We start from the raw sequence: 565,043 nt of genomic DNA on the forward strand, positions 1-565,043 counted from the left end.
GCATACAGGGACTTAATTACACAGAGGAACTAAATTTAAAAGAAATTTCAGGCTGGGCGCGGTGGCTCACACCTGTAATCCCAGCACTTTGAGAAGCTGAGGCGGGCAGATCACTTGACGTCAGGAGTTCAAGAACAGCCTGGCCAACATGGCAATACCCCATCTCTACTAAAAGTACATACCTGTAATCCCAGCTACTCAGGAGGCTGAGGCATGAGAATCACTTGAGCCTGGGAGGTGGAGGTTGCAGCGAGCCAAGATCACACCATTGCACTCCAGCCTGGGCAACAGGGCCAGACTCTCATTCATTCATTGATTCATAAATAAATAAATGTTATAGAGCTCCTTTACATTGAGGGATCATTTCTTGTTCCTACTGTAGTAGTCAATAAATGTTTTGGACAGCTGGATGGAGGAACACATTTGACTTCATAACGACTCTAAACTCAACCTTGGTCTTAAACTGGCATTTGGGAGTTTGGGGTTGGGGGAGGAGTTGACTTGGAAATGAAGCTAGAGAAGGTATTTTCTCAGTGTAAAATTTCATCTGAACCAAGGAACAGATTTCATTTAAACCAAGAAACTAAGCTTAAGCTTTTGGGCCCCTTGTACAAGGCCCTGGGAGGGGGAGCCCTACAAGTTTTGTATTTTTAATTTTGTATTTTCTTAAAGAGGGTCCTCAGAATATCAAGTTGGATTCAGCCCTGTTAAACCTCAGTGTAAAAAGGGCACACAGTAGGACTGAATGAATGATAGCACATGTGCCTGAGAATATAGTTCAATGTTTTAGTTCTTTTTTTTTTTGAGATAGAGTTTCTGTCACCTAGGCTGGAGTGCAGTGGCACAATTGCAACTCATTGCAGCCTTGAATTCCTGGGCTCCAGTGATCCTCCCACTTTAGCCTCCTGAGTAGCTGGGACCACAAGCACACACCACCACGCCTAGGTAATTTTTTTTTTATTTGTGGAGAGGAGGTCTCACTATGTTGCCCAGGCTGGTTTTGAACTCCTGAGTTCGAGCAGTCCTCCTCCCTTGGCATCCAGGAGTGCTGGGATTACAGGCATGAGCCACCGCACTCAGCCAATATTTTACATTTTAGTGTGGAGACTTTTATTTCCCATTCCCCATTCTGGGCTATACAATTGAATATGGACTTTTTATGTCACTGAACTCCTGTTTTGACAGTGGACAATCCAGAGCAGGGTAACAATTGAGATTAACAATTGATGGTGAGAGTTGAGTTCTAGACTTTTGTGAACATCTGATTAAAGCAAAATACATGCATATAAAAATGTAAACAATTGCATATATAAATGTTAAGAGTTAACATATCCAAGCTTAGAAATCTTTAATAGCGATGTCCTAGAGTGAGTAAAATGAGTAACAGCTTGCTTTGTGGATTGGTCATGGCCTAACTTCGGGAGTGCTGATCCAAACTTTGATTTGCTCTGCTTTTCTAGAGAATAGCAGAAGACTTCTCTGAGTGTTAATGGCTTCTTGCGATTTTACTTAATAATAAAGGAAATAGAGTATTTCCTTTTTTCCTTTATTATGCTGTAATTACTGAGCCAGACTGATACTGTTTAGATTTTTCTTCAGCAGTGGTTGATGGTCCAGGTGTGGCTCACACCTCTAATCCCAGCACTTTAGGAGACTGAAGCAGGAGGATCACTTGAAGCCAGGTTCAAGACCAGCCTGGGCAACATAGTGAGGCCCCCATCTCCACAAAAATGTAAAAATTAGCCAGCGGTGGTTGGTTGCACACACCTGTAGTCCCAGCTACTCAGGAGGCTGAGGCTGCAGTGAGCTGTGATTTGCTAAATGTATGATTATTATTTTCCCCTACTCTACCTTATCTCCTAAATTCTCAGTAGATGATATTGCTTTGAAAAAATAAGCAGAGAAAATAAGGCCTTCAGGCATGAACTCTTAACTTGCCTTTTCTCCACCTGTAAACTTTACCTCTAATTATGTACATCTTCATCTGCCTGCTGTCTCAGAGGAAGAGATGACCTCACTTGTTGCTCAAGACCAACTATTTTACCTTTTTCTGAATTCCATCCTCTCCTTCCCGCTGTGTTTTGCCTTTTAAATATCTCCATCGCCTAAATGTTTCAAACATTCTTCTTTTGGATATTTTTTTCTTCGCCTACTCCAGTGGCTCTCCATTTTGGTACACAGACCAGCAGCATTGTCATTTGTTGGAAATGTAAGTTCTTGAGCTCCACCCTAGACCTACTCGATAAGAAACTTGTTCAGGTGAAGCCCAACGATCTGAATTTTAAGAAGCCCTCTAGGTGATGCTGATGACAGTCAAGTTTGAAAATCATTGGTGTATATACATACTGATGTACCCACCATGCTTGAAAAAATCCCCTCCCCTTACCTCGGTCATGCTATGGCCTTATTTTCCCCCTTCCCTTCTCTCCTAAACATGTTGGAAGAGCATTCCACAGTCTTACTGTCTCTAGATCTTTTTGAGATAGGGTCTTGCTCTGTTACCCAGGCCAGACTAGAGCATAGTGGTGTGATCACAGCTCACTGCAACCTCTACCATCTGGGCTCAAACGATGCTCTCACCTCAGCCTCCCCAAGTAGCTGGGACCACAGGTACATGCCACCGTGCCTGGCTTTTTTTCTTTTTTAATTTTTGCAGAGATGGGATCTTGCTATGTTGCTCATGCTGATCTCAAACTCCTGGCCTCAAAGGATCCTCCCATCTCTGCCTCCCAAAGTGCTGGGATTATTAGGCATGAGCTACCATGCTTGGCCTTTGTATTTTCAATATGGTAGTAATTGGCTCATGTCTTCATTGTCCCTCTTACCAAGGTCATCAGTTACCTCATTAGTGCTATTAGAAGTTCATTTCTGGCAAGGTGCAGTGGCTCATGCCTGTAATCCCAACACTTTGGGGGGCCAAAGTGGGAAGATGGCCTGAGACGAACCTGGACAACAGAGCCAGACCCCGTCTCTACAAAAAAAAAAGTTCATTTTCAAGCTTCCTCTTACTTGATCTTACAGCATTTGCATCTTGAACACTCCTAGTTACTGAATTTGTTTCATTCCTTGGCTTCAAAGACACTATTCTCTCTTGGTGTCACTCCTCTCTGTCTCAGATTTGTCTCATTCTCTGGTTCTTCTGCCTGCACATCCCATGATTTCATCTCATAGTATGTATACTCTCCCTGGGTGATGTCATCTACTTCCCTGGCTTTGACACTGTCTGCATGTGGATGCTTCAGACTGTCTCCAGCCCAGGTTTCTCTTCTAAAGTCAGCATGTATTTCCAGCTGCTACTTGAACATATCATCTGTCACTTGATCCAGTTAATACTATCTCAGTCGCCCAGGTTAGCAACCTTGATGTAATTCCCTATTGCTCCCCTGCCCACACCACACTTGATTCCACTTCTGTCTTATCTCCAGAAGCTGGCCTTTGTTTACCTCTGCTTCTCCTGTGTTCACTGAACACATACACTGTGTAACATGCTTATACCAGTTGGGGTAGGGAATGATGCACCTTTACTAGCTGCTGGGTTACTTCTGGCTTACTTTTTTTTTTTTTTAATTTTTTCTTTTGCATGCTTCTCTATTCTGGGCTGGCCTGCATTTTTGAAGTGGATTACCTAAATGTACAGAGTGGTTAAGCCGTGGTCAGTAAGATTATGTTTGCTTTTGGCATTTTTGAACCATTGACCTAACCTCAAGTTTTCTCTTAAGTGAGCTTATGATTCAGTGCCTGAGCGCCAAGACCCCAGAAGATTTGAATGGGGTATTTCTCTTTAGCCTGTGGCTGAGAGATCACTCTAAATCTAAAACATAAAAGCAGGGCAAGGACTTTTATCGTTTTTAAATTCCTCACACTTTCTAGTACAATTCTATGCTTAATTATGGACCCACTATTTGTGAAGTTGAATTGATAGGTTTGGGAATCACCGTTGAATAGACCACGTCATCCTCTAAAGTAGAGGAACATGTAACGAGTCTGAAGGCATTCTCTGGGCAAGTAAGACTAATGTCTTACACTTAAGAACTTCCTAGCCTAGTGTGGTGGCTCACACCTGGTGGTCCCTGCACTTTGGGAGGCCGAAGTGGGAGGCTCACTTGAGCCGAGGAGTTTGAGCCGACATGGCAAAAACCCATCTGTACAAAAAATACAAAAAGTAGCCAGGTGTGTTGGCATGCGCCTGTAGTTCCAGCTACTCAAAGGCTGAGGTGGGACCATCACTTGGGTGGGAGAGGTTGAGGCTGCAGAGAGCAGTGATCGCGCCACTGCACTCCTCCTGCCTGGGTGACAGAGTGAGACCCTTTCTCAAAAAAAAAAAAAATTTCTAAAATACCCTCTTGGATCTTTGTTTTTGTTTTGTTTTGTTCTAAGAAATCCTGTCAACATTTTAAAAGAAGACACTAGGCCAGGTGCAGTGGCTCACGCCTGTAATCCCAGCACTTTGGGAGGCCAAGGTGGGCGGATCACGAGGTCAGGACATCGAGACTCTCATCCTGGCTAACACGGTGAAATGCCATCTCTACTAAAAATACAAAAAATTGGCCAGGTGCGGTGGCTCACGCCTGTAATCCCAGTACTTTGGGAGGCCGAGGCAGGTGGATCACAAGGTCAGGAGATCAAGACCGTCCTGGCTAACACGGTGAAACCCCATCTCTACTAAAAATACAAAAAAATTAGCCGGACATGGTGGTGTGCACCTGTAGTCCCAGCTGCTGGGGAGGCTGAGGCAGGAAAATGGCGTGAACCCGGGAGGCGGGGCTTGCAGTGAGCCGAGATCACGCCACTGCACTCCAGCCTGGGTGACAGAGCAAGACTCCGTCTAAAAAAAAAAAAAAAAAAAAAAAAATTAGCCAGGCCTAGTGGCATGCACCTGTATTCCCAGCTACTCTGGAGGCTGAGGCAGGAGAATCGCTTGAACCTGGGAGGCGGAGGTTACAGTGAGCGGAGATCATGCCATTGCACTCCAGCCTGGGTGACAGAGCAAGGCTGTCTGAAAAACAAAACAAAATCCCAGTACTTTGGGAGGCCGAGGCGGGCGGATCGTGAGGTCAGGAGATCGAGACCATCCTGGTTAACACGGTGAAACCCCGTCTCTACTAAAAATACAAAAAATTAGCCGGGTGAGGTGGCAGGCGCCTGTAGTCCCAGCTACTCGAGAGGCTGAGGCAGAAGAATGGCGTGAACCCCGGGGGGGCGGAGCCTGCAGTGAGCCGAGATTGTGCCACTGCACTCCAGCCTGGGTGACAGCAAGACTCCATCTCAAAAAAAAAAAAACACTAGAGAAAATTCTCTCTAAATATGTTGAGTTTACTTGGGGATAAAAGAAAAATTACAATCTGTAATGATGCATTAATGGCAAGCATCCAGTGTGTTCTGTGTAAGGGGAACTTTTATTAGCAAAAAAAGATTTTCATAAGCTGCTTAGAAACAGAGTCCATGGGTTCCATAGGTTCAAAGCCAGAGTTGTTATCAGTTCATTGATGGAGATGCTGTTACTGGGCAGGTATTCTTTGGAGAATGTCTTGTTTGAATTATTGCAGTCCTAAACAATGTTTAATGAAAAACCTTATCAGAGCAGGAGAAGCATGAAGCACGTGAAGCAGTTTTTAGTAAGTCCTTGGAAGCAGTTCTTACCTCAGACACGCATGCATGTGCCTCCTTCCCGGCCCTATTTTGTCTGGGTCCAACAAAAGTGACTATTCTGGTATCTGCAGCTTTCACAATCCCAGGATAAATCATATGAAGGTTTTTAGGAACACTCTACTGTTGTCTTTTGCATCTTTCTGTTTATATCGTAATCATTTTCTTATTCTGATACAGAGGGTACAAACATTTCCATGTGCCCACTGAAGAAGCTCGGTTGACGTTTTGTACCTGTCTCAGGATTTCAGTGAAGGAAGTATCTTATGGCATAATCTAGTAAACATAAGGAAAAGCTATGTGCATCCCTCCAGGATGAGTGTATTAGTTTTCTAGAATTGCTGTAACAAAGTACCACAGATTGAGTGGCCTAAAACAACAAATTTATTGTTGCACAATTCTGGAGGCTGGAAGTCCGAAATCGAGGTGTTGCCAGGACCATACTGTGCTATCTGTCTCTCTCTCTCTCTCTCAAGACTCTAGGGAAGGGCTCTTTCTTGCCCTTTTCTAGCTTCTGGGGGTTGCTAGCATCTGTGGCATTCCTTAACTCATTGCTGCAGCGCGCCAGTTCCTACCTCCACTTTTCCAAGGCCATCTTTTTGTCCATCTTCTTATAAGGACACCACCAGTCATATTGGATTTATGGCCCAGTGTACACCAGTGTGACCTCATTTTAACTAATCACATCTTCAAAGACTGTGTTTCCAAACAAGGTTACATTCTGACACTTTGGTGGATGTGAATTTGGGGGGAACACTTCAACCCAGTACAGTCAATCCTCTAGCCCCGTAAAATTCACATTCATCCCACATGGAAGATACACTCGCCTTATCCCAACATCCTCAAAAATCTTGTTTCAGCATTAACTATAAATCCAAAATCTCATCTAAGTATCATCGACTCAAAACATTGCAAATCTCATTATCTAAATCATGCAAACCAGGTATCCCTGAGTCTCTAGGTATGATATGATACATTCTAGGGCAAAATTCCTCTCCTAACTGTGGACATGTGAAACTAGGAAGCAAGTTACCTGCTTCCAAAATACAGTGGTGAGTGCAATGGTTTGAATGTGTCCCCTCCAAAATTCATGTTGAAACTTGTTGTGGTATTAAGAGGTGGGCCCCTTAGGAGATGAGGCCACGAGGGCTCTGCCCTCATGAATGGATTGGTGCCTTACAAAAGGGCTGGAAGGAACCTGCTTAGGTGCCCTTTTGCCCATCTGCTGTTCTGCTTCATGAGGACATAGCAAGAAGGCCCTCACCAGACACATAATGCTGGCACCTTGATCATGGACTTTCAAGCCTCCAGAACTGTGAGTAGTAAATTTCTATTACTTACAAATTACCCAGTAATAATCAGATGTCTGTTACAGCAGGACAAAGGGACTGCGATGAGGCAAGTACAGGACAGACATTTCCATTATGAAATGCAGAATTTGCAAGGAATTAAAGGGGTCACTGTCTCACACAGGTTTGTAACACAAAAGGGAAAACTACATTCGTTTTCGAGGCCTTAATGACCCTTTGACTCGATCCAGCCTCTGGGCCCAGGGGGTGCAGTTGGCCTTGGCCTCTGGACCTATAGCTTCGTCCTCCCTGGCCTCTGCATCCATGGCTCTGCCCTGGGAATCAGTCATTTTCCCTTCAATTTGTTCTGTCTCTGTCCCTTTCCATCCAGGCTGGGAGTATTTCTGCTGTTATAAAATTCTCAAAAACCTTGTCAGTTTTCTGTTGATGTCACGAGGATCCACACCATTAGAACTCTCAAGTTCTCCACAGATCTTTCCTGGATAACCCCAACTCTATTCCTGGCTTCGCTGACACGGTTGAGTGGATCCATAAGTCACACAACCCTCTTTAGCAAATTATTGTCCAGACACACTCTTCAGGCCAGACCTTAGGCAAAATTGGGCAGCACACAGGCCACATCCTCGCTCCTGTGATAACGAGACAGAAGTTTCCACATCAGCCTCTGATTGTGTGCCAAGCTTCCACGTCAGCCTCTGGTCGCAGGCCAATCCTTCATGGGCTGTGGCCAATTGGAGTCCTCTAAAGGGCACTGAGGGGAGTTGCTTTGTTCCTTTAGCTTAATAAAAACCCCAATTGAAGAGGCTCTTGAGCCGCTTGCTCAAGCCCGCTCCCACCCTGTGAATTGTACTTCTGCTTCTTCAATAAATCTGTGCCTTCGTTAGCCCGTTCTTTCGTTGCTTTGTTAGTGCGTTTTGTTCAATTTTTTGTTCAATTACACCAAGAACTTGGACAACTCACAGTTAAGACATTCCATCTAGTAACAATTCCTACCTCAATTTAGCTCCTTCCACTTGCATTTTAATGTAAGCAGGCTGCTTTCCAACTCCTGGCTACTAGTCATTCTCCTGCCATGGCCTCCCAAAGTGCTGGGATTATAGGTATGAGCCACCATGCCTGGCCCCAGTTAATTTTTAATTTTTTTTTTCATAGAGATGGGGGTCTCACTGTGTTGCCCAAGGTGGTATCAAACCCCTGGCCTCAAGTCATCCTCCTACCTTGGCCTCCTAAAGTGCTGGGATTACAGGCCTGAGCCACCACACCTGGCCCCTAACAGATATAGTAGAGTCTTAACTCGCAGTACCGATGAATTTGACTATATGGAAATAGAGAACTTGCAGGTGTAATCAAATTAAGATGAGGTCATATTAGATTTGGATGGGCCCTAAATCCAATGACTAGTGTCCTTACAGCAAGAGTGGAGAAAAAGCCACACACGGGAGAAGGCAGGGATTGCACTGATGCCTCTACAAAGCCAGGAATACCAGGGATTTCCAACAACCACCACGATCTTGGAGAGAGGCATGGAACAGACTCTCCCTTAGAACCCACAGAAGGAACCAATCCTGCCAACAGCTGGATCTTGGACTCCAGGCTCCAGAACTGTGAGAAAATACATTTCTGTTGTTTTAAGCCACCCAGTTGGTGGTAATTTGCTGCTGCAGTCTTAGGAAACAAATACAGATTTTGGTACTGAAAAGTGGGGTGCTGCCATATTAATATACACAAACATGGAAATGCCTTTATTAATAGATTGGGGTGATGGGCAGAGGAGGAATTTTGAGGCACATGATAGACTAAGCCTAGATTGCCTTGAAGAGAAAATTGGTGGAAATGTGAGTGCCCCATCTCTACAAAAAATAAAAATTAGGTGGGCATGGTGACACACGTGTAATCTTAGCTACTTGGAAGGCTGAAGAAGGAGGATTATTTGAGCTTAGGAGGCTGCAGTGAGTTATGATAGCACCACTGCACTCCAGCCTGAGTGACAGAGCAAGGCTCTGTCTCTTTTTTTTTTTTTTTTTTTTTGGTGACAGAGTTTTGCTGTGTTGCCCAGGCTGGAGTACAGTGGTGCGATCTCGACTCACTGCAACCTCCACCTCCTGGATTCAAGCGATTCTCCTGTCTCAGCCTCCTGAGTAGCTGGGCTTACAGGAGCCCATCACTACACCCAGCTAATTTTTTGTATTTGTACTAGAGACAGGGTTTCACTATGTTAGCTGGGCTGGTGTGGAACTCCTGACCTCAGGTGATCTGCCCTCCTTGACCTCCCAAAGTGCTGGGATTACAGGCATGAGCCACCACCGCACCTGGCCAGAGACCCCGTCTCTTAAACAAACAAACATATCTTTTGGAAGGACACTGTTTAACCTAGTACAACGAATTATTCCAGTAGTCTAAGGTTGACAGAAGTTGTTTGTTGTAGAAGAACTTACTTGGAAATGAATATCAAACATCTTTGTATTATAAATATAATACCCACAAGTTTTTCTTAAATGTTTTTATTTTTCCACTAGTTTCCTGCGGTGAAAATATTGCTCTAATATTCCTAAAACTAACTTCTACTTCTAGAAAGCCACTCTGGGTCTTATGGACATTTCAGAGAGAAAGAGGGCTTTATTTTATCAATATTTTAATAATACTTTGCAGGACGTAAGTCTCCACTTACAAGTTTGTCACTAGATGGAGGTATTGACTAGATCTCCTTGACAAATGTAATAAATCCCAGATAAACTACTTTTTGAGTAGCTCTTCATTAATACATCTGTCCAGACACTATATTACCTGCTATGACAGGAATGATAATTCAAAGCCACGAATTCAGATATGCAAAAAATGTTTTTAAATTTTTTCTTTGGCCAGGTGTGGTGGCTCACACCTGTAATCCCAGTACTTTGGGAGACTGAGGGAGGATTGCTTGGGCCCAGGAGTTGGAGATCAGCCTGGGCAACATAGTGAGAACCTGTGTCTACCAAAATACTACTACTAATAATAATAAAATTTAAAATACAAACAAAAATAATTCTCTCTTAATTGTATTTAATTTTCATTCCAACACTCCATTTCTGTTTCACGGAAGAAATGTTAATCTAGTCACTTTTTTTTTTTTAGATGGAGTCTCGCTCTGTCACCCAGGCTGGAGTGCAGTGGCATGATCTCGGCTCACTGCAAGCTCTGCTTCCTGGGTTCACGCCATTGTCCTGCCTCAGCCTCCCAGGTAGCTGGGACTACAGGTGCCCGCCTCCATGCCCAGCTAATTTTTTGTATTTTTAGTAGAGACAGGGTTTCACCATGTTAGGATGGTCTCGATCTCCTGACCTTGTGATCCGCCTGCCTTGGCCTCCTAAAGTGCTGAGATTACAGGCGTGAGCCACCGCAGCCGGCCAAGTCCTAGATTCTTAAATGAAATTATTAGCTACATTTTTGCCTGGTGCTCATATTGATGATAAAGCTACTCTTATTTTTTTAAGTTTAGTTTTAAAGAGCAGCTTGCCTTTAAAGAACAGAAATAGGCCGGGCGCTGTGGCTCACGCCTGTAATCCCAGCACTTTGGGAGGCCGAGGCGGGCGGATCACGAGGTCAGGAGATTGAGACCATCCTGGCTAACACGGTGAAACCCCGTCTCTACTAAAAATACAAAAAATTAGCCAGGCGAGGTGGCGGGCGCCTGTAGTCTCAGCTACGTGGGAGGCTGAGGCAGGAGAATGGCGTGAACCCCGGGGGGTGGAGCCTGCAGTGAGCCGAGATTGCGCCACTGCACTCCAGTCTGGGTGAAAGAGCGAGACTCCTTCTCAAAAAAAAAAAAAAAAAAAAAAAAAGAACATTAATAAATGTACTGTTCTTCTCCCCTCAATGCTCCTAAATGTCTCTGAACTTCTCTAGAAGCTGTCCTGATGAACATAGTGGCACTTTTTCCTGGTAGTGCCTCTGATGGCAGAATTGTCCAATTACAGCTGACTTCTATGTTCCTAGTTAGGTTTCTCCTAGGGCAGGTCTCTCCTAAGACACAACTAGTGTAGTGAGTGCCTAGAAGCCTAGACCTAGCAACCAGACTGCCTAGATTCCAACGGCAACTGTGTCACTAACTACTAGCTTTGTGCCCTTGGACAAACTTCTGGAAAATGTGGATAATACTACTCCCTAATTCAGTGGATTTTTGTGAGAATTAAAATTAAATTGTAAAAGAACTGGTTCATATTAAGAACTATATACATAGCTATGTAACCAGTCTTTTTTTCTTTCTTCTTTTTTTGAGACACAGTCTCATTCTGTTGCCCAGGCTGGAGTGCAGTGGTGTCATCTCAGTTCACTGCAACCTCCACCTCCCAGGTTCAAGCAATTCTCCTGCCTCAGCCTCCTGAGTAGCTGGGATCACAGGTGCCCACTACCATGCCCAGCTAATTTTTGTATTTTTAGTAGAGATGAGGTTTTGCTATGTTGGCCAGGCTGGTTTTAACTCCTGACTTCAAATGATCCATTCACCTGGGCCTCCCAAAGTGCTGTGATTACAGGCGTGAGCGACCACGCCCAGCCTAACCAGTCATCTTTTACTGTGTGATACCCTAGTCATCAGCTTTGACCTCTCACAACTGGTAATCTCTATGAGGCCAGACCTTTAGTTTTCTGAGTCATTTCTTTAAAAATTCAACTTTTTCAGTTAGAAATATCTGTTTCTCTCTCTCTCTCACACACACACACACACAAAGCTTAAAAACTGACATACAATGTAATGACTTCCTTTCAATAATTCTCAAAGCAGCCCAGTGTGAAAAATATTTGTCTTTGGCCTCTGGTAGAAGGGGAAGGTGTGAGTGTGACATTCCAAGGATGGAGGTAGGCCTTGGTGAGCTGTTGAATAGAGAGGTTCTTGTCGGTGCAGGAATCACAGGGGACTTTATGGGACAAACCTGGAGTGACGGGGAAATTAAAGACAGGGTGCCAAATTAAAAAATTACCCCGGCTGCGCACAGTGGCTCACACCTGTAATCCCAGTACTTTGGGAGGCCGAGTAGGGGCGGATCGCCTGAGCTCAGGAGTTTGAGACCAGCCTCTGGGCAACATGGTGAAACCCCGTCTCTACTAAAATACAAAAGATTGGCCAGGCTTGGCAGCGTGCGCCTGTAATCCCAGCTACTCGTGAGGCTGAGGCAGGAGAATTGCTGGAACTCAGGAGGCAGAGGTTGCAGTGAGTCAAGACTGCGCCTGGATGACAAGTGCGAGACTGTCTCAAAAAAATAAAAAATTACCCCCAAACAGGCCTGTTTAGGTGGCTTATGCCTATAATCTCTGTGCTTTGGGAGGCCAAGGCCAGAATATCTCTTAAGGCCAGGAGTTTGAGACCAGCCTGGGCAACATAACAAGACCCCTTCTCTATATATAATAAAAATAAAAAAAATTAGCATGGTGGAGCGTGCCTGTAGTCCTAGCTACTTAGCTACTCGGGAGGCAGAGACAGGAGGATCCCCTGAGACCAGGAGTTTGAGGCTGCAGTGAGCTATGATTGCACCACTGTACTCCAGCCTCGGTGACAAGAGTGAGACCCTATCTTAAAAAAAAAAAAAGTACTCCAAAACATAATGGCCTAAAATAAAAACCATTTGTTTTCTCTCGTTTCTGTGGACCATGAATTCAGACAGCATGGTGGGGATGGCTTGTCTCTGCTCCATGATGTCTGGGGTCTCAGCTGGAGTGGTCGAAGGTTGGGGACTGGAATCACCTGAGGCCTTTTTACCCATATTTGTATCTGGACTGAGCCTGGAATTTGATTGCTTCAAAATATTTTCACGGCTGGGTGTGATGGCTCACACCTGTAATCCCACCACTTTGAGAGGCTGAGGCTGGCCGACTGCTTGAGCCCAGGAGTTAGCAACCAGCCTGGGCAACATAGGGAGACTTAATCTCCACGAAAAAAAAAAAATACAAAAATTTGCCAGGCGAGGTCGCCTGCGCCTGTAATCCCAGCACTTTGGGAGGCCGGGGAGGGAGGCTCACTTGAGTCCAGGAGTTCAAGACCAGTTTGGCGAACATGGTGAAACCCCGTCTCCACAAAAAATACAAAAATTATCTGGTTGTGTAGGCTTGCGCCTGTAGTCTCAGCTACTGGGGTGGCTGGGGAGGGAGGATCGCTTGAGCCCTGGAGGTCGAGATTACAGTGAGCTGTGGTCACGTCACTGCACTCCAGCCTGGGTGACAGAGTGAGACCCTGTCTCAAAAAAAAAAAAAAAAATCCTAAAATGTTTTCATGAGTTTGTGCTGGGTAGGCCTAAGGGAAACATGCTCAGTGAATCGAAAAAGCTCGGATTACACATAAACCACCGGCCTCAGCAGGTTAGACGTGGTGGACACAGGAACCAGCAGCGTGTCAGGTGCTCGTTGACCCAGGTGCCAGCGTCTCCATCCACGTGCTTCACTCGTCAACCTTTCCTAGCCCAGGCTGCGGTGTCCCAGCGCCAGGCTCCGCCCCGCCCTTGGCTGCCGGCCAATCGCCGCCGACTGTGGGGGCGACTATTGGAGGAGGCGGGATGGGCGGTGCCCGGTATGGGTGGTGCCCGCGCCGCGCCGCTAGGGGTGCGGGGTTGGGGAGGAGGTCGCTAGTCTACTCCTGTGGAGCTGATACTCTGTCCTCTGCGACCATGGCTGTGCTGGCGGCACTTCTGCGCGGCGGCGCCCGCAGCCGCAGCCCCCTGCTCCGGAGGATGGTGCAGGTGAGCAGGGTTCGTCCCCACAGCACTCAGAACCGGGATGCGAGGAGTCCTCGCCTCGGAAGCTTCCAGCCCGCGGCCGTTGCGGCTCCCGCGGCCCGGGCGCGCGGCTTAGGCCCCAGGACAGTCACGTGACGGAGTCTGGTCCAAAAACCGCCTAAGTGCTCTGATAACACCCAGGGACTCGCGTATTTTTACAGCGAGTTTCTACTTCCAAGGTCTGGGCGTAATCACCTTAATGAGCGTTACTGGTGTGTCAAACAAGGGCACGTGTCTGGGTAGGCAGGCCCGCCGAGATTGGCGCTGGCCGGGCCTGAGCGGTGGGATCGGGGAGAGCCTATTTGCAGGCCTGTGCAGCTGCTCCCGAGATTTTCTTTAAAACATATTTGTGTGCGTTATTGTCAGGAGAGGTTCCTTTTCTTTTTTTAATACAATAGATAATCATTGGGCATTCAAGGGGAGAGGGCACCATGTGATCATAACAGATGGTTTTTGGAGCAGCCTGAAATTTATCAGGGAAAACAAATGACTACTCAGATAATACAATAAATTATACTTGACATATGAGCAAAGCTCACATACTGAGGGCGTTCCAAGGGGTGTCTCTCTTCTGACCGTTGTGTTTAGGGAACACAGCAGGGGCAGAGCCTCAAAGAATTTATTCTCCACATGCGTAAGCAAGGGAGTACGCACCACAGATTGTCAGGCAAAGCCTCAGGAATAGGTAGAGACCTTCAGGGTGTGGTTGGTGAAGCTTGAGTTTTCTAGGTCAATGGGGGCAATAAGCTTGGAGATCCAGTTATGTTGTGAGAGTATGGATTTGACCCTAGTTAAGTAGGGATTGTTGATATGTTTGTTTTTGTTGCAATGGTAGGTCACTCTAGTTCTTATGTCTGGGCGTAGAATAACATTACTTGCACAAGGGTGCTGGCGGTAGGAGCTGTGCAAGAGATTGTGAAAGAACCAGTCTAGGACTTGACAGTTATGGAGTGAGGGTGCGAAGCCAAGGGAAAAGAAAGAACCTAAAATTGATCCTGGGTGACTGAGATAATAGAAAAGTCAAAAGGCGTAGATTTCCAGGGAAGATGAGTTTTTAGCCTATTTGTTAGTCTCATGGGATGAGTGGAGAAATCACAAGAATGTAATTAGGTTATCTTGGGTTTCAGTCAGTATTGACTAGGTGACATAGATGAACTAGGTACTCTAGAGATGTTAAAAAAAAAAAAAAAGAGAGTTCAGAACCTTCTTAATTTATGGTTTAATTAAGATCTTACAATCAGGCTGGGTGAAGTGGCTTATGCCAGTAATCCCAGCACTTGGGGAGGCCGGGGTGGGTAGATCATTTGAGGTGGGAAGTTCAAGACCAGCCTGGCCAACGTGGTGAAGCCCCACCTCTATTAAAAATACAAAAAAAAAAAAAAAAAAATTAGCTGGGTGTGGTGGCAGGCGCCTGTAATCCCAGCTACTTCGGAAGCTGACGCAGAAGAATCGCTTGAACCCGGGAGGGGAAGGTTGCAGTGAGCTGAGATCATGCCACTGCACTCCAGCCTGGGCAACAGAGTGAGACTCCGTCTTAAAAAAAAAAAAAAAAAAAAAGATCTTAACAATGAAACACAAATACTCCTCATGAAAAAAATAACCCTGTACATGCTCTAATGTATGATATGTGACATTCATATTACTGAACTCTAGGAAGCAGTTGTATTGGATACTTGAATTAAATGGTCATTTGCTGAACCATAAACAGGATTTCCAGTTTTCTGTGCTATTTTGTAGAATGGAATTTGACCTCTCATTACATTGGCTCTTTTCCCTTTGCTTACCAGGTCTCTTTTATGGTCAACAAATCTTTATGGACTTTATTGGAGCGCATTGGCTTTCTAGCTCTAATCACTTTTCTCTCTCTGGTCGAAGGAGTGGTCTTTACTCATTACCTCCCATGTATTCTGCATCCATTTCTCCTTAACTCTCTGCAGTTAAATTTCTTTGCCACTCAAGCTGAAAAATACCAGTGATTTCCTTTTTCTTTGTTTTTTAATTATTTTTTAAAATCTATTTCAATTTTAGTTTTTGTAGACACGGGGTCTGGTTCTGTTGGCCAGGCTGGTCTTGAACTCCTGGCCTCCCAAAGCGCTGGGATTACAGGTGTGAGCCATTGTGCTCAGCCCAAGTTTTTTCTTCTTGACCTTTATCCTATATTTGACACTATTGACCACTCCCTCCTTGAAACTGTTTTGTGTTTTGATCCAGTTTTATTCAGCTTCTTTTAATGCTCAGACTTAAACAAAAATTCCTATATTGTGCCAGTCTTGGGCCTATTTGCTCCCAGATTCATTTATCTTCCCTCCCCTATTCTGTCTGCATTACTGTAGGCTGACCAATATCAGCTGGCTTCTGGCTGGGTGTAGCCGCTGGAAGGCACCGGTGGAAGATTGGAAGATAGGAGGAAGGGAGAAGCCAGAATAATTTGTCTGTCTGTCTGTCTCTGGCAGTGTCTGTCTCTCTTGTGGTTCCCGCTTCTGCTGGGTTCATGACCCCTTGGCTTTGGTAACCTTGCTTCTTCCCTTTGACCTAACAGCCTGTATGCTACTTCCTTCCTGTTGCTAATTTCTTTCTTTTTTATTTTTTTGAGGCCAAGTTTTGCTCTTGTTGCCCAGGCTGGAGTGCAGTGGCGCGATCTTGGCTCACTGCAACCTTGGCCTCCTGGGTTCAAGCAGTTCTCCTGCCTCAGCCTCCTGAGTAGCTGGGATTACAGGCGTGTGCCACCATACCCGCTACTTTTTTATTTTTAGTAGAGACGGGCTTTCACCATGTCGGTCAGGATGGTCTCGAACTCCTGACCAGCTCACCAGGTGATCCACCTCTGATGATCTGCCCACGGCAGCCTCCTAAAGTGCTGGGATTACAGGTGTGAGCCACCACACCCGGCCCCCTTCCCTTTTTCTAATCTTACCCTAGTATACTCAGTTCTCTACACTGCAGCCAGAGTGGTCCTTTTATAACATAAAAGCTTTCAGTGGCTTGTCATTGCCCACAGGCCAGAATCTAGACGCTTATCATGATCTGCTGGGCCCTACTTAGTTCTGTGGCCTCAGCTGCTGCTGTGCTCACTCTGCTTTTGCCACAGGACCCTTCTTTCTATACTTAGCATGTGTGCCAAGTTTGTTCCTAATTCGTGGCCTTAGTCCTACGTGTTCCTGATGCCTCAACTGTTCTTTTCCTGGATCTTTCCAAGGATGACTCTTTAACATTCATTTCTCAGCTCCGTTAACATTACTAGAAGGCCTTTTTTGACTATCTCATGTGAAGTAGGCCCTCAGTTACTCTCTAGTTCATGATCAATTTTGCTGGTTTCATAACATTTACTGTAGCTGAAATTTTTTTCTCTGAGTTATTGGTAACTTTCAGACTGTCTTCAAATATTTGTTTTGTGTCTGCTGCCATCACTGGGATAGAAAATAAAATCAGTCTCTTCTTGGAATTCACAGTCTAGTGGGGAGACAAGCCACCTGAGGGTTACAAAATTATATATTCTGGAACAATTAGAATGTGCATGGGCGTTGTGGAAGCTGAGATAGGAGTGCTGACCTCTGCCTGGCATGGCTGAGCCCTCCCTGAAAGATAATTGTGTTATGTAGATAAAACTTAATGGGTTGTGTTCATTCAGCATGTATTTATTATACATTACATGGTTCAGTGTCCTGACCATACTATAATTTTGTCATTCGTTTCTGATATTTAAGGAGCACTAGGCACTGTGCTAAGTCATAGGGCTGTAACAGTGAGCAAGAGACACTGTCCTGCCATCAGGAAGCCTGCATTATGGTGGAGGGGTGGATAATAAAACAAAGATGTGAACCACATACTTACAGTGTGAGAGGTGCTTTGAAGGAAATAAAGATATTCATATAAAAGAGAGGAAAAAGTAGAGGGTAACTTTAAATAGAGTAGTTAGGGTGGACCGCTCTGGGAATGTGTCATTAGAAAAGACATGAAGAAGGCCGGGCGCGGTGGCTCAAGCCTGTAATCCAGCACTTTGGGAGGCCGAGGCGGGCGGATCACGAGGTCAGGAGATCGAGACCATCCTGGCTAACACGGTGAAACCCCGTCTCTACTAAAAATACAAAAAATTAGCCGGGCGTGTTGGCGGGCGCCTGTAGTCCCAGCTACTCGGGAGGCTGAGGCAGGAGAATGGTGTGAACCCGGGTGGCGGAGCTTGCAGTGAGCAGAGGTCGCGCCACTGCACCCCAGCCTGGGAGACAGAGAAAGACTCCGTCTCAAAAAAAAAAAAAAAAAAAGAAAAGACATGAAGAATAGGCTGGGTGTAGTGGCTCACGCCTGTAATCCCAGCACTTTGAGAGGCTGAGGTGGGCAGATCACCAGGTCAGGAGATCGAGACTATCCTGGCTAACACGGTGAAACCCTGTCTGTATAAAAATGCAGAAAATTAGCCGAGCGTGGTGGCGGGCACTTGTAGTCCCAGCTACCTGGGAGGCTGAGGCAGGAGAATGGCATGAACCTGGGAGGTGGAGCTTGCAGTGAGCCGAGATCACGCCACTGCACTCCAGCCTGGGTGACAAAATGAGACTCCATCTAAAAAAAAAAAAAAAAAAGAAAAGACATGAAGGATAAAAATGAGCCAGCCGTGGAGAGCTGGGAAGACTTTTTGTTTTGTTTTGTTTTTGATTTTTTTGGAGACAGGATCACACTCTGTTGCACAGGCTAGAGGGCAGCGGCGTGATCTCGGCTCACTGAAACTTCTGCCTCCTGGATTCAAGCGATTCTCTCACCTCAACCTCCCAAGTAGCTGGGACTACAGCTGCCCACCCCCACACCTGGCTAATTTTTGTATTTTTAGTAGACACGGGGTTTCACCACGTTGGCCAGGCTGGTCTCAAGCTTCTAATCTCAAGTGATCCACCTGCCTCGGCCTCCCAAAGGGCTGGGATTATAGGCGTGAGCCACCAGGCCTGGCCTGAGGAGACTATTACTGGCAGAGGCACACTGCAGAGACCCTGAGGTATCGGGATAGGGTTTAGAACAAAGAGATGCCAGTGGCTGGCACAGAGCAAGAATGATGTAAATTTGGAGAGAAAACCTAGAGCCAGATCATGCAGGGCCTTGTAGGATGAGGTAAAGAATTTGTATGTAATTCCAAGAGCAATGAAAAGCCATTAAATTATTTTAATCAGTAGAGTGATATGATCTGATTTACATTTTCAAAGCTGGAGGGACTGTAGAGAGGTGTCAGGGGAGGCAGGGAACTAGGTAGAAGGCCATTAATAGGAAGAAGAGATGGTGGCTTGGACTAGGTGGCAGCAGTGGACATGAGGCAGAGTGGACGAATTTTGTTATGTTTTGGATGCTGTTGACAGTATCTGGATTTTAGGGATTGCAATAAAGGGAAGGATGAAGGGTGATTTTGGCTTGAGCACCTGAGAATACTGGCAACAAACAGGTTTTCTTTTCTTTTTTTTTTTTTTTATTGTGATGGAGTCTTGCTCTGTCACCCAGGCTGGACTGCAATGGCACAATCTCAGCTCACTGCAACCTCTGCCTCCCGAGTTTAAGCAGTTCTCTTGCCTCAGCCTCTGGAGTAGCTGGGATTACAGGCGCGTGCCACCACGCCCTGCTAATTTTTTTTTTTTTTTTTTGTATTTTTGGTAGAGACAGGGTTTCAGCGTGTTGGCCAGGCTGGTCTCGAACTCCTGACCTCGTGATCTGCCCCCTTCGGCCTCCCAAACTGCTGGGATTACAGGGGTGAGCCACTGCGCCTGGCCACAAACAGGTTTTCTAGGGTTGGAAATTGAGAGCTATGATTTGGACATTCACCTTCAGCTGTCAGGTTGGCACTTGGGTGTGAGTCTGGTGGTCAATTGAAAGGTCAGGGTTGGAGATAGAAATTTGGAAAATCATCAGCACATAGACACTTTTTTTTTTTTTTTTTTTTTTTTTTGAGACAGAGTCTCACTCTGTCACCCAGGCTGGAGTGCAGTGGCGTGATCTTGGCTTACTGCAAGCTCCACTTCCCAGGTTCACACCATTCTCCTGCCTCAGCCTCCCAAATAGCTAGGACTACAGGCACCCGCCACCATGCCTAGTTTTGTTTTTGTATTTTTAGTAGATATGGGGTTTCACCGTGTTAGCCAGGATGGTCTTGATCTCCTGACCTTGTGATCCGCCTGCCTTGGCCTCCCGAAATGCTGGGATTACAGGTGTGAGCCACTGTGCTCGGCCTCATAAATGCTTTTTAAAGCCATGGGACTGGATATGACTAAGGATATAGTGAAGTTAAATTAAAAGAGGCCTGGAACAAAGCCCTGGGACATTCAGCACTTGGAGATTGGAAGGGAAAGATGAGATAGTAAAGGAGACTGAGGTAAATATGACTAATGAGGTAGGAAGGAGTCCACGTTTGTAATGGAAGCCAAGACAAGGAAGGGTTTCTGCAGTGGATTATACATATTACCTCATTTTATTCTCATAACAGCCTGTGGAGGGTATTTGAGAAAACCAAGGTAAGTGTGTCTAAGTAACTTGCTCAAAAATACTCAGCTTGCAGGACACAGTGGCTCACGCCTATAATCCCAGCATGTTGGAAGGCCAACGCAGGAGGATCGCTTGAGCCCAGGAGTTTGAGACCAGCCTGGGTAAGATAGTGAGACTCTGTCTCTACAAAACAAACAAACAAAGAATACTGAGCTGGTAAGTCTAGGCTCTTAACTGCTCAGCATATTTCTCAAAGAAAGGTGAGCCCAGTCTTGCTGATGTGTTAAAAGGTTAAGTGAGAGAATTATAGCGAGTTGGATTTTGCTACACAGACATTGTTGATGTTGCTCAGAACCAACAGTGGTAAACTGGCAGAAATAAAATCCAGATCTGAGTGGGTTGAACTGTAAAGAACAGGTGAGGACAAGCAAATGGACACTGTAGGCAACCTGGAGAACCTTTCTTGCCAAAGAGAACTAAAGTGAGGTGAGGCCATGCGTGGTGGCTCATGCCTGTAATCCCAGCACTTTGGGGGGCCGAGGCAGGCAGATCACCTGAGGTCAGGAGTTCAAGACCAGCCTGGTTAACATGGTGAAACCCTGTCTCTACTAAAAATACAAAAATTAGCCGGGCGTGGTGGCGCATGCCTGTAGTCCCAGGTACATGGGAGGCTGAGGCAGGAGAATTGTTTGAACCCGGGAGGCGGAGGTTGCAGTGAGCTGAGATCGCACCACTGCACTCCAGCCTTTTTTCAAAAAGAAAGAAATGAGGTGAAAGCTCAGTGGGAATGTGGGTCAAGAGACATTTATTTGTTTTTGCTTTTAGGTGGGGGGAATCAGAGCCTGTTTGTATGCTTATGGAATTATCCAGAAGTAAAAGGGGTGAATGATGTAGAGGAGAGGGAAAGGATAACTGTGCCATCTTTGAAAAGGCAACTGGAAATGGGATCCAGAGCAAAGTGGAGAGAACCAGGGAAGATTCCATTAAACTGGACCAGAAGCTTGAAAGAAGAGAAGTGGCTTAGTAAACAAGGAACAAACTAGCTAAGTAGAAAGGGGACTTTTAAAATTTAATTTTTATTTCAGTAGGCTTTTGGGAACAGGTGGTGTTGGATTATGTGAGTAAGTTCTTTAGTGGTGATATCTGAGATTTTGGTGCACCTATTACCCAAGCAGTATACACTGTAAACCAATGTGTAGTCTTTTATTCCTCAATCCCACCTCCACCCTTTCCCCTGAGTCCCCAAAGTCCACTGTATCATTCTTATACCTTTGTGTCCTCATAGCGCAGCTCCCACTTATGAGTGAGAACATATGCTGTTTGGTTTTTCCATTCCTGAGTTACTTAGAATAATAGTCTCCAATTCCATCCAGGTTGCAGTGAATGCCATTATTTCATTCCTTGTTATGGCTGAGTAGTATTCCATGGTATATATACCACATTTGCTTTATCCACTTGTTGGTTGATGGGCATTTGGGCTGGTTCCGTATTTTTGCAATTGCAAATTGTGCTGCTATGAACATGTGTGTGCAAGTGTCTTTTTTGTATAATGACTTTTTTTTTTTTTTTTTTTTCTGAGACGGAGTCTTGCTCTGTTGCCCAGGCTGGAATGCAGTGGCGTGATCTCGGCTCACTGCAACCTCTGCCTCCTGGGTTCAAGTGATTCTCCTGCTTCAGCTTCCCAAGTAGCTGGGATTACAGATGTTGCATCACCACGTCCAGCTAATTTTTGTATTTTTAGTAGAGTTGGGGTTTCGCCATGTTGGCCAGGCTGGTCTTGAACTCCTGACCTCATTATCCGCCCGTCTCGGCCTCTTAAAGTGCTGGGATTAAAGGCATGAGCCACTGCGCACGGCCTTCGTATAATGACTTCTTTTCCTCTGGGTAGATATCCAGTAGTGGAATTGCTGGATCAAATGGTAGTTCTAGTTTTAGTTCTTTAAGGAATCTCCAGAAAGGGGACTTTTTGAAGAGATACATGGGCAAGCACTAGGACATCCAAGGATAGGAAATAAAGTGCAGCTGGCCGGGTGCAGGGACATGTGCCTGTAGTCGCAGATACTTGGGAGGCTGAGGCAGGAGGATTGCTTGAGTCCAGGAGTTCTGGTTTATTTTTTATTTTTATATATGAAAATTTTTAAACAAAATAAAGTGCAACTGACCTTACCAGAACCCAAATTAGAAAATCACTAACCAAAGCCATCTTTTGCCTCTTGTGGTGTGCCGTGGTCTATTTCTCCTGTCTCTGAGTATGTATGTTCCATTCTTTTGCTTCTCAGCGTATTCATGGCTTTTCTCTTTGTTCTAACTGCTGCTTTTCTGTGGCATTGGCTGGTCAGCTCCAGCCCCTTTTGACTTTTCAGTCCAGTCCCCACTGTCATCCAACTGACCCAGTCTCAGGGTGCTAGCTTGGGTGAGTCCATTCCATTCTTGATCCATCAGCTCTGGCCAGAGGCAGGGGAGTCACCTTGTAAGTACTTAGGGTTGCCCTTTGAGAAAGACATGTGTCTGGAGAGGCAGTGACAGGCATGTTTACTACAAGTAGGAACTTTTTTCTTGTAAGTTTTTAAATTATTATTTTTTAAATTTATTATCATTTTTTGAGACGGAGTCTCGCTCTGTTGCCCAGGCTGGAGTACAGTGGCGTGATCTCGGCTCACTGCAAGCTCTGCCTCCCAGCTTCAAGTGATTCTCCTGCCTCAGCCTCTCCGAGTAGCTGGGCTTACATGTATGGACCACCACACCCAGCTAACTTATATATTTCTAGTAGAGATGGGGTTTCACCATGTTGGTCAGGCTGGTCTTGAACTCCTGTCCTCGTGATTCACCCGCCTCGGCCTCCCAAAGTGCTGGGATTACAGGCATGAGCCACTGTGCCCAGCTACTGATAGTCTAATTTCAGATCAGTTAGGCCTCTGAATTATGTCCTGCGTTGTCAGAATTAATTAATTTATTTATTTATTATGGAGTTTCACTCTTGTCTCCCAGGCTGGAGTGCAGTGGCGTGATCTTGGCTCACTGCAAACTCCGCCTCCTGGGTTCAAGCAATTTTCCTGCCTCAGCCTCCCGAGTGGCTGGGATTACAGGCGCCCGCTACCATGCCTGGCTAATTTTTCTATTTTTAGTAGAGACGGGGTTTTTTCGCCAAGTTGGCCAGGCTGATCTCTAACTCCTGACCTCAAGTGATACGCCCACCTCAGCCTTCCAAAGTGTTGGGATTACAGGCGTGAGCCACTTCCCCAGCCTACTGTTGACGTTTGTTCCTAAGAAGTGTGTAAAGAACTGAGAAGTAGTAGGGGTAAGATGTTTACTCTTTTTTTTCTTAATTTTTTTTTTGCACACAAAACAATAAACATTTTCTAAAAATACATACAAACAAAAAGATTTATATCAAACATATTAGGAAGGTTGCACATGGGAAGACGGGGAATAGAAATGGGGGGTGGGAATTAAAATAAATGAGAGAGGGAGTTTGTATGGATCAATGATAATAACTCAATCCTCTATTTGACAAAGAAGAAGGAGAAGGAAGAGGAAGAAAAAGAAAGTGGGATAAAGGATCAGAAAGGGAGGAAAATAGAAAAAATTAGAGTATGACTCCAGGGTAGACCTGTTTTGTTGCCGCTGGGTTGGTTGGTTGGTTGGTTGGTTGGTTTGTCTGTTGTATTTTTCATATGTTTCGCCATGTTGGCCAGGCTGGTCTTGAACTCCTAGCCTCAAGTGATCAACCCGCCTCGGCCTCCCAGAGTGCTGGGACCACAGGCGTGAGCCACCACGTCCAACCCCCACATTGCGTCTGGCCTCCGTGGTAGACCTCCCAGACGGGGCAGCCGGGCGGAGGCACTCCCCACATCCCAGACGGGGCGGCCGTGCAGAGGCGCTCCTCACTTCTTCCCAGGCGGGGCGGCCGGGCAGAGGCGCTCCTCACTTCTTCCCAAACGGGGCGGCCGTGCAGAGGCGCTCCTCACTTCTTCCCAGACGGGACGGCCGGGCAGAGGCGCTCCTCACTTCTTCCCAGACGGGGCGGCCGGGCAGAGGCGCTCCTCACTTCCCAGATGGGGGCGGCCGGGCAGAGGCGCTCCTCACTTCCCAGACAGTGCGGCTGGGCAGACGTGCTCCTAACTTCTTCCCAGACGAGGCGGCTGGGCAGAGGCGCTCCTCACTTCCCAGACGGGGTGGCCGGGCAGAGGCGCTCCTCACTTCCCAGATGGGGCGGCCGGGCAGAGGCGCTCATCACTTCCCAGACGGTGCGGCCGGGCAGACGCGCTCCTCACTTCTTCCCAGATGGGGCGGCTGGGCAGAGGCGCTCCTCACTTCCCAGACGGGGCGGCCCGGCAGAGGTGTTCCTCACTTCCCAGACGGTGCGGCCGGGCAGAGGTGTTCCTCACTTCCCAGACGGGGCGGCCGGGCAGAGGCGCTCCTCATTTCCCAGACGGGGTGGCTGGGCAGATGCGCTCCTCACTTCTTCCCAGATGGGGCGGCCGGGCAGAGGCGCTCCTCACTTCCCAGACAGGGCGGCTGGGCAGAGGTGCTCCCCGGGCAGAGGCGCTCCCCGGGCAGAGGCGCTCCTCACTTCCCAGACAGGGGCGGCTGGGCAGAGGCGCTCATCACTTTCCAGACGGGGCGGCTGGGCAGAGGTGCTCCTCACTTCTTCCCAGACAGTGCCGCCGGGCAGATGCACTCCTCACTTCTCAGACGGGGCGGCCGGGCAGAGGCGCTCTTCACTTCCCAGACGGGGCGGCCGGGCAGAGGCGCTCCTCACTTCCCAGACGGGCGGCCGGGCAGAGGCGCCCCCCGGGCAGAGGCGCTCCTCACTTCCCAGACGGGCGGCCGGGCAGAGGCGCCCCCCGGGCAGAGGCGCTCCTCACTTCCCAGACGGGCGGCCGGGCAGAGGCGCCCCCCGGGCAGAGGCGCTCCTCACTTCCCAGACGATGTGCGGCCGGGCAGAGGCGCTCCTCACTTCCCAGAGGGGGCGGCCGGGCAGAGGCGCTCCTCACTTCCCAGATGGGGCCGCTGGGCAGAGGTGCTCCTCACATCCCAGACGGGGCGGCTGGGCAGAGGCGCTCATCACTTCTTCCCAGACGGGGTGGCCGGGCAGAGGCGCTCCTCACTTCTTCCTAGACGGGGTGGCCGGGCAGAGGCGCTCCTTACTTCCCAGACGGGGCAGCCGGGCAGAGGCGCTCTTCACTTCCTAGATGGGGTGGTGGCCGGGCAGAGGTGCTCCTTACTTCCCAGACGGGGCAGCCGGGCAGAGGCGCTCTTCACTTCCTAGATGGGGTGGTGGCCGGGCAGAGGCGCTCCTCATATCCCAGACGATGGGCAGCCGGGCAGAGGCGCTCCTCACATCCCAGATGATGGGCGGCCAGGCGGAGACGCTCCTCACTTCCTGGATGGGGTGGCAGCTTGGGGCAGAGAGGCTCCTCACCTCCCAGATGGGGCGGCCGGGCAGAGGCGCTCCTCACATCCCAGGCGATGGGCGGCCAGGCAGAGACGCTCCCCACCTCCCAGACGGGGCAGCGGCCGGGCAGAGGCTGCAATCCCAGCACCCTGGGAGGCCAAGGCAGGCGGCTGGGAGGCGGAGGCTGCAGCGAGCCAAGACCACGCCACCGCACTCCAGCCCGGGCAACACTGAGCACCGAGTGAGCGAGACTCCGTCTGCAGTCGCAGCATCTGGGGAGGCCAAGGCGGGCAGACCACTCGAGGTCAGGAGCTGGAGACCAGCCTGGCCGACATGGCGAAACCGCGCCTCCAGCCAAAGGAGAAAAAGCAGGCAGGGGTGGTGGTGCGTGCCGGCAATCCCAGGCAGCCCGCAGGCGGGGGGCAGGAGAATCACGGGAGCCGAGGCAGGGAGTCTGCAGTGAGCCGACTATACTCCAGCCTGGGCCACAGAGGGAAGAAAAGAGGGAGGGAGGGAGGGAAGGAGTTTACTGTTTGCTTTTTTAAGAAATAATTTATCTGCTATTATAGGTCATATTTATATGAGATGTGTTTGCCTCATATAAATCAAAGACAATTGTTGGAAGTGGATAGGGAGAAACAGCAAGTTTTACTTGAAAACAATCTTAAGTGAGAATATCTTGTTGGATTCTAAGACTAAATAATTTAGATCCTAGCTTTAACTCAAAACTACATTTTAGAAAGCTATTATTTAAGAAAGACTTGGAATTTTTTTTTTGAGACGGAGTCTCGCTGTGTCACCCAGGCTGGAGTGCAGTGGCGCAATCTCGGCTCACTGCAAGCTCCGCCTCCTGGGTTCACGGCATTCTCCTGCCCCAGCCTCTGGAGTAGCTGGGATTACAGGCATGTGCCATAATGCTGGGCTAACTTTTGTATTTTTAGTAGAGACTGGGTCTCATCATGTTGTCCAGGCTGGTCTTGAACTCCTGACCTCAGGTGATCCGCCCGCCTTGGCCTCCCAAAGTGCTAGGATTACAGGCATGAGCCACCACCACCGGCCAAGACTTAGAAATTTTAAGATAGTAAACTTAGGAGTTAAAACATACATTTCCAATGAATAATCAGAAACGTTTATTATAAAGCAATCATTTTTTTCTAATTGTTAAAAGTGATATATTCTGACCACAGAAAACTTGGAAATAAAAGCATAAGGATGCAGGAAGAAACCACTATAACCTTATCACTGAGAAATATAAAATGATATAGTTTAATATTTTTTACATTATAACATTATAAATATTTATATTACAGGAAATAAGATATGTGGAACGGAGTTATGTATCAAAACCCACTTTGAAGGCAAGTAATTTAAATTGTGCTTTAAAATTTCCAGAATTTAAAGGAAATGTCAATAAAAATGCATATACTTATGATTTGGTTATATGTGAAAGTCAAAGCAGGATTGTGCAACAGTTAGGAATAGCTAACTATTTAAATATTCAGTTAAAGTAGATGACTGTAATAGAAAAACATTTCAGTTAGTCTCTGCCAATGTTTGCTGCTTCCTTATAGTCTGCTGCAAAACAACATTCCCTCTAGAACTGGGCAGTGTTCTTCCTTTGCTCACAGGGACTCCCATTGTATTGTGTGTGGTACAAGCAGAGACCGTATAGAAGATCCTAGAAGAGAGGGAGTGGACCAGCTGGGAATTAGACAAGGAGGGCCATTACAGCATCTCCTAGGGCCTTCTGAGGAGTCCTCTCTTTGTTTTGTAAGGGTCACTAAAGTGACTTCGTTAAGACCTTCTATCAAAATCTAGGCAACCATTCTGTTATTTATCTCTAAACTTAATAGGAGATTGTGGAAGATAAGTTTAAGGAGAGAACTGTCACAGTGCTGTTTTATAGTATTCAAGAGAGCTTTTATCTTCTTTTGCTTAATGTTCATATTATTGTCTTACTGTTTAAGAAATTATGGCTCTGCGCTGGGTGCGGTCACTCATGCCTGTAATCCCAGCACTTTGGGAGGCTGAGGCAGGTGGATCACGATGTCAGGAGATCGAGACCATCCTGGCTAACACGGTGAAACCCCATCTCCACTAAAAATACAAAAAATTAGCCGGGCGTGGTGGCAGGCACCTGTAGTCCCAGCTACACAGGAGGCTGAGGCAGGAGAATGGCGTGAACCCGGGAGGCGGAGCTTGCAGTGAGTTGAGTTCACGCGCCACTGCATTCCAGCCTGGGCAACAGAGCGAAACTCCATCTCAAAAAAAAAAAAAAAAAAGAAATTATGGCTCTGGCTGGGCACAGTGGTTCATGCCTGTGATCCCAGCACTTTGGGAGGCCAAGGTGCATGGATCACCTGAGGTTAGGAGTTCAAGACCAGCCTGGCCAACATGGCAAAACCCCATCTGTGTTAAAAATAACGAAAATTAGCCGGGTGTGGTTGCACATGCCTGTAATCCCAGCTACTCAGGAGGCTGAGGCAGGAGAATCACTTGAACCTGGGAGGCAGAGGTTGCAGTCAGCCAAGATCACTCCACTGCACTCCAGCCTGGGTGACACAGTGAGACTCCATCTCAAATTATATATAAAAAAAGAAATTCTGGCCCTGGCTCTGTCCTAGTTAAGTGGTATAGCCCCACCTAGGATACAGGTCTTGATTCCTAGCCAGAGTTCCTTTCAGTAAGGGACCCTCTTAGAGTTGTTTATTATGCAGTTAACAAGAGTAAAGTGGCTGAGTGTGGTGGCTCATACCCTTAAACCTAGCACTTTGGTAGGCTGAGGCAGAAGGATTGCTTGAGCTGAGGAGTTTGAGGCTGCAATAAGCTATGATTGTGCCACTGCATTCCAGCCTGGGCAGCTGAGCAAGACGCTGTCTCAAAAACAAAAATACAAAAACAAACAAAAAAACAAGGTACAGTGACCATTTCTTGAATTTTGACTGAGGAATAGAAAGGAAACTTAAGCTTCTGTCCTCAAACCTCCTGTAGAGAACTGGGAAGGATCTACATCTGTTTTAGATGTGGTTTCTATAAGGTCTTAAATCATAAAGCACTAGCATTGAACTGATTATCTTTACAGCTATTCAACTATTGAGATTAATTTTTGATGACTCATTCATAGAAGTGTTTTTTTGATATTTATGTTTATTTAATGAAATACGATTTGGGTAAAATACCTATAATTTTTACCATCTTGTGTCTTGCCAGGAAGTGGTCATAGTAAGTGCTACAAGAACACCCATTGGATCTTTTTTAGGCAGCCTTTCATTGCTGCCAGCCACTAAGCTTGGTTCCATTGCAATTCAGGGAGCCATTGAAAAGGCAGGTCAGTAGTTGCTTTGCTTTTTGTGTTAAGGGAGCAAAAAGATTCCATGGAAAAGATATTTATTCTGCATTAACTATGTATGTAACACTTAGACATAACTTAATGCCTACATTTCTGCTTTCCCTTGTAAAGAAGTCTTTGTACTATACAGTTTAGATTGAAACTCAAAACTGACAAAAAAAAAAAGAAACCATTCCTATTGTGTAATGTCACGTACCTTATTAGGTAATCACTGATTATTAAATTGAATTAAATGCCTTTTTGACTTTTTTTTTTTTTTAAATAAAGGGATTCCAAAAGAAGAAGTGAAAGAAGCATACATGGGTAATGTTCTACAAGGAGGTGAAGGACAAGCCCCTACAAGGCAGGCAGTATTGGGCGCAGGTACTTGGAAGACATTTTTGCTTTTATACTTAAAATGTGTAAAAGGGGCCAGGTGTGGTGGCTCACACCTGTAATCCCAGCACTTTGGGAGGCCGAGGCGGGTGCATCACGAGGTCAAGAGATGGAGACCATCCTGGCCAACATGGTGAAACCCTGTCTCTACTAAAAATACAAAAATTAGCCAGGTGTGGTGGTGCACTAATCCCAGCTACTTGGGAGGCTGAGGCAGGAGAATCGCTTGAACCCAGGAGGCGGAGGTTGCAGTGAGCCAAGATTGCACCATTGCACTCCAACCTGGGTTCCAGAGTGAGATTCTGTGTAAAAAAAAAAAAAAAAGCTGGGCATGGTGGCTCATGCCTGTAATCCCAGCACTTTGGGAGGCCGAGGTGGGTGGATCATGAGGTCAGGAGATTGAGACCATCCTGGCTAACACAGTGAAACCCTGTCTCTACTAAAAATACAAAAAATTAGCCAGGCGTGGCGGCGGGCACCTGTAGTACCAGCTACTCGGGAGGCTGAGGCAGGAGAATGGCGTGAACCTGGGAGGTGGAGCTTGCAGTGAGCCGAGATTGCGCCACTGCACTCCAGCTTGGGGGACAGAGTGAGACTCCGTCTCAAAAAAAAAAAAAAAGTATAAAATGGCAAAACGAAGGTTATTTAAGCTTAAGTGAAATATTAAATGCATGATATAATTTGTAGTTATGTTGGCAGAAGAAAAGTTGCAGTTTATAATAATATGCTCTATTAAGTTCTGCAGTTGTGTTTATCTGTTTTTCAAAAGTGACTTATATTGGTTTTAGGCTTACCTATTTCTACTCCATGCACCACTATAAACAAAGTTTGTGCTTCAGGAATGAAAGCCATCATGATGGCCTCTCAAAGTCTGATGTGTGGACATCAGGTAAGAAACACTGCCCTTTCCATTTATTAATCAGAATAATACCTAGGGCTAAAAGACAAAAATCTAGGCATATTCGTATTTTAGAAATGAGATTCTTTCTCATAAGTTAGTATGTTTTCTCACATGTTCAAGAGTGTCTGGATTTGCTAAGTCCATTTGAAGTATGGTCAAAATGATAGCGTAGGCTGGGTATCATGCCTGTAAGCACTTTGGAAGGTTGAGGCAGGAGGATCCCAGGATTTTGAGACCAGCATAGGCAACATAGCAAGCGAGACTCTGCTCTTTGAAAGAAAAAAAAAAGTGTAAGTATCTTGTGTTAAAAAGTTGTTTTTAGGCCCGGGCACAGTGGCTCACTCCTATAATCCCAGCACTTCGGGAGGCTGAGGCTGGGGGCAGATCACTTGAGGCCCGGAGTTCAAGATCAGCCTGGCCAACATGGTGAAACCCCATCTCTACTAAAAATACAAAAATTAGCTGGGCGTGGTGGCAGGTGCCTGTAATCCCAGCTACTCGGGAAGCTGAGGCACAAGAGTCACTTGCACCTGGGAGGCAGAGGTTGCAGTGAGCTGAGATTATACCACTGCACTCCAGCCTAGGAGACAGAGCAAGACTCAAAAAAAAAAAAAAAAAAAAAATTGTTTTTAGTCAAGGCATTTGGGTCTTTCTCTGGGGCTGGGTGACTAAAAATTCATAAATACTGTATTTGCCAGAATAAGACAGGTTTTCATTATAAAGGAGAACAAGGTGCTTAACCCTGGGAATCAAATCATTGCTTGAGCCCAGGCTTGATGACTAATTTGTAGTTTCTACGATGCCTGGACTCAGTTAAGTTGTACAGGCTTTCTAATTAGCCTTGCTGATCTATATCTTGTCTTTACTTGAGATCAAGCAAGAGACAGGCTCCTTAGCAAAAATACGCTGTCAGGTCAGGAGGTGAGACCTGGACACACAGAAGAACCAAGATTCTCTCAGATCTGAGCCCTTCATTTTTCAGATGAAGATGTTTTTCAGTGTGTCTGAGACAGCCACAGAGTTACAGGGCTAAGCATCTACCATGTGACAGTCATTGGAAATAGAGTGGTGAACAAAACATTTAAAAAAATCTGTACATGTACAGGTCTCTGTTGGAAAAATGCCTAAAAGAAATGCTGAGTCAGGATTTGAACATTTTGGTATTTGAAAATGCTTTCCATAAAAGTTGTACCAGTTATACTTTCCAAAAACTGTGACTTGTCTGGATCTGCACCACCACTGGGTGGTACCAAACCCTTGGCAAACCGGTGGGTGACAAATGGTCACGAGATTTAGTTTCAAAACTGTTTGTCATGGAAAGTTTTGTCTTAATTGATGTATCGTGGTTCTCTAGCAAATGCCATTTGTATTATATTGAAATACTTTCATTTAATATTATTCATTTGTGCATATATACAGTGACTTACAGGCATACTTGGAAGTGCTTTGTTTTGAATGTTTATGACCTTGGAAAACAGTCAGTTTTACTTTATAATGAAGAATTGATACCTTATTTACTGTCACTTATTATTGCCATCACCCCCAGTAAAAAGTACAAGTGAATAAAACTTAGATGAGAACTGGTTAAGAATTTCTCTATTTCGGAATAGGCAAAATATTTAGGTTTCTTTGGTATAGAGCTTGCTTGTCTGTATGCCTGATTAAAGACTGTGAGAAAATATTATTGGCTTTATGTTTACATTAATGTTTTATATTAAACTGTTCTTAACTAGCCCTTATAATGCAAGTGATTTTTTTTGTTGATTTGTAATAACAAGTTGATTAATATTTATTAAACCTCTATATGCCAGTTGCCAAGGACGTAAAAATATGACAGGGTGTCTGGCCTCAAAGGAGCATAGTCTTGTGGGAAGACTTGATGTATAAACATATAATAATATTAAAAGGATTGCATAGTAATTGGGGAACACAAAGGAAGAGAAACTTTCAAGAAAGGATAGAAATAAATGGTCAAGGCAGACATGAAGTAGTGTTCTGATTAGTTTTAAAGGAAATATAGGTGTTTTACATGTTGGTGGATGGGGGAAGTGCAGAGGTATGTGTGTGAAATGTGCATGGTGTCTCTGGAGAGCTTTAACTAGTTGCGTGTGACCTGAGGTATAGGTTAGGCTGTGAGACTGAAAAAGGGGAGAGAAGGGATACTGTAAAGGCTTTATATATTATGCTGAGTTCTCTAAGGTGTGAAATGATCAGATTTACATTCTAGCCAAAATGAGTCAGACGAGTGTCGATGATGCTTTGGTGGAAAGGCTGCATGTCAGATCAAGTGGAAAATTATTTCAGCTGTCCAGGAAGAGATGATGAGGATCTCAGTCAAGGATGTAGGATTATTTTCATGAACTGAGATTACGTCTAATCTTCTAGAGCACATTAAATTTTTAGCAGCATGAATGAAATGAAGGGTTAGAAGGTAAGAATTTCAGGCCAGTCACGGTGGCTCATGCCTGTAATCCCAGCACTTTGTGAGGCTGAGGTGGGCGGATCGCCTGAGTCTGGGAGTTTGAGACGAGCCTGGGTGATATAGCGAAACCCCATCTCTACTAAAAATATTATACAAAAATTAGCTGGGTGTGATGGTGCATGCCTGTAGTCCCAGCTACTTGGGAGGCTGAGGTGGGAGGATCACTTGAGCCCAAAAGGCAGAGATTGCAGTGAGCTGAGGTCGTGCCACTGCACTCCAGCCTGGGGAACAGCGAGACCCTGTCTAAAAGAAAATTTAAGAATTTCAGAAGATGGTTTTACATGAAAGATTTCTGGTATTTTTTTTATTTTTATTTTTTTTTTTAAGACAGCCTTGCTTTGTCGCCCAGGCTGGAGTGCAGTGGCGCTATCTTGGCTCACTGCAAGCTCTGCCTCCCGGGTTCATGCCATTCTCCTCTCTCAGCCTCCCGAGTAGCTGGGACTACAGGCGTGTGCCACCAAACCCGGCTAATTTTTTGTATTTTTGGTAGAGATGGAGTTTCACTGTGTTAGCCAGAATGGTCTCAATCTCCTGACCTCATGATCCACCCACTTCGGCCTCCCAAAGTGCTGGGATTACAGGTGTGAGCCACTGTGCGTGGCCAGATTTCTGGTATTCTTATTAATGCCTGATTGTGAACTTCTTTTGAGACAGTCTTGCTCTGTCGCCCAGGCTGGAGTGCAGTGGCACAATCTCAGCTCACTGCAACCTCTGCCTCTTTTTTTTTTTTTTTTGAGGAGTCTTGCTCTGCCCCCCAGGCTGGAGTGCAGTGGCACGATCTCAGCTCACAGCAACCTCCGCCTCCCAGGTTCAAGCAATCCTCCTGCTTTGGCCTCCTGAGTAGCTGGGATTACAAGTGCCCACCACCACACCCAGCTAATTTTTGTATTTTTAGTAAAGAGGGGGTTTCACCATGTTGGCCAGGCTAATCCTGAACTCCTGACCTCAAGTGATCCACCCGCCTCAGCCTCCTAAAGTGCTGCGATTACAGGTGTGAGCCACTGCACCCAGCCAACTTATTTCTCATTATTTTACACCATTTCTTTTCATCAGGGTGAAGTGGTAAAGAGGGTACTTCCTATATTCACTGTGTAACAAATGTTTAATAAATGCTTGTAGAATACTTGTTTGGTGGTAGCTGTATAAAGGGTGTCATGGGTTTGCAACTATTTGAATTAACACTGGGTTTTTCTGGTGTTGCTGTGCAGGATGTGATGGTGGCAGGTGGGATGGAAAGCATGTCCAATGTTCCATATGTAATGAACAGGGGATCAACACCATATGGTGGGGTAAAGCTTGAAGATTTGATTGTAAAAGACGGGCTAACTGATGTCTACAATAAAATTCATATGGTAAATGTGATTTTTAGTGGATAAATGCTATCTAATGTCCAGTAGTTTGATTTTTCTTATTGTATGTACTTTACAAACTGAACTGAAAGATGGGCTCTATAAATGTTGATTTTAGCCATGTACTTTTGGAAAATATTTTTGTAGGCCTATTGCATCCGCATGGCTCAGTCATTAAAGAAATTTTCCCACATTTAAATAGGGTATTTTCTGACGCTCAGCTAGCAACTGCTTGGCTGATTCAAGTATGTGAAGATAAGACATGAATGGGCCGGGCGCGGTGGCTCTGGCCTGTAATCCCAGCACTTTGGGAGGCCGAGACAGGTGGATCACCTGGGGTCAGGAGTTTGAGACCAGCTTGGCCAATGTGGTGAGACCCCGTCTCTATTAAAAATACAAAAAAAATAGGCGTGGTGGTGGTGTCTAATCCCAGCTACTCAAGAGGCTGAGGCAGGAGAATTGCTTGAACGCGGGAGGTGGAGGTTGCATTGAGCCAAGATTGCACCACTGCACTCCAGCCTGGGTGACAAGAGTCAAACTCCATCTCAAAAAAATACGAGTGAAAAGTGACCTGGTATAGAAAGAAATATATGTATGTGTGTGTGTGTGTGTGTGTATATATATATATATGTTGTTATTATTTTTTGAAATGGTGTCTTGCTGTGTTGCCCAGGCTGGAGTGCAGTGGCACAGTCTTGACTCACTGTAGCCTCCGCCTCCTGGGCTCAAGAGTTCTCCTGCCTCAGGCTCCCCTGTAGCTGGGACTACAGGCGCGTGCCGCCATACGCAGCTAATTTTTAGTAGAGACGGGGTTTCATCATGTTGGCCAGGATGGTCTTGATATCCTGACCTCATGATCTGCCCGCCTTGGCCTCCCAAACTGCTGGGATTACAGGCATGAGCCACCACGTCTGGCCTAAGAAATATATTTTAAGAAACGTAACTACTAAACACTATAAGTTATGCAAAGTTAATAGATATTTTCTAAATTATGCAAAGTTAACTTTAAAATATTTCAACTTTTTATCAGGGCAGCTGTGCTGAGAATACAGCAAAGAAGCTGAATATTGCACGAGATGAACAAGATGCTTATGCTATTAATTCTTATACCAGAAGTAAAGCAGCCTGGGAAGCTGGGAAATTTGGAAATGAAGTTACTCCTGTCACGGTTACAGTAAAAGGTAGAGATAATGTTCCAAAAAGGATGAATAGACTTTTCATGTTGCTGAATGTTTTATGCTTAAGTTTTACATTAGGACATTATCTTGGTTCAACTGAGGATACTGCTTATGGTTAATAAAAAGGGAAGAGTTGCCAGTTCAATCTACCCAACTTAATGTCAGGTTTCAATCCATTTATAAGATCCCTGAGTATTATTTTAAATTTGAGAAATTTATTAGAACTCTTTTTCCTATAAGTAACAGTCAATACGGTATTTTAAATTGAAAAGGGATTTATAGAAGGTTACCGGGAGTGCCTCCAAGAACTGAAGGATGAACAGTAGCAACCATTCAGCTCTGGGAACTTCAAGGATTGGAACTGGGTGTTCACTACTACTAAGACATGCTCTCTTGGCTTCTCAGACCTGAAGGCTTTTATGCTTTATTCCCTCAGCCTTTCTAAAGTTGCTGCCTCTACCTCTAGGGTCACATATATAGGATTCTCAAAAAGGAGAGACTTTCTCACCAGTTCCAGCAGAATAAATCCACAATAAAGACTCATTAACTTGCTTAGGTTACAACTCTATTCCAGGAATGATTACTGTGCTCTAGATGATAGAATACTACTAGAGCTTATTTAGTGTAGGTCAGATAGCTACCTCTGGGGTCAGGAGAGTGGGGTCTGTGATCATAGAAGGGAGTTGAAGAAGAGAATGGGATGTGGAGGTGTAGATTTAAATTTTGTGGCTGGGTGCAGTGGCTCACACCTGTAATCCCAACACTTTGGGAGGCCGATGTGGGAGGATTGCTTGAGCCCAGGAGTTTGAGACCAGCCTGGGCAACAAAGTGAGACTTGGCCTCCACACAAAAAAATTAAAAATTAACTGGGTATAGCAGCACACGCCTGTAGTCCCAGCTACTAGGGAATCCAAGGCAGGAGGATCAATTGAGCCCAGGAGTTCGAGGCTGCAGTGAGCTAGGTTTGCAGCATTGCACTCTATTGGGAGACTGTGCAAGACCATTTCAAACAAACAAACAAAATCAGCTGGCTGTGGTGGCTCACACTGGTAGTCCCAGCTACTTGGGAGGCTGAGGTGGGAGGATCACATGGGCCTGGAGAGGATCAGGTAAACTGTGACCATGCCAGCCTAAGTCACAGAGGGAAACCCTGCCTCAAAAAAAAAAAAAAAAATTGTGAGGCTACTTTGTTTCTTTTTAAGATGGTAACATAATAGAGATTATAGTTAACAGATTCTAGATGAGTGTTTACTTGGGATGGTTTAAGGGAAGTAGGGATACAAAGGGAGGCACAGACTACTAGGCATCTTGTACAACAGTTGCTTGCTGAATGACTACTTGTTTTGAGCGATTGCTGAATGACTACTTGTTTTGAGCGATTGCTGAATGACTACTTGGCTTGAGCAATTTTACTTAAAATATTTTTATTTTAGGTCAACCAGATGTAGTGGTGAAAGAAGATGAAGAATATAAACGTGTTGATTTTAGCAAAGTTCCAAAGCTGAAGACAGTTTTCCAGAAAGAAAATGGTTAGTGTTAAGAAATGAAGCATAAGAAAAAAATTGAGCCAGTATACCTTATCTAATTCTTAGAATTGCCTAAGGATTTTTAAAAATTCTAGAAAACATCTAGATGTTAACATTTTCAATATATCAGGCTCATGTAAAATTGTTTTGATAGTTTATACCTTCAATATATAAATCCCAGGGAAGAGATGTATAACATGACTATAGAATTCAGATTTTCATATGTAGCAGTCTATGATAGGGTCTTCACTGGCATTGAAAAAAACAGATTTATTGATATAATTTATATACCATAACATTCTCCTATTTAAAGTGGTTCAGTAGTTTTTAGCATTCATTTATATTTAACTCCAGGTGATTCTAGGTAAGAAGAAATACCTGATTTGAAAAATATGTAGTGAGTACCTGCTATATATTGAATAAGGAAAGTTAGACCCTGGAGACAAAAATATTAACTGGTCCCTATCTTTCAAGAGTTGTAGACCAGCATTTACCCAGTGCCATCATGCATGTTTCTGATCTTTGAGAAAACTGTTAGTTTTATGTACACAAAAAGGCATTCTTACATTGTCTTGGAGTTAGCTATGTACATGTTTCCTGAGGGCAGGAATTGTCTCCACCCATATTTGTAATTTCTTTAAACATTTAGCAGTCCAGGCAGTAGGTATTTGTTAAACTGAACCAAATGCATTTATTGTGAAGGAATGTTTTGACTTCATGCTCATTTTTGCTTTCAGGCACGGTAACAGCTGCCAATGCCAGTACACTGAATGATGGAGCTGCTGCTCTGGTTCTCATGACGGCAGATGCAGCGAAAAGGCTCAATGTTACACCACTGGCAAGAATAGTAGGTAAGGCCAGGCGAGGTGGCTCACACCTGTAATCCCAGCACTTTCAGAGGTTGAGGTGGGAGGACTGCTTGAGCCCCGGAGTTTGAAATCAGCCTGGGCAATATAGTGAGACTTCGTCTCTACAAAAAGTTAAAACATTAGCTGAGCATGGTGGCATGTGCCCTGTACTACCATCTACTTGGGAAGCTGAGGTGGGAGGATCCCTTGAGCCCAGGAGTTTGAGGTTGCAGTGAGCTGAGATTGTGCCACTGCACTCCAGCCTGGGTGACAGAGCGAGACCCTGTCTTAAAAAAAATAAGGTTTCTAAACATCTATAAAGCTCTTCATGAAGCTGAGTTTACTTGTTAGATATAGCCAACTCCAATATTAAGTATTACTATCTATAGGTTGTATTTTTGGCAGAATTTAATTGATACATATTTCAATTGAGATAGAAGCTCCTTTAATATTTTCATTATACTTTATATAAGATTAATCTTTAAGGGCTGGGCACAGTGGCTCACGCCTGTAACCCCAGCATTTTGGCAGGATAAAGCAGGATTGCTTGAGGCCTGGAGTTTGAGACCAGCCTGGGCAACACAGTGAGACCCTATCTCTGAAAGAAAAAAATTAGCCAGGTGTAGTAGCATGCCTGTAGTCCCAGTTACGTAGGAGACTAAGGCTGATGATCATTTGAGCCCAAGATGTCAAAGCTGCAGCACCACTGCACCCCAGCCTAGGCAACAGAGCAAGATTTTTTTTTTTTTTTTTTTTAAAGATTAAGCTTTAAAAAACTTCCTGTCCTGTATGATAAATAGAAGAAAATAAAGTACATGCATTTTCCTAGAGAGGCAGCTATATAGGAAAAAAAGAATATGGGATTAGGAGTCCAGAAATACAAAATTTAGATGTGTGGCGTTTTAATATTTATTAACTCTGTGGCCTTGGGCAAGTTCTCAATGTCCTTCAGCCGATTTTTAGCTGCAAAAATCTGTCTTGCCTTCTTCCTAAGGACTTAACAGATGCTATTTTGTTACTTTATAAAAAGCCTTATAACTTCATTTTTTTCTTAGCTTAGATCATGGTTTCTTAACCTCAGCACTATGATTTTGCACTAAATAATTCTTTGTTGTAGGGACTGTTCTATGCATTGTAGATGTTTAGCAGAATCCTTAGTCTCTACCCAGTGGCATCTGAACTATTCTGACAACCAGAAACATCTCTAGATGGTGCCAATGTTCCTGGAGGCAAATACCCCCAAACTCCCTCCCAATGAAAATCAGTGTCTTAGATTACTGGAGTAATTTTATAAAGTGTAGAATCCTAGAAAAGGAAGAAATATATTTACATATATTAAAGGGGTTAGGAAATGTGCATTTAATGGGCTAAACTTGGCTTTTGCATATTCTATACAGTAAAAAAAGATTTTAACAACCCCCCCCCCTTTTTTAAACAGCATTTGCTGACGCTGCTGTAGAACCTATTGATTTTCCAATTGCTCCTGTATATGCTGCATCTATGGTGAGAACAAAGTGAGGGACGATACTCCATTATGCCAACTTCTGGTTTGCTTATACCAAGGTTGCAGTTTTTAAGATTTTAAATGTTGTTTATCTGCCAAAGCAGAGAGATAGCTTGGTTTCAAATCTTCCCATGTCTTCTCCTGTAACGAGTAAGAGCAACAAGGATAACAAACAAAAAAATAAATAAAGAACAGCTCACAAACTACATCTTCGGTAGAAAAGGTAAAACTACACATCTGAATTACTTGTAAGTATCATACAGAACTCACACACCTGGTGTAACCACAAAGGGGAGGGAATGCTGGCTGGTGGTTCCAGATCTAGAATGGAAAGCAACTAGTCACTCCCCAGGAGAGGACTCCATTCTGAAAGGGAACAGCTGGCAGCAGGTCTTCAGAGTAAATAGTAAAACTAGAGACAGAAAACCTACATATTCCAAATTGTCAGTAAGGGCTATTCAAGTCTCAGTGGGAAATTGCTAAGCAGTCACAGGAAAAGAAAGTTTTAGGGGTTCAGGGTTCTTAGAAATCTTAAGTAAATATTTCCTTTTGAGAGGGCCTCACCCTGACAGTAAACTTATGTAAGCACCCACATAAAAAAAAAATTGCAGAATTTTAGTAAAATCAGATTCTCCCCACTGCCCCCAAACCCCCGCAATGAAAAAAAACTGCAGAATCAGTAGGAAACAAGAATAGAGAAGGATCAGAAACAAGGGGCCAGTGGAGTGATGATCTGCTCAGAGCTGGCAGATCTCAGAAAATGACAGGAACACACAGCTTCTGAAAGTGAGTGCATCACGTTGGAAAGCAAGGGTAATAAACAATTCTGGATTCTGAAGGTAGAATAACTTCTGAGAGCTACAGATGTGGCTATATATGGGTACCATATTTTGTTTTGTGTTGTTGGAACAGTGGAAGCTGTTTGAGCTGTAGAGGCTAGAAAGCTACCTCAGTCCACTAGTAGACGAGAGGAAGGTGGAGGAAGAGTTCCATGTTAATTTTATTATCGCTCACAACAAATTTCTTCTGTAAAGAAAAAGGGCACTCACTAGTAGTGTTTTAAAAAGTATTAGCATAGGGATAATCATTGGCACAAATACACCTTCCTGCATAGCTGAGGAACTACCAAAACAAAACAGATCATATAGTGTAAGATTTTAAATAAATGACTTACAATGAAACTGCAACAGATGTAAATATCTGTGGCCTAGATAACCCTACAGTAACATTTATAAAGCAGAAACTGCAGGGGATGCATTAATATTACTAATAGTAGAAACTAATATACCTCTTTCATTAACAGTCAAGAACATAGAACTGGCTGGGTGCAGTGGCTCTCGCCTGTAATCCCAGCGCTTTGGGAGGCCGAGGCAGGCAGATCGCTTGAGCCTGGGAGGTCAAGGCTGCAGTGGGCCATGACTGTGCCATTCCACTTCAGCCTGGGTGACAGAGCAAGACCCTGTCTCAAAACAAATCAACAACAAAAAAGAATATAGAACCAAGCAACACACAATCAGTAAAGCAGAGCTTAAGAATATATCAAGCATTATGTGCCCCTAAATAGAAAATGCACCTTTTCAAATATCTGTGGAAAGAAAATCAAATTTTCTGTCCCCTGTGTCAAAACAGACATAATGCAAACAAAATTCTTTGATATAATGGAATAGGATGAGCAACTAAAAATCTGAAAATAGGCTGGGCACAGTGGCTCACGCCTGTAATCCCAGCACTTTGGGAGGCTGAAGTGAGCGGATCACCTGAGGTCAGGAGTTTGAGACCAGCCTGGCCAACATGGTGAAACCCTATCTCTACTAAAAATACAAAAAATTAGCTGGGCATGGTGGTGGGCATCTGTAATCCCAGCTACTCAGGAGGCTGAGACAGGAGAATTGCTTGAACCCGGGAAGCAGGGGTTGTAGTGAGCCAAGATGGCGCCATTGCACTCCAGCCTGGGAGATAGATAGAGCAAGACTCCATCGGAAAAAAAAAAAAAAATCTGAAAATAGAGATCCTTCTATCTGAAACCAAGAACTTTCATATTTAAATAACTTACATCAAATTGTAGTATTTAAAGGAAATCATGACTAAGTTGTGATTGCTAATTATTTGAACATCATGTCTTTTAAAAAATTTAAGGTTCTTAAAGATGTGGGATTGAAAAAAGAAGATATTGCATTGTGGGAAGTGAATGAAGCCTTTAGTCTGGTTGTACTAGCAAACATTAAAATGTTGGAGATTGATCCCCAAAAAGTGAATATCAATGGAGGAGCTGTTTCTCTGGGACATCCAATTGGGTAGGTAAAAATAATAACTATATCTAGGTTAATAGCTGCCTTTGTGTTTCTAGCTAAACCTAAAACTGCTTCATAATTCCTATTGCTCTTAAGTTTTCCTTCCTACCCATCTCTCATAAGGCAAAAACCATCTCTGATAGATGGTATCCAATACTGAACAGAGACCTGTCACATCTGTTACTTGAAACCTAATAATGTTTTATGCTGAGGAAGAAAAAGTGTACATTTAGACTTCCCCCCCCTTTTCTCCTATTTATTTAATTAGCTATAGGGTACTGTGGGTTTTGGTTACATGGATGAATTTATAGTGGTGGGGGCTGATTTCAGTGCACCTGTCCCCCAATATGTAGTTTATCCCACAACCCTCTTCCATTATACTCTACTCTTCTATCCACTATACTGTTCTGTACTTTAAAAGATCTGTGACCTGGCCAGGCATGGTGGCTCACGCCTGTAATCCTAGCACTTTGGGAGGCTGAGGCAAACAGATCACGAGGTCAAGAGATCGAGGCTGTCCTGGCCAACATGGCGAAACCCTGTCTCTACTAAAAATACAAAAATTAGCCAGGTGTGGTGGCGCACGCCTGTAGTCCCAGCTACTTGGGAGGCTGAGGCAGGAGAATCGCTTGAACCTGGGAGGTGGATGTTGCAGTGAGCTGAGATTGTGCCATTGCACTCCAGCCTGGTGACAGAGCGAGACTCCATCTCAAAAAAAGATCTAAGATCTGTGACCCTTCCTGAAACAAGTCCTCCAAGTTTGTTTTAGAATAGTAGTAGTTAATTCAGCAAGTAGTAGTGGGCTAGTAAGGTTCTCAAGAAGTTAAATTGGAATAGAAACATTTTGGTTAGTCATAAATTCTGTACTTCATTAAAGAAGTAAATGCTTTCTTAATTTTAGGATGTCTGGAGCCAGGATTGTCGGTCATTTGACTCATGCCTTGAAGCAAGGAGAATACGGTCTTGCCAGTATTTGCAATGGAGGAGGAGGTGCTTCTGCCATGCTAATTCAGAAGCTGTAGACAACCTCTGCTATTTAAGGAGACAATCCTATGTGACCAGAAGGCCTGCTGTAATCAGTGTGACTACTGTGGGTCAGCTTATATTCACATAAACTGTTTCATTTTTTATTATTTTCTATGTTAACTTTTAAAAATCAAAATGATGAAGTCCCAAAACATTTTGAAATTAAAAATAAATTTCTTCTGCTTTTTGCTTGGTAACCTTGAAAAGTTTGATACATTTTTGCATTCTGAGTCTATACTTATCGAAATATAGTAGAAATATCAATGTGTAATATTAGTGACTTACATAAGTAAGTAGCTAGGAGTTTCCATTTGTGAGAACACAGTTATATTTTTGAGGATTGTTAAAGGTCAAGTGAATGTTCTCTGTAGGTAATTTACATTTAGTAAATTACAGTAAATTCTCTTTACAGTAAGAGTTGGCTATTCTGGACAAACTAGCAGTGCTTCATATAATATCATCACTCAAACCACAGTGTGTGCAGCAGTACTAGAAACAAGACAGAAGCCCATGTCCTCAGGGTCTAGAGTGGGGGCAATTTCTTATAACCTCAACATTCAGGGTTGGGGGAGGTCAAGCAGAAAATCCTGGAGTTTGGGCTCTGAATTACTATAGCAGCATAGAGAGTGGGAAAGGAGGTAGAAACTGATAAGCTGAATGGATTTATAAAAAAGGGAACAGATCACCACTTCCAATACACCACAATGCCTGTTCTTAAGCAGGACAGACTGTAGCACAAGTATCTTGCATTGCATTTTATCTGGGAAAAAATTATTTATTTATTAAAACGCTACAGGCAGGGGCTATGCACACTACCCTCAACTGCAGCTCTGAAGAGGGAAAACCCCCTCAGGAAGAGGAGGGGGCAGTAAAGGTCATTGTGTACACATTATCTGTTGGCAAATAATGTATTGTAGATCCTTTGAAGGAGCAAAATGACAATATATGGGAAAAATAGATTGCTCTTAACATTCAGAGGAAGAGTTTTTTTTTTTTTTGGGACGGAGTCTTGCTCTATTGCCCAGGCTGGAGTGCAGTGGCACGTTATCTGCTCACTGCAAGCTCCGCCTCCCAGGTTCACGCCATTCTCCTGGCTCAGCCTCCCGAGTAGCTGGGACTACAGGCGCCTGCCACTACGCCCAGCTAATTTTTTGTATTTTTAGTAGAGATGGGGTTTCACTGCGTTAGCCAGGATGGTCTCGATCTCCTGACCTTGTGATCTGCCCGCCTCGGCCTCCCAAAGTGCTGGGATTACAGGCGTGAGCCACCGCGCCTCCCTGGAAGAAGAGTATTTTCAAAAACATCTGTAATTATCACCAACTTTTGAGGCTTGTTATGTGCTTTATATGTATAAACTCATTTAATCATCACAAAAACTTCTAAGAGTGGGTACCATTATTATCCCTTTTATAAAATGAGGAAATTGAGGCATAGAGTAGCTAAATACATTCCAAGGGCAAAAAGCTGGTTAGGATTAAACTCCAAGTTAGTCAAGCTCCAGAGCCCATGTTCGTAACTTACTATGCTTTAGTTAAATGCCTTTCAATAATTATCTGCCCCGACTTACAAAAACTTATAACTGAACCAGGAGCTGGATAAGATAGAGGAGAAAAGGAGACCCAAAACATGAGAATACTTCATTGACGATAAGCAGAAACTAACATTGCATCCAAAGGTCATTGATCTGGAAAACATCTGAGAAGTGCTCTGACTGACAATGCTGGGAAAAAATGGAAGAGACTCAACAAGTAAGTAGGTTTTTTTGCTTGTTTGTTTGAAAGAGGTAAGGTATTGCTCTGTCGCCTAGGCTGGAGCGCAGTGGCATGACCATAGGTCACTGTAACCTTGAACTCCTGGGTTCTCAAGTGATCCACTCCGCCTGCCTCAGCCTCCTGAGTAGTTAGGACTACAGGCACATGCTACCATGCCCAGCTTAAATGGTGTTTCTTTAAAAAAAAAAAAAAAGATACTCTGAAGCAATAATTTAATGTAAGAGAAAACATAAATAGAAAAACTCAGATTTTTAAGTCCTAAGGGGGAAGATTTTAAAGAGCATTATTTTTTTTTCTTTTTTGAGACAGAGTTTCGCTCCGTAGCTCAGGCTGGAATGCAGTGCCACGATCTTGGCTCACTGCAACCTCCGCTCCCCAGGTTCAAGCGATTCTTGTGCCTCAGCCTCCTGAGTATACAGGCATGTGCCACCACACCTAGCTAATGTTTTTATTTTCAGTAAAGAGTTTTGCCATGTAGGCCAGGCTGGTCTCGAACTCCTGACTTCAGGTGATCCTTCTGCCTCGGCCTCCCAAAGTACTGGAATTACAGGCATGAGCCACCATGCCCGGCCTTAAAGAGCATATTTTATTGGCAAAATTAATTAGCAGAAAATCATACTAAGACATTCTGGAGAAAATGTATTAAATTCCTCTAACATCTAGTTAGAAAAATAGGTAGCCGTAGTTATTTCTTTTACATTCAATCCAAGAAAACAAGTGACAGAACATCTTAACTTTTTAATGAAACAAAATAAGATACTAAAAGGTGTGTCTCAAACACGGAAGAGTTTAGAAAATAAAGTACTCTGATGTTTCCTCCAAAAATGACAAAGGTTTAGGCAAGCCCATGGAATGAAGAATTAAGAATTCAGTTAGGTGAAAGTTTCTAATTTTTTAAATGACTGCTTAAGGACTGGCTGGGGAAGAAGGAAAGGTAGTGGTTGAAGGAAATAAAAATATTTTACCTCAAATTATATTTATCTGACATACTTTGAGATGGCTATCAGAGGGCCAGCAAACAGAAGTGGCGCTGCAGAGCTGTCTTTTGTGGAAGAAATTTGCATCTATGGAGAATCTCCATTAATGCAGCCAGGACTTCCCTTGTCTGGATTCTAGAAAAGGTTAAATGAGAGCCTGTCTGACTCCTTTAAAGGTTTTAAACCTTTAACATCCATTCTCTCAGAAAGCTTCTAACAAGAACATCTTTCCTAGCCAGGTCTCCTTTCCCTCCCCGTAACCTGTGTTGCCACTAAAACCTGATTTACCTAAATAACATGTTTTCGCCCATGCTGGGAGCTCACATTACTTCTATAACCTGAAGATGGTATAAAGTTCCTACACCCGGCTGGACACAGTGGCTCATGTCTGTAATCCTGGCACTTTTGAGAGGCCCAGATGGGCAGATCACCTGAGGTAAGAAGTTCGACAGCAGTCTGGCCAACATTGTGAAACCCTGTCTCTACTATAAATACAAAAATTAGCCGGTCGTGGTGGCGCATGCCTGTAGTCCCAGCAACTCAAGAGGCTGAGGTGGAAGAATTGCTTCAACCCAGGAGGCAGAGGTTGCAGTGAGCCAAGATCACACCATTGCACTCCAGCCTGGGCAGAGTGAGACTCTGTTTCAAAAAAAAAAAAAAAAAAAAAAAAGTTTCTACACCTCACCAGGGGCGGGGTCAGGTCTTTGAAGGCCCCCATGTATACAACATTAAATAAATGTATATTCCTTTTCTCCAATTAATCTGCCTTTTGCAAACAACTTTATTTTCCAGCGAACCTTCAGAGGGCCAAGGGGAACTTCAAGGTTACAGTGAAATGATCCTGCCGCTGTACTGGGGGACAGAGGGAGACCTTGTCTCTTAAACAAAGAAAAGAAAAGAAATACCATTTACTTTCTGGTTCTCTATTTTTTCTCTCTTCCTTTCCATTTTTTCCCCAGAATTGTCAGAGCACTTTTCAAATGTTTTCTAGATCACCGACCTTTGGATGCGCTACTTACCTTCAGTGAAGTATTCTAAAATGTGTTGTTTCCTTTTTCCCTTGTATTTTCCTTTTTTTCTTGTATTTTACACCTAGCTCCTGGTTCCCCTTAGCCTTTACATGGTGAAATATCGGTAACATGTATCTTTATCTGCTAAGTAAAGGTAAACGCCAGTAGGACAAGTTCTGATACTGCCCTCACGGGACTTACAAGAATTGCATGCTGGGTCCTGGACAGAAATATAGTTATAACTAGGCACTAAACAGGCTGCACCTTGGCCCACTTCCTAAACCCTCAGGGAGAGATTTGAAGTTTCCTCCAGTCTCCTCATTTGGTGGCCCTGCAATTAAACATGTTTCTTTGATGCAGCCCAGGGTCTTACATACTGACTTGTCATGCACAATGGGCAATGGACCTGTTATGGTTACAGTTCCATATCTTAAGTTACTATAAGACAAAAGCTTAAAAATCCAATTATAAAGTAAAAAGAGGTTGGGCGTGGTGGCTCACGCCTGTAATCCCAGCATTTTGGGAGGCCGAGGCTGGTGGATCTGAGGTCAGGAGTTCGAAGATCAGCTTGGCCAACATGGAGAAACCCCATCTCTACTAAAATTACAAAATTAGCCAGGTGTAGTGGTGCATACCTGTAATCCCAGCTACGTGGGAGGCTGAGGCAGGAGAATCGTTTGGGCCAGGGAGGTGGAGGTTGCAGTGAGCTGAGATCATGCCACTGCACTCCAGCCTGGGCAACAAGAGCTAAACTCTGTCTCAAAAAAAAAAAGTAAAAAAGGTTGCATGTATCATAAATTATGAGAAGGCAGAAACTGTTAGAATGGGAAAAGAACAACTTTTAATGATGGTTGTAGACCATGCAGGAAAAAAAGCCAAAGCTATGACCAAGATAATGTTTCATGGATTAAACATTTGTGAAAAAAGTATTAAAGCCAAGACAGGATTCAAATATTGTAAGACTGAATACATATCAAATTTTACCTTTATAAATAATACCTATTTCTTTTTTTTTTTTGAGATAGGGTCTTGCTCTGTTGCCCAGGTTGTAGTGCAGTGGTATGGTCTCATCTCACTGCAGCCTTGACTTCCTGGGCTCAAGTGATACACCCACCTCAGCCTCGCTGGTAGCTAGGACCACAGGTGCATACTACCATGCCCTGCTAATTTTTTGTAGAGATGAGGTTTTATCATGTTGCCCAGGCTGGTCTCAAACTCCTGGGCTCAAGTGATCTGGCTTGCCTTGGCCTCCCAAAGTGCTGGGATTACAGGTGTGAGCCACCATGCACAGCCAACAATACCTATTTCTAAGCTCCCGTGCAACATTTACAAAACCTGCAACTTATCCTGACCACAATAATAAAAATTTTAGGCAAAAAAGAGCCTGGTATCATTTATTGTAAATATGTATGAATATTAAAGTACTTACCCATCTTCCAAATTTTGCTGAAAGTTGACATCAGAAGCAAATTCATAGCCTTAAATGCTTACATGGTTTAAGAAGGGGAAAAAAAAAATCAGATAACTGTTTATTCAATTTAAGTCAAATAAACATGTAAAAAGGACCCTGAGAAAGTAGGAAGCACAAAGAATAGACTCCTATACAACTGTTGAATCTAAGAAGTGTTTTTGACAGAAAAAAATTAATTGCATCTTAGAGAACAAAAGCAAAATTTAGAAAAAATGTGATATTTGACTCAGAAAAAAAAGGTCAAAGCTTGAATAGATAATAAATCAGCCAGGAAGAAATTTAGGAGAAAAAAAAATGGAAAACTGCTTAAGCAAAAGGCTCCAGGCCTAGATAATTTAGTAGTGATTTAGTCTCAAGGAACAGTTATTTCCCATTCTAAATAAACTATTGCAGAAAAAAGAAATAAAAAACAGCATCAGCTATAACAGCAACTAGTTCTTAAAGTGCTTATTACATTCTAGGCATTAATCTAAGTGCTTTTACGTATATCGTACAATTTAAACTTCACACTTTAGCACTGGTACTATTTATTATCCCCAATATTCAAATAAACTAGAAAAAGACGGAAAGGTTTAAAATTCATTTTAAAAACTGGCATAAGTTTGAAACCAATCTCATTAAAAGTAAACTTTTCACTGGGTGTGTTGGTGTGCACTTGTAGTCCCAGCTACTCAGGAAGTTGAGGCAGGAGGATCCTTTGAGCCCAGTAGTTCAAGGCTATAGTGGGCTATGACTGTGCCCATTAACAGCCACTGCACTCTAGCCTGGGCAATATAGCAAGACCTTGTCTCAAAAACCAAAAACATTTAAATAAAATGTTCACAAAGCAAATTTACTTAAAATAATCACTAATATAAAAATAAATTCAGGAGTTCAATGAAAATATTTTAATTGATGCTTAAACGTGGCAATTAAGTTGAACAGGTACTTCTGAAGTAAAATCGTAAAACTCTACAAACAAAAGCCAACATTATACTTAACATTGCCATTAAAATGGGGAACAAGACAATGAAGCAGACTTTGATCATTATTAGTTGCACTGGAAGTGCTAATATCAGTATAGTAAAAATAAATAAAATTGGAATAATTATTTACAGATAATACTTCACAAATTAAAAAGTAGCACTGGTAAATCCATTAGTACTAACAGACTTCACTCAGTATAGAAAATAAATAGCAACTAAAATATAGAAGATTTTGGGACTGGCACGGTAGCTCACGCCTGTAATCCCAGCACCTTGGGAGGCTGAGGTGGGTGGATCACCTGAGGTCAGGAGTTCAAGACCAGCCTGGACAATATGGTGAAACCCTGTCTCTACTAAAAATACAAAAATTAACTGGGTGTGGTGGCACACAACTGTAATCCCGGCTACTCGGGAGGCTCAGGAAGAATCGCTTGAACCTGGGAGGCGGAGGTTACAGTCACCAGAGATGACACCAATACCCTCCAGCCTGGGTGACAGAGTGAGACTGTCTCAAAAAAAAAAAAAAAAAAAGATTTCCAACAGTAATTAAGACAGTGTGTTATTAGCACATCTTAAAGAAAGCAGACCAATGGAACAGAATAGAGTTCAGAAACAAACCTATACATTTACCAGTTTATGAGAAAAGTAATTGTGCTATGTAGTTGGGAAAGGATAATCTTTGGTAATAAATATTGTGGGTTAATTGTATATCAATGTGGAAAATCAATTCCAGATAGGTGGTCAAATCAAAATGAAATAGGTTGAACCATAAAGCTTTTAGAAGAAGAACAAGGGAAAATACTCAGACACCTAATATCCATCCGAAAAAGGACCTGTATCCAGAATACAGAAAGAACACGTAAAAATCAGTAAGAAAAAGGCAGACACCCAATACTAAAATGGGCAAAAACCTTGGACTGTCCACAAAAGATACCCAAATAGTATTTGAAAAGGTGTTCAACTTCATTAAAAAAAAAAAAAAAAAAAAAAAAAACCAACACCAAATTAAAACCACAACATATACCAATACACACCACTAAAATGGCTAAATGAAAATATCTAACATCAGAAATAACACAGAGTATTGAGAACTTATTATACTGTTGAGTGTAGCATAAATTGTTAACCATTCTGGAAAATGAAAAAATTTGAATGTCTGAATATATGCAACTGTGTTCCAGCAACCCTATTCCTAAGTATCTATCCAACTGAGATGTGTAATGCATTCACAAAAAAATGTGCAAGAACATTCACAGCAGTCTGTTCATAATAACTTTTACTATCTATAAAATGGATTAACTGTAATATAATACAATGAATATATACACAGCATTGAGCATGACTGAGCTGAATTATACAAAACATGAGTGTTTCTCACAGAATACTCCATGTATCCACTGATATCGTTAAGGAAAACAAAGCTAAATTAATCTCTAGTGCTAGAAGTCACAATAATGACTACTCTAGGGTACTGGTAATGTTCAAAGTGACTATGTGGATGTATTTACTTAAAGAAAATTCACTGAAGGGCATGAATTTACAGTGGTGCACTTTTCTCTTTATGTGTCTCCATAAAAATTTTGTATTAATAAAGCAAGACCATCCCTACATAACAGCAATAACCAGTTAAAACTATGAAATGAAGAGCTTTCTAAAAATAGTAACAAACAAAAACACCCAGTTTAGCAAGAAATTTCTGATAGGGATAACTGTAACACTTTGATACATACCATATGATCGTTACCCTTTGCTTCTTTATGAATTAGCTTCTGACATTAATGTAGTTCAAATATTCCAATAGAAATTTAACTTGAAATAATACAAGTGATTCTAAAGTTCCTCAGGAAGCATAAAAGGGTGAATACTTGAAAAAACAAAAACAGCAACAGTGGACACAAAAGTTATAATGATTTAATCAGTAGCACAGAAAGATTATACACATACCATATAGTGTGTATATATGTGTATACATTTAGTACAAGTCCAAAATCTTTGATCATACACCTTTGGGATTAGCTGGGGTTCATAAATCAGAATATTTTGGATTTCTAAAAAATAACTCAAATGTATGCACCATATGCCCCCTGGTTGAGTCTGGAACAGCAGACTCAACATTACTATAAATGAGATAAAGACTGTTAAGTAGCCTCGTGTCATTTCAGGTCAGGTTTGCCACAGAATGAGTTCTGATGTTAAATCTCAGGGGAAAAAATTGGTTGCCAGAACCTTTTGGGTTTTAGAATTGTGAATAAGAGATTGTTAATCAGTGTAGGATAAGACAGACATCTTAAATAAATGAACAGGGGAAAGGAAAGCTTATCTGAACAAACTGTGCAGTGGTTAAATTGTCAAGTGAACAAACTGTCAAGCAGTTACATATTTAGGGAAAAAAATGTACACTGACCCTTTTTTCAAATCAGGTACCAAAACAAGTAACAAATGGATTAGGAGCTAACTCTTAATTTTACCAAATCAGGAAATACAAACCTAGAAACAGGTGATGATATAGGTGAATATGCCTCTGGAAATAGATAAGCATATGCTATGCAAAAAAATGACAATTTGCTGGTAGAAATGTAAACTGACGCCAAGTTTAATAGCAGCATATGGCAAAATGTACTGAGAACCTTAAAAAAAGGTACACTAACTTCTTGATTTGGTAATTCTAATCTCTAAAATTTCTAACGAAATAATTAACATAAACAAATGTTTAACTGCTGTTTTTGTTTGTAATAGCTAAAAAAAGGAAAAAGCTTTATATTATTGGAAGTAAAAGAAGCAGCTGGATGAAGTGGCTCACATGCCTGTAATCCCAACACTTGGGAGGCCGAGGCAGGAGGACTGCTTGAGTCCAAGAGTTTAAGATCAGCCTGGGCAACACAGTGAGACCCCATCTCTCTGAAAGACAAAAAAAAAAAACAAAAAACAAAACAAATAAAAAACTGGGTGCGATGGAATGTGCCTGTAGTCCCAGCTACTCGGCAGGCTGAGGTAAGAGGATCACTTTAGCCTGGGAGGTCGAGGCTGTGGTGAGCCTTGATTTTGCCACTGTACTTCAGCCTGCAACAGAGTGAGACCCTCTCTCAAAAAAACAAAACAAAAAGCATTAGGAAGCTGTATGTATCATGAGTTCAACAATGTAGATAAAAATTTACAAAAAAAGACAAAAGTATGACAAAATGATAACATTTATAAAAAGAAAAAAGTACACAATGAGTCCATTGCTTAAAGGAAGCAGCAAAATAACTAACAATAAAGTCAAAACTTATGTAATTTCAGAAAGCTGGGCTTGAGCCTGAAAGATGATGACCAGAGAAAGGATGAATGCAGAATATATAGTAATATGCTTTTGAAATTACTCCTAATAGTCATGACATGTAGCCTTTGCATGAATGCTGATGGATGCTTTTCTCATGTGCAATTTCAACACACTGTAGTTCTAATAATATCCAGGGCTAAATCTGTAACAAGATTTTACTTAACAACACTTCTCAGATTTGGCATACACTGACTGCATTAACCTCTAAGTAATATCCAAACAACAGACTGGATCCTTATATGTAATTATAAAAACAGCCATGGATTGTTGTAGTATACATCAACCCTGAATTGCAGTCACTGGGCATTTAAGTATTCAAATAGGTTACCAGGTACAATAGTATAATTAAGTCCAGGACCTGTGGACTTTTAAGGTAAAATGGGGATATGATTTTGCCCTTGAACATAAAAGCTCCAAGTACAAGTTATCTTTCGACTTTATTTAGCAGTTCCTGGTTAGTTAACTATGAATCTTGAAGAAAGCAAACTTATTTTATTTGTATACGAATTTTCAGTACTTAGTACATACAAGTAAGAATTGAATAAGAAGAAAACTCTGTGATTTTCAGCATTGTACAAACTCCCAAAAAAGAGTAAGAACTGATTTGCAAAGGAATTTAATCAGTTTCTAAACAAGACTGCCAATATAAAGTAATTCAAACTTTTGAAGTTAATGAAAATATTTATTCAAACCTAACTGTAGTACAGTCTCAAGTTGAGTTAAATAAACATTAACTATATGATATTTAGTTCCTTAGGAATAGACCACTGCCACATCATACAAATTTCTTACATCACAAGTTTTTGCAGTAAGGTTCAGCAATGAAGAAGACAGGATTTCTACACTGAGAAATGTTGTGTTAAAGTCGGATGGATTTATTTTTTTAAAGGCTACCAGTACAAAAAAATGGTTGAGGAAAGTGACTCTTTAACAAAATATACACCTGTAGAAAAAAATCCCTAATATACTGATATTTAATTGAACGGAAAGTACTAAAGAGAACATACTTTAATATCTAGGCACAATTGGTCAGGTACTAATTATAATTTCTGTTCTCATTTAAAAGTTTAAACCAATTCTTCAACTTGACTGATGTGTGTGAGTCTAATACAGAGAAGGCACCTTTCTCATCTCTCACTCTCCTTAAGGACCTTTTGAGAGAAACTCTTTGTAACACTTTAAGGGACACAGACAATGCACTATATCTAAGTATAGATATAGTTATTTAACATACCCATTGTAGGAGAAACTAAAATATAAAACTATGATTTCTCTTTTTACATCTTATGATGGACACAACACCAGAAGATAATCCTCCACATAAGCTTTCACATAGAACACAAGATTTAAATTATATGTGCATTGGTCACTACAATGTAAAGAGTTCTATGAATTAGTGCAATTCTTTAAATCCCCAGCATTTAGGGGAAAAGTACATACCGAGAAATCTCTACTACAAACCAAACTTTATATGGCTCAACAGTCTAACCACTTAAAGTTCTGTAAAAAATCTTAAAAGTTATAAATGAAAGATCAGAACATTCAATAAATGGTTTACAAAATTCTCTCTTTAAAACAAAGAGAACAGAGTGATCAGAATAGGTAAAGTGTAAAATTCCAGAAATATAATACTTACAGCAATTATAAGAAAGGGGTAGTATTCACTCTAGGAAAAGACTCATCAAACTGTTGATTTCTAATTAGATATTTTGCTATCAGTTGAGGTACTTTTCATTTTGTAGTACTTAGTGGTTGTGTATTTAAATGTCTTGTTGAATAGTTACTAAAGGTAATTTATAAGAATAAGCATCATTTTCCTCTAAAACAAGTAGAGAAACTATTCCAGATGAGTAAGTCTCAGAATTAGGGATCATAAGAAGTCAAAAAACACAGTGTAAGAACATTAGGTTGATTTAACCTCTATTTCAACAAGATTTACACAGTATTTACAATATAGAATTGTCAAAGCTATACAGTTTTGCAGATTGGCTTTACTTACATTTCTGCAAATGTTTTTCCCAAAATAAAAATATACCAAGTAAGTCTATTTACAAACTAGGAAGCTGTTTCAGAAACAGCATGATTTAGATATAAAGTGAAATTTCAGTACAACGAAAGTGCAGGTCATGCTTTCAGATTCTGTCAATATCCCATTCCCTACACTCAGTTTCAGGGATATGAGTTTTGAACACCTACTGTTCTTATGTGTCCAGAATGTTTACTCATCATAATGCAATGATAACAAAAATTTGTCTACATCCATTCCTGCTGGAAATGAACTGGGAAGCTTCTTTTTCTGTTGAAAAAAGAGAAAGAAAAAATAAACTCAAACAAGGCCAAAATGTCTTAGTAAGTCACCTAAAACAGTATATTGGGTTCTTTCACATACTACTAAAATTGTCAAACTTTTTTAGTCTATTAGAATTTTACTTCTATAGAGAAGTAGAGACAAGTTTTAAAAACCCAAAGTTAATTAAATATACTTCAATGGCACCTGAATGTTAGTTTATGGCAAAAGACATGATACAAATCCAGAGTGTCTGAATGTTGAATGAGACAAGATAGAACATGCTTTCTATGTTAGGTGGTTATTACTGCTTAGAAAGCTTTACTAACAGATGTTTAGGGTTACAGGTACTTATCAGTTCCAAAACTTAATATACACTAGCTACTTTATGTATACTACATTTAGACTTCACAACCTAAGATATCTGGTAATATCATGTCAAGTGATGAGGCTGAGACTCAGAGAGGCTACAGACTTAACCATGATCACAGGACCAGTAAGCAGTAGATGCAGGATTCAAACCCAGACTTGTAGGGCAACAAAGCCTAAATTATTTCCCTGATACCATACGTCCTCTATGATATTTTAAGCACTTTCTTTCTATTCAATCCACTTACTAAATAGCTAACCAAACTGAAAATAAATGGATTTCATTTATCAATGCTATCCCTGCATTGCCTTCCTAGAGACAACAATGCTTAAATAAAAAACATAAGTAAGGCCAGGCGCAGTGGCTCATGCCTGTAATCCCAGCACTTTGGGAGGCCAAGGCGTGCAGATCAGTTTAACTCAGGACTTCAAGACCAGCCTGGGCAACATGGCAAAACCCTGTCTCTATTAAAAAAAAAAAAAAAAAAAAGAAAAAAAGAAAAAAATGACCAGGCGTGGTGGCTCACGCCTGTAATCCCAGCATTCTGGGAGTCCAAGGCGGATGGATCACGGGGTCAGGAGTTCAAGACTAGCCTGGGCAACATGGCGAAACTCCATCTCTACTAAAAATACAAAAATTAGCCGGGTGTGGTGGCAGACACCTGTAATCCCAGCTACTCGGGGGGCTGAGGCAGGGAATTGCTTGAACTCAGGAGGCGGAAGTTGCGGTGAGGCAAGATCGCGCCATTGTACTCCAGTGGGTAACAGCGCAAGACTCCGTCCCAAAAAAAAAAAAAAAAAAAGGAAAAAATATTAGCCAGATGCAGTGGCACATGCCTGTAGTCCCAGCTACTTGGGAGGCTGAGGTAGGAGAATCGCTTGAGTCTGGGAGGCAGAGGCTGCAGTGAGCCAAGATCGCACCATTGCACTCCAGCCTGGGCAACGAGAGTGAAACCCTGTCTCAAAAAAAAGGAAAAACATAGGCAAATTTAATTTTTCCACTGCTCTAATATGCTAACATTTTTAAGGGCCTATGGAAGAGATTACAAGACGTGGAGGAAAAAAAAACTGAAGATCTAAGAACAAAGTCGTTTATTACTTGGTAACTCTACACAATAGTGTTTAATAGTGTTTCCCAATCTTTCATGACTATGTCATGCTCATGAAAAAACTTGAGTTCTACCAAGAAAGAAAGAAAAACTATTTTTTCCCCCTAGAAAGATGTTTATAAACAAATGCCTCAGCAGTTGTTCTGGAAATGCTGTTTCACCTAGACACCTTGTGCGTACTACACTAACACTGCTGGACTGCTTTGTTGCCCTACAAGTCTGGGTTTGAATCCTGCATCTACTGCTTATTGGTCCTGTGATCATGGTTAAGTATTTTGTCAATGACAACTAAAAGCTGTCTTAGCCATAACGTTCAGTCAAGTTGTTGTGGCAAGAACTGTTGAATTCGCTAATCATTAAAGGGAAAAAAAAGGTGTGGTTTTGAAATTAAAACTTTCAAACTTGCCTTAATTTTCTTCTTTTTCATTGGTATTGATGAATTTGTAAGATTTTTACTAGAAGGACGAGAGTTTCGCTCACGTTCATCTAATTCCTCAATTTTCCGCTTTTTTGTGGTGCTCCTTGAAGATGCTCTAAACTGTTGTGTGTTATCTTTTAGAGGAGTTGCTGAAGTAGTCCTAGAAATGGCTGCCCTGGAGAGAATCATTAATGTGTGGGCAGCCATATTTACACTGTTTTCACTGCCTGTTTCACTGGCGGGGCTGCAGGCAGGCAAGTCTGGGGTGACAGGAGGGACCATTACTTTTGATGCACTACTGTCTTCACTGAAACGCCTACTAGAGGGGGCCTTGATAATATCTATAGGTTCTTCTTTATGTTTTTCCCCTGCCCCTGAGCCAGGTGTCCGGGGTACAGGTAAATCACTACTATCGGCAAGCCTACTTACTGAGCTGTGCCTCTGTATATCCTGTAACATTTCTGTGGTAATCAAAGAACTGGCGGATTTAGTTTGTTCTTGTTTTAGATCCTTCACAGCTGTACCTACTGAAGGGACATTTTTATTGTTTGAAGATGTTCCTTGTTTTTTGGTCATTTCTTGCAGTGAAGCTATAGATTTCTCACTTCGCAAACCCCCATTTTGCTGCCCAATAGATAGTTTCGAATTTTCTGGATTTTTCTGCCTTTCTACATCGCTGCATAATTCATTCTCCTTATTAGCTGTTGCTTTATGGAAAGATTCAAGCACAATTTCTGTTGGTGGAACTTTCTTTTCTGATTGAGTTTCTCTTACGGTGGTATGTCGGCTAATGGTACTTTCTGATTTAGATAAAATCTTAGGCAGAGGAGGCTTCTCTTTCTCTCTTTTGACAGCATTATTAGAAGGGGGTTTTAAGGTGGAGGACACATTGGGTGAGTCAAGATTAGGGAAAGAGACTGCATTCCTTTCTTTGTTTTGGGATACCATCTTATGGTTTGGCCCCTGTGTATTTGCCACAGAAGCAGTAGTGCTGTCAAAACAGAGTACACGTCTGTGGCATGGTTTAGCAGCTGGAACTACACTCTCTTCTGGGAAGGGAACTGTGGTTTCTTCTGATTTCTTCCCAAGATCCGTGGCAATATTCTTGTCAGAAACTTCAGTTCTAAAACAAAACAAAACAAAACTATTTCTAGCAGCATAAAGAAATCCTTTATGTTTTAAATCTGAGCATTCAAACAATCTATGATAGAAACTACTTTTTACTCACCTTTGTGCATGACATCCAACTGAGTGACCTGACGAATCCACCAAATTATTTAATTGTTTTCCTGAAATTATAAATGAACATTCCTGAGAAAAAGAATATACTCCTCTGAAAGAGGATGGAACAGATGACAATTATCACATATCATGAGAAAAAATTTTAAATGGTAGCTAATGAACATACAAATAGAACACACTGACAAAGCAGCTTTTAAAAAGCAGCTTTGAAATAAGTACAAGATGGCTATTTCCCCACTGCTACAGAGGAAATCCAGATACGAAACAAATGACATGCGTCAACTTCAGGCAAATATTATGTTTGTCTGTTTGTTTTTTTTGAGACAGAGTCATGCTCTGTCACCCAGGCTGGAGTGCAATGGCATGATCTCAGCTCACTGCAACCTCTGCCTCCCAGGTTCAAGTGATTCTCCTGCCTCAGCCTCCCAAGTAGCTGGGATTACAGGCGCCCCCAACCATGCCCAGCTATTTTTTTGTATTTTTAGTAGAGATGTGGTTTCACCAGGCCATGTTGGCCAGGCTAGTTTCAAACTCCTGGCCTCAAGTGATCTGCCCACCTGGGCCTCCCAAAGGGCTGCATTATAGGCGTGAACCACCCCGCCCGGTTCAGGCAAATATTATAAATCCAGTCTTTGGATCTACAAATTACAATGCTCAATATAGCACATAATGTACTACTTACATCCAGGTAGTCACTTAAAGAAAACAACAGATTATGTCTATTTTAAAATTCTGTCCAGGTACCTATCATGTTTACAAGCCTATGTCACTCAGAGCACATGCTCTGGAGTTCTAATAGCCGTATTTTAATTTCCACGAGCTTCAGCATTTACGTGGGAGAGCAGCAAGATATCAAAACTAGAAAGAAGAGCAAAGATGAGATTATGAAGAAACTTACGTATTATGCAAAAGGTTTCAGAGGCAATCCTTTAAGAGATTTATTTATTTATTTATTTATTTATTTATTTATTTATTTATTTATTTATTTTTGAGACGGTGTCTCGCTCTGTTGCCCAGGCTGGAGTGCAATGGCATGATCTTGGCTCACTGCAACCTCCACCTCCTGGGTTCAAGCAATTCTAGTGCTTCAGCCTCCCGAGTAACTGGGATTACAGGTGCTCGCTGCCACGCCTGGCTAATTCTTGTATTTTTAGTAGAGAAGGGGTTTCACTATGTCGGCCAGGCTACTCTCAAACTCCTGACCTCAGGTGATCCACCCTCCTCGGCTTCCCAAAGTGCTGGGATTACAGGAGTGAGCCACCGTGCCTGGCCCCTTTAAGGGTGTTAAATAGGGAAGATGCATGAAAAGGTATATGTTTTTGGAAGATCAATCTGGCAATAATGTTGAAGATGGAACTGAGAAGACAGAAAACTGGAAGTAGAAACTCTATTTAGATGGCTATATTCCAGGTACGAGATGATGAGGGTCTGAGAGACAATAATGGGCATGTACATTTCCAAAAATAAAGGAAAAAAATAAATTGTGACATTAACCAAGGGGAAAAACACTAGGCAGAAGAAGTCTTTGAGGAAGAGAGGTGAGAAATATGTAGAGTTTGAAGGCCTTGAGTTACACAAAATTAGCAAGGGAGGAGAATAGTTTAGTTATGGCTCCAGAAGCCACCATAGTATCAACAGTTATAGGGAAAGCAAAGTAAGGTAAGAATGGAAAAGTTTCAATGCATGATGCAATATTAGGAGGCCACTGGTGACCCTAGTGTAGACAGTTTCAGTAGACACATGAGAAAAGACAATAATTTGAATGAAGAAATGGAAGATTAAGAGAGGTTAAGAGATTAAGATAAAGAGTCAGCAGGTGGGACAAACCTATGTTTATAGCCAGGGAGAGAAGCCAAACAGGAAAAGTTGAAAGATATACAGAAGATAGAATCTGGAGCATATGTAGACTGCATTAACCTTAGAAAGAATGAAAGACAGTTATTTCTTTAAGAAAGAAGGATGATTTTGGAAGCAGAATAGGTATGTACTGAATGATAGTGATGATCAGGAAGTGAAGTTTAATACTGGTAAGATGGAAAATAAAAGCACTAGCTAAGAGTGAGGTGGAGCAGGACTAGATCTGAGACGTGCTGTGCAAGACTGGAATAGTTTGAAGGAAGAACATAAGAGAAAGCAGACACACAGACATTTAAAATGATTGCCAAGTGGAAGGTGGGTGAGAAATACATTTTTAAGTGGTAGGGAATGGTAGCACTTCTAAGGCAATGCTAAGAAGCCCAGGTGTAAAAGTTGAGATGGTTGGCTGGACAGATCAAGGGCTGTAGAGTAGCTAGTGGCTATGTAGAAGAATGTGGATATGCAGGTTATTAAGAGTACTGGCAAAAGTGGCTGATGTGGTGGCTTGTGGTCTCTAGGCTGTTTAGTAAAGGAAGTGAATCCGGAAAGAAGACATAAGTTCAGGTGAAAGGTGAGGATTCAAGTAAGAAAAGCTATCACTGGTTCAATGGGTATATGGAAACGAGTGTGTTTTGAGATACATCACTGGCCTTTAAAAATCTTGTAAGTCTAATAAAAAGGTGAAAAATTCAAGATGTGGCTATAGGAGAGGCTGGCTGAAGTAAAAATAAGTCTTAGTAGTGGAAAGGATCTAGGCCGGGCGCAGTGGCTCATGCCTGTAATCCCAGCACTTTGGGAGGCCGAGGCAGGCAGATCACCTGAGGTCAGGAGTTCGAGACCAGCCTGGCCAACATGGAGAAACCCCATCTCTACTAAAAATACAAAAAACAGCTGGGCATGGTGGTGCGTGCCTGTAGCCCCAGCTACTCGGGAGGCTGAGGAAGAATAATTGCTCGAACCCAGGAGGTGGAGGTTGGAGAGAGGTGAGACTGTGCCACTGCATTCCAGCCTGAGCGACAAGAGCAAGACTCTGTCTCAAAAATAAAATAAGGAGTGGAAAGGATAAAAAACCTCTGAGGGTTAGGGTGGTGGGTAGGTTTACAACATGGGCATTTTGTCATTCACAATGATGAAAAAATGTAGGGAGAGAAGTCTGAGAACCAGGTAACAGTCATCAAGGTTCTGAGTAAAAATCGTGTTATTTTGTGTATGGTGTCTTTTGTTGAACGGAAACTTTAAATTCTGGAGTAGTTCACTCTATCAGTTTTTTCCATTTATAAGTTATGTATTTCTCATTTTTAAATTTTATTTGAGACAGGTCTCACTATGTTGCCCAGGCTGGTCTCAAAATCCAGCCTCCCAAGTGGATAGGACTGAAGGTACATGCCACCGCACCCAGTTTCTTTTATTTTCTTCTATTAATATATACACAATGTATTTTTATATACATATATGTATTTGTGATAGGGTCTTGCTCTATTGCCCAGGCTGGAGTGTAGTGCATGAGGACAGCTCACTGCACTCTCAACCTCCTGGGCTCAAGTGATCCTCCCACCTCAGCATCTCAAGTAGCTGAGACTACAGATGCACACCACCACACTTGGCTAATTTTTTTTTTTTCTTTTTGAGATGAAGTCTCACTCTGTCACCCAGGCTGGAGTGCAGTGGCACGATCTTGGCTCACTGCAAGCTCCGCCTCCCGGGTTCACACCACTCTCCTGCCTCAGTCTCCCGAGTAGCTGGGACTACAGGCGCCTGCCACCACACCCTAATTTTTTGTATTCTTAGTAGAGATGGGGTTTCACTGTGTCAGCCAGGATGGTCTCGATCTCCTGACCTTGTGATCAGCCTGCCTCGGCCTTCCAAAGTGCTGGGATTACAGGCATGAGCCACCACGCCCGGCCCACACCTGGCTAATTTTTTAAAAAAAAATTTCTGTAAACACAAAGTCTCATTATGTTGCATAGGCCGGTCTCAAACTCCTGGGCTCAAGTGATCCACCTGTCTTAGCTTCCCAAAGTGCTGGAATTACAGGAGTAGAGCCATTGTGCCCGAAGTCTTCTCATTTTAAAAAAAGAAATCCTAGGCCAGGTGCAGTGGCTCACGCCTGTAATCCCAGCACTTCGGGAGGCCGAGGGAGGCGGATCACAAGGTCAGGAGATCGAGACCATACTGGCTGACACGGTGAAACCCCGTCTCTACTAAAAATACAAAAAAAATTAGCCAGGAGTGGTGGCGGGTGCCTGTAGTCCCAGATACTTGGGAGGCTAAGGCAGGAGAATGGCGTGAACCTGGGAGGCGGAGCTTGCAGTGAGCTGAGATGGCACCACTGCACTCCAGCCTGGGCGAGAAGAGAGAGACTCCATCTCAATCTCAAAAAAAAAAAAAAGAAATCCTTGGCTGGGCATGGTGGCTCACACCTGTAATCCCAGCACTTTGGGAGGCCAAGGTGGGGGGTTAAGAGGTCAGGAGTTCAAGACCAGCTTGGACAAGATAGTGAAACCCTGTCTCTACTAAAAATACAAAAATTAGCTGAGTGTTGTGGCATGCACCTGTAATCCCAGCTACTAGGGACAGTGAGACAGGAGAATTGCTTGAACCCAGGAGGCGAAGGTAGCAGTGAGCCAAGATCATGCCACTGCATTCCAGCCTGAGTGACAGAGCAAGACTCCCATCTAAAAAAAAATAAAAAAAATAAATAAATAAATCCTTTATCCCAATGTCATAAAAGTATTCTCTTATACATTCTTCTATCATTTAATTGTCTGACTTTTTACTTTTAGGTCTTTAATCATCTTGGACTTCATCTTTGTATGACGAAGGGATCTACTTTCTTCTCTATAAATTGTATATTTAACGATCAATACATTTCATATATTATACCATCCATCTCTTCTGACTTCTGATGTTAACATTACCATGTACAAGGTCTCTTTCTAAACTATCTTGTTCCATTTGTCTTTTTGTTTTAATTACTGTGGCTTTGAAATATTTTACTATTTGGTAGAATGAGTCTGTCCTCTGCTCTTCTATCTTCGCTAGTCATGGACTTTTATACTTTCTCATAGATTTTATAGTTTTTCCCATCTCCCAAAATATTCTACTGGGATTTTTAAGGAAAATTACATTGAATTTTTGATTCAACTTGGAAGAATTGCAATCTTTACACTGTTAAATTTTCAAATCTATGAACATGGTTCTCTTCTATTTATATATCCTTTATGAAAGATTTCAAATATTCTCCATTTCTAACATTTTTGGTTAGGTTACTTCCTTTATACTTTATCATTTTTGTGGTCATTATAAACAGTATCTTATTTTCTATTACAGTTAATAGGTGTTTATTGTTGGCACCTAAAACACAATTTTAATAAATTAACCATACCTGGCAACCTTACTGAATTATTAGTTCTATTAATTTTTCTATTAACTCCCTGTGGCTTTATTGTGTAAAAATCACATCATTTTCCATAACAGTTTAATTCTCTCTCTTCAAATCTTTACACGTATCTCTTTTCTTTTCTGAGACAGGGTCTCACTGTTGCCCAGACTGGAATGCAGTGGCATGATCATGGCTCACTTACAGCCTCAACCTTCTGGACTTAAGCAATCCTTCTGCCTCACCCTCCTGAATAGTTGGGACTACTATCTGCCACCACAGCTGGCTACTACTTTTAAAAAATTTATTTCCTAGAGACATGGTCTCATTATATTGCCCAGGCTGGTCTCAAACTCCTAGACTCAAGCAATCCTCCTGCCTCGGCCTCCCAAGGTGCTGGGATTATGGGGATAAGCCACCATGCCCAGCTCCATTTTCTTACTGTATTGTCTGGAACCACGTATGTATGGGACCTTGTTTATGGTGGAAGTATAATCAGATGTCAGTAGGGGAAAAGACTGATTACTTAGTAATTAATTTACTGGTGTTGGATACACTGGCTTATTACATACAGGGTGGGAATGAGTATTTTTGTGTTATTCACAGCTTTAAAGGGAACCCATGATGTTTACTATAGATAGCCTTTAAGAGCTTTTATCATCAATGGATGCTTAACCTCACCAATGTTTTTTTCTGGTATTAACTTTGTAAGGGATAAAAACAAGTGTCAGACTGTGAAGACATGTGTGATATGTTACTAATAAAAGTATAACACCTCAACAGACAGGAAATTTAATAGAGAAGTAGGAAAAGGATATGAACAAGCAATTCACAGAAGGGAAAATATTATTTATATAAGAGAAGATTCCAAATTTTATTAGTAATCAGAGTAAAGTAAAAGAATGATATGAGATACTACCACTTTACATCCATCATAGTGGCAAAAGTTAAAATATCACATGGTATCAAATATTGGTAGTGTTGTGAGGGACGCAGGGAAAATAATGGTAGAAGTATAAACTTTCTTCTCTATGACTCAGAAATTCCGGGTCATAGAGAAGATATACTTCTTCTCTATTATACCCAGTATACCCTAAGATTTCTGGGAATAAGCGCCCAAAAGAAACTCTCATATGGGTTCACACAGAGGCATTTACAAAGATGTTCCTCATATCATTGCATGTCAGATCAAAAACCTTGAAAACATCTGAAAAGTCCACTGATAAGAGATATATAAAATACATTTATGCAAGTGATAGATATCAAATGGCCATTAAACGGAATGAACTAGTTATGAGAAAGAACATAAAAGTAATATAGAGTAGCTATAACATGACGTAAGTCTAAGAGGGTGCCTCAATAAGTCAAAATGCAACTTAAGCCTACGTCAATAGATGTATACTGCTTAGTTTAAGGAAAGGCTGATTTGATAGCATTTAGTGAGTTCTCTGTATAATGAGTGCATTTAAGACACTCAGACTACTAAGAAGAAATACAATGTAATGTGTTAAGTGCTGTAGCATAGGTATCACTAAGAATTAAAGAAAAAAGTAAAACCGGAATACCCACCTCAGCCACCGCTGGTTAAAAATGCTTCCTAGGAACATTGAAGTTAAGTTTGAAGGATAAATAAGAACCAGATTGAGGGTAAGAGTTGGGTAAGAAGGGGGAATTCTAGGTAGAAGAGATAGCATTGGTAAAGGTACAGGGACAAGAGCGATCACCAAGTATAAGGTGAGCAGCAACTATAGTTGGTACAAAGGGTCCATGCTGGGAAGTGGTAAGAGATGAGAATGGAGAGATCGAGAGTGACTAGATGACAAATGTATGTATATATGTTACCCTGAGAAATTTCAATTTTATCCTTTGGGCAAAGGGGAGTTGCTGAAAGTTTTTAGCCAGGAAAGCAACATGTTCAGATTTGTATTTTAGGGAAAAATAAGTCACTCAGCCAGCAGATATGAGGTGAACTGAAACAATAGAGACTAAAAGAAGGGAGACTACAAGACACTATTGATACAACTTAGATGAAAAACGACAAATACTTGAACTAAGAAGGAGAGGAAAAATGTGTTTTAAGAGTGACTACCAGGTTTTTCACATGAGTAAACAGATGGTTGGGACAATGGCTAAAATAGGGAACACAGGAAGGTAATTTGCAAACTTTAAAGCCTTGCTTCAAGTGTGGTCCAGTACCAGCAGCACTGGCATTGCTTAGAAGCTGTTAGAAATGAGGAATTTCAGGCACTCTACCAGACCTATTAATTCAGTACCTGCATTTAACAAAATCCCCAAGTAGTTCATATACACACTAAACTACAAGAAGAACTGCTCTAAAGTCTCATACAATTATACAAGGCATTCATTAAACACTTGAAAGCTGTTGGGAAAAATAGGGATTATACTTAATTTAGGGAAGCTGCAAAGAATAAACCAAGGACTACTGGGCAAAAGCTAACAGATTCAACAAAGGAGACAATTTTCTCAGAACCAAAGCTGTTCAGTAACAGTTGGCTGCATTATGACATGTTACTAGCAAATGTAGGGTGATCACTTGTTTTAAAATGGTTTAGGTATTCAAAAAGAAAACATTTAGGTGTTGCTGCAAACAAATGAACATACAAAGTTGACATTAATGAACTTAAAAATGGTACCTATACAAGGCTTGTTTCTTAGTCCCTGAGCCTTCTGAGATTTTGGAGGGACGGGGAATTGAGGGATACTTCTATTGCATACAGGTGCTGTCAAAGGCATATGAAGAACCTAGAAGAGAAAAAGCCATTAATTACACTAAGCTTGAAAAGCATCACCGCACCATTTTCAGTTCATAAATCTTACCTGCCGAGGAGGAGTAGAAAAGTTATTTCCATTCTGTCCAACCACAGATACTGGGATCATCCCTACCATTCCTTGGAGTACAGGCTGCACTGGAGAGGCAATTATTATGGCAGATCCTAAAAAAACACTTCTTGTTAAAATAAGATTTTCTCTCAAATGTTTTGGCACAAAACAAACAAATGTTTGGCACAAATTAATTATTGCTTTGAAATAAATTCTATGAACAGTCCCTCTTCCTTACGATCCACTCTCCAAACACAAAACAAAACAAAAAAAACAAAACCGCAACAGTTTTAGGAAAAACAGCAAGGCTAATAAATTAAGCAAAAGTCAATCCAAATACTAAGGTGGTCTTATGTTATTCAGTCAGTGAACCATGCTGATCAAGCATAAGACTCTACAGCCAAGACATCATATTACAATCATATCTGGATTCCTCTGGAAATAATGAAACTAGTTAGAAAATGAGTGGTCAATGTTTCAAGTCTGAACCTTATACCAGAAAATTAAAACCCCAACTGAATATTTATAGCCAGGACTACATTCATAACCCCAACCTATTACATATCTCAATGGTATTGATCAAAAAGGGGTAAGGTAAGCACGTAACTCGACAAAACTATGGAGGGAAAATTACAATGTCTACATGGTCCTTAGAAGTCAACAACATGGTTTGTGGCTACTGTAATTTAGTCCTGTCCCATAAACAAACTTTTGCCTAATACACTATGGTCAGGTTGATCCCCTCATTTTCATGCAACCCACTACGGTCTCTCTGTCTATGCTGGTGCTGCTTCTCTTCATAACTTATAGATTTTATAAGTTATAAAAACTTCCTTGCCTTAACTCCAAATCCTACCTTCATTCTTTAAGCTTTAGCTCAAGCCCCACATTCTCTACTAATTTTGACCTCTCCTTTATATAATTTGTAACAGCACTTAAAACAGACCCATTAGGTTTAATACTAATTGTTGATATTTAATGAAATTTTATTGTATGTCTATAATGTAACAAAAAGGGAAAGGAGGGAAGCTTGGGAACCAACACATAAGGAAATGTAAATAAATGTGCCATGAGCACTATCTCTGAGGAACATACAATAAAAAATTATCAATATGATAGGCATATCAATCACTAACTACATATAACACAGCAGGCAATAAATGCCACAAGAGCCCCTATGAAAAAAGGATTTTTTTTTTTTTTTTTTTTTTTTTTTGAGACAGAGTCTTACTCTGTCGCCCAGGCTGAAGTGCAGTGGTGCGATCTTGGCTCACTGCAACCTCTGCCTCCCAGCTTCAAGCGATTCTTCTGTCTCAGCCTCCCAAGTAGCTGGGATTACAGGTGCCCGCCACCATGCCAATTTTTGTATTTTTAGTAGATACGGGGTTTCACCATGTTGGCCAGGCTGGTCTTGAACTCCTGACCTCGGGTGATCTGCCCACCTCGGCCTCCCAAAGTGCTGGGATTACAGGCATGAGCCACTGCGCCCAGCCATAAACAAAGGATTTTAAAGACAGAGATCAATTCTAGAAGGTGAAAGGCAGTGAAAAATTAGAAAGGATTTTACAAAGGAAGAAATTCAAGTTTTTTTTTTTTTTTTGAGACGGAGTCTTGCTCTTGTTGCCCAGGCTGAAGTGCAGTGGCATGATCTTGGGTCACTGAAACCTCTGTCTCCTGGGTTCACCTGAGTTCAAGAGATTCTCCTGCCGTGGCCTCCCAAGTAGCTGGAATTACAGGCGCCTGCCACCATGCCTCGCTCATTTTTTTGTATTTTTAGTAGAAATGGGGTTTCACCATGTTGGCGAGGCTGGTCTCAAACTCCTGACCTCAGGCGATCGGCCCACCTCGGCCTCCCAAAGTGCTGGGATTACAGGCGTGAGCCACCATACCCAGCCAAAATTCAAGTTTTTCTTGAAAATTTCTCCAAATAGATGATAAATTCCCTGAAGACCATAAGAGCTATTTTTAAAAATTCCCCACAACATTGGGTTTTATACAACCATGTAATGAATTAGTCTGTCTTTTCTGCTTCTTGTAACTTACTAGCACATAGATTGAGAAGTATTTGTGAAAAGAAAAAACCACTAAAGCCCATAGCTTACTAGCAGATTAAGAGAAAAAAAAGGTTTGAATTACCTAGCATAAAGAAGCAGCGTAATCACAAATTTCAGAATCTTTTCTCATACCATCTACCCATGACTTATTACGTCCCAGTCAATAACATCACATACAAAAGAAATTAGATCCCAACCCAGAGAAATGAATTTCAATTATGTTATTAAAGTTACCTTGTGAAAAGTTTGGTGACACAGCTTGGTTGACAGCAAATACACTGTTTGATCTTGGTGGTGTCTGTAACTGAGGCGGTAGAGGTTGAGCAGTCATAGGTGCAGAATTTCCAGGCAACACCACTACATTAGACTGACTTACAGATGTTCCTAATGCTGTTGGATCAGTCACACAGGTAGCTATCAGAATGTTATTTGAATTGCCAAAAGCTGTGCTTGTGGCTGGCATCAGCTGTATATATCCTCCATCCTTGGAAACACATGGTGTAACATTAGCTGAAAAAGCAATGCCATCTTCATTCTGAGTGTTGTTTACTGCAGAGTCTTCAGATTTGAATGCTAAAAGACTCTGTTCCATTGAGGCTGAATCCCCTACTTCAGCATATACAACAGCACCTACAGTTTCTTCTGAGGACAGGCATTTAACTAATTCTGCATTTTTAGCAGGTGATTTAGTAGGAGAAGACAAGATTATAGTTGGCAGGTTTTCTCCATTAATACTAGAAACAGCACTGGTAAGTTCAGTATCTGAGGAAACAAATGGATCATCACTAATGATAACTTTGAGAGAGACAATATTTGATGCATCTATCTCTGCTAAGTTGTTGCTAGAAGGTTTATCATCAGTATTTTGGGACTCAGAGTGAGAATCTCCCACTGAACAACACACAGATTCTGGAGGAAGAGAGTGACTGTTTTCTACAGGAGTGCCTTCTGGAGGCGTCAGTGCAACTTTCTCACAGTTATCATTTCCACCTAAAGAGAGAAAAATAGTATTCTCTTCTTTTACAGATGATGAAGGCTCTTGTGAATTCTCAGACTTGGATGGCTGGGCTTCATTTTCTGTACGACTTAACTCAGCAGATGTTGAATCATTAGATGGTTGTTTAGTAGAAGACAGCGAATCTCCAAGATGAATTTCTACTTGTTGTCCGGATACATTTAAATGTGAACTTTCAACAGACACAGGTAGTACTTCACTCTGAAGACAAGAATTACCTTGGCAATTTGATAGCTGTGACATAACTGGTTCTAACACATTAATTTCTATTTCACTCTTGTGAATTTCACTAGAATTTGGTGACTTGGAACCATGAAAATTAATTTTAAGTTTTACTGTATCATTAGAATTTTCACAAAACTGACTTTTTTTAGATGGCTTTCCAGTTAATGAAGTATCTTGGGATAAAAGTTGAGAACTTTTCCCAGAGAGAATTAAGTTTTCATTGTTAGCTTCACAACCAAGTGAAACAAATGAAGTTATTGGTATATCAGGCTGATCAGGCTGTAATTGAGATTCATTTGGTACATTTGAAGACAAAGAGTTCTTTTCAATCTCTATAGCCATTTCAGTTTCAGTGGACATCTGATTGGTGTATAATTCAGCACAATGTGGATTACATTCAGCATTAGAATTCCCTCTTTGGTTAAAGTCATTCAAATTAGGCACGGACTCAAAGGTAATGTCAATGTCACATTTCTGTTCAGTGGGTACAGCTGTTTTAAAGGCCTTTTTCTGTATGCTGGCACTTATTTGGGAAAAATTTTCCTCGTCTTCTTGTCTAAGCACATCATGGTTGTTGCTATTCTTCAAAGCATTTAATGGGTCATCATTCTGATAGGATGTACAAAATGGGGGCTGACCAGACTGACCACCTGCAAAGTATCAGGCAGGCAGACAGATATGGTAAATATGTTCAGCTTCTGAGGTAGTCATCTTTGCCATAAAACTTATTTTGCCAAGGAAATAACTCATCTTTGCATACCAGTAAGTGGAAGTCTGATACGCTGTGTTTCCCATTTACTGAGTATCAAAAAATTTACAGGTACTTTCTAGTTACTGATGACTTTTTACACAAGTGTCAATTTGTTTTCCAAACTTCTTGGAAGACAGATGATACAAAGAAGGAAAAAGTAAAGAGGTTTAATATTTCAATAGGTAAAAAACATACTGGCTCCAAAAATGAAGTTTATTTTGAAACACTAACTTTTCAACTTCTAACATTTCTTCTGACCTTAATTTATCTATTGCCTTGGCCTCCCAAAGTGTTGGGATCACAGGCATGAGCCACCACACCCAACTTATCTGACATATTCTTAAAGGTGAGATGGGGCCAAGTACATTTTGCATGACTGACACTTGATCTCATTGTGTACTGTTTAACATTAAACACATATTTACTGAAGACCAACCATGCCTGGTTACTGGGATACAAAGATGAATGATCCAATCTCTAATCTTGGAGAGGTTAGTCAAGGAACTAACTATAGAACAGAAAGTCATAAGAAAGCATGGTAAAAACTGTAACAGCATAGGAACAAAAGGTACCATGAGAAAGCATTATAAAGTAGGCACTGTATGAGAAGATCTTAAAAAAAAAAAAAAGTATGATATGACTAAGGAAAGAGTATTTCTTTTTTTTTTTTTTTTTTTTGAGACAGAGTCTTGCTGTCGCCCAGGCTGGAGTGCAGTGTTGCGATTCTCAGCTCACTGCAGCCTCTGCTGCCTCCCAGGTTCATGTGATTCTCCTGCCTCAGCCTCTTGAGTAGCTGGGATCGCAGGCGTGCGCCACCACACCTGGCTAACTTTTGTATTTTTAGTAGAGACAGGGTTTCACCATGTTGACTAGGCTGGTCCTGAACTCCTGACCTCAAATAATCTGCCCTCCTTGGCCTCCCAAAGTGCTGGGATTACAGGCATAAGCCACCGTGCCCGGCCTGGAAAAAGTGTTTCAGAAAACAACAATACAGCATTCACAATTTAGGACAGAAAACACTAACTTGAATCAGTATGAAAAATATTTTTTAAAAACCAGAAAATTTATGTCAACTAGCATATACAGCAGTCTCCCATTATCTGTAGTTTTGCTTTCTGTGGTTTCAGTTACCTACAGTCAACCAGTCTAAAAATAGGTGAGTACAGTACAATAAGGTATTTTGAGGAAGACTACATTCACATAACTTTTATTACAGTATATTGTTATAACTGTCCCATTTTATTATTAGCTATTGTTAATTTCTTACTGTGCCTAACTTTAAATTAAACTTTACTGTAGGTATGCTTGAATAGGAAAAAACAGTAAATACTATAAAGGCTTTGGTACCACCCAATTTCAGGCACCCACTGGGGGGCTTGGAATATATCCCCCACAGATAAGGGGGGACTACTCTAATTCTGTTAAATGTGACACCTGCTGTTGAGTACAGAGCACCTCTGAATCCTTATTGTGGGGAAAACAGTGGAAATTGTATAGAGGCCACATATATTCAGGATAAGTAGTTCCTCAGTGAAGTAGGAAGACTTTCTCAGAAAACAGAATTTCAAGTTTCACTTTGTACAGGGAAGAATTTAAGTGAAACACAATCTTCTAGACATAATATATACTGCAAAAAACACAACCCACTATAATTCAGCCTAAGAAGAAATGGAGAATTGGACTTGATTGTTGGCAGAGGAATTAAAGGAGGCACATAGTCTGAGATTCTCCAAGGACAGGATGTGAATGAACATTGGAAGCCATCAGATTTTTTACTGGTGGGAGCAGGTGATAATATTTAAAAACAGGTGCACAGAAAACATGTGCCTTAAAAAAATAAATGTTACAGACTTTTGAGCAACTGAACAACATTAATACTAAATTGAACATGTCAAGAATTGACTGAATTATAAAGGAATGAGGTTGAGTGTGGTGGCTCACGCCTGTAATGCTACCTCTGCTTCCCAAAGTGTTGGGAGGATCGTTTGAGGCTGCATGCAGTGAGCTATAATTGTGCCACTGCACTCCAGCCTGGAGGACAAGAGGGAGACCTTGTCTCAAAAAACAAACACACACCAACAAAAAAAGCTTATAGTAAAAGAATACCCTAAATTTTCTTTCTAATCAAACTACCAAAGATTTATAACTGTTTTAACAGAGAGAAAAATACAAAAATGACCTGTAACAATCTGAGCAACTTCTACTTCCAAATTAATATTTTCTGCCTTTGAATTTTGAGACTAATATTAAGATTTGGATTGATATTAACAAAATCAAATTCTTACCAGATTCTTCTGTTTCAAAAGAACCTTTAACTGCTAGATTAGTTTCATCTGCTAAGACTATACTGGGATTGGATTCCATAGGTTGACTGGAAATACTCTGTGATATATTTTTATTATTCTTTGTTTTACCTGTTAAAAAGGGAATAGGGAAATAATTAAGTGACCAAAACAAAAAATAAACATCAATGAATACAGCTTGTGGGTGATTAAGCAAATGTTAAACTTCGATTTAGCATTTTATGGATGTTTAAGAAATGTTGCTTTTAATACCATTTACAAGTACAAAGATTTTCCTACCAGACAGGTGTTTCTTAAACTTTAGTCCAGTAATTTGCATTTTCTAACGAGTTCTCAGATAATGCTGAGATTGTTGGTTTGGGGGACTATACTGCACTAAATCATACGATTGAGGACAACAGCCAGTTTTCTGTATTCCCTTTGCACCATGCAATTGTATTTAGTACATTTGTATAGTGGTAGACGTCAACACATTTCCCTGATGACTGGCAAAAATGCCACAAAAATAAAAAACAAAACCACTCTCCACTTTAATAGCTAGTTTCTCAGGTAAAAACAAAACAACAAAAACTCCTTTAACATATCCATATAATGTTTGATGAAATGAAAACAAGAACTTTTTTAGATACTCTGGGGAATGTTGATTCACTCTGGTTAAGTTACCAAAGAAATTGCAGAAGGCTTTTTTTTTCTGTCTTGAAATAAATAGTCTCCTTACCATAGTCAAAGAGATCAAAGAGTGCCTGAAATGCTGGGTCTGATTCTGTCTGTTCCAATATGTCCTGTATAGCTTCTTCAGACATGTGAATTTCACTCTGCAAGAAAGGAGTGGCGTGAAGGCATGATTCTAACTGAATTTATATATATTTACATATTTTATACACACACACACACACACACACACTACATGAATGACAGGGTCTCACTCTTTTGCCCAGGCTGGAATGTAGTGGTACAGTGGTATAGTCACCGTAGCTCACTATAACCTGAAATTCCTAGGCTCAACTGATGCTCCTGCCTCAGCCTCTTGAGTAGCTGGGACTACAGGTGCACCACTATGCCTAGCTTATTTTTTTTTTAATTATTATTTTTTTTTGGTAGAGATGGGGTTGCTACCTTGCCCAGGCTAGTCCAGAACTCTTGGGCTCAAGTGATCTTCTTGCCTCAGCCTCCCAGAGCACTGGGATTATAGATGTGGGCCACTGTGCCCAGCTTGAATAATATGATTTAATACCAGCAAAATAATTAGCAGACACATGACTATTTCTGACTTTTTATGTAGTAGCATTCCCCCACTCCAAGAAAATTTCCAATGATATGCTCATTTAAAACAAATTAAAACAAAACTAGACAGAAGGTGTTTCCTAATCCTACTTCTTAGAGGTAAGAACTTTGGTGAATATATTCCTAAACATTAAAATCATATAAAATGAATATATGTATATAAATGGAAATAAAATCATACTATAAAGTTTTTTTTTTTTTTTTTTTTTTTGTTTTTTTTTTTTTTTTTTTTGAGACAGGGTGTCACTCTGTCACCCAAGCTGGAGTGGAATGCAGTGGCGCAATCACAGTTCACTGCAGCCTTGACCTCCCGGGCTCAGGTGATCCTCTCACCTCAGCCTTCTGAGTAGCTGAAACTACACGTGTGCCACCACACCCAGCTAGTTTTTATATTTTTGGTAGAGATGGGGTTTTGCCATGTTGCCCAGGCTAGTCTTGAACTCCTGGGCTCATGCCATCTGCCCACCTCGGCCTCCTAAACTGCTGGGACTACAGGCATGAGTTACTGTGCCTGGCCCATACTATAAAGTTCTATCATCTACTTTCTTTACATTACTCTACTGTAGACTGCTTTATAGGTCCTTCAATATAAATCTATTTTATCCCTTTTATCTCTCTGCTTTGGGTTCTTCATGTAAAATGCTTTCCTTAAATGCTGCCAATCCTTATCTATTCAGTTTTAAAAGTAACATGCCAAAACCTACCTCAAAAGCCCTGTACCAACGGTGGAGGTGAGCTTGTCAACTACAAGCTAAGCTATGGAATAATGTTGTAGAACCGTTTGTATTTTTAGTTCTTTTGAGTTAGATTTCTTGCTGGGAGGGCTCATGACTGACAACAGTGTTTCTGGGGGAGCATGAGAAATAGGGAATAGATACAGTTTAACTCCTTCCTTAATTTTGCACCTTATTATCCTGTTTGTAGCCTCAGCTTTCAGAGAGACTTTCAGACGTCCTGGTGCTACTTCTTGAGCCTTTTGGGATTTCTGTGTTACAAAATTCCCTATACTGTCTTAAAAACTGTTATTTAAATCTTAATTCCTTTTTTTATAGTTTTGAGACGAAGTCTCACTCTGTCGCCTATGCTAGAGTGCAGTGGCGCGATCTCGCCTCACTGCAACCTCCGCCTCCCGGGTTCAAGCGATTCTCCTGCCTCAGCCTTCTGAGTAGCTGGGATTATAGGTGCATGCCACCACATCTAGCTAATTTTTGGTAGAGATGGGGTTTCACCATGTGGGCAAGGCTGGTCTCGAACTCCTGAACTCAGGTGATCCACCTGCCTCAGCCTCCCAAACTGCTGGGATTACAGGCACGAGCCACCGCAACCAGCTAAATCTTAATTCTTAACTTTCTACAAATACAGTATTATGAACAACCAAGAACAGTAGGTTGTGTCTTTACTTTCTTACAATCCTTCACAGTATTTAATAGAGTACCCTGATTATGGTAAGCACCTATTTGTAGAGAAACAATAAGCAAGAAGTTGGAGAATACAGAAACTTAGAACAGAGCACACATATTTACTTTTTGGTTTTGAGACACAGTCTCGCTCTGTTGCCCAGGCTGAAGTGTAGTGGTGAAATCACAGCTCACTGCAGCCTTGAGCACCCAGGCTCAAGTGATCCTCCCATGTCAGCCTCCCAAGAAGTTGGGACAACAGCTACATGCAATAACACCGGGCTAATTAAAAAAAATTTTTTTTGGTATAGATGAGGTCTCATTATGTTGTCCAGGCAGTCCTCCTGCCTTGGCCTCTCAAAGTGCTGGGATTAAAGGTATGAGCTACTGTGCCTGGCCCATATTTATTATTAGGTAAGAAAGGTTTTTGAAAGATGTATTGGTAGAACTGACATAGAGAAAGACAATTCAAGGCCTCAATGGCTTTACTCAGAATTCAACTGAAAGAAAACCTGCTGTAATACACTCACAAGGGCATGCCAATAAAAATATTTCCATTGTCCAATGGTCCAAGTAAAAAGATGTCCTAAAATCACAATCGCAGCTGCTCTTCAAAAAGGGTACTTGGGTCAGGTGAGATAGCTCACGCCTGTAATCCCAGCACTTTGGGAGGCCAAGGCAGGCAGATCACTTGAGGCCAGGAGTTCAAGACCATCCTGGCCAACATGGTGAAACCTAGTCTCTACTAAAAATATAAAAATTAGCCAGGCGTGGAGGTGGTGCATGCCTATAATCCCAGCTACTTGGGAGGCTGAGGCAGGAGAATCGTTTGAACTCAGGAGGCGGAGGTTGCAGTGAGCCAAGATCGTGCCACTGCACTCCACCCTGGGTGACACAGCGAGACGCCATCTCAAAAAACAAAACCAAACAAAAACCAAAAATTAGCTGAGCATGGTGGCATGTGCCTGTAGTCCCAGCTACTCAGAAGGCTGAGGTGGGAGTATCACTTGAGCTCGGGGAGATCAAGGCTGCTGTGAGCCGTGATTAAACCACTGCACTCAAGCCTGGGCAACAAAGTGAGACCCTGTCTCAAAAAAAAAAAAAGGTATATTAAAGGACAGTTGCACACAAACAAATCTTAAAATGTAGACTGTTATATTCCTCCCTTACTAGCTCACTCTCTCTTTTGTATTTACTACCAATAGCAACAGTGACCACTGTCCCCATCTTTCTTCTGTTAGTATTGAGCCTCACAGGCAAACTGTCATTTGGTTAGCAATCTTTCTTTTTAAAAAGGTCTTGCTCATTTTAATGGCCGGGCACGGTGGCTCACACCTGTAATCCCAGCAGTTTGGGGGGCTGAGGCGGGCAGATCACGAGGTCAGGAGATGGAGACCATCCTGGCTAACATGGTGAAACCCCGTCTCTACTAAAAATACAAAAAAATTTAGCTGGGCATGGTGGTGGGTGCCTGTAGTCCCAGCTACTCGGGAGGCTGAGGCAGGAGAATGGCATGAACCCGGGAGGCAGAGCTTGCAGTGAGCTGACACTGTGCCACTGCACTCCAGCCTGGGCGACAGAGTGAGACTCCATCTCAAAAAAGTCTTGTTCATTTTATTTAGTTAACTATTACTTGGATTCATTACGTATCTTTTTTTCTTATTTTTTTGAGACAGGGTCTTGCTCTGTTGCCCAGGCTGGAGAGCAGTGCTGCTATCTCCATTCACTGCAACCCTGGCCTCCCAGATAGAAGGATTCTCCTGCTTCAGCCACCCGAGCTGCTGGGATAACAAGCACGTGTCATGATGCCCATATAATTTTTTATTTTTGGTAGAGATGGGATTTCACCATGTTGGCCAAGCTGGTCTCATATTCTTGGCCTTAAGTGATCCGCCCTCCTTGGCCTGTCAAAGTGCTGGAATTACAGGCATTAAGCCACCGTGCCTGGCCCCATTACATATCTTTATTGTATCATTTCATTGTTTCTCTAAATTATTAAACAATTTGTAGCAGTGTAGAAGAAATGTAATTTATATAAACACTGTATTACTGTTTATTACACACAAATATACCCACTAATAAATTTTCAAGTATTAAATACTTAGGAATCCATGACTGTGGATACAATATAGATTCTATTTTAAGTCATCGTCCGATGTGTTTTTCAGGAACAGACTGCATTCAATGAATGAAGAAAAGTTGTATCTTACTATTGTAAATCATTTTATCTAATTAGATGGCAAATCATAACATCTTATGTTGGCAATGGTTTTGAAATGAAACCAAAATACCATCAATCATAAGTAACACACACGCACACCCCAACCACCCATACCGGAAGTCCTAGGAATTCATCAATTGAAGTCTCTGGCTCTGTAGGGTTGTTATCCGTTTGCTTAGGTACTTGGGCAATATTGTTATCACTGTTAATAAAGAAAGAAAAATCTTTATTATAGTTATGCAATCAGGCAAAAACAATTAGGCATTTTAAACATGTATAGCTTACCTAGTTAAAAATTTATTTATGTTTTCTGCTAGCTTTTCTTGAAGAGATTTGTTGCTTAGTATTTTTTCTCGTGCATTTTCAATAACCATTTGCTGGAAAAGAAAGCCATTGTTAGCAAAAGGACAATAAAGAGTATTCTGCTATTTAATATTTATTAGAAAAGAACAAACCGATACGAGCTGGATAGTTTTAATAAACCTAAATGGAAACTCAGAGGTTGTGGTGGCTCCCTCCATATTAATACCTGAATATAATACTTTATAATTTGCAAATGTTTTCACAGATCTTTCACCAACTCTTTCTTATACAGTTCCACACTCATCATCAAACCCCAGTAAATGCCCTATTTTTACAGAGTGTCGCTCTGTAGCCCAGCCTGGAGTGCAGTGGCGCAATCTCAGTTCACTGCAACCTCCACCTCGCGGTTCAAGCAATTCTTGTGCCTCAGCCTCTTGAATAGTAGCTGGGATTATGGGCGTGCGCCATCACACCCAGCTAATTTTTGTAATTTTTGGTAGAGATAGTTGGCCAGGCTGGTCTTGAATTCCTGGCCTCAAGAGATCCGCTGGCCTTGGCCTCTCAAAATGCTGGGATTACAGGTACAAGACACTACTCACTAGCCAGTATTTTTTTGAGACAGGGTCTCTCTCACTCTGTCACCCAGGCTTGAGTGTAGTGGTATGATCATGGCTCACTGCAGCCTTGACCTCCTGGGCTCAAGCAATCCTCCCATCTCAGCCTCCCAAGCAGCTAGGACTATAGGCACGTGCTACCACACCTAGCTAATTTTTGTACTTTTTGTAGGGGAGGGTTTTACCATGTTGCCCAGGTTGGTCTTGAACTCCTGAGCTCAAGCAATCTGCCCGCCTCAGCTTCCCAAAGTGCTGGGATTACAGGCGTTTGCCATAGCACCTGGCCAGTATTTTATTAAATGATCCAACAACAACGTATTTACAGATATCTATAAACTTACTCCTGTTTCTTTATTTAATACATACATACATACATTTGTGTATATATCTGTATTTTTAAACTCAGGAAAATTTTAAGTTGCAAACTTTGGCAGAGTCACTTACTTTTTCTACTGCAAAAGCGTTTGGATCTTGGAAATTCCGTATTGTTGAATGAGGGCCAGACAAAGTGGTACTTTTTCTCTGAGATTCACTGAAACACATTTTAAAAGCTTTTCTTTTAACCACTATGTTTAACAGATTTAAAGATAAATACATATACAGACATAAATTTTAAGATCACCATAGCAGAACAGACACAGTTGTCCCTGTATCTGCAGGGGGCTGGTTTCAGGACTCCCAAGGATATCAAAATCCACATATACTCAAGTCCTACAGTCTGTACTAGGAAGCCCATGTATTCAAAAAGTCAGCACACTGCATATAGGTAGGTTTTACTACTAAATTTTCAATCTGTGTTCGGTTGAAAAAAACTTGAGTATAAATGAACCCATGCAGTTCAAACCCATGTTATTCAAAGGCCAACTGTATTTTCTCTATTTGTGGCAGGAACAAAGGGAAGTACAAAAAGTATTAGTAGTCTTGGATTCAAAAAAATGAGTTTGAAGTCTAGCTTTATCGCTTACTACCTATGTGGTCTGAGGCACAGCAAGCTCCGACTCTCTAACCCACTTCATAATGACCAACTGCATTATTGGGTTTACTAAAGAATGGAATGAAATAAAGTATATATAAAGACTTTATTTAAAAAGTCAAGGTTCCTATAAATGTTAAATATTAATATTGCTCTTTTATGGCTGGGCATGGTGGCTCACATCTGTAATCCCAGCAATTTTAGAGGCCAAGGTAGGAAGATCCCTTGAAGCCAGGAGTTTCAGACCAGCCTGGGCAACAAAGTGAGACCCCCATCTCTACAAAAAATAAAAAAATTAGCTGGGTGTGGTGGCATGTGCCTGTGGTGCTGGCTACCGGGGAGGCTAAGGTGGGAGGATCTTCTGAGCCCACAAGTTCGAGGCTGCAGTGAGTTACGATCGCACCACTATACTCCAGCCTGGGCAAGACAGCAAGGCCCTATCTCTAATAATAAAAAAATGGATATTGCTGTTTGTTATTTTATACAGTGAAGTGAGAAAGGCTCCAATAAAGGAGGCTGAGGTCAGTCTTGAACGAAAGGTAACCAAAAGTAAAAACTCTAACAAAAATACCCAGGGCTTGGCAGCTAAGAAACTAGAATAAACATTTTAAAACTATTATCTCTTTTTAAAAATATCCTTCAAACAAAGACACACAGGGTAAGTAAGACAGAAAAACACTTTTCTCAAAGATTGTGCCTGGAAAAATTCCATCAACTGATCTTAGGACTTTAAATGTGTGTGGAGCATAGAACATAATGGTATTATTTACATTCAGTTAAAAAACACGGATTTCAAAAAATCTCGGATAACATCATTTGTAAGATATACCATTATTTTATATACCATTACAGAATAAAGATATTTCCCATGAAACAGTGACATGCCATTAATTGAGAGATGCAACCCAATTTCAGGCAGGTTAGAATGTGAAGAAAGACAATGTATTTTGGAATAGTTCTAATATAGATCAGAACATAATCTGGTCTTAATAGTTTATTCACAATGTAAGTATCCTGATGTAATTCTTTTTTTTTTTTTTTAATGGATACGGGTAACTTGTCTCTTTCAAAAAGCATTTACCTTTTGCGTCTACCGGGAGACATTAAACTGGCATGTGCTTTCTTTTCCTGAGCACCAGGAATGACATTTAAAGCTTCTCCAGCTGTATTTCAAGAAAACATAACAGTAAGCCAAAGAAACTGAATAGTTTTCTAAACCTGTAATGGGATAAAAAGCATTAGTGATTATTATTTTATATTAAATTCAATTAACATGTACTGAGTGCCTACCATGTGTAAAGCATGGTAAAAGATATTAAGATTAATAAAATATAGTCTTTATGCCTTAAGGTTTTACAATAAAATCCAAAGAACAATACAGTCTCAACAAAAAATAATATAGTAGAATGGAAAAAGTCTAAGAAGTATAAACTAAGCGTTCTGGGTGTAGAAAGGATTTGGAAAAGGTGAAAATGAGGGAGATCTTGATGGCAACAAATTTTAGCTGCACAGAAAGATAATTGGTTTGTGAACTGAGAGTGCTAACTCCTGAATTCTAATCCCAACTCTGTTACTAACTAGCTTCTTATCCCTTACTACCATGTGTTTTCAAAAGTTTCGAGTATGCAACAAATAAGATATACCACACACTCTAAGGATATTCCTAACTCTAAGGTTCAGCCAGGCATATGTAGGATTTCTAACACGTAAAGATAGAGAAGTGGAAAGGCATTCCTCATTCCAGGAGGACAGACTGACATCAACAAAGGCAAGGAAGTAGAAAATATAATGTACATTCCATTTAAAATCAAATACAACAGGGTCTTTTTCTCTTAATGCCAAAAATTGAGAATTAGAGAGTTCAAGATGGACTTCAGTTAGCGCAGAAACAGGAAGAACCCTAGATTAAGAAGCCTTAAAGATTTTATATGCTTATAGCAAATCTAGAAGTCTGTTCCACTTTTAGTCTCTCTCATCTTTTTTTGGGGGGGGCCATAATTTTACACTATGAGTAAAAAGACATTAGTATATTATCTCATTCATACGATTTGATTAACAACAAAATTTAAGAGAACAAAATGTAAACTTACTGGTTACAGTATCTTGTGACTGTGAATGGTTCACCACTACAAAATATGACCTTGATGGGTCTGAAATTTGGCCACTTGGTCGAGTAACTTGTGTACCTGTGGAAGGAGAAGTGGTAAACTGTCCTGAAAGGTAAGGTAAAGTGAGCAACTCTGCACTGGCTGGAGATGTTTGAGATGCAAGCTTTCTCTGCCGTTTGATTTCTGCAATTCCAGTTCTTGTTCGGGCTGAAACATATAAGCATTTAAAAAACAAATTCAATGTCAGGGTAGTTTGAGAATTGTAAGAAGTCAATATGATGCATCCTATTATATAACAACATGTTACATCAACAGATTGAAGAATGACCCCTGAATATATCGACTAAATTTATGCAACTTTCAGAAGAAACTGAAATGAACACACTCAAGCTTTATAAATCCAAGATTATATTTGTTCTGCAGTAATTCATATTGATAATACCCTCATGAATTAAGAAACCTAAACTTATGAAATGAGAATTAAAACATTCTACAAGAGTCAATGTGAAACGTAGGGAGTATTTACAAAATATTTTAATGATAAATGAAAATATTAATTAACATAACTGTACTTAGAAAAACGGTAGTTTGGCCAGGTGCGGTGGCTCACGCCTGTAATCCCAGCACTTTGGGAGGCTGAGGCAGGCGGACCACGAGGTCAGGAGATTGAGACCATCCTGGCTAACATGGCAAAACCCCATCTCTACTAAAAATACAAAAAAATTAGCTGGGTGTGGTGGCACACGCCTGTAGTCCCAGCTACTTGGGAGGCTGAGGCAGGAGAATTGCTTGAACCCGGGAGGTGGAGGTTGCAGTGAGCTGAGATCATGCCACTGCACTTCAGCCTGGGCGACAGAGCAAGACACTGTCTCAAAAAAAAAAAAAAAAAGAAAAACAGAAAAACAGTAGTTTAAGCAAAATATATACTTAGCACATGTGTACAACGAATTAAAATGTTCATCTGATAGTTTAAGTTTGAAGTAATTGTGAACATTGTTTAAAGTTGGATACCAACCTCTCTGACTGCCAGCAAACCTTGGGGAACTTTGCATGCTCCTAACAAAGAAAACAAAGTAGTTATCCATCAAAAATGTTTGTCACCGACATCCACTATGATTTAGTTACAGTCAGACCTGAAGTTAGTTATCCATCAAAAATGTTTGTCACTGACATCCACTATGATTTAGTTACAGTCAGACCTGAAGTTAGTTATGAGGTAAATCTCTCTCAGACCAAAAAGACAAACACATTTTTTGGGTAAGCAACTCTGATTTGCATTAGGAGAAAAATAGTGGCATGTAGACACATTCACAACACACATAATTTTAATTAAGAAGTTTCTATACAATGTAATATGCATTAGAGTGCCTTGACATTACGTTAAGAATGCAATCCAGGCTGGGTACGGTAGTTCATGCCTGTAATCCCAGCACATTGCAGGGCTGAGGTGAGAGGATCACTTGAGGCCGAGAGTTCATGACCAACCTGAGCAACATAGCAAGACTCTGTCTCTATAAAATGAAATAAAAAGTAGCCAGGTGGCATGTGCCTGTAGTCCTAGGTACTTGGGAGGCTGAGGTGGGACAAACTTTTGAACTCAGGCGTTCAAGGCTACAAGAGCTTATGATCACACCACTGCACTCCAGCTTGGGTAACAGAGCAAGACCCTGCCTCTTGAAAAAATAAAAAGAATATAGTTTAACTTTAGAAACTCTAAATATTAACATTTTTAAGTAAGAATATACGAAGTATACATTTTTTATTATCTTTCACAATTACAGAGATGCCTTCCCACAGAGAAATTCTGATTTCACATGACTCCATATATAAATACTTCAGAATCCCCAAGTTGATGTCAGAGGACATCCAGCTTTTATAAAATTTATGACTATGAAATTATTTTATTGAACCTCTAAAGAAGATGCCAACAAACATGCAAAAATTCACAGTACAAGTTAATTCTTTTAGTATGAATTAGAGTGGCCCACCCCTTTATCCGATAAAGTCACAAACACTGTGCCATTATCATAAAAAATATGTCAAGTAAGTCTCCAACAAGATCCACAAAACTCGAGTCAGGAAAGAGAAATATAAAGATAAGACTACCAAGTAAGATGTGGTCCAGAGTTAAGCAGAAAGCATTTGGAGCCATTTTAGCAGGTTAAGCAGAGGAAGAAAATGAAACCTATGCTGAAGTTAGGTGGGGTAGCCGCTTACAGCTCTGAAAGAAAGGTTAAGAGACTATGGTTTTCATAACAAATTCTATAGTCAAATATGAGATTTTCATAAAATTGATACCAGAAGATTTCAGAATTAGCATTATTCTTCAAGCTTATTTCTTTACAAGTTAAGAAACCAAGTGGGCATGGGTTCAACGCATCAATTCTGTGAATATGTAATAAAGAGACAGTTGCCTAAGGGAATTTAATTCACAGTGGCCTGGGATAAGGTGATTTGTATTCTAACAATATACCTGCCTCTAAATTGCTATGGAAACTTGGAAATGTCATTAAACTACTACATATCTTAGTTTTCTAAATATTTTATTAAAAGTATGCTATTTATTTCAAACTATGTCAGTCAGTAACCTCCACAGTACCAGCAACCTCTAGAGTAATTTCAAAACTGGATGAGTGTTATGTAAGTACACTGTGTAGGTCTTAAGAAGATTTAAACCCAAAGTGTATTTGCATTCCAAAATCATTAGGCACATTCTAATAGCTTATTACCTGATCTGAGAAAGTGTATGGTCCAATTTCTTCCATAAAGATGACATTATTGCTGGGACATTATTTGATGTTTCTAAATCACAGGAGGAAAAGGTTCTTAATAAATCCAGCTGAAGAAATTTCATCATTCATTTTGAACAAAGACACACAAAAAACCTTGTCTCTCAATTATTGACAGTATGTTGGAAAATGAGAAATAAATCTATGTGGTAAAATAGCTTGCAAAGCTATAACGCGGTTGCTTTCTCTTCTAAAGCCACTGAGTATCAGATACAATAGGAGTAGAAATGGACATCTGTAATATCTCTGAAGCATTTTTTGGCCAATAATTTTACACCTTCATTTTATTAAAAAAAGGAGAAACAATTTTTTGATCTTTGTTCTGATATCATGTGACATATGAAAGTGAATTAAAATAATCTGTCTTATAATAATTATCATACAGGTTATGCAAATTCCTTGTAAGTGTAGAAATTTAATCCTCAACTTTCTCATATTAAAAAATGGCTTTAAACAATATCTCTCACTGGGTTATTCTAAAGACTAAATGAGAGGCCGGGCATGGTGGCTCACGCCTGTAATCCCAGCACTTTGGGAGGCTGAGGTGGGCAGATCATGAGGTCAGGAGTTTGAGACCAGCCTGGCCAACATAGTGAAACCCTGTCTCTACTAAAAACACAAAAAGTAGCCGGGCATGGTGGCGTGTGCCTATAGTCCCAGCTACTCGGGAGACTGAGACAGGAGAACTGTTGGAACCCAGGAGACGGAGGTTGCGGTGAGCCGAGATCGCGCCATTGCACTCCAGCCTGGGCAACAGAGCGAGACTCCCGTCTCGGAAAAAAAAAAAAAAAAAGGACTAAATGAGAAAAAAACCATATGAAAGCACATAGCACAATGCTTATAAACAGACAATGTCAAAAAATGTCAAGCTTCTTTTCCTTTGTTATCATCTTATGCGAATTCTTTAATGCTAATTGTTTTGTTAATGTCGTAAGCTATTGAAAATAATCAATATTAGAGAATAAGCAGTCAAAACTTTCCCTCTAAAACATCCTTAATTTAGGCAAGTAGAATTTTATATTCTGGTAACTATAAGCCAGTGTAAGACTGGCTTCTGTGTTCAGACTTAGACTACATAGAATTAAAATTAAAATGTCAGTTTAAAACTTTTTAACGCATAGTGATGTCTGTTTATCAGTGTAGATAACACAGAGGTAAGAGTTTTATTTTACATATTTTTTAAAGGTAGTTTTTGGGTTATTTTTGCTAACATAAAGATTGTTGCAATTTATCTATCACTCAATGTAAACACAAACAAATGGCCGGGGGCAGGGGCTCACACCTGTAATCCCAGCACTTTGGGAGGCCGAGGTGGGTGGATCACCTGAGGTCGGGAGTTCGAGACCAGCCAGACCAACATGGAGAAACCCTGCCTCTACTAAAAATACAAAATTAGCCAGGCATGGTGGCGCATGCCTGTAATCTCAGCTATGTGGGAGGCTGATGGAGGAGAATTGCTTGAATCCAGGAGCTGGAGGTTGCAGTGAGCTGAGATCACGCCACTGCACTCCAGCCTGGGCAACAAGAGCGAAACTCCATCTCAAAAAAAAAAAAAAAAACAAAAAACAACAACAAAACAAAACAAACAAAAAACAAAACCCACAAACAAATTAGATGTGTCCCAGAAATTTTTTTTTTTTTTTTTTTTTTTTTTTGAGGCGGAGTCTCGCTCTGCCGCCCAGGCTGGAGTGCAGTGGCGCAATCTCGGCTCACTGCAAGCTCCGCCTCCCGGGTTCACGCCATTCTCCTGCCTCAGCCTCTCCGAGTAGCTGGGACTACAGGCGCCCGCCACCACGCCCGGCTGATTTTTTTATATTTTTAGTAGAGACAGGGTTTCACCGTGGTCTCGATCTCCTGACCTCGTGATCCGCCCGCCTCGGCCTCCCAAAGTGCTGGGATTACAAGCGTGAGCCACCGCGCCCGGCCTGTGTCCCAGAAAAATTTATCTCATTACAACAGGGACAAGTTTTCTCAAGGCTTTTATGAGACATTAATAACCTTTAAAAATTATTTTTAACTAAATCAAGTAGATAAATATTGTATACATCAGCAAAAAAAACTCCACATCAGAAATCTTACCTTTTGTTTTCATAGCTACATACTCATTTAAAATTGTTGTCAAGTTTTTTCCAAATAAGGACTGAAATGAAAAAGATCAAATATTACCAAAATTGTATACTACTACCAATAATTTCTCACAAGAAAAGATTCTACCATTCAACTTAATAAAAGATATGACTGCAAAGTAGCTGATGAGGAAAGGGTAAAGAAGCAGGTAATCGAAAATGAAAATAGCCACTGAAATTAGGGTTTGCATCCAAGCTTCTAAAGAATCTTGCCTGTTTGACTAGGACATTATAGCTACTTGGGTATCACTGCTTCTAGACCCTCTCAGCAGACAGCTATATATACATGTATAAATGCATATATACAAGCATTTGTATCATCTAGCTGTGTATATATATATATTAAAATAATCACAGTGTCATACTAATATCTCAGACTATAACCCAACACCACTGGTTTCATTATTATGCTTATTTATATCTTCTTCCTCACACAGTGAGGAATCTGGCTCCCACTATCTACAATTTGTTATTTGTTCAGAATTGTTAATTTAGAATTAGAAGGATTTATTTAATATTCATCCATGTTATTGTGTGAATCAATAGCATGTTGCTTTTTATTGCTGAGTAGTAGTATTGCTTTGTTATGAACACATCAGAGTTTGTCACTTTTTGAAAGACATCTTGGTTGTCACCATTTTTTATATTTTTTTTTATATTTTAGAGACAGGGTCTTGCTCTGTCACACAGGCTAGAGTACAGTGGCTGCTCATAGCTCATTATAGCCTCGAACTCCTGGCTTCAAGCCATGTTCCTGCCTCTGCCTCCCACAGTGCTGGAATTAAAGGTGTGAGCCATCACGCCTGGTCTGTTTTCAGTTTTTTTTTTTTTTTTTTTGAGATGGAGTCTTGCTCTGTTGCCCAGGCTGGAGTGAAGTGGCACAATCTTGGCTCACCAAAACCTCCATCTCCTGGGTTCAAGCGATTCTCCTGCCTCAGCCTTCCGAGTAGCTGGGACTACAGGCGAGCGCAATCATGCCCGGCTAATTTTTGTATTTTTAGTAGAGACGGGGTTTCACTATGTTGGCCAGGATGGTCTTGAACTCTTGACCTCGCTATCCGCTCGCCTTGGCCTCCCAAAGTGCTGGGATTACAGGTGTGAGCCACTGCACTAGGCCTGTTTTCAGTTTTTAGCCACTATACGCAAACACCAGCGTCTATAAGCAAACACCAGTGTCTAGGTTTTTGTGTGAGCACAAGTTTTCCAATTGATTTGGGTAATGTGAGTGTTGGTTCACATGAGGAGTATATGCTTAATCATATAAGCAAATGTCAAACTGTTTTCAAAAGCAACTGTATGACTTTTAATTCTTACCAGTAACAAACAAGAGTTCCTGCTGCTCTGCATATTTGTGGTCAAGGACTTGCCAGTTTTTAAACCTGTTTTCTTATTTTAGCCATTCTAATAGGTATTAGTATCTCACTGGGGCATTAATTTGCATTTTCCTAATGACTAATGATATGGAAGATCTTTTCATATGCTTATTGCCATCTGTATGTTTTCTTTGGTAAAGTATCTTCAGATCTCTTATCCACTTAAAAAATGGTTTGGTTTTTGTTGTTAAGTTTTAAGAATTCTATACATATGTTCTGGGTATAAACCCTTTATCAGACATGTAAGATACAAATATTTTCACCCAGCCCTTTTTTTTGGGACAGGGTTTTACTCTGTCACCCAGGCTGAAGTGCAGCCGTGCAGTTGTGGCTCACAGCAACCTTGACCTCCTGGGCTCATGTGATCCTCCAGCCTCATCCTCCCAAGCAGCTGGGACTAAGTGCACCACTACACCTGGCTAATTTTTAAAAATTGTTTTCTAGAGATGAGGTCTCACTATGTTGCCCAGGCTGGTACAGAACTCCTGACTTCAAGCAATCCTCTTGCCTGGGCCTCCCAAAGTGCTGGGATTACAGGCATGAGCCATTGTGTCTGGCCCAGCCTATTTCTTTTAACATGCCTCTTGTAGAGCAAGTTTTTAATTTTTTATAAAGTTGAATTTGCCTAATTTTTGCCTTTATAGCCCATGCTTTTGGTGTCATATATAAAACTCACTGTCAAATCCAACTTCGCATGATTGTTTTCTTACATTTTCATTTAGAAGTCTTACGGTCCTGTGTTTTACATTCTGATCCATTTTGGTTAATTTTTGCATAAGGTATGAGGTATTTGTAGAGGTTCTTTTTCTACATATGGATGTCTGAGTGTTCCAGCAACATTTGTTGATAAGACCATCCTTTCTGCAATGAATTGCCTTTAAGCCTTTATCAAAATCAGATGTGTGGGTCTCTATATGGACTTTGTATTTGGTTCCACATGCCTAAACTATCAAAAATGTCCCTTAATCTTGATTATCACAGTTTTTTAGTAAGTCTTGAAATCTGGTAATGTGAGTCCTCCAAGTTGTTCTTTTTCAGAAACTGTTTAGGCTATTCTAGTTTCTTTTCCATTTAAAACTTAGAATTCAGCTTCATGTTATCTATAAAAATGCTTGCAGGCATTTTGACTGTGAAAAGTCTATAATTAAATTGGGAGGAAATAACACCTTAACAATATTGAGTCTCTCAATCTGTGCATACAATACAATTCTCCTTTTATTCAGGCCTTAGATCTCAGGCAATTTTGAGCATTTGGATTTCACACATGTTTTGTTAGATTATCTCTAAGCATTTTGTTTGTTTGTTGCTATTATAAATGGGTATTTTCAAAAAACCTTCAAATTCCAGTTGTTCATTGCAGGCATACAGAATACAATGGATTTGTGTATATTCTATTCTATGACCCTGCTTAACTTTAGTTTTGCATCATTTTCAGTTTCCTAAGCAGACATTCATGTTATCTGTGATAGTCTTTAAGGAGCCATGTTTAAAATAAAATGACAAACACCATGTGAAACGATGTAGTTCTGGAAGGTATCCACTATGTACCAAATGATGGTTTGTTGGTCTAGTGATATTTAGCAAAAAAGAGATGACAATAATATATCAAAATATATGTTTTATATTTGTCTGAAAGGAGCAGCCAGATACAGGTCAGGAAAGAAAAAAAAAAAGGCTTGGAGACAGCAGCAGCGAAACTAATCAGAAACGAGGGTGTCATTCTGAAACTAATTCTCAAAGTTGTAATTCATTTAATAGTTTTGGCATAAATTTGTAAAAAGAAAAGCTGGTCTTCTTTGGGTCTTACCAGTCATGCATGAATATAAACCACCGAATTTCTGCCAATTTCAATTTTTTTTTTCTGATAAGCTGATTTTATGACTATGTTTTTAGTTTCTTGTGTTGATGAAATATTTCCCTTAAGGAACAAATAACTCACCAGTAAGCAGGCTGGAATAAACCCTTCATCTGTACAATGTTCTGCATATTCTTTTAAATCTGAACTTTCCAAAATAAAAGTCTGGCAGGTAGAAATGAGGTTTTCTTGCTGTAAGTAACCTAAATAAAAAATAAAAGTTTAGGTACTTATATTAAATTCTGTACTTTTGGTTAAAACTGCTATTGAAAATGCTATAGCATGTACTGATATCACAATTGAAACCTTAGGTGGAATGCTTTAGTGTTTGGCAGCCTTGAACAGAAACACCAGGTTGTGCTGCAATACAAAGTATAATTCATAGAACAGGTGGCCCTTTCACAGGAAACAATTCTAGCTAAACTAGTAAAATAAAGTGTTTAACAAAGTATAATTATTTCACAGTACTTACAGGAGAACCAATAAATTAATGATAAATAACTATGTTCCTCTACTGCATAACTTCCATAAAGACCAGGTCAGTTGATGGTATAAATTCACTTACTGGGTTATTAGAAAACTATGTTCTCACAACACTGCTATGTATTTGTATACTTCATTTATTTGCCAAACGATTTATAAAAAGAATGAACAGAAGACCTACTCTGCATGAAAGTTGAGACAGGAACTCCCCTAATTCTTAATTTATGCCCTTTGGGAATCAAAGCATTACCAATCCCAACAAGAACATTAACCTTAACTAGTGAAAGAAGGCTAAGGCAGAGTGGGTCAACTGCTTGGCTGAACTAAAGCATGGCCCAGTGCACACACAGACCCCCTTGGCAAACAATGGGATATTTATTTACTCCCAGTAGTTAAGGAAATCATCATCCAATCATAGAGCATCAACTCTTCACAGAATATAGACTGCATAAAATTAGTTCAGCAAACTCACTAGACAAACAGCAACAGCTAAGACAACAACATAGAAGAAAAGTCTAATTCCAAGAGTTGTCGCATTATATTATTTAAAACATCCAATTTTTCACAAAATATTATGAGATATACAGAGAAATAAGAAAGTATGGATCATACAGAGTCAAAAAACCAAAAGTCTGCCCAGGGAAATCCAGACATTAGACTTGAGACTTTAAATGAGCTATTTTTAAATAAGTTGGAAAAACTAAAGGAATCCAAGTCTAGAAAACTGTAAGAATAATTTCTCACAACATAGAAAATATGAATAAAGAAATACAGTAGATAAGAGCAGGAGACAAACTCCCAAGCAGACAGGGGTAGGGTACCCAGTGAAACCGTCAACCTTCAAGCCAAAGACAGTCTGAAGCCTGAAAACTGGACTGCCAGTTCTGTGTAGAGTCCATGACTGGAGTGAGAACTTCCTGGATGTCTTTTAGCCAATCAAATGGTGTTTTTTCCAGATTCACCCATGGATCGATTAGCCTGCACTCTGAGCCCATAAAAACCTCCATTCTGAACCCATAAAAACCTCAGACTCAACCACACATGGGGACTACCTGCCTTTGGAATCCCCTCTCACATGGAGGTCTACTTATGTCAGGTCCCCTCTCGTGTTGAGAGCTGTTTTGTTGCTCAAGAAAACCTTCTTCCACCTTGCTCACTCACCAGTGTCCACATAACCTCATTCTTCTTAAACGCAGGGCAAGATCTCAGAACCTGCTGAATGGTGGGTGTGAAAGGAACTCTAACACTGTAGCCCTTCAGCCCTCCGCTGGCACTGGGCAGCTACCTGACAGGAAGCAGCAGTGGGGCTGGGCCAGCCCAGGAACCGCAGACTAAAGCAGGGTAGGGGGACGGAACGAGCTGTAACACAAACAAGCTGAAACATGCGCTCCCCTGCCACCTCCGTTTGCCATGCTGTGGGCGGTGGGAAGGAGACAGAGCTGTAACAGTCCTTGGGGGCTCAGACCTCAGGACTCCCTGGGCAACAGCTGGGGCTCTGTGGTTGCTGGTATCTCCAAGTTCTTGGGTGCTGCTGTGTCACCCTCACCCAGACACTGGCTCCCAAGGTGGAAGACAATCATGGCACAACTGGACCAGTTGCGGGGCTGAATGCAGAGCTGCAGTGGGTATGGAATCCGGGCCAGAAGCAGTCTGCTGGGTCGAGTGGGCAGAGAGGGCCCAGCAGTGAGCCTAGAGGCGAGTGAGGCCCAGGCAGGTGTGCCACAGGCCACAGAGATGCTGGACAGCATAGCAGCACCGAACGAATCCTGTGTCATTTCTGGAGGCTTGTCTGGGATCTGTGGAAGGGTATGAGTGGACCTCTTACACTTTCATTTCTGAGGCTTCTTGCCTTCACATTTTTTTTCCAAAAACGGATGAAGCACTGGGCTTCTGTCAGCCAGTTAAGAGTGAATGTTAAGTTAAGCCTCTCCTTTGCAGTTAAGGCACAGCCGCAAAGGAAAGGCTTGCTGGGGAAGACTTTGTCAAGCCTCCGCCATCACCGTCGGGTACTGGGAATGTTGGCTTTGTTTCAACCCAGTCTCCCTTCACAGAGGTCTAGCCAATGCATAGGATCGGAATAAGGTCCTCGGGCAACTGAAGGCATCTGGCTGAGGCCACACCTCCGTGTTACCTGAAGGCTCCTGAACTGGCCCCAATCCCCAACAGCCCGTTCGGGTGTCAGTCAAAACCTCCAGTCTTTCCTATAGCATTTTCTTTCTCTCTTTCCTGGCTCCTATCTCTTCTTCATATACAACGTTAAGGGTGTTGTTGCAAACCACAGTGATAATATTACTGAGTGGAATGAGCATTTTGCTTAGTCATCAGCAGTGTAATTTAGAACAATTTGGTTTTTGTCTGTTCTTAGAAGCAAGAAGGATGTAATGATTGAGAGTTTTCTTTCCCCTGTTGAAGGAACCCATTTGCATCGGGCAAGAGGCTATTTCCCTCAGGCAACTTCCCTTCCCTGCATTTAAGTTGTTTTTTCCCCAACAACCATGTCAGGAGTCAACACAGTCCTATAACTACAGGGAGCTTTGCTATACAAGAGACTGATTTTTTCTCTCTTGGGAGGCAACTTATTAGACCAGGCCTTCCCTCCTTTCTTAGTATGACTGAGAGGGATGTCTCAGGAAAGCCTTTAACTTGATATTTTTCCCAACCCCTTAGTTATAGTTGAGGTGACCTTTTGTTTACCCATGCCTTTTAAATCATGCCTGAAAGCCCAACTCCTCTGCTAGGCAGGGCTATTTTAGCTGGTATGGGACCCATCATCCTTATGGCTCCAGGACAGACTCTGTCTCACCCTAGTGCAGACCAATATTAATTAACCCAGAAGTCTGGGCAACTCAAAGGAAAATTGGTGCAGCCACAACTGCCATACTGGTCTGGGTCCACCTTAAGGATCCCACCTCCTTCTCTAACCAGAGACAATATCCCCTAAAACCAGAAGTTAGGAAAGGGCTAGAAGCCATCACTGATAACTCAAGGATGCAGGTCTTCCTTAAACCCTGCAACAGCCCTTGTAATACTCTGATATTGGATGTATAAAAACCCAACAAAGGAAGGAGACTGGTCCAAGACCTCTGCCTCATTAATGAGGCTGTGGTTCCAATCCATATGGTCGTTCCCAATCCCTATACCCTACTAACTCAAATGCTTGAGGGAACTAAATGGTTCACAGTCCTGAACCTAAAGGACATCTTTTTCTGCATACCATTACACCCCAACTGCCAGTACTTGTTTGCATTCAAGGATCCATCCAACCAGACCACACAGCTAACCTGGGTGGTGTTACCACGGGGATTCTAAGACAGCCCCCAGCTGTTTGGGCAGTTCCTTTATCCTCAGGTGAAAGTTTTACAATATGTAGATGACATTCTCCTTTGCGTTCCAATTGAGGAAGTCTCAGGAGGACAGTAAGGCTTGTCTTAATTTTCTGGCTAACAGAGGATATAAGGTCTCAAAATCTAAGGCTCAGCTCTGTCAGACTTCAGTGAAGTACCTAGGTCTAGTCTTGTCAGAGGGGACCAGGGAACTAGGTGAAGAAAGGATTAAGTCCATCTCCTCTTTTCCTCTCCCCAAAACCCTCAAGCAACTGAGGATTCTTGGGGATTACAGGACTATGGATACCTGGGTATGGTGAAATAGTTTGTCCCTTATATCACATAATAAAGGAGACTCAGGCAACTAAGACGCACTCCCTAATTTGGGAACCAGAGGCTAAAAGGACCTTTGACCAACTGAAACAAGCCTTGCTTGAGGCACCAGCCCTTAGTCTTCCCATAGGGAAGACATTCAATCTTTATGTAGCAGAAAGGAAAGGAATGGCCCAGCGAGTTCCAACTCAGGCCTAAGGTCCAGCCTAGAAACCTGTAGGTTACCCAAGCAAGGAGCTTAATTTGGTAGCTAAAGGATGGCCAGCCTGCCTCCAGGCAATCACAGCAGTAACCTTGTCAGTACCAGAGGCCACTAAGGTAACCATGGGGTATAACGTAACCATTTATACCCCACATAATGTGGCAGGACTGCTGTCTTCTAAAGGGAGGCTCTGGGTAGTGAACAACCGTCTCCTCAAATATTAAGCTGCGCTATTAGAGAGATCTGCAGTTAAGAATCTGTCCCTCCCTAAACCCAGCAACTTTCCTCCCAGAGAAAGCTGGGGAACTTGAACATGTCTGTGAACAGACAGTAGTGCAAATCTATGCGGGCAGAGAGGACCTCAAAGAAACCTCCTTAGAGAACCCAGACTGGACTCTCTTTACAGATGCAAGTTCTTTTGTGGAATAAGGCATCCATAAAGCAGGGTATGCAATAGTCACCTTAAATGATATTATTGATAGCATGCCTCTCTCCTCAGGCACAAGTGATCAACTAGCTGAGGTAACTGCCCTCACAAGGGTGCTTGAATTAAGCAAAGGGAAAGCAGTTAACATTTATACTGATTCTAAGTATACTTTCCTAGTCCTCTCTGCCCATGCCACTATCTGGAAAGAAAGGGACTTCCTCACAGCTAATAGGTCTCTCATACTACCAGGAAATTAAGAGATCATTATCCTCAGTTTTCCTTCCATGGGAAGTGGCAATATTACATTGTAAAGGCCACCAAAAGCCAACAGATGAAATAGCTGAGGGAACTAAGTTGGCAGACCAAGCAGCTAAATCGGCAGCAGGAGGGCCCCAGGTTTCTGATCCACTTGAGGCCCCTCTGATCTGGGAGGGCTCCAAGAGAAATAAAACCTCAATATTCTCCTGTGGAAATAGAATGGGCCACCTCTCAGGGACACACCTTTCAGCCCTCTGGATGGCTACAATCAGAGGACAGCAAACTTTATCTACCAGCTACCAGCCAGGTGGTTCTTAAAAGTTCTTAAAATCCTTCAGCAAGCCCTCCACCTAGGTAAGCATAAAACCTATCAATTGGCCCAAATGTGGTTTTCAGGTAAAAATCTGCTAAAAATGCTCAAACAGGTCACTAATGCTTGTGAGACTTGCCTCAGAAATAATCCCCTCAAGCAACATTTTCTCCCTTCCAGAACCCAAATAACGGGAGGTTACCCAGGGGAAGACTGGCAGATAGATTTCACCCCTATGCGGAAGACAAGAGGCATCCAATATCTTCTACTGTGGGTAGATATCTTCACTAACTGGGTAGAAACATTTCCATGTTGGACACAGAAAGCCTCTGAGGTGATAAAAGTACTAATTAATGATGTAATTCCTCGTTTTGGACTTCCTAAACACCTCCAGAGTGATAACACCTTCCTTCAAGGAGGCTGTCACCCAGGGGGTCTCAAAGGCACTAGGCATACAATACTATCTTCATTGTGCTTGGAGACCACAATCTCCAGGAAAGGGAGAAAAGACAGATATTATCAAAAGGTACCGCAGAAAACTGTCTTGAGAGACTCATCTGCCCTGTATTACTTTTCTTCCCATAGCCCTACTACATGTCAGAAACACCCCTTCAAAGCTGGGTTTAAATCCCTTTGAAATGATGTACAGACGACCTTTTCTCATCAATGATTTCTTGCTAGACCAAGAAACCTCTGATGAGATTACATGTATAACATCTTTGGCCCATTTCCAATAGGAACTGAAACAACTGTCAGAGGCCCAATTCTGTGAACTAGGGCCATCTCTGTTCAACCCAGGGGACATAGTACTGGGTAAAGGCACTTCCTACCCTCTCTCCCTCTCTAGGTCAGCACTGGGAGTGACCTTATACCATACTTCTTTCTACTCCTATGGCAGTAAATGTCACTGGAAAATATTCTTAGATTCATTATACTCGAGTAAAGGCCTGGGAAAACTGACGGAATTACCTCTATTGACCTGGAACAGTACCTGAAGTACCAGTGTGAAAAAATCAGAGACCTCAAGCTAAATGACAAAAGGTTAAGTGTCATTAACCTACCATGGACATCCTCTTTATAGTCTCTCCTAGGCTTGCTCTTCTCACCCTTTTTCTGTTCCTCACAAGGCATCTTTGCCAAGGACTCCTTAATCCCGAACCCCCAAGGGATTATATACTCCCCTAAACAGTTATTTTTCTTCTAAAGTTTAACTGCCCCCATACAAGATTTAATTTCTTTCACCAGGGTGAAACAGCTCTAGCCATAACATTGTTTCAGCATGTTTTAGTCTATTTTGCTCCTTATTTCTGTTATCTTTGGGACTACATTTTTCCCTTCTAGCTCCTCTTTGCATAATACACATATTTGGTCCATGTATATTTAACCTCCTTATAAAATTTGTTTCTTCTCAATTACAGATCATTAAACTCCATATGGTCATGCAAATAGAGCCTCAGACGATGGCTCCCTTTTACTGGGAACTCTTAGGCCTCTGACAGAGATCAGACTGCTGTTTTTGCAAAACAGCACCCCATCAGCAGAAAGCATCAATTGTGGTCATTGTCCTTATCCTAATGGCAGTTAGACGTACGTCTTCAGAGGGAGGATTGATAGCAGCAAGAGACAAATTTCCAGGCAGACAGGGGTGGGTCCATGGTGAAACCCAACATTCAAGTCAAAGACAGCCTGAAGCCTGAAAACTGGATGCCAGTTCCGGGCAGAGTCCACAACTAGAATGAAAACTTCCTCAATGCCTAAGGCCAGTCCAATGATGCTTTTTCCAGGCCCGCCCATGCACTCCCACATGCACTCCCACATTCTGAGCCCATAAAAACCCCGGACTCAGCCACACGTGGGGGCTACCTACCTTTGGGCCCCCTATCACACAGAGGGTTATCCACCTTGGGTCCCCTCTCATGTTGAGAGCTGTTCTGTTGCTCAATAAAAATCCTTTTCTACCTTGCTCAGTCTCTCATGTCTGTGTAACCTCATTCTTCTCAGATGCCGGACAAGACCCTGGAACCTGCTGAACCTGCGGAACCTGCTGGTGGGAAAGGGGCTGTAACATTGTAGCCCTCCTGCCTTCTGCCAGGAGCGGACAGCTGCCCCACATGACAGGAAGCAGTGGCAGGGCCAAGCCAGGAGCCGCAAGCCAGAGTGGGGCAGTGGGCCTGAACGAGCTGTAACACAAACGAGCTGAAACACATCCCCCTATCATTCGCCGCCTTGTGAATGGCACGAAGGAGACAGAGTTGTAACAGTCCTTTGATCTGAGGAATGGAAACAAATCCAGAATGATGAAAAGTGAACAGTCTCAGAGACCTAAGGGACACCATCAACTGTACCAACATAAGCATAATGGAAAACCTAGAACGATAGAAATGCCAGAAAGAGTATTTGAAGAAATAATGTCCAAAAACGTGCAAATTTGAGAAAAAACTTAATCTACACATGAAGGTAGCTCAACAGTCTCTAAGTAGGATAAACTAAAAGAGATCCATACCTAGACAGACCATAATCAAACTGAAAATACAAAGACAAACAAAATCGTGAAAGCAGTGAGAAACAACTCATCACATACAAGGGTTTCTAAGTAAGACTGACATCTGATTTCTCACCAGAAACCAGAAGTAGTGAGATGATATTCAAAGACCTGATGTTTACTTTGATTGTTGAAGAAAAAAGATAAAAAACTGATAGCAAAAAAAGGTCAACCAAGAATTTTATTTTCTTTTTGAGACAGGGTTTCACTCTGTTGCCCAGGCTGAAGAGCAGTGGCACCATTATAGCTCACTGTAGCTTTGAATGCTGGGGCTCAAGCGATCCTCCCACCTCAGTCTCCCAGGTAGCTGGGATGATAGGAACTCACAACTATGCCTGGCTAATTAAAAGAAAAAATGTTTAATAGAGATGGTGTCTCACTATATGTTGCCTAGGTAGGTCTTGAACTCCTAGCCTCAAGCGATCCTCCCACCTTGGCCCCCACAAAGTGCTGGGATTACAGGAGTAAGCCACCACACCCAGCCTCAAGGAAGAATTCTATATCTAGCAAGACTCCAAACTAAAACTTTAAAAATTATATGTTATCAGATAAACAACTAAGAGAATTAGTTGCTAGCAGATTTTCCCTGTAAGAAATACTAATGGGGGACTCCTTCAGGCTAAAATGAGATGATACTGGAGAGTAACTTGATAACAACATAATATAAAGCAGTATAGGCTAGGTGCAGTGGCTCATGCCTATAATCCCAGCACTTTGAGAGGTTCAGGCGGGTGGATCACTTGAGGCCAGGAGTTTGAGACCAACCTGGCCAACATAGCAAAACCCCATCTCTACTAAAAATACAAAAAAATTAGCTAGGTGTGGTGGGACTCGCCTGTAATCTCAGCTACTTGGGAAGCTGAGGCATGAGAATCTATTGAACTGGGGAGGCAGAGGCTGCAGTGAGGCGAGATCATGCCACTGGGGAGGCAGAGGCTGCAGTGAGGTGAGATCATGCCAAGGCATTCCAGCCTGGGCGACAGAGCGAGACCCTGTCTCAAAAATAAATAAATAAATAAAAATAAAACAGTATAAGTGTTTATTGTATGTAACCTTTCTTCCCCAACTCTGCTTAAAAAGATATCTGCACACAACAATATGGGCATATAATGTATGAAGGTGTAATTTACATGACCTTAAAAACATGATCCAACTATATGCTGTTGTCACAGGATACTTAGGGTGTCACTTTTCCAGTTCAAAACCTCTGTGGCTGGTGGTGCCTTTGCCTGAGTTTTGCTAGGGCCTGCTGGGCTTGTTCCGCCCACTTGGCCAAGCAGGCTGTGTTTGGCTCATGCTACTGGGCCTAATCCCATGCCTGCTGGTGGTGAGCCAGGCATGAAGCAGTGAGGGGTGTATGAGCGAGCGCGGGGTCCAGCCACTGAGCATAGCCAGGCATGCTGGATGCAGTGGGGCGGGCATATCCAGGCACTGGCTCCCTGTGAGGTTGTATCTGGATCAGACATACCACAGTGGCTTCCACTGTGGGTACTGGGGAACGCAGTGGCACCCTGAAGCTTGGAGACATCAAGAATCCCAGAGCCCCAAAGAGGGTGTCACAACCCAGGTTTGGGGAGCTCTTAGGTCTGGGATCCCCAAAAGGCCTCAGCTCTTCTTTCCTTCTCATTGTCTGCAATGTGGTGAGCAAGGGGGCATGTTTCGGCCCTGTTTTACAGATATTTCAGTCCCGCGTTTTGGTGGGTCCCATGTTATTATCCTGTGTCCAGGAAGAATGAGGTTCACGGTCAACTGGAAGGTGAGCAAGGCGGAGAGGAGCTTCACTGACAGACAAAACAGCCCTCAGGAGACCTGCAGTGGGTAGCTCCTTTCCGTAGGCAGGTCATCCCCACGAGTATCCAGCTCTCAGTGGAGAGGACACCCACAGTGGGAAGCTCCTTTCTGCAGTGCCTTTCTGTGCAGGCAGGTCATTCTGATGAGTGTCCAGCTCTCAACAGAGAGGAGACCCACAGTGGGTAGCTCCTTTCTGCAGGTAAGTCATCCTGATGAGCGTCCAACTCTCAGTGGAGAAGGGAGCTGCAGTGGGTAGCTTCTTTCTGCAGGCAGGTTGTCCCAACAAGTGACCAGTTCTCAGTGGAGAGGAGACCCACAGTGAGTAGCTCCTTCTCACAGCTGGTAGTCCCAACATCTCTATGAGTCTGGATGAGTCTGGGGTTTGTATGGGCCTCAAATGGGAGTAAGTATGTGCTGATGGGTCCATGGGCAGCCATGGGTGGGCGCAGAAAAAGCACCATAAATTCTCACTCCGGGCCATGGATCTGCAGTCTGACTCCCAGGCTTTAGCTGTCTCTGGCTTGAAGGTGTGGCTTCACCGGGGGCCTGCCCCTTTCCACCTAGGAGACCATCTGCCTCCTGCCACCATCAACCTGACATCCAAGGTGCCCACGGCACTTAGGCTGTTCATGCCAAGGGGCAGGCCCATGCCGAGCTGCCCTCAGCCTCACCCTCAGACTCCCTCACGTGCTCATCAGAGCTGAAAGTCCAGAGGGGGACCGAGGTAGCATGAGGCTGGTGTGTTGGCGCTGCCCCTAGTGCGCACACACCCAGCCAGGTCCCAACAGCAGCAGGCTCAGCCTCAACTTTACTCTGAATTCCGAGTGGGCACTGGGAGCGGGGAGAGGCTAGGCAGCGGGAGTAGGTGTTTCCAAGCCTGCGGGGAAAGGGGGGCTTCCCGGGCCCCCAAGAGTGCAGGGATGCCTGCTCCACAGCTGCAGCTGCACCTGGGAGGGCAGGGCTCCTGCCCATCCAACTAGGAAGGGGACAGGGCACCCATCTGTTCCCAGCTCCCGCTGCCCTGTGGAGCACACAGCCCTGGCCACACCTCCCGCGCTGCAGCTAGCGTCTTGGCACCAGCTGCTAGACTGATTCAAAGACACAAACAGGGTGAAAAGAAAAGGACAGGAAAGATTACTGGATTACACCATCCAGTAATCAAGTAAGACTTAAAGTTGTTATATTAATACAGGCTGAGTATCCCTTATCTGAAATGCTTGGGACCAGAAGTGTTTCAGATTTTGGAACATTTGCATTATACTTATTGGTTGAGCATCGCTAATCTGAAAATCTGAAATGCTCCAATGAACATTTCCTTTGAGGATCCTGTTGGTATTTAAACAGTTTTGGTTTTGGAGCATTCTGAATTTTTGAATTAGTGATACTCAACCTGTCTCAAAGTAGGTATTAAGGTATAGTAACAAAATATTGTTACTAGAGACAAAGATAATGACAAAAAAGGTCAATCCGCAAAAAGATAACAATGGCTGGGTGCAGTAGCTCACTCTGGGAGGCTGAGTGGTAGAATCGCTTGAGCCTAGGAGTTCAAGACCATCCTGGGAAACCTAGTGAGAACCCACCTCTATGGTTTTTAGAAATTAGCTGGGCTTGGTGGTGTGCACCTGTAGTTTCAGCTGCTCTGGAGGCGGAGGTGGGAAGACAGCTTGAGCAGAGGAGGTCAAGGCTACAGTGAACCATGACTGCACCACTGCACTCCAGCCTGGGCAACAGGGTGAGACCCTGTCTTTAAAAAAAAAAGAGAAAGAGAGAGAGAGAGAGAAATAACACTTATAAACATAAATACACCTAACTGAGCCCAAAGTAGAAAGAAAACTCACGGAAGGGAAAGGAGAAACAGATAATTCAACAATAAAAGTTGAAGGCTTCTATACCACACTTTCAGTAATACACAGAACAACTAGGCAGAAGATCAATAAATAAACAGAAAATTTAAACTGTAAAGCAACTAGACCTACCAGATATCTATAGAACATTCCAGTAAAAACAGCATAATACACATTTTTCTCAACTGTACATGGAACATTTTCCAGGGCCGACCATATGTTAGGACACGAAATAAGTGTCAATAAATTTATGAGATGCAACTAAAGCAGTGCACAGTGGAAAATTTACAGCTATAAACACCTGTATTTAAAAAAGAGATGCCAGGCGCCGTGGCTCATGCCTGTAATCCCAGCACTTTGGGAGGCTGAGACAGGCAGATCACCTGAGGTCAAGAGTTCGAGGCCAGCCTGGCCAACATGGTAAACTCCGTCTCTACTAACAATATAAAAAATTAACTGGGTATGGTGGCAGGCGCCTGTAATCCCAGATACTCAGGAGGCTGAGGCAGGAGAATGGTGTGATCCTGAGAGGCGGAGGCTGCAGTGAGCCAAGACTGTGCCACTGCACTCCAGCCTGGGTGACAGGGCAAGACTCTGTGTCAAAAATAACTAACCAAATAAATAAATAAAAAGATAAGCCAAGCATGGTGGCATACACCTATAATCCCAGCTATTTGGCAGGCTGAGGCAGGAGTACCATGAAGTGAGGAATTCAAGAGCCTGTGACTAAAAAAATCTCTTTAAATTAGGTAGGTGTGCTGGCACGTGCCTGCAGTCCCAGTAGTTCAGGAGTTCAAGGCTGTAGTGAACTATGATCACGCCACTGTACTCTAGCATAGGCAACAGACTGAGATCTTGTCTCAAAACAAACAAATAAACAAAAACCTTAAAATTTAAAATCAATAACCACATTGGGCCAGGCGTGGTGGCTCACGCCTGTAATCCCAGCACTTTGGGAGGCCGAGGCAGGCACATTACGAGGTCAGGAGATCAAGACCATCCTGGCTAACACGATGAAACCTCGTTTCTACTAAAAATACAAAAAATTAGCTGGGTGTGGTGGCAGTCGCCTGTAGTCCCAGCTACTCAGGAGCCTGAGGCAGGAGAATGGTGTGAACCTGGGAGGCAGAGCTTGCAGTGAGCAGAGATCGCGCCACTGCACTCCAGCCTGGGCGACAGAGCAAGACTTCATCTCAAAAAAAAAAAAAAATTCAATAACCATATCATCTACCTTAAGAAACTAGAAAAAGAGCAAAGCAGAAGGAAATACGCAGAGTATACATAAATGAAACAAATAAAAAGAGAAAAATGAATAAAAACAGAAGCTAGTTCTCTGAAAACGTCAACAATGTTGACAATTCTGTAGCTAGACCAACCAAAAAAAAAAAAAAAGAGAATACTCAAATTATACTAGATCAGAAAAGTAAGAGGAGATATCACTATCAATATTATAGAAATAAATGGGAATGTAAAGGAACAGTATGAACAGTTGTTATCTCAACAATTTAGAGATCTAGATGAAATGGGTAATTCTTAGAAAGACCCTCATATAGTTTAGATGTTGCTCCTGCTAAATCTCACCTTGAATTGTAATCCCCAATGTTGGAGGTGGGGTCTGGTGGGAGGTGTTTTGGCCACAGGGGCAGATTCCTCATGCCCTGGTGTTATCCTTGAGATAGTTCTCACAAGACCTGGTCGTTTAAAAGTGTGTGACACCTCTTTCTCTCTTGCTCTCACTCTTGCCACGTGAGAGGCCAGCTTCCCCCTTCACCTTCCGCCACGATTGTTAAGCTTCCCAAGGCCTCCAGAAGGCAAGCAGATGCCAGCACCATGCTTCCTGCAAAACCTAAAGAACTGTGAGCCAATTAAACCTCTTTTCTTTATAAGTTACCCACTCTCAGGTATTTCTTCATAGAAACACAAGAACAGACTAATAGACCAAAACTACGAGAACTGACTCAAAAAGAAACAAAATCTGAATAGACCTATAACAAGAAAAGAAATGGAATTTGTAATAAAGAAACTTCTCACGAGGAAAAGCCCAACTGGGATCAAATGCCCTCACTGGTGAATTCTACAAAACATTGAATGAAACACCAATCCTTTACAAACTCTTTTTGAAATACTAGGAGAGGACTTCTCAACTCATTTTTTTAGACCAATATTACCCTGATACCAAAACCAGAGAAAGACATCACAAAACTACATGCCAATATTCCTTATGAAACTGGACATAGGGGCCAGGGTCAGTGGCTCATGCCTACAATCCCAGCACTGTGGGAGGCCGAGGTGGGCGGATCATGAGGTCAGGAGATTGAGACCATCCTGACCAACATGGTGAAAACCCATCTCTACTACAAATACAAAAATTAGCTGGGCCTGGTGGTGTGTGCCTGTAATCCCAGCTACTCGGGAGGCTGGGACAGGAGAATCGCTTGAACCAGGGAATCAGAGGTTGCAGTGAGCTGAGATCGCGCCACTGCATTCCAGCTTGGCAACAGAGCAAGACTCCGTCAAAAAAAAAAAAAAGAAACAAAGTGAACATAAAAGTCCTCAACAGGGTGGGCACAGTGGCTCACGCCTGTAATCCCAGCACTGTGGGAGGCCGAGGCAGGAGGACTGCTTGAGCTCAGGAGTTCCAGACCAGCCTGGGCATAATGGCAAAATGCCATCTCTACAAAAAATACGAAAGTTAGCTGGACATCGTGGTGTGCACCTGTGGTCCCAGGTACTCAGGAGGCTGAAATGGGAGGATCACTTGAGCCTGGGAAGTCAAGGCTGCAGTGAGCCATAATTGTGCCACTGCACTCCAGAACAGGTGACAGAGTGAGACCCCGTCTTCAGGAAAAACAAACAAACAAACAAACAAACCTTAACAAAATACTAGCAAATCAAAGCCAGCAACATATAAAAACAGTGATGCACCATGACCAAGTGGGATTTAATGCAGTAATGCAAGGTTGGTTGAATAAAAATAAATCAGTGTAATATACTATATTCCTAACGTAAAAGACAAAAGTCACATTATCATGGAAAAAGAACCACTGAACAAAATCCAACCAATCTGGGCAATATAGTGAGACCCCCATCTCTACAAAAAATTAAAAATTTAGCTGGGTATGGTGGCATGTGCCTATAGTTCCAGTTACTTAGGAGGGTAAGGTAGAAGGATAGTTTTACTCTGGGAGGCTGAGGCTGCACTGGGCCATAATCATGCCACTGCAGTCCAGCCTGGATGACAGAGTAAGAACCTGTTTCAAAAGCGAAACAAAACAAAACAAAACACTACCAAAGAAACCAAAATCCAACACCCTTTCACGATAAAAACACTAGAAATAAAAGGAAATTTCCTCAACCTGATAGAGTTATCTAAAAAAAAAAAAAAAAAGCCAAGTAACATCATCTTCAATGCTTTAAAATTCAAAGCTTTCCCCATAAGATCAGGGAAAAGGTAAGAATGTCTGTTCTTGTCATTTCTATTCAACACTGCATGTATCCTCTAGCCAGGGCAATTTGGAAAAAACTTGAAATAAAAAGCATCCAGGCTGGACACGGTGGCTCACACCTGTAATCCCAGCACTTTGGGAGGCCGAGCTGGGCGGATCACTTGAGGTCAGGAGTTCCAGACCAGCCTGCTCAACATGGTGAAACCCCGTCTCTACTAAAAATACAAAAATTAGCCAGGCGTGGTGGTGCATGCCTGTAATGCCAACTACTCAGGAGGCAGAGGCAGGAGAATTGCTTGAATCCAGGAGGCGGAGGTTGCAGTGAGCTGAGATAGTGCCACTCCACTCCAGCCTGGGCAACAGAGCGAGACTCCGTCTTAAAAGAAAAAAAAAAAAAGCATCCAGATGGGAAAGGAAAAAGTCAGATTACCCCTATTTGCAGATGACATGTCTTATATAGAAAATCCTAAGGAAGACATAAAAAAAAAAAAAAAACTATTAGAGGCCGGGCACCATGGCTCGTGCCTATAATCCCAGCACTTTGGGAAGCCAAAGCAGGCAGATTGCCTGAGATCAGGAGTTCGAGACCAGTCTGGCCAACATGGTGAAACCCCGTCTCTACTAAAAATACAAAAAAATGAGCCAGGCATGGTGGTGTCCACCTTAATCCCAGCTACTAGGGAGGCTGAGGCAGGGGAATCACTTGAACCAGGGAGGTGGAGGTTGCAATGAGCTGAGATGGTGCCACTGCACTCCGGCCTGGGCAACAGAGTGAGACTGTCTCAAGAAAAAAAAAAAGAGAAGTTAAGAAACCTCCCTAGGCCGGGCATGGTGGCTCATGCCTGTAATCCAGCAGTTCGGGAGGCCGCGGCCGGCAAATCACCTGAGGTTGGGAGTTCGAGACCAGCCTGACCAACATGGAGAAACCCTGGCTCTGCTAGAAATACAAAATTAGCTGGGCAAGGTGACGCATGCCTGTAATCCCATCTACTCCGGAGGCTGAGGCAGGAGAATCGCTTGAACCCGGGAGGCGGAGGTTGTGGTGAGCCAAGATTGCACCACTGCACTCCAGCCTGGGCAACAAGAGCGAAACTCTGTCCCAAAAACAAAACAAAACAAAACAAAAACTATTAGAGCTAATAAATGACTTCAACAAGGTTGCAGGATACACAATGAATATATAAAAGTCAATAAATCTCAATTAACTACCAAAAATTAAGAATGCAATGCTAGTTACAATAGCATCAAAAGAAATAAAATACTTATGAATAAGTTTAACAAAAGTAAAGGACTTGCATACTAAAAACTGGAAAACATCACTGGAGGAAATTAAAGACCTAAATCCACGCAAAGACATACTGTGTTCATGGACTGAAAGGTTCAATATTGTTAAAAACTCAATACTCTCAAAATTCACCGATACATTCACCACAATTCCTATCATAATCTCAACTGCCTTTTGTGCAGAAATTGACAAACTGATCCTAAAACTCATAAGGTAATACAAGGGGGCTGGAATAGCCAAAATAATCTTGAAAATGAAGAAAAAGTTGAAGCACTTACACTTACCAATTTCAAAACTTACTATAAAGCTACAGTTATCAAGACAATGTACTGGCATGAGGTTAGACACACAAATTAGTGGAACAAAATAAAAAATCCAGACCTTTCTTATTTATCTAGTCAACTCTGAAGCATGGAATCCAGACATTTATGGTCAGTTTATTTTTTTTCAGAGACAGAGTCTTGCTCTGTCACCCAGGCTGGAGTAGAGTGGCACAATCATAGCTCACTATAACCTTGAACTCCTGGGCTGAAGTGATCCTCCCACTTCAGCCACCCCAGTAGCTAGGACTAGAGGCATGTACCACCAAATAAATGCCCAGCTAATTACTTATTTATTGGTACAGATGGGGTGTCTCAGTATGCTGCCCAGGCTGGTCTTGCTCCCCTGGCTTCAAGCAATCCTCCTGCCTTGGCCTCCCAAAGTGTTGGGATTACAGGGTGAGCCATTACACCTGGCCTGCATTTTTCATAACAGTGTCCATTAATCAATGGACAAACAAAATATGGCATATTCATATAATGAAATATTCAGCTATAAAAAGGAATGAAGTACTAATACCTGTTACAACATGGAATAATGTTGAAAACATTATGCCATGTGAAAGTCAGACACAAAAAGCCAAATATTCTATTTCATTTATGTGCAATGTCCAGGCAAGGCAAATGTATAGATACAGAAAGTAGATTTGTGGTTGGCAGAGGATGGGGCAAGGGGGAATTGGAAGTGACTTAATAGTATAAGGATTCTCTTTGGAGTGATGGAAATATTGAAATTAGTGGTGATATCTGCACATTATGAATCCATAAATATCCTGGATTTTCATACCCTGAAAAACAACAAATTTTACATTTTGTAGTATGTGCATCATATCTCAATAAAAAAAATATGATTCCAATTTTTTTTTTTTTTTTTTTGAGATGGAGTCCCGCTCTTGTCACCCGCGCTGGAATGCAATGGTGCGATCTCGGCTCACTGCAACCTCTGCCTCCCAGGTTCAAGCAATTCTCCTGTCTCAGCCTCCCAAGTAGCTGGGATTACAGATGCCTGCCACTATGCCTGGCTAATTTTTATATTTTTAGTAGAGACAGGGTTTTGCCATGTTGGCTAGGCTGGTCTGGAACTCCTGACCTCAGGTGATTTGCCCACCTCGGCCTCACAAAGTGCTGGGATTACACGCACAAGCCACTGCACCCAGCCTATGATTCCAAATTTTTAATGTGTCGTATGAGGTTCTACTTGCTTTGTACCCTAATTTCCTCTTCAGCCTATGTTTTGCCATTCTATTGCTTCCAGCCAAACTGGTCTTTCAGTCCCACAGATACACCATTGATTGTATTTCAAGGCCATTGTATATTCTATTTTCTTTGCTTGGGCAGCTAATCTTTTCTTAGCCTAGCTATCTTCAACTCATTCTTCACAGTTTAGTATAATTACTCCCTATTCCCACTATTAAATATTCCCTTATAGGTATTACTTAATACTTATAAGTATTCCCTTATACTTTCCTTTGAAGTACACTTATCTCAGTGCTGGCATAATAGTCAGTGTTTGTTAGCTACTGAAATTATAAGTGGGAGCTAAAGGATGAGAACACATGGGCACATAGAGGGAACAACACACACTGGGGCCTATTGGAGGGTGAAGGGTGGGAGGAGGTAGAGGATCAGGAAAACTAACTAATGGGTTCTAGGCTTAACACCTGGGTGATGAAATAATACGTACAACAAACCCCTATGACACAAGTTTACCTATATAACAAACCTGCACATGTACCCCTGAACTTAAAAGATAAAAAAAAGAAATTATTTCTAATGTCTCTTCCAACTTTATAAGGTTCTACTCTCTTCACCTGGAACTGTATCTTTAACCAGGTCCAACAGGTGAAAAAACCAATAAGATGGCCTACGATGTCATTATACACTAAGGTTTTAAAAAGGAAAGGGCAAGGATATGGTCATCTCGTTACAGGCAATGCCCTAGCTGTGATCTGGGAATCAACTCACCACTCTCTACTTGCAGTTGATGAATCTGTTTTCCCACCTCTTGCTAACTAATAAGAAGAAACAAACAAATATACAAATCAAAAACCAAAGGCATTGTGTTTTGGAGAAAGCATTTGGATATCTGAAGAAAGCTTTATCTCAGATAACATGACTTCAATCTTCCTATCATTGAACATCAAACCACAGATGTGAAATTAATTAGATCAAAGATACACTGCAACGTTTTCTTCCCTTTTTGTGAAAACTATAGCTGGCTGAAAAGTAATTTTTATGATGGCTGGCTTTCTGACAATTATAATATTTGGAATAGGTGAGTTAGCTGTTACTAGCTTTTTGTAAACACAAAAATTTAAAACATCTACAAACTATTAGAATCACCTTAAAATTAGGACAGTTGGAGCTTTTTCCTCATATGCTTCAAGATTTAGATTGAAGACCTCAAATATACTTCCTTTTCATGGTGGAGTTTCAAGTACTTATCACCCTAGATGCATTCAGTCACTTGGGGACTTCTGATAGATGGTGGTATTAAAATCTACTATAGATTTGCAGTAGATTTTTATCTATCTTAAAGTAGATTTGCTTTCCCCTAGACCATGCATTCTCAAAAGGAGTGATACTGCCCTAAGAGGGTGAAAACTGGTTCTAGGGCAGGCAGGAATGAAGAAAATCTCCCTCTTTTTATGCATAAATCACAGATACACATATATACATATATATACATATACATATACACAGATACACATATACAATATATTCATGACACTAAAACATTAAAATTTTGTGTAGGGAGGAGGGTCAGGGAAAAAAAAAAAAGCCTAGGAAGATTCCTTAAAGTTGTGTAATGAAATAAAGGTTGAGAAACAATGCCCCAGACAGAATACAGTGATACACAGTTAACCTTTTTCAGAAAAATATTGTCATTTGTGCTGGCATAACCTGGAAAGGAATTATCACAGATAATTCATGGCATTTCATAAAACATTATACCTCTGTATAGCACACATATGAGATAGGGCTGTTAAAGGTTACATTACCTCTACAGTAAGTGTTTAAGTTATAATGCATCTCAAAATAGTAATATCTAGGATACATTATCTTCTGCTCTTAAAAACGTGCCCAACTTTGGCAATCTTGAGTTCTCATTTTAGATTAGATTTGATGTATTCTGATTTACTTTTGTCCCAAAAGTTCCAAAATAATGTAGTAAATAGTTGACTACTCTCATGTTCATTGATCATTATATAGCAAGTCCTTGAATACCATCATTTTGTTCAATGTTTTTGTTATATTGCTGATGAGGAAAAAAAATCAATTTCTGGCCGAGGACACTGTATGTGTGGAGTTTACACATTTTCCCCATGCCTGCATGGGTTTTCTCCAGGTACACGTTTCTTCCCACACTCCAAAGATGTGCATGTTAACTGGTGTGTCTAAATCATTACAGTGTGAGCGTGAGTGAGTGTACGTGGGTGTGTGAGTGCTCCCTTCAAAAGAATGACATTCTGCCCAGGGTTAGTTCCTGCCTTGCACCCTAAGCTGCTGGGATAGGCTCTAGCTACCTGCAACCTTGAACTGGACTAACTGGGTAAGCAATTATCTTGTTTTTATTAATCCATCTTAAATGTATATATAGCTTACATGTACTTCAATGTTTAATATTAGAAGTGTTTTGGACTTTATTTACAAGTGTGGTGATATTTTTGTGACCAAAAATATGCTGAAGAAATTCTTGTATATATCAGTTAACCTATGGTAAAAATAGTTTGATTATATATCATTTTGCTTAAAGTTGCAGTTTTCAAGAACCTATTGAACCTATTAAATTAGGCCTTACTATATATATATGATTAACTAGTATCTGCCTACAAAATGTTTATTTATCATCATTAAGTATCTGACTATAACCAATTCTCAGTCAGGTAACAGGAAATTTTAGGCACAAATTAATTCTAAATCTCAGATGTTAGATGAATGAAAATCCAAATATGATGAAAATACTGGCTGGGCACGGTGGCTCACTGCTGTAATCCCAGCACTTTGGGAGGCCAAGGCGCGTGGATTACCTGAGGTCAGGAGTTCCAGACCAGCCTGGCCAACACGGTGAAACCTAGTCTCTACTAAAAATACAAAAATTAGCCGGGCGTGGTGGCGAGTGCCTGTAATCCCAACTACTTGGGAGGCTGAGGCAGGAGAATCACTTGAACCCGGGAGGCGGAGGTTGTAGTAAGCCAAGATCTCGCTGCTGCACTCCAGCCTGGATGACAAGAGTGAAATCTCAAGAAATAAATAAATAAAATAGAAAATACAAACTAAGCACTAATCATCTCTTATCAGTATAATACAAATGGTTATTCTACAACTAATGTTAGTTATTACTGTTTTTTTCCTTTTATTCCTAAAAACAACTTAAGAATAAAAGAAGTGTATTTTTTTTGTGTAAACTTACTGACAAAGGTCCCTGAATAGGTAAGAAAGTATGCCTGAGTTTCCTTCTTAACATAATACTATCTTCAGCCTACTTTTATTATAAGTGGAGGTGGTAATGAGTAACTAAATGAATTGAAGGGGAAACAACCGAAAAAGAGAAGAAACGGTAAAATCCTAACTATACAAAGGGTATTTTTTCTTCCTACTTGTAGAGAGGGAAAGATAAAAAGAGAGGTTTAAAGCAAGCAAGAGATAGTAAAGCACGCTATGTGAAAACATCTCCTTCACATATTTTATTATTTCCCTAGAAAGACTAGTAATTTAATGTTCTTTAAGCATGCAAATAATTCTTAGGAAGCCTTACTTTACGGTGCCTTATATTACTAGATACACAAATAACAGGGACAAGGTTTCTGTCTATAAAGTTACAACTCACTTGGAGATAGAAGACATATACACAAATAACTGTAATGCAAAGCAAAAATGGTAAGAAAATAGAGCTGACTTACTTCATGGGAAGGGAGGGGCTAGAGAAACCACTACTAAGCTTGGAAATTATGTGATGTTTGAAGGTGCAGATGAGTTCTGAAGGATGGTTGGGAATCCCAAAGCTGACAGAAAGCATATATGCAAGCATATTTGGGGAACATGTCCAGTTTGGATGCAGCACAAGGTTTATGAAGGCTAACAGTTGGAGATACAACAGAAAAGACAAAATGGGTAAGGATTATGAAGTTTTAGACAGCAAGGAGTACATATATTATTCAATAAACAAAGCAGAGTGTCATAATCACAGCCATACTTTTACAAATGTTTTATTAAATATCTATGTTTTGGTGATATAAAGGTGAATAGAACCAGCAGCTCTTGGCCTGTTAGGGGTGTGCCAGTTCTGGTCCTGTTTGACCTCAAACACGTTCTTGACCCTTCTGTCGCTCTCTACTGTATGACATAAAGCTTAACTCTATATAGGCAATGTTCCCCAAGCTCTTCTGTCAGCCTGCTACTGGCTGGGCTCAGTAATTAGGAAGCACTGGTGGGAGGTGGGAGGGCAGGAGGAAGCAGCCATATTTTTCCCTCATTCCCTTTCTGCTTCAGTAGAGTCTCCTCTACGACTACCACTCCCTCATCAGACAAGTCTTCCACGTTGCACAGTCAAACCAGCCTCTTGGTTGCTTCCTCTCTCCTTATCCTTCTCATTAGCATAGTGGCTTCCTACTGTTGCTAACCACTGAGATGCCTTAGTTGTAAGCTGCTGGGCGTCTTAGCTTTTCTCTCACCAGTGTAAACCAATTCTCTCATTAAATCTTTCCACGTTAAATACTCAGAATGGTTTCTATTTTTTTTTTTAATGCATGCTGTCTCATACAGAAGGTAACAAATCTATTTAAGAAAACCTTTACAGATGATAGTTTTGGGGACTCCCAGAACTCCTGAAGCTTGTCCATTCATCCATGACTAAAAGACTACTAATAAAACAAAAAACCAAGTAAGTTTCAAATTGGGAAGATGAAAAAGTTCCAGAAACTGATGGTAGTGATGGTTGCAGAAAAATGTCAATATAGTTAACACTACTGATTTGTACATTAAAAAAAAAAACAACAACAACAAACTCATTGTTTTGGGCTTTAAGAACTATACATTTTTTTTTTTTTTTTTTTTTTTTTTTTTTTGAGACGGAGTCTCGCTCTGTCGCCCAGGCTGGAGTGCAGTGGCGCGATCTCGGCTCACTGCAAGCTCCGCCCCCCGGGGTTCACGCCATTCTCCTGCCTCAGCCTCCCGAGTAGCTGGGACTACAGGCGCCCGCCACCATGCCCGGCTGATTTTTTGTATCTTTAGTAGAGACGGGGTTTCACCATGTTATCCAGGATGGTCTCGATCTCCTGACCTCGTGATCCGCCCGCCTTAGCCTCCCAAAGTGCTGGGATTACAGGCGTGAGCCACCGCGCCCGGCCAGAACTATACATTTTTAAATGGTGAATTTTGTTAGTATATTTTATCAAAAAAAGTAAACACACAGCTACAATAAGACATGATAAGGTTGTAACAGAAGTACAACGCTATGGCAACATTTAAGAAGTACTAACTGTACTTGCTGAATGAAGTTTCAGAGATCAGGCATGACCTGAACCTTGAATACAAGTGTACTAGGAAGACAAAGAGAAGTAGAATACATAAAAGAATATTCAAAGAAACTTCAATTCGTTTGACATGTCCGCAGCATAAAGCAGATGTTAAGAAGCTGAGATCAAGTTGGAGAGGTAGGTAGGATCAGTTCCACAGAGCACCTTGAATAAATGGATAAAAACTGAACTGATGGCCCAGAGGCAACAAACGCCTTGATGTATTCTGGCCCACACAACATTTTGTAAAATCCCAACAAGGCAATAAGGGCTACTTAAGTGGAGTAGTGAGATGCAAAAGTCAGAGTGCGGTATCCTGAAGGATAAAAGGTAGGTGAAGAACAGCAACTAAGTGGAATTCATTGTTCTTTGAATAAATTTGACTTCTGAAAGGATGACACAGAACATAAGGCAGAATGTTCTGTTTAATGGGTGTCTAATGTCTAGTGGGGTCCAGAAAAGTGTTTTTTTGTGTGTGTGTGTTTAAGAGTAAAAAAAAACCTAATTATCTGAACACTAAGGGGAGAAAACTTACTTCTCTATGTTCAGCAACTGGCATAGTGTTTGGAACATATTAGGCACCCAAAGATTTGCTAGAAAAAAAACATTATGAAGGGACCAATAACAAGAGGAGCTGAAGATGGGGAGGGGGTACTGATAGGAGAAGAATCATGAGTAAATAATAAACCTGATATGAGAAAGATATACACGATATATATCTATTTAAGATGTAAAATGATAAACGACAAAAGTAAGAGCATTAGGCACGGGGAGGCTTTTTTGTATTGTATACTCCTGCCCATTTGAAATTTTTAGTAAGAACAGAATTATCTCAATTTTCAGAATAAAAGGTATAGTGTGAACGCTTCAGGGAGATTTGTAACAACAGTAAATAAAATCAATTGCAAGGACAACTGTCTGGGAAGCCATGACAGAAGTCCAAAAGAGAAGTAATGGCAGGCACATTGTGGGATTGGTGGCAGTGAAAATGGAATGTGAATGACAAAGATTTTTAAGATAAGAAAACCATGGCTGGAGTTTTTTGTCCATTAAATGAAAAGCAGGAAATCAGCAGAATAGCTGGTTTGTGGAGAAAGAATACTCACAAATTGATGTGAATTATTTCAATTAGAAAATGATACTGCTTTCTTAGGACTTTCTTAACTAGAGGTGATTTCGCCCTCCAGGGGACATACTAGCAGTATCTAGAGACATTTTCCCTGATCACAACTGGGTAATGGTAGGGTGGGGAACGGGTGTCCTACTGTAATCTAGTGAATAGAAGCCAGGAATGCTGCTAAACATCCTACAATGTTTGAGCACAGGATAGCTCCCCACAATAAAGAATTATGAGGACCAAAATGTTAACAGTACTGAGGCTGAGAAACCATGTTTAAGACTATAGTTACCAAAACTCAACTAGATTACCAAACTGCCAAAACTCAGAATTCTTAAGCAAAAGATTAATCAGACATTAACAAAACATTAAACTTGTCATTAAGTTTCTTCAAAAATGGATGGTGGAACCATTTCCGTTTAACGTTTCCTGCAAAATGTGCTTATCAAGAGCCCTGCGCAAGTAACATTTTTGTGGACAGCGCTGGTCATTTAAAAGAGGCACAAGACAAATGGGTTTTCCGAACAATAAAATAATGGTAGTAATGGCTGTGAATACTATGGGAGGTTTCATCACAGATGCTTGCCATTTACTTTTAGGGACGTCGCATATGACGTCTGTAAATCACTGGCTCGGGTTCTGAGCTTTACGTGGCTCTCGTCTCCTGTAGTACAACCCTCTTTATTCTTTCAGGGGACAAACAACAACAAAACCCGTCTCTCACACAGACAATACACCCTGACAGACAAGTGACCCACAAACCATCCCCTCCTCAAATGAAGGTAAAACTAGGGCTAGACAACGTTCAACTAATTTAAGGCAATTAACCCTCTGAAATTTTTTGCTGATCAAAGGAATAGGAATTGCTGTTTTAAAATACGCAACTGGCATTTCACACCTCTACATTGGACGACGTATTGCGTGGAGGATGGAGAAGGAAGATCACCTCTACTCCCAAATTCGTAGTTATAAGGGCGGGTTATTAGAAGGGCGCCAGGAAGGTCTCCCTACAAAGATGGGGGGCCGGGGAAGTCTTTATTTGCCCTATTTTGGTCCCAGCACTGAACCAAGGAAAGTGCGCCCAAGGTTGAAGCACACGCAATCCGTCCGTCATGCAGACAAATGCTCTTTCAGCGGTCCTAATTAAGTGCGGAGGCCTGACTTTCCCTCCGAATCCGCCCCAGGTGTTCCACCCCGAGCTTCCCCTCGTCCTTCCCCTCGCCACGCAGCCTCTGAAGAGAGGAGCATCTACATACAAAGAGGCTTAAACTGCCCAGAACCTCCAAATGACGAAGAATCACCGCCAGTCTCAACTCGTAAGCTGGGAGGCAAAACCCCAAAGCTTCCCTACCCAGGGAAAACCTTTGGCCCCAAAGGTCCTTCTGTCCGGCATAGCCGGGTCCAGTAACCCTCCTTCCCGCGTCCGGGCTTACCCAATACAAGCCGGGCTACGTCCGAGGGTAACAACATGATCAAAACCGCAGCAGGAACCACAATAAGGAACAAGACTCAGGTTAAAACAAACACAGCGACAGCTCCTGCGCCGCATCTCCCGGTTCCAGTGGCGGCACTGAACTCGCGGCAATTTGTCCCGCCTCTTTCGCTTCACGCCAGCCAATCACTTCTGCCAGAGAAAGAAAGGCGCCGAAATGAAACCCGCCTCCGTTCGCCTTTGGAACTGTCGTCACTTCCGTCCTCAGACTTGGAGGGGCGGGGATGAGGAGGGCGGGGAGGACGACGAGGGCGAGGAGGGTGGGTGAGAGCCCCCGAGCCTGAGCCGAAGGGCGAGCCGCAAACGCTAGGTCGCTGGCCATTGGTGGACATGGCGCAGGCGCGTTTGCTCCGACAGGCCGAATGTTTTGGGGGAGTGTTTTGAGCGCGGAGACCGCGTGATACTGGGTGCGCATGGGCACACCGTGCTCTGCCGCCGCTCGGCCTTGCTTCTTCCTCCAGAAGTGGGCGCTGGGCAGTCACGCAGGGTTTGAACCGGAAGCGGGAGTAGGTACCTGCGTGACTAACGGAGAAAAGAAGCCGTGGCCGCGGGAGGAGGCGAGAGGAGCAGGGATCTGCGCTGCAGCCACCGCCGCGGTTGATACTACTTTGACCTTCCGAGTGCAGCGGTAGGGGCGCGGAGGCAACGCAGTGGCTTCTGCGCTGGAAAATTCAGTCGTGTGCGACCCAGTCTGTCCTCTCCCCAGACCGCCAATCTCATGCACCCCTCCAGAGCGGCCTTTGACTCCTCTCCTCACTCCATCTTTCCTGGCCTCTCTCGGGGTTCTTAGCGAACTTGGCCAATAACCTCCTCCTTTTAAACGCCCTGAATTGAATGAACCCTGCCTCCTGCGCATCCTCTTTTCATGTCACCTTAGGGTTCAGATTTAACTACGCGACTTGACTAGTCATCTTTTGTTCTCTCTCTCGTACTTAGTACTTTTAGTCAGCAAGCACTTATTGATATTTCAACTTCAGCCTCGCGGTTAAGAGCTTGGGCTCGGGAATCATACGGCTGGAATTGGAATTCTGTCACTCGTGTGGCCTCTCTCTACTGTCTTGTGAAGATAAGTGAGATAATCTTGACCTGTGGTGAGCACTCGTGAGCGTTAGCTGCTGTTTTTACCAGGTACAGATAAGACAACTACAGTGGATGATAATGTGTGTGATAGGGGAGTACTCTGATGGTAGAGGAGTGACTTTGGTTCTCTGCAAACTCAGCCTGAGACTATCAATTCAGTTTGTGGTGAGACCTCGCAGTGTTACCTTGGCAGATGGTAGAAGCCTTCCAGATGGAAGGAAAAATGCGTGTAAAGGCAGAAAGTGTAGAAGGACCCTGAAGCTCCAGAGTGAGGTTTGGCATTGAATGAAATACATTTTGTGGGTTTTTAGCTGCTGAAGTCATAGGAATGGATGAGACCAAGAAAACAAAGCTGTTCTTTGAGGTATGAGCGGAAGAAGAGCTATCAGGAGACTTTCCAAACAGTTATAACGGAAGGGAATATGATCATTGCTAACATTTGCTGTGTTTCAGGCACTGTAAGCATGTATATGGGTCCTTATAGGAACTCATAGAGGTAGGTATTAGTATTTTTCCTTTTATCATTGAGAAGCTGAGGTTTGAAGAGATTAGTGAACTTGCTTTAGATTATACAGTTTGTAAGTGGCTGAACCAGGATTTGAACTAATACAATCTGACTACAGAGGCCACACTCCTTAGCACTAGAAAAGAATGGCATGCCAGGGGCAGAGTTATTTCTAAGAAGATGGGATATAAGCGTCATTGTCAAGTTCTGCAAAGGGGTCAACTTGGTTGAGATCTAAAAAGGAACATTGAATTCATCAATTCAGAGGCTCGTAGGAAGTAGGAAATCTTTATCTTTTCATTTGATCCTTGAGTGGAACCTAGATATTCTGGATTAATGTATAAATGAAGTTCATCTTTATATGGTGACACTCATATTCTAGTTGACTACCTAATAGTTCTCTGCCTTCTTTCAGTTCCGCCAACATACTGTGTTCTTTAACACTGTAGAACTCTTTGGCTATGCTAGTCTCCTTCTCTGAAGTGTTGGTCCTCTAGCCCTTTTTTTGATTGGCATCAGTTAGTTCAGATCTTGGCTTTATTATAAACTCCTCTGAGATACGTTCCCTGACAGTTTATCTAAAATAATTCTCTTTACAGTTATTTTCTATTACTATATTTTTGTTTCCTCAGAGGCATACATCACAATTTGGAATTATGCATTGGTTTATCAATTTACTTGTTTATTGTCACCCTGCTGCCCAGATATGACTCCATGAGGGTAGGATTTGTATCTGTTTAGTTCATTATTTGTCTAGCTATACGTAGTAAATATTGTTTGCATCTATCAGTGAATGAACATCTTCCGTTTATGTAGATAATACTGAACTGTTTTGTTTTCTTCAAAGTAATCATTAAGAAACTGAAGGTAAGAAAAACAAGTTCAAAGAAGTCACACCATGGGGAAAAAAAAGTCAAGTTTAGGGCTGCCTCTTCCGGGAAGTGTCAAATCTTTAGTGTATTTAGGAATAAAAGTGCCAACCCTTATGGTTCTTTGGATATTGCTAAGGTATTTTCATTGGTTAGATTACCAGTTTCATTTTCCTTATTGACTCAAGAAGACTTTAAGCTGAGATTGAAGAAGTAAGAAGATTCCTAGATAAAACCATAAGGAATGGAAAAACAAAAATGATAATACTTGTCCACAGGAAGTATATAATCATATGAAAAGGACTCAAATAACAATCTGTAATCTATAGCAGAGTAAAGCGGAGGTTGTAATAATGTTGGGGGATGGGGGAGGTCAGAAGAACCACCAGTGAATACAAAAGGAGAATAGAATCAGAGCCATCTGCTAATAAAATGAGTAGTCAGCTCTTTTTGTTTTTTTTGTTTTGAGACAGAGTCTCGCTCTGTCACCCAGGCTGGAGTGCAATTGCGTGATCTCAGCTAACTGCATTTTCCGCCTCCTGGGTTCAAGTGAGTCTCCTGCCTCAGTCTCCCCAGTAGCTAGGATTACAGGCACGTGCTACCACACGTGGTTAATTCTTGTATTTTTAGTAGAGACGGGGTTTCACGATGTTGGCCAGGCTGGCTGGTCTCGAACTCCTGACCTCATGAAATGCCCACCTCAGCCTCCCAGAATGCTGGGATACAGGCATGAGCCACCACACCTGGCCCCGGTAGTCAGCTCTTACTAAGAATATTCAGACAGGGCATTCATTTTGTAGGAGACATTCCTTCCTTTATAGGAAGATTGGACCTGGTCTCTTAGTTCCTCCCAATTTTGAGATTCTGTGAGATTGAATTGGGGCAGAGAAACATACTTGATCTTGAAAGATTAAGTAGAATTTAGATGGATGGATAGGAGAAGGACTTTCCCTACCTTTTTACATCTTGAGATATAGGTATGTGTAGGTATAATATACATAAATATATGTATTTTTTCTCTGTTTACAGACATAGCTTAATAAAAAAACTTCTTTGTATTATAGAAAGGTTTAGATCAGAACTAGTAAAACAGAATGCTGTTTCTTTTTTTTTCTTTTCTATTTTACTTTAGGTTCTGGGGGTAGATGTGCGGGTTTGTTACATGGGTAAATTGCGTGTTGCTGAGGATTGGTGTATGAATGATCCTGTCACTCAGGTAGTGAGCGTAGTACCTGATAGGTAGCCCTTCAAGCCATACCTCCCTCTCTTTCCGTCCCTCAAACAGTCCCCAGTGTCTGTTTTTCCCATCTTCGTGTCCGTGTTGAAATGCTGTTCTGACTACATTTTTTTGAAGGACATCAAAAGAGAGTTTGATTATATCAGAAGCCGCCAAAAGAAGAGAGCTACTACAGTGGAATCAAGGCATAGTAAAATATAGTTGGTCCTTGATATTTGCAAAGGATACCACCATAGCATAGAATTTCCTTCATTTCCTTTTAAAACAGAAATGTCATTTTACTCCTATTGTTATGTGTTACATAAGAACCTTAATACCAGTTGAGACGGAAGTGGTAGGCAAAGCTTGCTAGCTCTGATAACTTCCTACTTATCAGTTCCAAAGCATGTTTTAAGCCTTTGGCTCAGCAAAATGACACGTCTCTCCATGTAAGCAAGAGTACTTTTTTTTTTTTCATTGAGACGGAGTCTTGCTCTGTCACCAGGCTGGAGTGCAGTGGTGCGATCTCCGCTCACTGCAACCTCCACCTCCTGGGTTCAAGCGATTCTCCTGCCTCAGCCTCCTGAGTAGCTGGGACTATAAGCGCGCACTACCACGCCTGGCCAAGAGTGCTTTTAAATAGTTCATTGTCCATGTTAAATCCTTGAGTGCTCATTTCCTTATTTACCTGGCTGTTTTCTATTCATCTTTCATGTCTCAATTTAAATGTCATGTTTCTTTGGTCTCAGAGTAATATACTTCCCCCATCTCCCACCCTGACAGAGCCTTCCTCTGTTGCCCAGGCTGGAGTACAGTGGCTCGATCATGGCTCACTGAAAGCTCTGCCTCCCGGATTCAAGCGATTCTCCTGCCTCAGCCTCCTGAGTAGCTGGGATTACAGGCGCGCGCCACCAAGCCGGCTAATTTTTGTATTTTTAGTAGAGACGGGGTTTCAACATGTTGGCCAGGCTGGTCGAACTCCTGACCTTGTGATCCTCCCACCTTGGCCTCCCAAAGTGCTGGGATTACAGGCGTGAGCCACTGCGTCCAGTGTAAATTATACTTTTATTTTAATCCTGCTACTACTGCAAGCAAGGCAAACATTTTTGTGTTACAGCATTGCTTGTATATTTAAGAAAATCTCATTTTAAATATGGAAATGTTAAGAAAAATTATTGTGCCTTTGATCAGAATGTGCCTCTAATTGTACAGTTAAATCTAACTATAAATACTGCAGTATAAAATAATTATATATACATTTTTTCACACCTCTCTCTCTCTATATATATGCATATATATACATATATATACCTATATGTATTTTTTTTTTACAGACAGTGATGTGTGTTCTGAAATTGTGAACCATGAGTCTAGTACTTAATGATCTGCTTATTTGCTGCCGTCAACTAGAACATGATAGAGCTACAGAACGAAAGGTAGTAAATTACTTAAATTCAATTTTTCCTTGAAATAAGTGTGATTAGTAACCCATTATTATTTCCTTTTTATTTTCAGAAAGAAGTTGAGAAATTTAAGCGCCTGATTCGAGATCCTGAAACAATTAAACATCTAGATCGGCATTCAGATTCCAAACAAGGAAAATATTTGAATTGGGATGCTGTTTTTAGGTATTCTACTCAAATTTATTTTACTGTCTTTATTTTTCTCTTTCATATTTATTTCTGTTGTGATATTATTTTTGTGTGTAAGTGTTAACATTTATCTTTGCTTCCTATATATCATTATGCCTTGCATATGAATTTGGCATTTAATATTTATCCAAAACATAATTTTTAAAGGTTGTTCATATAGAAACTTAAAAATTATAAATTATTTCTTCAATAAAATGTTTTAGACATATCTCACTCAAAATTGAGAGAGAATTTCTTTCATTTTAGTTAGTTCACAAGACTTCAGATTAGAGGAAAAAATTATAATAAATGTTTGGATATTACTTTTACACCTTTAAATATTACTCTGATTATAAGTAAATGCCGTGTGTTAAATTGTAATAAAACGAGTAAAAGGAAGATTGGAATACTTGTATATGAATTTGGTTAAAAACAAAAAATACCTCAAACAATGAAAAAACACAACTGATTGTTGGACAGGAGTGGCAAACAGGGTTGATGCATTTTTACATTGAGACATCATTTTCAACCATGAAATCCATTTATAACTAGAAACAGGTTGTAAGGATTAGGAAAGATGAATAAAGTATTTTAAATACTGAGAGTATTAAATAAACTAGAAATAACATTTGTAGTCAAGAGGAAGTATGTCTTTAGTTGTCCTTCAGTGTTTATGACAGATTCTGTTTTATTTTTAGCTCCTATTTGGTATTAGATGGACTGTTAGAGATTTGAATGCATGTAAAATGAAACATGCATGCTGTTTTTCCTCTGGTTTTCTAGTTTATTTTAAATACCACAAATATGATTATAACCTGAAGATGAATAATATTTTGTATAAGCTGATCTGGTAGGTCAAATATGCATCCAGCACTCCTGGCTAGTAATGAATATCTTCTAGGCAGGCTTCATTTAATGGCTAGCAACATTACCAACTGCCTAAGAAAGAGGTAGATCCTATACAGAATAACAGAAGGAGTTGAGAGAGGATTGAGAGGGTCCTTACTAGCATTGTAAGCTTTTAATGACAAATTTAGAAAGCAGGCAGTAAAGCAATAGAAAGTCATAGAAGATTAAGGGCTTTGCAGACCAGACATTAAATTGGTCTTGTAGGAGTTAGGCCTTGAAAGAGATATTTAATTGTTTTATTTGTTTTATTCAGCTGGTATAGTAATCTAAGCAAGGTTGTTTAAAAGTTGCTCTTTGTGATGGCATGAACAGCTTTTGAAATTACTATAATTTAAGTATTCAATGAGTTTCTGAAATTGCATTTTGTTTTCTTGAAGATTTTTACAGAAATATATTCAGAAAGAAACAGAATGTCTGAGAATAGCAAAACCAAACGTATCAGCCTCAACACAAGCCTCCAGGCAGAAAAAGATGCAGGAAATCAGTAGTTTGGTCAAATACTTCATCAAATGTGCAAATAGAAGTAAGTGATGTTATAAATTATAAATAAATGGCTTAACAGATTACTGTTGCGTGAGTTTTTTTCAGATCATTTTAAGGACTTAACTGTTGCATGAGTTTGTTCTAAATATAATAAGATAAAAGTTGAGTGCAAGTACATATAATGATTTTTATTTTTATTAAAAGGTTTTTTTTTAGGGCTAGTCAAGTGAAGCGGTGGGAGTGGAGAAGGAACAAATAAAATCTGTAACTGGTTGTGATCGATTAGCTGTAAACACCACTGCACTCAGGCCAGCCTGGTTTTTAATATTACAGGTTCAAATATTTGGGGAAATTTATGAAAGCACAGAATGACAGAAATCTGAGGATTGAAGGGATTTATTTATTTAAGAGATAGGGTGTTGCTCTGTCACCCAGGCTGGAGTGCAATGGTGTGATGATAGCTCACTGCAGGCTCAAGCTTCTCTGTTCCTAAATGATCCTCCTGTCTTGGCCTCCTAGTAGCTAGGACTACAGAAGTGCATCACCATGCCAGGCTGATTTTTTTTTTTTAAGAGATGTTATTTCACTGTTTTGCCCAGGCTGATCTTGAACTCTTGGCCTCATGCATTCCTCCCCCTGCTCAGCCTCCCTAGTTATTGGTATTACAGATGTGAGCCACCATGCCCAGTGAAGGAATTAAAAATTACTGTTTTAACTACCCAGTCTTGGATGCCCTCTATACGTCCCTAGCCTTTTAGGTAGAAGTGCAGTCTTCATGATTGAATATACTTTCAAGGCTTTCTTTTTCATCTTTGAATAGCATTAAGAGTATTAAAAACTGGCCAGGCCTTGTGGCTCATTCCTGTAATCCCAGCACTTTGGGAAGCCAAGGCAGGCAGATCACCTGAGGTCAGGAGATTGAGACCAGCCTGACCAACATGGCAAAACCCCATCTCTACCAAAAATACAAAAATTAACTGGGCATGGTGGTGCACGCCTGTAATTCCAGCTACTTGGGAGGCTGAGGCACTAGAATTACTTGAACCTGGCAGGCAGAGGCTGTGGTGAGCTGAGATTACGCCACTACACTCCATCCTGGGCGACAGAGCGAGACTCTCAAAAAAAGAAAAGTATTAAAAACATATCTTTTGTTACTGCTTCTCCCTTCTGAGAGTATATAAAAAACTCCTATTTACTTTTTTAGTGTGACATCCTTAGAGATGTTTGAAAGTAGCCACAATATTTCCTGAGTCCTCATCTCTAAAGTTCATAAACTCACTTTCTTCAGCTCACGTGACTTAGGTTTTATGCCACTGTCCTCCGAATATCTTCACTTTAATTGTCTGTCTTAAAGTGTGGGCCTCTACTTACAGGGAAGAGGCCAGAAAAACAAACAAAGTGTGGGACTCGTTTTTTTTAATACGGGATCTTGCTCTGTAGCGCAGGCTGGAGTGCATGCAGTGGTGCAATCTTGGCTCACTGCAGCCTCCGCCTCCTGGGCTCAGGTGATCCTCCTGCCTCAGCCTCCCAAGTAGCTGGGACTATAGGCACGGGCCACCATGTCTGGCTAATTTTTGTATTTTTAATAGTGACAGGGTTTCCCTGTGTTGGCCAGGCTGGTCTCAAACTCCTGACCTCAAGTGATTTTCCTGCCTTGGCCTCCTGAAATGCTGGGATTACAAGTGTGAGCCACTGCACCTGGCCAGGACTCAATCTTTTAGGTATATTCTAATTAGTACAGAGTGAAGCAAGTCTTGCTTATCTTTCATTCTGTACTTTTACTGATTAATTCTAAGATCATGTGAGCTTCCTTGGCTGTCAGAACCAACACTAAACGGACATTTTACTTGCTATGATTTGAGGAAAAAAACAACCCCCAAAAATATTTTTTTCTCCTGATGAGCCAAATAGTTCCCATCTTTAACTTGTACAATTAATATTGTGAAGAGTTGATTTTTTGGAACCAAAATGCAGGATCCTGGTAAGCTTTTGTAAGGAAATGGGCTTCACACACACTGAAAAGCTAGAGGCAGAAATGTGTGTTCAGGGACTCCTGGGCTCTTCACAGATAAGGATGTTGCTTTGTGATACCAACTCTTAATTTAAGAATCAGGAGGGTGAGGCGCGGTTGCTCACACCTGTAATCCCAGCACTTTGGGAAGCTGAGGCGGGCGGATCACCTGAGGTCAGGAGTTTGAGACCAGCCTGGCCAATATGGCGAAACCCCATCTCTACTAAAAATACAAAAAATAGCTGAGTGTGGTGGCGGGTGCCTGTAATCCCAGCTACTCGAGAAGCTGAGGCAGGAGAATTGCTTGAACCTGGGAGGTAGAGGTTGCAGTGAGCTGAGATTGTGCCATTGCACTCCAGCCTGGGCAACAAGAGTGAAACTCTGTCTCAGAAAAAAAAAAAAAAAAGAATCAGGAAAGCCCCCAAATAGGTAAATATTTAGTAGAAGTATGCAGATTATTAGTGAATATTTCAGATTGGTGGTATGAGACTTGAGTCCAAAGAATAATGGTTTAGTCAATTTTCTACCTCCTCTGAGATGCCAGTTTGTGTGGATAGCTTCAACCCCTTGTCAGAGACTCCAGCAGAGACAAAGGAAAACTACACCAAAATATTCTGCACCCACTTTTGCTCTGTGTGGTAGCTTTGTATCCAGTAAAATATTTTATTTGCTAGTAATGCTGGGATATAGTAGGTACTTACTGAAAGAGTGAATGAGAGAAAGATAACATGTCAATTTTGTAGCCCACCAGAAAAGTTTGCAATGTGTACAGTAGTTTTGCCTTGCAGTGAACAAACCTTTTAATTGCAACATTAACAATGGAGATTACATTTGAAAATGCGTCAGCATGTTGGTGTATAAGAAAGAGTTGATGAAATTATCAATGCAGGTCATTTAAGTAGTTGAAAATTAGTTTTTTAATTTACGGCTTCCTTTTCTTTCAAATTTGACTTTGTTACTTAAACCTTTTTAATCTTGGGGCAAAACCAGGGAGTTACTATTCCCTCACCCCACTTCAGTTGTTTTTTTGAAAAGATTGGAGGGTTGATGGAAATTTAACATATGTCTAGACTTTGCCAGTCTTGCTTAGCATTGGTATCCAAGATATGATGAAGAAATAGAGATTAGAAAAAAAGAAGTAAAAGGCAGCTGAGAAGAAGCAAGTAAGCAAATACTGTTGATTTCTCTCCTTTTTTTTTTTTTTTTTTTTAGACAAAGTCTTGCTTTGTTGCCTAGGCTGGAGTACAGTGGTGCAGTCTTGGCTCACTGCAGCCTCTTCCTCCTGGGTGCAAGCGATTCTCCCGTGTCAGCCTCTAGAGTAGCTGGGACTATAGGCACACGCTGCCAGGCCTGGATAATTTTTGTATTTTTAGTAGAGATGAGGGTTTTGCCATGTTGGCCAGGCTGGTCTCAAACTCCTGGCCTCAAGTGATCTGCCTGCCTCTGCCTTCCAATATGCTGGGATTATAGGTGTGAGCCACCACACCCAGACTACTGTTCATTTCTTTTCTTTTTTTTTTTTTGAGACAGAGTTTTGCTCTTGTTGCTCAGGCTAGAGTGCAATGGTGCCATCTCGGCTCACTGTAACCTGTGCCTCCTGGGCTCAAGCGATTCTCCCGCCTCAGCCTCCCAAGTAGCTGGGATTACAGGCATGCCCCACCATGCCCAGCTAATTTTGTATTTTTAGTAGAGACGGGGTTTCACCACGTTGGTCAGGCTTGTCTCGAACTCCTGACCTCAAGTGATCCACCCGCCTTGTTGTCCCAAAGTGCTGGGATAGGCGTGAGCCACTGTGCCCAGCCTGTTCATTTCTTTATGTTAGCATTTGTCTGCTTTTGTACAAAGCTTAAATAGAGTCTAGATAGTACAAAACTCAGCTGTGAAAAATGTTAAGTTCCATAAGATTCCTGAAAGTCTCTGCAGGTAGGCTGGGCACAGTGGCTCATGCCTCTAATCCTAGTACTTTGTGAGACCAAGGCAGGCAGATTGCTTGAGCACGGGATTTTGAGACCAGCCTGGGTAACATGGTGAGACCTCGTCTCTACAAAAACACAAAAATTAGCCAGGTGTGGTGGTGACCACCTGTAGTCCCAGCTACTTAGGAGGCTTAGGGAGGAAGATCGCTTGAGCCCAGGGGGCAGTGGTTGCAGTGAGCCACGATCATGCCATTGCACTCCAGCCTCGATGACAGAGTGAGATCCTGTGTCCAAAAAAAAAATAAAAGTCCCTGCAGGCAACTTGTACTTTTAAGAAAGATTTGATCCCAGAAGTTTGAGACCAACCTAGGCAACATAGGGAGACCCCAACTTTACAAAAACTAAAAAAATTAGCTGGGTGTAGTGGTGCTTGCTTGTGGTCCTAGTTACCTGGGAGGCTGACATGGGTAGATCTCTTAAGTCCAGGAGGTCAAGGCTGCAGTGAGTCATGATGAGGCCACTGCACTCCAGCTTGGGTGACAGAGCGAGAGACTGTCTCAAAAACAAGCAAAACTATGAAAAAAAAGTCAACATATTTCTTGAAATACTTCTCATATTTGGTAGAGGAGGGAGATATATTGGGATAAAGGACATAGGAAAATAGGATTTTATTATAATATTAATTTCTGTAGTTATTCAACACAAATTAATTTTTATTGAGCATTTGCTATTAGGGCAGTCACTGGGCTTTTATGTCAGAATATAGAGATTAATTCCTTTCCTTAAGGATCTAATCATACAATGGATGTTTTAGATTAGAAAAATGTTACAAGGACTATAAGAGAAATGCAGAGGGTACTAGAAAAAAGGATCACATGGTTGTGTATTTCATAACTGGACAATGCCTAAAATTATGAAATGAGCCATAAGTGAAGATGATTTTGCAGTTATATCAGTGTATATTTATTTCCCATAGCCTGTGAATATAACTAGTTTCATCATACAAAAACCCTAATCCAGAATATATTCATATTTACATGAGTTGTGTTCTGCTCATAGTTATAGCAATAAATGTATTCAATTTTAAGATTGTCAGTATTGAAAAATGGCATTTCTGCTGTGACATAAATATAATTTACTGAAAATGAGAATTAAATTATTTTTAAATGTAATTTTGTTACCTTCAAGAATATGTATCTAGTCATGCCGAGTTTTCAGAATCTCTAATAAGTAAATAACATGCTGTTAAAAATGACACAGGCACAGGGGTCAGGCACAGTGGCTCATACCTTTAGTCTCAGCACTTTGGGAGGCCAAAACAGGAGAATCCCTTGAGCTCAGGAGTTCAAGACCAGCCTGGGGAACATTGTGAGAGATTCTGTCTCTATGAAAAATTTAAAAAATTAGCTGGGCATGGTGGCACAACATCTATAGTCCCAGTTACTTGGGAGGCTAAGGTGGGAGGATCCCTTGAGCCTGAGAGGTTGAGGCTGCTGTTGGATGTGATCATGCCACTGCACACCAGCCTGGGTAATATAGAGCCAGACCCTGTCTTTAAAAAAAAAAATTACAACCTGAGGTATTTGTATGCCATAAATGCTATTATAGGACTTAGAACTAGTTTTGCTTTCCAAGGTAAATATTCTCCTTGTAATCTTATGTTATTCTAATAAATTCATTCTTCATAAAGAGTGCCAAAGGCCGGGCGCAGTGGCTCACGCTTGTAATCCCAGCACTTTGGGAGGCCGAGGCGGGCGGATCACGAGGTCAGGAGATCGAGACCACGGTGAAACCCCGTCTCTACTAAAAATACAAAAAATTAGCCGGGCGTGGTGGCGGGCGCCTGTAGTCCCAGCTACTCGGAGAGGCTGAGGCAGGAGAATGGCGTGAACCCGGGAGGCAGAGCTTGCAGTGAGCCGAGATTGTGCCACTGCACTCCAGCCTGGGCGACAGAGTGAGACTCCGTCTCAAAAAAAAAAAAAAAAAAAAAAAGAGTGCCAAAAAACTTGGGAACATGTTTGGTCTAACACCAGAAGTTGTGAATTATTAAGGTTATAATTGTTTAAGAATGATTGCTTTTCGAGGTGGGCAGATCACTTGAGGTCAGGAGTTCAAGACCAGCCTGGCCAACATGGTGAAACCCTGTCTCTACTAAAAATACAAAAATTAACGGGGTGTGGTGGTGCACGCCTGTAGTCTCAGCTACTTGGGAGGCTGAGGTGGGAGAATCACTTGAACCCAGGAGGTGGAGGCTGCAGTGTGCTGAGTTTGTGCCACTGCATTCCAGCCTGGGTGACAGACCAAGATTCCATCTCAAAAAAAAAAAAAAAAAGAATGATTGTTTTTGCTATATATTCCTATAAAAGAGGCATTGGCAAACTTACTGTGTAGAGGCCAGATAGTAAATGTTCTTGACTTTATAGGCCATGTAGTCATCTCTGTCTTAATTACAAAAGCAGCCGTAGACAATAAGTAAATGAATGGATGTGACTACGTTCCAATAAAATGTTATTTGCAAAAAAAAAAAAAAAAATGAATTTTGCTTGGGGCCATAATTTGCCAATTTCTTCTCTGCAAAAGAAGTTTAGTTAATAGTAATTTCCCAAATGGAATTATTTAAATAGTTGCCATTCCAAGTGTCTTTTATTTTTGTTCAAATTTATGTTTTTCTTTCTTTGTTTATTTTTAAATAGGAGCACCTAGGCTAAAATGTCAAGAACTCTTAAATTATATCATGGATACAGTGAAAGATTCATCTAATGGTGCTATTTACGGAGCTGATTATAGCAACATACTACTCAAAGACATTCTTTCTGTGAGAAAATACTGGTGTGAAATATCTCAGCAACAGTGGTTAGGTATGTTTTGAAGGTTGTTGTTTGTGAATTTTTCCTCATGAAATGAAACTTCACCAAAGAAAGCACTCTGTCTGCATCTGTCTGTATCCCCCAAGTGACCTGACAGTTTAACAGTACTTTAGTAAAATTATATGGTTATTGAACCTGACTCTTAATTTTTATTTATTATGTAACTTCTGAATAAAGTCATAAATAATATATCAGGTGCCTGATATCAGAGCTGGAATTACAGTTGAAAAATACCATCTCCATTGTCAAGGAGTTGACAGTGGCAGAAGAAAACCCAAGTAAATCACAGTTTCATAATGTGCTGTAATACAGACATGTTTGGGTTCAGTAGGTATACAAAACAGTGACACCTAAACTCAACTATGATTTAAGTAGAAAGGGAGAAAACCAAGAGAGAGAAGTACTATAAAAGTAAAAGCAGGCAGGGTGCAGTGGCTCACGCCTGTAATCCTAGCATTTTGGGAGGCCAAGGCCGGTGGATTGCTTGAGCTCAGGAGTTAAAGACCAGCCTGGGCAACATGGTGAAACTCTGTCTTTACAAAAAATAGCGGAGGTAATGGCTCACGCTTGTAGTCCCAGTTACTTGGGAGGCTGAGGCAGGAGGATCACCTGAGCCCTGGAGGTTAAAGCTGCACTGAGCTGTGATGACACTGCACTCAGGCCTTGGCGACAGATTGAGACCCTGTTTCCATTTAAAAAAAAAAAAAAAAAAGTGAAAGCAAGAGAGTTTAAAGTTCAAAGGGGTGTGGCCAACATTTTAAGTGTTGTAGAAAGGATAAGACACAAAAGTATCCATTGGATGAGGCAGTTAGCACACTACTTCTAAGGTAATGGAAATCAAATATATTAGAATAGAATGCATTAGAAGACAATGTACAGAACCCAGTGATTCACTAGATGTGTAGAGTGTGTGCTAGGGAGGAATCTGGTGTTGTTGCCTGTTTATAGCTGGGAGGTACTGAGAGACCACAAAGGAAGGAAGTTATGGTCAGAGATTGAAATACTTCAGTTTGTTGATTTCAAAGATGGAGAATTTCTGGGTTTGAGAATAAGTGAAAGTAGGATTTGACATTAACAAGATGATTTTAAGTCAGATGTCAAAGTCTTCTAATACACGAACTCTAAAAGTTTAGAAGCTTTTTTTTTTCATGGAAAGTATTTAAGCTAAATTTTGCTAGCTGAATTAAAAGACATTTGTCCATATTCTCTATTGCCATTTTATTATTTCAAAATGAGATGCATGTGAACCACAAAACTACTACCTAATCAGTACCCTCACTCCTACATTACACTCTACTGTTCCCATGAGAATAAATGCCTTCTCAGCTGTTGTACTAATTTCTTAGGAGTCATTTGTAGCCTTTATGTTACTCTGAACACAAGATAGGCTGTGTCTGTAATAGGGCCCTCAACAAGCCTAGAGACAGCCTTTGGGAATAGGCTGGTGATATCTAGGTTACTCAGCCAGATCTTTCCCCAGTATGGCTGGTCATATGTAGGGCATTTTACATTATCACTTACAACCATGGCTGTCACTGAAACAGGCAGTCTTTCCCCTAGTCTCCTTACTATATTCTGTCATGTAGTTTGTTCTCTGAAACCCCCTTTTTATTTTTAAACTAACTACTCTTACTTCTTCTTTTTTCTTTTTTTTTTAAGCTAAGCTTTGCCACTTCTTCTTAGATGTTACTTCTTATAATTAGCTTTTTTGTCAAAATATTTTTTTACTTAGCTTCCTTTTAAAACTTGCTTAGATGAGGACTCTGTGGAAGAAGCAAAGTCTGTGCTCAAAATATATATTTGGTACAGGTGGTGATTGAAGCCATGACTATGGATGAGATTTGTATATAGAGTTTAGTGTGAGATGAGAAGAATGGCCTAAGATTGAGTCAGCATTTCCATATAAATTTTGGAATCAGCTTACTGATTTCTACAAAAGATCTTGCTGGGATTTTGATACTAATTGCATTGAATCTGTTGAACAATTTGGGAAGAATAGAAATCTTAACAATGTGGAGTTTTCCAATCCATGAACACTGTATATCTCTCCATTTACTTAGGTTTTTTTTTTTTTTTTTGGCTTGTTTGTTTGTTTTTTGAGACAGTCTCCCTCTGTTGCCCAGGCTGGAGTGCAATGGCATGATCTCATCTCACTGTAACCTCCACCTCCTAGGTTCAAGTGATTCTCCTGCCTCAGCCTCCTGAGTAGCTGGGATTACAGGCAAGTGCCACCACACCCGGCTAATTTTTGTATTTTTAGTAGAGACGGGGTTTCCTCATGTTGGCCAGGCTGGTCTCGAATTCCTGACCTCAGGTGATCCACCTGCCTCGGCCTCCCAAAGTGCTGGGATTATAGACTTGAGCCACCGCGTCTGGCCACTTGTCTTTTTTGATTTCTTTCATTAGTGTTTTATAATTGTCAGCATATAGATTTTTTATTGTAAATTGACAATTTTTTTTCTTTAATTTTATATATTAAAAAAATAGAGACAGGATCTCACTGTGTTGCCTAGGCTGGTCTCAAATTCCTGGGCTCAAGTGATCCCCTTCCCTTGACCTCCCAAAGTGTTGGGATTATATGCATGAGCCACCATGCCCAGCTGCAAATTGACATTTATTTATAATTGTATAAAGATTTTGTATATGTTTTGTTAGATTTATACTGCAGTAGTTTGTAAGTGCATTGTTTTTAACATTTTGATTTTCAAATTGTTCAATGCACAAAAATTATACAGGAGTACAGTTGATTTTTGTGTAGTGACCTTTTATTTTGGGACCTTGCTAAAATCATTTATTAAATCTAGTAGCTTTCTTTGAATGTTCTTTGGGATTTTCTTTGTAGACAAACATGTCTTCTGTAAGCAGTAATTTTTTTTCTTTCTTTCTGAGCCATGTGGCTTTTATTTTATTTTTGTGCCTTATTGCATTGGCTAGGACCTCCAGTGTGATTTATTGTGGTAAAATATATATAACATTTATAATTTTAACTATTTTCAAATGTACAGTTGTGTAGTATTAAGTGCATTCATATTGTTGTATAATCATCTCCACCATCCATCTCCAGAACTTTTTTTTTCTGTACTCAGTAAACAATAATTTACCATTTTCCCCTCCTCTATCCCCTGGCAGCTACCATTCTACTTTCTCTCTCTATGAATTTGGCTATTTTGGGTACTTCATTTTTATGGATTGAATGTTGTGTCCCACCAATTATGTTGAAATCTAATTCCCAAAGGGATGGTATTTGGAGGTGTGGGATTTAGGAGGTAATTAGGTCCTGCGGGTTGAGCCTTCATAGATGGGATTAATGCCCTTACGAAAAGAGGCCAGAGAGCTAACTTGCTGTCTTTCTGCCATGTGAAGATACAGTTCAAAGTCAGTAGTCTGCAGCCCCAAAGATGGCCCTCACCAGAAACCCACAGTGCTGGCACCTGATCTGCTTTCAGCCTCCAAAATTGAGAGAAATAAATTTCTGTGGTTTCTAAGCCACCTAATCTATGATACTTTGTTATAGCAGCCTGAAGTAGAGGACTCCTATAAGTATTTGTCCTTTTGCAACCTGCTTATTACACTTACCAAAATGTCTTTGAGGCTCATCAGTGTTATAGCTTGTGTCAGAATTTCGCTCTTTTTAAAAACTGAACACTATTCTGTTCTGTGTATATGCCACATTTTGTTCATTCATTCATCCATTGGTGGACATGGGTTGTTTCTACCTTCTGATTATTGTGAATAATGCTGCCATGAACATGAGTATACGTCTCCTGAGTTTCCTGCTTTCAGTTCTTTTGATTATATACCCAGAAGTAGAATTGCTAGATCATGTGGTAATTCTATATTTAATTTTTTAAGGAACCAACATCCTGTTTTGCACAGGAGCTACACCATTTTGCATTCTCACTAGCAGCACACAAGGGTTCCAGTTTCTCTACATTCTCACTAGCACAACTAATAGAAAATGAGGATTCCTCTTCCAGGCCTTGAAAGTGCTGCATAATTTTGCTTCTTCCTGTCTAACTTAACTAAAGTGCTTCTAATTTCTGTGCTCAAGCTACACTGTCAATTACTCAGTTTCTCAAACCTAGTGGTTTCCATTTTTTTAAATTGACTTATATCTTTTAGAGGAATTTTAAATTTACAGCAAAACTGAGTGGAAGGTCCACTGGACACACACAGCATGCCCTACTATCAACATCTTGCACCAGTGGTATGTTTGTTACCATCAGTAAACCTATGCTGGGACACATCATTATTATCCAGAGTCCAAGATTCACTTTTGGTGGTACATATGCTATGGATTTTGACAAGTGTTTTGACATTTTTAAAGATCTTTTTCTGTATCTAATGAGATGGTCATGTTTTTTTTTCCTCTGGGAGAGAATGGTAACAATTTTTCACTATTACAGAATCATACAGAATAGTTTCACTGTCAGAAAAATCCTCTGTGCTTCACCTTTACATTTCTTCCTCCTTGCAAACTGTGGGAACCATGGATCTTTTTGCTATCTCCATGGTTTAGCCTTTTCCAGCATGTCATATACAGTTGTGCGTCTCTTAACAATGTGGATATGTTCTGAGAAATACATCATTAGGCAATTTCTTTGTTGTGTGAACATCATAGAGTATATTTATACAAACTTAGATGGTATAACACTACACACCTAAGCTATATGGCATTACTGCTCCTGCAGTACAAACCTGTGCAGCATGTTACTATACTGAATATTGTAGGCAGCTGTAACACAATGGCAAGTATTTGTGTATCTAAACCTATATAAACATAGAGAAGGTACAGTAGAAGTATGGTATAAAGGATAAAACATGGTACACCTGTCTAGGGCACTTACCATGAATGGAGCTTGCAGGACTGGAAGTTGCTCTGGGTATGTAAATGTGTGGTAATGTAAAGGCCCAGGATACTATATACTACTGTAGAATTTGTAAACACTTATTCTGTACCAAATTTAAAAATTTATATTTTTCTTCAATACCAAAGTAACATTAGCTACTATAACTTTTTTACTTTATAAACTTTAAAACTTTTTAAACTTTTTGACTCTTTTGTAATAACACTTAGCTTAAAATACAAATGCATTGTACAGCTGTACAAAAATATTTTTTCCTTATGTACTTATAGATGTTTTTTCTTTTGTTCTGTAAGCTTTTTTAATGAAATTATTATTATTCTATTTTTTCCTTTAAACCTTTTTGTTGAAAACAAAGACACAAACACACATATGAGCTTAGGCCTACATAAGGTCAGGATCATCAGTATCACTGTCTTCTGTCCCTGCATCTTGTCCCCCTGGGAGATCTTCAGGGACATGCACAGAGCTTTCATCTCCTATGATAACGGTGCTTTATTCTGAAATACCTCCTAAAGGACCTACCTGAGACTGTTTCACTGTTTTGTTTTGTTTTGTTTTGTTTTTTAAGAAGAAGGAGGAATATAGTATAAAATAGTGATAAAAAGCATAGTAGAGTAAGTACATAAACCTAACATTTTACCAGTAACTTAGTCATTTATTATCATTATCAAGGTTTATGTACTGTACATGATCGTATGTATTATACTTTTATATGACTGGCAGTGCAGTGGGTTTTTTTACACAAGTATCACCACAAATGCTTGTGAGTAATTTCTTGTGCTATGACATCACTAAGTATTTAAATAGGAATTTTTCAGTTCTAATACAATCTTACGGTACCACCTTTTCATATTGCCATTTGTCATTGAACAGAATATTGTTATATAGTATGTGACTGTGGTTGGAATCATAACAGTATGTATCATTTTCAGATTGTCTTCTTTCATTTAGTAATATGCATTTAAGGTTCCTCCATGTCTTTTTCTTTCTTTCTGTCTGTCTTTTTTCTTTTTTTTGAGATAGGGCCTCACTCTGTCACCCAGGCTGGAGTGTGGTGGTGAGACCATGGCTCTCTGCAGCTTCGACCTCCTGAGTCAAATGATCCTCCCGCCCCCTTCCAAGTAGCTGTGACCACAGACACAAGCCATCACACCCTGCTAATTTTTCATTTTTAGTAGAGATAAGGTCTTATTATGTTGCTCAGGCCAGCAACTTGAACTCAGCCTCCCAAAGTGTTGGGATTACAGGTGTGAACCACCGTTCTCAGCTCCTCCGTGTCTTTTTATGGCTTGATAGGCTGAAGTGGGAGGATGCCTTGAGCCCAGGAGTCCAAATCCAGCCTGGGCAGTGTAGTGAGACTTCCGTCTCTTAAAAAAAAAACAAAAAAAAGAAGACCAAAGTTACTGATATTAGAAATGAAGTGAGACCTAATTGCAGATCCTATAGATATTAAAAGGATATTAAGGAAACACTATGAACATCTCTTAATTTAAATGGGCCAGTTCCTCAAAACCATACATTATCAAAAGTCATCCAATATAAAATAGATAATTTGACTAGTCCCATAACTATTAGGAGAATAAATTGAAGCCATAATTTAAAACCTTTCATAAGACAAATTGGGAACAAGATAAGGATGTGCACTCTCACCACTCCTTTTCAACATTACATTGGAGGTTCTAGCCAGGGTAGTTAGACAAGAAAAATAAAAGGCTTACATATTGGAAAGGAAGAAATAACACTTCCCTTTTGTAGATGACATGATTGTCTATATATAAAGTCCCACTATACACAAGTATAACATTGTGTAATGTTATTTGGGGGCTGAGTGCAGTGGCTCACACCTGTAATCTCAGCACTTTCGGAGGCTGAGGCAGGTAGATGATTTAAGGTCAGATGATGGCTTCCTCTAAAACAGGACAGATTTACTTATAGCCTATTCATTATAAAAAGCTTGAGATTTGTCTGTTATAACTCAGTCCACTGTTTTCGCGTGTCAAGTGTCCCATTTCATCTTGCCTTTGGTACTGGGGAACTGATGCAAAAATGAAGGTAGTCTGGCTACTATCATTGCTGGGAGAAATAAACTGTCCTTTTTCTCTTATCAGGAATCTCAGGTCTCCTGCTAGCACCCAGGAAACTATCATGCTAATTTGTTAGGTTACAAGTAGGTTAAATCTCAGCCAGGCACAGTGGCTTATGCGTGTAATCCTAGCACTTTGGGAGGCCTAAGCAGGTGGATCACTTGAGCCCAGGAGTTCAAGACCAGCCTGGGCAACATGGTGAAACCGTGTCTCTACCTAAAATACAAATCAGTTGGGTGTGGTGGTGTGGGCCTCTAGACCCAGCTACTTGGGAGGCTAAGGTGGGAGGATTACCTGAGTCTGTGGAGATTGAAGCTACAGTGAGCCATGATCTTACCACCACACTCCAGTTTGGGTGACAGAGTAAGACTCTACCTCAAATAAATAAGAAACAAACCAATCAGAGTAAAATTTCATACCCTTCATAGGTCTCAACACATTTTGTGCATATTATTAATCAAATAGTATTATTATTTTAAAAAACTGTGGAGGCCAGGCCCAGTGGCTCATGCCCATAATCCCAGCACTTTGGGAGGCCAAGGTGGGTAGATTACTTGAGGCCAGGAGTTTGAGACCAGCCTGACCAACATGGTGAAACCCCATCTTTACTAACAATACAAAAATTAGCCAGGCTTGGTTTTGTGCGCCTGTGGTCCCAGCTACTTGGGAGACTGAGGCATGAGAATCGCTTGAACCCAGGAGGCGGAGGTTGCAGTGAGCCAAGATTGCACCATTGCACTCCAGCCTGGACGACAGAGCAAGACTCTGTCTCAAAACACAGAAGAAAGAAAAACCCATGGAGTATGTACTGTAAGTGCTTTCTTAGGCCTAGATGATGGAACAGAGGCTTAGAGAAGTTAAATAATGTTTCTGCGATCTGGCTCTTAAACTGGTGCTCTCACAGCAGTTTATATTTGTTCTTGTCTTAAAGGCATTTTATATAAGATAAAATTAAATACTGATGGAGTACTTTTACTATGTTAAAAATAAATTAGTGCAGTTTTAAAATCCTTTTTCTGTATGGGATTATGAAATATTTAAGTTAAATTGTAACATTTAATACATTTTGATTTTTAAAAAATCATGACTAATAATTTTTTTTTTTTTTAAGAATTGTTCTCTGTGTACTTCAGGCTCTATCTGAAACCTTCACAAGATGTTCATAGAGTTTTAGTGGCTAGAATAATTCATGCTGTTACCAAAGGATGCTGTTCTCAGACTGACGGATTAAATTCCAAGTTTTTGGAATTTTTTTCCAAGGCTATTCAGTGTGCGAGGTAATCTAATCTCTTTTTCTTTTGTTTTGTATTGAAATACTTTTGATCTTGCAAGACCATGTTTTAGACTCAGTAACTAAAAATTCTACCTTTAAATAAAACATTGATCCATCATAACAGAACTAGTGGATTCTTAAAGAGACAACCAAGTCCAACACTTTCTGAATATCCAATATGCAGAACACTACATGATGTTTTCAAGTGGGAGATGTGTCTTGCTGATGTTCTGTTGACCAGGAAAGTTAAATATCCTCTAAGTCGTTGCATTTCCCCCATTTTGAGGATGGTTGTAATATACTCAGAACAAAATAAAATAGGAAAATATTTTGGAAGCATTATTGTTGTACATTAGTATGGCAGTACTCAATGTATAATGTGAAACATTTTATAAATGGTGTTACAAATCAGTTTTGTTTATTTTTAGACAATGTTTTAGCAGGAGGGAGAGCTAGCAGAAGTGGTCTCTTAACACCAAATAAGAACTAATTTTTTGTTAGTGTGAAGTAATGCTGTGATTTTTTTTTTAATGAATAGTTTTGAAATTAAGACTTGTTTGAAAATTAGGGTTTTGTTTTTTTTTTTCTTTCAGCATACCACTTCATAACTGTTCAATTTGTGCAGTTTGTTCCCCCTTTTATACCCAGTTGAGTTTGTTTGTTTTCTCACAGACAAGAAAAGAGCTCGTCAGGTCTAAATCATATCTTAGCAGCTCTTACTATCTTCCTCAAGACTTTGGCTGTCAACTTTCGAATTCGAGTGTGTGAATTAGGAGATGAAATTCTTCCCACTTTGCTTTATATTTGGACTCAACATAGACTTAATGATTCTTTAAAAGAAGTCATTATTGAATTATTTCAACTGCAAATTTATATCCATCATCCAAAAGGAGCCAAAACCCAAGAAAAAGGTATAAAGGAAATGTTTACTGTTTTGAATTTGCTTCTTCATTCAAACATAGAGGTTTAAGTATAAAATTAGTGTTCTTTAGGAGGATATGACTTTCCTCTGGATTGCTCTGGTTGATAATGTTGATTAGCCATGAGAATGTTTTTCATAGAGTTTTTAGAATTTGAAGCAGTGGTAGCAGATTCTGTTATGCCTTTCTATTTGTTCAATACAATGTTAGGTATTATGGGAAATACAAACAAATCTGAGACATTAATAGGAACATGAGACAGAAACAGGGAAGTTGCTGCCTTAAGCCTCATAGTTACTCTAGGGCCCTGTTTGCCCTAAAGTATCAATTGTTAAGGAGAATCACTTATTCTCCTTAATTCCTTCATATATGTCCTATACCAAGAGAGTATTGCCCAGAAGGTATAGTGCTTTTCTGTAGTTAGGAACTTTATTGGCTGGAACTGGAGTTTCCTCATGCTTTGTCTATGATTGCCTTTGGGCTTATACTAGCCTTTGGACCAACTCATCATGGCTAGTATAGTGACTTTCTTAAAACAGCATACCACATTGAGTAATAGCAGCTATAATGGAGGAAATGTCTTGTAGCCACTTTTTTTTTTTTTTTTTTTTGCGACAGAGCCTCACTCTGTCGCCCAGGCTGAAGTGCAGTGACACAATGTTAGCTCACTGCAATCTCTGCCTGCTGAGTTCAAGCAATTCTCCTGCCTCAGCCTTCTGATTAGCTGGGATTACAGGTGCCCGCCACCATGCCCAGCTAATTTTTGTATTTTAATAGAGATGGGGTCCCACCATGTTGGCCAAGCTGGTCTTGAGCTCCTGACTTCAAACCATCCACCCACCTCAGCTTCCCAAAGTGCTGGGATTACAGGCATGAGCCACTGCGCCTGGCCGTGTAGCCACTTTTTATCAAAAGTAGCTGTGTATTTGTTTTATGGGCTCTTCTAATAAGTATATCTAGATAATATGTAGCCCATGAAACTACTATAAGTGAAAAAATAGTGACTTTTCATAGTTTTTCATCTTTTACTCACCTCTTCTCACCAGGATGAAGATCAGCCTTATTAGGAGGTGATATGATATGTTTAGGGATTTAGTTAACTGCATATTTAGGATGAATTTAAAATTGGCAGGATGATGAGGATGCCAGGAAAGCTAATGTAGTTTCAGACTACATTAATAGATTTTGTAGTACCTTGTTTGTGGGAAATAATATACCTTTTGTTTCACATACTAGTCAGGCCACAGTTGGATTATCATGTTCACCAGATTTTGTACAGTCAGCATTTTAAGTTGACTGGAATGTGTCTTGGGAAAGATGACTGAAATGGTGAGAAGTCTGAATAATATGTCATTTTTACACTAGTTGAAGGAACTCGTAATGTTTTTCTCTTAGGCCAGAAAAAGGCATATGGAGAACCTGGTCCTCATATGAAAGAGGGAACTTATTAATTGTATTTGCCTCAGGTGGGAGAATAAATTGAAGAAAGGCAGATTTTAGGTCAGAATATGGAAGAAATTTATAAGAAGTACAGTTATCTAAATGTAAAATGGACAGTTAGGAAATAGAGTTTGTCAAGGATCTTGTCAGAAGAGGCATTAGTACTGAATGGAAGGTTGGACCAGATGTCTTCTAACGCTGATGCAGCTTGACAGCTGAATAATTTTGTGGGAGCTAGCAATGTAAACAGAGTACATAAATAAATTACATTTTAATTTTTTGGATTACAGGTGCTTATGAATCAACAAAATGGAAAAGTATTTTATACAACTTATATGATCTGCTAGTGAATGAGATAAGTCATATAGGAAGTAGAGGAAAGTATTCTTCAGGATTTCGTAATATTGCCGTCAAAGAAAATTTGATTGAATTGATGGCAGATATTTGTCACCAGGTACAGTAAGTAGGTCATGTCACATTTAGAAATTTCCTGTTAATTTTTTTTTAAAACTGGGCATTTTAGGCTTTTAAAACCTGGTTCTCACGAAAAGCCTATAAAATGACTCTGTACATGCAACTGTTCCTTTCAAAATATCAGAAATATTTGGAATTACCCTTTTAACTTAAAAGTTAATGCTTTTGCAGATATTTGAAAACTAACAATGAACTTTTTCATTCTTAAATGATTGTCTCTAGGAAATAAGGTGACCTTAACCCTAATGATTTGATTCTGCTCAACTCTATTCTACAAAGTGATGGGATTACAGGCATGAGCCACCAAGCCCAGTCTGTTTCTTTTTTTGCATTAAGGTAGAGTTCACATAGCATAAAATTCATGATTTTGAGTTGTACATTTCAGTGGTTTTTAGTATTTTTACTATGTTGTACAACCATCATCACTAATTCCAGAAACTTTTTTTTTTTTTTTTTTTTGAGATGGAGTCTTGCTCTGTCACTCAGGCTGGAGTGCAGTGGCACAATCTCCACTCACTGCAACCTCTCCTTCCCAGGTTCAAGTGATTCTCCTGCGTCAGCCTCCCGAGTAGCTGGGACCACAGGTGCCTGCCACCACGCCCAGCTAATTTTTGTATTTTTAGTAGATACTGGGTTTCACCATATTGGCCAGCCTGTTCTCAGACTCCTGACCTTGTGATCCGCCTGCCTCGGCCTCCCATAGTGCTGGGATTACAGGTGTGAGCCACCGTGCCCAGCTCAGAACTTTTTTATCATCCCAAAAGAAACCTCATCCCTTCTTAGCATTCAGTCCCAATTCCCTGCATCTCCTAGATCCTGGCAACCAGCCACTAATCAATCTTGGTTTTTGTGCATTTTCCTGTTTGGGACAGTTCGTTTAAATGGAATCATACAATATGTGAGTCTTTTGTGTCTGGTTTCTTTCACTTAGCATAATGTTTTCAAAGTTCATGTTTTACCACGAATCAGTACTTCATTCATTTTTATTGCTGAATAATATTCAGTTGTATGGATATACTCCATTTTACTTAACCATTCATCACCTGATGGCCTAATGTTTCTTAAATAAAACTCTGTTCCCCAGAGATTTGGTTAACATCCTGAGTAGTAATTTCACTCTGTCAAATATTTTCTTAATATTTCTTAAAATTTCTTAAATTTCTTAAATTTAAAAAATTGAATCCCTTTGAAAGTAAAGGTTTTTGCTTTACTTTTAGATTTCTTAGTGCTTTTAGTAAATGTTCCCAGGAAATAAAACTAATGCATTACTTGGTAATACCTGCTTTCTAAAGTGCCATTACTGTCATGCAAAATGTTTGTTTTTTACTGTGTTATCAGATTTCTATGTTTCTGTAATGTATTACTCTTGCTTTATGAGTTCCCTGTATCTTCATTTCAGAAAGAATTTTTTTCCCCCAATGAAATATTAGAAGACAATAGCAATGAAAACAGTGGATTTGGCCAGGCATGGTGGCTCACGCCTGTAATCCTGGCACTTTGGGAGGCTGAGGCGGGCGGATCACCTGAGGTTGGGAGTTCAAGACCAGTCTGACCAACATGGAGAAACTCTGTCTCTACTAAAAATACAAAGTTAGCTGGGAGTGGTGGTACATGCCTGTAATCCCAGCTGCTCGGGAGGCTGAGGCAGGAGAATCACTTGAACCTGGGAGGCAGAGATTGTGGTGATACGAGATCGTGCTGTTCCACTCCAGCCTGGGCAACAACAGTGAAACTCTAGCTCAAAAAAAAAAAAAAAAAAGAAAAAAGTGGATTTATTTTTATTTTACAGGTTTTCAATGAAGATACCAGATCCTTGGAGATTTCTCAATCTTATACTACTACACAAAGAGAATCTAGTGATTACAGTGTACCTTGCAAAAGGAAGAAAATAGAACTAGGCTGGGAAGTAATAAAAGATCACCTTCAGAAGTCACAGAATGATTTTGATCTTGTGCCTTGGTAAAATGTTATCATTTTCTCATTCAGTGTCATTTTAATCTCTTGTATGTTATTTTTCAGAAAACTTTCAGTGAAATCCTTTCATCTCAACCAGAACTAAGTCATTTGTCTACCCCCAAACCTATTACTAGCAAAGGGATATGTGATTGCCATGACAAATGAGATCAATCATTAATGGCTCATTTGCTGGGGCCAAGGGCAGGGCCACCTTTTTTAATCATATTGTCATAGCAAGTTAAGAAGGAGGACTGGCTCTCTGATAGGCAATTAGAAGTGTGCACCTCATGGAATTCACTGAATTGTACACTTCAACAATAGATTTTAGCATATGTAGCACCTTCTAATAGAATTAGGAAGAAGTTAAAGATAATCTTAAATCACAGAATAATTTTGACCTTATGCCATGATAAAAAGTTATTTTCTCTTATTTTCTATCTTCTTTATTCTCATATAACATTCACATGTATTTAAGTAATCAAATAAGTTATGGAATACTTTGGAATCCCAAAATATTAGATCTGGTAAGGATGTTTAGAATTTAGCTAGTTCAGCCTGTTTGCTTTACTGAAAAGAAACTGAAACGCAGAGAGGTTAAGCAACTTCTGTAAAGACAGAGATTCATAGATTATAGTCAAACTCATGATCAGTGCTCTTTTGATTACCATGTTGATGGAATGTTTAAGTGTAAGTGACTTCTGGGGGAAAAGCATATTGATTTAGATACCTATTGCTTAAGCTCATTTTTATATAGTTAAGAGTAGCTATTTAAGATTCTTAATTTGTCCTTTTAGTCGAGAGTAATTTATTGAGCACCTGTTATGGGCTAAGCATTAGAGATACAGAGATGAATAACATAAGATTCCTATTCTTAAGTATCACACATACTAGAGAATACACAGCAAATGTTTATTGGATTAACTGAATTAATGTAAAGGAAAAACAGTTTTTTTGGTTTCTTTGTTTTCCTGTTTTAGAGGAATCGTTTTGGTGACTAAAGAGCAAGGATGTACAAGATAACTCAGAAATAAAATATTGCTAAATATATATTTTTTTTTTCTGAGATGGAGGCTCGCTTTGTTGCCCAGGCTGGAGTGCAGTGGCATGATCTTGGCTCACTGCAACCTCTGCCTCCCGGGTTCAAGCAGTTATCCTGCCTCAGCCTCCTGAGTAGCTGGGATTCCAGGCATGTGCCACCATGCCCGGCTAATTTTTGTATTTTTAGTAGAGACTGGGTTTCACCATGTTGGCCAGGCTGGTCTCGAACTCCTAACCTCGTGATACGCCTGCCTTGGCCTCCCAAAGTGCTGGGAAACCACCTGGCCCAAATATTGCTAATTTAACATCCTTTAAAATATTTGTTTAAGGGAAACTTAACAACTTACCCAGCTAGCCAAAACGTTGACAATTTTCCTGCCAATTTAGGAAGTAGGACATAGTAACTATTAACAGCCAATTTATTTTTAGAGTACTATGGAAATGAAGATGGTGATTCTCTAATTAGGATATGGTAAGAGTACCATGTCTATAGATTTCCTTTTAGTTTGTTAATGTGATTGGATAGTTTTCAAATTATCCTTTTTTTTTTTTTTTAGGCTACAGATTGCAACCCAATTAATATCAAAGTATCCTGCAAGTTTACCTAACTGTGAGCTGTCTCCATTACTGATGATACTATCTCAGCTTCTACCCCAACAGCGACATGGGGAACGTACACCATATGTGTTACGATGCCTTACAGAAGTTGCATTGTGTCAAGACAAGAGGTCAAACCTAGAAAGCTCACAAAAGTCAGATTTATTAAAACTCTGGAATAAAATTTGGTGTATTACCTTTCGTGGTATAAGTTCTGAGCAAATACAAGCTGAAAACTTTGGCTTACTTGGAGCCATAATTCAGGGTAGTTTAGTTGAGGTTGACAGAGAATTCTGGAAGTTATTTACTGGGTCAGCCTGCAGACCTTCATGGTAAGTTCAGCATGCATTATGTCTGACTTTACAGATAAACACACACACACACACACACACACACACACACTCTCACATTTCCCTGATCATTTTCATAGTTTGTTACTTCAGTTAAAGATGTCAAATTCTATTTCAGATGCTTTTCTTGTTTGGCCGAGAAGACTTAATAAATGCATAAGTGAATTTAGTTTCAAATGTTGACAAATTATTAAAGCCTAATGTTAAGGAATTTCTTTTTTAATTAAAAAATTTTTAATTGATCTATAATAGTTATATATTTTCAAGGTACATGTGATAATTTGACACACTCATATGACACACTCATATAGGGTGATGGGATATCAGCACCCTACATATCATTTCTTCATGCTAGGAACGTTTGAATTATTCTCTTCTTGCTATTTTGAAATGTACAATAGATTAATGTTAACCGTAGTCACCCTACTGATGTATCAGACACCAGGTCTTATTCCTTCTAATTGTATACGTGTATCCAAAAGACTTTCTTTAAAGAATTATAAAGAGTTTAAATTTCTTTTATGTGCAATTTATCATTATTCAATAGCCGTGTTTAAATTGTAGTACTATGCACTGTTAATAAACGAGCTATTTTTTAATCAAGAATCTTCCCAAATGTAATCAGACTTTTAACAATTTTTATGTTCATTTAGTCACCTTAATTAAATGTATGTGCCAGGCACTGTGCTGATAGATAAAGTCTTTGCCCCTCCAATAGCTTGCTTTTCACAATTGTCCTTTGTTTTGTTATAGTCCTGCAGTATGCTGTTTGACTTTGGCACTGACTACCAGTATAGTTCCAGGAACAGTAAAAATGGGAATAGAGCAAAATATGTGTGAAGTAAATAGAAGCTTTTCTTTAAAGGAATCAATAATGAAATGGCTCTTATTCTATCAGCTAGAGGGTGACTTAGAAAATAGTACAGAAGTGCCTCCAATTCTTCACAGGTAATTTAAGTTCGTTAGCATGCTGCTGGTTTTTTTGTTTGTTTTATCAGGCTCTCTCCACTTATTTGATGCCAGATGGCTTTATTTTATAATAATAATGCAGAATTTCCCAGATCTAACCTTAATTATTAAATATTATGTTTGTTTTTACAGTTATCTGTGTCTTTATGCCGGATTGCTTCTGAAATAAAGGGTTGTCTCACTGTGAGAATATGGGGGATGTGCATGAAGAATGCACATATAATTCTTTGAGCATTTATGTGTTCCTTTCTGATTTTTTAAATAAATAAGTCCATATATCTGAGTCATGTAGATCCTGGCTCCTTTCTCATAATGGGAGTGTCTTTTGGGTAAAATACGTTTTATGAATGAGGTGAGGAAACGAGGAAGACAAAACAGGATGTAAGCACTAGGATAAAGGAACGGAGTCACTCGTCCACTTAACCTTTCCACAGATTGGTAATTAGAACCAAATGATTGGAGAGCAGACCTCCGAATGGATCCAGTTAAAGTATTTTTGCTTTAATTTTGCAACCTTTTATTTATTTCAGAAATAATGTTAATCAGACATCCTGTTTCTAAACAGTATTGGAAATGATAGTAACAATGGTTGTCCTCCTTAAATTGTCCTTTTAGAGATTAAGAAATTCAGTATAGATGAAAGCAATTTTAATCTAGGATCCAAATTTTAGAAGTCAAGATTTATAGCTAAACATGGATGTTAAAGTTTAAAGTATTCTTTACATGGCTTTTGGTCTTCTAAGTGAAGCTTTTTGTTTTTCTTTATAGTAATTTTCCTCATCTTGTACTGGAGAAAATTCTTGTGAGTCTCACTATGAAAAACTGTAAAGCTGCAATGAATTTTTTCCAAAGTGTGCCAGAATGGTATGTTATCTAATAATGCTCTTTGTCATTTTAAGCTATAGCTTTAATTACAAAGATGATAATTTTAGCTGGGTAGTAGCTGCATCTTAATAATTGTAAACTAAATTGGTCCAGAAAAATTGCAACTGTTAGCCAGGGAAGAGGTTGTTTTAATTCAGTGATTGTAATCTATGTTATATAACATTAGACCAAGCTTACTATTTTTTAATGCTGTATAGTATAATATGTGACAAGTGCCAATGAGAAAAATTGAATGGTTATACTGGGAAATTAAGAATATAAAATTTATATGAAATAAGTTCTTAAAGATGTTACCCATTTCTGTACATCAACTATGATTTGACTATTTGTTAGCTTTAAAAACTAATGATAATTGAAAACAAAAATAAATCTAAACCTGATTTTAGTTGATTGACTGAAGAGACTTAGATTGTATTGCTGTGACTGAAAATGACTCACTGGCACAAACATTCCTTATCTCCCTCAAGAGGGCAAAAGATGAAAAGGATTCCTACTTATTGGAGAAATTGATAGTGAAAAACAAATAAATACCAACAACAATAATGAAACTTTGGTTGCAAGATCATTACTTTTCTAACCCAAAGGATGCGTAACTGCTTACCCATACCAGATGTTAAAGGTTTTTAAACCTATGCTCTTTACTTCCTCTGCTTGGTGAAAAAAGGGGTATGTTTGCAGGCAATGTTATGCTTAACATTTGTATCTGGTGTTTTTAAAAATACTTTCTGAATTTGCCTTTGAAATTGTAACTTGTATTTTTTTCTCTATCTGTTAGTAAAATTTGCTACTGAATAATGAAATTGGATACAAGTAGGTATCAAAGTCCAAAGAAGAGAAGCATTTAAAAGAATAATCTATTAATTATATAAGTAGTCTTTGAATGATGTAGATACTAGGTTAATGTTTTCCTTTGTAATATATTGCTAATACATATAAAGGCAAAGCATTAGGTACTTGGTTTTTAAATTAAAGATCTTACTTTCTTGAAGTGAACACCACCAAAAAGATAAAGAAGAACTTTCATTCTCAGAGGTAGAAGAACTATTTCTTCAGACAACTTTTGACAAGATGGACTTTTTAACCATTGTGAGAGAATGTGGTATAGAAAAGCACCAGTCCAGTACTGGCTTCTCTGTCCACCAGAATCTCAAGGAATCACTGGATCGCTGTCTTCTGGAATTATCAGAACAGCTTCTAAATAATCACTCATCTGAGGTGAGATTTTTTAAAAAAAGAACTAAGCTTATATATGATTCAACTTTGGTAAACTGTTAGGAAGGAGAAATAGGGGCAGGAAAAACACCAAGGATGGTGGGAGGCTTGATTTTAAAAGCAAAGTGGCAGTAAAGGGCTACAAATTGGACAACTTAGCATAATTAAAGGAAAACTCAATAATAATTTGAGTACTTCCTTTGTACTGGAAATTATGGTAGACATAAAATAATTCCTTGTGTAGGTTAGTGAGGAATAGTAAGACTTTGAGCATATATGATGAAAAAAGCCTCTAAATACAAAGGAGGGAAATGTTACAGTAATAGAAAAGAACACGATTTAAACAAATCTAATAGATTTTGGTGGCATTTGAAGAGAGACAAGTGATTAGTAAAGACAATAAATGGACTAGCAATTATTTTAGACGTCATCCAGGAATTTCCTTTAGCCTCATAAAATCACGAGTTCTCTTTATGTATACTATTCTCTTGCCAAAACTTCCATTTTTTAAAATGTGAAATGTCTTTCTACCTATTTCTGTGTATTCAGATCATCCACATGTGAAAATCCTTGCTAACGCCTTTTTTAGAATCTCAGAAAGTAAGATTCTAAGAATTTTTCTTTTTGAGACGGAGCCTCGCTCTGTTGCCCAGGCTGGAGTACAGTGACGTGATCTTGGCTCACTGCAACCTCTGTCGTCCAGCTCAAGCAATTCTCCTGCCTCAGTCTTCCGAGTAGCTGGGACAGGCGCGTGCTACCACGCCCAGGTAATTTTTGTATTTTTAGTAGAGATGGGGTTTTGCTATGTTGGCCAGGCTGGTCTTAAACTCCTGACCTCAGGTGATGGACCCACCTCAGCATCCCAAAGTGCTAGGATTACAGGCGTGAGCCACTGTGCCTGGCCTAATAATTTTTCATCTTTTAATTTAATAGTACTTAATGTTTCACATTTTTAATGGCAGTTAGCATCTTCTTTATACCATGGATATTTACATATGGTTTGTATACAAATATCTCTTGAACTATAACTCTTAAACATAAGCTCTTAAAAGGGCATACATATTTTTATTAATCTTTATATCCTCCACAGTGCCTTATTACGTGGTAAATGATTAAATAAAATAAAGCCATCAATCCATTCAAAGGAGTGAATTCAGTAGCCAGGGAAAATGACTTGAGGACATGAGAGGGGACACTGTGCCTCTTTATGATCTTTTACTGACATTCTTCTGCACCACAATTGTAACCACTTTCATTACAAAGTAATTTAGTTTTGTATATTTTCTCCTAAAATGCCATTTCCTACCCTGTAGGAACAAAAAAAATCTGAACGTCTTGTGTGTAACTTAGCAGATTCTTAGTAATTCTATAAAATTGTCTAAACTTTTTTTTTTTTGAGATGGAGTCTTGCTCTGTTGCCCAGGCTGGAGTGCAGTGGCGTGATCTCGGCTCATTGCAACCTTCACCCCTGGGTTCAAGCAATTTTCCTGCCTCAGCCTCCTGAGTAGCTGGGATTATAGGTGCCTGCCATCATGCCCAGCTAATTTTTGTATTTTTGGTAGAGACAAGGTTTCACCACGTTAGCCAGGTTGGTCTCGAACTCCTGACTTCACTTGATCCGCCCGCCTCGGCCTCTCAAAGTGTTGGGGTTATAGGCGTGAGCCACCATGCCTGGCCAGCTGTCTAAACTTTTATCTACTAGAAAAAATGTTTTATGCTATTCTGTGGAGTCTAAAAAGCTGAATAAGTCAAGGTTCCTGTTCTTCAGAAGCTTAAAATGTCATTTTAATGTCTGTTTATATGACTCTAATTTCTACCTGTGTTCTAAGACTTATAGTCATTTATTTGCCTATGAAGCTTTTTTTCTTTTCTTTCATCCCTACCTCAGATATTTAAGGGCCTATGTGTACAGTACATGCTCCACCCTACAATGATATATCCTGCTTGGCCATCGGGAGATACTTAGGCTATTTTTCTTGAGAATCCTGGTTATAATTCTACAGTGATCTCCTAGTTGTTTTTAAAGCTATCCAGGATATGCCACCTTTAACTCAGTTAACTGAACTTTTGTTTTTTAGTATGTATGTAGAATTTGTTCTTACAAAAGATAGAGCATACTAAATTATTTATGAAATATATATATTTTTATTTGTGGTTTACTTTAAGATCACAGATTCAGAAACTCTTGTCCGGTGTTCACGTCTTTTGGTGGGTGTCCTTGGCTGCTACTGTTATGTGGGTGTAATAGCTGAAGAGGAAGCATATAAGTCAGAATTATTCCAGAAAGCCAAGGTAGGAGAATTTACACTAATAAAGTTTCAGATAAATTTGAATGAAATGTATTCCTGAGAAAATTATTACATTTGTTTGGAAGACATTAAATTTTATGCAGGTTAACCTTTTCTTTTATTTATGTAATAGAAGAAATTATACTATGTATTTTTTAAATTGTTTTAATTTTTAAATTTTTAATTATTATTATACTTTAAGTTCTGGGGTACATGATGCAGAACATGCAGGTTTGTTACATAGATATACAGTGCCATGGTGGTTTGCTGCACCCATCAACCCATCATCTGCATTAGGTACTTCTCCTAATGCTATCCCTCCCCTAGCCCCTCACCCCCTGACCTGGCGTGTAATGTTCCCCTCCCTGTGTCCATGTGTTCTCATTGTTCAGCTCCCACTTATGAGTGAGAACATGCGGTGTTTGTTTTTCTGTTCTTGTGTTAGTTTGCTGAGAATGATGGTTTCCAGCTTCATCCATGTCCCTGCAAAGGACATGAACTCATCCTTTTTTATGGCTGCATAGTATACCATGGTGTATATGTGCCACATTATCTTTATCCAGTCTATCATTGATGGGCATTTGGGTTGCTTCCAAGTTTTTGCTATTGTGAACAGTGCTGCAACAAACATATGTGTGCATGTGTCTTTATAGTAAAATGATTTATAATCCTTTGGGTATATACCCAGTAATGGGATTGCTGGGTCAAGTGGTATTTCTAGTTCTAGATCCTTGAGGAATTGCCACACTGTCTTCCACAATGGTTGAACTAATTTACACTCCCACCAACAGTGTAAAAGCGTTCCCATTTCTCCACATTCCGTCCAGCATCTGTTGTTTCCTGACTTTTTAATGATAGGCTGTAAGCATGAAACTCTTTCTTATCTCTTGGTAGTACTCTGTCACTGGTATGATTTGCAAGAACAGAGTATAAGATTTGCCATTTTAAAAAATTGTTAATGAGTTTTGCTTATACTGTATGACTACGTGGAAATTCTAAAAACATTTCATTTTTTCTCTTAAGTGCACTTTATTTTATTTTTTATTTTATAGTATGTCCAAGATCAAAGTACACTGTAAAAAGCAATACTAAACTATAATTTTAACTGGAATTTGCATTTTTCCTTCTATTCGTAATAGTCTCTAATGCAATGTGCAGGAGAAAGTATCACTGTGTTTAAAAATAAGACAAATGAGGAATTCAGAATTGGTTCCTTGAGAAATATGATGCATCTATGTACACATTGCTTGAGCAACTGTACCAAGGTAAGACTTTCTTCTTCTTCTTTTGTTTTTTGAGATAGGATATTTCTCTGTCACCCAGGCTAGAGTGCAGTGGGATTGTCACAACTCATTGTAGCCTTGACCTCCTGGTTTCCAGCAATTCTCCTGCCTCAGCCTCCCGAGTAATTGGGACTACAGGCATGTACCACCTAGCTAAAATTTTCTTTTTACTTGAAAGTGTAGCCTATGCAGGGAATTGATTACTGGTTGATATTACTGTTTTGGTGTCCACTCATAAATTTATTTTTTACTTTCATTTTTATTCTTTTTTTTTTGAGGCAGTCTCTTGCTCTTTCACCCAGAGTGAGTGATGACATCACTGCAATCCAGCAGCCTTGACCTCCTGGGCTCACAGCGGCCTTGACCTCCTGGGCTCAAGTGATTCTCCCACCTTAGCCTCCTTAGTAGCTGGGACTACAAGTGTACACCACCATGCCTGGCTGATTTTTGTATTTTTGTATTTTTTTGTATTGATAGGGTTTTACACGTTGCCCAGGCTAGTCTCAAACCCTAGGCTCAAGTGATCCTTACACCACATCCTTACATCTCAAAGTGCTGTGATTACAGGTGTGAGCTACCATATCTGGTCACATTCATAAGTTATACAAATTGATTTAAAATTCAGTTGAATGGTACATAAAGGTAATATCCAGACAAATAAGCAATAGGAATCTGAGTTTCTCTTGAAACTAATTTTATAAGTTCAGGAAATTTTCTGAGATTGCCTTACAACTTTTATATACAACCATATAGATGACTCTTTTATTCCTAGGACATTTTCATTCATTTAATAAAAATTTTTTGACCCAAACTATGTGGTATGCGTAGCAGGGCTAGTGAGCAACACAACAATAATTCCAGCACATACTTTACTTTTTTTTTGCTCAGATCACCTTACATAACATTTGGTAGAAAGAGTGCTACTGCGTGTAATCTTTGTTTTTATCTGCAGCGCCTGTGAGATAGCCAAGCCAGGCCCCAGAGTATTGATAATAATTGGAAGTATATTTCAGACCTAGTATTAGGTACATGGCCATATAGCAATATTATCAACATATTTCTTGGTTTTGTAATGTGTTTTTCCTCCCTTTTGGTGTAAGTCGGGAAGGAGAAAAGTAGAATAAACTCTAACCTATAATTATAGCTTACTTATGTTTAGGGTCAATAGCTGTTACTTTAATGTTGTTAAAGCACAATGAAAGACGTATAGTATAGTTATTATTACTCTAAGAAAAGATGTGTTTTTGAAGCAGCATATATCTTGGCCCTAATAGTAAACTATCTACATTTCATTCAAGATAGAGAAAACACTGTCTGCCAAGAATAATTGTTTTTATTTCTTTGTTGCTTGGTTCTTTGTCTTAATTGCAGAAGAGTCCAAATAAGATTGCATCTGGCTTTTTCCTGCGATTGTTAACATCAAAGCTAATGAATGACATTGCAGATATTTGTAAAAGTTTAGTAAGTATGCTTCCTGTTTTGCTATCATATTTTGATTCTAACAGGCATAATTTTTTTGTTGAAATATCTTTGTAAATAAGGATGCATCTCACAACATATAGCTCTTACATTTTTACAAATGTAGAAATTAAGGCCGGGCGCGGTGGCTCACACCTGTAATCCCAGCACTTTGGGAGGCTGAGGTGGGTGGATCACAAGGTCAGGAGATTAAGACCATCCTGGCTAACACGGTGAAATCCCGTCTCTACTAAAAATACTAAAAATTAGCCAGGCGTGGTGACATGCGCCTGTAGTCCCAGCTACTCGGGAGGCTGAGGCAGGAGAATTGCTTGAACCTGGGTGGTGGAGGTTGTAGTGAGCCAAGATCATGCCACTGCACTCCAGCCTAGGCAACAGAGCGAGACTCCATCTCAAAAATAAAAAAATTTTAAAAATAAAATGTGGAAATTAAATAATTTGTCTTGTGGGGAAATATACCTGATTGCTTCTTAATATCAATACCTAGCATAGTAGTGCCTGCCTTTAGTTTCTCAATAAATAATTGAGAACTTAAAAATTGGGAACGAATCATCCAGGCTCACAGCTATTTCTATGCAACATTGTACCAAAATTTAAAATAATTCTTTGTTCTTTAAAAGTGACCAAAAATCTTGCCAGGCAAGCAACATATTCTTATTGTAGTATTTATTTTTCTTCCATACAAATGGGCTATGCCACATACATTCTTTTTTCTGGAACACTGCCGGGCATACAAAGTAGATATTGAAATATCTATTGAGTGAAAACACATTCTGTAACTTATTTCCATTTTATGACACATCTTAATCATTTTCCATGTCACTGTACTTATTTTATAAGCTATCTGCTGTTATAGTTTGTTTATTTAGCAGTGCATGGTATTCTATTGTGTGGTAATAGTGAATAGTATATATGTATATGAAAGCTTATCTGCTCTGTTGCTTGGGCTGGAGTTCAGTGGCATAATCTCAGCTCACTGCAGCCCCCACCTCCCAGGTTCAAGAGATTCTCCTGCCTCAGCCTCTCAAGAAGCTGGGATTACAGATGTGTGCCACCACAACTGGCTAATTTTTATATTTTTAGTAGAGACCAGGTTTCACCATGTTGGCCAGGCTGGTCTAGAATTCCTGACCTCAAATGATCTGCCCACCTTGGCCTCCCAAAGTGCTTGGATTACAGGGGTGAGCCACCACACTGAGCCAAAAAGACCATCTGCTCTTAATTAACATTTTAAGTGGTTTCTAGTTTTTTGGGTTACAAAGACTTCTGTGGTACAGATTATTGTACTTTTATTTTGTCTGTTTGTATTTGTGTATATGATGGATGTAGGATAATTTCTAGTAGTAGACTTGCTTGTTCAAAAGGAGTGCGAACTTTACTTTTTGATGGATATTGTCATTGTCCTCCAAAATATTCATACCAATTTAGACATTTTCCTGCACCCTCTTTGGGTAACACTTTGGGTGTTACAAAACTTCTTAATATAAGAAATAATTTTTAAAGTTTGCATATTATTTTGTTATGTAGACATATTACAGGTTATATATCCATTTTACTATTGTTGGACATTTAGTAGAAAAAGTATTGTAGTGTTCATACTTACACATGAACCTTGAATTGTTTGATGAGGTAAATTTTTTTTTTTTTTTTGAGACAGAGTCTCACTTCGTCAAACCCAGGCTGGAGTGCAGTGGCATGATCTCGGCTCACTGCAACCTCTGCCTCCCAAGTTCAAGTGATTCTCCTGCCTCAGCTTCCTGAGTAGCTGGGATTACAGGTGCCCACCACCACACCCAGCTAATTTTTGTATTTTAAATAGAGACAAGGTTTCACCATGTTGGCCAGGCTGGTTTTGAACTCCCGACCTCAGGTGATCCACCTGCCTCAGCCTCCCAAATTGCTGGGATTACAGATGTGAGCCACTGTGCCCAGCCTGATTAGGTAAATTTTGACTACGACATGCTCCTGCAAGAAGCCATCTTGAACATCTTTGTTTCTCTTCCTTGAAGGCATCCTTAATCAAAAAGCCATCTGACCGTGGAGAAGTAAAACCAATGGAAGATGATACTAATGGAAATCTAATGGAGGTGGAGGATCAGTCATCCATGAATCTATTTAACGATTACCCTGATAGTAGTGTTAGTGATGCAAATGAACCTGGAGAGAGCCAAAGTACCATAGGTAAATACATATTTACTACTTGGAATTTCTTTTACCTCTTTATATTGATTTGGCAGTATAAGAGGCCTCATTGATATCAATTTTGTGCTTATTTCATTTTCTCTTAGTATAGCCTTTTAGAATTGTTCCTTTCCTATATACTTTATATTTTTCTGATTTTTATTTGAATTTATTAGTTTCATATTTTATTCTTCATAGAAGGAACTTAAGATAACTATTAAAGAAATAAACCAGGCCAGGTGTGGTGGCTTACACTTCTAATCTCAGCACTTTGGGAGGCCAAGGCGGGCGGATCACGAGGTCAGGAGATCAAGACCATCCTGGCTAACATGGTGAAACCCCGTCTCTACTAAAAACACAAAAATTAGCCGGGCGTGGTGGCGGGCGCCTATAGTCCCAGCTACTCGGGAGGCTGAGGCAGGAGAATGGCATGAACCTGGGAAGTTGGAGGTTGCAGTGAGCCGAGATCACGCCACTGCATTCCAGCCTGGGCGACAGAGCGAGACTCCGTCTCAAAAGAAGAAATAAAATCATACAATTGGTTATTTCGGCAATAGAAAGCAGGAAATGAAAACACACCTGTAATGCCATTGCTTTTAACCTTTTTCTGTTATTTCTCTGTAGAAACTTTCAAAATTGTAGTCAACATCAACATTCACATGTTATGAATGCCTGTTTAATTATAAGTATTTTTCCAGGTAGTTGCTTTTCTTTTCTTTTTTTTTTTTTTTTTGAGACGGAGAGTCTGGCTCTGTTGCCCAGGCTGGAGTGCAGTGGCGCAATCTCGGCTCACCGCAAGCTTCACCTCCCGGGTTCACGCCATTCTCCTGCCTCAGCCTCCCGAGTAGCTGGGACTACAGGCGCCCGCCACCACGCCCAGCTAATTTTTTGTATTTTTTAGTAGAGACGGGGTTTCACCGTGTTAGCCAGGATGGTCTCAATCTCCTGACCTCGTGATCCGCCCGCCTCAGCCTCTCAAAGTGCTGGGATTACAGGCATGAGCCACCGCGCCCAGCCTGCTTTTCTTGATAGTCATACTTTTTAATGGCTTCACCATTTTTCAGTCATAAATACCATAATTTACTTGACATTTTTTATTGTCAGAAATTTAGATTCTTTTCTATTTTCCTACAATAAACATTATTGCAATGATCATTTGTCTGAGGGTTTTTTTTTCCCCATATTTTGAATTATTTCTTGACAACAGCATCCTGGATAATTTTTCAAAAAGACTTTTGAAGCTTTCAGTGTATAATTAATTTCACTATAATTTTGCTTTTCATATACTTTTTTTTGTGAAGAGGAGGAAATTTGAGTTAATATGAATATATATGGCTGTTGTGCCCTTCTCAGTGTTAATGAGTGCTTTTTATTTTTAGGTGCCATTAATCCTTTAGCTGAAGAATATCTGTCAAAGCAAGATCTACTTTTCTTAGACATGCTCAAGTTCTTGTGTTTGTGTGTAACTACTGCTCAGACCAATACTGTGTCCTTTAGGGCAGCTGATATTCGGAGGAAATTGTTAATGTTAATTGATTCTAGCACGCTAGACCCTACCAAATCCCTCCATCTGCATATGGTGAGTTACGTTAAATGAAGAAGCTCTTGGATTTTATCTGATGTTGCTGATTAAATGTAATGAGTTGACATGTAAGAATCACATGGTGTCTTTGAAGAATTGAAATTGCTTTCTTGAGAAATGAACCTGAGACTAGTTGGAAAATAACACTTTTTCTTTTAATGTGCTGTGAGCAAATTTAAGTGGATGCTGAAATATTAAAACTTAGATGGGTTTTGGATAGATTTATTCTCTTTAGGTTTAATTGTTATAAATTATTTTAATTAGGCTAAGAAACATAGACCCTGAATGTAAAAATATTACATAACATTGTGTTTGAAGTTGGAACCTTGCCTTTGACCTTAGTTTATATATTTTCAGTTTTTTGGATTTGATTTCGAAATGATAGTGAAGTTACAAGAATACTACAGTTAACATTTTACCATATTTGCTTAGTCATTCCCTCTCTCCACACACACACTCATACGCAGACACACACATCGTTTTCTCTGAACCATTTTGAGATGAAGTTGCACACATGATGCTCCTTATACTTCAGTATATATTTCCTAAAAACAAGGATACACTTCTTTGTATCCCTACAGTATAATCATCAAAATCAGGAAGTTAACATTTTGTCATTGCATTTAGGTGTATAGTCTGTTTAGTCTCCTTCAATCTGGAACAGTTCTTTTTTTATTTATCATGACCTTCATATATTTGAATAGTACAGGTCCATTGCTCTGAGTTTGTCTGATGTTTCCGTATGATTAGATTTATACTTTGATGAGAATGTTGCAAAAGTAATTCCTCTTCTGCCTTCACCCTGTCCATTTATCTGTCTGTTGATAGATATCTTCAAATCCAAGCCAACATCACACAGTTTATCTTTTTTTCTGTCCAAATTTATAAATTGCTTTACTAGCAGTTAAAAAAACACCCCAAAACCTGACTATCCACTCAACCTGAATACATTTACTTATTTGCTCAACAACCTTATATATAACTAATCTGACCATGTGGGTCATTTTCTTAGCCCTAGCCCCAGTGTATGTGGAGGTAGAGCCCCTGGCCTAGCGAGTAGCAAGTTGGGTCCTAGGTCATGTCCCCACTTCCAGCAAATTGTCAAACATGCCTGGTGAGTCCCTAATTAGAACCTCTGATCACAGTAAATTGTAGACTGAGTCATTGGTGGAATCCCTGGTCATGTTTCCCACCCTTGGTGAAAATGCACGTCAATCCCTTAGAGTGAGAAAACAAGTTTGGTTGTGCCCTGTTTGGGCCCCTGGTTTAGGTCCTGTCGGATACTCAAGTCTCTATCCCTGACCAAGAGGAAGTTACATGCTTTTCTTGAAGTATTGATGTTTCAAGTCACTTCAAAACATTCAGTAACCTCATGTACGTGACTCTTAATGTCAAATAATGAAAAGGATCATTTAATTTCCTTTGTTAATATCTGAAAAGGATTAAGAAATATATTATTCTATATGTAAATAGGAAAAAAAATCCCTTATTATTTCAGTATAGCCAGAAAATTATTTGGTAGTTCTCGGAAACTGGCTGCCCAGATAATAACTACCATTATAACTGGTCATTGCAACAGCCCTTTCTGTCCATAGTACCATAAAGAGCCTTCCAAGATTGCCTTGTGGGAAGATAGGTCAGGGTTTTTGACTTCTTCCCTGCCCATGATTATCTCTGCTTTCCAAAATTCATTAATAGTTTTCAACCACTGGTCTATTATCCCCAAGCATTATTTTGGGAGAGTGGAGACTTACAGTTTCAGAATCTTGCTCAAGCTGTTAATTGCAACAGTGGTAATAATGATCATTTATTGAATTCCACAATAGAAGCTAGACTTTTACGTTTATTTTCTCTAATCCTCACAGTTATCTGGCCAGGTAAGTGATATATCTCCACTCTACAGATGAGGGTACGAATTCCCTAGATGACATAAGGCAAGTTTTTTACCAGAAAAGTTAAGGCTGTGGTACTGGGATTTGAATTTTCTGTTTGACTTCAAAGCCTTTTGTTTTTACTATATACCTGTTAAAAATTTACAGCTGTGTGTGTGTGTGTACGTGTGTGCATGTATGAATTTATGTTTATATACTTAAAAAATTTTTTTTTTTTTGAAACGGAATCTCGCTGTGTTGCCCGGGATGGAGTGCAGTGGCGCGATCTCGGCTCACTGCAACCTCTGCCTTCCAGGTTCAAGCGATTCTCCTGCCTCAGCTCCCTGAGTAGCTGGGATTATAGGCGCCTGCCACCACCCCTGGCTAATTTTTGTGTTTTTAGTAGAGATGGAGTTTCACCATATTGGCCAGGTTGTTCTCAAACTCCTGACCTTGTGATCTGCCTGCTTCAGCCTCCCAAAGTGCTGGGATTACAGGTGTGAGCCACTGCACCCGGCCTATGTTTATATACTTTTTAAAGTAAATGATGTGTGGATAAAGCTGATTTTTTTCCCTCCTACCATTTTAGTATCTAATGCTTTTAAAGGAGCTTCCTGGAGAAGAGTACCCCTTGCCAGTGGAAGATGTTGTTGAACTTCTGAAACCACTATCGTAAGAAATTAAAACCTTATGTTCACTTTAAATTTATAAAATAACTGATGTGTTCTGTTAAGCTTATAAAGTTAAACTTTTTTTTTTTTTTTACCACAGCAATGTATGTTCTTTGTATCGTCGTGACCAAGATGTTTGTAAAACTATTTTAAACCATGTCCTTCATATAGTGAAAAACCTAGGTCAAAGCAATATGGACTCTGAGAACACAAGGGATGCTCAAGGACAGTTTCTTACAGTGATTGGAGCATTTTGGTAGGTACAGTCTATTTTGTGGTCTTATTTTTCTTTCTTTTTTTTAACTTTATTTTATTATACTTTAAGTTTTAGGGTACATGTGCACAATGTGCAGGTTTGTTACGTATGTATACATGTGCCATGTTGGTGTACTGCACCCATTAACTTGTCATTTTGTGGTCTTATTTTTCTTTTGCTATCTGTAGATACGAATGCAAGTTTTGTATCCACATCAGTGATTTCTTCTGATCTTCCTACATAGCTAATACATCTTTTAAGAATAGCAGAATGTAATTTGTGTTTCCCTCAGTCGCTTGAAGAACTACATTGCTTTTTGTTTAAGGCTTGGCTTTCTAAACTGTTTAACTCATTTCTGTGCAAATTTTGAATCACTTAATAATTTGACATATATAGTGAATAAAGAAAGGACAACAAGCCAAAATCAGTTGAATTGTTCATGTTCCCAAAGTGAACAAATTGGCTTTGTCCTTATCTGGTTATTTTATGCATATTGTCACATTCCAAGATAACACCCTGATACTTACAGAGGAGCACATACATATAATTTAGAACCCTTGTACTATTTGATTGCTGAGTAATTCTAAATCAATAGAATGTTTTTTATTTTTGTGTTTTTTTGAGATGGAGTCTCACTCCATCACCCAGGCTGCAGGCTGGAGTGCAGTGGTGCTATATCTGCTCACTGCAACCTCTGTCTAGTAGGTTCAAGCAATTCTCCTGCCTCAGCCTCCCGAGCAGCTATGATTACAGGCTCCCGCCACAATGCCTGGCTAATTTTTTTGCATTTTTAGTAGAGATGGGGTTTCAACATGTTGGCCAGGCTGGTCCCAAACTCCTGACCTCCAGTGATCTGCCCACCTTGGCTTCCCAAAGTGTTGGGATTACAGGTGTGAGCCAGTGCACCCGGCCTGATTGTGGTTTTGAAATCTTCAATATACCAGACAAAACTTTAACAGAGAAATTTCTTTCTAAAGTAAGTTTACTGTAATATAGTTAGCCATTCTATGGTAGCCCCCCAAAAAGAGACATAATGGTATAAAACAAATAATATATGCTAAAATGAATTCTTGCACACTAATTTCTTTTACCTTGAATTTTTGAGAAGGTGAGTATATTGGCATATTCCACATAATGACAAATAAGTTTAGCACAGAAAGACATATTGGAAGCAACTTATTATAACCTTAATATTCAGTGAGTTTTCTGAGTGCTTTTATCAGAATGATTATTTAACTTTGGAAAACTTACTTGATTTCAGGCATCTAACAAAGGAGAGGAAATATACATTCTCTGTAAGAATGGCCCTAGTAAATTGCCTTAAAACTTTGCTTGAGGTGAGTTTTTGCATTTTTTTAGTAAGATCTCCATTGAGAATTTTAAAGCAGTCTTTGTTTGTTAATGAGTAATTTTTCTCTATTTCATGTTTAACCTCAGTTCTTTTCCCATAGGCCGATCCTTATTCAAAATGGGCCATTCTTAATGTAATGGGAAAAGACTTTCCTGTAAACGAAGTATTTACACAATTTCTTGCTGATAATCATCACCAAGTTCGCATGTTGGCTGCAGAGTCAATCAATAGGTAATGGGTCAACTATTCATGAAGTATTTGGAATGCTGCAGACGGCAGTAGAATGTCTTACATAGTAACAGCTCACAGTTGCGATATTAAAAATAGCTAACACTTGTTGAGTATATACGGTGTGCCTGGCATTTATGTTTATTCTTAATTCTTACACTTCTATCACTTAGATTCTATTATTTCCTTCAATTTATAAATGAAAACTGTGACTTAGGTAAAGTAACTTGCTTATGCCACAGAGCTAACAAGTGGTTGACTTGAGTGAGGTGTGTCTACTATCACATACAGGAGATATGGACTGTTTGGAAATTACTGTGATTTAATGTGAGTTTATAAAATGATAATTAGCACATTTTACATTGTGCTAATTACAATTATATTTACTTGAGTGAACATCCAGTGAAGCACTGGAAGGATTCTATCATGAGGATCTTTTATATTTGAGTACTGGAATAAACATGTATTAATTTCATTCTTTTTTTTTTTGAGACGGAGTTTCACTCATGTCTCCCAGGCTGGAGTGCAATGGCGTGATCTCGGTTCACTGTAGCCTCCTCCTCCTCGGTTCAAGCAATTCTCCTGCCTCATCCTCCTGAGTAGCTGGGATTACAGGCACCTGCCCCCACGCCCGGCTAATTTTTTTATTTTTCATAGAGATGGGGTTTCGCCATGTTGGCCAGGCTGGTCTTGAACTCCTGACCTCAGGTGATCCACCCACCTTGTCCTCCCAAAGTGCTGAGATCACAGGCGTGAGCCTTTAATCATGTAGTTTTTGTCATTCATTCTGTTTATGTGATGGGTTATGTTTATTGATTTGTGTATGTTGAATCAGCCTTGCATCCCAGGGATGAAGCTAACTTGATAGTGGTGGATAAGCATTTTGATGTGCTGGATACAGTTTGCCAGTATTTTATTGAAGATTTTCACATTGATGTTCATCACGGATAATGGCCTGAAATTTTCTTTTTTTCTTGTGTCTCTGCCAGGTTTTGGTATCAGGATGATGCTGGCATCATAAAATGAGTTAGGGAAGAGTCCCTCTTTTTCTGTTGTTTGGAATAGTTTCAGAAGGAATGGTACCAGCTCCTCTTTGTAACTCTGGTAGAATTCAGCTGTGAATCCATCTGGTCCTGGGCTTTTTTTGGTTGGTAGGCTATTAATTACTGCCTCAATTTCAGAACTTGTTATTGGTCTATTCAGGGATTTGACTTCTTCCTGCTTTAGTCGGGAGGTTGTATGTGTCTATGAATTTATCATTCTTCTAGATTTTCTAGTTTATTTGCGTAGAGGTATTTATAGTATTGTGTGATGGTAGTTTGTATTTCTGTGGGATCAGTGGTATTATCCTCTTTATCATTTTTTATTGTGTCTATTTGATTCTTCTCTCTTTTCTTCTTTATTAATCTTGCTAGCGGTCTATTTTGTTAATCTTTTCAAAAAACCTGCTCTTGGATTAAGATTTTTTAAAAGGTTTTTTTTGTGTGTGTGTCTCTATCTCCTTCACTTCAGCTCTGATCTTAGTTATTTCTTGTCTTCTGCTAGCTTTTGAATGTGTTTGCTCTTGCTTCTCTAGTTCTTTTAATCGTGATATTAGGGTGTCAATTTTAGATCTTTCCCACATTGTCCTGTGAGCATTTAGTGCTATAAATTTCCCTCTACACACTGCTTTAGCTGTGTCCCAGAGATTCTGGTACATTGTATCTTTGTTCTTATTGGTTTCAAAGAACTTACTTATTTCTGCCTTCATTTCGTTATTTACCTAGTAGTCATTCAGGAGCAGGTTGTTCAGTTTCCATGTAGTTGTGCGGTTTTGAGTGAGTTTCTTAATCCTCACTTCTAATTTGATTGCACTGTGATCTGAGAGACTGTTATGATTTCCATTCTTTTGCATTTGCTAAGGAGTGTTTTACTTTCACTTATGTGGTCAGTTTTAGAATAAGTGTGATGTCGTGCTAAGAAGAATGTATATTACTCTGTTGATTTGGGGTGGAGAGTTCTATAGATGTCTATTAGGTCTGCTTGGTCCAGAGCTCGGTTCAAGTCCTGAATATCCTTGTTAATTTTCTGTCTCATTGATCTGTCTAATATTGACAGTGGGGTGTTAAAGTCTCCCGCTATTATTGTGTGGGAGTCTAAGTCTCTTCGTAGGTCTCTAAGAACTTGCTTTATGCATCTGGGTGCTCCTGTATTGGGTGCATATATATTTAGGATAGTTAGCACTTCTTGTTGCATTGATCCCTATACCATCATGTAATACCCTTCTTTGTCTTTCTTGATCTTTGTTGGATGTTTATCAGAGACTAGGATTGCAACCATTGCTTTTTTTCTTTCTATTTGCTTGGTAAATATTCCTCCATCCCTTTATTTTGAGCCTATGTGTGTCTTTGCATGTGAGATGAGTCCCCTGAATACAGCACACTGATGGGTCTTGACTCTTTATCCAATTTGCCAGTCTCTGTCTTTTAACTGGGACATTTTAGCCCATTTACATTTAAGGTTAATATTGTTATGTGTGAATTTGATCCTGTCATTATGATGCTAACTGGTTATTTTGCCCGTTAGTTGATGCAGTTTCTTCATAGTGTCAATGGTCTTTACAATTTGGTATGTTTTTGCAGTGGCTGGTACCAGCTTTGCCTTTCCATATTTAGTGCTACCTTCAGGAGCTCTTGTAAGGCAGGCCTGGTATTGACAAAATCTCTCAGCATTTGCTTGTCTATAAAGGATTTTATTTCTTCTTTGGTTATGAAGCTTAGTTTGGCTGGATATGAAATTCTGGGTTGAAAATGATTTTCTTTAAGAGCGTTGAATATTGGCCCCCACTCTCTTCTGGCTTGTAAGGTTTCTGCCGAGAGATCCGCTGTTAGTCTGATGGGCTTCCGTTTGTGGGCAACTTGACCTTTCTCTCTGGCTGCCCTTAACATTTTTTCATTCATTTCAACCTTGGTGAATCTGATGATTATGTGTCTTGGGGTTGCTCTTCTTGAGGAGTATCTTTGTGGTGTTCTCTGTATTTCCTGAATTTGAATGTTGGCCTGTCTCGCTAGGTTGGGGAAATTCTGATAATATCCTGAAGAGTGTTTTCCAACTTGGTTCCATTCTCCCCATCACTTTCAGGTACACCAGTCAAACATAGATTTGGTCTTTTCATATAGTCCCATATTTCTTGGAGGCTTTGTTTGTTCCTTTTCATTCTTTTTTTCTCTAATCTTGTCTTCATGCTTTATTTCATTAAGTTGATCTTCAATCTCTGATATCCTTTCTTCTGCCTAATCAATTCGGCTATTGATACTTGTGTATGCTTCACGATGTTCTTGTCCTGCGTTTTTCAGCTCCATCAGGTCATTTATGTTCTTCCCTACACTGATTATTCTAGTTAGCAGTTCCTCTAACCTTTTTTCAAGGTTCTTAGCTTCCTTGCATTGGGTTAGAACATGCTCCTTTAGCTCAGAGGAGTTTGTTATTACGCATCTTCCGAAGCCTATTTCTGTCAGTTCGTCAGTCATTCTCCGTCCGTTTTTGTTCCCTTGCTGGTGAAGAATTGTGATCCTCTGGAGCAGAAGAGGCATTCTGGTTTTTGGAATTTTCAGCCCTTTTGCGCTGGTTTTTCCTCATCTTCGTGGATTTATCTACCTTTGGTCTTTGATGTTGGTGACCTTTGGATGGGGTTTCTGTGTGGACGTCCTTTTTGTTGATGTTGATGTTATTCCTTTCTGTTTGTTAGTTTTCCTTTTTACAGTCAGGCCCCTCTGCTGCAGGTCTGCTGGAGTTTGCTGGAGGTCCACTCCAGACCCTGTTTGCCTGGGTATCACCCGTGGAGGCTGCAGAACAGCAAAGATTGCTGCCTGTTCCTTCCTCTGGGAAGGTTCGTCTCAGAGGGGCACCCGCCAGATGGCAGCCGGAGCTCTTCTGTATGAGGTGTCTGTCGACCCCTGCTGGGAGGTGTCTCCCAGTCAGGAGGCACGGGGGTCAGGGACCCACTTGAGGAGGCAGTCTGTCCCTTAGCAGAGCTCGAGCGCTGTGCTGGGAGATCCGCTATTCTCTTCAGAGCTGGCAGGCAGGAACGTTTAAGTCTGCTGAAGCTGTGCCCACAGCCGCCCATTCCCCCAGGTGCTCTGTCCCAGGGAGATGGGAATTTTATCTATAAGCCCCTGACTGGGGCTGCTGCCTGTCTTTCAGAGATACCCTGCCCAGAGAGGAGGAATCTAGAGAGGCAGTCTGGCTACAGTGGCTTTGTGGCACTATGGTGGGCTCCGCCTGGTTCGAACTTCTAGTGGCTTTGTTTATACTGTGAGGGGAAAAAATCCTACTGAAGCCTCAGTAATTGCAGACGCCCCTCCCCCCACCAAGCTCCAATGTCCCAGGTCGACTTCAGACTGTTGTGCTGGCAGCAAGAATTTCAAGCCAGTGGATCTTAACTTGCTGGTCTCCATGGGGGTGAGATCCACTGAGCTAGACTACTTGGCTCCCTGGCTTCAGCCCCCTTTCTAGGGAAGTGGATGGGTCTGTCTTGCTGGCGTTCCAGGTGCCACTGGGGTATGAAAAAAAACTCTTGCAGCTAGCTCAGTGTCTGCCCAAATGGCCGCCCAGCTTTGTGCTTGAAACCCAGGGCCCTGGTGGTGTAGGCACCCAAGGAAATCTCCTGGTCTGCGGCTTGCAAAGACTGTGGGAAAAACATAGTATCTGGGCTGGAATCCACCATTCCTCCCAGCATAGCCCCTCACAGCATAGCCCCTCACGGCTTCCCTTGGCTAGGGGAGGGAGTTCCCCGACCCCTTGTGCTTCCCGGGTGAGGCTACACCCCACCCTGCTTTGACTCTCCCTCCGTGGGCTGTACCTACTGTCTAACCAGTCCCAATGAGATGAGCCAGCTACCTCAGTTGGAAATGCAGAAATCACCACCTTCTGCGTTGATCTCACTGGCAGACCAGAACTGTTCCTATGTTGCCATCTTGCTATTCTCTTGTTTTATTTTTCTCTAGCATTTATGATAACGTGAAACATATTTTAATATATTTACTTCTCCCTATTCCACTAGTATATATGTTCCTAAAAGGCACTGGTTTTTGTCTGTTCTGTTCATTGTTGTATTTTTAGCACCTAAAACAATACTTGGCATGTGATAGGTATCCAATAACTGTTTTAAAATAAATGAATGTACTTGAAAAAAAATTACATGATGCTTCAAAAACATCAAAGCTGAAAATCATTTGAGTAACTTTGAAATGTAAGCGATCAATAATAAAAGATCACTATATTGTTCAGCAGTCACATAAAGTATTAAAACTAATATTTCAGTATTTGAATATGCTGACAGTAATGTTTTCATAAACTAGATTTTGTGTCTAACTGCTCAGATTTGGAACTCTTTTTAGTAAGACCATAATGCATTGCAAGGATTTCTAATGAATACGTTTAGTAGTTCAAGTCCTTATTAAATCTCACAGATTAAAGCAAATGTATGCTGAACTTTAAGGACTGAGGTAATGTAAGACTGAGTTGAATGTAACAAGGCGGCAGTGTAGTGGTGGCATTAAAAAAATTGAAGATTCAAAAAGCATAAATTCAAGAATAACATGCAAGTAGCATTCTTTTTTTTTTTTTTATTTTACACTTGTTAGATTTTGTCTTAGTCCCTTTGTGTTGCTATAAAGGAAAACCTGAGGCTGGATATTTACAAAGACAAGAGGTTTATTTGGCATATGGCGTCTACATCTAGTAAGGGCCTCAGACTCATGGCAGAAGGCAAAGAGGAATCAGTGTGTGCAGAGATCACATGGTGAGAGAGGAAGCAAGGGTGGAGGCAGGGAAGGCCATGCCAGGCTCTTTTTTTAAATAACCAGCCCTTGTGGGAACTGAATGGTGAGAACTCACTCATTCCTTACCCTCAGGCCTTAATCTGTTCGTGAGGGATCTGCCCCCATGACTCAGACACCTCCCATTAGGTATAACCCAATGGGGATCAGATTTCAACATGACATTTGGAGGGGATAAACATTCAGACAATAGCAGATATCTAATGTTCAGCTATTTTAAGAGCAGTGAGTGAAACTAGAAGAATCAGAGGAACATAAACAATTATAAAAGCTTCAATTACTAAAAAAGGATAAAAGACAAAGTTGATTAAAGAGTTATCCTTAAGTATGTGGCTATTACGCAAAAGGTGTACTGATCAACTTTTTTCCATCACATAAAACAAAATTTAAATGGTACATAAAAACATTAACTTACCCACTTTCAGAGTGATTAAATATTAGAGCAGGTTGACATTGGAATCTGTGGACTCAACTAATTGGTGTTTGGCCAGAGAACAGTTGATCTTTTCTGGCTAGTTTGAGTTCAGTGCTGTTCAAATTTGGGCAATAGTTAAAATATATTTTAAGACACTCTTCAGTTCTAGGAGAAAACAGATTTTGTATTCAAGACCTTAATACTAAGCTGCTGATCTGAACTTCTTTAAATAAACTAAGGTTTTATTAGTCTTTAAGAAAGAGCTGGTATGTTGTTATGTCTCACAGAGTGATTTATTTTTGTTCTGGAATATGCTTTGGAAAGTAGGGTTTGAAATTAAAAAATTATTTCACTGTTTGTTTGTTTGCTTGTTTTAAGATTGTTCCAGGACACGAAGGGAGATTCTTCCAGGTTACTGAAAGCACTTCCTTTGAAGCTTCAGCAAACTGCTTTTGAAAATGCATACTTGAAAGCTCAGGAAGGAATGAGAGAAATGGTAATTTTAAGTAATATGTATTTGCTGTTATCATATGCTTGCTATGAATATCCCATAAATTACTTCACCAAGTTTGGCATAAGAGAGTTTATAATCCAGTAGTTTACAGTATAAAGCTGCTCTAAAACAACGGTATGAATTGAATGAAACTGCATTATTTCTGGGTCACAATGGGTCAAATCATAGCAATTTCTTTTGGTTTAGCATTTTTTAGGGAGAAACCCAAAATTTAACTGAGTTTTTATGGGCATATGGCTTCCTTTTTAAAAAAAAAATCCTTTCCTATGTGATCTGATTAAAAGCTAATTAAGGGAACAGGTGACAGTGGGAAGAAATGGATTGAGGAGAAGAATTTCACACAAGATCAAATCATTGTGGTGTTTACAGTGAAACTTGTGATATTTCACATTTCTGTAGAATAATATATTTTTTATGGTAATGATTATCTTAGAGTTCAAATTTTTTCATTTATTTATGCCCTGGTTTGTTTCTTACAAGTATTTAAGATAGTTAAATAACTGTCAAGTCTGTGATAGTGGGAAATTGAAAGAATGTGAGTTTAGAAAAGAATTTCAATAGATTAGAAAGATAAGTGTAAATAACATAAAATCTAATGAGATAATGTGTATTATACATTTTAAATCAGCCTGTCATCTGCAAAAAGGGAAAATATTGATCTGACAGCAATTTATTTCGAAAAAGACCTAGGAAGTTTTATATCTTGCGATTAGAGTATGAATCAACATTGCATTACAGTTATCAAAAAAGGCTAACTGTCTTACACTGCATTAATAGAAGCATATTGTCGTGAACAAAGTTAATACAAGAACTTGAATCTTTTATACTTTTTGCTGTATTTTTAGATTTTTTAATTTTTATGGGTGCATAGTAGGTGTGTGTGTGTGTGTGTGTGTGTGTGTGTGTGTATATTTGGGGGGTACATGAGATGTTTTGATACAGGTATACAATGTGAAATAATCACATCATGGAGAATGGGGTATCCATCCCCCAAACAAATATCCTTTGTGTTACAAGCAATCCAATTACACTGTTTCAGTTATTAAATGTTTCTGTAATTTTTATAGGATAACTATAATGTTTGGTTTGGTTCTGAGTAAAGTAAAAGACTTTTAGCCAGAATGTTATAGATCTGTGTCTTATACAAAATGGATGAAGGAATTGACTTAGTGGAAAGCTCATAATTGTTTTTAAACATGTCAATGCTTGTGATTTAGCAAAGGTGTTGGTCATTACTCTTTCTTGTACCAAAAGACAGAACTAGGATTAGTGAGTAGGTTTTTGAAATGTGTATAGCTAGTCAAAAAATCTGGAGTTCAGTTGGGATTTTATAATTGATTGTTAAACATTTACATTTTACATTACGTTATTTTTTTTTAATTTCTCCTTAAGTCCCATAGTGCTGAGAACCCTGAACCTGTGGATGAAATTTATAATAGAAAATCTGTTTTACTGACGTTGATAGCTGTAGTTTTATCCTGCAGCCCTATCTGCGAAAAACAGGCTTTGTTTGCCCTATGTAAATCTGTGAAAGAGAATGGATTAGAACCTCACCTTGTGAAAAAGGTATATGTGGATGAGTATTTTATTAGAAGCTTCCTTAGGTCACTGTGAAATAATTTAAAAAGTTAAAGCTTGATTTTCTGAGTGGCACTTATTTAAGACTAGGAAACAATTTTATTTTTTAGGTTGGGAACATTGGAAAGCAGTTATATAAAAACTATTCAAATGGTGTATTTATGTGTACGCACTGTTGTTTCTTACATTCCATTTAAGAGCATTTCACAAGGCTTTCATTGTACTAACAAGGGTGAATGACTTGTCCACCAGACTGACCAGGCTTTTGGAAATAGTATTTATTGAGAGAAACACATGGAGACAAGAGCAGTATAGGTGTTTTGCCCGGTAGATTCTGGGGCAGCACATTGCGATCTAGCAGGGCCAGAAGTCAAATTTTAGAGCTATCAGGCTTTTAAGTTCAGTTATCAGGGGAGAAGGACTAGGGTCCAAGCCTTATAATTACTGCATCAGCACGGTATTATAGAATGTTGGCCCCATCTCTTTTCCATCACCTCAGCATTTATGGTTTAGGAAGTTCCAGGCCTTTCCATTGCAAATTTTTATGTGATAAATCAGTGGTAGGTCAGTGGACTGATATTATGCCAGTTAACATTCTACCAGCATAGTTTCTGTGGTGCTTTGGAGTAAGCCAGCCTATAATCGGTTAGCCTTTTACCTCTCAGTATAAGACTTGTTTGGTGTTTCTTAAAAGTATACAAATACATTACCTAATAATCATAAGTTTACATTTTTCTTACTTGGATTTAAGCCTAAGAGAAATAATTTTACTTTATATTTATTTATTTATTTTGAAAGACAGGGTCTTACTCTGTCATCCAGGCTGGAGTGCGGTGATGCGATCATGGCTCACTGCAGTCTTGACCTCCTGGGCTCAAGCGATCCTCCCAAGCCTCCTGAGTAGCTGGGACTACAGGCATGTGCCACCACACCTGGCTAATTTTTTTTTTTGAAACGGAGTCTCGCTCTGTCGCCCAGACTGGAGTGCAGTGGCACAATCTCGGCTCACTGCAAGCTCTGCCTCCCGGGTTCATGCCATTCTCCTGCCTCAGCCTCCCGAGTAGCTGGGACTACAGGCGCCCGCCACCACATCCGCACACCTGGCTAATTTTTTATACAGACGGGCTCTTGCTATGTTGCCCAAGCTGGTCTTGAACTCTTGGGCTTAAGCAACCCTCCCTCCTCAGACTCCCAAAGCGTTGGGATTACAGGTGTGAACCACCACGCCTGGCCAATAATTTTACATTAAATCTTCCTTTAAGTATAACCAAATGTTGGAAACTCTTAGCATATTTTTATGTTTCTATTTACTTAACATTTATTAAGGGTTTGCTATGTGTCAGATACTGTGCCAGTTGAGTACATTTTCTTAATTCTTATTCCCATCTCATAGATAAGGAAATCAAGAAAAGTTAAATGAATGTTGTTTCTAGGTCCTACTCTAAACAATATTAACAAGCATTTAAATGATTTATTTTTTTCTTTTTTCTTAACACATTGACTTTTGGGTTCGTGCAGGTTTTAGAGAAAGTTTCTGAAACCTTTGGATATAGACGTTTAGAAGACTTTATGGCATCTCATTTAGATTATCTGGTTTTGGAATGGCTAAATCTTCAAGATACCGAATACAACTTATCTTCTTTTCCTTTTATTTTATTAAACTACACAAATATTGAGGATTTCTATAGGTAAGTTTATACATGACATATGTGAAATTTGTTTAATTTAAAATTAGTGAACAATATTTAGCAAGTCCCCTCACCAGCACCACACATACCATACCCATACACGTGTGTGTGGGAGCCTACATAGTATGAGAAGCAGGATAGCTTCTTTTAATAAGAATGTATTGAAGGGAGTCACTGGACTTCAGATCCGGTCCTAGCTGTGCCAACAGCCAGCTATCTGACTTCGGTCAAACCACATAAAGACCCTCTATGCCTTGGTTTTTTAATGTGTAAAGTAAGGAAGTTACACGAGGAGATCTTTCAGGTCCTTTTTAGCTTTAATATTTGATCATCTTTCCTTTGGAAAAAATTGAAGATAAATTACTAGTAGCTGGTTATTTCTGCCTTGTTTTTCTTTTCTGTTGCTTGACTATAGGCCTTTTAGTCATTACTTCTATTAGATTTAGAAACTGAATGTAAAACTTTATTTTGCTAACTTTAACTCCGTAGAAGAAAAATTTGAAAATGGAGAGGTTTGAAACAACTAAAAAGTAATGTTTAGGTATCAGGATGATGGGAAGGCATCTCATATTTATTGAACATGCTCTGTGTTATGGACTTTGGTATGCATTTTACATGTAGTATATCACAGATCTGAGTTTCAGATTCATTCTAATAGAGTTTTCTGATAGATTATGGGTTGTAGTAGGTAGTTTCCTTTAAGAAGTATATTCCTACAAAAGTAAATTTAGTGGTCCTTATAGTTCATTCATTTTGGCAAGAACAATATAGTCATATCTCTGTATATGCGAGGGATTCATTCCAGGGTCCCCCATGTATGCCTAAATCTACATGTACTCAAGTCACCAAGTCGGCCCTGCAGAACCCACGTATATGAAAAGTCAGTCCTCTGTATATAGACTTTCACATCCCGTGAATACTGTTTTTCTGTCTGCATTTGGTTGAAAAATATGCAAGTATAAGTTCAAACCCATGTTTTTCAAGGGTCAACTGCATTTACATTAGTTGATTATGCAGAAGAAATAAATATAAATTCAAGTCTCCATTTTTTTTTTTTTATTGTTTTGTTTTTTCTTTTTGCTAAGGGTGCTACTGAACAAGGTCCCATTTTTAAATCCCATAATCATGGTGGTGGTATGTTCTAAGCTTTCTAATTTTTTTAATGTGACTATTTAGAATTTACTTAATTTTTCCATTTATAAAATTAAAGAATGTTTAATAATCTGGATAAAGTGTGGTACTTTAATGCTGATGGTATTAAAACAGCTTTTAAGAACTATTTTATAAAATTTTACTTGGAAAAGTTATATATAACCTATATTTTAAATTTTTCTATTTTTAGATCTTGTTATAAGGTTTTGATTCCACATCTGGTGATTAGAAGTCATTTTGATGAGGTGAAGTCCATTGCTAATCAGATTCAAGAGGACTGGAAAAGTCTTCTAACAGACTGCTTTCCAAAGATTCTTGTAAATATTCTTCCTTATTTTGCCTATGAGGGTACAGGAGACAGTGGGATGGCACAGCAAAGAGAGACTGCTACCAAGGTCTATGATATGCTTAAAAGTGAAAACTTACTGGGGAAACAGGTATGGCTTCAATTTTTATGTACTTTTCATTCCCTGAATGATATGAGATATAACCTTTAAGTTTTAAGGCTATTTATTTGATTTATTCGTATTTATATATTGAAACTTAGCTTGTGGTAATCATTATCTAGCATAGCCAACCCATGAATTTTTTTGGTTATGTCCTGTTCTCTCTCTCTGATTGGCTTTTAACTAAGTAGAAATGTTTTAAATTAGAAATAACCCAAAAAACCATTTGAATAATTTTCTTCTGCCATTTAAAGATTTATTTTAACTGTAGTAATACACGAATGCAAGCTGGTTGTTAAAGTCAAGGAATACTAAACAGTGTACAGAAAACCTTCACTCCCTCTTCAATCTCACCAAGCTTTCCACTTTTCAAGAAAAACAACCGTCCCTCATTCCTATAGTTCTCATACCCTGCCGTTTGTTTTTTTCATGACACTTGTTACCTTCTAACGTATGATAAAATTTACCTTTTTTTTTTTTGTCTTTGCTTTTGTTTTTGAGACAGAGTCTTACTCTGTTGCCCAGACTGGAGTGCAGTGGCATGATCTCAGTTCACTGAAGCCTCTGTCTCCTGGGTTCCAGCAATTCTCCTGCCTCAGCCACCCAAGTAGCTGGGACTACAGCTGCGTGCCACCACACCCATCTAATTTTCATATTTTTAGTAGAGACGGGGGTTCACCATGTTGGCCAGGCTGGTCTTGAACTCTTGACCTCAGGTGATCTTCCCACCTCAGCCTCCCAAAGTGCTGGGATTACAGATGTAAGCCACCTTGCTAGACCATAATTTACTTTTGAATTATGTTAATTATTTAACAGTCTTCTCCAGTATACATTTTTCTCTCTTTTTTTTTTTGGCTGATGTATCTCAACCACGTAATATATTTTGAGTATTCATTAAATCTTTGTCAAAAGAAGGAGTCAAGTAAGGAAGGATTTAACAAGTTTCATTTGTTTTATAATCATTTATATACATTCCAAAATTTTTTGAAGCAACTTATATTAAAACATAGATATAAATTTTTTAAGATAAAAAAGCTGTGGTCACCCCACATTTATGTATGTATTTATTTATTTTGGATATAAGTAAGGGATAACTAACCAAACTTGGTCAGTATTAGATAAACTTCAAGAGACCTTTTTTTTTTTTTAGTTTCCTAGTTATCTATATTGAACCAAGAAATGGAACAGCAAGTTGCTTAGGTGGACCTATTCAGAACTGGTTGTAAGTCTGCAGGGAAATGGTGAGCAGAGGACTCCTTTCCCAAAGACAGCTGGAACAGAAATAAGCACTCCAGAGATTATGGAATTTGAGAGAGACACTCAGCCTCTAGCCACTCCCATTCAATCTCCCAGCTTAGTCTTCTGAGCATTCTTAATCTTACTATTCTTTTCTTAATGTATTCAAACCAAAAGACAACAATTTTTAGAGCCTGAATAGGTTTTGGAGGGACAAGTAATTACGTTCAACCTTGACTGAAACACTTGCCTCAAGAATGAAGAACGGCAAAAATTAAATCACAGTTTCTTAGCGTTTTGGTTAAAGATGTAAGTTAAATTCTTGGCCAGGTGCAGTGGCTCACGCCTGTAATCCCAGCACTTTGGGAGGCCAAGGTGGGTGGATCACCTGAGATCAGGAGTTCGAGACCAAACTGGCCAACATGGTGAAACCCCGTCTCTACTGGGTGTGGTGGTGTGTGCCTGTAATCCCAGCTGTTTGGGAAGCTGAGTCAGGAGAATCACGAACCCGGGAGGCGGAGGTTGCAGTGAGCCAAGATCGTACCACTGCACTCCAGCCTGGGCAACAGAGCGAGACTTTGTCTCAAAAAAAAAAAAAAAGAATTATATAAAACACACAAAGCAAGGAAAGAATGAAGCAACAAAGGCAGAGATTTATTGAAAATGAAATTATACTCCACAGAGTGGGAGTGGGCCCTCAGCAAGTGGCTCAAGGGCCTGGTTACAGAATTTTCTGGGGTTTAAATACCCTTCAGAGGTTTCCCATTGGTTACTTGGTATACACCCCATGTAAATGAAGTAGTGGGCTGTAATCAGTCTGATTGGTTATAGGAGGGGACCAATCAGAGGTACTTTCAATTTCTTATCTGCCACAGTAAAAGGCAGGGGGTTGCAAAGGGAGTAGCGTCTTGTCCTTTTGTTACTTGAGCATGGAAAGTTGGGGTTTTCCTTTTGATTTCGTTCTAGGAAGTCAGCATGGATTGGCCTTAGGTTCCCTGCCTCCAGACCTTATTGCTCTGCCTCATTTACGTTAGGTTTGTTTCTTGTCACCTTCTAAAATATTTTTTGTTATTAGGAAGTATGTTTTTGAACTTCCTTATGCATTAAGTAAATTAGCCATTTGCCTTTTGGTTTAGATCACTGTAATTCCTTATTTGGAAAGTTGTTACATTCACCGTTAAGACTTCACAATTCTCATTCATCTAACTAAAGTGTAACGTAGCAGACTGATTCTTTATATTTAGAGAATTTGTGTCTTTTGTGAAGCTACCTGTCTATAGTGGGAAGTAGATTAATGAAAAGTCCAAATCTGTTGGGGAGCGTTTTATTCCACTATTGATGAAAGGGGATGTGGATCGCAGCTAGCCTTAGAATTTGGGATGGCACTCAAGTAGAAGTCTGGGAAGAAGTTATGCAGGGAACAAAGATGACATTGTTCCCAGTCCCTGGGAATTCTTAACAGTAAAGTTCTGTAATTGAGACAGAATCCCCAAATAAAGTCAAGAGTACAATTCAGATAGAGGAGCGGTTATACATCAGTGGGAAATTTGGTTGGCAGGAAAATTACCAGGTCATATAACTTAATGATAGACCTGAAGTCTTATTTAAAATGATTCTGTAAAATTGAAGAATTGGATTAAGGGGGCCTTGTTTGGCTTGATTTTCATACTTTTTCCTCTTAGTCTACAGGTTGGCTGCATAGAAGAAAAAGGTATAGTTAGTTATAATCTTGTAAATCTTGGACTTTGAGTCATCTGTTTTCTTTTACAGTCATCGAATACTTTTGGAAATAAGATAATATATGCCTATTGAGCTGTCTTGAAGTTCAAAGATATAAAATATTAAATATATTTTAATTTTGTGCCCTTGCAGATTGATCATTTATTCATTAGTAATTTACCAGAGATTGTGGTGGAGTTATTGATGACATTACATGAGCCAGCAAATTCTAGTGCCAGTCAGAGCACTGACCTCTGTGACTTTTCAGGGTATGTACATTTTAAACTTAGAGAACTAGCTGTAACTTCACAAGTTCTTAAAGAAGTTTATTGGTTGACACCTTCAATGTCTATTTCAATTTATAGACATCACTCTTTTTAAAAAATTTGTTTCTTTAAAAATAGCCACCTTTGAATTGAGGTAATTACCTATCCTGTTTTACCATAGTCTCCCCACAGTAATTACTCTTTCTAAATTGACCACTTGGTTGGCCAACCCAATAACCTTTTCTTAGTCTTTCTGTAATATCTGAACATTGTGCCAATTGTTGTCCCTTGAAATTTTTTTCTTTATGCACATTATTCCTAGTTCTCTTTATCTAGGTCTTGCCTTTCTAAATCACCTTTTCTTTTTTTTTTTTGAGATGCAGTCTCACTCTGTTGTCCTGGCTGGAGTGCAGTGACATAATCTCCGCTCACTGCAATCTCCGCCTTCCAGGCTCAAGCGATCCTTCCTTCCACCTCAGCCTCTCGAGTAGCTGGGACGACAGACGCACATCACTGCGCCTGGCTAATTTTTTATATTTTTGGTAGAGATAGGGTTTCACCATGTTGCCCAGGCTGGTCTTGAACTTCTGGCCTCAAGTGATTCCCCCGTGTTGGTCAACCAAAGTGCTGTGTTTACAGGCATGAGCCACCGTACCCAGCCTCACCTTTTCTTTATTGTGCTTTATTATCTGTACAATTTAATTTGGATGTGAATGTCTCTGAGTTGTATATGAACATTAGAGTTGTTTTCCTGGCTTGATTGTAAGCTACTTGAAAATACACTTTACTTTTTTTTTTTTTTTTTAATGTGCCCTACTGTGCTGGGCATATAAAATAGTAATAATATCTGAGAAAGTACTTTCACATATGTAATTTCACGCTGTCTAAATAAGTGTTGATTGCCATGTCTTAAAATACTGCTTTTACAGTACGGGCATAGAGCTTTGATTCTGATCTGAAGTAATACTGAGGCTTATTTGTGGAACTGCCTTTTAACTTTATAAGATTTTTTAAGAAAATCATTATAAGATCATTTAAGATTATTTAAGTTATTGAGGGTGAAAGGTATTTAGATAATCTGATTTATATATCTGGACTGTGATATGTCATTTGTGATTTTATTGGAAGTATAGTTTTTCAGTAGAAAAATAGTTTTTGAATTTGGGGGTTATTAAAATCTAAATTTTCATTTTGGAAGTTCACTGGTCTATGAACAAAACTTTTTTAAATGATGACTGTTATTTTTTCCCTTAACTCTGTTAGGGATTTGGATCCTGCTCCTAATCCACCTCATTTTCCATCACATGTGATTAAAGCAACATTTGCCTATATCAGCAATTGTTATAAAAACAAGTTAAAAAGCATTTTAGAAATTCTTTCCAAAAGCCCTGTAAGTATACATGATGAGTTTAATAATAGAGCATTCCTTCTTTTTTAGCTAAAAAAATCTTTGTAAGTACATCTTAAAGAGGAAAAGTGAACAAATGAAAAATTTATCTCATAATTAAAAAGGAAAACATTTATTTACAAGTTTAAATGGTATTTTACTTGTCAGCATTAATTGAAATATGTTACATATGAGAACAGAATCTTGTGACACTTTACTCATATATTAGCTCGGGAATATATCTACTTTTTCATAGGAATATACTATTTAATTGTAGTTTACTTTTTGAAAATTAAATAAATTGGCAATAGTTTAAGATAGTAATTTTCTTACTGTAACATTTTGTACTTGATATCAAACCCAAATCTAAATTCTGTTATTTAGTTTTTTTAAATATAAAATGTGTAGGTATTCAAATACTTGAAGAAAAAATATAAAGTGTATTTATTGTAGTCGAGTATTTAATTAAACAAGTTTTTACTAAATCTGTTTATTTTCTAGGATTCCTATCAGAAAATTCTTCTTGCCATATGTGAGCAAGCAGCTGAAACAAATAATGTTTATAAGAAGCACAGAATTCTTAAAATATACCACCTGTTTGTTAGTTTATTACTGAAAGATATAAAAAGTGGCTTAGGAGGAGCTTGGGCCTTTGTTCTTCGAGACGTTATTTATACTTTGATTCACTATATCAACCAAAGGTAAATAACATATTTGGACCAATATATAAGCAGTCTTTCTATCCTGTTCTTCCTGTTTTTTTGCTTTGTTTTGTTTTGAGACAAAGACTCACTGTCCACCCAGGCTGGGTGCAGTCACGGCTCACTGCATCCTCAGCCTCCTGGGTTCAGATTATCCTTTCTCCTCACCCTGCCAGGTAGCTGGGACTGCAGGAGCATATCACCGTGCCTGACTAATTTTTTGTGTGTTTTGTAGAGGTGGAGTTTCACCATATTGCCCAGGGTGGTCTCAAACTCCTGGGCTCAAGCGAACTGTCAGGCCTTAGCCTCCCAGTGTGCTGGGATTACAGGCATTAGCTACTATGCCCAACCTATCCTGTTCTTTTAACTGAAAGTTTATATGCTTCTAAGAGGTAGATACCAGAGTGTTGCTTTCTGAATTTTGCTTTTTAAGATGTCTATTATATTTACCTATTAGTTTTTAAAAATTGCACTAATTGCCTGGGAAACATAGCAGACCTCGTTTCTACTAAAAATTTTTTAAAAAAGAAAATTTGGGCCAGGTGTGGTAGCTCACACCTATAATCCCAGCACTTTGGGAGGTTGAGGTAGGTAGATTGCCTGAGCCCAGGAGTTAGAGACCAGCCTGGGCAACATGATGTGAAACACCATCTCTACAAAAATTTTTAAAAAAAATTAGCCAGGGATTGTGGCATGCACCTGTAGTCTCGCCTACTCTGGAGGCTGAGGTGGGAGGATCGCTTGCGCTCAGGAGGCAGAGGTTGCAGGTTACAGTGAGCAAAGATTGTGCCACTACACTCCAGCCTGGGAGACAGAGCGAGACTACTGTCTCAAAAAAAAGAAAGAAAATTATCCAGGTATGATGATATGCGCCTGTAGTTCTAGCTACTTAGGAGGGTGAGGTAGGAGGATGGCTTGAGCTCAAGAGTTTGAGGCTGCCAGTGAGCCTTGATTACACCACTGCATTCCTGCCTGGGCAACAGAGTGAGACTTTCACTCAAGAAAAAAAAAAAAAAAAAAAAAAAAGCACTGCTTCTCCAATTCTAGAAATCTTAAGAAGGATCTTCAACATTTTAATACTAATATTCTAGCTATTGATGGCCTCAAATAAATGTTACTATAGAATTGGGGTTGTTCGGCTGGGCGCAGTGGCTCACGCCTGTAATCCCAGCACTTTGGGAGGCTGAGGCGGGCGGATCACAAGGTCAGGAGATTGATACCATCCTGGCTAACACGGTGAAACCCCGTGTCTACTAAAAATACAAAAAAACTAGCCGGGTGTGGTGGCAGGTGCCTGTAGTCCCAGCTACTCAGGAGGCTGAGGCAGGAAAATGGCCAGAACCAAGTAGGCAGAGCTTGCAGTGAGTCAAGCTCGCACCACTGCACTCCAGCCTGGGCGACAGAGCAAGACTCCATCTCAAGAAAAAAAAGAAAACACAAAAACAAAACAAGAATTGGGGTTGTTCAATTTAGCATCTGTGATCTTTTCCATTGATTTTAATGAGATTTCTATTTTTTAAGGTCTTTTTTATTGTGGTAAACTATGTAACATAAAATTTTTTATTTTTGCCATTAAACGGCCAGTTCAGTGGCATCAATTACATTTCCATTGTTGTGCAACCAACACCACTGTCTATGTCCCAACTTTCATTATCTCAAACTGAACCTCTCTACTCATTCCACAGTAACTCCACATTCCCCCTTCCCACTGGCCATTGAGAAACTGATCTATTTTCTGTCTCAATGAATTTGCCTGTTGTAGATATTTTAATCTAGAGTTGTACAATATATGTCCTTTTGTGTCTTGCCTTGTGTGGTCACTGAAAACTTTGTACCTTAGCTTGTGTTTAGATAGTGTTTGATAGAGATTTCCTTGGATACCAAGAGTGTTGGAATGAGGAAGCATGAGAGGAGAAAACTTTTCCTAGTGTTTGCAGATTGGCTTTATGCTAGGATTCTTCTTCAACACTTAGCCATGCCTGCATTGCTTGGGATCAGCCCCAAATACAAGCTTAGGGTCTTCTCCGGTCTTTTCTGAGCAAGAGTCTTATCTTGAGCATGTGTGTGGCTTTCTGAAATCCCCCTAATTTGTGGGTGCTTTTGAATATACTAATTTCCCAAAGAAATACTCTCCCCAGCTACTCCTAGGCTTTAGGCAGCCTCTTGTATGTCTCAGCAGTAATCTTTTGCCCTATGCACCTGCAGGTTGTTGGTCAGCCTTACAAAGTTTCAAGCAACACCCATATCTTTTGTAGCTTGTATGAAGTTAAACAAAACAGAGCCATGCACTTTACATCAGTCCTTGGCTCCAGACAGGTTAGAATAGACATATACAATAGTTTGCAACTAATCTACTTAGCTCCATGAACTACCATAAGCCAGTGTCTCACACCGAGGATACAGGCTGCTGCTTTTGTGATTGTTGCCAAGCTGGGGTAGGGATGGGCAAGGACAAGTAAAGTCACCACGAAGCTTTCCTACTGTTTTTCAGTTGCATTTTTCTTGATTCAGTATTTTCCTGATTACTGTAAACCTTTGACTCTTTTACAGAATTCTAACAAAATTTAGTTCTGACAATTTTGCCTGTTTTTCAATGTTTCTGTTAAAGGATGGAAGCTTAGAGCTGCCTATTCTGCATTTTGCTGATGTCATTTCTCTTTTTGGCTTATGAGCCATTAAAATATTTATGTCAAGGCATATAAGAATTAGAGATGCTGAACAAAAGGACTTCTGAATGAATTTATTTCAGAGTAATTTTCCAGAACTTAACTGGTTGTCTTTTTTTTTTTTCTCCCTATATTAGGCCTTCTTGTATCATGGATGTGTCATTACGTAGCTTCTCCCTTTGTTGTGACTTATTAAGTCAGGTTTGCCAGACAGCCGTGACTTACTGTAAGGATGCTCTAGAAAACCATCTTCATGTTATTGTTGGTACACTTATACCCCTTGTGGATGAGCAGGTGGAGGTTCAGCAACAGGTAATTTTCTGAATCATCTTCAAAATGGTATTTAAAATATATTTATAAAGTATTGTTAGAAGGATTTGAGTGTTTTATGTTTACTTGGTATAATTGGTGATTTTATTGAGAATATTTTTTGTAAAATGATTGGAAAAATATTCTTAATGAATTAACCTTTGTAATCAATTACAGAGCACTTGGTACTTTTGATAGTTTTATCTACTATGCTGAAGTAGAGAGGTAGTCAAAACTAGGGATGGCAGTTCGCAACATTATGGTGGTGGTTGAGTTACTTCTTATATAAACTGTTTCATTAATATTGGCATTTTTTTTTAACCTCAGTACCCATCTTGTAGTAGTACCTTACATAGTTATTGAATTATTTGAAAATACAAAAACTAAAAGCTGGGTATCTTAGATGTAATTAGAACATTTAATCTGATCTAGGTTAATAGATCTTACCATTTATTACAGTAAGTTTTGTTGGCTTACTTTAAAATTATTTCTCTCATAATTTTTTCTTTTTAAATTATATTTAGGTATTGGACTTGTTGAAATACTTAGTGATAGATAACAAGGATAATGAAAACCTCTATCTCACGATTAAGCTTTTAGATCCTTTTCCTGACCATGTTGTTTTTATGGATTTGCGTATTACTCAGCAAAAAATCAAATACAGTAGAGGACCCTTTTCACTCTTGGAGGTAATAAAAATTTCATCGTCTACTATTTTTTATTAGAGAACATAGACAGTAGGACTTTTCAAAAATCTGTAATGCTCTAGCAGTAAAAAATGGAATCTTTTTTTTAAATTGTGATTAAAAATATATACGTAGGCCAGGCACATTGGCTTATGCCTATAATCTCAGCACTTTGGGAGGCTGAGGCAGGAGGATTGCCTGAGCCCAGGAGTTCAAGACCAGCCTGGGCAACATGGTGAAACCCCGTCTCTACAAAAAATTAGTCGGGCATGGTGATATGTGCTTGTAGAATCAGCTACTCAGGTAGCTGAGATGGAAGGATCACCTGAGCCCTGGAGGTCAAGACTGCGATAAGCCAAGATTGCTCCACTGCACTCCAGCCTGGGTGACAGAGTGAGACCCTGTCTCAAAAAAAAAAAAAAAAAAAAAAAAAAATATATACACACACACACACACACACACACACACACACACACTTGTGTGTAACATGAGATCTACCTACTTAAGAAATAAAAAAATGAATCTTAATGTATCTCTTTGCATTGAAGCCAAAGTATAAATATCAAAACTTCCTGGTAAAGATCGAAATTTAAGTTTTCAAGGAATGTGACATAAAATAATTTTGATTTTAACACATAAGATCCTAAGGTCCACTGATAGCTGAGAACTACCATTGGATCTTTTCAATGTCAATTTAGTGTTTGTGTTAGAGATAACGTTTAACTTTTGAAAGCATATTTCAAGTTTTAATCTTTATAAACCTCAAAATTATGTTTGGGTATATTCTTCCATACATAATTATAATTTTAAATGATAGTCTGTATTTGACTCTATGTAAATATAAAAACATATTTCAATATGTTAAGATGTAGAATTATACTACTAAGGAGAAATTTAAGCATTTCCCTCCAGTTGAGTATGCTATAACAATCTTGAAATCTGTGTTACCATGAGAGAGTCTATTAGAATTTAAAGGATTGGGCCAGGTGCAGTGGCTCACGCCTGTAATCCCAGCGCTTTGGAAGGCTGAGGCAGGCAGATCACTGAGGTCAGGAGTTCGAGACCAGCCTGGCCAACATGGCAAAACCCCATCTCTACTAAAAATACAAAATTAGCTGGGCGTGGTGGCACATTCATGTAAATGCCAGCTATTCGGGAGGCTGAGACATTAGAATCACTTGAACCTGGGAGGCAGAGGTAGCAGTGAGCCTTGATAGCACCACTGCACTCTAGCCTTGGTGACAGAGCGAGACTCTGTCTAAAAAAGAGAATTAAAACATTGTAGGGTTTGCAGTGGAAGAAATCATTTATTTCTTCCTTGTTTGGTAGTAATAGAGATGTGAGTCAGTATCTATAAATGGCACTTAACTAATTTTTTTCTTTTATTAAGTTTTATTTCACAGGCTTAACCAATACATGTTAAAAGCAAGTTACATTTTAATTAATTTTCTCTTTTAGGAAATTAACCATTTTCTCTCAGTAAGTGTTTATGACGCACTTCCATTGACAAGACTTGAAGGACTAAAGGATCTTCGAAGACAACTGGAGCTACATAAAGATCAGATGATGGACATTATGAGAGCATCTCAGGGTGCTAATTTTAATGACATGGGTTATTTCTACCTGTTTCTTTTTGAAAGAATATTTTGTAAAGTCTTGCTCTTGGTTTCATTGTCACAGACTTAGTTCAGACTCTCATCATTTAGTTCAGATCCTCATTTCTCATCTAACTGTAAAACTGGTCCTCACTGGTCTTCTCACCCTGAACTCTTCCTATTTTATTCATCCTCTGCCAGAATGATTTCTCTAAACCCACATAGGATCATGTTTTTCTACTGCCTAAATTTTTTTTTTTTAAGAGTCTCACTCTGTCACCCAGGCTGGAGTATAGTGGCACCATCATAACTTACTGTGACCTTGAATTCCTGGGTACAAGGAATTCTTCTGTCTCAGCCTTCTGAATAGCTGGGACTACAGGCACACACCACTACACCTAGCTACTTTATTTTTTTTTTTATTTTTTGTAGGGACAGGGGTCCCACTGTGTTGCCTAGGTTGGTCTCGAATTCCTGGCCTCAAGCGATCCTCCTGCCTTAGCCTCACAAAGCATTGGGATTAGAGGCATGAGCCACAGCGTCTAGCCATGCTTAAACATTTTTCATTTCTTTTTTTTTTTTTTTTTAAGACAGAGTTTTGCTCTTGTTGCCCAGGCTGGAGTACAGTGGCACTATCTTGGCTCACTGCAACCTCCACCTCCCGAGCTCAGATTCTCGTGCCTCAGCCTTCCTAGTAGCTGGGATTACAGGTGTGTGCCACCATGCCCGGCTAATTTTTTGTATTTTTTTTAGTAGAGACGGGGTTTCACCATGTTGTCCAGGCTGGTCTCGAACTCCTGACCTCAAGTGATCCACCTGCGTCGTCCTCCCAAAGTGCTGAGATTACAGGCGTGAGCCACTACGCCTGGCCTAATTTCATATTTCTCTTGTGTTATTTTTACCCTCAGTACTTTTTAAAATGAATTTTAGTTTTGACTATCTGAGCATAGAGTTTCTAATACATTTGAGATATATAAAATGTATGTAAATAGAAACACCATTATTTCTTGTTATTGTGTTCTTGAGTATTTTATGGGCTAGAGATCTGCCTTGTGCATTACAGCCACTAGCCATTTGGCTATTTAAGTGAAGTAAAATTAAATGAAATTTGAAGTTCAGTTTTTTCATTGGTACTGAACACATATCAAGTTCTCAGTAGTACATTTGGTCAGTAGTGATCATTGGACAGTGTAGATTATAGACATTTCCATCATTGCAGAAAGTTCTGTGTGACAGTGCTGGTCTAAACTCTAAATGTTAGATGTTAAAAAGCCAAGCAGGCTCCCAAAGTCCCTTCTAGCTTTAGTGTTGAATGATTCTATGTGATTTTGCTAAGCTGTTGACTTATCTGCGCAGTTTGTGTAAGACATTTTATTTTCTCTGTTGTCAGATATTGCTAATCACTTTCAAAAGAATCTGTTGTATTAAGGAAGTGCAGATTCATTCCCTACATATTTTTTGAGCTACTCATCACTTAGAACCTTTTTTAAACTTTATAGAAATTTTCTAGTCGGATAATTTAATATATGTGTAATTATAAACAAAAGTGTTGTCTTCATGCTAGTTTAAACTAATTTTTAAAAAAATTATTTCTAGATAATCCACAAGATGGGATTATGGTGAAGCTAGTTGTCAATTTGTTGCAGTTATCCAAGATGGCAATAAACCACACTGGTGAAAAAGAAGTTCTAGGTAAACTATAGTCATGCGCTGCATGACATTTCAGTCAACTGTGGATCACATGTAGGACAGATCATAATACTGTGTTTTTACTGTATGTTTTCTGTTTAGATGTACAGATACTTAATATTGTGTTATAATTGCCTATAGTATTCAGTATAGTAACATGCTATACAGGTTTGTAGCCTAGGTGTGTAGTAGGCTATACCATCTAGGTTTGTGTAAGTGTATTCTGTGATGATCACGCAGTGACAGAACTGCCCAATGACACATTTCTCACAAGATATCTGTGTCATTAAGCAAAGCATGATTGTATTGGCTGAATGAATGTGAGTTATGTGGTGGTCATCTTTATTATATGAGTGGTCATCTTTATTATATCTTCAAAATAAGTGAGGGTTTGTCATTTGGGATATTGGGGAAATATGAGATGCTAGCTAAGTTACATGCCTGTTTAATTAAAATGTCCCTAAAAAGCCCCCTTTTGTACTTTTCTTCCTTAAATATTCATATAAAATGAAGTTAGAGATTTACATATGTGTATAACTTAATTTGAAAATGCCTTGTAAATATTTAGGAAAGTCAGAAATACCTGTTTTTAGAGTTAAGTTGCACATAAATTGACTGCCGATATATTTTATAAATATTATAACTGACAGGTACTCAGTGTCTTTTGTTATGTAACAGACATAAGAATGAAGACTTGGAGGGCTAGATTAAACTTAAATAATTAACCATTCAAGTCCTTTCCTACAGCCATTTGAGGGGAAACCTAACATAAGATAAGAAGCCAACATCATGTCTAGTTTAGGTGTTTAGATTTAGTGACCACGGGATGGAGAAATCACCTGGTTAAAGTCAGCTTGAAGCTCTTGTGATGGTTTTGTTTCAAATTAGAAAAATAGGAATAAGTAGTGTTTCACAGATTCTACTATCTTTCTTCAACAGCCTTAACTTCTCAGTAGGAGCCTAATATCTAGAGTACTTCCTTTTTTGTAGATTTTAAAAAATTGAGATATATCCTACATACAGAAAAGTATACAGATCAAAAATATCTAGCTTGAAGAATGTTCGCAGAGTACACTTGTACATGTAGCACCCAGACTAAGAAACAGAATCTTACCAGAACTGTAGAAGTTTTCTTTAACCAGCATATTTACCTCCTTGTCCATAGTGGCACTGCTTTTAGGGACAGACCTGATTTACAACAGAAGCCCTAAGTGGCTTTCCTGTGTAGCATAAAATTAATGTGGTTTGTTCTCACAGCTTTCCCCCTAAGATCAGGAATGTCCACTTTCACTACTGCTGTTCAACATTGTACTGGAAGTTCTAGCCAGAGCAATTAAACAAGAAAAAGAAATTAAAAGCATGCCAATTAGAAAGGAAGTAAAACTATCTGTATTTACAGATGACATGATCTTATGTATAGAAAATCCCAGAGAATCTACAAGAAAGCTACTGTAGCGCTAATAAATGAATTTAGCAAAGTTGCAGGGTACAAGATCAACACATAATTAGTGGTGTTTGTATATACTAGCAGTGCACAATCCAAAAAGAATTAGAAAAGCAATTCCATTTATGATAGCATCTAAAAGAAATACATACCCAGGAATAAATTTAATCAAAGAGGTGAAAAACTTACATGCATTCTGTTTGTTAGACGTGAGTCACTAAGTACAGCCCACACTCAACGGGAGGGAAGTTAGGCTCTACCCTTTGAAAGAAGGGCTGTCAAAAAATTTGTGAACATATTTTAGTAAATACCATCATGATGGAAAGAGCACGAAGAGCCCACTGGGTTGCTGAAAATGTCCTATCTTCATCTGGTTAGGGAGAACACAGGCAGAACAAATGTGTATTTGTATGTATAAATTTTCATTGAACTGTGTGTTTAAGATTATGGAATTTGTGTGATATCTCAACAAAAGTTTTAACAGTTTTAAGGTTGATTCTCTCTCTTTTTTTTTTTTCCTTTTGTCACCCAGGCTAGAGTGCAGTGGTGCGATCTCGGCTCACTGCAGCCTCCGCCTCCTGGGTTCAAGTGATTCTCCTGCCTCAGCCTCCTGAGTAGCTGGGATTACGGGCCTGCGCCACCATGCCTGGCTAATTTTGTATATTTACTGAAGATGGGGCTTTACCATGTTGGCCAGGCTGGTTTTGAACTCCTGACCTCAGGTGATCCACCCGCCTCTGTCTCCCAAAGTGCTGGGATTACAATCGTGAGCCACTGCACTCGGCCTTAAGGTTAATTCTTGAAGTACAGCAAAACAGCATTATAGTTTTGAAATTAGGAAATTTCAGTTTTATGTATGATCTCTTACCTATGACTCTACTGAAATAGAATTTCTATATGTAGAGGCTGTTGGAAGCTGCTTGGGAGAAGTGGGTCCTATAGATTTCTCTACCATAGCTATACAACATAGTAAAGATGCATCTTATACCAAGGCCCTTAAGTTATTTGAAGATAAAGAACTTCAGTGGACCTTCATAATGCTGACCTACCTGAATAACACACTGGTAGAAGATTGGTGAGTATTTATTCATACCTTATATGTAATCTCACTTGACATTCATGGAGAATGATACTTCACACAAATTGATATTCTCAATAACTAAAGCTTTGTCCTTTTTTAAATCTCAGTGTCTTTATGAAAATTCTTGTATTTTTATTAATTCACATAATTATTTACCCTACTATGTGCCAGACACTTGATATAATGGTGAACATTCCAGATAAGGAGGTCCCTGTTAAAATTTTAGTAGGACTAGACAAATAAACAATAAATAAGAAAAATACCAGATGGTTCTACACAGAAAATTAAGATAGGGGAATATAAAGGGAGATGTTTTAGGCTCTTGTCAATATCAGAGGTGCCACTGTCCTCTAAGTGAGGCCTTATTTTGATCCTTTTAAAATAAGCCATAAAGCAGAGAGGTTGTTTTATAATCCTAGAAGTCTTAAGCTAATCAGACAGGGTCTTCTATTGCTTATTTATTCTCTATGCAAAACAATTGCACCACATATCAAAATTTCAACTGGTTGGTTGAGATTACTTTTGCCTGCATGCTCTTTCTCTCTCTTATTTATTTGTTGATTGATTGATTGGTGTCTTTGAGTTCTCCATCACCACTATATTTGATGGTAGGCTCAAAAGGTTTTCCTCACAACCAGGCACCTTTCTAAGATAAATACGTGTTTTGATTTTTTTCTGTACTTCCCTTCCTCCTTCTCTTGAGGAATAAATGATTGGCAATAATGTCTGCCATGTTTCCATTATTGATTTAACGTACCTGTATATTTCTTTCTTTTGTTGTTGTTTTTGTTTCATTAAACAAATTTGTGTGGTTTCTTTCCAAACATTTTATTATAAAAAGTTTTAAACATACAGCAAAATGGAAATAATTTTATAGTAAACACCCATATGCTTATCATATAGTTTCTATATTTTATGCTGTCCTTGCTTAATCACTTCTAGCCATCCATCTATCCTTGTATTAACATGTATTAATTCATCTCTCTCTTTTTTTCTTTTTTCTTTTCTTTTTTTTTTGAGACAGGGTCTCGCTCTATCACCCAGGCTGGAGTGCAGTGGCATGATCATACATCATAGATCATAGCTTACTGTAACTCCAAATTCTTGGGCTCAAGCAATCCTCCTGCCTCAGCCTCCTAATATGCAAGGTTTATGTGCTTGAGCCACACCACACTCAGCCAGTTCATCTCATTTTTTAAATGTATATCAAGGTATATCAAGCACAGTTTTTGAAGAGAGTGCCACAGAAAATTTGCAAGCATTAAGTGTTTCATTCGTTTCATAGTAATTCAAAATTGGTTTTTCTGAAACAGATGCACAGAAATATTAGTGTGACTTAAGAATACTAGGAAGCAGGTACAATTTTTTTGTATTTTTCTTTAACAGGGAAAAACTTTAGATCTTCAAGGGACTTTAGCATATGAAGATGTGGACAAAAGGATTCCCAGAATTTTTTATTACTTATATGTATTAGAACATATTATTTTCAAGTATTTCTTTTTGTGAGTCTTTTTAATTTATAGTAGTCACAATTAAACTGTATTGAATGAAGGGAATTGCTGTTGCAGTGATTAGTAATTCAAGTTTACTGAATGACTAGTGAAAGTCTTTTGATAATTTTGTTTGATATTGGAGAATTTTGTAAATGTAAAGTTTCCTAATACAAATTTTACATTTTAATTTTGAAATTTTTTCAGTGGAGGTTAACAGTCATCAAGATTAACAACTGGTGTACTTGATAGGCATTTGAATTGTTTGTTTTTTCAGTGTCAAAGTTCGATCAGCAGCTGTTACCTGTTTGAAAAACATTTTAGCCACAAAGACTGGACATAGTTTCTGGGAGATTTATAAGATGACAACAGATCCAATGCTGGCCTATCTACAGCCTTTTAGAACATCGAGAAAAAAGGTCTCTTAAGTAATAAATGTTTACTGAATACCCAACATATCTAAAACAGTTCTATTTGCTGTGGGTCATGACTGTTAAATTGCTTGAAATAGTATTGTACTAACAATTAACCTTTCCTATAAGTAATTTAAGCCATATTTCATAAATCCAGGGAATGTGTTATTTTTAATTTATTATGGCAGTGTGGAAAAGCTGAGATAGGTAACCTGAGGAAATAGTAGTTGATTTTGGGGGGAGGGGAAATTCTTAAAGACAGACCTTATTTTTTTAGAAATAGAAAACCCTACTTTGCTCCCATGAAAGCTGTTAGCTCTGGGTATGGTTTATAGTTATTGTGATCCACAAGTGTTTATTTCCATGGCAAGTTAACGTATCACAATCCCCTGGTGAAATATAGGATGACCCATAGATTTCTCCCTTTTTCCATGTTGATATCATAATAAGGTTCCACTGTAAGTATTCTGTGAAGCATGTTTAAGAACAGTTGTTCCTTCCTTAGTCTAAGCATTCCTCTTTACTGTCTTCTTTTCATAAAGTGACTGAGAAATACACAGTTTAGTTTTCACCAATTTAATTTCAGGGCAGAAACCCAACATTGAAGCAGTACTTTCAGTGCATCATAAATATAATTTTGGTGTTAGTAAAATTACTAGTAATATAAACCGTTAATGAAACTAATAATATAACCTGGAAGGCATTATAATTTTAACATTTTAAAATCTCATTTCATTTTGAAATCAAGTTTCTGTGGTAGATGTGGTCTAGTTTTGTTCAAGAGACAGATGAGTCAGAGTTTGTGATGTGTGTAATATGCTACTAATGAGTGACAGAGCTGAGAGTAGAACCTAATTTTTCTGCTGCCTAAAGCAGCAGTTTTTGCCATACCACTCTGCCTCTTGTATAAACATAAATGTTTTAATTTTAAAAGGTAAACATTGCCTCCAGATTTAGCTTTATTCAGAAACAGATTTGTTATACTCATTTTGTGTAGGAAAGGTACAATGATTTCCACTTCTCTTATTTACATTTTCTAATCCCTTTCTTTCTAGTTTTTAGAAGTACCCAGATTTGACAAAGAAAACCCTTTTGAAGGCCTGGATGATATAAATCTGTGGATTCCTCTAAGTGAAAATCATGACATTTGGATAAAGACACTGACTTGTGCTTTTTTGGACAGTGGGGGCACCAAATGTGAAATTCTTCAATTATTAAAGCCAATGTGTGAAGTAAGAAGATTAATTAGTCTGATGTAATTCCTTGTTTATGATCTGTTTATCTAAAGAGTGCTGTGATACTGCACATCATCGTCACATAATATCACCCCCACTCAAACGGTTGTAAATTTATTAAAGTGAGCGTCCGTATTTAGTCATAACTTTACGCATTAGGTTTCAGCTTCGGGATAGCAACATACTAGAGGAGTTCTAAGGGGTGCCTTGAATAATTTGTTACTAATACCAATGATAGTTAAAATACAGCTGATTATAAATTATTTGCGTTAACCAAGAGCCTGTTCTAACTTTGTTTACGTCTTCTGATAAGAGCACCTTTATTTTCTCTGATATGCTTTCTTGAATAAGAAAAAGGAGTGGGGCAGCAATCAGCATAGCTTTTTTATTTTTGAGGATATAGTACAATTTATCTCAATAAAGAGTAAAGGTACATACCAAATGAAACAAAGTTTATACTCTTCCATCAAATGTGTAATCTAAAACAGCATACTATGATGCTCTAAGATTTACAGAGTTAATTTATAGCACTGTCAAATGTGATTCAACAGAAATGTGAAAATACAACATCTGACGAGGTCAAACATCTGCTGATTACAGGTAACTGATAGAGACGTATTTTCATATTGTACTCACATTGAAAGCAATGTAAGAAGCAGTTCTTATTTTCTACAGAAAAAGTAGTGACAGTGAATAAAACATCACCTTCTCTGCAATACTACACCACACTCATACCAATTCAGCAGAGTGGTACCCTGAACACACATACAGCTTATTTCTCATTAGTGAACAAAGCTAAGATTTTTATAAAGTTTTACTTTTGAGGCAGAAAATAAAGTATTCCAAATATACATGTGTACACACCCCATTTCTGGTACTTTAAATTCTCTAGCTCTAAAACTGGTGTTTTGCCTTGTCTTTGGGTTTGAAAAAGAAGAAGGGTGCAATTAGTAATCTATAACCTGTCTTATGTGTGTGAAGTATGATGAATATGACGGATATGGAGTGTAATGATTCATTCATATGTTAAATATGGAGTGTGGTGAATAGCAAAAGTAAAGCTGAATACTGTTTTAATGTGCCAGATGCATTGGAGCACTTTTCTGCTCTTTGGAATATACCACAAATAATTACCCAAATTTTATACCCAGAAGTTGGGCTTATTAAAAAATAAACATTTTTTTTAATTATTATACTTTAGGTTTTAGGGTACATGTGCACAACGTGCAGGTTTGTTACATATGTATCCATGTGCCATGTTGGTTTGCTGCACCCATTAACTCGTCATTTAGCATTAGGTATATCTCCTAATGCTGTCCCTCCCCCCTCCCCCCAACCCACAACAGTCCCCGAGTGTGATGTTCCCCTTCCTGTGTCCATGAGTTCTCATTGTTCAGTTCCCACCTATGAGTAAGAACATGCGGTGTTTGGTTTTTTGTCCTTGCGATAGTTTACTGAGAATGATGTTTTCCAGTTTCATTCATGTCCCTACAAAGGACATGAACTCATCATTTTTTATGGCTGCATAGTATTCCATGGTGTATATGTGCCACATTTTCTTAATCCAGTCTATCATTGTTGGATATTTGGGTTGGTTCCAAGTCTTTGCTATTGTGAATAGGGCCGCAATAAACATACGTGTGCATGTGTCTTTATAGCAGCATGACTTATAGTCCTTTGGGTATATACCCAGTAATGGGATGGCTGGGTCAAATGGTATTTCTAGTTCTAGATCCCTGAGGAATCGCCACACTGACTTCCACAATGGTTGAACTAGTTTACAGTCCCACCAACAGTGTAAAAGTGTTCCTGTTTCTCCACATCCTCTCCAGCACCTGTTGTTTCCTGACTTTTTAATGATGGCCATTCTAACTGGTGTGAGATTGTATCTCACTGTGGTTTTGATTTGCATTTCTCTGATGGCCAGTGATGATGAGCATTTTCTCATGTGTTTTTTGGCTGCATAAATGTCTTCTTTTGAGAAGTGTCTGTTCATGTCCTTCACCCAGTTTTTGATGGGGTTGTTTGTTTTTTTCTTGTAAATTTGTTTGAGTTCATTGTAGATTCTGGATATTAGCCCTTTGTCAGATGAGTAGGTTGCAAAAATTTTCTCCCATTCTGTAGGTTGCCTGTTCACTCTGATGGTAGTTTCTTTTGCTGTGCAGAAGCTCTTTAGTTTAATTAGGTCCCATTTGTCAATTTTGGCTTTTGTTGCCATTGCTTTTGGTGTTTTAGACATGAAGTCCTTGCCCATGCCTATGTCCTGAATGGTATTGCCTAGGTTTTCTTCTAGGGTTTTTATGTTTTAGGTCTAACATGTAAGTGTTTAATCCATCTTGAATTAATTTTTGTATAAGGTGTAAGGAAGGGATCCAGTTTCAGCTTTCTACATATGGCTAGCCAGTTTTCCCAGCACCATTTATTACATAGGGAATCCTTTCCCCATTTCTTGTTTTTGTCAGGTTTGTCAAAGATCAGATAGTTGTAGATATGTGGCATCATTTCTGAGGGCTCTGTTCTGTTCCATTGATCTATGTCTCTGTTTTGGTACCAGTACCATGCTGTTTTGGTTACTGTAGCCTTGTAGTATAGTTTGAAGTCAGGTAGCGTGATGCCTCCAGCTTTGTTCTTTTGGCTTAGGATTGACTTGGCGATGCGGGCTCTTTTTTGGTTCCATATGAACTTTAAAGTAGTTTTTTCCAATTCGGTGAAGAAAGTCATTGGTAACTTGATGAGGATGGTATTGAATCTATAAATTACCCTGGGCAGTATGGCCATTTTCACGATATTGATTCTTCCAACCCATGAGCATGGAATGTTCTTCCATTTGTTTGTATCCTCTTTTATTTCATTGAGCAGTGGTTTGTAGTTCTCCTTGAAGAGGTCCTTCACATCCCTTGTAAGTTGGATTCCTAGGTATTTGATTCTCTTTGAAGCAATTGTGAATGGGAGTTCACTCATGATTTGGCTCTCTGTTTGTCTGTGATTGGTGTACAAGAATGCTTGTGATTTTTGTACATTGATTTTGTATCCTGAGACTTTCCTGAAGTTGCTAATCAGCTTAAGAAGGTTTTGGGCTGAGACAAAATGGGGTTTTCTAGATATACAATCATGTCATCTGCAAACAGGGGCAATTTGACTTCCTCTTTTCCTAATTGAGTACCCTTTATTTCCTTCTCCTGCCTGATTGCCCTGGCCGGAACTTCCAGCACTATGTTGAATAGGAGTGGTGAGAGAGGGCATCCCTGTCTTGTGCCAGTTTTCAAAGTGAATGCTTCCAGTTTTTGCCCGTTCAGTATGATATTGGCTGTGGGTTTGTCATAGATAGCTCTTATTATTTTGAGATACGTCCCATCAATACCTAATTTATTGAGAGTTTTTAGCATGAAGGGTTGTTGAATTTTGTCAAAGGCCTTTTGTGCATCTATTGAGATAATCATGTGGTTTTTGTCTTTGGTTCTGTTTATATGCTGGATTACATTTATTGATTTGCATATGTTGAACCAGCCTTGCATCCCAGGGATGAAGCCCACTTGATCATGGTGTATAAGCTTTTTGATGTGCTGCTGGATTTGGTTTGCCAGTATTTTATTGAGGATTTTTGCATCAATGTTCATCAAGGATATTGGTCTGAAATTCTCTTTTTTGGTTATGTCTCTGCCAGCCTTTGGTATCAGGACGATGCTGGCCTCATAAAATGTGTTAGGGAGGATTCCCTCTTTTTCTATGGATTGGAATAGTTTCAGAAGGAATGGTACCAGTTCCTCCTTGTACCTCTGGTGGAATTCTCCTGTGAATCCATCAGGTCCTGGACTGTTTTTGGTTGGTAAGCTATTGATTATTGCCACAATTTCAGAGCCTGTTATTGGTCTATTGAGAGATTTAACTTCTTCCTGGTTGAGTCTTGGGAGGGTGTATTTGTCGAGGAATTTATCCATTTCTTCTAGATTTTCTAGTTTATTTGTGTAGAGGTGTTTATGGTATTCTCTGATGGTAGATTGTATTTCTGTGGGATCGGTGGTGATATCCCCTTTTTCATTTTTTATTGCATCTATTTGATTCTTCTCTCTTTTCTTATTAGTCTTGCTAGCAGTCCATCAATTTTGTTGATCTTTTCAAAAAACCAGCTCCTGGATTCATTAATTTTTTGAAGGGTTTTTTGTGTCTCTATTTCCTTCAGTTCTGCTCTGATTTTAGTTATTTCTAGCCTTCTGCTAGCTTTTGAATGTGTTTGCTCTTGCTTTTCTAGTTCTTTTAATTGTGATGTTAGGGTGTCAATTTTGGATCTTTCCTGCTTTCTCTTGTGGGCATTTAGTGCTGTAAATTTCCCTCTATACACTACTTTGAATGTGTCCCAGAGATTCTGGTATGTCGTGTCTTTGTTCTCGTTGGTTTCAAAGAACATCTTCATTTCTGCCTTCGTTTCATTATGTACCCAGTAGTCATTCAGGAGCAGGTTGTTCAGTTTCCATGTAGTTGAGCGGTTTTGAGTGAGTTTTTTAATCCTGAGTTCTAGTTTGATTGCACTGTGGTCTGAGAGACAGTTTGTTATAATTTCTGTTCTTTTACATTTGCTGAGGAGAGCTTTACTTCCAACTATGGGGTCAATTTTGGAATAGGTGTGGTGTGGTGCTGAAAAAAATGTATATTCTGCTGATTTGGGGTGGAGAGTTCTGTAGATGTCTATTAGGTCCACTTTGTGCAGAGCTGAGTTCAATTCCTGGATATCCTTGTTAACTTTCTGTCTCGTTGATCTGTCTAATGTTGACAGTGGGGTGTTAAAATCTCCCATTATTATTGTGTGGGAATTGAAGTCCCTTTGTAGGTCACTCAGGACTTGCTTTATGAATCTGGGTGCTCCTGTGTTGGGTCCATATATATTTAGGATAGTTAGCACTTCTTGTTGAATTGATCCCTTTACCATTATGTAATGGCCTTCTTTGTCTGTTGTAGTTCTTCACTGAGGATAGAAAATGCATAAAAATGAGATTTCCAACTTTTGTCTTAGACTTTTGATACCTTTTTCCCTCTTCTATGAAATCAGAAAACTCCTTCTGTTACTAACGCTTTTCAACTCTGAAATTGTATTTAAAGTGGTGATATAATTTCATTTGTAAGCAATATTCTATTTCATTATGCTAATGGCCTAGACTGGAAATAAACAGTTATAGTGTCACTAACATATATATTTGATATTGATATACTAGCCTGGTATGGTTTTTTTAAACACCATCTAATACATGTTTTTTGTTTGTTTTTTTAGCAGTATGTTGAGTTTATGGCAGATTAATCTATCATCTTTTAGAAATTTAATATGTCAACAGGGCATGAAAATTTTAAGTAAAATATATTAATTTTACTCATTTTTACTCAAACTATTGGGTGGATTTGTTTGTATATTCTAGGTGAAAACTGACTTTTGTCAGACTGTACTTCCATACTTGATTCATGATATTTTACTCCAAGATACAAATGAATCATGGAGAAATCTGCTTTCTACACATGTTCAGGGATTTTTCACCAGCTGTCTTCGACACTTCTCGCAAATGAGCCGATCCACAACCCCTGCAAACTTGGATTCAGGTATTCTATTAAATTTTTAACATTAATACTGTAAACTCAGTTCTAGAGAAAGATGGATTTAAGGTGGAATCCCACTAAAAGCACTTTACAGGATTAAATCTATAACCTCTAAATTTGTTTCTTCATCTATGGAATGGAGATAAAAGTTGCAACAGCTGCAACAAGTTTTCAATGAAATAATGTGTGTAAAGTGCCTAGGATAATACTTGATGTACAGTATTCCCTCAGTACATTTCGGCTATTGATAATGAATGGGTCAACTAATTGAGCTTTCAATATGTGTCAGGCACTGTGCTTGCACTGGCAATATTAATGTGAAAAAGAAACACCCACATTCCAGCAATGGAAAAAACAAACACAATCAGATATTTTAGGTACTGTGGTGCAGATATGATAGAACTTTCATATTTTCAGAGCTCTGGCCAAGTCAATTTAAAAAGCAGCCTTTGGCCGGGCACGGTAGCTCATGCCTGTAATGCCAGCACTTTGGGAGGCCAAGGTTGGTGGATCACTTCAGGTCAGGAGTTCAAGACCAGCCTGGCCAACATGGTGAAACCCTGTCCCTGCTAAAAATACAAATATTAGCCGGGCATGGTGGCAGGCGCCAATAATTGCAGCTACTTGGGAGGCTGAGGCAGGAGAATTACTTGAACTCAGGAGGTAGAGGTTGCAGTGAGCCAAGATTACACCACTGCATTCCAGACTGAATGACACAGCGAGACTGTCTAAAAAAAGAAAAAAAACCCTTTGTATAACTATAATTAACATGTAGTATATATCCTTCTAATTGTTTAAAACAAAAATTGAATTGTACTTTATTTACTCTTATAACCTACTTTCCTTCTATGACATATAATGAGTATTTCTCATGCCAAGAGAATAATAGCAAAAGAAATTCCACCAAGAGCTGGGTATGTATAATACATATATGCATGCTTGAAGGCTCATTATGGGTCAGTTTTTAAAACCGAAATTTTATAAAAGGATACAAAATTCACAGATCTTTATTGTTAACTGTCTTTATTATATATTATTAATGTGTTTTATATGCAAACATAAATCTAGGTACAAATTCACTTGTTATACTTAAAGACTAATCAATTCTAATATAAATGTTGATTTAATGTGATATTTTGCCACAACTAATCAGCTCCTCCCAATCCTTCCAGTCACTTCAGCAAAGGTTGTGATTACTCAATTCTTCCAATTGTTTCTTTTAGCTTTACTGCTACAACCTTCATTTGACATGACTCTAATGTCACTTAGACTTCAGTTTGCTATGCTTTATATTTTATGTATTTTATTTTCTGTTGGCTAACAGCAATTACACATCTACTATGTGGAAAAATATAAATTATAAACATAGACATAGATGCCCATCCTGTGATCCTATTAGATTATAGGCTCTTCTCTAAATGATCTAGAATGTGCTTATATGAATTTTCCTTAGGCCACTGAAATGAAAATCCTAAAATAAAAATTCTCATAGAGGCTTTGTAAACTATCTAAAATGTATCTCTTATCTTTAATTGGGAAAATACAGGTATAAGTGATTTAAGCATTTAAAACTTTAATATATAATTTACAGTACTATTAAAAACAATTTTTATTACATAGTTTAAGGTAATCATTGTTTATGATAATCTGGTAATTTGTTATCATGAACATGGCCAAGACTTTTTTTCATGTTTATCATTTATGTATTTATGCCACAGCCATTGGAAGGTAAAGTAATTGTTTTATTTTATCTGTATACAGTGCCAATATTTTTATTACCTTAAGTGAAAATTTAAACTTCACATATAAAATTCTGTTATTGAAAAGGAAAGTAAATGCATATTTTTGTAAAATTTAAATGGTGTATCTTTTCTGATGGCTATAAGCCTCATTGCCTTCACTAAACATCCCATGTGCATCTCAAACTCAACTGTCCAAAAGCAAATGTGTCATCATTTTCATCTCTTCCCCCAGCCTACTTTTTTAAAAGTGTACCTCTTTGACAAATGGCACTCACTTGCTTACTAGAAACCTCTCTCACATATTTCATCTGATTACCAAATCTTGCCAATTCCATATTATGAATAACTTAGTCCATTTGTTTCTCTCTGCCCTTAGCATCCTTACTGCTTTCTAGCTCTATGACTTAGCACAGTTGAAATTCTTTCATTAAATTTTCCAAGTTATTTCTTGCTTCCAGCCATCTCAGATATTGTTATTATTGCCTGTAGCAATAGTAATTGTACAAATAGGGAATTTGTAATTTTCTGTTAATGTATTGTAGCACTATCCTTTCCTGCTCTCATGACTATTACTCTTCTTTCAGGTATCACTTTTTCTTTTTTCTTTTTTTTTTTCTCTTTTTTTCTCTTGAGACAGAGTCTCGCTGTGTCACCCAGGCTGGAGTGCAGTGGTGCAATCTCGGCTCACTGCAACCTCTGCCCCTCAAGTTCAAGCAATTCCCGTGCCTCAGCCTCCTGAGTAGCCGGGATTACAGATGTGTGCCAGCACACCCTGCTAATTTTTGTATTTTTAATAGAGATAGGGTTTCACCATGTTGGCCAGGCTGGTCTCAAACTTGGCCTCAAGTGATCCATCCGCATCGACCTCCCAAAGTGCTGGAATCACAGGCATGAGCCATTGCACTTGGCCAGTATCACTTTTTCTATGAAACTTTTCTAATCTAGGTGAGGTTGCCTCTGCTAAGCTTCTGTAGCATTTTAAAGTTTCTGTTATAACACTTATCATATTGTGTGGTAATGTCCCAGGCTAGTCAGTGAGTTCTGTATGGTCTGACATGATCTGTCTTGTTCATGCTTTTATATACTGAGGACCTCGCACATAAAAGATCTTATTGAATCAATTAATTAGTCCTCCTCGGAAACAAAATATAAATTACAATGTAAGTTCTCACTTTTATTAAGATAATAGTTTCTTTTACAAGCAAAAGAAATGCTATTAAATTCCTTCAGAACCAATTTTGTGTTAGGTACTGCCCACCAGAACCTTATAGCATAGTGGGAGACAGACACATAAACAGGAAGGAAGAAGGTGTGTAAGCAAGAATGCCTGGGACTGAGGGGAGATATTTTTGTTTGTCAGAGTCAGAGCACTTTTTTCGATGCTGTTTGGATAAAAAATCACAAAGAACAATGCTTGCTGTTGTGGACTACATGAGAAGACAAAAGAGGTAATGTAATGAGTGCTGCTTCTTACGTTTAGGATCTAGAGTGTAACTTGTTAACTATTGGCTGAATTTTAACATGATTATTTTAGGTGAAGCTGTTGCAAAGTGTTATATTTAATTCGTGTGATATTTATATCTCCTTGCAGTAATCCATATTCAGGATAGCACTTTGGTTAAATCAGTGTCAAGAACTCTCAATTCTAGTACCAGCTGTACCAGTAACCATGTTACCTTTGTTAAATTATGCAGCCTTCTTGGCTCCAGTTTATTTCATCTATGTTAGGGATAGGAGCAAGTGTTTTTCCAAGTTACATTTAGCTGTATTACCCCTGTTTTTACTTTTCTCTTTGCTTTAGTTCTAAGAAGTAAATAGAGTTGTGTAAATGTCTTCTTTATATATCTTTATTTTAAGATGTAAGTTTCTTTACTGTGTGCAGTGGTCTCAAAATCTGTGGCACTACTGTGCTGTGACAATGTTTATTTTCTTGTTTTTGGTAAATTGTTTTATAGTATAGTATCTTCGTTCCTGTTATTTCTCATGAGATTTTTAACAGTGCATACAGGAATTGCTAGAATGGATGGTCTGACTGATCAATACTGCTTGAGAGTTGACCAGAACTCTGAAGAAGTAGTGTAGTAGACCTATAATTTGAATAGGTAGGAATCGATGTCTCATAAGTGTGTGTGGTGGTGGTGGGGGTGGTTGGTAAAGAATGAGAGGGAGAGGTGAGTGAAAATTGAAATGTTTTTAAGCCTTAAATGCATTAATATCTTAAAAAATTAATTCCTATGTAGTCTTAAACCATTCTTCTTCTCTAGTAGAAAAAGAAGTTTTATGCTTTTCAGTGTCTTTGCTTCTGGTTATTTTACCTTAGAGTTTTATACCAGATTATCTTCTGAGAAGGCCTATCAGAAGCTTTAATGTAGTGGAGAGCATTTGTTTTCTTGGTGTTGGGAGGCAGTTTTACTTTTGAGTCATTCATTTCAGACTTACCATTGGGGTAGAATGGTGTTAACATTAGCAGGACTTGGAGAAGATAAAAATTCTTCATATTCCATTTTAATTCTGAATAAGATCCTAAAGAAGATTCCTTGAGAAACTATGAATGGGACATAGAAAAAGGGGTAAAGACATGCATTCAAGTCCAAGCTTGTGCTGTGTAAAAATTACTTGTTATCCTGTACAGTATGTTGGGCAAAAACAAAGAACAATAATAAAACAACAACAACAAAAAAATTGCTTGGTGTCTTTGAACCTCAGTCTTATCATCTTTCAAAATCAGAATAATGTCTGCAGTGTCTTCCTTTCCATGGGGAAATTATTTCACTTCTCTGAACTTAAAGTTCCTCAGAAAATTAACTTCAGTTGAGTGCTTGCTGTGTAGTAGGGTGTGCCTTATTCATCAGCTTTGCAGGCGTTATTTAATTGTTGCACCCATTCTCCAAGGTCCATGTTGTTCCAGCATTTACAAGTAAGGAAACCAGGAAACTGAGGTTTAAGAAGTTAAGTTGCTGAAGATCGCACAGCTGGTAGTAGGCAATATAGCTAGAGTTGAACCTTCCTGCATTGTACTTCAACACCAGTGCTCTTAAGCACTACCATGTTCCATCTCTACAATGCTAGTTTTGAAAAAGATACTATCTATGGTCCCTTTCAATCTTGACCTACCTATTAACACAGTGGAAGATTTTTATTAGTAACTCAACCTAGGCAATACATTAAGGAGAAAATAAGTCACAATAGGAAAGACACGTATTTGTGTCTTAGATGAAACAATATTTGTATTAAATTCACTATTTTAAAGTGTGTGTTGGGGGGTGCTTGTGTGCATTTGTATTAGCTATTCTGTGTATCCTATTCTTAGCCTGTGGTACATGGATTTCTTGGTAGAGAGCAGATATGAACCCCAATTTTGTATCAGGTGATAGTCTACAGGTTTTATCAGAGTCTCTGATAGGTTTGAGGGAAAAAAAGAAAAACCAAAAAGATTAATTAAATAGGACTCTTCAGCCATGTTATCTTATAATGTTTATAGGTATATATTGGGGAAATGTGGTTTTTGGGAATTTGTAATTTTCTGTTAAGCAGTTACTACCATTGTATTCTATATCAACATGCTTTTCTTTTGATATTGAAGTTTAAAAAAGTCAGTGATATTATATCTCATTTTTCTTTAGACCTTCTTCAGGAACAATTTTTAATGATGCTTTCTGGCTGGATTTAAATTATCTAGAAGTTGCCAAGGTAGCTCAGTCTTGTGCTGCTCACTTTACAGCTTTACTCTATGCAGAAATCTATGCAGATAAGAAAAGCATGGATGATCAAGAGAAAAGGTAATGGAATTTAGAATTTTTGGTTTTTAAAATTAATGTTGGCATTGTCTCAATAAGGGTCTATAGTAAAGGTTTATTTTGCCTCCTGTTCCCCATTTAAAAGACATTTTAGATAGAAATTTTGTTTAAAAGTGAAATTATAATAAATTTTTAAAAAGGAATATGTAATTCCTGCTCTGAAATAATAGGAATGTTTATTAGGTATTATAAAAATTTAACAGATAGCAAATTCCTATAGGACAGAGTCCATACTTAATTTTCTGTATATTCCCCATAACAGCCCTAGCATTGAGAACTTAATTTAAGAGTGATAAATATTTTTCAAATGATTAAATTATTTCCTAACTTCAATCAGATTAGATTTACCACTAATTCCTAAACTATTCAAGATTCATTTTGGATATAAAATATCAAAATTATAATCCAAAATGGCCATAATGTGACTGATTTCTTTCTGTGACTAATTAAGTTTCATTTCTTTATCTACCTATATTTCTAGTGAATTTAATTCGCTTTCCTCTGACTGAGTTAGAACTGTCATAAGAATCTAATAAATATACTCCTAGATCATGGTGAAGAACAAAAAATAATCAAGAAAGTAAGAGTAAAAAAATAAAGTAAAACACTGTATTATTCCAACTGCCCTTTTCAAATCTTTGTTTGTTTGAAATGGCCTGGGTCTCATTATTTCGCCCAGGCTGTGGTGCAGTGGCGGGATCATAGCTCACTGTAGCCTTGATCTTCCAGGCTCAAGTGATCCTCCTGCCTCAGCCTCCAAGTAGCTGGGACTATAGGCACACACCACTGCATCCAACTCATTTTTTTTTTAATTTTTATTTTTAGTAAAGATCAAGCAGTCTTCCTACCTCAGCCTTTCAAAGTGCTGGGATTACAAGCATGAGCTGCTGCACCTGGTCCCAAATTGTTTTTTAAAGCGATTATACCCATTTGTGTACAGAAATGTAGTTGATAAGGAAGTGGAACAGTAGGAAGCCTTATATTTGGAGAAGGGAGCCAAAGTATAACTATTTCTAGTGTGAGTTAAAAAAGTAAAGAAGGTTGGGCACAGTGGCTCACACATGTAATCCCAGCACTTTGGGAGGCCAGAGTGAGAGGATTGCTTGTGACCAGGAGATTGAGACCAGCCTGGGCAACATAGTGAGACCTCAGCTGTACTAAAAATAAAAATAAATTAGCTGGGCAGAGTGGCTTGCACATGTAGTCCCAGCAACTCAGGAGGCTGAGAGAGGAGGATCGCTTGAGCCCAGGAGGGAGAGGCTGCAGTGAGCCATGATAGTGCCACTGCACTCCAGCCTAGGCGACAGAGGGAGATCCCATCTCAAAAAAAAAAAAAAAAAAAAAAAAACAAAGAAGAAACTGGAATAAGTATATAGGTAAATATTAGAGGCAGTATCACTTATGATAGTATTTATTTTATGTATTAGATTATTACTGTTATAGACACCACAGCATCATGGTTTTAGAATTGAAGTTACTTACAGAACTGAATGTTATATGTATAAAATGCATAAAGTTAAGGCCTTGAAGTAGACAAATCTGAGTTCTAATCCTGACTGTCACTTTCTAGTTTTATAATCTTGGTTTAAGTGGATCCTACTGATCTACTTCCTTTTCAATAGTTAATATCAGTTGTCTTAATTTATATCTATTAGGTATTAAATTCTTATTGTGGTCTTTATTTGTGTGTCTGTAATTACTGATTGGGTTGAATTTCAGGTGAAACCACTGACAGAATACATAGTACCTGAATTGGAGGGCATCTGCTCTATTTTTAAACAATCCTATCTCTTTATAAATAATCATATTTTTGCATATAGGCTTCCCATATGTAGAAGATTATTCTTAAAATATAATTTTCATTCACAAATTCCTTTTCCGTCCTAGGTATAAATGGTATTATGTTTTAAAGTATAAGTGATTTATTCTGTTTTGTTTGCAACCTTCATTAGTTTTTTTCTGTCAAAGTCTATAGTATATGTATTCAGGAGCTTTCCAAATAGTATGTTCTCCTTAAAAGAGGTGTTCTTGTGACAAACAGAAGTCTTGCATTTGAAGAAGGAAGCCAAAGTACAACTATTTCTAGCTTGAGTGAAAAAAGTAAAGAAGAAACTGGAATAAGTTTACAGGTAAATATTAGAGGCTCTATTATTTATGACAGTATCTCATACTTTGGGTTATTTTGTTATAGACACTGTACAGATGCCATGTGATTTTTAAACTGAATTTGCTTATTGGACTAAGCATCATGTATATAAAATTATGGTCTGAAGCTTAAGCCTTAGAGCAGACAGACTTGAGTTCTAATACTGACTCTGCCACTAGTTGAGTTCCTTATCTGAAAGGTGAAAGTAAAACCACCTGTCTCAGAGTTTATACCATGCATTTTCTGCCATAGCACCCTGTTCATTTCCTTTATAGCACTTAGGGTTTATAATTATATATTTATTTGTTTGCTTGTTTATTGTATGTCACAGAAGAAGCAGATTGCCTCTTCTATAAATTTCTTGATATCCATTCTTAAATTGGCTCATGTTACTGTCTGGGATGCTTACCAAATTTCTTTGGTCAACTCATTCTAACACAATGACAATTTCAGCTTCTCCATTCTGCTTAAACCTCTCATCTTCTCTTCTACGCCGTTGCTTTCAGCCTGCCTCCTACTTGGAGAAAATAGAAGGCATAGAGAGGAAATCTCGCCACATCCCACTCTCAAACATTGAAATCTCCTGGCATCTCCTCCTTTAATAATCTTCCCTCATGTTACAGAAACAGTTTATCCTTCTCTTTGAGACTAATTCTTCCTGTGCTTTGTTTTTTTATCTGCTCTTTCTCAGGTACTTTATTTTTTAATATGCTGTTCTCCCTCTAAACTATGTTCTGAACATCTTAAAACCTCTCCTGTTTAAAAATTCCCTTTCTCACAAACACAAAATAATTTCCCTCTTCCCTATGTTCTCTTTTAGGTATCACCCTCTCTCTTCCTTCCTCTCACAGACGAACTTTGTGAAAGAGTTGTCTATATTTGCTGTCTGCATTTCCCCCCCTTCCATTTATTCTAGTAAAATGCACTTGCTAATGTCTCTCATAAACTTCATGTTGCTAAGTCTGGTGGTCACCTTTCATTCTTCCTTTTCCTTAATATTTTATTAATACTTCACATCATCAACCATGCCTTGCTTAACTATGTTCTGTTTACCTTTTTGATCCACCTTCCTGATTTTTCTCCTTTCACTTTTGCCTTCTTCATAGGCTCCTCCTCTCTACTGAGTTTTTAGAATATCGTGTGTGTACTAAGCACTGTGCTAAGCATGGGTACTGAACTTTTCTACTCTGAGGACTTGATTTCACGTTATGAATAGAAACATTTGAGTTGGAACTATAGAATTATGCCAATATAAATGAATTTATGTGTAGAAAATATTTCACAGAGCAAGCACCATATAGGCAGTTCAATTACTTGATCAATTTTCTATGCAGTATAGTTCCTAATTTTTTCTATTTTATTTTTTTATGTTTTCATTTTTATTTAACTGAGATTGTTTTAAACAGAACATATCTTTTCTGTGTAAATTTTACAACAAAGATTTCAGTAAGCAAACTACTTTATCCATATCAAATTTTACCAATTCCAATATAGTTTTGTGCTATTTTTCAAAGAAAAATCCATGACCTTTATTCTTACCAAATTGAGTTTTCAAGAGTCAGACTTTGTAGGACTGTATTTTCTAATGTACAATTTTTTTGTTTTTTGGTTTTTTTTTTTCAGACAGGGTCTGGCTCTGTTGCCCAGGCTGGAGTGCAGTGGTGCAGTCATAACACACTGCAAGCTCTGCCTCCCAGGCTCAAGCCATCCTCCCACCTCAGCCTCACAAGTAGCTGGGACTACAGGCATGCCCCACCATCTCCAGCTAACTTTTGTAGAGGCGGGTTTAGCCATGTTGCCCAGGCTGATCTTGAATTCCTGAGCTCAAGCAGTCTGCCTGCCTTGGCTACCCAAAGTACTGGGATTAAAGGTGTCAGCCACTGCGCCCAGCCCATGTACAGTTTTAGGTGTTGACAAGATTGTTTGGTTTTGTTTGTGTGATTATTTTTGCATGTGATATAAGCCTGGTAGGTCGGTACTTATTTCTTATCTAATTCATGAAATTGTAGGCAATTCTTCTCAGGTAGACTACAGTCCTCCTGTTGTCTAGGACCAGTCTGCTGTGTTGCTGATCCAAATCATTAGTATATACAGTTGACCCTTGAACAATGTAGGGGTTAGAGGTGCTAACCCCCTGTGCTATTAAAAATCAGGGTAAAACTAAATTAGTAGTCAAAAGTTAACTACTAATAGTCTACTGTTGACCAGAAGCCCTACCGATGATACAAACAACACATATTTTGTATATGTATTATATACTGTATTCCTAAATAAAGTAGCTTGAGAAAAGAAAATGTTACTGAGAAAATGATAAGGAAGAGAAAATGCATTTACAGAACTGTACTGTGTTTATCAGTACCATAAGTTTATATCATCTGTTTACAAAGAATCATCTGTCTGAAATTGTAGGCAACCACCGCTGGTTGATATGTACTTTAGGCCTCAATCTACAGTACATATCAAACAATTCACCTTTTTCTTGTAATGGCATGACTTTTCTCTGCATCTTGGGAGCACTTCCAGCCACCTGTGGTGTTAATCAAGGCTTATAGTATTGCAGTAAACACAGTGAAAAAATACATGAGAACCTGGAGGCATTACTTTTTATTGTTAGATACAATTTACTAGAGAAATGGACTGCTCATGCAGAAATTATTAGTGTCACATGGCATTTTAAGCGGATACTCACAACACAATAATGCTTACCGCAGTAGCAATGAGGTAGCTGCAGAATTATTACAATAGTACAATATGTACGATAGTTAATCTTATGCAATTATGATTTAATACTGCATTCTTTACATTTGTTTATATTTGTCTTAACCACAAATAATGCTGTGTACAGTGTGTGTGTGTGTGTGTAAGTTTTGATAAATTTTAACTTTTTGTAATAGATTTGTGTATATTTTATGGTAGTAAATGATAAAATGTATCATATCAAATGTATACAAATGACAGAATGTATAGACTAGTATGTACATTTATTTTATGCATTCATGACATAACTTTAAAAAAATTTTTCAATAGTTCTAAACTGTGTGGTTTGTGAGTTTTTTCAAATTGTGGCAGACCTCCAAAAAGTTTTCAATATATTTATTGAAAAAAAATCCACATATAAGTTGTCCTGCACAGTTTAAACACGTGTTGTTTAAGGATCAACTGTATTTCAGAATCATTACATTTTATTTCTATAACATAACATTTAGAGTTGGGAGTTACATATTGGTAACAATACAATTTAAAATTTGCTAAATTTATAGACTGATTTTTTTTTCCTTCTTCAATTTTTGTTGTTTCCGTTTTCAGGATCTTCTCTTAGAAATCTACAGAAGTATAGGAGAGCCAGATAGTTTGTATGGCTGTGGTGGAGGGAAGATGTTACAACCCGTTACTAGGTAAATTGCATTTTTCTAAACAATGGTATAGTAATTCTGTTTATGAAGGAGTTATGTGTGTGTAAAACCCAAAGCTATTTTTACAATCTTTTCTTATAGACTACGAACATATGAACACGAAGCAATGTGGGGCAAAGCCCTAGTAACATATGACCTCGAAACAGCAATCCCCTCATCAACCCGCCAGGCAGGAATCATTCAGGTACATTTTTTCCCAGATTTGGTAAAGCCATCACTAGTGTAATGCTGAGGTTATTTCAGTATGTTGGTGGATATTTACACAGCCAGATAAGCTCTAGAGATAAGACTAGAAGTTATCTGTTTTTCAGAGGATTAGGCTAAACATTCAGGGATATTCCTGAAGCAGAGGGATGCAAAAAAAAAAGAGAAAAAATTCAGGGAGACACAGGAAAGTCATTGACCTAAAAGATAGTGTAGATTTCTTGATCATAGTGTTGTTGTATAACAATAGAAGACATTGCTTGAGCATATACAATGTGCCAGGTAGTGTACTTACTGCTTCACATGGAAAATCTCATGTAAACTATTTCTCATAGTTTGCAATAGAGTTGGTCCCAGAACCTGTTGTTTCTGTTACTGGCTAATACTCCTTAGCCATTCTTCCATGAAATATTAGAGCCCTTTGAGCTCTATTTTTGTGTTTTTTGGGAAACATTAAACGATATTTTGGGATTAAAAAAATTTTTTTTGGCCGGGCGTGGTGGCTTGCGCCTGTAATCCCAGCACTTTGGGAGGCCGAGGTGGGCAGATCACGAGGTCAGGAGATCGAGACCATCCTGGCTAACATGGTGAAACCCCGCCTCTACTAAAAATACAAAAAAAAAGAAAAAATTAGCCGGGTGTGGTGGCGGGCGCCTGTAGTCCCAGCTACTTGGGAGGCTGAGGCAAGAGAATGGCGTGAACCCGGGAGGCAGAGCTTGCAGTGAGCCGAGATCGCGCCACTGCACTCCAGCCTGGGCAATAGAGCGAGACTCTGTCTCACAAATAAATAAATAAATAAATTTTAGAGATAAGGTGTCACCCTGTTACTGAGGCTGGAGTGCATTAGCGTGATCGTAGTTCGCTGCAGCCTTGACCTCCCTGGCTCGAGGGCACCTCTCGCTTCAGCCACCCAAGTAGCTGGGGCTACAGGTACACACTACCATACCCAGCTATTTAAAAAAAAAAAATTGTAGAGACAGGTCTTGGTTTGTTGTCCAGGCTGGTCTCAAACTCCTGGGCTCAAGTGATCCTCCTGCCTCAGCCTCCCAAAGTGCTGAGATTACAGGCATGAGCCACCACACCCAGCTGATATTTTGGGATTTTAAATGATATTGTGAACTAAAATTTGTCTAAGTTAATTTGTATCTTTGCTGTTTTTTTCTCTGGTTTTCTGTTGATATCTTTGATTACTTAACTTAAAAAAAAAACAAAACTCCTGTTTAGGCCTTGCAGAATTTGGGACTCTGCCATATTCTTTCCGTCTATTTAAAAGGATTAGATTATGAAAATAAAGACTGGTGTCCTGAACTAGAGGAACTTCATTACCAAGCAGCATGGAGGAATATGCAGTGGGACCATTGCACTTCTGTCAGGTAAGAAGAAATTTGACTTGATTTTTTTTTTTTTTTTTTGCCTCTCTTCTTGTTGTAAACAACATCTCTTCTATGAATATAACAGGAGTTGTTTTATATATATATATATTAGATGTTGCAAGCTATAGATAGCCCTAAATCCTTTAGTAAGATAGCAATAAGCAGTTAATGCACCTAGGCTTGAATTTTACTTTCTTATTCCATTAGGACAACTTCACCCCACCCCTAAATATTTCTAAAAACAGAAATATGAAAAGGGTTTTCTTATGAGTATCATCTCACGTAGTTTGTTGGACTGAGGCATGCCAAAAAAAGTATAGGCATTCCTCTTTCTACTTCCTGCTACAAACATTTTAGTCAGTAAGATAGCACTTATGTTGGCTGGAGGATCCACAAAGGACTGCTTATCTTTATTTATGAAATATTTTCTTTTATTAAAAAATAATACGGCCAGGCATGGTGGCTCATGCCTATAATCCTAGCACTTTGGGAGGCCAAGGTGGGTGGATTGCCTGAGCTCACGAGTTTGAGACCAGCCTGGGCAACATGGTGAAACCCTGTCTCTACTAAAATACAAAAAATTAGCCAGGCATGGCAGCATGCGCCTGTAGTCCCAGCTACTTGAGAGCCTGAGGCAGGAGAATTGCTAGAACACTGGAGGCAGAGGTTGCAGTGAGCTGAGATAGCGCCACTGCACTCCAGCCTGGATGACAGAGTGAGACTCTGTCTCTAAAAAAATAAATAAATAAAATAAAAATAATAATAATACCTACTCAGGGCTGGGCACAGTGTGGTGGCTCACACCTGTAATCCCAGCATTTTGAGAGCTGAGGCAGACAGATCACTTGAGCTCAGGAGTTTGAGACCAGCCGGGCCAACATGGTGAAACTCCATCTCTACAAAAAATGCAAAAATTAGCTGGGTGTGGTGGTGCACACCTGTAATCCAAGCTACTCGGGAGGCTGAGGCAGGAGAATGCTTGAACTTGGGAAGCAGAGGTTGCAGTGAGCCAAGATCGCACCATTGCATTCCAGCCTGGGCGACAGGGTAACACTCTGTCTCAAAAAAAAAAAAAAACAACACTCAGTTACCCAGGAAGATAACATTTATAATCTGTATATAAGGTCACCATGTTTTCTGAATGAAAAGCCAAGCACCTAATCTAATAAAGGATTTCATATTTATGTAAAGTTTTTTGATAATATAAACTCTAAAAAAAAATTATGTTTAAGTATGTTTTGTTGCCTTTGTAGAAAAAAAATATTGGCCGAGTGTGGCGGCTCATGCCTGTAATCCTAGCACTTTGGGAGGCTGAGGAGGGCGGATCACTTGAGGTCAGGAATTCAAGACAAGCTTGGGCAACATGGTGAAACCCCATCTCTACAAAAAAGTACAAAAGTTAGCTGGGCAAGGTAGCATGCATCTGTAGTCCCAGCTGCTTGGGAGGCTGAGGTGAGGGGATCCCTTGAGCCCAGGAGGTGGAGGTTGCAGTGAGCCGAGATCATGCCACTGCACTCCATCCTAGGCAACAGAGTGAGACTCTGTCTCAAAAAATAATAATTATTGGAATGCCTTTCAAATATTTCAAACTGTAAGACTGCTATAAAATTAGAGATATACCCTCATATTTTAAAAACCTTTTCCTGTGTGAGTTGATTCTTGCTTGCCTCTGTAAATCAATATATACTATTCTTCCTCTTCCTCTTGTATTTCAGCTACACAGGCCTCTCTGTGTTTTCTTATCAGGCCAAGCTGTTTCTATCCAAGGGCCTTAGATGTATCTTCTCCTTTTCCCCCAGTTACCATGCAGTTGGCTTCTTTTCATTCGGACCCTAGTTAAATAATATTGTATCTTCAGAGAGGCCTTTCTTGATTACCCATTCTATAATAGCCATCTAGCCATTTTGTTTTGTTACCCTGTTTTAATTCTCTGCATGTCCCTTGTTACTTTCCAATACTTATTTATTGTCTGTTCCTCCAAACCAGCACATAAATTCCATGAGAGTAGAGATCTGATCTGACTTGTCCAGTTGTAAATCCCCCTTGTGCCTAGTGCCTGGCACATAATAGGTATTTATTGAATAAATAAATGAAAGTGGAGCATATTTAGAACCAGGCAAAGTATCTGAGTAATTTCCTTTTTTTCTGCTTAAAGAATTTAAATGACTCATAAAAATTTGTATTTCTTAACCAAAAATTCTAGAAATGCATTTTTTAGAATGGAGAAATGTTAATTTAAAAGTTTTGTCCTTTGGTGAAGCTATTTATATATATATATCTTAGGGTTCTGTTTTTAAATATATTTTTTTCTTTGACTTATTATCTCACAGCAAAGAAACAGAAGGAACCAGTTACCATGAATCATTGTACAATGCTCTACAATCTCTAAGAGACAGAGAATTCTCTACATTTTATGAAAGTCTCAAATATGCCAGGTATTATAAAAGGACAAAGTTACCGTGTTTTAACATTTAATGTCATGGCTTCTTTTCTGAAAACTTGAGAAACAATTTTAATGTAAGAATTTGCATTGATGAAGAGATAAAGACTTGGTGGCTGTGATCAAATGTTTCCTTGTAATTCTCTGCCCTCCTTCAAAACAAATTGTTTCTGGGATTCCAGGTTCATTCTTTACCCTGACCCTTCAAGAAAGTTTTGGTGATTCCCTCTTTGTTCTCTTCCTTTACAAGTATCCTGAGAATTATATCTTGTCTCTTTTAGTAATTGTATGGCATTTAGTGCTCTAATTTATAAAATTGTAACTCATGGTTAATACTTACAAACTTGTTTTGAGGCACAAATGTGATGAGGCATGAGGAAATAATTATAATGGGGTAAACAAATGTAGCATTTTTAAAGCAGTAGTGACGTAATAAATCCTATGTTTATCACAGAAATAAAATTTACTATCATTTAAGTGCCTATGATATGCTAGCCACTGTTAGACTCTTTTCATATGTATTCTCTAATCATGACAATAACTATGGATGTGAAAAAAGGCTTAGAGAAGTCCAGTAACATGCCCAAAGTTACACAGCTATAAGTGACAGAACTGCAATTTAGATCTAGGTCTGTGTGATTCCAAGGTTTACAGTTGATCCATGAACCACTTGGAGGTTAGGAGTGTTGAGCCCCTCCTCCTCACACATTTGAAAATGTATTACTTTGACTCCTCAAAAGCTTAACTACTAATAGCTTACTGTTAACCAGAAGCCTTACCAATAACATAAGCAGTAGATTAACACATATTTTGTATAAGTATTATAATACCATATTCTTACAATAAAGTAAGCTAGAGAAAAGAAAATGTTATTGAAAATTATAAGGAAGAGAACATATATTTACTATTAATTAAGTGAAGTGGGTCATCATAAAGGTCTTCATCCTTGCCACCTTCATGTTGAGTAGGATAAGGAAGAAGGGTTGGTCTTGCTATCTCAGGGGTGGCAAGATGGGAGAAACTCTGAGTATAAGTGGACCATGCATTTAAATTTGTGTTGTTCAAGGGTCAGTTGTATTTTGTTTCCACTGCTATTTTGTATTCACTGTTGCTTGTTAGTATTATTAGATCAGAAGCAAAGCCTATGATAAGAACTCTTTAACAACAAATTTAATCATTTATTTCCCTGAAAACCTTTTCTTTATTTTCAGAGTGTCTTTTCTTTATTTTCAGAGTGTCTTTTCTTTTTTGCTACTAGAGTAAAAGAAGTGGAAGAGTTGTGTAAGCGCAGCCTTGAGTCTGTATATTCGCTCTACCCCACACTTAGCAGGTTGCAGGCCATTGGAGAGCTGGAAAGCATTGGGGAGCTTTTCTCAAGGTATGTAATTCATATGACTTTGTTATCCTAAAGTGCAGCTTTTCTGTTACCAATAGTGACTTTAAAGAATAAAAACTATAGGCCGGGCACGGTGGCTCATGCCTGTAATCCTAGCACTTTAGGAGGCTGAAGTGGGTGGATCACTTGAGGTCAGGAGTTCAAGACCAGCCTGGCCAACATAGTGAAACCCTATCTCTACTAAAAATACAAAAATTAGCCAGGTATGGTGGTGGGCGCCTGTAATCTCAGCTATTCAGGAGACTGAGGCAGGAAAATTGCTTGAACCCAGCACAACAGGCAGAGGTTGCGGTGAGCCAAGATTGCGCCATGGATTCCAGCCTGGGCAACAGAGCGAGACTCTGTCTCAAAAAAAAAAAAAAAAAAAAAAAAAACTATATAGAGACCAAATGTGTGTTTCTTTCCTTTTATCAAGATATAAGTTGATTAGCCCTAGTGAATTGTGCTTTTATTAAATATTTTCCAAAATAGTCATTGCAAAAATTTAAGTTTTAAAAATTCAAGTTTTAAAAATTCAGCTTAAATGTGCTTTTCTCTTTATAACTTTTTCCCTGGCCTACCCAGATAAAATTGTTTCCTCATGTTTTTGCACAGCATGTTAACACTCCATTCAGTTTTAGCACTACATTGTATTACTGTCATTTTATCTCTGCCTTGCTAAACTGGAAGCTCCCTTAAAAGTGGGAACCATTCTCTTGTTTATTGTTATATACCTAGCGGTTTTGTTTTGTTTTATTTTGTTTATTTTTTTATGTTTTTTTGAGACGAAGTCTCGCTCTGTTGCCCAGGCTGGAGTGTCATGGTATAATCTCAGCTCACTGCAGTCTCCATCTCCCAGGTTCAAGCGATTCTCCTGCCTCAGCCTCCCGAGTAGCTGGGATTATAGGTGCCCCCGACAATGCCTGGCTAATTTTTGTACTTTTAATAGAGACGGGGTTTCGCCTTGTTGGTCAGGCTGGCCTTGAACTTCTGACCTCAGGTGATCCACCCGCTTCAGCCTCCCAAAGTGCTGGGATTGCAGGTGTGAGCCACCATGCCCGGCCCCCAATGTTTTCTCTTCTAGTGACTGATATTATGTTTAGTAAACATTCAGTGGATAGTGGATGTCAGTTAATTTGTAAAAGGTGTTCAGAAGGAATTGCTTCTTACAATGGTGAGAAGGAAATGATCCAGGGATTTTGGAAGATGAAATAGTATAGTTACTCAGGATGCTGTAGATCTAAATTCTTTCCTTTTATCAAGATATAAGTTGATTAGCCCTAGTGAACTGTGCTTTTATTAAACATTTTCCAAAATAGTCACTGTAAAAGTTCAAGTTTAAAAAATTCAGCTTAAATGTGCTTTTCTTTTTATAACTTTTTCCCTGGCCTACCCAGATAAAATTGTTTCCTCATGTTTTTGCACAGCATGTTACACTCCATTCGGTTTTAGCACTACATTGCATTACTGTCATTTTATCTCTGCCTTGCTACTAGAGTAAAAGAAGTGGAAGAGTTGTGTAAGGGCAGCCTTGAGTCTGTCAGGATGACAAAGTAAAGTGTTTTGGGTCCTCAGTTTCCTCATTTCTAAAGTCAGGGATTTGTATTTGATGGTCTCTAAAGCCCCTTTTAGCCCTGCTATTTTGAATTACTATTATTATTATACGAGGGAAGAAAGAGGATATAAGTGACTAAGGTCACTCTACCTTTATGCAAAAATAAAATTTGGAATATGTTTTGGAAGTAGAAAAGAGAAGGAAATTTTAGAGTCAGAAGAAAATAATAATAGTTTTTTCAAAATGACATAGCAGAAGACATACATATTAATGTGGCTTAGGAAGAAAATAAAGGAACAAAAGTCTTTTCTGCTTTCATTCATAAGTACATTCGCAGTACTTACTGCCAGAAATCAAGAAATTTTTCCTCTGAATAAAAGATTATCCTGCTAAAAAGAGTATAGAATTCTTTAAGAAACAGTGAATAGAATGGTAGTAACCAGAGGCAGGGAAGGGTGTTGTGGAGGGAGAGGATGAAGAGGGGCTGGTTAATGGGTAAAAAAACACAGGTAAATAGAAGGAATAAGATCTATTGATAGCACAATAGGGCAACTGTAGTTAACAGTAATTTACTGTGTATTTTTAAATAGCTACAAAAGAAGATTTGGAATGTTTCCAACACAAGGAAATGATAAATGTTTGAGATCATGGATATCCCAGTTACCCAAATTTGATCATTACACATTGTATGCTCATATCAAAATATCACACGTACCTGATAAATATGTACAACTATTCTGTATCCATAAAAATTAAAAATAAATTTTAAAAAGAAGAAACACCTAAAGAATAATCTGGCTGTTTCTTTGGTAGAGAAATAGGAAGAAGAGAAGCAGAGGGAAGGTTGGATGAACTGGTGAACAAATGCTTATGCTCTCAGATTACATTTCATTCATATATATCAACCAAAATATTAAATAATAACAAACTAAATGCAGAAGCAGAGATGAGAATTCATCTTGTTCTGTTAATCCAGACATTAAAGAGATTTGCAAAAATGCAAAACAGTGCCATGCTCACTAAGTTTTGTTTTGGGAAGTATACGGTTGAAATTCTTTATCTACAGGTTTCCATCTATAGATTCAACCAACTGCAGATCAAAAATATTTGAAAAAAAATTTTAAAGAATAGGGTATAACACTTATTTACATAGCATTTACATTATAGTAGGTATTATATGTAATTAGAGATTTATGTATAACCTATGCACATTCTCCTATTACACGTAATCTAGAGGTTATGTGTAATACTTTTTGGAAATCTTTAGTAAAAGCACAATCTAGAGGTTACGTGTAATAGGAAAATACCCTGCCATTTTAAATAAGGGACTTTGAACATCAGCATTATCAAGGTGTCTTGGAACCAATTTTCTGCAGATACAGAGAAACTGCTGTAGTTATTTTTCCTAAAAATTGTTATTTATGATATATAGTAGATTTATTATTTTTGAGTAAATTAATACATTTTAGATTTTTCTCAGTCTTTCCAATATGATATCATATCTAATATCAGTAGATATGGTCCAACAATCAGAAGTTCTTTGGGGTCTTCAATAATTTGTTTGATTGTAAAGGAGTTCCTCAAAAAGTTTGAGACCTGCTGTGGTAGGGTCATTTAGAGAGGAATTGAAGTTTTGGTTCCTAGCATTTTTGTTACTATTCCTTCCCTATCAAGCAACTAAAAGAGGTTTCATTTCTTAGTCATCACTTTGTCATCTTACTCTCCCTGCTTCCTCTTTCTTATTTCTTTCAATAAATGTCCCTGAAGGATTGGGTAGTATTTCATAGTTCAGTTATTTGGGAAGCATACTATTCATATAAACTAATTGTACAATATGCCTTTTCTGTTCCTTTAATAATGTTGGTAAATGAAACCTTTGCCAGATGCCAGCTTTTCCTTCACTGGATTGTGATTTTTTTGACAGCTATAATTATGCATTAAGTCATCCCCAGTAGGGGATCCCTCATTTCCTTGCTGACATGTCCTCATTACTACAGGCAGTATTGAAGCAGGACTAAAGATGCAGGCATTTTTTATGATAGGTCTGATGAATATGTTCTTGTTTCAGAAGAGTATTTAGAAGGGCTGTTTTTTGTAATGTCAGAGTATTAAAAAAAAATTTTTAATGTTTATCATCTGTGGCCTCTCTGCTAATAACCTCTTAAGAGCTCTGACCACATAGCATTTTGTAGTTTTCTAAGTTTTGATCCATATATAGGATTATTTACAAGTTCTAGTCTTGTCACTATGAAAGTTCCTTTGTATTATTATAATGTTATATCTTAAGTTCCAGAACTTACATAGTTTTTTTTTTTTTTTTTATTTCTCTTGCTTACATGAACTCTATGATGTGGCATTCAGATCAGTCACACATAGACAACTCTCTGAAGTATATATTAAGTGGCAGAAACACTCCCAGCTTCTCAAGGACAGTGATTTTAGTTTTCAGGAGCCTATCATGGCTCTACGCACAGTGATTTTGGAGATCCTGATGGAAAAGGAAATGGACAACTCACAAAGAGAATGTATTAAGGACATTCTCACCAAACACCTTGTAGAACTCTCTATACTGGCCAGAACTTTCAAGAACACTCAGGTAAATATAATTTAAAACTATGTCATCTTACCTCTTGGCCTTCCTTTTATTATTTAAAAAACAGAAAGCCTGAGGGAAAAAGAAATGTCAATAAGAGATAGAGATCTCTATTTTAATGTATAGTAAAAATAGTTGTTTAAGAGTTCCCATTTTGGAATTAGATCTGACTTTAAGCCTTGGGCAAGGTACTTAATCTTTTCTTAACCTCAATTTCCTGGTTATAAAATGAGAAGATACCTAACTTACTATATTGATAACAATTCAGTGATTTTATATACTGTGTGTATATACACACAGATACACATACATATATATAGAAAGAGACAGACAGACAGACAGATAGGCAGACATGGGGTGGGGAGATGTCATGCAGAGAGGTCCTTAAGATAGTCCCTGACAAGTAGTTAAGTCCTCAGTGAATGGTAGTTGCTGCTTTCATTATTATTATTCATGGTAGTAGTATCAGTAGTTAAAGTATTTATTCCCATATATCATTTTCATTTCAGCTCCCTGAAAGGGCAGTATTTCAAATTAAACAGTATAATTCAGTTAGCTGTGGAGTCTCTGAGTGGCAGCTGGAAGAAGCACAAGTATTCTGGGCAAAAAAGGAGCAGAGTCTTGCCCTGAGTATTCTCAAGCAAATGATCAAGAAGTTGGATGCCAGCTGTGCAGCGGTTTGTTTTTTCTATTGGCTGGATTAGTGTTTTACTGTTATTTAAAAAACACAAATGTACTTTAAAATATTTTTAATAACAATTTTTTTAGAGCCTTGAAATTACTAATTTATTAACAAGATATTGTAAAACTAGTCTTGAAAATTAATTTGTAAACGAAGTTTAGAAACTTTTTCCTATATATAACAATTCTATCAGTCCGTCATGTGGTAGATTTATTTAATATATCCCAGTATTAAGCCTTTAACTTCCTATAGAATTCAAGAAAGGTACGTGGGAAATGAATGAAATAGCTACTCTAAATTTGAAATGACAAGTGAAAAAAGGGAAGAGGAAATGAATGAGAGAACTAAATTAGAAAATAAAAGCAAGTTGGGACAATTAGGTTGTCAGTCCAAATATTTTGAAAATATCACATCTAATATTTTATCTAACATTACCTGTTAGTTTTTGCAAACTTATGTTACTACTTCAGCTATAAACACAGCATACACACTGGATAAAGTAGAGGCATTGGTGTCCCCAAGTTTTGTCTACAGCGGTGTCCCACAGACATGTACCTGCTTAGTGAATATCAGCTTACTGTGCTTTATTATTTATTTATTTATTTATTTATTTTTTGAGACCGAGTCTTACTCTGTCACCCAGGCTGGAGTGCAGTGGTACAACATCAGCTCACCGCAACCTCCACCTCCCTGGTTCAAGCAATTCCCCTGCCTCAGTCTCCCGAGTAGCTGGGATTACAGGCACACGCCACCACGCCCAGCTAATTTTTTTGTGTTTTTAGTAGAGATGGGGTTTCACCACGTTGGCAAGACTGGTCTTGAACTCCTGAGCTCAATCTACCCGCCTTGGTCTCCGAAAGTGCTGGGATTACAGGCGTGAGCCACCACGCCCGGCCTTTACTGTGCTTTTTGATATTGGGCACTCATTTTATAGCATCTTCTGTTATTAGAGAAATCATTATACCAAAGCACTGAATGCCAATATGATATGTGTAAATATTGCTTAATAGTATTGGCCCTGAAGTATGTGCTGTCTGGAGTTACCCAACTTCCTTGTAGCTTAGTTTTCTAATCTGCAAATTGGGGGTAATAATAGTACTTATTTAATAGGATTCTTGTGAGAATTAAATGAGTTAATATATATAAAGCCTTTACAAAGTGTCTGACATATATAAGTACTCAATAAATGTGACTTGCTCCAATAATGGCAGTAATAATAATAATAAACAGAGGATGATCGTTTCCTACATGGGATTATTAAAGTGGCTGTATGGCAAAAGCAGATGAGGAAAAACTTTTTTTTTTCCACCCACCAAGGAAAAACATTTTTAGCTTGCTTTTTTCCCCCTACATGAAGGGCAGTTGGGTACAGTCATGGTAATGCATTGTATTTTAAGATTTTGCCTTTCTTATACAGAACAATCCCAGCCTAAAACTTATATACACAGAATGTCTGAGGGTTTGTGGCAACTGGTTAGCAGAAACTTGCTTAGAAAATCCTGCGGTCATCATGCAGACCTATCTAGAAAAGGTAAGGTTTTTGGAGCAACCCTTAAGATAATTACTTAGCATGAATATGCTTCATCTTTTCAAGATCAATATATTTCAAAAGCAAATAAAAGTATGGTTTTATTTTTTTATATATTATTACTGTTGTAGCTCTGTATAGTCTCTAGGGTGGAGTGAAACATTGTTACAAACGAAGCAGCCAATTTTGAAAGTAAGCCCAAGTATAGTATCTCTTCTTCCTCCTTCCTACCTCCGTTACCAGCTACCCTTTCAGCAGGTTGTTTCTGATAATTTCTTCATTTATGCATCTACAAAAATAACTGATTAAGGAATAGGCAAGTCAGCCCTTGCTCTTCATTAGCCCAGCCACCCACAAGTAAAGGCTTCAGTATACTAGCCCCCTTTGACTTTCCTGTTTCTCCCTCTTATTCCTTTAGATTCACTAATTTTGGAAATAGTTACCTCACTAAATAAGTGTAACATGAAACACATGATGCGACTGTCTTTATTTTATTTTATTTTATTTGAGATGAAGTCTCACTCCGTCGCCTAGGCTGGAGTGCAGTGGCGCAATCTCGGCTCACTGCAACCTCCGCCTCCCAGGTTCAAGCGATTCTCCTGCCTCAGCTTCCCAAGTAGCTGGGACTACAGGAGTTGTGCCACCACACCTGGCTAATATTTTGTATTTTTAGTAGAGACGGGGTTTTGCCACGTTGGCCAGGCTGGTCTCGAACTCCTGACCTCAAGTGATCCGCCTGCCTCGGCCTCCCGAAGTGCTGGCATTACAGGCATGAGCCACCACACCCAGCCTGATTGTCTTTAAATTTTATAAAGTTCTTTGTTTTTACAGAGTTCTTTATAAGTATTAGCTGTTTGGGTTATTTCTACACTGTTAAAGTTGTTTTGAAAAGCCAAGAAAATACTATGGTTCAGGGCTGTCCAATCTTTTGGCTTCCCTGGGCCACACTGCAAGAAGAATTGCCTTGGGCCACACATAAAATACACTAACATTAATGATAGCTAATGAGCTTAAAAAAAAAATCACAAAAGAAATCTCATAATGTTTTAAGAAAATGTACGAATTTGTGTTGGGCCACATTCAAAGCCATCCTGGGCCACATGCGGCCCATGGGCCACAGGTTGGACAAGCTTGCAATAGTTCATAGCTAGCTTTTATATATATATAAGTTAAACTTTAGTGTATTACCTTAATTTGAGTGATTCTTTAGATGTATTTAGTATTTGTAAATATAATTTAAATTGGTTGTGTTTTCTTAAAGGCAGTAGAAGTGGCTGGAAATTATGATGCAGAAAGTAATGATGAGCTAAGAAATGGAAAAATGAAGGCATTTCTCTCATTAGCCCGGTTTTCAGATACTCAATACCAAAGAATTGAAAACTACATGAAATCATCAGAATTTGAAAACAAGCAAGCTCTCCTGAAAAGAGCCAAAGAGGAAGTAGGTCTCCTTAGGGAACATAAAATTCAGACAAACAGGTAACTAGGTTTCTACAAGTGACAATTTTATGTTCACCAGTTAACTGAGTGAATGTTTTTGCATAGAAAGAGTGACTTGGTCTTTTTATCTGATAAAGTTTTGAGCACTAAAAGTCAGCTTAACTATATATAGATTATCTTGGTCTTTTGGGTTCTTTTCGTTCTTTTTTTGGTTTTTTTTGAGACAAGGTCTCACTCTGTCACCCAGGCTGGAGTACAGTGGCGTGATCACTGTACTCAGTTGACTGCAACCTCGACCTCCTGGGCTCAAATGATTCTCCCCCTCAACCCCCGAAATAGCTGGGGCTACAGGTGCACGCCATACCTGGCTAATTTTTGTATTTTTTGTAGTGATGTGGTTTTGGCATGTTGCCCAGGTTGGTCTCAAACTCATGGGCTGAAACGATCTGCCCACCTTGGCCTCCCAAAGTGCTGGGATTACAGGTGTGAGGCACTGTGCCCTGTCTTGGTCCTACTGTAGTTAATCAGAAATTAGTATGTAAGACATTGACATGTGTTCTTTTATGAATAATTCATGCTCTGCTTCTAAGTTCATTATGGAGAATTTAGATATTAGCTTTCTGTTTTGCTTTTTTGGTTTGTTTGTTGGTATCGTAGTGGAAAAGGAGATAGATATTGAAATTAATCACAAAAGTTACCTATTTTGATGTAATTAAATCCCTTTATTTAAGCCTGTCTTGAATCTGTATATTTTAGTGTAAGTAGAGGTTTAAGTTAGCTAAATAGCTTGGAGAGAGTCCCCTTTGTCCTTCGATGCTTAGGAAGGTGTGTGAATTGCACAGTTAAGACAAAAGTAAGTTTATTCCCTTTATAATCCTTAGAAGTTTGCTTTTTTCCCTGGGATAAAAACCCAACTTTTTTCATTTATGTTGTATATCGTGTGTGATTTTGTAGTTCTGTTAAAGTTCATGGCTTTTGTGTTTTACCTTAATTATTCTATGCAAGATACACAGTAAAGGTTCAGCGAGAGCTGGAGTTGGATGAATTAGCCCTGTGTGCACTGAAAGAGGATCGTAAACGCTTCTTATGTAAAGCAGTTGAAAATTACATCAACTGCTTATTAAGTGGAGAAGAACACGATATGTGGGTATTCCGACTTTGTTCCCTCTGGCTTGAAAATTCTGGAGTTTCTGAAGTCAATGGCATGATGAAGGCAAGTGTTATTCAGCCCAATATTCTACCCTGTGCTTGAAAAACTTAGACGTAAAGCCCCTTGATGTCAGGAATCGTGTATACCTCTTTGTATTCCTAGCACTTGGTCCAGTACTCTACACATGAGTAGCATTTTGTAGTTTTCTAAACTTTGATCCATATTTAGGATTATTTACAAGTTCTAGTCTTGTTTCTACAAAAGTTCCTTTGTATTATTATAATATTATATAAGCCGACAAGCTGTAAATAATGCAAGTTTGTGTGGAGGTGAGAGAATTTAGCTTGGTCCTATGTCTTTGCAGTTACCATAGGAGAGTGTCTAGAATGGGGCATTAGATTGGAGGATTTAGAAAGCAGTTAAAGATGATGTGATCACAGGTGGGTTTTCCCCCTGCTGCAGAAATCTGGGATTTTTACAATAAATTACTTTTGTAAGTAGAGAAAATATATTTTTCAGAAAATGTCAAGACAGCAGTATTGTATAAGTTTTTCTTTGAAAACCTTAGATTATAGTGATGACACCTAATATTAAATTTAAGTTGACAAGATATATGTTACTCAATTTGAAGGTTAGAGATAAAATGTTTCTCCTGCAGGAAAAGAATAAGACTCATAATAGATACAATCAATCTCTGCTGTAGTATACACTAAATATTACTTTTGGCCTATGGGGAAAAGCAGTTACTTCATTTTGTTGTACACTGACTTCTCAGGAATCAAGATCACAGTCACACTCAGATCATGTTTGTCTTCTTTAGATTTTTTGGAATACGAGCAGTACCAAGTATTCCAGTTCCGAATCCAGTTTAATTTAGGACCAAATATTTTGATTTACCAATGCGTTAATCTGGAGTACCCATTAGAAGGACCTTCAGATAAGATAATGAAGGAAAACAATATAGTTAGTGAAGTTTTGTTAGCCACTTGTGCTAATAGAGGAGCACTGTCTTAAAATAATTTATTTGCTTAGATGTGAGAATATTTGAAATACCTTGTTTCTTAATTTTGTGTCTTTTTTTAATGGTAGAGAGACGGAATGAAGATTCCAACATATAAATTTTTGCCTCTTATGTATCAATTGGCTGCTAGAATGGGGACCAAGATGATGGGAGGCCTAGGATTTCATGAAGTGCTCAATAATGTAAGTAAACCTGAAAATCAAACCACAATAATTATTTTTATTCTATTATTAGTATATATTATATAAAGTATAAATACCATTCCCTCTAAGAAATGGAAATACAAGGCCGGGCGCGGTGGCTCATGCCTGTAATCCCAGCACTTTGGGAGGCCAAGGGGGGCGGATCACGAGCTCTGGAGATCGAGACCATCCTGGCTAACACGGTGAAACCCCGTCTCTACTAAAAATACAAAAAATTAGCCTGGCGAGGTGGCAGGCGCCTATAGGCCCAGCTACGCGGGAGGCTGAGGCAGGAGAATGGCATGAACCCCGGGGAGTGGAGCCTGCAGTGAGCCGAGATGGCAACACTGCACTCCAGCCTGGGTGAAAGAGCGAGACTCCGTCTCAAAAAGAAATGGAAATACAAAATTTTATATTTTGTGTCTTCTCACATTACATAAGCTACTCATTTTCTCTCTCTAATTCCTCTTAGGCCTCTGCCTCTTTCTCACACATGCAGACATACATGCTCTACCCACTGCAGTATCTAGACAGTAATACACATTTTAATGTTAAGCAAAATGAAAAATATGGATTATATTTTTTTATTTGCATAAATCTAATAGTTCTTAATTTTCTTACAGCTAATCTCTAGAATTTCAATGGATCACCCCCATCATACTTTGTTTATTATACTGGCCTTAGCAAATGCAAACAGAGATGAATTTCTGACTAAACCAGAGGTAGCAAGAAGAAGCAGAATAACTAAAAATGTGCCTAAACAAAGCTCTCAGCTTGATGAGGTATTTGGATTAAACATACGTACCTTTTAGAAGTGTGATAGTGAGTCTTTCCTAGAATATTTCTTTTTAAAATCTTGTATTATGATCATGCCATCTAAAATTGGTTCAAGGCTGGCACGGTGGCTCACGCCTGTAATCCCAGCACTTTGGGAGGCTGAGGCAGGTGGATCACTTGAGGTCAGAAGTTCGAGACCATCCTGGCTGACCAACACGGCGAAACCCTGTCTCTACTAAAAATACAAAAATTAGCTGGGCATGGTGGTGGGCACCTGTAGTCCCAGCTACTCAGGAGGCTGAAGCAGGAGAATCACTTGAACTCAGGAGTCGGAGGTTGCAGTGAGCCAAGATTGCACCATTGCACTCCAGCCTGGGCAACAAGAGCGAAACTCTCTCACATTAATTAATTAATTAAAATTGGTTCAAAATTCCTTAATATTTGTCAAAGCATAGGAGATACCAGTAGTATTTTACTTTTTTCCTCACAGCAGTTGGCAAAGTGAAACAATAGATTTTGAAAGGCACCTAGGTCATTGATGAGAGTGTGTATCTTTGATGTATTTCATTTATGACTGTTTTGCTTGTATCTGAGGAATTATAATCATTCCATTGTCTAGATATGTGCATAAATTCTGTTTTTCTCTTTGTTTTTCTAACTCTGAGAAGTTTAAATGTTGGGTAGTTCCTTATGTAATGTTTTTTATTTTTTTTTTATTAATAGGATCGAACAGAGGCTGCAAACAGAATAATATGTACTATCAGAAGTAGGAGACCTCAGATGGTCAGAAGTGTTGAGGCACTTTGTGATGCTTATATTATATTAGCAAACTTGGATGCCACTCAGTGGAAGACTCAGAGAAGTATGTGTTTCAAAGAAGCAACGTTACTTTCTTGCTGTGTTACTCTCTGTAGAGATATATTAGTTATAGAGCCTAATAAGTAAATCTGCTTAAAATCACAAACGTAATCCAAAAGCTTAATTTATATCTGATAGCTTCAACATTCCCTTACTTTTTCACTTAATATCTCTTGGTAGAACTGATAATAGGTGACTACACTAAATTAATTATTTGATTTCTTCTGATAATCTTCTGGCATACATACTTATTACAGAGAATTGCATAGAGGCAAGTCTATTAAAATAATTGAATAACTGAACATTTCTAGCATCAAAAGTTTTTTTAAACGATGTGGTTACTAAAACTGTGTGTGCCCTGGGACTTAAAAACAAAAAGGCTTTACCATTTCTTCCATAGGTGCTAAAATGCCATTATTTAATTATTCTTCTTGCTGTTGTCAGTTCAAATAATTATAAGCTGCTATAATCTTTGGTTTTGTGACTAGTCTCTAAGTATGCTTGTAAGTATCTCCCCATACTTTAATAATTATATTTTTTCTATTCAGAATCGTATCTTCAAGTTTAAATTCTTATTGCTTTAAAACGAATGGGACTTCACATATTGTTTCTCTAAGCAAACAAAAAGTATTGACATGTCTTTTAGTTGCATTTAATGGTAATGTGACAGGAGTATGTTATCTATGTACTACGCAAACTATTACATAATTATTTTAAGATGCTTAGTCTGGTTCCTCAGGTGGAATCTGGTCTAGTTACCCCTGTCAGGTAACCTGCAAATTTACTTGAAGCTACATTAACCACTGTTGAGCTTTGACGCTGAGCTGCACAGTGGCCAAAGCCCAGAGTCTTCATTTCTCAATCAGAGCCTGAACCACAGATTAGCAACAAGTTGGGGCCAATGGTATCTGCTGACTATTCCTGCTTGACCTTCAATGCTGTTCCTCAGTTTGTCACTAAAATCTCTTCATTTTTAAATACAGAAGGCATAAATATTCCAGCAGACCAGCCAATTACTAAACTTAAGAATTTAGAAGATGTTGTTGTCCCTACTATGGAAATTAAGGTAATTTACAATTAACTCGATTTTTTTTAAACAATTTTTTTTATTAGATTGAACCATTTGAAATAGTATTTTTATGTAGGTCAAAATTGGTTAAATATTGGCAAATTTCATGTGTTTCAACCTATAATTTCTCAGTATTATATTTCCTTTGCCCAAGCCCTAAAATACTCAAAAGCTTCTCTTGCTTTCTTTTCCACTGCCTTCTGTTCTACACCTCCCATCTTTCTTATGAAGGTCTATAGACTGTTACTTTCATTGGCCAGAAGGAGAGTTTCCATGTGCTTATGTCAAGATTAATTTTTGACTTGGCAAGAAAGGTTCCAATTGTCATATATTGTTTTTAAAAATTCTATGTGCAGTAAAATGTATTGGCTGTGACATATCACAGTATTAAGTAATATAGTATGTATTATTATAATATTAAGCTGACTTCACATGCATGATACACTTAGCTCTGTTCTAATATTCTTTTATTGCAAGAAGTAATGGAAGTAATTTCATGTGGGCAGGGATATATGTAATAATAAGGGTTATAAGTTTAGAAAACGATCATCTTAAATACATTGTCTTTCTTTTCATTTTGCAGTTTACTACTTAGTATCTAGTTACTTGATTTGAAATGTAACTGTATCATGTGGATTAACTGCTATTTTTCTAGCTGTATCAGCTAAGTGATTTCACTGAATATTTCCTTAAAATGCCAGATTTAGCATTTATAACCCAGAAAACTCCTTCTACTGTTTTCCAAAATTTACTTTATGTTTTTGTGAGGAGTTATTTCTCAGATGACTTTACATATATTAGTGAATCTTTGATTAAATAGTAGTTAAAGTTATGGGCGTGAGCCACCATACCCGGCCTAAAGTTGTAGTTCTTAACCAATATCACATTGTCATTTGTTTCTCTGTTTAATATTAAAATTGCCATTTATAATGTATTTTTCTTTAAGTGCAAATAGTGTATCTGACCTATTATCAGTCATGTTTATACTTTTATTAGGTGGACCACACAGGAGAATATGGAAATCTGGTGACTATACAGTCATTTAAAGCAGAATTTCGCTTAGCAGGAGGTGTAAATTTACCAAAAATAATCGATTGTGTAGGTTCCGATGGCAAGGAGAGGAGACAGCTTGTTAAGGTGAGCCTTCCCTTCTCTGGCTTAGCCCTTAGAGTTTTAATGATGAAAATTTTTAGTTGATATTTTCTTTCTGCTTTATTTGGGGTTTTGTCTTTATTTTGAATAATTAGAAATGAAGATTTGTAGAGTAGAAATGCATTATTTTCTAGAACCAGGCTTTTCTCCATTTTTTGTGTGTCTCTGAAAGACAATCATTATTATATGGTTGATTCAAGTAAAAGAATACCATTACCATGTACAGACATGTACAGTGAGCTTGCTTCTTGTGAAAAAAATACTTTGGTGTCTGTCTCTTATTTCCTTGAATAGTACAAGTTGATGTCCTTTGCGTCAGTATACCAGGTCTCGTACTGTGCCAAGTGCTATTTAATGTACCAAAAAGGGAGAGCATTCTTCCCTTACCATTTGCTCACAAGCTCTTTGGGTCCTACTGGGGAGTGGTGGAAAGACACAGTGCTGTTTTACTCAGATGTTTGCAGTATGCCTTCCTAGGGGGGACTTCCAGTTAATCTAATTACAGAAGTAGTGAGGGGAAACTTCTTTTTCTAAATCAGTGTAAATGTTGTAGCTTATTCTAAATGAAAGAATGGCAGTAGGTCTTTAATTATTTGGGAGACTGTCAAGAGGTGCACAGATGCTCAGATTGGTTTCTGAGTGCCTTTGCTATTCTCAGATGACTCTGTGTTTTTATAATAAAATAAACTGTACTTGTTTATTGACGCTTAATTATTCTAAAGGGCCGTGATGACCTGAGACAAGATGCTGTCATGCAACAGGTCTTCCAGATGTGTAATACATTACTGCAGAGAAACACCGAAACTAGGAAGAGGAAATTAACTATCTGTACTTATAAGGTAACTATTTGTACTTCTGTTAGTTCACCAAAAACATATAAAAGATGCCATTTGGCTGGGTGAAGTGGCTCATGCCCATATTCCTAATGCTTTGGGAGGCCAAGGTGGGAGAATCACTTGAGGCTAGGAGTTCGAGACCAGCCTCAGCAACATAGTGAGACCCCATCTTGACAAAAAGTAAAAAAAAAAAAAAAAAAAAAAGCCAGGGATGATGGCATGTGCCTGTAGTCCCTTAGCTACTTGGGAGGCTAAGGTGGGAGGATCACTTGAGTCCAGGAATTTGAGGCTGCAGTGAGCTCAAACTCTGTAGTGAGCCCCAGTCCAGCCTGAGCAACACGGCAAGATCCTGTTTAAAAAAGAAGAAGAAGATGCCATTATTTGGACCAGGAGTCTACAAATGTTTTCTGTGAAGGACCAAATAATAAAGATTTATTTTCTTTGTAAAAAGTATTTATTAATGTTAATTATAGTTAGGTGTTTCTTATAGTCAACTGAAGTATTTTTTCCTTTTTTTTCTACTCAACAATATGTCACAGAAATCTTTCTCATTTTTTAACAGCTGCATTGTGTGTATGTATGTAGTTTTTTATACAAGTCCTTATCAATCGGCATTTGGGTTGTTTTCAGTCTTCTGCTGCTACAAACAATGCTGTATTCTAGTGAATAACCTTGAACATACAAATTTCATACATGTACAGGCAAATCTGTAGCATGGATTTCCAAAAGTTGGATTGCTGGGTTAGAGGATACATGCACCTGTAATCTGGTACATATTGCCAAATTACTCTCAATGGGAGTGCACCCACTTACATTTCCTCTATTTGCTTGAGAAGACAATCCTCAATCACATTCTATTAGCTGATCATCTTTGACTCTTATATTAATTATTCATTTAACCAGTTTAGAAATAACAATAAATCCTTATTTTGAAGGGCCTATTTTCCATAGGTTTGTCTTTTGTGATTTCATTCCTGTACCTCATTTTTAAACTTTCTCCTCTATAAATGTTGTAACAGGGACTATGGGTGACATCTGCTTTTTTATATATTTCTAGTTTCCCACTATGAACGTGTTTTATTTTTTAAATAATGGCTAAATTAAAAGCGCTAAATAGGGGAATGAGGAAGAATAAATTAGATCTACCCTCCAAAATTCTGCTTGAGTTAGGCTATTGTAATAAAAAGCAGAACTTGGTTTTGAGCTTCTTAAATGCTTTCAGAGACAAATATAAAACTTACTGGTTGGGAGAGAGGCATACTGTTCATTAAGGAAAGCACAATTTTTTCCTTAGCCTTCAAGTTTGTAATCCTCGATGAATGCAAAAAGCAAAAGTTGCTCTGTAAAAGCTACTCTGTAGAGGGATTTCTTTGATGTGGTTAAGATCATTGGTACTCAAGCTTTAGCAGACATCATAGTCACTTAGAGAGTTTGTTAAAACAGATTCCTGAGCCCCATTCTTAGAATTTCTAATTCAGCAAGATTAGGGTAGAACCTGTGAATGTGCGTTTCTAGCAAGATACCAGTGATGTTGATGCTGCACTGGTCCAGGGACAACACTTTGAGACCCACCAGTCTACTTGTTCTACCATCTATTGACCTGACTTAATTTTATTTATTTATTTTTATTTATTTTTATTTTTATTTTTTTGAGACGGAGTCTCGCTCTGTCGCCCAGGCTGGAGTGCAGTGGCGTGATCTCGGCTCACTGCAAGCTCCGCCTCCTGGGTTCACGCCATTCGCCTGCCTCAGCCTCTCCGAGTAGCTGGGACTACAGGCGCCCGCCACCACGCCCGGCTAATTTTTTTGTATTTTTAGTAGAGACGGGGTTTCACCATGGTCTCGATCTCCTGACCTCGTGATCCGCCCGCCTCGGCCTCCCAAAGTGCTGGGATTACAGGTGTGAGCCACCGCGCCCGGCCTACCTGACTTAATTTTAGAACAAAGTTGATGATCTATTAGCTATCTCCTATCTGACAGATAATGTAGAGATTGCTAAGAAGCTTTTAGAGAGTAGATATTCTGTAATGTGAATGTTTATGCTCTAAATGCCAGACTTTTAGATTACAAAGATAATGGCTGAAGAATTGGGTTACAAAAATACGGGCTATAGGAGCACCTCCTGAACTCTCAGAAAGTAGCTAAGATTTCCAAGCAGATACACAATTGAACCTCCAAAGTTCATTGCTGTAAAGCACAAAAAAGCGAATGCCTGACCTAGAATATCTTGAAAGCAGAAATTACTAAACTTTCATTTCTACCTTATGATTTTTCAACAGCTAGTTTTCACAGAAAACTATTTTACCATATAAATTATTCCATTAAGATTTCTAGCCGGGCATGGTGGCCCACGCCTGTAATCCCAGCACTTCAGGAGGCTGAGGTGGGCGGATCACTTGAGGCCAGGAGTTTGAGACCAGCCTGGCCAACATGGCCAAACCCCATCATCTCTACTAAAAATACAAAAAATATAGCCAGGCGTGGTGGCGCATGCCTCTAGTCTCAGCTACTTTGGAGGCTGAGGTGAGAGAATCACTTGAACCCGGAAGGCAGAGGTTGCAGTGAGCCGAGATCACACCACTGCACTCCAGCCTGGGTGACAGACCGAGACTTCTTCGTCTCAAAAAAGGAAAAATGTGTAGAAGCCAGATGCAGTGGCTCATGCCTGTAATCTCAGCACTTTGAGAGGCCAAGGCAGGAGGATCACTTGAGGCCAGGAGTTTGAAACCAACCTGGGCAACATAGCAAGACCTCATCTCTACAAAAAATTGAAAATTTAGCTAGGCATGGTGGCATGCACCTATAGTCCCAGCTACTCAAGAAGCTAAAGCGGGAGGATTGCTTGAAATCAGGAGTTTGGGGCTGTACATGAGCTTTGATCATGCCACTGCAGTCCAGTCTGGGCAACACAGCAAGACCTTGTCTTAAAAAAAAAAAAGGCCGGCGGGGTGGGGTAACCCAGATAATTAATTGAGTATTTAATGTTACACATCTCAATATTAAAGTATAACCTCTAAACACAACAGTTTAGGTTTGACTATTTCTTAGAATTATGACAATAATCCAGTAATGTTATTTTGAGATTACTCCAAGAATGTGAAAGTTGTGTCATCATTATGTTAAACTAACTGTTCTTGCCTTTAGTTAAGGTTCCCTAGACTACAGCGAAGTAGTCTACCCAGTCTAGTCATCTGTAGAGTCATTCCCAATCCTGAGATTCAGGTCTTCTGTGGTCATTGTGTCAACAAGAGCATACATTGACTACCTGGAACTAGATCTTGGTATAATACAAACCTTGTGTCATTGTGCAACCTCAAAAGGAGAGACTTGTATATTGAGGCATGCCAGATATCTCTTGTCAGAGAGAATCAGATGGAAATGAAGACAGTTCTTATTGTATATGTTGATAACTCAGACATAGCCCTTAACATTAACCAGAATTAGAGTGGTTGGCCCCATTTTTCTCCACTAAAACTATGCATTGTTACAAAGTATACTGAACAAGTCTAAAATCTTAGGTGTCAAGAGGATTTGTTTTCTAAAAGGCAAGTCTCTAATAAACAATATTTAAATGCTGAAAGGAGCTTTGCACTTAACCTGATCATCCTGCCTTGTGCCAATAAATAATTTTTATTCCTTGTCATGCATATTTCAGAGCATCTATCTCAGTCATGCTTCTGGGGAGAGAAGCCATAATATCTTAAGACATTCACTGAATATAATGAATTAACTTCATTTCTGTGTATCTAGGATGATATCAGCTGTGTACTTTCAGAGAACTGAGAAAATAGTCATCAGTCCTTTTTTGTGGTATTCACACAAAATACCCAGATACCCAGTTGAAATCTTCCAGAGAATCTTTAGTACCAGAGAAAACACTGTCATTTCACACCTATTCCAAAATTGACCACATAGTTGGAAGTAAAGCTCTCCTCAGCAAATGTAAAAGAACAGAAATTATAACAAACTGTCTCTCAGACCACAGTGCAATCAAACTAGAACTCAGGATTAAGAAACTCACTCAAAACCGCTCAACTACATGGAAACTGAACAACCTGCTCCTGAATGACTACTGGGTACATAATGAAATGAAGGCAGAAATAAAGATGTTCTTTGAAACCAACGAGAACAAAGACACAACATACCAGAATCTCTGGGACACGTTCAAAGCAGTGTGTAGAGGGAAATTTATAGCACTAAATGCCCACAAGAGAAACCAGGAAAGATCCAAAATTGACACCCTAACATCACAATTAAAAGAACTAGAAAAGCAAGAGCAAACACATTCAAAAGCTAGCAGAAGGCTAGAAATAACTAAAATCAGAGCAGAACTGAAGGAAATAGAGACACAAAAAAACCCTTCAAAAAATTAATGAATCCAGGAGCTGGTTTTTTGAAAAGATCAACAAAATTGATAGACCGCTAGCAAGACTAATAAGAAAAGAGAGAAGAATCAAACAGACGCAATAAAAAATGATAAAGGGGATATCACCACCGATCCCACAGAAATACAATCTACCATCAGAGAATACAACAAACACCTCTATGCAAATAAACTAGAAAATCTAGAAGAAATGGATAAATTCCTCGACAAATACACCCTCCCAAGACTAAATCAGGAAGAAGTTGAATCTCTGAATAGACCAATAACAGGCTCTGAAATTGTGGCAATAATCAATAGCTTACCAACCAGAAAGAGTCCAGGACCTGATGGATTCACAGCCGAATTCTACCAGAGGTACAAGGAGGAACTGGTACCATTCCTTCTGAAACTATTCCAATCCATAGAAAAAGAGGGAATCCTCCCTAACACGTTTTATGAAGCCAGCATCGTCCTGATACCAAAGCCTGGCAGAGACATAACCAAAAAAGAGAATTTTAGACCAATATCCTTGATGAACATTGATGCAAAAATCCTCAATAGAATACTGGCAAACCGAATCCAGCAGCACATCAAAAAGTTTATCCACCATAATCAAGTGGGCTTCATCCCTGCTTTTTGAAATTCAAACTCAGCTCTTTCTCCAACAACTGACATCACAGTTGAGACTCTTAAGCAGAGGTAGAAAAAAGCTAACCCATTCCTTTCTATATCAGTCTCTCAACAAAAAATAAGGGTTTGATTCCCCCTCCCCGCCCCAGAGCTAGATATTGATAGAGAGTAATCAATGTAAAAGAGACTTTAGACAGAGTACACTATACTGCAAGAATGTTAATGTGATCAGGCATCGGGGTCACAGCTAACTCAAAGACAGAGCAGGGGAGAGGGCATGTAGAATACTTATTAGGCAGGAAGGGAAATCAGAAAGGCCATGAGATCATTCATTTGTTTATTTAATAAATGTGAATTTATATGCCTATGTTGGGTTAGATACTCTACTGAGTGCCAGGTCTATAGAAGTAGTAAAACATAGCCCTGGTCCTTAAGGTATTCACATTCTAATAGGGAAAATAAACATAATAAAAATAATTATAATGCAAAGTGTATTTGTTAGGGATGGCACCACCTTTACTTGGTTGCTCAGACTGAAACCTAGAGGCTTTATTTTCTTTTTACTTTTATGGAAAATTTCAAACATACAAAAGGAGACAATAACATCATGAACCCCCTTGTACTTGTCACTCAGCTTCAGCAGTTACCAACTCATGGACAATTTTGTTCCATTTCTCCTTCCACCAACTTCCTTCCAATATTATTTTAAAGCAAGATGTCATTTCATCTGTAAACATTTCAGTGTTTAGATCTATAAGGTAATGTCTGTTTTAAAAAACCATTATCACGATACTGTCATCACTCCTAAAACAATTCACAAAAATTCCTAAATGTCACCACGTAATGGGAGTCATTTTAAACTCTTGTTTCTCTCTTCTCAAGTCTCGTCTATTCCATCAGCAAGTCCTATTGGTCACCTTCCAGGCAGGTCCCTTTTTACCACCCCTGCTATTACCACCCTACCTTCTACAGTCACATCTTTGTAGATACTAGAGTTTAAACCAACAATTTACTTCTGCTCTTGGTTTTCAAAAGCTAGTTTTATTCATAACTGTTAGAGTGATCCTTTGAAAAGTGTCTAAGACAGAGTACTCTTATTCGGTATCTGTGGGGGATTGTTTCCAGAGCCCCCTGTGGATACTAAAATCAAGTCCCTTATATACAGTGGTGTATGTAGCATTTGCCTATAACCTATGTACCTCTTCCCATGTACTGTAAATCATCTCTGGGTTACTTAAAATACTTTATATCGTGTAAGTGCTATGTAAATAGTTGTACCGTATTGGTTTTTAAAATTTTTATTTTTTATTGTTTTTATTGAGGTTTTTTTGGTGAATATTTTTGATCCACAGTTGGTTGAATCTGCGGATGCAGAGGGCCACCTGTATTCCATTTTCCTGTTCAGGACCCCAGATGAGTTCACATTATCCCTGAATGACAGCTCTCTAAGTGATCTGCCTCTGCTGTTCTCCCTCCAGCCTTGAGAGGCTGAGTCTGCGGGATCACTTGAGGATACCACTCTCCTCACACTCCTCTCACTTTCTGCTTGTATAGATGAGTCATCTCCACTTGACTTATCTGGTCTTTTGCAACAGCTTAGACACACCAATTTGTTTCTGCCTCAGGGCTTTTCTGCTTCTGCCTGGAATGCTTTTCCCTCAGATCTTCACACCAGTCACTCCCTTACTTCATTCAGGCTTCTGCTCCAGTGTTACTCTCAGAAAGGCCTCAGACCATGTTGCCATTACCCACTTTCTCTCTTTTTTAAACTTACGTTTTGTTCTCTTATACTTATTATCTAATATCATGAAATGTTTATTAGGATATATGTTCCTCACCAGAATGAAACTTTATGAGGGCATAGTCTTCATCTGCCTTTTTGCCACTCTGTTCTCAGTGCCCTAGCCCTATGTGTAACACATAATAGGCCCTCAACAAATAAATGTTAATAAATTAATCAAATGCTTCCTGAAGACACAAGAGTTCAACATATGTGAAAAAATTAAAATTAAAAAATATAGAATTAAAGACACCATAAAGACAAGTGACCAGCTGAGAAAATGAATATAATAATGTTAATTAGAACAAAAAGGATCATTTTAATATAAAGAACAAGGGATTTATATGAAGAATACAATGATATTCAACTTTTCTAGTAATCTGGAAAATACAAATTAAAACCACAGTGAAATACTCTTACCCTCAGATTAGCAAAATATAAAAAGTCTGACAATATTAAGTATTGGGAAAGTTATAGAATAACTCTACTGGTGGGTATATAAATGAGTACAGCCACTTTGAATAGTTACTGGCAATATCTGGTTAACCGAGTTGAAGATGCACATCTCCTCTGGCTCAGCTGTTAAATTCCTGGGTATATACCCTGGAGCAAACTTGTCCAACCCACAGCCTGCAGGCCACATGCAGCCTACAGGATGGCTTTGAGTGCAGCCCAACACAAATTTGTAAACTTTCTTAAAACATAAGATTTTTTTTCGCAGTTTTTTTTTCTTTTTTAGCTCATCAGCAGTTTTTTTTTTTTCTCTTTTAGCTCATCAGCAATCATTAGTGTTAGCGTATTTATGTATGGCCCAAGGCAATTCTTCCAATGTGGCCCAGGGAATCCAAAAGATTGGACACCCACCCCTGCCTAGAGACACTGAAATATGTTCACGAGTAGTTTATTTCATTGCAGCAGTATTTCATGGAAATGTGGAAACAATGTAAATGTTAATATGCAGATTGGATAACTGTTGTATTTATGTAGTATATAGCTGTTAAAATCAATGATGTAGAGTTAAATATGCTCACATAGTTAGGATAAAATAGTATTGAATAAAAAACCAAATTACAGAAGAATACATATAGTATCATAATTTTTTCACCTAATACTTAAAACTATTTGTGTACATATAGCTTTGAAATAAAAATATACTAAAAAATACAAGAACGTGATAAACCAGCTAACAGTCATCTTGATGGTGGGAGGGATTTCGGGTCAGTGAAGCACACACGGGGGAGCTTCATCTCTTCCCCAGCAAATGTGAGAAAATCCTAGATTTGATAAACCTGTTTAATGGATAAAAGGGTATCTGTTAATATCATTTTCTATACTTTATGTATGTTTATAATATAATTTAAAAAACTTTTCTAGTAAAATTGCTTATTTTATATTTAGGAGTACATTTTCTCTCTGTGAAGATAGTAAGACTGTAAAGCAAGAGTACATGTAATTTCAATAATGAAGTTACATTAAAATTGAGACCACATTCATGGGTAATAATTTCCAAGTGAAACTCCCCAAATTTAATTGATATTAAAATTGTAAGGAAAACAGTTAATTCCTCTCCTAACTGGGCAAACTAAGTATGGATTAATGACAGATGACGGTGAGTATAATTAACAGGAGTGACCTCTCAGAGAATCCTGGGGATTGAGTGATGGGCAGGCTCTCAAACATCTAGGCAGCAGGCTGGAAAATTATATTCTTTGAGCTTAAGTTTATTTCCGATTAGTTTCCTCCAAGGAGCTTTGTCTTCTATGGACAGAGAAATATTAATACAACTTGAAAAAAAATGCTTTGCACTGACTCTGATAGCTGAATGATCATCAAATGTTCTTTAATGGCCTTTTAAAATTAAAAGGTATTTAATCTGTAACTCCAGGTGGTTCCCCTCTCTCAGCGAAGTGGTGTTCTTGAATGGTGCACAGGAACTGTCCCCATTGGTGAATTTCTTGTTAACAATGAAGATGGTGCTCATAAAAGATACAGGCCAAATGATTTCAGTGCCTTTCAGTGCCAAAAGAAAATGATGGTGAGTGACACCCAAAATTAAAGGTTATTGCAAGATTATTTAATGGCTTATTAAAGCTGACAGCTATCAGATATTGTAGAATACAAAAAAACTTTAATTTCATCAGGTAATTGTCAAAGATACTAAGTAAAAGAAAAACTCATCAGAATGAAAGTGTGTGAGTGAAAAAGGAAGGATTTTAAACTATATAATATGTCAACCCTTGTCAGATAAGAAATGTAAAGGTTATTCAGTGTGTGCTGATTGGCTTTCAATTTGGGATAAACTAATTCTTAGCAAACAAAACACTAAAATGCTAGGCTCGATGGCATGCACCTGTAATCCCAGCTACTTGAGAGGCTGAGTCTGCGGGATCACTTGAGCCCAGGATTTTGAGGCCAGCCTGGGCAACACAGCAAGACCCCATCTCTAAAAAACAAACACACTAAAACAACAACAACAACAAGATTATTAAGTAATTTTTTATGATACTGATACAGAAAACCTTCTGAGACATTTACAGTGTCACATTGGCCATCGAGTCTGATACTCATTCACTGAATCAGCAACATTTATTGTATGCTTTCTATCTACCAGGTACTGTGCTGACTTAAGACTTCACAAATATTACGACTAATCATCATGATCCTTATCCCCATTTTAAAATGAGAAGTTCAGGGAACTTGCCCAAGGCCAGTGAACTAATAAACAGAGCAAGGATTTGAGCCTTGTCTAAATCCAAAATCCATTTACTGTTCATTTTATTGTGCTTTCTGTGACATGTTTTTTAAAATGTGTGACAAGTGCTATAGGTGTTGTGATGGAAGTCTGTACAGGGCACACAGGGTACAGTGTAGGTATGGAGGAGGAAGTGCTTAGTTCTACCTGGGGTGGGGAGAATAGAGAGAAGTAGATCCAAGAACTGCTTCACAGAGGAAAAGGTGTGTGAGCTAAGTTTTGTAAATGAGTTGTTTTTCCAGGCAGAAGGAGCATATAAGCAAAGGAGAGGAGGCATGAGCAGGCAAAGACAACATAAGCATAGGCTTAGTGTTTGAGGAAGAAAAGATGAGATTGGAGCAGTAATTGTTGGTCAAAAGATGGACTGTTGCTTTATGAAATGCAAAGGAGTTTGCACTTTATGCTATAGGCCTTATAAGACCCTAAAGGATAGTTATATCAGACTTGCATTTTAGAAAGAAATTCCGACAGCACTGTGGGTTCTATTTTTGAGAATGCAAACTGGAGGCATGAGATGGTCTGAACTGAGATGAATGGCAGTAGGAAGGGAGAATCGTGGGTAGAGATGAGAAATATGAAGGAGGCAGAATTCATAGCATTTGATTGCTGATTAAAAATAAGGTTGGGGGGCAGGTGTGGTAGCGCATGCCTGTAATCCCAGCACTTAAGGATACCAAGGTGGGAGGATTGCTTGAGCCCGGGAGTTTAAGATCAGCCTGGGAAACAGTGAGACCCCATCTCTACAAAAAATAAAAAGTCAGCCAGGTAATGGTGGCACATGCCTGTAATCCCAGCTACTCGAGGCTGAGGTGGGAGGATTGCTTGAGCTCAGGGGCCAAAGTTGCAGTGAGCTGTGATCACACCCCTGCACTCCAGTCCAGGTGACAGAGACCCTGTCACCCTGTCTCCAAAAAAAAAAATGTTGGAGAAAAGGAGTGGCCAGTGCCTCCCAGTTTTCTGGTTGGGGCAGCTGGGTAGATGGCGAAGCTCTTTGCTGCACTGAAGAATAGAAGAGGTGACTAAAGTTTGCCAGAGATGAAGTAGTATTTGAATTTGGAAGTGATCCAAGTGAAGATGCTGAATGGCAGCTTGAGAAGCACATTAAGCTAAAGCTTAATAAAGATATCTGGGCCAAACATACAGATTTAGAAATCATCAGCACATAGATGGGAGGGAGTTGAAGTCGGTAAGCTTTGCTTCAGGTAGTATTTTATAGCAAGAAGATGTTGGAGGATAGAGATCTGAGTCATGTCAGCTGCCATCCATGAGGGATTCTTCTATTCTTTCTCTTTTCCTGTTTTCTATTGCAACCCAATGCTGTGATGCCATCTGAGGTTATCTGGAACTACTTAGGCATTTCTGTGTTTACTTCTGCTTAAGATTACAGGATTATTCAAATTAGAATTTAATCAAAACAAATAACAGTCACTGTAGGTGTGCTTCCTCCCCCAACAATTAATATGGAAATCCTAAAGGGATTATCACTTGTAATTAATTGCTTCCCTGTCCAGACTGTTAGCTTCTTGTAGGTAATGTATCCTGTTCATCTTTATTGCCCCTATATCTGTCATATTTTTATATAAAAATGTGTATATTAGTTTAATTGAACACAATATTGAAAAATAATTATATATATGCTCTATTTAAAGGAGGTACAAAAAAAGTCTTTTGAAGAGAAATATGAAGTCTTCATGGATGTTTGCCAAAATTTTCAACCAGTTTTCCGTTACTTCTGCATGGAAAAATTCTTGGATCCAGCTATTTGGTTTGAGAAGCGATTGGCTTATACGCGCAGTGTAGCCACTTCTTCTATTGGTAATCTTCTTGTACATATAGTAGATTCAGCACTTTGTTGTTTGGCAGGTTTTATTTTTGTTTGATTCAGCACTTTTTCTACATTCTGAGTTGCAGGGGGATGACAGTGATGATGTGGTTAGTAACCAAACCATCTTCATTATTAAATCATGTTTCTTGTTCATCCTGATTCTTAGCGTCTACCTTTTTATAACTTATGCAGAAGAGAATTCTCCTACTTCGATAAATAATAAAAAGACAGGGTTTTCTTCATTTTATAGTGAATATGGCATATTTTCTCTCCTCTCAATATATTACTTTCTGAGACTTTCTTTGGAAAATAATGAAACCTGTGATAACTTATTTCCTTTAATTATTTTTGTTCTTTTGCATATAACCTCTAAAATACCTCTAAATATTATCACCTAGTGATTAATAGTTTAGTAGAATTTTGTTTTCAGAACAGAAATCATGAGATATATTTAAATATTTTGTGTACAATATATATTTTGACTATTTTTCCTTAAGAAATTAGAATAGGTAGCTAGTATGGTTAACAAAATCCTAGAGTATGAGAACTAATGGAAACATTAGAGATCATCTAATCAATTTTTTTTTTTTTTTTTTAACTAAAGATGACTCCCTCCATCACTTACATACTATACCCCAGGAAGGCAGGGCATGTATGTTTTGAAAGAGTTCCCAGGTAATTGTGAAACTCTCTTCTACATAGAGAATCACTAAACTGATACAACTAGTTTATAAACAAGAAAGTAGGCCTAGTTAATGACAGAGTGAGCCAGACACCCAGTCATTCTGATTCCCTACCCCATGTTTTTTTTTGTAATACCATGTGATTTCTCCCATTAGTGCATGTCATCATCTGTCTTAAATACAGAAATGCAGTTTTTTGGGGGGATACATACCTGGTGAAATGAATGAATGATTAATTTGTGTTAAATATAATTCATCCAGGAGAAGAAAGTTTCACTGAAGAGTGAAGAGTTTATCCATAGACTTCTCATTTTATAAGTATGTTCAATAAAAATTTGAGTACATATAATGCACAGCTTTGGCCCAGGTAAATAATGGGTCTCAACTTTAGCCACAATAATTTTTTAAATACTAATATTTTAAAATGTGTGCCTATTAGTAAAGAGAAAATATTTTTAGCAAATCATCTAGGATTTGTAAAATGCAATATGCATTAAAATAGCTGGCAAGATTTGAGTTAAACTCAATATGGCCAGTTATGCACATCATTTAAGTAGGCTAAAAATCCTAAACTACTTAAAGATTATACCACGTTAGTGGTCTTAATTGAAATTAAGGCTGTATATTAGAAAGAGATGGAATCAGTGATTTCAGATTGTTCGTTTTTTTTTTTTCCAGTTGGTTACATACTTGGACTTGGTGATAGACATGTACAGAATATCTTGATAAATGAGCAGTCAGCAGAACTTGTACATATAGATTTAGGTAAGTAATAAAATCTGTGTATCTCTATTCTTTTTAGTAAATATTTGGTCATCATGGAATGTTGTTTGTCTACCAAGATATTACAAATATAAAAGAGAGACAGATACATGGAAGCAGTAAATATTGGTTTTTTTTGTTTTCAGCATAAACAGTTGTCCTGGAAGAAACAGTTAACTCTGCCTGGGATACTGAGTGAAACTTAATAGATGAGGTGACTTTTGAGCCTGGTCTTCAAGAAAGAAAGCATAATTCAGACAGAAGATAGAGCAGATTCAAAAGAAGGAATCAGGGCTATTCCACCAAAACAAGAAGTAATTTTAAGATGTAGCATGTTGTGGGAGTGGTGAGACATTAAATGTGTCTGGAGTGAAGTAAGCTTGTAGTTGAGTCGCTTGAGAGAGAGATTGGTACTAGACTGTGAAAAGCCAGGCTAAGGAGTTTCAACTTCATTGCATTAAACCATAGGAAATAAATGAAGGACATGATAATATTTTATTTTCAGAAACATAATTTCAGGAGCACTTTGGGGAGTGGTATTGGCAGCAGGAAGAAAAATTAAGGGATATTGTAATAGTTTAGATGAGAAATGATGAAGATTTATACTAAAGTTGTAGAAACCAGAATATTAGATTTGAGGGACATTTTTGTAGTAAACTGTACCAGTGATACTAGATGAGGAAAAAGTGGGGGAGTGGGGCCCCCAGATAACTGAAGCTTCTAGCTAAGGAATATATCAAGTTTTGTAAATAATAAGAAAGTGATGAATTTAGTTTTGCTCATTATCTTGAAGTATTAATGGGATTTCTAGGTGGAATAGACAGTTTAATATATAAGAAAGAAGTGTGAATGTAATGATGGAGATCCAGAATCTTCAGCAAACAGATTTCAGTTGAAGTCACTGGGCTGGAGGAGGTTCTGATCTTACACATCATCCTTGATAAAGAGACCTAAAGATGAAATCATAAGGAAAGTGAGCCTTGGAAAGGCTGAGCCAGAAAAAGATGAGAAGTACTCAAGTCTTGAAAACTAGGAAGTCAGGATCTTGGAAGGCAAGAGGGGAAAATCTTTTATGAAAGAAGTAGTGCTCAATAGTATCTGATACAGAAAGGTCAGAGAGGATGAATGCTGAAAATAGACCTTTGAATTTAACAAGTAATCAATCTTAGAGGCCTTGGAAGTCCCCTTTGGATAGAATGGAGGAAACCATACTGTAAAAAGGCAAGGACTGAATGGAAGTTAAGGATGTGTAGATTAAGAATGTGGAATCTGCCAGGTGCGGTGGCTCACGCCTGTAATCCCAACACTTTGGGAGGCCGAGGCAGGTGGATCATGAGGTCACGAGATTGAGACCTTCCTGGCCAACATGGTGAAACCCCATCTCTACTAAAATACAAAAAATTAGCCAGGTAAGGTGGTGGGCACCTGTAGTCCCAGCTACTTGGGAGGCTGAGGCAGGAGAGTCACTTGAACCGGGGAGGCAGAGGTTGCAGTGAGCTAAGATCGCGCCACTGCACTTCGGCCTGGGTGACAGAGCAAGACTCCGTCTCCAAAAAAAAAAAAAGAATGTGGAATCTTCCTACAAGAAGTTTAGAAGGGAAGGGAAGGATGGCAGAGAAATTTGCTGCAGGAATGAGAGGCATATTTGGTCCTTGCTTTTTTAAGACAGGAGAGGTTTAAACCTGTTAGATATTGAAGATACAGGAGAAAAACAAAAGATAATTGAAATAGCAAGGGAAATCATAAAGTATGTAAGTCTGATAGCATTGGCTTTAGATTGGAGGCATGTTAGCTTTTCTGCTGAGAGAGAAGGAAAAGTGATGCCAATAGGAAAGTCTTAAGCTGGAGAGGAAGGAGTATGAAGGAATTATATTTGCTATTCTGTTTTTGCTGAGAAATAGAAAGCATGCTCATTTGCTAGGAATTGGAGGGATGGTAACTGGCCTTAAAAGATCAATAAAATTCTAAAATTTGCCATGGAAATGAGACCAAGACCTGACTAGAAAGGGATAAATAAATAAGACATGCCAAGCAGTTTAAGGGGCACTTTCAATCCTAATTTGTAGTGGAGCCAATAGGGTTGTTGTATGATTTTCCAGCAGTCCTCAACATCCTTGGAGCTTAAGTTGTAGTTTAAAATGGGAGATGTGGCAGAGGGACAAGGGGACAAGAAGATTTGAAGCACTGATGAGAGTAATCAAGCTTATTGTCTCTACCCCTGGGCTGAATTAGGGAGGGAAGAGGGCTAATAAACTAGAAATCTCAGTCAAATTTGAAGACTGTGTAGTAAGAATAAGGGGTAGAAGGAGAAGAGGTTTTGATTAGAATGTACAATTTACAATGTCTGAGAAGGTGCAGTTTTAGCAGACTCATTTCTGGAGTACAACCCATATGAGTGGTTCGCTAAGATAGAATGAAATTGAAATTGAATTCTAAGAGAACAGAGATGGTCACGGATATTATATGGTTTTCCCCAGAATGAATTCTAGAGTTGGGGCAGAGGGGAAGATTGTGAGCCAGGTCCATGCCAACATTCAGTGAATGTGAGAGAAAACCTTACAGGTTTACATAGTAAACATTAAGATGGGAGGGATTTGTTAGAGCTAGAAGGTGGGGATCTCAACAGAGGAGCCAGACTTTATCTGAGAATGAAAGGGCAGTGGTCTGGAAGACGCAAATTAGAGGTAGGAGTATGCCAACCTGTGTCCATTCAGGTCATGCTAAAAGCATCTATAAATGAGAAGGGTAAATTGGTACAACCCCTTTGGAATATTGTTTGGCATTATCCACTAAAGCTGACTTTATGTATATCCTGTGACCCATCAATTCCACTCCAACAGAAATGCATACATATGTATGAAAATGTTTATAGTAGCACTATTCATAATAGCCCCTAACTGGAAACAATCCAGATATCCATCATAGGTAGAATGGATGAACAAATTGTCATATATTTATATTCTCTTTGTATATAATGAGATTGAATGAACAATAACACACAATATAGAAGACTCTCACAAATATAATGCTAAGTGAAAGATTCCAACACAAAAGAGTACATATGTATAATTCCATTTACATAAAATTCAAAAGCTGATAAAATTAATGTATAGTGTTAGAAATCAGGATAGTGGTGACCCTTTGAAAGAGGTGATTAGTGACTGGTAGGAGGGGCTGAAGGGGGACCTCTGGAATGCTGGTAGAGTTCTGTTAACGTAGATTTGTTCACTTTGCAAAAATCTCAGTGAGTCACACTTGGGTGATTTGTATACTATTCTGTGTATATCTGGTTACCTGTTGCTGCATAACAAACCACCCCAAAATTTAGTAGCTTAAAATCACAATTTATTTATTATTATCTCTCATAGTCTGTTGACTGGGCTCAGCTGGGCAGTTTTCACTTAGAATCTCTCATGCAGCTGCAGTTAGCATCTGGGGCTGGAGTTAAGACTCAGCTGGGCCAGAGTTCATGATGGCTTCTTCACTTACGTGTCTGATGCTTCGGCACTCCTATGTGGCCTCTCTGTCCACAATAGTGTCCTGGACCTACTCAGCATCTCGGGGCTCCAAGGGGAAGGAAGTGGAAGTTAAGGGCTAGGCCTGAAACTTGCACAGTATCACTTCCATCACATTCTGTCATCACATAGTCATGTCATAGGGTCCATCCAGGTTCTTCCCTGTTTCTGGGACTCCAATAACCCTATATTAGGCCTTCTCAGTGTATCATTTATACTGTTACCTGCTAGTCTATATTTTCCAACCTTTTTTTCCTTTTTTCTGACTCACTCCTTGATGTCAGTGGACATATCCGGGGAACCTGGACTTTCAGCCCTACTCAGCTATAGCAAGCCCTTTCCCTGTTGAGTGTCAGTGGAGGCCAATTGGGGAATCTAGTCTCTGCCCTTACCTAGCAGTAACAAGGTGGTGACTCCCAAAGGCATCAAAGGCAGAAGTTTAAGGAAGATCCTGAGTCTCATAATAACTAAAAGGTGTAGGTGTCAATTGAAAATCATTAGTCATACCTGGAACCAGGAAAATCTCAACTTTAATGAAAAATGGCCACCTGTAGGTGCCAACACTGAGATGACAATGATGTTGGAATTATCTAAGATTTTAAAGCAGCCATCATAAAAACACTGAAGGAGCAATTACAAACATGCTTGAAACAAATGAAAATATAGTAAGTCTCAGCACAGAAATAATTAGTCTCAGTATAGAAGTAGATATAAAGGAGAACCAGATGGAAATTTTAGAACAGAAAAATATAGTAAATAAAATAAAAAATTTCAACTGCAGAATGAGGAGACAGAAGAAATGATCAGTGAACAGAAGACAGAGCAGTAGAAATTACCCAAGCTGAGCAACAGAGGAAGAAAATTAAGAGGAAACCTTCAGCATCTAGGGCTAAACAGAGTTCCTAGACTTGATGCCAAAAGAACAATCTTTAAGAACTCTGAAAACTTAACAACAAAATCTACTTATAAAATGGCCATGTACTACAAATGTGTATAGCAGCTTTACTCATCAATAGCCAAGAAAAATCCAGATGTCCTACAGTGGGCAAATGCTTAAACAAACTGTGTTACATCCATGCCCTGAAATACTACTCAGCAATGAAAAGAAACAGAACTATTGATATACATAACAATTTGGATGAATCTCCAGAGAATTAGGCTGAGTGTAAAAAGCTATTCCCAAAAGGTTACGTACTGTATGATTATTCCACTTCCATTTATGTAACATACTTGAAATGACAAAATTATAAAAATGGAGAACAGATTAGTGGCTGCTAGAAAAATAGGGGGTTAGGGGGCTGGGTGATAGGCTATGGGAGGGAAATAGGTGTGGCCGTACAGGGCAGTATGAAGGATCCTTATATTACATAGCTTGACTGCGTCGATGTCAGTAGTATTATAGTTTTGCAGGATATTACAGTTGGGGTGAAATGGGTAAAAGGCATATGGGATGATCTTTTCTGTATAATTTCTTACAACTCCAAGTGAACATTTAATTATCTCATAAAGTCTCATTAATTTTTTTTTTTTTTTGAGATGGAGTTTCACTCTTGTCGCCCAGGCTGGAGTGCAATGGCACGATCTCAGCTCCATGTATCCTTCACCTCCCAGGTTCAAGTGATTCTCCTGTCTCAGCCTCCTGAGTAACTGGGATTATAGGCGCCCGCCACCACGCCCAGCTAATTTTTGTATTTTTAGTAGAGACAAGGTTTCACCATGTTGGCCAGGCTGGTCTCTTAACTCTTGACCTCAGGTGTCAGGCCTCCTCGGCCTCTCAAGGTGTTGGGATTACAGGCGTGAGCCACCACACCCAGCCTAAAATTTTTTTAAATATAAATATATCGTCTCCATTTTAAATTATACCAGTAGTTATTTCATTTTTAAAAATCACCCTTTAACCTAGATTTCTCTAGTTAGGTTAAGAAGTAGTTACGTTATTTGGATTTAAGGTGGATCTCATAGACAGTGAAGAAGATGAGGAAGGCAGCCAGAGCAGAAGTAAACTACTATACATACTAGTATTCATAGAATATAGGTAACATATGGTTTGTTGCCTTTGTAAAGTTCACATTCTAACTGGAAAGAAAGTAAATTAGCTGTCAAACCTCCTAACCTCACTGTATTCTTTACTTTAGGTGTTGCTTTTGAACAGGGCAAAATCCTTCCTACTCCGGAGACAGTTCCTTTTAGACTCACCAGAGATATTGTGGATGGCATGGGCATTACTGGTGTTGAAGGTGTCTTCAGAAGGTAAGTGATACGAAGTAAAGGAGGGAAATAATTTTTGATGTCAAAATTACATGGGCTGGGCATGGTTCTTTGCACCTGTAATCCCAGCTACTCAGGAGGCTGAAGTGGGAGGACTGTTTGAGCCCAGGAGTTTGAGTCCAGCCTAGGCAATACAGCAAGACCCTGTCTCTAAAACACACACACACACACACACACACACACACACACACACGCACACACATACGGGTTAGAGATTTCTATAGATTGTAGAATTTAATGCTAGAATTGTATTCCAGTGCCTTATCAATACTAAGGAAAAGACCCTGGGTAAAAGCAATAATAGCTTCCCTCCCTTCCACCCACCTGGGACCTAAGCCCATGTAACATACATACTGTTATTCCGAACCTCCTCTGTAAGCATCCCACCTTTACTTTACACCTCTGTCCTGGCTGACTCTTTTTTAATGATCCAAACTACTATTGGTTGCTCATCACTGGGCATATAGAAGAGACTACATTTTTATTTATAGGAGCTTGTGTTCTAGTATAACATTGTGCTACTAAAAAAGCTTTGCAGTTCCTTGTAGTTTTCCCAGCATAGGTCAGTGTACTCACTTGGATTGGGGCAGATTGCAGTCAATGTAAACTAATAATTGCCACAATAATCAAAGACTGAGAGCTGAGCACAGTGGTGCATGCCTGTAATCCCAGCTACTTGGGAGGCTGAGGCAGGAGGATAACTTGGCCCCAGGAGTTTGAGACCAGCCTGGGCAATGCAGCAAGACCCCATTGCCAAAAGAAAAGAAAATCAAAGACTGAAAGAAATCTTTCATAGTAGTGTTGTGTTATTCTTGTAAATACCAAGCTTGTGAAATAGTCAAATACATATTTGTATTCATTTCAAATATCTAATGAAAGCCCACTCTGCCAAGTATTATGCTATTTTGAGATACAAATGTGTAGATTATTAAGCATACGCTCAGCATACTACACATGGCAGTATACAGATAGAGATATGTTGAAAATATTGGTGTGTAACAAAATCCGTATTTATAATGTTTGACTCTAGATGCTGTGAGAAAACCATGGAAGTGATGAGAAACTCTCAGGAAACTCTGTTAACCATTGTAGAGGTAAAGTATTTTATAAGGAAGAATTTATTTATTTATTTATTTATTTTTACCAGATAGACTGTGTATCTCGTCAGGAAGTCACTGATATGAAGAGCACTGCTTCATTTTAACATAGGGGGATGTGGCTGGGCAGCAGAAGGGAGGAGATTGCGCCCTTAGCCTTTTCACACATCCAAAAATACTGGTTTAGAAATGCCTTCAGCCCCCCTCGAGTTTCTTGGAATGTTAAAGCATTGTAAGTAGTCTCTAGTTTTCAATTCATAAATCAACTCTTTGACATTTAGATATTCCATATGGTATTATTATTTTCAGAATGGTTTCCATTAGGGTTTAAGAAAAATCAGTAATTTATATCTCCTTTTTCCCTGCCCAGGTTTAGAACTAATTAGTCAGACAAATGGAGATCAAATTGTCAGCATCATTACTAGAGGAACATGGCTTAGGAATGAGGGCCAGACTAGTTTACTGCTGGTGCTACCTCAGTACCTCTCTGCTGTCTTAACCTTGGGACAGCTCACCCGAATAGGGTTTGGGCCTGCAGAGCAAATACATGTAATCAGGATCACTGCCTTGTCTTGATCCAGGGCAGAAAAAAGGAAGTCAAACAAATTTCAGTGTCTGTGCTGTTAGTGCCTATGCCAGTCATTCACCAATCTGGTAAGGGTATGTGAGACAAGAAATCAGGAATGTGGCCTCCCCAGGGAAACATGGCAGGTAGAGTGCAGTATGGGCTTGCCTCTTTTCCACTCCTCAGCTTTTCTTCCTTTAACCTGATTATGTTGGACTGGCTGCATGTTAGTATTACTTGTACTGCATTTAAAAAACATTGATGCTGATCAAATTCAAACCAGGTTTCTAGGGATGGGGCAGGAATATATGTATTTTTAAAAATCTCTCCTACTGTTCAACTAGGATATGAGAACTGTCTTAATTCATTGGCATTAACCATTAAGGCTGTGGTCAATAAGGGTGGGGCTTTATCCCTTGGAAGATGAGTAACAGTCCATCAGGGTGGTCCTTTGTGCACCTTTATGAACCGAGCCATCTTTATAGATCTCCTTTGGACTGCAGATGGTAATACAGATTTTGCTACAAAGAGTTTACTGAGGCCGGGCGCGGTGGCTCACGCCTGTAATCCCAGCACTTTGGGAGGCCGAGGCGGGTGGATCACGAGGTCAGGAGATCGAGACCATCCTGGCTAAGACAGTGAAACCCCGTCTCTACTAAGAAAAATACAAAAAATTAGCCGGGCGCAGTGGCAGGCGCCTGTAGTCCCAGCTACTCAGGAGGCTGAGGCAGGAGAATGGCGTGAACCCGGGAGGTGGAGCTTGCAGTGAGCCGAGATGGCACCACTGCACTCCAGCCTGGGTGACAGAGTGATACTCCGTCTCAAAAAAAAAAAAAAAAAAAAAAAAGAGTTTACTGAAATAGGTCCCAGTGATATGTTGGTAAAATTAAATCCAAGGCTGTGCTATTCCCAAGGTTAAAAATACATTCTCTTTTCTTTTACCCATTTCAAATTCTGTTCATACATGTTGTCATTTGTTACAGTTTGCCATTGGTTCTGCAGTAAGAATAAATGATAAGAAAATAAGCATGATGTGTAACATTTAAAAAAAATAATACATGGTAACATGGATGCCTCAATAATGTCGAAATTAAACTCTAAAGTTATATCATCTTGCACTTTTTCATGTAAGAAAAAGAGGGCCGGGCGCGGTGGCTCACGCCTGTAATCCCAGCACTTTGAGAGGCTGAGACAGGTGGATCACCTGAGGTCAGGAGTTCAAGACCAGTTTGGCCAACATGGTGAAACCCCGTCTCTAATAAAAATACAAAAATTAGCTGGGCGTGATGGCAGGCACCTGTAATCCCAGCTACTCAGGAGGCTGAGGCAGGAGAATCGCATGAACCCAGGAGGCGGAGGTTGTAGTGAGCTGAAATTGCACCATTTCCCTCCAGCCTGGGCGACAAGAGCAAGACTCTGTCTTAAAAAAAAAAAAAAAAAAAAAAAACCCCAAACTTTTCAAATTAAAGAGTCAAAGCAGCTTAACATATTCTTTAGTATTTTACTCTACCTAGTTTCAGTCACAAGAGATTTTTATGCTAAGGTGGATTTGGGAGTTTCTTCCAGTAGTTGTATCCTACCTAACACTCACCAGAAGAAGGTAGTTCTTTTAGGGCCTCAGAAATCTTACTAGTTTAATGCCAAACTGCTTATGGACTTCATCTTTTAGAGTGGTAGGAGATCAAATTAGAGAAGTGACAGTGGCCAGATCCTTTGCCATTGTGAGGACTTTGGATTTCCTCTGAGTGAGGGTTTTGAGTCTGAAAAGTGATTTGCACCTCCACCTAGAATAACTCTCACCTTTAGACACACCCTCCAATGCTTTGTGTATTTTACACTCATCTACCTAATCTTCCCTCCGTAAATCTGTCCGAATTTCTCAAAATCATTTGGTGTGATGGTCCCAATCTTCAAGAATAATTTCCCCAGTGATCTTACCACAGTAAGACCCTTTCTGCCTTCAGCTTTAGGAGGGTGCTTCTCAATAGCATCCTGGTTCCCAGTCCTCTGGGACATAATTTCTCTCCTCTCTTGGATTCATTTCTTTTCTTCTCTTAGATTTCATTGAGACACAGTCACTATTTCTGAACTGATCTCCCCGCTTCCTAAGCCCCTCCTTCAGAGCACTTTACCCTGAGTGTATTTCCCTTTTCCTCTCAGTGTATTTGTCTCTCCTGGCCTTCAAGATTTCATTTTCTTCCTAATGGACCATTCTGTCCTCTAAGATTTTATGTGTTCTGCTAAGGAAATATATCTCTCCCTCTAGCTCAGTGATGTTTAGCCAAGAGCAATTTTGTCCCCTAGAGGACAGTTGGCAATGTCTGGAGGCATTTTTGGTTGTCACAGTTGGGGATGGGAGATGAGGATAGTATTGACATCTACTGGGTAGAGGCCAGGGATGCTGCTGAACACCCCAGAATGTACAAGTTAGCCCCCACAGCAAAGAAATACCCCATCCAAAATGACAGTAGTGCTGAGACTGAGAAACCCTGCTCTAGCTTAATCAGTCTCTATTCCTTTACTGTTTCCAACCACTTCTGTCTTGTCAGACTGAAGCATAATTTTTTACTTATTCCAGTTCCTCTTTAATTCTAATATTTGCAAGTATGATTCCTGACAGAAGCCCTTGGTTTTGAAGTAATTTGGATTTTTCTTCTACTTCAACCCAAGAAAACCATCTAGTCTATATTAGAGGCCTTCATTCCTTTTCATTAGTTCATTAATAAAATATATTAATGTTTCCCTTTTGTGGGTGAAACTGGTTTGGATCTCTGAAATCTAAAGCCATGTCAGTGCCCAACTTGGACACTGTCACAAGTCACATAGGAACCCTTGAACTTAACGAACAAGCTACATGTAATCAAGCTCAGTTTCTCCACAGTATTTAATGGTCCTCGAGGACACTCAAAACAGCATTAAAAAATAGAGAGATTTTGGTTCTGCTAATCTAGTACATGTCCTGAAACTAAATCTGCTAAAGGCATTTTATAGTCCCAACCTGCAGATTTACTGAGAAACTGTATACAGGTAGCAGCAAAAAAGTGTTCCAACCTTGTAATACTGGAATGCCCTGTAGAATCATTCTTTGTATTGTCTCCACTTATTTCTAAGATTTGTAAGCATTTGCTAAAGCCTATTTTTTTTTAAAGTTCTGTGTTTATAAATACCAGAGCAGTTAGCTGTTCTGAACTGCCAATATCAGGAATTCCTCATGACCTCGCTTTCTAAAATTTAAGACCTAAAGCCACTTGCTCTAGCCATGTCAGTTGCTTTGGTATCCTAATTCTACACCTAATATACATCTCAAGATTCCAAACGCAGCACCAAACCTTGGGTTTTGAGGAGGTTTCAACAAATTATACCTTTCTGGATCCACCCAGATTTAGAACTGAGAGAAAAAGAGCCATAGGAATAAATAGGTTGGAGATCAGAATTTCAGGTTTGTTACTGATAAAACTATTGGAGAAGATGGCTTAGGAGTGAGGTCCAAATAGGCTTGCTCATGCTCTCCAGTTCCCACATCCCAATCTATACCTTGAGATAGCCTGGCTGAGGAAGAATTGGGCCCCACAAAGCAAATACCCTAACCCAGGGTTAAGAGTAGAGACAGAAGGAAAGAAAGTGACTAATGCTTATCTCCTTTTAATAGATTAAAGCCGCATATCTACAACTATCTGATCTTTGACAAACCTGACAGAAACAAGCAATGGGGAAAGGATTCCCTATTTAATAAATGGTGCTGGGAAAACTGGCTAGCCATATGTAGAAAGCTGAAACTGGATCCCTTCTTTACACCTTATACAAAAATTAATTCAAGATGGATTAAAGACTTACATGTTAGACCTAAAACCATAAAAACCCTAGAAGAAAACCTAGGCAATACCATTCAGGACATAGGCATTGGCAAGGACTTCATGTCTGAAACACCAAAAGCAATGGCAACAAAAGCCAAAATTGACAAATGGGATCTAATTAAACTAAAGAGCTTCTGCACAGCAAAAGAAACTACCATCAGAGTGAACAGGCAACCACAGAATGGGAGAAAATTTTTGCAACCTACTCATCTGACAAAGGGCAAACATCCAGAATCTACAATGAACTCAAACAAATTTACAAGAAAAAAAACAAACAACCCCATCAACAAGTGGGCAAAGGATATGAACAGACACTTCTCAAAAGAAGACATTTATGCAGCCAAAAAACACATGAAAAAATGCTCATCATCACTGGCCATCAGAGAAATGCAAATCAAAGCCACAATGAGATACCATCTCATACCAGTTAGAATGGCCATCATTAAAAAGTCAGGAAACAACAGGTGCTGGAGAGGATGTGGAGAAATAGGAACACTTTTACACTGTTGGTGGGACTGTAAACTAGTTCAACCATTGTGGAAGTCAGTGTGGCGATTCCTCAGGGATCTAGAACTAGAAATACCATTTGACCCAGCCATCCCATTACTGGGTATATACCCAAAGGATTATAAATCATGCTGCTATAAAGACACATGCACACGTATGTTTATAGCAGCACTATTCACAATAGCAAAGACTTGGAACCAGCCTAAATGTCCAACGACGACAGACTGGATTAAGAAAATGCGGCACATATACACCATGGAATACTATGCAGCCATAAAAAAGGATGAGTTCATGTCCTTTGCAGGGACATGGATGAAGCTGGAAACCATCGTTCTCAGCAAACTATCGCAAGGACAGAAAACCAAACACCGTATGTTCTCACTCATAGGTGGAAATTGAACAATGAAAACACATGGACACACGAAGGGGAACATCACACACCGGGGACTCTTGTGGGCTTGGGGGAGGGGGGAGGGATAGCATTAGGAGATATACCTAATGCTAAATGACGAGTTAATGGGTGCAGCACACCAACATGGCACATGTATACATATGTAACAAATCTGCACATTGTGCACATGTACCCTAAAACTTAAAGTATAATAATAATAATAAAAAAGATTAGTTTCATCCAGTCAGGAAACATGGGTCAAGGGATGTCACCCCTAACCATGGAGGAAGAATGAATTCAGAATGAAATGAAAAGCTTGGAGCATTATGCTAGGATAGTTTCCTCCACAAGGAAACATGAAGTGTGCATGATGTTTGTTCCCCTCCCCCATCAACTACCAAAGGACTGGCTTGATACTTGTATGATACTGGTTCTACTGTTTCTAAGTAAGTGATTAAAATGTACATTGTTCTTTTAATACATATGTTCTCTCTGTTTAGGTCCTTCTGTATGATCCACTCTTTGACTGGACCATGAATCCTTTGAAAGCTTTGTATTTACAGCAGAGGCCGGAAGATGAAACTGAGCTTCACCCTACTCTGAATGCAGATGACCAAGAATGCAAACGAAATCTCAGGTGAGCAGTATTTTAAGAAGGTCCTGTTGTCAGTTGTTCAGATTTTCTTATTCCCAAGGCCTTTAAACTGTTCATCTCACTGAAACCTTTGTTGTTTTTGTCCTTAGTGATATTGGCCAGAGTTTCAACAAAGTAGCTGAACGTGTCTTAATGAGACTACAAGAGAAACTGAAAGGAGTGGAAGAAGGCACTGTGCTCAGTGTTGGTGGGCAAGTGAATTTGCTCATACAGCAGGCCATAGACCCCAAAAATCTCAGCCGACTTTTCCCAGGATGGAAAGCTTGGGTGTGATCTTCAGCATATGAATTACCCTTGCATTCAGCCTTTAGAAATGATATTTTAGCCTTTATTTTTAACCTGCCAACATACTTTAAGTAGGGATTAATATTTAAGTGAACTATTGTGGTTTTTTTTTTGAATGTTGGTTTTAATACTTGATTTAATCACCACTCAAAAATGTTTTGATGGTTTTAAGGAACATCTCTGCTCTCACTCTTTAGAAATAATGATTATTCGGGCTGAGCACAGCGGCTCACGCCTGTAATCCCAGCACTTTGGGAGGCCGAGGCAGGAGGATCACAAGGTCAGGAGTTCAAGACCAGCCTGGCCAGTATGGTGAAACCCCGTCTCTACTAAAAAATACAAAAATTAGCCGAGCATGGTGGTGGGCGCCTATAATCCCAGCTACTCAAGAGGCTGAGGCAGGAGAATCTCTTGAACCTGGATAGGCGGAGGTTGCTGTGAGCCAAAATCATGCCATTGCACTCCAGCCTGGGTGACAAGAGCGAAACTCTGTCTCAAAACAAACAAACAAACAAAAAACAGAAATGTATTTGATTTTTCCTAGTAAGATCACTAAGTGTTACTAAATAAGGAAGTTGTTACGGAGAACAAGTCTCAAAGACACAGTTAGTGTAGTTACTATTTTTTAAGTGTGTATTAAAACTTCTCATTCTATTCTCTTTATCTTTTAAGCCCTTCTGTACTGTCCATGTATGTTATCTTTCTGTGATACTGTCATAGATTGCCTTCTAGTTCATGAATTCTCTTCTCAGCTGTATATAATCTCTTTTACCCTATCCATTGAGCTTCTTCTTTCAGAAATTATTTTTCATTTCTAATTATGCATCATTTTTCAGATCTGTTTCTTGATGTCATTTTTTAATGTTTTTTAAATGTTTTTTATGTCACTAATTATTTTAAATGTCTGCACTTGATAGTCACTTTAATAGTTCTATTAAATTTAGTTCCTGCTGTTTATATCTGTTGATTTTTGTATTTGATAGGCTGTTTATCCAGTTTTGTCTTTTTGAAAAGTGAGTTTATTTTCAGCAAGGCTTTATCTATGGGAATCTTGAGTGTCTGTTTATGTCATATTCCCGGGGCTGTTGCTGACACAAGCCCATTCTTATTTTAATTTCTTGGCTTTAGGGTTTCCATACCTGAAGCATAGCATAAATTACTGACAGGAGATTTCCCAGGCCAAGGCAGACACACTTCCTCCTCATCTCCCTTTGCTAGTGGGCAGAATATTTGATTGATGCCTTTTTCACTGAGAGTATAAGCTTCCATGTGTCCCACCTTTATGGTAGGGGTGGAAGGAGGTACATTTAATTCCCACTGCCTGCCTTTGGCAAGCCCTGGGTTCTTTAGTCCCCATATAGATGTCTAAGCTAAAAGCCATGGGTTAATGAGACTGGCAAACTGTTCCAGGACAGCTACAGCATCAGCTCACGTATTTACCTCTCTGGTTTTTCATTCCCCTCATTTTTTTCTGAGACAGAGTCTTGTTTTGTCACCCAGGCTGGAGTGCAGTGGTGTGATCTCAGCTCACTGCAACCTCTGCCTCCCGGGTTCAAGCAATTCTCCTGCCTCAGCCTCCCGAGTAGCTGGGACTACAGGCATGTGCCAACACGCCTGGCTAATTTTTTGTATTTTTAGTAGAGACGGAGTTTCACCATGTTAGCCAGGATGGTCTCGATCGCCTGACCTCGTGATCCACCCGCCTCGGCCTCCCAAAGTGCTGGGATTACAGGCGTGAGCCACCGTGCCCGGCCTCATTCCCCTCATTTTTGACCGTAAGGATTTCCCTTTTCTTGTAAGTTCTGCTATGTATTTAAAAGAATGTTTTCTACATTTTATCCAGCATTTCTCTGTGTTCTGTTGGAAGGGAAGGGCTTCGGTATCTAGTCTGATACATAGCTAGAAGTGGAACATTTCTCTGTCCCCCAACTGTCATCATATGAGATAAATATCAGATAAAAAGCCACCTGAAAGTAAAACTACTGACTCATGTATTAGTGAGTATAATCTCTTCTCCGTCCTTAGGAAAATGTTCATCCCAGCTGTACTCATTCATATTTGATCTCCTCACCTTCCCCTCCCCTAAAACCAATCTCCAGAACTTTTTGGACTATAAATTTCTTGGTTTGACTTCTGGAGAACTGTTCAGAATATTACTTTGCATTTCAAATTACAAACTTACCTTGGTGTATCTTTTCCTTACAAGCTGCCTAAATGAATATTTGGTATATATTGGTAGTTTTATTACTATAGTAAGTCAAGGAAATGCAGTAAACTTAAAATGTCTTTAAGAAAGCCCTGAAATCTTCATGGGTGAAATTAGAAATTATCAACTAGATAATAGTATAGATAAATGAATTTGTAGCTAATTCTTGCTAGTTGTTGTATCCAGAGAGCTTTGAATAACATCATTAATCCACTCTTTAGCTTTGCATGGTATGCTATGAGGCTCCTGTTCTGTTCAAGTATTCTAATCAATGGCTTTGAAAAGTTTATCAAATTTACATACAGATCACAAACCTAGGAGAAATAACTAATTCACGGATGACAGAATTAAGATTATAAAATTTTTTTTTTGTAATTTTAGTAGAGACAGGGTTGCCATTGCATTCCAGCCTAGGCGACAGAGCAAGACTCTGTCTCAAAAAAAAAAAAAAGGTTTTGGCAAGCTGGAACTCTTTCTGCAAATGATTAAGATAGAAAACTGCCAAGGACAAATGAGGAGTAGTTAGATTTTGAAAATATTAATCATAGAATATTTGTTGTATGCTAAGTCACTGACCCATATTATGTACAGCATCTCTGATCTTTACCTTGCAAGATTAGTGATACTATCCCAATATACTGCTGGAGAAATCAAAATTGGGAGAAATAAGTTGTCCAAGGCAAGAAGATAGTAAATTATAAGTACAAGTGTAATATGGACAATATCTAACTTGAAAAGATTTCAGGTGAAAAGAATCTGGGGTTTGCCAGTCAGTTGCTCAAAAGGTCAGTGAAAACCAAATAGTGAAGCTATTAGAGAAGCTAATAAACTATAGACTGCTTGAACAGTTGTGTCCAGATTAAGGGAGATAATAGCTTTCCCACCCTACTTTGTGCAGGTCATACCTCCCCAAAGTGTCTACCTAATCAGTAGGTTCACAAACTCTTGGTCATTATAGTATATGCCTAAAATGTATGCACTTAGGAATGCTAAAAATTTAAATATGGTCTAAAGCAAATAAAAGCAAAGAGGAAAAACTTTGGACATCTTAAAGACTAGACTAGAATAGTCTTTTAAAAAGAAAGCCAGTATATTGCTTTGAAATATAGAGATGTGTCCCAATTTCAAGTATTTTAATTGCACCTTAATGAAATTATCTATTTTCTATAGATTTTAGTACTATTGAATGTATTACTCTACTGTTACCTGAATTTATTGTAAAGTGTTTTTGAATAAATAATTCTAAAAGCATATACTAAGACTCATTCACTTTATTCAAATATTTGTGTGTTCTGTGTGCCAGGCATGGGACTCGTTCCTAAGGAGAAAGCAGTGAGCAAGGCAGGCACAGTCTGCCTATATAAAGCTCCCAATCTGAGGAGAATAGGCAACTGACCACGCAGTGTGAACCGGGGAGCCTACTGCACAACCAGTCTGATAATGCTGCATCTCAGTCTAAATATCCTAGTAGTGTTTCTTAATTGCCTCCTGACAAAAGGGCAAATATGAATGTTCTTTCTTTGGGCCTAGAAAGTAATCTAGTTGACATTTCTAGCCTAAAAGATCTGTACTAGAGTATGACAAGTGCAAAGATCCTGGTATCCTAAATGCAAAGTTTTTTACCTGTTTATCATATTTTTTAAATAAATTCAGTCCTCTGGAGTTTTAGGCTCTTTTGCCTAGATTTTAACAAAATGAATTTTGCATAAATATAGTGGAGTCAAAGTTCCCACAAAGATTATAATGACTCAGAATTTGGTAAGTAAGATCTCATAATAGACATTATCCTCTGAAAAATCCCTTTGCCATTAAAAGTACAGCATATACAGTTTTATGTACAACAGTATGTAGAAATATATACTTTGTGTATGATCCAAAAGCAGTGGTTCTTAACCAGGGGTGATTTTGCTGCCTCACTTGATATTTTCAAAATAAAATTATTGTTATTTTGATGGGAACAAAATGGTATCATGTCTCGTTTTAATTTGTACCTCACTAATTACTAGGGAGATTAAACGTTTTAGTATACGCTTGTTAGTCAGTATGATTTTCTCTGATGAACTGCCTGTACGTATTCTTTGCTGATATTTCTGTTGATCCTTTGTTGGTTATGTAACATCTTAGCTAACATCTTTTCCGATTCTGTGGCTTGTCTCTTCATTCTCTTAATGGAGTTTTTTTGGTTGACAGACATTTTTATTAGTGTTTTCATTTACGATTAAATCTTTCAGGTAGGGATTTTCCCCCCTTCCTAATGTCACTCAGTTAAGTTTTAGTTTTCCTTGCAGAGATCTTGTATAGTTTTACTATGTTTATTCCTAAGCACTTTATTTTTTTAAATGTTCTTATAAAGGACATTTTTTTCATAAGTTTTTCCTAATTATTACTGTTAGAATTAAAATTAGTTTTTACATATTGATTTTTCTATCCAGTAACCACAGTAAGCTCTTATAATTCTTTCTAGAAATATATCTGGATTCTTTTGGATTTTCTATGTATTTAATCATATCATCTATGAGTAATGTTTGGATTTTCTATGTATATAATCATATCATCTATGAATAATGTTGGAAGTGGAATTGTTGGATCATATTCCAATCCTATACTGTTTGCTTTTTTTTTTTTCCTTGCCTCATTTTACTGGCTAGGACCTCTCTTTAGCACAATCATCAGAGAATATTGAGACATTCTAGTCCTGTGCCTTATCTCAAAGATAAAAGTGTTAGTGTTTACCTTTAAATTTACTTTTTGCTGCAGGGTTTTTTTTTTTAATGTGTATATTTCCCTTATCAGATTAAAGAATTTCCTTTCTGTCCCTAGGCTGCTGTGAGGTTTTATCACAGATGGTGAATTTTAGCAGTTTATCTGCATTTATTGATGATGATTATTTTCCTTGAATCTGTTAATGTAGTCAACTACACTGTTTGATTTTCTAAGGTTAAATCATCTTATACTAGTATAACCTCAACTGATCCATTTTATCTATTGCTTTATTTTGTTTGCAAACGTTCTGGTTAGTGTTTCCAAGTGGGATTTCCTTTCCAGCATTTCTTGAGAAATTTTTTGTTTTCCAAATTTTGAATCCCAAGAAAAATCAGTAACAAAATCAGGAAAATAGGAAAGATATTATAATTCTCCTGTGAGAATTAAAGCTTAGCAATCAACATAAACACATTGCTGATTTGAAGGAATCCAGCTACACAAAGAACATTGAACACTGAGACATAGTATTAAAGGTTAAGGTCAGTATTCCCATACTGGGACAGCAACATAGGAGGGAAGTGGTCATGATCTTGCTTATAGTTCTTGCCATGATATTAGTGTGTGTTCATAGCTGGTATACTACTAATGATGAGTCACTTAAAAAAAAAAACACCCACACACAGAACAAAATTTACCATCTCATTTTTAAGTATTCAGTAGTGATAAAATACATTTCCAGTGGTGTGCAACCAACCTCCAGCACTTCTTTAACCTTACAAAACTAAAATTTTATACCCATTAAACAACTCCCCATTCCTCTATTCAACCAGCCCCTGGGAACTACTGTTCTACCTTCTGTCTCTCTGCATTTGACATTCAAGGTACTGTACCTTTTATAAGTAGAATCATGCAATATTTGTCTCTTTTTGACTAGCTTATTTCACTTAGCATAATGTCCTCAAGGTTTGTCTATGTTGTAATATATTGAAGAATTTCCTTCCTTTTTAAGGCTGAATAATATTCCATTGTGTGTGTGTATATACTGTATATATTTTGTTTATGCATTCATCCATCGGTGGATACTAGAGTTGTCTCTACCCTTTGACTATCGTGAATATAGTCGCTATTTACATGGGTATACAAATAATATGTCTTCAGAACTCTTTTTTCTTTATACCCAGAAATGGAATTGTTGGATCATGTGGTCATTCTATTTTTAACTTTTTAAGGAACCACCATACTGTTTTTCCACAGTGGCTGAACCATTTTACAACTCCACCATCAGTGCCCAAGGGTTCCAATTTCTCAACATCCTTATCAACACTTATTTTCTGTTTTTATGTTTGAGTAGCAGACATAATGGGTGTGGGTGACTCTCACAAGTAGAAGCATTGTATATTTTACACAAATCCTATAAATGGTATTCTAAGTTTTAGAAACAAAAAATGTCCTTCAATTGATGGTTTCAAAACCTGATTCTGTGTATTGTGGTTAACCTTGTTAGGAGATCGTAACGTTAGGTTACTTGAAAACTACCCAAAATGCTCCCTACTGTAGTGTTTGAATATTTAATATAAACTTATAACTCTTTGTAACACTAAATTTCATTCATTCATTCATTCATTCTGAGATGGAGTCCCGCTCTGTCGCCCAGGCGGGAGTGCAGCAGCACGATCTCGGCTCACTGCAACCTCTGCCTCCCAGGTTCAAGCGATTCCCCCGCCTCAGCCTCCCAAGTAGCTGGGACTACAGGTGCCCACCACCATGTCCAGCTAATTTTTGTATTTTTCATAGAGACAGGGTTTCACCATGTTGGCCAGGCTGGTCTCAAACTCCTGACCTCAGTGATCTGCCCGCCTCAGCACCCCAAAGTGCTGGGATTAGAGGCGTGAGCCACTGTGCCTGGCCAATAATTCCTATTTCTTAAACAATGTTTTTAGATTTCCATGATTATGAGAGTTGCAAAGGTTTTAAGAGAGAAAAAGGAAATTAGCTGTTTGCCAGATTTTAAATCATTGCAGTGTAAAGCATCATGGACAAGTGGACTTCATAGGCATTTCAAAGATGAAAAGGACAAAAACACAGAAAATAATTGTGGTAAGTCAGTGCCATCTATGAAATAATACCAATTCTACAAAAACTCTTCATAATATTAGAATAACCCATTTTATGAAGCCAGCATACTCATATCAAAACCAGACAGAGAATTACAAGAAAGTCGCCGGGCACACACCTGTAATCCCAGCACTTTGGGAGGCCAAGGTGGCAAATCACTTTTAAGTCAGGAGTTTGAGACCCTGGCCAATATGGTGAAACCCCATCTCTACCAAAGATATAAAAAAAAAAAAAATTAGCTGGGCGTGGTGGCGCATGCTTGTGATCTCAGCTAGTCAGGTGGCTGAGGCACAAGAATCACTTGAACCCAAGAGGCAGAGGTTGTAGTGGGCCGAGACATGCCACTGCACTCCAGCCTGGGTGACAGAGTGAGACTCTGTCTCAAAAAAAAAAAAAAAAAATTACAAGAAAACTAAAGACCAATATCCTCCATGAACATTGATGTAAAAATCCTCACAAAATATTAGCAAATCAATTCTATCAATGTAAGAAAGAGGTAAATCATGACCAAATGGCATTCCAGATTGACTCAGTGCAACTAAATAAACCATATGATCATGCCAGTAGTGCAGAAAAAGCTTGTGAGAAAATTCAGTACTCATTCATGATAAAACTCATCAAACTAGGAATAAAAGACATCTGACAAAGGACATCTGTGAAAAACTTACAGCTTACATCATATTTAATTATGAAAACCTTGGTTATCTCCAAAGATCAGGAACAAGGCAAGGATGCCACTCTTACCACTTCTATTCCACATTGCGCTGGAGTTTCTAGCCATGCAGTAACGTAAATAGAAAGCAATAAAAGACATACCATTTGAAAAGGAAGAAGTACAGTTATCTTCATTTGCACAAGACAAACGTCTATATGTAGAAAATCCTAAAGATTCTGTATTTTTTTTAATTCTAGAATTAACGAGTTTAACAATGTCACATGGTAAATGTCAATATACAAGACATCGACAGTATTTCTATATAGCATCAATGAGCCAGTCTGAGGTTGAAATTTTTTAAAAAAGCATCAAAAATATGAAACAATTGGTCATGTAAAATGTGTATTACCTGTACACTGAAATTTATAAAACATTGCTGAGAAGCCAAAAGCCTAAATATACAGAGATGTACTATGTTCACAGGTTGGGAGGTACAATATTGTTAAGATAGCAATTGTCCCCGATTGATACATAGAATGAATGCAATCCTAATTAAAATCCCATCAGGCTTTTTTGTTTCTGTAGAAATTGACCAACTGATTGTAAATTTGTATGGAAATGCAAAAGAACTAGAATAGCCAAAACAATTTTTGAAAGGAAAAACAAGGTTGGAAGACTTACACTAAAGCCACAGTAATACATACAAGGTTGTAGGCCGGGTGCAGTGGCTCACACCTGTAATCCCAGCACCTTGGGAGGCTGAGGCAGGCAGATCACCTGAGGTCAGGAGTTTGAGACCAGCCTGGCCAACATGGCGAAACCCTGTCTCTACTAAAAGTACAAAAATTAGCCAGGGATGGTGGTGCATACCTGTAATCCCAGCTACTTAGAAGGCTGAGACAGGAGAATCGCTTGAATCCGGGAGGCGGAGGTTGCAGTGAGCTGAGACTGCACCACTGCACTGCAACCTGGGGGACAGAGAGAGACTCCGTCTCAAAAAAATAAATAAATAAATAAAAGAAAAAGAAAAAAAAAAGAAATACAAGGTGGTATTGCCATAAAGATAGACATACAGATTAATGGAGCAGGACAGGAAGTCCAGAAATAGGCCTACATAGTGATTATTGATTTTCAGCAAAGGCTTCAAAGTAACAGAGAAAAGACGTCTTTTTAATAAATGGTACATATCCATATGCAAGAAAATGAATCTCAAACCTTCCCTCACTACATACAATAATTAACTAGAAATGGACCATATATTTAAATGTGAGAGCTAAAATTTATAGAAGAACTTTATGACCTTGGTTTAGGCAAAGATTTCCTAGATAAGATACTAAAAGCAGGAACCAATAAAGAAAAAATGGTAACTTGGACATTATTAAAATCTCTTTCTCGTCAAAAGACATTGTTAAGAAAATGAAAACACAAACCACAAAGTGGCAAAACAGTCTGTAATAAAGGATTTGGTTTTAGAATATATTTTAAAAATCTTTCAACATAAAAATAAGGAGATACACACCTAATTAAAAATTGCCCAAAGATTTGAAAAGACACTTTGGTGAAGAAGATATTAAAATGGCAAGTTAGAAATCCTCGTCATCACTAGTCACTGGGGAAATGCAAATTAAAATCACAAAAAGATGTCATTCACTGTTATACACGCACTAGAAAAGCAAAATTAAAACATCAGACAATACCAATTTATAAAAACCAAGTGGAGCAACTGAAAGTTATTTACTGCTGGTGGAAATGCAAAATAGTATAGCCACTTTAGAAAGCAGATTATAAAATAAACAGGTGCATAGATTGCAAAAATTGTCTCCCATTCTGTAGGTTGCCTGCTCACTCTGATGATAGTTTCTTTTGCTTTGCAAAAGCTCTTTAGTTTAATTAGATCCTATTTGTCAATTTTGGTTTTTGTTGCAATTGCTTTTGGTGTTTTTGTCATGAAGTCTTTGCCCATGCCTATGTCCTGAATGGTATTGCCTAGGTTTTCTTCTAGGGTTTTTATGGTTTGGGGTTTTACATTTAAGTCCTTTTTTTTTTTTGAGACGAACTCTCGCTCTTGTCCCCCAGGCTGGAGCGAAGCGGCGAGATCTCAGCTCACTGCAACCTCTACCCCACAGGTTCAAGTGATTCTCCTGCCTCAGCCTCCTGAGTAGCTGGGATTACAGGCCCCTGCCACCATGCCCGGCTAATTTTTGTATTTTTAGTAGAGACGGGGTTTCACCATGTTGGCCAGGCTGGTCTTGAACTCCTGACCTCAGGTGATCCACCTGCCTCAGCCTCCCAAAGTGCTAGGATTACAGGCGTGAGCTACCGCGCCCAGCAACATTTAAGTCTTTAATCCATCTTGAGTTAATTTTTGTATAAGGTGTAAGGAAAGGGTCCAGTTTCAGTTTTCTACATATGCCTAGCCAGTTTTCCCAGCACCATTTATTTAATAGGGAATCTCTTCCCCATTGCTTTTGTCAGGTTTGTCGAAGATCAGATGGTTGTACATGTGTGGTGTTATTTCTGAGGTCTCTGTTCTGATCCATGGGTCTATATATCTGTTTTGGTACCAGTACCATGCTGTTTTGGTTACTGTAGCCTTGTAGTACAGTTTGAAGTCAAGTAGCGTGAGGCCTCCAGCTTCTAATATCCAGAGTCTACAAGGAACTTAAGCAAATTTACAAGAAAAAAAACAACCCCATCAAAAAGTGGGCAAAGGATATGAACAGACGCTTCTCAAAACAAGACATTTATGCGGCCAACAAACATGAAGAAAAGCTCAACATCACTGATGATTAGAGAAATGTAAATAAAAACCACAATGAGATACCATCTCAGAATGGCGATTATTAAAAAGTCAAAAAACAACAGATGCTGCTGAGGCTGTGGAGAAATGGGAATGCTTTTACACTGTTGGTGGGAGTGTAAATTAGTTCAACCTTGGTGGAAGACAGTGTGGCAATTCCTCAAGAATCTAGAATCAGAAATACCATTTGACCCAGCAATCCCACTACTGGGTATATACCCAAAGGAATATAAATCGTTCTACTAAAGACGCACACACATGTATGTTGACTGGAGCACTATTTACAATAGCAAAGACATGGAACCAATCCAAATGCCCATCAAAGATAAACAGGATAAAGAAAATGTGGCACATATACACCATGGAATACTATGCAGCCATAAAAAAGAATGAGATTATGTCCTTTGCAAGGGACATGGATGAAGCTTGAAGCCATCATCCTCAGCAAACTAACACAGAAAACCAAACACCACATCTCACTGATAAGTGGGAGTTGAACAATGAGAACACATGGACACAGGGAGGGGAACAATACACACTGGGGCCTGTCAGGGGGTGGGGGGCAAGGGGAGGGAGAGCATTAGGACAAATACCTAATGCTGTAGGTTTTAAAACCTAGATTTTAAACTTAAGATTGCTGGGTCGAATGGTATTTCTGGTTCCAGATTCTTGAGGAATCGCCACACTGTCTTCCACCATGGTAGATGATGGCTTGATAGGTGCAGCAAACCACCATGGCACATGTATACCTATATAACAAATGTGCATGTTCTGCACATGTATCCTGGGACCCAAAGTAAAATAAAATAAATAAACATATACTTATTATTCGTCAGAGCAATCCCACTCTCAGGTATTTCCCAAGATAAATTAAAACACGTTCCCATAAAGACTTGTGCATGAGGCCGGGCATGGTTGCTCACACATGTAATCCCAGCACTTTGGGAGGCCGAGGTGGGTGGATCAGTTGAGGTCAGGAGTTTGAGACCAGCCTGGCCAACATGGCAAAACCCTGTCTCTACTAAAAATACAAAAATTAGCTGAGCGTGGGCTGGGCACGGTGGCTCATGCCTGTAATCCCAGCACTTTGGGAGGCCGAGGTGGGTAGACCACCTGAGGTCAGGAGTTCGAGACCAACCTGACCAACATGGAGAAACCCCGTCTCTACTAAAAATACAAAAAAAAAAAAAAGAAATTAGCTGGGTATGGTGGCGGGCGCCTGTAATCTCAGCTACTCGGGAAGCTGAGGCAGGAGAATCGCTTGAACCCAGGAGACGGAGGTTGTGGTGAGCCAAGATCGTGCGCCATTGCACTCAAGCCTGGCAACAAGAGCAAAACCCCGTCTTAAAAAAAAAAAAGAAAAAAAAATTAGCTGAGCATGGTGGCCGGTGCCTGTAATGCCAGCTACTTGGGAGACCGAGACATGAGAATCACTTGAACCCCAGAGGCAGAGGTTGCAGGGAGCCAAGATTGTGCCACTGCACTCCAGCCAGGGCAACAAAGTGAAACTGTGTCTCAAAAAAAAGAAAAAAAAAAAAAAAAAAAAAGACTTGTGCATGAATGTTGATAGCAGCTTTATTTATAATGGCCCCAACCTGGAAACAACCAAATGTCTATCAATTGGTGAATGAATGATATGGAACACTAGTCATTAAACAAGGAATGAATTACTGATATAACATGGATCAATCTCAAAAGCATTATGCCAAGTGAAAGAAGTGGGACCAAAAAAAAAAAAAAAACCACATACTATATGATTCCATTTATATAACATTCTAGAAAAGGCAGAATTTTAGTGATGGAGAGATTAGTGGTTGACAAGGGCTTAAGTTGGAGTGAGTTAGTTAACTACAAAGACGCACAATTTGGGGGTCATGGAAATGTTTTACATATTGTGGAAATTACAGTAATGTATATATTTGTCAAAACATCAAGCTGAACACTCAAAATGGGTAAATTGTATATAAATTTCATCTCAATAAATCAGATTTTTTAAATTAAATAATAGATTTTCTAGCTGATTTGTCTTTATACTTGAGGTATGAGCATTGGTCTATTAGGATTATAGACAGTTTTTAAAGATACTATGTGCTAAGTGTCATGATGGGTAAAAGTACAAGGTACTTTGGGGAATATACAGTAATTCAGACTGGAGAGTGTGGTGGACTCTGTTCGTTTGACCTAGCAGTCATCTCTAATCCTTTATTCCCTCCACTGTGGAAGCTGAAAGACAGATTTTTGCTTTTCTAGCTTCTTTTAGCTAAGGGTGCCCCTGTGACCCAGTTTTGTTCAACGACGCCTAAGGTGACTTACGCAGGGGCTTCTAGTAAGGCTTTTGCTTTTCTGATAAAAGAAGAACTTGCTATGGTGCCCCTTTTCTGTCTATCATGGACATAATGTCTGGAGTTTTCACAGCCATCTTGCAACCATAAGGGAACACGCACAAACACAACAAGCCACATATTAAAGATGGCAGAGTGAAAAGGTAGAAGGAGCCTTGATATGTGAAGGCATTGTTAAATAGCTGAACAAACATAACTTGTGGAATAGCCTATATGAGGAAAACAGTCCTGTTTGTTTAAACCACTATTAATCAGAGTTTTTTTGTGTTAATTCCAGCCAAATAAACACGGTTGGCCCTTGTATCTGAGGGTTCTGCATTCACAGATTCAACCAACTGCATATAAAAAATATTTGAAACATAAAAAATACCAATATAACAATTAAAATAACACAGATTTTTAAACAATAGAGTATAACAACTATTTACATAACATGTATGTTGTATCAGGTATGATAAGTAATCTGGAGATGACTTAAAATAATATAGGAGGATGTATATAGGTTATATGTAAACATGACACTGTCTTATATAAGGGACTTGAGCATCTGCAGATTTTGGTGCCTGTGGAAGCCCGGAACAAATCCCCCAGGGATGCCAAGGGACAACCATACTCACCAATATTCCACAGAATATTCGAGAAATGGTATTGGAGGAACTGATGAGGGAGCATTTCAGACAGGGCAATCAGCTTGTGGGAAGACAGAATCATGCATTTACAAAACTGAAAACTTCAATATGGCTAGGTTATAGAGTGCAAAGGAAGATGATGGAATATTAATAGTATGGGGATGGAAAGTGGAGAAAGCTGAGTCTGGAGGGGCAAGATCATTGTATTAGTCTGTTCTCTCATTGCTTATACAGAACTACCTGAGACTGGGTAATCTATAAAGAAAAGAGGTTTAATTTGCTCTGGTTCCACAGGCTGCACAGGTAGCATGGCTGAGGAGGCCTCAGGAAACTTACAATCATGGCAGAAGGTGAAGAGGAAACAGGCACGTCCTACATGGCTGGAGCAGGAGGAAGAGGGCAAAGGGGACATGCTACACACTTTTAAACAACCAGATTTCGTGAGAAATCACTATCATGAAAACAGGAAGGGGGAAACCCACCCCCATGATCCAGTCACCTCCCACCAGACCCCTCCTCCAACACTGGGGATTACAATTATATGAGATTTGGGTGGGGACACAAATCCAAACCGTATCAATCATGAAAGACATTGTAACTGTATTTAAAAGTTTGGATTTAACCTGGCTGCCATGAGGTGGCACCGAAGTGTTTTAAGTGAAGAAAATTAAATACATTTTTATTTAGAAAGATCACTTTGGCTGTGGTGTGGAAAACAAGACCTGAGTCAAAGAAACCAGTTAGCAAAAGATGATGGTGGTATGGTCTATGTTTGTGACAGCACAGATGAAGTACATGAATTCAGCAGGTATTTACGTGGTGATATTAGCATGTGAGCTAACAAAAGATTGGATTGTCATGTCAGATTCACACAAAGATTTCACTCAGTATGAAGCTTTACAAATAATTTCAATGATACAGGGAATCGAGGCTCAGACAAGGCAGAGAAAGGTCTGGGACAGCAGGGTGGACTGTGGAGCTTCAGCCACACTGAACATGGGTTATCTGGTCTAGAATAACAGATTAGGTCTCCAGTTAAGGTTTTGTGGGTTTGCATTACACAGGGCAGGGACATTTAAATCATAAAACGTCTCAATTTGATACTCCAGGGAATTGTTTAGGTTATATAACATCCTTCAGGAGGCCATGCCTCAGAAATCCATAGCTCCTGGGTTTAAGTAACCCTTACTCAGGGTCAGCCTGCTAAGGGACTTCTACACAAGGACAAATAACATTAGACTGTACCTAGAAGTTCCCTTGACAAGGTGAAGGGAGCATAGACCAGCTGCTTTACTTTCTTACTCCTCAAGCAGGACTTGGTGATAAATGTTATATGGAATGTCTTGGAGAGTAAATAGTCATGGATATAATTTCTCAAAAAGGGGTAATATTTGACAGATTTCATGGGGGAAGGTTATTTGCTGTGAATGGTCAGATCTAGCAGGCACAGTGGACACCCATTACATGAGACATTTGGGAATCATCTCCAGCAGATTTGAAAAGCACAAGTAAGTTACACAGCAAGAGCCCTCATCTCCACGTCACCTAATTCAGTTGCCCAAACACTTCTCTCTCAGCCCACACTGATGATACTGACTATGGTATACCTATGGTACATCACTCAAGGTAGAGATGTTCCCTACAAACTTGGGCCTTGTTCACGAATGAGTTGGCTCAAGCTAAAACTGGATTGATGCCTTACTACAGCCCCACCTTAGGTATAGCCCTAAAGAACAGTGGGAAGGGAAAATCCTAGTGGGCAAAGCTTTGAGCACTATACTTGGTCATTCACTTCTTATTGAGAGAGAAGTAGCCTTAAGTAGAGATATACATGGATTCTTGGGCAGTGGCAAATAGTTTGACTCATTGGTCAGGTACTTAACTTGGAAAGCGCAAAATTAGATCAGAGACAAGGAAATCTGGGAAATGTCCTAACAGTTGACTTATAAGGTGTGGATCTTCACATATCACTTTTATGCTTACCAGAGAGCATCCACTACAGAAGAGACATTAAACAACCAGATGTGTAAGGTGACTTTGGCACTGAGGGCCAGCCAACATGCTCTTGGCCACCCTAGTGCTTATGCAATTAGCTTATCTACAGAAGAGTCATGATGGCATGGATGGAAGCCAAGGGCCCAAAATCATGGGCCTTTTCTCAGAAAAACTTATCTAGCTGCTTCCACTGCTGAATGACACTTGGCCTTGATATGACACCATCATTTGAAAAGACCAATCAGTTCTTTGGTGGCAACATGATTATATCAGACCCATTCTTGTTTGGACATTGCAGCAATTCATTCTTAACAGGGATTGCTACTTGGTCCAGGTATGGATTTGCCTTTCCTGACCATGGTGGCTCTATCAGAACCACTATCTAAGGACCTATAAAATGCATGATTTACTATTATGGGCTTTCTGACCAACGGACCAATTTTACAGTAAAGGAATTTAAAAAATGAGTAGAGTATATGACCATGGAAAACACTAGTCCTATCATATGCCACACAATCCAGAAACTATCAGAATGTTAAACTGGCCTGTTAAGGAGTAACCTAAGGTTCTAGCTTAAGTATGACATGCAGCTAGGTTGGAGCATTTTCCTCCAGGATGTGATATATACATTGAACCAAGGGCCATTATATGGTGCTCTGTCTAAATAACTTAAATAGTGTTATGACATATGGGTCCAAGAACCAAGGGATGGAAATTAGGTTGGCCCCTCTCACCACTACTCTCAGCGATCCCTTGGGAATTTGTGCTTCTTGTTCCTACAAGTTGAGACTCAGCAGAACTGAGTCCATGTAGCCACTGGACACATGTATCCTCCCTGTATCCAGTGAGGGAATGGTTCCCCTGGAGGTCACAATAAGGATTCCACTGAACCTAGGGCTATGATTGCTACCTGGTCATGTTTGGCTCCTCATGCTGGTAGATAAATATCTGGTTTCTCTGTCCACTACTAGGAAAATTCTGAAGTGCATTCTGTATGGTTCCTCAGAGCATTCCTAGCAAACTGAGGTCTGGATACCCACAGCAATAACCAACCCATTCTTAACAGAAATGTTTTTCGGCTTTTCTCCCTTTCCTGTGTCACTTTCTCAAATTTCTAATTTCTCTAATTTCTAATTCTCTAATTTCTAATTTGTGCTTTCTGGGATCATCTCCTAAATAAACTATCTGTACCATTGTCTTATGGTTTCCTTCGAAAGGAATCACTAAGATTGTTCCTTTTCTCTTTGTGCTGATTTTAAATGTATTCACAAATTCTTTGATAGTCTTCCTTTTAAGAGATAGAGCTTAATTCCCCTCTCCATAAGTACAGGCTGGACTTGATGCATTTCTAATTAATAGAATAGAGCAGAAGTGATGGTGTGTGGCCTCTGAGACTAGTTCTTAAAAGGCATTGTGGCTTCCTCCTTGCTCTCTCTCTCTCTCTCTCTCTCAGGTTGCTTGCTCAGCCATGTTATGAGGCCACTCAAGCTATCCTATGGGGAGGTCTAAGTATCAAGGAATTGAGGCCTCCTGCCAACAACTGTTCAAGTGTGCCATCTTGGAGGCAGGTTCTCCAACCCAGTCAAGCTTTCAGACGACTGCAGCCCTGGCCAAAATCTTTACTGCAATCTCCTGCGAGACTTCAAGCCAGAGCCACCCAACTAAACAACTCCCAGTTTCCTAACCCTCAGAAACTGAATGAGATAATAACTGTTTGTTGTTTAAGCTGCTATGTCTTGGGGTAATTTATTATGCAGTGATAGAAAACTAATTCACTGCTCTAACCTGGAAGAAAGGGAATGGGAATCCAAAGAGTTGTATTGCACGCAGAGTAGTGAAGGCAAATCGTAGGCCCCAAAAAACTGAGATTAGGGGAATGACCTAGAAAGGAAAATGAAAAAAGAGCAACACTGATGAAAGCAAGTAAAGAGAAAAATGGAAACAAGGAAAGATAAGGAACATTATAAAAGAAAGGAAAGAAATAACTATGACATAAAATAGGCAGTAACTAAGTGTGAGAGAAACTGAGAATTGCAAAGACAAACTAGAATGAGTAAGCAGAGAGAATCAAGAGGAAGAAAGAAAAAAGGTTCAGTGAAGAAAAAAATGGAGTAATGAGAGGATAAAAGTGGGAGGGGGGTTTGAAGAAGCAAGGCACACTTGGATATGGGATAAAGGGACCGAGAGCTCTGCCTTCCATGAATGCACTAAATGCCTCAAGTAAACATGCAAAATAATCAGTCTGAAGCTTCTTGCACCTAAATGTAGTCTCTTTACTTAAGTGTGACTGTTAGAATACTACAGTTTCTCAGAATACTAGGAATAATTTCTATATTTGCCAGGATCATTGTATTCAGTCCAGTGTTCTATTTCTGCTCAATCTTCCTTACTTAACTGAGCTAGATTCTGTGCCCAGAATATATACACAAGTTATTCCAGTCGGAATACACTATCTCTTGGCTATAACTGATGGATAGAGGGCTCAAAAGGCTATAACTCAGAATAGAAATAAAGTACTTTATAGTCCATAAGTAGAATCAGGTGTTAATCTAGTTACATTTGGTTCTTGATAAATATTTTCATAGTAAGTATTATCTGGTATTCCCATTTGCATCTTTGATATATCTCCTCCATAGTCATATATGTTTTTCTGTGCTTGATTAAACCTGAATCCTAAAGAGAAGCGACAAACGATTAGAAAGATACCAGATATAATAAGATGCTCATTCAAAATGCTACTGTGTGGTGATCTGTTCCACATTCCTTTTCATCACTCTTAAAGCAAATATCTTCATCTGAAACCAGAAATACCCCAAATTTCTGAGTTCATCCCACTTTCACTCCCACATATCACTGTCCATTCCTACAAAAGGCTCTGCAGGACCTGGGTTTTAGGTCTGATCTACTAATATCTAGCTGTGTAATTTGGGACAAATTATTTAACCTAAGTCTTAGTGTTCTCATCTGTAAAATGGGGATAGTAACTCCACCTACCTCATCATATTCCTGCAAGAATTAAATGTGATAGTGCATATAAAGAACTTAGAGCATCTGGCATTTAGTTGGTGCTCTGTAACTATTAGCTAACTTCTTTATTCACAAAGGGAGAGATGCCCTTTTCCTCTCAAGAGCTCATGTTTCTAAATCTGCTCTGGATTTATCTTCTCTTGAAGAAGTGACACACATTCTCCTCTTCTCCAATGCCAACATCTTCAATGTATCACCTTCACTGGCTTCAGTTATGCAAATCTCCACTACTTAAAATAATTTTCACTAGCTTTTATGCTCCTTCCAATTACCATCCTATATCTTTCCTTCTTTTCACAGTAATCTCTTTTAACTCAGTAATTTATATTGTTTCCTTTTTTTTTTTTTGAGACAGGGTCTCACTCTGTTGCCCAGGCTGGAGTGCAGTGGCGCAATCACACAGCCTCCACCTCCTGGGCTCAAACAATTCTCCCACCTCAGCTTCCCAAGTAGCAAGGACTACAGGTGCATGCCACCATGCCCCGCTGACATTTTATGTTTTGTAGAGTGAGAGTCTCTCTATGTTGCCCAGGCTAGTCTTGAACTCTTTGCCACAAGTGATCCTCCAAACTTGGCCTCCCAAAGTGCTGGGATTACAGGCATGAGCCACTGTGCTGGGTCTCTGTGCTGATTTAAATTTGTAAAAGATCACTACCTATTGTGCAGAGAAGGGAATGGAGAAGCATTGGTTTGGAGGCTATTGCAGAAGCCTGTAGAGGGGTGAAGGCAACTTGGGCTGAGTGGGTGGCAATGAGCTGGAAATAGGTGGATCGGTTAATGCTAAGGATAGCTCATATTAATGGAGTATGCATTATGAGATAGGCACTATTCTAAGCTCTGTGCATGACTATCTCATTGTCTCACAACCTATGTGCCAGGTACTACTGTTATTCTTATTTTACTAGTGAGGAAACTAAGCTAGTAACTTGCCCAAGATCATATAGTCAGTAAAGAGTGGAGCCAAAAATCAAACCCAGGCACTCTGAATCAAGATTCCACAATCCTTTGGGAAGCCAAGATGGGCAGATCACATAAGTCCAGGAGTTCAAGACCAGCCTGGGCAACATGGCGAAATCCCGTCTTGACAAAAATACAAAAATTAGCTGGGCATGGTGGTGTGTGCCTATGGTCCCAGCTACCCAGGAGGCTGAAATGGAAGAATTGCTTGAGCCTGGGAGGCAGAGGCTGCAGTGAACTGAGATCCGGGCCACTGCACTCCAGCCTGGGCAACAGAGTGAGACCTTGTCTCAAAACAAAAACAAAAATAAACAAACAAACAAAAAACTCCACAATCCTAACCTCTTTGCTTTACTGCTTCTCCTATCTGCTAGTAGGACAGAACTCATACACCATCATTAGGCTTTGGCTATGTTAAAATTGTTGGCGTTTCTGGGGTTGATGACACCCTTCTTCAATATGCTGGCTTTTATTTTCAGCATTTCAGTACTGCTAACTACTGGCAGAACAATAGTGGCCTAGAACCTAAAAACTATTTTCAACATTTTGAGGCATTTATTTTGCCAAGTGAAGTCTGCTCATGAAAAATCATTACTAAAACTATAAGTAACTTTTTTTTTTTCACTCTGTCACCCAGGCTGGAGTTTAGTGGTGCAATCTTGGCTCACTGCAACCTCCGCCTCCCTGTTCAAATGATTCTCTTACCAGAGCCTCTGAGTGTCTGAGATTACAGACATCTGCCACCACGCCCAGCTAATTTTTGTAGTTTTAGTAGAGTCAGGGTTTCACCATATTGGCCAGGCTGGTCTCGAACTCCTGACCTCAAGTGATCCGTCTGCCTCAGCCTCCCAAAGTGCTGGGATTACAGGTGTGAGCCACTGTGCCTGACCAGTAACTTTTAAAAAAGGATTCATATTTTGGCTAGGCGTGGTGGCTCTCGCCTGTAATCCCAGCACCTTGGGAGGCCGAGGTAGTTGGATCACAACGTCAGCAGATCAAGACCATCCTGGCTAACACAGTGAAACCCCGTCTCTACTAAAAATGAAAAAAATTAGTGGGGCATGGTGGCGGGTGCCTGTAGTTCCAGCTACTTGGGAGGCTGAGGCAGGAGGATGGCATGAACCTGGGAGGCGGAGCTTGCAGTGAGCCAAGATCGTGCCACTGCACTCCAGCCTGGACACAGAGCGAGCCTCCGTCTCAAAAAAAAAAAAAAGATTCATATTTTAAAAATCATTTTATTCAAACTTAAATAATATAGAACATTTCCTTCTATTCCCAAATAACAATCTTACATGCAAAGGTAAAAATGACTTGACAAATGCATCTAAATTTATATACTATGCAGATTACTGAAATGTTAAATGCCTAGAAATACGTGTGTGGAATGTATTTTTTGTTCATAAGAATTTCCTATAAAGTACTGCTAAAAATCACGTACCTTTGAAGTTAGCCGAAGAGTTGCTTGTAGCAATTTCCTTCCAGCTGGCAATGTACCTAAGCACATTATATGAGGATTCATTAAATTAAATCGATTCATTAGTACATACTTAGACCACTTCTAAAATTCCACTTTTCAGAAATCTTAGATTAATGATGGCATGTTCACTAGCCTCCATGTGTAATTCTCATGACTTTCCCACCTCCTAGCAGCTCACATCCAGCTAAGAACCTTCAGGACAAGGAGTTGAAGGAGGTATAAAAATGGTGCCCACCATCTGCCATACTTAGTGTCCTTTCACCTCCCTCTAGCATGACCCCTCATTTTATCCTGTTATTTCCAGAAAAAACATGTCCTCAGCTGAGTGTTTACTAAGATGTTAGTTAATAATATCTAGATTTAAAGCATGGGCAGAAAACTCTCCTGGGGACAACAACAAAAACTTTCTCCTTTGTTCTGGATTGCCAGACCCACTGTCTCTGATATATGAAGGGAAATTTAAAGCATCTGGTTTCTGAGGTCATTAGAGCAGCAGTGCTGTCTTTGCAGTGTCCAGAACACATAAGAGATACATTTAGCTGGGGCAAATGCAGCTGTCACCTCAGCTCCTGAACAGAGACTGACATAGAGAGACGAGGGTTGCCTGAGAAGAGGTGGAATAGGGAAGGACAAGGTACAACCTTCTGTGAGGATGATGGAAAGCACCAAGAGCCAGGTTTCCTAAGACTTATTTCACCTTAGGCTCCATATCCCACTTTCCTAAGCTGCCTTTACAACTGCACCCACTTAAATCAAAAAATCAGGTCAGGATTTGGTTACAGTAGGTGCTGAAAGGAAGCTAGCACAGAGAGGTGGAGAATTAGAATTGTCACGTAATTGGCCAGGCGCAGTGGCTCACGTCTGTAATACCAACACTCTGGAAGGCCGAGGTGGGCGGATCACAAGGTCAGGAGATTGAGACCACCCTGGCTAAAACGGTGAAACCCCATCTCTACTAAAAATACAAAAAATTAGCCAGGTGTGGTGATGCACACCTGTAGTTTCAGCTACTCGGGAGGCTGAGGCAGGAGAACGGCCTAAAACCTGGGAGGTGGAGCTTGCAGTGAACTGAGATGGTGCCACTGAACTCCAGCTTGGGTGACAGAGTGAGAGCTCAAAGAAAAAAAAAAAGAATTGTCATGTAATTCAGAAAACACTGATTTTTTTCTTTTCTTTTTTTTTTTTTGAGATGAAATCTCGCTCTTGTCCCTTAGACTGGAGTGCGATGGCACGATCTTGGCTCACTGCAACCTTGGCTTCCTGGGTTCAAGAGATTCTCCTGCCTCAGCCTCCCAAGTAGCTGGGATTACAGGTGCCTGCCACCACGCCTGGCTAATTTTTGTATTTTTAGTAGAGACAGGGTTTCACCATGTTGGCCAGGCTGGTCTCGAACTCCTGACCTCAGGTGATCCACCCGCCTCGGCCTCCCAAAGTGACACTGATTTTCTAATTATTTATTCCGTTTGAATTATTTTTACTTCTGTCAACCCTGTGCTCCTGAAGTTTTTTGCAGTAGGAGGGTATATACTTCCAACAGTATTTAATACTTATTTTTATAAAGACAAGGTCTCGCTCTGTCTCCCAGGCTGCAGTGCACTGGTGCCATCATGGGTCACTGCAGTATCAAATTCATGGGCTCAAGTGATCCTCCTGCCTCAGCCTCCTGAATAGATGGGAGCACAGATGCATGCCACCACACCGGGCTAACTTTTTAATTTTTTGTAGAGATGGGGTCTCAGTATTTTGCCCAGGCTGGTCTTGAACTCTTGGGCTCAAGTGATCCACCTACCTTGGCCTCCCAAAGTGCTGGGATTACAGGCGTAAGCCACTGCACTTGGCCTATCCAACAGTATTTAATTACAATCAGATATTGTGTCTGAATTTGGCTCCTTCTCACTACTGCTACCCCTTGGTGCTCTGTGAACTTTCTTCAATGGCCTTCAATAGGATACTGCTGGGTGACTTAAATGAAAGGATGCAGGACAAGAGCAGGTGGTGTAAACTCCTTCCACAATCTCTCAGTAGGCAATCCAGTTTGGTTTGACCTTAAATTTTAGCAGACTTTGTGTTTTCAGTGGTTGTTCAGGAGCACTATAATGACTCATCCTGCTTGCTTGGATTTATACACAGAAAAGACTTTCATTCCATCATCAAGAAACCAAGATAAAAGACCTTGATCGATACTGTGCTGAGCCCTGACAATCTGGGGCACAAACACATACCATAGCTAGGCCCCATCACTGTCCCTGCTTTATCCAAGATTAGCACATGACTTTTATTCCATTATTTTAGAGAGAACTTCTCATAAAGAACATACCAGCAGTAATTGATAAGAAACCTAAGTTTTACAAAAATATAAGTTTTACAGACATAGAAGCAAGTCTGATGAAACCATTACCATGCTGTTTATATCACAGAACTCATCTTTCTCACGGAGAAATTTGTGGAAATTTTTAGATAATAGTTACAGAATCAAGTGTGTGTGGAGTCTACAATGAATCCCTTTGTTAAATTACAAATTTAACACTTTAAGAACTCAGAAAAAGTCCCTAGCCAGAGAGGTCACAAAATTACATATCTTAGAAATCAAAGGAGCAGCTTCAGATATAGAAACTATCCGTAACAGACATAGGCACAGAGCTCTCACCAACAGAATATCAGGAAATTATTTAATATTTTCTAGCTGGTGATTGCTTAATAGGTATGTCAAAATTCACTTGCTGTTTGAAAAACATGACGATCCTGGAAGAGGAACATCTGAATATCCACTGGATGAATGCCAGCAAGAGCCACGGTAGCTGTCCTGTGGCATTGTGCATAACTCCGTGATGGTGATGTGGGGATTGTTCTGGGTTCTAAACATCTGCAGCAACATAGCTCTGGATACAGGAATTTGCAACGGTACTCATTAGTGTGTTCGAGTCCAGAAGTGAAACTGGCTCTATCCATTCTTCCAAATGATAATAACAATGTTCGGTTAATAGTTGCAGTACGCATCTGAAGATGGACACGGCTTCATCTCAGGAGAGCATCGGTCTGTCATAATGGACTAGCACAAAAGCCTTTGGGGAGAAACTGGTTGTTATCACTAAATATCAGTGTTCAAGGCATTTATGCCATTCTAACTGTCCAACTGTAGAAAAATGTCCATAGACTTTGAAGGATACTTTCCAAGGAATTACGGGGGACCAATTCTCTAGGGGGGACAAATGTCAAAGACTTTTAAATTTTCATCAAACAAGGTGTCACCAAGCCGGTTACAAATATCTAGAGGTCTACAAAGGTCAAACGGGGAAGTAGACCGTGGAGACCATAAATGTGCTGGAAGGAAGGGGCTTATGCCTAACTCTGCAGTTAGCTAGGGGAAGGCCTTTGCAAAGTTTGGTCTTACTGAGATAATCAGTGCTTGTGGCCAAGTAGTGCTACTGAAATATACCCAGATAATCACATTTGAAATTTCATCTGAAATTTTTGTTGTTCAAGGCTCAATGTAAAACCTTGCTAAGAGTCCATGTTGGTACAAAATTATGAGTATCCTCAACTCAGAAGATAAACTGACAGAAATTATACATAACTTGGAAGCAAGGTATTTGTATTTTTTTAATGGAAATTTTCAGTTGCTCTTATCATCTGAAAGCTAGGTATATCCATCCCACTCCTATATGCTATGAAGAAGTTGCTTCAAGTCTTACTGGTTTATCCTGGGTTTTTTTGTTTTGCTCTGTTTTGTTTTGAGACGGAGTCTCGCTCTGTCACCCAGGCTTGAGTGCAGTGGCACGATCTCAGCTCACTGCAAGCTCTGCCTCCCAATGGTGTGAATCATGGGTTCACGCCATTCTCCTGCCTCAGCCTCCCAAGTAGCTGGGACTACAGGCACCCACCACCACGCCCGGCTAATTTTTTATATTTTTAGTAGAGACGGGGTTTCACTGTGTTAACCAGGATGGTCTCGATCTCGAGATCCGCCCTCCTTGGCCTCCCAAAGTGCTGGGATTACAGGCGTGAGCCACCTCGCCCGGTTGTTTTATTTATTTTTTATTTTTTTATTTTTTTTTTTGAGACGGAGTCTCGCTCTGTCGCCCAGGCTGGAGTGCAGATCTTGGCTCACTGCAACCTCTGCCTCCCGGGTTCACGCCATTCTCCTGCCTCAGCTCCCTAGTAGCTGGGACTACAGGCGCCTGCCAATTTTTGGCGGGCTAATTTTTGTATTTTTAGTGGAGACAGGGTTTCACCGTGTTAGCCAGGATGGTCTCGATCTCCTGACCTCATGATCTGCCCGCCTCAGCCTCCCAAAGTGCTGGGATTACAGGCGTAAGCCACCGCTCCCGGCCTGTTTTTTGTTTTTTAAAGGGAAGCCATTAAGACTTCACCTACTATCACTCAGCGGATGATGGCGGGGAAAGTCTTATGTGGACCGAGATGCCTATTTTTTCTTCCCTTTGAACTCAATGGTTTTATTCTTTGTATATTCCAGTAATGACAGAATATAGAATATCCGGTATCAATTTTTTGTACTTGTTTGCCGGCCCTTAGCTTGAATCAGCCAATGGTACAAGAGAAAGGCAGAGCAGGATTTCAAAAGCTCACCTGAGAAAATTCTCTATCCAGTCCCGGGAAACTCATTCAAAATGGACCTCTCCTACCTCTCTTTCCCTTTCTTCCCTCTCTTTTCCACCCAGCAATTTTTACTCTTAAGAAGAAAAGTAAAGGCAAGGCATTGCAGCTCCTTTGTTTGGCTGTCATTTCTTGCATCATTATTACCATCTGCATTTGTTCAGTGTCCCAGAAACTACAGATGTGCTGTCTATAGGGAATCTCAAGACTCAGGTCTGCACAAAATATTGGGGTTATTGAATCATAGCAATTTCTTCTTATTTAAAAATATTTTAAAGCATCTACTATGGACACTTAGTCCTTTATTTTTTATCTTTTCCTTATTATTTTCTGATCTACCCTTCTCATCAGTATCTTCTTTTTTCTTTTATTCTTGTTTTGATTTTCCTTTGTCTTTATCATTCTTCCCCCTTTTTCTTCATTTATCTTTCCTTGCATCATTATTCTCTCCCCTGCTTCCTCTGGCTTCTTTTTTTCATGTTCTATTGTTCAATGACCATTAACTTGATTTTTCCTACCCCATTTTCTTATCTCACTTTTACTGATTTCTTCTGTTTTCTTACATTTCTTTACTTACACCATCTTCATTTAAATTTTTCTGCCTCTTCATGCGGTATCCACATTCTTTATTGTAGTTGAGTAAATATTGAACATTTTAAGCAGCTTTATTGAGGTATATAATTCATATGCCATACAATTCCCCCATTTAAAGTATAGTATCCAGTGGCTTTTAGTATAATATTAGCAGAGTTGTGGATCCACCACCATAATGAATTTTCTTTTCTTTTCTTTTTCTTGAGATGGAGTTTTGCCCGTTGCCCAGGCTGGAGTGCAATGGCGCGATCTCAGCTCACTGCAACCTCCACCTCCCAGGTTCAAGTGATTCTCCTGCCTCAGCCTCCCAATAGCTGGGGTTACAGGTGCCCGTCACCACGCCTAACTTTTGTATTTTTAGTAGAGACAGGGTTTCACCATTTTGATCAGGCTGGTCTTAAACTCCTGACCTCAAACAATCCACCCGCCTCGACCTCCCAAAGAGCTGGGATTACAGGCGTGAGCCACCCACCGCACCTGGCCCACAATGAATTTTCAATCATTTTCATTGCCTCAAAAAGAGACCCTGCACCCCATAGCCACCACCACCCCTTCCCTCCAGTTAATTCTCCACCCCCAGGAAACCACTAATCTATTTTCTGTCCCTATAGGTTTGCCTATTCTGGGTATTTCATATAAATAAAATAACACGTGATCCTTTGTGATTGGCTTCTTTCACTTAGCAGACTCATCAATGTTTTGGCATAGATCAGAACTTAATTTCTTTCTTTTTTTTAAATAGAGGCGCTGTCTCACTATGTTTCCCAGGCTGGTCTCAAACTCCTGGGCTCAAGCAATTGTCCCATCTCAGCCTCCAAAAATGCTGGGATTACAGGCATGAGCCACTACACTTGGATTTTTTTTTTGTGTGTGTGTGTCTCGCTCTGTCACCCAGACTGGAGTACAGTGGTGTGATCATGGCTCACTACAGCATCTACTTCCTGGCTCAAGACAACCTCTCACCTCAGCCTCCTGAGTAGCTGGGACTACTGTTATGCACCACCAGACCTGGAATAATTATTGATTTTTTGTAGAGATGGGGTCTCGCTATGTTGCCCAGGCTAGTCTCAAAATCCCGGGCTCAAGCAATCTGCTTGGTCTCCCAAAGTGCTGGGATTACAGGCATGAGCCACCATGCCCAGCCCACTAATTTTTATTGTGGAATAATATTCTATTGTATAGATCTACCATATTTCATTTAGCCATTCATCAGCTGATGGACATTTGGGGTGTTTCTGCTTTTTTGCTATTATGATAATGCTGCTATGAACATTCATGCACAGGTTTTTGTGTGGACATGTATTTCCCCTTCTCTTGGGTATATATCTAGGAGTGGAGCTGCTGGATCACATGCCAGCTCTATGTTTAACCACTTAAGGAACTGCCAGATTGCTTTCCAAAGTGGCTGCGCCATTGCACATTCCCACTAGCAGTGTTTGAGTTCCAATTTCTCCACATTCTTGCAAATACTTGTTATTATCTATCTTTCTAATTATACCTATCCTAGTAGGTGTGAAGTGGTACCTCATTACGGTTTTGATTGCATTTCCTTAATGGGGCTACATTAAATATTCTAAAATTTCCCCTACATAAGAAATCTTAAAAATGTTTCTAAGGGCCATAGTATATCACTGAAAACTTATAACATTTTAGTGTCTCATACAGAAAGGTTAGGGAATATAGAAGAAAGAAAACCTTTGTAGTATTAATTTCATGCTCTTAGCCTTTTTTCTAAATCCCAAAGTAAAAAGCAAAGCAGACTAAAGCATAAAAATAAAGTCTAAGAATAAAGAGCCCTAAGTCTAATTTTCTGTGTACTATTTTTGGATCATTCATTTTTTTACCCCTCATGTTTTTTTCAGTTCTTCTAGACAAATAATAGATACTGGGGTTTTTTTTTCTTTGAAGATTGTTTGTGGCCCCAAGATTCAACATGGAAATGGGAAATGTTAGACAAAAAATATGACGACTGCCCTTGTTCCCCAAGAATAGTAACATGTACTTACTCATCAAAGTTCAGTGTATTCGTCCAGTTCAGCACTTCATCCACTTCCCATTCCATCACAGAATCTATCCCCCCATCTTCAAAAGCTCTCATCAGCCCCTTTGTTGCAGTGTGAATTAGTCCTAGAGTTTCACGATGTGTTGACTTAGCCTCCAGACTTCCCGAGTAGTACCTAAATAGGGGAAAGGGAAAGAGAAGTAAATCTTTTGAAATAGAAGATTACAAGTAGATACAAGCAATATATATTGTTGCTATTTACATATTAAAACTATTTGCATATTGAATAAAGTTTTCATTCCTATATAACTCAGATGCATCTAAACCAAGATCTATGTGATGGGATCTTCTAGGGGAAAAAGCAACTTAATCAACCACACTAACTTAAAATCACCCCTCAGTAAGTTGCATTTTTATGACACAAAGAAAAACTAGGTTATTAAATTGCTGAATCTTAGAATTACAGAGTGGAAAGGGTCTTAGAAACCAAATAACTAACCTACTCATTTTTATAGGTGAGGAAATAAATCCTTGAGGAGTTAAGTAAATTTTACAAAATCAAGAGGCTAATAGCAGATAAAGAGGGAAGGAAAGTGAAAAAAGGAAAGAGAGGAAGAGGTAAAGGGAAAACAGACACCTTTTCTTTGTGCGTGGTACTTTTCATACATTCTTATTTCTTTTTAAAAAGACACAGCCAGGCTCAGCACGGTGGCTCATGCCTATAATCACCGAACTTGGGAGGCCAACACAGGTGGATCACGAAGTCAGGGGTTCGAGACCAGCCTGGCCAACATGGCGAAACTCGGTCTCTACTAAAAATACAAAAATTAGCTGGGCGTGGTGGCGAGCCCCTGTAATCCCAGCTACTTGGTAGGCTGAGGCAGGAGAATCGCTAGAACCTGGAAGGTGGAGGTTGCAGTGAGCCGAGATCACGAAACTGCACTCTAGCCTGGGCGACAGAGCAAGACCGTCTCAAACAAAACAAAACAAAACAAAACAAAACAAAACAAAACACCCAGCCATTTGTGGCAGCTATTTTTTTTTTTATGGAAATAATTTATTTTATTTTATTTTTCATTTTTATTATTATACTTTAGGTTTTAGGGTACATGTGCACAATGTGCAGGTTTGTTACATATGTATCCATGTGCCGTGTTGGTTTGCTGCACCCATTAACTCGTCCTTTAGCATTAGGTATATCTCCTAATGCTGTCCCTCCCCCCTCCCCCCAACCCACAACAGTCCCCGGAGTGTGATGTTCCCCTTCCTGTGTCCATGAGTTCTCATTGTTCAATTCCCACCTATGAGTGAGAACATGCGGTGTTTGGTTTTTTGTCCTTGCGACAGTTTACTGAGAATGATGTTTTCCAGTTTCATCCATGTCCCTACAAAGGACATGAACTCATCATTTTTTACGGCTGCATAGTATTCCATGGTGTATATGTGTGTGGCAGCTATTTTTATTCCTCTTTTAGAAATAAAGAAACTGAGACCTGGAGAAGTTAAAATATCATTCAAAGCTGGGCACAGTGGCTCAAGCCTGTAATCCCAACACTTTTGGAGACTGAGGCAGGAGGATCATTCGAGGCCAGGAGTTTGAGATCAGCCTGCGCAACAGAGAGATCCTCATCTCAATTAATAATTTTAAAAATGTTTAAAGAAATTGTTCAAGATCATGCAGCAGTAAATACTTATGAAAGCAAGTATTCAGACCCTTAGTCTTAAATTCAGCCTCCTTCTGCAGCACTGCCTGTCTTAATCTGAGCACATAAAATAATATATTCACTGATAATGAGCTGAGTAACTAGAGAGAAGTTAGTAGTCCTTACCAAGATCATCAAAACTTTTTTTGGTATTTATTTTAAGATCTACATTGGTAGCCACTTTAAAGGGTCACCTATTATGAAGTTGTACTCATTTATTAATTCAACACTCATTGATTAGGAAACAGCATAGTAGTGATATGGAGCAAGACTCTGGTATCGAATTATCTGGATGTGAATCTTGGTTCTGTGTTACATAATCTTTGCTAAATAACCTAGCCTTTCTGGGCCTCACTGAACTCTTCCTTAAAATGGTAATCAGGGCCAGGTGTGGTAGCACATGCCTATAATCCCAGCACTTTGGGAGGGTAAGGCAGGAGGATCGCTTCAAGCCAGAAGTTTAAGAACATCCTGGACAACACAGTGAGACCCCATCCCTACAAACAATAAAAAAAAAAAATAGCCAAGCACAGTGGCATATGCCTGTAGTCCCAGCTACTGGGGAGGCTGAGGTAGGAGAATGGTTTGAGCCCAGAAGTTCAAGGCTGCAGTCAGCTATGATCGCACTACTGCACTCCAGCCTGGGTAACAGAGCGAGACCTTATCTGTTAAAAAAAAAAAAAATCATAACACTACTTCCTCCTAGCATTCTTGAGAGGTTTAGAAGCATAAATCCATGTGGGATGGGTATGGATGGTGGCTCATGCCTGCAATCCCAGCACTTTGGGAGACCGAGGAGGGAGACTCCCTTGAACCCAGGAGTTCAAGACCAGCCTGGGTAAAATAGGGACAACCTGTCTCTACAATTTTTTTTTTTTTTTTTTGAGACAGAGTCGCTCTGTCGCCCAGGCTAGAGTGCAGTGATGTGATCTCGGCTCACTGCAACCTCCGCCTCCCAGGTTCAAGCGATTCTCCTGCCTCAGCCTCCCAAGTAGCTGGGACTACAGCCCACCACGCCCAGCTAATTTTTCTATTTTTAGTAGAGACGAGGTTTCACCATATTGGCCAGGCTGGTCTCGAACTCCTAACCTTGTGATCTGCCCACCTCAGCCTCCCAAAGTGTTGCGATTACAGGCGTGAGCCACTGCGCCCAGCCCAAATTTTTTTTTTTTTTTTTTTTGAGATGGAGTCTCGCTCTATTGCCCAGGCTGGAGTGTAGTGGCGTGATCTCGGCTCACTGCAAGCTCCGCCTCCTGGGTTCACGCCAGTCTCCTGTCTCAGCCTCCTAAGTAGGTGGGACTACAGGCGCCTGCCACCAAGCCCGGCTAATTTTTTGTATTTTTTAGCAGAGACGGGATTTCACCGTGTGAGCCAGGATGGTCTCGATCTCCTGACCTCGTGATCTGCCCGCCTTGGCCTCCCAAAGTGCTGGGATTACAGGCATGAGGCACCGCGCCCAGCTGAAATTTTTAATAATAATAATAAAAAAAGAAGTGTAAATCTATGTAAAGCATTTAGAACAACGACTGGTACACAGTAAGCATTCATAGGCTGACACTGTATCGGGTGGTAGGGCTATAACAGTGAGAAGATACATCCTTGCCCTCATGAAATTTTGACTTCATCAGATTTTAAATGGATAATGATCCATGAGAGCAAATGCTCTGTTGCCCAAGCTGGAGTGCAGTGGCACGATCTTGGCTCACTGTAACCTCTGCCACCTGGGTTCAAGCAGTTCTCCTGCCTCAGCCTTCCAACTAGCTGGGATCACAGGAGAGCACCACCATGCTTGGCTAATTTTTGTATTTTTAGTAGAGATGGGGTTTTACCATGTTGGCCAGGCTGGTCTCAAACTCCTGACCTCAAGTGATCTGCCCACCTCCACCTCCCAAAGTGCTGGGATTACAGGTGTGAGCCACTGTGCCTGGCCTCTTATTTTTCCCAGCACTTTGGGAGGCCAAGGTGGGCAGATCACGAGGTTAGGAGATCGAGACAATCCTGGCTAACACAGTGAAATTCTGCCTCTACTAAAAATACAAAAAAAATTAGCTGGGCATGGTGGCGGGTGCCTGTAGTCCCAGCTACTAGGGAGGCTTAGGCAGGAGAATGGCGTGAACCTGGGAGGTGGAGCTTGCAGTGAGCCGAGATGGCGCCACCGCACTCCAGCCTGGGCAACAGAGCAAGACTCCGTCCCAAAATAAATAAATAAATAAATAAATAAATAAATAAATAAATAAAATAAGTTACTATTATAATTAAATGGTATAAATATTGATAAAATAACAGGTTTGCAAGTAGAAAGTGTTTCAAATATAGTGATCAGAAATAAAAGATCACTTCATAATTTGTTTTATAAACAAACTAATGAACTTTTAAAAAGACCTAAAATTGGCTGGGGTGGTGGCTCACACCTGTAATCCCAGAACTTTGAAAGGCCAAGTTGGGCAGGTCACTTGAGGTCAGGAGTTTGAGGCTGGCCTGGCCAACATGGTGAAACCCAGGCCCTACTAAAAATACAAAAATTAGCTGGGCATGGTGGCGTGTAGCTATAGCCCCAGGCACTCAGGAGGCTGAGGCAGGAGGATGCTTGAACCCGGAGGCAGAGGTTGCAGTGAGCTGACATAGTGCCAGTGTACTCCAGCCTGGGCAGCAGAGCAAGATTCTTTCTCAAAAAAAAAAAGACATAAAATTTGTCTTCATAGGTAATTTTGCAATACATTTTTAGTTGTATTCACCTTAACATGATCTTATATTCTTTCTAAACTAGGACATTTAGAGGGAAAGAATATTATAAGAAATGTTTGTCTAAGGTCATGACAGAGAGAGAAGTTAAAACAACAGAGACCTAGGAAGAATCAAAGCTTAAGTTGCAAAGGAGGTTGAGGAAAGCTAAGATCTATAGGACACAGGAAAGGACAAGATTTAAAAGCCAGAATTCTTTTAGTAAGATAGGGGTAAAAAATAAAAATTTTGTTGATTTTGTTCATTATTGATTCTCAGCAACAGTCAGAATGAAGAGTGTTTAAATGCCATAAATGAACAAAGCACACAAAGTAAAATTTCTCATTCACTCCCTGCAACTCTATGAAAAGGAAATGTAACACCGAGTCATAAGAAATCATTCATTCCTTTATTTATTCTATAAGCAACATATATTCATTAAACATGAACTAAGTCTGAGATCCTGTGCTAATAAATAGAACAGAGTCTCTGCTCTGTAGGGACTCAAAGTCTAGTGGAGGTGGCAGACAAATACACAGTTAATTGCAAAAATGTGACCACTGAGTATATAAAAGATCCATGGGGCACATCAAAAGGAAGTACCTAATTGTGTTTAGGTATGTAAGGGAAGGTTTCAGAAGGAGCTATTTGGGCCAAGTATCAAAAGATGAAGATGTTGTTGCCATGCAGCTGAGCATCCTAGGGAGAGGAAATATCATGGGAGGTGTAGGTAATGGGGAGCCCTTAACATATTTTAAGTAAAGAAATTATTTCTGTCTTAGAAACATCAGTTTAGTGTTTATACAGAGAAGACAAAGAGACTAGAGACCAGGAAACTAATTAGAAGGTAGATGAAAAATGATAAGATGTTACAGTGGAGAATGAAAGAAAAGATCAGATTTGGGAGATACTTTGGAAGTGGAATTAATAGGACTTGATGACAGATTACACGTAGGCACTAAAAGAGTGATAAATCTAGGATAAGCCCTGTTTCTGGCTTGGATGACTGGCTAAATGTGGTGTCATAAGCTGAGACCAGAAGAAATACTGAGAAGAAACAACTTTTATGATAGGGAAGATTAGAAATTCAGTTTTGGAACTGTTGAGTTTGATATAGAAATGCCCATATAATTAGAAATACAGAGCTCAATTACGGATGACGATTGTGTTGAGGGTAAATAAACACAGGAAAGAAGAAGTAAAATGCATATTATTCTTCATGTGCATTGGCTTATCACCAGATGCTGTCTCCCAGCTGGTAATGTGATGGCGCTTCAGCAAGTCATGCCACCATTCTGTCAAAGCCAGCTGTTTCTAGGTGATGGCACATATGGTAGGTGAATTTTGTTGTTCTCAGCCCCTAACCACACTTCCTTTGCTGTTAATAGGTCCCCTATTAGAGGCAACGTTGTATGAAATAAAATGATGATGATGGATAATGCATTGTTATGAGAGGGGTTGTTGCCAGAAGTAATGCAGGCAGAGAAATAAAATTAATATCCAGAATAGTTGTCTATCACTGTGAGGACAAATGGATGCCTCCTCTATTATGGGAATGGTCTATTTTAATCAGCCTGTCACCAACTAGCCAGCATATCTAATTACTGGGGGCAAAGCAATGGCCTTTGCTATACAGTCAGCTGTGACTGTAGCCAGAACAACTTTGGTGAGGGGAAGACCAAGTTGTTGAGTCTATATAAAACCTCCATCCCTGTAATCCTGGCCACTTTGGACAAGACTCCACGGTGCAACCACTGAGGTGCCAGGGGGAAAAACTGACATTCACAGGATGGATCATCTTGTTTATCTGATTACAAAGAGCTGTCTGCCTCATATAAGCCCTTTGGAGGGCATTCACATGGGACAAAAATATACTTTGTATCCATTCTGAGTATACCTCTACCCTGACCTATACTCACCAATTTTCCAATTTTATTCTTTGCAAATGTTGATCAGTTGGGAAACTATAAATGTTGGTCAGCACAGTCAATGAGATCCCTACCTCAGGCTGTTTCCTCTTCAAATGAAGTGGAAAACCAAACATACCACCTGAAGTTGTGCCCACTGGAAGGATATCTTTTGATCATTTTCTGGGCCAACCGAGGAACTGAAATCATTAACCGTCCATTTTAGATGATGCAGCATCCTGTATAGATCCAACTTATTCCTCCAACATATTCCTCCCTGTTAACTTGTCATGGGGACTCCCTATGAAGCCAAAGGTATGGAGATGATGTGGAGGCAATGCAGCGTTAAGTAGTGGTTGCAGGAGTATAAGCCACCTGTTCATGCAGCTTACTTGGGCCTTCTGGACCTTATCAGACTCATTCCCACACAGACCAAATTTATTTTATACTGAAACAGTGCTCATACTCTCAATTTTATGGTTTAATTGATTAGATAAATCCCAGGTCAGTTCATGATCATAGCACTTGGTATCTTATTGTCAAGCATCCAGTCTCTACCAGGAGCCAGTTGCAAATCTGGAACAGATTTTCAAATGGAATATAGCTCCTGGCAGAGGAAGGAATTCACTGCCTTCTTCCTAAACCCTAGAGGTCTGTGCTGTGATTCTCCCATTAGGTCTCTTTAGAGACTCTACAGTTTTTCATTACCACGGACATTTCTAATGCTGTTGGGACTGCTGGGCCATAAAGCCTAAGTTGTAGAGCAGCTTGACCACATTGTGGATCTGCTACACACCTCTTTCTTGCTCCGTGTCCCATTGGAGGCAGCTTGCTTTATTAGATCACCTAGTAAAGGGGTTGGAGCAGCATGCCCAAAATATGTCATATGTTAGCTCTCAAATTGAGAGAGGGCCTCTAAGTGTTGTGCTTCTTCAAGATGGATGGTACAAGGTACAGTAACTTGTCTCTCATTTTTGAAAGGATATCTCAAATGTCTTTAAGCTTCAGTTAATGCCAGATACTTAACTTTTTGCAAAGTTTATCTGCTTCCTTTTAGTGTGCATTTGTCCTACTAAGCCACCAAGGAGCTGTTATTTCCTGCTCACCACATCCAATCAAGGTAAGGTCATCAATGTAATGGACAGGCATAACGTTCTATGGAAACAGATGTACAAGCCCCTGGGGACAAGACCAGGAAAGCTGATGTATCTTCGGGAACAAGATATAAAAACACACTCTGTTCTTCCATGAAAATACAGACTGCTTCTCCTATTGCTTAGTGATTGGGATGGGAAAGAACACATTTGCCAGGTCAATTGCAGCACACCAGGTGCCAGGGGCTGTGTTGATTTGCTGTTGAAGAAGCCACATCTGGAAGCCTCGCTGCAATTGTGCCATCAGCTGACCTCTACCACTTCAAAGTTCCATTAGTCCCAGTGAACTAAAGGAACCAGTTCCATCACAGCTTTCCCCACTGTCATCTCCAGCCTTGTAAAGGACAGCCACCACAGAGTTCATCAAGAAATATGCTGATCCTGGGCCAGACGTGGTGGCTCACGCCTGTAATCCCAGCACTTTGGGAGGCCGAGGCAGGCAGATCACAAGGTCAGGAGTTCAAGACCAGCCTCGCCAATATGATGAAACCCTGCCTCTACTAAAAATACAAAAAAAATTAGCCAGGCATGGTGGCACATGCCTGTTATCCCAGCTACTCGGGAGGGTGAGACAGGAGAATTGCTTCAACCCGGGAGGCAGAGGTTGCAGTGAACCGAGATTGCGCCACTGCACTCCAGCCTGGGTGACAGAGTGAAACTCCGTCTCAAAGAAGAAAAAAAAAAGAGTTCTGCCAAATCAACAGAATATACATTTTTTTCAGCACCACACCACACCTATTCCAAAATTGACCACATAATTGGAAGTAAAGCTCTCCTCAGCAAATGTAAAAGAACAGAAATTATAACAAACTGTCTCTCAGACCATAGTGCAATCAAACTAGAACTCAGGATTAAGAAACTCAGTCAAAACCGCTCAACTACATGGAAACAGAACAACCTGCTTCTGAATGACTACCGGGTACATAATGAAATGAAGGCAGAAATAAAGATGTTCTTTGAAACCAACGAGAACAAAGACACAACATACCAGAATCTCTGGGACACATTCAAAGCAGTGTGTAGAGGGAAATTTATAGCACTAAATGCCCACAAGAGAAAGCAGGAAAGATCCAAAATTGACACCCTAACATCACAATTAAAAGAACTAGAAAAGCAAGAGCAAACACATTCAAAAGCTAGCAGAAGGCTAGAAATAACTAAAATCAGAGCAGAACTGAAGGAAATAGAGACACAAAAAAACCCTTCAAAAAATTAATGAATCCAGGAGCTGGTTTTTGAAAAGATCAACAAAATTGATAGACCACTAGCAAGACTAATAAAGAAGAAAAGAGAGAAGAATCGAATAGATGCAATAAAAAATGAAAAAGGGGTTATCACCACCGATCCCACAGAAATACAATCTACTATCAGAGAATACTACAAACACCTCTACGCAAATAAACTAGAAAATCTAGAAGAAATGGATAAACTCCTCAACAAATAAACCCTCCCAAGACTAAACCAGGAAGAAGTTGAATCTCTGAATAGACCAATAACAGGCTCTGAAATTGTGGCAATAATCAATAGCTTACCAACCAAAAAGAGTCCAGGACCTGATGGATTCACAGCCGAATTCTACCAGAGGTACAAGGAGGAACTGGTACCATTCCTTCTGAAACTATTCCAATCCATAGAAAAAGAGGGAATCCTCCCTAACACATTTTATGAGGCCAGCATCGTCCTGATACCAAAGCCTGGCAGAGACATAACCAAAAAAGAGAATTTCAGACCAATATCCTTGATGAACATTGATGCAAAAATTCTCAATAAAATACTGGCAAACCGAATCCAGCAGCACATCAAAAAGCTTATCCACCATGATCAAGTGGGCTTCATCCCTGGGATGCAAGGCTGGTTCAACATACGCAAATCAATAAATGTAATCCAGCATATAAACAGAACCAAAGACAAAAACCACATGATTATCTCAATAGATGCAGAAAAGGCCTTTGACAAAATTCAACAACCCTTCATGCTAAAAACTCTCAATAAACTAGGTATTGATGGGACGTATCTCGAAATAATAAGAGCTATCTATGACAAACCCACAGCCAATATCATACTGAATGGGCAAAAACTGGGAGCATTCCCTTTGAAAACTGGCACAAGACAGGGATGCCCTCTCTCACCATTCCTATTCAACATAGTGCTGGAAGTTCTGGCCAGGGCAATCAGGCAGGAGAAGGAAATAAAGGGTATTCAATTAGGAAAAGAGGAAGTCAAATTGTCCCTGTTTGCAGATGACATGATTGTATATCTAGAAAACCCCATCGTCTCAGCCCAAAATCTCCTTAAGCTGATTAGCAACTTCAGCAAAGTCTCAGGATACAAAATCAATGTACAAAAATCACAAGCATTCTTGTACACCAATCACAGACAAACAGAGAGCCAAATCATGAGTGAACTCCCATTCACAATTGCTTCAAAGAGAATAAAATACCTAGGAATCCAACTTACAAGGGATGTGAAGGACCTCTTCAAGGAGAACTACAAACCACTGCTCAATGAAATAAAAGAGGATACAAACAAATGGAAGAACATTCCATGCTCATGGGTTGGAAGAATCAATATCGTGAAAATGGCCATACTGCCCAAGGTAATTTATAGATTCAATGCCATCCCCATAAAGCTACCAATAACTTTCTTCACAGAATTGGAAAAAACTACTTTAAAGTTCATATGGAACCAAAAAAGAGCCCGCTCACCAAATCAATCCTAAGCCAAAAGAACAAAGCTGGAGGCATCACGCTACCTGACTTCAAGCTATACTACAAGGCTACAGTAACCAAAACAGCATGGTACTGGTACCACAACAGAGACATAGATCAATGGAACAGAACAGAGCCCTCAGAAATGATGCCACATATCTACAACCATCTGATCTTTGACAAACCTGACAAAAACAAGAAATGGGGAAAGGATTCCCTATTTAATAAATGGTGCTGGGAAAACTGGCTAGCCATATGTAGAAAGCTGAAACTGGATCCCTTCCTTACACCTTATACAAAAATTAATTCAAGATGGATTAAACACTTACATGTTAGACCTAAAACCATAAAAACCCTAGAAGAAAGCCTAGGCAATACCATTCAGGACATAGGCATGGGCAAGGACTTCATGTCTAAAACACCAAAAGCAATGGCAACAAAAGCCAAAATTGACAAATGGGATCTAATTAAACTAAAGAGCTTCTGCACAGCAAAAGAAACTACTATCAGAGTGAACAGGCAACCTACAGAATGGGAGAAAATTTTTGCAACCTACTCATCTGACAAAGGGCTAATATCCAGAATCTACAATGAACTCAAACAAATTTACAAGAAAAAAACAAACAACCCCATCAAAAACTGGGTGAAGGACATGAACAGACACTTCTCAAAAGAAGACATTTATGCAGCCAAAAAACACATGAAAAAATGCTCGTCATCACTGGCCATCAGAGAAATGCAAATCAAAACTACAGTGAGATACCATCTCACACCAGTTAGAATGGCCATCATTAAACAGTCAGGAAACAACAGGTGCTGGAGAGGATGTGGAGAAATAGGAACACTTTTACACTGTTGGTGGGACTGTAAACTAGTTCAACCATTGTGGAAGTCAGTGTGGCGATTCCTCAGGGATCTAGAACTAGAAATACCATTTGACCCAGCCATCTCATTACTGGGTATATACCCAAAAGACTATAAATCATGCTGCTATAAAGACACATGCACACGTATGTTTGTTGCAGCACTATTCACAATAACAAAGACTTGGAACCAACCCAAATGTCCAACAATGATAGACTGGATTAAGAAAATGTGGCACATATACACCATGGAATACTATGCAGCCATAAAAAATGATGAGTTCACGTCCTTTGTAGGGACATGGATGAAACTGGAAAACATCATTCTCAGTAAACTATCACAAGGACAAAAAACCAAACACCGCATGTTCTCACTCATAGGTGGGAACTGAACAATGAGAAACTCATGGACACAGGAAGGGGAATATCACACTCCGGGGACTGTTGTGGGTTGCGGGGAGGAGGGAGGGACAGCATTAGGAGATATACCTAATGCTAAACGACGAGTTAATGGGTGCAGTAAACCAACACGGCACATGGATACATATGTAACAAACCTGCACATTGTGCACATGTACCCTAAAACCTAAAGTATAATAAAAGAAAAAAAAGAAAAAAAAAGAAATATGCTGCTCCCCTCACCAAGCTATTACTTCATAGCTTGACGAAAAAGGTATCTCCTGGGACTTCCTGGGGCGATAGCTGGACATTGATTTAGTAGATTGCACATAACAGAAACAAATACACAATTCCCTGAACTTTTAGAAATCCTTTTTCTAATGGAAGAGGAATTAGAAAAAAATAAGAATGTGTAAACAGAAACTCAGCTGTACGTAAGAAAACCCAATTCCCCCTGAGAAGGAGAAAGAGCTGGAGTCCTTTAAAAATTAACTGTCTGTTTTTCTGTGGCTAGTGAGCCTTATCTCTCCTCCTTTCCCAGGCATTGTGAAGACCCTGTTTCTCTAGCTGTGCAGCTGCAAGGTCACTAGACAGATAAACTTAAGTCATAAAACATGTTTTCCTTGAAAAGTAAGAAATGATGTAATGCATGTCTCAATTAATTGAATAACTATCTTTGTTTCTCGCTTCTGTAATATGCTTCCCCCTGCACAGATCTTCCCCAACACCATGAAATGCTTAAAAGGTAACTTAACTCTTTGTTCAGGGCTCATTCCTTTGGATGTTAATCCGACTGGGCTGGTACACCTAAAATAATAAATATCCTCCTCAACCCCATCGGTCTCTGATTCCTTACCAATCCTGCTACACTACAGTATACCAGAGAAGTTCCAGCATTTTGCAAAGGTAGAACTTTGGTTGGCTCTACCTAAATCAGGCTTTGACTAGCTAACTTAATAGACCATTAACATAATTTCTGGCCAAAACATTAAATCCACAATCCCAGGTGAGTATGGCCATATCAGTAAGTTCGGCCCAGCCAACTCATGATCTAACAACCTTAGAATCCACCCTCACACAATGCTTCTGAGACTCCTGGCAATATAGATTAGTAATTTCTTGTAACTCTTCTGGTTTATAAACTATCTCCTCTTGGAGTGGACCTTGTACCTCTGTCTGGGCTGTCCTGAAATACAAATCTCATTGTGAGCTAAAGGCAATGAGAAATAGTAGAGGGGGAGTCCTGAGGAGAATAAGCTTAAGTGTGTGTGGCAACTGTGCCAGTGCAGTGACTGAAAGGCTTTTATGCAGAAAATGGCTGCTTCCCTCAAAAGGGAGAGCAACGGTCCCTACACCAACAAGGCACTTTGAAAGTTCAAGATTCTTAGCCTTGTGTATGTTTGCCCAAATGTCCTAATCCCAGGCCTCAGGGTTCTACTTCTTCCCCACTAATGACCTTATCTTAGTGCAAAAGACGTGCCAGAGTTAAGCATCTGGTAGTACTGTGGGCATTGTAACCCTGTGACCCTTGCAATGGAACCCAGGGTTGCCCTCAACCCATGCTGTGACCATGAGATAAAGGACCACTTCAGAGCTGCCAGGGAGGTCTTCTGATTTTCTGCACAGGTTTTTAAATTTTTTTTTTACTATTTTATTGAGGTATGGTTGATGTACAACTACACATATTTAAATTGTACAATGTACAGTTTTGACGTCTATATACCTGTAAATCCATCACTACAATAAAAAATAAATCTATCCATCACCCTCTGACGTTTCCTTGTACTCCTTTGGAATCTCTCTCTTTTTCCTCTTTCTTATCTCCAGACTGCTGATCTGCTTTGTGTCACTTCAGATTTGTGTCTTCTAGAATTGTATGTGAATGGAATCACATAGTATGTACTCTTTTTTGACAGATTTATTTCATTCAGCATTATTTTGAGGTTCGTCCATGCCATTCTGTGTATCAGTAGTTCATTCTGTTGTACTGCTGAGTTGTATTCCTTTGTGCAGATATCCTACCACTTGCTTATCCATTCACCTGCTGATGCACATTTGTGCTGTTTCTGGTTTTTCGCTATTACAATGACAAATAAACCAGCTATGAACATTCACATACAATCTTTCTGTGGACATGTTTTTATTTCTCTTGGGTAAATATGTAGGGGTGGAATGACTAGATAGAATATTTGGTGTGTTTACTTGTTTAAAAAAAAACCTGTCAAGCCGTTTTCTGAAGTACACATTCAAATTTGCATTTGCTCCCTATCTTGCCAACAATTGGCATGACAGACTATTTTAGTCATTCTAGTGGGTGTGTAGTGGTATCTCATTATAGTTTTAGTTAGCACTTCTCTAATGATTAATGATAGTCACTGGTTGAGTTATGCTAATTTGCTATGTATATATCTTCACTGATAGAGTGTTTATTCAATTTTTTTGCCCACTTTAAAATGTGATTGAGAGGTTTTTTTTTTTTTTTTACATATTCTTGATTCAAGAACTTTGTCAGACATATATTTTGCAAATGTTTTATCCCTGTCTATGGCTTGCATTTTTATTTTTGTAACATGTCAATCAAAGAACAAAAGCTTTTAATTTTGATGAAGTAAAATTTTTTTTTTTTTTTTTTTGAGACAAAGTTTCACTCTTGTTACCCAGGCTGGAGTGCACTGGCACAATCTTGGCTCACTGCAACCTCCGCATCCAGGGTTCAAGTGATTCTCCTGCCTCAGCCTCCCAAATAGCTGGGATTACAGGCACACACCACCATGCCCGGCTATTGATGAAGTAAAATTTAAAATTGTTTCTTTTATAGTTCCTGGCTTCTGTGTCCTCTTTAAAAAATCCTGGCCAGAACAAAAAGCACTAAGATTTTCTCCTTCAATTACTTTTAGACGCTTTATGGTTTTTGCTCTTATATTTAGATCTATGATCTCTTTTCAGTTAATTTTACACATGCTGTAAGATAACACTCAAGTTTCATTTTTCTGCATTTGAAAATCCAATTTGTTGAAAAGACTATTTTTTCCCAATTAAGTTCCCTTGGCACCTCTGTTGAAAATTAATTAACAATATACATGGGGGTTTATTTATTTATTTTTTTGAGACAGAGTCTCGCTCTGTTGCCCAGGCTGGATAGTGCGAGGATAGCAGCGGCTGGGGGGAAAGGCTGACTGATTCCAAGGAATGAGTCATCTTGCTCACCTGATTATTAAGATTCTTCTCTGTTGAGATTGTTCTTTGGTGAGCATTCACATAGGACACAAGCATCTTCTCACTTGGTGCCCATCTGGAGAAGTCTGAACATACCTCTTCCCCAGACCACTTGTCACCAATTTTCTAACCATGTTCTTTCCAAATCCCTGACCATCCAGTCAAACCATCAGTCACCATCCATCTGTAGATCTACACTTCTGGCCATCTTTTCTTCCAGGCACAATATACAACCAGGTATGCTACTTGAGGTTCTGTCCCAGTAGAAGGATTTCCCTTCCCCTCTGTACTGCAAGTGAAGCTGTAATGTATATGGAACTTCCTGTGAGTCCCACCTTTTACTTGACCCCGTTAGGCCTGTTAGGACTTGAGTTTGACCAATGGAATGCAGAATAAATGTTGCTGTGACTTCCAAGATAAGGCCTTAAAAAGCCTTGTAACTTCCACTTTCTGTCTTTGATACTTTTTTGTGTTTGTTTCGAGACGGAGTCTCGCTCTGTCACCCAGGCTGGAGTGCAGTGGCGCGATCTCGGCTCCCTGCAAGCTCCGCCTCCCAGGTTCACGCCATTCTCCTGCCTCAGCCTCCCAAGTAGCTGGGACTACAGGCGCCTGCCACCACGCCTGGCTAATTTTTTTTTTTTTTTTTTGTATTTTTAACTAGAGACAGGGTTTCACTGCGTTAGCCAGTATGGTCTCGATCTCCCGATCTCGTGATCCGCCCACCTCGGCCTCCCAAAGTGCTGGGATTACAGGCGTGAGCCACCGCACCCGGCTACATGGGGGTTTATTTCACAGTTCCATATTCTGTTCCATTGACCTATATTTCTGTCTATATGCCAATATCACAATGTCATGATTACAGTAGCTTTATAAGTCTTGAAATCAGGCAGTATAGTTCTCCAATGTTGGGATTTGATCAGGCTGCTGGGAAAAATATTAGTTATCATGGCCACAAAACCTTTTTGGAAGGCCTGAGGGTTTTCACATGACCTCAGTAACAGACCGGGCCAAAGGCAGCCTGGTCCCATTACCTTTAGTTAAAAAGATTAAAGTAGTAAACAATGGGATGTGGGGAAGTTTTATCTAGTTAGCTTGTTTACTCATGTGGTCCTAAGACAAGCCTTTGATGTGTGCTTTTTACTCGGGAAGTCCACAATGTCAGTTAGCCTCTAATGGCGTTCACTCAAGCTTTTGTTAACTAATCTTAATGAATAAATGAGTCTCCCTAGCTGATGGGGTCCAGCCACAGTGACAAGCCTCTCTTGGTGTGTAGGCAGTTGGACACTCAGCAGGACTGGCAAAACAGAATATCTGTGTGTCAGTGTGCGTTTTATTCATCCGTCGCTTGGGTCAGGATCTGCGGGCAGACGCCCTGCAGCTAATGCCCTCTTGTGAGGAGCAATACCTCATTTCAAATTTGTTTTTTTCTCAAAATACTACATATTTCCTTAGTAAATGTTTCATCAACTTACATTTGCCTCATCCACTCTATTTTTCTAAGTTTTCTTTTCTTTTCCAAGTCTTGCCTTCTCTTCAGTTTAGAGAAATGGAATTCACTTTCCTTTTTGTCTTCCACCACCATACCATCAGTAGATAGCCAAAACTATTGAGAAACAAAAATGAATATACAAAATGTTGAAATATTGATTGTGAGGTTATCTGGCAATAGATAAGAACTTCTATGTGTTCAGTAGGAATATGCCAAGACAGAAATAGAGGAGAGGATAGATACTTTCAAGGTATTTCTAATTAACTGATGGGCGAGTAGTACACTCAGCCTTCAGAAACACATGCTACAGATAGATCAACAAAGTACTAGTGTACTGAGGTGCTTAGTAAGTGTTTGTTGAATGGATAAACAGATATATTCTAAGAGTGTCTCATCTTCTCACATGAATAGACCTGACCTACTCTTAGTGCTGATTGCTTTTAATGGCTCTAACCCTCAAGGAGTACAGCCACCCTTCAGGAATGCAGAAGTCCCTGTACCATGTCCTAAGACTTTGTGGTTTCCCCGTTATGACATTTTCTCCTAACTGGTTGTCTATTTTCCCCCTTCCAACTCATTCCCCCTGCTCTATCACACATACCCTAGATAATAAGGAGAGTTTGTTAATCATTCCAAACACTATATATTTGCCCTTATTAAACCAGTTAACATGTTTACTACACTGTACTGAAATATCCTGTTTACTTGACTGTCTCCCTAATTGAAAGGCAAACTACTTAAGTCTATCCCCTGCATCCAGAACAATGTCTGGTATATGGTTGATATGCAATAGTTTATTATTAAACAAGTGAATGAATTCATACCTTGATCATTTTCACTTTTCATACTTGGTATATTCTTTTGTTTTTGTTGTTGTTGTTAGTTTGTTTTTTGAGACAGAGTCTCACTCTGTCGCTCAGGCTGGAGTGCAGTGGTGCCATCTCAGCTCAAAGTGCTGGGATTACAGGCATGAGCCACAGTGCCGGGTCATATTTAGTGTTAATATATTCAACATACCAAATTCTACAATCTGTATACTGGGTATATAATCTGCTGAGTACCAGAGAGTATCTAAAGATGGCCTAGATTCAAAGCTGATAATTAAAAGTAGAAATAAATGTAATAAGAAAAAGATAAATTGCTGTGCCTTGAAGTATTATTAGCAACCCCTGAGTAGCTAACTTAAGCAAAATTTATCAATTAAATTACTAGGATTTATTATTTTAAAAAATAATTTTAAAATTAATTTTTGAAAAGATAAATGGGTTTCTAAATATGTAAGATTAAAAATTAACATTTCTCTTTTCTTACCGTATCAGAAACTGGCCTCCAGCCATTGTTTTCTATACGATGATACCAGCCACTATGATCCTCTTCCTGAAGATGATCATTTTTATTACAAGATGTATGCTTTGCTGGAAGTTTTGCATAATTTCTAGGGCTGTTAGCACACAGATCTTCAATAGGTCTGTGAGTAAAAATCTTATAGTATATATCAGGTGGAAATTTAACCTGTAGATAGAAAAGTTCAAAGAACCATTGTAATGTAACTACAAAAATGTTTTACATTTTAAAAAATTACATTGTTTCAATTTCATAAAAATGTGTTTTAAAACTACTAAATAAGCATTCATCCATACTTACTCCACCTAATCTGAATCGCACATGAATGCCAGCAGCAGCATCTAGAAGCTCTGCCTATAAGAAAATATATTATTCTTAAATATTATTCTTCAGGATTCTGTATGTATCAATTCACTATTTCTCACTCTATTATTTTAAATAATTGCTAAATATTGACTATTTAGGAAATAGGTCAGGTGAACCAACCTCAAATAATCCATTTTAAATTAGAAAAATTGTTTAAAAAATTTTTTTGAGATGGGATTTCACTCTGTTGCCCAGGCTGGAGTGCGGTGGCACGATCTCAGCTCACTGCAGCCTTAACCTCTTGGGCTCAAGCAATGCTCCCATCTTGGCCTCCCAGATAGCTGAGACTACAGGTGTGCACCACCATGCCTGGCTAATTTTTTTTTTTTTTTTTTTTTTTTTTTTTTTGTGTGGAGACAAGAGTCTTTCTATGTTGCCAGGCTGGTCTCGAATTCTTGGCCTCCCAAAGTGCTAAGATTACAGGCATGAGCCACTGTGCTCAGCCATTTAAAAATGTTTTTTTGGAATTAGAAAATATTTTATGAGGCCAGCCATGGTGGCTCACACCTGTAATCCCAGAACTTTGGGAGGCCGAGGTGGGCGGATCATGAGGTCAGGAGATCGAGACCACAGTGAAACCCCGTCTCTACTAAAAATACAAAAAATTAGCTGAGCACGGTGGCAGGCACCTGTAGTCCCAGCTACTCAGGAGGCTGAGGCAGGAGAATGGCATGGACCCAGGAGGCGGAGTTTGCAGTGAGCCAAGATCGCGCCACTGCACTCCAGCCTGGGCGACAGAGTGAGACTCTGTCTCAAAAAAAAAAAAAAAAAAAAAGAAAAGAAAGAAAAGAAAAGAAAATATTTTATGAGCTAAGGACTTAGTTTCTTATGGACATCTATGGTAAATGAAAAAATGATACCAAACTGTTTCCTCTTTATGCAATATATAAACATAAAAGCCAAGTAATTTTTTAGTCATAAAACTTAACTTTTAAATAACTCCTCAAATAATACATATAAAATACTATCTTGCAGGTAAATTCAAAGAAAAAACTATGACTGATCAACTTAAATTCAACAGTAGATGACCTTTCCTAATTAGCTATTGTTAAATTTAAAAATCCATGTTTAAAATTCTGGGCCGGGCGTGGTGGCTCACACCTGTAATCCCAACACTTTGGGAGGCCAAGGAGGGTGGATCGTTTGAGGTCAGGAGTTCCAAAGCCAGCCTGGCCAACATGGTGAAACCCTGTCTCTACTAAAAATACAAAAATTAGCTGGGTGTGGTGTCGGGTGCCTGTAATTCCAGCTATGCTGGAGGCTGAGGCAGGAGAATCGCTTGAACCAGGGAGGTGGAGGCTGCAGTGAGCAGAGATTGCACCACTGCACTCCAGCCTGGGCGACAGAGACTCTGTCTCAATAAATAAATAAATAAAATAAAATAAAATAATGTAAGAATTGTATATAATAGGTTTTCTAGATTTTAGTTTGGTATGCAGCACCAAATGGAAAGTAGAGAAAAAAATTCTTGGTCCTTTATCAGAAGACAGTTCAATCTTGTCTCCTGATCATATCAGGTTAGATCGGAAAATAGATGTTATTCAACCTATAGAGTCTTAAAGACAACATTAATTTTGCAGAATAATCTTCTCTTGACTAAAACTTTTATGAATTCAAATATGAAGTGTGAGATCCTGTTATAAAACATATTTTCTATATTTGAGCCATAATAATATATACACATTTTTTTCACTAAGGTGGATGGATCTTAAGTGTACAGCTCCATGAATTTTCACATATGTATTGTACTCTCTTGTGCTTGGCTTATTTTGCTCAACATGAATCTGTGATAAATCTCTAAGATTCGTGTATGTAGTTGTAGATAGCAGCAGTTAGTTCTTTTTCACTGCTATCTACCATTCCATCATATAATAGAATATATGACAATTTATATTATTGTTGGACATTTGATATGTCTCTAGTTTTGGGTTAAAATGAATAAAACTACTGTGAACATTCATTTTCATGTCTTCTGTGGGTTATAGCAATCATTTCTCTTTGTTACATACCCAGGAATGAAACGTGAGAGGTCATGAGGTATATACGGTATGTAAGTATACAGATGGCCCCGACTTAAAGTGGTTCAACTTACAATTTTGACTACAATGCTGTGAAAGTGATACGCATTCAGTAGAAATCATACTTCACATTTTGAATTTTGATCTTTTCCCAGGCTAGCAATATGTGGTATGATGCTCTTGTTGTGATGCTGGGCAGTGGCAGCAAGCCACAGCTTCCAGTCAGCCACATGATCACGAGGGTAAACAACTGATACTCTACAGCAGGGGTCCCCAACCCCCGGGCCATGGACTGGTACCAGTCCATGCATGGCCTGTTAGGACTGGGCCACACAGCAGGAGGTGAGTGGCAGGAGCATTGCTGCCTGAGCTCCCCATCCTGTCAGATCAGCAGCAGCATTAGATTCCCATAGATGCACAAACCCTCTTGTGAACTGCACATGCACAGGATCTAGGTTGCACATGCCTTATGAGAATCTAATGCCTGATGATTTGCAGTGGAACAGTTTCATCCCAAAACCATCCTCCACATCCCAAGTCTGTAGTAAAATTATCTTCCGCTAAATCGGTCCCTGGCACCAAAAAGTTAGGACTGCTGCTCTACAGTATAGACTAAGTTAAATTGGTAAGTTATGTTTGGCAGGTTAGGTATATTAAATGCAGTTTTTACTTATGATATTTTCACCTTACAATGAGTTCATCTTAACATAACCCTGCCATAAGCCAAGGAGCATCTGTAATTTGCTGTACTAGTGACTACCAAAGAGTTTTCCAAATTTTTCTAACAACCCCCCACCAGCAATATATGAGAGTTCTGGTTGCTCTGTCTCCTTATCAACATTTGGTACTGTCAATCCTAATTTTACCCATTCTGGTGGGGTTATAATGGTAGCTCATTGTAGTTTTTAATTGTATTTTCTTATGACTAACCATGCTGAGCACCTTGCATATGCTTATTGGCCATATGGATCTATCAGTCATGCTAGTGGTTTATCAATTTTATTAACATATTCAATGAACCAACTGGCTTTTATTTGCATAGTGGCACCATCATGGTTCAATGCAGCCTCAACCTCCCTGGCTCAACTGATCCTTCCACCTAACCATTCCAAGTAGCTGAGACTACAGGCACGCACCACCGTGACAGGCTAATTTTTTTTATTTTTTGTAGGTAAGGGATTTCTCCATGTTGCCCAGGCTGGTCTCAAACTCCTGGGCTCAAGTGATCTGTGCACCTTGGCTTCCCAAATTGCTGGGATTACAGGCGTGAACCACCCTGCCAGCCACTTCTACTTTCTGTTCATCGATTTCTGATTTTATCTTCACTATTTCCTTCCTTTTACTTTTTTCTTTTCTTTTCTTTTCTTTTTTTTTTTTGAGACAGAGTCTTGCTCTTCCGCCCAGTCTGGGGTGCAGTGGCCCGATCTGGGCTCACTGAAACCTCTGCCTCCTGAGTTCAAGCAATTCTCCTGCCTCAGCCTCCTGAGTAGGTGGGATTACAGGCACATGCGACCACGACTGGCTAATTTTTTCGTATTTTTAGTAGAGACGGGGTTTCACCATGTTGGTCAGGCTGGTCTTGAACTCCTGACCTCATGATCCCCCTGCCTTGGCCTCCCAAACTGCTGGGATTACAGGCATGAGCCACCATGCCCGGCCCCCTTCCTTTTACTTTCTTTGGTATTAATTTGGTTATCTTTTTCTAGCTTGAAGTGTAAACTTTGTAAATTGATTTTTAATTTTTCTTCTTTTCTAATATTTGCATTTAGAGGTATAAATTTCTGTCTGAGCTCTACTTTAGACACATTCCACAAGTTTTGATGTCGTATTTTCATTATGACTTAGTATAAAATATATTCTAATTTTCTCTTTTAATCCATAGATTATTTAATTTCATGTGCTTAATTTGCAAAAATTTGGTGGTTTTCTACTTCTGTATTCTCATTAATTTTTAGTTTAATTCCACTGGGACTAGAAAACATTCTCTGTGATTTCAAAACTTGGAAATTTGTTGAGACTTTCATTAAATCCAAGCATGTGATCTATTATGGGAAACATTTTCTGTGCACTTAAAAACAACATTACCGGAGGCTGAGGCAGGAGAACGGCGTGAACCCAGGAGGCGGAGCTTGCAGTGAGCCGAGATTGCGCCACTGCACTCCAGCCCGGGCGACAGAGCGAGACTCTGTCTCAAAAAAAAAAAAAACAACATTACTTTTGCAGAACTGTAGACATTTTGCAGTGTTGCAAAAGTAGTGACAGTGTTCTCTCTATATATCAATTAGGTAAAGAATTTAAAATCTACAATACCTGTACTAAATTTTTTTGCATGCTTGATTCTATCAGTTTACCAAGAGAGTTGTGTTAAAATCTTCGACTATGCTTGATGATTACTGTATTTCTTCTGGTAATTATGTAAGTTTTTGTCTTATAAGTACAGAATTTTTATATTTCTCTATTGAACTATCATTATGAAACTGCTCTCTTTATATCTCACAAAACTTTATCCCTTAAAGCTTAATTTGTCCAATACTAACATAAAGACACTGATTTTCTTTTTCTTTCTTTTTTTTTTTTTTTGAGATGGAGTTTTGCTCTGCCATCTAGGCTGGAGTGCAGTGGTATGATCTCAGCTCACTGAAACCTCTGCCTCCCAGGTTCAAGTGGTTCTCCTGCCTCAGCTTCCCAAGTAACTGGGATTAACTTTTGCCTGACTAAATTTTATATTTTTAGTAGAGACGGGGTTTCACCATGTTGGCCAAGCTGGTCTCAAATGCCTGACCTCAAGTTATCCACCCACCTCGGCCTCCCAAAGTGTTGGGATTACAGGCTTGAGCACCGCGCCTGGTCTGACTTTCTTTTAATTAAAGTTTGCATGATGTATATTTTTCCATTGTCTTATTCTTATTGTTTTATATTCTTATTGTTTAAAGTATGCCTCAAAAATAATAAACAGATGGGGTTTTTGTCAGTCTGACAACCTTTGCTTTCATTTGGGTTCTTTAGCCTATTTACATGTAAAACATACACATGAAATCATATAAAATGCTCAATTAAAACCAGAGAAGGCAGAAAAATAAAGGAATACAGAAAAAAAAAACAATGGGAACAAACAGGAAACAATTACAAATACAATAAATATCAATTGAACTATATCAATAACTTTAAATGTCAATGACCTACATATACCAATTAAAAAGGGCAGATCAGAGACTGTCAGAGTGGATAAAAAATCAAGACCCAACTATATGTTATCTGCAAGCAACCCACTTTAAATATAAAGACACAGATTAATAACAAAGAAAAGAACAAAGACCAACCTGGGCAATACAGTGAGACTCTGACTCCACACAAAAAAACTTAAAATTAGCTGGGTGTGGTGGCATGCACCAATAGTCCCCAGCTACTGCAGAGGCTGGGGCGGGAGGATCACTTGAGCCTGGGAGGTCAAGGGCTGCAGTGACCCATTATGACACCACTGCACTCCAATCTGGACAACAGAGTGAGGCTTTATCGAAGAGGAAGAAAGAAGAAAGAAGAAAGAAGAAGAAGAAGAAAGATATATGATACTAACACTAATAGAATGAAAACTGAGCTGCTATATTAATTTCAGACAAGGCCAAATTCAGATCAAGGAAAACTGTCAGGACTAAATGGAGCATTACATGATGATAATGTATGTACTTAACAACAAAGCAGCAAAATATGTGAAGCAAAAACTGATAAAACTGCAAGAAAAAATATAGTAATTTACTATTATAATTGGAGATTTCAATACCCCTCTATCAGTAATTGACAGATTCAGCAAGTCAGAAAACCAGTAAGGCCATAATTGAACTGAACAGCAGCATAAATTAACTGGATCCAATTGACATTTATAAAACACTTATTTGAACAACAGAATATATATTCTTCTCAAGCACAGACAAAATATTTGGCAAGACAGACCACATTCTGGGCCATAAAACACACCTTAATACACTTTTTTATTTGTACAAATTTGTGCAGTATATGTGCAATTTTGTTACATGCATAGAATGCAGAGTGGTCAAGTCAGGGCTTTTAGGGTATCCATCACCCAATTAATGTACATTGTATCCATTAACTAATTTCCCATCATCCACTTTCCTCCAACCAGCTCATCCTTCTAACTCTCCATTGTCTATCACTCCACTCTCTACGTTCATGTGTATAAATTTTTGGCACCCACTTCTATGTGAGAACATTTGATATATATATAAGATCTTGTCATCAGTAAAAAAAGATAATCTGACTTCTTATTTTCCCATTTGAATGCCTTTTATTTCTTTCTCTTGCCTGATTGCGCTGGCTAGGACTTCAGTACTGTCCTGAATTGGAGTGGTAATAATGAGCATCCTTGTCTTTTTCCAGTTCTTAGAGGAAGTGCTTTCAACTTTTCCCCATTCCGTACAATATTAGCTGTGGATTTGTCATATATGGGCCTATCTTAACAAATTTAAAAGGAATAGAAATCATACAAAGTATACTCTCACACCTCAATAGTATTAAACTAGAAATCAGTAACAGAGAGATAACTGGAAAACCCCAAAACTTGAAAATTAAACAACACACTTCTAAATAACAAGTAGGTCAAATAAAGAGTCTCAAGAAAAGTTAAAAATACTTTGAAATAAATGAAAACGAAAATACAACTTACTAAAATCTGAGGGATTCAGCAAAAACAGAGCTTACAGGAAAATTTATAGTACTGAATGTGTGTATTAGAAAACAAAAAATATCTGAAAGAAATAATCTAATGTGCTGCCTTGAGGGACTAGAAAAGCAAAGCAAATTAAATTCAAAGCAAGCAGATGAAAATAAATAATAAAGATTACAGCAGAAATCAATGAAATTGATAATAAGAAATCTATAGAGAAAATAAACAAAAAGCTGGTTTGAAAAGATCAATAAAATTGATAAGCTTCTGGCTAGGGTAACTAAGAAAAAAAGACAGATATTACATATTACTAATATCAGAAATGGTCCTTGTCATTTCTGTCTAATTGAATACTTTATTGTCATGATGACAGTTACTCTTCATGGACGTCTTAATCTTCCACACACATCCCCTTTTTTTGGAATAACATTTGGAAAGAATGAAAATGGTGAAGAAAAAAAAGAAACAAAATAGAGGTCATCACTACTGATTGCATGGACACTAAAAAGGATAATAAACAAATTTTATGAGCACAAATAACTATGCCCTCAAATTTTATAACCTAGATGAAAGGGACTAATTCCCTAAAGACATAATCTACCAAAAATCACAGAAGTAGTACATAATTTTTTTTGTTTTTTTTTTTTCTTTGAGACAGAGTCTTGCTCTGTCGCCCACGCTGGAGTGCAGTTGTGCGATCTCGGCTCACTGTAATCTCCACCTCCTGGGTTCACGCCATTCTCCTGCCTCAGCCTCCCGAGTAGCTGGGACTACAGGTGCCCGCCACCACGCCCAGCTAATTTTGTTTTGTATTTTTAGTAGAGACAGGGTTTCACCATGTTAGCCAGGATGGTCTCGATCTCCTGACCTCGTGATCCACCCACCTCGGCCTCCCAAAGTGCTGGGATTACAGGCGTGAGCCACCGCGCCCGGCCAGAAGTAGTAGATAATTTTAATAGGCCTATCTCTATTAAAGAAATAGAATCAATAATTAAAACTTTTCAAAACAGAAAGAACAAGGCCCAGATGGATTCACTGGTAAATTCTACCAGACATTTAAATAAGGAATTTATCTTACTATTTACAGTCTCTTCCAGAAAATAAAATCAAAGGGAATACTTCCTAACACATTTCATGAGGCCAGCATAACCCTAATACAAAAACCACACAGAGACATTACATGAAAGGAAAACTAGGCTGGGCATGGTGGCTCACGCTTGTAATCCCAGCACTTTGGGAGGCAAAGGCGGGCGAATCACGAGGTCAGGAGATTGAGACCACGGTGAAACCCCGTCTCTACTAAAAATACAAAAAATTAGCCGGGCGTGGTGGCGGGTGCCTGTAGTCCCAGCTACTCAGAGAGGCTGAAGCAGGAGAATGGCATGAACCCGGGAGGCGGAGCTTGCAGTGAGCCAAGATTGCGCCACTGCACTCCAGCCTGGGCGACTGAGCGAGACTCCGTCTCAAAAAAAAAAAAAAAAAAAGGAAGGAAAACTATAGACCAATATCTCTCATGAGCATAGACTTAAAAATCCTCAAAAAATTAGTAAGTCAAATCCAACAATGTATAAAAATAATTATACACCATGATCAAGTGGGATTTATTATGTGAGGCCACTATTACATTGTATCAACAGGCTAAAGAAGAAAAGTCATATGATCATATTAGTAGATGCAGAAAAAGCATTTGACAAAATCCAACACCCATTCATGATAAAAACTTTAGCAAACTAGGACTAGAGGGGAACTTCCTCTACTTAATAATATCTACAAGAAACATACACCTAATATCATACTTAATGGTGAGAAACTAAATGTTTTCCTACAAAGATGTCCCCTCACCTTTTCTATTCAACATCACACTGGAAGTCCTAGCTAATGCAATAAGACAAGAAAAGGAAATGAAAAGTATACAGATTGAGAAGAGGGAAAAAAAACTGTCTTTGTTCACAGATGACATGATTATCTATGTTAAAAAATCCCAATGAATCACAAGGTTAATATACTAATCAACTGCTTTATTATATACCAGCAATAAGCAACCGGAGTTTGAAATTTTAAAACACAATGTCATTTATATCAGCATGCAAAAAAGTAAAATACTTAGGTATAAATCTAACAAAATATATAAAAATCGATATGAGGGAAACTACAAGACTGTGATGAAAGAAATCAAAGAAGATTTAAATGAATGGAGAGATATTCCATACACCTGAATAGGAAGACTCAATATTGTCGAGATGTCTCTTCTTCCCATCTTTCTTGATCTATAGATTCAAGGCAATCTTAATAAAAATCCCAGGAACTTATTTTGTGTATAAGGACAAACTGATTATAAATTTTAAGTGGAAAGGCAGAAGACCCAGAATAGCCACTATAATGTTGAAGGTGAACAACAAAGTTGGAGAATTGACACTACCCAACTTCAAGACTTACCATGAAACTACAATAATCAAGACAGTGTGGTACTGGTGAAAGAATACACAAATGAATCAATGGAACAGAAGACAGAGCCCAGAAACAGACCCACACAAACATAGTTAACTATTCTCTGACAAAAGAGCAAAGGCAATTTAGTGGAGAAAGAATAGTCTTCAACAAACGGTGCTGGAACACCATTTGGACATTGCGGGGATCCACATTCAAGAAAAAAAAAATCTAGACAAAGATCTTACACCTTTCACAAAACAGTAACTGAAAATGGATCATAACTCAAATGTAAAATGCAAAACTATATAACTCTTAGACGATAATACAGGAGGAAATCTAGGTGAGCTTGGGTTTGGTGATGACTTTTTAGATATAACACCAAAAGCATAATAGATAGGACGGACTTCATTAAAAAGTTGTACTCAATGAAGGGCATTAAGATAATGAAAAGACAGGTCATAAACTGGGAAGAAAATACTTGCAAAACACATATCTGATAAAGGGCTGGTATTTAAAATATACAAAGAACTCTTTAACCTTCACTGTAAGAAAACAAACAATCTGAATTAAAAATGGGCAAAGGACCTGTAAAGCTATCTCACTAAAGAAGATATACAGACGATACATAAGCATATGAAAAGATGGTCAACGTTGTATGTCATTAAGGAATTACAAATTAAAACAGCAATGAGGGCCCGGGCATGGTGGCTTAAGCCTGCAATCACAGCACTTTGGGAGGCTGAGGCAGTTGGATCACTTGAGGTCAGGAGTTCGAGACCAGCCATGGCTAACATGGTGAAATCCCGTCTCTACTAAAAATACAAAAATTAGACGGGCGTGATGGGGTGTGAATTCCAGCTACTCGGGACACTGAGGCAGGAGAATCACTTGAACCTGGGAGGCAGAGGTTGCAATGAGCTGAGATTGTGCCACTGCACTCCAGCCTGGGTGACAGAGACTCCATGTCAAAAGAACAACAACAAAACAAAAACAATGAGATACCTCTATGCACCTATTAGAATGATCAAATTCAAATACTGACAATACTAGATGCTAGCAAGGATATGGAGTGCTAATTCTTTGCTGGTGGGAATGCAAAATGGCACAGCCACTTTGGAAAAGGTTTGGCAGTTTCTTATTGAACTAAATCTACTCTTACCATCCATCAGCAGAGAATTTAAAAGTACAACAGCAAGAGTATATATGTCAAAGGGGATAATGAGAAATAAGTGCATTGTCTGGGAGAAGATAAAAATGCAAATCTATATATGATTTCATAAGTCAAATATGCATGTTGCAATCTCTTAAGTGTAAAAGAATGATAATATATAGAGAAAAATATAAAACAAAAAAACTCATTCCCATAGAAGGCCATAACATGTTGAAAAAGAACGTAGAACGTCTGAGACATACAGAGAGTAAACAGTAACAGGGTAGATTTAAATCCCCAAATATCAGTAATTACATTACATGTGAATGAAGTAAACGTTCTGACAAAAGACAAGGAGTATCCTACTGGATAAAAAATGTTAGCTAACAACCTGCTGCCAGGTCAGGTTCGGCGGCTCACGCCTGTAATCCCAGCACTTTAGGAGGCCGAGGCGGGAGGATTGCCTGAGTTCAGGAGTTTGAGACCAGCCTGGGCAAGATGGCAAAACACCATCTCTACTAAAAATACAAAAAGTTAGCCGCGTGTGGTGGCGCATGCCTGTAATTCCAACTACTGGGAAGGCTGGGGCATAGGAATGCTTGACCCCAGGAGGTGGAGGTTGCAGTGAGCTGAGATAGATAGTGCCACTTCACTCTAGCCTGGGCAACAGAATGAGACTCTGTCTCCAAAAAAAAAAAAAAAAAAAAAAACCTGCTGCCTACAAAAAGACACACCAAAAATGTAAAGATTCAGAATGTTGGAAGTAAAATAACAAGAAAGATATATCATGCAAATAAGAGACAGTTGCTGTGCACATGTTCTCACTCATAATGGGAGTTGAACAATGAGAACAAACACATGGACACAGGGAGCAGAACACCACACTCCGGGGCCTGTCGGCAAGTGGGGGGCTAGTGGAGGGATAGCATTAGGAGAAATACCTAATGTAGATGACGGGTTGATGAGTGCAGCAGACCACCATGGCACGTGTATACCTATGTAACAAACCTGCACATTCTGCACATGTATCTAAAAACTTAAAGTATGATAATAAAAAAACGAAACACAATATTATTGACAATAAAACTTTCTGATTTGTTAAAAAAAGAGACACTTGGTGTGGTTGTATTAATACCAGAAATTTGAGACCTTAAGGGACACACTTTATAATGATAAAATGTTCAATTCAAGAAAGATACAATAATCTTAAGTATTCACTTAATAACATGGTCTCAAATATATACAAACCACCAGAAAAATAGACAAATCTTCAGTCATAGTGGAAGCTTTTAATACATATCTCTCAGTAACTGATAGTATAACTAGACAAAAATATTCAGTAAGGCTATAGAAGATTTGATCAACATAACTGAAAAATTTGACCTAATTGACATCTATGCAATACTATGCTCAATAACTAATATATATTCTTTTCAAGTACAGATAAAAATTTATAAAAAATAGACAACAGAGGATTGAAAGTACAGCACAATCAAGATAAGGGCTGAGAACAAAAAGACAACTGGCTAACTTCCAAATGTCCAGGAATTTAAAAGTACAATTCTAAATAACTAAAATAAAGTAGAAATTTTAAAATATTTTGAATTGAATTTGATATGAAAATATGACATATCAAAACTTGTAAGCTGCAGCTAAAACCATTCTTAGATAAAAATTTATGTCCTTAAATACATATATCAGAAAAGGCTACAAATCAATAAATTCAGCGTCCATTTCAAAAAGTTAGAAAAATAACAGCAAACAGAATTCAAAGAAAATATAAAGAAGGAAATAATAAACAGCAGAAAATGATGAGGTAGGACACAAATGAACAATACAAAGAAACAACAAAGCTAAAAATTGTTTTTGGAAAAGACTAATAAAACTAATAAACTCCAAAGAGACTGCTCAAGAAAAAAAAGAGGAGACGCAAATAACCAACACCAGGAATAAAATAAAGATAACTATTACAGATTCTAAGACATTAGAAAGATCATAAAAGGTATTATGAATAATTTTAAGCTAATAAATTTGAAAATTTAGATGAAAACTTCCTAGAAAAATATAACTTATCAAAGCTAGCACAAGAAGAAATACAAAATAGAAATAGAACTATAATTCTAAATTGAATGTAATTTAAAATCTTTTCATGGAGAAAACTTCTGGCACAGATGGCTTGATTAGTAAATCCTTACAAAGTACATTTAAGGATGAAATAACACTCAATGTAAAAAAGAAATTCAGAAAATAAACAGAGTAGAAACATTTCCCAGTTTGTTTTGGGAGGCCAGCTAAATGTGATACCAAAATCTGACAGAGACAGTAAATTACATGTTCTGCAGGAACACAGGTGCAAATATTTATACCAAATATTAGCAAACTAAATTCAGTGATATTTTAAAGGGATAAGATAATCATAACCAAAATGTACCTATTCTAGGAATACTAAGAAGATTTAACATTCAAACAAAAAATAAGAACAAAAGAAAAATGGTATCTCAATTAAAGCAAAAAAGGTCTCATAAAATTTAGCATCTGTTCTTGGATTTCTAAAAAACTATTGTCTGGGCACAGTGGCTCATGTCTGTAATCCTAGCACTTTCAAAGGCCAAGGAAGGAGGATTGCTTGAGGACAAGAGTTTGAGACCAGTCTGGGCAACAAAAAAAGTTTTAAAAAATTAGCTGGGCATGGTGGCCCACACCTGTGGTCCCAGCTACTTGGGAGGCTGAGGTGGAAGGATCACTTGAGCCCAGGAGGTTGAGGCTGTAGTGAGCTATGATGGCACCACTGCACTCCAGCCTGGGTAACAGAGTGAGACCTGGCCTCTAAAAACAAAATAAAAAAACTCTTTTAGTTCAACAGGAATACAAGGAAACTTCCTTAATCAGATAAAAGGATTCTATAACAAACAAACAAACAAAAATAGCATACCTCATACTTAATGATGAAATATTGATCCTTTCCCTCTGAAATCCAGAATAAGATAGTGGTTATCACTTCTATTCACCATTACTGAAGGCTCTAGCCAGTATATAATGGCAAGAAAAAGAAATAAAACGTATCATGTTTGAAAAGGCAAAAACAAAACTCATTGAGGATGACACGATTGTTTATATTGAAAATCCAAAATAATCAATGTACACATTATTAGAATTAATAAATGAGGACTGCAAAGTTGTTGGGAACAAAGCTAATATGCAAAAATTGATTGTCTTTCTACATAACAGCATCAAAAATAAGAAAATAAAAATTTTGTAATTACCATTTATAGGAGCATTAAAAAGCAAGTTATAGGGGTGGAACCAAGATGGCCGAATAGGAACAGCTCCGGTCTCCAGCTCCCAGCCCCAGCGACACAGAAGACGGGTGATTTCTGCATTTCTGCTTGAGGTACCGGTTTCATCTCACTAGGGAGTGCCTAACAGTGGGTTCAGGACAGTCGGTGAAGCGCACTGTGCGCGAGCCGAAGCAGGGCGAGGCATTGCCTCACTCGGGAAGCGCAAGGGGTCAGGGAGTTCCCTTTCCTAGTCAAAGAAAGGGGAAACAGACGGCACCTGGAATATCGGGTCAGTCCCGTCCTAATACTGCGCTTTTCCAACGGGCCTGGAAAACGGCACACTAGGAGATTGTGTCCCGCACCTGGCTCGGAGGGTCCTATGCCCACAGAGTCTTGCTGATTGCTAGCACAGCAGTCTGAGATCACGCTGCAAGGCGGCAGCGAGGCTGGGGGAGGGGCGCCCGCCATTGCCCAGGCTTGCTTAGGTAAACAAAGCAGCCAGGAAGCTCGAACTGGGTGGAGCCCACCACAGCTCAAGGAGGCCTGCCTGCCTCTGTAGGCTCCACCTCTGGGGGCAGGGCACAGACAACCAAAAACTCAGCGAGAACCTCCACAGCCTTAAATGTCCCTGTCTGACTGACAGCTTTGAAGAGAGTAGTGGTTCTCCCAGCACGCAGCTGGAGATCTGAGAACGGACAGACTGCCTCCTAAAGTGGGTCCCTCACCCCTGAGCAGCCTAACTGGGAGGCACCCTCCCAGTAGGGACAGACTGACACCTCATTCAACCGGGTACTCCTCTGAGACAAAACTTTCAGAGGAACTATCAGACAGCTGAATTTGTGGTCTCACGAAAATCCGCTGTTCTGCAGCCACCGGTGCTGACACCCAGCCAAACAGGGTCTGGAGTGGACCTCTAGTAAACTCCAACAGACCTGCAGCTGAGGGTCTTGTCTGGTAGAAGGAAAATTAACAAACAGAAAGGACATCCACACCAAAAACCCATCTGTACATCACCATCATCGAAGACAAAAAGTAGACAAAACCACAAAGATGCGGAAAAAACAGACCAAAAAAACTGGAAACTCTAAAAAACAGAGCACCTCTCCTCCTCCAAAGGAACGCAGTTCCTCACCAGCAACGGAACAAAGCTGGATGGAGGATGACTTTGATGAGTTGAGAGAAGAAGGCTTCAGACGATCAAACTACTCTGAGCTACGAGAGGAAATTCAAAACAATAGCAAAGAAGTTAAAAACTTTGAAAAAAAATTAGAAGAATGGATAACTAGAATAACCAATGGAGAGAAGGGCTTAAAGGAGATGATGGAGCTGAAAGCCAAGTTTCGAGAACTACGCGAAGAATGCAGAAGCCTCAGTAGCAGATGCGATCAACTGGAAGAAAGGGTATCGCTGATAGAAGATGAAATGAATGAAATGAAGAGAGAAGGGAAGTTTAGAGAAAAAAGAATAAAAAGAAATGAACAAAGCCTCCAAGAAATTTGGGACTATGTGAAAAGACCAAACCTACGTCTGATTGGTGTACCTGAAAATGATGGGGAGAATGGAACCAAGTTGGAAAACACTCTGCAAGATATTATCCAGGAGAACTTCCCCAATCTAGCAAGGCAGGCCAGCATTCAGATTCAGGAAATACAGAGAACGCCACAAAGATACTCCTTGAGAAGGGCAACTCCAAGACACATAATTGTCAGATTCACCAAAGTTGAAATGAAGGAAAAAATGTTAAGGGCAGCCAGAGAGAAAGGTCGGGTTACCCACAAAGGGAAGCCCATCAGACTAACAGCTGATCTCTCAGCAGAAACTCTACAAGCCAGAAGAGAGTGGGGGCCGATATTCAACATTCTTAAAGAAAAGAATTTTCAACCCAGAATTTCCTATCCCGCCAAACTAAGCTTCATAAGTGAAGGAGAAATAAAATACTTTACAGACAAGCAAACGCTGAGTGATTTTGTCACCACCAGGCCTGCCCTAAAAGAGCTCCTGAAGGAAGCACTAAACATGGAAAGGAACAACCGGTACCAGCCCCTGCAAAAACATGCCAAATTGTAAAGACCATCGAGGCTAGGAAGAAACTATAGCAACTAACGAGCAAAATAACCAACTAACATCATAATGACAGGATCAGATTCACACATAACAATATTCACGTTAAATGTAAATGGGCTAAATGCTCCAATCAAAAGACACAGACTGGCAAACTGGATAAGGAGTCAGGACCCATCAGTGTGCTGTATTCAAGAAACCCATCTCACGTGCAGAGACACACATAGACTCAAAATAAAGGGATGGAGGAAGATCTATCAAGCAACTGGAAAACAAAAAAAGGCAGGGGTTGCAATCCTAGTCTCTGATAAAATAGACTTAAACCAACAAAGATCAAAAGAGACAAAGAAGGCCATTACATAATGGTAAAGGGATCAATTCAACAAGAAGAGCTAACTATGCTAAATATATATGCACCCAACACAGGAGCACCCAGATTCATAAAGCAAGTCCTCAGTGACCTACAAAGGGACTTAAACTCCCACACAATAATAATGGGAGATTTTAACAACACACTGTCAGCATTAGACAGATCAACGAGACAGAAAGTTAACACGGATATCCAGGAATTGAACTCAGCTCTACATAAAGTGGACCTAATAGACATCTACAGAACTCTCCACCCCAAATCAACAGAATATACATTTTTTTCAGCACCACACCACACCTATTCCAAAATTGACCACATAGTTGGAAGTAAAGCTCTTCTCAGCAAATGTAAAAGAACAGAGATTATAACAAACTGTCTCTCAGACCACAGTGCAATCAAACTAGAACTCAGGATTAAGAAACTCAGTCAAAACCGCTCAACTACATGGAAACTGAACAACCTGCTCCTGAATGACTATTGGGTACATAATGAAATGAAGGCAGAAATAAAGATGTTCTTTGAAACCAACGAGAACAAAGGCACAACATACCAGAATCTCTGGGACACGTTCAAAGCAGTGTGTAGAGGGAAATTTATAGCACTAAATGCCCACAAGAGAAAGCAGGAAAGATCCAAAATTGACACCCTAACATCACAATTAAAAGAACTAGAAAAGCAAGAGCAAACACATTCAAAAGCTAGCAGAAGGCTAGAAATAACTAAAATCAGAGCAGAACTGAAGGAAATAGAGACACAAAAAACCCTTCAAAAAATTAATGAATCCAGGAGCTGGTTTTTTGAAAAGATCAACAAAATTGATGGACTGCTAGCAAGACTAATAAGAAAAGAGAAAAGAATCAAATAGATGCAATAAAAAACGAAAAAGGGGATATCACCACCGATCCCACAGAAATACAATCTACCATCAGAGAATACTACAAACACCTCTATGCAAATAAACTAGAAAATCTAGAAGAAATGGATAAATTCCTCAACAAATACACCCTCCCAAGACTAAACCAGGAAGAAGTTGAATCTCTGAATAGACCAATAACAGGTTCTGAAATTGTGGCAATAATCAATAGCTTACCAACCAAAAAGAGTCCAGGACCTGATGGATTCACAGCTGAATTCTACCAGAGGTACAAGGAGGAACTGGTACCATTCCTTCTGAAACTATTCCAATCCATAGAAAAAGAGGGAATCCTCCCTAACACATTTTACGAAGCCAGCATCGTCCTGATACCAAAACCTGGCAGAGACATAACCAAAAAAGAGAATTTCAGACCAATATCCTTGATGAACATTGATGCAAAAATCCTCAATAAAATACTGGCAAACCGAATCCAGCAGCACATCAAAAAGCTTATCCACCATGATCAAGTGGGCTTCATCCCTGGGATGCAAGGCTGGTTCAACATACGCAAATCAATAAATGTAATCCAGCATATAAACAGAACCAAAGACAAAATCACATGATTATCTCAATAGATGCAGAAAAGGCCTTTGACAAAATTCAACAACCTTCATGCTAAAAACTCTCAATAAATTAGGTATTGATGGGACGTATCTCAAAATAATAAGAGCTATCTATGACAAACCCACAGCCAATATCATACTGAATGGGCAAAAACTGGAAGCATTCCCTCTGAAAACTGGCACAAGACAGGGATGCCCTCTCTCACCGCTCCTATTCAACATAGTGCTGGAAGTTCTGGCCAGAGCAATCAGGCAGGAGAAGGAAATAAAGGGTATTCAATTAGGAAAAGAGGAAGTCAAATTGTCCCTGTTTGCAGATGACATGATTGTATATCTAGAAAACCCCATTGTCTCAGCCCAAAATCTCCTTAAGCTGATTAGCAACTTCAGCAAAGTCTCAGGATACAAAATTAATGTACAAAAATCACAAGCATTCTTGTACACCAATCACAGACAAACAGAGAGCCAAATCATGAGTGAACTCCCATTCACAATTGCTTCAAAGAGAATAAAATACCTAGGAATCCAACTTACAAGGGATGTGAAGGACCTCTTCAAGGAGAACTACAAACCACTGCTCAATGAAATAAAAGAGGATACAAACAAATGGAAGAACATTCCATGCTCATGGGTTGGAAGAATCAATATCGTGAAAATGGCCATACTGCCCAAGGTAATTTATAGATTCAATGCCATCCCCATCAAGCTACCAATGACTTTCTTCACAGAATTGGAAAAAACTACTTTAAAGTTCATATGGAACCAAAAAAGAGCCCGCATCGCCAAGTCAATCCTAAGCCAAAAGAACAAAGCTGGAGGCATCATGCTACCTGACTTTAAACTATACTACAAGGCTACAGTAACCAAAACAGCATGGTACTGGTACCACAACAGAGACATAGATCAATGGAACAGAACAGAGCCCTCAGAAATGATGCCGCATAGCTACAACTATCTGATCTTTGACAAACCTGACAAAAACAAGAAATGGGGAAAGGATTCCCTATTTAATAAATGGTGCTGGGAAAACTGGCTAGCCATATGTAGAAAGCTGCAACTGGATCCCTTCCTTACACCTTATACAAAAATTAATTCAAGATGGATTAAAGACTTATATGTTAGACCTAAAACCATTAAAATCCTACAAGAAAACCTAGGCAATACCATTCAGGACATAGGCGTGGGCAAGGACTTCATGTCTAAAACACCAAAAGCAATGGCAACAAAAGCCAAAATCGACAAATGGGATCTCATTAAACTAAAGAGCTTCTGCACAGCAAAAGAAACTATCATCAGAGTGAACAGGCAACCTACATAATGGGAGAAAATTTTTGCAACCTACTCATCTGACAAAGGGCTAATATCCAGAATCTACAATGAACTCAAACAAATTTACAAGAAAAAAACAAACAACCCCATCAAAAAGTGGGCAGAGGACATGAACAGACACTTCTCAAAAGAAGACATTTATGCAGCCAAAAAACACATGAAGAAATGCTCCTCATCACTGGCCATCAGAGAAATGCAAATCAAAACCACAGTGAGATACCATCTCACACCAGTTAGAATGGCCATCATTAAAAAATCAGGAAACAACAGGTGCTGGAGAGGATGTGGAGAAATAGGAACACTTTTACACTGTTGGTGGGACTGTAAACTAGTTCAACCATTGTGGAAGTCAGTGTGGCGATTCCTCAGGGATCTCGAACTAGAAATACCATTTGACCCAGCCATCCCATTACTGGGTATATACCCAAAGGACTATAAATCATGCTGCTATAAAGACACATGCACACGTATGTTTATTGAGGCACTATTCACAATAGCAAAGAGTTGGAACCAACCCAAATGTCCAACAATGATAGACTGAATTAAGAAAATGTGGCACATATACACCATGGAATACTATGCAGCCATAAAAAATGATGAGTTCGTGTCCTTTGTAGGGACATGGATGAAACTGGAAAACATCATTCTCAGTAAACTATCGCAAGGACAAAAAACCAAACACCGCATGTTCTCACTCATAGGTGGGAATTGAACAATGAGAACTCATGGACACAGGAAGGGGAACATCACGCTCCGGGGACTGTTGTGGGGTGGGGGGAGGGGGGAGGGACAGCATTAGGAGATACACCTAATGCTAAATGACGAGTTAATGGGTGCAGGAAATCAACATGGCACATGGATACATATGTAACAAACCTGCACATTGTGCACATGTACCCTAAAACCCTAAAGTATAATAAAAAAATAAAAAAATAAAAAAAATAACATAATGCTAGCCAAAAAAAAAAAAAAAAAAGCAAGTTATAAATCTAACAAAAGATATGCAAGACCTCTCTATAGAAAACTATAAAGCATTTGTTGAGAGAAAATTTAGAAGAACTAAATAATATTTCAAATTAGGTTTTCCAAAAGAAGACGCTTATATGTAGTTTGAGTGCCACAGGTTTATTAGGGCTCAATACCTATGGAGGAAAGGGGAGGGAAGAAGAACTGGGCAGAAGAAGAGTTGGAACTGCAATGTAAGCCACACAAAGCCTGGGCCAATCCTCCTGGGACCTCTAACGTGAATACTGCCAAAAGAGTTGATGCACATCACAATGGCTTCTAGACTCATCTCCTCACCCACCACATTCTGCTCAGTCACTGGACATGGGATTCCCTGGAAAGGGTTGACCTAGCATCAGGCATTTCTTTGCCATTAGGGTAGAAACTGAAGATCCTCACAGCTGGAGGCTGCCTGTGGACTGCAGTCCCTGAGATTGGGTAGTAAATCCTTCTTAAGGAGGGATCTAAGCAGCATATCCCTTATTTCCCACAAATGTTCATGAATTAGAGCTCTCAGTATTGTCACGATACCAGTTTTCCTCAAATTGAGCTAAATATTCAATACAATCCCGATCAACATTCCAATAGACTTTTAATTTAATTTTTAATTTTTTTTTTTTTAGAGATGGGGTCTCACTATGTTGCCCTGGCTGGTGTCAAACTCCTGAGCTCAAGTGATCCTCCTGCCTCAGCCTCCCAAAGTGCTGGGATTACAGGTGTCAGCCACCACACCCAGCCAAAATTCCAATAGACTTTAAAAATATGTTTTATTTTGGTAAAAATCCACACAACATAAATTAACCATTAGTGACATTTAGTACTTTCATATTGTACAGCCACTACTTCCACAATATTTTCATCACTCCAAAAGGAAATCCCATATCTATCAAGCAGTCACTTCCTTCACCCTAGCCCCCAACACCTGGCAAGCACTAGTTGTCTTTCTCTTTTTTGATAATCTCTATTTGTTCAGACATCTCCATGTATCTTTCTTCTCAGCCTCATTCTACCTAGATTTTTAGGTTTGCCTGTTCTTGCCTTGTCTGCCGTCTATTGCCTGAGGTGGCTGCAGGTCGTATATGATTTTAAATCCTATAAGCTGGCCCATCCCTGTGATGGCATGGAGAGGTGTGAAATAATGGGAAGCCTCTGTGCAGCTTCCTCGGGGAAATGCCAGACAGATCAAAATACACAACCAGGCCAGGTGTCATAGCTCACGCCTGTAATCCCAGAACTTTGGGAGGCCAAGGCGAGCAGATCACTTGAGGTCAGGAGTTCGAGACCAGCCTGGCCAACATGGTGAAACCCTGTCTCTACTAAAAATACAAAAAAAATTAGCTGGGCTTGGTGGTGGCGCCTGTAATCCCAACTACTTGGGAGGCTGAGGCAGGAGAATCACTTGAATCCGGGAGGTAAAGGTTGCAGTGAGCCAAGATCGTGCCACTGCACTCCAGTCTGGGTGACAGAGCAAGACTCCATCTCAAAAATAAAAACACACACACACAAACGTAACCACAATTTTTGAGAACAAGTTCTATATTTTACACTCTAGCCCCAAAAAGCCACACCAGGAATAGGGGCATTTGTTTCTATGGCTGCTGCCAAGCTGGAGAACAAGGGATGTTTGATAGGTAGGCAAAAACACCACCCTGCTTTCTTAAAGTTTAGTAGCCTTTTTCTCCATTAAAAGCATTCCCCTGTTTGCTCTAAGTTTTTAATTAGATTCCAGAATTCCAATAAAGTTGATTCTACAGCTATTCTTTTTTTTTGAGATGAAGTCTCATACTGTCACCCGGGTTGGTGTGCAGTGGTGCAATCTCAGCTCACTGCAACCTCTGCCTCCCTGGTCCAAGCGATTCTCCTGCCTCAACCTCCCGAGTAGCTGGGACTACACGCGCATGCCACCATGCCTGGCTAATTTTTGTATTTTTAGTAGAGACGGGGTTTCACTATGTTGGCCAGGCTGGTCTCGAACTCCTGACCTCGTGATCCGCCCGACTCAGCCTCCCAAAGTGCTGGGATTACAGGTGTGAGCCACCGCGCCCGGCCAACAGTTATTCTTAGAACTCCTTACTCTACAATTTTCACTTCCCCAATAGATTTATTTTGGTGTGGAAATTGAAAAGCTAATTCAAACATTTACGTGGAAATAAAAAGCATTCAAGAATAGCCTGGAGTGTTTTCTTGAAAAAGAACTGTAAGATTGGAGGTCTTCTCTACCATTTAATAGGATTGTTATAAAGCTGTAATAGTTATGACAACAGTAGAAAAATAGACCAATGGAACAGACGAATACATAAATGGCCACCTGATTTAATTACTTTAAAGGTGGCACCGCAGGGCAGTAGGGACAGGATAGTATTTTCAATAAATAGTGTTTAATCACTTGGATATCTATACGGAAGAATGAGCATGTTGACCTGGGCAGGGCATGGTGGCTCATACCTGTAATCTCAGCACTTTGGGAGCCAAGGTGGGCGGATCACGAGGTCAGGAGATGGAGACCATCCTGGCTAACATGGTGAAACCCCATCTCTACTAAAAATACAAAAATTAGCAGGGCATGGTGGTGGGCACCTGTAGTCCCAGCTACTCGAGAGGCTGAGGCAGGAGAATCACTTGAACCTGGGAGGCAGAGGTTGCAGTGAGCCAAGATCGCACCACAGGACTCCAGCCTGGGTGACACAGCAAGACTCTGTCTCAAAAAAAAAAAAAAAATGCTGACCTGTACCTCACACCATACACAGAGGCCAATCCCAGCTGGACTGTAGAACTAACTATAAAAGGCAAATCAATAAATCTTGCATAATATAAGAGAATATTTTTATAATCTTGGAGTTGGAAAAGGTTATAAAAAGCACCAGCTGTGCATTCCGGCCAGATATTATTCTTTTTGCACGATCTTCCCAACCTGCACACCAGGATATTCCCTAGGGTGCCTATGCCAACAAGGCCCTGGGTTTTAAGCACAAAATTGAGCAGCCCTTTGGGCAGACACCAAGCTAGCTGCAGTTTTTTTCATACCCCAGTGGCACCTGGAACACCAGCGAGACAGACCCATTCACTCCCCTAGAAAGAGGGCTGAAGCCAGGGAGCCAAGTGGTCTAGCTCAGCGGATCCCACCCCCATGGAGTCCAGCAAGCTAAAATCCACTGGCTTGAAATTTTTGCTGCCAGCACAACAGTATGAAATCAACCTGGGATGCTGGAGCTTGGTGGGGGGAGGGGCATCTGCAATTACTGAGGCTAGAGTAGGCTGTTTTCCTCTCACAGAGCATCTGGGGGAAGGGGTGGCTGTGGGTGTAGCTTCAGCAGACTTAAATGTTCCTGCCTGCCAGCTCTGAAGAGAGCAGCAGATCTCCCAGCACAGTGCTCAAGCTCTGCTAAGGGACAGACTGCCTCCTCCAGTAGGTCCCTGACCCCCATGCCTCCTGACTGGGAGACACCTCCCAGCAGGGGTTGACAGACACCTCATACAGGAGAGCTCTGGCTGGCATCTGGTGGGTGCCCCTCTGGGACAAAGCTTCCAGAGGAAGGAACAGGCAGCAATCTTTGCTGTTCTGCAGCCTCCGCTGGTGATACCCAGGCAAACAGGGTCTGGAATGGAACTCCAGCACATCCCGCAGACCTGCAGCAGAGGGGCCTGTTAGAAGGAAAACTAACAAACAGAAAGGAATAGCATCAACATCAACAAAAAGGACACCCACGCAGAAACCCCATTCGAAGGTCACCAACATCAAAGACCAAAGGTAGAGAAAACCACAAAGATGAGGAAAAACAGGCACTAAAAGGCAGAAAATTCCAAAAACCAGAACACCTCTTCTCCTTCAAAGTATCACAACTCTTCGCCAGCAAGGGAACAAAACTGGAGGAGAATGAGTTATAGGAAGTGACAGAAGTAGGCTTTGGAAGGTGGATAACAAACTCCTCTGAGCTAAAGGAGCATGTTCTAGCCCATGCAAGGAAGCTAAGAACCTTGAAAAGAGGTTAGAGGAATTGCTATCTAGAATAACCAGTTTAGAGAAGAATATAAATGACCTGATGGAGCTGAAAAACACAGCATGAGAACTTTGTGAAGCATACAGAAGTATCAATAGCCAAATCAATCAAGCGGAAGAAAGGCTATCAGAGATTGAAGATCAACTTAATGAAATAAAGCATGAAGACAAGATTAGAGAAAAAAGAATGAAAAGGGGTGAACAAAGCCTTCAAGAAATATGGGACTATGTGAAAAGACCAAACCTACATTTGATTGATATACCTGAAAGTGACGGGGAGAATGGAACCAAGTTGGAAAACACTCTCCCAATACAAGAGCACTCAGATTCATAAAGCAAGTTCTTAGAGACCTACAAAGAGACTTAGACTCCCACACAATAATAATGGGAGACTTTAACACCCCACTGTCAACATTAGACCAATCAACGAGACAGAAAATTAACAAGGATATTCAGGACTTGAACTCAGCTCTAGACCAAGCAGACCTAATAGACATCTACAGAACTCTCCACCCCAAAGCAACAAAAGATACATTCTTCTCAGCATCACATCACACTTATTCTAAATTGACCACATAATTGGAAGTAAACACTCCTCAGCAAATGCAAAAGAATGGAAATACTACCAGTCTGTCAGACCACAGTGCAATCAAATTAGAACTCAGGATTTTAAAACTCACTCAAAACTGCACAACTACATGGAACCTTAACAACCTGCTCCTGAATGACTACTGGATAAATAATGAAATGAAAGCAGAAATAAATAAGTTATTTGAAACCAATGAGAACAAAGACACAACGTACCAGAATTCCCAGGACACAGCTAAAGCAGTGTTTAGAGGGAAACTTATAGCACTAAATGGCCATAGGAGAAAGCAGGAAAGATCTAAAATTGACACCCTAACATCACAATTAAAAGAACTAGAGAAGCAAGAGCAAACACATTCAAAAGCTAGCAGAAGACAAGAAATATCTAAGATCAGAGCAGAACTGAAGGAGATAAGAGACACAAAAAACCCTGCAAAAAATCAGTGAATCCAGGAGCTGATTTTTTGAAAAGATTAACAAAACAGACCACTAGCCAGACTAACAAAGAAGAGAGAAGAATCAAATAGATACAATAAAAAATGATAAAGATATCACCACTGATCCCAGAGAAATACAAACTACCATCAGAGAATACTATACACACCTCTATGCAAATAAACTAGAAAATCTTGAAGAAATGGATAAATTCCTGGACACATACACCCTCTCAAGACTAAACCAGGAAAAAGTCGAATCCCTGATAGACCAATAACAAGTTCTGAAATTGAGGCAGTAATTAATAGGCTACCAACCAAAAAAATCCCAGGACCAGAAGGATTCACAGCTGAATTCTACCAGAGGTACAAAGAGGAGCTGGTACCATTCCTTCTGAAACTATTCCAAACAACAGAAAAAGAGGGACTACTCCCTAACTCATTTTATGAGGCCAGCATCATCCTGATATCAAACCCTGGCAGAGACACAACAAAAAAAGAAAATTTCAATCCAATATACCTGATGAACATCAATGTGAAAATCCTCCATAAAATACTAGCAAACTGAATCCAGCAGCACATCAAAAAGCATATCCATCACGATCAATTTGGCTTCATCCCTAGGATGCAAGGCTGGTTCAACATATGCAAATCAATAAATGTAATCCATTACATAAACAGAACCAATTACAAAAACCACGTGATTATCTCAATAGCTGCAGAAAAGGCCTTTGATAAAATTCAACACCCCTTCATGCTAAAAACTTTCAATAAACTAGGTATTCATGGAACGTATCTCAAAATAATAAGAGGTATTTATGACAAACCCACAGCCAATATCATACTGAATAGGCAAAAGCTGGATGTATTCCCTTTGAAAACCGGTATAAGACAAGGATGCCCTCACTCACCACTCCTTTCCAACACAGTATCGGAAGTTCTGGCCAGGGCAATCAGGCAAGAGAAAAAAATAAACAGTATTCAAATAGGAAGAGAGGAAGTCAAATTGTCTCTGTTTGCAGATGACATGATTGTATATTTAGAAAACCCCATTGTCTCAGCCCCAAATCTCCTCAAACTGATAAGCAACTTCAGCAAAGTCTCAGGACACACAATCAATCGGCAAAAATCACAAGCATTCCTATACACCAACAGACAAACAGAGACCCAAATAATGAGTGAACTCCCATTCACAATTGCTACAAAGAGAATAAAATACCTAGGAATAAAACTCACAAGGCATGTGAAGGACCTCTTCAAGGAGAACTACAAACCACTGCTCAAGGAAATAAGAGTGGACACAAACAAATGGAAAAACAGTCCATGCTCATGAATCGGAAGAATCAATACTGTGAAAATGGCCATACTTCCCAGAGTAATTTATAGATTCTATGCTATCCCCATCAAGGGACCATTGACTTTCTTCATAGAATTAGAAAAAACTACTTTAAATTTCATATGGAACCAAAAAAGAGCCCGTATAGCCAAGACAATCCTAAGCAAAAAGAACAAAGTTGGAGGCATCATGCTACCTGACTTCAAACTATACTACAAGGCTACAGTAACCAAAACAGCATGGTACTGGTACCAAAACAGATACATAGACCAATGGAACAGAACAGAGGCCTCAGAAATACCACCACACATCTCATCCTTGACAAACAAAACGAGCACATCTTTGACACCATCTCATCTTTCACAAACCTGACAAAAACAAGCAATGGGGAAAAGATTTCCTATTTAATAAATAGTGCTGGGAAAAATGGCTAGCCATAAGCAGAAAACTAAAACTGGACCCCTTCCTTACACCTTATACAAAAATTAACTCTAGATAAGACCTAAAACCATAAAAATCTTAGAAGAAAACCTAGGCAATACCATTCAGGACCTAGGCATGGGCAAAGACTTCATGATTAAAACACCAAAAGCAATGGCAATAAAAGCCAAAAGTGACAAATGGGATCTAATTAAACTAAAGAGCTTCTGCACAGCAAAAGAAACTATCGTCAGAATGAACAGGCGACCTACAGAATGGGAGAAAATTTTTGCAATCTATCCATCTGACAAAGGGCTAATATCCAGAATCTATAAGGAACTTAAACAAATTTACAAGAAAAAAACACCCCATCAAAAAGGGGGTGAAGGATATGAACAGATGCTCATCAAAAGAAGACAATTATGTGGTCAACAAACATATTTAAAAAAGCTCATCATCACTGGTCATTAGAAACATGCAAATCAAAACCAAAATGAGATACCATCTCACCCCAGTTAGAATGGCAATCATTAAATAGTCAGGAAAGAATAGATGCTGGAGAGGATGTGGAGAAATCGGAATGCTTTTACACTGTTGGTGGGAGTGTAAATTAGTTCTACCAATTGCGGAAGACAGTGTGACAATTCCTCAAGGATCTAGAACCAGAAGTACCATTTGACCCAGCAACCCCATTACTAGGTATATACCCAAAGGATTATAAATCATTCTACTATAAAGACACGGGCACACGTATGTTTATTGGAGCGCTGTTCACAATAGCAAAGACTTGGAACCAACCCAAATGCCCATCAACGACAGACTGGATAAAGAAAATGTGCCACATATACACCACGGAATACTATGCAGCCATAAAAAGGATGTGTTCATGTCCTTTGCAGGGACATGGATGAAGCTGGAAACCATCATTCTCAGCAAACCAACACAGGAACAGAAAACCAGACACAGCACATTCTCACTCATAAGTGGAAGTTGAACAATGAGAACACATGGACACAGGGAGGGGAACATCACATACTGGGGTCTGTAGAGGGGTGGGGGGGCTAGAGGAGGGACAGCATTAGGAGAAATACCTAATGTAGATGACGGGTTGATGTATGCAGCAAATCACCAAGGTACGTGTATACCTATGTAACAAACCTGCATGTTCTGCACATGTATTCCAGAACTTAAAGTATTAAAAAACAAACAAAAAAACAAAAATACCGAAAAACAAAACAGAACAAAAAACACCAGCTTGGTGTAGTGGCTCATGCCTGTTATCCCAGCACATTGGGAGGCCAAGGCATAAGGATTGCTTGAGCTCAGGAGTTTGAGACCAGCCTGCGCAACCTAGGGAGACTCCATCTCTACAAAAAATGAAAAAATTAGCTGGGCATGGTGGCATGTGCCTGTTGCTCCAGCTACTTGTGAGGCTGAGGTGGGAGGATCACTTGGGCCCAGGAGGTTGAGGCTGCAGTGAACTGTGATCACACACCACTGTGCTCCAGCCTGGGAGACAGAACGAGACCCTGTCTCAAAAAAAGAAAAAGAAAAAAGAGAAAAACAAATTAAAAAGGCGCCAAACATATAGGAAAATACTGATAAATTGAACTACATTAAAATTGAGAACTTTGTTCATCAAAAGACACCACTGCTTCAAAATAACCTAGAGGTTGCAGAAAGTGGGTAGAGGTATAGATGAAACAAGATTGGTTATGAATTGCTAACTGTTGAAGCTAGATGATGGGTACATGGTGGCTTATGACTTTACCCTTTCTCCTTTTGCATATATTTGACATTTTTTATAATAAAAAATCAAAGGAAAGACTCCATTAAGAGAGTGACAAGCCATAGAGTGAAAAAAAGATGCATGTAACACACATAACTGACAAAGGGCTTCTACAAAGAATATATAACCCTTGTGCATTATTGGTGAGAGTACAAAATTGTACAGCCACTGTGGAAAACAGTATGGTTGCTCCTAAAAAACTTAAAAATGGAATTACCATATGATCCATCAATTCCACTTCTGGATATATACCCAAAAGAATTAGAAGAAGGGTCTCAAAGAGATATTTGTATAACCATTTATAGAAGCATTATTCATAATAGCTAAAACATGTAAGCAACCCAAGTGTCCATCGGTGGATGAGTGAACAAGTGCAATATAGTATATACACACAATGGAATATTATTCAGCCTTAAGAAAGGAAAGAAATCCTGCAATAAACTATTACATGGGTGAATCTTGAAGACACTGTGCTAAGTGACATAAGCCAATCACAAAAAGACAAGTACTGTATAATTCCACTCCTATGAGGTAATTAGTCAAATTCATAGGGACAGGAGGTAGAATGGTAGCTGCTGGGAGATAGGTGGAGGGGAAAATAAGGAGTTACTGTTTAATGAGGATAGAGTTTTGGTTTTATAAGATGAAAAAATTTATGCAGATGGGTGGTGGTGATGGCTGGTGATGGTTACACACATTATAAATGTGTTTAGTACTACTGAATTGTTTTTTTTTTTTTTTTTTTGAGACAGAGTCCCGCTCTGTCGCCCAGGCTGGAGTGCAGTGGCTTGATCTCTGCTCACTGCAAGCTCCGCCTCCCATGTTCATGCCATTCTCCTGCCTCAGCCTCCTGAGTAGCTGGGACTACAGGCGCCTGCCACCACGCTCGGCTAATTTTTTTTTTTTTTTTTTTGTATTTTTAGTAGAGACAGGGTTTCGCCATGTTAGCCAGGACGGTCTTGATCTCCTGACCTCGTGATCCGCCTGCCTCGGCCTCCCAAAGTGCTGGAATTACAGGCGTGAGCCACAGTGCCCGGCCTGAACTGTATTCTTAAAAATCGTTAAGATAGTAAATTTTATATTATGTGTACTTTACCACAAAAAGTAAATTGAGAAAAAAGAAGTAGTTTTAAAAAAATACAAAGAACTGATTTTTAAAAGACCAATAAGGGGTACGGTGGTTTACATCTGTAATCCCAGCACTCTGGGAGGCCAAGGTCGGCAGATCACTTGGGTCCAGGAGTTCGAGACCAGCTTGAGCAACATGGCAAAACCCTGTCTCTACTGAAAATACAAAAAATTAGCTGGACGCGGTGGCATGCGCCTATAGTCCTAGTTATTCACGGGGCTGAAGCAGGAGGATTGCTTGAGTCCAGGAGGTTGAGGCTGCAGTGAGCCCTGATCGTGCCACTGCACTCCAGCCTGGGTGACAGAGTGAGACCTTGTCTTAAAAAAAAAATAAAACAAAACCCCAAAACCCATAAGGATAGGGAACACACACACACACACACGGGAGACTTGAATAAGCACTTTCCACATCACAAAAGTATCAGGGAGATACAAATTACAAACTGACAATATTATGTATTGGTGAGAATGTAAAGCACTAAGAATACCAAAGATTGCTAGTGCAAATATAAATTAGTACAATAGCTTTGGGAAATAATCTGGCATTATCTCCCAGCGTTGTGATAAGGATAATTTGTTGCTCAGCAATTCCATTTCTAGGTGTAGTATAAACAACAAAAAAAAGTGTACACTTATCCATGAGGAGACATGAAAATTCCCAGAAACAGTTATTAAAATAGCCCCAGACTAGAAAAAATACAAAGGTCAATCAACTGTAGAATGAATAAATAGCAATATATTCATAAAAGAGAATAATGCCTATTAATTAAAAATGAATGAATTTTAGCTACATAAATGTATTGTTGGATGAACAAATATATACCCCAAAGCATACTATAGGATTCTATTTATATACAGTTCGAAAATAGGAAATTAAAGTATTATGTTAGAATATAAAATAGTGGTTACCTTTTGGAAAGGGAGCTGGCAATGATTTGTAGGGTACCCGAAAGGAGTGATTTGGAGTATGAAAACATTGATCTGGGTGACGGTTACATAGGTGTTTGCTTTGTGATGATTCATTGAGCTATATATTTATGTTTTATGAACTTTCAACATATGTGTAATACTTTAATAAAAAGTTTTAAAAAGAAACAAATATGATGAGCACACTGAATTGATAAAGTAATCACATTTTAAGGAAAAATATAGGATGCTATATCAACAAGTAATGTCCTTACCTCTTTGGGATTAATATATTTCACTATCTGACGTGGTTCTCCTTGTCTTCTTAAATCAATCAGATTTTTAAAGTGTTGAAATATAGCGACATTCTAAAGGTTCAAACACAAGATTTTATGATCAAAACTGGATTTTCTATTTCTACTTAGCTTTTTGTCTAATCACGGCAAAAATGAATAAAGTACCATAAAATAGATTTTATGTATCCACACTAGATTTTAGAAATATTATGCACTCAGGGTTTGCTTTGATAACCCTAGTAATATTAGTATAATTCTCACAGTTTTATTCTTAAATTTGTAATTGCATCACTACCAACTATAAATGTAATATCCCAAACTTTGGTAAAGTCATCTCAGTGTACTCTCCAGAGTAATCTAGAAAAAAACCAAAATACAGACTACTGATTAAGAACCACTGAGTATGGGATGCTCTTGTCTGGATTCAGCTGTTAGTATTTAGCAGCTGTGACTCTCGACAAGTTGCTTAACCTCTTTGCACTCAGTTTCTTCAGCTATAACGTGGGAATCATAGTAGCCATCTCATACAGCTTTGGTGAGAAATAAATGAATTAATATTTGTAGAGCATGTAAAGCTTTCTGACACAAGAAAACATTCAATAAATATTAGCCATTGTTACCATTGCAGAATCCTCCTTATTCCTATAGTAATTCCACTGATTTATTACAGGATTCTGTAATGGTAACAACGATTAATATTTATTGAGTGTTTATTTTTCACATTAGTGCAAATTTTGCTAAACAATCCCTACCAATTAGTCCATCTTGGAAAATTATTTCTTTGGTAACTCTCCCCTCAAGCCCTATCTCCCTAAAAATGCTTTAATAACTCTTGGTAAACACCCCACTCCCAGTTTGCTTATGTTAAAGCAAATAAAATAAATTCAAATTTAAGTAATCCATAGTACCAATATAACAATCTAAAGCCCCACTACAATTGCCTATGGAAGATGGTACAGCCCATGTCTATACTAATAGTATTCTTTCTGAAAGGAAGATATAATTTTCCACAAATAAAACTCCAAATTGAGTATCAAGAAATACTAATTATGGTTTAAAATCTGAATAGTATCTTCTAAATAGGTGGTTACTTATCAGTTGTCTACTAATACATAACAAACCACCCTAAAACTTAGTGGCTTAGAGCAACAACCATTTATTATTTCTCTCTTCCTGTGGGTTGACAGGGGAGTTCTGCTGGTCTTGGTTGGACTCATACATGTGGCCTTAGTCAGCTGCCAATCGGCTGGAGTTGGGTGATTTAATATGGCCTCACCCACATATCAGGGTCTTCAGCTGAAATTTTTGGAATATCTAGGATAGCTGGGTCTCTTTCGACACAGACCTTCAGTCTGAGCTTCTTCATAGTATGGAGGTTTTAAAGTACCAAAGAGAGATTGGGTGCAATGCCTCACACCTGTAATCCCAGCACTTTGGAAGGTCGAGGCATTAAAAAAAAAAAAAAAAAATGCTGGGCTCAGTGGCTCACGCCTATAATCCCAGCACTTTGGGAGGCCAAGGTGGGTAGATCACGAGGTCAGGAGATCGAGACCATCCTGGCTAACATGGTGAAACCCCGTCTCTACTAAAAATACAAAAAAACATTAGTTGAGTGTGGTGGTGGGCGCCTGTAGTCCCAGCTACTAGGGAGGCTGAGGCAGGAGGATGGTGTGAACCCAGGAGGTGGAACTTGCAGTGAGCAGAGATCACGCCACTGCACTCCAGCCTGGGCGACAGGGCAAGACTCCGTCTCTAAACAAAACAAAAAACAAAACAAAACAAAAAAAGTACCAAAGACAGAAAGTGGAAGTTACAAGGCTTTTTAAGGCCTTATCTTGGAAGTCACAGCAACATTTATTCTGCATTCCATTGGTCAAACTCAAGTCCTAACAGGGCTTGTTAGGCTTGGCTCCTAAGGCGGTCAAGTAAAAGGTGGGATTCACAGGAAGTTCCATATACATTACAGCTTCACTTGCAGTACAGAGGGGAAGGGAAATCCTTCTACTGGGACAGAACCTCAAGTAGCATACCTGGTTGTATATTGTGCCTGGAAGAAAAGATGGCCAGAAGTATAGATCTACAGATGGATGGTGACTGATGGTTTGACTGGATGGTCAGGGATTTGGAAAGAACATGGTTAGAAAATTAGTGACAAGTGGTCTGGGGAAGAGGTATGTGCAGACTTCTCCAGATGGGCACCAAGTGAGAAGATGCTTGTGTCCTATGTGAATGCTCACCAAAGAACAATCTCAACAGAGAAGAATCCTAATAATCAGGTGAGCAAGATGACTCATTCCTTGGAATCAGTCAGCCTTTCCCCCTAGCCACTGCTATCCTCGCACTATGTGCTCATGAACAAAGTGGTCATAGCAGTAGGAATGGAGGTTATGTCTGGGTGTGGTGGCTCTCTGGGTGTGGTGGTTCACAGTTGTAATCCCAGCACTTTGGGAGGCTAAGGCGGGTGGATCACTTGAGGTCAGGGGTTCGAGATCAGCCTGACCAACATGGTGAAACCCTGTCTCTACTAAAAATACAAAAATTAGCTGGGCATGGTGGTGTGTGCCTGTAATCCCAGCTACTCAGGAGGCTGAGGCAGGAGAATCACTTGAACTGGACAAGCAGAGGTTGCAGTGAGCCGAAATGGTGCCACTGCACTCCAGCCTAGACAACAGAGGGAGACTCTGTCTCGAAAAAAAAAAAAAAAAAAGGAATGGAGGTTATTCATAGGCTCAGCAACATGAATTTCTACCCACTAGATCTGGCTACTGCCAACACTGAGAGAGTCCAACTTGCCAACACAGAGACTAACACTGAGCCCCTGACATGGCATAATTCCTTGGGGGAACTACCTAGCTTCCTTGAGACAAATTATTTGGAACACTTCCATTACGGAAAGGGCAACACTTCTTTTCTCACTGGAATTGACATCTGATCTTTCCATGTGCACAGTGCTTCCACAAAAACTTTCTGTATACTTTGAAAATGCTTTATTCACTGTCACGGTATTCCACACAGCATTGCTCTTGATTAGAGAACTTGGTTCACAACAAATGTAGCACACTAATGGGCCCATGCTTATGAAATTCATAAATCTTACCTTGTTCCCAATCACCCTGAAGTAACTGGCCTGACAGAATAGTGGAATGGCATTTTAAAGACTCAGTTGCAATTTAGAGTTCAGTGATAACACTTTTCAGACTAGGACGGCATCCTCTATGTTGCAGCAGATGTTCTGAATGAATATGGTGCTATTTCTCACACAGCCACCATTCATGAATTTGGGAATTAAGTGGTAGAAATAGAAGTGGCTCCCTCTCAATATTATCTTTAATGACCCACTAGTGAAAATTTTGCTTCCTGTCCTTCTTTGTACCTTTGTGCTCTGCAGATATAATGGTCTTAGTTTCCACAGGAAGAATGCTTCCATCGAAATACATACCAATAATAAAATGGAAACTGATACTGCCGCCTGCCCATCTTGTTCTCCTCATATCAATAAACCAACATGCAAAAAAAAAAAAAGACAATTACCATACTGGCTGGGGTAATTAATCCTGATTCTTAGGAGAAAATGAGCTACTACTACCAGTAGAAATTAAGGAAGATGTCTAGAATTCAGGAGAACTTTTGGGGTGTTTTTTAGTAATACCATATTCTGTAAGAAAAGTTAATGGAAAATTATAACAACCCCAAACAGGCAGAATTGTTAAAGGTCTAGCCCCTTTAGGAATGAAGTTTTGCGTCATTCCCTTCCTCCACCCCCGAGCAAGGAACCACAACCAGCTGAAGTGCTTGCTGAAAAAAAGAGAGAATATGAAATAGCTAGTGGAAGAAAAAAGTTAAAAATACCAGCTATGGGGGTGGAGCCAAGATGGCCGAACAGGAGCAGCTCCGGTCTACAGCTCCCAGCCTGAGTGACACAGAAGACGGATGATTTGTGCATTTGTTTGAGGTACAAGTTTCATCTCACTAGGGAGTGCCAAATAGTGGGTGCAGGACAGTCGGTGAAGCGCACTGTGCACGAGCCAAAGCAGGGCAAGGCATTGCCTCACTCGGGAAGTGCAAGGGGTCAGGGAGTTCCCTTTCCTAGTCAAAGAAAGGGGTAACAAACGGCACCTGGAAAATCGGGTCAGTCCCACCCTAATACTGCGCTTTTCCAACGGGCCTGGAAAACGGCACACCAGGAGACTGTGTTCCGCAACTGGCTCGGAGGGTCCTATGCCCATGGAGTCTCGCTGATTGCTAGCACAGCAGTCTGAGATCAAACTGCAAGGCGGCAGAGCCCACCACAGCTCAAGGAGGCCTGCCTGCCTCTGTAGGCTCCACCACTGGGGGCAGGGCACAGACAAACAAAAATTCAGCAGGAACCTCTGCAGACTTAAACGTCCCTGTCTGACTGACAGCTTTGAAGAGAGTAGTGGTTCTCCCAGCACGCAGCTGGAGATCTGAGAACAGACAGATTGCCTCCTAAAGTGGGTCCCTGACCCCCGAGCAGCCTAACTGGGAGGCACCCCCAAGTAGGGACAGACTGACACCTCACTCGGCCGGGTACTCCTCTGAGACAAAACTTCCAGAGGAACTATCAGACAGCTGAATTTGCGGTCTCACGAAAATCCGCTGTTCTGCAGCCACTGCTGCTGACACCCAGCCAAACAGGGTCTGAAGTGGACCTCTAGTAAACTCCAATAGATCTCTAGTAAACTCCAACAGCTGAGGCTCCTGTCTGGTAGAAGGAAAACTAACACACAGAAAGGACATCCACACCAAAAACCCATCTGTACATCACCATCATCAAAGACCAAAAGTAGATAAAACCACAAAGATGGGGAAAAAACAGCAGAAAAACTGGAAACTCTAAAAAGCAGAGCACCTCTCCTCCTCCAAAGGAATGCAGTTCGTCACCAGCAACGGAACAGAGCTGGACGGAGAATGACTTTGACAAGTTGAGAGAAGGCGGCTTCAGACGATCAAACTACTCCAAACTACGGGAGGAAATTCAAAACAATAGCAAAAAACTTAAAAACTTTGAAAAAAAATTAGACGAATACATAACTAGAATAACCAACGGAGAGAAGGGCTTAAAGGAGCCGATGGAGCTGAAAGCCAAGTATCGAGAACTACGCAAAGATTGCAGAAGCCTCGGTAGCCGATGCGATCAACTGGAAGAAAGGGTATCGCTGATGGAAGATGAAATGAATGAAATGAAGCGAGAAGGGAAGTTTAGAGAAAAAAGAATAAAAAGAAATGAACAAAGCCTCCAAGAAATTTGGGACTATGTGAAAAGACCAAACCTACGTCTGATTGGTGTACCTGAAAAAGACAGGCAGAATGGAACCAAGTTGGAAAACACTCTGCAAGATATTATCCAGGAGAACTTCCCCAATCTAGCAAGGCAGGCCAACATTCAGATTCAGGAAATACAGAGAACGCCACAAAGATACTCCTCGAGAAGAGCAACTCCAAGACACATAATTGTCAGATTCACCAAAGCTGAAATGAAGGAAAAAATGTTAAGGGCAGCCAGAGAGAAAGGTCGGGTTACCCACAAAGGGAAGCCCATCAGACTAACAGTTGATCTCTCGGCAGAAACTTTACAAGCCAGAACAGAGTGTGGGCTGATATTCAACATTCTTAAAGGAAAGAATTTTCAACCCAGAATTTCATATCCAGCCAAACTAAGCTTCATAAGTGAAGGAGAAATAAAATGCTTTACAGACAAGCAAACGCTGAGTGATTTTGTCACCACCAGGCCTGCCCTAAAAGAGCTCCTGAAGGAAGCACTAAACATGGAAAGGAACAACCGGTACCAGCCCCTGCAAAAACATGCCAAATTGTAAAGATCATCGAGGCTAGGAAGAAACTGCATCAACTAATGAGCAAAATAACCAACTAACATCATAATGACAGGATCAGATTCACACATAACAATATTAACTTTAAATGTAAATGGGCTAAATACTCCAATTAAAAGACACAGACTGGCAAACTGGATAAGAAGTCAGGACCCACCAGTGTGCTGTATTCAGGAAACCCATCTCATGTGCAGAGACACACATAGACTCAAAATAAAGGGATGGAAGATCTATCAAGCAAATGGAAAACAAAAAAAGGCAGGGGTTGCAATCCTAGTCTCTGATAAAATAGACTTTAAACCAACAAAGATCAAAAGAGACAAAGAAGGCCATTACATAATGGTAAAGGGATCAATTCAACAAGAAGAGCTAACTATCCTAAATATATATGCACCCAACACAGGAGCACCCAGATTCAGAAAGCAAGTCCTGAGTGACCTACAAAGGGACTTAAACTCCCACACAATAATAATGGGAGATTTTAACAACACACTGTCAACATTAGACAGATCAACGAGACAGAAAGTTAACACGGATATCCAGGAATTGAACTCAGCTCTGCACAAAGTGGACCTAATAGACATCTACAGAACTCTCCACCCCAAATCAACAGAATATACATTTTTTTTCAGCACCACACCACACCTATTCCAAAACTGACCACATAGTTGGAAGTAAAGCTCTCCTCAGCAAATGTAAAAGAACAGAAATTATAACAAACTGTCTCTCAGACCATAGTGCAATCAAACTAGAACTCAGGAATAAGAAACTCACTCAAAACCGCTCAACTACATGGAAACTGAACAACCTGCTCCTGAATGACTACTGGGTACATAATGAAACGAAGGCAGAAATAAAGATGTTCTTTGAAACCAATGAGAACAAAGACACAACATACCAGAATCTCTGGGACACATTCAAAGCAGTGTGTAAAGGGAAATTTACAGCACTAAATGCCCACAAGAGAAAGCAGGAAAGATCCAAAATTGACACCCTAACATCATAATTAAAAGAACTAGAAAAGCAAGAGCAAACACATTCAAAAGCTAGCAGAAGGCTAGAAATAACTAAAATCAGAGCAGAACTGAAGGAAATAGAGACACAAAAAACCCTTCAAAAAATCAATGAATCCAGGAGCTGGTTTTTTGAAAAGATCAACAAAATTGATAGACTGCTAGCAAGACTAATAAAGAAGAAAAGAGAGAAGAATCAAATAGATGCAATAAAAAATGAAAAAGGGGATATCACCACCAATCCCACAGAAATACAATCTACCATCAGAGAATACTACAAACACCTCTATGCAAATAAACTAGAAAATCTAGAAGAAATGGATAAATTCCTCGACAAATACCCCCTCCCAAGACTAAACCAGGAAGAAGTTGAATCTCTGAATAGACCAATAACAGACTCTGAAATTGTGGCAATAATCAATAGCTTACCAACCAAAAGGAGTCCAGGACCTGATGGATTCACAGCTGAATTCTACCAGAGGTACAAGGAGGAACTGGTACCATTCCTTCTGAAACTATTCCAATCCATAGAAAAAGAGGGAATCCTCCCTAACACATTTTATGAAGCCAGCATTGTCCTGATACCAAAGCCTGGCAGAGACATAACCAAAAAAGAGAATTTCAGACCATTATCCTTGATGAACATTTATGCAAAAATCCTCAATAAAATACTGGCAAACCGAATCCAGCAGCACATCAAAAAGCTTATACACCATGATCAAGTGGGCTTCATCCCTGGGATGCAAGGCTGGTTCAACATATGCAAATCAATAAATGTAATCCAGCATATAAACAGAACCAAAGACAAAAACCATAGGATTATCTCAATAGATGCAGAAAAGGCCTTTGACAAAATTCAACAACCCTTCATGCTAAAAACTCTCAATAAATTAGGTATTGATGGGACGTATCTCAAAATAATAAGAGCTATCTATGACAAACCCACAGCCAATATCATACTGAACGGGCAAAAACTGGAAGCATTCCCTTTGAAAACTGGCACAAGACAGGGATGCCCTCTCTCACCACTCCTATTCAACATAGTGCTGGAAGTTCTGGCCAGGGCAATCAGGCAGGAGAAGGAAATAAAGGGTATTCAATTAGGAAAAGAGGAAGTCAAATTGTCCCTGTTTGCAGATGACATGATTGTGTATCTAGAAAACCCCATTGTCTCAGCCCAAAATCTCCTTAAGCTGATTAGCAACTTCAGCAAAGTCTCAGGATACAAAATCAATGTACAAAAATCACAAGCATTCTTGTACACCAATCACAGACAAACAGAGAGCCAAATCATGAGTGAACTCCCATTCACAATTGCTTCAAAGAGAATAAAATACCTAGGAATCCAACTTACAAGGGATGTGAAGGACCTCTTCAAGGAGAACTACAAACCACGGCTCAATGAAATAAAAGAGGATACAAACAAATGGAAGAACATTCCATGCTCATGGGTTGGAAGAATCAATATCATGAAAATGGCCATACTGCCCAAGGTAATTTATAGATTCAATGCCATCCCCATGAAGCTACCAATGACTTTCTTCACAGAACTGGAAAAAACTACTTTAAAGTTCATATGGAACCAAAAAAGAGCCCACATCGCCAAATCAATCCTAAGCCGAAAGAACAAAGCTGGAGGCATCACGCTACCTTCCTTCAAACTATACTACAAGGCTACAGTAACCAAAACAGTATGGTACTGGTACCACAACAGAGACATAGATCAATGGAACAGAACAGAGCCCTCAGAAATGATGCCACATATCTACAACCATCTGATCTTTGACAAACCTGACAAAAACAAGAAATGGGGAAAGGATTCCCTATTTAATAAATGGTGCTGGGAAAACTGGCTAGCCATATGTAGAAAGCTGAAACTGGATCCCTTCCTTACATCTTATACAAAAATTAATTCAAGATGGATTAAAGACTTAAATGTTAGACCTAAAACCATTAAAATCCTACAAGAAAACCTAGGCAATACCATTCAGGACATAGGCATGGGCAAGGACTTCATGTCTAAAACACCAAAAGCAATGGCAACAAAAGCCAAAATTGACAAATCGGATCTAATTAAACTAAAGAGCTTCTGCACAGCAAAAGAAACTACCATCAGAGTGAACAGGCAACCTATAGAATGGGAGAAAATTTTTGCAACCTACTCATCTGACAAAGGGCTAATATCCAGAATCTACAATGAACTCAAACAAATTTACAAGAAAAAAACAAACAACCCCATCAAAAAGTGGGCAAAGGACATGAACAGACACTTCTCAAAAGAAGACATTTATGCAGCCAAAAAACACATGAAAAAATGCTCATCATCACTGGCCATCAGAAAAAGGCAAATCAAAACCACAGTGAGATACTATCTCACACCAGTTAGAATGGCCATCATTAAAAAGTCAGGAAACAACAGGTGCTGGAGAGGATGTGGAGAAATAGGAACACTTTTACACTGTTGGTGGGACTGTAAACTAGTTCAACCATTGTGGAAGTCAGTGTGGCGATTCCTCAGGGATCTCAAACTAGAAATACCATTTGACCCAGCCATCCCATTACTGGGTATATACCCAAAGGACTATAAATCATGCTGCTATAAAGACACATGCACACGTATATTTACTGCGGCACTATTCACAATAGCAAAGACTTGGAAGCAACCCAAATGTCCAACAATGATAGACTGAATTAAGAAAATGTGGCACATATACACCATGGAATACTATGCAGCCATAAAAAATGATGAGTTTGTGTCCTTTGTAGGGACATGGATGAAACTGGATAACATCATTCTCAGTAAACTATCGCAAGGACAAAAAACCAAACACCGCATGTTCTCACTCATAGGTGGGAATTGAACAATGAGAACTCATGGACACAGGAAGGGGAACATCACACTCCAGGGACTGTTGTGGGGTGGGGGGAGGAGGGAGGGACAGCATCAGGAGATATACCTAATGCTAAATGATGAGTTAATGGGTGCAGCAAAACAACATGGCAGATGGACACATATGTAACAAACCTGCACATTGTGCACATGTACCCTAAAACCTAAATAATAATAATAAAAAAAAAAAATTTTCTTACAGGAAAAAAAAAAAAAAAAACCCAGCTATGATCCCGTAATTAGCTGCAGAAACAGGTAGTATCTATGAGTATTTCTTCTATATATCTGCATATAAATATTAGCAATTTTTTTCTTTTGTTTTCTCCTGTTCCCATTCCCCTAAAACAAATGTAAGGTGTGTTAATTACAGTGTGATAGGCACCATAACGCTCCCTAACAAAAGATGTTCACACCTAATCCCTGTAATCCTTAATGTATAAATATGCTGTTACATGGAGAGGGTGAATTAAGATTGCATTTGGAACTAAGGTTGCTAATCAGCTGACTTTGACACAGGGAAATTATCCTCATTGGCTCAAGGTAATTGTAAGGGTCCATATAAAGAACACAGAAGAGTCAGCAAGAGTGGTGTGATGAGGGAAAGACTTGACAGGTCATTGCTGGCTTTGAAAATAGACAGGGGTTGCTCCAGGAAAGGATTTTGGGAGGAAAAAAAAAAAAAAGAAAATAGAAAGGCGCCATGAGCCAAGGATGCGGGCAACTTCTAGAAGAAGGAAAGGGCAGGAAATTCTTCCCTAGAGCCTCCAGAAGAGGCTTAAAATCAAGCCCTGCTGACGCTTGATTTTAGCCCAATGAAGCCCATTTCAGACTTCTGACCTCCAGAACTGTAAGATAATACATTTCTGAGGTTTAAAGCACCAACTTTGTGGCAATTTTTACAGCAGCATTAGGAAATTAATACAAGTACTTAATCTTCCATCTGGTATTTAAAGTATAAGATATCATAGGTAGAGTATGGTTCAGCAAAAAGAGGAATAAAAATGATCCAAAAAGGATAAAGGTACTTTTGGGAAGGTTGTGAATATGCTTTGGCCTGTATGAGGAATGTTAGGTGGAAGCATGGTTTTGATTCTATTTGGAAGTTAAATATGGTTAAAAGGGATGTGTATGGATGCCAAGGTGACAGGGGTAGACTCTGCTGGGTTATTCTATTGTCAACTTGACCAAACAAGGACAAATATAAAGAAAATGACATATAGACACATCATAATCAAACTGCTAAAAACCAAAGACAAAGAGGCAATTTAAAAGCAGCCAGAAAATAAATACCACATTACTTTCAGAGCAGAAACAGTGACACTATTTATTGACTTTTTAATAGAAACTATGGGAGATAGAATAGAATGGAATGCCATCTGAGTGCTGAGGTGGGAAAAAACCCAATAACATGCCAGTCTAGATTTCTATGAAATGTGATAATATTCTTTGAAAATAAAAAGGAAATAAATGTTTTTAGACAAACAAAAGCTGAAGAGATTCTTCACAGGCAGTCTGGCATCTAAGAAATCTTATAAGAAACACTACAGACACATCTATAATTCCAGAACTTTGGGAGGCTGACATGGGAAGATCACTTGAGGCCAGGAGTTTGAGACCCACCAGGTCAACATAGCAAGAACCCATTAAGACAAAAAAAAAAGAGGGGGGGGACAAAATTTTAAAAATTATCTAGGTGTGGTGATGCACACCTGAAGTCCTAGCTACTCAGTAGGTTGAGGCAGGAGGCTCACTTGAGCTCAGGAATTCGAAGCTGCAGCGAGCTATGATTGCATCACTGCACTCCAGCCTGGGTGACAGGGCAAGAACCTGCCTCTCAAAAACAAAAATAAACTACAAAGAATTCTTGAGTTGGCAGAAAATTAATACCATAAGGAAGCAAATAAGGCTGCAGGAAGAAATGAAGGGCTCTGCATAGATAAAAATAGATACTGAAGGCTGGGTGCGGTGGCTCATGCCTGTAATCCCAGCACTTTGGGAGGCTGAGGCGGGCAGATCATGAGGTCAAGAGATCGAAACCATCCTGGCCAACATGGTGAAACCCCGTCTCTACTAAACATACAAAAATTAGCTGGGCATGGTGGCACATGTCTGTAGTCGCAGCTACTCAGGAGGCTGAGGCAAGAGAATCACTTGAATCCGGGAGGCAGAGGCAGAGGTTGCAGTGAGCTGAGATCACGCCACTGCACTCCAGCCTGGTGACAGAGTGAAACTCAGTCTAAAGAAAAAAAAAAAAGATTAGGAAATTAAACAAAACACAAATAAATGGAAAAACACCCCACATTCACGGATTGGAAGCCTTAGTATTGTTAAGATGACAGTATTACCCAAAGCAATGTACAGATTCAACGTAATCACTATCCAAAATCCCAATGGTATTTTTTGAAAAAATAGAAAAGCCCATCCTAAAATCTATGTGGAACACAAGGGACCCTGAATAGCCAAACAGTCTTGAAAAAGAATAAGTGAAAAAGTGTGAGTTGGAAGAGCCATACTTCCTGATTTCAAAACTTACTAAAGCTATGATAATCAAAACAGTTTGGTACTGGCCTAAGGACAGATATATAGGCCAATGGAATAGCATAGAGAGCCTCCAAATAGACTCATATATATGTCATCAACTCATTTTTGACAAGGGTTTCAAAACCATTCAATGAAGAGGACGGTATTTTCAACAAATGTATCTGTGACAATTATATACTCACAGGAAAAATAATGAAATTGGGTCCTTAATTTACACCACATGCAACATTAAGTCAAAATGGATCAAAGATCTAGGTGGCACGCAGTAGCTCACGCCTATAATTTCAGCAATTTAGAAGGCCGAGATGGGCAGATCACTTGAGGTCAGGAGTTTGAGACCAGCCTGGCCAACATGGTGAAACCCTGTCTCCACTAAAAATACAAAAATCAGCCGGGCATGTGGCACACTCCTGTAGTCCCAGCTACTCGGTAGGCTGAGGCAAAAGAATCCCTCGAACCTGGGAGGCGGAGTTTGCAATGAGCTGAGATTGAGCCATTGCACTCCAGCTTGGGCAACAAAGCAAGACTCTGTCTGGAAAAAAAAAAAAAAAAATCAAAGATCTACATGTAACAGTTAAAGCCATAAAACTCCCAGAAGAAAATACGGGGGGAAGCTTCATGACACTGGATTTGGTAATGATTTCTTGGATATAACACCAAAAGCACAAGAAACAAAATGAACAAAAAGATAAACTGGACTACATAAAAATCAGACTGGGTGCAGTGGCTCATGCTTGTAATCCTAGCACTTTGGGAGGCCAAGGCGGGCAGATTACTTGAGGTCAGGAGTTTGAGACCAGTCTGGCCAACACAGTGAAACCCCGTTTCTACTAAAAATACAAAAATTAGCCAGGCATGGTGGTGGTTGCCTGTAGTCCCAGCTACTCGGAAGGCTGAGGCAGAAGAATCATTTGAACCCAGGAGGCAGAGGTTGCAGCGAACTGAGACTGTGCCACTGCACTGCAGCCTGGGTGACACAGCGAGACTCCATCAAAAAAAAAAAATTAAAACTTTTTGTGCATCAAAGGACACTATCAAGAGAGTAAAAGGGCAATCCACAAAATGGGAGAAAATATCTGCAAAGCAGATCTTCGAAAGATAAAGAACTCCGACATCTCAAGAGCAAATGCGAAACAACTCAATGTAAAAATGGGCAAAGGTCTTGAATACATATTTCTCCAAAGAAGACTTACAAGTGGTCAATAAGGACAGAAAAGATGATCAATATCACTAGTCATAAGGGAAATGTAAATCAAAACTGCAATGAGATACCAGTTAACATCCATTAGAATGGTTATTACCAAAAAACTTGAAAATAGCAAGTATTGGCAAGGATGCAGAGAAATTGGAAACCTTGTGCATTGCTGGTGGGAATGTAAAATGGTACAGCCACTGCGGTAAAGTTTGGCAGTTCCTTACAAAGTCAAACATAGAATTACAACATAATCCAGCAATTCCACTTCTAGACATATACCCAAAAGAAAGCAATGGTTCAAACAGATGCTTTTACATCAATTTCTTAGCAGCATTATTCATCGTAACCAAAAAGTGGAAATAGCCCAAATGTCCATTAACAGATGAATGGATAAGTACAATGTAGCATATAGATATATAATGGAATATTATCCATCCTTAGAAAGGAATGAAATTCTGATACATGCTATAAATTGGATGAACATTGAAAATGTTATGTTGAGTAAAATAAGCCAGATACAAAAAGACAAATCCACTTAAATGAGGTACCTAAAATAGGAAAATTCAGAGAGACACAAAGTAGAATAGAGATAATTGGGATCTGGTGGTTAGGAGGTTTTTGTTTAATGGGTACATGAGGTTTTGTTTGGGATGATGAAAAAGCTGTGGAAAGGGATAGTGGTGAGGGGTGCACAATATTATGAATATACTTAATGTAATTGAGTTATACACCTAAAAATGGTTAAACTGGTAAATTTTATGTTATGAACATTTTACTACAATAAAAAAGTGAACACTGGCTGTTTAAAACAAGAATAATAATGCCTTCTGGTATTTAAAACGAAAGTGTAAGTGAAATATCTGGAAATAACAAGACAAAGGTGAAGGGGTTAAAGCGAGTTAACATGTTATGAGATTCTTACATTGTTCTGAAAAGGGTAAAAGTACTAACTTAAGGTAGAGACTAACTAATCAAGGGCAAATATTGTAACTTTGCCCTTTCTAGCTTAACCCTCTAAAAGAATATATAGCTGTTCTAATCATCTATTACTGTGTAGTAAAGTACCTCAAAACTTAGTAGTGTAAAAACAACCACCATTTTATTATGCTCATAATTATGGGTTATGAATTCTGGTAGGGAATAGTAGGGAAGTCTTGTCTCATCTCCACAATGACTGAGGCTTCAGCGGGGATGACTTGAACAGTAGAAATGGCTGGGACGGCTCAACTGGGGCCCAATGTCAGGGACCTCAATTCTAGCTGTCAGCTAGGTCTCGGCTCTTTTCCTTATTACATTTATTGGGCATGGAATATAAAAAATGGCCTTTTCACTTATGTAACTGGTTAAGTGGGCTGGAATATCTGTTAAAACAGGATAGTCAATCATCAATCTCTGGAGGCAACCTCTCCATGAAGCTAGCCTGGGATTCACTTCAGCATGGCAGTTTCAGGGCAGTTATCCTTCCTACATGGTGGCTGTTCTCACTCAGAATGAACATTTCAGGACACAGACTTGGACACTGCAATGCTTTTTATGACCTAGACTAAGAGGTTCCAGAATATCATGTCCTATTTTAGTGGTTTTAATGGTAAAGCAAGTTACTAAAATAGCCTAGATGAAAGGGAAAATATTGGCCAATAGGAAGAGGAGGTTCCAAGATGGCCGAATAGGAACAGCTCCAGTCTACAGCTCCCAGCGTGAGCGACACAGAAGACAGGTGATTTCTGCATTTCCAAGTGAGGTACCGGGTTCATCTCACTGGGGCTTGTCAGACAGAGGGTGCAGCCCACAGAGCATGAGCCAATGCAGGGCAATGCATCGCCTCACCTGGGAAGTGCAAGGGGTTGGGGAATTCCCTTTCCTAGCCAAGGGAAGCCGTGACAGACGGTACCTGGAAAATTAGTACACTCCCACCCTAATACTGCGCTTTTCCAAAGGTCTTAGCAAACAGCACACCAGGAGATTATATCTTGCGCCTAGCTCAGAGGGTCCCACGCCCACGGAACCTTGCTCAATGCTAGCACAGCAGTCTGAGATCAAACTGCAAGGTGGCAGCGAGGCTAGGGGAGGGGCGTCTGTCATTGCTGAGGCTTGAGTAGGTAAACAAAGCAGCCAGGAAGCTCGAACTGGGTGGAGCCCACCACAGCTCAAGGAGGCCTGCCTGCCTCTGTAGACTCCACCTCTGGGGGCAGGGCATAGCTGAACAAAACGCAGCAGAAACTTCTGCAGACTTAAACGTCCCTGTCTGATAGCTTTGAAGAGAGTAGTTGTTTTCCCAGCATGGAGTTTGAGATCTGAGAATGGACAGACTGCCTCCTCAAGTGGGTCCCTGACCCCCAAGTAGCCTAACTGGGAGGCACCCCCCAGTAGGGGCAGACTGACACATCATACGGCCAGGTGCCCCTCTGAGACGAAGCTTCCAGAGGAAGGATTAGGCAGCAACGTTTGCCATTCTGCAGTATTTGCTGTTCTGCAGCCTCCGCTGGTGATACCCAGGCAAACAAGGTCTGGAGTGGACTTCCAGCAAAGTCCAGCGGACCTGCAGCTGGGGGTCCTGACAGTTAGAAGGAAAACCAACAAACAGAAAGGACATCCACACCAAAATCCCATCCATACGTCACCATCATCAAAAACCAAAGGTAGAGAAAACTACAAAGATGGGGAGAAACCAGAGCAGAAAAGCTGAAAATTCTAAAAATCAGAACGCCTCTTCTCCTCCAAAGGAATGCAGCTCCTCACCAGCAACAGAACAAAGCTGGATGGAAAATGACTTTGATGAGTTGAGAGAAGAAGGCTGCAGATGATCGGTAATAACAAACTTCTCCAAGCTAAAGGAGGATGTTCGAACCTATCACAAAGAAGCTAAAAACCTTCAAAAAAGATTAGATGAACGGTTAGCTAGAATAAACAGTGTAGAGAAGACCTTAAATGACTTGATGGAGCTGAAAACCATGGCAAGAGAACTACGTGATGCATGCACAAGCTTCAGTACCCGATTTGATCAAGTAGAAGAAAGGGTATCAGTGACTGAAGATCAAATAAATGAAATGAAGCGAGAAGAGAAGTTTAGAGAAAAAAGAGTAAAAAGAACAAACAAAGCCTCTAAGAAATATGGGACTTGTGAAAAGACCAAACCTACGTCTGATTGGTGTACCTGAAAGTGATGGGGAGAACGGAATCAAGTTGCAAAACACTCTTAAGAATACTATCCAGGAGAACTTCCCCAACCTAGAAAAACAGGCCAACATTCTAAGTAAGGAAATACAGAGAATGCCACAAAGATATTCCTCGAGAAGAGCAACCCCAAGACACATAATTGTCAGATTCACCAAAGTTGAAATGAAGGAAAAAATATTAAGGGCAGCCAGAGAGAAAGGTCAGGTTACCCACAAAGGGAAACCCATCAGACTAACAGCGGATCTCTCGGCAGAAACTCTACAAGCCAGAAGAGAGTGGGGGCCGATATTCAACATTCTTAAAGAAAAGAATTTTCAACCCAGGATTTCATATCCAGCCAAACTAAGCTTCATAAGTGAAGGAGAAATAAAATCCTTTACAGACAAGCAAATGCTGAGAGATTTTGTCACCACCAGGCCTGCCTTACAAGAGCTCCTGAAGGAAGCACTAAACATGGAAAGGAACAACCGGTACCAGCCACTGCAAAAACATTGTAAAGACCATCGACACTAGGAAGAAACCGCATCAACTAATGAGCAAATTAACCAGCTAACATCATAATGACAGGATCAAATTCACACATAACAATATTAACCTTAAATGTAAATGGGCTACATGCTCCGATTAAAAGACACAGACTGGCAAATTGCATAAAGATTCAAGACCCATCAGTGTGCTGTATTCAGGAGACCCATCTCACATGCAGAGACACACATAGACTCAAAATAAAGGGATGGGGGAAGATCTAACAAGCAAATGGAAAAAAAAAAAAAAAAGCAGGGGTTGCAATCCTAGCCTCTGATAAAACAGACTTATACCAACAAAGATCAAAAGAGACAAAGAAGGCCATTACATAACGATAAAGGGATCAATTCTACAAGAAGAGCTAACTATCCTAAATACATATGCACCCAATACAGGAGCACCCAGGTTCATAAAGCAAGTCCTTAGAGACCTACAAAGAGACTGACTCCCACACAATAATAATGGGAGACTTTAACACCCCACTGTCAACATTAGACAGATCAACGAGACAGAAAGTTAACAAGGATATCCAGGAATTGAACTCAGCTCTGCACCAAGCAGACCTAATACACATCTATAGAACTCTCCACCCCAAATCAACGGAATATACATTTTTCTCCTCACCATATCATACTTATTCCAAAATTGACCACATAGTTGGAAGTAAAACTCTCCTCAGCAAATGTAAAAGAACAGAAATTATAACAGACTGTCTCTCAGACCACAGCGCAATCAAACTAGAACTCAGGATTAAGAAACTCACTCAAAACCGCTCAACTACATGGAAACTGAATAACCTGCTCCTGAATGACTCCTGGGTACATAACAAAATGAAGGCAGAAATAAAGATGTTCTTTGAAACCAACGAGAACAAAGACACAACATACAAGAATCTCTGGGATACATTTAAAGCAGTGTGTAGACGGAAATTTATAGCACTAAATGCCCACAAGAGAAAGCAGGAAAGATCTACAACTGACACCCTAACATCACAATTAAGAGAACTAGAGAAGCAAGAGCAAACACATTCAAAAGCTAGCAGAAGACAAGAAATAACTAAGATCAGAGCAGAACTGAAGGAGATAGAGACACAAAAAACCCTTCAAAAAATCAATGAATCCAGGAGCTGGGTTTTTGAAAAGATCAACAAAATTGATAGACCGCTAGCAAGACTAAAAAGAAGAAAAGAGAGATGAATCAAATAGATGCGATAAAAAATGATAAAGGGGATATCACCACCAATCCCACAGAAATACAAACTACCATCAGAGAATACTATAAACACCTCTATGCAAATAAACTGGAAAATCTAGAAGAAATGGATAAATTCCTGGATACATACACCCTCCCAAGACTAAACCATGAAGAAGTAGAGTCCCTGAATAGACCAATAACAGGCTCTGAAATTGAGGCAATAATTAATAGCCTATCAACCAAAAAAATCCCAGGACCAGACAGATTCATAGCCGAATTCTACCAGAGGTAGAAACGGGCTGGTACCATTCCTTCTGAAACTATCCCTATCAATAGAAAAAGAGGGAATCCTCCCTAACTCATTTTATGAGGCCAGCATCATCCTGATACCAAAGCCTGGCAGAGACACACACACAAAAAAGAATTTTAGACCAATATCCCTGATGAACATCGATGCAAAAACCCTCCAAAAAATACTGGCAAACCGAATCCAGCAGCACATCAAAAAGTTTATCCACCATGATCAAGTCGGCTTCATCCCTGGGATGCAAGGCTGGTTCAACGTACGCAAATCAATAAATGTAATCCATCATATAAACAGAACCAATTACAAAAACCATGTGATTATGTCAATAGATGCAGAAACGGCCTTCGATAAAATTCAACAGAACTTCATGCTAAAAACTCTCAATAAACTAGGTATTGATGGGACGTATTTCAAAATAATAACAGCTATTTATGACAAACCCACAGCCAATATCATACTGAATGGGCAAAAACTGGAAGCATTCCCTTTGAAAACTGGCACAAGACAGGGATGCCCTCTTTCACCACTCCTATTCAACACAGTGTTGGAAGTTCTGGCCAGGGTAATCAGGCAGGAGAAAGAAATAAAGGGTATTCAATTAGGAAGACAGGAAGTCAAATTGTCTCTGTTTGCAGATGACATGATTGTATATTTAGAAAACCCCATCATCGGCTGGGCGCGTTGGCTCACACTTGTAATCCCAGCACTTTGGGAGGCCGAGGCGGGCGGATCACGAGGTCAGGAGATCGAGACCATGGTGAAACCCCGTCTCTACTAAAAATACAAAAAATTAGCCGGGCGTGGTGGCGGGCGCCTGTATTCCCAGCTACTCGGAGAGGCTGAGGCAGGAGAATGGCGTGAACCCGGGAGGCGGACCTTGCAGTGAGCCGAGATTGCGCCACTGCACTCCAGCCTGGGTGACAGAGCAAGACTCCGTCTCAAAAAAAAAAAAAAAGAAAACCCCATCATCTCAGCCCAAAATCTCCTTAAGCTGATAAGCAACTTCAGCAAAGTCTCAGGATACAAAATCAATGTGCAAAAATCACAAGCATTCCTATACACCAATAACAAACAGAGAGCCAAATCATGAGTGAACTCCCATTCACAATTGCTACAAAGAGAATAAAATACCTAGGAACCCAACTTACAAGGGATGTGAAGGACCTCTTCAAGGAGAACTACAAACCACTGCTCAACAAAATAAAAGAGGACACAAACAAATGGAAGAACATTCCATGCTCATGGGTTGGAAGAATCAATATCGTGAAAATGGCCATACTGACCAAGGTAATTTATAGATTCAACGCCATCCCCATCAAGCTACCAATGACTTTCTTCACAGAACTGGAAAAGACTACTTTAAAATTCACAAGGAACCAAAAAAGAGCCCGCATTGCCAAGACAACCCTAAGCCAAAAGAACAAAGCTGGAGGCATCACGCTACCTTCCTTCAAACTATACTACAAGGCTACAGTAACCAAAACAGCATGGTACTGGTACCACAACAGAGATATAGACCAATGGAACAGAACAGAGTCCTCAGAACTAATATCACACATCTACAACCATCTGTTCTTTGACAAACCTGACAAAAACAAGAAATGGGGAAAGGATTCCCTATTTAATAAATGGTGCTGGGAAAACTGGCTAGCCATATGTAGAAAGCTGAAACTGGATCCCTTCCTTTCACCTTATAAAAAATTAATTCAAGATGGATTAAAGACTTACATGTTAGACCTAAAACCATAAAAACCCTAGAAGAAAACCTAGGCAATACCATTCAGGACATAGGCATGGGCAAGGACTTCATGTCTAAAACACCAAAAGCAATGGCAACAAAAGCCAAAATTGACAAATCGGATCTAATTACACTAAAGAGCTTCTGCACAGCAAAAGAAACTACCATCAGAGTGAAGAGGCAACCTACAGAATGGGAGAAAATTTTTCCAATCTACCCATCTGACAAAGGGCTAATATCCAGAATCTACAAAGAACTTAAACAAGTTTACAAGAAAAAAATCAAACAACCCCATCAAAAAGTGGGCAAAGGATATGAACAGACACTTCTCAAAAGAAGACATTTATGCAGCCAACAGACACATGCAAAAATGCTCATCATCACTGGCCATCAGAGAAATCCAAATCAAAACCACAATGAGATACCATCTCACACCAGTAAGAATGGGAATCATTAAAAAGTCGGGAAACAACAGGTGCTGGAGAGGATGTGGAGAAATAGGAACACTTTTACACTGTTGGTGGGACTGTAAACTAGTTCAACCATTGTGGAAGACAGTGTGGCAATTCCTCAAGGATCTAGAACTAGAAATACCCTTTGACCCGGCCATCCCATTACTGGGTGTATACCCAAAGGATTATAAATCATGCTGTTATAAAGACACATGCACACGTATGTTTATTGTGGCACTATTCACGATAGCAAAGACTTGGAACCAACCCAGATGTCCATCAATGATAGACTGGATTAAGAAAATGTGGCACATATACCCCATGGAATACTATGCAGCCATAAAAAAGGATGATTTCATGTCCTTTGTAGAGACATGGATGAAGCTGGAAACCATAATTCTGAGCAAACTATCACAAGGACAGAAAACCAAACACCGCATGTTCTCCCTCATAGGTGGGAACTGAACAATGAGAACACCTGGACACAGGGTGGGGAACATCACACACCAGGGCCTGTCATGGGGTGGGGGGAGGGGGGAGGGATAGCATTAGGAGATATACGTAATGTAAATGATGAGTTAATGGGGGCAGCACACCAACATGGCACATGTATACATTTGTAACAAACCTGCATGTTGTGCACATGTACCCTAGAACTTAAAGTATAATTTAAAAAAAAATTAAAAAAAAATAAAAAAGAAAAAAAAAGAAAGGGAAAATATTGCCACCTCCTGTCACCAGGAGAAATAGAAAACAACTTATGGCATCTTTAATCAATCAAAATAACTAAAAAGTTAATAGAGGAGAAAATAATGACTAACAATATTTAATTACTACAAAGGGAAAAGGAAGGGGAAAATACAGGAAGAACAGGTCAGACAAGTAGAAAACAAACAGCAAGATGGTAGCCTTAAGCCCAATGAATACAGTAATTACAATAAATACAAATGGTCTAAACATGCTAATTAAAAGACAAAGATTATTTAGAATTATGCAAAATTAAATCCAACTGTATTTTGTTTACAAGAGACACAATTTAAATATAAGGGCACAAAAAGCTGAAAAGTAAAAGAATAGGAAAAGATGTCATGTAAGTATTCACCAAAAGAACACTAGGGTAGCTATATCAATATAAAATAAAATGTTGTTTCAGACAAGAAGTACTGTAAAATATACGAAATATCTATTGAAGTGATCACATGCTTTTTGTCCTTTATTCTGTTAATTTGGTCATCCCATTTATTGATTTGTATATGTTGAACCACCTTGCACACAAAGGATAAATCTCACTTGATTATTATTTTAATGTGCTGTTAAATTCAGTTTGCTAGTATTTGGTTGAAGATCCTATTCATCTATGTTCATCAGGGGCATTAGCCTGTAATTTTATTATAGCATCCTTGTCTGGCCTTGGTATCCAAGTCATGTTGGCTTTGTAAATGAAGTTAGAAGTATGCTCTCCTCTTTAATTTTTTGAAGAGATTTCAGTGAGCCGAGATTGTGCCACTGCACTCCCGCCTAGGCAACAGGGTGAGACTCTGTCTTAAAAAATAAACAAATAAATATACACAAATAGACCAATGCAACAGAATAGACACTACAGAAACACTTTACATATATGATTACATGATTTAAACAATGGCACCACAGCAATTCATTGTGAAAAGGATGGTATTTTCAATCAAAGGTATTTGATCAGTTGGATATCCATAAGAAAAAAATGAACTTTGTACCTCTGAGTATACACAACAATTAATTTGAGATGGATACTAGATCTCAATCTGAAACTAAAGCAATTAAGCCTCTAGGACAAACATAAGGAAAATATCTTCTAACTAGGTTAGACAAAATTTCTTAAACAGGACCCAGAAAGCACTAACCATGAAGAAAAAGTGGTGGCTGGGCATGGTGGCTCACATCTGTAATCTGAGCACTTTGGGAGGCCAAGTTGGGAGGACTGCTTGAGGCCAGGAGTTCAACACTAGCCTTGGCAACATAGCGAGACTCTGTCTCTACAAAAAATTAAAAAATTAGCCAGGCATGGTAGTGCACACCTGTAGTCCAAACAGGAGGCTGAGGCAGGAGGATTGCTTGAGCCCAGGAGTTCAAGGTTACAGTGAACTGTGACCATGCGACTGCACTCTAGCACGGGCAAAAGAGTGAAACCCTGTCAAAGAAAGAAAAAACAAAGAAAGAAAAGAAGGAAAGAAGGAAAGAAAGAGAAAAAGTCACAAATTGGACTTTATTAAAATTAAAGACTTCTTTTCACTAAGAACATATTAGAGGAATGAGGCAAGCCTGGGAGAAGATATTCAACACATATAGTATTTAACAAAGGACTTGCATTCAGGATGTATGAACTCCTCCAGAGAATACTTACAACGTAATAGTACAGGTAATAGATCTTGGCGGTTTGAAGATGGAGAGGAGAGGTAAAGAAAAGGGTGGGGATACTTATGTTCTCATCATATATAATGGGGAGTCAAGTGATCCTATGTCAGCCTGATGCAACAAGAAACTAAGACTTAAATATTCTTTAAACCAATAAGGTAATAAAATAGAGGAACTAAAAAAATAACATTATGATACTGGGAGGGGAGATAAGCAGGGCTGCGGAGGGTAAGTAACCTAAGTTCTCAATTATCTTTGCAGAAAGCCAACAGATTACTTCTAAAGTTAATAAAAGATAATTGTACATGCACATTATTTAGAAGCATGGAAGTAACTACTAGAAGATCTACAATAAAAATAGTTAAAAATGGGCCAGGCACGGTGGCTCACACCTGTAATCCTGGCACTTTGGGAGGCACAGGTGGGTGGATCACGAGGTCAAGAGTTCAAGATCAGCCAGGCCAAGATGGTGAAACCTCATCTCTACTAAAAATGGAAAAAAATCAGCTGGGTGTGGTAGTGGGCGCCTGTAATCCCAGGTACTTGGGAGGCTGAGGCAGAGAATTGACTGAACCCGGGAGGCGGAGGTTGCAGTGAGGCGAGATTGCACCAGTGCACTCCAGCCTAGGCAACAGAGCAAGACTCCATTTCAAAAAAAAAAAAAGTTAAAATGGTTGCTTTTAGTGTATGAGGGTGAAAGAAAGTAGGATGGGGTAAAATATTTATTTTTCATAATAAATTACTCTATATTACTTATTAAAGAAGTATGCATGTTACTTTGATTAAAATATTTAATTTTTTTAAATCCCTACATTTACATTACTATAACTATGCAAATAATTCACTTCTACAGCCAAGCAATGTGCTAAAACTATGCATCCTTTTTTTAGAAGTCACCCACTTGACTGTATCTAGAATCAAGATGCTGTGTCTAGAATCAAGAGCAAATGTATTCTCTTCACATCTTAGAACAATTTTAATCTGTCATATCTGAACCATGACTTTCACGGTTAGCTCTTTTTCAGAGTTTCTAACCTCTTTTTTCTAAATCCAGCCTCTGTCATACTTTCTATTGCATGGGGTACCATTTTCCTCCCAGATATTACCCTCTTAGAGGCACTCAATAGCCTGATCCAATTTAAATTTATTACTATTTTTGTTTTCTTCAGGTTCTATCTTTTTTTTCTTTTTCTTTTTCTTTTGACATCATTGATTTTCCTTAAAAGTGAACCTTGGTTGTCCATTAATACTTAAGAATGAAGGTCTGTGTCAATTTTTCTAGGCACTAGTACGAGTATCTTTTGTTAGTATTCTGTCTACCCAGTGTTCTCACTCAGGAGTGGGAAAATTGCCTGGGGGGCTTCATGACATGAGTGGAATAAGTAATTACCAGGCTTTCTTTAATGGGTATGGTCAAGTAGCCAGCTATTAAGCAGGGTGTCTCTCAAATACCAAAATTAAGAGGCAACACAACAAAATTAAGAGGGTTTCACTGTGGAATGCCAAATCTATGCTAGAACTAGCTTTCCCAGATAGTTCATTTGATTTTTCATTTTTCATTTTTTTTAAAAAAGAGATAAGCCTCCAGGGTTTCTTTGTGTCTTTTTTGCCTAATAGCACATATCTGTCTACAAGCAGATTCGTGACTAGCAGTAAACATCCACCTACCCGCAGCTCTTGGTCTGCAAAAGACTGGAGACAACTGGCACAGCTGCCCTGTGTACAGACCTTCAATTAACCCCTGTCTTCAGTCCTTCTCCTTCCAGCTCTTTTAAATTGTTAACTCCAAATTCATATCCTCTCTGAGGTTCTAATGGCAAACCAATTCCCTCATTGGAACCCCTGTGAAATGTGCCTAGGCAAGTGTTTCTACAGTTTTTCCAAAGGATGCTATCATCTATTTTTAGTTTTCCAAAAATTAGATAAAATTTTTATCTGCTCATGAACTCCTTTCTCTTTGTTATGTATTAACCTTCTATACAGTGTTGTTTCAATGGGGTTCTGGAGGGATAGAAGGTGAAAATGTGTCCTCTGTCTACACACACACACACACACACACACACACACACACACACACACACCTCTTTATTTACATGGCTTCTCTGCTGAAGCTCCTTTAAGGGCAAGGATGTATTCTGAAATTCCTAGCACAATGTCAGGAACACAGCAGCTAGTCAAAGGTGTGTGGCTGGTTGGATGTGAGAGAAAATAGCTGCAAACGATAGAAAAGCTTAAGCCTAGATGATGTGTATGTCAATCAAAACCAACTAAGGAAGAGTAAGTTTTAAAAGAAGATTAGCTGGGTATAACAGTGCTCGACTATAGGGCAAGTTACTTGGGAAGCTGAGGTTGGAGGATCACTTGAGCCCAGGAGTTTGAGACCATCCTGGGCAACATAGTGAGATCCCTGTATCTTTAAAAAATACATATTATTTTAGTGTTAGAAACAACATAGTTATACCCCAGCATAGGTTTTATGGCCTTGGTAGAGGCAAATAATGAAGCAACTTCACAAAATGTGATTAACTGATACAAAGGTGGTCTTGTAAGCCATAAAACCTTTGTATCAGTGTGTGCTAGAAACAGAGCCATATTACTTCACTTAAAATTACCAGGCACAGAGTCCTGCTGCTATCAGAGAGAAAAGAGTGAGGTCATTTTAGCTCTTGGCTCTCACCCAACCAGATAATTCAACTTGGAATATTCCTTACACCTATAAGACCAGCTCTACCCTTATAAAAGCACAAGTGACCATGACATTAACCCAGATATAGTGTATTATTAATAAACTTGAAGCTCCTCGAGAATAAGTACTCAATAAATATTTAATGAGTGGCTATATTCCTAACATCTGCTCACAATGCTGGTTCCTCAGTCAAGAAATAAAGTGTTTAGAGGTGAAAGGCAAATAATCTTATTAATGATACTTTCATTGATAGCCGTTATAAAAGTGCCTGGCCCAGATCAGGAACTCAATAAATATTTGTGCAGCTAATGAAACAATTGTAACTTTTAGAAACGTTAAAAAAAGTCTGTTTTTTTGTTGTTGTTGTTGATGTTGTTGCCCAGGCTGAAGTGCAATGGCATGATCTCGGCTCACCACCACCTCCGCCTCCCAGGTTCAAGTGATTTTCCTGCCTCAGCCTCCCGAGTAGTTGGGATTACAGGCATGCGCCACCACGCCCGGCTAATTTTGTAGTTTTAGTAGAGACAGGGTCTCTCCATGTTCGTCAGGCTGGACTCAAACTCCCGACCTCAGATGATCCGCCTGCCTCAGCCTCTCAAAGTGCTGGGATTACAGGCATGAGCCACCATGCCCGGCCAAAAAGTCTGCTTTTTAAAGCGAAGAATGGCACACAATTCTGCAAGTATACTAAAAGTTGCTGAATTGTACACTTTACATAAAAAGTACTGAACTGGCCGGGTGCAGTGGCTCATGCCTGTAGTCCCAGCACTTTGGGAGGCCGAGGAGGGTGGATCACCTGAAGTCAGGAGTTTGGGACCAGCCTGGCCAACATGGTGAAACCCCGTCTCTACTAAAAATATAAAAATCAGCCGAGCATGGTGGTGCACCATCCCAGCTACTGGGGAGGCTGAGGTGGGAGAATTGCTTGAACCTGAGAGGCAGAGGCTACAGTGAGCCGATATCATGCCACTGCACTTCAGCCTAGGCAACAGAGATTCTGTCTTTTAAAAAAAAAAAAAAAAAAAAAAGCATTGAACTGTACACTTTAAATTTAAATTTTATGACATAAAAATTATATCTCAATAAAACTTCTAAATAAACTCACAAGGAAACTTTTCCAGGCCTGCTGAATGACTCTGGCAGCCTTATCCTGCTTTGTAAATTCTGATTCCTCTTCCCAAGGCATTCGAAATTCCTAAAAGAAAATGGGCAAAAAGGGTACATTTAAAATAATTTTAATTTACTTTCATTTTTATTATTTTTTTTAGAGACACATTCTTGCTCTGTCACCCAGGCTGGAGTGCAGTGGTGCGATGATAGCTCACTGTAGCCTCAAACTGCTGGGCTCAAGTGACCCTCTCGCCTTCACCTCCTAAGTAGCTGGAACTGTAGACGTGCACCACCACACCTGGCTTTCTTTTTTTAATTATTATTTTTTTGTAGAGATGGGGTCTTGCTATGTTACCCAGGCTGGTGTCAAACACCTTCTGACTTGGCCTCCCAAAGTGTTGGGATTGTAAGCGTGAGCCACCGTGCTCAGCCTAAAATTATTTTATATGCTCCATTATAAAACTACCACTAGAACTCAATGAAAATTAAAGAGTTTCATAAATAAAACAATTAAAATAAGATTTTATATCAAAATAATAAAAATAAAAAGTCATCTTCTTATTTTTTAAGAGACAGAGTCTTTCTCTGTTGCCTTGGCTAGAATGCCGTGGCAGGATCATAGGTCACTGCAGCCTTGAACTCGTAGGCTCAATCGCTCCTCCTGCCTCACCCTCCTGAGTATCTGGGACTACAGGCACATGCTACGATGCCTAGCTAATTTTTAAAATTTTTTTGTAGAGACAGGTTCTTGCTATGTTTCCCAGGCTGGTCTTGAATTCCTGTACTCAAGTGATCCTCCCACCTCTGCCTCTGAAAGTGCTTGGATTACAGGCATGAGCCACTGTGCCCAGCCAAAAGTAGTCAGCAATTATTGGTGATTTAATATGTTCTAATTTGTATATTTTTTCTAATTCCAGCAACAACCCTGCACAGCAGATTTTACTAATATGCTTGTGTTAGAGATGAGGAGCCTAGGCTCTAAGGCCTAAGGTCAAATAGTGAGTAACTAAGCCAGTTATTAAATTCAAGTTTATCTTGAAAGTCCATGACTTTTACATAACCTGTTGCATGACTTCAAATAAACCTTTCTTAACGTGCATAGAGACAGAGTTGCATCCACAAAATTGCGCAGGTCCCTAACCTAAAATTAGACCTTATGTGGTCAAATATAAAAGGAAAAAAAGGTCATGCACTGAACACAGGGAGAAACATGGATTTTTACTTAGTCTTAAGAGTTATTAATACTTCAAGGAATAATGTCACTCACTACATTTACAGTAGCAATATGGTTCTGACATGCTTTATCATAGTCCAAAGTGAATAAATTTTGCTTAAAAGCTTAAAATTCTGGGCTGAATATAGTGACTCATGCCTGTAATCCCATGGTTTTGGGAGGCCAAGGCAGGAGGATTGCTTGAGGCCAGGACAACACCAGCCTGGGCAATATAGCGAGACTGCCATCTCTCCAGCAACAACAACAACAACAACAACAACAAAAAGCTGGGCAGGGTAGCACATACTGTAGTCCTAGCTACTTGGGAGGCTGAAACAGGATGGCTTGAGCCCAGGAGTTCAAAGCTGCAGTGAGCTATGATTGCACCACTGCACTCCAGCCTGGGCCACAAAATGAGATCATGTCTCTAAAAATAATAAAAATTTAAACTCTGAATTGATGCGTGTAAAATGCAAACGTGTAAGGATTTACAAATCCCAAAGCCCTGACCTATTTAAACACATAACATACACCTACTAACATGTTTAGAAAGACAGAGGCTAAACAGAAAACTGTCAAAAAGGATATGCCATTCATAAGAAAAATGAAAGAAAAATGTATTTATATATTCTCAACTTGTCATTTTTCCCTTTTGATGTTTAAAGTTATTCAGAGCTTAAAACTAAAGGTGTTTTCTTCCTAATTTGGTAAATTGTTGTTTTTTAAATTGACATTTTTAAGAGTTGGGAGAAGGTTCTCTATGAAAAAAACTTATGTCTTTTTTGCTTTCCCTACAAATAGCCTTATTAATATAGGAGGCATGGGAAGACAGGTTAAGTCTTTGGACTCTGAGGCAAGATAGACCAGGGTTTAAATCTCAACAAATTCTACCTCATCCTTAGCTGTGTGATTTTGCAGAAGTTACTTAACTCACTCAAACTTCAAGTTACTCATCTGTAAAATATGGGGACTCATTGTACCTAACTCATAGAATTGTTAGGATTAAGTCAGATAACACAGGTAAAGCATTTAGTATAGTTTCTGACCCACCATAACCACTCAATAAATCATATTATTATAATACAAACTATTTTCCAAAATAAAAACTATTCATATGCATTATTCCAGTTAGGAAACTGAGATAACATTTTAAGTACAATTATTCCGTTAATTTACAAATAACTGTTAGCACAAATGAGATTAAGGAATGATATTTCAGGCCTAAAAGATTTGTTAATTTTTTTTTTTTTTTTGAGACAGAGTCTTGCTCTGTCACCCAGGCTGGAGTGCAGAGACATCATCTCAACTCACTGCAACCTCCACCTCCCGGGTTCAAGCGATTCTCATGTCTCAGCCTCCTGAGTAGCTGGGATTACAGGTGTGTGCCACCACGCCAGGCTAATTTTTGTATTTTTAGTAGAGACAGAGTTTCACCCTGTTGGCCAGGGTGGTCTCGAACTGCTGGCCTCAAGAAATCCACCCGCCTTGGCCTCCCAAAGTGCTGGGATTACAGGCATAAGCCATTGCGCTCAGCAGCAACAATTTTCGTAGGATAGTTTTTACAAGTGGAATTGCTATGACAAAAGGTATGCACGTATATATTTCTCTTTTTTGTTTTCTGAGACAGAGTCTTGCTCTGTCGCCAGGCTGGAATGCAGTGGCGTGATTTCGGCTCACTGCAACCTCTGCCTCCCGGGTTCAAGCAATTCTCCTGCCTCAGCCTCCCAAGTAGCTGGCACTACAGGTGTGCACCACTGTGCCCAGTTAATTTTTGTATTTCAAGTAGAGATGGGGTTTCACCACGTTGGCCAGAATGGTCTCGATCTCTTGACCTCATGATCCGCCCACCTCGGCCTCCCAAAGTGCTGGGATTACAGGAGTGAGCCACTGCACCTGGCGCACATATATATTTGAATTGACTCTCTCTGGAAAGGGATATGAGAAATTACTAAGAATGATTGTCTCTAGGAAGGGACCTGTGGATTGAGGAGCCTGGGTTCGGAAAGGGAAGAGATGTTTTTGTTCCAGTATACTCTTTTATGCTGTTGGTTTTTTTCCACAATGTGCATTTAGTTCAGATATATACGATATAACTTCATAAAAAATAAAACAGCATGCATATTAAAACCTAACACTGCCAAACTGTCCTCAAAAATGGTGTCCAATTTATACCCATAAACATTCTATTGGAATGCTTGACTCTAAATTTTAGAAAAGTAAAAAACTAAACGTAAATTAGATATTAGGATTATAATGGGTCTTTTAATAATCTTTCCAAGAACTAAGCTGTGTAATTTTTACCTGTTATCAATGTAGTGTGTTATTTAACATTACAGCATTAGCATTAATTCATCACAATTTCATCATTTTCCCAAATACATTCCCAATTTTGTAGGTGGAAATTTAACACTGGATCCTAAAAATCCCTTGAAAATCCTGAACCAGTTTATTGAATACTTTGATCTAAATAACTTCACACGGGCTTTCTGCATACACCTGCTTCCTGCTTCTCTAGTGACATAGGCTAAAGGGTGTTTAGAAGCTGCCAAAAAAGGATGTCATAAATGCCATCATTATATGTTTATGAATACACAAAATATAGAGGAAATATATTCCAGCATTCAAAATTATCTGATTCAGAAATAAACAATGAAGTTCCACAATTTCAAGAAAGAACATATTCAATTGTGTCAAATATTGTTGCAAGGACAAGTAAATGCAGAGGAAAAAAAGGGAGATTTGGCCAGATAAAGTCACTAGTTACCGTACAGGCACTGCTTCAGTGGAGTAAGCAGGGAAGGAAGTTTGGGGTGGGTTGAGGAAGTGGGAAAGTTGAGACAGTAAGTACAGTAGTAATTCTTTGGAGTGCTGTAAGGGAGCAGAAAAATGGGGTGTAGCTAGAGAGTGAGAATGGATTAAAGGTTTTTTTAAAAAAAAGAAAGAAAAAGGTCAGGCGCAGTGGCTCACGCCTGTAATCCCAGCACTTTGGTAGGCCAAGGCGGGTGGATCACGAGGTCAGGAGTTCAAGACCAGCCTGATCAACATGGTGAAACCCCTTCTCTACTAAAAATACAAAATTAGCTGGGTGTGGTGGCACATGCCTGTAATCCCAGCTACTCAGGAAGGCTGAGGCAGAAGAATCGCTTGAACCCAGGAGGCGGAGGTTGCAGTGAGTCAAGATCATGCCACTACTCCAGCCTGGGCAACAAGAGTGAAACTCAGTCTAAAAACAACAACAAAAACAACAACAACAAAAACCGAGAGATTCTAAGGATGTTAAAATGTACCATCCAGTAGTGAGGGAGAAATTAAAGTGACGGAGAACTTAGAGGGGCAAAAAAAGGGATAAGTTAAAGGGTAAAACCTTTGAGTAGGTGTAAGAGGACATCATCTGGAGCAGAAAAGAGGGTGGGACCGTTGCTGGCTTTAGATAAGAAATAAGATCGACTTTATATGGTTATTATGATGCTCCAAATAAATTAACCACTGTGAAAACCCTTCATAAGTTTTAAGATACTAAAATGTACTACCGGGCCGGGTCTGGTGGCTCACGCCTGTAATCCTAACACTTTGGGAGGCCGAGGTGGGCGGATCACCTGAAGTCAGGGGTTGGAGACCAGCCTGGCCAATATGGTGAAACCCTGTCTCCACTAAAAATACAAAAATTAGCCAGGTGTGGTGGCGCACGCCTGCAGTCACAGCTACTCGGGAGGCTGAGGCAGGAGAATAGCTTGAACCCAGGAGGCAGAGGTTGCAGTGAACGGAGATCACGCCACTGCACTCAGCCTGGGCAACAGAGCGAGACGCCTTCTCAAAAACAAACAACAACAAAAAACTAACCAAATAAAATGTACTATCAAACAACTGCTCAGGCAATGAAGTATTTTACTACACCCATGTGCCACTTGTAGATTCAGAGATAAAGATTTTCCAAGCTTATTATATCCCTAATCAATACAAATTTTTATCATAATAGATGATGTTTTCACTTATTTTTTACGCTTCGTGGAAAAAAGCGCACAAGATGTGTTTGAATTCTTGGTTTTACTTTTAAAGCACCAAACAATCTTTACTTTGCTTGGATTGGAACCTGTATACTTACTATTTTATTTCCTCTACTAAATTTATTGAATAAACAAATGATTCTCGTGGCCTTTATAAGTTTTGTAATTTCGCTTTTCCTTTTTACATGTGGTCCTTGATGCTGGGGGCAGAAGAAAAGCAACTAACCTATTCTTTAAAAACGCGTTTCCCTTTTCCATGTCTAAAAAAACTGAAAAGACGTAAAACCAATGGGAGGGGGAAAGGGAAAGAAATGAGGAAAAACCTAAGGAAGATAAATGTGTACTTCCCGGTCAGCGGGAAGGTGGACGGAGTAGTACCTTTGCGCAGGAATGGGGTGTGGGGATCTGTGAAGGCGCAGTATGAGCAGTAAGGACTTGTCAACCAGCCCGACGCAACTTCACCAAGGGCGAGGAAAGGACGCTCCGAGGAAGGGGTTACTCCGGGGCAGGACTGTAAACTAGCTGGAGGCCTCGCTGGGAGGGCTTTAGAGGAATGAAACGTCCTTAAGGGGGGCGGATGGGGAATGGTATCAGGGGTATGGGTTCTTTAGGGCCTTGAAACAAGGAAGGCTCAAACCAGTGGACACAAACGCTCCCGGAATAGTAGTACGGGCCGAGAGGGAAGGGACACTATTCCCTTCACCTACCAATCGCTGCTGGTCCGGGCGCCGCTGGACTCCTAGGTAACGTCGCAGGCGGAAATGACGTAACGCAATCCGTTCTGTCCCGCCCCATTGCCCTCCTAGCCCCGCCTTCTAGGCCCCGCCTTTCCTCTACTCGCGCTCTGACCAAGTCCAGGCGATACAGACCAACCGCCTATGAAGACTGCTGATTCTGTTAGAAGCCCGCTTTCGATTGTCAATGGCTTTGAGGCAAAGGATTTTGGAAGGGAAAGCAAAGTGATTGTCTACGAAGTTGAGCTTAGTATATAATAAAGCCCAGTCATTTCAACCAAGAACCTTAAAGATGCTGAGAAATATAATGATCTATTTAATTAATTTTTGTAAAATTTTTTTTGAGATAGGGTCTCAATCTGTGGCCGAGGCTGGAGTGCAGTGGCGCGATCTCGGCTCACTGTAGCCTGGAACTCCCCGGGCTCAGGTGATTCTCCCACGTCAGCCTCCCGAGTAGCTGGGACCATAGGAGTGCACCACCACGCCAGGCTCATTTTTCTATTTTTATTAATAGTGGCGACAGGGTTTCTCCGTGTTGCCCAGGCTGGTCTTGAACTCCTGGGCTCCAGTGATCCCCCCCAACCCCACCTCCCGCCTTGGCCTCCCAAAGTGCTAGAATTACAGGTGTGAACCACCGCGCCCGGCCTATTTAATTAGTTTAATTTATTCATTTGAAAATGAGAAAACTGATCCTTCTAGCTATTTGACAGGTCTTGCTCAAGGTCAAGGAATACGTGACTTGCAGTCCAATGTTATTTTGAAATGTAAGCTCTTCAGCTGGTTAAGCTAAACTTGTTTTAAGTGAAAACAGACGACCTCTTGAATGAGTTTTCAAATGACCTTAAATAATGCAAGCACTGCTTATCTAAAGCAAGTCTGACTTGCTTGAATTCTGAGTCTGACACTTTGGCAGTGCTTTAGTTGGTCACAGATTATTGCAATGTGAAAAAATCTTGTTCAGAACTGCCCAGTTTTGCTACTTTCCTCCTATGTTCATGCATGGAATATAATTTGTTTGTAAGGAAGATAAACTTTTAAGGAGGGAAAAGAAACACCTGAAGAGAAATTTCCCTGTATAATGAAAACATTTGTACAGAAAAAATTGTTGGTAGGTTAATTCAGTGACTCACTGAGTTTCCAGAGTTCTTCAAAATCATCACAATCATAAGCAAGGGGTGAGCTTCAGTTCCTCTTCATGTAGTTACCTTGATGCATTAATACACATTAGTTATGAACAATAAACTGTAAAAATATAGTCATGGAAACATTAGGTGTATCTTAATTTTCAATCTAATAGAAACTGGGTTAAAAAATTTAAATTCAGTCCAGGTGTGGTGGCTCACACCAGTAATCCCAGCACTTTGGGAGGCTGAGGTGGGCGGATCACTTGAGGTCAGGAGTTCAAGACCAGCCTGGACAACATGGTGAAACCCCCCCCCCCACTAAAAATACAAAAATTAGCCAGGCATGGTGGCGCACCGCCTGTAGTCCCAGCTACTCAGGAAGCTGAGGCAGGAGAATTGATAGAACCCAGGAGGCAGAGGTTGGTTGCAGTGAGCCGAGATAGCACCATTGCACTTCAGCCTGGCAGCAGAGCAAGATTCCCTCTAAAAAAAAAAAAATTAAATTCAAAATTACACAACAATGTGAATGTACTTAAGTCCACTGAATTGTACAATTAAAACTAGTTAGAAGGATAAATTTATGTATATTTTACCACAATTTAACAGTTTTAAATTAAAAAACTACAAAACTAAGCCAGTAAATAATGCAGAACAAAAATTCCTAAATGTACAGGATGAAATATGAAAATAAATTTAAGGTATACTGCTGTTTAGATATTATTTTTATTAGGTTGGTGCAAAAGTAATCGCGGTTTTTGCCATTAAACATACATAATTAAACATAATGGCAAAAACCACGATTACTTTTGCATCAACGTAATGAACTCTGCATAATTTTAATGTAGTGCTTATCTGAATTATTTTAAAAAATATTTACAATAGTTACTGTTGAGTACTTATGTTACCTCTAACCTGATCCACAAGAATTCAGCAATTTCTACATAATAGGCTCGAACATTTTCTTATTGCTCTAATACATGTAAAAATTGTTCAGTTCTTTAAAAGTATCTTTCTTTAAAGTAACCACAAGGGATCATAAAGACTAGAAACTGTCAAGTGTTAGGTTTATTCATTTATATGTACCTGCTTAAATCTAGGAACAGTTTACTAAGAAGCAGAACTCAGAAGAACTTCTGGGTGGTTTCACAGAAATTGTTCCTTCCTTCCTTCTCGCTTCCCCTCTCCACCCATTCTCTTCCTCTTCTTTTTCTCTCTTCTTTGTCTTACTACTATTATACAATATATCATATTATATTTATTAAATTAATATTCTTGCTTTCCACTTACAAGGCAAAGATTTTTCTTTATAAGCCATGTGAAGACAAGAGATAAGGAAACAAAAATGAATTGGCGTGAGGAAAGGGAAATATCTGTAGTGCCGAGGGAGAAGAGTCACAATTATATGCCATTTCTTTCCTCTCTGCTTTGGCACTGGAGCAAACTCTAACAATAAGGGACTCCAAGGCTGTCCCCCGGATGTGAACATGGAATCTTTTATAATTGTGGAAAATATGTCATGTAGTAGAAAACCACAATGTCACACATGAGGAGTGGGTGTGGGTCAAAGGCACAGGTCCTGCAGTGGTCCTAAAGGAGGCCAGAGGGACCTCCAACCAGGCATCAATCCTCTTGTTGAGGCTTAGCAGTTTGAAGAGGCTAGGAGAAGGGAGTTGGCACCTTTAGCTAATTCTTGGCTGAGAAATCTGTCCTCTTCACTACAATGACTCTTGTTATGCCAGGTGACTGTCTTCTGTGTACCCTTGTTGTATTTTCTTTTTCTTTTTTCTTTTTGTTTTGAGATGGAGTCTTGCTCTGTCGCCCAGGCTGAAGTGCAGTGGCAGGATCTCAGCTCACTGCAATCTCCGCCTCCCCGGTTCATGCCATTCTCCTGCCTCAGCCTCCCAAGTAGCTGGGACTACAGGCGCCCTCCATGATGCCTGGCTAATTTTTTGTATTTTTAGTAGAGACGGGGTTTTACTGTGTTAGCCAGGATGGTCTCGATCTCCTCACCTTGTGATCCGCCCGCCTCGGCCTCCCAAAGTGCTGGGATTACAGGCGTGAGCCACCATGCCTGGCCCCTTGTTGTATTTTCACCGTCAACAAAAATAATGGTGCCAAGTTTAAATATTTTTTCTTTTCTTTTTTTTTTTTTTTTTTTTTTTTTTTTTTTTTGAGACTGTAACCACACAATGAGTTCTCCTTGCCTGCTGCCTAGACAGAGCCAATTTATCAAGACAGGGGAATTGCAATAGTTTAATTCTTGCAGAGTTGGCTGTATGGGAGACCACAGTTTTATTTCTTGAATCAGTCTCCCTGAAATGTCAGAGTGTGTGGTTTTTAAGGACAATTTGTTGGGTAGGGGATCAGAAAGTGGAGAGTTGCTGATTAGTTGGGTCAGAGATGAAATCAAAGGGAGTCGAAGCTGTCCTCCTATGCTAAGTCAGCTCCTGGGTTGGGGCCACAAGACCAGATGAGCCAGTTTATTGATCTGAGTGACGCTAGTGGAATCATCGAGTGCAGGGTCTGCAAAATATCTCAGGCACTGGTTTTAGGTTTCACAATAATGATGTTATCCCCAGGAGCAATTTGAGGAGGTTCAAAATCTGGCAGCCTTCAGATGCATGACTCCTAAATCATAATTTCTATGTTGTAGCTAATTTGTTAGTCCTGCAAAGGCAGTCTAATCCTCAGGCATGAAGGGGGCTTCTTTTGGGAAAGAGCTGTTACCATCTTTGTTTCAAAGTTAAACTATAAACTAAGTTCCTCCCAAAGTTAGTTTGGCCTATGCCCAGGAATAAACAAGGACAGCTTGAAGGTTAGAATCAAGATGGAGTTGGTTAGGTCAGATCTCTTTCACTGTAATGATTTTCTCATTTATAATTTTTGCAGAGGTGGTTTCAAGACAGGATCTTGCTCTGTTGTCCAGGCTGGAGTGCAGTGGCATGATCATAGCTCACTGTAATCTCAAACTCCTGGGGTCAAGCAGTCATCCCACCCCAGCCTCCCAAGTAGCTGGGACTACAGGTGTTCACCACCATGTCCAGCTAATTTTTAAATGTTTTCTTTTGTAAAGTTGAGGGTCTCACTATGTTGCCAGGGCTAGTCTTAAATTCCTGGGCTCAAGTGATCCTCCTGCCTTGGCCTCCCAAAGTGCTGAGGTGTGAGCCACCGTGACTGGCCTTTTCTTTCTTCTAATGTTATTACAGATTTCTGCCCTTTAGGGACTGAGTGGTGATTTTGGTTCATTTATTCATGAAGACATAATAGAATCAAAATTAGACCAATGCAGTTATAGAAATACCAGGGCTATAAGTGGTTACAACCTCTTTCTTAAAAAACAAAAGGTATCTTTTTCAAATTTTTATTTACAAAATTTATTTTATTTAAAAAGTATATATATACATATGTCCCAAGATATAAAGTTCTGAACATAGATTTAAAAAGAGCATAATGGAAAAAATATAAATATTTCCTGTTCCTATTTATATCTTTTGTGCATTTATTGTCTTTTCTAAGATTGGCATTTTTCTTTATTTTGCAATTTGATCCATACTTATAGTAAAAAAAATTTAAATATTATAGAAAGGTATAAAGCAAAAAGTAAAAATTCCCTTCACTCCATCTTCTCCTCAGGTATTGGTGAATCTCCTCCCAAACTTTCAACCACAGAGATACATTTTTGTTTTCAAACCAGAAAGCCATTAACACTAACTCTTTAAAGGCTGCGGCTGAATTGGCGAGATGAAGAATTATGTAGATTAAGGCTGCTGTCTCCCTATAGAATTTTTTGAGGGATTCCACCTTTTTTTAAAGCACATCCTTCCTGTTCCACTCACTGAAGCTGCCTGGTTTGTCTCAACTTGCTTTTAACTATTAGGCCTGTTTGGCAGAGGCAATATAAATTTTTAAAAATTTAAGATGTTTAAAATGCCATTAGCCTTTAGCACGTGGAATTTAGGCAGAAAGGTATGAGGCAGGCAACCTTTCTTGCCATAACCCCAGTTTTGACAAGCCTCAAACACTATGTACAATATTTAAGACACAAATTCATTAGGTATGGTCTCAGGACAGCTTGCTCTTATTTAATACTTGTGCGCTTGTGGTTTTGCACAATGGATGGGTATTAGAGTTTGCCTTGGATACTTGGCATTGATTAGACTGTTCTGAAATTTGGTTATGCTTAGTCAAAAAATTCTGTTTATTGTTCTTCAGCAAGAATAGATGTAACCACTTTAAAAATAGTTACATTGTTTTCCAGATTAAGTAAATATTTCAATTAGGAGAGTACATATTTTTATTTTTATTTTCAGTTTTTGAGATGGAGTCTCACTCTGTCGCCCAGGCTGGAGTGCAGTGGTGTAATCTCGGCTCACTGCAACCTCTGCCTCCCAGGTTCAAGTGATTCTCCTGCCTCAGCCTCCCGAGTAGCTGGGATTACAGGCAAATGCCACCATGCCCGGCTAATTTTTGTATTTTTAGTAGAGACGGGGTTTCACCATGTTGGCCAGTCTGGTCTTGAACTCCTGACCTCAAAAGATCCGCCCACCTCGGCCTGCCAAAGTGCTGGGATTACAGGCGTGAGCCACTGCAACCGGCCAGAGTACATGTTTTAAAATTGGGAATGAGGATAGCTCTTGTTTTAGAACATGCACTTTAGTGAACTGAACCTTGGACTGAGGGTTACAAGGAGTATGTAATGAGCTTTCAGGCTATGAGTCCTAAATCCTGACCCTGTCCTAAAAGACAGAGGAAATTTCCAAAGTCCTTATCTTAGCAATGACACCCACTGAAATAGAAAAGTGGTGGAGTGAGGAATGGATGCTTGCCTTTGTTCTTGGCCTATTATTAGTGAATCCCAAGATAGCAGGCTTCCTGAAGATTGTTGTAGAGGTTTTCAGTGTTTTCAAGGATCCCCTTTTCAGCTTAAAAATAATGAACCCCCTTCACCTGACTACAGTTATCTTTTACCTATTCAATATAGAGATAATGAATGATGCCTATAGCATACCTTCATCTATGTTAATAACTGTATTGTCTTTGATGGTATACAACTCAGATAGATTTGGAATTACTACCTTAAGGCACAATTTCTCCTTAATGTTGTCTCTGGCTTTGGCAAAATTTAGTTTAAAGGATATGAGTAGTGCTTTAAAAAATATTCCCTCCACAGTCTCCTTGCCACCTTTAATAACAGAGTCATTCTCTTCTTCCTTAAATATCCTTATCAGACTTTCTAAAAGGAAGCTGTTATTAATGAAAGCCAAAAGCAGCTTGTAAGAGGAGAAATTACGCAGTGACGGCAGTGGGGGAACCCTGAACAAATATTTTCTCTTCATAATTGGAAGTGGAAGAGAAAAAGTGAACAGGGGATAGAAACAAATCAATAAAATATGTAAACCAATAAATATGTAAACAGTTTTGCAGAGGCTGATTTATATTTTAGCAAGCCTCTCTATCGGCTATGATCCCCAAGTTTTCTTTTTAGAGAAACTATGATGCTGATAATAGCAGTTTCTACGCAAAAGATATTAATATCCAATGATATTTGGTAATGCTTGTTCAAATACAGGTTGAACATCCCTCATACAAAAATCTAAAATCTGAAATATTCCAAAATCCAAAACTTTTTGAGTGCTGACAACACCACATGGGTCACTAAGATAGTGACACCTTTGCTTTCTGACAGTTCAATGTATACAAACTTTGTTTCATGCACAAATTATTAAAAATATTATATAAAATTACCTTCAGAGTATGTGAACAAGGTATATATGAAATATAAATGAATTTTGTGTTTAGACTTGGATCTCATCCCCAAGATATCTCATTATGTATATGCAAATATCCCCAAATCTGAAAAAATCTGAAACCTGAAACACTCCTGGTCGTAAGCATTTCAGATAAGGGATACTCAACCAGTACTGCTATATCCATCTACATATATAAAGCCACTGGGAGAACTAGTCCACTTGGTAGAGTCTTCTGTACTGTCCTTCACAGCTTAGATTCGATCCTTCCTTAAAGATGTAGCCGGGATACACAGGAGTGTGAATCTGGTCTGACTCAAAGCTCTTCTCTTGAAAGCTTTTTCCTGCGGCACTGGCAGATGGCTGTGCTATCTTCTGGCTGAGGAACAAGTTCCATTCCATCACGTACTTCGGGTTTGCTGGACTGGCGCTCAGCATATTTCTGAAATGCGGGTTTAAAGGGAACTGAAAGGTTAGTTCACACTTCATTCTGTTGACTCCCCCACCCACTCCCATCCGCAGTCACGCCATCTTTTCTAGTTGCTGTGTGTCTTCAGACTAAAACCAAAGGTCTGGTTTATTCCAGTCCTAAAGTTACATTTTAACTTTAGCTATCACAGGCACTAGTGATAATTCATAATCTAGCAAGAAACCCCAATCCACAATTTTATGTGTTGGTTGGAAGCCTCTACAAAAGGGATGCCAAGCCAGACGTCCCTACCTGAAACAAACAGCAGCTCTCAGCATTTATCTTCCACTTGTTAATGAATAATTAACTTTGTTGAATACTCAAGCCAGCAAACAAACAAGATAATCATCTGAAAAGTTGGCAGTCTCACACATCCTTTCCTTTAGGCCTATAGTCACACACATTTTTGAATGGTGACATGTGTGTGGAAAGTTCCTCCTCTGTGGCCCTGAGTGAAATATTTCTATAAATGAAGTTGGTTTTTTTTTTTTTGAGACATGGTCTTACTCTGTCACCGAGGCTGGAGTGCAGTGGCATGATCTTGGCTCACTGCAGCCTCCAACATCCTAGGCTCAAGTGATCCTTACACCTCAGTCTCCTGAGTAGCTGGGACTACAGGCGTCTACCACCATGCTCGGCTATTTTTTTTTTCATTTTTTGTAGAGATAGGGTTTCATCATGTTGCACAGGCTGTTCTTCAACTCCTCGACTCAAGTAATCTGCCTACCTCAGCCTCCTGAAGTGCTAGGACTACAGGCATGAGCCACCCTGCCCAGACATAAATTGGATATTTCAGTTCAATGATTCCATGTCCATTTCGCTGTATATTCCTGATACTGGACCAAATGCAACAAAATGAGATGAGCCCAATTAATATTTTAGAGAGAGAAATTCCTACCATTAAAATTGAAACTATTTGGGAGGCTGAGGCTGGAGGATCACTTGAGGAACCAGGGCAACATGGCGAGAGCTTGTTTCTAAAAAAAATAAATAAATTAGCTGAGTGTGGTGGTGTAGTCCCAGCTACTAGTGGGAGGCTGAGGTGGGAGGGTGGAAGAATTGCTTGATCCCAGGAGGTTGAGGCTGCAGTAAGCTGTGATCATGCCACTGCACTCCAGCCTAGGTGACCGAGTAAGAAAAAAAAAAAAAAAATATATATATATGTATACATATATATTTATATATATATGTATACATAAATATATATATATACATATACATAAAAATATATATATATATATTTTTTTTTTTTTTTGAGATGCACTTTGCTCTTGTTGCCCAGGCTGGAGTGCAGTGGTGCAATCTAGGCTCACTGCAACCTCTGCCTCCCAGGTTCAAGCGATTCTCCTGCCTCAGCCTCCTGAGTAGTTGAGATTATAGGCATGTGCCACCACACCTAGCTAATTTTGTATTTTTAGTAGAGACGGGGTTTCACCATGATGGCCAGGCTGGTCTCAAACTCCTGACCTCAGGTGATCCACCCTCCTCGACCTCCCAAAGTGCTGGGATTACAGGTGTGAGCCACTGCGCCCGGCCAAGAAATTGTTAAAAAAAACTGTTTAACAATTAAAGCTACACCAACAGAGGGGACAGACCAATTTAAGGGAAGGAAGAGCTGCTTCTAGTAAATAGTGTAACTTATCATTTTTATTTTTCTATGAAAATGAAAATATGAGAGGGTGGTATCCACAAGCATCTAGGGAAATTTACTTTTACTATGCCTACAGAAAAGTAAATTTAGGTTAAAAACAAGAACGTAATTTCCTTTTTTTATCCTTCCTGTCTAGATTTTTCTGAGTAAAACTCAAGGTAGTTACTCAAAAGACCAATCCTCGGATTCCCAATAAACACTGTACTTCAGGATTCAGCCCTAAGGTGTTAGAACTGTTATACATATTTTTCATTAGTTTGTTTGCTATAGCAAGCTAAATATTTGCATTCTGCCTTGTACTGTAAAAGGCATGAATCTTAAGTATCAAGGAGAATAAGGAGGTGACATTTTGAGTAAAAAGGGATGTTAATGATCTCCAGTCCAACCGTCTTGTTTTCCAGATAAGGAAAAATGTTTTTCTCTGAGGTTCCAGAACACCTACACTAGGAATTCACTAAAGCATTTAATAAAAGAGAGCACTGAGAAGATGGGAGGAGCTGCTAATCTATATTTGTGAGGGCTCCCAGCATTGTTTTTCAGAATATGGAATAAAGATGAAAATATGGAGGCCACGGCTGGGCGTGGCGGCTCACACCTGTATCCCAGCACTTCGGGAGGCCAAGGCAAGGCAGATCACCAGAGGCCAGGAGTTCAAGACCAGCCTGGCCAACATGACGAAACTCTGTTTCTACTAAAAATACAAAAATTAGCTGGGCATGGTGGCGCATACCTGTAATCCCAGCTACTTGAGGCAGAACTGCTTGAACCTGGAAGGCAGAGGCTGCAGTGAGCTGAGATTGAGACACTGCACTCCAGCCTGTGTGACAGAGTGAGACTTCCTCTCAAAAAACACAAACAAAAAACAAAAAAAAGGCGGGCCACCAAATGAAGACTTAGCACTATCTTTCCCTAGGCAAGTGCCTTGGCTTAGCCAGCGGTCCATAGACTGACTGTGAGCCCTTCAGGAAGCCAGGCAGGAAGTGTACAGGCCAAGCGGTTAGTCTGAGGACACCTGACCCAGCAGTGTGGACGGACACTCTGAACTGACCTGCAGTACTTGGTAATAGTAGCAGTAAAGCCTGTGTGGCTGTAGTAGGTCCCTAGCCATCAACTGTCCTTCTTTTGCAATCTTCTTGGCTTCTTCATCATTTTCCTGAAAGGTTAAAAAAAATTAAAATGAATGAAAATCACTACTGCGACCCACAAAGAGAGGGTTAAGTGTGAGGTGGGACAGGTGTGGGGTTGAAAGTGAACAGCATGGGAAAGACAGAACATAATGGAATTATAACTTAAGAATGAGGCTACAGGGGCCGGCCACGGTGGCTGACACCTGTAATCCCAGTACTTTGGGGGCCCAACGCTAGAAGATCACTTAAGGTCAAGAGTTCGAGATCAGTCTGGCCAACGTTGTGAAACCCCATCTCTACTAAAAATACAAAAATTAGCTGGGTGTGGTGGCGGGCACCTGTAATCCCAGCTACTCAGGAGGCTGAGGCATGAAATTCCTTGAACCCGGGAGGCAGAGGTTACAGTGACTGGAGATCATGTCACTGCATTCCAGCCTGGGCGACAGAGTGAAACTCTGTCTCAAAAATAAATAAATAAATAAATAAACTAATAAATAAATAAAAGCATGAGGCTATAGGAAGAGACAGAGTATTTTCCTAGACATCTCTGTTAAAGAGAAATGATCACGTTTGGCTCCTCTTCCACAGTACTAGGAAACCACTCCTCCCCCCAGTGCAACAACCCACATGCAGCCCCTATTGTGACCATCTTGGTACCTTCCTGGCCACCCAGGAAGTACTCTTCAGCTTCCTCATCTGTCCCACCAGCCTATTTCCTCTCTGCATGACAGTAGAATGAATCCGTTTTCATGTTATAACATCTTTTAAAAGCTCCATGCAAATACGCAGTCAGAGCCAAAAAGTTGTGTTATAAAATGGTAGCTATAAAAGACTGTATTGCTTTTGTAACCAAAAAATTCAGTCATTAGTACCCACAGGCTGTTCATTCAGTACCAGAAATAGTCAGCGTTCCTAATTATCCTTTTGGAAAACAGTTAATCTTCTACAACGCTGCCCGCAGGTAAGCTATTTGCGAGCAACTGAGGCTCTCGTGAAGGGTCACAAAAGTGATTCTGCCTCAGGTGCCCAATTATTTCTATAATCATATATTGTTTCTTAGAATCTTAGTATAAAGTCTCATAATGGAAGGGTACATTTTTATAGTTTTATAATAAAATGCAACAGCTTTTTAATACTTTTCCTTTTAAAAAAGGAATTCCTATTTTATAGGAAACATGATTCTTGCGTTGTATAACACACATTCATTAAGAATTTGTGCCTTTTTTCTAACTGGGGATAAGAAAAGAGTACTGTAATTGCCTGAAATGTTTTCTTGTTCATAAAGCACCTTAACTGTGGTCTTTCAGTCAGTAATTTGCATTTTGTATGTTCTTGTTTGTATGTGTAAACATAGCATTTAGAAAATCTGTATTTTATATAAGGCTGGACTTCAAATCTTCTGAAAATCTTCAAAAATGTTGATAGAGGGTATGCAAAATGATTCTGATGCTGATTCTTTAGAAGGGAACAGCAATTTCAGAAAATAATATTTCTCTTCATTCCATTGTGTCAAATCAAATTGTGTTGTGATGGAACTCATGTAACTAACAATGATGAATTTGTTATTGCTTAAAGAAATAAAAACTGCTGGAAGCATACCTTAGCCCATTTAACTTTCTCTAATAAATCACTCAGATTTCTTTTAATTGGAACATAATGCTTCCAAGGTTCTAGTGCCATGTAGAAATGTTCATAATATGGCGAGTCCTGCTTTAAAACCAGACTGTCGCCCAGCATGAGATATGGGTATCTGTAAGCAGCCACGGTCCCATCCACATTTACTTGATACTTGTACTGGAAGATGAAAAACAAACATAAACAAACTTTCAGTAGTCATTTGCTTCACTACTGCTTCTCATCAACACTGTAATACCAACTACAGAGGAATTTTCCATTTTCCAACTTTTTTGTGTTTAAAAGTTTTATTTTATAACTTACATCTTCTCTTTATATGAAAATCACAAGCAGCCTTTCTCAGATTAATTTTAAGAAATACGTTGTTTAAAGGTAAGATGCTAACTTTTTGGAAATAGGAGTGAAGACCTATTTCAATCACGTCTCTGTACTATGGAATCCAGATTTCTGTAACCAGGTAGGAAAACTATTTTCTTTTTAAGTTTTAATTAATTAATTTTTTTTTTTGAGACAGTGTATTGCTGTGTCACCCAGGCTGGAGTGTAGTGGTGTGATCTTGGCTCACTGCAACCTCCACCTCCTGGGTTCATACAATTCTGGTGCCTCAGCCTCCTGAGTAGCTGGGATTACAGGCACCCACCACTGCAGCCAGCTAACTTTTTCCTATTTTTAGTAGAGACAGGGTTTCCCCATGTTGGCCAGGCTGGTCTCAAACTCCTGACCTCAGGTGATCCGCCCGCCTCAGCCTCCCAAAGTGCTGGGATTACAGGCGTGAACCACTATGCCCAGCTAGGAAAACTATTTTCAAAATTCTTAAAGCTTAATACTGATAACAATGAACACTTTCATTTATTCATTATTTCATTTGTTCCTTATACGCAGTCTATGAAATAGGCAGGCATTGTCTCTATTTTACAGTTTTAGAGCTGAGGAGATAGAAACCTGGAGACATTTAAGGACTTGGGCAAGGCTGGCAACACAGTAGGTAAGCTGTTTGCATATTTGTTGGGTTAATATACTTGTTTTCCATTTCAAATGCAGTTTTCATAGGCATTAAACCTCATTCAATTAGAATAATCTGAAGCAGGTATTATTAACCCCTTCTTTTTGTTTTTACAAACGAGAAAACTGGTATTCAGAGAAATGTATAAACCTCATTCTCTGAGTCCAAATCCCCTGTTCTACTCATTATATCACTCTGGGATGAAGAGGACACACTCCCAGATTTGGTAAATAATTTTTTCTTAAATAATTGGTACAAGGGAGTTTTTCAGCCCATCAGGTTTTGTCACATTGTTCACATCTCTCCTCTGGGCCTCGTGATAATGCTCTGAAGGAGTAGGCAGGCATCACACGGGTTTAAAGACCAAGGCACCAAGACAGGAAGGTCCCATAGTTGGTGGCAGAGGCAGGATTAGAAGCAGGCCTTGAACCCTAATCCCAACTCCCACTTCACGTATATGGAATTTATGCTTTTTCTATTTATAAAAGACATTTGAGATCACTTTATGTAAAAGGTATTTATATTTCCAGTTTATGAAAGCAAATACAAAAAAAAAAAGAAAGAAAAACGAAACATAAATACACCAAAACCCCAGGTTAATCCTGGTACTATATTTTGAGAATTAAGTACAGTTCTGAGCTATTTGGTAAACTTAACAATGAAAGAAGGAAACCACAATGAGTTTTGTAATTCCTGATATCTAATAAGAAAGTGTGAACATGTGTGTCAGTTCACAAGACAGCAGAAATTTGCTGAAGCCCACCTATTTTGGTAGACTTTCAATACAATTTTATCACTTCATATCCATAGAGGAAGACTCAAATGCATACCTTAAAGAAATCAAAGAAACCCATCAACTTGGCTTTTCCAAGCTCCTTTTCTTTCTCTTGGAAAAAGAAATATCCTGTAATTCCTGCATCTAGTAGCTGAGGATTTTCTTTGGACAGCTGTACCAACTGGAGCCTCTCCTCTCGGCTGTCTCTACCTCTGAAGAAAGCTCTCTCTGTTTTATTGATCCAGGAAGGCCCTACAAGTTTGAAGCCATAAAAAAATTAGGATTATGAATCTGACATTTTAATATGGTAAGCATAATCCTCTTTAATCTACCATTGTCATTTAAGATGCTAAAGCTCTTTTATCATCAACTCATCTTCTAAAGTAGATGCTATTTCAACAAAAATACGGGATTGAGTCTCAATTTGCCAGAAGTACTTTCAAGTTTAGAGTTTAAAAAAAACAGTCTTTTATTTGCTGTATTATATAAAAGAATGCTCTAATTTCATCCATTTGTCTGCTAGTGAAAGCTCACACAAGTATTGGTGTATTCTGTTGTATAATACTAGGAAATACTTGAAATAATGTCGGACCATGTTCAAAGCAAAAAGAGATTCAGTGACTTGGTCCACTCACCAAGGCATTAGCTTCTTCCATTTTCTGTATTTCACAATAAAACGTGAGCTAGGCCTTTGTTCTTACAAAGGGTGACCAGAAAAAAACTACATAACTGAGGAACATCCACAAATCTTTAATCCCTAGGTTGGTCAGAATTTTGAATACACGACTTTTTCTAATATGCTACTGAATGCAAACATATATGTATAACCCACTCTGTCTCTAAGCTTTTTCTTCATTAATTAGCCTTGCATTTCCCTGAATACCTGTATTTCCCTGAATTACCTGTATTTCCCTGAATAGAGAGGAGATCATTTGTAACACCCCGCATGGCTTCAAGCATGGAGTGGGTGATGTCATACGTTGGAAGGACAACATCTCTTGAATCCAGAGAGCCACACCATGAAATGATAGGTATAGGGCTGGGGGTTCCATTGACTTTTCGATGCTCCAAGGGCCAATCTCCAAGATTAACATAAAATTCTAAATCTGGGAGAAGGACCTAAATAAACATAAAAACAAATATCAGTGCTGGGAAGATCTCAGTCTTTGGTACTAAGTACAACAGTTCTTTGGTTTTCTTACATATTTTTGACAGGGCTAACCATTCAAAAACAGTAAGAGAAGAGAGAAGAATGCCTGTCATTGACAGGAGGCCTGTGAATTTGTCACCTGTGAGGATCCTACATGACAAATTCACTTAGCCAGGAGTCAGCTACCTCTGTCCAGAGGTGCATGTAAAATTCAATGTTTGAGGCTGGGCATGGTGGCTCACACCTGTAATCCCAGCACTTTGGGAGGTCGAGGTGGGTGGATCGTCGGGAGTTCGAGACCAGTCTGGCCAACATGGTGAAACCCCGTCTCTACTAAACTTACAAAAATTAGCTGGGCTGGTGGCAGACACCTGCAATCCCAGCTACTCAAGAGGCTGAGGCAGGAGAATCGCTTGAACCTGGGAGGCAGAGGTTGCAGTGAGCCAAGATCACTCCACTGCACTCTAGCCTGGGCGACAGAGCAAGGCTCTGTCTCCAAAAAAATAGGAAAAGAAATAAAATAAAATAAAATGTAGTGTTAGAGAAGTGAAAATTGTGTAGAGAGGTAAGAATGAGTAGCTTCAATACCCCTCTGCCAGCTGCCTAAGCAAGAGATTCTACAAAGTTAGAACCAAACCCTTGTTTTCCTTCACTGCCCCCGTCTTTACCTCATGTGCCCTTGCCTCTGGAACCTGCCAGTCCATTTCCATCTCCATGGTCAATGTCTCAGTTTAGGCCCTCATTGTTTCTTGCCTAGATTGTTGCAATAACTTCCTTACTAGGTGTTCTGATTCTGGGCTCTCCATACTGTAATCTGCTCTCCACAAGGCTGCTCAGATTTCCAAAACTAAAATTAATTCCAAAACTAAAATTTCTAAAATAACTTGGTTAATGTCACTACCAAGCTTAACAGAACCTTAAGCGTATGGCACAAGATCTCAACTCTCTGGCTGGCATTCAAGGCCTCACAATCTTGTCCCAGCTTGGCTATAAGCCTCATCTTTCATCTGCCCACCTACCAGGAAACCTTAGGCTACTCTCTGAAAATGCATCCACCTCAACATGTAATTCCCTTCACTTGGAATGTCTTACTTATTTAACTTGGCAGTCTCCTTTCTCATCCTTCAAGCCCAGATCTAACACCACCTCTTCTATGACTCACCCTCCTCAGGCACTTAAACCCTAGGTACTTACTTTTCTTGAGGCCTGTCATCATATTGGGATATAATTATTTGTTTGTATTCACATCCCACCCCCACTTCCAAACAACAAAAACAAATCCCACTAGAGTGGGCTACTCAAAGACTAGGACTGAGTCTCATTTATCTTAAATTTATTTCTTCCCCAGCCACTGGGCAAAGAACAAAAGGAAAGGGCAAGAGATGTGAATATTCACCCTCTTGCTTCCCTGTCATTATTATTATTATTTTGAGACAGGGTTTCACTCTGCCACCCAGGCTGGAGTGCAGTGGCGTGATCTCAGCTCACCACAACCTCTGCCTCTCAGGTTCAAGTGATTCTCGTGCCTCAGCCTCCCAAGTAGCTGAGACTACAGGTGTGCGCTACCACACCCGGCTAATTTTTGTATTTTTAGTAGAGATGGGGTTTCACCATGTTAGCCAGGCTGGTCTCAAACTCCTGACCTCAAATGATTCATCTGCCTCGGCCTCCCAGAGTGCTAGGATGACAGGTGTGAGCCACCGTGCCCAGCCTCCCTGCTATTATTTATAAACTCATTAATAAACTCCACATTGGAAGTGCTCACTGTGGAGTAGGGTTTCTCAAGCTCACATTATTGACATTTGGGGCTGGATGATTCTTTGCTATGGGGTTGGGGGGTGCTATCCTTTGCATTGTAGGATGCTTACCCACTAGATGATAATAGCAACCCCTGAGTTGTGACAACCAAAAATGTCTCTAGACATTGGCAAATGTCCTCTGAGGGGCAAAATCATCCCTGGTTGAAATCTATTGCTATGAAGCCAGCAACATGGATTAAAGAGGCAAGAATACAGGGCACAGTTGACTAGTTGTAGGCCAGGAAGACAGGACTACCTTTAGGAGCAGATGCCCATCATATGCTCGTATCCTCACATTGTGGGCTGGTGGTAGAGGGGTTGGGGACTGCTATTTAAAGTAAGAACGACTGCAGCCACACAGTCAGCATACTTGGGGAATTGTATAACATATCAGGAAAACTGTGGCTTTTTTTTGGTTTATAAAACTTCCTTGGCCAGGCGCAGTGGCTCATGCCCAACACTTTGGGAGGCCAATGCAGACGGATTACGAGGTCAGGAGTTCGAGACCAGCCTGACCAACATGGTGAAACCCCCTTCTCTACTAAAAATACAAAAATTAGCGAGGCATGGTGGCGTGCGCCTATAATCCCAGCTACTCAGAAGGCTGAGGCAGGAGAATCGCTTGAACCCGGGAGGCAGAGGTTGCAGTGAGCCGAGATTGTGCCACTGCACTCCAGCCTGGGCGGCAGAGTGAGACTCCATCTCAAAGCAAACAAACAAACAAAAAATCTCCCTTTATGGTCTCTCTGAGTAAGAAAGATAAATATTGCCCACCTCCATCCTTCACCCTGTATGATCAGAAACGAGAACAAAAGGTGGTTTAAGTTGCTCTGCTTAAGAGGAATTTAGAGTTCTGCAAATGTGGAAAGAGAGGCTAAATAGTGAGATAAGGGGGCGCTATTGGGGGATGTGGAGAGCCTGAAAAACAGGGGGCCTAACCACATTAGTGAGAGGCTAAGACCTTAAGGTCAAGGACAGCCCTGAGAAATTCCCAGAGGCAAGCATGACTGAGAGTCTGATTAGTGCAGAGATGTCTATTTTTAAACATCAGGGTTTTTGTTTGTTTGTTTTTTAGTATGCACTGGTGAAAAAAAAAAACCTCTTTCTGGTAGCCCAAGCTTTGACAAAATGTTCCATGCACGCTATCTTCTAGGTATGCTTAGGGTAAAACAAGGAAAATGTGTTCTAAGTTCAAGTCATTTTGAGGTGAAGAGAGGAAAACAGCTGCAGAAGGTGAAATCTAAGCAGGAGTAGTATTCAGCAGGAACAGAGAACTTAAAGCGACCTCTTGACACAGTTGTGCGTGCCTATAGTCCCAGCTAGGACCAAGGCTGAGGCAGGAGGATGGCTTGAGCCCAAGAATTTGAGACCAGCCTGCTCAACGCAGCAAGACCCCATCCGTATTTAAAAATAAATAAATAAATAAGAGACTGTTCTGTTTGGATACTGTAAATATAGACTATTAAAAAAAAAAGAATAAGAAGTAACCTTGTTATAAATGTCTGGAAGCTCAAAGAAAGCTTGGGAGTGTCCTGTATGGCATACCTACCTGGGATGGGGGCTCAGCCACTTTATTTAATTAATTTATTTATTTGAGATGGAGTCTCACTCTGTCACCCAGGTTGGAGTGCAGTGGCGCAATCTTGCCCCACTGCAGCCTCCACCTCCCGGGTCCAAGCGATTCTCCTACCTCAGCCTCCTGAGTAGCTGGGATTACAGGTGCCCACCACCACGCCCAGCTAATTTTTGTATTTTTAGTAGAGATGGGGTTTTGCCATGTTGGCCAGGCTGGTCTTGAACTCCTGACCTCAGGTGATCCACCCACCTCAGCCTCCCAAAGTGCTGTGATTACAGGTATGAGCCACCATGCCCGGCCTCAAGCCACTTAATTTTAAATCTTACAGGAATGTAAGATCCACAAAGGTGGAGAACATGATGAACACTCAGGTTGCCAGTATCTTAGATGCCCATTTCTCAGCCTGAAATCTGTTTCATCCTTTGTCATTATAATTCTAAACATTTAAATATTATACCTAAATAATTAAACTGTATTATCCATTCATTCATTCTCCTACCTTTCTTGTCAATGATAACAAAATCTCATCAGAGAACATCTTGAAGTCTGTGTATTTCCCTAAAGATCTCCGGTAAATATGGTTATTGAGAATCGTGTAATGAACAATGGCTCCTCTCTCGTCCCCAAACCTTTTGGGGACTTCGTTTAGCATTTGCTGGAGATTGATGCTGGGAAAGGAAGCAAAATCTTTTGCGATCTGTGGTTCCTTGGTTGGACAAGAAAGAGTTTTCTGCCAGACCTGAGAATCTTCCGGACACTCACAGTACTCATGGTATACTGGTCCTAGGGAGGGAAAACATGAAAAAGGCCGCACTCCATTAGCAAGCACCACAACATAGGGAGTCACTTCTGTCTCTGCTTCTTGCTGAATTCTAAGATTATCCAGAGATAATGTGCCCTAGTCAAATCAGTGGTGTAAGTGATTATGTTAGAGTCCTACACTTCTACTTTCCTTTTCACACCACCTTGGATAAACAGTTTAGTATATGCCCTCTCCCAATCTAACCTACTCTCGGTCACTTAGCTGATAAATTCATCTCTAGTAAGGTATAAATGGCTGGCAAACATAAAACAACTTACCTTTTAGCAAGGTGAAAAGAACATATTAATTTTTAGACATTATGTAAACCAAAAATAAAATTCTAAGCCTCCTAGACCATCCAAATGGATCCCTCCTTTTGGCCAAGGGCATTCCAAAGTTAACCTGAAAAACTAGTTTGGCCATGAAGGGAAAGGGGAACCAGACATGCCTCATTATACCCTCCTCCCTTTTGGAATTCAGGCCCAGCTGACTAGCATTAATATCAACACAAACTTTGTTGAACTGACTCTTTAAGTCTAATAAGAAACATTTTCAATCTCTTCTCTGTTGCCTGCTACCTGGAAGCCTCATCTGCATGATAAAATCTTGGTTTCTACAAACCCTTATCATAAGCCCAGACATTCCTTTCTATTGATTCAAGTATTTAGACAATAACTTAATTCTTTCAACTGCCAGTCAGAAAACCTCTGAATCTACGTATGACCTGGAAGCTACCCCCAACCCCTCCCAACCACCTCCACCCCTTCCAGTTGTCTCTCCTTCCCAGACCAAACCAATGTACATCTTACATGTATTGATTAATGCCTTATGTCTTCCTAAAATGTATAAAACCAAGTTGTAGCCTGACCACCTTGAGCACAGGTTCTCAGGATGTCCTGAAGGTTGTGTCATGGGCCATTGGTCATTGAGTCTGAGAGATGGGGAATCATAAGGTAAGCCCTACAATTCCTACAGCCTACTGCTTAAGGGAGCTTCGAGGCTGTAGTGCAGGGAGGGGGACGGTAGGCAAAAACAGGTAGTCTCACTGAATTGAATATTTGGCTCAGAATAAAGCTCTTCAAATATTTTAGAGTTGGACTCTTTTCTTTCTTTCTTTTTTTTTTTTTTGGTGGCAGAGTCGCCCAGGCTGGAGTGTAGTGGCGTGATCTCAGCTCACTGCAACCTCCACCTCCCAGGCTTAAGTGATTCTCCTGCCTCAGCCTCCTGAGTAACTGGGATTACAGGTGAGCACCACCACGTTTGGCTAATTTTTGTATTTTTAGTAGAGACGGGGTTTCACCATGTTGGCCAGGCTGGTCTCAAACTTCTGACCTCAGGTGATCCACCTGCCTCGGCCTCCCAAAGTGCTGGGATTACAGGCGTGAGTCACCACATTTGGCCTTAAACAATAGCTTTTAAGGCACTAGGTATTAGGCAATGAAGGACAATGAGTCTGAGAGATGGGGAACAAATAAGGTAAGCCCTACAATTCCTACAGCCTACTGCTTAAGGGAGCTTTGAGGTTGTAGTACAGGGAGGGGAACTGTAGGCAAAGCCAGGCAGCCTCACTGAGTTGAGGAGACAGAGCTGACAGTCCAGGGAGACCAACGCAGCTCTAGACTTTGTAGGACAGAGTATCTAAAAAGGAAGCACTACACAGAGAGAACGTTAGAGATCTGTAGAAGGTCCTCTTCACATATTGAGCAGAGCATATGATCAGTGCATTTTGGATGAGTTCTTCCCCTATACTGATTCTAAAAATAATACAGTTTAATTATTTAGGTATAACATTTAAATATTTAGAATGATAATGACAAAGGATGAAAACAGATTTCAGGCTGAGAAATGGACATCTAAGATATTTGCCACCTGAGTGTTCATATGTTCTTGGGGAAGACAGGGGAAGAACCCATCCAAAATGATCAGAGAGAACAGTACTTACCAGTGGGTACCAGCCAGATTGGAAAGCCTCCTAATTCATAGGGCTTGGGTAAAGTATGCAGAAGGGTATTACCTCAGTAGCAGGGAATAATTAGCCCTAGACTAAACATGGCTCTAGTCCCACCTAACAAACTGTAAAAGCAAAACTTGGAAGGATTAAACTATTTCCCAGTAATTTAACTGCACCCCAGAAAAGAGTTCAAGAAGACGAAAAAGCATCAAGAGGTGAAAACTACACTGTGTAGGATTGACAACAGATTGTACATTGCAGAAGAAATGATAAGAGAATTTAGAGACAGTAATAGAAAGTATACAAAATGAAACAAAGAGAAAAAAGAATTTAAAAAATGAAAAGAGTATCGATGAACCATAGGATAGTTTCCAGCCCAATATATGCGTAATTAGTATCCTTGAAGGTAAGGTGGAATGGAACAGAAAACATATTTGAAGCAATAATGGCCATAATTTTTCTAAATTTGATGAAATTTAAATTACTTGGATGATTTAAATTCCAAGAAGTTCTACAAATGCAAAACACAGGAAACATGAAGAAAACTGCACCAAGGCACATAATAATCAAACTTCTCAAAAGAACTGATAAAGAGAAAACCTTAAAAGCAACACAGATGAACAAAGACAGGGAAAATGCTAGATTTATTGTTAGAAGCAATGCAAGTGAAAAAACAGTGGAGCTGCATCTTTAAAGTATCAAACAAAAAAAACCCATCACCCTATAACTGTAACTAGAGACAATGTCTTTTAAAAACAAAGGCAAACTAGGCTGGGTATGGTGGCTCATGCCTGTAATCCCAGCACTTTGGGGAGTCGAGGCAGGAGGATCACTTGAGCCCAGGAGTTTGAGACCAGCCCAGGTAACATAACAAGACCCTGTAGAAACAAAAAAATATTTTTTTAATTAGCTGGGCGTGGTGGTGTATGCCTGCAGTCCCAGCTACTCGAGAGGCTGAGGCGGGAGGTTTGCTTTAACCCAGCAGTTTTTGTTTCTGTTTTATTTTGTTTTGAGACAGGGTATCTCACTCTGTCTCCCAGGCCGGAGTGCAGTGGCACGATCACAGCTTACCGCAGCCTCGACCTCCCCGGGCTCAGGTTATCCTCTTACCTCAGCCCCCTGAGTAGCTGGGACTACAGGTATGTGCCGCCACACCCAGCTAATTTTTTGTAGAGATAGGTTTTTGCCATGTTGCCCAGCCTGGTCTTGAATTCCTGGGCTCAAGTGATCCTCTGGCCTCGGCCTCCCAAAGTGCTGGGATTATAGGTATGAGCCAGTGCACATGGCCTAGCCCAGCAGTTTAAGGTTGCAGTGAGCTTTTTTTTGAGATGGAGTCTCGCTCTGTCACCCAGGCTGGAGTGCAGTGATGTGATCTTGGCTCACTGCAACCTCCACCTCCCAGGTTCAAGCGATTCTCCAGCCTCAGCCTCCCGCGTAGCTGGATTTCAGGCATGTGCCACCACCATGCCCGGCTAATTTTTGTATTTTTAGTAGAGATGGGGTTTCACCATGTTGCCCAGGTTGGTCTTGAACGCCTAAGCTCAAGCCATCTGCCCGCCTTGGCCTCCCAAAATGTTGGGATTACAGGTTTGAGCCACCGTGCCCAGCCTGCAGTGAGCTTTGACTGTGCCACTGTACTCCAGCCTGGGCCATAGAGCAAGACCCTGTCTCAAAATAAACAAAAAACAAACAAAAGGCAAAATAAAGTTTTTTCAGATATTCAAAAGCTGGAAGAATTCATCACCAGCCTTCTCACAGTAAAATAAATATTAATAAAAATCCTTTAGGCAGAAGGCAAATGTTACTAGACGGAAATATGGATCTACGCAAAGGAATGAAGAGTTTCACAAATAGTAACTACGTGGATGTAAATACACAAGATTTTTTTCTTATCATTTAAACCTCTTTACTTAATTTTCTTTCCCTTAAAATTTAAATTGAGCTCCAGGAGGTATGTATACAACGTTTACTCTACTGCACATGACTTTGAGGTCATCAGGTTTAGGCCATTCTGAAAGGCATGGGACCTACACACAAGGCTGACTCTGGAGTATATAATAATCACTTACCTTTCAAAATATAGGGAGACTGAGCCACATGTTCATTACCATAAAGGACCTCTATCTTCAGCCCTTCATCGACAGTTTCATACATCCTATATCTCATCAAAAATGTTCCATCATTCCTGTCCAAAGGTTTAGGGACATGTATCCGGACCAACTCTTTAGGTGAAAGAGATTTGACTACTACTTTGAATGGTGTTTGACCTAAAAGGAAAAGAAATATAAACAACTCTACCATGTCATGATTATGATTTACAATTATTGGATAGGTGTTATTGGATAACTTAAATATGTTGCTTATTCCTGCAGCATTGGTGGTTAAAAAAAAAATCATTTCCTTTGGAAGATCTTTGAGGCCAGGAACTATCATGTCTGGTTCATGCATTTTTTTTTTCTTTTTTGAGACAGGGTCTTGCTCTGTCATCCAGCTAGGAGTGCAGAGGTGCAATCCTAGCTATTACAGCTCCGACCTCCTGGGCTCATGAACCTCCTGCCTCAACCTGCATCAGCCCCATGAGTAGCTGGGACTACAGGAGTGTGCCACCATGCCCAGCTAATTTTTAAAATTTTTTGTAGAGATGGTAGGGGGCAGGATGGGTTGGAGGGGGTCTTGCTGTGTTGCCCAGGCTGATCTCAAACTCCTGACTTCAAGCGATCCCCACTGCCTCAGCCTCCCAAGGTGTTGGGATTACAGGCTTGAGCCACAGAGCTTGGTCTGGTTCATGTATTCAAGCCACAGATCAGACTCAACATTTGAATCATTAGTCATTCAATAAAGATTTACTGCATGAACAAAAGCAAATCATTTTTTAAAAGCAAATAAAAAATAAACTTTTTGTTTATTTGGTCTTTCCACCTTTGGGTAGAATTAAAGCCCAAATAGTTAAAAATCCATGGACTCTAAGCATGACAGATCTCTCTAGTAATCAAACTTCCACCTTGTAAAACACACACAAGTTTCTTTGTATACCATTTCAGTATCTAATAACCTTCATTTCTTTGAAAATTTCCCCGTTTATTAAGCCCAAATTTCAAGTGGTACTTCTAAGCCCATTTCCTTACATAGAGATTACAGTAGTTACCAGACTCTTGTACAAGCTCACACACATACACACACACAAACACACACATAACACATCTTTGTAAATGCTAGAGATTACCTCTGAGTCTGTTTGCTCAGCTTGAAATGAAACAGTTATACTATAATAATCCATTCCACCTTCAAAGTTTTGTGGGGTTTCTGTTCTAGGTAAATAATACCTATTTAACAAACTTTCCCTTTCCTATTAGCTGACATTTAGGCTTTGAAATGATACTGTTGTAATTAATGTTATTGTGGCCAGGAATAAACTTTGAAACTTCTTCCTTCAGAGAGTGCAGTGGATATACCATTTAGATTACCATATCAAAGGGAAATGCTAAAAAAGTAATGAATCCTCTGAAATCCACAGTCCTAGCAAACAGAAAATTGTGACCAAAGTTGTTTTTCACTTCGCAACTATCATATTATAAAATTTAGAATATTTAAAATATATCTTTTGAAATTACTAAACAAGTTTGTGAAATTCTTATTTTCTAAATCTAGTGAGTGTAATATCTACTTTCTTTTGATCTTTAAAGGTTTTTTTTCTTGTGAGTCTGCAGAAAGGTTTCTCAGCCTCTTCAATTTAGTAATAACAATGTGGTATCTGACATCTTGCTATTAAATATTAATAATTGAGTACCAAACAGATACATTTTAGGATCCTTGAAACAAGTATGATAAAATTATGAAATAAATCTGCTAACCTAAATGAAGTATAATAAACATGGAAGATGCTATAAAGTGGTAATAATTTAATATGAAATTATTAGAAATGTTGGCTAGTCACCTGAACTGCACAAATGAAACACATAAATTATTGCTTTGCATTATTTCTCACATGGTTTCAGAAAGGCAACATGGCTCAGCAGATCGAAATCTGCAGAGGAAAGTCTGGGAATTGCAAAGCCATTTTCATTGCTCCCTCCCCAAACTGGAAATGTACAAAAAGGTTTTCTTATTTCCTGATCAAATAGTCTTATTCTCCATACATTATTATTTTAAATAAACAAAACAGATATAAGACAAGAATATTATTGACTGTATGACTTTTGGGAAAGACAGAAAAAAATAACTAGCTTCAAAATGCGTCAATTATTTGTAAACTGAAAGTATTAGACTAAATAATTATGGTCGCTTCCAGTTGTAATATTTTTTGTCGCTGAAATATCATTTAAAAGTTACATTTCAAAATGTATGTATACAACTATAATATAACCATTGGAAATATATATTTTAAATGTTCAGTTATTTTTTATAGTAATCTTTCATGCCTGTGTCATTGTTGACATGAAATTAATGTTAGAATCAATGCAAGGTAATATTGATCAGGACTGAAATAGAAATAAGAATTCTAACCTCATAAAAGAGAAAATGAGAAGAGTGAAATTTTAAATTGCTTCAAATGGAAGGCATGAAAATGCTCATTAGCTCTGGGTACTAATATAGTGGGATGGAATTGAGGCTCAACGGCCGGGCGTGGTGGCTCATGCCTGTAATCCCAGCACTTTGGTAGGCCAAGGCGGGTGGATCACGAGGTCAGGAGTTTGAGACCAGCCTGATCAACATGGTGAAACCCCTTCTCTACTAAAAATACAAAAATTAGCCGGGCATGGTGGCACACACCTGTAATCCCAGCTACTCAGGAGGCTGAGGCAGGAGACTCGCTTGAACCCAGGAGGTGGAGGTTGCAGTGAGCCGAGATCCCGCCACTGCACTCCAGCCTGGGCAACAAAGCTAGACTCTGTCTCGGAAAAAAAAAAAAAATGAATTGAGGCTCAGCTTGAGTTTTCTACTCAATAAATTCAAACTTAAGAAAAATAGCTAACTGGATGAGAATGCAGTGACTATGTGGACAAAAGGAGGTTGGCAGTATCAAAGTGTTACATCATTAGAATCAGAAATCTTGAACATGTTTGATTTGGTAAGAAATCAAAAGCATATTTAGAAATTCACTTAGCACTTTTTATGGGCTTGAGACTTTCACATGTATTTTCTATGTCATTTATTTCCTACAAGAAAGTTGAGGTAGGTATCTGTCACTCCCATTTTATAGATCAAGAAACCAATGCTCCAAGAAGTAAAGTAACTTGCCCAAGGTCACATACATAATGAGCAGCAGAGCCAATATTTGAATGTAGCTTTGCAGCAGTCACAGTTGGAGGAATACTTCTGGCACTTCGGATACAATGGAGTCGTCTCCTCCTCTGTTGTTTAGGAAGCTCATTAAGGCTCTCTACAGCTGCAGCAAAAGTGTTGACCCCACATGGTCAAGGGAAACAAAATCCCAGAAGGCCAAGATGTTGTACCATGAGGCTAAATGGAAATCCTCCAAAAATATCTGGCTAGCTGCCGACGAACACCCTCCAAGATCTTATTGTAAGCTGACGTACAACAATCATATTAAGGATGATTTGACAAAACAGAAAAAGCAATGAAGTAGAAGTTCAAAGGGCTGTTCCTGCCTTGGCTCTGACATTCGCTGTGGAGCCCACTGGGCAAGGCATTTTAGCTTCACTGAGCCCAGTTTCTTATGTGTAAAGACAGTAATATCTATCCTTCCTACATTACAAGACTATTTTGGAGGACAAATTAAGCAAGCTTAGTATAAAACACTAAACTACTACACAACCAGGAGCTAAGATTATTTTATGAAGATATTATTACTGATGAAGTTAGAAGACTGAGTAGAAAATAAGTACTTATATCCTTCCATCTTGATATATTTCAATCATCCCTCCCTCCACCCCGTATTTCTTTTCATCTACAATAGTTACTCAGCATCTCTAGCAAGCATTGTGCTAGAGACTGGGAATATAATAGTATCAACAGGTACTGCCTACATTCATAATTGAAGGAAACGTTCAATTTAAGCAAGAGCTTACTGAAAATAAAGATATAGTTTCTTCCCCCCACCCAAGGACAAAGACCCTGTAATTTCTGTCTGTGAACCCCAGTTTGAGATGTCCTGCTTTAGATCACTGAAGTTCACAGTATTTTTGTTATCTGGGTACTTAGATATATGTAGCATAATAGTGGCATTCAGATAAATTCCACACTGTCGAATGGGAGTGATAATAAGGGAAACTTTCTAAGTTGTGTACAACAGGCTACAGCTTGAGAAGATTTTTCCTCTTTTCCAATTAGTTCTTTGGTGTGTGTGTGAGAGACGGGGTCTCACTCCGTCACCCAGGTTGGAGTGCAGTGGTGCAATCTCAGCTCGATGCAACCTCGGCCTCCCAGGCTCAAGAGATCCTCCCACCTCAGCCTCCCCAGTAGCCGGGACCACAGCTGCGCACCACCATGCCTGGCTGATATTTTGGATTTTTTTGGTAGATGGGTTTTGCCATGTTGCCCAGGCTGGTCTCAAACTTCTGAGTTCAGGCAGTCTACCAGCCTTGTCCTCCCAAAGTGCTGAGATTAACAAGGCATGAATACCCAGCTATTCAGTTGGTTCTTGAAGAGGGAAAGACTTCAGGACTTGGAAGTGAATGTTGGTGGCAGAAATGTAAGACACTAGTTGGGTGAGTTTTCAGAACTATAGGGCAGCTTTTTAACTGGAAGCCAGAAATCAAGAGGCCTGAAAGGAAACAAAGGGAATCCAAAGGAATGAAAGCAAGGTTGTCCAAAAAGTCTTCATTTTGTTTATTTATTTATTTAAAGGGTCTTGCTCTGTTGCCCAGGCTGGAGTACAGTGGCACAATCATAATGCACTGCAACCTTGAGCTCCTGGGCTCAACTAATCCTCCTGCCTCAGCCTCCCAAGTAGGTAACTTCAAAAATTTTTATTTTAAGTAGAGATGGAATCTTGCTATGTTGCCCAGGCTGGGAAATCTAAGACTAAAAAAGGTAAAAAAAGAAAAGTCATGGATCACAGGGGTAAACCATGCAGAAACATAAATGTAACTTTCCTTCTGTTAAGATATTTAATAGAAACTGTTTGTAAACTTTTTTGTTTGTTTAAATATATTTATGTATACATATATATGTATACACAACTTTAAGTCATGTATCATTTGGATTTTAATTGAGAGTCTTTAACATACATCAAAGGTTGGCAAACTGTAGCTAATCCAGCTCACTGCCTGTTTTTCTAAATCGTGTAAGCTAACAATGATTCTTACATTTTTAAAATGGGATGGGCACGGTGGATTATGCCTGTAATCCTAGCATTTGGGGAGACTGAGGCAAGAGGATCCCTTGAGCCCAGGAATTTGAGGCTGCAGTAGCTACGATTGTACCACTGCACTCCATCCTGGGTGACAAAGATGCTGTCTCTTTAAAAAAAAAAAGGGGGGGGTTGGAGAAAAATCGAAAGAATAATATTCTGTAACTTATGGAAAATTATATGAAATTGAAATTTCAGTGGCTGTAAAAAAGTTTTATTGTAACATAAACGGGTTTGTTATATGTCCATGGCTACAAAGCAGAGCTGAATAAATGTGAGAGATGATATCACCTACAAAGCCTGGCCCTTTAAAGAAAAAGTTTGTGAAACCCTGATATGCACACATGCGTTTCTATCAATAGAGTCGGAATTATTTTACCTAAATGCATATCATACATGTGAAACCAGTTGTCTGAGTATTTAGGGTCTAACTGGTAGACACGTTATCAAAGCAATGCCCAAAGACAACTTCAGGAGTGGTGTTCTGAATCAAATGTAGAACACAAGCCACTGAGGTGGTTAAGGGAGAGACAGATTCTTGCCTCAGCTCAAATTTCTCCAGTGGCTCTCTTTTATCTAGTTATAAAGTCATTTGCTTGGCATTCAAGGCGCTTGAAGACCAGAGGCTACAATCAACTAGCCTTTTCTGCTCAGTATCATTAAATCACAGTACTTATTTTCCCGAACACCACGGTCTCCTACGCCTCTGTGCTTTTGCACATGCCAGGGCGTCCACCTATATGCCTTCCCAGCAAACCTTCTCATCCTTCAAGTCTCTGCTCCTGAAATCTTCCTGGATTTCTCCAGTCTCTGGCAGTGCTTCAAGGTTGCCACTGCACTCTGTGCATACCTTCAATTATCTTGTACAGTGATCAGTTATTTGCATGTCTTTGACCAACAGACTGTAAGTTCCTTGATGGGCAGGCATTGTCTTTTCATCCTTAGATACCCAGCAGAATTACCAAACACAGAAGTAGACATCAAAGAAGTATTTCTTGAATGAATGAAATTTTAAAAATCATTAAATCTAAAAGTGAATTATGTTTGGTTCCTAAATTCTCTGCTTTGCCCAACTATCAAGACGCCCTTACCCCTTTCCCAAGCTGGGACACACTTCTGGCAGCTATGTTCCCAGCTGCACTAGCAGGGGCAGAGGCACTGGGTTATTCTAATTGTCTCTTCGCTGATAAAACAAGGTGCTAGTTGGCCAGAGCCCTAAACTTAGACATACATTAGCAAATCCTGACTGACAACAGCGTGAAACCAGCAGGACAAGTTTTAAGAAGTTGCAAAGGTAAGACGTGAAGGACAACGTGGGAGGAGGACCGGGCAGAAAGGGATTCAGGACGAGATCCATCTCACCCTCGGCGGAGGGAAAACCGAATGATTTCTACAGAGTTTCCCTAGTTTCTGTAATCTGCTTTCAAGAACTCAGAACTAAAAAGGAAACAAAGAACTAACTCGTAAACCCCTCCTCCTTCCTACGGCTCTGACATTTCCTCTGCGTAGGAGTTCGTTGCTCCAAACCCATCAGGCCTACGCCATGTAATCCGACGCGATCCGTGGGCTTGATGACTCACCACTGGAAAGCGCTCCCTGCAATCCCTCACAGTTCAGACAACTAAGTCCGAGATGGAAGCCAACGTGTGACTCACGGCAGGCTCCTTGTAACGCCCGGGCGCCGTCCATTCGCAACATCAGTCCCTGCACATTAAATGCGGAGGACCCCTTCAAGTTCATTCATTCATTCATTACACAAACTTTCGTGGTGATTTTTGCCCGCTTTGAGTACGGGCGGGAGGAGGGAAGAGGAACTGACCAGACCCAAAAAGGGGCAACACACGCCGGGGAGGGACGCCACGCAGGCCGCGGGCGGACTCCCGGGCGGCGGGGACGCGCGGGGACCCGGCCGCGGGACGAGGGAGGCCGGCGGCTGGACACTACCTGGGGGAGAGCGAGTGAGGTTCTGGCCCTCCGAGTTGACCGCCTGCAGGTAGAAATAGCGGACCGGCAGGACGACGGCCGCCTGCAGCCCGGGCCCCCACACCAGGCTCCGCGGCGCGCTGACCAGCACCTCCGGGGCCCCCGCGGCCACCAGCAGGGCGAGGCGCAGTTGCAGCAGCAGGGCCCGCGGGAGGCGGCGCATGGTCGGCGGGGCACAACTGCGGTCCAGCTCTGCGGCGGCAAGGAGGGGCGGGCAGCGCCGCGGGCCGGGCGGGGACTCGGGCCCACCGCGGGGCGGGTCTTTCGGGCGGGAAAGTGCGGCGCAGGCTCCTTTTCCCGCCCGCTGTCCCGCCCCGGATCCCTCGGGCGGGAACGCGAGCCAGTGCCGCGATCACCGACTGCGCGCCCTGTAGGGGTCGACGATGGGCGCGCCCCTTCCTCCCCGCAGCCCCATAGGCCGCGTGGAGGAAAGGGATGGAGAGGTCCGCACAGAGACCGAGGCTGCCAATGTGCGCTGGCTGTTTATTGCCAAGGCCTCAGGCACGCCTGGCCTCCACCTCCAGTCATCTTTCCCTTTTTCTTCCTTCCTTTCCTTCTTTATTCTCTTTTCTTTCTGTTTTTATACAGACAAGGGGGCTGGCTCTGTCGCCTAGGCTGGAGTGCAATGGCGCGACCACAGCTCACTGCAGCCTGGAACTCGTGGGCTCAGGAGATCCTCCCGCCTCAGCCTCCCGAGTAGCTGGGACTGACTATAGGCACATGACACCACGCTGGCTAATTTATTATTATTATTACTATTTGTAGAGACGGGGTCTCCCTATGTTGCCCAGGGTGGTCTTGAACTCCTGGTTTCCAGCAATCCGCCTGTCTCGGCCGCCCAAAGTGCCTGGATTACAGGCGTGAACCACCGGGTCCGCCGCTCTGGTGTTTTTTTTTTTTTTTTTTTTTTTTTTTTTGAGACGGAGTCTTGCTTTGTCACCCAGGCTGGAGTGCAGTGGCGCGATCTCGGCTCACTGCAAGCTCCGCCTCCTGGGTTCACGCCATTCTCCTGCCTCAGCCTCTCCGAGTAGCTGGGACTACAGGCGCCCGCCACCACGCCCGGCTAATTTTTTTGTATTTTTAGTAGAGACGGGGTTTCACCATGGTCTCGATCTTCTGACCTTGTGATCCGCCCGCCTCGGCCTCCCAAAGTGCTGGGATTACAAGCGTGAGCCACCGCGCCCGGCCCGCTCTGGTGTTTTTAAAGGACGTAGACCCGGTGGTGGTTGTTGTGGGACGATGAAAGGGTCCCGCCCAAGATCGATGTAGTTTAGGGAAATACCTTTTCCCAAGGAACGTCTCCGGGCTTACAAGATGAGAGCCAAGGTCACGCCCCCCGCCCTCCCTCACAGCCCTCTGTTCACAGCAGCACCATTCTCTTGTGGCATGTTTTGTTGCTTTTCTGCTCAGCAGCCTTCCTCACAGAACTGTGATTCCCCCACCCCACTCCTCCCTTTCCCCCCTTCCTCCCGCACTCCCCTTCTTCCGGCAGGTGCTTACAGAACATCCACGGAGTTTGGGCCAAGCCCAAAGTGAGGAGCTGGGCACTTGGGTGGCAGAAGACCAGGCCTTGCCTTGAGCCCGTGTGTGAGCTTTACCTCTAAGCCAGAAACCTCCTGTTCCTCTGTAATCGAAGTGGGAGAAGGGGTGGTGGTGCGTGGTTGGTCTCAGCCACCTCCACCACTCCTCAGAAGATGAACACTGGATCCAGGAAGAGATTGTCAAGGCCACTATCTGCTTCTCTTTTTTGATCATTTTGTGTCTGGAATTGGTGGGTTCTGGGTCTCACTGACTTCAAGAATGAAGCCGTGGACCCTCGCGGTGAGTGTTACAGCTCTTAAGGTGGCGCGTCTGGAGTTGTTCGTTCCTTCCGATGTTTGGATGTGTTTGGAGTTTCTTCCTTCTGGTGGGTTCGTGGTCTCGCTGGCTCAGGAGTGAAGCTGCAGACCTTTGCAGTGACTGTTACAGCTCTTAAGGCGCGTGTCTGGAGTTGTTCGTTCCTCCCAGTGGGCTTGTGGTCTCGCTGGCTTCAGGAGTGAAGCTGCAGACCTTCGCGGTGAGTGTTACAGCTCATAAAAGCAGCATGGACCCAAAGAGTGAACAGTAACAAGATTTATTGCAAAGAGTGAAAGAACAAAGCTTCCACAGTGCGGAAGGGGACCTGAGCGGGTTGCCACTACCAGCTGGGGCAGCCTGCTTTTATTCTTTTATCTGGCCCCACCCACATCCTGCTGATTGGTAGAGCCGAGAGGTCTGTTTTGACAGGGCGCTGTTTGGTGCGTTTACAATCCTTGAGCTAGACATAAAGGTTCTCCAGTCCCCATCAGATCAGTTAGTTACAGAGTATCCACACAAAGGTTCTCCAAGGCCCCTCCAGAGCAGCTAGATACAGAGTGTCAATTGGTGCATTCACAAACCTCGAGCTAGATAGACACAGGGTGCTGATTGGTGTGTTTACAAACCTTGAGCTAGATACAGAGTGCTGATTGGTGTATTCACAATCCTTGAGCTAGACATAAAGGTTCTCCAAGGCCCCACCAGAGCAGCTAGATACAGAGTGTCGATTGGTGCACTCACAGACCCTGAGCTAGACACAGGGTGCTGATTGGTGTATTTACAATCCCTGAGCTAGACATAAAGGTTCTCCACATCTCCACCAGACTCAAGAGCCCAGCTGGCTTCGCCCAGTGGATCCTGCACTGGGGCTGCAGGTGGAGCTGCCTGCCAGTTCCGCCCGGCCGTGCGTTCGCACTCCTCAGTCCTTGGGTGGTCGATGGGACTGGGCGCGGTGGAGCAGGGGGAGGCGCTCGTCGGGGAGGTTGGGGCCGCACAGGAGCCCATGGAGGGGGTGGGAGGCTCAGGCATGGCAGGCTGCAGGTCCCGAGCCCTGCCCCCGGGGAAAGCAGCTAAGGTCCGGTGAGAAATCGAGCGCAGCGCCGGTGGGCTGGCACTGCTGGGGGACCCAGTACACCCTCCACAGCCGCTGGCCCGGGTGCTAAGTCCCTCGTTGCCTGGGACCGGCAGGGCCGGCTGGCTGCTCCGAGTGCGGGGCCGCCAAGCCCACGCCCACCTGGAACTCCAGCTGGCCCACAAGCACCGTGCGCAGCCCCGGTTCCAGCTCGCGCCTCTCCCTGCACACCTCCCTGCAAGCTGAGGGAGCCAGCTCTGGCCTTGGCCAGCCCAGAAAGGGGGTCCCACAGTGCAGCGGTGGGCTGAAGGGCTCCTCAAGTGCCGCCAAAGTGGGAGCCCAGGCAGAGGAGGCGCCGAGAGTGAGCGAGGGCTGTGAGGACTGCCAGCATGCTGTCACCTCTCAATTTTATCCAATTTGTTAATGGATTGTTAATAGATCTGAATCTATTTAAAGCCAATAAAGATTCTCCTCTGGCTGAATGATCCAGAAGGAACTCACTCCCCAGAATGGACACAGGATTTCTGCACCCTGTTGGGGGAACTTAATGCCCAAAACATCAGAGCCAGGCACTGGACAAGCCTTTGTCCGCCTCACGGCTTTAATTGTGCTACTCAGCATTCTTGCTGTGACCAAGTTTTACCAGGGCAAAATCTTTCCCACATTTTCACAGTTCTCTTGACCTGTTTTAGTCATGCTAAGCAGTGGTTATGGACAGTGTTCTTTGTACTTTGGAAAGATTTTCAGGAACTGGTAGTCAGTTGCCGGTAAATTTTAGGGCTAACGTGTAACATTACTTGGTATTACTTTCACTGATAAATTTTATTTTGTGGGGGTGTCTCCTTGCTTTAAATAGAAAGCTTTGCTCTGTTGCAACTATCGCTTAAAAAATTTGTATGGAACACATTTTGCTCACACTCTTTCAAAATCTGACTTAAAACAATTTCCAGAGAAATAATCTGAGGTTTAGCTGGTACCGGATGATAGTAAAACATGGCCTAATAAGTTACATAACATTTGGGTTAACACCCAGTATTTCTTTTTTGAGAACACGTCAGGGAAGCCATATAATTGTACCTGAACACACTCGTGTTTAGCAATACTAAGCCTGCACCAACCTGTTTTCTTTCTCATCTTAACCTGTCTCCAAAGAGTATATCTCTTCAGAGCAACCAGTGCCTTGACCAGACTCTTTATCATTAATCAAATTTCATTCATTCAACACATATTTATTAAATGCCTACCATATTTGAGATATTGTATTTTGACTTAAAAGTGCCTGTAGTTTAGTGGAGAAGAAAGACTAAGAGGCAATGTAAATAGCATATAGATGGTAAAATATGGGCCTCAAGAACTGCAGGTCTAGGATTTTATCCCACTTACAAATTAACAAGTTGGCCTGTTACTGTTTCATGGACGCTGTCAAAAGATAACAGCACTCCTGTATCAAAGACCTTTATTATTCACTGCAAAAGCAGTAGCCAGAGCTTTATGTTGGTTTGCGTTTTGTTCCTATGCCTCCAAAGCCCTGTGGGGACAGTGCACACAGACTATGATGGATGCCTGAAGTGGGTTGCATTACAAGAGAGGAGCACTGAGCTAAAGGAATTTGCCTCTTTTAGGCTACACAGAATTAAGCCTGCTCTTTGAGGGTGGGGAGATATTATGTCATCCCTCAACGTTGCTTGCTACAAACACTGCCCAGAGAAATGGACTGATAAAGAGCTGGATATTGGAGTGGCAGAACAGCAAGAATGATCAGAGAAGTTCAAGGTCCTTGGCAGAAAGCCTGGCATACCAAGCAAGAATGATCAGAGAAGTTCAAAGGCCATGGCAGAGAGCCTTTTCCAACATAGTACAGTGTACTTGTACACTACATATGAAGGCCAGCTAACCTAGTCTTGGGAGAACCAAGAGAGGCTTCTGAAAGAGATGACATCTATGCCGAACCTTGAAGGTCAAATAGGTATCAGCCACATAAAGAGAAGGAGGAGAGCATTCTGGATAGCGGGAACATCATGTATAAAACTTTGAAGTAAATGATATACTCCAAGAAGTTTTTCATTCCCTTTCACATTCATCTCCATATTGAACTCCAATCTCAAACACCTAGAATTAAAGTCAGTGTGTGACTCTGGAAGGTCTAGATTCAATACACTTCTGTGAATTGCACTGGCCTCTGGAATCTTTGCATTAATGTCACATAAAATTCACAGCTAATTATTGTCAACTCAGTTCATAACATTTACACCTTTTTGGTAACTCTTCTTTTTTTACACCACAGTCCACCTGGTTAACAGTGAGGCTTTGTAACTGTAACTATGGCTACAGTTCATTGGCTCCTAGTTTGGAAACTGACTCATGCTGAACTAATCCCCTTTCCCTGGGAGTTTAAAATCAAGGTTAGGAGATTTTTAACATACCGACTGCTCTCCAACAGAAGCATTATAACCTTTGCTATTTTTTCCTCTCGTATTCTGAAAATAGAAGAGAAATACAGAAAACTCTCTGGGTTATATACAGTGCACTAGAGTCTGGTACAGTTCATGAGCAGCGTCGCTATCTCTGGTTTCTGAGACATCCTTGCATCCTTATAATAAATTCCTCTTTAACTTTAGAAATTGTGTAATTTTCTTTCTTTAATTTTTGTTTATTCGTTTATTTTATTTTATTTTGATGGACTCTCGCTCTGTCACCCAGGCTGTAGTACAATGGCACGATCTTGGCTCATTGAACCTCTGTCTCCCAGGTTCAAGCGATTCTCCTGCCCTAGCCTCTTGCTGGGCCTACAGGTGCACACCACCATGCCTGGCTAATTTTTGTACAAATTGTCTAATTTTCCATGTCACTAATGAATAAAAAACTTACATAGGATTAGATCCTATAAAATGCACAAACTTTATTTTAATAATTTCAATAATATTTATTCAACCCACACTTTATATCATGACTTTATGTCATGCAGTATGCAAGGTGCTAGGGATATAAACTCAGTCCCTGCCCTTCCATGTATTACAGTCTATAGGGTACGTTTTAGATTGTGAGACTATTGATTTAAATATTAACTTCCATCCAGAACCAATTTCCTCCAAAACATTCCACCTTGGAATAATCAATTGTGTCCAGATTCTTAGGGTCGTATAAGAACATCGATTCTTCCACAGTCAACATGTGGCCTGAAGGGAGGGGACGTCAGTTTCCAGAGCAAAGAAAAAGGGTCTACTGGGCAATCATATCAGTACCTACTACATCTCCTCAAAACATTTCTAGAATGGAATTGTAATTTCCAGACTGGAAAGATGACATAATCTAGAAAGGATGATTGGAGAAAAGAACATGGGCCTACAGGGAAACTTAGTGCTGGCATTTATATTATTAAAACACAATGTTTTGTAGAATCAAGTATGATCATCAATTTTTTTTTTTGAAACAGTCTTGCTCTGTCACCCGGGCTAGAGTGCAGTGGCACAGTCTCAGCTCACTGCAACCTCCGCCTCCTGGGTTCAAGAGATTCTCCTGCCTCAGCCTCCTAAATAGCTGGGACTATAGGCGTGTGCCCTGATGCCGGGTAATTTTTTATCTTTAGTAGAGACGGGTTTTCACCATGTTGGCTAGGCTGGTCTCGAACTCCTGACCTCAAGATCCACCTGCCTTGGGCTCCCAAAGTGCTGGGATTACAGGTGTGAGCCCCTGCGCCCAGCCTATCATCAATTTTTTAAGAAAGAAAAGTAATTTATTAAATATTCTCCTGTACAGAAATCCTTTAAAAACTTATATTTAGTTTTTAATCTGTACACCCCCAATAAATAGTTGCACTTAAGTACATGAATAATAATAATTATTCTCACTTATTTATATATTTCTATATATATGTATATGTGTGTATATTTACAGTTTCTTCTTTGGAGGAAAGAAACTTCTCTCTCTTTTCTCCTGTTCTGGAACATCCTCTCCCCCAACACCTGTCTACAAAACAACGAACATTAATAACCTAGTGTGTCCCTCCATGAGTACACATGCATATGCAGGTTTCTTGGTGAATGCTTTACAAAAATGGAATTTTACATTTCTCCCTCAACAGTACCTCATGGAAATTCTTCTAAGTCAACTTAGTGACATTGAAAATTAGACAATTTCTAAAGCAAAAGAGGAATTTTCAACGGCTTTACAATATTACATATGTAAATGTTCTATAATATATTCAGTCATTTCTTAATCAGGTATTAACTTTGTTTCCAGGTTTTGCCACAACAAACATCGTAGCAATAAAAATCCTACATGCAAGTCTATACATACTAGTGTTTTTATTTCTATAGGAGCAATTTCTGGACCAAATGAAGGCAGTGATTCAGGATATTGGCCCACTTGATATCCTGATTCGGCAGCTTCCTGGTCATAACAGACACAGCAGCTCCCTTGGCAGGTCCAATTCTGTGGCATGGTTTTTAGAATTGGTCCTGGAATTTCAGCTCAAAATCTATCTCCTTATCCCTATTAATGAGTTTGTGAGCAAAATTTACAGTTTAATAGAACTTTTCCTTCTTTCTTTCCTTTCCTTCCGTCCTTTCTCTCTCCCTCTCTTCTTTCTTTTTCCTCCTTCTTCTTTTTTTTTTTTTTTTTTGTTGAGATGGAGTCTCACTCTGTCATCCAGGCTGGAGTGCAGTGGCATGATCTCCACTCACTGCAGCCTCTGCCTCCTAGTTTCAAGCGATTCTCCTGCCTCAACTTCCCCAGTAGCTGGGACTACAGGTACCCACTACCACACCTGGTTAATTTTTGTATTTTTAGTAGAGATGGGGTTTTGCCATGTTGGCCAGTCTGGTCTTGAACTCCTGACCTCAAGTGATCTGCCTGCCTTGGCCTCCCAAAGTGCTGGGATTACAGGCATGAGCCACTGCACCCAGCCTCCAGTAGATCTTTTTCTATTTGAACCAGCTAGAGAGGATTCTATTGTCTATCACTAAAAATTCTAGCTGATCCACTGTATTTTAAATTTTAATAAAGGACAGTAAAAATATTTTGAATAACATGCTGTTGACATTCTCCTGTCCTTGATAGAAAAAGGGCTTTGGGTTGCTTTTCCAGAAAAGGTAAAAGATTAGTACAAATCTATTAATTAATTTGCTTGGGGGGAATTAACATTGCATGACTTATATTCAACTAGAGAGACCTGCTTATCTTTCACCAGTGCTACTGGACAGTGGATGCCCAGCTCCATGTAGCTCCCTCTTCCTGAGACAGAGTCTCACTCTGTTGCCTAGGCTGGAGTGCAGCCGTGCGATCTTGGCTCACTGCAACCTCCGCCTTCCAAGTTCTAGTGATTCTCCTGCTTCAGCCTCCAAGTAGCTGGGATTACAGGTGTACGCCACCATGCCCGGCTAATTTTTGTATTTTAGTAGAGGCGGGGTTTCACCATATTGGCCAGGCTAGGCTGGTCTCGAACTCCTGAGCTCAGGTGATTTACCCGCCTTGGCCTCCCAAAGTGCTGGGATTACAGGTGTCAGCCATAACACCTGGCCCCTCTTCCTTTATAAATGTGTGAATCTCCAGAAAGAAATGTCAGACCTTCTTCATTCCTCTCCTGTTATGCAACAAGGCACATTGATTTCCTGATGTTGGTTCGTTGCTTTTTGGGTATAGATAAGAAAGAAGCAAGCCACTGTTTTTTTAAAACCACCTATATGGCAGATCTCATTCAATAGCCGTAAGAGAGACTGGTTTGAAAACTTATGCCTCCCCCGACCCCCCTAACTTTTATATTTTTCCTGAAACTTTCACACTTAAAAATAATCATTTGGGCTGGGCACGGTGGCTCACGCCTGTAATCCCAGCACTTTGGGGGGCCAAGGTGGGCAGATCACGTGGTCAGGAGTTCGAGACCAGCCTGACCAACATGGTGAAACCCTGTCTGTACTAAAAATACAAAACATTAGCTATGAGTGGTGGTGCATGCCTGTAATCCCAGCTACTCAGGATGTTGAGGCAGGAGAATTGCTTGAACCTGGGAGGCAGAGGTTGCAGCGAGCCGAGATCACGCCACTGCACTCCAGCCTGGGCAACAAAGCGAGACTCCGTCTCAAAAAAAAAATAAATAAATAAATAAATAACCATTTGAGGATGTGAATAAAACCAAATCAAATAGTGCATCTGTTTAAATCATTTATTTAAATACAGGCATTGTTTTAAATTTGCATCTTGTCTTTAACACATTTCATACCCAGAGAACAGGTCTGAGAACAAGTACATAAAAGAATTATTTGACAAAGTTTTAACAAAAGTGCTTACAGCTTATTTGTTTCAGATATACAGAACTGCCAGTCACAAAGAGCCACTAAGTGGCAATAGATTCACAAACTTGCCTGGGAAGTAAAATATTTTACATATTTACACTGTACATTTAAATGGGATATTCTGAAGCATTATTATTATCAATAAACTCTTAGCAAGAAGTTCTCTTAAACCCTGTGGCACATAACAAAGAATATTAATTTTATGGGGCTATGAGTTTTCCAGTTTGATTCCCATCTTTGCCATAACCTAAATGGATTTTTACCCCCTCCAGTACACATATTTACCTCCTACACAAAGTAGCTTTTATTAGCTTATCACCAACCAAACCTTTGTTAGTAGCAGTTGGAATTTTGTTGGCATCAATGTATTTACAATGTAGGAGTAAATTATTTAGAGGGGAGTCCCTAAAAATTAAAATAATTTCATTAAACCCTATTTTAAATGGACTTTACAGTATAAAATTTATGGTTATAGAAATCTAGTATCTAAACAAGTTTATAACTTATAAGGTATTTATTAGGATTGATTCCCCTATGATTTACTCTATTTACACGAATGTTTATTTTAATAATGACTACATCTTTCAGAAAACAAGTTATGAATATAAAAATGACTATTATAAGTTACCATAGCTATACCAAAAATGAACATTAAAATGCAGCAACTTATATGTTAAAATACATAGAAATTTGCTATACTTCTTTAACAAGTGCTTTATAAAAGTATAAAATTATAAAAGGTGCTATTTTCATGAATTTTGTGTTTTCCTGATACTTCAGCCAGACCAACATGCAAATGTTACAAATAGAGCAACTGAACACTGGCCATCAATTACCTTTGAATTTAAACAGTACATTCCAGCGCAGTCTGGGCCCCAAAGCAATTTCACCCTTACCTAACTTACCTAACTCTTAATATAGCCTAAACTCACTGAAAAATAAGCTAACTTCATTTCACCTTTTGTAGCATACACGTAGACTCAGAGTATATACTGAAATATAATTTGAAAGCTGATCATTAAAAAAATCAAGAACCTCAATATTAAAATATTAACTCTGAGTATCTTAAAATTGCATAGAAAATGTAGGTCTTGGTTTATTAAAGTTTTACTTGAATAATCAGATAAATAGGGCTGGTGAGGTGGCTCATGGCTATAATCCCAGCAGTTTGGGAGGCTGAGGCAGGCGGATCACCTGAGGTCGGAGTTTGAAACCAGCCTGGCCAACATGGTGAAACCCCGTCTCTACTAAAAATACAAAAATTAGCTGGGCGTGGTGGCGGGTGCCTGTAATCCCAGCTACTCGGGAAGCTGAGGCAGGAGAATCGCTTGAACCTGGGAGGCGGAGGTTGCAGTGGGCCGAGATTGCGCCATTGCACTCCAGCCTGGGTGACAGAGTGAGACACTGTCTCAAAGAAAATAATAATCATAATCATAATCATAATAATCAGATAAATAGAAAAAGAGGAAAGGCAGAATTTACAAACATATATTAAACAAGAAATAGTGTCATTTATTCTTTACCATACAAATTTGCACTGAAAAGTTCACAATATTTGATTTTTGAGCTTTTTGAGCTCAGGCTTGGTCAGAGCTTGAAGTTTAAAATAGTTGACAGATTTAGGGAATAGCTTTCATGTTAGTTACCTCATGTTCATTAGCTTTGAGTTACATGGGAACCACGTAAAGTAACCCAGGCATTTTGCATCTAGGTAAGGGAATGATTAGAAGGATAATAATAACATAGTTCTTTCTTAAATCTCTATCAGTTCCGGATCTCTATACACTTCACCAACACCCATCATTATTCTTAGTTTATAATGATGAAACAGACTAGGTATAAAAAATGGAAAATTAGATTAGGTCACAAAGCAAATATAAACCAAACAAGATAAAATCCATTCATGTTGACTACCATAGTATTGAGATCCAGGAATCCATGCTGTCTGTAGTTAAAGCAGATTATCTTCACTGCCGTCTATTGGTCTTTATCCTGAATTAGGAGAGAAATCCCCTGAAGTTCTGCATGGCAAATAAAGAGTTAGGAAAGCCAAAATATCAGTGGGTATCATAAGTGATTTACTCTAGATAAATCATTGAATCATAGTGACAAGCCCTTAGGAGTTCAGCCTTAGAATTTCCCAAGGGTTTGGTAGATGATCCTGCAGCAAAGAATGAATTCCAGGGTGTCAGATCTGACTTGATGGCATTTTAGGGACTTGGCCAAGGTTCCCACTTGATATTTGGGACTAAAATGTCCCACCTGAAAAGAAGTGTTCTACCTTGCAATTAAAGAAAATGTGTGCCAGGCACGGTGGCTCATGCCTGTAATCCCAGCAGTTTGGGAGGCCGAGGTGGGCAGATCACCTGAGGTCAGGAGCTTGAGACCAGCCTGGCCAACCTGGTGAAACTCCAACTCTACTAAAAATACCAAAAAAAAAAGGAAAAAAAAAAATTAGCCAGGTGTGGTGGTGGGTGCCTGTAGTCCCAGCTACTTGGGAGGCTGAGGCAGGTGAATTGCTTGAACTTGGGAGGAGGCGGTTGCTGTGAGCCGAGATCAAGCCATTGCACTCTAGCCTGAGCAACAAGAACAAGACTCCATCTCAAACAAAAACAGAAACAAAAAACAAAAAAGACTGGGCATGGTGGCTCACGCCTTTAATCCTAGCACTTTGGGAGGCTGAGGTGGGCAGATTGCCTGAGCTCAGGAGTTCAAGACCAGCCTGGGCAACACGGTGAAATCCCATCTGTATTAAAATACAAAAATATTAGCTGGGCGTGGCAGCGTGCACCTGGGTGCACCTGTGATCCCAGCTACTCTGGAGGCTGAGGCAGGAGAATCGCTTGAACCCGGGAGGCAGAGGTTGCAGAGAGCCCAGATCATGCCACTGCACTGCAGCCTGGGTGACAGAGCAAGACTCTGTCTCCAAAAAACAAAAACAAAACCAAACCAAACAAAAAAAAAAAAAAAAAAGAAAATGTGAAAATGGATAGTTCTGAGGAAATGGGAAAAGCCAGTTGCTGAGAGAACTGCAGTAAAGGTAAGTCAGTCCCATGAAGGGATACATACTTCCTATCTCTGCTCCTCAGCTATGTTCTCTTCATAAGCAGAAATTCTGTGACCAGGCAACTTTCTGTATGGTCAGGTTGCTTGGCCTAAGTCCTTGGCTTGACTAAAAGCCCTTAATAATCCAGCCAGTCCCCCACCGTTTCAGAGGAATTTCTAGGAGTGCTAACCTTCTATTGGCTTACTAGGGATTCAGGTTCTAATCTATAACCTCAACATGTGCTTTGACCATGTGCCTCCCAGGCTCCACTACGGATATAACAGGATGTACTTAGAAAATTCCTTTATCTTTTTTTTTTTTCCTTTTTGCAATCAGTTTCTCAGGTTAAAAAAAATTGCTTTATCTTTGTTTGAAAGAGAAGATCACCACCTTAAACTTCCTAATTGTTCATGAGTCAAACAGGATGATAATATTTACCCCACTGTTATCATCCCTACCTTTTACTTAATGTCATGAGTATAGGGTGTGGACCGGAAGAAGCAATACAGAGTTTCACAGTTGTGCTGGGTAATTCATAAGTTTTGTATGTGCCTGGGATATTAGGGTTGTAAATCACAATTAAAGATGAAAAATGTTGGGAGGGAAGTAAAGCAGAAAGCCCAAATCAGACAGTGAACCAGGGATTAAGTGGGAGTGGTGGAAAGGCAGGCTAAGAACATTTACAGAGATAGAAAATAGCAGAGACTCTCTCAAAAGAAGAATTCATTGTTCTAGCATTCAGAAAGTGTCTATATAGGGTGTGGAGGAAAAAAAAGGAGATGTGGGACATTTCAGAGCAGACATTGCCCAGAGTAGATCTTTTATCCTCACATGCACATGCACACGTACACCTTAATTCCATTTTAAGCTTTTGGTGAAAAAGGTAAAGCATTTTATTGAAAAAGCCTCACAGTTCTGACTCTTTGTCATTTTCATCCAGATAGTATTCATCATCTGTGGTTGTGTCTGTGTCACAATCTGAGTCCACTGGGTCTTCCTCATAGATATTAAGCGGTTCACTTGGAGATAAGCCATCTTCTGGCACCTGACGACTGGGAGAATTTGAGCTTAATGACTCTGAGGGGTTGGGAGGGTTCCTCAAATCATCTTTTAGGAAGCCAGGGTTCTTAAGAAAACTTGGTTTCCATAATCTTCCTTGTGTAAGTGACCTCTTTACATTTTCTAAGAAAGCTAACTGTTGTTCTTTCCCAAAGATCCCGTAGTCAATAGGTCTGTATATAGATGTTGCAGACCTGGGACCTGTTTTTGTCCTGCTGCGATAAGCCCAACTTTCATTTCCATCGCAGGAGGGGAGTTCAGAAAAAGATCTGAATCTTCGACTGTACCCAGTGTTGACAGAGAATTCATTCCCAAGGGTCAGTTGACTCAGGGCATTGTCAATAGAAGTGCTTTCAGAAAAATGGCGCTCCCTGACTTTTGGAGGATGGCTTTTTCGTAGTAGATCGCCATGAACATTAATGCTTTTTAAACTCTTTGAACGATAGAGGTGTGGCTCAGGTTCCCACTCCAGAGATGAAGCACTCCTTTGTTGCTGCAGAAAACTGGCCAGTGGAATGCTTACTCTAGATTTCTGTGCAGGCTCCGGTGGAAAAGGAGGGCTCAGCCTCCTCTGATTGTCAGAGAATTCTGCTTCCCTGAGGCTGGTGAATGTGATGGGGGATGGGGCTCCTGATTCTCTTTCTAAATTCTCAGCTGCTGTGACGTCTTTAGAATTCTCATGCTTTGATGGTGATTCTGAGACATTTTTAAACTCATTCTGATGTCGTTGTGAAATGCTGTTAGACTTCTGGTTGCTGACGTGTGTAGAAGGTCCTCTGTTGGGTAGTACAGTAATGGGGAGAAGGTTCTCGGATTTTTTCACATGCTTTCCATCCTCACTCAACCTGCTTTCGCCAATGGACTCTGCAGATTTTGGAGTAGGCTCAGGGAACAGTGGGTTGCACTCCACTGTGCCAAGAGACAAATGGTCAAAGCCAGATCTGCTTCCACTTTGAGGGAAGATAGTAGCTACATGTCTTCTGGGGGTTACATCTTTAGCTGGGAATTTTCTGCTTGCTTTAGACATGGCTGCCAATCTGTGTTTAACTGAAGATCTATTTTCCCCCTTTACTAGGTCATCCAAGTTGGTTTTATTTTTGTTTCCTTCAGGAAGTGAAGGTTGATCCCAAGGTGACTTCTGCATTTCATCGTCAGCCTTCCTGCTTTCTGTCATATTTGCCTCCTGACTTCTTTGAGGTAATTCTCTCTGTTCAGACTGCAGACTCTCGAAGTTTGGTTCATCTGACTGAGTCTCCTCACCAAGCTGTAGTTTATGCAATGCTGGAGTAAGGGCAAAGACTTGACTCTCTGAGTGAGAAAGTGTTTTATTAGTCATTTTTTGGCAGTTGGTTCCAATGTCCCCTCTGCCTTCCCTAGGCGGTGATCCACTGGAGCCATCACCTACAGCTGTGGATGTGTGATCTTTCTGAGGACAATTCCCACTTCCAGTAAATGGAATGGCTCTACCACTCCCTGTACACTCCCAAGAACTTCTTCTGGTTTGGGAATTTCCAATATTAACTTCTGAAAGAGTTGGAAGACTAGAGGGACCACTGTTACTTGAATTAATGGATCGTTGACAATTTTCAGATTTTTCTTTGGATACATTTTTTCTCTGAAGCATCAATAAAGTATGCAGCGTTTCACTTTGCAACTTTTTGCCTCTTTCCTTCTTGTTTTCTGAATCACCTAGAGGTGTTTTAGCTAAATTATCTGAAAAAATCTCTCTAGCTTTAGATTCCTCTTCAGGAAGAGAAACAGCTGCCTCAACTGAAGCCATTTCCTGTAATGTACGTGCTAGGGGCCCCCTATTTGATAATTGGAAGGCAGTCATATTTTCAGTGGTGAGTGTCTGATCAGAGTTGATGGACATCTTTAGATTTTCACATGAAGGTGTTCCTGACTGTTCTCGTGTAGAATAATTCTGTTTGTCTTTTTCTAAAGCATTAGGAAATGTTTCAGTCTCCACTTGAGTTGATTCTATAAGTAAATTAGTATTTTGTGCATACTGTTGAAGGAGGTTACAGAATTTTTTGCTGGGTTTCCTCGGTAGAGTGTAATATACTGAGACCACCTCCAGACATTTTACATTATCTTCATCACCAGAAACAGAAAACGTACTAGTCGTCTTAACCTTATGTAATGTTTTCCCACGTTCTTTTCCTGACAAGTCTGAGCAAAAAGGTAAAGGGTCTTCATTTGAAAGAGCAAATACACTTCTCCTGGAGGCAGCCGTTTTACCTTCTTTCTCAGTGTATTCTTGGAAGTTTTCCTTTTGGTGTTGTCTTTTGGTTAAAGAACAATCTCTAACAGATGAGTCATTTTCCACAGGGCTAATGATTCTCTCCCAAGCCCTTGGTGTTAGCTCAGAAGCATCCGTGCCTGCGGTCAATGGCTTTTTTCTTCCTTCTCTTCCAGTTGAGGCATGTGGCTCCCCTGAGGGACATGACATAGCCCTGTTGATGAGGAATGGAAGTGGCCCTTTTCTAACGGAAGTAGATCCACTGCTTTTTACATTTGTCATTCTCTCTGTGGCTTCAGGTGCTCCCAGGGCTGAGTCTGAAACGACTTTGGAACATTCATTCACTGACTCAGGAGAACTGGGACTAAATTTGTTTAATGTGTAGTTCCCCATTGCATCTTCCACATTATTTTTTATTTGGAAGGGAGGTGGCACATTCCTCAATGAAGCAGCCATTATTTTACTTCCTGACTGCCTGCCATGTATGAGAAAACTGCTTGATTTTCTTGGCAAAGTACAATAAATTGTGTCAAGCTCAGAAACTTTGGAATTGCTTTGATTTGCTTCAATGAGGCTCCTGTGATCACTGGTGGGTACTGATATACTTTCTGTTTTGCTTAACTTTTCAATACAGGATATACGATGCCTTATTTTTCCTTTTCCTCTTTCATTCCTAAAAGGAGAGTGTGGATGGCATTTGACATTAACCACTTCATCATGTGTAGGCACATGACTATCATTTCTCTCTTGGTTTTCTGAATGGCTTACAATAAACTGATTCTTTTGGTTCTTCCCAGCATTGTCTTTTTCTTCTCTTTCTCCTAGCAATGGATCTTTGTCTGAAGGACTTCTGGAGAACACTGTCGTAGATGGAACCACAGGAGCAGCAAGGGAAGAATTCTTTGATGGTGAGGAATCTGGTAGTGCAGCTGATGACAGATCTAAAGAATCACACGAGGTCTTGTGGCCAGGAGTCAACTTGCCACAGTTGGTAGAATGAATTGTAGCACATTGCTCTCCCTCAGTATCTAAAATAACAGGCTTTTCTGGAGATTGTGCATTTTGAGTATCAGTCGGTGCAGAGCTCCAGTGGTTATTTGTAATAATTCTTGAAATATCTTCATTACTTACAGTTAATTCCTGGTGACAACCTTGGTCTGTCCTGGGGAAAGATGGTGGTGTTCTGTGTTCCTGAATGAAAGGAAGGGAAGCCGTTGAGCCAAGTTTTCTGTTTTCAGTAAACCTCTTGTCTTGTTTAATATCATTGGATTTATCTTTGTGCGGTATATACATTTTGGAGGTATCTTTCCTGGAAAAGACTCTCAGTGACTTTTTTGAACTTATTGTGGTAGATGCATTAAAACCAAACCCGTTGCTCTTTGCTGAGTCCTGGGATAAGGGATTTTGAAAATCAGGTAGAGAGTTTGAGATCCCTGTCTGTGAAACAGGTTGGGGTATTTCACCTGCCTTGTTTGTCTGGTCCATCTTGCTTAGCTGTTTGTCTTCTTCTGAAATAGATTTATTTAAGTCTTTCTCATTATTCACTTCTGTGACCAAGATATTGGGCTGGCTTTTGGCAAGAGGCAGAGAGTCAATTGAATTGCTGTTGGTCACAGTGACTTCTGTATCGCTTCTCATTGGATGAGAGGCAGGCTTATTTGGAAAAATTTTCTTCAAAGTGACTGTGGGATTCTGCAAGTTGGGACTCTGAGGACTCCTTCTGTCATCAGAAATCTGGGAAAAGGAAGTTTTGAATGAGGATGCTAGAGTCTGAGCAATTCCAAGTGAGGAAGCTTCTTTGTTTATATGTACTTCTCTAGGAGAACTGTCCTGTTGACTTACCAACTCACTGGATTTGACGTAATAGCTTGAACCTGTCATGGAGCAAACATTTGGTGTGCCAAAATGAGGAGTCAGCTGGGTCTCATTACCGTGTGATACCGCCATGCTATCCATTGTGGATGTCTGCCAGGGATGTGGCTCTTCTTGGCCTCTGGAAACATCTGTTCCATAACCAGAAGAAAATGATTCCCAGTGTTCAGAAGAAACATTATGGCTGTGAATGGCTGATACACTATTTGCTTCCACGGAAATCATTTCAAAGTCTCTGTCAGAAGAACTGAATGATTTCCTGCTTCGATGAAAGTCAGACCAGAAAGAATGTCCTTTCTCTTGGCCCCAAAAAGGACCTTGTCCAAATCTCCCCTGTTCTCCGCTTCGTCCAAAGGTATTGCTGAAGAAAGATCTAGCAAATGTGTTGCTTTGATGGTAGAATGGCATGTTCTCTGAGTTCTCAAAAGTGTCAGGACTCATTGCATTCTCCATGGGAGCATTTAAACTAACATGTTGGTAAACATTCTGTGAATGGTATGATTCATATCTCTTATTCTCCTGAAAACCCCTGGGATACACATACTTGTCGGCAGGGTCAATTTCCATTGGTGATGGTGCCCTCAGGAACTCTTCCTGGTTCTCCCTGTCTCTAGAGGAATCTGATCTGTTCCATATGATGGATGATAAAGGAGTTCTCTTTGGACTCTGCTGGTGCCTTGGTGGTATAAACCCACTCTTGCTCTGAGTTCTGGCTGGAAAATGTAAGCTTCTTGCTGTGAAATGCCCTGTGGCTGGTAAGGCTGACCGTTGCCTGCTGTCAAAACACAGCGAAGTACTGCCAAAAGTATTCTTTTGCACATAATCTTCCTTAAAGACTCTGGGCTCCCTTGTCCTATACATATCATAAATTGTCCTTGTCCTAGGAGAAAAGGTTTTAAAACCTTCCCTATGAGTTCCTGGTCTTAGGATGTCATAGATAGACATATTGGAAGTTTCATTACAGAGTTTTTTGTGCCTTTCTGTGATATTACCATGTCTGTTACCATTGGAATAAAAGTGACTGAACTGTGTTCTTGATCCATAGTTGAGGGGTGTTCTGGTATTCACTGAGCTTGCAGACTGTTCCTGAGCCAATTTGCTATCCAAGTCATCTAAAACTGAAAAGAGAATGTGAGTCAACTTTTTTGTATATGTTTTTACAGTTTAATAATAATTTGAGTTGTTGAAGGCTCCTTTTCAAGAAACATAATCATTTATAATTTTATTTTTTATCATATTATAATAAATGTTATAACATTAATTTTGATTATATTTTTAAGATAGTCTGACATTTACAAGACAGTAATGAAAATTTCTTTCTACTTTTTCAAATCACATTTTTTTCAAAGCAAACCTTCCATTAACGCCCTAAGGAAAGAGAACTATAATCTTCTAACAATGAATGTTAATCATGTTTTTTTTTTTAGTGCATCTAAAGTGTACTGAGTTTTTTGAACATATGGACCAGTAATAAAAGGGAATTAATAATGCAGATATTGAATAACTACACAATTGTTAGTATTATTAAGCCTTGTCTTTCTGTTTCTTTCATGTCACTAGGTTGCTACAATATTTCCAGCTGTGTATACCTCCTGGGATCATAATAGAAATGAACCTCTGTAAGTAGCATATGATTTCTAGGTTGTACTATTAAGAAAACAGTATTACCACTAAAAGCTTAGCACCTAATTTATGAACATACTTAGTTGGATGGATTGGAGCAATATACATAATTAAAAGTGCTATATAATATTATTAAATGATATGCCAATGGTAGATTTTTTTTTCTGGAAAAATTAATACCCATTAACACTCCTATAAAATAGCACTTTCTATGTGTCAGGCAGAGTCCTAAACCCTTAATATATTAACTCATTAAGTCATCACACAACCTTAGAAGGTTGGTCCTATTACTATTCTTATTCTATAATGAGGAAACTGATGCAAGAAGAGATTAAGCAAATTCCTAAGATCACACAGCACTGGGATTTGAACCCAGACAGTCTGTTTCCTGAATCCATGCATACAACCACGGTGCAATGCAACCTCTGTGCCATAAAAGCTCACTTTTAGGCCCGGCACAGTGGCTCACGCCTGTAATCCCAGCATTTTGGGAGGCCGAGGCAGGCGGATCACGAGGTCAGGAGATCGAGAACATCCTGGCTAACATGGTGAAACCCCGTCTCTACTAAAAATACAAAAAATTAGCCAGGCGTGGTGGCAGGTGCCTGTAGTCTCAGCTACTCGGGAGGCTGAGGCAGGAGAATGGCGTGAACCCGGGAGGCGGAGCTTGCAGTGAGCCGAGATGGCGCCACTGTACTCCAGCCTGGGCGACAGAGCGAGACTCCGTCTCAAAAAAAAAAAAAAACACACAGAAAAAAAAGCTCACTTTTCATATTTTGCTCTTTATGAACCATACAGATGATTTTACTATGAGACGAGCTCATAGTTTTACAAAGACGTGAAGTTGCTGTTGTCAAATAATGATTACTTTTCTCTTGGTAGCAAAGTCGGGGTGGTGTCAAAGTCAGTGCCCAGGGGCCCCCTTATGATAACTGAAGACATAGACCAGGCCCAGACCCAGGGCTGATGCTCTCTAGGACCACAGCCCCTGTGATCTCAGACAAGCCACAGCATCCTTTTGGTAACACAGTTGGCTTTTCTTTGAATTGTATCAATTTAATTGTATTTGACATGTTTTCCTCAATAAAAACCCATTAGACTTTGAATAGAATCATAATCTTTTGAGGTTTGCAGACTCTCTAAGACCCACTCTATAATAGATATAGTTTACTATATTCATGTTCAATAAATACGAATAAATTAAAAATTTCACTTCAATTGTATAATGACAGGAAATGTAAGTGTCTGAGCACATATAGGTGAAATGTACATGCAACATGCCAATTATGTTAGGGCAGATGCTAAAGGGATTTAAAAAAATCTGTTCTGGATTTTCCCCTATCCTATTTTATTTGCAAGTTGGTGTTATTAAGTTTGTACAACCAAAAGAAAAACTGATCTTGAACATTAAGGATATGTAATTAAGGAATTCTTTAGGGAATAATCTGTCAATGTTTTAGTGAAAAATATTTATTTACCCCTAGGACCTGAAGTAATTTGTTCCCTATAGCCACAATAAAATAATCAAGCAATGCTGAAGTATAAGGTGGGGCAAAAAACAAAACAAAACTGCATAATGAATAAAAACCTATCTTTAAAACAAATTATAATGAAAATCTCTTTGACATTCATCCTCTCTTTCAAGCTGTTTATGTTTTTCTTTCCCCTTAAAAAGTCTTGGCTGACTACAAGAGCAGAATGTATTTAGAACAGAAAATACAGAAAAGTATAACAATATAAGTAAAATCGCCAGGAATTCTACCTACAGGTAACCATTCTTAACATCTCCGTGACAAGATTTTAAATTAAAGCCACTTAGAATCCTAAACTAACAATGCTGTTCACTCACCACCCCTGACATCAGAAAAATTCCTGTTCTGCTTCTCTACATTATTTTCAGAAAGGCCACATTATTATTATTTTTTCATTATTTTTTCATTCCATAAACAGTAGCTCTCCTCTTTCAACAAAACCTTCATTTTGGAACAGAGATTTTCCTCTGTTCTCTGCCAGGAAGCATCTTACTGAAGAAGGCCCCTACGTTGACTGTCCAGCTGACTGTCTCTTCCTGACTGCTGTCCCACACGATAGGGGCCAGGCGATGGTATTGCCTTTGCAAACTAAATGAAGTTCCTCAAAGTGAAGCTGGTGGCGACTTCAGAGTTAACTTTTCAAATGGCCGGGTTTATATAGAATAACCTTTGTAAAAGTAAACTGTGATCATATAATGATAAGATACATGTGCATTTGGAATGCCACTGCTTTTGGAACCTGTTTCAGTTTTTATCATCATACAAGGTTAATTGTCTAATGTCAATTAGATTTTATTGCAGTGCATTTGAGTCCTAATCTGGAACAATAAAAGTCTATTAAACAGCAAACTTTGTAGATGTATTTCCTAAAGATGTATTTCCTTTTTACCTGAGGTTAATTTTTTTTTTTCTGCTTTCTCTGTCACCCATGCTGGAGTGCAGTGGCGTGATCTTGGCTCATTACAACCTCCGCCTCCCAGGTTTAAGCAATTCTCCTGCCTCAGCCTCCCAAGTAGCTGAGATTACAGGTGTGTGCCACCATGCCTAGCTAATTTTTGTATTTTCAGTAGAGATGGGGTCTCAAACTCCTGACCCCTAAGGTTAAATATTAAACATTATTACTACTCCATATATTTATCGGTCCTTGATTCAAGAATATTTGCTTAGATTATATTTAATCATAAGATTCTTAATACTTGTGTTAATAACATATCAGCATCCTCTTCAAATAAGCTAAACATGAGGACGTAAAAAATAAAGTACAGTGTTTGATATGTTTTGAGTAGTTTAATACAAACTAGTTATTGTTTACTTCCTTTAGTATCAGTAGTTGCAAAGGCAACTTAATCCATGAACTTACCTTGGAAAAACTCATTCTCCAGCAGTGAAGCGTCCCACGGTGGAGGCATGCCACTCTCCTCCCTCATGACTGCTGGCTTTGGGACAAATGCACTGTCAACTAGTTGATTTTCCAGAGGTGAATTGTATATTTTTGCCTGCTAATTTTAAAGCAGAGAACACAATATTATTTCTGAGCCTTCACCAGTCAAAATACTCACGCGCTCCCACCAAACTGTCCCAAGCTTAGAAGTATTAGTCTAAGGACTGCAAATCCATTTTTCTAATATTTATTTCTCAATTTACAATGTGTTGTTTTTGCTATTTGTAACTGACCTGCAACTTCTCTATACCTACATCAATTCTTTCCATGATAAGACTTCAGGCAAGGTACTGAGCCTCTCTCTGCCAAAGTTTCCTATGAACTTACACAGCACTGTCAGAGGCGTTTGAATCAGGGCAACTCCATCTCGAATAGGGGCTGGGTAAAATAAGGCTGAGACCTACGTGGCTGCATTCCCAGCCGGTTAAGGCCTTCTAAGTCACAGGATGAGACTGGAGGTCGGCACAAGGTACAGGTCATAAAGATCTTGCTGATAAAACATGTTGCACTAAAGAAGCCGGCTAAAACCCACCAATACCAAGATGGCAACAAGAGTGACCTTTCTGGTCATCCTCACTGCTATACTCCCGCCAGCGCCATGACAGTTCAAATGGCATGGCAACGTCAGGAAGTTACCCTATATGGGCTAAAAAGGGCAGGCATGAATAACCCACTCCTTGTTTAGCATAGTATCATCAAGAAATAATCATAAAAATGGGCAACCAGCAACCCTCGGGGCTGCTCTATGAAGTAGCCATTCTTTTATTCCTTTACTTTCTTAATAAACTTGCTTTTACTTTACGGACTCACCCTGAATTCATTCTTGTGTGAGATCCAAGAACTCACTCTTGGGGTCTGGATCCAGACCCTTTTCCGGTAATATCTTCCTGGAGACCACAGAAGGGCCAATACTAAGGAAACCTTCCAACCAAAGGCTAACTTTGGGTAAGTGGTGGGGTGCAGTAACAGCATTACACAGATCTGAGTGGGGGTTCCTTGCAGAGAGGAAAGAAATTGACCCCTCTTGAGTTTGGAGTGCTGTCTCCATGGCTCCATGGCTTGGATTTTGGATTTCCTAACGTTGTACCTATTTCTTCAAGACCCTGTTAGCTAGAACTCATAGTGGACCTTAAGATTTGTGAACTTGGCCATGTGCTGTGGCTCACGCCTGTAATCCCAGCACTTTGAGAGGCCGAGGTGAGCAGATCACTTGAGGCCAGGAGTTCGAAACCAGCCTGACCAAAATGGTGAAACCACTGTCTCTACTAAAAATACAAAAATTAGCTGGGTGTCGTGGTGAGTGCCTGTAATCCCAGCTACTCCGGAGGCTGGGCCAGGAGAATCGCTTGGACTTGGAAGGTAGAAGTTGTAGTGAGCTAAAATCACACCACTGCACACCAGCCTGGGCGACAGAGCAAGACTCCATCTCGGAAAAAAAAAAAAAAGAAAAGAAAAAAGAAAAAAAAAAACACAAAAATACAAAAATTAGCTGGACATGGTGGCAGATGCCTGTAATCTCAGCTACCTGGGAGGGCTGAGGCAGGAGAATCGCTTGAACCCGGGAGGCGGAGGTTGTAGTGAGCTAAGATCGTGCCACTGCACTCCAGGCTGGGAGACAGAGGGAGATTCCATCAAAAAACATACACAAAAAAAAAAAAAAAAAAAAAAATTGTGAACCTGAGGATTTAGGGGGAAAAATGTGTTTCTATTAGAGGTCATCTAGAATAGGGGTCCCTGACCCCTGGGCCACGGACCGGTACTGGTCTGTGGTATGTTAGGAATCAGGCCGCACAGTGTGGGGTAAGGGGGGAGCATTACCGCCTGAGCTCCGCCTCCAGTCAGATCAGCCCCGGGATTAGGCGTTAGATTCTCACAGGAGCACTAACCCTATTGTGAACTGCACACGCGAGGGATCTAGGTTGTGCTCTCCTTATGAGAATCCAACTAATGCCTGATGATCAGAGGTGGAACAATTTCATTCCCAAACCATCCACCACCCCTTTCTGTGGAAAAGTTGTTTTCCACGAAGTGGGTCCCTGTTGCCAAAAAGGTTGGGGACTGCTGAACTAGAATGGTAGAAGCCCTCAGAGGGCCATAACGAGCTGATTTGGTAGTTCTGAAACAAAGTCACTCAAAAGTATGACTGTATAAATAATAAATGGCTTAAAAAAAACCTATTGCTAGTTTTTCAATGAAAGGATTTAGGAGAATGATATAGAACTAAATTTGTTTTCCTTTATTATTATTATTTTTATTTATTTGTTTATTTATTTTGAGGCGGAGTCTCCCGCTGTGGCCCAGGCTGGAGTGCAGTGGCGCAGTCTGGGCTCTGCAACCTCCACCTCCCTGGTTCAAGCAATTCCCCTGCCTCAGCCTCCTGAGTAGCTGGGATTACAGGCGCACGCCACCACGCCTGGCTAACTTTTTTGTATTTTTAGTAGAGATGGGGTTTCACCATATTGGCCAGACTGATCTTGAACTCCTGACCTCAGGCAATCCTCCTGCCTCAGCCCCCCAAAGTGCTGGGATTACAGGCGTGAGCCACCTCACTCAGCTATTATTATTATCTTTGTTTACTAACAAATGTTTATCTTGATTTCATAAAATCTAATCACTGCCCTACTTTCAAGCTTTTGTCTTCATAACCTTGCGAACATTATCCACTCCCACGCCTTCACTTTCTTGTGCCAAAACTCCATTTGCATTTCCTCTGTCAAACTGGCTCTGTCACTCATGACTCCACTTTAACTCATCCTGCAGTCATCCACTTCCCTTTCCAGTCTTTATTTTCAGCTCACTCTACTACCCAGTCCTTGCCTCTTAAACCCCTCTCCTCTACCTCAAAAGTTCCCTTTCTATTTGACCTTCACCACTACATTTTGTCTCATCTTTCATGGTCTTAGGACCACATGTCGATCCTTTCCAAAGCTCCGACTTCTTAATTTCTCCATAACAGGTCTGCCTGATTCCACGCCGCCAGGTCTCTTAGCCCCTACATTCCTTACGACCTTGTATTTTCACTCCTGCTTGTTTTCTTTCTCAAGGTCTAGGTCAGTTATTTCCTACAGAAACCTGCCCAAATTTCATTGACCTATGGTTTTCAGTTCTATGAGCAAGCCACAATTGACTACTCACAAAGGAGATTTATTAATAAGGAAGGAGTGCTCCCATGATAACTTATTGGTCACTGAATATGATTTAGCATACTAATATAAAATTCAGAAGTAAACAAATGTTAAAAGCAAAACACAACTATAATGGGATACTGATTAGAGGTAATAAAACCTCAAACTAATGATTTGAGAAATCAGATCAGTTAAAGTTAATTCTTTCTACCCTACGTCAAAGTGTTCCCTTTTGTCTGTCCAACTCAGAGGTTACCCTACATCAATAATTGTTAGTATTAGTGATAATAACAATTAGTCACAGATCTTATAAGTCCTTTCTTCTCAAATCTGCAATTTTGGTAGTTGGTGCAAAGTAGATATATCTGATTAAGAGAACCGTAGGCATAATTCTCTCTTGACCATTTAACGTCCAAACAATCTTTTCTCTATGTGTGTAGATGAGTACATTTCTTGTGGCCCCCAGGATCACATTCCTTTGTAATGATAATACATACAGTGAAATGAAAAGTACATGAACAGAGGGATCACGTGAAGAGATGACCCTCTCTAGATTGGGAAGAATTACTACCCTCTAGAGACCCCGAGTATAATTTCTTCTGGTTTTATTTCTGCCCAGACCCTCTACTTCAAGATCTACCTTACTCAAACAACATGTTCAGGATGCTTTCAACACACAAAGATGTAAATTATATAGCTAGCAAGAGAAAATACCGAGGTTTCATTTACACTCAACTGTAACTCTGCAAGGGTGACATTAGTGATTTAAAAAAAAAAAAAAAGGAATTGTCAGTCAGTAGTCAATAGTAGGTATCAGACATAAAGATTGAAAATTATCACTACTCTATAGACTCCTAATTTTTATTTAAGCTGTGTGTGAGATATTATTATTATTGTTGTTAGCAGCAGCAACTAAACATTGATTATTCTAGGCAACGTGTTAAGGGCTTTATGTGGGTTACTTTAGTTCATTTAGTTTTAACTACCCTATGGAGTTGGTACTCTTATTATCCCTATTTTGAGAAAACCGAGGTTTCAAGAGGTCAGGTCATTTGCCTTTGGTCACACTGGTGGAGGGAGGAGGTTCATTTCCAGTTTGTCAGATTCCAGAGCCAATGCTGAAATACCTCATTCTACTCATGATCAAGTTTTGCAGCTCTTGGCTTATTAGTGCATTACATCCTTGTAGCAGGCATTCTCTGAAGCCAAACACAGGTCACAGAGCTTCTGGGAAGCACCTGAAGTTTCTTGTGACCTGGAAGAGAAGTAAATCTTTCCAGGGCCCAGAGCAGACACCGACTGATCCTCATTAGGGCTCAGTTTTGGACTCAGAAGCCCCCTCAAAATAATGCTCCGTGCTTTGGAGTTGCCATAAAAGGTGAAGCCTATTTCCCAGCCCTGGCCTAGAGGATAAGGAGGTTCAAACACCTCTTTGCAGCACAATTGTGTCAAAATCCTTTCCAATTTTTTTTGTTTTTTTAAGAGACAGGGACTTGCTCCATCACCCAGGCTGGAGTGCAGTGGTGCAATCACAGCTCACTGTAACCCCGAACTCCTGGCTCAAGGAATCCTCCCATCTCAGCCTCTTGAGTAGCTGGGGCTATAGATGTGTGCCACCATGCCTAATTTTTTAATTTTTTGTAGAAATGGGGTTGCTATGTTGCCCAGGCTGTTCTCAAACTCCTGGGCGCAAGCAACCCTCTCACCTTGGCATCCTAAAGTGCTGGGATTACAGGCATGAGCCACCACGCCCAGCCTCCAACTTTCTTGTATTTGAACAAATTTACTCATTTATTTTTAATATACTTAAAAAATCCTCTCTTACTGAATCCTTATAACAAATTTGTGAATTAAGTAGGAATTATCATTCCCATTTTTTCAGATGAGGAAACTGTATCTCATGCAAGTGCCTTACTGAAGTCACATGAATAATCTATATGGTGGCACTGGCTACTCATACTCGTATGATCTGATCCAAAACCCTCTTCTTTCCATTACTTTTTTTTTTTTTTACTGTTATTTCACTAACATACATATCTTCAGTTAGATGGTAAACTCTCTGAAGAAAGGAACCTTGTCTTAGACATTCCATGCCTTTCATTGTATATGGCATGATACTTTGCACATAGTTATGAATTGATTTATGATATAACAAGGTAGAAAACTAACTATATAAGGCTGTGTGTGGTGGCTCACGCCTGTAATCTCAGCATTTTGGGAGGCCAAGGTGGGCAGATTGCTTGAGCTCCAGAGTTCAAGACCAGCCTGGGCAACAGGCTGTCTCTACCAAAAATACAAAAACTTAGCAGGCTTGATGGCACATGTCTGTGGTCTCAGCTACTTGGGAGGCTGAGGTGGGAGGATCGCTTAAGCCCTGGGGGCAGATGTTGCAGCAAGCAAAGATTGTGCCACTGCACTCCAGCCTGGGTGACAGAGTGAGACTCCATCTCAAAAAATAAAGAAAACTAATTATATAAGATTGCTAGTATATATTATTACAGAAATTGAGACACTGAAGATTTGTAATATTAGGATTCAGAAAAGCACATTGGAGGGACAGCATAGTGGTAAATCACATGAGCTCTACATAGGTTCCAATCCTGGCTCTGCCCTTAATATTTATATGACTTTGGGCAAGTTATCTAATCTCTTTGTACCTTAGTTTCTTTCTTGGTAAAAGGAAAATAACAGCAACAATAACAATACCCATTGCCTAGGGTTGCTGTATGAATTAGGTGAATTAATATTAATAGTCGTGATGCATTTAGAAGGATGTCTAGCACTTAGTAATCCTTACTGTTGCTGCTACTATTCTTTTGTGGTTATAGAGAATTTCCTGGAGGACTCCTGTTGATGCTGGCAGCCAAATGAGGTAGAAAAGTATCCCACAGGATGAGAGGCCAGTTGCAAAATGCTGGCTTTCAGGATCTCAGTTACATGGTACATAAAACAGGCTGAACAAAATGAGGCATTTTACACAACTCCAATTCACTCCACTGACACTGTCTGCGATTCTGACCTGACTAGACAAACAAACCTCTGTTACAGAGTAGCCTTAGAGTACTTGAGAACTTCCTAGGGCAGCCAAACCTGTAGAACAGCTGTCAGAGCTGAAGCCTAAACTCACTGATGTTATCAAATGCCTTGGTAAAATCAACAAATTAATTTTTCAAGGTGTTCCTGAATTTGTTCCGTGTCTGTTTTCCTGCACAGATCATATCCACCAATGTGGCTTCAACTTAAAACCACTCATTCATTTCTTCTTTCAATTACTGAGTGTTCAGTTTGTGCCAGGCAGTGGGAATACACAGGCTGATATGGTTTGGCTATGTCCCAACCAAATCTCATCTTGAACTGTAGCTCCTATAATTCCCACGTGTTGTGGGAGGGACCCAGTGGGAGATGACTGAATCACGGGGGGGCGGTTTCCCCCATACTGTTCTCGTGGTAGTGAATAAGTCTCATGAGATCTGATGGTTTTATAAGGGGTTTTCCCTTTAGCTTGGCTCTCATTCTCTCTTGCTTGCCACCATGTAAGATGTGACTTTCACCTTCCGCCATGATTGTGAGGCCTCCCCAGCCACATGGGACTGTGAGTCCATTAAGCCCCTTTTTCTTTAAATTACCCAGTCTCAGGTATCTCTTTATCAGCAGCATGAAAACAAACTAATACACAGGCCCTGCCTGAGGAGCTCACGCCAATCTGGACAAAAAGCCCAGTGTAAGAAGTGCCACATTGGAGGTGTGTTCCTAAGGGTACAGAGCTGGCAGTATCACTGAACAGTAGCCAGAGTTTGTTCAGAGATAAGGAGTAGTCGAGTGGCCCAGGCATGCTCCTAAACATCCTGCAATACACAGGAGTCCAGAATGTCAGTGGTGCTGAGGTTGAGGGAAACCCTGGGCTAGATGATCTCTAAGTGTTTCTCCAGCTCTAAAATTTCTGTTTTCTGAAGTTTCTATGTTTCTTTTGCTTCTTTTAAGCTTATGCAAATGTTTAAGTAGCAGCTTCCTTCTTTTTTAAGTGGAAGATCATCTAATAATATAGTATAACTTCCCATCAAATAGTGGAATCTGCTTGTACCATTCCTGCCTGGCTGCCGACCAAGTGATGAGAAGTTCATCACCTCAAATCTTGGGGAGAATCACTATGGCATCAATGGTTAATTTCCAGCTCTCTGTGGGGTTGAGGGTATAGAACTTCCTTGAATAAGTAAGAGAAATCTACATGTCATGCAGAAGTCTTATTTTAGATAGTACTTAAAAAATTTAGAGATAGTACTTTCATTGTTTTCTCTCTCTCTCTCTCTGCTTTTCTTAATTTTTCTTTTTCTTTCTTTTTTTTTTTTTTTAGAGACAGGGTCTCTCTCTATTGCCCAGCTGTAGTACAGTGATGCAATCATAGCTCACTGCAGCCTCCAACTCCTGGGCTCAATGATCCTTCCACCTCAGCTTCCTGATTAGCTGGTACTACAAGTGTGCGCCACCACACCCGGCTAATTAAAAAAAATTTTTTTTTTGTAGAGACAGGGTCTCACTATGTTGCCCAAGCTGGTCTCAAACTCCTGGCCTCAAGCAATCCTCCCACCTTGGCCTCCCAAAGTGGTGGGATTATAGGCATGAATCACTCTTCCCAGCCTCTCTCTTACTTTTCATAATAGCTATTCATGGGGAGCAACAATCACTGGGTTCCATTTCACTTATATGCCCAGCTCTTGCCTTTTAGATTGACATGCTCCAAGCAGTGAAATGGTTACGTGCAAATGGGAATCAGGACTGTCAAAGTAAGATGTCTATTAATCCCTAGACTGGATTTTCAAATCCCCAAAACTTTAAATTAGCTCCACTTCTTCCAGGCATTTGCCTTTCTTTTTACATCCCTTTTCTGCCTCAGATCCCATGGCTCTCAAACGGCAGAGGATGGTCAGTCTGAATACTTCCCCTAGGAAAACCGAGAGTACAGAAGCATCCTGGAGCAGGGCTCTGTCCTCTCAGAGAGCAAAGCTGGATGGGGAGGTCATGCCACTTCAGGCCACCGCTCAGTTAAAGCAGAGTCTCTGCAGGTGGTGAGCAACTGGGGTCCATGTGCAAACAGGGCATCAGAGCTGAGGAGCTGCTGGCGTTACTGACTTCCCACTGTGGAGTTCCAGAAACCCAGGCTTTTTAATCCTGAGTCTACCATTTACCAGGGTGACCTTGAGCATGATCTTTAACTCTTTAAACCTCACTTTCTTCATCTTTAAATTGGGGAGAATAATAGTACCTCTTTTATAGAGTTTCTCTGGGGATTAAATGAAATGATCTATGTCAAGTGCCTGGAGGACAGTAAGTTCTCCATTAGAGTGTAGCAATTTTTAGTGCTGGTGTCATGGTTGGGGCTGAGGCATATGCAGGAGAAAAATAGAGCTCAGTGTTATCATCCAGAAAGGAGTAGTGTAAAGAACTTCTGTTTCCAGCCGGGCACGGTGACTCATGCCTGTAATCCCAGCACTTTGGGAGGCTGAGGCGGGAGGATCACTTGAGGCCAGGAGTTCAAAACCAGCCTGGCCAATATGGTGAAACCCTGTCTCTACTAAAAATATAAAAATTAGCTGGGTGTGGTAGTGCGGGCCTGTAATCTCAGCTAATTCGGAGGTTAAAGCAGGGGAATCGCTTGAACCCTGGAGATAGAGGTTGCAGTGAGCCAAGATCATACCACTGTACTCCAGCCTGGGTGACAGAGTAAGAAACTGTCTCAAAAAAGAAAGAACCTCTGTTTATATGCACTCCTCCTCACCAGAATTTTACCTCACGCTTTTGGCAAAGAGAGAGGGAGGGAGAGAGAGAGAGAGAAAGAAAAAGGGAGGACCCAGTACTAAGGTTTTGATCCACTGATAAATATACTTGCTCTCCTCCTGCCCGCTTTCAAAACCTTCCTAAATTTCCCTTCCAAAACTCTCCGTTTCTTTTATCTCCAAACCATACGAGTTACGCAGGAAGACACAGGAATGTGTAGATCAAAGTTATGACAATGAAAAAGCAGAAACAGAACACTTAAACTTCTTTATCTTGTCAGCATCTGAACATGGTGACGAATTTAAATTTTAGCCTCTGAAGAAGCATCTCGCTGGGTCAGCCCTCATGCGAACTTTTTCCTGCATCTCACCTATGAGAGGCTTCTTCTTTGAGTACAAATGATAACCACACTCAGAAAAGATCTGGTGCAAACCCATCCTGGCTGGCAAAAGTGGCTGTGGCTGCCTCTGGCCACCTCCTCTGCCCAACCCCTCAGGGCTGTACAGGAGCAACACGTGGCAAAATATCAGAGATGCCACTGATGGCATAAGTGGAAACATGATGGCCTCACTCCTTCCTGGCAGAGAATTCCAGTACCAAAGTCAACTGGAAGCCAAATATAATTGGGAAAATTTGAACCCTTCAGGAGAAATCCAAGCTTCTAAAATATATTTAAAACTGAGCTGAGGGGAATACTACTGAAATAGGTAGCCACCCTGGGATTACATAAATTCTGAATTTCTTAAAGTAACCTGTAGTTATCTGGTTACTTACCACAGCAGCTCCCCTTACAGGCACAGGAGGTCCTGCATGGCCGTCGCATCTGTGGAAATAATTTGAAATGATGTCTTTGAAGAAGAGCCTAACTTTTACCAGGAGGAAAAATCAACAGCACATTTGCCATTAGATTTTGATATCTTGAGAAGATCTATTTCTAATTCACTGTAGAAAGATGTTTCTTTGTTAGCGCATTATTGAAAAAAATTAGAAATCGTTTCTATGATTACTTAGAATCAGTACTTTACATCTTTGTCCCTCAGGTAGCCAAGAAAAAATTACATATTAGTGGATTTGCATTTGAGCACAACACGACACGTAAAATATAATAGCTATGTTTGTTGCACTGTTTATTCTGTGTCAGGCCCGATCTGTTGCATGTTAATTCATTTAGCTACATCACTCTCCTGAGATGGATATTATGGCTACTTGCATTTTACAGATGAGAAGATGGAGGTACAGAGAAGTCAGAATACATAGTCGCTGAGCTAGGAGTTGGGTAAAGGCTGTCTGGATCTAGAGCCCTCTTTCTTTTCTTTCTTTTTTTTTCTTTTTTCTTTTTTTTTTGAGACGGAGTTTTGCTCTTTGTTGCCCAGGCTGGAGTGCCGTGGCATAATCTCGGCTCACTGCAACCTCCGCCTCCTGGGTTCAAGCAATTCTCCTGCCTCAGCCTCCCGAGTGGCTGGGATTACAGGCGCCTGCCACCATGCCTGGCTAATTTTTGTATTTTTAGTAGAGATGGGTTTTCATCATTTGGCCAGGCTGGTCTCGAACTCCTGACCTCAGGTGATCCGCTTGCCTCGGCCTCCTAAAGTGCTGGGATTACAGGTGTGAGCCGTGGTGCCTGGCCACAGCCCTCTTTCTTAACCAGTACGGCATGTTGACATTTTTCCCTAATGGGAAACAAATTTTCTGTTTCTTTGCATTTTTATTTTAAAGAGCAATTAAGTAACGACCAGATTTAACAGTACATAAGATAATGGTTTTTTTTTTTTTAAAAAAAAAGGACAGAAAAACCACCACAACAACAACGAACATTGCTTTAGGATGTTGACTTCTATAAAGATGCCTGACTTACTAGGAAACCATTTTGGAAGTGAACAAGTATTCTTTTACTATTTGTGTTGCTTTCTCAAATTCACTGAGAAGGTGACAAATTTAAAACCTAGGCCCAGAATTGAGATAAATTTTAATCTTTTATTTATTTATTTGAGACAGGATCTCACTCTGACACCCAGGCTGGAGTGCAGTGGTGTGATCTCAGTACACTGCAGCCTCCACCTCCTGGGCTCAGGTCATCCTCATACCTCGGCCTCCCAAAGTGCTGGGATTACAGGAATGAGCCACTGCATCTGGCATAATCTTTTAAATCTATAGTCTTATGCCAAGGGGTTCTCTGTCTGAATTCAAGATTTAATAGACTGTCCAGGTGTGGTGGCTCCCACCTATAATCCCAGCACTTTGGGAGGCCGAGATGGGTGGATCACTTGAGGCCAGGAGTTCGAGACCAGCCTGACTAACATGGTGAAACCCTGTCTCTACTAAAAATACAAAATTAGCCAGGTGTGGTGGCAGGTGTCTGTAATCCCAGCTACAAAGGAGGCTGAGGCAGGAGAATTGCTTGAACCTGGGAGGCAGAGGTTGCAGTGAGCTGAGATCACACCATTGCACTCCAGCCTGGGTGAAAAGAGCAAAACTCTGTCTCAAAAAAAAAAAAAAAAAAAAAAAAGATTTAATAGACCGTAATGACTGAGTGCTCTGTATGAAATCAGGTCCTTTCCTCCACTGACAGAACAGTAATGGGGATCAGGAGCTAAAGAAACTGGGTCTCTAGATCAGATCAATTAAAAGTGGCAAGGCACAGTTGTCCATTCAAACTTCTAGCTGCTTCATGGTTCATAAAAGTTGAACATAAAACCTGGGAGACCAAATAATTTTATACCCTTAAGATAACCACATGTATTTTATAGTTTAGCTCAGATTTTAGCAGAAATTGAAATGAAAACTACGGATTTTTCCATATAACTCTGAAATATTGGATCTACTAATAATAGCTAGGAGTTAAATACTGCTTTTATTTTTATTCTTCTTTTCCATACACATTTATTGAGTCTGTTTTCCTCCTACACTCTACATGCTATGTTGAGCTCTTTGGAGGAAACAAATATGACTCAGATAGGGACTCTGTTTTCTGAGAGCTTTTAGGAAACAGCAGATATGTAAAGAGGCAAAACCTAAGTCAAGAGTTGACAAGGACGAAGAAGAGGTATAAGGAAAATGCAGGGAAATGCAGAGGGGCCAGCAAGCACTTCCTGGGACAAACAGGGAGGGCAATAGGAAGATGGCAGTGGAAGTGGTACAAGAGGCTAAAGAATAGCCTGAGCAAAAGCTTGGAGATGCGGGCACAGCAAGGGAGGTCGGGGACTGGCAAGTAATCCAATATGCCTCGAGCCAGGACTACATGCCAGACTGTGAAGGTTCTTTCCAGAATCCTGCTGGACTACAGCCCTCACGGTGCATCCCTACAGTCAACACTCACCAGCTCACCAGGCACCCCTTCTGATTTGGAGTGATGGCAGCAGGAGCAGGTTTCTGAGAATGGCAGGTGTGTGGGAGATGCAGCTAAAGGACCAGAGGGTGCCTGGAGCACAGCTGGGATGCTACCACCAAGCGTGAGGGCGTGCAGCGAGTGGAAGGACACCTGCTTGCCTAAGGGTGCCATGGTTGTGTGTGCTCCCGTGGACTTGTGTAGTAGAGTATAGGACTCAGCAGTTTTGGGGGCCCAGAGTCTCTGCACCCATTCCCAGGCCTTCCCACAAGTTAATTTATGTTTCTGATGTGAACAGTTTCCACTTAGAGAGTGAATTAAAGCAACAGTGGTATCATGAAAACTATGCTGGTAAAAGGCCCCTGGACTTGGTCATTTCAAGGGATACTAAGTTACCTCATCTTCTGCATTTACCCACAAGTCCTATTGATGCTGTATCTGAGAGATTTCACATATCTCCCCACTTCTCCATCTCCAGTCATTCTGCCTGACAGTCAACTTTCACAATTTCTCTTCTGGACTTCTCTCCATCCTTCTCACCACCAATAGAAAGATCTGTCTAAAATGCAAATTTGATCTTATCAATTCCCTGCCTAAAAATCTTACAATAAGGTATTATCCAAAATCTTAACATGAGGCCAGGTGCAGTGGCTCATGCCTGTAGTCCCAGCTGAGGTGGGCAGATCATTTGAGGTCAGGTGTTTGAGACCAGCCCAGCCAACATGGTGAAACCCTGTCTCTACTACAAATACAAAAAATTAAGAAAATTTTTAAAAATCAAAATCTTAACATGACATAAGGCTTTACTTTAATCTGGCAAACTTCCCTGGATAATCCAGCACCATTTAAGTCTCATTTGTTCACATTCCACTCTTCCACAGGTACTCTAGACTTGTCAAATTAATTCCACCTCCATTAAATATTCTCTCATTTCCATACCTTTACAGATACCATTCAGAAATTCTCACTCAATAGAGCAGAGTGGGGCTCAAGAATATCATTTTCTAACTGGAACCCTGGGTGATTTCCCACCAAGTGTTGGTGGGGCACACTTTACCCACTGAGGAGGACCTCCACCTGGATGGCCACAGGCCATTGAGATCCTACTTGTCCAAAACGGAATCTATGTCCTCCTTCCATCGCAGTCCTTCCTATCCACCTAATCAACAAATCCTGTTGATTCAAACTCAGAAATCCCTCTCAAACCCATCCACATCTCTACATCTCCCTGCCTTTACCCTAGTTAAGACATTTATCATCTTTTGGCTTTTTTGCTGTAATAGCCTCTTAACTGTCCCCTGTGTCCAGGTTTTTGTCCCAATCCAATCAATCCTCTATACTTTATTCAGAGTGATCAATACAAACTGAATCATGCCACTTCCCTGCAGACTTCCACTTGCTCTCAGGTGAAAGTTGGAATTTTTTTCTGCATTCATAAAGCCCTGTATGATCTAGTTCCTACATACTTTCCAGCCTCATGACTCCTAGATCCCTTCTGCCATAGGGAATTTTCTTTTTTTTGAGACAGGGTCTTGCCTAGTTGCCCAGGCTGGAGTAGAGTGGCATGATCATGGCTCACTGCAGCCTCTACCTCCTGGGATCTAGCAATCCTCCTACCTCAGCCTCCTGAGTAGCTAGGACTACTGGTGTGAACCACCACACTGGCTATTTTTTTTTTTTTTTTTTTGTAGAGGTGGGATTTCACCACATTGGCCAGGCTGATCTTGAACTCCTGGGCTCAAGTGATCCACCTGCCTTGACTTCCTAAAGTGCTGGGATTACAGGCGTGAGCCATCATGCTCGATCTGGGATTTTTACTTATAACCCAATGACACAGGACTGTAATGAAACTATTAATAGATAATGATCAACCTCATCATTTGGCCAGTTTCTCTTGAAGCAAGGCTAGCAAATAAAAACTTTGTATGACCATTTAAACAAAATGAAGCAAAAAACAGAAACAAACAAAGCTTCCTTCACTCAGACCATCCTCTCTGCCGATGAAAGCCCGGCCTGCCATAGAAAATCAGATAGGCCTCTGAGCCTATGCACATTTTGTTGTTTTGCCTAAAACACTTTTCTACCACCTCTTTGCCTGGATGACTATCTCATACTTGAAGAATCACTAGAAATGTCACTTTCTCCAGAAGCCTTACCTGGACTTTGTCTAGGAGACATACCCCCCATATGTGCTCCCGTAGCGTATGGAGTTTCCCCACCTTAGCATTGTGTGTGTTTCTCTACTTCCTTCTTGTTGTCCTCACAAGATTACAGCCTGGGAATGCAAGGCCTGTTTTGTCCCGCAGTGCTGCACATGGTATTCTTCAGGCAGTTTTGCTGAATAAATTAATGAATGCATTCATTCTTACCCACACCACATCTGCTCTTCCTCATATTCTTCATGATCATCTATCTACCTAGTTTCCCCAGTCAGAGTGGAAATTTCATCTCTACTTGTCTCTCTTCCTTACCCACCACATTCGTTAGGTTCTCATGAGTCTACATTCTATTTTTTTTTTTTTTTTGAGATGGACTCTTGCTCTGTCGTTCAGGCTGGAGTGCAGTGGTACGATCTCAGCTCACTACAACCTCTGCCTCCCGGGTTCTAGTGATTCTCCTGCCTCAGCCTCCCAAGTATTGGAGATTACAGGCACCTGCCACGACACCTGGCTAATTTTTCTAATTTTTAGTAGAGATGGGGTTTCACCATGTTGGCCAGACTAGTCTCGAACTCCTGACCTCGTGATCCACCTGCCCCGGCTTCCCAAAGTGCTGGGATTACAGGTGTGAGCCACCTTGCCCGGCCTACATTTTAATCTTGGACAAATCTGTCCATGTTTTTGTTTTCCTTTTTGCCTCTACCTTAGTTTAGGCCACCATTATCTCAGCAATCTCTACTTGGTCTCCCTGACCCTAAATCTGCCCCCTCAAATCTATTCGTTGCACTACAGCTAGAGGAAAGTTTCTCGGTCTCTACACTGTTGACATTTCTTTGTTGTGGTGATCTGTTGTGAGCATTGTAGGATGTTTAGCAGCATCCCTGGCCTCTACTCACTGGATCCCAGTTGCACCCTCCCCTCTTCAGTTGTGGAAACCAAAAATATTTTCTTTTTATTGAGATAGGGTCTTGCTCTGTTGCCCAGGCTGGAGTGCAATGGCACAATCACAGCTTACTGAAGCTTGACCTTCTGGGCTTAAGCAATCCTCCTGCCTCAGCCTCCTAAGTAGCTAGGACTACAGGTGTGTGCCATTATGCCTGGCTAATTTTTTAATGTTTTGTAGAGGTGCAGCCTGACTATGTTGACCAGGCTCATTTCAAACTCCTGGCCTCAAGCGAGCCTCCCGCCTCAGCCTCCCAAAGTGTTGGGATTACAGGCAGCCACCACATCTGACCCAAAAATGTTTTCAAACGTCGCCAAATGTCCTTTGGGTGACAAAATCACCCTTGGTTGAAAACCATTGAGCTACAGTAATCTCTCTAAAATGAAGACCCAATTATGTCACTTCTCTGTTTAAAAACCATCAATGGATGCATGTACACACATGGAAATATGCCAAAAGGTTAGTGTTTGTCCAGATGAGCTGGCTTTGGGTGATTTTATCTGTCATGTGTATAAAACAAGACGAGTGGTATTATTTTAAAAGTATTGGCGGATCACAAGGTCAGGAGAGCAAGACCAACCTGGCTAACACGGTGAAACCCCGTCTCTACTAAAAACACAAACAATTAGCTGGGCGTGGTGGTGGGCCTCTGTAGTCCCAGCTACTCGGGAGGCTGAGGCAGGAGAATGGCATGAACCCGGGAGGCGGGGTGTGCCGTGAGCCAAGATCGTGCCACTGTACTCCAGCCTGGGCAACAGAGCGAGACTCTGTCTCAAAAATAAATAAATAAATAAATAAATAAATAAATAAATAAATAAATAAAACTATTAGTGGCTCCCCACTGTCTACAGGAATGAGTCCAAGATCCTTAGTATGGCATTGCACATATAAGGCCCCTGTGTTGTGGCCTCTGCCAACCTCTCCTGCCCCATCTCTTACCAGCCCTCACCTTGTACTGGGTCATTGAACCTCAGTGACCTAGATGAATTCCTGCCTTCTCCACTCTCTGCACCTTGGTTTATGTCATTTCTTTTGCTGAGTGCAGCATCTGGATTCTTAATTGCCTGGCTTAGTCTTATTTGTTTTTCAAAAATTAGCTCTCCTCTTCCAGGAAGGGATCTTGATCTTCTAGTCTGAGTTAAGTGGTTCTACATGTTTTCCTGGCAGGAACATCATGCTTCACCATAGCACTCACCACCTTCTACTGTAATTGTCACTGTACCCAGCTGTTACCTATGCAGCTAGGCCACATGGCATCCCTGTGTGAATTCTAAAGTGCACCCCTTTCTCAAGACCCCTTCCTGTCATTTGCTGGAAATTGCCATAAGATGTGTACAAATCCATGATGGTCATGATGCAAATGGCACATCCTAAAGTTCTGTGGCGTGCTGCCTGCCCGACCTATGCAGCAATATGGTGTTCTCTACTAGAATATGAAATCCTCCAGGCAAGGACTTTGCTTTCATTTCACTGTTTTATTTCTCGCACTTAACATAGGGTCTGATCCAGAGTGGGACAGAAGCTTGATAAATAAATGAAAGGAAAGCTATCACCTGGCTTTTATTTCCCATGCCAAAAATTCTGACAGCCCTTACCAGAGTGGGAGGAAGCTAAGCTGCAGCAGTTCCCAAATTTGAATGAGCACCCAAATATTCTGGAGAATAAAAAATAAATAAGTAAAGCTCCCTGTGCCTTACTTCAAAAGCACAAGGTTGGAGCCTGATTATCTGTCTTCATTTAACAATTACTGATGAGATTCTAATAATGATTGATCAGACCAGCTGGGAACCATAAGCCACCCAGGATAAAACTTAAAACCACTCCCCTTGTCTTGTTTCTCCCTCTTGCCACCACAATGCTGTGATTTATCTGTGGACACCACGCCTGGACTCACAGAAGGAGCATTTCCGAAGAAGGAGCTTGCTTTCTCTGACTTCTCCTGCAATCTAGGTGTCCTAGATTCCTATGTCTTCCAACTCAGACATAGGCACTCAAATAGCAATGAGCAAGAGTACACAGTGGGGCATTTGGAAGGAGGAGGGAGGGAGGTGGAGAGAAGGGGGGTAACAGAGAGAGATCAAGGGACAGAGAGACCAGGAAAAAAAAAAATGATCTGCCCTTTTAATTTTCCAAAATAGAATTTGACCTTTTTACTTATGTAATTTAGAGGTTGTGGCTGGACTGTCTGAGCTGTGTACGCCCTATGGGTCAGGCAAATTTGGACATGCCTGAGAGTAGCTAGGTGGATCCACCAAGGCTCTTTCCATCTGAAGGGCAATGCACGTCACTTATTCGTAGTAGGGAGGGCATCACTGGAATAATTGGGGGTCTGGAACCAAAAAGGAACAACTATAGATTCTGCTTGGCAGCTGAGAAGACTGCACGTATAAGCTGATGACATACACCATTGGATGCACTGTGGAAGGCATTTGTGAGATGATGAAGTTACTGAAATTCTATGGTAGGGGCTGAGCACATGTTACACACACTAGCTAGAACAAGACCCGTGGAAACATGACTTGCAGGAAGACGTTGAGGGAAAGCTGCATGAATATATGTATACTTTTCTTGGATTTATTGGCTAGGAATGTATACATTAAAACATGAATGGAAAATATTTTTCTTTTTTCCTGGGGTTGGGGTGGAGTCAATCATTTACAAATAGGATTAAAATCATAATGGGATAGTTTGGGAAGTGTATATGTTTGAGAAGAGGAGCAAATCATATTTGAGGCAGAAGTCGTAAATCTTTTTGCTTTTTTTTTTTTTTTTTTTTTTTTGAAACAGGGTTTCACTCTGTCACCCAGGCTGGAGTGCAGCGGCATGATCATGGCTCACCGTATCCTCCACCTCCCAGGCTCAAGTGATCCTCCTACCTCACCCTCCCAAATTGCTGGGACTACACGCTCGCACCACCACCATGCCCAGATAATTTATCTTTTTGGTAGAGATAGGGTTTCATCATGTTGCTCAAGCTGGTCTCATAATTCCTGGGCTCAAGTGATCCTTCCACCTTGCCCTCCCAAAGTGCCGGGATTACAGGCGTGAGCCGTCACGACTGGCCTTTCTTTTTGCATTTTTACAAATTCACCAAGTCGCTGTGTTCCCATGGCTTTTTATCTCTGATATTAGGAAATCAGAGCTTGAAGATACCATATACTTTTATTGGCTAGGCCTTAAAGGGAACAAGTGAATCTGGTGAAATGATAAAGTCCATGTTCTTCTGGGGAGGGTTACCTATTATCCAGTGCATTTCTCAGTTAGAACCAAAGCTTAAAAGAGAGAAAAAAAGTTTCTGATAAGCACGTTTTAAAGTGCTGATCAGAAGGCTTTTGCCTTGTGTTGATTCTTTCTCTCTGATTTGCAAAAGATCCTCTACATTGCTTTACTGATTTGTTTTCCAGAGCACTGAGTGTGACAGTCAAGCCCTTGATGGCTTCAGCAAGTAGAAACCTGACTGTTGCCTGCAGAGGATGACTGTGTGTCCCTGGGCCATTTGTCAGTCCCTCCCAGGGTGCTCGTAGGTAAGGAGGAGCTCCTGAATCACAGTCCATTTTGCAGATTGATTTTCTATTTCAGATCAACACTGTCAAAGAAAGTTAGGTTCTACCTGAGATTATAGAGCCCTTCAGAGTCTATGACCTGATTTATATCACCTGTCATACTACAATGCCCCCTTTAATAAACACTTCTTCTCCCATATATAGGATTCATATCCAAATATTTAGGTCACATTCAAATTTAAAAATAAAAACGACATGCTTTTACATTTCATCTTCTGAAACCTCTTAGGAGCAAAACCCAGTGCCTTTAATTATATTCTGCACCAGCAGAATTAATAAATACTTATCAATATCAATAATAATAACAAGATAAATGTTAAATATTCCCATTTATGTTTTGAAAGTAAAATGTATTTGAAGATGACAAGTTCTGAAAACTGCCAAACACACATAAATATACTTAAATGACGAAATTTATTTTATTTCTGCATGTTGTGTCTGTGTTTCAATTCTTCCTGTTAAAAGAGAGCTGCAAGTATTTTGATATCTAAGAAGGACATTTGCTAAACAGAATGTTGCAAGAGTTTTAATTTTTTCCAGTTTGGTCTGTAACCGAAAAACATGATACCCAGAATAAAGATTATGGATCTATCTTGGAAATAACTTGCCCATAGAATTAACAGGTTCCTCAACTTTTCCCAGTTTACTAATATTAGATGGTTCAGCTATACAACATTCTGCCTTAAAGAAAATCACCTAAGATACAAATGATATCACAAATCCTAGCTATACCATGCAGTGGAAACATTTTTTTCTCCCTCAAATAAATATTTACTGGGCAAGAACCACTTCTCAATTTTAAATCCCCCAAATGCGAGAATCACTAGTGTCTCAAAAATTTTTACAAAGAAAAACGACTCACCTATTTGAAGAGTATTTCCTTGCTAGTGACTCTGGTAGCTACAGTCACATAAATCTACATTGTGGTCTGCTCTTTTTTTCATCAGACAAAAACAGCCTCGGGTGAAAGCTGGAAGTGAAAAACCCTCCATTCACCCAAGAGGGGAGGACAGTGGTCTGCTAAATCCAGCAGCCTCATCACACGACCCACCAGCTGCTTGCTGCCTCTTGTTTCTCAGCGACAGTGACCTCCAACACCTTTTATTTAGTGCTGCAATACACCGTGTGGTTTGACGGCACACGGAACACATCACGTGCCAAGCCAACACCTCAAGAGGGTGGGAAGCTTTGCAACCAGGAAGACATGCCGAAAATATTTAGCAGTCAGCTCAGTTGCACTTAAGCACAGCCTTGCTTGTTATTCACAAAGTAATCCAACAACATAATGAGTCAAGTGAACTGATTTGCACAGTTCTAAACTGGGAACCATCTGGAACTAAGTTTCCACTGCTCCAAAAGCTTCTCCTCCCTCACCTTATACATTTTGAGCAAACACATGGGAACAGCCTTCAGTATTTCTAATAACAGTAATTACATTTCCTCTCTCTGTTTTAGAATTCTATTTTTCTCTAGTCTCTTTGTTCATCTCACATTTTCTCTCATCTAGTCTTTATACTCCAACTCTTCTTATGACCAGGACGTGACCAGGACACATACTCTGCAAGGAAGGAATAGTTTTTATTTAAATATATCTTCCTGGCCAGGGCATAGGCCAGACTCTTGGAGCAGTGGAAAAACTGGCAATCACTATTTCCCAATATTTAACCCATCACTCACCAAATGCACCACCAATGCACTCTGCAGCTCGTTAGAAGTTGGATTTCAGGTGAGCCACATTTCATGGTTTCCTAAGAACTTTGTCACTGCAAGCTAAGTCCCATTTCCTTTGTTCTTAATACCGATTGAATTGAAATTCTAAGAACAAACATTAAACATTTTGAACACAAAACAGGCTGCTGGCCTCTGATATCGGATAACAAATGGGCCGTAACATGACCTGAGTTTAACTCACCCTTTCTGTCCCAGCGATGGAAGCTTTGAAGTCTCCTTTCCAGATTTCCTGAATGAGAACAGGGAAGCAAATGACGATCTGAAGCTCATCCGGGAAGAAAAACGTGTTGGCTTTTTTTGATTAGTTACATTTTTAGATCTTGATGTAGGTAATTCTATTGGATCTAAAAAAAAAATTGTAAAAATTTTGCATCAATTACTTCCAAGTAAATATACTTGAAAGAATGAAGCCTTTGCTCTTGTGTCACTTTCTCCCTCTATGCAGATGAGAAACAGGGCAGGCAAACTCACATGAAGACCTCAGGGATTAAGGGAGTCAGAGCAACATCTCTCCTGCGCCTCTGATGGTTCTGCTGCATAGAGAAAACTCAAATAGTAGGGAATCTTTCCATGTGTACCGTGAATCAGAGTTCCGTACAGTGTTCCTCCTCTCACCCAAGCTAGGAAGTCAGGGACCCCATTCAATTCTCGTGTTGCTTAACCATGCTGTCCTTCAGAAGTTTTTATTTCAGAACCTTAAAACCATGGTGATAGATACATACTACATAACTTCTTATACTGAAGAAAGCAAAGGAAAATGAAATTAAGCCATTTAGATTTTTCTTCATTCCTTTCCAAAATCTATCTCTGTGGATATGTATTTGCTACATACGTGGTTTATATATGTGTTTGCATGTAACATATACAGAGTGAGCATCCTAAACCCAAAAAACTTGAAATCCAAAATTTCCCGAAAATCCAAAAAAATTTAAGCACCCACATGATGCTTAAAGAAAATGCTCATTGAAGCCTTTCAGATTTGGGATTTTTGGATTTGGGATGCTCAGCTTTTCAGTTTATATAATGCAAATATTTCAGAATCTAAAAAGATCTGAAATCGGAAATACTTCTAATCCCAAACATGTCAGATAACGGATATTCAACCTGTTTATGTATAATATATATGTATAGATAATATATGGGTACTAAAAATTCAAAGGCAACATCAACATATACAAAATCCATAATATTGGCCAGGCATGGTGGCTCATGCCTGTAATCCCAGTACTTGTGGGAGGCTGAGGTGGGCAGATCACCTGAGATCAAGAGTTCGAGACCAGCCTGGCCGACACGGAGAAACCCCATCTCTACTAAAAATACAAAAAAATTAGCCAGGCGTGGTGGCACACACCTGTAATCCCAGCTACTCAGGAGGTTGAGGCAGGAGAGTCACTTGAGCCTGGGAGGCAGAAGTTGCAATGAGCCAAGATCGCGCCACTACACTCCAGCCTGGGTGACAGAGCAAGGCTCCATCTCAAAATAAATAAATAAATGAATAAGTAAATAAGAATAAAATAAACAAAATCCATAATATTATAATGATTTTGGACATGCTGACTTTATAAATACTAGGGGAATTTAGGACAAGGGAAAAGTCACCAGGGCATGTATGGGGGTGATCTAAAAAATCTGAACTGTGAGTCTTTTTACATAGATACGTTTATTATGAGAGTTGCAAGATATTATCAGTATAGAAGTTTAGAAGTCTTTTTGCATGTTTCATGATGTTACTAATGTTAGTAACATGCACAAAAACAGTCAATGTGACTCTGCGCCAGTAAAAAGATACTTTATTTTAGTATTTTATAGTTTCTAGTGCACTTTGGTTATCTTTGCAATAGTCCTGTGAAAGCAAGTTTTAGTATCCTTTTAATCTACATAGAAGGCATTTATTAGAACTCATTCATGGAGTTTACCAAAGTTCCAGAAGTGTGGCAGCTCCTCCACCTTCCTTCCCTTCTCCTCTGATCTCTGATTCTCCTTTCCTCCACCCATCCCCTTTTTCTTCCTCCCCCTTCATCATAGTCATCCCATTTATTTAAGTGCTTACCCTGTTCCAGCTTAATATTTTATTATTATTATTTTTTTGAGGTGCAGTCTTATGCTGTCGCCCAGGCTGGAGTGCAGTGGCATGATCTCAGCTCACTGCAACCTCTGCCTCCCAGGCTCAACTGATCCTCCCGCCTCAGCCTCCAGAGTAGCTGGGGCTACAGGTGGGCACTACTATGTCCAGCTAATTTTTGTACTTTTCTGTAGAGATGAGGTTTCGCCATGTTGCCCAGGCTGGTCTCAAACTCCTGAGCTCAAGTGATTCTCCTGCCTCCGCCTCCCAAAGTGCTAGGATTGCAAGTGCGAGCCACCCCCTACCCCCTGCCCAGCTTAATACATTATACACATAATTTTACTTAATTCTCATAACCACCTTATGAGGTGTAGGTATCATTGTATTCATTTAAAGATGAGGCAACTGAGGTTTACAGAGAATAAATGACTTGAACAGACTCATATGAATAGAGACAGAGCAGAGATTTGAATCCACGCCTCTGTTGACATCAGTGTCTATATTCCTACCCACTATGCTATCTTGCCTGATTCAAAACAACCCAAAAAAACAAAAAAAAAACCCAAGACATTATTACAGTAAAATTTCAGTTCAGTTTTTTTTAGTGTATATTGTATTATAAACTTTTGTGGCTTACGACTTTAAAATAGTTCTAAACATGGATTGGTTACATTGGAGATCCACTGGGCCATTATCTACAATACTATGCCACAGAAAAAAAGAAATTAACTTTAAATCTAAAATCTTTTTCTTACCATTTTTTGCCATCTCCTTCCTTAGCCTGTATGTAAGTGGTTGTTTTAACATTTGGCTAACATCTGTTTCATTGCAAAACTTTTTTCTTTGAATTTCTTCAAACCATTCACCAGTCACTCCCTGAAGCCATCTGATATCCCTCTTTGTCTTCTGAAGTTTGCTGAAATAAAATAAAACATTAATGCGGTCTTTATTTATTTTCTTAACATCAAGCTCATCCTCAAATCAATGTACTTTTTTTTTGAGATGGGGGTCTCACTCTGTCACCAGGCTGGAGTGCAGTGGCACAACCTCGTCTCACTGCAACCTCCACCTCCTGGGCTCAAGCGATCCTCCCACCTCAGCTTCCCAAGTAGCTGAGACCACAGACGCATACCACCACACCCAGCTAATTTTTTCTATTTTTAGTAGAGATGGGGTTTCACCATGTTGCCCAGGCTGGTCTCGAACTCCTGAGTTCAACCGATCTGCATGCCTCAGCCTCCCAAAGTGCTGGGATTACAGGAGTGAGCCACCTGGCCCAGCCTCAGTGCACTCTTTAAATTCATTCACATCTAAGGCCAATCCATGTGATGGGCTAAACTTGACCTAATGGAGAAGCAGCATAATCTATAAGTCTAGAAAAAAAATGGCTCTAATCAGAATTTCCCTTTCAACAATGCATGTATTTTAGGTGTATTTTTTTCTTTTTTAGTATTCTTGTAAATACGATGGCAAACTAAAAGTTTTTGCCAGTAGTTAAAATAATCATCAGGCTGATGAGGACAACCTGGATTAAGCAACGTGCTAAAACCTGGCCTAATAATGCAACTGAATGATAGATGTTCTAATGACACGCAGAAACTAGAATATTCTCGTTCTGATTACTCATTCATTCACTTGTTAATTCATTAAATGTTTATTGAGCAATGTTAATCAATTTAGTGTTTATGAGGCCCCAGGTAGGCAATGGATTCGACAGTGAATGTAACAAATAGGATACTTGCTTGTCCACCCAGTGGTCAAAGATAAAAGCTAACATGCAGAAAAGAAATTATTGAATGTAACAGTCTTATTAATATTATTATTATTTTTTGAGACAGAGTCTCTCTCTGTCACCCAGGTGACAGCGTGGTGTAATCTTGGCTCACTGCAACCTCTGCCTCCTGGGTTCAAGTGATTCTCCTGCCTCAGCCTCCTGAGTCGCTGGGATTACAGGAGCCTGCCACCACACCTGGCTAATTTCTGTATTTTTAGTAGAGATGGGGTTTTGCCATGTCGACCAGGCTGGTCTTGAACTCCTGACCTCAAGTGATCCCCCTGCCTCGACCTCCCAAAGTGCTGGCATTACAGGCTTAAGCCACCACCGCACCCTGCCGAATATAATGGTCTTAGATAATGAACTTCTTTACACACAAAAACATAAAAGCCCATGAGTGAGCCCAAGTCTAATAATGCAAAGGTAGTAAGGGATGGGGTAATTTGAGACGGACAGAAAAGCCATGCAGCGCACAAATGTGTCTGCCCCATAATGTCAGAATATGTGGCCTGAAATCCTATTACTTTTTTTTTTCTTCTCTCCTCCCCTTTCCTGCTCAATTCTCTTTCAGATGAAAATGCTGCTTTAAGTTCTTAATTAAATCACTGGTTGTTGTGATTTATTAACACTTTTTTCAAAGTAGATCATTTTGCTCTATTTAAGGATGACCCTAGAACTGTTTGGAAATGAGAAGTGCCTAATCCAGAGGGAGATGTTCCTGGATGGAGGCAAAATGAACAGAAAGTGGAGTTTGAAGAACATGATGACAAGGCTTACAGAGTGGTTGTTTTTAGATAGCACTGATGAAAAAGTTAGGCATGTTGTTGGGTTTCAACCCTGGGAGATTCTGCTGCTTGGAAAAGTATTCTGTGTGGCTCAGCTGCTGTTATCCTTTATCCAGGGTCTGCTGTAAAGCACAAGTGTTAGGGTCTTTGTATTGCTAAGGAGGTGATGAGCAAGATATCTGGGAAGTGGCAAATTTGGAGTTAAAAGGCAATGAACTGAGATGGCTGCAACTCAGGCTCCTGCTTGAGGCTATGATACTGCTATTTTATAAAATATTCGAGAAAGAAGCCAGAGGTCACCCTGCCCAGACTTGCATTTTGCAAAGCACTAGACAGCAATCAACATGTTCAACTTACAGAATTTGCATTGGTGCCTCCTTTTTGGCCATTTCCGCCCTCTGATGCCTGGCACTCCTGTCTTTATTGCTACTTCATTTACTAACAGAGCAGACTAAGAGATCCTAAGTATCTGCTTCTAACCAATATTGGCTACCTCTAACTTATGAACGCCTCACTTACTAACGCCCCACATTTGTACACGACCTCCACTTCCTTGGAGCCCTCGCTAATTGTCAGTTCCCCAAAAGCTGGCACCACCCTTCTCTGTTTCTGAAAACATCTGTCTCATTTCAGGAGACAGTCAAGCTACTTGACTTAGAAATGTTCCATATAAGCAACATTTTCCCCTGTACAGGCTTGATGTAATATTGACTCTCTTTTTACAATTTTTATTTATTTTTGCATTTATTTCTAGAGACAACGTCTCACTCTGTTGCCCAGGCTAGAGTGCAGTGGTTCAATCATAGCTCACTGAAGCCTTGACCTCCTAGGCTCAAGTGATCTTCTGGCTTCAGCCTCCCCAGTAGCTGGGACCACCATCCCTGACTAATTTTTGTAAAGACAGAATCTCACTCTGTTGCCCAGGCTTGCCTTGAACTCCCGGCCTCAAGCGATCCTCCCGCTTCAGCTTCTCAAAGTGTTGAGATTACAAGCATGAGCCACCATGCCCAGCCCTGACTCTTTTAAAAATAATCACAGTTCACTTAATCGTACCTCAAGCTTTCCTTCCACGGTTGTGTACATATCCACCACTGCCTGCTTCTTTTCTGTCTTCTGGCCAATGAAGCCAGAAATCTGTATTTCCCTGAAAGTACTCAAACACTTTGAATTCCACTCCAGGAAATTTATCTTACAGCAATAACCCCACCCCAAGAACATTAATTTAACTGAGCATCATGTAGTTGCTAACAACAATTATGTAGACAACATAGAATGCTGGGAAAATGCATATGACAAAACATGAAGCAGGAAAATGAAAATACAACATTTATCTCTGATTACAGCTGTGTAAAAATGATCCCCCTTTTGGGCACACCAAAAAAAAAATTGAAAACACCCGATGTTTTAGAGTAGAATAATTATAGGTATCATTTCTATTTTTAGCTTATTTTATTATTTTTCATTTTATTTTAGCTTTTTTATTATGTACAATATATAGAACTATTTCTTCTTTTTGTTTGTGAATTTTTATTTGTGTTGTCACTTTTCCATTTTTTTTTTGGAGACAGAAATCAGTAATATTGTCATAACCTGAACACAGTCAATGTTACTCTTTCAGTGTGATTTTTCTGCTGCATTTCTTACACAATTGTGATAAAATATATCCAGGCTGGGCGTGGTGGGTCACACCAGTAATCCCAGCACTTTGGGAGGCTGAGGCAGGATGACTGCTTGAGTTCAGGAATTTGAGGCCAGCCTGGGCAACATGGTGAGACCCTGTCTCTACGAAAAATTTAAAAGTTAGCCAGGTGTGGTTGCTTGCACCTGTGGTCCCAGCTACTTGGGATGCTGAGGTATATATGTAATATTCAATACACGTTTGTGGAAGGCCACCGATGGTGCAAATGCTGGCATACAATGGTAAGCAAAGCAGATAGGGCTCCCGCCCTAGAGAGATTACAGTCTAGTGGGAGAGACAGATATGAATCCAATAACAATATTGACATAAGGTAACAAATAGTGGTAAATATGGCTTATTCACTCAACACATATTTGAACCCTGGGCAAAGAGCAGTGAATAAGTCCCTGCCTTCATGGGATTTAAATTCTGCTGGGGTGGGAGTGTATGTGGGGGGAAACAATAAAAAAGTAAATAAGGCTGGGTGTGGTTGCTCTTGTCTGTAATCCCAGTGCTTTGGGAAGCAATGTGGGAGGATCAATTGAGGCCAGGAGTGAGAGACCAGCCTGGCCAACATAGCGAAAACCCACTTCTACAAAAAATTTTAAAATTAGCCGGCTCCAGTGGTGTGCTCCTGTAGTCTCAGCTGTTCAGGAGGCTGAGGCAGGAGGATCCCTTGAGCCCAGGAGTTGGAGGCTGCAGTGACCTAGGATCATGCCACTGCACTCCAGCCTGGGCAACAGAGTGAGATTTTGTCTTAAAAAAACAGTAAATAGCTGCTAAGAGAGCATATGACAAGGGGACCTGGGCCGAGGCACCACTGGGAAAGATATCTCTGAGATGACATAGGGCTGGAAGAATGAAGGATGAAGGATGAGGCCAAAGGCTCATGGCAGAAGGGTCTGAGAGAGAGCTTTCCAGGCAGAGGGGTAGCCTCTGTAGAGCAACAAGTGCCCCAAAGGAAGAAGCAAGGAACTGAAGTAAGGCCAGTGTAGCTGGAGTGTGGAGATGGAGAGGAAGCCCAAGACAAGCAGAGAGGCCACTGTTAGATAACGTAGCATTAGGGGTAAGGTTCCGCAATTTGGTGTTTGGTCATGGAGCAATGACTGATGGCTCAGCAGGGGTAAGACCCGTTGGATTTGCATTTTAAAAGATCATCCTAGCTGCAGGTGGAGAGTAGATTCCAGTGCGGGGCAGACCAGTAAGGACACTTGCAGGGTCTAAAAGAAAGAGGTGTTTGCTTGGACCAGGATGGTAGTGGGGAAGCTGGAGAAAAGCGGAAAGTGTTCAGGGTGACTTAAGGTGAAAAGCGACCCCCAAGTGACGGCGTTTTGGGGAGTAGGGGTAGAGACACATCAAGGAAGATTCCTAGACTTCTGATTTACATAAGTGCATAGAAGATGCCACTCACAGATATCATGCATATATAATCTTTAAAAACCCAGGCCGGGCGCGGTGGCTCACGCTTGTAATCCCAGCACTTTGGGAGGCCGAGGCGGGCGGATCACGAGGTCAGGAGATCGAGACCACGGTGAAACCCCGTCTCTACTAAAAATACAAAAAATTAGCCGGGCGTGGTGGCGGGTGCCTGTAGTCCCAGCTACTCGGAGAGGCTGAGGCAGGAGAATGGCGTGAACCTGGGAGGCGGAGCTTGCAGTGAGCCGAGATCGCGCCACTGCACTCCAGCCTGGGTGACAGAGCGAGACTCCGTCTCAAAAAAAAAAAAAAAAAAAAACCCAGAAGTTAACACTGCAAAAACTTAACATTACCAAAACTTTAATAACACCTTTAACATCACTCATCTTCAGAGCAATCATTAAGTATTTGCACAATATTATGTTTTCCATCCTTTATTTAATATTCTCCTGATTCAGGACATTGAGATTTTTCTTTATAAATATTGCTGTAATAAATATCATTGTGCATTTTCTATTTTGTTTTTGAGATGGCATCTTACTCTATCACCCAGGCTGGAGTACAGTGGCGCAATGTCGGCTCACTGCAACCTCCATCTCCCGGGTTCAAGTGATTCTCCTGCCTCAGCCTCCCGAGTAGCTGGGACTACAGGCGTGTGCCACCATGCCCAGCTAATTTTTGTATTTTTAGTAGAGACGGGGTTTCACCATATTGGCCAGGCTGGTCTTGAACTCCTGACCTTGTGATCCACCCACCTCAGCCTCCCAAAGTGCTGGGATTATAGGTGTGAGCCACCGTGCCTGGCCGTGCATTTTCTATTTTTACAGTGTCTCTGCCAGACACTAAAGTAGAATGATTGGGTCAAAGAGTCTAAACATTTTTGTGATTATTTTAAAGTTAAATTTTATTTTTTCTAGAGACAGGGTCTCACTCTGTTTTCCAGGCTGGAGTGCAGTGGTGCCATCATAGCTCACTGCAGCCTCAAACTCCTGGGTTCAAATGATCCTCCTGCCTCAGCCTCCTGAGTAGCTAGGACTACAGTTGCATGCTACTATGCCCAGCTAATATTTTTATTTTTTGTAGATATGGAGGTCTCTACAAAAGTAGAGAGGTCTCACTCTGTTGCCCAGGCTGGTCTCTCACTCTTGGCCTCAAGTGATCCTCCCACCTTGGCCTCCCAAAGTGCTGGGATTATAGGCATGAACCACGGAGCCCAACCCTTTTTGTCATTCTTTATACATACTACCAAAATAGCTGTACCAATATCACTTATGCCAGCAATGTACAAGTCTGCCACTAGGCATCTTTGGAAAACAAGGTATTATTATTTCAAGTATTCTAATTTTTCTAATGTTTTGGTGGTACTCTTTATAATTGTTAGTAATTATTTTTCTTTTTAAGAATCTTTATTTTTTTGTTTAATAAAATATGTTACATTTCTTTGATAACAGGAAGGTTTGAACCCTTCCCTTATGTTTTAGTAATTACACTTCGTGACTTGGCAATTGTGTGTTTTGTCAATTTTTATATCAGTGTCTCGGCTGCACGCGGTAGCTCACGCCTGTAATCCCAGCACTTTTGGAGGCCAAGGCAGGTGGATCACTTGAGATCAGGAGTTCAAGACCAGCCTGGCCAACATGGCGACACCCCATCTCTACTAAAAATACAAAATTAGCTGGGCTTGGTGGCGGGTGCCTGTAATCCCAGCTACTGAGAAGGCTGAGGCAGGAGAATCACTTAAACCCAGGAGGCGGAGGTTGCAGTGAGCCGAGATCGTGCCACTGCACTCCAGTCTGGGCGACAGAGTGACACTTTACCTTTAAAAAAAAAAAAAAAAAAATCAGTGTCTCAGAGTTCTTTATTGGAATAAGAAACGTTTAATTAAAAAACCAGCTCATTTTTCTTATGTATTTTAAATAAGAAACTTTTTGACTTTTTTTTTTCTTTTTTTCGTCATCATCTTATTGTGATGAGATTGACTTTCATTTTGATTAAATTTTGAATGTTGAGCTGTACAAACCTGACTCTGGCTAGGGCTGTTGGAAGTAAAACATAAATAATCCGTGGATATGTTTATGCTAGTATTTGTTTCCTGAAGATAGCGAGAAATGAAATTGAGACAGTAGTGGCACGCAGATACATGAAGGGGGCAAGATTTTGAAGAAATTCAAATATTTTTAAAGCAGAAATATTTTTAAGGATAACTCTGGGGATGGCTGTCAGGAAAGTGATGAACAGATACAGTTGTCAGCCAGAATATTCAAGGTTCAGGTAGTCGATAATGGCATCATGTTTACTATTACCAAGGAAGCAACACAGAAATAGTTTTGGCCTTTGATGTAAGGGTGACCCAGGAAGGGAAACGATGACATAAAAGTCTAAATTCAAACTCTCTGGGTACCTGTAATTCATCTTCTTAACCCTACACACCCAAGAGCCCTATGAAGTATAATTTGTACATTGACAATGGTTAACTGAGCTTCTGCTACTAAAAGGGGCACAACAATGATAAAATCAGTGGTCTAGATTCATTCATTTACTTAAAAAAAACTATCAAATATGCTCAATATTAGCAAGTAAGAAAAAATTCTAAACATAAAGTGGAAGTGTGGTGATAAAACTTGAGGACAGTACTTTCTATTTCCTCTAGCCTCAGTTTGACAAAGATAACATTTGTTTGTAAGCAGAATTCAACCAACTTCATAACCAGCCTGCACAACGCTCTTCCTCTTCCATGTGGGCTTGTTATATGTTCAGCGCCAATTGGGACGTACCATCCACTTTATGCCAATGAGAACCTCAGGGTTGAGAATGACATACATACAGGGAAATTACTAATACACAGCTTGCCTGCCTAATTAGTCCAGCTTGACTCAACATATCACAAGGGACTGTTGTCTACACTTCTAATTTGTTTTACCCTGAGGCTGATCAACTTGATTAAATTAAATCAGGTCTTTTCTTGCTAGGCCAGAGGCCCAGCCCTCTGCTCCAAGTCAAAATGTCCTTGCTTCATTCACATGAATCTGTCTGCGAAATGCTGCCTTGGATCTCACCCTAGCACCTCTGGAACACACCACTCCTCTTATGTTCCTATTCCTGAGTTAAACTTATTTTTCCTTTACTTGCAGCCTTGAGTTATGACACCCTTCCCCCTCCTCTTCTTTGACTTTCCCAACTTAGTCCTTGCTGACCTTTGCTTGTCATTTTTGTTTGACTTTATTCTGAGCAAGGCTTTGTGCCCATCTTTTCTCCAGGACAAATTAATTATGGACTAACCATTTAGAACGTGCTCAGTAAATGATAGCTCTCCATTTATCTCCCAGTCGTCGTTTGTAAGTAATTCTTTGGCCCCACTTATCTGCTCCTTGTTAATGATACCCTCCCTGGCCCATTCTTGAGTTACTATCAGATAGGAGACAGAGCCCAGGAGTAGTGTCAGGTTCTTGATGGGTGATCTTGGCCAAATATTTAACTTTCTTAGCTTTTCTTTCCCCACTTGTCAAAGAGGAATAAGTGATGGGTAGATTGTTTGCAAAGAATTCCTCCACAATTCCTATCATTCCTGGAGGTACACTCCTTGGCAATGTGACTTTTTGCCACTCTTAAGAGGCGGGGTCTTTTTTTTTTTTTTTTTGAGATGGAGTCTCTCTCTGTCAGCCAGGCTGGAGTGCAGTGGCGTGATCTCGGCTCACTGCAAGCTCCGCCTCCCAGGTTCACGCCATTCTCCTGCCTCAGCCTCCCGAGTAGCTGGGACTACAGGCACCCGCCACCTCGCCGGGCTAATTTTTGTATTTTTAGTAGAGATGGGGTTTCACCGTGTTATCCAGGATGGTCTCGATTTCCTGACCTCGTGATCCACCCGCCTCGGCCTCCCAAAGTGCTGAGATTACAGGCGTGAGCCACCGTGCCTGGCTGAGGCAGGGTCTCTTTTACCTCTTTCTTAGTGGTTGTCAGAAAAGTGGATGAACAGGTACAGTCAACAGCCAGAAAATTCAAGGTTCGGGTAGTCAGTGATGGCAATGTGTTTACTATTACCAAGGAAGCAAAACAGAAATTGTTCTGGCCTTTGGAGTAAGACTGACCCAGGACAACTGCTGTTAAAAGGCACCTCCTTTCACCTCCTTCTGGAATCTGGGCCAGACTTGCACTTGCTAAGACCAATAGAATATGGTGGAAGTGAAACTGAGACTTCTGAGTACAGGCCTCAATGGATCTTACAGCTTCTGCTCTCTTCCTCTTGGGACCTTGAGACTTCTGTATAAGGAAGTCTGGGTTAGTCTCCTTGAGGATGAGACCATACACAGAAATAGGCCCAGCAGAGAGCCATTGCCAACTACTCAACATGTGGGTGAAGGCATCTTAGACCATCCAGACCCGGCCAAGCTGCCATAGTGGTGCCCAATGAGTGATCCCCAGCAACCCACCCAGCTGAGTCCAACCCAAATGTCTAGCCCGCAGAATGGTAAGCTAATAAACAGAAGCAGTTTTAAGCCTTTAAATTTTGGGGTGAGACTGGGAGCAGGGGCTCACACCTGAAATCCCAGCACTTTGGGAGGCTGAGGCAGGCAGATCATTTGAGGCCAGGAGTTTGAGACCAGCCTAGCTAACATGGAGAAACTCTGTCTCTACTAAAAATATAAAAATTAGCTGGGCCTGGTGGTGCACGCTTGTAATCCCAGCTACTCGGGAGGCTGAGGCAGGAGAATCGCCTGAACCTGGGAGGCAGAGGTTGCAGTGAGCCAAGATTGTGCCACTGCACTCCAGCCTGGGCAACAGAGTGAGACTTCATCTCAAAAAAAATAAAAAAATAAATAAAAAATAAAAATAAAAATAAATTCTGGCATGGTTTGTTATGTACAAATTGAAAAAAACATGGATACAGATAAGGTTATCTTGAAGATACCTTCTAGTCTAAAATCTATGGTCAGAAAAGCCTCAACACTCCTCCATCACATCCAAATCATTGACAAATCTTACAAAGCTGAAAGAGGTCTCCAGATATAATCTGGCCAAACACCCTGTCTTCGGGTGAAATCATACCAATAAAAAATAATAACCGATGATATGAATTGAGCTCTTGCCATCTGCCGGACTTTGCAGTTCTTATTGCCAATCCTCACCCTAACACTGCTCCAGTATCGTCCTCATTTACAGAGAGGACATGGAAGTTCTGCTGGAGCTGCCATACTGAGACACGAACCCACACGCCTCTGAGTCTAAAACCCATGTTCTTCTAACTGTATATCTCATTGTCTATGGGTATTATTAACCCCACTAAGAAACAATGCAATTGATATAAACTTACAGTGATTTTTGCCAATTAAACAGGCAGTAATGAGAATTCAAATATGATTGAAGAGAGAGCAGTTATGCAAGTTTCGAAAACAAACAATTCCCTAAGCCAGGAATAGCTTCCCTTTTCTTGTCGGAAAAATCTCAAATGTTTCTCAGAATAGTTCCCTTTATCAGCTCCTCTTGCCAAGGGCATCCATTCCTCTTTTGGATGTTCTCACTTTTCTGTTTATCTCCTCTCTGACATCTCTGACATTTCTCCTTCACTTTTCTTACTCCCTTGCTTCTGTTACACATTGTTGTTTTTTTCTTTTACAGCTGATCTTCGCCGACCTGACCGTCTTGTTACACCTTGTTCTCCTTCTAGGCAGCTAAGCACCCCAATCTCTATCAACCCTCCACTCCAGCCTTTAAGGACATCTTGCCAAATAGTCCCTTGATCTCCTACAAGTTCAGCCATCAGCCAACCCCAGAATAAAGTTTCCAATTACATTGAATCCTATGAAAGTGACTTTGTCCCTTGATTTGCAGATCAAAGCAGTATTAAAGTTTTCCTCCCACACAGGAATCCAAACATAATTTTGTCATACAGCCCAGCAACCACGACACACAGAAAGGCACAAATGGAGAGGATGAGGCAGGAACTGTATCCCGAGTCAGAGCTTAAACGTCGGGCCAGTGTCATAATGGAAGATGGATCAGGATGTCCAAGCGAGAGCCTTTTCAAAACCCTGAAGCCCCAAGAGACTCACCATCTGGGGAAAGTGTGGCCTTTTGTTCTCTTACTTTAGAAAGGTGATACTTCCGCCGGGTGCAGTGGCTCACGCCTGTAATTCCAGCACTTTGGGAGGCCGAGGCGGGCGGATCACGGGGTCAGGAGATAGAGACCATCCTGGCTAACACGGTGAAACCCCGTCTCTACTAAAAATACAAAAAAATTAGCCGGGCGAGGTGGCGGGCGCCTGTAGTCCCAGCTACCCGGGAGGCTGAGGCAGGAGAATGGCGTGAACCCCGGGGGGCGGAGCCTGCAGTCAGCGGAGATCGCGCCACTGCACTCCAGCCTGGGTGAAAGAGCGAGACTCCTTCTCAAAAAGGTAACAGGTTTCTTATCGTTCACCCTCCCGGGAAAGCTTTAAAACAACTGTTGTGTGTTCCCAGTCAGAAAGAGGCAGAGTAAAGGAAGAGAAAGCCCTGTGGTTCAGTGGCTGCACCAGCAGCTTTATCATCCGGGGCCTGGTCTCTCTCCCTGTTGATCTTCTGGAAAGATTGTTATTTGAGAGCCTTTGTCCCTGACATCAGAGTCTGTTCTTTGGTTCAGCCCACGGCCAAGACTCAGGGAGGGGCAAGGATTAGAAAAAGCAAGCAAATATATTGAAAAATGTGTTCTTTTCCTAAGGGTAAAGTTAAATCATACACGGAAGTCTGAAGGAAGGGAAGCTCAGAGAAGGAAAAGTGGTAAACTTTATAAAGCAAGCAAGCAACAACAATAGTAACAGCAACAGCCCTTTAGGACTCAAAGAGAGGTAACAAAATAATGGCACCAGCTTTTAAGCCAAGCTGGATAATAAGGCCCACTTCAACTCCAAAAATGGCTGTGACAGAGACTGCCTACTCTAGTATAAAAGGCAATATTTTCTGTATTTAAAAAATTAACCATTGTATGGTAGCTCATGTCTGTAATCCCAGTGCTTTCGGGAGGCCAAGGTAGGAGGATTGCTTGAGCCCAGGAGTTTTGAGACCAGCAACGTACTGAGACTCCGTCTCTACAAAAAACCCCAAACAAACGAACAAAACTAGCTGGGCGTACTAGTGCGTGCCTGTAATCCCAGCTATTCAAGAGGCTGAGGTGGGAGAATCTGAGCTCAGGAGGTCAAGGCTGCAGGGAGCTGAGATCGTGCCACTGCACTCCAGCCTGGGTGAAAGGAAAGAAGAAAAAAAGGCCGGGTGCAGTGGCTCGTGCCTGTATTCCCAGCACTTTGAGAGGCCGAGGTGGGCGGATCACTTGAGGACAGGAGTTTGAAACCAGCCTGGCCAACATGGTGAAACCCCGTCTCTACAAAAAATACAAAAAAATTAGCTATGTGTAATGGCGGGTGCCTGTAATCCCAGCTACCTGGGGAGGCTGAGGCAGGAGAATCGCTTGAACTGGGGAGGCAAAGGTTGCAGTGAGCGGAGATCATGCCACCGCACTCCAGCTTGGGCAACAGAATGAGACTCTATCTAAAAAAAATAAAATAAAATAAATTGACCATTGCAACCTTTCTGGATGTTTCTTTTTACAGAACACAAACTCACAACAGAAGGAAAAGATAAGTTATCTAAGTAACAATAAGGATGTGTAATGGTTCAGATCACAGTGATTGGTCTCTCACCAACAGTCGCCCTTTACCAATAGGCACCCTCAAGAAGGTGCTGTAGAAAAGCCTAGCTGTCCACCCTGAGGTCAGACTTAGGGTTTAAGTGTCAGTCCCTCTTGTAGCTCATCAGAGCTCTTCTGTCTTCCTAGGTTTACATGATCCCTTTTTGAATTTATACCTTTCACCTGAGTCAACTCGGAAATCACCCACTGTCACTTCTGTATTTACCAAATTACATTGAATAACTTGTCATGTGCCTATTTGGTTGTGTCACCAGGCTGTCAGCTCCTTGAAGACAGGTGCTGTGTCTCATTTGTTTTGGTATCCCCAGGGCCTAGCATGGTCCCAGACTCATGGTCGATCAATATATATTTGCTCAATCTAGGGGATAATAAATGAGGTCTACCAACTTATTCTGCCATTATTGTGAAGCAGTTCAGTTGATATTTGACATAAGTGCAAGATGTGATCCTGTACACAAATTAAAATCATGTGTGTAAAAAGTAATTTTTCCATAGGAATAATACTGGAAAGCTAATCATAGCTAACAGTTACCAAGTGCTTGCCCTGGGCCAGGCACGTTACACATATTAACTAATTTAATCTTCATAAGAACCCTTATGAAGGTAGATAATATTATCCCTATTTTACCAATGAAGAAATTAAAATACTGAGAGGCTAAATTGAAATCAGACTTCCTGGGATGAATGTGGCCCCTGACCTTTTTTTTTTTTTTTTTTTTTTGAGACAGGGTCTTGCTCTGTTGCACAGGCTGAAGTGCAGTGGCGTGATTTCAGCTCACTGCAACCTCTGCCTCCTGGGTTCAAGTGATTCTCCTGCCTCAGCCTCCTGAGTAGCTGGGATTACAGGCATGCGCCACCACGCCCAGCTAATTTTTGTAGAGATGGTGTTTCGCCATGTTGGCCAGGCCAGTCTTGAACTCCTGTCCTCAAGTGATCCTCTTGCCTCAGCCTCCCAAAGTGCTGGGATTACAGATGTGAGCCACCATGCCCAGCCGCTCTGAACTTTATTAACTGGGTGTGATTTTAACCTCTCTGTGCCTCAGTTTGCACATTTGTAAGGTGGAGGTAAGAGTAATAATATCTCCTGGAGCTTTTGTGAGGATTACTAGAGTTAATGCATGGAATGCATGTGCCTGGAACAAATGAAACACTGTCATTGTGACCTGTGAAATGTGCAGGATGGGTGGTAAAGGTGGTGGAGGGATAATGGAGTTGGAGGGTGGGAATTATGTATCATTACTCCCAACAAAAAAGAGATCTGTGGTAATAAAGAGAATCATGGCCGGGCACAGTGGCTCAGGCCTGTAATCCCAGCACTTAAGGAGGCCAAGGTAGGTGAATCACTTGATGTCAGGAGTTTGAGACCAGCTTGGCCAACATGGTGAAACCCCGTATCTACTAAAGATACAGAAAAATTAGCCGGGTGTGGTGGCACCCTCCTGTAGTTCCAGGTACTTGGCTGGCTGAGGCAGGAGAATCACTTGAAGCCAAGAGGCAGAGGTTGCAGTGAGCCAAGATCGTGCCACTGCACTCCAGCCTTGGGTGACAGAGTGAGACCCTGTCTCCCCCTCCAAAAAAAGAGAGGGAATCATCCTCAGTTTTCCTTACCCTGTAAAGAAACTCAAAAGCATCAGCTATTTGGCAAAGGCCCAACAGATCCACTCCCAGATTTCTATGTCGTACTTAAATCAACAGCATGATCATGAGAAAACAAACTACAGGGCAGATGTTCACAAACACAGCTTAGATGGCAAGCTCAAGACAAGCGGAGTGCACTGGGCAAGGCTCACTGCCTGTCGTCACCCGGCTACCTCTCATACTGCACTGAATGCACTGGCTGATGCCATGGTTTAGGCCACACAATTGCAAGAATATTGCATGTTCTTTATTAAAATGTCTAAAAACACATACTATTCCAAATCTGAATAACGCATACTATTCCAGCATACATGAACAGCTTATACTTTTATTTATCTTAAACCTGGATTCTAGTCTAATTTCAGAAAATGACCATTTATTGATTCAACTAACATTTATTGAGCATTTACTATATATCATACACTGTTCTAGCAGCTTGGAATATATTAGTGTACAAAAGAGACAAAGATTCTCACCTTTCTGGAGCTTGCAGTCTAGCAAGTATCTCCATAGCCACCTCCCTGGCCCAAGCCACCACCATCTTTCACCTGGATGTCTGCTGGAGCCCTGATATGGTTTGGTTGTGTCCCCACCCAAAATCTCATCTTGAATTGTATTCTGAATTGTAATCCCCACGTGTTGGGGGGTGGGACCTCGTGGGAGGTGTGGTTTCCCTATGCTGTTCTTATGATAGTGAATGAGTTCTCAGGAGATCTTATGGTTTATAAGGGGTTTACCCCACTTCACTCGGCATTTCTCTCTCCTGCCGCCATGTGAAAAAGGATGTGTTTGCTTTCCCTTCCCACTATACTTGTAAGTTTCCTGAGGCCTCCCCAGCCATGCGTAACTGTGAGTCAATCAAATCTCTTTCCTTTATAAATTACCCAGTCTCAGGTATGCCTTCATAGCAGCGTGAGAACTGACTAACACAAGCCCCTATCTGTCTCCCTGCTTCACTCTGGCTCCCCTTCCATCCAGGCTCTATACAGGAGCAAGAGTGATGGACAAAGAACAAACTTCCAACAAAATGAGTTTTAAAGATCTAATTGGCATTTATTAGTGATTCATGAATTGAGTAGCATCTTGCCTGGCAGAACAATGGGTTTTTACAAGATAGCTTGAGCAGGAACAATAAAACAGCATAATACAAAAAAGTGGACTGATTAACATCAGGCTACTTCAGGTTACTTTCCTTGTAAGGATTAAAGCAGGGGAACCTTCCTTATCATGCGGGCGTTGGCTGGGCCCTTTGCGATTAGTTGTGAATCTGCTGTCTTTTTTTTGTTGTTGTTGTTTTTGGAAAAGTTGGACTACTTGGGGATTTGCCTGTTTTTGTTTTTTAAGTTTCAATTTGATCATGTGGCACTTAAAAGTGTTTCCACTTTGGTTTGATCTATTGGGACCTAGTACAGGAGAAGGTCAGTACAAAACAGTGGCATCCAATCAATTTTATTATTTGTTTTGTTTTGTTTTTGTTTGTTTGTTTGTTTTGAGATAGAGTGCTCTGTCACCTAGACTGGAATGCAGTGGTGCAATCTTAGCTCACTGCAACCTCTGCCTCCTAGGTTCAAGCGATTCTCCTGCCTCAGCCTCCCGAGTAGCTGGGATTACAGTAGGCATGCGCAACCATGCCCAGCTAGTTTTGTATTTTTAGTAGAGATGGGGTTTTGCCATGTTGGCCAGGCTGGTCTCGAACTTCTGGCCTCAAGTGATCTGCCTGCCTTGGCCTCCCAAAGTGCTGGGATTACAGGCTGAGCCATCAGGCCTGGCCCCCATCAATTTTATTGAACATGATTTTTTGTAAATGTAAGATATATCATGCCATCCCCTGCTTAAATCCCTCCAGAAGCTTCTCATTATGCTTAGAATACAATGTTAAACTCTGTGGTCTTCAAGGCTCACCTTCTGCCTTTTCTACCACTTTTAGTCACTCCTCTTTCCTCTCCACTCAGCATTTGGCTTGTTTCCCTCTTAACAGGCCAAGCTGGCTCCCACTAGGCTTCAGTCTTGTTCCCTCCATCTGAAGGGAGGGAGCTCTTCCCCATTTTGTCACATGGCTATGCCTTTGTGCCATTTAGGCCTTAACTAAAATGTCACATCTTTAGAGAGGCCCCCTCGGCCCTCCAAAATAGATTATTCCTTCTCCCATATTCAGTTGCTTTCTATCAAGTTACTTGGTTTACTTTACTTTTCTTTTTTGTTTGTTTGCTTGTTTTGAGATGGAGTCTTGCTCTGTCACCCAGGCTGGAGTGTTTCCAGAAAACAAGACGGACAATGTCCTCATGCTTGTAGATTATATTTTAATGGGGTACAAGAGATATAATCAATAAGAAAGTAAATAAGTGAAGAAATTTCAAAAGAAGATTAACAAGATTAAGAAAAGAAAAGTAAACCATGATCTCGGCTGATTGCAACCTCCGCCTCCTGGGTTCAGGGAATTCTTGTGTCTCAGCCTGCCTAGCATAGCTGGGATTCCAGGTGCCCGCCACCACGTCTGGCTAATTATTTTGTAATTTTAGTGGAGACGGGGTTTTGCCATGTTGGCCAGGCTGGTCTTGAACTCCTGACCTCAAGTGATTCGTTCTCCTCAGCCTCCCAAAGTGCTGGGATTACAGGCATGAGTCACTGTGCCTGGCCCTCGTTTACTTTTCTTAATCTTGTTAATCTTCTTTTGAAATTATCTTCTTCACTTACTTACTTTCTTATTGATTATATCTTTTGTACCCCATTAAAACATAATCTACAAGCATGAGGACCTTGCCTGTCTTGTTATCTGGAAAGATGTCTGACATAGGGTAGGGACTCAGTTAGCCCTTGGTGAACAAGTTAATGAATATGAGTTTGGGAAATTCTCTTTTCTCTGGACCTGCATTTCTTCACCCACAAAATTAGGGAGTTGAACTAGAGGCTATCAAGGATGCTTTCCCACTTTTTATTTTTTACTTTTTTTGAGACGGAGTCTCACTCTGTCACCCAGGCTGGGGTGCAGTGGCATAATCTCAGCTCACTGCAACCTCTGCCTCCCGGGCTCAAGCAATTCTCCTGCTTCGGCCTCCTGAGTAGCTGGGATTACAGGTGCCCACCACCATATTCAGCTATTTTTTGTATTTTTAATAGAGACAGGGTTTCACCATGTTGTCCATGCTGGTCTTGAACTCCTGACCTCAAGTGATCACCTTGCCTCAGACTCTCAGAGTGCTTGGATTATAGGTGTGAGTCACTGCGCCCAGCCCCCACTTTTTAAACTTTATTTTATTTTTTTAGAGACAGGGTCTCACTATGTTGCCCTGGCTAGCCTTGAACCTCCAAGCTCAAGCTATCCTCCTGCCTTAGCCTCCCAAGTAGCTGGGACTACAGGCACACGCCACTGTACCAGACTTCCCACTTTTTGTGATTCTAAGTACACTTTTGCTAAGGTTGCAAAGGGTATGCCCCACTATTTAAGAATGTGGTCAACAAGTTCATGTTTAGCTCAGATCTCATAGTTTCTAACTCTGTCTCCCTTGGGCCTCTGCCTTTCAGCCTGGGAAGTCCCAGTTTGGTATATTGTCCTCTTGTGTCTGCTGTCCTTTCTTTCACTTTCTTTGAACTTTCTGTTGCTCCTGTCTGGATCCATTACATGATTAAAATGAAACGGCTAGAAAAGGACACATGGTTCCAGATTCCAAATGACAATAACTTTATAGAAAATGAAGGCAATATTTGGTATCATTTCTAGTACCTTCATGCTGCTGCTGAAGGTGATGGGAACCTGCACACTGTAAACATATATAGTTTCCGGAGGCGGAAAGTTTTCACTGGGAAACACACTTTATGTGACAGCTATGATGCTGGGCGCTTCCACCTAGATTATTTCATTTAATTACCACAGGAATCCAGTGAAGTAGGTATTATACTCATTTTACAGTAAAAGGAGCTGAAATCATGAAAAGTGAAAACACTTGCCAGAGGTTGTGAAGTGGTGAGTGAAAGAATTAAGCTTCTACCTAGCTCAGACCTCCCTCACCCCACCAGCATGATGATAATTGTTGAGTAAGAACAGTTGTTTCCAGGAGCCTGATTTATTCAACCCATGCCTAGAATAAGCCTCCTCTGTTGAGTCTCTGTACTTTTTTTGCATGCTGGTTGTCTTATCACTGGATTGTCAGCTCCCCGAGTCAAGTGTCGATTTCCTGAACACACAGCAAGCAGGGAAAAATATTTGTTGAATAACCGAAAAAATGAATACAAGAGAATGAAAAACTAGTTTTAGCTTTTGCATCCCTCTTATTCCCCTTTATACAGATGCTCAGACATCTTCCACTGAAACTTGTAGGGCAAGGGTTAATGGCAAGTTGAGTGTCAGGATTCTAAAAGTGCAAGGAAGCTGCTCAGAGCTGCAGAATGGGGACATAGATGCCTCTTGCAAGTCTGGTATACTAGCACAGCTGCAAGGCAGGTTAGAACCATGAAGGTTTTCATCCATAGACAGAGTGTATGATCTCAACATCTTAAATTTGTTCATTATATTGTTCATGGCTTCTTTCCAAAGACAACTACACCCTAAATTCTGACCACATCCTTTGCACTGCTAGTTATGTAGAGTTAGGTAACAAGATAGAATGGTACATATGAATATGCATCTCTCCTTCATTTTCATTAATAAGAATGCAGAACATCTTTTTTTTCCTCATATTCAGGCAATTTAACTCTTATTCTTGGAATCTGTCTTGCCAGGAAGACAGAAACAGCAGCCTACGCTATTTCATAAAGTTAAAGGAAAGTGATGCTCCTATAGATTCCTTCTGTGTCTAAGCAAAAAGGTGACAAGATGACATTACTTTCACTTCTCATACTGTAATTAAAATCCACTATTATTGCATTCAACTTAATTCACCCTTTGTATCATGCAATTTTAAGGGTGCTGGGAAACCAACTCAAATCCAACATTCTGGACTTTGCTTTAACTTTAAGGAATCTAATGTGGCAATACGAAACTCTCACCATCCTCCTTCCCACCCTACCCACACACACTGGTCAAATACGCAAGCCAGACGAAAGAACGATAGATCTCAAATAGCTATTTAGTCTTTGTGTTAGGATGCAGAATGCTGAGGAAACGCCTGGAGGTTTTCTAAATGTCAGCACCATGAATCTACTGCTCTTGGTTCCCATCAGGGATAGTGGAGGTTCGGAGAGTCCATGACTCGCAAACCACATCTGCTTCAGGATTCACTCACTGGGTCAAAGGAAGCTTGTTGTTGACATCAGTTAAAGCTCATTGGTTTGGATTACAGTTTACTTATTTTCAAAGAGTTAACTTTTGAAATAACCCTTTTCCACATGGTTGTTGCCTTTTCCAATTCCTCTCTGGCAAACAAACCTGCCTTGCAAATATGAGTGTGGCATTTAAACCCTTTTTATCCATCTGCTGATAAACCAACTGACCTGACAAACCACTCCACCTCATCAGAAATTACTGAAGAATCACACGCCAAAGGGCTTTAACTTTGAACATTTCCTCTTGAATCCTTGCACTAAATGTTATCATTAGAATGATTATTCTGCCTGGGTGATTCAAAACACACATATTGTTTTCATATGGTATTATCTCATCCAGAAGACCTTGTTAAGTTTTGTCTGTAGATGTAGTCACACTTATTTACCAAAACATACTCCTGAGAACCACTCCTGGAATAATTCTAGAACAAAATCTGTACTTGGGGGTAAAATGAAATACTGCCAGCAGTACAAATGCATGTGTCTACTCCAAATTATGTAACTTATTTACGGAAGTTTGATTTTGTGTAAAAGATATTTTTCTGGTAATGTCATTGTTATACGTTCTTATTATTCACTATCATTTTAACTTTCAGATGCTAGTATCTAAATTCCTCTTTCTCAATCTCAGTAATAAAGTTTGTGATCATTCCCTATCATGTATTAAATAATTTATCATGAAATCTCAATGAGTCTTTGGAGAAAAGGCCTAAAAGAAGCTTTGTTACATGATATAAATGATAATATAACTAACATTGAAGGACATTATGTACTTTAAATAAATGTGTCTCAGTGCATCAAGAATAGGTACAAAATAATTGAACTCAGTCTGTAAACAATCAGCCTATTTCCCAAAAATGAAAAGACATGTCAATACAAAGAAGCAGTAGTGCCAGGTGTGCTTTATAGAAGGAAAGAACTGTTTATTTGGTATATGTTTATGGGTGTAGCCTATTATTTATTAATAATGGCCTTAGATTTTAAAAGACATCAACTATTTAGCTTTGAATCCCTTCGACGTTATTGGCATAGAAAAAGAAATCTGGATATCTGATTCCCTCCATCTTGTTTTGTTTTGTTTTGTTTTAAATCATTATGGCATCTCTATTCTCTTTGCCAACACCCAAAAATAGCACTTGATCAAGCCACAGAAGTAATGAATTAAGCATGGTGGTAGATCTGTCTGAAAGAAGTGGACCACTTTTCTAGCAAACAGGTATCCCAGGAAGTGTTGGGAGTCTGTCCTACTCACAGTAAAGTGGTCATGGGTAGTTCCTGTGCTTTGCCTCATGGGATCCAACATTTTTTGCATTCCTACCCTAATTACCCAAAAGCTAAACATGAGCAAGAATGCTGCCCAGCGAATTCTATTTGTTCTATTTTGGAGAGTGATTAACAACTTAATAACGTCTTTCCTCTTGGCATGTCTTAAAATCATAATGACAAGTAAGACAAACTAAAGTGACATGGCTGAGAGACACATAGTGAGAAGGTATTGAGCAGTACCATGAAGAGAAGCCATGAGGCACCAGAGTCTTGAACAGGAAGAAGCTATGGGGCAGAGAGGAAACTTGCGAGAAGAAAATCAGCCCTGGCAATGAGAGTAGGGAGAAGCAGAACAGAGAAGCCGGGCCACAAGCCTGTGGTTACCAGCCTGGTTGATTGATTGGCACCAGAATGCTGCAGTATTCTGATCAACATTCCGGTTCCTGAGGACTGGCCGTGCAGGGCTGAGGCCGTTTCCTGTGTTTCCTTACTTCTCCATTAGATCCTGACAATAAAGTGCCACTCATCCCTTGAGGAAACTGCTCTATGTTCCTTGTCACCTGAAAGAGCATAATGAAAACATCCAGCATGCAGAAATTTGTTCACAGAGGAATTCTCCAGCATTGATTGGGACAGGAAATTTCTTTTTTTTTTTCTTTTTTTTTTTTTTTTTTTGAGAAGGAGTCTCGCTCTTTCACCCAGGCTGGAGTGCAGTGGTGCGATCTCCGCTCACTGCAGGCTCCGCCCCCCGGGGTTCACGCCATTCTCCTGCCTCGGCCTCTCGCGTAGCTGGGACTACAGGCGCCCGCCACCTCACCTGGCTAATTTTTTGTATTTTTAATAGAGACGGGTTTCACCGTGTTAGCCAGGGTGGTCTCGATCTCCTGACCTCGTGATCCGCCCGCCTCGGCCTCCCAAAGTGCTGGGAGTACAGGCGTGAGCCACCGCGTCCGGCCTAGGAAATTTCAAATGTCAATAAAACTGACTTTGCTTTGCCATTATACAATTTTTTCTGTGTTGATTTTTTTTTTTTGTAATTATGAAAGTAAAATTACATCAGGCTGGGCTAGGTGGCTCATGCCTGTAATCGCATTACTTTGGGAGGTCGAAGTGGTGGATCACTTGAGGTCAGGAGTTTGAGACCAGCCTAGCCAACATGGAGAAACCCGTTCTCTACTAAAAAAAAAAAAAAAAAAAAAAAATACAAAAATTAGCTGGGTATGGTGGTGTATACCTGTAGTCCCAGCTACTAGAGAGGCTGAGGTGGGAGAATTGCTTGAATCTGGGACGGAGAGGTTGCAGTGAGCTGAGATCTCACTACTGCACTCCAGCCTTGGCGGCAGAGCAAGACGCTGTTTCAAAAAAAGAAAGAAAGAAAGTAAAATTACATTCAATGCAAAAGACTTGGAAATTAAAGAAAAAACTTGAAGAGGCCGGGCATGGTGGCTCAGGCCTGTAATCCCAACACTTTGGGAGGCCGAGGCAGGAGGATCAAGTGAGCCCAGGAGTTCAAGGCCAGCCTGGGCAACATGGCGAGATCCTGTCTCCATTAAAACAAACAAACAAACAAACAAAAACTTGAATAAAAGAAATCACTCATAACTCCCACAGTCAGAGATACTGCTGTGTGTGTACATATGTTCATCCATGTGTTTTAAAGCAGTAGTAACAGGACTAGGACTCTGTCTCAGTTTTAGCTAAAGCATGAAAGCAAGAGGTTCAAGACATCTAAGGGAGTTGTGAGAAGACCAATCAGGAGAACTTGCTTTGTGGGATTTTTAAAAACAAACAAAACCCAAGTCTCTCTAGTTAGGGTTTTAAGTCCCCTTACATGCATTGACTTGGAAGAGTGAAGACAGAGGGAGGATTTGTGAGGAGGCTTTCTCTAGAGCCAGGGAGCTTAACTGGTACGACTGGAAGAGCTTAATCTTGTCCCTTGTGGTTTGGAGGAAAGGTAGACTGGTATCTGCCTCCTGCCTGAGAAGTCTGAGTTGGAGAAACTGGGGCCTGCCAGTTGCTTTGACTGCAGAATGAAGTGCATAGCTCAGCTGTCAATCAGTCCTCATCAGGGTTTCTCAGGCAACCACGGTATGAGTGTGTCCCCTGGAGAAGATGTGGGCCCCAGGAGAGGCTGAGGAGGCATGGGGTTCTCTTAGTTCATGTCTGCTAGAGTCGGCTCCAGGGGTGAAGAAACCTGAGTAGAAAGAGGTTGTGGGTGAATCCCTGGATTCCTAGCACAGAGCAGGGGAGAGCACATCATCTGCATGGAAAGAGCTGCTGGGGAACAGTGCCGGGCCACGGGCCATCTCAGCAAACCCCGGACGAGCACGCAAGAGAAGAGGCAGATTTAAACATCTGCCCTACCCAGAGAGTGTGATGTCACCTCACAACCATTCTAGTCAAGCAACAGCTTTTCTGCATGTTGTTTCTTCCATCCAAACTTAAACCTGCCTCCCAGCCACCCTCTGGTTCAACCCTGGAACAGTAAAAAATCACCATTGAAAGGGTGGAGAGGCAGAGGCTGATGGGGAAAGGGAAAAGGATCGAATCCTTTCACTGTCCTAGGCATTGCTCTGCAGCAAGCGGTGGCTGTGTGAGAGGCTGCTCCTCTGAATAAAGCTGGGATGAATCTAGGCCCATACGTTCTAATTATCATCGAATTGAGACTGTGTTTGTGTCTTAAAGTGACCAGAAAAGTCAAGGGACTGCCTTTGTTTGCATCCAGTGGCATTTAAAGGGATAGTAGGAGACGGCTGCACATGGTGGCTCACACCTGTAATCCTAGAACTTTGGGAGGCTGAGGTGGACGGATCACTTGAGGTCAGGAGTTCGAGATCAGCCTGGCCAACATGGTGAAACCCTGTCCCTACTAAAAATACAAAAAAAAATTAGCTGGGCATAGTGGTGGGCATCTGTAACCCCAGCTACTCAGGAGGCTGAGGCAGGAGAATTGCTTGAACCCAGGAGGCAGAGGTTACAGTGAGCTGACATCACACCATTACACTCCAGCCTGGGTGACAGAACAAGACTGTCTAAAAAAATAAAAAAGAAATAAAGGGATAGTAAGAGACACAACTAAAGATGTTTTCTTGTTATATTCCGTGATTCCTACTTGCTCCACATGTCAGTTATGTATGCCTGCATTTTCAAAAAATGCTCTTACCCTATGCATGCTGTTGTGTAGTCTATGTTTCCCACTTAGCATTACATTAAGAATGCTGTGCTATGTCAGTATTCTACCACTGCATCTCTGTACTGTAACATATGATCCTACTCCCCTCTCGTTGGAGTTATTTCTAATTTTTTAGAGTCATAATGTTGAAAAAACCCAGTTCAAAACTAGCATTATGCCCATCTCTGATTTTCCTTAGAATTAATTTCCTTTATGTGGAATTGCCAGGCCAAATGATGAACATGTTTTAATGACTTATGAACTATATCACACCAAATTACTCTGGAGAAAGGTTGTATCAAATTTTGCCTTGTGTGACAGTCCATTTCCCCAAGTCCTTGCCAATATTAGTTATGTCCCTTCTTTTTGATCTTTGCTAATCTGATAAGCCAAAAAAAGTTTTCTTTTTTTGTATTTCTTTGATTACTAGAGAGGTTGAACATTATTTATTATGTTTATTGGATATGTGTAGCTTTTTTTTTTTTTTTTTTTTTGATGGAGTCTCACTGTGTCTCACCCAGGCTGGCAGGCTGGAGTGCAGTTGTGAGATCTCGGCTCACTGCAACCTCCGCCTCCCGGGTTGAAGCTATTCTCCTGCCTCGGCCTCCCGAGCAGCTGGGATCACAGGCACCCACCACCATGCCTGGCTAATTTTTGTATTTTTAGTAGAGATGGGGTTTCACCATGTTGGACAGGCTGGTGTCAAACTCCTGACCTCAGGTAATCTGCCCGCCTCCGCCTCCCAAAGTGCCGTGATTGCAAGCCTGAGCCACCATGCCTGGCCTGTAGTTTTTGATAATTTATCTGCTCAACACCTTTGCTGATTATTTTAGCCCAGGTACCATTTAAAATATTGGTTCTATGAAATTCAAGGTAAAGAGCCAAGCAAATGGCAAAATTGGCAACTCTTGGCATTTGCTTCCGAGCGTAATTCACAGGCCAGTCTATTTCACACTAACTGGGAACTCAGATTGGCCACTACAGCACACCACACATCAGTGCTGAATGTTGTCTTCAACACACCTAAGCTTCTTGGTTGTTTGCTTCCTATTGCTCTTGCCTTTCTTCAAGTTGCATGATCACTACAAAGAGAAGAATAATGTGGCTGAACCACACAGACATTAGTGTCATAGACACTCTCTGTCACTCTCTTCATCTTTTCCCAGCCAATTGCCCTGGGCTGGCATGGTAGCATAAAATCACGGTCCGAGCTTACGTGAGGGTGCTGGGCCTGGATGGTGTGGATAATCAGGTGAGGGGTTCTAATTCCTTTATTATTTGGGCTGATCAAATAACATCTATGTGTCTCATCTTCCTCATCTGTAAAGCTCAGTTCTTTATCACCAGCCCCATGCTTACCTATCTGGACTTGTTTCCCATGACTCTGTCATTTAAACCCTGGGTGCCAACCATTCCAAGCACTTTGCCATGCTCTCTAGGCAATTTTCCAAGCTTCTCTTTTGTTTACAATGCCCTTTCTACATGCTCTTTGTCACACGATCTAACTTGTGCTAACACTTAGCTAAAGGGTTGAAAAAGGCCTTTTTGAGTGAGGAAAAAAAATCCAGTTCAACCATAATGAGCAATTAAATGTGTAAGGATGATATGAAGACACTAGGAAATTCAGGATCTATTGGCGGAAAAAGATATGTGCAAAGTAGCTATGATATAACACAGGACATGGTTGATAATATTAATAGAAAATCAAGATTCTTGCTTTAGCATTATGAAGAAGGGTAAGATTAATTTTAGCTAAAGGCTAGGAAAGCATTCATGAAGACAGGCCTGAAAAGACGATCAGAACTAGACTTGCTGGGAAATAAACTCCACTAAGGCTGGGTCTGAATCTATTATTGTTCATCACGAGTGATACTCATTCCCCAGTGAATGAGTGGATAATATGGAAAGTAGGTAAGGTGTGCATGGAGGAGGGTGGGGGAGGGGAATAAATGGGTGAAGGCTTTCATCGGCAGACTTTCCTTCTGAGTGAAGGAAGCTTTGTTTTTGTTTTGTTTGTTTTAAGTGGTTACAAAGTTTTTATTTGCTGGCCTTGCATCAAGAGAAACTGAACAAGTGATGAGGTTGATTATTATCTATTAATAGTTTTATTACAGTCTTGTGTCACTGGGTTATAAATAAGAATTCCAGGCTGAGCAAGGTGGCTCATGCCTATAATTCTAGCACTTTGGGAGGCCAAGGTGGGAGGATTGCCTGAGTCTAGGAGTTCAAGAATAGCCTGGGCAACATGGCAAAACCCCATCTCTAAAATAAATAAGTAAATAAATAATCCTAGCCACTCTAAAATTCTCTCATTTTCCTTGATAGATGCATAGAACAAGACTCAATACTAGGATCATGCAAATCTTCTGGAGGCTTCCTATGCTCTCATGTAAAGAATGAGACTTGGAGGGGAAACTAAAGATTTCCTTTTGTGGTATTTTACCAGTCACTCAACACAGATAGCACCAACACACTGCGTGATCACTCCCTGATGCAACCTATTCAGCTGAGAGCCAGAGCTAGGGAGAAAGGGGCCACAAAACCCTTTAACACAGATTTAACTTCTATTTTTATCAGAAATGATTTCATGCCTCTCTTCTATTTAACATTTACAGAATTCTAAAACAAAAACAGTTAACTTAAGTCTCAATCTCTACGTGCAAGGTTGTTAAAAATTAGTGAACATTTAGTAGAAGTTACTGATGGTGAACAGATTGCTAAGGAGGGGAAGAGAAGGAAGTCAAGTGGGACGAAATCTGACAAGCCAGAGGTTATCCACAATAAACAAACACCAGCCTTCTTTAGGACTTTAGTTTCCAATATTGATATGAACAGTCTTTCTGAATTGAAGATTTACGTATTCCAACTCCTGATTATAGCACAATAAATGTGTTATGTAGAATTGGTTTAATGGAAGCATTAAGCCATAATTGGGAGTCATTCTCCTTTACCTACCTCCCACTTATCCACCTGCCACTTCAACGCCAGCCTCTATGAAGTTTTGCCTAATAATTTTAGCTCCTATCCATCTTTCTCTTCTCCAAAACCCTACCTCACTGCTGTCCATGCCACCCCTTAAGTACTTAGCCATGCACAGCCTTATATTGTTGTTTGAATTCTCATGTCCTGTCCTCCCAAACAGATTATACATTTCTTGGGTCCCATACTTTGCATTTACCATAGCAGATTTCATAGCCCATACAGATATTAGGCCTTCAAAATATTCATCAAGTATTTCTCCAATAAAAATGAAAACATCACAAATCTTGATCCCCCAAATGTTAAATGGGACTTAATTAAACTAACATCATGATAAACTGGAAACAGGCATCTCTTTCCTTTACCCTTGTGCCTGCTGAAGATATTATTCTCAGCCTCGCTGTTTTAAACTCAGGGGTGTGTGTTCAACATATTTAAGCAAATTCTGGAACACCAAAGCCAAGCAGTCTCCCAGGGGCTTCATCCTGGCGCACAGCAGCTTACCTGGTGGGTGTTGGGTAGCACACAGTAGAATGGTGGCTTTGTCTCTCTTGAGTGACTCTGGACGAGCTTCAAAACCAAAATCCACAGTGCCCTATCCTGGTAGGCAGAATACACTGAAGACAGGGGGTTTCCGACTAGCTGAAGACAAAACACCCTTCTGCTGACCCCATATCAAAGGGGAGGGTGCCGGTGAAAGCCAGCTTTTTACTGCTTCAGGGAGGAGAAGCAGTTACTGAAATAAAGTGTCTTACTTTTTTTGGGAGTGGGGGAGGGTGTCTCAATAATCAGTTGGCCTTAATTATTTTTGCTTAGAATAGGAGAGATAAAGCTCCTGACTGAAGTCCAAAGCTGCAGGGGAGGAAATGACCGGGCGCGTGGCTTCCTCTGGCTCGCTGGGCACCTGCTGCCTGGCAGGCTGCTCACCATAGCTGGCCGGCGTGCTGGTTCCTAAGAACCAATCAGTTCCCTCCTCTACTGTCAGGTGGCTGCTCTCAGCTTCTCTCCCAGAAGTCCTTCACCAGGCCATCTGGAGCCGAGGAACAAGTTCCAAGCTCCCTTGGCCGGAATTCTGCTTTGAAATCTGTCCACAACTCCCCCCAACACCCAGTCTTGGTCACAGGCCTAAAATTTGACCTCAATCGCTGAGAAATAATGTACAACAAGAGATATGCCTTTAAATATTTCAAAGTTGATGGAAGAATTGATGTCCTTTAGTATTCAGATATATTACCTTAGCCTGGAATCACAAAGTATAGAGTCCACTTGGACCCACTCGTTTCACCAGTAGGTCAAATGCCATAAACTCATCAAAGTCAGAAACCTGAGTTCATATGAACTCTCCTTTCTCCTTCCTCCTGCGGCCAGTCAGCCACCAAGCCCTGCTAATTCGACTTTCCAAATATTTATTAAATCACTTGCCTTCTCTTCGGCCCTAATTGAGGCCCCTAAACACAATTCTTCCCTAATCCAGGCTTTACTCGCCACCCATAGCCATCCACCTAATTTGACCTTGTCATTCAGTGACTCTAAACGTTTCAGTGGCTCCTCCTCCCCTCCAGTTTTGTCAAGCTCAGGGGCCTCGGCTTGGCACACAGGTCCACGTCCCACCCTGCCACCCCTAGCTCACTCTTTTGCTTGTGGCTTCCTCTCACGTTGCACTCTGGTGACATTCACTACTGATGGTGTCTGCATCTCCCTGTAGTCTTTCACATCTTTGTGGCTTGCCTAATGTTCACTCCACTTGCTGTTCACTTCACCTTTATTCACCTGTCACCTCCTTCAAGACTCAGTTCAGGCATCACCTCCTCCAGCAAGTCTTCTCTGAGACTTCCCATGAGGTTAAATGACCTCTGCGGCCCTCTGTGTGACTATCTTACCATTCATCACGTCATAGTGAATGTACTGTTTTTGTTTATTTATTATTACTTTCTTATTTTTTGGAGACAGAGCCTCTCTCTGTCACCCAAGCTGGAGTGCAATGGTGTGATCTCAGCTCACCGCAACCTCTGCCTCCTGGGTTCAAGCGATTTTCCTGCTTCAGCCTCCTGAGTAGCTGGGATTGCAGGCGCATGCCACAATACCTGGCTAATTTTTGTAGTTTGAGTAGAGACAGGGGTTTCACCATGTTGGCCAGGCTGGTCTCGAACTCCTGACCTCGTGATACGCCCTCTTCGGCCTCCCAAAATGCTGGGATTATAGGCGTGAGCCACTGCTCCTGGTCTGAATGTTCTGTTTTTAAACCCACCTCCTTCACGGCATTGAAAGGTTACAGAGAACATTTATATATCTCCGGTACCAGGTTCACAGTAGGATCTCAAATATATCTGCTAAATAAGTGAGTGCTGTTGAGCAGAAGTGTTATTGAATCATGAAATGGAAAAAAAAATCTATGGGGCTCTCACTTTACAGAGGAGCACGGAGGTCCCTAGACCTCTGACTCCTGATGCTGTGAGGCACTGGCAGGAGGGTCTTGGGACAGTGACAGGTTCCAAAGACAACTGCCTCAATGCTGCAAATGGAGGAGCTTATCATACCTGGCAGCTCCAAGAAAAAGGTAAAATTGCAGTGCTATTCCCAATGCTTAATGTTGATGGTTGACCTACAATCAAAAACTCCAGATGACTGTCTACCTTCCAGAAAGGAAAGCAGATCTGAGCCAAGAGAGTAACCAGGGCCTGGTCTGCCTCCTGAAACGGCCCAGGCTCCTGGAGGTGTGGAATATTCCAGCTTTAGGAGACTGCCACTTGTGAGTGTCTGCAGCACCTCAGAGATGCAGTTCAGGTAAGCTGAGAACAGAATAGCATTTTTTATTTTTATTTTTATTTTTTTGAGATGGAGTCTCATTCTGTCTCCCAGGCTGGAGTGCAGTGGTGCAATCTTGGCTCACTGCAACCTCCGCCTCCTGGGTTCAAGCAGTTCTCCTGCCTCAGCCTCCCAAGTAGCTGAGATCACAGGCACATGCCACCATGCCCAGCTAGGTTTTGTATTTTTAGTAGAGATGGGGTTTCATTATGCTGGCCAGGCTGGTCTCAAACTCCTGACCTTAAGTGATTTTCCTGCCTCAGCCTCCTAAAGTGCTGGGATTACAGGTGTGAGCCACTGTGCCCAGCTTATTTTTAAGAGATAAGATCTCACTCTGTTGCTCAGGCTGCAGTGCAGTGGCGTGGTCAGCTCACTGCAATTTCAAACTCCTGTGCTCAAGCGATTCTGCCACCTCAGCCTCTCAAACAGCTGGGGCTACAGGCATGTGCCACCATGCCCGGCTAATTTTTAAATTATTCTGCAGAGATGGGGTCTCACTACGTTGTTCAGGCTGGTCTTGAACTCCTGGCTTCAAGTGATCCTCCTACCTTGACCTCCCAAAGTGTTGGGATTACTGGCATGAGCCATTAAAAAGTATTATCACTTTAATGATAAAACTATCGTTGTTGTTTTGGAGAACTGTTTGGAAATTGTGGCATTTACAATATTTGTGAGGTGGGTTTTAGACACGTGCAAGTTGTTTTTAAGAAAAAATTTACATTTATGTATTGTTTTGTGACTGTGAACTCTCCTTAAGGCTCTGGAAGGCCCAGGACAAGGTGTTATAAGTTGACACATGGGGGAAATGAAAGGAAGGCTAAGAAGAAGCTGGAGGCTGAGCTCAGTGGAACTGGGAGTACAAAGAGCTGGGTAGAGCTGTCTGAGGGTGAGGCCTGGTGTGGCTTTGAAGGTGGAGACAGCTACCCTGGAGGGAGCGTGTTACTCATAAACCTTTTAAAGACTTGCCTGGATGGCAGAGGCAAAGCAATTACACAACCGTGGATAGACATGACCTAATTTATTGGCCTTTCCAGTTACCTACTGTGGAGCCAGTGCTATACCACAACCTACAACTAAGAATGAATTTTGGTGGGGTGAGGAGGGGGGTTGCTGAGAATAAGGGAGAAACTGATGTCCTTAAGGAGGAAGAGGCACTGGGAAACAGATCAGAGAGTGCAGAGAGGGGGACAGACCCTCCCTGATGTACTCCCCATGGAGAAGGCCATTGTCAGAATTCCCCTTGCTTTTTCTACTCTGAGGAGTGAAGAGCTTTTTTTACTCTGAGGTGTGAAGCCCTTAATACCACTCCTTAGAGGGCAACTTTGAGCAAACAGAGCTCTCACTTGGCCCCTGGTAATGCTGAAGGGGAGCTCCCAAGGGCAAGCTCTAGTGCAAATGTAGTAATTCAGCCAGCAACTGAGCCCTCCCCTCAAATATGTACAATCCCAAAAGTCATTTTCAGATACCTTTTTGACATCTGAAGAAGGGAGCCACACGTAAAATACATGACTGCAATGTTTAAAATAGGCATTGAACAGGCCGGGCGCAGTGGCTCACGCTTGTAATCCCAGCACTTTGGGAGGCCGAGGCGGGCAGATCACGAGGTCAGGAGATCGAGACCATGGTGAAACCCCGTCTCTACTAAAAATACAAAAAATTAGCTGGGCGTGGTGGCGGGCGCCTGTAGTCCCAGCTACTCGAAGAGGCTGAGGCAGGAGAATGGCGTGAACCCGGGATGCGGAGCTTGCAGTGAGCCTAGCGCCACTGCACTCCAGCCTGGGCAACAGAGCGAGACTCCGTCTCCAAAAAAAAAGGCATTGAACATAACTGCTCAAGTTGAGCCAATGTGAGCAACTACAGTGGGGTTCAAAGAAGCCAGTTCACAAGGCCAGGATCTAACCAGCTTGTGGGCACGACAGCATTTGTGTTTATGCATAACCTACACCAAGTGCGCAGTGAAACAAAACCAAAACAACGAAAAGTAAAAAGTGATTCTTTACAGTTGCCTGACTAAATAGCTCCAGGGGCAGAAGAACCCTTTGATCCTGCCAACCAGTTTTAAAGTAGCAAAGTATTTCACACTATTACTCACTGTCCCCTGATTGGTTTCTCTGCTTCTTTTTATCTCTGTGGAACCAATTTACTGCACTACTTTCTCTTTTCCTAGTTGGACCCTGACTGATGTGCAGACAATGATCTCCTAAGGATCCTTACCAGCCCCCCTGTGAGTGGAAACATTAAATTCACAACATGTGAGGTTCTTATTTTGCTTGCTTTCTTGTCTAGCAATTTTTATTTTTAGTTTTGTTTATTGATTTATTTATTTTGAGACAGAGTTTTGCTCTTGTTGCCGAGGCTGCAGTGCAATGGCATGATCTCAGCTCACTGCAACCTTTGCCTCCCAGGTTCAAGCGATTCTCCTGCCTCACCCTCCCGAATAGCTGGGGTTACAGGCACCTGCCACCATGCCCAGCTAATTTTTGTATTTTTAGTAGAGATGGGGTTTCACCATGTTGGTCAGGCTGGTCTTGAACTCCTGACCTTAGCCGATCCACTCGCCTCGGCCTTCCAAAGTACTGGGATGACAGGCATGAGCCACCGCACCCAGGCCCTTGTCTAGTAATTCTGTTAGTCATTTACCTTTGTGATTAAGTAATTTTTGAAGTAAATTAATTTTGTTATAAGTTAAAAAACGGGCTGCTCGTGTCTGTAGTCCTAGCAGTCTGGGAGGACGAGGCAGGAGGATTGCTTGAGCCCAGGAGTTTGAGACCAGTCTGAACAATATAGAGAGAACTTGTCTCAAAAAAATTTTGAAAAATATAAGAAGAGAGAGAGAGAGAAAGAAAGAAAGGAAGGAAGGAAAGGGAGAAAGAAGGAAGGAAGGAAGGAAAGAAAGAAAGAGAAAGAAAGAAAGAAGAAAGAAAGGAAAGAAAGAGAGAAAGAAAGACAGAAAGAAAAGAAAGAAAGAAAGAAAGAAAGAAAGAAAGAAAGAAAGAAAGAAAGAAAGAAAGAAAGAAAGAAAGGAAGGGAGTATACCACCCTACCAGGGTACTGATTTGACCAGCAAAACAACCAGGTCTAAATGACAATCAGGCCACTTGATGGAGACCTCATGATGAATGGTCTACCCTTGGTTGGGTTTGCCACCTGACATAGAAAATGGGAAGAGGAAAAAAACTGAAACACAATTAATGAACTACGTACGTGGTATAGATATAACAACAATCACACTTCTCTGTACGAAAGCTGTGTTTTCCCCTGTGATTTCCTTCTGAGATTTTATACAAGCCGGTGCGATAGCATTTCGGCTCATCAACTCTTTGTGGTTATTTGGTTGCTCCAGTCTTTTCCCTAAAGGGAATTATCTAGGGCCTCAGAAGGAGATGGAAATCAATGGTACTATGACAATTTGCCAACTATCTGAAAAAAATGAATTTATATAATCCTACCTTATAGACAAAATATATGTCAGGTGAATTAAAAAGTTACATTAAAAAATTAAGACTGGAAGTGAATATTACTCTAATCTCTAGATGAGAAGAGTATTCTCATCTTAAAAACAAAAGGTGAGGCAGGAGGATCACTTGAGGCCAGGGGTTTGAGACCAATGTAGGCAACATAGTGAGACTTTGTCTTTACAAAAAGATTTCATTTTATTTTATTTTATTTTATTTTATTTATTTATTTATTTTTGAGACGGAGTCTCACTCTGTCGCCCAGGCTGGAGTGCAGTGGCCCCATCTTGGCTCACTGCAAGCTCCGCCTCCCGGTTTCACGCCATTCTCCTGCCTCAGCCTCCCGAGTAGCTGAGACTACAGGCGTTTGCCACCACGCCCAGCTAATTTTTTGTGTTTTTTTTTTTTTTTTTTTTAGTGGAGACTGGGTTTCACTGTGTTAGACAGGATGGTCTCGATCTCCTGACCTCATGATTCACCTGCCTCGGCCTCCCAAAGTGTGGGGATTACAGGCGTGAGCCACTGCACCCGGCCTACAAAAAGATTTTTAAAAAATTAGCTGGGTGTGGTGGTGCACGTTCATAGTCCTAGGTACTCAGGAGGCTGAGGCGGGAGATCACTTGAGCCTAGGAGTTAGAGGTTGCAATGAACTGTCAGTGCACCACTGCACTGCAGCCTGGGTGACAGAGCAAGACGGTCTCAGAAAAAAAGGAAATTTAAAAAGAGGTACATTTGGCTACATAAAACTGAGAAAAAAATCTATTTTCAGATAAAGAGAAGTTATGTGCATACTGAAACCTGGGAAATACATAGGACAAAAGTCAATTTCTTTAATGTCTAGTGAAATATATAAATCAATAAGACACAAACCACACCAAGCCATGTTAAACGGTGTTGACTGCCTTCTAGAATGCATTTCCCTCAACTCCCCTCCTTTCTGATTTTGTTGTCAACATCAGAGTGTTCAGTCCCAGGGGATGGATCATGATTGGTCAAAGTCTGATATTTCAACCCCATTTCTTGCTTTTCTAATTCCCTAGCAGTTAAGGATGTCCATATGACATGGTTCTGGTCAAGGAAATATAAAGTAGAAATCTGCTCAAAGGCATCAGAGAAGGCCTTTACTTCCATGATAAAAAGGACTCTTCTTGGATATATACCCAAAAGAAGCAGTTGTCTCCACTCTTTCCTTTTTCTTTCTGCCTCAAATATGAATGTGATGTCTGGAGCAGTTGCAGCCATTTTGCTTTACCAAGACACCATCTTGACATCCTTAAACCACTAAACCAGCTGGCAGCTGCCTACTTCCAGATGTATTGTTATGTCAGAAAAATGTACCCCCAATTTGTTAAAGTCATGATTAGATTTTCTGTTATCTGTGACCAGAAGCATTCTGGATACAGATCTTCATATATAAACGGGCAGCGATGTGAATAGACAATTCACAAATCAAGAAATGTGAATAGTAAACATATAAAAATAGTTTAAGTTCATTACAATCACAGCATTAGAAATTAAATGAAGCATAATTTTTTTTACACAAAATTGGCAAAGATTTCTGAAAAGTAATACCACCATCCAGGGATAGAAAGGATACGTTAAAACAAAGCCTTCCCGCACTGCCAGTGAAGGTGCAATTTGGTAGAACACTTTGGAAAGCAGTTTGGTAACACGTAATGAGAACTTAGAAAACATTTATATTATTTAAATGAGTGATTCTACTTTTTGGAATTTACCCTTGAGATAATTTAAACTGAATTAAGAATGTAAGCATAAAGGCTTGCCAGTGCTAGTTAACGTAGCAATAAGAAACAAATAGAATAAGAAAACACTAAAGTGACTAAAATATTGGAATGGTTAACTAAATTATAGAATATATGCAGTAGAATAGTATACAACCACAAAAGTTATGTTGACTCTGAGTCTTTAATATGAAGGGGTTATTTTTATGTTATGATGTTCATAAACAACAAAAATACATAAGACCACAACTGTGTTAAAAATGATGTGGGGGAAGGCTGGATGCGGTGGCTCATGCCTGTAATCCCGGCACTTTGAGAGGCCGAGGCGGGCAGATCACTTGAGGTCAGGAGTTCAAGAACAGCCTGACCAACATGGCAAAAACCCATCTCTACTGAAAGTACAAAAATTAGCCGGCTCTGGTGGCACATGCCTGTAGTTCCAGCTACTCGGGAGGTTGAGACAGGAGAATTGTTTGAACATGGGAGGCAGAGGTTGCAGTGAGCCGAGATCACGCCACTGCACTCCAGCCTGGGCGACAGAGTGAGACTCCGTATCAAAATAAATAAATAAAATAAAATAAAATAAAATGATGTGGGGGTAACAGTTTGACAGTTCCTCAAAAAGTTAAACATAGAATTACCATATGTTCCAGTAATTCCATTCCTACCTATATACTCTGGAGAACTAAGAACAGGTACTCAAACAAATACTTGTGAGACAATTTTCATAGCAGCATTATTCACAATAGCCAAAATATGGAAACAACTCAAATGTCTATCAATGGATGAATAGATAAATAAATTGTGGCATATGCATACAATAGACTATTATTCAGTCAAGAAAACGAATAAAGTATTAATACATGTTATAAGGTGGATGAACCTCAAAAACATTACACTAAGTAAAAGAAGACAGATAAAAATTATATAATTCCATTTACATGAAATATCCAGGATAGGTAAATCCATGGTTGCTAGTAGTCGAGGGGAGGTGGGAATGAAGAGTAACTGTTTAATGGGTTCTATTTTGGGATGATGAAAATGTTTTGGTACTAGATAGAGGGGGTGATTGTACAACATTGTTAATGTACAAAATGCCAATGAATTGTTAGCTTTAAAGTGGATAGTTTTATGTTATATTAATTTAACTTCAACAAAATTTTATTTTTCATTCTTTTTTGAATTTGCTTCTAATTTTTATGGATATATAGTAGTTGTACATATTTATGGGATACATGTGATATTTAATGTAATAATACAATGTGTAATGATCAAATATGAGTAGGTAAGATATCCATCACCTCAAGCATTTATCATTTGTTTGTGTTGGAAACATTCCAGATCTTTACTTCTAGCTATTTTGAAGTGTACAATAAATTATAAACTCTAGTTTCCTTATTGTGCTACCAAACACTAGATATTATTCCTTCTATCCAACTGTATTTTTGTGGTTTCTAGCCAAGTACTCTTCATCCTCCCTTCCCCACTACCTTTTCCAGCCTCTTGTAATCATCCTTCTATTCAATACCTCCATATGACTAACTCTTTTAGCTGCCATATATGAGTGAGAATATGTGATACTTGTATTTCTGTACTAGGCTTATTTCACTTAATATAATATCTTCCAGTTCCATCTATATTGTTGCAAATCATAGGATTTAATTCCTTTTCTATGGCTGAATAATATCCCATTATGTATATATACACTACATTTTCCTTATTCATTCATCCATTCATGAACACGTAGGTTGATCTGTATCTTGGCTATTGTGAATAGTGCTGCAATAAACATGGAAGTGCAGAGATCACTTTGATACACTGATTTCCTTTTTTTGAATATGTACCTAGCAGTGGGATTCCTGGATCATATGGTAGTTCTATTTGTAGTTTTTTGAGGAACCTCCAAACTGTTATCCATAGTGGCTGTACTAATTTACATTCCCATCATCATCTGTTATTTTCTGTCTTTTTGATAATAGCCATTTTAACTGGGGTGAAATGATATTTCGTTGTAGTTTTGATTTGTATTTCCCTGATAATTAGTGATGTTTAGCATTTTTTCTATACCTATTGGCCACTTGTGTGTATTTTTTGAGAAGTGTCTATTCAGATCTTTCATCCATTTTAAAATGCGTTTTTTTTTTTTTTTGCTATTGAGTTGCTTGAGTTCCTTATATATTCTGATTATTAACCCCTGTTGGATGAATAGCTTGCAAATATTTTCTCTCATTCTGTAGGTTATCTCTTCATGATGTTGATTGTTTCTTTGCTGTGGAGAAGCTTTTTAGCTTGATATAATCACATTTGTCAATCTTTGCTTTGGTTGCCTGGCCTTTTGACGTCTTACTCAAATATTTGCCCAGACCAAGGTCCTGGAGCATTTCTCCTATGTTTTCTTCTAGTAGTTTGATAGTTTGAAGTCTTAGATTTAAGTCTTTAATCCTCTTTGTTTGATTTTTGTATATGGTGAGAGATAGGGGTCTACTTTCATTCTTCTGCATATGGATATTCAGTTTTCCCAGCACCATCCATTGAAGAGGGGTCTTTTCCCCATTGTATATTCTTGGCACCTTTGTTGAAAATGAGTTGGCTGTAAAAGCGGATTTATTTCTGAGTTTTCTATTCTGTTCCATTGGTCTATGTGTCTGTTTTCATGCCAGTATCATGTTATTTTAGTTACTGCTGCTTTGTAGTATATTTTGAAGTCAGGTGATGTGATGACTTCAGCTTTGCTCTTTTTGCTCAGGATTGATTTGGCTATTCTGGGTCTTTTGTGGTTCCATCTACATTTTAGGTTGTTTTTCTATTTCTGTGAAGAATTTCATTGGCATTTTAATAGGGATTGCATTAATTCTATAGATCACTTTGGGTAGTATGGCTATTTAAACAATATTAATTCTTCCAATCCATAAGCATGGGCAGCCTTTCCATTTGTTTATGTCCTCTTCACTTTCTATGATCAGCGTTTTATAGTTTTCATTGTACAGATCTTTCAGTTATTTGGTCAGGTATATTCCTTTATTTGTAGTTACTGTAAATGAGATTGTTTTTTAGATTGTTCAATGTTGGCATATAGAAACGATGTTTGTATGGTGATTTTGTATCCTGTAACTTGACTGAATTCATTTATCAGTTCTAACAGTTTTTTTGCAGAGTCTTTAGGTTTTTTGTTTTAAATGTAAGATCATATTGTCTGAAAACAAGAACAATGATTTCTTTCTTTCCAGTTTGGATGCCCTTTATTTCTTTCTCTCTTGCCTAATTGCTCTACCTTGGACTTCCAGTATTCTGTTGAACTAAAAGTAGTGAACGGGGTATCCTTGTCTTGTTCCAGATCTTAGAGGAAAGGCTTTCAGTTTTCCCCCACTCAGAATGATGCTAGCTGTGGGTCTGTCCTTTACTGCTTTGATTGTTTTGAGGTATGCTCCTTCTGTATGCAGTTTGTTGAGAGTTTTTTTTTTTATCATAAAGGGATGTTGAATTTTAATGAATGCTTTTTTGACATCTATTAAAATGATCATATGGTTTATGCCCTTGATTCTACCAATGTGATACATCATGTTTATTAACTTGCATATGTTGAACCATCTTTGCATCCCAAGGATGCATCCCATCTGATTATAATGAATGACCATTTTAACGTGTTGTTGAATTCAATTTGCTAGTATTTTGTTATTTTTGCATTGATGTTTATTAGTTATTGGCTTATAGTTTTCTTTCTTCACTGTGTCTTTGTCTGGTTTTGGTATGAGGGTAATGTTAGCCTTATACAATTAGTTTGGAAGTAAAAAAAAAAAAAAAAGTAAACATGGGGAGTTCTCCTTCCAGGTAAGATACAGTAAGTGCTTTCACCCTGTCTCTCCTCGCAAATGTAGCCATAGAACCTGGTCACAAGGCACAAAACAGATATCTGATAAGTAAATTGTAGTAGGCAAATTGTGAAAGAATGTAAAATACCACTGAACCTGCTGTGAATTTACTTTTTTCCCTCTCCTCCACTATACCCTGATACGGACTCAGAGTAGTGCAAAACCCAGAAGTGAGCATTGGCGCGAATGGACAGAGTTCCAGGAAAAGCCCCCTAGTTCAGATCTGAGGAGTAGGAAAAGGGTTTTCTGGCAGCAACAGCAGTGGTAGCCGGGGCCCATACACACTAAAACTCTCAGGAAAGGGAATCTTCCCTTCGAATTAGAGAAGCTAGGAGAAAATATAGAGGAAATGCTTCAGGACATTGGTCTGGGGAAATATTTTATGAATAAGACCTCAAAAACATAGGCAACAAAAGTAAAAATAAACAAATGGGATTATATAAAACTCAAAAGCTTCTTCACATCAAAAGAAATAATCAACAGAGTGGAAAGATAACCTGCAGAGTGGGAGAAAATATTTGTAAACTACTCATCCAAAAGGGAATTAGTACCCAGAATACAGAATGAATTGAAACACCTCAACAGCAAAAAAGCTGACCATCCAATTTTAAAATGGGCAAATGATCTGAATAGACACTTCTCAAAAGAAGACATACAGATGGGCTAGAAATACATGAAAAAATGCTCAACATCACTAATCATCAGGGAAATGCAAATCAAAACTATAATGAGGCACCATCTCAGCACGGTTAGAATAGCTTTTATCAAAAAGGAAAAAAAAAATAACAAATGCTGGTGAGGATGTGGAGAAAAGGGAACTCTTAACCACTGTTGGTGGGGAATGCAAACTAGTATAGCCACTATGGAGAACAGTATGGAAGGTCCTTCAAGACATTACATATAGAATACCATATGATCCACTGCGGGGTATACCCAAAAGAAAGGATATCAGTATATTAAAGAGATAGCTATACTTCTATATTTATTGCAGCACTATTCATAATAGCCTAGATATAGAATCAACCTAGGTATCCAACAGATGAATGGATAAAGAAAATGTGGCATATATACACTGTAGAATACTATTCAGCCATAAAAAGAATGAGATCTTGTCATTTGTGGCAACATGGATGAAACTGGATGACATTATGTTAAGTGAAATAAACCAAGAACACAAAGTTAAACACCACATGTTCTCACTCATAAGTGGAGGCTAAAAAAAGCTGACGTCATAGAAGTAAAAAGTAGAACTGAAGATATTAGAGGCTGGGAATGGGGAAAGGAAGGAGAAGGAGAGACTTGTTAAAGGATATAAAATTCCAGCTAGAGAGGGGGAATAAGTTTTACTGTTCTACAGCACTGTGGGATGACTATAGGTATTTAATAACATTAATATGGCTGGGCACGGTGGCTCATGCCTGTCATCCCAGCACTTTGGGAGGCTGAGGCAGGTAGATCACTTGAGCTCAGGAGTTTGAAAGCCTAGGCAACATGGCAAAACCCTGTCTTTACAAAAAATAGAAAAATTAGCCAGGCATGGTGGTGAGTACCTGTAGTCCCAGCTACTAGGGAGGCTGAGGTGGAAGGACTGCTTGAGGCCAGGAGGTGGAGGTTGCAGTAAGCCCAGATTACACCACTGCACTCCAGCCTGGGCAACAGAGCAAGACACTATTTCAGAGAAAAAAAAAAAAAATATATATATATATATATATATATACGCATATATATAGTTTCAAATAGCTAGAAGAGAGGATATTGAATGCCCCCAACACAAGGAAATGATAAATGCTTGAGATTATGAATATGCTAATTATCCAGATCTAATCACCATGTATTATACATATCAAAAGATCACCATATACTTCATGAATATGTACAATTATTATTTGTTAATTAAAATTAAAATAATGTAAAAACCAAAAAATGCTTATACTGGAAAAGAAGAAAGATCTTCAATCAATAATCTAAGTTTTCACCTTAAGAAATGAGAAAAAAATAGCAAAATAAACATAAAGCAGGCAATGGTAAATATCAGAGCAGAAATCAATTAAATTGAAACAAAAACAATAAAGAAAAATCAAAGTAAGACAAAAAGCAGGTCCTTTGAAAACATCAATAAATTTGATAAACCTTTATCATGACTAAAAAAGAAAAATAGAGAAAGGATACAAATTATCAATATTAGGAATGAAAGAGGGGCTATTCCTACATAATCTTCAGACATTAAAAGGATAATAAATGAATATTATAAATAACTTTATGCATATAAACCTGACAACTTAGGATAGATCCATTTCTCAAAAAACATACAATGTCAAACTCACTCATGATGAAATAGCCGAACAAGCTCTATATCTATCAAAGGAACTGAATTCATAGTTTAAAACCTTTCAAAAAAGAAAATTCCCATTCCGGATGGTTTCATTGTTTCATTTTACCAATCATTTAAGGAAGAAGCAACGCCAAGGCTATATAATCTCTTCCAGAAAATAGAAGAAAACACTTCCTAAGTCATTTTACAAGGCTAGAGTTACTGACACCAAAACCACACAAAAATAGTATACAGGCTGGGCGTGGTGGTTTATGGCTGTAATCCCAGCACTTTGGGAGGCTGAGGCGGGGGATCACTTGAACCCAAGAGTTCAAGATCAGCCTGAGCAATATGGTGAAATCCTGTCTCCACTAAAAATACAAAAAAGTTAGCTGGGCATGGTGGCACGCGCCTGTAGTCCCAGCTACTTAGGGAGGCTGGGGTGGGAGGATTACTCAGGTCTGGAAGGTGGAGGTTGCAGTGGGCTGAGATCATGCCACTGCACTCCAGCCTGGGTGACAGAATGAGACCCTGTCTCAAAGAAAAAAAAAAAAAGGATAGAAAACCATAAAACTATATGTCAGTACCTCTCATGAACCCAGATTTTTAAAAAACCCTCAATATTAGCAAATGTAGTGAAATCATATAAAAAGAATGGTACAGGATGATCAAGTGGGATTTTCTTGAGAACATAAGTGGATTAGTTTTCTCGGGCTACCCTGATAAAGTGCTGCACATTGAGCGACTTGAACAACAGACATGTTTCACAGTTCTGGAGGCTAGAGATGAAGGTGCTGGCAAGGCCATGCTCCCTCTGGGGGCACTAAGGAAGGGTCTGTTCCAGGCCTCTGTCCTAGCTTCTGAAGTAGTTCCTTGCCTTGCAGCAGCGTTACTCCTGTCTGCACAAAGCATTCTCCCTGCATGCTTGTCTGTCTTTGTGTTCAAATTTTCCACTTTGTATAAGGACATCATTCATATTAGAATAGGGCCCATCCTAATCACCTCATTTTAACTTGATTATCTCTGTAAAGATCCTATTTCTAAGTAAGATCACATTCTGAGGTATTGGCAATTAGGACTGTAACATAGCTTTTTTATTATTATTATTTTTTGGAGGACAGTTCAACCTACAACAGTAAGGCTGGTTTGATATTCTAAAATCAATTACTGGTAATAAGTATATCGCCAGGCACAGTGGCTCACACCTGTAATCCCAGCACTTTGGGAGGCTGAGGCGAGCGGATCACGAGATCAGGAGATTGAGACCATCCTAGCTAACATGGTGAAACCCCGTCTCTATTAAAAATACAAAAAAATTAGCTGGGCGTGGTGGCGGGCGCCTGTAGTCCCAAGTACTCAGGAAGCTGAGGCAGGAGAATGGCATGAACCAGAGTGCAGTGAGCTGAGATCGTGCCACTGCACTCCAGCCTGGGCGACAGAGTGAGATTCTGTCTCAAAATAAATAAATAAATAAATTAAAATAAAATAAAATAAAAATAAATAAGTATATCAATAGTCTATAGAAGAAAAAGCCACATGGTCATATAAGTTGATGCAGAAAAAGCATTTAATAAAATTCAAGATACGTTCATGATAAAAACTTTCAGCAAGCAAGAAATAGAACCAGATAAAAGTCATCTATAGGCCGGGCATGGTGGCTCATGCCTGTAATCCCAACACTTTGGGAGGCCGAGGCGGGCGGATCACTTGAGCCCAGGAGTTGGAGACCAGTCTGGCCAACATAGCAAAACCCCCTCTCTATTTAAATAAAAAAAAAATTAACAAAATAATAATAAAAAAGTCATCTACAAAAAAATCATAGCTAACATCGTAGTTCATAGTGAAAGACAGTGCTCAGCAACAAAGCAAGGAAGTACAATCTCAATACTCCTATTCAACATCATGCTTGAAGTCCTAGTCAATATTAGGCAAGAAAAAGAAATAAAAGGCATACATATTGGAAAGGAAGAAATAAAACCATCTCCATTTACAGGAGACATGACTGGCCATGTAGAAAATCACCCAAAAAAATCTCCCCCCCAAGAAAAGAACATCCTAGAGCCGATAAGTAAGTTTAGCTAAGTGGTAGGGTACAAGAGCAATACCAAAAATCAACTGTGTTTCTCTATACTAGCAATGGACAATTTTAAACTTAAATGTAAAAATTTATATGGAAAAGCAAAGGAATGATATAGGCAAAATAGTTTTAAAAACAAAGAATAAAATCAGATGGCTTCTTTAACTCAGTAAAACACCTTTGAGAGTCATACAGGTTGTTGTATGAATAAATAATTCATTCTGGCTGGGCACAGTGGCTCACATTTATAATCCCAGCACTTCGGGAGGCCAAGATGGGCAGATGACCTGAGGTCAGGAGTTTGACACCAGCTTGGCCAACATGGCAAAAACTTGTCTCTACTAAAAATAAAAAAAAATTAGTTAGTTGTGGTGGCACACACCTGTAATCCCAACTACTCAGGAGGTTGAGGCTTGAGCATAGTTTGAATCCAGGAGGTCGAGGTTGCATTGAGCCAAGATTGTGCCACCGCACTCTAGCTTGGGCAACAAAGAGAGACCCTGTCTCAAAAAAAAAAAAAAAAAAAAGGGAGGAAGCATACTAGTTGATGTTAATACCTACTATAAAGCCACAGTAATCAAGATACCATAGTATTTGTGAAGGAAAAGACATAGAGGTCTATGGAAAAGAGCAGAGTCCAAAAATGGACTCCAAAAATATAGCAAATTTTTTACAAAGGGGCAAAGGCAATTTAAGGATGGACAGTCAACAATGGTGTTGGGATAATTGGGCATTAATATGCAAAAATAAAATAAACCTCAATCGAAACCTCACACTCTACCTAATCTTATTTCAAAATGCATCAGTGTAAGACATAAAACTATAAAACTTTAAAAAGAAATCATAGGAGAAAATGTTTGTAATCTGGGCTGAGGCAGAGTATTCTTAGAATGCTACTAAAAGCATGATTTGTAAAAGAAAAAAGTTTGATATGTTGGATTTCATCAAACTGGGTAACTTTTACTCTGCAAAGACACAGTAGGAAAGTTAAGACAAGCTACAGATGGGAAGAAAATGTTTGCAAACCTGGTGTTCAACAGGAGACTTGTATCTAGAATATATAAACAATTCTCAAAATTCATCAATCAGAAAACAAATAACCCAATTAAAAACTGTTCAAAAGACTTTAACAGATACTTCACCAAAGAGAGTATATGGAAGACAAGTAAACACATAAACAGATGTTTAACATCATTAGTCACTAGGGAAATGCAAATTGAAACATCGTGAAATACCCCTACGAACCTATTAGAACGGTTAAAATAAAAAAATATTGAAAATACCAAATGCTGGCAAGACTGAAGAACTACTATGCTCTTGTCTGAAAGTATGTGCCCCCCAGAATTCATATGTTGAGCCCTACCCCTCAAGGTGATGGTAGCAAGGGATGGGGCCTTTGGGAGGTGATTAGGTGGAGAGGGCTCCTCCCTCATGAATGGATCGGTGCCGTTTTACACGAGGTCTGAGAGGAAGCCTTTTTGCCCCTTCTACCATGTGAGGACACAAAGAAGGCACCCTCTATGAGGAGGGGGACTTCACCAAACACAGAATCTACCAGTGCCTTGATCTTGGACTTCCCAGGGTCTAGAACTATGAGCAATAGATTTCTGCTGTTTATAAATTACCCGGTCTAAGGTATTTTGTTGTAGTAGCCTGAATGACAAAGACAGGGATTGGAACTCTTATATACTGTTGGTAGGAATGCAGAATGGTACAGCTGTGGGGAAAACAGTTTGACAGTTTCTTGCAAATTCAAGAATATGATCCAGCAATTCCACTACTAATAAAAATCGTGTTCACACAAAAGCCTGCTCATGGATGTTGGTAGCAGCATTATTCAATATCATCAAAATGTGTAAACAATGCAAGTGTTCTTCAGTGGGCGAAAGGATAAATGAACTGTGGTAATCCATATAATGAATATTAAATACTACTCAGCAATATAAAGGAATGAATTATTTATTTATTTGTTCATTTATTTATTTTGAGATGAAGTCTTGCTCTGTCGTCCAGACTGGAGTGCAGTGGCACCATCTCAGTTCACTGCAACCTCCACCTCCCAGGTTGAAGTGATTCTCCTGCTTCAGCTTCCCTAGCAGCTGGGACCACAGACGCGTGCCACCATGCCTGGCTAATTTTTGTATTTTTAGTAGAGACAGAGTTTTGCCATGTTGGCCAGGCTGCTCTCAACCTGGCCAACATGGCGAAACCTCAAGTGATCCTCCTATCTCGGCCTCCCGAAGTGTTGGGATTACAGGCTTGAGCCACCTTGCCTGGCCAGAATGAATTATTCATACATACAACAACCTGTGTGGCCCTCATTTTACTGAGTTGAAGAAGCTATTCTCAAAAGGTTATGTATTCTGTGCTTCCATTTATATAACATTCTTTAAAAAATAAAACTGTAGTGTTGAAGAACAAAACAGTGGTTGCCAGGATAAGTTACTCCCTCCCCCATCCCCTTTCCTCCCTCCCCCATCCCCTTTCCTCCCTCCCCCATCCCCTTTCCTCCCTCCCCCATCCCCCATCCCCCATCCCCCATCCCCCATCCCCCATCCCCTTTCCTCCCTCAACTGCTGTTAAATGCATCCTTTCAAAGTGAAAACCAAGGCAAGCTTGATCAATATAAAAAACACAACTCTTTGTTGGGGTGCAGGGAATTTGGTCACTGGCATCTCCCATTTCCTCTTTCATCTAGAAAGCCTAACACACCATGGAATGAGGAAGCTGGCTCCTGTGATCTGTTAATATTTGAAGTACAGCCTTTTAATAGGGCCATTGGCAATGTCAATAAGGAAACATCCTGAGAAGGAGAGGGCGATGAGCATATAGCTCTCAAATCTCACAGCTTGGGGAATAACTCACTACAGAAAGACTGACCTGAATGAAGGTGAAGGAGAGAATCCACCCATGTTTATGAAAGACCATGCCTTAGCTAGCACTTCTTAGTTCTTAGCCACCTTCTCAATTTTAAGACCCTGCTGTGCTAACCGGGAAGGAAGGCATTTTCTTACTAAACGTAATCTGACCTCCTTTTGACTTTCATGTGGTTCTCAGGTTTAAGACCATCTGTGCTAATGAGGAACAAAAGTATTTTCTGACTAACCTTCACCTGACCTTCTTTCGCCCTTCACCTGGTTTCCTGAGATCTTTCTTTCCCTTAGTTTGTATTCCCTATAGCAGTAAGTTAAGTTCCATTTGACTAGGTATTGAGTACCGAAGTGTGTGAGGCTCTCCATCCCTGAAATAATCCTTGATCACAAGGAATCAAGGTTGATGTACAACTTACCATGTACCAACTTACCTGTGCACACATTAACATTGTAAAGAAAAGGACAAGGGCAGAAAAACATTTAGACATTTTTAAAAAGAAATTTACCTTTAAAAGTTATTTATATTTAAAAGACATTTTTAAAAAGTATTTTACCTTCGTAAAGGACATTTATGAAAGTAAAAAATAGTCAAGCATTCCCTATTTATTATCCAAAGAAACAGTTTATTTATTTATTTATTTAAAGACAGAGTTTTGCTCTTGTCACCCAAGCTGTAGTGCAATGGTGCGGTCTCGGCTCACTGCAACCTCTACTTCTTGGGTTCAGGTGATTATCCTGTCTCAGCTTCCCAGGTAGCTGGGCTTACAGGTGCCAGCCACCACGCCCGGCTAATTTTTGTATTTTTAGTAGAGATGGGGTTTCACTGTGTTGGCCAGGCTGGTCTCAAACTCCTGACCTCAGGCAATCCACCCACCTCAGCCTCCCAAAGTGCTGGGATTACAGGCGTGAGCCACAGCACCTGGCCTATTTTTAACAACATATGATAACTAAAAAATAAAACAGTAGTAAAAGGGTTAAAGTCCCTTTAAATGTGATTCCTCAAAGATAATCATTTTAACAGTATAAAGTCTGTCCTTACAGAACACATATATGCATTTTTAACATAAATGGTTGCCAGCAATTTTTTCTATATAGGCAGGTGGTACCAGTTATCTTATATCCATTATGCCATTTCCCTTAGTAATAACATCTCCAACTTTTAGCTGAGCATTTGACTACATAGAATTGTGTGTTTTTTATTTTTATGGTGAGTGGAGATTAAATGGCAAGAGTTTTAAAGTGGATAGATCCCAGTCCTGGTTCTGTTATGAGCTAGATGGGCCAGGTGAGGAAAGTCACTTCAACTTTTTGGTACTGTAGGAGGCAGCACAGCACAGTGATTATGTACCGATGGAGTTCCCAAATCCGACACTCCCTAGCGGTATTATCTCAGGCATGTCACTTATCCTCTCTAAGCTACCTCTGTCAAATGGAGAATAAAGATATCCCTTAACTCATCAGATTGTTGTAAGAATTAAATGAGATAGTGTACACAAAGAGCTTAGCATAAGTCAATACTCAACAAATGTTAGCTATTATTACAGTCGTTTTATTAGCTTTTGAAAAAGAAGATAATAGTATTTGCTTTATCAGGTTGAGGATGAGGATACAAAAAGCAAATATGAAAGACTTTATAAGCTAAAAGAGTTATACTATCACTAAGCTTAAAAAGAACACTGCTCCTTGGCACTGGGATATGGAACGATATCATTATAGTAGTTCTGTGTGTATTGCCTATGGGGACAAATCCACAGGAATAACTAGACAGGAAAATGTATCTGAGAGGAAGTTCTCTCTCAATTTAAAGGAATTAACTAAATTGGATGCCACTGGAAAGTGCAGACAGCTCAAAGATCCGTGGTGTGTTAATCTGATACCTTGCTATGTATCAGAACTTGCTCAAGCCTCTTGAGCACACTTGTGACTTCCAGGCATTGTTCTTGTTGTCCCTTTTCCAGGCCACACAGGACGGCGTAAGGGCAAGCTACAGTTACATGAACACTTCATCTTACACATTCTATCGCCAATGAAAACCTTTCATAGACTGAAGCCATTTGGGGCAGAATCTGTGTTTTATTTTCCACTGTATTCTCAGGGCTAACCCAGTGTCTGGCACACAGTAAAAAGCCCAATCAGTAGACATCCAATGTCTCTAGAAACTCTGCCCCTTAGCCAGAGGCAGATTTCACAGGCTGGGAGAGGAGAGGGCAGGCAGAATGTGTAGGGCAGGCAGGAGGCTTGTGTATCTGGCTTTTAATCTCTGCCGGATGTGGCAGCTGCCACAAGCTATAGACCACTTTATGACTTTGACATATACAGTCCTGTTCAGAACTGTGCCACAGCTCAAGGATATTAGTGTAAATCAATCAGAAATAACTAAATTCTGGAAAACCCTCCCAGGCTGCAGTCTTGCCATGGAGCAAAAAATGGTCTAAATCTAGACATGCCATTTAAAAACTTGATTACTCCAGGCACTGTAACATCTGGTTCTGATGCCGGATAGATTTAGGTTCAAATTCTATCTCTGACGTTTATGAGCTGTGTGGCCTTAGGCAAGTTCCTTAACGTTGCTAAATTTCAGTTTTCCTTCTGTAAAAAGCCATTAATAATACCCCAAGAAATGGTTGTGAGGATTATTCAATCTTGATGGGTAAAGTAGTTTTGAAATAGATCTGGATTTTAAATTCTGGCTCTGCTGCTTAAGTTGGACAAAATACTCGACCTTTTTGAATTGTTTCCTTCTCTGTGAAATGAGAATTAAAGTGTATACCTAACAAGGTTATTGGGAGGATTAATTAAATCTGTATAACATGTTTAGTACAGTGCCTAATAAATGTTAGCTGTCATTATTACCACAATAATTACTATTATTACATAAAAAGGCAGCACTTAATATATGTTGGTGTGGCCATCTCCACCACCTTAATCTCCTACTAATGAGAAATATCCAAGAATTGGACAATTGGGTCAAGCGTAAGGCATATCTTGATAGATATTGCCATAATGCTCACCAAAAAGCTTGTAATCAACTTACAATGTCACTAACAATGTGCAAAATCTATCCATTTCATTCCAACTGTCACCAACATTTTATTTTCTGTCATTTTTAAAGGGGTAGCATGGTATCTCAAGGTTACTTCAATTTTCATTTATTACTGTGAGGGTAAATATTTTCCCATCTGTTATGTTTACTGTTTGGATCTCTTCTGGTGTGAATGATTTATTTCTATCTTTTGCCTATTTATCAGTTTGAATCTTGGTATTTTTCTTAAAAATTTGAATAAACTATATATTAGAAATATTAACTATCATATTTAATGCAAATACTTTCCTGGTAAGTTGGAGCCAGAGAGGTCTGGTACAGATGAGGGGAGATCAGGAGAAAGTTCTAGGAGTTCAGGAACTTTTCTGGGGGTGGGGCTGCTGCCTTCTGCATGATGAACTCAACTACTCTCACATCCATCTCAGAACATCTCTGGCCCTGCATGACACTGTAGTTCTTTTAAAAATATATATTTTATTTATTTTATTTTTAAAGACAGGGTCTCTACTGTGTCACTCTGGTTAGAGTGGAAAAATCATAGTTCACTGCAGCCTTGAACTCTTGGGCTCAAGGGATCCTCCCACCTCAGCCTCCTGAGTAGCTAGTACTGCAAGTATGTGCCACAATATCAGGCTAAATTTATTTTTAATTTTTATTGTAGAGACAGGGTCTCGCTGTGTTGGCCAGGCTGGTCTCAAACTCTTGGCCTCAAGCGATCCTTTTGCCTCAGTCTCCCAAAGCACTGGGATTACAGGCATGAACCATTGGGCTCAGCCCCAACATTGTAGTTCTCTATTGCTAACTATAGGGTGCCTCTATTTCTTCTTAGTTGTCTTGTAGATACCTCAAGCCTATCACAGATATAAATGAACTCACCAGCCATTCCCCAACCTGCTAAATTTCTAAACTTTCCCATTTGGACCCTTATTGTTCTAGTCAAGAGGTCTTGAAGCTCTTTCTCAATATAGTAAAAAGGCTTCCCTGAGTCTCTCAGACAAGACTGTTGAAGCATCTCTTTTTTGTTGTTGTTCACATATGCCAAGCCAGAACAGAATGAAATTATACTCTTGAGTTATAAGTCATGTGTCCTGATTTTTGATTTGGAAAATATGATCACACATATCAAGAAAATGAGCAGAAGAGGCAGCCAAGTTGACATGTTGTCTCAGGCCCTTTCTGCCTGCCAATATCTGCTACTGAAATTAATATATGTGAGCCTGAAGTGGGTAAGCAGAACAATCCCATGGAGCCTGCAAGCCAGACATGGGTATTTGATAGTGGAAGCGGGGAATTAATCGAAGGAAAAGACAGTACTAGAAATCATTGCCTTGGGTATTTGGTCCACACATCTACTTCCCTTAAATGATTTTTATATTTTAATGGTGATATTTTTCAAATTGGGCAATTAAATATTTTTAATAATTAGTATAATACAGTATTGATTTTGTCTTAGCATTATGGCTTTTTCTGTTGATGCTTCCATCAGAATGTGAATGCCATGAAATTAGAAAATGTGTTTTGACCTTCCTTCTAATGACCAGCCCAATGGCTTTGTGTAGATACATGTGCTTTGTGTAGATCTATGTGGAGATCCAGTTCCCTCTAAAGTCAACTGAAGTGGGCAATAGAGAAAACACAACAAGGCACGCATCAGGTCAAAAATAAAAAGTCAAGATAACATCTTAAATGAAAGCTTCTCTCCTTGTTATTTTCTAACTCTCCCCTCAATTTCCCCAAAAATACAATGGATCACTTAAGCCCCATCCTCTTCAGAGACAAGAAACACTTCCAATAACACACGCTGAGAATAACCGCAGTTTCTCAGTGCCTTTGGAATATGCACTGAAATTCCGCCCAGTTCTGAAATTCTTCTTCTGAAAGTTGAGTGTGCCTGTGTGCAGTGCATGTGCATATGTGTAGGTACATGCACGTGGGTGTGTGTGGGTGTGGCATACTGTTCTCATGAAGGCACACTTTCTACACTGCTCAGGGTAGGGGAATGATAAAGCCACTTTTTCTCAAGGCAGATGGTATGAAATCCACATTCCCCAACCTCAAATATTCCTTCATCCCTCAAAGAGTCATCTTTAGGGGAGAAGGGTGAAGTCAGGGCATTGGGCTTAGTATATTAAATTCTTTCTACAAAGACCAACTAGATTTTCCAATTTGAAGAGGGTCCTTGGAGGGTTTCTTTTGTCGACGGTGGGGGATAGGCAGGTGGGGATATCTGGAAAGAATTGGGAACCTGGAACTCGCATTAGCAAGCAGTTGATCATAAAACAAAATGACTCGCTAAATTCCAATCAATGGCACACAGTGTGGCCTGAGAACGATGTCCTGAATTCCCTTCCACAGTTATCTAGAGAAGGACTTAGATGGGTATATTCCAACATTGGCGAGAGAGTCCTTTAATTCATTCCAGCACTTATCCCACGCTTCCCCAGCAGAAAAACTGGTTAATTTACATCCCGTGTAATTATCTGTGTCTCTGGATTTCATCCTTTAGTAACTAATCCCTCACCTACAACAGTGTATAGTAAGGTCAAGGATGAAATTTCGCAGAAACTCGCCCCCCACAGCACCACGCTCAAGGAGACCCACCCATTCCAGCCAACCCCGTGTGTCCAAGTCCCATTCGCCCACATAAGCCTCTATTTGACAAATTCCTCAAGCTCCTACCCTTGGGGTGGGGACCTTTCTCCTCCCGTTAGGTGCCGGCTGTCCCGTGCTTCGCTGACTGCCCGCGTTGGCTGGGGAGATTCGCTTCTGGTGCCGAGGGAAAACTGTGTTAGGCGAGGGTGGAAGCTCTGTCGGACCCGTGCGAGCACGTGGGTGCGCGCGGGCCGCGGAGTGAGCAGCAGCCAGGATACCGCTCCAGATCGCGCCCCCGCCGCATTTCATTGCCTGGAACGGCCCACGCCCCGCGATGGCCCAGCAGACACCCGACACAGCACAGCGTCACTGCGCGGCCCCCGCAGCTCACGGACCCCCACCCTGCCAGACCCCAGACCCGCAGCCAAGCCCGTCTGGTATGCGGTGGATGGAGAGGGTACCAACTAGGCATCCCAAAGTCCTTTAGAGAGCAACTCGGCGCAGTTTTCTCTTCCCGACCCGCAGCCTCCGCAGCAGCCGTTCGGAGCACCCCCGGGCAGCTGCCCCGCGCGAGCTCCGCGCCTTCCCCGCGGATCCCCGGCCCCTGCGGGACCCAGGCCCAGGACAAAAGAAATGAATTTGCTCTGTACCTGATCCTGTCCTTCTCGGCCCTCTGTAGCTCCTCATTTCTTTCCAGCACCTGAAGGATCTTCCTGGCCTCGTCGTCATTTAAGAAACTGAAATCAAACCCCGGAGGAACTTTCGTCATTTTCTTTACTGTGTGTGAGTTACACTTAAGCTCCTTGGCTCCTCCTGTTAGGAAGGCATTTTTCAACCTATACAAGACCAGTTTCACGAACTTGATCCCACAGCCAATAATAAGTCCGCCCCTTTGAAAGTCTAAAACCACAAATCTAGGGAACGCCCACACCTAAAGGGCTCATATTGACAACACCTTAATGACATGTTTCTCTCAACCTGTCCAACCGAGATGCAAAGTGAACGGCTAAAGGGAGAGAGGGAACCAATCCCGTTCCAAGGGGGCAGGCCCTTCCTCGTCCCCTCCCTCGTCCCCCTTCCTCGTCCCCTCCCTCGTCCCGTCCCTCGTCTCCTCCCTCGTCCCCTCCGGTCACCCTCCCCGCCCCCTATCTGAGTTGTTAAGCAAACCAGCCTACATAATTCTGCCTCTTAAGTGAGGCAAGGCTAAGTGCTGGCGCCAAAGTATTTGCTTTTGCTGTTGCTGTTTGCTCGCAGAACTTGAGCTTGACTAGTAAAGGAGTGAAAAAGGAGATTCATGACTAATCCTCCCTTTCAATAATTAAGAGCCCATAGAAAATAGAATTGCAAGTAGGGTTTGTAACTGGCAAAAGGGTTCCTTCATTTGAAAGACCAGGAAGAACTAAACTCAATTACACTACTGACTGTAGATGAACCTGGCTGAAGGGCGGAAATTGGTGTATCCTTGGAAACGAATTATTTGCCAAGCCTCTCATCCTATAGACACCTGCACCTCCACTGTCCCACAAAAGTCATTCTCAGACTTTAGAAACAAACAAACAAACAAACAAAACTGCTTATGGTATTTTAGGAGAAGACAGCCCAGAAGCAAAGGACGGTAGAAAACACCTGTTAGAAGTTTTCTGTAAGATTTTATTATCATCTTAATAAACTCAGAGAAGTAATACACATGCCATTTAAAAATACCTAATCCTCTGGTGAAAGCAAATGGTAATCCTATGAAGCCACAGAAATAGCTTTCCTAGAAAGTCAATTGTTCCACAATGCAATGAAGAATAATAGAAATTTATAAAGATATCTACATATATACATTTTTTAAATTACCAAGTCTTTTACAGAAAGCATGTTTTTGTCTTGGCTTCACTTCCTACACAAAAATAACTCTGTCAGATAGACTTTCCTTCCCCATAGCCTTAATTTGGTCATTTTGAAGATGGTGGTGATGATTACTAACATATAAAATATACTTCTACATATATCATTTCTTTTCATGGCACATAAACCCAATTAAAATTTTGTATCTGTACAAGAACATGATATCAAAAATTGCCACTTGTGAGCCGAGATCATACCACTGCACTCCAGCCTGGGCGACTGAGCACGACTGTCTCAAAAAAAAAAAAAAAAGCCACTTGTGTTTTGGTCTCTGGGCTACCCCACTTGATCATCATTATTTAAAACATGTCTAGGCATCTAGCCATTCAGATAACTTTCTGTGGGTGTCTGTTATTTGTGTGAACCAGGAACCAGTTTTGTTCACCCATGGTGTACACAATACAGAACTCCTTTATAAATAGTGTCGGTATTAATGATCATGTTTTGGGAGTATGTCTTGTATATGATGTCCAATTTTTCTAGTGTGTTCATTTATTCAGCATACACATGGGACTTTTCAATATGGTCACTGGTGGGATTTTACACTGTTTCCAGTGTATCAGTGAACTGATTTCAACCAACATGTCCTGGTGCCTATTACATGAAGGCATCATACACTGTGAACAACACAATCCTTGTCTTTAGAAGATTTGTAATCCAGTGGGACAGATACACAAATAGAAAGATGACTATGTAACAAAGAACATAATAGAGGAATAAAGAAAATTCCATGAGCACACAGAAAAGTAAGTGCCAACTGAGTGGATGGAGAGAGGATACGGTATTTAGGTTGCTGCATGAAGAGTCAGATTTCAAGAAGAAGAAATAGGGGGTGGTGGGAGGAGATGTGCGAGTCTATTCTAGGCAAGGGGATCAGCATGCTGAATAGCAGAAGTACAGTCTAGGAATCTTCTGATATTCCCTCAACCTCTCTAATGGCCAGATTGAACAAAAGCTTGGAAGCTAGAAAATAGTGGAGCACGTTCAGGGATTGGTAAGTGATCTGTTTTGGCAGAGCATGTAGTCTCCACAGGGTTAAAATCTTCCTCTTTTTATGTAGAAAGCACAAATCTACACATAATACACAGATATACAGTATATCTGTAGTAATAACATTGCACAACGGAGGTGATTGTGAAAAAGTTCTAAAAAGGTTCATTGTGGGGACAGTAATGAGAAAGGGGTTTAGAAACACTGGGCTAGTGCTCAGAGCACAGTGAGCTGAAATGTAGTCAGGCTGAGCTCTGACTATGAATGCCATGTGATGAAATCTAGACTTCATTGTGTAAGCACTGAGAGCTAATACAGGTTTTGAGGGTGATAATGATACAGTTAAAATTGAACTTAGGGCCGGGCGTGGTGGCTCACACCTGTAGTCCCAGCACTTTGGGAGGTGGAGGCGGGCAGATCATGAGGTCAGGAGATCGAGACCATCCTGGCTAACACAGTGAAACCCCGCCTCTACTAAAAATACAAAAAATTCGCCTGGCATGTGCACCTGTAGTCCCAGCTACTCGGGAGGCTGAGGCAGAAGAATCGCTTGAACCCGGGAGGTGGAGGTTGCAGTGAGCCAAGATTGCACCACTGCACTCCAGCCTGGCAACAGAGTGAGACTCTGTCTTAAAAAAAAAAAAAAAATTGAACTTTGGGCAGATTACTCTGATAGCAGTAGACAAGAAGAGTAGAGTGAAGATGGTATCAAGCAAACCATTGTGTTGGAATGCTGATGCAGGAGAAAGGGAAAAAGGACCCAACCAAAGGCAATGTAAGTGAGAGTAGAAAAAGAGGGTGGAATTCCAAAGATATTGGCTGGATTTGGTAACTCATTAAAAAGGAGGATTAAGAAAGACAGAGACACAAAGATGATGCAAGATCTCAAGAGAGATGTCTAAAAGGAGACCCAGTCTATTCGATAGTATGAGAAACAAGGTTCGTCAAGAAATCAGGTGTTCAGTTTTTGACACGAGCAGTTTGAGGTACCTGCAATTCATCCACATGGCAATTTAAAATGAGAAATGTGGGACTCGAGTTCTTGAAACAGGGATGGAGAAGTAGATTGGGAAGTTATCTGCTTAAAAATGGTTGCCGAAACCCTAAGATAGCAAAGGAAGGATGAGGAGCAGAAGCTGAGTTGAGAACTTCAAATGTCCAACCTCATCAGACATCAGCACAGAGGCATGCTTCAGCCCTGGGTTGTGGCACAATGGGGCATACCATTGAGAAATTTTTATATTCAGAAATTTACAAGGCATTGGGGACTGCCCTGGAAACCATACAGAACTGCTTTTGTGGAGTTTTAAACACAATGCTCTTAAAATTAAAATAATTCTCCAAAGGTTTGTTTTATGGGCTTATTTAGCCAGTGACAAGCAGCCATTTTCAATCTTAGTATCAAGTAATCCTAGCAACCTTTTGCCCAGGCTCTCAGCTAAAGAGATACTCATCAGTTTAGTATTTAGTAGTCACAGCTGGATAGAAAGCAATAATCTTTAGAAATCTCCCATAGTCCCCTACCCTCTCTAGTCTGTTGGCCAAATCCCCACCAGAGGGCTTAGTTTTTTCCTTCCTTGACGATCACCAAGCCAAGAGACATGCTGATCACATCACTTGCTTGAATGTCTGATTTTTTAATTTTAATTTTTATTTTTCTTGAGATGGAGTCTCACTCCGTTGGCCAGGCTGGAGTGCAGTGGCTCAATCTCAGCTCACTGCAACGTCTGCCTCCGGGGTTCAAATGATTCTCCTTTCTCAGCCTCCCAATTAGCTGGGATTACAGGCGCATGCCACCACACCCAGCTAATTTTTGTATTTTTATTAAAGAAGGAGTTTCCCCATGTTGGATGACTGATCTTGAACTCCTGACCTCAGGTGATTTAAATATTAACATAGTTTGCTTTATCATTAGATCAAAGTAATAACACATTATTATCAAAAGTTCTCTGATGAAATTCAAGATTGCTTTTTGTTAGGACTAAACTAAATTAAGCTAAATTTAAAAATACTTGGTAATCCTTTAGAAAGGAGTTTTCCTTCATGTGGCAAGGAATGTCTGTCCCAGACAACACCAGTAAAATTAATGGTGAGTCTGTGAAGTAACAACAAATCAAAGACACCTGCTATTCCCTGTATTGTCTAACATTGTTCTGGTAGTTCTAGTTGATACAATAGGGAAGGAAAAAAACAATGTGGTGTAACTCTTACAAAAAAGAAAATTGATCGTAGATGATAATTACCTACTTAGGAAAAAGACCAAAGAAATTTGTTAAAAAAAAAAAAAAACTATTAGAACTAAAGAGGGAGTACAAATTAGTGGCCTTGTGTGGCTTCATTCAAAAAATATTTATGGAATGTCTACTATCTGTTGGGAAATGTTCTAGGAATTGTGTAGACAAGATGTTCCTGCGCTCAAAACATTAGCTTCTAATGCATAGAGGTAAAAAAATAAATAAATAAACAAATCAACATAAATTTAGAGTGTCATAAGTGCTATGAACCAAGTAAACAGGGTGGAGGATGGGAGGGATGCAGGGAAGGCTCCAGCTAGAGTGGTCAGGCTGGATACTGAGCCGCATGATGAGATGTCACATGAGCTAAAACCTGAAGGATAAGAAGCCAGACATGTGAAGAACTTATGTGTACAAATGTCCTCAAATTGGTTGAATAAAATGTGGGTAGAAAGTAGATGTATGTGCTATTTATAAGTTCTTTTGAACCTTCATCTTCATCTGAGAAATACTCCACAGAGTTCCTTGCCCAGATAATGGGCTTAGTGGTTTAACCTGCTGTGTGTCAGGCTCTGTGCCAGGTGCTGGAAACGCAGAGGCACCAAGGTAAACAGGTCTCTGTCTTCAGGGAGTTTGCACTCCCTTGGAAAGAGACAGATAATACATTAGTAAATAAATAAAAAGATTTACCAAGTGTGATAAACGCTATGAAGAAAATTAACAGAGTGATATGGTGGAGAGTAAGTCTGAAGAGGAGGGGATAATCTTACATAGGGTAGTTGGGAAGGGTACCCTGAGGTGACACGTAAGCGGTGACCTGAAGGGTGTCAAGGATCCAGCTTTGCTAAGACACAGGAGAAGCGCTTTCCAAGCAGAGGCAAGTGCCAAGATGCCGAGGCAGGAGACAGATTGGCAGGCTCTGGACTGATGTATCTGGACCATGGTAAATATCCGGAAGAGGGACATAAAAAAGGAGGTTGGAGAAGTAAGTGTGGGCCTGATAATGTAAGGGAGCTAGGCCAAGCAAGGGAGTTTAGATTCCATCCCATGGGCTTGGAGTCAGTAGTCCTTGGTTCAAGCTCTGGCTACACTATTTATTAGATGTGTGACCTTGGGTAGCCATCTCACCTCCTTCCACCTCATAAGGTTGTGCAATTAAATGTGCTAAAGTCTGGGAAGTGTGTAGCATATAGTAAGCCCTCCAGAAAAAGATAGATGGAGAGAGAGAGAGAGATTTTTCCCAGCTAGGTGGTCAATGGGATTCTGCCCAGTTTCCTCCTCACACCTGGCTGGCTTCTGGGATAATAAAATGAATTTCCAGGTGTTATCTCTTCTCTCCCTGCCTCCGAGCTAGAGGAACTCTTTCCTCTGGGCGCAAATCACCTCACATCGTATATGACGTAAGGATTAAATTGTTTCAAATTGAAAATGTAGCATGATGACACCAAAGTGGTAAAAGAAAAAAAAAGATACTTGTAATCCTACCATCCTAATTCAAGGACTGTTTCCATATTTGAGCATCATTCTAAAGTTCTTTCTCATGTATGCATGTGTATAAAGCTATAGTCATAATCACAATTGTGTATATACATATATACAAATGCATACTCATAACACAGTTGTAATCACAGTGTGCATATTTTGATAAAGGCTTTTAATATTATTATGAAAGACCTCTGTAGATTTCACAACCTAACTGGATTTAAAAAAAGAACCTTCAGTTCTGAAAGTTCTTTGAGAACTTTAAACTGCTTTACAGAAATAAGATTGTCGGTGGTTTTTATGTTACTTCAATAACCAGTTCTGGCATTTCATAGTATTCACTCTTTGAACATTCTTCTTTATAGCAATTCTACCTACGTCCATGTGGTTGCCTTCCTGTTTAGAAGAAGTGCCCTTTCAATAACAATCCTTGTGCAGACATCAAGTGACACCTGGAAAAGAAACCTTTTTGTTTGTTGCTGGGGAGCCTTCTCATCAGTAAAGAAAGCAGGATAAGTGAGAGCACCGACAATGCTGATGGGATGCAGGCTTTAATAACTACCGTCGACCTGAGAGAAGGAACACCATGCCTGCTCTCGACAGATTTTTAAAAGTTTTCAGTAACTCACTTCTTCATAAGCAAAGACCTACATTTGTTTGCTTCCATAATACTAATCCATTGAACTCGATTTTACTCTTTGAGTCCAGGAGATTGCAATCTGGGTAACTTGGAATCTACGAGGAACGTGAGAAGAGAGGGCCCTTTCCTATACTTTCCCTTCTATATTGCATGGAGATGGGGGAAAAGCGGACAGAGAGTGGAAGAAAATTCAAATATGGGAGACTGAACTCAGCATCTTCTAAACTTCAAAGAAATGTCCACTCAGAATGAAAGGAGTGAGATTGAAAGTTAAGTTTTCCTTTCTCCATCAACAGCCTAAATAATGGTATGCTGCAGTCTCTTTGCAACCTTTTATTAGATGGATCATTGCAATTAATTAATATACCACTCACATCTAATCAAATGGTGGCTCCAACTAAACCTGAAGTTTCTTTTTATCTCTGTGCATTTTAAAGAGTTTATTAATGTATTCGGATTTTTTTCTCATTTTGATTCAAGTACCTGGGTTTTAAACTAGAAAAAAAATTGTTAACTGTTTAATGTGACTGGCACAGTATGGGGATGATAGTTCTTCAAAACTTGTGATTTAAGAAGGCAAATTTCCACTAAATAGAATTTGATAATTTCATTTCTTGCTTTTAAATTCATTATCAGGACGTACTAGTGTCTGGGTGGAAGACTTTAAGCAGAGCTAACTGAGTTAACTAACCAATGAAGGCCTTCAGAACTTAACCTCCATAAATTAATTTAGGTGTATTTTAAGTACTTTTTGGTTCTTCATTTCCTGTACTAGTCATTTGTTCTCATATATGGGGCACACTTCAATTAATACATTAACCATACAGATTTTAGGATTCTAGCCATCCCTTTTTCCACCACACACAATTGTTTTCCTGGTTATCTTTGTTGTTTCACATGGTCAGGTGTTTATTGTCAAGTGACAAGTTCAGTGACAAGTACAATGTTATTCAATGCCTTCAAACAGGATAATGACACATAAGTTTCTAAATACAAGCTGTTGAAAGAACACAAAGAAGTTGTTGCCGTGCCTTAAGAAGCATGCTAAGTCCTGAAGCAGAGCCCACAGATCGGCAAGAATTGCTCACCATACAGGGGCTTCCTACAGGTAATAGAATATTCCTACCAGAGTGAAATTTGTCATATATGCTTGTGGTCCTGAGTTAGAATGTCTAACTTGAGTACTAATTGAGCAGAAAATGTCAACCCTCTTGGAATAGAGTAACATCTGGGTCTTGCTAAAACCTATTAAACTAATTATTGTGCAGATCAAAATATGCAGTGCTTTAATTAACTCTGTGTTTTAATACCCATAGTCACATGATGGTATGTATCATATTAGACATTCTTCTGGTTAAGATGCTGACTAGAAAGACAAACTTTCAAATTAATAGCGTACTTCAGTTAATAGTCATAGGAGAGAAAATGCACTTAACATATAAAGAAATACAAATAGAAATAGTATTTCCAAGACTGACTAAGAAATGGGCACATAAATTTACAACCATACTAGGTACAATCCTAGCTTGTAAACAACAATTTATATAATAACAGATGCCCTTCTACTTCTGGCCTTTTTGTTAAAACCTTAAGTACTGGAATCCAATCGATATTTTTCCTTTCAAGGTGTAATTTCAAAGTTAAGTATTTAAATATGACAAATAGTAAAATCTATGAAAACTTTGATCATTTCCCCTATATTGTAAATATTTGAATATGAAATGATAGAAACTCTCTCTTTCTTTTCTCTCTCTCCTTCCTTCCTTCTTTGCCTTCTTTCCTTCCTTCCTTCTTTCTTTCTTTCTCTCTTTTCTTTCTTTTTCTTTCTTTCTCTTTCTTTTCTTTCTTTTTCTTTCTTTCTTTTCTTTCTTTTTTATTTTTATTTTTCCACAGGATCTGACTCTGTCATCCAGGCTGTAGTGCAGTGGTGCAATTTCAGCTCACTGCAACCTCCACTTCTTGGGCTCAAGCCATCCTCCCACCGCAGCCTCCCGAGTAGCTGGGTCTACAGGTGTGAGCCACCAGGCTTGGCTAATTTTCATATTTTTTGTAGAGAATTGGTTTCACCATGTTGGCCAGGCTGGTCTCGAACTCCTGGACTGAAGCAATCTGCCCACCTCAGCCTCCCAAAATACTGTGATAACAGGCAAGAGCCATTGTGCCCGCCCTGAAATGATAGACTCTTTACATCTTTTTCCTATTTGCTTTTAAGACTGATCCAACTGTGATGACATGGGAACAATTTAATGTGCTTCCCCTCATGGCTTATCAAATTGCTCCCTTGAAACACCACTGTATCCTGCATCCATTTCCAATGCAGCCATCTATTCATTTATTCTGGGTTATTTTCACTAATTCATTTAGGGTTATTTTTGTTCATTCCATCATTCAACAGATATTTATGAGGCACCTGCTGTGTGCCAGGCACTGTTTTACAGCTGTTCTTTACTGCTCTATTCCAATTTCTCTTTTCAGTTTAATTTCCTCCAAATTCCTTCCTTGATAGTTTTCAATGGTTATTTGCCCCGATCTCCTACACCTCTCTTTTTGAGGGGTGTATCCAATGTAGATTTGTGTTATCCAGCAATTTTCCAGAAAGGCAAATAACCTGGGCCAGAGGGTTTTCTCCCATGTAACTCACTGTCCGCCTGGGACTCCCACTAAAACTGCCTTTTTTTTTTTTTTTGGAGATGAGGTCTCATTCTGTTTTCCAGGCTGGAGTACAGTGGCCAGATCACAGCTCACTGCAGCCTTGACTCCAGAGGCTCAAGTGAGTCTACCGTGTTAGTCCTCCAAGTAGCTGGGACTCCTGGTGTAAACCATCATCACACCCATCTAAAACTGTCTTTAACATAAAGCAGATTATAAGGCGTCAGTAGGATGAGAAAGGAAAATAGAAACCCAATACTTACTGCAAATACTATGCAAATCATATATAATTTCTCAGGTTGGTTTAAAAATCATATTTCAATAGATTTAGATGATACAGTGTGGCTCTGTGTCCCAACCCAAATCTCGTCTCGAATCATAATCCCCATAATCCCCATGCGTTGATGGCAGGACCTGGTGGGAGGTGATTGGATCATGGGGGCGATTTCTTCCATACTGTTCTCGTGAGAGTGAGTGAACTCTCCTAAGATCTGGTGGTTTTATAAGCATCTGACATTTCCCCTGCTTGCACTTCTCTCTCCTGCCACCATGTGAAAAAGACCTCTCTTTTCCCTTTGTCTTCCTCCACGATTGTGAGTTTCCTGAGGCCTCCCCAGCCATGTGGAACTGTGAGTCAATTAAACCTCTTTCCTTTATAAATTACCAGTCTCAGGTAGTTCTTTATAGCAGTGTGAGAACAGACTAATACAATAGGGTTGCCTTTTGGATTGCTGAAAATATTTTGGAATTAGATAGAGGTGCTAGTTGTACAACACTGTAAATGTACTAAATGCCATTGGATTGTTCATTTTAAAATGATTAATTTTATGTTACGTGAACTTCACCTTAATAAAAATAATTTTTAAATCATATTTCACACCAGTCATGGTGGCTTGTATCTGTAATCCTAGCTACTCAGGAGGAGGAATGCTTGAGGCCAGGAGTTGGAGACCAGCCTGGGCAACGTAGTGAGAGTCTGTTTCTTAAAAAATTGTTTTAAAAATCATATTTCACTATTTTTGTCCATGTTGATAACATTGTGAACCTCCCCATCCTCACTGCAGTAAGCTAGGGATAGTCCACATATAAGCTCAGTGCATTAAGCATAATGCCATTATTAACTAAAGCTTCTCAAAATGTGAAGTTTAACTTTAGTAGGACAGCATTAAGCCAAAGAGGCTGTAAACACTGGCAAGATACAACCACTCTGTTCTGATGGATAGCCCATTTGCTCCACATGACTCTGAATGCTGGAACAAATATGACCTCCACCTGTGGGCAGAGAGCAGTTCCTACTAACTACCTAACAATGATAAGGTGCAAGTCTTCCTTATGGATTGACCTGGAGGAGAGAACACAGATTTCAGAGATCTGTAGGAAAAGATGGCTGGGATTCTGGAATGATAAGGAATTATAACAGGCTGTTATTCACAAGTTGATATTTGTTAGAAATGGATCTAGCGGTCAGGTCAGAAAAGAAGATCTGATGGTAGTAGACCTGTTTTGTGTTTTTTAAGGGTAGGCAGTTGGTTTTTCTACATTTAATTGAAGAAAGGGCTGAATGGGCCAGGTGCAGAGGCTCATGCCTATAATCTTTGAGAGGCTCAGGGGGGAGGATTGCTTGAGCCCAGGAGTTTGAGACTAGCCTGGGCAACATGGTGAAACCTCATCTCTACAGGAAAAAAAAAAAATTAGCCGGGCATGGTGGTGTGTGCCTGTCTGTAGTCCTAGCTACTTAGGTGGCTGAGGTGGGAGGATCATTGGAGCCCAGGCAGTTAAGGCTGCAGTGAGCCAAGATTGTGCCGCCGCATTCCAGCCTGGGTAACAGAGCAAGATCCTGTCTCAAAAGAAAGGCGGGGGATGGGAGAGGGCTGAATATTTTTGCCAATTAAAGAAAATTTATTTCCTTTTATTTCATCCTACCCTCATTACCCTACTCAGCCTCTTGGTAATTTCTATATTTGTTTTATGTGTATTATTATTGCAAATTAGAACTCAAGATTTTCATAGTTAGGAGGTCTGAGCCTTACCCCTTTTCTATAAGTACATGTCCTGGTTTATAGATGACAGGATGGGATGTCAACGGGAATGTGGAGATGACTTTTAAAGAATATGACTCTAAGACAGGCAGAAAAGTGGTCTGGAATTAGGTGTTAAGGCCAAGGAGAATGCCAATGCCTGAGGGTCCTGAGACCCCAGGGTCAAAGGGAAGAAGACAACACAAGAAGTGGCTACTACCTGTGGCCAAGAAGGAAATTCAGGTTATGAGGATGAAATCAGTTTTAGGTTAAAGGGGAAAGGAACACTCACATAAAGGTCTGCAAGTGTATAGGAAATTTTAGTAAAATTAGTAAGGGTTTCAGTGGCCATAAAATAGGTAAATTAGAGAAATAGGCTTGGTTGGGTGGAGATGAATGGGATGGGACTGACTTAGAAGGGACTGAGAGTAAGTAAGAGAAGTAAGAGGTGAGTGGACAGGACGGAGATTCCCTAAGAACAAGATCAGTGGGATTGGGATGGGTTCTTAGCCAATAGAAAAAACATTCTGGGACGAGAGTATCAAACCAATGATCCCCAAAGTTCCAGGTGGAAACGGGGTGTGATGGTGCAGCACCTTGAAAGGGTGCCTCGAGGTGGAGACCCTTTCCCTGCTAATGGGTTTTAGCTTTCATTTCCATAAAGAATTGATCACAAAAGCAGTGACCCTTCTGCTGGAGCTCTTCTCATCCTCCAAAGACTTAGTGTCTGAGCAGTGCTGGCTTGGGGTCACAAGTGAAAGTCATGGAAAATACCTGCCTAGGTCCAACACAGGAGATGTGATTCTTATAAAAATTATACTGTGTGACATATTAGAACAGTTGTTCTCAACTCAAGCTGATTTTGTCCCTTGGGGTCATTTGCCAACATCTGGAGACATTTTTCACTGTCACCTGTGGGAGGAGAAGTGGCACCAGCATCTACAGGGTAGAGGGCAGAGATACGGCTAAACATCCTACATTATACAGGACAGCCCCCCTCCTACGCCCAGCAAAGAATTATGTGGTCTAAAATGTCAACAGTGCTGAGGCCGAGAAACTTTGCATTAGAGCAATTTGGATTCAGGTTGTGGGATACACTCTACTAATTGCTAACTCTGCGTCCTTCGAAAAGCTACTCAGTTTCTCTGATGCTTCACATGCTTGCCATGCCTATTGTATAGTGGACATATATGATGAATCATTCTGAAAAGGATGACGAGAAATACAAATGTAATAATTCAGCAGCAGAGGCAGGACTGCAGAACCTCCCCACCAATTCTGTGAGGCAGGATTGCAGCAGCCTCTGCGCTGGCCTCCAGCCTCTAGTCTCAGCCCTTTTTAGTCCATTGTTTGAAATGGAAAGCAGACTTGTTTTTCGGAAATATTTCTTTCAGCATATGTTCAGCTATATGACTTCCCTAATCAGGAATTTGTGAGATCTCACCATCACCTTCTTCCTCTTCTTTTAAAAATGGAGACAGGTTCTCACTCTGTTGCTCAGGCTGGAGTGCAGTGGCGTGATCATAGCTCACTGTTACCTCGAACTCCTGGTTTCAAGCGATGCTCCCTCCTTGGCCTCCCAAAGCACTGGAACTGCAGGTGTGAGCCACTGCACCCAGCCTCACCATCACTTTCTACAGCAAATCCCCAAACTGCCTAGCTCTAAAGCCAGTCATGGTGCAACCCTGTTAAATCCCCCACACCCGTCCCTGTCAGGCATGCCTGCTCAGACAGCTGGTTTCCTCCTCATGGGCCCTGTCTTTGCGCAGACTCTTTCCCCACCTTCTGCTCCCCAATCTCCACTCCACTTATCTCTTTCTTACCCATCCTAAGGCTTGGCTCAGCTTTACTTCCCTTACAAAGCCCTCTGTACTTGCTCCAACCCACCTGCCTTACTTTTCCAAAAGTTTTCCACCTAGTAACCAGCCCCACACAATTTAATATCAACTTACTCACCTTTTTTTAAAAAATGGATTTTAAATTTGGGCTCTCCAATGAGCTTGCAAACTCCTTGGTTTTATAATAAGCCCTTTAAAGACAGGTTCATACCAAGGACTCGGCTCAAGGCTCACTTTGTGCAAGAAGCTTTTCCCAACCCTTCCCCTTATGATTCACCCCTGCCTGATGACACCCTCCCTCAAGCCTCCTCTCCTCCATACAGGCTTTTTTCAGAGCAGCTAGAACTCTTCATATCACTTTTTGTTTACATACCTTTTCCCACTAGCTAAGCAAAAACTCTAAAGCAGGAACCATACCTTAATTACACTCTGGTCCAGGTTCAATTTTGTCATACCACTTACAGATTTTTTAAAATTTGTAAACCATTGAGAACATTTCTATTTACCTTCTCAGACTACAAAGATCTTAAATGATGGGCTTTTCGTTGTGACCACTAAGAGTCATCAAACCAAGACTCAAAAGAAATAGGAGGTCTAAAAATCTCTGTCTCAGGAAATTCTTTGAAATATGAATCCGAGAACAAACAGAAGTACATCAGCTGTTCCAGGCAATAGACTGATACAACATAAACATAAAAATCACTAATGAAAATATCACTAGCTAACATATGTTAGAAAAAGAGACAAGAGCTTTGTTTCTCTTTCAGCTTTTCACTCACATGCCTAGAAAAGCTGAAATAACCGAAAGACAAAGAATTCTAGAATACAATACTGGGAGTACACAATATTAACATCAAGAATAAGAATTATTTTTCAAACTGATTTAGGCCTATGTTTATTAAATGTCTTATTATTTTTAGTGTGGGGTGAATATGGAGTCAACTAGAAAAGAATTCATCATAATTTTTCCTCATTCAATGTAAAAATATCCTCCAAACAAAACATTCTTGCATCAATACATAACTATCAGAGCATCAGACAATTGGAAACCATGTCATCGCTGGTACTTACATCTGGGCAATTGGAAATGATGATGTGACTGGCATGGTGGCTCTGTGATGTACTAACCATTGGCTTTGTTTTGTTTGGCTTATATATATGTACTTTTCTAATTTGCATGTATAATTGCCTAATGCCAAGCAATTACCCACTTTCCTCACACAGTGATTTATACGTGCAGGAATCCCTCCCCTTCACTAATCTTTCAAACCTCCACCCGGAGTTGCATCAAACAAGGGCCCAAGTACCTGTCAAATGCCTTCTCTTAGACTAAATTATACATTTCTAACTAGTCTCAATATATCCTCACATTTTATCTCCTTTAAACACTAGTATTTCTCCAAAGATTATCTGAGGATCAGAATCACCCGGGTTGCTTGTTAAAAATGTAAATTCCTGGGTCCACCCAGACCTACTGAATCAGACTCGCTAGTAGTATCAGGAATCTGCATTTTCAACAAGTACTGTCTGACAATGCATATGCATGAGAAGGTTTGTGGCCACAAGTTTTTTGGTTTTCAACTTTTACTTTCCTAAAGATTTGAGGCTCATTACCTCACAACAGTATAGTACAAAATAAAGGTGTTTTTGTGGTTACCAAATTCTCAAAACGGACATTCAGGACAAGCTAATATTTCAGAAATAGAAGATGATTTAAATACACAACTGATTTTTTTTCTTTTAAATTTTTTAGACGGAGCCTCGCTCTGTCGCCCAGGCTGGAGTGCAGCGGTGTGATCTCAGCTCACTGCAACCTCTGCCTCCCCGGTTCAAGCAATTCTCCTGCCTCAGCCTCCCCAGTAGCTGGGATTACAGGCATGTGCCACCACACTGGGCTAATTTTTGTATTTTTAGTAGAGATAGGATTTCACCATGTTACCCAGGCTGGTCTCAAACTCCTGGGCTCAAGCGATCTGCCTGCCTTGGCCTTCCAAAGTGCTGGGATTACAGGCATGAGCCACCACTCCCAGCCCACAACTATTAAACTTAGCTCTCCCTAAATGTTCCTCTATGTGTTGTTGAATGTGTATTTGCTGAGTATAGGAGAAAGGAAGTTATCCATGCTTCTCTGCAGCTCCTTCCCAGAAGCTAAGAGAATTAGGCTAATACCTATTTGGTGGTATAGAAAATTGCTCAAGCAGAGATTGCAAAGACTTCTGTCTTAGAGAGCTGCTCTCTGCAAGCCAAAGTCACATCCTCTGGCCTGGTGCAGTGGCTCACACCTGTAAACCCAGCTACCTCGGAGGCTGAGGCAGGAGGATCACATGAGCCCAGGAATTGGAGGTTATAGTGAGCCATGGTCATGCCTGGGTGACAGAGAAAGATCCTGTCTCAACAAAACAAAACAAAACCAAAGACAAAGTCAAATTCTCTATGTGAGAGAGAGGGGGAGGGGAACAGAGAAGGGGGAGGAGAAAAGGAGGAAAAGGAGAGGGAGGAGGAAGAGAGGAAAGAGGAGGAGAAAGAGGAGGGGAAAGAGAAGAGAAGGAAAGGAGAGGGAGCAAGTCCAGGGCTGAAGGCTGATTCCAGCAACCACTGTCCTTGAGAATTATTCCTGCCTGAATTAGTCCTCTATACTCAAACTCCTTTTGGGATCTTGGTATCTCACAATGATACATGAACTTTGCTGATATTATCCTATGCATGTGATTTTTAAGCAGGGGCAATTTCTCTTCACGCCCACCCCAGTGGGGACAATTGGCCATGCCCTAGACATTTTTGATTGTCACAACTCCGGGGGGGGTTGGGTAAGGATTGGCGGTAGAGGGGGTGGGTAGCTACTGGCATCTAGTTCTTAGAAAACAGAGATCCTGCTAAACCTCCTTCAATGCTCAGGATGGCCCCTGAAGATAAGGAATCATTCAGTCCAAAAGATCAATAGTGCAAGGTTGAGCAGCTTTGTTCTATTTGATATTGTTCTGCCTGATCAGCCTGATATGTGACTCTGGTCATTCTCTACCTCCCATGCCACTCCCTTTGCTATCAACTGGAACATGTTTCTGTTTATGTCTTCCACCCACAAATGTAATGCCTTTTCCATCTTAATTCAGCATTTATTATGCACCGTGGCCATAACTTTTGCCAGTCTGAGGTGTAAGAGCAAGACTAGCACACATTTCTTTTTTCTCCTTCAAAATTTCACTGATGGAAGATTTGTTTTTATAGTTGATCTTAGCAAACCCCCTCATTGTATGAATTTTTTTCTTTCCTTATTAAGTTGAAAACTCTCACCCTTTCACTTAAAGGAAGCACTTTACAACTTCTCTTTGGCATGTCTGAATTTGCAGCATCACTACTGTTGTGCTTTGGGGCCATTATGAAATAAAACAAAAGTGACTTGAACACGAGCCCTGTGAGACCTCAACTGTCGATCTGATAATCAAGACAGCTGCTAAGTGACTAAGGTGCAGGGAATGTAGACAGCATGGATACACTGGACAAAGGGAGGATCCATATCCAGTGTGGGGTGGAGCAGGATGGTGTGAGATTTCATCACACTACTCAGAAAAGTGTGCAATTTAACACTTATGAATTGTTTATTTCTCCAAGTTTCCATTTAATATTTTCAGAATGCAATGGCGAAAAGTGCAGTCTTAGATAAAGGGGGCCTATTGTATGTGGGCTCATGAGCAGCTAGGCTATAAAAGAGGCTCTGCCTTGCACTGTTGCTCCCCTGCAGAAAAGCTCGGATGTTATTTCTCTCCGTTTTCTTCCTTTTTAATTTTTTAAATTAATTAATTAATTGATTTTTGAGACAGGGTCTTGCTCTGTCACCCAGGCTGGAGTGCAGTGGCACAATCAAGGCTCACTGCAGCCTCAATCTCCTGGGCTCAAGCAATTCTCCCACCTCGGCCCCCTGGAACTACAGGCAGCCATGTGCCACCATGCCCAGTTAATTTTTGTATTTTTTTTTTTTTTTTTTTTTTTTGGTAGAGAGAGTGCTTTGCCGTATTGTCTAGGCTAGTCTTGAACTCCTGGACTCAAGCAATCCGTCCTTGGCCTCACAAAGTGCTAGGATTAGATAGGTGAGCCACCAGGGCCCCTGTTTTAGATAAGCTGATTTTCAGACCTCTTATTGAAGAACTGAGTAAAATAATAAAATTCCAAGTAATTCTTATAGCTATTTTTTATTTACCTTTGAAAGTGATTTTGATATTTTTATTGATACACTTCTCTGCCAAACATTTGCCTGACTTGGCTTTCTAAATGTAGCTATTTGGAATTGATCTGCAGACCCTATGGTGGTGGTAGACAGGAAGTACCCAGGAGAGTGCAGAAGTGGAGGGCAAGAAAGGAAAAGTGTGTCATACTCTGGTGATCACGCCGTGCTTTTATAAGACACGGATTACCACAATAGCCACAAAATTTTGTTTCATTTTTTTTTCTTTGGAGGGAGGGGATAAGAAACCAAAATGAATATTCTATTTGACAACGTTTGCTTCAGACTTGAAAAATCCATCATGTGCAAAATGCCAAGCCTCAAATAGGACAGTAGACTACCCAGGATTTTGAATAATTTAATTCAGTATTTATGCCCATCCCAGGAACATGGTGAGGAGTCACAGATCAAAAGTGCTGCATTCTCCCACTTTCCTTAATATAATAGCTACGATTTATTTGTTATTATATTATTAATTCTTTTTTTTTTTTTTTGAGACGGAGTCTCGCTCTGTCACCCAGGCTGGAGTGCAGTGGCACGATCTCAGCTCACTGCAAGCTCCTCCTCCCAGGTTCACGCCACTCTCCTGCCTCAGCCTCCCAAGTAGCTGGGACTACAGGTTATATTATCAATCCTTTTAATATATTTTCTTATTAATCTTCGCAGTAGTTCTATGAAGATTATTACCCAAATTTCACAGTTCTAAGAAGCACATTTTCCCACCACCAAATGTCTCTGAAACAGGACGGATCATATAGTGTCCCATAGTCACTGTCCGCAAGACAGCAGCTACACACTGATTGTCACTGCCTGCTCATCAGCAAATTTGGTTGTCACTTTTTGTGGCATGAAAGTAGCAGCATCAAAGTATGGCTTGGAGGAAAATCTTGGAGGCAATTGTAGGGTTGTCTTGTAGGAGCTAAGCACCATCAATGCTTGTGATGGCACAGACGCCAATATTATTATTTTTTTTTATTATATTGATTTATACGTTCTTCCAGGAAGTTTTTTTTTAATTATACTTTAGGTTTTAGGGTACATGTGCACAATGTGCAGGTTTGTTACATATGTATCCATGTGCCATGTTGGTTTGCTGCACCCATTAACTCGTCATTCATCATTAGGTATATCTCCTAATGCTGTCCCTCCCCCCTCCCCCCACCCCACAACAGTCCCCGGAGTGTGATGTTCCCCTTCCTGTGTCCATGAGTTCTCACTGTTCAATTCCCACCTATGAGTGAGAACATGCGGTGTTTGGTTTTTTGTCCTTGTGATAGTTTACTGAGAATGATGTTTTCCAGTTTTGTCCATGTCCCTACAAAGGACATGAACTCATCATTTTTTATGGCTGCATAGTATTCCATGGTGTATATGTGCCACATTTTCTTAATCCAGTCTATCATTGTTGGACATTTGGGTTGGTTCCAAGTCTTCGCTATTGTGAATAGTGCCGCAATAAACATACGTGTGCATGTGTCTTTATAGCAGCATGATTTATAGTCCTTTGGGTATATACCCAGTAATGGGATGGCTGGGTCAAATGGTATTTCTAGTTCTAGATCCCTGAGGAATCGCCACACTGACTTCCACAATGGTTGAACTAGTTTACAGTCCCACCAACAGTGTAAAAGTGTTCCTGTTTCTCCACATCCTCTCCAGCACCTGTTGTTTCCTGACTTTTTAATGATGGCCATTCTAACTGGTGTGAGATTGTATCTCACTGTGGTTTTGATTTGCATTTCTCTGATGGCCAGTGATGATGAGCATTTTCTCATGTGTTTTTTGGCTGCATAAATGTCTTCTTTTGAGAAGTGTCTGTTCATGTCCTTTGCCCACTTTTTGATGGGGTTGTTTGTTTTTTTCTTGTAAATTTGTTTGAGTTCATTGTAGATTCTGGATATTAGCCCTTTGTCAGATGAGTAGGTTGCAAAAATTTTCTCCCATTCTGTAGGTTGCCTGTTCACTCTGATGGTAGTTTCTTTTGCTGTGCAGAAGCTCTTTAGTTTAATGAGATCCCTTTTGTCAATTTTGGCTTTTGTTGCCATTGCTTTTGGTGTTTTAGACATGAAGTCCTTGCCCATGCCTATGTCCTGAATAGTATTGCCTAGGTTTTCTTCTAGGGTTTTTATGGTTTTAGGTCTAACATATAAGTCTTTAATCCATCTTGAATTAATTTTTGTATAAGGTGTAAGGAAGGGATCCAGTTTCAGCTTTCTCCATATGGCTAGCCAGTTTTCCCAGCACCATTTATTAAATAGGGAATCCTTTCCCCATTGCTTGTTTTTGTCAAGTTTGTCAAAGATCAGATAGTTGTAGATATGCGGCATCATTTCTGAGGGCTCTGTTCTGTTCCATTGATCTATGTTTCTGTTGTGGTACCAGTACCATGCTGTTTTGGTTACTGTAGCCTTGTAGTATAGTTTGAAGTCAGGTAGCATGATGCTTCCAGCTTTGTTCTTTTGGCTTAAGATTGACTTGGCGATGCGGGCTCTTTTTTGGTTCCATATGAACTTTAAAGTAGTTTTTTCCAATTCTGTGAAGAAAGTCATTGGTAGCTTGATGGAGATGGCATTGAAACTATAAATTACCTTGGGCAGTATGGCCATTTTTATGATATTGATTCTTCCAACCCATGAGCATGGAATGTTCTTCCATTTGTTTGTATCCTCTTTTATTTCATTGAGCAGTGGTTTGTAGTTCTCCTTGAAGAGGTCCTTCACCTCCCTTGTAAGTTGGATTCCTAGGTATTTTATTCTCTTTGAAGCAATTGTGAATGGGAGTTCACTCATGATTTGGCTCTCTGTTTGTCTGTGATTGGTGTACAAGAATGCTTGTGATTTTTGTACATTAATTTTGTATCCTGAGATTTTGCTGAAGTTGCTAATCAGCTTGAGGAGATTTTGGGTTGAGACGATGGGGTTTTCTAGATATACAATCATGTCATCTGCAAACAGGGACAATTTGACTTTCTCTTTTCCTAACTGAATACTCTTTATTTCCTTCTCCTGCCTGATTGTCCTGGCCAGAACTTCCAGCACTATGTTGAATAGGAGTGGTGAGAGAGGGCGTCCCTGTCTTGTGCCAGTTTTCAAAGGGAATGCTTCCAGTTTTTGCCCATTCGGTATGATATTGGCTGTGGGTTTGTCATAGATAGCTCTTATTATTTTGAGATACGTCCCATCAATACCTAATTTATTGAGAGTTTTTAGCATGAAGGGTTGTTGAATTTTGTCAAAGGCCTTTTCTGCATCTATTGAGATAATCATGTGGTTTTTGTCTTTGGTTCTGTTTATGTGCTGGATTACATTTATTGATTTGCATATGTTGAACCAGCCTTGCATCCCAAGGATGAAGCCCACTTGATCATGGTGGATAAGCTTTTTGATGTGCTGCTGGATTCGGTTTGCCAGTATTCTATTGAGTATTTTTGCATCAGTGTTCATCAAGGATATTGGTCTGAAATTCTCTTTTTTTGTTGTGTCTCTGCTAGGCTTTGGTATCAGGATGATGCTGGCCTCATAAAATGTGTTAGGGAGGATTCCGTCTTTTTCTATCAATTGGAATAGTTTCAGAAGGAATGGTACCAGTTCCTCCTTGTACCTCTGGTAGAATTCAGCTGTGAATCCATCAGGTCCTGGACTCTTTTTGGTTGGTAAGCTATTGATTATTGCCACAATTTCAGAGCCTGTTATTGGTCTATTCAGAGATTCAACTTCTTCCTGGTTTAGTCTTGGGAGGGTGTATTTGTCGAGGAATTTATCCATTTCTTCTAGATTTTCTAGTTTATTTGGGTAGAGGTGTTTGTAGTATTCTCTGATGGTATTGTATTTCTGTGGGATCGGTGGTGATATCCCCTTTTTCATTTTTTATTGCATCTATTTGATTCTTCTCTCTTTTGTTCTTTATTAGTCTTGCTAGCGGTCTATCAATTTTGTTGATCTTTTCAAAAAACCAGCTCCTGGGTATATTAATTTTTTGAAGGGTTTTTTGTGTCTCTATTTCCTTCAGTTCTGCTCTGATTTTAGTTATTTCTAGCCTTCTGCTAGCTTTTGAATGTGTTTGCTCTTGCTTTTCTAGTTCTTTTAATTGTGATGTTAGGGTGTCAATTTTGGATCTTTCCTGCTTTCTCTTGTGAGCATTTAGTGCTATAAATTTCCCTCTACACACTGCTTTGAATGTGTTCCAGACATTCTGGTATGTTGTGTCTTTGTTATCATTGGTTTCAAAGAACATCTTTATTTCTGCCTTCATTTCATTATGTACCCAATAGTCATTCAGGAGCAGGTTGTTCAGTTTCCATGTAGTTGAGCGGTTTTGAGTGAGTTTCTTAATCCTGAGTTCTAGTTTGATTGCACTGTGGTCTGAGAGACAGTTTTTTATAATTTCTGTTCTTTTACATTTGCTTAGGAGAGCTTTACTTGCAACTATGTGGTCAATTTTGGAATAGGTGTGGTGTGGTGCTGAAAAAAATGTATATTCTGTTGATTTGGGGTGGAGAGTTCTGTAGATGTCTATTAGGTCCACTTTGTGCAGAGCTGAGTTCAATTCCTGGATATCCTTGTTAACTTTCTGTCTCGTTGATCTGTCTACTGTTGACAGTGGGGTGTTAAAATCTCTCATTATTATTGTGTGGGAGTTTAAGTCCCTTTGTAGGTCACTCAGGACTTGCTTTATGAATCTGGGTGCTCCTGTATTGGGTGCATATATATTTAGGATAGTTAGCTCTTCTTGTTGAATTGATCCCTTTACCATTATGTAATGGCCTTCTTTGTCTCTTTTGATCTTTGTTGGTTTAAAGTCTATTTTATCAGAGACTAGGATTGCAACCCCTGCCTGTTTTTGTTTTCCATTTGCTTGGTAGATCTTCCTCCATCCCTTTATTTTGAGTCTATGTGTGTCTCTGCATGTGAGATGGGTTTCCTGAATACAGCACACTGATGGGTCTTGACTCCTTATCCAATTTGCCAGTCTGTGTCTTTTAATTGGAGCATTTAGCTCATTTACATTTAAAGTTAATATTGTTATGTGTGAATTTGATCTTGTCATTATGATGTTAGTTGGTTATTTTGCTCGTTAGTTGATGCAGTTTCTTCCTAGCCTCAATGATCTTTATAATTTGGCATGTTTTTGCAGTGGCTGGTACCGGTTGTTCCTTTCCATGTTTAGTGCTTCCTTCAGGAGCTCTTTTAGGGCAGGCCTGGTGGTGACAAAATCACTCAGCATTTGCTTGTCTGTAAAGTATTTTATTTCTCCTTCACTTATGAAGCTTAGTTTGGCTGGATATGAAATTCTGGGTTGAAAATTCTTTCCTTTAAGAATGTTGAATATCGGCCCCCACTCTCTTCTGGCTTGTAGAGTTTCTGCTGAGAGATCAGCTGTTAGTCTGATGGGCTTCCCTTTGTGGGTAACCCGACCTTTCTCTCTGGCTGCCCTTAAGATTTTTTCCTTCATTTCAACTTTGGTGAATCTGACAATTATGTGTCTTGGAGTTGCTCTTCTCGAGGAGTATCTTTGTGGCGTTCTCTGTAGTTCCTGAATCTGAATGTTGGCCTGCCTTGCTAGATTGGGGAAGTTCTCCTGGATAATATCTTGCAGAGTGTTTTCCAACTTGGTTCTATTCTTCTTGTCACTTTCAGGTACACCAATCAGACGTAGGTTTGGTCTTTTCACATAGTCCCATATTTCTTTGAGGCTTTGTTCATTTCTTTTTATTCTTTTTTCTCTAAACTTCCCTTCTCGCTTCATTTCATTCATTTCATCTTCCATCAGCGATACCCTTTCTTCCAGTTGATCACATCGGCTACTGAGGCTTCTGCAATCTTCGCGTAGTTCTCGAAACTTGGCTTTCAGCTCCATCGGCTCCTTTAAGCCCTTCTCTGCATTGGTTTTTCTAGTTATGCATTCGTCTAATTTTTTTTCAAAGTTTTTAACTTCTTTGCCATTGTTTTGAATTTCCTCCCGTAACTCAGAGTAGCTTGATCGTCTGAAGCCTTCTTCTCTCAACTCGTCAAAGTCATTCTCCATCCAGCTTTGTTCCGTTGCTGGTGAGGAACTGCGTTCCTTTGGAGGAGGAGAGGTGCTCTGCTTTTTAGAGTTTCCAGTTTTTCTGCTCTGTTTTTTCCCCATCTTTGTGGTTTTATCTACTTTTGGTCTTTGATGATGGTGATGTACAGATGGGTTTTTGGTGTGGATGTCCTTTCTGTTTGTTAGTTTTCCTTCTACCAGACAGGACTCTCAGCTGCAGGTCTGTTGGAGTTTGCTAGATGTCCACTCCAGACCCTGTTTGGCTGGGTGTCAGCAGCGGTGGCTGCAGAACAGCGGATTTTCGTGAGACTGCAAATTCAGCTGTCTGATAGTTCCTCTGGAAGTTTTGTCTCAGAGGAGTACCCGGCAGAGTGAGGTGTCAGTCTGTCCCTACTAGGGGGTGCCTCCCAGTTAGGCTGCTCGGGGGTCAGGGACCCACTTAATGAGGCAGTCTGCCCGTTCTCAGATCTCCAGCTGTGTGCTGGGAGAACCACTATTGTCTTCAAAGCTGTCAGACAGGGACGTTTAAGTCTGCAGAGGTTCCTGCTGACTTTTTGTTTGTCTGTGCCCTGCCCCCAGAGGTGGAGCCTACAGAGGCAGGGAGGCCTCCTTGAGCTGTGGTGGGCTCCACCCAGTTCCTGGCTGCTTTGTTTACCTAAGCAAGCCTGGGCAATGGAGACGCCAATATTATATAGAAAAGTGGGCACATCAGTGACTGTGAGTCAAACGCAATTCAGAAAAGTCTTACTGGGCAGATCACCTGAGGTCGGGAGTTCAAGACCAGCCTGGCCAACATGGTGAAACCCTGTCTCTACTAAAAATACAAATATTAGCCGTGCGTGGTGGTGTGCGCCTGTAGTCCCAGCTACCTGGGGAGGCTGAGGCAGCAGAATAGCTTGAATCTGGGAGGTGGAGGTTGCAGTGAACTGAGACGGCACCAGTGCACTCCAGCTTGGGCAACAGAGTGAGATTCCGTCTTAAAATAAAAGAAAAGGGTCTTACTATATTGTATTTGAGGAATACATTAAGTAATTTATTTTGCTAAGATTTTTATTTTTATCTGTGCATCAGGGTGACATATGATTAAAACCTGTCTAAATGTATTGGAAGAGGTCTTTCAGTAAGTACGAAATAAAAATTCTACATTACAAGAAAGCATTGTGTCTTTATGGCAGTGTTTTATTTTTATTTGTACATGAAAGAACAATGAGTTTTACAATATATGGATTATTAGATTCATTGAAATATGGTATTATCTGCTTCCTGTACATAAAGAAAATGAGCCTTAACGATATTATCTTGTGCAAGGTCACAAAACTATCAAGTGGCAGAACTAGGATGTGACCCTAGGTCTTCCGAACTCCAAAACCTGTGCTTATTTTCCATTTTATTGTATTGAGCCGCTACTGAATTTTTATTAAAAATCACAGACTACTCTATTTATTTTCACTAACATTTTGTGGATCTAAAATGAGAACTAGCTAACGTTTTTTTTAATCTTCCTAAGTTCTTTTACAATGTGATACATGGACTCAATAAATTTATTAATAAGACTTTTGACTTTGTGGAAGCAAAATTTAACTCTTTGTTTCTATTTTACTGGAGCTTGTCCAAACATTTTGTAATTTAAAAGAAGGAATCAACATTTACTAAACTTCAGTTAGGCCAGGCATGGTGACTCATGCCTGGGATCTCAGCACTTTGGGAGGCTGAGGCTGATGGATCACTTGAGGTCAGGAGTTCGAGACCAGCCTGGCCAACATGGCGAAACCCCGTCTCTACTAAAACTGCAAAAATTAGCTGGGTGTGGTGGTGTGTGCCTGTAATCCCAGCTACTAGGGAGGCTGAGGCAGGAGAATCTCTTGAACCTGGGAGGCGGAGGTCACAGTGAGCTGAGATGGTACCATTGCACTCCAGCCTGGGTGACAGAGCAAGACTCTGTCTCAAAAAAAAAAAAAAAAAAAAAAAAAATTTCAGCTACACGGGGCACTGTGTTTTCAAGATAGATATTACTAGCCCCACTTTACAGATGAGGAGGAAACAGAGTCATAGTATTTAGACAATTCATCTAAGGACAACTGCCAGTAAGTGGCAAAGCTGGGACACAGTTCTTTTGACTGAGTGTGGATTTACCTCCCCAATATGCAAAAGCAATAAAATGTATTAACTTATCATTATTAAATGCAGCTGAACCAAAGTTACACGTGTCTGGCAAGGAAGAATTTAATGCAAACTTTTTTACTTTACATATACTTCTTTTATATTGTAGTGTTTGGTGTTAAATAGCATGGCTAGTTCTTAGGCAACCACAGCCAGACATAAAACTATCTTGTTACTAACTCCTCGGTGATACTCATGTGAGTTTTTTTTTTATTTTTTAAATTTTTATTTTTTGAAGACAGTCTCACTCTGTCACCCAGGCTGGAGTGCAGTAGCGTGATCTTGGCTCACTGCAACCTCCGCCTCCCAGGTGCAGGCGATTCTAGTGCCTCAGCCTCCCGAGTAGCTGGGATTACAGGTGCACGCCACCACACTTGGCTAATTTTTTGTATTTTTAGTAGAGACAGGGTTTTGCCGTGTTGCCCAGGCTGGTCTCGAACTACTGGGCTCAGGCAATCTGCCCACTTCAGCCTCCCAGAGTGCTAGGATTACAGGCATGAGCCACTGTGCCTGGCTTTATGTGAATATTAATGCTGCATTAGTTTTCTCAACATCCCTGCTTCCATTGACAAAGGAACAATTTCACGCTGTGCTCTGATCAGAAGCACTGGAGATGTCCAACGAGGCTTTAAAGCAGGGTTCCCAACCTGGGGGCCACACAGCAGCAGGTGAGTTCGTATTTTAGAGAAGTCAGAAGTGTTTGAGTTTCTATTTCAGAGAAGCCAAGCTATTCATTCTTATATAAGTTATTATCAGATTAAACTTCAAAAACCTTTATACTTCTAGATTGAAAAGTACTTTTAGGTTGGGCACGGTGGCTCATCCCTGTAATCCCAGCCCTTTGGAAGTCTGAGGCAGAAGGATCTGTTGAGACTGAGAGTTTAAGAACAGCCTGGGAAACACAGGGAAACCCTGTCTCTACAAGAAATTTTCAAAAATTAGCTGAGTGTGATGGTGCGTGCCTGTAGTCCCAGCTACTCCCAGCTACTCATGAGGCTGTGGCAGGAGGATCGCTTAAGTCTGGGAGGTCAAGGCTAGGTGACGCAGCGAGACCCTGTCTCAAAACAAAACACAACAAACTTTTAAAAAAAGTACACAAATAACAAGAAGATTAAGATGATCATACACAGTTTACTTATATAAGTAGTAAAATTTAAGAAGCTGTTATACACTCAGATTTCATTATTGTGTTAATGCTCAGTAAGACATGCCAAATGAATTATTATTGTACTGAACAGGCAGAACATGTATAGCCTACTTGTGCTGATGAGTCATGATTTTTAAATTTCCGCTTATAATGTGTATCAATCAGTCACTATGTGATGACTAAATTAAAATTGGTAAAAGACATTATAGCCATGATAATGGGGGAAGAAATTATGTTTTATGCTCTATTCTTACTCTACCCAGATCATTACAGAGCAGGGAGCTCTGAAAAAAATGGCCAGAGTACAACCCAATAGTCTAGTCTGGGCCACACTTACAGGGATATATATATATATATACAAGTATTGGTTATTTAGTAACTCTCCAGGTGGCATGAGAAGAAGCTGCTTCTGAAAGCAGTAGTAAGGATAGTGTCAAGGCAGTTCAAGAAGCTTATGTGAAGGGCCTACCATTAGCCCAGCATGTCAAAGTTGAGAAGTGCATTAATTCATTCACTTCTTCATGCATCAACTATATCCTGGACATCCACTGTGTGGAAGACACCTTGTGGGAAGCCAAAATTGCTAAAGATTATTAGCTAGTTGAGAAAACTTAGTTGTGCTACTGTCTACACAGAAAGGTTCAAAAGGACTAAAAAGACAAGTGGCCTATTTCTTTCTTACCAAAGTCCAGGCAAAATGCTTTGCTTATCAACACAGTGCCCTATTAATAAAGTTTTAAGCTTTTTTTTTAAAAAAAAAAAAAAAAAAACTAAGACTGGGTGCGGTGGCTCACACCTGTAATCCCAGCACTTTGGGAGGCTGAGGCGGGTGGATCACGAGGTCAGGAGTTGAAGACCAGCCTGGCCAAGATGGTGAAACCCCGTCTCTACTAAAAATAGAAAAAATCAGCCAGGCGTGGTGACGGGCATCTGTAATGCCTGCTACTTGGGAGGCTGAGGCAGAGAATTGCTTGAACCCAGGAGGCGGAGGTTGCAGTGAGCTGAGATCACGCCACTGTACTCCAGCCTGGGTGACAGAGTGAGACTTTGTCTCAGAAACAAAATAAAACAAAAGTTTTTTGTTTTTTTCTGTGATTTGAAGCTCTTTTTTCCTTTTTGTCCTTTTTTAAAATTTAAATGGTTTTTTCCTTGTTGCTACTATCTAGTCAATTATATTGCTTGCGAGATAACAGAATTCATGTTATCTCAAGAGCAACTGTCATGCTGATTGTGTTAGGAGAGGCTTTTCCAAGGGAAAACTTTTTTCTCTCATCCTCACTTCCAATAGCTATTCACAATAATTTAGGGCATGTTATTTGAGTGAATATTTAATTTGGGAATAAATATAACTCCTAATAATGCATACAAAAGATTTATGAAATGAGAGAAAATACTTATGACATTTCTTCCATGGTCATAAAACTAAAATATATTTGTACATAAAGAGTATTTATTAATTTTCTTTTTTTTTTGAGATGGAGTCTCACTCTTTTGCCCAAGCTGGAGTGCAGTGGCGCGATCTCCGCTCAGTGCAAGCTCCGCCTCCCGGGTTCACGCTATTCTCCTGCCTCAGCCTCTGGAGTAGCTGGGACCACAGGCGCCCGCCACCACACCCGGCTAATTTTTTGTATTTTTAGTGGAGATGGGGTTTCACCATGTTAGCCAGGATGGTCTCGATTTCCTGACCTGGTGATCCACCTGCTTTGGCCTCCCAAAGTGCTGGGATTACAGGCGTGAGCCACCGTGCCTGGCCCAAGAGTATATAAATTTTAAAAAGCAAATAGCCGGGTGCGGTGGCTCACACCGGTAATCCCAGCACTTTTGGAGGCCAAGACAGACGATTCGCTTGAGCCCAGGAGTTCAAGACCAGTCTGGGCAACATGGCGAAACCCTGTCTGTACTAAAAATGCAAAAATTAACCAGGCGTGGTGGTGCACACCTGTGGTCCCAGCTACTTGGGAGGATAAGGTGGGAGGATAGCTGGAACCTGGGAGGCAGACTGAGCCAAGATCACGCCGCTGCACTCCAGCCTGGGTGACTGAGCGAGACCCTGTCTCAAAAAACAAAACAAAACCCAAAAAACAAACAAACAGGCTGGGCGCAGTGGCTCACACCTGTAATACCAGCACTTTGGGAGGCCAAGGCGGGTAGATAACCCGAGGTCAGAAGTTCGAGACTAGCCTGGCCAAAATGGTGAAGCCCTGTCTCTACTAAAAATACAAAAATTAGTCAGGCACGGTGGCAGGAGCCTGTAATCCCAGCTACTCGGGAGGCTGAGGCAGGAGAATCCCTTGAACCAGGGTGGCAGAGGTTGCAGTGAGCTGAGATCGAGCCATTGCACTCCAGGCCAAGCGATAGAGTGAGACTCTGTCTCAAAACAAACAAACAAACAAAAACCAAATAATTCAGGCCCTTTGCTTTTGTGTATGTGTAGGTATGCTGCCTATTATTTACCTGAGAAGCAAAACAAACTGGATATTCCAACTGAAAATGTGACTGTTATGACTCATAATCCCTGCTTGATTTCAAATCCTATTGTCTTCTGATTACCTCATTGGAATTGTGTGAATCACCTTGTCTTCCGTGGGTTGGCTAACTAGAAAGAGCCTCCTGGTTTCTCCTGAGAGATTGTTTCCTTTTTGTTGTGGTCAACATCACCATGACACTGCAATAGGGTGATCACATTCCAGAGCAGTGGATGGTGTACTAAGCCAGGAGCCTGAATTAGGGATAGCATAATTCCATCCTATTCCTTAAATATTAGATGAGCAGCTACTCAGTGTAATGCTCAGTATAGTAGTCCACGGCCTTTTAAAACTTTGCAACCTAGCAGAGGAGTAGAAAATGTAAGGGAACAGCTGAAAAAATGGGCCAGGATAAAAGGTTTAATCTTCAAACTTTCAGTGTTAATCAAGCCCCTCTTAAATTGAGATGAGGACTGACCTAAACACAATTATTTTCCCTTTTTGGGACAGGAAATGCTAAGACAGTTCCCGCGGCTTGAGGCTATCACTATGAGCTACTTAGAGTTTCTGAACTCTAAGATCTGGCGTAATTAGCCAGGCGTGGTGGCTGACAGGGCCTGTAGTCTCAGCTAATGGTGTGTGTTGTGGGGAATGAGAGGACAAGGAGGGAGGATGGAATTGTTTGAGCCAGGGAGTTCGAGGTTGCAGTGAGCTATGATTGGGGGCCCCTGCACTCCAGCCTGGGCGACAGAGTTGAGACCCAAGATCCAGTCTACATCTCTCAAATTTTTCATGATGCCCAATGTTTTCCTTTGTAAGCAGGGCTTAGATTCCAAATAGATTCCACTAAAACTGTGAATGAGAAAGAAGGCAAAGTCTTGTTCTCCTTCTCCAGTGTGTTCCCTTCAATGCTCTAAGAGTGTTATTTGTTAATGGAACATCATGTTTTGGTACAAGGGGAGGCGAAGGGAAGAGGGAAGGAAGGGGAAGGGAAGGAGGATGACTAAAGGTACTTCAGTGGTTCAGAAAGAGGTAGAAGATTTACCTGTTGGCTACTGCCTTGTTAGCCTACTAGATGCAGATGCTGTTTGTGGGCAGGAAAAGCTTAGTCATCTTGCAAAGGTACACATGAGGCAAGACTTTTTTTTCCTATGTCCTTTCTGTATTTTCTGTTAACACCAGATGAACACCAGAGACGTTCTAGGCAAGTTAAAAGTGGCTTGGGATTATATCTGATTAGTAAAGAGTTAATGAATTTATGGCAAAATTCTGAGCGAATTAAAAAAGAAAGTCAGCTGCAGCATAAGCTTCCTAAGCCACTTAACGCAGGATGCTTAAGGACAGTCTAACCTGTTAGAGAATCATTACAAGGTATATACCACTCTATCCCTTTCCTTACCTCTTGTAAGTTTCTGCGGCATAATGAGACTTCATGTTTATTTTAGTGTATATATTTGTTGGAGTTACTAATAAAATAAGAAATTACAAGAGAACATTTTTTAAAAATTCAGATACGTTTGAATAGACGAAAGAGGCATTTGTTTAGGGATTAGAGGTAGGTGGATGGGGGTGTGTATGCCCCCACATACCCATTTGTGGAATTTGTGATGCATTTTTAAGGAGGAAGAGTCCTGGTAACCATTAAGAAATATTTCTGCCAGACACGTTTGTTTTCCTAGAATGTTCTTAGGAGAGTATTCTGAGAATATTTCGGTCTGCTTCCACTTAGCACTTGAAATACACAAATCCTGAACAGAAAAGTTTCACATTGCCTAGTCCCCTGCCTGAAAAATAATCATATCCAGTTTTCACTGGGGTTTCTGGGAAAGCTGAAAATCTCACTTCTACAACTCAAGTTTTACCCAGAATCAAATACAGAAAACTTATAAAGAAATGTGAATTTAAAAAATTAACTATATTGTGTTATTTCCTCTATTCCCTTCCCCCTCCCTCCATGTAAATAAAATTGGTAACATCACAAACAGTAGTTATTCTTTTGGTAAATATGATTCATGTCTATAGCAGCCCCTTGTGAAATGTCATTTCATACTATCTAATTCTCATGGCTGCCTGAGGCTGGTGGTTGAGAGATGATTATCCTTATACATGGAATGTTAGATTAAATCTGGTATCACTCTGGCCACTAATATAAATGTGTACTGATGCTGTCCGAAAATGACTGGTCAACCTCACATGGCTTTCATGATCTGTAAGATAATCCTTACCGTTCCTACATTGTGTGTCAGCGAACGTTTTCTCTGTCTCTGTCTGCTAAGTCAAAGGCTATATACATTTTATATATATATGTCCATGTATTTATGTATAGATCTTTTGTGTCTACATATCTATGTAGATCTATGATTTTGTTGCCTCAAATTCTTGAATTTTATATCCATTCTTTAGGAATCAAATCTGATGGCTTATTGTTTATCTATACATATTTGTTTTTTATTGCGTATAGACTGGTTGTCTTCCTTTTGTCCACCAAATTAATATCCTACAAATATATGAGTTGTTTAACAGTCATTGTTATTGAAAATTAATTTGGTCTTGTTGATGGTGACTGCAATCATAAGCGTCACTCTCTCCAACCCAAATAGTATATCTGTCTGTATACTCAGAGGACTGGCCCCAGGACCCCTGCAAATCCCTAATCCTCACATACTCAAGTTCAGCAGTCCACCCTGTAGAACCCCCATAGATGAAAAGTTTACCCTGTGTGTATCAGGATTTCCCATCCAGGAATACTGTATTTTCAATCTGTTCTTGGTTGAAAAGAATCTCATATAAATGGATCAGCGCAGTTCAAACCCCTGTTGTTGAAGGGGAAACTGTATGTGGATTTTGACAAAAGTGTCCTGGATCTTTATAGCCTTTCTGTGTAGAAATATGTTTTGCTCTTCTTGTACCTTGTAACATGACACCATCTGGCTTTTACTAGAGTGTCGTTTATGGCCATGGTGGAAGTTCTTAGTCTAACACTGGGTCAAGAATAGGAATGGAAACTCCCAGACATGGCAAGGCCATCTTTGAGATTTCTGGTAGGATGAGGAGGTGGAGTTTCTACTCTTCTTGGGAAAATTCTTTCAGCTAGTTCTCCTCTCCGCTCTTGCCAGTGGAAATGGAGCAATTTTTTTTTATTCCCCAGGGGAAATGGAGCAATTTTTTTTTTATTATAAAAGACCATATTCCTTGGAACATATCCTCGTGGAGAAAAAAATGACTCTATTAGATAAGTAAAATAAATCCTGTTCTAATATATAAACAACCATATTCTAATAGGTCAGAACTATTTTTCTCTATTTTACAGATGAGACAGGGTAGACTCAGAGAAGTTAAATTTCTTACTCAAGGTTACATAGCTATTATGTATTATTGCAATTTTTGTAGGTAAAATTGAAAAAGGTTATATGACAAGTTCATATCATTCAACCTAATAGAAAATCCAGGGCTGCAGTGCATGGATTCTATCTCCCACCCTAGAGTCTTATCTTATGTTGAAATGAACTAAATATGGCCTGAGAAGGACTCTGTACTTCTATAACTGAGTCCTTGTGGAGAATCATAACCTAGCTTAATAGGCAGACAAAACTGAAAACTAAACTTAGGAGTATGCACCTGTAACAACAGCTGAGTGTTGGTCAGTCCCAGCAGCCATACTTCAACTACTCATAGACTGCTGAGTGTTCAAACTGTGTTCAAATATGGCAAACACTGAGCTGTAACCAATTTCACTGTTTCTGTACCTCACTTCCGATCCCTGTACATCACTTTACTTTTTTTAATCTATAAATTTCTTCTGACCACATTATACCCCTGGAGTCTCTCTGACTCTGCTGTAATTCTGAAGCCTGCCCTATTCACAAATTGTTTCCTTTTTTTTTTTTTTTTTTGCTCAGTTAAACTCCATCAAATTTAACTTGTCTCAAGTTTCCTTTTAACACTTACATACCACTGTTTCTTACTTGGATCTTTAATGATGACTTGAATTGTTTTAATTTAAGTGTTACTTAATATGTAAAAACAAAAATTAGGTACAAACTTCTGATTCATGTAGCTTTATTAAACTATATGAGCAACAATTTTTTTAAACTTAAAAATTAAAAAAAGAAAACTAAATAACCTAAACATCTATTTACCAATATGTATGTCATGAAATAGAGGGTATAGTGTTGCTGAAAAAAAACAATGACCTAGGTTTTTAAAAAAATCAGCCATCGGTTACTTTAATGAAATATTCAGTTTAATACTGTATCCTCCTGACGCAACGCTAATGAATAAAACACACTGTTTTCAGAATTTTTTTAATTGCATACTTACTACTATACATAATGGTCATGAACTGTTGAACTTCTGTGTACAGAAGTGAAATTTATGTAACCTATCTACTCATTTATGACAATATGCCTTTTATAGTATTTGTTGTGTGATGACTCAATTCTACCAGTTATCTCTATTTGACTACTTATAAAACTTTCACTCACTTCATGCCTCCACTTGGATTGAACCCATCATTCATATATTACATTTGCTTCTTGTATTTTTTTCTCATTGGTTTATAACAATCAAAGTAGTTCATGACTCCACTGTATCATATCATTTTCATACAAGCAAATGGAAGTCTCAATGGATTAACTTTTCTATAAAACTAAAGTTTTTTTCTATGACATTGCCTTTAATTTTGAATTTTCACTTCAATGAAATAAGTTTGACTTTGGTAAAAGAATTAAGCATCAGTACTACTTTGAACACCTGTCATTTTAAAATCAAGACATAAAAGCAACCACAGATGCTTGCCAAGAAATTAGATTCAACGCTAAACATGTAGTTCTAGCAACAAAGAGGAGTAAGATAACACAGAATCTTCTCTTGTAAACCTCAAAATGCTGGATGCGATGTAGTTATTTAGAGGTACAATATAATTATATGTAACTACATAGAGAAAGGAAACTCCCCATACCAGAAACGGAAAAAAGATGTGAAAGCCTAAGCACACAGGCTGACTCTGCAATGTTAGACTTAGAAATTAACAATGCGATTTAAGACCATAGGTCTTAAGCCTAGGCAGGGACACTGAGAGAGATGGGCCTGTGTGAAAGAACGACTAGAAGAACTCTCACCATGGTCTCAGGGAGACTCAGAGGAAACATGTCAATGCCTAGGTCTTTGGGCAGAAAACAACATAAGCTCTTTCAAGAAATTAAAACCCCAGGTACTCCATGGACAGATGTGGAATTTCCTGTATTGTCCAGAAACTCCCCAAGTCATAAAGTTAATGTAAACCTCAACTTGACAGTCTGCCAGAAGCAAAAATTAAAAAAACAAATAAGCTGGGCATGGTGGCTCATGCCTGTAATCCCAGCACTTTGGGAGGCTAAGGCGGGTGGATTGCTTGAAGCCAAGAGTTTGAGACCAACCTGGCCAACATGGCAAAACCCCATCTGCACTAAAATAAAAAAAATTAGCCAGGCATGGTTGTGTGTATCTGTAGTCCCAGCTAGTCAGGAGGCTGAGGCATGAGAATTGCTTGAACCTGGGAGGCGGAGGTTGCGGTGAGCCGAGATTGCACCACTGCACTCCAGCCTGAGTGACAGAGTGAGACTCTGTCTCAATAAATAAGTAAAACATTAGAAAATAAATGTATTACTCTGTTCTCATGCTGCTATAAAAAACTGCCCAAGACCAGGTAATTTATAAAGGAAGGAAGTTTAATTGACTTCCAGTTCTGCATTGTCTGGGAGGCCTCAGGAAACTTACAATCATGACTGAAGGCAAAGGGGAAGGAAAGAACCTTCTTCACAGGGCAGCAAGAGGGAGAAGTGCTAGCAGGGGAAATGCCAGGCACTTATAAAACCATCAGATCTTGTGAGAACTCACTATCATGAGAACAACAAGGGGGAAACTGCCCCCATGATCCGATCACTTCCCACTGGGTCCCTCCCACGACATGTGGAGATAATGGGGATTGCAATTCAAGATGAGATTTGGGTGGGGACACAGCCAAATCATGTAAATAAATAAATAAACAAGCTACTTTACAGGGTACTTCCAAACCCACGGCTACAAAGAAAAAATGGTCCCCAGTGAAATAACAAAATACAGGAGGAAATAATCTACCATGTGTGAAAGTTATCAGATTCAACAAACAGCAGTTATATACTCCCTCCCAAGCACTTCAGCTTATAGCACTATAAAATAAGTATGTTTAAAACAAGAGATAAGAAAGAATAGGAATTACAGGAAAATAAGATCAAAGTCCTACTTTTAAAAAATAAAATTTCTAAAAATTAAAATTAAAAAATATAGATACACTAATTCTTAAATAGACAATTCATGACCTGAAATATAGATCTAAGGAAATATACACAAATGTGACTCTCAAAAGTTTGAGAAATGGAAAATATGAAAGCTAGTTTAAGAGATATGGAAGAAAGAAGAAAAATGTCCAGTGCCTATCTAATAGGAATTTCCAAAGGAGAGAATGAAGAGTGGGAGAGGCAGTATTTCAAAAGATAACGTCTGAGAATTTTTTTAAATTAATGAAAGACATGAATCTTCAGGCTAACTAATGATGGAACACCTCAAATGAAAAGACAATATTAAGACACCCAAAGATTTTTCAAACTTAAGCTAAAAGAGAACATTAGTTAAAATGACAATAGACTTTTCAACAGAAATTACCAAATTCAGAGTCAATGGAATAAAAGTTGCAAAACTGTCAACTTAGAATTCTATCCCCAACTAAATTATCATTCAATTGTCAAAATAAGGCAAAATAAAAATATTTTAAGACAAAACAGAGAAGATTTGCCACTCACATTCCTTGCTAAAAGAGCTACAGAAAGATTTACTTTAGGCAGAAACAATTTGAACAGAAAGGGAAGGATGAAGGCAAAGAGGGGTTGAGTGATCAAGAAGGAAGACACTGGTTTTGACTTCTTGCCTCATTTCTTCCCCATTCCAGAAGGGCTTCTATGTTCCTTTCTATTCTTATTTTTTTCTATTTTTATTTTTTATTTTTGTAGAGGCAGGATCTTATGATGTTGCCCAGGCTGGTCTCAAACTCCTGGGCTCAAGCAATCCTCCCACCTCCCAAAGTGCTGAGATGATAGGTGTGAGCCACTGCACCTGGCCTGTCCCTTTCTATTCTTATGGTTACTTGCCCTCTATCATCTCTTCTTCATTCTGTGGAACTTGCTTCTGGTTAGTATCTTCTTCCCGGGGTACCATCGGGCTCAGCATGAATTATAGTAGGGTACTGTGAAACATAATAAATGAGGGGAATAAGAAATAACCTGATGAATATTTTCAAAATATTTTTGATGTAATGATTATATTAATATCATTAGATTATTTCTGGAATGAAAATATGAAATTTTAAAGTCCTATGTCCAATGTTTCAAGGCCACCAATTTGAAAGACCTGCTCAATAACATTTGGCCTCTTCTCTCACGGTTGTTCTAATTTTTTCTTAGCACCAGGCTCATTTTTTTCATGGTTATAGGCTTTTCCCAATCAAACAGGCCAACATGTGTTCATTGTTTCGTAAAAAAGTTTTTTTCATTTGAGGTGGGGCTTGTGTGTTGAAGATGTGTCTGTGGTGCAATTGACATTATTGTTAAAGGCAAACTTCTCCAAGAATCAACCTAACCTCGTCTAGCATGCTTTCTGGGTGCAGCATTGATATTGGCATGCACACCCACAGAGAGCCCATTTGCCAGGTCCTCCGTGTTCAATCATGTTGTAAACACCAGTGCTCAAGCAGTAGTGAAGTTATTGCCTGGCTAAACAGAAACGCTCACTCTTTAATAATTGATTCTTTTAGATTCATTTGAACAGTTTGGGAAGGAAGGACCCCAACTTCCATATCTCCACCTCCGTTAAACAGGAAAGGACATAGACTTAAATTTAAATTACATGTAAGATTCTGTGGTTTCAGTCTATTCTCTGTCCTTTCCTTGTCTTCTCTTGTTAAGTCACTTTTGTTTTGATACACTGGGTGGGGAACTGGTAATTCACCTTAGCTCACAGTGAGTAATGGAAACACTGCGAATCTAGATAAGCTTTCAAAGGTAGGTTACCCAATTGAGCATACTTTAGTGTTTCTATAGGGGCTTTTTTCCTAAAAAGCCACTTTTCATGACGTAGCATAGACTTCCTGGCCTGATCTGATAAAATACATCCAGTGAGATAAATGTCATGGTTTCTCTCTTACAAAAAGGAAGACAAGTAGGTGCGGAGAAATTAGGGGCAGCAATAGCATTGAAAGGATAAGTCATCATCTGTATTATAGGTAATCGGAAAGATCCCAGGCCCACAATTTCTTCTCCAATGGCCCTGCTTAGGTGGTAAATAGGGTAAAGTCAAGAGAAAGTAACTTATAAAGGGTCTTATTAAAACAGTGGACTTACTAAAACATGCAGCAACGGAGTTCTTATTGAAGAGTGGGTTGAATACATGCTTTTACCTTTACTCACTTCTGAAGCACCACTAAGATTACAGTAAGGACTTTAACATGGCAAAAATCCACAAGGACAAATTAAACAGAGAAAAAAAATGGGGGAAAAAACCTCTGGAAGCCGGAAAGCAAATGGGCTAGTGTAGATGAACTTAGCAGAACCCAGAAAAAAGTAAAACCTAAGAAATAGTGGATGGCAAGAAGCAAGTTGCTTCACACTACAGAGCTCAGACAGCCTGGAATTGGAGGTGCTGGGCATCACTAAGATCATGATGTAGACAAGGTTAGTACAAGATTAGTTGAAAGCCTATGTAAGAAGCCGTTAGGTCACTAGGTCAACTCTCTGACTCTTCAGAGCTAGCATCAGATGGTTTTTTCATCCTGAAATAAGACTAGAATTGTGTTGCTTTCCAGGAGTAGAACTAAGCTCTGGGCTGAATGGCACTGGGCACGACTGAGGGGGTGGTTAGGAGCTGCAATGAAAATGAGCAAGGAGGCCGCATGCAGTGGCTCATCCCAGTAATCCCAGCACTTTGGGAGACCAAAGCAGGAGGATTGCTTGAGTCCGGGAGTTCCAGGCTGCAATGAGTTATGATCATGCCACTCCACTCCAGCATGAGTGAAAGAGCAAGACCCTGTCTCTCAAAACAAAAAAGAAGAACAAAAAGAAAATGAGCAAGGTGATGGGAGAACTAAGAGTAAAGCTGCATACCTAATGGCGAGACTCCCAGCTTGCTCTGAGAATACTGGTAGCCAGATGATAACCTCCAGGCAGAAGAGTGGATAACTTTTTGCAGTGAAAATTGACTACCCCATGAGAAAAAAAAGATGAATTTGAAATGCTTGTTTGGAGCCCTAATAAAATCTTGGCCAGATCACATTAGAGTGGTGGTTCTCAATAGGGACGACTTAGTCTTCCCTCCCTCTAGGCATCTGACAATGCCTAGTGACATTTTTTAGTTACAAATAAAGGAGGGATGCTACTGTCATCTAAGGGGCGATGGTCAGGGATGCTGCTAATCATCTTACAGTGCACTGGACAGCCTCCCACAACAAATAATTATCTAGTTCATAATGTCAATAGCGCCACTATTGAGCAACTCTGCTCTACAGCAAAGTCCACCAGTTGAAAAGCACAGCCACGACTCACAGGATCAAATCAACTTTTTGATGCCTTATTCTTAAAAATGAAGAAACAGCCAAAGAACACTAAACACTTTGAATCTGAGAAAATCTTGTAACCAAATCTTTTTTTTTTTTTTTTTTTTGAGACGGAGTCTCGCTCTGTTGCCCAGGCTGGAGTGCAGTGGTGCAATCTTGGCTCACTGCAAGCTCTGCCTCCTGGGTTCACGCCATTCTCCTGCCTCAGCCTCCCAAGTAGCTGGGACTACAGGCGCCCGCCACCATGCCTGGCAAATTTTTTGTATTTTTAGTAGAGATGGGGTTTCAACGTGTTAGCCAGGATGGTCTCAATCTCCTGACCTGGTGATCCGCCCGCCTCAGCCTCCCAAAGTGCGGAATTACAGGCGTGAGCCACCGCACCTGGCTAAATCTTTTTTTTTTTTTTTTTTTTTTTTTTTTTTTGAGACAGAGTCTTGCTCTGTCTCTCAGGCTGGAGTGCTGTGGCATGATCTCAGCTCACTGCAACCTCTGTCTCCCAGGTTCAAGCAATTTCTCCTGCCTTAGCCTTTTGAGTAGCTTGGGTTACAGGTGCTAATTTCTGTATTTTTAGTAGAGATAGGGTTTCACCATATTGGGACCAGGCTGGTCTCACACTGCTGACCTCAAGTGATCCGCCTGCCTCAGCCTCCCAAAGTGCTGGTATTACAGTGATGAGCCACCACGTCCAGCCCAGAAAGACAGAAATCTTAACAATCATAGACAAAAAAGGGAAATGTAATGAAGAAGGATAAAATATACATGTTGTGTTTTATATATGTAAATATACATATGCATATATATACATTAAATCCTCTTTAAAAATCTTTAAAGTACATTCAAGAAGCAGGAATAAGAGGCTATAAAAAGGAATATGTATAGAACAGAAGAAACAGAATCCTAGGAAAATGATACGTAAAATAAATTCAATAAAGTGTTGAAGCCAGGTGTGGTGACTCATTCCTATAATCCCTGAGACTAGGGAGGCTGAGGCAGAAGGATTGCTTGAGACTAGGAGTTGGGGACCAGCCTGGGCAATATGCAAGACCCCTATCTCTACAAAAATTTTAAAAAGTGTATTAGCCGAGTTTGGTGGTACATGCCCGTAGTCCTAGCTACTTGAAAGACTGAAGCAGGAGGATCTGCTTGAGCCCAGGAGTTTGAGGTGGCAGTGAGCTGTGATCACACCACTGCACTCCAGCTTGGGTAAGTGAGTGAAACCTGGACTCATAAAAAGGGTTGGTGGGGGGGCAGGGGTTGAAAGATCAAGTTGAAGTAATTGTTCATAAACTAGAACAAAAGGGCAAGCAGATGGAAAACTGGAGAGATTAAAAAAATACATAGGATATGTTGCAATCCAAAACTCAACAATAAAAGTTCCAGATCAAGAGAACAGGTAAAATGAAGGTGAAGAAATTATCAAAGGAACAAGATAAGAAAATTTTCTGCAAGTGAAACACAAGTTTCTTGACTAAAGGGGGTGACCACAGCTGATGAAGAAGATCCATATTAAGGCACATTATTGTGACTGTTTACAATTTGGTGATGAGGAGAAAATAAGTAAGTAAATAAGTAGAGATAAAGAGAAATACATCATATATGATGGATTGGGAATAGAATGGCATCATATTAAGAGCAATACCAGAAAGTAAAATATTATGGAGTTGAATGTATTTGAGCAATATGTTCAAATCTCTGAGGCAAGTGATTTTCAACCTATCAATTCTGTGCCTAGCCAGATAACCAAAGAAGTGTGAGATTGCAATGAAGACATTTCAGAATAGCCAGGTCTAGCATACATGTAACCAGAGTTCTAGAAGGATATAATAATAAATAAAAAACAGGCATATTCCAAGATAATGGCTGATAATTTTCTAGAATTGTTATCATTATGTTTTTGACACAGAGTCTCACTCTGTGGCCCAGGCTGGAGTGCAGTGATACAAACACAGCTCACTGCAGCCTTGATCTCCCAGGTCAAGTGATCCTCCTACCTCAACCCCCTGAGTAACTAGGACCACAGGTGCACACCACTGCCATGGGACCCTTGGGGTTTCACTTAGCCAGCCAGAAACCTCTGTGGTGGGTGGCGCCTTCTGCCTGAGTATTATGGCTCACGCCTTCTGGGCTCGTGGTGCCTACTTGGTCTGGCCGGCTGTGTTTGGCTCATGCTACTGGTCCAGGTCTCACACCTGCCCAGGGCTAGTAAGCATTGGGTCCAGCCACTGTGCACCACCAGGCACACAGGCTGCTGCGGTGGGGCAGGCACATTCAGGAGCTGGCACAGATGCTGGCTCCGTCCAAGGCTGCGGTTGGACCAGATGTACCGCGCGTAGCTTCCACTATGGGAACCTGCGTTCAGATGAGGGGAACATGGTGGTACATGGAAGCTTGGAGACACCAGGAAGCACAGAGCCCCAAAGAGGGTGTCACAGCCCTGGCTTGGGTAGCCCGTAGGTCTGGCCTTCCTGAAGGACCACAGCTCTTCTCTCCTTCTCATCACCCACAAAGTAGTGAGTTGCAGGGGCATGTTTCAGTCCTGTTTGTGTTACATACAGTTCTTTCCAACCTGCCATTTGGCACATCCCAAGTTCTTGTCCTGTGTCCAAGAAGAATGAGGTGGGTGGACAACTAGAGGGTGAGCAAGGCAGAGAGGAGCTTCACTGAGCAACACAACAGCTCTGGCAAGCTGTCCTGACTAGTGTCCAGCTCTCAGTGGGAAGGAGACCCAGAGTGGGTAGCTTCTTTCCGCAGGCAGGTTGTCCCAGACCAGTTGAGGAGACCCAAATTGGGTAGCTCCTTCCCACAGCTGGTCCACCCAACATCTCTGTGAGTCTGGCTGAGTAGGGTTTTTAATGGGCTTCAGAAGGGAGGAAGTGCGCCGGGCGCAGTGGCTCACGCTTGTAATCCCAGCACTTTGGGAGGCCGAGGCGGGCGGATCACGAGGTCAGGAGATTGAGACCACGGTGAAACCCCGTCTCTACTAAAAATGCAAAAAAATTAGCCGAGTGTGGTGGTGGGCGCCTGTAGTCCCAGCTACTCGGAGAGGCTGAGGCAGGAGAATGGCATGAACCCGGGAGGCGGAGCTTGCAGTGAGCCGAGATTGCGCCACTGCACTCCAGCCTGGGCGACAGAGCGAGACTCCGTCTCAAAAAAAAAAAAAAAAAAAAAAAAAAGAAGGGAGGAAGTGCATGCTGATTGGTCCACAGGTGGCCATGGGCAGGCCTGGATAAAACACCGTAAGTTCTCACTCCAGGCTGCAGACTCCACCCAGAACTGACAGCCAGGCCCCCATGCCTCAGGCTTTCCCTGGCTTGAAGGTGGGGCTTCACTAGAACCCACCCCTTTCTGCCCAGGAGCCTGCCTACCTCCTGCCACCATCAATCATGTCTTCCATGGCACCCAAGCTGTTTGTGTGGAGGAGTGCCTGCAGGGCCATGCCAAGCCTCCCTCAGCACCACCTAGGGCTCCCTCCCATGCTCCTCAGTGCCCGAAGTCTGGAGGGGGCTGAGGCAGCAGGGGGCTGGCATGTCAGCACTCCCAGAGCACATGCATGCCCAGCTGGGTCGTGACAGCACCTGGGCTTGGCCTCAACTTTGCTCTGAAATTGGAGTGGGTGGTGGTAGCAGAGAGAGGCCAGGCAGCCAGAGCAGGCACTTCCAAGCCTGTGGGGGCAGGGGAGGCTTCCTGGGCCCCTGAGAGAGCACGGATGCCCGAGTGTGCAGCTGTGGCTGGCAGGCTGCAACTGCACTGGAAGGATGGGATTCCCACCCAACCAACTGGAAGGGGGCAGGGTTCCCACCGGCTCCGTGGAGGCTGCAGCCTCAGCCAGGCCTCCCAACCCCACGCTGCAGCTGGCATCTTCACAGCATACACTCCAGATGGACCGATCCTACCATCACCACCACACCCAGCTACTTTAAAATGTTTTTTGTAAAAGTGGGGTCTCTCCACATTGCCCAGACTGGTCTCGAACTCCTGGGCTTGAGCAATCATTCTGCCTCCCAAAGTGCTGGGACTATAGTCATGAGCCACTGTGCCCAGCCAGTTTTCCAGACTTATTTAAAGATACTAAACCTCAGATCCAGGAAAGCTGGCTAACCCAAAGCAGGGCATACCAAAAATCCCCACAACTATACACCCAATAGTGAAATAACAGAAAAAAATTAGAAAATCCTAAAAGCAGCTGGAAAAAAGCCAGATGACTCTACAAAAGAAGACTGTTAAAATGTCAGCAACAATAAAAGCTAGCAAACAATTGCATAATATCCTCAATGTCATAAGAGAAAATTACCTTCAACCTAGAATTCTATATCCACCAAACTATTTTTCAAGAACAAGTTAAAATATTTCAGGCAAACAAAATAGAGAGCTTACCACTCAGAGTTTAGAAATCAGAGGAAATTCTAAAAGATGTCTTTTAAGTCAAAGAAAATGATGCCAGAAATAAGCCTGAGAAATAAGAAGAAATGGTAAATAGCGATAATGATAAATATATGAAGAAATGTAAACCAACATTAATCACACAAAAACTGAATGTCTAATTAGTTATATATATATAACTTGACATATATAATTTTTTTTTTTTTTTTTTTTTTTTTGAGACGGAGTCTCGCTCTGTCGCCCAGGCTGGAGTGCAGTGGCGCAATCCCGGCTCACTGCAAGCTCCGCCTCCCGGGTTCACGCCATTCTCCTGCCTCAGCCTCTCCAAGTAGCTGGGACTACAGGCGCCCGCCACCACGCCCGGCTAATTTTTTCTATTTTTAGTAGAGACAGGGTTTCACCGTGGTCTCGATCTCCTGACCTCGTGATCCGCCCACCTCGGCCTCCCAAAGTGCTGGGATTACAAGCGTGAGCCACCGCGCCCGGCCGACATATATAATTATATATAAAATGTTATATATATAATTAGATATGTATAACTTTATATATAAATGAACATCCTGGGCAATAATAGCATATAGGTTGGTGGGGGAATGATTAGGGCTATGGTATTTTAAGATCCTTATATTTTTAAAAAGGAGGGTAAGGATAGCATTAACTAGAAAGAGAATAATTATAGAAAGTATAGCTCATAAACTATTAAAGGGAAAAATAAAATGGCCAAAAGAAAATAAAAATCCAAAAGAAGACAAGGAATAAGTGAATTAATAATTAAGTAAACATAAATGAACCAAACTCTCCAGTTATATGACAGAGATTGTCACACTGATAAACAAATTCTAGCTATATGTAGTTTCTAATAAACACACCGAAAATATAAGAGCACAGAAAGTTTAGAAGTAATAGGATGGAAAATAAACCCTAAACAAACAACAAGAACAACAACAACAACAACAAAAGCAAAAATCATTCTCAGAAATAAAGAATATTACATTGTGATACAAGGCTTAACCAACTTTTGGCTTTTATTTTGTCCTTCTATATAATGTAGCATTGATTTATGTTTAATTGAATTTCATATTACTTGCTTCTTTTCACCTTCTTTGGATTTATTATTTTGTTCATTTTCTAGCTTGTCTTTTTTTTAACTTAAGTTGGATGTTTTGGTCATGAATTTTCCTACCTTTATCTATTTAAAATAGAGGCATTTTAAGGCTATAAATGTCCCTCTAAATATTTTTATAACTGAGTCATACAAGTGTTTTCTTTATTATCCTCTTTTAAGTAATTTTTAAGTTTCCATTTTGGTTTCTTTTTGGCCCATGATTATTTTAAAAGTGTGCATGAAAAATTTTCAGTCTTGTGGAGCTTTTCTAGTTTGTAATTTGATTTCTCATTCTGTTGCATTGTGGAGAGGTTATATATGATGCTAAATAATTTGGAATTTATTGTAATTTACTTTTTTAATTGATATATATTTAGTATCTACATGTGTTTATGCTTGAAAATAATGAGTATTGTCCAATTGTTATACGGAATATGCTATATATTTATGTCTTAGGTACTTGACTGTGTTGTTCAAATCTTGTATGTACTTGTTATTCTTTTTCCTATTTGATATATAAATTAGAAAGAGTGTTGTGTTAAAAAAATTTTCCATTTTGCTCATGGATTCATTAAATTTTCCTTACCATTTTTTGCTTCATATATTTTGAGACTATGGAGCTAGGTACTAAAAGTTTGTAATTATCACTTTTTAAAATGAGTTAGCCACTGAAATTGTCATAAAAATGCAAGTTGGTGGTTATCAGGTATGTATAGATGCTCTCAGTGTGTTCTTTTTTTAAAAAAAAATCAGTACTAACTTATCTTTCTGGATATCTGCTTTCAATCTATTTTTGGCTTTTGGAAATTTCCCTCATTTTGTTTTGAGATACATTTTGAAAAAAAATATTTTGTATATCTTATTTTTTATTGGTTTTCAGTGGGAGGGTTATTCTAGGCATGTATTCCACCATGATTCTGGAAAATGAAAACTACCTTTCTTATTACAAGCCTTTCCTCCCTTATTTCCTGCATTCTATTTTTTCGATTGGATTTTTCTTGAACTCCTTTTATGCCCTCTAATGGTTTGGAGCTTTGGAGATGTACTGGAATTTAGCTTACTCAGCATCCATGCCAATCCCCTTCTGGTTTGCATTTGGATATTGTAGGGTTAGAAAGCTAAAATAATATTTCTCAGATTTCCCTGAAGCAAGACATCAGCATAATATCATATCCACCCACATATCCACATGTGGGTGCATTCCCTTTCCCAGATGCACTCCCATGAAATAGGAGGTAGGTGACCAGGAGCAAGGAGTTTTGTTCTTATTAAAACAATGTGTCAGAAACATCTGGTTCTTCTGGTAACAGCTGTGGTGTATTTTCTGGCATGTGGTCTTTGTATCATGAGGGTCAAAATGCCAGGAATTGGTGGCAGTATTTTTCCATTAGAATAGTTCTGTGTTATGGCTGGCCATTTTCCTTTGCTACTTTTGTCCCCATCTGTATGGTGACTGGCTGTTTAGCATTCAAATAGCATGCTGGCCCTTTCAGAAATCTTCAGAGTTACCCCAGGCAGCTGGAAGCTTTTTAGCTTTTTTTTTTTTTTTTTTTTTTTTTGCTTAGTTTCTTGGCGTATTGCAAGGTGGTCACCAATATCCTTAAGGGATCCTCCTGCTGAGTGTCAAGATCACTTCTTCACACTTCTTCCTTTTCTCTGAGATGTTGGTTCCTTAAAGGTCTGACTGCTTTGGCAAGCCTGAACTCCAGTTTTTATCTCTTCAGTCTTACGAAATTGCTGAAGCTCTGCTAGTTTCTCTGTCTCTTAGTAGCAGCCTTCCATCCAGCTTCTCAGCCTCTCTCCTGAAAAGCTGAAATCAGCAGATGCCCCAAGGGAAATAATGGCACATATAATAATGAGCTCACATCAATGAGCTTCTCTTCTCGCTTGTATCTTAGCCCCTCAAATAGATCTCACTATTTTGGAGGATGTCCTGTATTTGTATCTATCTATATTCATCCTCCCTCTCCCAATTTTCCTGGTTGTTTTCAAGTTGAAGTGGTTGGTATGTTCAGGCTACTTAATTATAGCAAGAAGTAGAATTCCTCCACCACCTTCTTTCTTGCTATCATGGTTTTGAACATGCTATTTCCTTAGTCTTTTCTTCTTTTCATTACTTATTTTGGAGGATAACTCCTACTTTAAGGTTCTGCTCTATCATGACCTACTCTGATAATCAACCTCCAAGTCTAATTTAGATTTGCCTCCTCTATGTTCCCTTGTGCTTATTCCTTAGTAGATAGTTTTAAAATTATTCAATGCAATTTTCAACCTATAGACCAAACTCCTCGTGGACAGAGATTTTGTTTTGTAGTTTTATATTCCCAGCGTGTAGGACAAATCTGGCATATAGTAGTTGCTCAATTAATAAAGTTAAAATTGAAATTCAGGCCAGGTGTGGTGGCCCACGCCTATAATCCCAGCACTTTGGGAGGCTGAGGAGGGTGGATCGCTTGAGCTCAGGAGTTCGAGACCAGCCTGGGCAACATGGCAAAACCCCATCTCCACAAAAAACACAAAAATTAGCCAGGTGTGGTGGCATGCACCTGTAGTGCCAGCTACTCAGGGACTCCTGAGCTACTCAGGAGGCTGAGGTGGGAGGATTGCTTGAGCCCGGGAGGCCAAGTCTGCAGTGAGCTATGATCATGCCACTGCCCTCCAGCCTGGGTGACAGAGTGAGAACCTGTTTCAAAAAAAAAAAAAAGTGAAATTCAAAATGCAATAATTTTCTATATGGCTGTTGGACTTGGGAAGGATTTAATGAGAGTGAATAATCAAGAAGTATGCTTTATGCTTCTAGTTCTAAGAATAGACCCAATTGTATGCATGATAAAGAGGACAAATCTTTTTCTTATGGGTTGAATGGTCCTTTCCATTGAAATCTTAGGAAGTCCACCCTCCCAGAGCCACACCTTCAGAGCCACCGGATCTTTGGATAGGCTGTTGTCCCTGTACTAATAGCTCTCTCTTCCCATTATAGTTTTCTGCTAATGTGTTCCAGCCTCCAGGAAAGCCTCACAGGATTGCCTGGAGAGGGTGATGCCATGTGGCCAATCCATATTTTAGGAATCTTGGCTTAAATCCACATATTTTATCATTAACTTGTTAGTCATTTAACTAGGTTATTGATACTTCAACTTTCTTCACAACACAGCTCACCAAAATGGATACTATTGTAAGTCTCCCTCCAAACTTACATCCCAGCCAATCAAAGTGCTGAAATTTCCCTGTTGACTTGATCTTATTGGTGAGTTGACCCAGGCTTTACTTTAGCTATTCTCCTGTCTGGTATTGCCTTCTGTTCTGTCTTCCTTTCACCCATTAGACCTGGTTTAGAGCCTCTCATTTCCAAGAAGCTTGTTCCATCTTTTTTGCAGATACTTTAACAAGCTTCCCTTTGACTAGCCTTACTCATAACACGCTATCAAAGTTAAAGTTCAGTAATTCAAATCCAGTATTGAAATTGCACATAGAAGAAACAATATACTTCAAAAAACCACCATTGCTCATTATCTGTGTTTTTTTTTTTAATGCTGAGATGTCCATGGGAACTTGGTTCATACCTATTCTGAACTACATAAGTTGTCAAGTTCTAGCACATCATGGACTTTTTATTATAGGTGATTTCTCCTGTACTCCTTTCCTCCATCTCCAGTCAGAAATGATTAGCAGCTCTAATTCTGTTTCTACATTTTCATGCCAGAAGAAGGCATGTGAATGGAATGCTGACAAGCAGCATTTTAAAATCCACTGATATTTCTTGAAGAAACCAGTGAATAGTTTGTTTCTTGGATACCTCTCCTAAATCAAACCATCTCATAGTTCTCAAGCACATTCTATTGGTGTTGCTCAGAGTTTTGCCAAACATAGGGATGAGTGTGCTTAATTCAACTTGCCTTGATGGATAGACTGGTTTCCACTCCCTCCTACTTCCTTGTCCACTTGGAGAACAGAGTTGGAAATGAGGATTCTTGACCACAGTGGCTCTGGTAGATCTAACCACTGGTATCTCATTTTTTTTCAATTGATCTTTTATGAAAAGGCCATATTCACCTACCAGAATTTAGTTGCCAGTCAGGATAGCCAGTGTAAATAAATCCCGTTGTTTATGTCTCAGAAACAGAAACAAGTATTGCTGCATTTGGTTGGTTACATTCACTTACCCTGGTCAGGGATAAATGTTAACAAGAATGCAAATGGCAACAAAGGTTTACAGCATTCAATTAAGGTGTATATATTATATTGTGCGTAGTACACGAGAGTTTTTATTGTTCTAAATAAATACCTGGCAATGTCCAATTTAATAGAATCTGAAGCTGAAAGTGACAAAAACACAATGCTTTCTCCAAAAATATGACTGAAAATACACACTGTAGAAGTTGTACATGAAAGGAGCTGGATTATCCACAACAATCAAGTGTTCCATATGCTTGTATTAGGCTGAAATGGCATTTATTGTAGTCTAATCAATATGACTTTGAGTAGGGCCATCTCTGCTCCCAGGAATCCTCCAAATGTCACTAAGGCCAATCTAATAACCAAATACGATACCCCTAAGATTGGGCAAAGACTAGCCTATTTCAATGTTCCCTTTCATTTTTCACTCACTGAAAGGAAAAGACTTTGTGGTATTTTGTATATTAATAGTAATATCCAAGATATATTTAATTTAATATTGACAATAAAGGAAGAACTATAACAAATTACTTGGGACAATGTTATTTTTAGTGAATGTTTTTATCATAATGAAACTAATGATGGGCTGGGAGCAATCTCTCATGTCTGTAACCCCAACACTTTGGGAGACCAAGGTGGAGGATGACTTGAGGCCGGGAATTTGAGAACAGCCTGGGCAAGGTAGGGAAACGCTCGTCTTTAGAAAAAGAAAAACAAATTAGCTGGGTGTGGTGGCTGGCATGCATCTGTAATGCTAGCTATTTGAGAGGCTAAGGTGGGAGGACTGCTTGAGCCCAGGAGCTCAAGGTTACAGTGAGCTATGATTGCACACTGCATTCCAGTCTGGGTCACAGAGAAAGACTCTGTCTCTATGAGAAATAAAAAGAAAAAAAAAGAATAAATTAATGATGATTAAGATGAAAGCAGATATTTTGATGCTATTGGAACTGCTTGTACATTACACCTACCTCCAGTTGTCAGCCAGAGTACCGCATTTCATGAGCATTCCAAGTATGACTGCTTAGATATTTGAACAATATCACAGAAAGTGAGGTAGGACTTTCTCATTTGCTCAGTAAATGGTGGGACCATTCATTGAGTAAATAAGCCTCAAATAAGTCGATGTGTATTTGTAAGTATAATGATAAAAACTAGGTTAAGTCGAAAGATTCTCCACTTCACCTATCAATCTTTACATCGCTTCAAGGAAACCAGAATAGGTTCCCTAATTTTAAATATTAGCATTGGTTATACAAATACAGGCATTAAACCAATAAAATTTCACTGAAACTCCATAAGCTTCTAATAACTGCTTCTTTACATTGAATAAACAAATTATATGTGCTGAAATCATAAGAAATCTTCAGTGAGCAAATTTATTGAGTGCCTCTTCTGCTTGGTAATGGGGATTATTAAGAAGTACAAAAGAAGGACTGGCTCAAGAAGTTTAGAATAATGATTTGAAACAAAGTTGAATATAAAAGAAGTAATGGACATTATATGACCTTGACAGAATATCAAATGAATGCCAAGGTAATTTATCCACTTATACACAGTGATTTGGTAGACACTGAGACAGGTATTGCGAATAGAGTGGTGAAAAACTAGAATTCTCATCTCATAGATCCTACATTTTAGTCAAGAAGGTATAAAATAAACAAGCAGAAAATCTGTACTAAAGATACTTTGAGATAATTATAGGTGTTCTAACTACAAAGAGTAACCAGACAACGTTAGATGCGTAAGTCAGAGAAGGCCACAGTAAGGAGGTGGTGATTTTTGGGCTGAGGTCTGTTTGATCAGAACAAGTCAGCCACGTGAAGATTGGGGGAAAGGGCAAGTTCAAAACTGCACTGGCAAGAACAAGCTTGATGTGTTTGGAGAAATCAGAGTGTGGCGAAGTATTGTGAGCAGGGAGACTCAGGAGATCAGATGGGAGATGTAGCTAGGACCAGAATACGAAGATCTGGAAAGGTTTGGTAAAGAGTTTGGACTCTTGTAAGTGCAATAGGAAGCCAGCTGGAGATTTCAAGCAGGAGAATGTCCTTATTCCATTTGTTTCCAAAAAACTGTGATGCTAAGAGTGTATGCAAGAGAAATGAAAACATATGTCCCCATAAAAACTTGTACATGAAGCCGGGCGCGGTGGCTCACGCTTGTAATCCCAGCACTTTGGGAGGCCGAGGCGGGCGGATCACGAGGTCAGGAGATCGAGACCGCGGTGAAACCCCGTCTCTACTAAAAATACAAAAAATTAGCCGGGCGTGGTGGCGGGCGCCTGTAGTCCCAGCTACTCGGAGAGGCTGAGGCAGGAGAATGGCGTGAACCCGGGAGGCGGAGCTTGCAGTGAGCCGAGACTGCGCCACTGCACTCCAGCCTGGGCGACAGAGTGAGACTCCGTCTCAAAAAAAAAAAAAAAAAAAAAAAAAAAACTTGTACATGAATGTTCACACCAGCATTATACCAGCATGTTTATGATGAATGCATAAACAAAACAGCATTATACCAGAATGTTTATGATGAATACATAAACAAAACATGGTTTATCCATACAATGGCATATTGCTTGTCCATAAAAAGAAATAAAGTACTGATACATGCTACAACATAGACCTGAGAACATTAAAAGAAAGAAGCCAGTCACAAAAGGCTACATATTGTATAATCCCATTTATGTGAAATGTGCAGAATAGGCAAATATATATAAACAGAAAGTAGACTAAAATTTGCCTAGAGCTGGTGGGAATAGACAGATTGGAAAGGGAGGCAGCTAAAGGGTATAATGCTTTTAGAGGTGATGAAAATGTTCTAAAATTGATTGTGATATTGGGTGTACAACTCTGTGAATATACTAAAAGCTATTAAATTATACACTTTTAAATGGGTGAGTCATATCTCAATAAAGCTGTGGCCCAAAAAAGGATTGTGATAAACCCTATAGAAATCCTGAGCTTTCTTCCTGGGTTGACCAAGAAAAGTTTAATAGAGAAGTCATCATTTGAGTTCATAGTAAAGTATGTGAGAAAATTAGGGGAGAAAAACCTTGCATTTGTAAAATGCGTGATTAATTGTCAAGTAATTTTCCAATCTGTTTTCCAAGGGACATTATTTTTGTTCTGCAATAAAGATGCTATTAGTGGTCACATAAATTTGAGAAATAGTCATATTTCTTTCTTGGAGATTCACAATGAACTTTATCAGCCTACTAAAAAGTTCTGAGTAATTCTGCAGCTTCTGAGGCTCAGAATAAAAGTGTCTGTTCAAAAGAATTTGAGGCTAAATCATTGGACAAAGTTCTCCCTCATCTCAGCATTAAGGTGACAGGAAGACAGAGCACTTTTTGGAAATGGAAAAGGAAGATACAGTCAAGGAAAACCTGGAATAACACCACAAATGTCTAAACTTACCAGGGAGACAGGAGTATCTCAATTGCTGTGCTCTGAGGGCATAGATGGAAATCATAAACGTGCCAGTATAGGAGCAGAATGAAAGGTCGAAAGAGATTTCCAACTGAATTTAACCCCATAGGGCTTTGGCATCCTAGTAAAACTTGAAACACAGACTTTGTGAATGCTTCTTCTCTCAGATACTTCTGAGTCTCTGCTCTTGTCTTTGCCTGGCAGCAGAACTCTGGGTCTAGACTGCACTGACAGCTGGGCACTCAGAACCAAAGTGAGGCATGTGAGAAGCTTTGGATTGCATTAATTGAAAATCAGAGTTGCTGTGGGAACTCCCAACTCTACTTAGGAATGATACTTGTGTAGTTTTTACTCAACAAATATTTATGGAGCACTTGCTGTGTGCCAGGTGCTGTTCTAGGTACGGGTATACAGCAGGGAGCAAAACAGAAAAAAATTCCCTGCCCTCATGTGACCAATATTCTAGTGCAATGGACAAAAATAAGAGGAAATATACATGGTAAAAGGCCTTTGTGAAAAGATAATTTTGTCTTTTTTTGAGATGGGGTCTTGCTCTGTTGCTTGGCTGGAGTGCAGCGATGCAGTCATATCTCACTGCAGCCTCAACTTCCTGGGCTCAAGCAATCCTTCTGACTCAGCCTCCTGAGGAGCTGGGACTACAGGCATGCACCACCACACCCAGCTAATTTTTTATTTTTTGTGGAGGTGGGGTCTCACTATGTCGCTCTGGCTAAGAAAAGGGGATTTTTGATAAAAGACTTAAAGGAAGTAAGGAAGCCAGCCAGCTTCAGAAGGAATAGTAGATGTGAAGATCCGAATGTTGAAAACATGCCTGGTGTGTTCAAGGAAGAGCAAGGAGGCTGGTATAACCAGAGCCGAGAGAGTAGGGGGAGAGTAGTAAAAAATGAGGTCAAAGAGAACACAGGAAGTCAGATCATGGGGTTCTTACAGGTCATAATAAGGACCTCACTTTTTACTCTGAATGGGACCGTAAGCCATGGGGAGTTTTGAGCAGGGGAGTGACATGATTAGACTCAGATTTCAACAGGATCACTCTACCTGTTGTGTGAAGAGACAGGAGGTAACAAAGATAGAAATTAGGAGAACAGTAAGAGGCTAATGTAATGATGTGAGAGAAGGAAGATAAAGGTGGGTGGGACCAGGGTAGTGGTAGTGGCAGTAATAAAAAGTTACTGAATTCTGAAGATATCTCAACAGTGGCCCGGTTGTTTAAAAAAAAACTGAATTCGGAAGATATTTTGAAGGTCGAGCCAGCACAATTTATAAATGGAGTGAGGATGTCCATTTAAGAGTGACACTAAGTTTTAACCTGAGCAACTCAAAGGATTGAATTGTAATAAGCTGAGGTGGAGCAGATTGAGAGGAATGGTTTGAAGGAGTGGACTTATCAGGGCTTAAGGCTAAGCTGGACATGTTAAGCTTGAAGTTTTAGCCATCCAAGTGGAGATGTGTATCTGCACCTGACAGGGAAGTTGGGTCTTCATTCTGAAAGCTCTTATGTATACACATTAAATAAATTTGTATGCTTCTTTTCCTATTATTCTGCCTCATATCAGGAATTTTCAGTGAAACTTTGGAGGGCAAAATGAAATTTATAGCACTAAATGCCCACAAGAGAAAGCAGGAAAGATCCAAAATTGACACCCTAATATCACAATTAAAAGAACCAGAAAAGCAAGAGCAAACACATTCAAAAGCTAGCAGAAGGCTAGAAATAACTAAAATCAGAGCAGAACTGAAGGAAATAGAGACACAAAAAACCCTTCAAAAAATTAATGAATCCAGGAGCTGGTTTTTTGAAAAGATCAACAAAATTGATGGACCGCTAGCAAGACTAATAAAGAAGAAAAGAGAGAAGAATTGGGCCGGGCGCGGTGGCTCACGCTTGTAATCCCAGCACTTTGGGAGGCCGAGGCGGGCGGATCACGAGGTCAGGAGATCGAGACCACGGTGAAACCCCGTCTCTACTACAAATACAAAAAATTAGCCGGGCGTGGTGGCGGGCGCCTGTAGTCCCAGCTACTCGGAGAGGCTGAGGCAGGAGAATGGCGTGAACCTGGGAGGCAGAGCTTGCAGTGAGCCGAGATCGCGCCACTGCACTCCAGCCTGGGCGACAGAGCGAGACCCCGTCTCAAAAAAAAAAAAAAAAGAAAAGAGAGAAGAATCAAATAGATGCAATAAAAAATGAAAAAGGGGATATCACCACCGATCCCACAGAAATACAATCTACCATCAGAGAATACTACAAACACCTCTATGCAAATAAACTAGAAAATCTAGAAGAAATGGATAAATTCCTCGACAAATACACCCTCCCAAGACTAAACCAGGAAGAAGTTGAATCTCTGAATAGACCAATAACAGGTTCTGAAATTGTGGCAATAATCAATAGCTTACCAACCAAAAAGAGTCCAGGACCTGATGGATTCACAGCTGAATTCTACCAGAGGTAAAAGGAGGAACTGGTACCATTCCTTCTGAAACTATTCCAATCCATAGAAAAAGAGGGAATCCTCCCTAACACATTTTACGAAGCCAGCATCGTCCTGATACCAAAGCCTGGCAGAGACATAACCAAAAAAGAGAATTTCAGACCAATATCCTTGATGAACATTGATGCAAAAATCCTCAATAAAATACTGGCAAACCGAATCCAGCAGCACATCAAAAAGCTTATCCACTATGATCAAGTGGGCTTCATCCCTGGGATGCAAGGCTGGTTCAACATACGCAAATCAATAAATGTAATCCAGCATATAAACAGAACCAAAGACAAAATCACATGATTATCTCAATAGATGCAGAAAAGGCCTTTGACAAAATTCAACAACACTTCATGCTAAAAACTCTCAATAAATTAGGTATTGATGGGACGTATCTCAAAATAATAAGAGCTATCTACGACAAACCCACAGCCAATATCATACTGAATGGGCAAAAACTGGAAGCATTCCCTCTGAAAACTGGCACAAGACAGGGATGCCCTCTCTCACCGCTCCTATTCAACATAGTGCTGGAAGTTCTGGCCAGGACAATCAGGCAGGAGAAGGAAATAAAGAGTATTCAATTAGGAAAAGAGAAAGTCAAATTGTCCCTGTTTGCAGATGACATGATTGTATATCTAGAAAACCCCATTGTCTCAGCCCAAAATCTCCTTAAGCTGATTAGCAACTTCAGCAAAGTCTCAGGATACAAAATTAATGTACAAAAATCACAAGCATTCTTGTACACCAATAACAGACAAACAGAGAGCCAAATCATGAGTGAACTCCCATTCACAATTGCTTCAAAGAGAATCAAATACCTAGGAATCCAACTTACAAGGGATGTGAAGGACCTCTTCAAGGAGAACTACAAACCACTGCTCAATGAAATAAAAGAGGATACAAACAAATGGAAGAACATTCCATGCTCATGGGTTGGAAGAATCAATATCGTGAAAATGGCCATACTGCCCAAGGTAATTTATAGATTCAATGCCATCCCCATCAAGCTACCAATGACTTTCTTCACAGAATTGGAAAAAACTACTTTAAAGTTCATATGGAACCAAAAAAGAGCCCGCATCGCCAAGTCAATCCTAAGCCAAAAGAACAAAGCTGGAGGCATCACGCTACCTGACTTTAAACTATACTACAAGGCTACAGTAACCAAAACAGCATGGTACTGGTACCACAACAGAGACATAGATCAATGGAACAGAACAGAGCCCTCAGAAATGATGCCGCATAGCTACAACTATCTGATCTTTGACAAACCTGACAAAAACAAGAAATGGGGAAAGGATTCCCTATTTAATAAATGGTGCTGGGAAAACTGGCTAGCCATATGTAGAAAGCTGAAACTGGATCCCTTCCTTACACCTTATACAAAAATTAATTCAAGATGGATTAAAGACTTATATGTTAGACCTAAAACCATTAAAATCCTACAAGAAAACCTAGGCAATACCATTCAGGACATAGGCGTGGGCAAGGACTTCATGTCTAAAACACCAAAAGCAATGGCAACAAAAGCCAAAATCGACAAATGGGATCTCATTAAACTAAAGAGCTTCTGCACAGCAAAAGAAACTATCATCAGAGTGAACAGGCAACCTACACAATGGGAGAAAATTTTTGCAACCTACTCATCTGACAAAGGGCTAATATCCAGAATCTACAATGAACTCAAACAAATTTACAAGAAAAAAACAAACAACCCCATCAAAAAGTGGGCAGAGGACATGAACAGACACTTCTCAAAAGAAGACATTTATGCAGCCAAAAAACACATGAAGAAATGCTCCTCATCACTGGCCATCAGAGAAATGCAAATCAAAACCACAGTGAGATACCATCTCACACCAGTTAGAATGGCCATCATTAAAAAATCAGGAAACAACAGGTGCTGGAGAGGATGTGGAGAAATAGGAACACTTTTACACTGTTGGTGGGACTGTAAACTAGTTCAACCATTGTGGAAGTCAGTGTGGCGATTCCTCAGGGATCTAGAACTAGAAATACCATTTGACCCAGCCATCCCATTACTGGGTATATACCCAAAGGACTATAAATCATGCTGCTATAAAGACACATGCACACGTATGTTTATTGCGGCACTATTCACAATAGCAAAGAGTTGGAACCAACCCAAATGTCCAACAACGATAGACTGGATTAAGAAAATGTGGCACATATACACCATGGAATACTATGCAGCCATAAAAAATGATGAGTTCATGTCCTTTGTAGGGACATGGATGAAACTGGAAAACATCATTCTCAGTAAACTACCGCAAGGACAAAAAATCAAATACCGCATGTTCTCACTCATAGGTGGGAATTGAACAATGAGAACTCATGGACACAGGAAGGGGAACATCACGCTCCGGGGACTGTTGTGGGGTGGGGGGAGGGGGGAGGGACAGCATTAGGAGATACACCTAATGCTAAATGACGAGTTAATGGGTGCAGGAAATCAACATGGCACATGGATACATATGTAACAAACCTGCACATTGTGCACATGTACCCTAAAACCCTAAAGTATAATAAAAAAAAAAAGAAAAGTGCAGAGTGAAGTCATGGGACAGGGAGACAAGGGAACTGTCTTCTCATGCTGATTTGGTTCCTCTGTGGGGGTCTTTAAACTGGTTGGCATCAGCCGTTTCCCTGGGATTTGGGATCTAAAAAACACCTTAAGCAATTCATAAGCAAAAGCCGTATGATTCTAACATCAGAGATCCTAACTGTAGGAACAGTGGGAATGCAAACCGTCAGTATCTAATGTTACTTTCAGTTACAAGGAAGAGGGCAAAGTGCAGCCTTATTAAGTATAGCTGCTTAATTATAACTATATTTCTGTCTAGAATTCTTGTTAACCCTGTGAGGACAGCTTGATAATTACGGAGATTTGCAGTACACATACACATAAGGTGACTCTGAGGGTAGTGGCTGATGTAGGGACTATGGTTTCTTTTTTAACAGCTTTATTGAGATATAATTCACATACCAAACAATTTACACATTTAAAGTGTACAGTTTGGCCAGGCACTGTGGCTCACACCTGTAATCCCAACACTTTGCGAGGCTGAGGTGGGCAGGTGTCTTGAGCTCAGGAGTTCGAGACCAGCCTGGGCAACATGGCAAAACCCAGCCTCTACAGAAAATTTATAAATTATCTAGGCATGGTGGCACACACTTGCAGTCCTAGGAACTCGGGAGGCCGAGGCAGGAGGATCACTTGAGGCCAGCAGGTTGAGGCTGCAGTGAGCCATGTTCATGCCACTGCACTCCAGCCTGGGCAACAAAGTGAAACCCTATCTCAAAAAAAACAAAAACAAAAACAAACCAAAAAAACAAACAAACAGTACAATTCAATGGTTTTTAGTATATTTTAAAAGCTATGCAAAATAATAATAATAAAATATTAAAAAAAAAGAAAGCTATGGAACCATCACCATGGTTTTAGGACATTTTCATCCTCAAAAGAAACCTCATGCCCATTAGTAGTCATTCTCCATTTTCCCCAATGCCTCCCTACCCTCTCCCACCGCCCTAGGCAACCACTCATCCACCTTCTGTTTCTATACATTTGAATATCCTGGTTATTTCATGTGAATGGAATCATACACTTTGTGGTCTTTTATGACTGGCTTTTTTTTTCCACATAGCATAATGTCTTCAACAGTGACTTCTTGCAGTTGGACCCAAGGCTGTCCCGATAGAGTGCTGACTTATTTCTTGGAGGGAGGTAGTTACACTCATGGACGGCCAAAGCTGTAATTATTAAACTGAAGAGTGCCAGGGGACTTGGCTTTTCCTCCACTCCTTATGTTCCACAGATGGGAGGGATGATCTCTCTAGAAAGAAAAAGCATGGGAAGGATCCCATAACAATGCCAAACAGCATGAGAACTGTATGCAGGAAGAATTGCTATGAGCTCGATGGAGGAAACACTTGCAGTGTGTTTTAGGTGATGGCTCAGATTTAGATAGAAGAATATGAGGGCAGAACCTAGTACAGAATCAAGTAGGCAGAAAATGGAAAAATCTGTTAAATTATAACCTGTCATATAAATACCTAAGGGATATGTTGATGCTTGTGTCTACATGTTAGAGACGACCGTAATCACCCAAATGGTATCATGAACAAGATGCTTGGAAAATCCCAGGCGAATATTTATAGGCATATACTGCATACTTCATTAATAATAAAATATGCATAGCTGTGTTATGGCCTGCAGCGATAAATATCTGCATATTTAGAAAACCACCTGCTTCCAGAAATCATTTTCTCCTCTGTTACTGCCTTGCTTTCCTTGATGACTACAAGGCTTCTAGTTACTTTAAATTATTAAATTCAAGATATAATTTGAACATAATAAGAAGTACAAGTAGAATTTCAAATATAGCATTAACAGCTGGGCACGGTAGCTCATGCCTATAATCCCAGTACTTTGGGAGGCCGAGGTGGGAGGACTGCTTGAAGCCAGGAGTTTGAGACCAGCCTGAGCAACATAGCAAGACCCTGACTCTACAAAAATAAATTTAAAAATGAGCTGGCTGTAGTGGCATGCGCCTGTAGTCCCAGCTACTTGGGAGGCTGAGATGGGAGGATTGCTTGAGCCCAGGAGTTCAAGGCTACAGTAAGCTATGATCATGCCATTGTTCTCTAGCCTGGATGACAGAGTGAGACCCTGTCTCTAAAACCAACCAGCCAACCAACCAACCAACCAACGAAGCAACCAACCAACACAAACAAAAATGTGATAGCAATTAACTGTATCTTCTGCTATCTACTGAATATTTGTTATTACACACTAGATTGTTATTGCTGATAGAATTTTGAAGCCATTTTCTGTTTCCAGAACAGCATGGGAGATAGTGGTTTCTGCACACAAACAAATTGGCTTGTTTTTACCATGAATGATTTGTGTTTGTGCTAAACAAGCCTTTGCCAGCTAAATGGTCTGGCAGAAGCACTACACATATATGTAGATAACCAAGCAAGAAATGCTTTCAATTCACTTGCTGTGTTTTTGAAGAATAATGTATCTGCCTAAATAACCTAGTGGGAATTACCTAGCTTTCTCTTCATTTGTTTCTCCAAATATACATTACTCCAAATATTTTAACAATTAATGAAAGTATGACTGGACACTCATCTTTTTCACTTGATAATATGGAAATATAAAACCATTATCATTTTGCATTCATTCAATCACTATATCTGGTTATAATTCAGCTGTGTTTTTAACCTGTAACATACTCCAGGAAGTTCCACGGTGACGCTGAATGTATTACACTATCAATTTATTAAGGATGCTTTCCTTACCAAAATATTTGTTCCAAAAGTTTGTTAAAAAGTCAATTATTTATAAAGGTGAATATGGGGGGGAGGAGGCAGAGCAAAGTGGTCAGATAGAACCCTCCAGCAAATGAACAATTATTCATGTAAGAAAGCACATTCATAAGGCAGTACCTGTTTAACATTATATCAAGGAAAGAGGAATTGAAGAGGATAGGAAAGACAGCCTCGCATTGCCTATACCACCCTCCTCGATCCCTTGGCAGTACTACACTGAGCGTGGAGAGAGAACCTGTGCTCTTGTGGGAGGGAGGGCAAAGTGAGTGTGGGACTTCGCTGCCTGTCGCAGTGGAAAACAACACAGAGAAGAATTCTGCTGGCACCCACGGAGAGATTATCTAGACCAAAGGGGAATCCTCCGCCCCAGCAGTAATATCCTGAGTTCCCGTCCAGCTCCACCACCAGTGGCTGAGGCCCAGAATAAATTTGGGAGGCAGTTAGGTCACAAGGACTGTAGCCCTTGGGCAAACCACAGTGCTGGGCTAGGCTCAGAGCCAGTAGACTTGGGACGCATGTGACCCAGTGAGACACCAGTTCTGGTGGCCAAGGTAGTGCCTGCCTTATCCCTCCCCTTAATCCAGATAGTGCAGCTTGGGGAGAGATTCCTCTACTTGGAGAAAGGAGAGGAAAGAACATAGAGGACTTTGTCTTGCAACTTGGGTGCCAGCTCAGCCACAGTAAAATGAAGCGTCATGCAGATTCCTGAGGCCCCTAGTTTGAAGCCTTAGCTACAATCACGTGACGGCATTTCTCGACCCATCCTGGGCCAGAAAAGGAAGAACCTGGCAGAATCCACCACCTGCTGACTAAAGAGCCCTAGGACCTTGAATAAACAAACATCAGCAGTTGCCAGGCAGTAGTCCCAAGGGCCTTGGGTGAGACCCAGCACTGTACTGGCTTCAGGTGTGACCCAATACAATGCCAGCTGTGGTGGCCATAGGATTGCGTGTGTCACCTCTCCCCAAATCCAGGCAGTGCAGCGCAAAGAGACCCTCCTGACTGGGGAAAAAGAGGAAAGAAAGCAAAAGTCTTTGCCTGGTAAACCAGGGATTATACCTTATTTTACCCAAGCCCATCAAGGCAGTGCTTCTAGGAGTCTGCCCCAGTTGCAGCGTTACTGGGCTTAAGGAGCCTCCTAGTGCTGATATGGCTGCAGTGACCATAGGCTTAGATCACAATACTAAATTCCTTTTGAGTACGTGGAAAGCCTTCCCAAGAACAGGCACAGACAAGCCCAGGCCGCTAAGATTGGAATAAATACCTAACTCTTCAATGGCCAGACATTAATGAACATTTACAAGCATCAAGAACATCCAGGAAAATATGACTTCACCAAATGAACTAAATAAGACACCAGTCACCAATATTGGAATGATGGAGGTATGTGATCCTTCAAACAGAATTCAAAATAGCTGTCTTGACAAATCTCAGTGAACTTCAAGATAACACACATAAGGAATTCAGAATTCCATTGAACAAATTTAACAAAGAGAATGAAATAATTTTAAAAATCAAGCAGAAATTCAGGAGCTGAAAAATTCAATTGACAAACTGAAAAATGCGTGAGTCTCTCAACAGCAGAATTGATCAAGAAGAATTGGTGAGCTTGAAACAGGCTATATGAAAATACGTAGAGGAGAAAAAAATAAAAAGAATGAAGCACACCTTCAAGATCTAGAACATAGCCTCAAAAAGGCAAATCTAAGAGTTATTGGCCTTAAAGTGGAAGTAAAGAGAGATACTGAGGTAGAAAGTTTATTCAAACAAATAGTAACGGAAAACTATTTAAACCTAGAGAAATATCAATATCCAGGTGCAAGAAGGTCATAGAATGCAAAGAAGATTCAATCCAAATAAGACTATCTCAAGGCATTTAGTAAACTCTCAAAGGTAAAGGATAAAAAAAGGATTCTAAAAAGCAGCAAGAGAAAAAGAACAAATAACTTATATAGGAACTCCAATATGTCTGACAGCATATTTCTCAGTGGAAAGTTTTTAGGCCAGGAGAAAGTGAAATGACATATTCAAAGTACTGAAGGAAAAAAAATTTCCATTCTAGACTATTATATCCAGCAAAAATATCCTTCAAACATGAAGGAGAAATAAAGACTTTTCCAGACAAACAAAAGCTGGGGAATTTGGTCAACACCAGACCTGTCCTACAAGAAATGCCAAAGAGAGTTTCTCAATCTGAAAGAAAAGGACATTAATGAATAATAAGAAAGCGCCTAAAGGTGTAAAACTCACTAGTAGTAGTAAGTACACAGATAGATACAGAGTGTGCTAACACTGTAATTGTGGTGTGTAAACCACTCATATCTTGAGTAGGAAGACTAAAAGACCTATCAAAAATAATAACTACAACCACTTTTTGATAGATACATAGTATTAAAATATACAAATAGAAAAAACAAAAAGTCAAAAAGGGGAAAAGGATGGAGTTGAAAGGTAGAGATTTTTAGATTTTTCTTTTTTTTGTAATTAGAGTTGTCATCAGTTTAAAATAATTGGTTATAAGATGTTATTTGCAAGCTTTATGGTAATCACAGATCAAAAATCTACAACAGATACCCAAAAATATTTTCAAAAGAAATTAAAACATACTACAGAGAAAATCACTTTTACACAAAGGAAAATGGGAAGGAAGGAAGAAAGAAAGAGAGGACCAACAAAACAACCAGCAAACAAATAAGAAAATGGCAGTAGTAAATCTTATCTGTGAGTAATAACATTTAATGTAATTGGACCAAATTCTCCAGTCGAAAGACACAGTGGCTAAATGGATTAAAAAAAAAAGGACCTAAGTTTATGTTGCCTACAAGGAACATATGTCACGTATAAAGACACACATAGACTGAAAATAAAGAAATGGAAAAAGATATTCAATGCAAATGAAAACAAAAAAGGAGCAAGAGCCAGGCATGGTGACTCACACCTGTAATCCCAGCACTTTGGGAAGCTGAGGTGAGAGAATTGCTTGAGGCCAGGAGTTCAAGACCAGTTGGGCAACATAGCAAGACCCTCATCTCTACAAAAAATTTAAAAATTAGCTGAATTTGGTGGCATGCACCTGTAGTCCTACCTACTAGGAGGCTGAGGTAAGAAGATCACTTGAGTTCAGGAGCTTGAGATTACAGTGAGCTATGATCACACCATTGTAGTCCAGCCTGGGTAACAGAGTAAGACCCTGTTTCCAATTAAAAAAAAAAAAAAGGAGCAGGAGGCAGGAGTAGCTATACTTAAAGCAGATAAAATGGATTTCAAGATAAAAACTGTAAAAAGAGACAAAGAAGGTCATTATATTATGATAAAGGGGTCAATTCTGCAAGAGACTGTAACAGTTGTAAATATACCTACGTCTGACACTGAAGCACCTAGGTATATAATGCAAATATTATTAGAGCTAAAGAGAGAGATAGAACCCAGTACAATAGTAGTTGGAGGCCTCAACATCACACTTTCAGCATTGGACAGGTCTTTTAGACAGAAAATCCACAAAGAAACATTGAACTTAGTCTGCAGTATAGACCAAATGGAGCTAATAGACATTTACAGGACATTTCGTCCAACAGCTAAAGAATACACATTCTCCTAAACACATGGAACATTCTCGGGTATAGAACATATATTAGGCCACAAAATTTAAAAATATTAAAAAATTAAAAAATTCAAAAACATTGAAATCATATCGAGTATTTTTTCTGATCACAATGAAATAGAACTAGGAATTAATAACAAGAAGAACTTTGGAAACTATCCAAACACATGGAAATTAAACAATATGCTCCTGAGTGACCATTGAATCAATGAAGAAATTAAGAAAGAAGTTTAAAAATCTCTTGAAACAAATAAAAACAGAAACAATATACTAAAACCTATGGGATATGCAAAAGTATTGTAGTACTAAGAGGGAAGTTTATAGCAATACATTTCTATATCAGAAAAGTAGAAAAACTTCAAATAAACAACCAATGATGCATCTTAAAAAACTAGAAAAGTAAGAGCAAACCAAACCCAACATTAGTAGAAGAAAATAAACAATAAAAATCAGATCGATCACTTGAGCCCAGGAGTTCAAGGATGCAGTGAGCTATGATTGCATTACTGCACTCTAGCTTGTAACAGTGTGAGACCCTAACTCTAAACAAAAAATTAAATAAAACTACAGGCCCACGTCTCTGATAAACATAGATGCAAAAGCCCTCAACAAAAAAACTGGCAAACCAAATTCAACAAAACATTAAAAAGATAATTCGGGCTGGGCGCAGTGGGTCACGCCTGTAATCCCAGCATTTTGGGGGGCCAAGGTGGGCATATTGCTCAAGCCCAGGATTTCAAGACTAGCCTGGGCAACTTGATGAAACCCATTCTCTACTAAAACTACAAAAATTAGCCAGGCGTGATGGTATGCACTTGCAGTTCCAGCTACTCGGGAGGCTGAGGTGGGAGGATAGCTTCAGCCTGACAAGTTGAAGCTGCAGTTTGCTGAGATCATGCCACTGCATTACAGCCTGGGTGACAGAGTGAGACTCTGTCTCAAAAAAATTAAAAAAAAGATAATTAATCATAATCAAGTGGGAATCATTGTAGGAATGCAGAAATGGGTCAATCTAGGCAAATCCATAAACTTGATACATTATAGCAATAGAATGAAGGACAAAAACATATGGTCATTTCAAGTGGTGCTGAAAAAGCATTCAATAAAATTCAACATTCGTTTGTGATAAAAACTCAAAAAACCAGGCCTAGAAGGAACATATCTCCACATGATAAAAGCCATATATGACATAACCATAGTTAGTATTATACTGAATGGGGAAAAACAGCAAGCCTTTCCTCTAAGATCTGGAACAAAACAAGGATGCCCATGTTGACCACTGTTATTCAACCTAGCACTGGAAGTCCTAGCTGGAGCAATTAGGCCGAAAGGAATAAAGGGAATCGAAATTGGAAAGGAAGAAGCCAAATTATACTTGTTTGCAAGTGATATTATCTTATATTCAGAAAAATCTAAAGACTCTACCAAAAAACTATTAGAACTGATAAATTCGGTAAGGTTGCAGGATAAAAGATCAACATAGAAAAATCAGTAGTATTTCTGTATGTCAACAGTGAACAATATGAAAAAGAAACCAAGAAAGTAATCCCATTTACAACACCTACAAAGAATGTAAAATACCTAGGAAATAACTTAACCAAGGAAATGAAAGCTGTCTACAATGAAACTATAAAACATTGATGAGGCCCGGTGTGGTGACTCACGCCTGTAATCACAACACTTTGGAAGGCTGAGGCAGGTGGATCACCTAAGGTCAGGAGTTCGATACCAGCCTGGTCAACACGGTGAAGCCCCATCTCTACTAAAAATACAAAAAATTAGTGTTGGTGGGTACATGTAATCCCAGCTACTTGGGAGTCTGAGGCAGGAGAATTGCTTGCACCTGGGAGGTGGAGGTTGCAGCGAGCTGAGATCATGCCATTGCACTCCAGCCTGGGTGACAGAGTGAGACTCTGTCTCAAAACAAAACAAAACAAAACAAACCACAAAAACAAAAGAAAACAAAATGATGAAATACAGAGGACTCAAAAAATGAAAAGATATCCATGTTCATGGATTGGAAGAATTAATATTGTTAAAATATCCATATTACCCAAAGAAATCTAGAGATTCAATGCAATCCCTATAAAAATATTAATGACATTCTTCACAGAAATAGAAAAAATAATCCTAAAACTCATATGGAACCATAAAAGACTCAGAATGGTCAAAGCAATCCTGAGCAAAACGAACAAAACTGGAGACATCACATTACCTGACTTCAGATTATGTTACAAAGCTGTAGTAACCAAAACAGCATAGTACTAGCATCAAAACAGACACATAGACCAATGGGACAGAATAGAGAACCCTGAAATAAATTCGTGTATTTACAACTCATTTCTGAAGAAGATACCAAGAACATGCATAGGAGAAGGGACAGTCTCTTTAATAAATGGTTCTGGGAAAACTGGATATCCACAAGCAGAAAAATGAAATTAGACCCTGATCTCTTGCCATATACAAAAGCAAATCAAAGTGGATTCAAAACTTAAATGTAAGACCTGAAACTATGAAGCTACTAGAAGAAAATATTGGGTAAACACTTCAGGATATTGGTTTGGGCAAAGATTTTTTGAGTAAGACCTCAAAGACCAAAATACCTCAAAGACCACAGGCAACCAAAGCAAAAATGGACAGATGAGATCACATCAAGCTAAAAAGCTTCTGCACAGCAAAGAAAACAATCAACAAAATGAAGAGACAACCCATGAAATTGAAAAAATATTTGCAAATTACCCATCTGACAAGAGATTAATAATCAGAATATCTAAGGAGCTCAAATAACTTGACAGTAAATAATCAAATAATCTGATTGAAAAATGGGCAAAAGATCTGAACAGACATTTCTCTAAAGAAGACATATGAATGGCCAACAGGTATATGGGTATATGAAAAATGCTGAACGTCACTGATCATCAGAGAAATGCAAATTTAAAACCACAATGTGATATCACCTCACCCAGTTAAGATGGCTTTTATCCAAAAGACAGGCAATAACGAATGCTGGCAAGGATGTGGAGAAAGGGGAACACTTAAACACTATTGGTGGGAATGTAGTACAGGCACTATGAACAGCAGGAGGTTCCTCAAAAAACTAAAATGGAGCTGCCATATGATCCAGCAATCTCACTGCTGTGTGTGTATCTAAAAGAAAGGAAATCAGTATATCAAAGAGATATCTACACTTCTGTGTTTATTTGCAACACTATTCAAAATAACCAAGATATAGAATCAACTTCAGTGTCCATCAATAGATGAACAAATAAAGAAAATGTGGTATATATACGCAAGTTAGGCAGCCCCTAGAATCACAGCAGATTCAGAGAGACTCCGGGGATGCCTCGTGGTCAGAAAAAATTTATAGATTAAAAAAAGGGAAGTGACATACAGAAATCAGAAGTGAGGCACAGAAACAGCTGAATTGGTTATAGGTTGGCATTTGCCTTATTTGAACACAGTTTGAACACTTAGGAGTCTATGAGTGGTTGAAGTACGGCCACTGGGATTGGCCAAGACTCAGCTATTGTTACAGGTGCATACGCCTAAATTAGATTTTCGATCTTGTCTGCCTGTTAAACTAGGTTACAGTTCGTCCATAAGGACTCAAATATAGAAATACAGAGTCCTTCTCAGGCCATATTTAGTTTGCTTTAACACTACGTAAGACATAGAAATATATGCAAATTGTACGTATGTAGTGAACAATTAGATTCAAGGTTAATTTGAATAACTGAACTCAGTAAGGCTGGCCCCAGTAGAAGACAAACTGCTATTTATGAAGATCCTAATTCTTTTTAGAACAGGAGAGTTGGAAGTCTTTCCATGATGAAATAAATCAGAATTATGTTTTGTGGTGCCACAAACTGGGAGAGAATACCAATGATATCAAGTATTAGGTCACATGTGACCCTGGGCATATCATTTAATCTTTCTTGCCTTCAGTTTTCTCATCTGGAGAATGAGTTGTGTGAGGTTTAGACAGAATGTATGTAATGGAGTTAGAAATAGCACTTACTAGGTGCTCAATAAATGTTAGCAATTACTTCCTGTTAATTAAAAAGAAGCGTTGGAAGAATGAATTAAAAATAGAATTTTGGGGCCGGGCGCGGTGGCTCACGCTTGTAATCCCAGCACTTTGGGAGGCCGAGGCGGGCGGATCACGAGGTCAGCAGATCGAGACCACGGTGAAACCCCGTCTCTACTAAAAATACAAAAAAATTAGCCGGGCGTGGTGGCGGGCGCCTGTAGTCCCAGCTACTCGGAGAGGCTGAGGCAGGAGAATGGCGTGAACCCGGGAGGCGGAGCTTGCAGTGAGCCGAGATTGCGCCACTGCACTCCAGCCTGGGCGACAGAGCGAGACTCCGTCTCAACAAAAAAAAAAAAAAAAAAAAAAAATAGAATTTTGGGAGTACTAATTGTAAATAAAGCATGTCCTAAAAACTCAGTATTTTAATAAGACAGACAAACTTACCAGTACACCAAATTGCTGAGTGACTATAAAAACCCAGGCCAAATTCAGTCCACTCCCAAGGGAAAACTAGCACTTAATCCTACCCTGCCACCTGCTGGCCTGTGATAGACCAAAAATAACTATCTGGAAGTTCCAATTTCTCACTAAGTGAAAATAGTGGTAGAAATTAAGTTTATCTCAGACAAATGATTAGGGCATGAGTCTTCAGGTATTTTTACTAGTGAACCACAGTATGAGAATCCTTATGTGTGATAGCCACAGTAATTTTTATTGATAACATTGATGAGTAGAGATGGTTTTGTTAAGCATCTCAGTAATCCTTATGTGTGAGTGCCACAGTAAGTTGTATTGATAACATTGATGAGTAGAGTTGATTTTATTAAGCATCTTATTAATATCTATGGTTCAAATATGAATCAAGGGCAGGCAGGGTGCAGTGGCTCACACCTGTAATCCCAGAATTTTGGGAGGCTGAGGCAGGCAGATCGCCTGAGTCCAGGAGTTCAAGACCAGCCTGGGCAACATGGCAAAACTGTCTCAACTAAAAATATAAACAAGTAGCCAGGCGTGGTGGCATGTGCCTGTGGTCCCAGCTACTCAGGGGACTGAGGCAGGAGGATGGCTTGAGCCCAGGAGTTCAAGGCTGCAGTGAGCCCTGACTGTGTCACTGCACTCCAGCCTGGGCGAGGCCCTATCTCAAACAACAACAACAAAAACAACAAAAAATCAGTAGCATATGGAAACTGTATTTATTACTATTTTCCCTTTGTATGTTAATTTTCATAGTTTTATTATGGTTTAATTTTGGTGGTATTCAACTTGAACTGATTCAAATTATATAGTTAATTATAATCAGCTTCAATTATTATGATTAATTGTAATTTACTAGACCAGAGGTCCCTATGAAACAGAATTGCCTGGTTTCTGTTTCATACTTATAGAATCGGAATATTTTTGGCTAAAGCTCAGGAAGTACTATTTTTTAAAAGCTTTCTATGTGATTCTCGTGCAGCTAACTTTGGAGGCCATCATGCTTGATTATAAATTTCTTGAAGCAAGGATAGTTTTTTTCTTCATTTTTGTATTCTTGAGGCTTAAGAATGTCTAGTACAAGACAATTAGATAAATAAAGTAAAAAAGTTATACGTAAATGAATGAACAAATGCATGCACAGACAAACTAATTGATTCATGACTCCTGGGTAGTTAGCAACACAACAGTTGTGGCAAGCTTAAGCCTCCTGGCCTTTTAGTTTATGTGTACTAGCCAATTAGGTAAATGTATTTGTGTTGTTTAAAGGTTTAACAGGATGCACTCTGGAATCAAGGTGGCTGCATGCTGGCGCCGCCAAGTTTTAGAGGATATGAGTAAAAGGAGATGGAACCAACCAAAGCTGCAACTTCAAAAATTCTATAGAGGTGTTGTATCCTAACAATGACTTCAGACTGATTATATTAATAAGGTATAAGGAAACAAAGGTAATTTCACTATTTGAATAAACATATATCTTGTTGTATTAATTTCTTTTCCAACTTAAAAAAAAGTCAAATATACAGTTGAATTGATTTACAAATAGTTATTTGCCATTTTTACATAACAAGAGGACATGGATGGGTTCACCTTTTAGAATCTTTAGGCCAAGTTATTCTGATCTTGTGGGACTCTCTTAAAATTAAGCAGGATTTAACTTTATTGGCAATGTAGAAAGGCAGTTACAATGCAGAGAGCAGACAAACTTAAACAAAGAACTGGCTGGGCGCGGTGGCTCACGCCTGTAATCCCAATACTTTGGGAGGCTGAGGTGGACAGATCATGTGAGGTCAGTAAATCGAGGCCAGCTTGGACAACATGGTGAAACCTGCCTCTACTAAAAACAGAAAAATTAGCTGGTCCTGGTGGTGGGCGCTTGTAGTCCCAGCTACTTGGGAGGCTGAGACAGGAGAATCGCTTGAAGCTGGGAGGCGGAGGTTGCAGTGAGCTGGGATCACACCACTGCACTCCAGCCTGGGCGACAGAGCAAGACTCAATCTCAAAAACAAAAAAACAAAAGCAAAAAACTATTACTGAAGAGGTCCACTGTATGCCTGGGAGAATTGACCCATAAACAATTAACTCTAAAACATAATTTAGTAAAATGATTTGATTTACTAAAAAAGGAGAAAAAATAATCTGATTTTCCATTCAAAACAATTAAGGTCATTATGAAAGAAAGAAAATTAGATTGGCATCAGACAGCTTGGCATCAACACACTAAACAAGACAACAGTGGAACAACCCTTTAAAAGAAACTCAAGGGAAAAAAGTAAAAACTAAAAACTTTACAACTCGAGGCTATTGAAAAACAATTTAAAGCATGCAGGACCTCAGCAAATATTGCACCCGTAAGTTCCTTGGAACCAAGAGGTGATTTGGAAAACTTTGGCAGATGAAGAATGAGCATTAAATGTAATATTAGATCTAAGTCTAAACAAAGTGGAGTAAGCATGGAAGAATAAAGCATAAATGTGGTATGCTCTGACAATGCAAATGAAAGAGAAAATAAACTCATGGATTTCCATATTGATAATAAGTGGAAATCAAGGGGTATCACTGACTCGAGGAAAAAGGAATGTAAGAGCATCATATAAAGGACTTATTACATAGGCAACTACTACACACAATGTTCTAAAAACAAAAATAAAAAATATCAAGATGACCAAAGAAAACAGACAATATAGGAAAATAACACATCATATATATTATACAAAATTTTATATAAATTACTATGACAGAACTGAGACCAAACGTATCTCCCATAACAATTAATTTAAGTGGACTCAAATTATCTACAAATTTAAAGAAATGTTTTCAGATTGGCTCACAGTGAAGCAGTGAAAAATCACTGTTAAAATTTAACAGCTTTTTTTCATTTATATTGCTTTAAATCTGTATAAATTCTGAAATAAAATACTAAGCTATTATATAATTTCTTACTCGACATCAGAAAAAAAATTTAAAAATTAATAGAGTCAGAAAACAGAAAAAGAAAGCCATTATAGAAGAGCAAAATAATATTTTTGAGATAATTGAATATATTTTTTAACACAAATGTAGAAAATACTGAGAAAAAAAGAGAAAGATACTAGTTTCATTAGAACATAGAATTGAGAGCAGGATGGGAATTTACGTTTTACCTTCATGTCAACCATAAGAGATGAATTTAAATAAAAATTAGAAGGGAAATAAGTTGGATATACATTTGTACAACATTTTCTCAGTTCAGATATATGGCCAGGTAACTTGAATATTAAAACATGGGTCATTCTTGTGGGAAACTATCACAAGCCAAACAAAAAAGAAAAGAAAAGAAAAACCTTTTAAAAAAAGAGCACAGGTGGAAGTTTTTGTAAGCTTGTTTTTTTTTTTTTGAACACAAAGTTTTTCAAACAGTAAAAAGTTACTAGGTTCTGGTTACTTGATTGTACCTTGAAGGAGTCTGACTTTATTAAAAACTGTCTGGAGATGAAAAAAATCAACAATATTATGCGAATAGATGAAAAGGCTGGCATATATTACCTCTTCTTAGAAACCATAAAGAAAATGAAAAAGCACATCAGCAAAGTGTTAAGTATTCAAAGATAAAACCTAATTTGAAAAGGACAATATGTGTGGTTATTGGTGCTATGAAATAGAGTTTATATTTAGAGGATAAAATATAAAACCAAATAGTTAACACTATCATATTGAATAAAATCATTTGATTATTTGAATAAGGCAAGAATTCAAAATATTGTCCAATTGCTTTAGTTACAACATGTAGAGATCCCAGATAGAACAAATAACAATTGTGTTAGATTTATAGATTTCTAAAATCCTGTATTTCTATATGTGAATATAGATTTTGCTAGCAGATGACATAACTGTGGAATCATCTGATCTACATATTTAATAGACTACTTATAAACACAGACTAGAAACCAAAATACTGTGAGAGGAAGGAGATCTTTTGATCTGGGACCATGTAGTTCTGTTCGGGTAACGTCTTAAAAGCATGTCACCACCATCTTGGTTCAGTTACTTCTCCACAAAAGTAAGAGCGGTAAGAGATTAACTGAAGTCTGAACTCAGAGTAAATGCCAAAAAAGTTTCTTACAGCAGTGTAAAAATTGTGACAGTGAAAAGAAATAACCTGACTGAAGTTTGAAATGCTACAGTTTTGAGGTAAAGGATGTTATGGCAAACTGAAAATAATCTTCCCTTAAAAAAATAAAGTCGCTTCTTGTTCATCGCTATCTAGGAAACTGAAATCTGGTTCTGGTAATAATGATAATATAATTACTATTAAAAATGTGAAGATCAGAGATATGACAGTACCACAATTTATGTACATAAAGAACACAATTGATTTCGACAGGAAGATTTCCAACAAGTATTACAGAGCACTCCATACTCGTGCATTCTTTAAACTTGATGTTTAAAAAAAAAAAAAGGTTAAACTTTTTTTAAACTTTTTTTTTTTTTTTGAAACAGCGTCTCCCTCTGTCACTCAGGCTGGAGTGCAGTACTGCTAGCATAGTTCACTATAACCTTGAACTTCTCAGCTCAAGTGATCCTTCCACCTTAGCCTCCTGAGTAGCTAAGACTACAGGTGTGCGTCACTACACTTGGCAAATTTTTTTTTTTTTTTTTTGAGGTGGAGTTTCGCTCCTGTTGCCCAGCCTGGAGTACAATGGCGCAATCTCGGTTCACCGCAACCTCCGCCTCCCGAGTTCAAGCTATTCTCCTGCCTCAGCCTCACAAGTAGCTGAGATTACAGGCATGCGCCACCATGCCCAGCTAATTTTGTATTTTTAGTAGAGATGGTGTTTCTCCATGTTGGTCAGGCTGGTCTCCAACTCCCGACCTCAGGTGATCCACCTGCCTCGACCTCCCAAAGTGCTGGGATTTCAGGCATTAGCCACCATGCCTGGCCTAATTGTTAAATTTTTTTGTAGAGATGGGGTCTTGCTATGTTGCTCAGGCAGCTCTTGAACTCCTGGCCTGAAGCAATCTTTCTGCCTTAGCCTCCTAAAGTGTTGGGATTACAGGTGTGAGCCACCACCTGACAGTTTTTAAACTACTGAAAATTTTGTATAATCCAAGAATTATACAATTACCTTTTAGCTGTTGGAACACTGTTGAAACATTGAAACTAACATTTACTGAGGTTAATTTTGAAACCCTTGTAAAATACATGACGTAGAAGTCCAGTTGAGGCTATCCTGCTACTAATACTCAATTAGAGGCAGTAAACAATGTTCTTTCATAAATTATTGATATTTTAACAGATAAATTGTCTAGATAATGTGTAAAATGCTAGTCAAAGTTATATTTTTGAAAACATCTATATTTAAATGTATTTGCTCCGTACCAATTTGGCATGACTTTTTGTTGTGAACATTTTATATTTTAAATCATTTTTATTAAAAACATAATACACCTAATGACTTTGGAATGTGATATTGAGTTCTTGTGACTAAAATTTGAATTTTCCACTATTTTATATTAACAATTTGATTTATATAACAAAATGACTTCTATGAAGAATTTTGTTTTGTTCTCTGAGTATTCCATGTTCTTATTTCTTGGATATGAGGCCTTATTTTCCTATTGTTGCGGGGGGAAATATAATTTTTCCTCAAACCTCATAAAATTGTAGTTAGAACAGAGCCCAGTGACAAAAGACAGATTAACAAGAGCAAAATGAACGAGTTTAGTAATGTGTGCGGTGTACATCACATGAGAGTAACTTCAATGGAAAGTAACTCAAAGCAGTGGCTGAGAATTCTGGCTTGTATAACATCTTCAACAAAGGACAATACACTTGTAGAGAAATGACAGGAAAAATGAAGAGTTTTGGGCTTCCAAATGTGGGAAACCGTGGAAGGTAAATGTATGTGAAGAAACTAACGGAGTAAGATTAGTTTGCAGATTCCTCTGGTGCTGTCTCTGGGCTGCTATGACAACTAGAATTGTTTCCAGTAAAGGGCAATTTATATCCTCTGTTTAAGCAAAAAAGTGGGAGGATAGGAAGAGCTCTTCCTGTGTTTGCTGCTTCTTAATTGTCTTTAGCTAAAAAATAATTTGTTATGAAAGAGGCATATTTTGGGGTTACATATTCTGTTTTTTTTTTTCCACTATAGAAAGCTACGTAGAACGAGTGTAGAGTCTATTGAACTATTATTAGGCAAATATCCTCATACCTATCACCTAGGTCAATAAATAGAACTGTGCTTTTCATTCCCATAATTCTTTGAGCACTTCCTATTTTCTGGCACTTCAAGATATTCCAGCTTTCTTGTACTTTCTTTGTATCAGCCCTGGAATTAGCTATTTCTTCAAAGAGCTCTGGATCATTTGATTGGAAAAAGTGGTTTTACAAACTGAGATCTGGGCAATGGTTGTGCTCATCACTACCATTATTATCTTGCTTAACCAGATAATCTTTTAAAAAAGTTTTAAAGCACTGAAAGAATCTAATGATCTTTTCAGAGTTTTTGAGACATGCAATTTGAATAATTATGATGATAAACTGTTGAGAACTTACAAATAGAAACTAAGTGATGGATAATGTTAGATGGGGTATCAATGTATGATGAGCTACAAGTGTTACATTTTTTTTTTTTTTTGAGACAAAGTCTCTCTCTTGTCGCCCAGGCTGGAGTGCAATGGTGCGATCTTGGCTCACTGCAACCTCTGCCTCCCTGGTTCAAGTGATTCTCCTGGCTCAGCCTCCTGAGTAGTTGGGATTATAGGCACATGCCAGCACGCCTGGCTAATTTTTGTATTTTTAGCAGAGACAGGGTTTCACCATGTTGGCCAGGCTGGTCTCGAACTCCTAACCTCAGGTGATCCACTTGCCTCCGCCTCCCAAAGTGCTGGGATTACATGACCCACCATGCCTGGCCAAATATTACATTTTCTCCCTAAATTTTAGTATGGACCCTCCCTCCCCTATGGAGTATTGCCTCTATTTTTATTAATAGCAGTAGTTACCAGGCACATTTCCAATTTTTTTTTTTTTTTTTTAGTTCTTTAGGATCTTTGTGAATATTGGTTGGCAGTGGAGAATATAGTCCTAAAATGTGTTAAAACATATTTAATGTCCTCAATATCACAATTGGAAGCCTATCTAGGGGTCATTTCCACAAAAAACAAGGTATTGGAGCAACTAAGCATAGAAACCATCATAAAGCTGTCATTTTAAGCTATCAATATATGAGCTATTTTCATCACAAATTATTAAATCCTAATGACTTTGGAATGTGATATTGAGTTCTTGTGATTAAATTTGAATTTTCCACTATTTTATGTTAGCAATTTGATTTATTTAACAAACAAAATGACTTCTATGAAGAGTATTGTTTTGTTCTCTGAGTATTCCCTGTTCTTATTTCTTGGATATGAGGCCTTATTTTCCTAAGAATATTGATAGTGATTTTTTTTTGAAGGCCTATTTTGCTCTCTGCATTAATTTACTAATTTTGGTTTAAAACTTTTAAGTTAAAGGATTTCCTAAAATATTTGTTGGTCTTTGGTTATTCTCCCATATTTAAGAATAAGGCTGATTAGAAATGAGTGAATGGAGGGCTTATTAACTAATTTTCACTAAAGAGCAAGGGGGTGGTTAGTGACTTGTCATTCATTTGGCTGCTGCCAAAATCTCTCTCTCTTTTTTTTTTTTTTTTTTTTTTTTTTTTTTTTTTGGAGACAGAGTCTGGCTCTGTTGCCCAGCCTGGAGTGCAGTGGCAGTATCAGGGCTTACTGCAGCCTTGACTTCCGTAGGCTCAAGTGAACTTCCTGCCTCGGCCCCCTAGTTTCTGGGACTACAGGTGTGTGCCACCAAGCTCAGCTAATTTTTTTGAATTTTGGTACAGACAAGGTCTCACTATGTTGCCCAGGCTGGTCTCGAACTTCTGGGCTCAAGCAATCCTCCCACCTTGGCCTTGGAAAGTGCTGGCATTATAGCTGTGAGCCACTGTGCCTGGCCCCTAGATGTTATTATATTGAGGTCTTTCTGTTGGACATTCAGTTTTCCTAGAGTTGAACCTTCCAGTTTCTTGCCTGGGGCGCATACATGCCTGACTCCTACAGTTTTAGGAAAAAAGTGAGTTATAGCTGAGGGCCTTA

At 40.1% G+C, this 565,043-nt stretch overlaps 6 protein-coding genes and 2 long non-coding RNA genes across 50 annotated transcripts; 4 read left to right on the forward strand and 4 right to left on the reverse strand.

The window, feature by feature from the left end:
• Positions 1 to 13,366: 13,366 nt before the first annotated feature.
• ACAT1 (acetyl-CoA acetyltransferase 1) lies at positions 13,367 to 46,166 on the forward strand. Of its 10 annotated transcripts, XR_010120094.1 has the most exons (13): positions 13,468 to 13,660; positions 26,855 to 26,902; positions 28,755 to 28,872; positions 29,161 to 29,256; positions 30,057 to 30,157; positions 33,860 to 34,003; positions 35,031 to 35,181; positions 36,612 to 36,707; positions 37,442 to 37,555; positions 38,991 to 39,055; positions 41,193 to 41,350; positions 43,962 to 44,121; positions 45,915 to 46,166. XR_010120094.1 is itself a non-coding variant. In XM_055272996.2 (12 exons), exons 1-12 carry the CDS (start codon positions 13,478 to 13,480, stop codon positions 42,367 to 42,369), a joined length of 1,395 nt encoding a protein of 464 aa, XP_055128971.2. In that variant the 5' UTR covers positions 13,367 to 13,477; the 3' UTR covers positions 42,370 to 42,579. The 10 variants fall into 10 exon arrangements, 9 of the variants coding, with proteins under 9 accessions (XP_055128971.2, XP_063492554.1, XP_055128970.2 ...); XM_055272996.2 differs by lacking the exons at positions 43,962 to 44,121; positions 45,915 to 46,166 and adding an exon at positions 42,249 to 42,579 and having other exon boundaries at positions 13,367 to 13,660; XM_055272995.2 differs by lacking the exons at positions 43,962 to 44,121; positions 45,915 to 46,166 and adding an exon at positions 42,228 to 42,579.
• A 4,291-nt stretch (positions 46,167 to 50,457) lies between these two features.
• On the reverse strand, positions 50,458 to 114,653 carry NPAT (nuclear protein, coactivator of histone transcription). 6 transcript variants are annotated; one of them, XM_063636471.1, is made up of 19 exons: positions 114,413 to 114,498; positions 101,875 to 102,147; positions 88,865 to 88,983; positions 85,506 to 85,566; positions 83,367 to 83,439; positions 81,653 to 81,693; positions 80,620 to 80,844; positions 79,611 to 79,692; positions 78,001 to 78,088; positions 76,925 to 77,016; positions 76,754 to 76,841; positions 72,456 to 72,552; positions 71,720 to 71,848; positions 67,678 to 69,333; positions 65,387 to 65,502; positions 65,203 to 65,311; positions 57,299 to 57,359; positions 56,059 to 57,214; positions 50,458 to 54,183 (listed from the first exon to the last, which is right to left on the reverse strand). In XM_063636471.1, exons 4-19 carry the CDS (start codon positions 85,516 to 85,518, stop codon positions 54,106 to 54,108), a joined length of 4,104 nt encoding a protein of 1,367 aa, XP_063492541.1. In that variant the 5' UTR covers positions 85,519 to 85,566; positions 88,865 to 88,983; positions 101,875 to 102,147; positions 114,413 to 114,498; the 3' UTR covers positions 50,458 to 54,105. The 6 variants fall into 6 exon arrangements, with proteins under 6 accessions (XP_063492541.1, XP_063492543.1, XP_063492542.1 ...); XM_063636473.1 differs by having other exon boundaries at positions 101,875 to 102,130; positions 114,413 to 114,493; XM_063636472.1 differs by having other exon boundaries at positions 101,875 to 102,139; positions 114,413 to 114,487.
• Positions 114,654 to 114,737: 84 nt separating this feature from the next.
• Positions 114,738 to 255,047, forward strand: ATM (ATM serine/threonine kinase). 7 transcript variants are annotated; one of them, XM_063636463.1, is made up of 64 exons: positions 114,813 to 115,148; positions 118,280 to 118,347; positions 119,476 to 119,577; positions 119,657 to 119,769; positions 121,059 to 121,204; positions 127,785 to 127,949; positions 136,022 to 136,187; positions 136,856 to 137,094; positions 138,834 to 138,997; positions 140,807 to 140,976; positions 142,569 to 142,940; positions 143,712 to 143,906; positions 144,696 to 144,791; positions 145,802 to 146,027; positions 148,191 to 148,316; positions 149,452 to 149,577; positions 150,967 to 151,056; positions 153,084 to 153,255; positions 154,635 to 154,834; positions 157,298 to 157,380; positions 157,480 to 157,635; positions 158,897 to 158,972; positions 159,087 to 159,217; positions 165,827 to 165,944; positions 167,355 to 167,528; positions 169,059 to 169,228; positions 170,571 to 170,817; positions 173,935 to 174,050; positions 175,311 to 175,437; positions 175,936 to 176,135; positions 178,939 to 179,113; positions 179,635 to 179,799; positions 181,255 to 181,387; positions 182,988 to 183,083; positions 185,428 to 185,599; positions 187,373 to 187,514; positions 188,564 to 188,740; positions 194,149 to 194,326; positions 197,426 to 197,513; positions 199,689 to 199,844; positions 201,883 to 201,991; positions 205,315 to 205,403; positions 205,503 to 205,605; positions 206,850 to 206,998; positions 209,329 to 209,433; positions 210,697 to 210,816; positions 214,730 to 214,964; positions 215,471 to 215,638; positions 217,061 to 217,174; positions 218,433 to 218,650; positions 219,617 to 219,828; positions 220,855 to 220,964; positions 221,588 to 221,746; positions 222,465 to 222,603; positions 223,583 to 223,665; positions 224,665 to 224,805; positions 225,543 to 225,659; positions 234,315 to 234,464; positions 236,831 to 236,996; positions 238,368 to 238,454; positions 244,102 to 244,216; positions 245,265 to 245,328; positions 251,149 to 251,285; positions 251,393 to 255,047. In XM_063636463.1, the coding sequence occupies exons 3-64, from the start codon at positions 119,506 to 119,508 to the stop codon at positions 251,574 to 251,576; spliced, it is 9,192 nt and encodes a 3,063-aa protein (XP_063492533.1). In that variant the 5' UTR covers positions 114,813 to 115,148; positions 118,280 to 118,347; positions 119,476 to 119,505; the 3' UTR covers positions 251,577 to 255,047. The 7 variants fall into 7 exon arrangements, with proteins under 7 accessions (XP_055128979.1, XP_063492537.1, XP_063492533.1 ...); XM_063636465.1 differs by having other exon boundaries at positions 114,813 to 115,099; positions 115,449 to 118,347; XM_063636466.1 differs by lacking the exon at positions 118,280 to 118,347 and adding an exon at positions 115,449 to 115,599 and having other exon boundaries at positions 114,813 to 115,099.
• C3H11orf65 (chromosome 3 C11orf65 homolog) lies at positions 148,212 to 361,321 on the reverse strand. 16 transcript variants are annotated; one of them, XM_055273027.2, is made up of 9 exons: positions 361,262 to 361,316; positions 355,333 to 355,422; positions 328,246 to 328,338; positions 297,509 to 297,562; positions 297,176 to 297,376; positions 295,848 to 295,978; positions 279,709 to 279,879; positions 272,456 to 272,511; positions 148,212 to 148,272 (listed from the first exon to the last, which is right to left on the reverse strand). In XM_055273027.2, the coding sequence occupies exons 2-9, from the start codon at positions 355,411 to 355,413 to the stop codon at positions 148,256 to 148,258; spliced, it is 804 nt and encodes a 267-aa protein (XP_055129002.1). In that variant the 5' UTR covers positions 355,414 to 355,422; positions 361,262 to 361,316; the 3' UTR covers positions 148,212 to 148,255. The 16 variants fall into 16 exon arrangements, with proteins under 16 accessions (XP_055129002.1, XP_063492571.1, XP_055129000.1 ...); XM_063636501.1 differs by lacking the exon at positions 148,212 to 148,272 and adding an exon at positions 202,461 to 202,522; XM_055273025.2 differs by lacking the exon at positions 148,212 to 148,272 and adding an exon at positions 204,598 to 205,367.
• A 4,440-nt stretch (positions 361,322 to 365,761) lies between these two features.
• POGLUT3 (protein O-glucosyltransferase 3) lies at positions 365,762 to 392,216 on the reverse strand. 4 transcript variants are annotated; one of them, XM_055273018.2, is made up of 8 exons: positions 391,354 to 391,838; positions 384,167 to 384,364; positions 379,844 to 380,127; positions 375,722 to 375,938; positions 374,875 to 375,071; positions 373,006 to 373,200; positions 371,328 to 371,432; positions 365,762 to 368,601 (listed from the first exon to the last, which is right to left on the reverse strand). In XM_055273018.2, the coding sequence occupies exons 1-8, from the start codon at positions 391,553 to 391,555 to the stop codon at positions 368,476 to 368,478; spliced, it is 1,524 nt and encodes a 507-aa protein (XP_055128993.1). In that variant the 5' UTR covers positions 391,556 to 391,838; the 3' UTR covers positions 365,762 to 368,475. The 4 variants fall into 4 exon arrangements, with proteins under 4 accessions (XP_055128993.1, XP_055128996.1, XP_055128995.1 ...); XM_055273021.2 differs by lacking the exon at positions 373,006 to 373,200 and having other exon boundaries at positions 391,354 to 392,216; XM_055273020.2 differs by lacking the exon at positions 371,328 to 371,432 and having other exon boundaries at positions 391,354 to 391,742.
• Positions 392,217 to 400,445: 8,229 nt separating this feature from the next.
• EXPH5 (exophilin 5) lies at positions 400,446 to 489,478 on the reverse strand. Of its 5 annotated transcripts, XM_055273014.2 has the most exons (7): positions 489,145 to 489,459; positions 436,841 to 437,001; positions 434,205 to 434,367; positions 423,077 to 423,125; positions 413,325 to 413,463; positions 407,976 to 409,927; positions 400,446 to 407,915 (listed from the first exon to the last, which is right to left on the reverse strand). In XM_055273014.2, the coding sequence occupies exons 1-7, from the start codon at positions 489,261 to 489,263 to the stop codon at positions 404,544 to 404,546; spliced, it is 5,955 nt and encodes a 1,984-aa protein (XP_055128989.1). In that variant the 5' UTR covers positions 489,264 to 489,459; the 3' UTR covers positions 400,446 to 404,543. The 5 variants fall into 5 exon arrangements, with proteins under 5 accessions (XP_055128989.1, XP_055128987.1, XP_055128988.1 ...); XM_055273012.2 differs by having other exon boundaries at positions 400,446 to 409,927; positions 489,145 to 489,478; XM_055273013.2 differs by having other exon boundaries at positions 400,446 to 409,927; positions 413,325 to 413,460.
• On the forward strand, positions 407,457 to 413,105 carry LOC129479617 (uncharacterized). The gene is made up of 5 exons (XR_008656737.2): positions 407,457 to 407,526; positions 407,763 to 407,845; positions 409,855 to 409,940; positions 410,370 to 410,428; positions 412,446 to 413,105. It is a non-coding gene; the product is annotated as an uncharacterized lncRNA (long non-coding RNA).
• LOC129479616 (uncharacterized) lies at positions 414,216 to 447,596 on the forward strand. The gene is made up of 3 exons (XR_008656735.2): positions 414,216 to 414,350; positions 432,134 to 432,253; positions 447,352 to 447,596. It is a non-coding gene; the product is annotated as an uncharacterized lncRNA (long non-coding RNA).
• Positions 489,479 to 565,043: the final 75,565 nt, after the last annotated feature.

The sequence above is a fragment of the Symphalangus syndactylus genome, chromosome 3 (genome assembly GCF_028878055.3).
Source record: "Symphalangus syndactylus isolate Jambi chromosome 3, NHGRI_mSymSyn1-v2.1_pri, whole genome shotgun sequence".
Taxonomy (NCBI): Eukaryota; Metazoa; Chordata; class Mammalia; order Primates; family Hylobatidae; genus Symphalangus; species Symphalangus syndactylus.

Excerpts from the sequence above, each read along its gene's own strand:
- ACAT1 (XM_055272995.2), top strand. The coding sequence starts at position 13,478 with ATGGGCGGTGCCCGGTATGGGTGGTGCCCGCGCCGCGCCGCTAGGGGT. Across the intron at positions 13,661-26,854 it reads TGCTCCGGAGGATGGTGCAG|GAAATAAGATATGTGGAACG; the intron begins GTGAGCAGGGTT and ends TTTATATTACAG. Across the intron at positions 36,708-37,441 it reads AGTTTTCCAGAAAGAAAATG|GCACGGTAACAGCTGCCAAT; the intron begins GTTAGTGTTAAG and ends TTTTGCTTTCAG.
- NPAT (XM_055272990.2), bottom strand. The coding sequence starts at position 100,147 with ATGGTTCACTGTAGCCTTGACCTCCTCTGCTCAAGCTGTCTTCCCACC. Across the intron at positions 83,440-85,505 it reads TGTAGCTATGAAAACAAAAG|AAACATCAAATAATGTCCCA; the intron begins GTAAGATTTCTG and ends CCTGTGATTTAG. Across the intron at positions 79,693-80,619 it reads GTCACAAGATACTGTAACCA|CTGGAGAAGCTTTAAATGTC; the intron begins GTAAGTTTACAT and ends CTTGAAATACAG.
- ATM (XM_055273004.2), top strand. The coding sequence starts at position 119,506 with ATGAGTCTAGTACTTAATGATCTGCTTATTTGCTGCCGTCAACTAGAA. Across the intron at positions 199,845-201,882 it reads ATGGATGATCAAGAGAAAAG|AGGTGTTCTTGTGACAAACA; the intron begins GTAATGGAATTT and ends TCTCCTTAAAAG. Across the intron at positions 206,999-209,328 it reads GACCATTGCACTTCTGTCAG|CAAAGAAACAGAAGGAACCA; the intron begins GTAAGAAGAAAT and ends ATTATCTCACAG.
- C3H11orf65 (XM_055273023.1), bottom strand. The coding sequence starts at position 355,413 with ATGCCTTGGGAAGAGGAATCAGAATTTACAAAGCAGGATAAGGCTGCC. Across the intron at positions 297,377-297,508 it reads TGCGATTCAGATTAGGTGGA|GTTAAATTTCCACCTGATAT; the intron begins GTAAGTATGGAT and ends TTCTATCTACAG. Across the intron at positions 269,707-272,455 it reads CTCTTCGGCTAACTTCAAAG|GATTCAGGTTTAATCAAGCA; the intron begins GTACGTGATTTT and ends GCTTCTCTTTAG.
- POGLUT3 (XM_055273018.2), bottom strand. The coding sequence starts at position 391,555 with ATGCGCCGCCTCCCGCGGGCCCTGCTGCTGCAACTGCGCCTCGCCCTG. Across the intron at positions 373,201-374,874 it reads GTTTCTTTGATTTCTTTAAG|TACAAGTATCAAGTAAATGT; the intron begins GTATGCATTTGA and ends TTCATCTTCCAG. Across the intron at positions 368,602-371,327 it reads ACTATTACCAAGTACTGCAG|AAATATGCTGAGCGCCAGTC; the intron begins GTCAGTTCAGAG and ends CCCGCATTTCAG.
- EXPH5 (XM_055273012.2), bottom strand. The coding sequence starts at position 489,263 with ATGACGAAAGTTCCTCCGGGGTTTGATTTCAGTTTCTTAAATGACGAC. Across the intron at positions 437,002-489,144 it reads GCCGAGAAGGACAGGATCAG|CAAACTTCAGAAGACAAAGA; the intron begins GTACAGAGCAAA and ends ATTTTATTTCAG. Across the intron at positions 423,126-434,204 it reads CCATCGCTGGGACAGAAAGG|ATGCGACGGCCATGCAGGAC; the intron begins GTGAGTTAAACT and ends TTATTTCCACAG.